The sequence below is a fragment of the Suncus etruscus genome, chromosome 9 (assembly GCF_024139225.1).
Source record: "Suncus etruscus isolate mSunEtr1 chromosome 9, mSunEtr1.pri.cur, whole genome shotgun sequence".
In the NCBI taxonomy this organism is placed as follows: Eukaryota; Metazoa; Chordata; class Mammalia; order Eulipotyphla; family Soricidae; genus Suncus; species Suncus etruscus.
This window is the reverse complement of record NC_064856.1, coordinates 86028692-86488540: the sequence shown is the minus strand read 5'-3', so window position 1 is coordinate 86488540 and position 459849 is coordinate 86028692. Positions and strand designations below refer to the sequence as shown.

General features: G+C 42.6%; 2 protein-coding genes and 3 non-coding genes across 6 annotated transcripts; 2 read left to right on the top strand and 3 right to left on the bottom strand.

The window, feature by feature from the left end:
• The first annotated feature begins 4507 nt into the window (after nt 1–4507).
• Nucleotides 4508–15805, top strand: COMMD9 (COMM domain containing 9). The gene is made up of 6 exons (XM_049779917.1): nt 4508–4558; nt 9830–9955; nt 11285–11424; nt 12885–12919; nt 13870–13973; nt 15130–15805. The coding sequence occupies exons 1-6, from the start codon at nt 4508–4510 to the stop codon at nt 15268–15270; spliced, it is 597 nt and encodes a 198-aa protein (XP_049635874.1). The 3' UTR covers nt 15271–15805.
• An 11625-nt stretch (nt 15806–27430) lies between these two features.
• LOC126019207 (U7 small nuclear RNA) lies at nt 27431–27492 on the top strand. Its single transcript, XR_007498951.1, has one exon. It is a non-coding gene; the product is annotated as a U7 small nuclear RNA (small nuclear RNA).
• A 25668-nt stretch (nt 27493–53160) lies between these two features.
• Nucleotides 53161–312032, bottom strand: LDLRAD3 (low density lipoprotein receptor class A domain containing 3). Of its 2 annotated transcripts, none has more exons than XM_049779731.1 (6): nt 311956–312032; nt 219466–219612; nt 181451–181576; nt 163979–164113; nt 57105–57450; nt 53161–54887 (listed from the first exon to the last, which is right to left on the bottom strand). In XM_049779731.1, exons 1-6 carry the CDS (start codon nt 311999–312001, stop codon nt 54641–54643), a joined length of 1047 nt encoding a protein of 348 aa, XP_049635688.1. In that variant the 5' UTR covers nt 312002–312032; the 3' UTR covers nt 53161–54640. The 2 variants fall into 2 exon arrangements, with proteins under 2 accessions (XP_049635688.1, XP_049635689.1); XM_049779732.1 differs by having other exon boundaries at nt 163979–164110.
• On the bottom strand, nt 187602–187761 carry LOC126019501 (U1 spliceosomal RNA). The gene has a single exon (XR_007499184.1). It is a non-coding gene; the product is annotated as a U1 spliceosomal RNA (small nuclear RNA).
• Nucleotides 203044–203145, bottom strand: LOC126019871 (U6 spliceosomal RNA). Its single transcript, XR_007499487.1, has one exon. It is a non-coding gene; the product is annotated as a U6 spliceosomal RNA (small nuclear RNA).
• Nucleotides 312033–459849: the final 147817 nt, after the last annotated feature.

The window sequence follows — 459849 nt, the reverse complement described above, 5'->3', positions numbered from 1 at the left end:
GAAGTAAGCCCTGAGTGTCAATGGGTGTGGCCCAAAACAACAACAACAACAAAAAATTAGGATTCTATCCTAACAAAACTTAAAACTAAGATTTCAGGGACCAGAACAGAAAGTTAGTACAGTCGGTTAGGTATTTGTCTTGCATATACATATATATACACATATGTACATATGTATATGTATATATATTTATATATGCATATATGTATGTAAATATTCATATATATGTATATATATAACAAGATGAATCCCAGGCACCCCATATGGTCCCTAGAGCCCCACTAAGTATGATCTCTGAGCATAGACAGGTGTGATCCCCCCAAAATATTTTAAAAATGTGATATTATAATAGAAATATCGGTTCTGTAGTCTTCTCTTTACAGCAATCTTACAGGAAAGAGAGGAGAAAAGATTAAAAAAAAAAGATGGCTTTCTTCAGAGGTGTAGAGCTCAAACTATAGTGACCAACTGACCTAATGTTAGCACTAAAATTCCTGCATGACGGGAAATCTTTTATTATGGGGAGGACTCAGGATTTCTGGGTCAACTGAGATGGTTGATCACTCAATGCAAATTGTTGGGTATATCTTGGGAAGGTTGCTTTTAATGGCTACTATGTGAATCCCTCTGTGAAATCATTGGGCGCCTATTTAGCTATAAATCATCCTTGAGCTCCCCCTAATGGTCAAATGTTATTTTTATTGTTTCCATTTTACAGATGAGGAAAGTGAGGTTCTGAAAATTGAACAAAAATAGTCAGACCTCTGGGCAGAAACGTGAGTTTTCAGCTAGAGAAAGACCAGAGATATATCTAGCATGGTGCTTGTCAGTTTAAACGCAGGACTGCTCCAATTTGATTTTAGGCTCTGCTACTACCAAGCTACATGATGTTGAGCAAGTTACTAATAGTGGCCCCATCTCCACATGTGTAAAGATAGGGAAATAAGGGGCCGGGAAGGTGGCGCTAGAGGTAAGGTGTCTGTCTTGCGAGCGCTAGCCAAGGAAGGACCGCGGTTCGATCCCCCGGCGTCCCATATGGTCCCCCCAAGCCAGGGGCAATTTCTGAGCACGTAGCCAGGAGTAACCCCTGAGCGTCAAACGGGTGTGCCCCCCCCTCAAAAAAAAAGATAGGGAAATAATAAACAATAATTGTGTGTATGTGTGTCACATATGATTGTTATGAAAAACCAATTAGTCAGGAGGCTTTGAGTGAAGCCTGGCATGTAGAAAATTTATTAAATGAATGAAAACAAGCAAGTGCCCCAAATTTGAAAGAAACCAGGTTAGTCCCTAAAACAAAAAAAGACAATGAGATTAAATCATTCGCATGAACTCTGACATTCTGTTCAGTTCCATCTAATGAAAATGTTATAGCTTAGGGTCACTGGAGGTTGCAATTCTGCTTTTCAGTTTCTACAAAAGGGTCCCCGAACACTATTTAATCACAAAAAAGACATTTGTATCTCTATGTCCACTGCAGCACTGTTCACAGTAGCCAAGATATGAAAATAACCCTAGTGCCCAAGAAGAGATGAGTGGATAAATTGTGGTATATATGCACAATGGAATACTACTCAGTTATAAGAAAAAGATCAAATCATGCAATTGAATGGAACTAGAGGGAATTATGCTGAGTGAATTCAGTCAGAAGAGAAACAGTTTTAAAATGATTTCACAAATGTAAGATATAAGGATGCACAGTAATGGAACAACAAATAGCCAGAGGCAACAGACTAGAGAGTTGATCTGCAGAACTGAGCTTACTTGTGGGATTGGAGGGATTGATTGGAGGTGTCCTTGGGACTTTGGTTGAGGGAAACCAGGCATTCTGATGGTGGAGATGGTGCTGAAGCAATGTGTACAAAAAAAACTTTAACAGTATTATAAACCAAGTCAACAAGATTTGTGTATTTCCCTATTGGGCAGTACCTATAACCGCCCTCTACTCTCTAAAGTAGGTAATCAACACTGCTTTACAGATATGCTAGAAAAGTCTAAGAACTTTAGACAGGGTTGAGACTGAAACTTAAATTGAATTAGAAAAGCTCGGTTCATTACTATCTCCTTGCATCAGTAATAATAAATCATCCCATGCATAGTGGCTCAAAATGACCAGAACTCATCATGATACAGATTTTGAACCCCGGAGCAGCTTCACTGGTGGTTCTATTCACCTTCTTTCATGAGACTTTAATCAAGATGATGACCAAGCCCACTGTTATCTTAAGGCTCTGCCAGACTCCAATACTCCAAAAGTCTGCTATTGGCCAGAAACTTTAGGTTTTTGACTTGAGACGCTTCAAGAACTGCTTATACTATAGCATAGCAGTTTGTGATTTCTAGAGCAAGAGATGCAAGAGAATAGATGAAAAGAAAGTACCCAGGAGCTACAATCACATAACTAATTTCAGCAGTGACTCACTATCACATCATGTCAACTGTTATTGGTCATACACACTAATCCTGGAAAAATGTAGAAAGGAGGTACACAGAGACATGAATATTGTGGGTCAGGAATCCTTGATCATTTGAGAGGATGGTGATCACAATGTCCATGTTTCAAAAATAAGACAAAAAGTAGTTGTGCAAATAAGGTATACTTTCAGGAAAAAATAGTGACAGAAATTAATCTCAGTCAAACCACAGATGGCAGGTTATGTATGCACGTGTGTGCACATGCATGAGTGTGTGTTGTGTGTGTGGTACTTTAGCAAACATTTAGATTATTGAAGCTCCTAGGCTGAGTCTTTGGACATAGGTGAGCAGAAAGCTCAAACATACCATTTTTATGGCAGAAAACAAGAATCCAGTTCTGTGATTTCTTGGAACAAGAAAGAAGGAGGAGAGATAAGAGAGAGAAGGAGAGGGATAAGATAAAGTGCTATAATCAAACCTATGACTGTGTGTCTCTTAAATCTAGTTCAGTTATGGGATTTCCTAAGATAAGCTAAGTTTATTGCCCTAGATCTAGGCAAAAAACATCATGGAAAATAAGAGAAGAGAAAAGGAGGCAGAAAGAGAGATTAGACCTAGCAGTTTTGCATTATCTGGAATTTCACATTAAGTATTCTTTCTTCATCTTGATTTTATCCAAACCTGTTTTAAGTCAACATATACTACTAAAGTGGGTTTGGCATAAGGTAAAGAGCCAGCTAGATACTGAATGTGTATAAGAGAAAGATCAGACACTGAGAGATGGTGGGGTAAAGAAGGCAGGTAGTTCCTTCAAAACCAAATTCCAGGACTCAGGAGATAGCTTAAAGTCCATACTTCATATGCTGTAGTCCAGGCACAGCATGATCTCCCTAACAACCCTGGGGGACCCAAGCCAAGAATAATTCCATAACACCTTCAGTGTATCTCTCAAATAAAAATAAAAATAAATTAAATCAAATTCCAAGATTTCTACAATTTCAGTAGAAGGAACCTCTGAACACTAGGTAAGCAAGAATTCTGTATTTCCTGTTCAAAATCCTTCTTACATTCATTTTAATCACCTTGTTGAATAAGTCATTTCTATAAATTACCCCTTCCATAACTATACAGATATCTTTATAGACACCCTTCTATCCCTTCTCCCATGTACTTCTCTGCTGCTCCTCAAATATATCTCTCTTAGGCCTGACTGTGAGAAAGTCCCTAAAAACTCTAATCCAATGTTTCTCAACTTTTCCCCTCCTATTTTCTTGTCTTGATCACTTCTCTGTTTTTCTTCACTTCTCACTTCCCTCTGTGGTCCCCTGGTTTCATGCCTCAGTCACCCAACACGAGTGGCCTTGGAATATCCTGGGGGTGCATTGGTGTCCTGTGACTGCCTCTTGAGAAATGCTGTGTAAGCGATCAGTTTCCTCATGGGATTAAAACAACACCTCTCATCCCACAGACTCTACATGTGAAAACAATTTTTACATTCTGGAGGTGGCGAGAGGTAAATCCCAATAATTCCAGTATGTAGAGTTGCACAGGCACTGCACATCACTGCAGAAAAAGCGACTTTTCTAATCTCCAACAGGGTACCTTCCTCCAAATCAATGTATTTTTGAAGGATTATACACTTTCTCCTTTATATCTAGAAAACAAACAAGCAAGATCAATTTTCCGTTCCCTTCATCTCCCAATGCCTGGCTGCTCTGCTCGAGTCCCTGGGTTGACCCTTTTTAGCCCAGGCACTTGTACTGATGCAGTAATATTGAGGACAAGTTGTAGTCTTTTTTTTTTTTTTTTTTTTTTTTGGTTTTTGGGCCACACCCGTTTGACGCTCAGGGGTTACTCCTGGCTATGTGCTCAGAAATCGCCCCTGGCTTGGGTGGACCATATGGGACGCCGGGGGATCAAACCGCGGTCCTTCCTTGGCTAGCGCTTGCAAGGCAGACACCTTACCTCCAGCGCCACCTACCCGGCCCCACAAGTTGTAGTCTTAAGAACAAATCCCGACATGCCCCGCGATGGAGGAAGAAACCACGTGATCTCATTCCTCTTTGGGTTATGGTCACATGATCTGGGGAAGATGGCCGCGCTGACAGCGGAAAACTTTGCCGCGCTCCAGACCCTCCTGAAGGTAAATGGGCGGAGTGCGGACCCGGTTAAACAGACTTTATGTTCCTGGGTCTCGGATCGGAGTTGGAGTTAGAATTAAATGGGCTCAGATCTGGAGCCACGGCTCTGTCACCACATCTTTCAATGCCTCAGGTCTAGTCGCTGCACCTTTTTCAGCTTTTAAAAAGCGGTTACAAAATTAATACCGCCCTAGCCTGCTGTCAGTAAAGATAATAGGGGTGAAGGCATTGTACAAGGGCCTCAAAGTCTCTGACTGGCCCTCGAGATTGGTTCTTTAGTGGGGACTGTGAGCCTGCTTGCCCGATTCTATCCCGCAGCTAATCTCTGCTCCTTGCTGCAAGTTCCTTCTCTGCACCGAGCACTCTCAGTGCATTGTGTCTTCTGTGCTTTCCAAATCCAAGATTTCTGCACATGAATGAGTTGTGTGAGGGCACAGCAACTTCTGATTATCATATAAAGGATTATGAAGTTGGAAGGGATGTAGGGCTTTGTAAGGATCAAAGGAAAAGATGAATTGGAATTATTTACTCGACTTCTGGCTTCCCAAATAGAAGGAACAGCTTTACTTCTTTCGTGGAGCTTGTAGAACTGACATTTTTTTTTTTTTGCCACTTGCCTTTCCTACAAGAATGTAGAATGCGTTAATAAAATGTTCTTTTACAAAAGAACACCAGATGTAAACGATTGAGATCATACAGTCAACAATTAATGGTACTGTTTTATCATGGGTTCATACAGTGGCTCGTCGTTTAATCCCTTTTCAATATTATTTCAAACTTACCACATGTGAAAATGTGTACTCTTGTTATAGACTCAATAAATAGTGGTTATAGAATTAATGAAGAAGGAGCAGAGCCAGACCTTGAATAAAGCTGTCAATCTCCAGCATGGTGCTTTTTCACTATCACTGTGGCTGCTTCCATCCCATTATCTACCTCCCATGCCATTACCTTGTAAGTTTTTTTTTTTAAAGAATGCAACACATAAAAGTATACAAGCCATAAGTGCACAGTCTAATCATTTTTACTTGCCCTTGTAACTACCACCCCACAAATCCTGCTATTTCTCCTTTCTTACCCCATTCTCCTCTGTAGTAATAATCACTATCATTACTTCTGACACCATCAATTTCATATTGCTCATGCTTGAACTTGACATACAATTGAAATACATACCATTGAGCCAGATCAGTAGTTCAGAGGATAAGATGCTGAGTTGCATGCAGCAGTCCTGAGTTTGATCCCCAGCCATCTATATGGTCACCTGAGCACTACCAGGAGTGATCTCTTAAGCTCAGAGCTGGGGATGGGCACCACTAACTGTGCTGCCCCAATAAAGTTTTTGTCATCTATAATTACAGGATTACTTGCAGAAGTAATGTAGGGTGATCCATTTACCTGTTACCCATTTCCTCATATGCTCCTTCCTTCTTTCTTTCTCTTCCTTCTTTCTTTCTCTTTCTCTTCCTTCCTTCTTCCTTCCTTCCTTCCTCCTTCCTTCTTCCTTCCTTTCTCTCTTCTTTCTCTCTTCTTTCTTCCTTCCTTCCTTCCTTCCTTCCTTCCTTCCTTCCTTCCTTCCTTCCTTCCTTCCTTCCTTCCTTCTTTCCTTCCTTCCTTCCTTCCTTCCTTCCTTCCTTCCTTCCTTCCTTCCTTCCTTCCTTCCTTCCTTCCTTTTCTTTTCTTTTCCACACCCAGTGGAGCTTAGGGGTTACTCCTGTCTCTGTGCTCAGGAACTGCTCCTGGCAGGCTAGAGGGCCCATAGAGGATGGCAGGGATCGAACCCAGTTCTAAATAGGCCACATGCAAGGCAAATGCCCTATTTGCTGTGCAATCACTCTGAAAGTGCTACCATCTTGCTAAACTAGTGCATACCACTACTATCAGGATATAGACTTTATTACCATATCTATTGAGTTGTATTTCCTTTACCATTGGCATATATTTTATGTTGTCCCTTTGGAACTACTTCTGCTTCACTTTTACTTTTACCCTCATCCTTTACTTCTGACAGTCACAAGTTGATTCTTTCTGTAATTCTGCATTATCAAACAGATAATATAAATGGAACTATATTGGTTTACTTTATTATTTTTCACTCAGCCCAATGTTCTTCTCTGAAGATTCGTCCATATTATATGCATTTAAAAATAACATTAGTATCCTTATTAAAAGAGAAGCATTAAATACAAGAGATATAAACACTAGTGATGCCTTATGAAGAAGGCAACCCTGGAATAATGCTCACTGGGTCATAATGAATATTCTTTCTGTATATTCTGAATACTGTATGCTGCTAATAGTTTTTCTCATTTATTTTCATGATTAATTTTGGTAGTTGTTTTGTTTTACAGTGTCATCTTGGCTGATTTAGGGATTTGTGATGTTAGCTTTATGAAATGGTTTGATAAATATTCCCTCGTTCCTGTTTTCTAAAAAAAAATTGTGTTTAACTAGGTAATCCTTTAAATCTTTCTTAAATTCTCTAGTAAAACCATCAGAGCCTGGAGTTTCTTTTGAGGGAGTTTTTAAAATTATGAATAGGAAACTGAAATAGGTTTTTCTGAGAAGATAGAGGGCTATTCAGATGTTGTGTTGTGTTGTGTTGTGTTGTTTTGAGAAGTTACTCTAATTTGCTTAAGCCACCAAATTTGTGTGTAGAGTTGTTTACATCTCTTATTGCCTTTTTTTTTTTTTTTTGCTTTTCTTGGGCCACACCCAGTGACACTCAAAGGTTACTCCTAGGTATGCAAGCAGAAATTATTCCTGGCTTGGAGGACCATATGGGATACCTGGGAATCTAACCAAAGTCTGTCCTAGGTTAGCACATGCAAGGCAAATGCTCTAACTCTTGTGTCACTGCTTCAGCCCCTTATTGCCGTTTGAAATCTGCAGAATATGTATTGATAAGCATTTCTTGATTTGGGTCATATTTACTTCCTCTTATCCATTCTGTCAGGCTTTCTAAAGGTTTTACTGATATATTTGAAGAATTCATTCTTTGTTAGATTAGTGTCTCAATTTTTCTATTTTTAGTTTTATTAGTTTTATTATTTATATTTATTTTTATTATTATAGTTTTTTAGTTTTATTATTTCTGGTCATTATCCTTCCTTTGAGTTAATTAACCATATTTCTCTTTTTCTAAGTTGTTGAAGAGGAACTTACATTAATTATTTGACCCTTTTCTCCTTTTTTTTTTTTTTTTTTTGGTTTTTGGTTTTTGGCTCACACCCAGCAGCACTCAGGGTTTTCTCCTGGCTCTGTGCTCAGAAGTCACTCCTGGCAGGATCAAGGGACCATATAGGATGCCAGGATTCAAACCGGGGTTCGTCCTGTATTGGCCACATGCAAGGCAAATGCCTTACCCCTGTGCTATCGCTCCAGCCCAGTTTTCTCCTTTTTTAATATTGCCTTTATAACAATACATTTTTCTTTAACATTCTCTTGGCTGTGTCTTCTACTTTTTGATGTATTTTTGTTTGTTTTCATTCACTGAGTGCAACTTTTAAATCTTGCCTAGGTTTTCTCTTTGATCTGTTGATTATTTAGAAGTCTGTGGTCAAGGTTTCTAAGTGTTTGATTATTTTCCCCTAATCTTTTCTGGATTTTCTTGTAGTTCATAAGAACACACTATTATTTCAGTGATATTTGTGAGTGTTTGTTTTATGGCCCAGAATATTACCTATATTGGTATATATATAGTGGCAGACACTTGGAAGGGAGTGTTCTATAAACATTAGTTTGATTGATTGCTGGCTTTGTTGACTTCTTCTGTATCCTAGTAAAGATATGTCTAGTCCTGTCTATAGAAAGAGAGGTGTGAAGGCTTCCAACTATATTTATGGATTTGTATATGTCTCCTTACTTCACATCTTTTGCAACTTTTGCAAGGTGCATACATGTTTAGAAAGTCTTCTTGATAAATAGAACCTTTTATCATTATATGCTATTTCTCTCTATGTGAGTGTAATTTTCTTTGCAGTGAACACTATTTTATTAATACAGTCATTCTTGCTTTCCTTTGAATAATGTTTACATGATACAATTTTTTTTATACTTCTAAACTATCTATATCATTACATTTGAAAGCACATTTTTTTTTTGTTGGTTTGGGAACGTAGCCAGCTGTATGCAGGGCTTACTCCTGCCCTCAGGAATCACTTCTGATGGGACTTTGGGGATTGAATTCAGGGCTAGTGTGTGAAAGATAAGCAAGTAGACATTACACTGAAGCTAAGGATGTGGCTGCTACTTCATTGATGAGGGAAAAATCTAACATCCCCACAGGGCTTCTAACCCCTGGAAGTTTCTGATCTTTTTTTGTGTGTGTGTTTGTTTTTGGTTTTTGTGTCACACACAGCAGCGCTCAGGAGTTACTCCTGGCTCTACACTCAGAAATCGCTCAAGCAGGTTCGGGGGGCCATATGGGATGCCAGGATTCAAACCACTGTCCTTCTGCATGCAAGGCAAATGCCTGGCCGCTGTGCTATCTCTCTGGCCCTGAAGTTTCTGATTTTTAATGGGCAGGGCAGAAAACAAAGTCTCCATAGTCCATGACAGGGAAGAAGGTTCCAACTCTCACCTTGATCTTTTGCAACAGTGGTGCTGGAATTCCCCCTCACAGCTTCTCAGAAGCTGGGTGTGGAGTCTGAGGAGAACAGCTCTTGTTTAAAGATTCTGTCTTGCTGAGCTGCCCCTTCCTGGGTGCTAATTAGAGGGAACACTAAGGCTGGAGCCATAGCACACAGGTAGGGCATATGCCTTGCACACAGTAGATTCAGATTTGATCCCTGGCATCCTGTAAGATCCTCCAGACACTGCCAGGAATAATTATTGAGTGCAGATTCAGGTGTAACTCCAGACCATAGTTGAATGTGACCCAGTAAATAAAAGAGAGGGAGCAATTACTTCCTCGAGCTCCCCATATATACCCATTGACCTCCTGAGTTGCACTCTCTTCCACCTTGACTAAAAGGAGCCCCAGAACTTAGCTCTCTGGCACTGGCTGGGATCCCCACAGCATGTGTGTCTCCTTACCCCTCTCCAAGCTGCCTCATATTTCATTTCTCAGTAGTGCCCAGGGAGTTGGGTGAGTTTAATAAGAGAAGTTATGGAAAGGGGTGTGTGGAAGTCTGCTCCATCTTTCTCAACCGGAAGTGCACTCTTCACCTCCCTTTTCGAGTCCTGAAGGTGACCTATCACCCCCAAGACTGCATGTGGGTTCTTCAGTGTCTGAGCGTGTTCTTTGTTCCCACCCATGGATTTATTTCTAGGCCTCCTCGAAGGATGTTGTCAGACAACTGTGCCGAGATAGCTTCTCCAGTTCAGCCCTGGACTCCCAGATGCTGTTGGAGAGTACGTCTTCCAGTTTGTCTGTGACCCAGGCAGAGGCAGAGCAAGTAAGTGTGATGAGCTGGGACCTGTGATATCCAGCCTGTGAAGGCTCTTGTCTCAGAACCCTCACTTTCATCTGATGAAGGCAGCTCAGGCTGAAGAGCTTCTCGCTGCTTCCTCTGCAGACTTGTTCCCTTGACAAGCGTGGACAAAAGCCAGCCTTGGAAAGGTTTCCTTTCCAAACCTGCCACTTTCTGGTGTTGATAAATTGTCAGTGAGTTCGAAGAGGGCAGAGTGTTCCCTGGGTTCACTGGGCAGCAGCTCTAAGGGCCCAGGAGGCCCTGCCAAGCTCATCTGTGGCACACATAGGCTTTGCTTTCCAGGGAGAGCACGAAACTCAAACAGGAGCTCTTCCAAATAGCAGCCCTGTGTTGTAGTTTTAACTCAGAACTGTGTTCAGTGAGGTCCAGTGAGTAAAGAAAGGCAGAAGCGAGAAGCACTATATGGCAGCGAGCCAAATGCTCAGGCAAAGACTTGGCTGCCAGCAGACACTTGGGAGGTGAGTCTGGAAAACAGAAAGGTGGCAGTGGGAAAGAGTGATGATGGGGAGAGATAAGGGAACCCTGTGAGTAATCAGGTGAAACACCCCCTAACACACAGACAAACACACACGTGTGCGCACACACACACAGACAGTAAGGCCCCAGAGAATATCTCCATTTACTCCCACACCTCTAGGGAGAGTTCTAGGCTCCTCCTGCTGACTCCTCCTGGGTGCCTGACTGTGACTTCTCTTAGCCCAGATAAAGCCGGGCTGCAGAGTAGATGACTGTCCTCATCTTCCTATCTCAGCCCCCATTTTCTCAGCCGCAGGAGCCCAGCAGAGGTGAGGACAGGGTGGTACTCTTGTTCTGCATCCTTCCCACCAACAGCTTCAGGACAAAGCCATGCTACCACTGTGCCTGGCCTTAAGTTCCAATTCTGGAGCTGGCTCAGTTAAGGGGCGCAGCTCTGGGTTCTGGCAAGGAGACAAGGCAACCCACAGGCCTTGCAAATCTGAGCCCCTTGTTGGCCCTGAGCCCAGAGTAGAGTTGCCTAGGAGCACAGCTGACTTTCCCCTGCCTTCAGTCTCTGGAGATAAGGCTCGAGTGTCTGCACCTCTGCAGAAGGGAGTGAGCCTTGTTGTGATGTGTGTGTCTTATTCTCTCACACATTCCAAGAGCCATGTGCAGTAGTCGTGACAGCCCCCAGGCCTCACAGCATCCCTGAGGCCCAGCCTGATTGGTGGCTGTGCATGGCAGCAGCCCCAGATTGGCAGATAACATACTTCCTGCCATCCTCGGCCCCTACTCTCACCCTTCTCACCCACCCATGGCCACTCTGTCTCCCTGCAGCTGCTCCAGGCCCTGCACCGCCTCACCAGGCTGGTGACCTTCCGCAACCTGTCCTCCGCTGAGGCGATTCTGGCTCTCTTTCCTGAGGACTTCCACCAGAGCCTCAAAAACCTGCTGACAAAAATCATCCTGGAACATGTGTGAGTGCTCATGCTTTGGGGGCTTTACATGTGCAGCTGCCTGTTCCTAGAAGTATTAGGCTCGGTTGCAAAGTACAACTGGGGAGGTTGGGCAGGAAGAAAGAGAAACTGTAGCATGTCCCCCACCCCTTCCCCTCTGTGTGCAGGGTTAGCAGGACTCATCCCTTTTTGCAGAGTCTGTCAGTACCTGCGTATCTTTCCACTTACATATCTGTCGAGGAATGAGGAGGGCTATTTTTGCTTAGAATGCAGTAGAGCAGACCATTTTATAATCTGCTTGTGTCCAGTGAGCAGCATGATCACAATTGAATTACAGATCAATAGCTTTTTATCTTTGATAGCATTTTATTTTACCACCTACATATATTCCATGAAGAAACTGTATCTGTTAATTAAGCAGTTCTTGAACGCTGGATGTTTAGACTGTCAGCAGATTTCACTTTGGTGCGCCTGGCACCATGCTTGATTGCTGACTGGGTTAAACTCCACAGTGACATCTGCAAGACACCTGCCAGTCTTCCACCTTCTCCTCAAATCTTTCTCTGCACTGAGGGTTTTTTGTTTGAGGGAGGGGTATTTGTTTGTTTAACGTACTCTTCCCCAGTTGCACACATAAACAGATGATTCCTAATTTGATTTTCTATGCCTTTGATATTTACTGTATCAAATAGCTTTTCTGTGTATTCAGCAGTCATTTTCATTTCTTTTATGAATATTTTCTAGCTAGGTAAACTCTTTTAAATACATAGAATCTAAGCAGAAACAGTTAGCTCTTGGTTAGCAGCACATTTGGTCCAAACTCTGTTGAGCATATGCTGGGCATAATGGGTTTTCTGACTTGGAAACATCTCATACGTGCCTAAGCACTATGCCAACTCTGCTCACCCTTTCTTTTTTCCTTCTGTTTTGGGGCTATACCTGGCATTTCTTAGAGTCCTGGCTCTGCACTTAAGAATCCCTTTTGGCAATACTCGAGGAACCATATAGGATCCTGAAGATCAAACCCAGGTTGGCAACATATGAAGCAAATGTCCTCCCTGCAATGCTATTGCTATGGCCCCAGCTCTGCTCACCTCTTATGGTAGTTACTGGAGCCTGAGACCATCTGTTTGGCAGTGTTTTAGTCAGGCTGCAAGACATAGCATAGAGACTCAGTAAAGGAAAACCACTTGTAACTTCCAGGCTTTGCCTCAGAGAAAATAGAGTAAGAACACTGTCTCTGATGCTTCCTGACTTTTCTTTTTCCCCTACATTGTGAGAATGAACAGCATGACCACCTGCCCATCTCTGAGCTTTGCAAGACTCACAAATCTGCTTCTTGGAGAGAAACATTTCTGTGAACCTTTCCCTTCTGATGGTCACAGCTTTGGGGCTCACATTAGGAAGAGTCTCTAGTCTGAGGGCCTCTTCTGGGACCTTGTTTTTATCATGCTTTTCCCCTGTCTCTCCTTCTTGCACAGATCTTCCTGGAGAACCGAAGCCCAAGCCAATCAGAGTGAGTACACCACCACCCTTATTCAGCCACTGTTCCTGGTCCACCAGGGCCCAGTGTTTAACCAGAGAGCACAGGGAATTACACCAGTCTACACCCATCTGAGGCCATCATTTTTATTCTACCTTTTATTATTTTTCCTCCCCAGGATCAACACATGCCTATTATTTAAAGTAAGCAATAACCTGAAAACAAAATAAAAGATATACCCAAAGCAGTAAGTGAAGGACTTAAATTAATTCAACTTTAACTAGGGAAAAAAATTGATTACAAATGAAGTTCAAAGGTTAAATAAAAATAGATATTTAGGCTGAGCTCAAAGGGTTAATTCTGCATGCTTTGCTTGCATGCAGGGCTCTTGAGTTCAGTTCCTACTAATATATTTCCCCTGAGCACAAGGGCATGAACTCCAAGCATTGTGCTAGGAGTAGCCCCTGAGCATAGCTGGGCAAAGCAAACCAAGAAAATATGCTTAATAGATGCATTCTCTGCTTCTCCCATGCCAGTCTGAATGCTGAGGAAGGGCCTACACTGACTCTGCTACTTCTTGGCTAGGAACAAGGCTAGGATTCTTCCCCCTTTCCCAATAAGGCAGTAGACCTTGAAATTAGAAATTAGAACCTGTTTTCAAGCCCGATTCATTTGAGAGCTAACAAGATTTCCTCCAACTAATGTGGCAGCCCCATGTGTCCAAAGCCTTGAACCACAAGCTCATCTTCTCTGTTGCATGCGTCTGATTCCTCCCTGATACCTCTTTGGCAGATGCTTAGGCTGGAGTCTCCTCCACAAATTCACACTGCCTATGGGAGGCCAGGGGTCTAGCTGGGGATCTTGGACCCCGTTCCTGGGGATGAAATGCAGGAGACTTGTCCACACTCAGAACTGCCTTTACACAGTGGAGACTCATAGGCTTCGACAGTACAGGGCCCTGAGCTGAGCCGTCTTGTTCACAGTTTCTCTGCCACGCCTGGTGGACCTGGACTGGAGAGTCGACATCAAGACCGCCTCAGACAGCATCAGTCGCATGGCCGTCCCCACCTGTCTGCTCCAGTTGAAGGTATGGAGGCTTCCATCTTGCTTAAAGAGAAGGAAAGGGAACCCCCTTGGACTTCATAAATGCCAGTCTTATGCCAGTTTCGGCATCTCTCAACCAAGTTAATAAAAGGGAGGTGGTGGTGGGAGATAGCACAGTGGTTGGAGCACTTGCCTTACTTACATGCAACTGATTTGGGTTTGATCCTTAACACCATTTACAGCCCTTCCAACAACAACAGGAGTGAGCGTAGTGCCAGGAATCAACCTTTGAGCACTGCTGGGTCTGCCCAGAACTCAACAGAAAATGTAGTGGTTTTACTTATGTACAAAGAGTTACTCTATTGATTTTCTATAGTCATCGTAAAAGTGGAAACTGGAACCAAGAGACTTAAGAGACACAAGAAACAATAACTTGCCTACTAAAGTTTCTTCCTGCATTGTGGTGTGTCATAGCTCCCACAAGGGCTGTATGCACAGATCTCAATCCTGGCTCCAGCTCTTGGTACCCTGTTACCCCTTCGGAGGCCTGTTTGATTGGTCTTCACTGTGATGTGGCTGACGGATTAGGCTCTTGGAGAAATTATGACTGTCAGTCCTTTGTTTGCTCCTGAGTGTTATCTTCCCCGTGCAGTTCTCCATGGAAGCTTTTTATAGCACCTCTCTTCCTATAAGCTTGTTTAGATAAAAGCAGGTGCCTGTAACACCATATTGACTTCCCAGCACCCAGAATCTCAGCACCTGTCAGAGTGAAAAAGTAAGGTTGCCTCTAGCAACTGGTCTTTTAACGCTTGCTTCTGAAAGTAGGTGAAAATCCTAACAGGCGGTTGTAATATTTTTTCCCTCCCACTGGACTCTGCCCTGCAGCTCCAGACACCTGAGGAATGTCTTCTCAGGGGAGGACCATGGACCTCGGCTGCCCTGCTCCAGTTCTCCCAGTGAATAGCCTGACCCAGCTTCTCTGCTCTCCATCCCTCTGTTCCCTGTAGCTGGGGGCTCCCAGCCCAGGTGCCTTCTGACTCCAAGCAACCTGCCCACCCTGAAAAAGGCATATAGCATATCGCAGTCTGCACATAATTCATGTACAGGTCATGCATAGCACACACATACACAGCACATGTACAACGTACACAGAGCAGGGAGTGTGGCTGCACTGACTTGGGGCTTTCTTCTCTTCACAGATTCAGGAAGATCCCTGCCTGTGCAGGGATGAACCGTCTGTCTCTGCAGTCACCGTGGAGCTGAGTAAAGAGACGCTGGACACCATGCTCGACGGGTTGGGCCGCATTCGAGACCAACTTTCTGCTGTGGCCAACAAATGACCCAACCAGTGGCCTTGTCCCCATGAATGTCCCAGCTGCTGTCAGCCACTGAGCATCTCCCAGGCCCTACAACCCTGACAGCAACTGTTTGTGGGGAGTTGGAGGTGACACCCCTGGAAGGGATGTGAATAGTGGGGCCGCCACTCTATCCTCCTCCTCCCTCATCTTTCTTTTCTCCGTGGGAAGCTTGGGAACAGGAGCCTGCACCCAGGGCGCCTGCATGCCATTTTCTGACAGACCTCTGAGGCGGTAGGAGGGGACTTTGGCTTTGTCAGCTGCCTCCACCTGGCTGAAGGAAAAACCCAGGCACATTGCTGAGCAGGGCTAATAGGTTCCCTTCCAGCACCAGCCTAGTGCCAGGGGTGCCACTCACAGTCTTGCTTCTTTGGCAGAACCTCTAGCACACCCCACAGAGCAGTTCCTCAGCCCTGTAGCTCTTTACCCAGCAAAAGGCTTTGGATCTGTGAGCTGGGGAGCCCAGCCACCCCCAAGGGCAGGAGTGGGAGTGATGGGAAATAAATAGCAGTTCTAAGACCTTCTTTGTCCCACCACACTCCTACTAGCATCTATCCTTAACTGCGTTGTGGCCTTAGACCAACTCCTCTCTGTCAGGGTAACCCAGTTTCCTGCCTGAGAAGCCCTGGGCCAGGCTCAGCACCTGGCATCTGCCCTATGTCCTTTGTCACATAGACTAGAAGCCAGCAGGTCCTGGTTACAAAGCAGTAGCCCAGAGCAGTAGACCAGAGTATTTATGGACTCACACCCGCATCGCTCACAGCACCTCACCTATCCGTCTAACTTGCTTTAGAAATGGCATGTCCAGGTGGGGTGTGGTGGGAGAGGGCAGGATCTTGACTCCGAGTCTGAACCCTGGAGGTGGAGGTGGAGCTGTACTAGAGCTCCCTTCCCTACAGTGTTGCCCCCCCTCCTTGATCCCTGGGCTCCATTTCCCCTTACTCCAGTTTTCAGCAAGAAATACAGAATAACAGGGCCAGAGAGATAGCATGGAGGTAAGGCATTAGCCTTTCATGCAGAAGGTCATCGGTTCGAATCCCGGCGTCCCATATGGTCCCCCGTGCCTGCCAGGGGCAATTTCTGAACATGGAGCCAGGAGTAACCCCTGAGCACTGCCGGGTGTGACCCAAAAACCACACACACAAAAATAAATAAAGTTCTACACTTAGTGACAGTACTCGAGTTCACTGGGAGTCCAACTCCAGACCTCAAGTATTAGGGCAAACACTTGTTAAAAAAAAAAAAAAAAGAAAAAAAATACAGAATACACTTAAAAAGTGTATTCACTGAAAGCAGTTAGCAGCAGACTCTGTCTTTGCTTACTCATGGGAGGGCAGCAGGGAAAGGTTGCACATGCTGTTTCATCTGCTGGGACAGAGTTGGCCATATGCATCCTCAGACTAGCTGGACGAGGGGATGGCAGGTGGCACACCCATTTGTAAATCTGCTGGGGAGTGATGGACAAATCATAACTGTCACATCTAACATTAAAGATGGGGACTCACGGTTAGGGACATGTTTATTTCATGTGCAAGGTCTCCTACTGCATGGCACCCTAGTACTGCTGGATGCAGCCCTGAGGCAACGTGTGGTAGGCCCAACAACATCTGGATCTGTGATGTGCCACATTGTCAGGCTGAGCATTGAAAACCCAGCCTGCCTGGTTACTGTGGGGAATGATTCTGGAAAAGTTTAGTCCCTGACTTCTGCTTGGGAGGGCCCCAAAATAAAGAGGGCACATTATTCCAGTTATACCACAAATCCAGGAGAGAAGAGAAGTGAATCCATCTGTGATTAGTTTTGATAACTACGATCCCCACCCTGAACCAAAAAATTCTGCTAAACAAAGGTTACAAAGGAGAAGAATTGACAGTGTCTCAATATCTTTTCTCACCACCTATGGGCACTGGGAGCCATCTAAAAAATCATGCTGTCTCTTTGCCTTCACCTCCTAGGGATCAGTGGAGCATCTTCCCTGCCCTGAGCTGTGTGTCCCTATTGCTCCAACAGTGGCCAAATGAAGGGCCACACACTAGTACAGCAAGGTTGCCAAGAGCTAGAAAGAATCATTCTTCCTCCAGAGGAGACCTGCAAATGTCTCTCACGTAAACCTGGGCAGTGTGTGTCTATGCTATCACCTCCACTTACTGATGAGACCAAGAAGTACATCAGAGCCAGGGCCCAGGAGCCCTAGACACCCCCCGAGTTCTCAGACATCTTTAAGGACTTCACCAGCCCTCACAAGGAATGCCTCTCTGAGATTGGGGTCCACTGGCACCAATTGAAGATTCTACTGTTAGGAAATCTTAAATCATTGTAAAAGGAAATTTTAAAAAAAGCCAATTAAACTGTAGAAATGTGAGCACCAAAGGGAAGTTGTACAGAGTCAATAGTATGTGGAGGAGAGAGTGTTGAACTGTTTGGATCTGAAAGTCAGTCATCACAAGTTCAATACCATTCTTTTAAATGTTCAGCCACCGGAAAACTTTCAAAATGCCAGGCAGTCAATAGCTTCTAGGTGGAAATGTTAAGAAGCGGAATAAAAACCCCGTCCCTTGATAATATCTCAGCTTACTGCACAAAACAAGGGAGAGCCAGGTAATGTGTTAACACCAGTGCACAGAGCCTGACTGGGCACCGTGCCCACCGCAAGCACAGAGAACCGGCTTGCATGGGAAAAACTCAAATGTCTGGCCCTTTCTCCCACTGCTTGGCTCTTGTTATCAATGTACCATCATGTGGCCTTAGGCATATATAGTGAAATAAAACATGGATCCAATAAGTTGATGGGAAAGTAGTTGAGAGATTGAGGTCATTGCTACACACATACGAACTCTGCAGCTCAGGGAAAAGCATCCAAGTAGGTTGTCAGAAGCCCCAATCAAGCTTCTGCTCTGTTCTTCTGGCTGTTCCTTTGGTTCACTCAGCTGAGAGTGGGGACTGTCACTCTTAGGACATTTCCTGGAAATGACTTTCTCAGAAGCTCAATGGCCCAGGCCAGCATAATTTAGCCCTCTCCTGTCAATCTGGCCCAGCTGAGAGCGGTTGGGTGGTTCTGCTCCAGAGGATGCTGCAGAGATAGAACCCTTTTGTTTCTTGGCTTCCCCAGCCATGGGAGGGGGGGCAATTGACCTCACTCATCCCTGAAAGCACAGTCTGCTTACCACGATGCATTCAGCCTGTATCCGAGTCCCTGGGAAGGAGATGGAGAGGAGGACGTTCCCCAGAAGTCATGCCATATTTACTCTCCTGGCCCACAACCCTATGGCCTGCACTGAGCCACAAGGAAGATTCGGAGATGCAATTTGGCTCCTGCTGGTCAAGTGACTCACCAAAAAAAAGGGAAGGAGACCTGGTAGTAGGGCAGTTGAAAGGCACCATCTTCACCACCTCCTTGGTGGAATATATATGGCTCCGTATGGTTTAATGGGTGGACTGTTCTCTTGAGAGTAAGCTTTATGGAGGAAGAGAAGAGAAAGTGTGTGTGTGTGTGTGTGTGTGTGTGTGTGTGTGTGTGTGTGTGTGTGTGTGTGAATGGAGTAGGGGTATCTCTTGAAGACAGACAATGTCTCCTCAGCTTGGTATCCATAGCAGTGAGCTTAGAGCTTAGCATGAAATGGGCTTCGTGTGTGTGTGTGTGTGTGTGTGTGTGTGAATGGAGTAGGGGTATCTCTTGAAGACAGACAATGTCTCCTCAGCTTGGTATCCATAGCAGTGAGCTTAGAGCTTAGCATGAAATGGGCTTCCCAATGGGTGTGCCTGTGGCTTAACTTTTTCCCCACCCCACCCCCACACACATTATCATCATCATCATCATCATCATCATCTGGTAGCAATTAGGAAAGAAGGTGAAATTATACCAGCCTGATTACAATGGTCAACTGATGGAATTCATGGTTATATTTTAATCTATCCCCTTTGCACTCCTGGATCATTTTATTCCAGCACTTGTCAAGGGATCTACCAGTATGCCAGTTTTTGCACCTCAATCTGGCCACCATACTTTCAGCTTTGGCTGATGTTGGGTGTAGGAATACAAGGATGCCTACCGATAACCATCTCTCAAGTACGTGCTTTTCTCTCGATTGGAGCCCAAAGAAGAGTGGAAGAGAATCTTGCAGCACAGGGTCAGGTACTGTCACCTGACATCAGGGAGCAGCATTTCTTGAGGGGACCTTGTCTCTAAATGCTGGAGAGGTATGCCCCAAGCTCAGGGAACTGCAGTGTGCATTCCTAAACTCTCCCCTCCGGCCTTCCTGCCACCCTGGCTAAGCTCCTGGGTGCCTGTGAATTCCAGAGCAGGGACCAGGGGAGCCTCAGTAGTCAGCTCAACTATGAAGAAAACGTGTCCTCTCCATCATTTCTCTCAGCATCTGCATCTGTAAGGCCTGTGCATTTATTCGCCAGCCCGATCTCATCACGCTTTTCACTGTTGTATTACCACAACTGAGCTCACAGATAATACAGGTCCTCTATTGCTACTGGTTACTGTCACTAGCTGCAAAGAGTATCTGCAAAGAGTATTAGCACAGCGAGTAGGGAGCTTGTCTTGTATGCATGCAGCCGACCTGGGATAATTCCACACATCCCATGAAATCTGCTGTGCCCTGCTGAAAGTGATCCCTGAAAATTACGAGGCGTGTCCCAACCCCCCAAAGAAAAGGATTACTCTTTTACAGAAGGGATGGGATCTCTTGTCCCAAGTGACCCAAGGTTTTCAAGGCCGAATTCACAGGGCAAGTACTCTCAAGGGACTGTTCTGGACTTGCCCCATCTTACCAGCAGATGGCGCCATTGCTCTCCCGATGGCTCCACCAGGGTGGGGTTGAAAGGGGGCACTGCTGTGGCAAACAAAGATGGGGGTGTTGGAGGGGGGCGCAGTGAAGACCTAAGAAGCCATGAGACTTTCTTCCTTTGCTAAAAGTTCCCAGATTCAGGCCCTGCACCTTCAGAACTTGCCCCTTCTGGGACTGGGGCAGCAAAGACAGCAGGACAAACAATGGGGCACAACAAGGCTCTTGCTAAAGCCCAGTTCTGAGATTATCTATGGCACGCACACACATCCCACTTTGGTGGTCTACTCCAGACTGGGGATGCCAGAAATCCACCCCAGGGGCTGTGAAACAGAGCGCTTGGAATATGGTTCTTTTGGGGTGCTTGGGGGTGGCCAACGCGTGGTCCTCAGCCCATAGGGCCATGGACCAGGTAACTTCTTGTCCACAGCCCGCAGGCAGGAGGCCGGCTGGGAAGAAAAATAATTCAGGTGAGCTGGGAGCCAGGCTTCCCTTCTTCTTTAAAATAGAGATTACGTTTAATTTTCCCTGACAGCACAGCTTGGAGGGGATTAATTATACATGAAGGTGTCTGAGAATGGGAAGCTGCCCAGTCAGTGTTGGTTAAACTTCAGACACCGACAGAGGCCCCTGCTGGGCCAGACCGTCCAACAGGCCATGAGCCAGATCTCTCTCCAGACAGGAGAGGGTGGAGGTGCCAGAGAGGCTGGGGGTGGCCCTGTCACCTCACATCAGCCCAGAAGCCTTCTCACAGGTCCCAGGCCTCAGGCCTTCCCCCTACCTCCATGCACTCCTACTCCAACCCCCCAGTGAGGCAGGAACATTTTACATGAAAATGTCTTTCTCCTGCCTTAAATATGCAACTGGCTTCTCGATGGTGCAATTGGAATAAAGGCCAAAGGCAGAAAAGTGTCATTCAAGGGTTCAAGAGTCTTTTTTTGTTTTTCCTAACCATCTCCTTTCTGCCTCAGTGTTCGTTTTCTACAATGAGATGGAAGAATGAACCAGAACAAAAATGGAGGAAGAGCAGCGGCTGGTGGCAGAGGGTCCCACCCAGAGATGAGTTTGAGTCTCATAGGCAGGAAGAAAGGGAGCAAGGAGAGGAGGGGCAAAAAAAGGAGTGGAATGTTCTCAGATACAGTTTACATCACCCTTATAGGGGCAGGAGAGATAGCATGGAGGTAAGGCATTTGCCTTGTATGCAGAAGGAAGGTTGTTCGAATCCTGGTATCCCATATGGTCCCCTGAGCCTGCCAGGAGCGATTTCTGAATGTAAAGTAACCCTGAGCGCTGCCAGGTGTGACCCCAAAACAAGCAAACAAATAAACAAACAAACAAAAAACCCTTATAGACATCACCTGTACCACCTGCAGCTGCAAACACTCTTAGGAGAATGAATGAAGTTCGGAATGAATGAAATGTCCCCACATGATCCAGGATGGATTGGCTCTTTCCTGCGGTTACCAGCCACTGTCTTTTGCCTGTTCCTCCTCCTATACCAGGGCAAAACTCCCAGCCCAGGGGACACCGTAGACGACAATGCAGCAAGAAGAGAGAAGAGGATCTCAGCCTTCAGTAAGGAACCAGCTCTGCGGAAAAAAACGGTGGTGCTAAGGAAACTCAGTTTCTTTGGGTGGGTGGGTGGGGGCTAATCCTTGCAAGACCTTGCTGCAAGTGTCCTGCCGCCAGGGGGTGTGAGCGAGGCTGTTTCCCTGAGTAGAACCTTCCCTTCTCTGGCCTGTATCCCTTACCCACTATCATTACCGCAGTTCCCACTGGGCGCACTGGTGACCCCATTTTTCACATCTCTGGCCTCCATGCCTCTTCCCACAGGCAGTATTTTCCCAAAAGCTCTCTGTCCGCCCACTCTATTTTTTGAGTTAATAGCCATTCCCTAAAGGTGCTCAGGGAAGCCTGGGTCCACTCCCCGCAGTTCTCAGAGCATAGGGCAAGAAGGCTGAGTGCTGGAGCAGAGGATGCTAAGCTGTGCAGGCTTTGCAGGTGAAGGTTCTACAGTGTGTGTGTGTGTGTGTGTGTGTGTGTGTGTGTGTGTGTGTGTGTGTGTGTGTGTGTGTGTGTGTGTGTGTGTGTGACTAAGTGACTGCAAATGGTACAATACTGTGCCCTAATCCCCTAATTCTCTACCTGACTCTGTCCACACGCAAAGCAGGAACCTGGGTTCCCTCTAAAGAGACTCCTGCCTTCTCCTAAGCCAGCCCTGACAAGGCTTTCCAGAAAGGAAATTTCATCTTTTTCAGTGCTCTGAAACTTGATCTCTGTTTCCCAGGTTTCTTCATCTCAGCATAACAATGCTCCCCTAGAAGTGGGAACAATCTTTGCTTCCTCCTTGCTCTATTTTCACCCATTAACTGTTTCTGGCCAGTCCTGGGGTCCTGTAGGGTCTCCCCCAAGCAGCTCCACATGATTTTTCATCTCCTTCATACTCCCCAGAAACTCCAATGCAATGATAGTGATTAGTCTCTCTGTCCTGATTTGGGGGGGGGGCATGGGTTGGAGTCTGGATTTGGGCTCACCTGGCTCTGCACTCAGGGATCACTCCTGGCAGAATCCCCCTCGGGGACCATATTTCGTGCAGGGAATGGAATAGGATCAGCCACGTGCAAGGCAAGTGCTTCACCTATTGTACTATCTCTCTGACTTTGGGTTTTAAATCTTTAAAGGGTTGGAATAAAACTAAAGACAAAGACACAAACTGACAAAGATTATCTGTGGTTTGCAAAGCCACAAACATTCATTATCTGACCCTTTACAGAAAGTTTGGTTTGAATTTAATCAAAGGATAGTCTGCTCTATACCCCCTTGCTTTTTCCCTACTCCATGATCTGCCCTGAGAACTTTGGGGGCAATCCATGAGAGCTGTTTAGGCACGTAGAGTTTCTTTGTCTGAACACACTATAATTTATTTCTCCTGCTTCTTGCTGATGGACAGGTGCCAACCTTTGGCTCTTGTGGACAATGCTTTGGGCTGCTGTGTTCATACCACACACCGGGTAGATTTTAGCAACAGAAATCGCTTCTCCCAGAGCTGGGAGCCACAGAGACTGAGATCAGGAGGGCACAGAGGCAATGTATGGGAGAGTGGCCCCCTGGGCCACTGACAACCAACTTCTCATCCTGACCTCTGCAGGCAGCTCTCTGAGCCTCCCTCTTGGGAATGTGGATTCATCCAGGAGCTGAGCATCTCCCCTACACGCCATCTCTAACTAGCATCTTCTTAGGGGTCAGTTTCAACATTTAAAGTGGGGCGCACAAAAAGTCTGGGGACTTTTCCTTTATGCGTGCTGTGGTCTTTTCATCTTCTTTTCCTTCCTCTTCTCTCTCTCTTTTTTTTTTCTTCTTCCATTTCCCCTCATAGTTATACTGCCAACATTTCAAATATAACTGAATAAGGGGCCGGAGTGATAGCACAGTGGGGAGAGTGTTTGTCTTGCATGCTGCCGACCTAGGGCGAATCTAGGTTCGATCCCCAGCATCCCATATGGTTCCCTGAGTTTGCGTGTAAGTGGGTGAATGCTAGTGTGAATGGATGACTGTGATTATGTGTGTGAGTGTAAGTGGATGTTTCTGTAGGAAAGAGGAAAGGAGTGGGCTTAATTCAAAGAAGGGAAAGTTTAAGCTGGACACATCACCAGAATTTTAGCAGTCCCTCTGCTGCTCCCCCCTGCAGGACTGCTGGAGCTGAGAAGGGACACACGGAGTGGTGCCAGGGTTGTGACCTCGCTCCCCTCACAGCCCACCCCTTCTCTTCTCTGACAGGCCCTTTCCTCAGACATTTCCTGAGACAGCATCCTAACAGGGTCCTTTGTGGCCAGCCTTTGACGGGGGAGCTAGAGGCTGACTCTTTTCTCTAGCTGGGGGCAGGGGCTGTCTTCTTAGTTCATGAGGTGAAGAGCAGAACTGTAGGGACAGTAAGACCCTTGGGACTGAAGCCCCAAACCTCAGAACCTGGACATCTTTTCTATCTTCCCTCTGCACATAACACATAACTCTTGGTCCAGCTGACCCACTCCCTCATGTCTGTGGCCTCTTTTATTCAGGAAAGAAGCATCTCTCATGGACTTTTCAGAGAGAGAGAGAGAGAGAGAGAGAGAGAGAGAGAGAGAGAGAGAGAGAGAGAGAGAGAGAGAGAGAGAGAGCTATCATCACTTTGAAAGCCAACCCAGGGCTCTCCCCTAATAGCACTCCCTCCTCACAGACCTCCTTGCTCCTTTTCTGCCCAGGCCCTGAGCACTGGCTCTTTCCTCACCCTGAAGTGCTCCCTTGGGATCTCTGCATGGCGCCAGAGTTCAGAGAAGCTTCTGGGACAACCCCATCCAAAGCAGCTCCAGGGACCTTTGCAGCCTGATTTCCCAGGATTCCTGCCTCTCACTTTCTGTCTCTTCCCACTAGCAAGAGGCAGACCCCACCCTGGTGTCTCACTGTCACATGATGTACCTCCTATAGACAGTCAGCCTCCTTCTCTGCCCATCTCCCCTGGTTCTCTCCATCTCAGTCATCTTCCCTAATTCTTCCCACAAATATCTTTGGCAGGAAGCCCACCCACAGCATCTTCCCTTTAGGATCCTGAAGAGAACCAAGACTCACAAATCAGAGGGCTGAAGCCTTGGAGGATGAAGAATCCAGATCTTTGGTTCCTGGCTCCTTTGATGTAGAAATCTTTGATTCCTCCTGTTGGGATCCCACCCCAAATTTCTGCATCCTTTCTGACCTGTCAGCCTAGGCCCACCTCCCACAGCCATCAAAGGAAAATGCGATGGCTCCACTCCCTCGAGGAGGCCTTAGGAGCCAGATAGACTATGGAAAGGGAGACAGAGACAAAGGTTCAAGGAGAGGCTAGCAGCTGGAGGCAGGTTGGTGGGGATGTAGCCCAGATGTGTAACAAGATTTTGCCTAGCCACACTTTTCCTTTCAGTCAAGCTTTCCCTGGGATTCTGGGTGAAAGTTCTGGAAAAGATGTCTCATTGAAACCTCAGAATTGCCTGGGAATCACTGAGAAATTGAGGCAGGATTTCTGTGCTTCTCCCCTCTTCCATTTCTTGATTCTCTGCAGTTGGTCTTGGATGGCTGGGGAAGCAAGAATAGCCCATAGGTTTGGGCCAGGCACAGTTTTAAGGCTTTTCAAACCTGTGAATGTTAAATCCACACCACTGTGTGAAGCAAGATGCTTTGTATTCCCATTTGTAAGAGTAGAGGACACTGGGGAAAAGGGTTGGTAAGTGATGTACCCAAGCTCCACCTCCCAAGGTTGCCCAAGGTCACTGTGAGTGAAGGGAACTGGAATCAGCTCTGGGCAAGTAGAGTTTTCCAGCCCCTAACATTTATCTCTCAAGCAGGATGTTCAAGAGGAACAGGCTTCCTAAAGTGGGGGGACCTGCAAGCAAGAACCTTTCTTCTGCAGCCCCTTAGGTGAGCTTTCCCCCTACCCCAACCAGCACAGTGACCTCTGCTCCTAACCAGATGGTGGCAGCACTCAGGCCAGTAGAGTGTGTGCTAAACCCCATTCGGCTTATCTGGAGGCTCTGAAAGAGGGGGCAAGGGAGAGAGAAGGGGGCCTCAGCCTTGTGGCACCACATACACCACAATCCAAGCCAAGGAAGGTTCTGCCGGGTCCTGCTGCTTGTTCAATGACACTGAATTGATAACCACTATAAGGGTTATCAGCTCATTACCTTACCTGGTCCCACGCTGGCAGCCACGTTGGCATTACCTCTGTCTCACAGATGAGGAACAGGAGACTCAGGACAGATCCAGACCTTCAAGCTGGTAGGGAGTCAAACTGGCCCCCCCAGCTCTGTATGTCTAACCTGGCAGTGCTGGCTGGCCAGCACAGGCTCTGCCCAAGTTCTGACTCTGCACCCACTACTAGCCCCCACAGCTCCTCAGAATGCTGCAAGTGTTCCCAAGCACTGATGGGAGCAGACCATGTCTTTAGGATTGTGACATTCTGTTCCACTCAATTTCTTTTGCACGCTGTGGGTGTACCTATTTATTTAATGCAACACACGCAATATGATTTTTCTCCCAATATGGCCACAAGCCCTCATTTGTGGTGGTTCTTGAGTGTTCAGCATCCTCTTAAATTTCCTGCTGATGGTAGCTGAGAGAAATGCCTCGGAGATACTTGGGATGGGGGAGGGATCCCTGACACCAGGTCACAGCCAGTCCGAGGCCTGGCACCACTGCTGTTCTCTGTTCCGCAAGAAGCTACACCTCTGACCTCTAGGACTTCCCGAGAAACATGGACGGGGATAGCGCCAAGGAGCACTGTGCCTGCAAAAAGACTGTTCTTGGTGCTGTCCTGTGGGAAATGGGGGGGCCCTCTGAAGACCCCTACTGAAGACTCTCCTTTACCCAAGGAGGAAGTGGGTGTCAGATCTGCAGAACTGATGGAGCCCATTGAGTCTCTTACCTAGGTCTCTGCCAGGAAGTAAGGTGACAAGAGGGCTGCAAGCATGCAGGCCCACTGGAGAGGGATGCTCCACTCTGTGGGGGCTACAGTCCTTCCTAAAGGTGCTGTGGGGATTGCAGTAGCCTCAACTCTCCTCACCCTATAGCAGCTGGTGGGGTATAAAAACACGGGCCCTTTGTCTCCTTCTTTGGTTTCCCGGGGATTCTGGAGGAACCACATAATCTGTCAGAAGGCAGCAAATGCTTATTCGCTAGAGGGACACTTGCTTTGTCTTCTGCTGAAGCCTCTGCCTGGTCTCTGTGTCCCCAAGGAGACAGCTGGGCTGGAAGAGAATGGGAAAGGGCTCTGCCCCTGCCTGGCCATTGCTGTGGAAGTCTGTGCTGGGGTCCTGGGGTCGTACCTATTGGGGTCTGCAGACAGGGCCACCTGAGCCAGTTAGGAGCTGGGACAGCAACTCATAAACACCAGGAAGGCAGCCTCTGACTTCTCAGCCATAGGCAGCTCAGAATTGATTTAGAGACCCACAGAAGAATGTATGTGCTTATGGGGGTGGAGGGAGAGACAGTGAGCTTCTTAAGTTAAAATAGAATTCATTCTTTAAAAATATGAACAGCTTTGGAGCCGGAGTGGAGGCGCAAGTGGTAGGGCATTTGCCTTGCACGTGCACGAACCACAGTTCGATCCACTGGTGTCCCATATGATCCCCCATGCCAGGAGCGATTTCTGAGCACATAGCCAGGAGTAACCCCTGAGCATCACTGGGTGTGGCAGGAAGGAAGGAAGGAAGGAAGGAAGGAAGGAAGGAAGGAAGGAAGGAAGGAAGGAAGGAAGGAAGGAAGGAAGGAAGGAAGGAAGGAAGAGCTTTATAACTCTATCTAATGGTGATCCAATTAAAGAATTTATTTATTAAAAATAATAGAGTGAGTGTTACAGCTCTTTTAGAATTTGTCCAGTAGGCTTTCTGGTTTCCACCAGAAGGCCCCACCACCACCTTTTAACTCCATCTTCATTAAGTTCACAATAGATATTCACTCCCTTGCCCCAGCTGCATAGAGAGGCAGTATATGATCCATATGTGACTTTAGCATCTCCCTAAACCTTTGGAAAGTTGTGACACGAGACACACCAGAAGTAAGAAGAAATGAAGACTAGATATCACCTTTGCAAAACTCTGAAGACCAGAGGACACAGATGAACCCTAGAGGAAGCACTTGCCTCCTATTGCACCAAGGTGTGAGAGTTACTGATAGGCTGATGCTGAATCAAGGTCTGGTGTGCCAGAAAGCAAAATAGTGTCCACTGATTTTTGCACAAAGAAAAAGGCTTTACTGCAGAGAACGGGGGGATCCTCAAAACTGCCCCCTATCACTACTCCACACCCCAGATATCACAGACAGAAGGAAGAACTTAGAACATCTATCTTCCTTATTTTCTTTGTTTGTTTGTTTGTTTTGGTTTTTGGGTCACACCCGGCGATGCTCAGGGATTACTCCTGGCTGTCTGCTCAGAAATAGCTCCTGGCAGGCTCGGGGGACCATATGGGACACCGGGATTCGAACCAACCACCTTTGGTCCTGGATCGGCTGCTTGCAAGGCAAACGCCGCTGTGCTATCTCTCCGGGCCCTGTTTGTTTGTTTTTAGGGCCACACTCGGTGATGCTCGGGAGTTACTCCTGGCTATGCGCTCAGAAATCGCTCCTGGCTTGGGGGACCATATGGGACAGTGGGGATCAAATCGAGGTCAGTCCTAGGTTAGCCGTGTGCAAGGCAAATGCCCTATCACTTGTGCCACCACGCTGGCCCCTATTTCCCTTATTTTCTGAAAACAAGAAGGTAGGCTTCTGAACAAATAGGATAAGGGCTTTGAAGGAAAAGAGAAGAGAGATTTAAGAATAAACAGGATGGGAATCTGAAGGTCATCAGCTAGTCTCTAGCTTTTTGGGAGGTGATGTATTTTATATGTATATTTTTTTCCCTAAAATTTGTAATCATCGTAGACTCTTTTGGATGTGCAAAGATAAAAGACAAGCAGAAACAAGCATGGGGGACAGCAGGGAGCTGAGTGAATTTCTGCTTATTTCGGCAAAACAACTGCAGTGTCTTTACAGCTTCTGCAAAACAATCTCGGCCCAACAAAATGCAAACCCTTTTCCCCCCTCAAACCTATTTGTCAATGTCAGGTAACCCTGACCCTTTAGGGCCACAGTTTCTTTTTTTTTTTTTTTTTTTTTTTTTTTGGTTTTTGGGCCACACCCGGTGACGCTCAGGGGTTACTCCTGGCTATGCGCTCAGAAGTCGCTCCTGGCTTGGGGGACCATATGGGACGCCGGGGGATCGAACCGCGGTCCGTCTCCTAGGCTAGCGCAGGTAAGGCAGGCACCTTACCTCGAGCGCCACCGCCCGGCCCCAAAGGGCCACAGTTTCAAAGGCTCTGCTCAGCCACCTGCAAGACCATATATAGGTGGCAGGAGGGAGAGCTTGAGTCAGCTTTACTCAAACCACATGGGATTCTGACTCCAGAGGGAAGACCCAGGCAGTGAAAGCCCAGCTCAGCACAAACAGCTTCAGCTGGAATTTAGAGAAAGGAAGGGTGGAGGATTGGGTCCTAAGTGTCTGTGAGAGGCATCACTTGAGGATTTTTCTCCATGTCATTCTATTTCAACACAATCACGAAGCTGTCAGAACCTCAGTGGACCTCCTGCATGCACCAGCTGCAGGGATCCTTTCAAAAGACTCAGAATTGGGAGCAAATAGCACTATGTTTGCGTCTCCTGGCTGTTTGTTTAACCCAGAAAGCCAGATGTGTGTTCCTACTTCTAGCTTATTTATTTCTACAAATAAGGATACCCATTAAAATGTTTCTAAATTTTCTTTCTTTCTTTTTCTTTTTTTTTTTTTTTTAGATCCTTAACCCTTATTTCAGATCCAAGAACTTCAAAGAAAAGACAATAAGATTTCCTTGATTTTGGATTTGAGTCAACCCTATGACATTACTTGAAAGGTTCCTGAAGTTCCTGCCAATTCATTCATTTTTGTGAATCTGCACTGTTTGGTAAATCCTCATCTGTCCGAGCATCTCAAGCCAGCAATGTGCAGCTCTTGTAAATGCAGTAAATGCAGCTCTTGCATTTATAAGGAGAGCCTTTCTATCCAAGATGGCCACTCAGCCACATTGCATTCAGTGATGTCACACTGCATCCAGTGACATCACGCTGCATTCAGTGACCTCATGCTGAGCCCAGTGATTCTGGCTGCAGTCAGTAACAGGATACTGTGTTCAGTGATGTCACATAGAGTTTAGTGGTATGACATTTGCTGAAAATCAGCCTTGGTGGGAGCTTTACCTTCCAGAAATGTGCAAATGTTGCTGTTCACAGCTGCCCTTCTGTTCCCCAAGAGAGAGCAAGTGTTAAATGTTTGCCAATTCTCCACTGCCTTTAAGGGAAAGCTGAAATGACCTTATTTTAATAACTTTTCTATTTTTCTTGTCCTTCCTGGCCCATTAAAAAGATTGTAGCATAGCTGGGTTATTTAGTTTTCTATTGATATTCTCCTATGCTGCTACTTTGAACATTATTCCTAATCAGAGGGCCTCACAGTGAAATTAACTAGCTGGTATAAATCTGACAGCCCAGGACAATCAGTATAACAATATCCTGGATTCTATTGCAAATGTTTGTTTTTCCTCCAGAGGTTTACAAAAATACTATAATTATAGCCCTCAAACCCTGGTTAAAATGCAAATCATGGTTAAAATAGATGTACCTTCTGGCTTAATAGTTTTAAGGAACATTTTACGATGTGGTTGTTTGTTTCCTGATAAAGTAACTTAGAAATTCAGTGGGGGGGGGGACAGAAGAAAGAGAAGGATTTGAGTATCTTCACAATACATTGACATCAAAGAGGACTGAATTCTGAAAGTTTGAGCAGAAGGAAAGAACCTTGAAGATACATGTTGAAGGATCAGAGATTATTTTTTTGTTTGTTTTATTTATTTTGAGTTGCACCCAGTGACGCTCAGGGGTTACTCCTGGCTATGCACTCAGAAATTGCTCCTGGCTTGGAGGATCATATGGGACTCCGGGGTTTGAACCAAGGTCAGTCCTGGGTCAGCCACATGCAAGGCAAACTCCCTACCACTGTGCTATAGCTCTGGCCCAGGATCAGAGTTTTGTTCCAAGTCCTTGGCATATCAGTCAAAGATGGTGATTATTAGGTACAGAGAATATTTTTGTCTTATTTTGTGAGCTTTGGTTAAATGTATTATTTTCTAAATGTTGAAAAGTCAAAAATTAAGATCAGTTATTGCAATAAAGATTTCTAAACCAAGGGCCGGAGAGATAGTACAGTGGTAAGGCATTTGCCTTAGGCGCAGAAGGATGGTGCTTCAAATCCAGGCATCCCATATGGTTCCCTGAGCCTGCCAGGAGCAATTTCTGAGCATAAAGCCAGGAGTAACCCCTGAGCACTGCCGGGTGTGACCCCCCCTCAAAAAAAAAAAAGATTTCTAAACCAAATTGCGTTTCACCCTCTCCAAATTCATTTGGTGTCATCTTTACTCACTGAACCCTAGAATGGTAGGTTTTTTGTTTTGTTTTGTTTTGTTTTTGCTTTTTGGGCCACCCCAGGTGACATTCAAGGGTTACACCTGGCCATGCGCTCAGAAATCGTTCCTGGCTTGGGGGATCATATAGGTCACCAGGGGATCAAACTGTGGTCTGTCCTAGGCAGATGCCATACCACCACTCCAGCCCCTAGAATGGTACTTTTATTTGAGAGACAGTTTGTTTAAGTCAATGAGATAGTTCTGATGGTCCCTAAGCAGTATGATTAGTGTCTTTATAAGTAGAGATTAGAACACCGACAGAGGAAAGATCATGTGGAGATCAAAGGAATAATCAGCACCTCTGAGGAAAGAAGAGAGGCCTCAGAAGAAATCAATTCCACTGACTCCTAACTCTAGCCTCCAGAATTTATTATTATTTGTGTTATTATTATTATTTATCATTATTATTTTGACTTTTAGACAACACCACACTCGCTCAGGGCTTACTCCTGCCTATGCACTCAGGGATCATTCCTCACAATACTCAGAGTGACAGTGATTGAACCTGGGTTGTTCAAAGGCAAAACAAGTGCCTTAGCCCTAGTATTATCTCTTTGACCCTTATTTCTATTATTTAAACAACCCAGTCTGGAGTACTTTGTTATGGAAGCCCCTGCAGACTGAAAATAGTTTTGCTACTTACTAAGTTAAATGTGGATTCATAAAAGAAGCTGGAATTCTGCCAGGAGGTGGTTAATGGACATTTTTGTTTGTTTTTGTTTGGGGTTATAGTCATCAGTGCTCAAAGTTTACCCCTGACTCTGTACTCAGGGTTGACTCCCATGTATGCAAGAAAAGCTTTTTTTTGTGGGGGGGGTCACACCCAGCAGCAGTCAGGGGTTACTCCTGACTCCACGCTCAGAAATCGCTCCTGGCAGTCTCGGGGGACCATATGGGATGCTGGGATTCGAACCAATGACCTTCTGCATGAAGGGCAAATGACTTATCTTCATGCTATCTCTCCGGCCCCCACAAGGAAAGCTTTTTACCTGCCCTACTATCTCTTTAAATCCAAGAGGCTTAAAGGTTTTATATAATTTAAAACTATGACAAAGACACCAGTGCAACTGATTGACAGTTTCTTTGCTCAAGATGTCCCAGATTCCCCAACCAAACAGAAGTTAAGAAGGGGCCCTACAATAAATGATCTGACAATTGCTCCTCTTGGTATACTCTAGGTGACTTTCTTCACAAATTGTCCTTCACGAAGGTTGCCCTCATATAATTTGGAAGGAAGGTCCTGGAAGATAGTAGAACAGGGTTTGGAAGATGTCTTGCATTTGCCCATTTCTAAGTATATAGAGTTCCCTAGTATCACAGAATCCTCACCCCAATTTTGCTGGATGTAACCCTGGAGTCTGAGCGCTACCAGTCCTAAAGACAATGGGCCTACTGAATACACTTGGTGGATTGAAGGTTCTCTACACCTTCTTCATTGAGATCTTTGGAATTATCAGTGGAGGAAACCACTATTCCAAATCCCAGACTCTTTTAAATGTAAGAAAGGAAGAGCCATACAGAGCAGGTGGCTTGCAGCAGAGCAAACTGAGATCTCTCACAGAGTTATGGGGGAATATTAAATTTGGAGTTGTGGTGGTTTTTAGAGACAACCTTAGATGTAGTTTCATTTAAGCAAGTGCTGCAGCAGTTTCCACTAACTTTCATCCATGCTGCCAGGCTGTGCTGCCTGTCTGCCTTTCAAAGCTATGGTCATTGGAGTGATTTATCGTTCATCAATTCATCAAGTATAAAATGAGTTCTTGGTTTATTTGATATCAAGATTATAGAACTGTCATTGACGGATTGCACAGGCATAAAACAAGCTCTGCTGGAAACACATAACCATGACTCTAGAACAATGACCTTTCTTAGGAGTCCGAGATCACCATGGAACAATCTTCATACCTGACCTATCTATTTAGCTTACTGCCTGTTTGGCCACTGGCGGGGAGAGATTGATCTGTACCATAGCGGCAGAAATTTTTATTTACTTTAATGGCCACTGAAATTTTAGCTTCCAAAACAACGCCTTTTGCACACAGTGGGCATAAGATAAATATCTGTTAAATGAATGAATGCACCTCACCTCCACATCTTGATCTATAAAAGCCATCGGGAAGATGTGGTTTCTATTTGCCTTATTAAGGAAAAAAATCCATTACCACAGGGGCTGGGCTGGATCTAATCATGATGAATGTTTCTGAATTGAGGGTGATTAATAAACTGTGCGACAAGGCTAAGTGTGTGGTATGCCTACTGCCTCTCCAGATCATGCTCCATCTCCTCTGACACCATACATGCAACACATTTTGGATAATAGTGGTATTGCTTGGATCATTAATCTTGCAACATTGCTTCTGTGGCTCTTGTAGTCTTCTTAAATTAATTACTTTTTGATCCTTTTTTTTTTTTTTTTGGTTTTTGGTTTTTGGGTCACACCTGGCTGCGCTCAGGGGTTACTCCTGGCTCTAAGCTCAGAAATCACTCCTGGCAGGCTTGGGGGACCATATGGGATGCCGGGATTCAAACCACTGTTCTTCTGAATGCAAGGTAAATGCCTTACCTTCATGCTATCCCTCTGGCCCCACTTTTTGATCCTTTTATCCTAGAAAGTGAATTCCAAGAAGTTCAATGGTGCAGTGGCCCAAAGCATAGGCACTTAGGAAGTGGAATTGTCTATAACAATGGGAACTATAAGTGAACTTATCAAAATACCTACATATGTATGTCTCACCACCACCACTACCATCAAAGATCACTGTTACCCATGCTACATGTCTTTAGTAAACTTCCAAAATCCTAGCATTAGATTTCAGCCCTCTGTTTCACCAAAAATATGCAGAGAAGTCATGGGTATTAGAAGTGGAAAGATGACACTAAAAAATGTTGCTAAGCCAGATCAACCCAATAGAAGTATATTTTATGTTCATATTCTGTGGGAGAAACCAAATGAATCCCAAAAAGTTGGAGGTGGGTGAGCAGGGGTGTGGCTCAGTGGAAGAGCACTTGCTTTTGTTTGATATTCTGGGTTTGATCCTTAGCAATGCCAAAAATTAAGTAAAGTGGTGGGAACAAGTTGTTTTGGTTTATTTGATTAATTTAAAATCTAATTTCTTTATTCTTCTTCTTTACTATACTTCACTCTAGACTAGAAATGCAAATGCTGCCTTTCCCACCTGCCTTGACACTCTGGATGGCATCAAGACTGTTTTAGGGCAATAAGAAGTAGGAAGAGTGGGATCAGAGAGATAGCATGAAGTTAAGACATTTGCCTTCCATGCAGAAGGCCAGTGGTTCGAATCCCGGCATCCCATATGGTCCCCCAAGCCTGCAGGAGCGATTTCTGAGCAAAGAGCCAGCAGTAACCCCTGAGAGCTGCTGGGTGTGACCCAAAAACAAACAAACAAACAAAAAAAGAAGTCGGAAGAGTAAGTCTGCTGGGGTGGGATATCTAGAAAAACTTGCTTTATATCACAGGCATAAGAATTATTGATGCCTTTGATTCCATTTTTTTTTTTTTTTGGTTTTTTGGGCCACACCCGTTAGATGCTCAGGGGTTACTCCTGGCTACGCACTCAGAAATTGCCTCTGGCTTGGGGGGACCATATGGGACACAGGGGGATCGAACCGTGGTCCTTTCCTTGGCTAGCGCTTGTAAGGCAGACACCTTACCTCTAGCGCCACCTCGCCGGCCCCGATTCCATTTTTTTTTACCTGGACTTTGGACATGATGGTAAAGCTGGGATGGTCTTTGGTGATTGTGAAACAAGTGTTAAGAAATTGCCAAAAATCTCACAAAGACAGTTCTGATGTCACTGTTCCAATGCATGAACAAATGTCCAAAGTCAACTGTAGACTCTTGCTACTAAGAGAAAAAAACAGAGCTGTCATTTGAGTGAGATTTTCAGTAGCTTGCAGCCAAAAGCATTCCTGGAAGATCCCAATACGACTCAGACTTAGGAACAAAGCCATAACCCTCTGCTCTTTCCCACAAGAGTCACTGCGTGTTAATCTTCAGCAAGTAGACTTGGCCAATGCTACCAATACATCCAGACACCCATCAAGGATCTGAAGAACTTGGGCTACTTGGGCACATTAATTCAGTCTTTGGTCTCCAGATGTAGAAGACAAATGACATGAGGGCTGAAATGTGCAGAATAATGCCCTTTCTACAGGCTGCCTACTCCCATTTCCAGCATCCAAGAATGGATGATCTTCCTATTTTTCCATTTTTAGTTTTCGGATCATACCTGGCTAGGTATGGTTTAGGGTTTACTCCTAGTTATAGACTCAGGGATCACTCCTGGCAGGACTCAGGCGACTATATGGGGTGCCAGGGTATGAAACCTGGGTTGGTCACCTACAGGGCAAAGCACCTTACCCATTGTATCATTGCTCTGAACCTCCCCTCCCTGTTTCTCATGGGTGATCTGTGATGAAGAGAACTTTGAGCATGGTTGAGTTCAGTTTGGACCTGGAGAGAGGATCTTTGGTGGTCCGGATGGACCCACTGTAACTGCAAAATCCTCACTAGAAGGATGCAGGAGGAAGAGAGGAGACATGAGAAAAAGCAAAAGACTGTGATTTTGCCTCAGGGCAAGATATGTAGCAACTTTTAGGAGCTAGACAAACCCAGAACTGAATTCTCTGGAGACGCACTTCTGCCAGCATCTTGATTTTAACTCATTAAGACCATTCTGTCCTCCTGATCTCTGAAACTGTAAGATTGTGTTGTTTTAACCCACTCAATGACAATTTGTTACAACAGTAATAGGAAACTAATTCAAGAGCATTCTATTTTACTTTATCCTTCTGAAAGCAGGACTCAAGCTTCCATCTTATTGCATAAAAATCAATGCCCACTATGTTGTATTAATTACCACTAGCCTAGAGAAAATACCATTTTCCAATAATACACTAGAAGGGCCTGTGCTAATCTGCACTCGTCTGTCAGTGTTCAGATCTCTCCGGCACTCTTCCCTTGCCCTGTTCTGTAGAGAGCTACATTTTTCAAAACCCTTCCAGCTGGTTTCCAGTGAATTTGCCTGAGGGCCAGCACTGACAGAAGGTAAAAAGAGATGGCTAGCCAGAACAGCCCTTTCTCTTCTGCTGCTCCAGTGTCTTGTCCAACTGTTGCTGTATCTCTTTGTGGCTTTAGCTCCTTTCTATTGAAACTTTCTTCCTTCTGTGGTCTCAGGTCTGACGAGAAGAACTGATTGCTTGTCTTGCACATGGGGACATGATTGTTGGCTCCTTTATTATTCCCCTGCAGCCCGAGAGTAAAATGATTTGCTGAGGTGCTAATTTCTGGGTTGTTGGGTTTCCCTTTTATCACTGCCTTATACAGAAGCCTTCTGAAATTTCCACAGTAGCTATTTTCCTGACTGACTTCTGTCAGAAAGGATCAAGGAGTCCCGTGTCTACAAGCTCAAAGGGTGAGGTTTAAAAAAGTGGGAAGGGATGTCAACGAGGAAGTGAGGGCCTATGTTACTCAGTTCTCATTCACCCCTGGTTAGTAATGAAACTCCGAATGTTGGGTCACACCCTGATGATGCTCAGGGATTATTCCTGGCTCTGTGCTCAGGGATCACTCTGGGTAGTGCTCAGGGGTCCTGGTGGTGCTCAGAGAACCATGTATAGTGCAAGGGATTCAACAGGGTCAGTCCTTGCAAGACAAGTGTTTGTTTGTTTGTTTAAACACCATAATTGGGGCTGGAGAGATAGCATGGAGGTAAGGCGTTTGCCTTGCATGCAGAAGGATGGTGATTCGAATCTCTGCTTCCCATATGGTCCCCCGTTCCTGCCAGGAGCGATTTCTGAGTGTAGAGCCAGAGCCAGGAGTAACCCCTGAGCACTGCCAGGTGTGACCCCAAAAATCCAAAATAAATAAGTAAATAAATAAATAAACACCATAATTACAAGGTTGTTCATAGTTTTCTCCCTTTACAGATAAAGCAAGGCAAGTGTTTTAATCCCCAATTCCAAATCTTTATCACTCTTCATATGGTTATCCAGAAAATGGTCCGTTCCCTTTCCCAACCTTCTTTACAGCCATGGAGGACCATATGACTAAGCTCTTGCTAAAGCCATGAACGGAAGAGATGTTTGCAGCTCTTGGCCCATGTGCTCCACTCCTCTTCTTCCCGTTTCTAGCTGATTGGAAAACAAACAGGGAGGTGAATATGCTTCAGACATGTGGATCTGGACAATAAACAGGAAGGGAAAAGATGGGAGGTATTAAGATGTCAACCCTTAGTGTTTTAGAGTCATCAGAGCAGATATACATATATAACACACACACACACACATATATGTGTGTGTGTGTATATATATAACATACTTCTGTATGTTTGTGGGTTTTTTGTTTTTGTTTTGTTTATTTGTTTGGTTTTGGGTTTTTTTGGGGAGCCACACCCAGTGGTACTCCCAGGTTACTCCTGGCTCTGTGCTCAGAAATCACTCCTAGCAGGTTCGGAGGACCATATAGGGTGCTGGAAATCAAACCAGGTCTGTCCCGAATCTGTCCCAGGTTAGCTGCATGCAAGGCAAATGCCCTATTGCTGTGTTATCTCTCGGGTCCCCAGAGAGAACCACTAATCCATCTTGCCTAAGCAAGTGCCATTTTGGTTTTGGTTAAACGTGCACCCTCTTCATTATAGCCAATTCAACTGGGGGCCGGAATTTTTTTGTTTGTTTATTTGTTTGCATCTGGTGGCACTCAGGGATTATTCCTGGCTCTGCACTCAGAAATCTCTCCTGGTAGGCTCACGATGCCAGATGATGCCAGGGATGAGATGTCAGGGATCAAGTCCAGGTTGGTCCCGAGTTAGCTTCATGCAAGATAAATGTCCTACCACTGCACTATCTTTCCAGCCTGGGTCCTAGGATTTGCATGTGGCCAGATGTGTATGGTTATGTTCTTGTGGCCTTCCCTCTACTGTGACTGGTTTGTTTTCTTATTCTTCTGCTCCCTTTGATGGTGATTCTTGAGAGAGCAGAACATTCTTCTTCCATAATACATTTTTTTCATAATAAATTCTTAAGCTAGAGAAATAGCAATTGGGGAAGGTATTTGCCTTGTATGCAGTCAACCAGGTTTTATCCGTAACATCAAATATGGTCCCTCGAGCCCTGCCAGAAATGATTCCTGAGCACAGAGCCAGAAGTAAACCCTGAGCACTGCTGGCTATGGCCCACAAAAACCAAAACAAAACAAAACAAAAAGATAATGAATTCTATTTGTTGGTATAGCCAGCACATGGTAGATGGCTCCTATAAGATGGCCAATGAATGGTTGACTTGGACATCTACACTGTACTGTCATTTCTCTTTAGCAGAAAGTCCCTGTAAGTATTCATGGGCTCATGAGGAGTATGTGGGGATTTTGCATTCAGACTAGAACCATTATTACTGAATCTTAGTGTCTTCCCACATGACTTAATTTAACATTTGTATTGACCCAATTGGTGCACTAAATAGAAAATGGTCATTGGACAAGGTAAGGATTGATATGCTGCTTGAATTTGGGTCCTGTGATCAAGGCTCCTTCTATAGCTTTGAGACCCATGGCCTTTAGATGGCCTTTTAACTGTATCTCATGGCTTCCTCTCCAGATTCTGGCCCTAGGAACTCACTGATCCTCTTGTATGACTTGTTTTGGGGAGTTGGCTTTGGAGTAACAGAACCCTTGTGGAATATATTTTGGTATATGCCATAGACTGCTTTCTGGAAAAGGTTCTTTTACTGAGCACCCCCAGGCTGGGAGTTGAATATTTATCTTTGGTTCCCAAGAATTAGAAATTGTTTTCTCTGTCTCTCTATCTCTGTTTTTGTTTGTTTGTTTGTTTCTGTCTGTCTTTGTCTCTTTGCTTCTCTGTCTCTGTCTCTCTCTACAATTTTGAACATGGTGCAGTTATACAAAGAATTAAACAAAATAAGCTCATATTCAACTTGATGAGTCCAAAATATGGACTCAAGATCAAAGGAAACTTTTTGCCACTTGCCCACACTGTCCTTCCAGACAAAGAGCCATGCTGACTAGACTGTATGTCCCTGGTGGAGTAATTGGACAAGAGCAATAACTGCTCCAGGCTTCTAGAAAACTTAGGCACAATAGGCTTCCCACCGAAGCAAGGCAAAGCATGCCCTGTACTTTCTCCCACAATCTACAATGTCATCCTGGACATCTTCACTAGTTAAGGTTGTTCTCCGCCTGTGGGGAGATACAGTAAAGGAGAAAGGCCAGTCCAACCATGCAGAGCTAAGAGGCTATGGATTGTTGAAGGCCAAAGTAAAGGTTCAGGGGGAAGTGAAACCAGACTGACTGATGTTAGGAAATGTGTGAGAAGACAGAAAGTAACAAAATGTTCAAATCCCACTTGTTGCCCTAACTTATGTCCCTTCTCATCTGTGAAATGAGGTTGATGAGAGTGTCCCTGTCTTGAATTTTCAGCCTGGCTCGATGGCTCCAACCCCAGTGCTGGCACATAATCTGAGCTCCAAAAAATGGTCCATTTTCTTCCAGATTGTGTGGGTGAAGGAGGTGCTTCAATTTGGGTCAAGTACCTGAGTGCACTCTGTTTTAGCTAAAAATTGAGATAGGCCCTAAGATCTTGGTGTAGCCATTTCTCCTTCCTTACCCTTTGAGCCCAGACTCTCACTCTGAAGGCTTTTTTTTCTTGGGGGAGAAGCAGAGAGTCTGCATGGGCATGGGCCGACCAGCCATCTGCCAACTGCTGGCCCCACCCTCCGACTCCACCAGCTTACCCTGAGGATGCCAGGCAGCCTGCTTCGTCACTCTAATTGCAGTGTGGTTTGCGTTCATCAAAGCAGCAGCAGGGATTCCAAATTAAATTCCAACATACAATTTATTCAAGAAATAGGCCCATAGAGAGGTTCTTTGCAGACCCCCTGCCTTTCCTTTCTGGAGGCAGAATTTTCCAGCAGCTGTTGCTAACATGCTTCATACTCGTGTCTGGGGACTCAGGCTCTCAGGAGCTTGAGTTGCCCCCTGGGCTGCTTGGCAGCTATATTCCCATCTTACAGTTGGGGTGACTGAGGGACAGAGAAGGAATGTTACACATGGTTATTGTCCTGGGGACTGGGGATCTGGCTTAAAATAAAAGGCATATGCCTACCATGTGTAAGACCCTGAGTTTGAGCACCACATGCTTCCATTCAATGCCTCCAGGACTTCCTGGTGCAAACCTGGTTCCCTCTACCTCCTGCCCTAGTACCAAACTATCAGGCCTATAGCAGGAGGAAAAACCATCACTAGGTGTGTCTCTTACTCTCACAGCATTCCTGGGTGTGGTCCCTGTAAAAGTAAGCACAACACAGCACAGCAAACACTCTGAATATTGGAGGGCAGAGTAGCAAGCCTTCCTCGTCTTGAATTGTCTGACAGCAGGTCTCTTTGGACCCCCTAAGATGACAAATAAGCCAATTCAAAATAAAAGTGAGAGCTGTGGGCATCTTGTTTGAAAACTAACCTTTCTATCATCTGTCTTCTTCTGTGAAATACATAGGGGGACAGCCCAGGCACAAACTTGCTCAGCCTTTGGTCCATGTGGGCCCATCTGCCAGAGATGTCCAGCTTTGTTCCTGCCACCTGTTTTCTCATCCCTGAAATCTCTTGTGAGTTACATATACCCTAGAATTGATCTGGCAAAAACAAATGACACCCTCTAGCAGTGAGTGAGGGGCAAGTTGGCATGCAGGGCAGTGGTGTCCAGCCTCACAAGAGACTACTCTCTCCAGCTCCCTTCTCTAATTCTACTTGGGTTGGTTGATATATCAGTCAGTGCTGAATGGGGGTCATACCAGAAAGCCACATGCAAGGCAAGCCCCTTATCTTACTTCAGGGAAAGAGAACCTGGGTACTTCTGCTAGATGTTTGAAAACAGCCAGTAGCAAGTACACCTCAGTAAAGGACCCCCCCTGTTCTGAGCACAAACATGAAGGCAGTTTTTAAAAAATGTCTCTTTACTTTCATTATTTGTATATAGATAAGGCATGGATTTCTGTGTATTAATGTTGTAGCCTGCCACTTTACTATACAAATTTGTTGTTTCTAGAAGCTTTTTGGTAGAGTCTTTAGGATTTTCTAAATGTATATCATACCATCCACAAACAGCGAGAGCTTGATTTCATCCTTTCTGGATACTCATTTTACCTGGATGCTCTTAATATCTTTTCCTTGCCTTATTGCTATGGCAAGTAGTTCCAATACTATATATGCTGAGTAGAAGTGGCGAGAGTGGACAACCTTGTCTAGTGCCAGGTCTTAGAGGAAAGGCTTTGAATGTTTCCCAACTAAATATAATGTTTGCTGTGGTAAATGGCTTTGACTAAATTAAGGAAAGTTCCTTAATTCTCATCTTGTTGAAAGTTTTTTTTATCATGTATGGGTGCTGAATCTTGCCAAATGCTTTTCTGAATCTATTGATATAATTTTATCATTTATTTTATTGATAATAGTAAACTATTTTGATTAGACTTGCATATGTTAAACTATCCTTGTATTCCTGGGATAAATTCTACTTGATCATGGTGAATGAACTTTTTGATGAATTTTTGGATTCTATTTGCTAATATTTTGTTGAGGATCTGTGTTCATTAAGAATATCAGCCTGATGGGGCCGGCGTGGTGGCGCTAGAGGTAAGGTGCCTGCCTTGCCTGAGCTAGCCTAGGAGGGACCTAGGTTTGATCTCCCAGCGTCCCATATGGTCCCCCAAGCCAGGCGCAATTTCTGAGCTCATAGCCAGGAGTAACCCCTGAGCATCACCAGGTGTGACTCAAAAACCAGAAAAAAATCAGCCTGGGGGCAGGAAATATAGCACAGCGGTAAGGCATTTGCCTTGCATGCAGAAGGACGATGGTTCAAATCCCGGCATCCCATATGGTCCCCTGTGAATGCCGGGGGCAATTTCTGAGCATAGAGCAAGGAGTAGCACCTGAGCGCTGCCCAGTTGACCCAAAAAACAAAACAAAACAAGAATATCAGCCTATAATTCTCTTCTCTGTCTCTGTCTCTCTCTCTCTCTCTCTCTCTCTCTCTCTCTCTCTCTCTCTCTCTCTCTCTTTGTGTGTGATGTCTCTGCTTTGGTATCAGGGTGATGTTAGGTACATAGAAACTGAGAGTGTTTCTGTTTCTCCCATTTCCTTGAAGAGCCTAAAAAAGAATGGTAATAGGTCCTCTTTAGAAGATTGAAAGAATCCACTAGTGAATTCATCTGGAACTGTTTTGGGGGTATCTTTTCTTACCATTTCAATTTCCTCAATAGTGATAGGTCTGTTATATAGAATAATTGCATTACTTGTGCAATATAAAAAAAGGTATTATAGTAATAATACCCAAAAACTATAGAGATAAGACCCAGGAGGGCCAGTTTATGATAGGAAGCTTGGCAAAAATAGTGCATTTAAGGCAGAGAAGGGACGACTATGACAATAATAGCTGAAAATGATTGCTCTGGACAAGAACTGAAAGAAAGTGAAGTGATATACCCCTTCATTGACAGTTTGCAAAAAGGACAGAAGGGCTTAGGGAGGGAGGGAAAGAAAGAGGGAGGGAGGGAGAAATATGTCTGCCAGATGGAGGGGAAGGTGGAAGGAAAATTGGGGATATTTGTGATGAGAAATGTATATTGGTGAAGTGATGAGTGTTGGACTTTGTATGACTGAAACTCAATCATAAACAATTTTGTAACTATCTCACAGTGATTCAATTAAAGAATTAAAGAAAAGAATGTGAAGTTAGGAAGTGGTTTTTCATCTTGCTGACTCTCATTCTATCTCAGTTCATATGGTCCTTTTCACCAATCAGGAGTGATCCCCAAGTACAGAGTTATGAGTAAGTAATGAATACCATACGGTGTGATCCCAAAGTAGGGTTAGAATGCAGATTTGGGACATTGGTGATGGGAATGTTGCACTGGTGATGGGTGGTGTTCTTTACATGACTGAAACCCAAACACAATCATGTATGTAATCAAGGTGTTTAAAAAAAAAAAAGAATGCAGCATTTTTTTTTAGAAGGAGGTCTCAGGGTAATAAGAATTTTGTTGTAATATTACTTGACTCGAGAAATAACTAATGTGCATGACTGTGTCTCAATAAAACTTTATTTACAAAACAGGTGGTGGGCCAGACTCAGTCTTGGCCTGTGAGTTACAGCTTAACAATCTCGGATTCAGAGGATTCTGTGAGACAGTGCAAAAGACAGCAAAAATGTTGGGCATAAAAGAAAAGCCCAAGAAGAGTAACATCATCATCATCTTTACCACCATCATCACTGGTATCAGCTTGCCATTGGATCATTTTATGCTATCCAATAAATACCACAACTGTTGCTCTCCCTGACTTTATCAACTTGTTAAGTCGATTTTGCAAAAAGGCACTTGACAGGATTAATTCAAAATCCTGGTGGAAATGCATTCAGGATTTTGCCCTGAAGAGGTCTGCTTAACGCAGATTCCCAGATCACTTAGCATTTTAAAAGCAAGTGCAGTTTGGCTCCCAATAAAATAACAGTCATATTAAGTGCTCTCGTTAAAGGTTTCCATTGTCCTTCACAGGGGATTTTATTTGCGGTATGGGATAGATTTCTCATCATTCTTTGAAGTTAAGCGCTCCTGACCATTTTGCAGTCAAGGTGCAGAGATTTAGGATGAGTCCAGCTCATGCAAACACAGTAAGTGTTGGGAGCTGAGCTGAACCCTGGGCATGGGTCTTTGGATACCAAATCCAGTTCTGTTCCCTCACATCTTAGCTGTGCTGAGTCAGCATCAACTCAGGAGCTTTGAAACCAAAGATAAATTAGCCATTTTCAACAGAAATGGAATTCATTAAGTAAGTGCTGGGAGAATTTCTGGATGAAATGAAGAATTCGGCTTGAGGCCATGTAGGAAAAAGGTTACCCCAGTGATATTGCTGCTACAGCCTTCAGATGCTTCTAACAAGGGGCCAGAGGCAGTAGCTCAGCACTAAAGTGCATATCTTGGGTTTCTAAATTCTTTGCAATGCAAAACCACATCAACCACCCAAGTGAGGTCAGGGAGATAGTGCCAAGACTGGAGCATATGACTGGCATAAATGAGGCCCCCAGCCATGCCTCATCTACTAAGCAATGCCAGGTGTATTCTGTTAGTCTGGAGTCTGGACACTGTTAGGAAGACACCCACACAAAACCCAACAAAACAACAATGGGAGGAAAACCAGATATTCCCAACAGACACTGTAGGGGCAATAGAGCTGGAATCTCCAGGTGCTTCTCCCCTGCCACCTCCAGAATTGATTTTGCACCTCGCACCCCCCCATTCATGTGACTGTTGTTCAAATAACAAATGAACCAGACCCACTGTCCCTGCAGAGTAAAATACGTTATCTTTTCCTTTGTGAAAGGAGAAGACTCCTAGAATTGCCCTAAAGCTGGGAAAGATGTTCAAAAGGTCTGAAGCCACCTCCATCACTCAACATAGAAACAGAGACTTGAGGAGACATTGGTTACCCAGGTTCAGGGCCATGTTAGACACAACAGTTAAAAGGCTGAAATAAGTCATACAGTGTTTGAAAATTGAGTGGGGGAGGCAAGTGTGAAATACAGATACCAGGGGTGATTATTTAGCATGGAAAAGAAATTTTACCCCCTGCTGCCACATGGCTATATCTTGAAGATATTTTAACAAGTGTAATCAGACACTTATGGGGTGGGAGCAATAGCACAATGGGTAGGGTGTTTGCCTAGAAGGTGGTCAACCAGGGTTCAATTCCTGGTATCCCATATGGTTCCTAGAGCCAGGAGTACTTCTGGACAACGCTGGGTGTGGTTCCCCAAAACAAACAAAACAAGACACTTACAAAAGGCACATAGTATATGACTTCAAATCTCCATGAAGGACTAGGATAATTTAATCCAGGGAGCCACAGCAGGGTAAGAAAGATAGAACAGGGTTAAGGTGCTTGCTAGGCAAATACTGACCCAGGTTCAATCCTGGACCTCCCCCAGCAATACCAGGAGTGATATCAGAGCACAGATCCAGGTGTAAGCCCTGAGCACTGCCAGGTGTGTTCAAGAAACAAAAACATAGAAAAGAAAGTAGATGATAGGGTTTGGGGAAAGGAAGAGGTTGTATTGAATGCAATGAGCTTCAACCTTTTTACTTAAACCCTCAGGCTAATGAAAATTGGAGAAATATTTCACAGACCACTGTAGCAGAAACGAAATTCATTATTTATAGTAAGGCAATTAATCTTAATATTTATGTAGCAATTGTCGCAGTAGCACTGAGATCTGATCCAGGTGGACCAGGTGCTGAACAGCACTGACCCCTTTGCTGACAGGCAAAAACTTTCTGCAGTCCCACAGTCCCTGAAGACAGGATTGTATGAGAATTTCTGTATGGACTGATGAAAATGTTCTGGAGGTGAACGTGGTAATAGCTTTTCTCTAGCTAAAGTACTAACACCACAGAACAGTTAAAATAATACTTTGTATGGCTTCACTCTTTTGGGGAAAGGATTGGGGGATATCCTAAACAGAGCCCAAATTTGGATCTTATTGTATGCAAACTGTGGGTCCTTCCTAACTGCAGAACTAGCCCCCCCAGAGCCCATTATTATTACTGTTTTACCACACAAAAGTATGCTGATCAGAACTTACATCCATGATAAGAATTCAGGGTGTTTTTGTTTGTTTGTTTTGTTTGTTTCTGGGCCACACCCGGTGACACTCAGGGATTACTCCTGGCTATGTGCTCAGAAATCATTGCTCCTGGCTTGGGGGAACAAATGGGACTCTGGGGGATTGAACCGAGGTCCATCCTAGGTTAGAGCATGCAAGGCATATGCTTTACTGCTTGTGCCACTGCTCCAGCCCCCAAAATTTAGGTTTTTATCCTTTTCTGTTTGGGAGGGGCACACTTGAAGATGCTCCAGAAACTATGTAGTTCTGGGGATTGAACCAGTTCCTCCCACATGCAAAACATGTAAACTAGCCTTTTGAACCATTTCCCTAGTCCCAAGAGTTTAAGCTTTTATGAAAAAGGAGACCTGGAAAGTTCCCACAGTGACAAGATTGATGGCGCCATATTCACAGCTGTCTTTAATCTTTAGTGTTTGCTCCTTTCAGAAAGCAACTGTGAGCACTGTTGGAAGTTGGGAGGCCAGCTGAGCTCCTCCTTTCTGTTCCCTGCAGCTTCTCTCCAGTAGGACAGGGGCCAGCAGGCAATTAGAAGAGTGATATGGTTTGGATGGGAGACAACAGGGAAGTGGGACTTGGACGAACCAATCGAGGAACAAATGTTCCCCCAGAGTAAGGGCAGCTGCTCCTCAGCGCTGGCGAGGCTGGCATGAGGGAAGGAAGCCCAATGTTGCTGTATCTTCTGGTACTTTGGAAGAAGCCAAACATCGAAATATTTACGTGCAATCTCCTGAACTTTCAGTGTTGGCAACAGACTCAAATCAAAAAGAGCAGAATCAACACGATGATGAAAATGAGTGGGTGGGTGCCAATTCCAACCCTGGACTGCTGGTATGCAAACTCAGAGAGTGAGTACAGAGACACAGCCCAAAGGGAAAATAAAGATGTCAGAATTTACCATATCTGCAAGTTCCCTGTCATCTTTCAAAGGACAAGACTCCTCGTAATGGCTGAGAAGAAAAAAGATGGTCATTGGAATGGAGATGTGGCTCAGAGGCTGAGTCCCTATGAATCTGTCCTGCCTCCCAGCACCTCCCAACATTGTAGGTCAATTCCTGGCACTGGCCCTGGGATCCCTAGATCCACTGGTGTGTGATCCCCGGATATCACAACAATGACAACAGTAACACAAACAGGGAGGTATGAGGAAAACATGGCTATAAACTTAGGACAAAATGAGGAGCAGAAATAGTAACCCCCTTAATCTATTACTTTAGATCTCCCTGCGGGGAGAATTTGAGCTGCAGGCTAAACTTGAAGGACACTTAGTTAACTGCTAGCTCCAAAGAACATGAAGAGTATGCCTTTCAAGTAGACTATCTGAGCAGAGACACCATTTCTTGGTGTCTATTCCCCAAACACAAAAACAATAACTAAAAATGATAAAAATACATCAATGTTCATCTCAGCACTCAATAAGATAGCCAAGATATAGAAATAACCCAAATGCTAAACTACAGAGGGATAAATCAAGAAATTGATTTGCATGTTAAATATATATATGCACAATGAAATACTATGCAGCTCTAAGAACAAAATCATGCAATTTGTTGTGATATAGATGGAACTATAGATGGAACTAGAAGATAGCATACTGTGTAGAGTCAAACAGAAAGAAGGAAAGGGATAGATCCTATGTGGGATTCAAAGATACACAGCAAGGTAGCAACAAAGGGCCAAAGACAACACAGTGAGAGAACTAATCCACATCACTGAGTTGGGGAGCTTTGAATAGAAGGGTCCGTGGGGGAGGGAGATGTGTACACAGGTGATGAGTGTGGTGTTGGAATTATGTACATGAGAAACCATCATTAACAAAAACAAATCAATAAAATTGATTTTATTTGATCAAATAATCAATACAAAATAAAACTCTGGGGATGGAGAGATAGAACAGTGTGGTAGGGCATTTCCTTGCATTTGGCTGACTCAGCATGGACCTGGGTTCAATTCCCGGCATCACATATGGTGCCCCATGCCTGCCAGGAGTGATTTCTGAGCGCAGAACCAGGAGGAGTAAACCCTGAGCACTGCAGGTTGTGGCTCCCCCCAAAATCAATTAATAAAAAAGAAAGTTTATTTTCTTACTAAATATTAAAAAACACTCATAAAATCTAATTTGCTCTGAATTAGAATTCTGTTGCCTGGAAGGAGAGTCTGTTTGGAAACCAGTGCATGACTGCAGTGTCCTGTAACAGGATGAAACTCAGTTGGTTCTATTTGAGTCCAAGGCTGGGAACCAGATTCCTGGAATTGCCTTCTGCATATGATTTAGGGAAAGTTTATAGTTGCAAGGGCTTCCAGCGCTATCAGAGAGACAGCAATGTGGCACTGATTTTTCTCAGGGTTAGGGTGATCAGATACAGAGTTGAAGTCCTCTTACTGAAGTACCATTTTGGAATGATTGTGTTGCTTCTTGACTTTCCTTGCAAGTGCTGGTATCTCTCGCTGTGCCAGGATCAGACAATATTGTTAGTAACGAGATTTCCAGCTGGATCCTCCCTGTCCTCTCTCTGCCAGCTCTTACCACTTCAGTATACACCCTAATTTCCATACTCAATCCCTTATTCCTGGAATTCATGAAGTCGATTTGACTGATCCACTGGGCAAACACAAACATAACATCCTTTGTGTGTGAGTGCCACTTACTAGATTTAAGCCAAGTCAGCAAGTGGGGTTAAGAGTCTGTCATCTTTTGGCCACTGATTCCAACTGGAAGGGAAGAATTACTTGCCATTATTTTTTAAAATTTTTAATTAGTTACCATGAAATGACAAAGTTATTCACAATTGGGTATTGTTTTTAATTAAGAAAGCTGATCCCTTCTCTGTTTATACTGCTTTTATGTCTGTTTTTCCTTTTTGAGTAAAGGGTTAGTTCCTAATTTCAGAACCAGAGATGCCACTATATTCAACCAGAGCCTGTAGCCTTATTAAGGTATGTACATGTGCCTTTTAGCTATTTCACAAGTGAGTATGCCAGGAACATACTCCAAGATGATGGTATGATCAAGTTCCTTTGTAGGAGTCTCACTTTGCAAGGTCATTGAAATGGCAGGCTCTACCTTGAGCACATATTTAAGTAATACCTTGATCTTGTGGTCTCATCCTACCCAATCCAATGTGCCAATACCTCCTAGCCTGTGGATGGTATTAGCATTAGTCAAAAATTTCCATACCATACTTAAATTTTTGAACCCTAACCTGGTATGGCTGAAGGCTTGCTCCTGGCTTTGAGCTCAGGGATCACTCTAGGGCTTGGGGACCATACTGTAGGCCAAGGACTGAACATACAAGGCAAGTACCTTCCCTACTGTACTCTGTCCCCATATACACTTTCTCATACATTTGTACTTTCATACTTGTATTTTTTTTCTTTTTATTTTCTGCACTACATTCATCAGTGCTCAGCAAACTCCTGGCTCTGCACTCCAAGCATCCCTCCTTAAGGTTCCCAAGGACTTATAGTACATTAAAGAGGCAGTATGTTTTCACAGCATTTATCCTGAAGGTCTCCCTGAATCTGCTTTTTTTCTTGCACTTATTTCCACTAAGGTCTTCTGAAGCATCTTTCTCAACTTTTACTCCTTGTAGTGACCCCTTCCTGGAAGGTGGCAAGCTAACTGTAGAACATTACAGTTGGACATGATGGGGCCTGAGTAGATAGCCCAGGGGTAGGGTGTTTTGCCTTGCACATGGCCAACACAGGATGGACCTGGTTTTGATTCCCTGCATCTCACATGGTCCCCTGAGCCTGCCAGGGGTTATTTCTGAGCCCAGAGACAAGATTAACCCCTGAACCCTGCCAGGTGTGCCCCCCCCCCAAAAAAAAAAAAGAAAACGGGCACTATCTCTTGTACCACTCATCTCTGTGGATTTTTCTCTAAGACCAAGACTTGTGCCAATTACTACCCTACAGAAACCTTAATAAAAGTAGACTTTCAAGTAGGATAGCTATATTGAACCCAACAGTTCAGGACTTCATGACACTTACTTTTTATCCTGTATCTTCTTAGTCACTGGAAAGGAGTTTATAGGGTCAATTAAAATTAATTTCACAGGTCCTTGAATTGCTTGCTTTGTAAGCATTTCTAACTTTAAATTTTTTGGTGCCTGGTGCTATTTCGAAGATTCTAATATTTGATGCCATTGAGGCACTCTTTTCTTTTTGTCTGGGTTTTGAATACATGACCTAATTACGAGTGATTTTTCAAAAGGGTTGGCAATCCACAGTTCATGGGCCAAGTTAAAAAAGATAAATCTAACTTTAGTAAATAGTTTCATTGAAACTCAGCCACATCTGACCAACTTTCATAATTGCTACAGAGACCACTCAGCTGCTGTCAAGAATATTACTTGGTGCTTACTATAGTTTGTTTGCTGATTTCTTCTCTGTATCAGTGCTTTTCAAATGTTCCTCAAATATCCACAAAATTGAAAAATAAAGGAAGGGGCCGGAGAGATAGCATGGAGGTAAGGCATTTGCCTTTCATGCAGGAGGTCATCGGTTCAAATCCCGGTGTCCCATATGGTTCCCCGTGCCTGCCAGGAGCAATTTCTGAGCCTGGAGCCAGGAATAACCCGAGCACTACCGGGTGTGACCCAAAAACCACACACACACACACACACACACACACACACACACACACGCGTGCGCACACACACAAATAAAGGAATGTGACCCAAAAACCACACACACACACACACACACACACACACACACACACACACGAAAAATAAAGGAAGTCATATCTTGACAAGCCTTTGGAGCAATTGCTTGTAAAGGTCTATGCATGGCCAGAGCTTCTTAAATATTTTCCATTTGTGTGCTCAGGAGTTACTTCCTGGTTCTGTGCTCAGAAATTACTCCTGGGGCCGGAGAGATAGCATGGAGGTAAGGCGTTTGCCTTGCAATGCAGAAGGTCGGTGGCTTGAATCCCAGCATCCCATACGGTCCCCCAAACTTGCCAGGAGCTATTTCTGAGTGTGGAGCCAAGAGTAACCCCTGAGCGTTGCTGAGTGTGACCCCCCCAAGAACAAAACAGAAATTACTTCTGGTGGGCTCCAGGGACCATATGGGATGCCGGGTTTCAAATCCAAGTGGGGCGCATGCAAGGCAAACTCCTTACCTGCTATACTATCTCACCAGCTCCCATTTATGATTCTTTTTGCCTGAGAAATACAACATGGCCAGTGCTTCCAGAAGCACCACAGAATCATTGCGTGGTTGATACTGAATTTTTAGTGACTGAATGTTTAGACAACTTTTATTGTTGTCAAAATCTTTGTAATCCATATCTTGAGTTAAAGGAACTTCTTTGGGATTGCATTTCATAGTTTAAAATGTTCAGCTTTAGACCACTTTTGGTAGAGAATGACCTGGCATTTACCTGGGCATTGAATGCTGATAGTGTAACTTTCCTTGTGAAACATGTGGGGACCAATATGTGATCTGTACCTTTGTTCTGTGGGTTCTAGTTTCAGGTTTGATTTAGCTTTACATTTTGGCCAAGGTCAACTGACTTCTGTTCATGGTGTGATCACTTGGTGGTGGTGATGTCCTGTGATTCCGTAACAAGATGAATCAAAGCAAAGAAGTTCCCAACACTGATGGCGCTAGTCAGAATCACGATTTGAAATTAAAGACCAGTATTTTTGTACAGGACTAAATATGTCTGAGTACGTGACTGGAATATTAACTCACATCTTTTTCAGTTGTTTTGTTTGGGCCACACGTGGAATGCTCAAGGCTTATTCCAGGCTCTGTGCTCAGGGACTGATGGACCATATGGGGGACTAGGGATCAAACCCTGGTCTTCTGCATACAAGACAAGCACTTTACCCATTGTACTATCACTCTAGCCCCAGCTCTCCCATTTCTTGTACTTGCCTCTGTAGCACCTTCACAAGCAGATGCTACGAGCCTCCTTCTGAAAGAGATCCGTGGTGTCCATGAGGTCTCCTCCAAAACAAACACACTAGTTGGGACTTTTTAACTCTGTCAGGATTCTGAGGTCCCACCAAGATACCTCTTTTTCTACTTTTTATTAAGATGTAAGTTAATTTGCAGAAGCCACAGCAAGAGCGATTTCCACCCTTCCCATCACCACAGTGAAGAAAGTGAACTTAAAACAAAACCATTCACCTCCATAGAAAGAATGGATTTGCAAGTTTATTTGAAAGTACAAAAATTAAAAAAAAAAACACAAAAAGACAACCAGAACCTAACTAAAAACAAAAAGCAACCACACACTGCCTTTCCAGTTTACAGCAACTTACAATACAATACACGATGTAGTATGCACTGAGTTGTATTTAAAAAAAAAAAACCTGTTAATTTTAAAGAAGGGGGAATCAAGGGGGTTGATGAGCTATGGGTTCACAGTGAAGCTATTTTCATGCATCAAGATCAAAGATTTATTGATTTCATTTGAGAGGAGAGAGCCGAGATGATTCTTGGATTGGCATAGATTTAGGCAAGGTACCAAAAAATATCCTGGTTGGAAAGAGATTAAAAAATATTGCTGGCCACGTGTTTGTTATCATGAGTAGAGAAGAAAAAGCCAACAGAAACCCTGTAGTTTTGGGGTCCTACTGATTTCTTTTTAAGATCAGACACTAAAAAAACAAATCTAAAATAAACATGTTCCTGTATTTCTTTGTTTAAAAAACAACATTAAAGCTCCCCTTATCTGCCAAAACCATTTGTTTTTCCTAAGAGGCTTGGAAGGAGAAGGGTGAGATTAATACCACCCCAACTAATTAACATTAGAATCTTACCTCTAAACAACTTTGAGAGCACCAGGAAGAAAAAGGGGCCTACTGGAGGGAGAAATAGTCATTCTGACTCACAGAAGATGAAATAGTCAGCCAGAGTCCCTCAAACACTTAGGTGGCCCTTCTTCAATGGCTTATTCTGCCAATGACTCATGCATGATTTTTAAGAAGGGAAGATGCAAGCAAATAAGTCCCTTGACTTAAAAAAGAAATACACTAGCTAGGTTTTCTGTAACACCCCTTGGGCTTGATTAAAAGGGAGAAAGTCTACAGAACAGGATCACTGAATGCCACTTCATTTCCCTCTCCTGCAAACTCTAACTTAGCATCAAAGAGGCAACTGAGCATTCCTTCATTTGTAGGAAGAAGCCCTGGAATGAACAAAAGCCATGGGGGAGTGGATGTACCCGTTTGCCACACGGCTCCGTTAGCTGGTGTCCCTCTGCTGGCCCCCTCTGCTATTCTCTGCATCCCCTATTATTTGGGAGGGGATGAGCCTCATGGCGGGAGCATGGGACAGAGGAGAGCCGGCACACATAAGAGATTGGGAGACCCAGAGAGAAAAGTGTCCTCCTCTGCATCCTCCAAGAAATTGATAAATAATAACTCAAAGTGCAGCCATGCACGCATGCCCAGCACACAGGCCAGCAGGAGGGGTGGCCTGCCAGGCACACTAGGGAAGCAAGGCAGAAGCTCCTCTTCCATGTTTCTTTGGATTTCACAAAAAAGTAAAGATGATAAAAAAAAAAAAAAGCTTTCTATACACATATAAATAGTCCCTTAACTAGAAGGGGAAAAAAACACACTGTTTCAAATGCATTTCTAAGAGATTTGGGAGAGGAGTAGAGAGTCTGCAGGGCAAATCTGGACTCTGAAGGTCTACAGTCCACACTGCTCAGAGAAACTCATGGGCTGTTAGGAGGGAACCTGATAGGAACTCCCCCACCTCATCCTAACCCTAAGCTGGGTACTGGGGTTTGGGCTTTGGAAGGGGAGTGTGGGCAACCATGGAGCTGGGAGCCCTGGGGAGAGGTACTGAACATAGTTCCCACCTCGATTAGAAACCACAGTGTCCTCAAGTCCAAAGGCACAGATGATCAGAGGAGACTTCTGGTATTAAGGGAACATGGGAGACTACTATGTAAGCTGCACTAATGGGCAAGGCAGGCAGGGTGCGGTGTATGGAGACCAAGGGCTGGACCAGATGTGGGGCCAAGCTGAGTTAGCTCTTATTTTCCCTACTGTACCCAGAGGGGGACAATCTAGCCTCCAGGGAAGAGACTATGGAACAGAGTTGGCCCTAGCTTATGGCAGCCTGTATTAAAAAAGTTGAGAGCTCATTTCATATTATGGCCTAAGGGCCCAGTTTCTGCTGGGATGAGGCCAATGCTGCCAGGAAAAGCTCTCCAAAAGAAGATTCACGGGCAAATTTCAAAAGCCAGAATCTTCCCAGAGTTGTTGGCTGCAGAGATAAAAATGACACTGCTAGTTACTGAAGGGCAGTAACTCATGTCACAAGTTTTCTTTGGCCAAACTGAAAGCACTGGTGAGACCCATGCGAGGTGATGTTGGCAGCAGACTCCAGTCCTTGGGTCAACTATGGTGCCTCCAGGTAGGAACCTCTGTGGATATCCACAGCCCCAACTGGAGTTCAACAGTACCAGCCCACCCTCACCCCCCATCCCCATCCCAAGGAGCATCCACACAGTGTAGAAACACTGTTTTCTCAAAGGTGATTAAGAGTCCATTTATCCCGTGGCCTGCAAATTGGTGTGCTTTTATACAACAGGGTCCACGAGAAACTGAAGAATGTGTCGAATAAAGCTATGGTCCTGGGCCCCCGCCAAGATGCAATTATCAATTGAGGGGTCAGGAAAATCCAGGGTCATCCTCTAAAGAACAACCCAGGGGAGGAGGGGAATGGAGAAATGCCCCCAATCACTCCTCCATGGGGTACCCTGAAGAGCTAGCTTCCCATGAGCACAGGTGGTCAGGAAGGTAACAAGTCAGAGCAGATGAGCTGGTGTGGACACCAGAATAGCAAGATGTTATACTTCTTCAGGGCCTGGGCTGAGCACTGAGTCCCTTGGCTCAGTGGCGCCCTCTGCAGGGCTGGATTGTCCGGGACTGTGGTTTGGGTCTTCCACACTCAGGAGGCTGCTGGCGGCCTGGGAACTGGCGCTTTCTTCACTCCCAGCACTCCCAGACCGGGAGCGGTAAGGGGGCAGGTCCGCTTGGTTGAGGGACTCGGTGTCTGAAGAGTAGGGTGGAGGAGGGAGGTCATACCATGCAGGTCTGCAAAGAGAAAGGCAGGAACAAGTGGGAGAGGAGGGAAGAGAGTCATTAGAGCTGAAGCAAGGCAAACCAAGCCCACAGTCTCAAGTGGCTGCTCAGGGGTAGATGGGTGGGAAGTGGCTTTTCTTCCAAATCAAAATCAAGCCTAGGATCGGAAAACCAGGGACTCCTAGCATGTCTCAGGATGGTATTTCAGGCTGGCTGGTGTTGATTGGTACAGTCATGAAGCCTTTGTATGAACCCAGACTGCGGGTGCCGTGTATAAACTGGGCTCATTTCATTGGTTTGGCAGGGCTGATACCCATATCAGTAAATATACCCAGGGCCAAGAAATAGTGTAAGGGTTTTGATAAGCCACTGACAGTTCACAGAATTGGGGGTTCTTCCTGAAAACTTATTAGTCAGGAAATCACAGAGAACATATTTTACTTATCAATTCTCTGAAGGCTGACTTTGAGTCAGGAGTCACACCTTCAGCATCCAATGGGTACCAGGTCAAAGACTCAGGTAAAGGAACAGGCCTGTGACTGGCACAGGGTCACAAATAATGAGAAAACTAGCAGTACTGGGATTTGAGCCTGTGCTTCTGTCTCCAGAACTGACGTTTGGGGAAAAGTTCTCAAGCAGTGCTCAAGAGGCCTGGAAGCCCTTCCCCAGTGATTCGTGGCCAACTGGGCTAGAGATTTAATATGAAGGGTCTGAGGTGCTGCTTGGGCCTTGCACTGCCAGTGATGAGCTGAGCCACACTTGGCAGGGCTCAGGTTAGGCAGTGCACATTTAGTACCACCAGAGGATTGGCCACATGCAAGGCCTGTGCCTTAACCCTTGTCCTATATCTCCAGCACCCTCAGATGCAGCAACTGAACTCTACATCAAATGCCTCAAATGATAAGCTGAGATTAGTGGGTGAGGTCTTGTACTGACTTCAATCACCTCTGTAAAGAGATCCCTTGCTATTCCCTGCTAGGAGAGAAGAAAATGATTAAATGCTGTTATTAACCAACTTCCTTACTGCCACACTGAGCCCCCAAATTCAGAGGAAGTGAGATGCAAAGCAGGTTTCCCAAGAGGTAAGGCAAGGCAAGGAGATCTTGCAGCCCAAGGAAACTCAGAGGGTTCTGATCCAGGGAGAGCCATAGTAGGTTTTCTGGGACTCCAGAAAAGGAGACAGGCAGGTTGAAAAGTCAGGATTCAGGTTTACTATCTGTTCCAGCCACACAACTCTGCTTCTTGATGATATGTTGGAATGTCTCATACAACTCGGCTTGTAAAAAGGGCTCCCCTGCTTATCAAAGCTTTAGATTACTCTATTTCAATAACTCAATTGCCTTTATTTTTATAGATGAAGCCAAGCCAAGGAGCTTATTTATTCTATATTCATTCATTTATCCACTCCTTATCCCATCTGCCCATCACTTACCCACCATCTCCCATCCATCCACCTACCCATCAACTATTCATCAATTCACTCATCATCCATCCATCTATCCATTCATCTGACAAATAGTAACCAGACCTTGAGCATCAACAGGCAGTTCTGTGGTATAAGGGAAGGCCCAGGAGCTAGTGTAGTGGTCTAAGTGTGCAGAACCAGGAAGGAGCAGTGTTCTCAGCTAAGATCCTAACTGTGAGCCATAGGACCAAGGACCAAATCCTCACCTAACATCCCCACCCAGAGGTTCTTGGAAACTGACTTTACATGGAAGGATGTAATGAAAAGAGGCTGCGGAGTCAAGTCATTAAATTCAGTAGGCATCACTGTGACTTTTTTCTCAATGATAAAATGAAAAATAGATCTATCTAAATGTTATTTGTGGAACTGCGTAATATGAAATCCAGTATCTAAGTTTTCTCATCTGTAAAACTGAGGCAAAAAGAGAAATCTGAAGTGAGAGAGTTCAACAGTTAGTGGTGATCGATCGCCTTTTTTTTTTTTTAATCAGGGATCCAAGTTCTATTCCCAGAACTGATATTCTCGAGCATATCACATTGGGCCTGAGCACTAACTCTTCCCCTGTAGGTTGGCCAAGCAGAGTATGGATGAGAGTTGTCCTGGCGGCCTCTTGAGCACTGCTCAAAAGATCCTGCCCCCTTCCCTACAAAAGGTACATTGACTGAGGATATTATTTTAGGATTCAGTAGAAGCCTAGAAACTGCGTGTAGACTTCTGGATCCTTGCTGTTTTGGGGACGTCCCTCTCCCCACACGTCCACATACCTTTGATCTAGCAGGGCCTCTGAGTAGGAGGGTGGGGAGCCCACCTCTGATGCATTCTGCTCTGCCTGGCTGGCCACGTACTGGATGCCGTTGTTGACATTGTAGGTGACGTTGCAGTGGTGGGGGTGGTCCAGGACCACCAGGCGTGAGAGTAGCACTGGGTGCTGCAACCGGTGCACTGGCAGTGTCATGAGGTTGTTCCGCTTCCGCTGGTGGTGCAGGACCAGAGCCAGCAGTGCCACCACCAGCACGAAGATGACAGAGCTGCCGATGATGGCGTAGGTGATGCTGGGATAGTACACCATCTGGTTCTCGGAAGTCACAAACACCTGCCCGCTGCCTGGCTCTGAAGAAAAAAGAAGAGACAATTAACCACTGGGCTCACCCTTCCCCTTCCAAGTCAGTTCCAGTCCCTGCCCCATAGCTGCACAAGAGTGGCATGGTGGAAACCACACACCCAAGGTGCATGGATGAAACAAGGAACAAGTCCATGTATGAATGTTAACTGGCCACGAGAAGAGCTAAGTCCAGATTCATGCCCCAACCTTCTGAAACCTCCAAACCTGTGTGAAGCCAAAGACAGATACAAAGGACACCGTGTCGCATAATGTCATTTATACGAAATGTCCCAGAAAGGCAAAGGTATGGAGGCAGAATATTATTGGCTATGAGAATGGGGATCATCTGGTAACACACGTGACCAGGAGTAATGGGACCATTTTAGAAGCGGTGATGGCAGCATATACATCTTCTAAATTCACACATGGCAGCTGCAAAGAGGTAAATTCTATATCACGTAAATTGTACTCTCAAACAGTAGTTTAAAAACAATCGTCAGAAAACCTAATATCCACTGAAGTGTTCCTGTGGCAGAAATCGGTTTCCCAGGTGAAATTTATGAGGTAGTAAATCTTACAGGTGGGTGCATTTGTGTCTAGACTTCCATGTCTGCTGAGGGCTGAGTTCATGGCAAGCCCCCAACCACTCCTCTTAGAGATCCTACAAAGCCCAGACTCCTGGCACAGACATGGAAGCAGAAGTCGGTCCAAATGCAAACCCTTCTGTTTATTTATTAGTTGTGCGCCCTCTGGAAAGCGGTCCACCTGTCTGAACTATTATTCCTCACTTGGATGAAGACTGTTATGCTCAACTTTCTGGGCTGCTGTGAGCAAGCGAGGCATAAATAAATACAAAGCATTTAAATCAGAGCATATTAAATGTTTTCCACTCTTGACCCTTTTTCACCTGAGAATTTTTTTTTATGGGCCTTGGTATCTAAGTATAAGCAGGCATATAAATCTACTGATCACAAATATTATTTTTTTTGGAGCCACCTTCAGTTATGTAACCCATCTGGAAGCATCAGCTGACTGAGGGCAAAGCAGGGGCAAGTGCTGTGTGGTCCCAACAGTCAGTTCCTTGATGCATGCAAAGTAAAAAGCATGTAGGCCCAGGCAAGGGTCTGCACTCAGCTGGTGCCAATTCTTTTCCTTTTTCACTAGGAAAAAATGCAAAGGTCACATAAAATAAAGCATTTGAACCATATATATAGTGGTTTGGGGCAATAAGCAGATTCTTCATGTGGTACAGCCATTATAGATATCCACCTACAGAACTTTGCATCATGCCTGTGGATAGCATTTCCAATGCTCCCACATACTTCTTTGGGGTGCAGTGGGGGCCTTGGGAAGGCATCTTCTGGGGAACCAGGGTTGGGGAAAGGATCAGGATACAATTGTGCTGCTCTCCAGTGAGATTAATTTCTCAAAGGAGGGCAGCGAGTGGGTCCTCACATGAATAACAGCAGGTCTTAAGGTCTTAAAACTCCAATTTTCATGTTACCAATTGAAGTTTTAAGACAAGTGGGAGCGCTCGAAAATGAATGGAATGTCTGACACCGCTGCAAACCGTCTCACCGAAGACCTGGAAAGTGGGCATGCTCTAGGTCTGCCCACTTTGGCAGGCGCGACGTGGCCATCACATTTGCTGCAGAAATTATGATGTTCCATAACTCAGGGGCGCCTGATCTTGTCCTTGCTCTGTGTGTAAAATGTCATCTTGTAATAATTCATTAACTAGATTCACTTTTCTTAAGAGCTTAATGAGCCTGCCGGCCAAATTGCTAATATCAGAGTTGCCTGGGACCCGAGCTCCAAGTGCATAATCCATGGATAATGAAGTTTCCATTTATTCTGGCTGTCCCTCAAGCAAATGCCCTTATGCTCCACTGTCAAACAGCTTGCATTCCTGTCCTGTAGCGGCTGCTGCTCCTGCATTAATTCCAGACAATCTGGTGACTACCCAGAGAACACTGTGCTCTCGGAACTGCCAGGGGCTCTTGCTGTCTTTTCGCCTGACTCCAGGGAGGTGATTTCCTTCAGGTCATCACAGATTTGCACAGGGATCCTAGCAGCTTCCTACCAGATGGTAGCACTCTCTCTGAAGGATAGAAAACTCTGCTTCACAAGCAGGTGGTCTGGGCTGGTGAGGGATAGAGGCAGCTGACACTTCTGTCCTGATATTCCTTTGCTTGAAAGTGACTTACTTCCTCAAGATGCAAAGTGGATTTGGACAGGAGACTTTGGGAGCCACAGGGCTTATTTCTGGCTTTGCATTCAGGGATTACACCCAGGTGGGCCATGTACAGGTAAGAGCTCTACCCCCTGCACTACTGCTTTGGCTCCAGTAGACTAGTTTTCAATTATTAGACTGATAAAGCAAAGACTGATTTCACATTTTAGTGCACTGCACTGTTGAAGAGAAGGTAGTTGCTATACTATATTTTAACCCCAGATAACAACAACAACCCAATAACCTGGCTCCTAAGATTCCTTGAAAAATTAGATAAAAGGGGTAAAAGGGGTCAATTGTAAGGTGAAGGATGGAAACTGGGCTTCAAAGGGATGTGTGTGATTACTATCACAGTCACTAAATGAGAGAGAACTTGTTTCTTTTCTTTTCTTTTTTTTTTTTTTTTTTTTGTTTTTGGTCCACACCCGGCAGTGCTCAGGGGTTACTCCTGGCTATCTGCTCAGAAATAGCTCCTGGCAGCACGGGGGACCATATGGGATGCCAGGATTTAACCAACAACCTTAGGTTCTGGGTTGGCTGCTTGCAAGGCAAACACTGCTGTGCTATGAGTGAACTTTTTCAACATCACATTTACCTACCTCCTTCCTTCTGTCCCTCCCTCTATTCCTTCTGGTAACATCTATTTTGTTCTTATGAAAAATAACTTTCAAGCAGTAGTATTCACTGAGGCATTACACGTTCTAGCAACAAATACCAGAAACTAAATATCAATTGCAGTCTGGCTAATTAGATGATGAGGTATCCATATAATATCATACCTATTTTAAAAAGTTAGGCAGGTGTACAAGCACAGATGGAACCATTGGAAACTCATAAGAGGGGGGAAAAGTAAGTTTACAGAAAATGCGTAAAATCAGCTCTAATAGGACACAACTGGTAACACTGGTAACATCTGGGGAGAGAAAGAGAATTTGAGGAGAGACTTATTTTTTTACTTTTTGGGCCATACCCAACAATTCTCAGGGTTTACTCCTGGCTCTCTGCTCAAGGATCACTCATGATGGGCTAAGGGGACCGACCACATGGGGTCCCTGGGGCTGCAATGAAGTTAGTGTACAACAAGTGCATTACCTGCCATACTATCTCTCTGGCACCATTTTCCATCGTTTATATTTCCTTCCTTTATACCATTTGTACTGTATTTTCATTAGATATATACAGGTGAGGCTGGGGAGATGCTCAAAGGGCCAGAGGATGTGCTTTGCATGCATGAGTCCTACATTCCATCCGGACCCTGCATGTTTCTCTGACCAGCTGAGAGCTGAGCAGCCCCCAAAACAAATTAAGAAAAAGATATACAGATGGGTCTTCTCCTATAGAGGTACATGGATTCTTCCAGTGCCCAGACTAACACTGTGTTACTTTATTGCTTTCCCTATTATGGTTTTACTTAGCAGTACCCACTCCCATTGTTTCTCACACTCCCTTATGAACAATCACTGAAAATGGATCTGAAGCTACTAGCCAGACTTCTCTTGGGGTCCAGAATTCCTGTTCTGGAATGTTCAAGATGCCTTCAATTTGCCTCTGAATCATCTTTCTGGAAATATCAACTCCCATGTGCCTTTTGTACCAACATGATTTTCAAGTTGACTTTTCTAAAGAGGAAATATTTTTAAAACCCAGGTTTGCTGAAGTAAAATTTCTTCCCTAGAAAACCTGTTCCTTTATAATGTCTACTAAGATAAACTTTCTGGTTCTTTTTTTTTATTTGGGGGTCACACCTGGCAGTTCAGGGACCACCTTAGGCTTAATGCTTGAGTGTGTGGGGGAATTTATGGTATCAGGTATCAAATCTAGGCCTCTTAAGTACAAAGCACATGCTCCAGACCATTGAGAAATGTCTACTGCCTGTAGATGAGCTACCAAAAAATTTGAAGAAGCTGCAGAATAAGGTACAGAATCTTTGTGTACCTTCCCAAAATTCCTCTTGGGCTCCTTTGTATTCCAGTTCCTTCTTCCTAAACAGCCACTGGAAGACACAGGTTCCAGCCAACACATTTACTTTTCCAGAAAGTCATGTTATTTGGACTCATGGAGCACTCTATGTCTGGCCTAGTGCTCCAGTGTTACACCACTTTCACCAGCATTGGCTCTTCTAACCTGTTGATTCCTGAACTGCAAAAGTAGATAAGGATCACACAACTGGGTTATGTGATCAGTTACTAGTCAAGGGAGGAAACTGGGTTTTATTTCCTCTTTTTTGGAATGTAGAGCTTCATGTTTTCAATAGGACATCTGCCCAGGGAGAGAGATGTCTGCCTCTTAGCTTTCTAACAACAGCTCACAATGATCTTCAGAGTGGATATAGTTATAGCCTTCCTCAGTGGTTCTGAGTCTTCTCCAGCACTTAATGGTATTTCCTGGCAGCAAATGACATGAGCATTTAGTCACAGGCTAAGTGGCATCTGTCTGTCTGTCTTTGGGGAAATACCTAAACCTGGTGCCCATTTCTTTTACACTAGAACCCACGGCTCTAGCTCCTTACTCACTGTTTTCTCCAGCTCCTTGTGCCCTTCACACTGGGCTGTTGATGTGTTATGGGTGCGGACTATTTCAGAAGATCTGCAGTAATTCTTTTAAATGGGCATCTCCTTCCAGAAATGTGTTCTGCGTGTATTTTCTCCCAGTGTGTGGTTTGTCTTTTTGTTGACTTTATAGGGTCCTTTGGAAGATAAGTGTTTCTGACAATTTTTCTGAAGCCTATTGTGTTAATTTTTCCTTTTATGTTTTGTATTTTTTGTACTCTATCCAAGATATCTTTGCCTCAAAGACATTTTAGCTGCAGTTCTTACATTTTCATCTATGTTTCCCAAAAGTTAATTTTTGTTTATGGTACAAGGTGAAGTTCAAGCTTCTTTTTCCCCTTACTTTTGAATATCTAATTGTCCCAGCACCATTTGTTGAAAAGCCTGTCTTTTTTCTATTGAATTAACTTGGCACCTTTGTTGAAAATCAATTGACCATACAAGTCTGGATCTATTTCTAAACTCTGTATTCATATGATTGAGCTATAAACCAATCTTTATGCCAACAAGTATGTTCATAATTGCAGCTTTATAGTGAGTCTCACAATTATTTTGAATCCTGGATGCTTTCTTTTCTTCTAAATTGAACTTTCTTTCTGGTTACAAAAATTCACTAAAATTAAAAACAATACAGAAATATTTAAGGCAGAAAAAAACCCCTTATTTCCCATAAACCTACTTCAAAACCCAACAGTTAACAATTTTGCTGTGGACATGGGAATGGCAATTTATGTCTAGGGCCCAATAAGAAATACTTTATGCTCTGTGGGTCAGAAAGTTTCAGTGACAACTACTCAATTTTCTTTGTAGCATACAATTATTCACAGATAATACATCAAGGAATGAGTATTGTATTTTAATCAAGCTTTAATTACCCAAAAAGGAGGTAGGTCAGATTTGTCCACTGACTGGAGCTAGTCAGTATCGTATAGATGGAACAAAATTATTTTCTGTTATGTACATGTACCTGCCTGCACAGCCACTTTCTCTCTGTCTCTCATACATACATAGCCTTATCTTCTGACTACAGTATTATTTCTGCATATCTACCTCTCTGCTCACTAACCCATAGTGTGTAGGATCGCCCTCCTACTAAGCTGATGAGTGTTTAGCTACTACCAACTATGTTTTAATGTAGATCATCCCAACCAAGGAAGCCATGAAGGAGTGCCAAGCTGGTTTGGGCCACCATTCTGTAGTGTCATTCAGCACCTGACATGAACAGTAACTGATGGTCAGTGGGCAATGATAAGATGAATTAATAGACCATTACTTCCCTATCCAACTGGATTCCTAGCTATGAACACTGGGGTCATGTCTTGAATTGTCTCCATTTCTTTGTTCACACAGAGCAACCAAGTGGGGTGTATTTCTGCTGTACAGCATTCTCCAGATTCTGCTTCTTTTTTTTTTTTTTTGGTTTTTGGGCCACACCTGGCGGTGCTCAGGGGTTACTCCTGGCTGTCTGCTCAGAAATAGCTCCTGGCAGGCACGGGGACCATATGGGACACCGAAATTCGAACCAACCACCTTTGGTCCTGGATCGGCTGCTTGCAAGGCAAATGCCGCTGTGCTATCTCTCCGGGCCCCAGATTCTGCTTCTGATCTCCAGTGTCCTGGTCATATGGAAGCTACCAGGACACTCCCCAATCAAAATAACAACAACAACAACAAAGAACCCTTGAGGTTTCTTTTATACCATTAGCCTCCAATCTTCCTAACTCTTCACTATAATCCAGCAGCCTCAACACTCCCCAACTGGGTCACTGGTTTTGTACTGCATTTTCACTCCCCGCGCCACCACTGAATTTAATTCAATAAAAATTCTGGTTGCTTTGCCACTGGCTTCCAATACTCCATATTTGGGGAATTACAGCTTTACAACCTTGTATGTATAAGTCTCAACACACACATCCCATCCAAGATATCATGTTATCTTGCCTTCCACCCACTCCTCCCACCCCCATGACCAAAAGATCCCTTCACTTCTGGCAGATTCTCTACAGAATCTAAGATTTCATTGTGTTCTCAGTTCATTTGCCTTGGATGTTCATACTCCACAAATGAGTGAAACCATCAAGTCTTTTACTTTCTGACTTATTTCACTGAGCACAACCACTTCTTTAAGACTATCCATTGGTTGCAAAAAGCAAGCTTTCATATGCTTTAAGATGCTGTGTGGTTTTTCTAATATTCCAGATCAAGAACTCCTGAGGGACCTGCCACTGTCCTTGGCTAGGTCTCCCAACTCAGCAGTCTTCTCTCACTCAGTTTCCCTGCACCTCCAGAGGAGGTGGGGAGAATGGCCCAGAGTGAAAGTGGGAAATCGTATTTGTATTTGCCACTCCTAAATAACAACACAGAATATGCTAACCCACAATAACAACACAGAATACGTACCTCCACATGTACTAAGAGCTCAAAACTAGAGGGCAGTTTAACCATCAATGATCATTCTCACTGTGTGAAAAGAGCTTATGTGTGTTTATGCATATGATCTCTTGTAGGATCCTGACACCATCTGGGGTAAATTCATGGTGCCCCCTCAACATGGCCGCATGGAATCTCAAAATATAATATCATTTGGAATATTTACATAATATCTACAGGGCTGGGAGCAAACTCAGACTGTGTGAAGATAAGGACTGGAACCATCCCTCCCGAGAACTGAGGCTACAAAAAACGGGAGAGAGACAGAGAGGCATGACACAGCCTCCACAAGAACCAACCATGTCAGTTCTGTGATCTGGGACTCTTGACCCATCTAAACTAGAGAAGATTTCCTTCTTTCCTCCTTCCTTGCCTCTCTTCTTGACTCCCTCCCTCCCTCCCTCCCTCCCTCCCTCCCTCCCTCCCTCCCTCCCTCCCTCCATTCCTTCTTTCCTTCCTTCATTTTTTTGGGGCCATACCCGGTGACATTCAGGGTGTCACTCCTGGCTATTCGCTCAGAAATTGCTCCTGGCTTAAGGGACCAGATGGGACGCTAGGGATCGAACCCAGGTCTGCTGTGGATCAGCCTTGTGCAAGGCATATGCCCTACTGTTGAGCTATCACTCTAGCCCCTGGATTTCTTTCTTTTTATTTTTTTATTTTGAGAATAGTTTTAATGAACATCAGTGACCATATAATTTCACATCTAAAAATGCCTCCCCAAAACAAAGCAAAACAAACAAAAAAGAAGCCATTTTCACTAAAGAAATTAAATGCAAAAATATAAAACAAAATAAAGTGTTGACCTTTCGTAGTAGCTTATATAGGGAAATGTTTAAGGAAATTATGACAATATAAAGGGTGAGTTGGCCACATTCAATTGTGCTCAAAGTTTATTCTTGGCTTGTTCCTGGCCTTGCTAGGAGAGCATATGCAGTGCCATGGATCTAATCTGGGTCAGTTATGTGCCTGGCAAGCTCCTTTCTCCTGTACTATATCTCTGGCAGAGGGGGTTTATTTCTGTAATGAAAGAAAGTTTATACATATTTAAAATTTAGACACTGTGGCTTACACTATTAATGGCAAAGTTTCATTCATACAACATTCCAACACCACCCCCTCTACTTGTGTGTCTAGTTCTCTTCAATGCTATCCCACTGACCCACCCCCCTCAACTTATCCCCCAGCCATGATATACTTCCTACTGAGGACTTCTCCATTTTTGTTGCCTTTGAGCATCTGTCATTTCCTTACTATGTTTCTTTATATTTGACATATGGGAGAGATCATTGTGCCTGACCCTCTCCTTCTGGCTGACTTCACTCAGCAGGATACTCTCCAGACCCATCTACGTAGCAGCAAATTGTCTTTTCTAATAGGCTAGTAGGATTCCACTGTGTATATATGTATCATGCTATTTTAAATCTTCTACAGTAATTCCAATTCCAACTGGGGTCTCTTTTCAAGTGATTCCAATGCAAGTCTCAATCTTAGTCGTATTCTAAAGTGCCTTCTGTGAGCTGTCAAGGGGAACTTCATGAAAAAGTGTATTGAGCTCAATTAGATGTGTGGAAAAATTAGATTTCACAACTTAAAACCCCATAGCTGTTCAGACTGCAGGATCTGGAATAAATCCTTGGTTTTGGCATGTCCTAACTGTGTGATTTAGGTCAAGTTTCTCCCTCTCTGTGCTTCAAAAATCCTCATCTAGGAAATAGAATAGTAGCAAAACTCATCTCATAGCTCTTAAAAAAAATTGGTGGGTTATTGCCCACCAGTGCTCAGTAGAGGCTCCTGGTTGTTCTCAGGGGAGGCTCTTGATGCTCAGGGCAAATGTGGTACTATAGATGGAACTTAGTACTACAAGCTGCCCCTGTGAGAGGGGTAAGGGGAGAAGTGAGTGCTTCGGTCTCACCTCTGAATCACTCCACCCACTGAATAACAGGAGTAAGCTCTGTTATTTGAGAGATGCCAGATATGTTTGGCACCCTGACACTAGGGGAGACCAAGTGCTTAAACACACAAGGGAACCCAGACCCACCCCCTTCGCCCCTCACTTCTGGGCTCCTGACTTGCTAGCCTGATTGCTGATTGCTTTGTCGGCGCGACATCTGCCTGTTAAGCTGGTGACTCAGGGAACTGCTGAGTGTGCGCGCCTCAAGCTTGGAGTGCAAGAAACTTTCTGAATAATTTAAAGGAGAAGGCTGATAACAGAACACACGGGGCTCTCCAGGGGTCTTTTATTGACCGTGAACACATTAGCAGCTTTGGGAGATTCCAGAAAAATCCAAGGTAACCACAAGAAGGACTTTTAGGCACACCAAGGGGTCTATGCTCCCACTTCAGTGCAAGTGGGGTAAGGATGCTGAAGAGACAGATGGACACCAAACACATTTGGGTGTGCCCTGGGACAGCTCCTACCTCGTGTTTGCCAGCTCACAAAAGGCACTTTGGAATATACTGATCTAAGACTAAAATTGAGACAATGGAATATTGTAGAAGGGATCCAACTGCTCAAGTGGGAGGGGTGATTATTGGGCAGACAGGAAAATTGGGAAAGAGAAGAGGGTGTGGCTCCTTAGGCTGGTTTCTCATTTGGGACACGGCGATGAATGCCCCCCCTCATTTGCTGTATGACTTTCACAATAATTCTTAACCTCTTGGGGCTTCAGTTTTCCTATGGGCAAGTAAGGATGAAATGAAATCATGCAAGAAGTCCAGTCTTCTCTGCTTGGATGCTGCCCTCATTATCTCCTTCCTTGGTATGTTTCTCCCTGCAGGAATGATCTTGGGAGGCTGTGAGAGACCAATTTTACCTTCTCCCACTCTTATCCAGTAAAGCCCTGCAGGGTGCTAACCAGGTTGCTCTTGGGTCCAGGGAAACTCTAAGGAGGAAAGCAGCACTGGCCTTTGCCCCCACCAGGAACTATTCTTCTTGGAGAGACACTCGGAAGAAATGAAAGCAAGCAGAGGGTAATGAGCAGGGATCCTGGAGCACCACAGCCAAGTGTGTGTGTGTGTGACTGCTGTTGATGGCAATAACAACAAGGAAGAAGATAAACTAAAAGAAACAGGCCAAATCTGGTCCTTCTATTGCAGACCCGTACCCCCCTCCTTTGGTGGTGGTTCCAGCCCAGATTCAATTCCTATCCTCCCAGGGTTTCTGAGCACTGTGAGGTGAGGTCCTGGAAGTTCCCAGGAGCACCAGGGTGCCTGTGTATCCCCACATGATGGGCCTGAGCAGCATCCCTCAGGCCCTAGTGTTGAACCAGTTGGTGCTTGAGAACTGCTGGTAGAACCCCCAACTCTTCTAAGCATTTCCAGGGAGACTTTCCCAATGTGAAAGTGAAAACAAACAGTACCTAGACTCGGTGATAAAGCTCAGGTGGCTGCCAGAGAGAGCAGGAGGAATGAGGAAAGGGGTGTCAGGGTGATGAATGGCACTGGAACTTAGGAGTGGTGACAATCGTATATAAAATCCAGTAAACCAGTGGAGAGCTCTGGGGAGGAAAAGCAGTCAATTGAGAAACAGGACAGAAGGTCGAGTAAGTACTCACAAGCAGAACAGGCAAATGACCCCCTAGGGAGGCAGGGGAAGAACAGCAGGGATTTTTGGGGGTACTCAGAACTGAGGGGCATATTCATTTCTCCACTGCTAGAACCATATCCCCGGCAGAGACTGAGGGGTGAACACCAAGGAAAAGTGGGTACCAGGGTCTCTCACAAACCCTGAGCTTTTCCTGGTTATATCGGGATCATTTGGATCCCCTCATCCCCAGCAGTGAATACCAGCCTCTGCCCGGGCCACTGGTAGACTGAGTCAATAGCACTTGTTAAGAATGTGGGCCTTGTAATGTCATCTGCTCTACTGCCCAGTGATGGGCATCTTTAAGGAGAGAACTGAGCAGGAAATTGTTTTGTCTCTTCAAATAAGAACATCAGAAAATTCCTAGGGATTTCTCTGATGTTTGCCTGACGCCATCTTTAGTTTTAGAACTTGATCTCTGACACCTCACTCCTCTCTCTCTCACTCTTTGAATTTTATCTTCAGGCTCTGGTTCCTGCTCCTGATCCTCTCCATGGCACATGGGGACCAGAGCATGATGGCTTCTACCAGGGTCTAATGTTGAGCAGGCTGGGTCCTGAATTTCCCATCACGGTCCTTTTGGTTAATTTTAGAAATTCAGGTTGCCATGGTAACAGTTCGGTGGGGTTTTCATCGTTCTCTCTCAATTCAGTCATTTGCCGGTCTGCCCTTTAAATTAAACTTTGTCAAGCCACCTCTAAATTGGGACAGGAGATGTGCTTGGAATAGGGATTCCCAGCGGGGCTTGAAGTCTCGTGGATTGGTTTGCTTTGTTTCTTTTCCAAACAAAATCTGGGGGGGGGGGGGAGAGATTTTGTGCTTTATAATCGTGAAATTCTTTGCACAGAGATAGTACAGGGCTTAGGACATTTGCCTTGCATGAGTTTGACCTTAGCTTGATCCCCAGTACCCTCAATATGATCCCCCTGAACCCCACCAGTAATAGGCCCTGAGCAGAGCCAGGAGTAAGCTCTGAGCATCACTGGGTGTAGCTCCACCCTGTACTCTAAAAAACAAACAAACAAAAAACAAAACAAAACAAAAAACAGTTCCAAGTCCTGCCCTGTTTGAGCAAGTAACCACAGGTGGCAATCTGGGGGGGGGGGTGTCATTCCCCTATTCCTCTTATGAGTACTGACTCAACGTTTTAAACAGGAGTGATGGAGTTATGAGGAGCTAGTGTCCTCATGGCCTTTGCTTAACAGTGAGGCTTTAAAAGGCTCAATGAACAAGGACAGTGTACATTGTAAAGGGAAGTTCTTTGCTCCTTCAAACCACAGAAAGCCAGTGCCTGTGAGACCTACCAGGGGAGGAGACAATGAGTCCATTGACAGATGAAAATTTGCACAATTCCAATGAGAGGGGAGAGAAGAGAGAAAGAGAGAGAGAGAAAAAAAGAGAAAGCGAGAGAGAAGATAAAGAAAGAGCATGCGTGAGTGAGCAAGCCTGGGACATCTCTCTCCTGGGCCTTGGAGTTGCCTCCACCAGCCCAGGTTCCCATGTTGGACAGACATTCCAGGCTGCTCCTCTGGTGAGGTGCTTGCCATGAAAATCTATGCCTCCCAGAACCTGCTGAATCAGGTGGGCTGCAATAGAATTACTATTTCTATTGCTCACAGTATCTATTTACCTGCCACGTTTGGTAGAAGCTGCAAAATTAAGTGCTTAGCAGACATTCTTTTGAGTTCAATGGTCAGTTGGTTTCCGGTCAGCTAATAAGGCTCGGAGACTTACAATACAATGGTTTATGAAGCCTGCAGTGTCAGCGGTCAGAGCAGAATGCTGCTCACTGGAGCGGGAGGCAGGGAGCAGCGAGGCTTGGAGCAGTCTGCATGCTAGGTAATCACAGACAAATAGCATTGCAGGGAACACAGCCCTCAAAGTCCTCGGAGAGGAAAACCTATCTACCTCAGGCGTGCCATCGTCACTGCAAATAAAATCTCATTAGTTAGGGCTGAGAAAACAAACACCATCATGAAATATCAATTACAATCCTGCCAGGCCATCTTAGCCATGTGAGAGCCGGAAGCTGAGCAGTGGCCCTTAGCCCTTGTCTTTCCTTTTCCCTTCTAGCCCATCACCTGGGCAGATTCTGCCTGTCTGACTTCCAAGCTTGGAGACATGTGGCCACCCTCTGTGGTATGTTGCCACACACACACTTCTATGTGCGAATGGCAATGCCCATGTTGCTCCCTTGCAATCCACTGTTTGTGTATGGTTGCATACTGTACTCAAAACCCAAACTCCTAACAAAAGCCTATCTATGGAGACTTATTTCCCCAGGCCTTGAATGTTGAAATACAATGATGTCCAGGCATTTGGGCTCACTGATGTATCATCAATAGCTGTGATTTTTGCAACAGTGGCTGAGGGATACAGTGTTTTTTTATCTGTTGAATTGGGTTCATTAAGTGGTCTAGGGGTGCTTCTTTATTTTAGATTTCTTTTGGAAGGGCCACACCCTGAAGTTCTCAGTGCTTACTCCTGGTTCTGTGTTCAAGGATCATTCCTTATGGGCTCAGGAAACCACAATCCAGGATTGAACCTGGATTAGCCAAGTGCAGGCAAACACTCTTTCCACTGTATAATCCCTTTGGCCCATGTCTAAGCCCGCAAAGGCTGAGACATATAGCTAAGGAACTTTGGGCCCATAAAAATCTAAAATATTGGGCTGGAGAGATAGCATGGAGGTAAGACGTTTGCCTTTCATGCAGGAGGTCATCGGTTCAAATCCCAGCGTCCCATATGGTCCCCCGTGCCTGCCAGGAGCAATTTCTGAGCCTGGAGCCAGGAATAACCCCTGAGCACAGCCGGGTGTGACCCAAAAACCACAAAAAAAAAAAAAAAAAAAAAAAAAAAATCTAAAATATTGACCGCCTGGCCTGCATGGTTTTATTTTGAGTCCCTGACCAGACCAACACTGAATTTAATTATCAACAAAGGAAAAGTACCAATAGGACTTCTATTAGCTACCTATAGTCTATTCAGGAAGTTACTCTGATATGCAAAAAGCATCAGTGGGTGATCAGGTGTGTGTAACCGCCATAGGGAGTGAAAGGAGAAATCAGAAAGTTAAAACGGTAACACAGTCCTTCCTGGGCACGTCTCCGTAGGCCCAATTAACACAAAGGGTGTCTGCAGAATAGGTGACTGAAGTGCCCCTCCATTACCTCCGATCCAGGAAACAACTAACTGGCCTGCTCTCCATCTCAAACATGCACTACCTGAACAGTTGGGAATTTGTGTGCTCTCTGTGTGGTCACCTCCCTGAGCGGTTGGGCAGACTCTGAGAGGTGCTGGGATGTCTCAGCTCTGTGCTCTCTGAAATAAAGACTTGGCAGAACATTTCAATGTTTAGCCAAGGCAAAGCACTGCAGCTGGCTTATTCTAACACCACAGCATCCCCTGGGTGGCAGGTCCCTGACCTGGGCTGTTCCATTATGGATGAATATTGACAAGGTTACTGAGTGGTAGGGGATGTGACGTCTGCTGCTCGATTCTTTAAAGAGGACAGAATCACTACATGTCTTCAGGGGTTGCTTCAAATTCCACAAGGCCCTGACCAAAGGGCTCCAGACAACCCCACACAGGCCAGAGAGCTCAGGCAGTTTTTAATGCTAATGGGGTCAGGTTAAAAGCAAGCAAACAAGGAGTTCCAAGATGCAAAGGATCCAAGTCTCCTTGGGAAGAGGAATATGAAGAACTCCCATAGTTCTAAGGGACACAAAGAGAGGGCATAAGTCAGGCAGATGGTTCTGGGTCACTGCTATGAGGAACTAAAGGACCCTCCAGAGCTCCTATGGTGGCTTTGAAAAAAAAAAAAAAACAACCCTCAATTTCTGAATAGAGAATCTCAACATGGTTTGTGATTCAAGGGTGAAAAAAGATTTTCAGGAAAAGGTGATGCTGTTTTCACTTTCTGTACTCTGGCCACCAGTTTCCTCTTCCTGAAGACCACCACTGGTATTAATTTATTTTGGGAAGAATCAAATCCCAGTAGGCAGCATACAAGAGCAAGCACCCTACCTGTGTACTATCTCTCCAGCCCTAGCATCAATTTTTTATGTGTGCAAGCAAATATCTACTATTTTTACCACATATGGTACTTAAAAAATATTTTCCCCTACTTAATGAACTCTATCAGTATATTTATTAAAAGCCAAGTGTGATTCTGCTTGGTTAATAAATATCTCTGCTTCCATATGCCAAATGCAATTTTTAAAATAAACTTTTTATTCTGAGACCAGTTTAGATTTACAGAAGAACTGTGAAAGGAATACAGAATTCTCACATACATGACACCCTGCTTGATTTACTGTTAACATCTTAATCATAGAATAACTCTCCAAAGGAAGTGCTACCTTCAGCAGGATGTTAGCTAAGGTGCTCATTTTGTCAGGTCTTCCACCAATATCCTTTTAAAAATTGTTTTTTAATTTTTTAAAATCCAAAAATCCATACTCAGTGATTTTCAGTCGGTGATGCTCATGGTGTGTGATGCTTTGGCTATGCGCTCAGAAATCTCCCCTGGTTTGGGGGACCATACCAGGACACCAGGGGATCGAACCTCGGACCATCCTAGGTTAGCTTATGTAAGGCAAATGCTCTACCGCCTGTGCCACTACTCTGGCTCCAGTGTTTACTCTTGATCTGTACTCAATGGTCATTCCTGGTGGGACCCAGAGGGCCATACTGGGTGCTGAGAACTGAACGCAGGAGGATCACATGCAAGGTAAGCATCCTACTTTGTACTCTATGGTTCTACCTAATAAACTTTTACTATCCCAGCATCCACCCAGGATCTCCCCTTGATTTGTCTCATCTCCTATGTGACACTGTCTCTATCTTTTCTTGGCTTTCAGGACCTTGATTCTTTTGAGAAGTATTGAGGAGTTATGCTATAGGCTCTTTTTTCAATTCTGGCTTTTCTGATACTGTTTTGCGACTAAAGGGAGGATGCATATTAGGAAGAAGATAGAGGAGCCTTGCTTCCAGCATATACAAAAGGGATGGGCTGGTCTGGTATTTACTGATTATGTTAACACGAGCACTTGTTTAATTTTAGGTGGTATCTGCCAAGGTACTTCACTGTCAAGTACTATTTTTCCCCCATTGTAGTTAATAAGTATCTTGGAGGAGAGCCTTTGAAACTATGCAAATACCCTGTTTCTGCTTAAACTTTCACCCACTAATTTTATCATCCATCAAGGACCTTGCCTGCCGCAGTAATTACTGTGTTGTTCTAATGGTGATTTTCTACTTCCCTCCTTCTTTTACATGCACTAATTGGAATTTTTCTGGAATGAAGATCTGCCCCCATCTTTTGGTTTATTTATTCAGTTGCTGACATTCAATGAGTCTCAAATATTTTACTCTCATATCTGCCATTCAATGTGATTATTATCATTATCATTGCTACTACTATGATTATAATTGTAAGGGTAGTATCCAGCAGTACTGGGTGGGAGTGGGGGCCAGTTTAACTTAGTGGCCAGCGATGCTCAGGTTGTTGGTACTTGGGGCTATTAGGACCATATCTGTGCCTGGCCCTGCTGTACTGTGCTGGTTGCCCACCCTAGGTCATGCAGTAACATATAAGGAACCCATTGCCTCATGTGTTCTACCAGTTGAGCTCTCCCAGTCTCTCAACTATTATTCTAATTTTTGTTCAAGTTGCTCCAATTTTGACCACAGGATGCATTTGCTTTGGCCAGTTGGCTCCTATAACTTTTTGCTATAGTTCTATAGACTTGATTGGGGCCTATTCTTTTTCAGATAAAAGCTGCCTGGATTTCTTTTTTTCTTAATCTTCCAGCTGGAGCTGGAATTAATTCTAACACCTTTAGGCGGGGGTCGGGTGGGGAGGAGGGAGATTTGGGACATTGGTGATGGGAACGTTGCACTGGTGATGGGTGGTGTTCTTTACATGATTGAAACCCAAACACGATCATGTATGTAATCAAGGTGTTTAAATAAAATATAAAAAAAAATAGCTGCACCAATGTGGTTGTGTGCAGAATCAGAATCTATTTGATGGAAACTGAGGCCCACTTTCCAAACTTTCCTTTTTATAATATTTTATGGTAAGAAAAAAATCCTTATATATATTCTATATTTAGTGAGGGACCAAATATCACAAGAGTGGTTTTAGTAATACTTTCATTAAAGTATCAGTAATAATTTACTGTCCATTAAAAGATGACAAGAGAATAAACTTTTCTGGGAGAAAGGTAAAGTCACAACGAGAGTGCTTAGGACCTATAGCCAGCTCTATGTTTAAGAGATCATAATATGCAAGAACTGAATGCAGGTATCCTGCATGTAAAGCATACAACTAGCTCATTGAATTCTCTCTCCAGTCTCAAGAAAATAAATCTTAAAAGTTCTCACAACAAGAAAAAAAATTTTTCTGTAGCTATGTGGGATTCACTAGAGGACCATGGCAATTATTTCACAACAAAGAAGCCAATATCAAATCATCACATTTACCCCAAGTGTCATAGCTTCTTCTGTTCTTGGTTGCCTCCCTTCTGCTCTAAGAGCCACATGATAGTTACCGTTAGGAACTGTGAAGGCCTAGAGCCTGCAGCCAGCCCACAAGGAATTGATTTCTGTCAACAATTGTGTGAGTGTCAGACAGATCCTACTACAGGAGAGCCTTCAAAATGAGACCATTGTCTCTTGGCCTTCAGATGAGACCATCCCAGCAACAGCACATCAACAACCTCAGGAGTGATTCAAGTACAGGGCTGCTTAGGTAAAAAGGGAAAAAATCAAGTCATATATATATTGGTTTTTGGGTCACACCCTGCAGTGCTCAGGGGTTACTCCTGGCTGTCTGCTCAGAAATAGCTCCTGGCAGGCACGGGGGACCATATGGCACACCGAAATTCAAACCAACCACCTTTGGTCCTGGATTGGCTGCTTGCAAGGCAAACACTGCTGTGCTAGCTCTCCGGGCCCAATCAAGTCATATTTTAGAAGAGTTGGGAATGGAGAGAGAAATCATACCAGTCACAGGACTCTGTAGGTAAATCTTTCTAAATGTCTTTCCTTCCTTGGATTATTGTCTCTTGGCCTTCTGTCCTTTTAGACATTACCACCTGTTTGCTATTTGCTCTTGACCTACCTCCAAGATTCATTAGCTAATGAGTCCCTTCCCTCTGCAGTTCTCTAACTAGACATAATTTCTGTTCGGTTAACCCTATCTCCTCCACCCCAACTGTCTCTCATCTGACTTATTCAAAACACTTTTTTTTTTTTCTGTGTGTGGGACATGCCACAGTGCTCAGGGGTTACTCCAGGCTCTGCACTCAAGATTACTCCTTGAGGACTCACCAACCATATGGAATGCTGGGAACTGAACCCAGGCCTGCCACATACCAAGACAAGCATCCTACCCAGAATCACTATTTGCCCCCCTAAAACATCTTACTTTCTCCCTTATTATAGTTACAAAAAAGCTACTTTCTCATAAAGAAAACCTTGAATTTGTTGAGGGCTGAATTCTCATCTCAGTCATGCTTTTAACTAGATCCTCTCTAAGTGCTAAGTTCAGCCTGACACACACATATTAGGTCTATTCTATAATACGATCTGTGCAATCAGTAAATAATAACATGCCTTAAATTACAGGCTGGGGATCTGCTGTCAGGGCCAATGCTTATCACGTACAATATAAGCTATTTAGAGCATTATTATCAGCACTGAAGATTTCTTCTGACTATTCTATTCTTTAGCAAGGATTTAATTTTCTTAACCCCCCATGATCTTCCTCTCTAATGTCATGTTTTCCAAGTTTAGAGAAAAAAAGAAGTAACTACTGACAGAAAGCTAAGAGTCTCTTCAATCCTGCTCTTTCTATATATCAAGTGCACCTTACAATAATGCCTCCAACTGGAGAACAAGGCGACCGGTGCTAATACCAGTGTTAATACCGATCCAGACTTTTATTTAAAACTCGGGCAGACATATCCAGACCAAGGCATCAAAAAAAAATTCATGTCCATGAATATCCTACGCATCGTTTATGAGTTTGCCGGCCACCTTATCATTCCTGGCAATGCTCCTCTTACAACAGCTTCTAGGTCCATTTGCACTAATTAAACATACAAATGAGAGAGATAAAGGGAGACTAAGCTAATTTTATTTTCCTCTTTGCTTTCATGGAGATTTCATGATCAGTCACGATGACAATTTCCCTATATGAATGCCACAGGGAAGATCTAAACTAGTGGTAGCTAAAGCTCTGAATCCTTTTTTAGATGACTTATGAGGGGATGTTGGCTACTTCCTTCTTTGGGCTAAGAAGTTCCTTCAGCCCCAAGCCTTAAGATGGGATACTGTCATTCACAAAAGTTCACTGGTGGATAAAAGATACTGCACAGAGGGTGGAGAGCTAGGACCAGGGATAGGGCATCTTATCCCCATAATCACAGAGCATTGCTGGCTGTAGTCCTGGAGGCCCATGAACATCCTTGTGCTCAAGTACTGAACCACTAGTCTACCTGGTGGATTATCACCAGGAATGGCTCCTGAGTACCGTCTGGGAATCCAGTTTCCGCAAAGAGAAGAAAAACATGCTCTGAGAGCCTTCCCATGTAGATACCATCAAGAAATAAAACAATGATGAGGCCAGAGAGCCTGCAAAGGCCCCAGTCCTTGCAAACCACTATTCAAGCCTGGGCTTTCAATCTGTAGAGAGGAGCTGGGAGTGTCCTTGGGCCATCTGCATGGATTACAGACAACAGCGCAGGGAGCCCAGCTGACAGCAGGAATCTCCTTGCCCGAGGAGACCCCAGAAAGGAACAGCTGCTGACTTAATCCTCCTAACTTCATCGGTTTTGTAGAATTAAGAGTAGAGCAGATCCAAATTGAACACAACATTGATCTTGTGCCCCAGCTGAGCTTGGAACACACACATCTTTGTTCTGGAGCATTTTGGTCACTTGTTATTGGGCAGACAGAAGAAGGGGCTAGAAGCTGGGTGGTTTGGAGGGGGTAGAGGGCTGGGAGCATATAAGGGCAGGTAGCAGGGGAGACTTCTGCAGAGTAAAATGCGAGAACATAGCCCCCATGGGTGCATCAACTGTATGGAAGAGCTTCAAAAATAAATGTAAGAATCCAGAGAAAAGAGTAACCATTCATAAGCCCTGATGACAACCAGCAAAGCCCCAAATGACTGAAAAAGAGAACAAGTATCCTGAGATCAGCCCCACCAGACAGCCCTGGAGGGAGGTGGGTGCAAGAAGGGTGGGAGGGGAATCAGTGTGACCACAGCCTGCCTCCCTTCCTGACAGACAGCAAGCAGCATACTTTCCCTGTCTTCCCATCTCTTGTAGGCACCTGGTGAGGCTGGAACATTGTGTCTATGATGGTGAGACCCAGGATGCTCTGGCCCGAGTCACTGAATGCCTCCAACAGGCATATAGGGAGATGCTTCTGTCTCACTTCAGCAGGTTTGCCATGAAGACACGCAGCCCCCAAATTGCTTTAATCACAGAATGTGGAAATTGCTTCACTTGGCAAAAGGCTCTTTTCAGTTCTGCTAATGGCAGTCTGGGACGTGTGTCTGTGATGGGCTTATTTTATTTTATTATTTTTTTTTCTAAACTGATGCCATCGAGCTTAATGAGAATTGGATAAGGATTGGAGAACTAGTGTGGCCCAGCCCAGCCCTTCTGCTGAGCAATATCTACTGCTTTCAGAATCAGCATGTTGCTCTCAGAGTGACCAGTAGTCTCAAAGTGAGGGCTTGGAAACCAATCTAAGTTGCAGCAAGGGAGTAAGATATTAAGTGCAGAGAAGAGTTAAGAGGTTTTTATCACTGGGGCTATGTCTTTGGAGATACTATCTCATAAAAAATGCTGTGTTGGGCCAGAGAGCTATATTGAAGAAAGGGTACTTATCTTGCACATGGTTGACCTGGGTTCTATTCCTGGCACTAAACAGAGTCTCCCAAGCACCACCAAGAACAATAATTTGAGTGCAGAACTTGAAGTAAGCCCTGAACTCTGCTGGGTGTGGCCCCCAAACAAAAACAAAAGTGTAGTGTTAAAGAAAAGCAATACCCTGGATGAAATCCAGTTAGATACTACATTTGTCTACTTCTTTGTATTGATAATTCTGGGAAGTTCCTAACAAGCATCTAAAGATCACCTCATTTGCAGCCAGAGGCAATCTTCCAAGATTCCCAACACTCAAAGCCAGGCTCTTAAGACTAACTAGAAGGCAAGTGGCTTTGCAGGGCCAACTTCTACATAAGGGTGGCTGTCCAAGGTCATAAAAAAGGGTAGAGAAGCAGGGGAGATGATTAAAAGGGCCGGCTCACATTTTGTAAGTAGGAGTCCTGAATTTAATCCCCTTGGCACTACATGGTTTCCTATCAGTGCTCGAGGGACCCTGAGCATTGAAACCAGAGCATGGGTTTATGTGGTATGAACACCAACTCACAAAAAAGGTGCCTAAAAAAGGGTTGAGAAGACAATGAAAGCATCAATGTCAAATACTGTCTGAAAAGGTCTAACACAAAGGCTGCTAGACATGTTTTAAATCCTAGTTCTATTATTACCTAGTTTTATGTTTTCCCAGGTTACTTAATCTCCAGATTTAAATCCCCAGTTTCCCCATGCCCACAAGGGGGTATTGGCAGCCACCCCGTGGGGTAGCTCTGTGCAGCCACACAGTCATTCTAAATTATATAGCACGAGGGCTCGTAAACAGTCTGAAGCTCCATAAATATTTATTGCTGCTTCTGTGTGGGTGACCTGGACATCACCATCTCAGCTGCATTATTCTTTATGACTTCTCAATGGGTGTTTGGCTTTCTACTTATTTATCTTCCAGAATATCTGCGATAGGAGGGCAACCTCAAAATGAAAAAAAAAAAATCTACCTGCAGCCAATCAAATGGGAACAAAAAAGTCCCCTGACCCCTAATTTGGAGAGAGCACAATGAGTAAATGAGTGGCAAATAGTGCAAGTTTTAGGAGCAGAAAGAGCTGGATTCCAATTTCTCTCAGCTGCCTTTTCAAGGGGTCCTGGTAAGTTTCTCAAGTCTTAGACCTCAACTGTTGGAAAAGGAGAGAAAATCTTACATGTTCAGTGCTTTGGGCCTGCAGGGACAGGCCAACCAAGGAGATACTACAGCTATTAAATGCCTGTTAGACATTGGTTTCTGGATCCTGCTCTGCAGAAAAGAGGCTCTGAGAAATCCCAGAGAGAGTCCTTTGGCACAAGGTAAACTGAAATGAGGTCATGCACCAGACATGATGTGTGCTTGCTATTAAAAATAGTGAGTTAAGGTCTTGCTCAGTCTCCACCCTGAACAATGGTGCTATCCTTGCCTAAAGGCCTAAGAAAGCTATGAGTCTGCAAATTTTTTTTAAAAAGTAAGGAAAAAGACACCTGTATATTTAGAGTCTATTTGTTTGAGGAGTCTTGGCTAATAATCTGAGGAGACTAAAGCACAACACAGGCTTTCCCAGTGAAGCCAGCTAAAAGTTTAATTAAATATACTTGCTTGCTGTGCGCTCCTTTCCCAAATGGCCTCATACATATTCATCACTGTAATTATGGTAGTGAAAAAATCCACGACTAATTATTCCATACTCGCCATCCTTCACGAGCCTAAAATTTTTGCATAATTACTGTTGAAATTAATTGCAAGTTAGTTAATTTTATACTTTGTCCTTTCAAACCTTAATTGAAAATTAATTTAAAAGATATAAAAAAAAACAATAACCCCCCCCACCAAAACAAACAAAAGAAAAGCAAATACCACACAATGAAATGTCCACCACCAGTCAAAAGGCAAACCTGGTTACTTAGAAAATATGACACATCTTTAAAAACGCAGCATGATTACTGTTAACCTGAACGCAGGTGGTATATGTCAAGCTATAATAAAAGACTCGTTCCAAAAATGCCCTGGGAGTCACAGCCCTATTTTCCTATCATAAGGCAACAAAGGCAGAAGATAGGATGGGTGGGGAGGTTTGCCCAGAGGTGTGGAGTTGTGCCAATGGCATGGCCATTCTGGGCCATGGAGTTTGTCATTAAATGCTGCAGTAATTGCATCTCCAACCTGCAGGGAACAACAGCAGGTAGTCCTATCAACTTCCATCCTACATCTGCCCTCACGTATCTCACTTTCAGGACTCAAGTATAATCTTGCTTCCAGGACACCACATATTCTTTATTTTGGCCATTAAATTCTTTTAATTAATATTTTTATTGAATTACTGATAGATACATAGTTACACAGTTGTTCATGATTGAGTTTCAGTCATACAATATGGCAATATCTATCCTTTCACCACTGCACATTTCTCGCCATTAATGTCCCCACTTTTCCTTCAGGTCACACCCCATCCATCTGCCTCTATGTCAGACATTTTTCTTCTCCTTCTCTCACACATATATATTTCCTTTATCCCCCCCCCCCCTTTTAGACACTGTGGTTTGCAATATTCTTACAGGATTCTTACTGATCCTTCTGGCCTTCTTTTATATTGTCTTTGGGTATTATGACCATACTATCTTCTTTTTTAAATATAGAAACTTTTTTTTTTTGGTTTTGGGGTATACACACCTGGGTTACTTCTGGTTCTACACTCAGAAATCACTCCTGGCAGGCTCAGGGGACCATATGGGATGCCAGGATTCAAACCACTGTCCTTCTGCATGCAAGGCAAATGCCTTACCTCTATGCTATCTCTCCGACCCAAGACATATTCTTAACAAAAGAGAACATCCCTTCCCTTCCTGTCTGCCCTTGCATGTGGCTAATACTAGGTCCTTTATTTGAGCCTTGCTAACTGCAAATTCTAATGCTATATCTGCAATCTGCTCTGCACAGGACTAAGAGGAAAGCTTAGAGTGTCCTCTCCCCTGCACAACAATCAGTTTGGGGGCATTGGACATAAAATTTCCTTAATTTTGGCACCACACACAGTGCCACACACATAATATGGCAATCACTTTTTGATGGACGGCTTGAACAAACACTCAATAGAAACCCTTGGGTGATATTCATAGAGAGGGCAGGCCAGTTCAGAGACTGCTGCTCCAGTTCAGTCAGTAATGACTGAGCCACTATTCGCTCTCCTCTAGGCCATGCAACCATCTCCCTGCCCCTCCTGATGCCCTGCCATCTGGATAGTTCAGATGGGATCTCCTGCTAGCCCTGGGCTCTCAGGAACATGCCTTTTTCCATTTCAAGCTCTGAACTCTTTTTGTGATGGACTGAATCTTTGTATCCCCCAAACCCCTGCTCTACCTTAAACTCATTATGTAGGAATACTAACCTTCAACGTGCTGGTATTTTCAATGGGGTTCTTGAGAGTTAATTAGGGCTCAAGGAGCTCATGAGGGTGGGTGGTGGTGATCTCATTTAATTCCTTTATAGAAAAGACACCCTATAGCATGCTCTCTCTCCCCACCATGTGTGGAGGCCATCAGTCTCCAAGATTGGAAAAGGATTCTCACCAGGAAGCAAAATAGCCTTGTACCACTTTGAACCTCAAGTGCCCAGTTCCCAGCATGAGGAATACATTTCTGTTAAGACCCTTTCTCCCTCCATCTAGGCTATTTTGTAAAGTCAGCTTAACAGATCCAGGCTCTGCCCAGAGTTTTATTGGATGACCTTGGTTTTTTTTTTTTTTTTTTTTTTGGTTTTTTTTTTTGGGTCACACCAGGCAGTGCTCAGGGGTTATTCCTGGCTCCAGGCTCAGAAATTGCTCCTGGCAGGCACGGGGGACCATATGGGACGCCGGGATTCGAACCAATGACCTCCTGCACGAAAGGCAAACGCTTTACCTCCATGCTATCTCTCCGGCCCCGGATGACCTTGGTTTTGTACTTTATACTTGGTGGGCTGATTCAAGGGAAAGCTTGAGAGTGAGAGTAAGTAAGAAAGGAAAAGAGAAGCAGAAAGTCAGACAGAAGGAAGACAAAAGGTGTGTGTGTATATGTGCAGTGTGTGTGTGTGTGTGTGTGTGTGTGTGTTAAAGGAGACATCTGTAGGGATTTACATGCTAATACAGGTCCTCATCCAGGAGCAGACAGATGTGTCTTCAACATTACCACAGACAGAGGGAGAGGGATGCATCAACCTGTCACTAGGAGGGAAAAATCAATCCACAGAGCACAAGGCCACGGAGTTGCTGTTCTTTTCTTATGTTCTATATTTTTTGAGTTCATAAATGTATCTCCCTTAAAGGTGATTTTAAAAAAAATGTGACCTTCGGGGCCAGAGAGATAGCATGCAAGTAGGATGTTTGCCTTACATTCAGAAGAACAGTGGTTTGAATCCTGGCAACCCATATGGTCCCCCGTGCCTGTCAGGGGCGATTTCTGAGCCCAGAGCCAGGAGTAACTCCTGAGCACTGCTGGGTGTGACTGAAAAACAAAACAAAACAACAACAACAACAACAACAACAAAAATGGGATCTAAGCCTTTAGTAATTTCAGAACCAACAATTCATCTTCCACAAGACATGTAAGATTTGGATATCTCTTGGGACTTGAGAAACAAGTCCTTAACAGGAATTCTTGTGAGTCCAGATTCCCCAAACCAGAAAGAGTTAAGGAAGCAGGTGATCAACATGTGGAAACACACTCCAATTTTAGGGCAACCCAGATGTGTTGGCCCTACACCAAAGTAGGATGCTCAGCCACAGCCACTGAGCTTCCAGACCTTGTTTGCACATCACATTCTACTGTCAGGGTTCTGAAAGCTTTAAGAGGAGCTGTAAAGCAAGGGTCAGTCAACCTTTTCACACCCCTAGATCCACCCTGTTTTTCAGTTCACTGATAGGCATTTATAACCACGCAAACCCACTTTTTCTATACATGTTGACAGGTTCAGATCCATGAACCAGTGGTTGAAGACTATAGTCATAATGTGGTCACACAGAGAGATGGAAGCCAAGCCCAGGGGAGAAGGTGACGGAGCCTATAATGTGGTCTAATGCAGGGCTAGCTCGGGGAGTAAAGCCAGCCTTGCCTCACAGATGACAGTAGGCTGATATGGAGTTGGAAAATCCAATGGGGCTTTGAGTTCTTGGGGAGTCAAACCTTATGGTTTGATCAGATTTTTTTTGGGAAAAAGGTATTCTTTTTTCTTTATAAAATTATAAATGCATAAAATTATAAAATCATTGTATTTATAAAATCAGGGTAGAGTTCTATGGATGATAAAAAGTGTGTTTCTACTCTTGTAAGAAAGTTGAAGAAGGTGATAGTTGTCATTGCATGAGTAAATTATTTGGGGTATATAAACTGGTCTTTTTGAATTGTCTTGATTGTTATTGTTATTTTTGTAGGGAGATGACACCTGGTAAAGCTCAGGGTTTATTTATTAGTTGTGCTCAGAGATCACTCTTGGCAGTGCTCTGATGATTAGGGATAAAATTGGGGTCAGCCTCATGCAAAGTGAGCATCTTAACCCCTGTACTATGTCTCAGTCCCAATTTCTGAATTGTATGGTAATGTGTGAATACCTCTTTCCTTGCATCTCATGCCACTTAGTCTTCCTAATTAGAACAGCCTTGATTGGCACTAACTTGTACTAACATACGCACCTGTCTCAAAGATCCCAATGAATCAATGAATGCCTGAAATCATGGACAGTACTAGATCCTAGAGACAGTCCACTTCCTTGCTTAAACATTTCCACTTCTTTTAATGCTCAATTTAGAAATCAGGCACAGCAAGTACTAGAAAACAATAATAATTCAGTCTACTAACTAAACAATGATGACTATAAACACTAAAAAGAAGAGTTCCATGACTATGGTCTCTCTCTTTCAAAATACTTTATTGTATGGAATAATTTTTGAAATGTCTCCAAGGGTAACAAAAAAGTACTGCAGGCAAAGCCAGGAATACTTGAGGGCTAGTCTGCTTCCCCCAAGAAGTGATGAAAATGCTATAAAAGGTGGGATGCTGTGATTCTGCTGGAATTTGTTTTGCATTATTGAACAACTTTGTCCCCAGCACCTAGTAATTTAATAGACAAATATAGATTTCCATATGTCTACTATAAGCTACACATATGGAACTTCCAGACAATCTTTTCAAGACTTTTATGACAGTACTATAGAATGAGGCCAGGAATGTGGACACCCCCACTAGACTGAAGGGGAGGGGAAAGTCACCCAGGAAAACCTGAATCCAGTCCTACCACACAGAGCTGCAAAGAGGGAATCCAGGGTTGGCTGGTTAAATGGGGTTTCCACTTCCTGCTTGGGATCAAGGCTTGGCATTTAGATCCTTTCATCTGGGACTCAACACACAGAGGGACACTTGCTCAAGATGTATTGAAGGGAAGTTCAATTGTGCATTCCTTTAAAAAAAATCCTAAAAATGCCATCTTCTTTTTTGAACAAAAGAGGAAAGGAAAAAAAAATCTCCCACTCCTCTGGGAACAGAGTAATGATATGGAAGAGATAGTTGTTAGCAACAGAGGGTTCTGGGGGAAGTTCTTTTTTGGGGGCCCTTACCTATTGGTGCTCAGGACTTACTCCTGGCTCTTTCTCAGGGGGGTCACTCTTTACAGAGCTCAGGAGAACACAGGGATACCAGAGCTTGAAACAGGGTTGGCTTTGTGCAAGGCAAGCACTCTGCCCACTATACTATGCTCCAGCCCCTTGATAACATCTTTATCTACATAGAGCTAGTTGATGCTGAGGAAAATGCTTTTTGTGTTTCTTGTTCATTAGAATGAGTCATGAGTTTTGATTTTGTTGAACATGGACTGGGAAAATGGCTCCCTGCTATTCTGACCCACCTGACTCCAGGATGATGGGCTTGTGGTCCCATAGCTAGATAAAGTCATGGGGTGTTTCCTCTTTGATTCAAGGGAAAGAAGAGGCCTTTGTTTCCTATAGAAAGCAGGTTACCAGGAACTGGAGGCACATAAACCAATAATGTTAAGATAAGCCTTGGGATCCTAGAGGGATTGGGGAATTATCAATTCTTCAATCCCAAACCAGGCAGGGTGGTGATATTTGCACAGACTTAGCACAACATGCTGGTTGGCAGCGCCAAGGGGCCCCACATGCATTGTTAGCAAGAACTATTTTATGGATTAAGACTGTGTCAACTGGCAGACAGATCCAATGTACGATTTTCACATAATACAAATTCCATAGGGTAACACCTCCCAGGATAAAGCAGGCGAGAGATTGGGGGAAAAAAATGCAGGCAGCTCCCTTCATTTCACACCAAGAAAGCAAGTTTCTCCTCCAAGCCTATTGTTTGGGGATTATCGTGTTTGGTGTCAGTGCCAGGCTGAATGCCGATGAGAGGGCCTCACTTCAGTAAGCATCTGATCCTGTTAAATCACCATCCCAACTACTGCCTGCAAAAATCACACTTTGACACTAGCGACTTGTTGGAACGCAAACTAGAGTAATGCATGCTGTGGCTGGCAGTGTACCAGCTCCCATTCCTTCCCTTCTGGTCATCATAAAAGCAAGAGAAACCAGAAAAGCGAAGGCGTCTTCCAATCGTCTCGTGCCTTAGAGGGAGATAAGAGCACATTCTCAACAATTTCTACTAGTCCTTGGCTCAGGCCAGAGGTATTAAATAACTCAGGAAGGCCAGATGCGTCCTATTCCTGCCAGAGCTTAGAAACAGATCCAGCTACCAGGCAGCTGTGAAACAGAGCAGCAATCTGCTGGGATTTAATTAGGCTAGCTTTTTGGAGGGGCACACTTCTAATTTGATTGGCAAAGAGTCAGGGTGACTACAGCTGGGAGACATCCTTGATTTTGAGGATGATCTGATGGATTAGCAAAAATGGATCAATTTTATTTACCTGCTGATCCTCAACAAGGTAGGCAGAGACCAAGACACGTGAGCTTTGGGCACATCTGGGGGAATTCACAGCAGTATTTTCCTGAATTTTTTGTCCTCCCTGTTTTCAACCATGGCACTGTCTGGTCACATGTCCTGCTAACTGAGGTTCTGTGAGAAGTCCAGAGGGACTTATATTTTCTAAGAGGAGTGACCCAAGATCTGGCCATATGGTGAGAGACTGGGTTATTTCTAACATACTGGGACTGCTCTGTAGCCCTCTACCCAGGTTTTCAGATTTATTAGCCAGCTTCTCCCGGTTTGATAATGCTCAATTGGTATTCAGCTGTTCTTCCTGAGCTCTGAGCCTTAATGATGAAAAGCTACTTGAATGTTCAAAAGGGATAAGGCAGTGGGACTTCAGAGGCCACAATAGTGATCCATTGGAACCACATAAATGGGCAATCACAGGGGATTAACTGGACCCGGCACAATGTCACACTTCAGTGATTCTCAACATGGACTGGTGCAGGGCTGCAGAAATTTCCCGCCGATGCATGAAAAAAAAAAGTTATTGCTGCTGAACTGCTAAGCCCTGCCCATGTTGAAAACCAGAGAAACCAAATGGAAGCCAATGCACTGCCTTGTCTCTCAGAAACAATGCTGCAGTTGTCTCTATCATGGAATATTCCAGCAGAACAAAGTAGTAGAGTTCGCGCTAACATTACCTGCATTAAATATTGCTCCTGCCAAAGTTTGAGATGTTCTACTGTTTAGCATGTTGGATTCCTTAGTGTCTGGTTGTTTAAAAATTAATAACTAAAGTTTTATTTTTTAATATTAAAAACAAACAGCAGAAAACCAACTTTTATTAGTAATCGTTATTTCTGGAGAGATGGATGGCAAGAGGATGAGGCTTAGTCTCTGGCACCACCTGGTCCTGAGACCCCAGGAGAGATCTTCCAAGCATTGCTATGAGAGTAGCCCTGGCCCTGAAGCACTGCTAGGAGCTGCCTAAAAACAAAACAAAAGTAAGGGCCCCAAATAATTACTTCTGTCTTAGTGATACAATAACTATTTCTCATTTTAACTGTTCTGTAGCTGTACAAAAACTGAAAACTACTGTTACACACAGTGTGAATATTCAAGGGGAGTTGTAGGTCTGCACCAAGCAGTTTTCTGTAGATTAATGCACAGCACAACCATTCTTTTCCATTAGGGTCTTTTTGGGGAGGGGACCTCACTGATTAGGCTCAGTATATGCTCCCAGAGATAATTGGCCAATTGGGCTGCATAGGTCAATCTTCAGGCCTGATGATGCAGCACTGCTGGAGCCCAATCTGTGGTACTAGGGGCTATCCCAATGATACATCTGGTGGGCCTAGGGTGAAGGTGCTGAGGATCAAATGCAGGGTCTCAGATATGTCAACATTTCATTCTGTCTCTTCCATCGTTTTAATGGACTTAAAGGAAAAAAAAATAGCAAGGTGAACAGTTGTTATGGCTCATAATCACGAAGGGCTTTCTAGATGCCAATGTAGTGTTTTATGTGGCTCATCTATCTCTATCCTCTTTTGGGAGGGCACACCTGGAGGCGCTCAGGGGTTACTCCTGGCTCTGTGCTCATAAATTACTCCTGGCAGGCTTGGGGGGACCAAATGGGATTCTAGAATTGGACCCAGGTCCATCCTGGGTGTAAGGGAAATGGCCTACCACTATGTTGTTTTTCTGGCCCAATCTCTTTCCTCTTTATAATAATCCTGTAATATCATATAGTCATTGCCCACTTCACAGATGATACAATCAAGGCAGCATAAAGAGGGTTAAGAACCTGCTTGAGACCAGAAGGATGTAAAGAAAGGCCAGGAGAATAGTTTTACTTTCAAGCTCATATTCAATTATGTGGACTCCTACTTTCTCTATCCCAAAAGACAGGGTTGAGTATGTTGACCGAACTGTATAAACAGCCAGACTCAACCATGCACTTACCTGTATTTGTCAATGAAAAGAATATCCAATGAGTCAAGAAAGCTAGAACTTCGGAGAAGTGCTGTCCTGAACACTGGCTCTCATTTCAGAGAAGATTATTTCTGTTATGTGTCCTCAAAGATGAACTTTAAAGAAAACTAGATTGTTTGGATCACAGAGAATTAGGAACCCAGAGAAATCTGGGTTGTGTTTTTCTCTTAGATGCCAAGTGTCTGGCTGAGAACTATACACCCAGAAGTGCATAGTTTTTCACAGAGGATCCTCTACATACAGAACTCAAGACTAGTCATTATATTCAAGATACTGGTCAATATTCTCAAAATATTCCTCAACTTCTCTTTCAGTCACCAGGGCCGGATAGGTCAGTGAGATTTGATATTTCTGTTTCCTCTAGAAGTTGAGTTAGCTATTTGATTTGCTTTAATTACAAATTATAAGCCCTGAAGCCCTGGGTAACTAAGGTGAGACAAGTTTGCCCTCCTAATCCATAAAGGACAGGCAAGGTCAGCAATAAATGTCTACAGTTTCAAATGGCTGAGACGTGGGGCTGTATGCTATGGCAGTATTAGGCTGCCTAGACTGAGAAGGAAGGGTGAGTTACATAAATAAAGTTTCCAGGCCAAGACCCAAGGAGCTAAATGAGCAAAGAACCCAAACATATTCATATCCCATAACAGCGGGGAGAGAATGGATATACAGGTAACTAAATGCCAGAGTGGATGCGATAGAAGTTTATGTCATAAATTTAGTATGATCTTAGATGTTATTTTATCTCTCTATGCCCTTCTTAATAGAGTGAAAATGAATTGCTTCCCATTTCACAAGCAAAGAGACTGAATGAGGGGGAAAAACATTGTTTTCAGGGTCTTTCAATAATTACATCCAAACTATGACTTGCCTCTAACCCCACCAGATTCCCAACCATCTGCTCTTTCTCACTGAACTTGGAAGCTTTCTTGCCCAGAGTAATTTATCCTAAATTGCACATCATAGGTGCTAGCTACTGGCAATGACACATCTGAGTGATTTGAAGGGGCTGAGGATGTTTTGCAACATTACAGTAGCTGCCTTGAAAGAGTGAGACTGAGAGTTCAATCCCCAGCTTTGGTTCACATACTCGCTCAGTGCTCTTGGTTTCAGAACCCCACATGTGACATCAACAAATAAGTGTGTGGTCCCTGGGCACAGCAAGTACCAGGGGAAGGAAAGAATGACTTGGAAATGATCGAAGAATATATTTTGGAGTTTCAACTTTTTAAATTGGTGACACTCTTCAGCAGGAAGCTGCAGAGGGCATGGCACAATGTGCAGCCCCAGGAAAGGGGTGAAGAAGACAGCTATGGGAAGCTGTTGACTAGGCTGGAATTTCCCTTTTTGTGTTTTTGGTGCTTTGGGGGGCATACTTGGTAATGTTCAGGGGTTACTCCTGACTCTGCTCAGAAATCATTCCTGGTAGGGCTCAGGGGACTATATGGAATGCCAGGGGGATCGAACCTACATCGACTATATGCAAGGCAAGCACCCTAACCACTGTGCTATCTCTTTGGTGTCTGGGCTAACCACAAATGAGCTCTGCAAGGGCTCAAAGCAGTGTTTCCGAAGAGCTGTTGTAGCATCTGTACACAGGGTGAACTATAGCATAAAGAGTGGTCAAAGTAGCTATTTTGGTAGCCAGGCAAGAAGGCAGAATTATACCGGGAGAGGAAACAAAAGTGAGTACTCAGACATTGTCAGGTATAAGGCTAAGATGTGGGCGCACATTTGCTTATGGAAGCATGAAGGCATCTCAGGTTCCATTCTGAATACAAGGAAATGGAGGCTTGAGGAGATTCATGCCCAATACAATGCTGACTCTGAAATACTGATTTAGAAGCTCACAGGTGATTGACACTTCGTTTTTGTTTTCTAGGGGGCACACACAGTGATGCTTAGGGGTTACTCTGACTTTGCACTTACGAATTATTCCTGGTAGTGCTCGAGGGACCACATGAGATGTTGGGGATAGAACCTGGGTTAGAGGTATGCAAAGCAAGTGCACTACCTATCACTAATACTCCAGCCCCAGAAAGGCAGCATCATTAAGAATACATCCGGTGTCTGTTCTGCAAAGCACTGGTACAAATCTGATCTGCATTTTAGGGAAGACAAAACGGAGATTGTGGTAGAGTTGGACAAGAACCCTGGCTTTATGGATCCACAGCACTCCAAGGTCTCTAAAGTAGAGAGAGTCCTGAGGCCCCTCCCATTTCCATCAGTAGCAAAGCAAAGGGAAAGGCAATGCAAGTGAAGTAACTTTGTTCTACTTCCCCGCCTCCAACAAGGGAAGAACTCAGTTTGGGGTCTTTTCCAAGTTCACTTGCTCCTGAGCAGGCTGTTTCCCACAAAGTAAAGGAGTCCATATTCTTCATTCCCTTGGGTGCCAGGAAGATGATGCACAGGGTAGTACTCTCAATACAGGGAGTTGGCAAAGGCAGCTGCCACAATGAGTGGAGCTGATCCAGGCTGCCTTGGAGTATGGAGCAGAGGGGACTGAGTCTACTGTGCCGTATCATAGATGCCATGTGGTTTGGCTCTGAAAGCCAGATGTATAATTCACTCCACTCTGTGTGTGACCCAAGTCCTTTTAGATGGCACTTCAGTCACCCTTTGGAGTTTGTGGTAAACAAGAATACTCAGAATTGGGGGTTTTCTTCCTTCCTTCCTTCCTTCCTTCCTTCCTTCCTTCCTTCCTTCCTTCCTTCCTTCCTTCCTTCCTTCCTTCCTTCCTTCCTTCCTTCCTTCCTTCCTTCCTTCCCTCCCACCCTCCCTCCTTCCCTCCCACCCTCCCTCCTTCCCTCCCCTTCCTTCCCTCCCTCCCTCCCTCCCATCTTCCTCCCTCCCTCCCTCCCTCCCTCCCTCCCTCCCTCCCTTCCTTCCTTTCTTCCTCCTGCCCTCCCTCTCTCCTCCCTCTCTCCATCTTCCCTCCCTCTCTCCATCTTCTCTCCCTCTCTCCATCTTCCCTCCCTCCCTCCCTCCCTCCCTCCCTCCCTTCCTTCCTTCCTTCCTTCCTTCCTTTTTTGGTTTTTGGGCCACACCTGGTGTTGCACAAGGGTTACTCTTGGCTATGCCTCCTGGCTTAAGGGACCATATGGAACATCACGGACTGAACCCAGGTCCATCCTGGGCAGCAACATGCAAGGCAAACACCCTACTGCTGTGCTATCACTCCGGCCCCAGAATTGGGAGTTTTCAATAAACCACTGGTTCTGTGGTTATCCTGCAGGGAAAAAGGACAGGCCACAGGCTTCTCAAATATGCCTGGTCACTAAGCAGAACTCAAGAAAAGGAGACAAGAAGGGGTGCAGAGGAGGGAGCATGTCCAGGCCAGAAATATTGGAAAGAGCTTTGGAAAGGGCTACGTGGAGTCATGCTGATTGCTTCCAGCTCTGTACATTCTTTGGATTCCACTATTAGTTGTATCAAAGGAACAGGTGCATACGATTTAAAGTGAAAAGCAGAAGCTTCATAAAAGAAGCAGCTCTCTCTGACCTTCCTCTCCCAGAGGCATGTCTTCATCTTCACTATTCTTTTAGTTAGGTCCTATGTATTGATTCCTCATTGAATAACAGGCTTCCAGGGACCACTTGTTTCTGTATTTGGGCATTAGCAATGGACTTCCATTCTGGCAACTGAAGACTTAGCTCTGATTTATAAATATCTTAGTTACAACTGCACATAGGCCCGCTTTATTCTTTTTTTTTATTTGTCTCTTGAGGCCACATCTGGCAGCTTGGGGGGCTGCTCCTGGTAATGTTGGTCAGGGATCAAACTTGGGGCTCTGGAATGCAAAGCATGTGCTCTGGTGTCCTCCATTTGTTTAATATGTAACTTCTTTCCCTTCTCCTTGTTTAATATTCTGTAGATTATCACTAATGCACACACAAAACCTCATTTTGCTTGAAAAATCTCTCACTATCTTCATATTTCTTCAGTGCACTCAGTGCCTGGGGTCCCCTTCTTTATCCCAGAGTTCCCCAATTCCCTGTCTCCCTTTGTGCCTGGTTCAGTCCCTTGGTTTTGGTAAGGCATCCTCATTAGTTTCCATAATTGGCTGTAAGGAAGCCACCTTTTCCTCACTCCTAAAAAAATGACTTTATATAGAAATTGAGTTCCCGTATAACCCAGCAATTCCACTTATGAGCATCAACTCCTAGGGCCCAACAACTCTATTCAGAAAAGACATTTGCACTCCTACAACACTATTCCCAGTAGTCAAAATCTGGAAATAGCCCAAGTCTCCAATAACAGAGGGCTACATAAAGAAACTAGGATCCATATACACAATGGACTATTATTACTCGGCTTTAAGTAAAAATAAAATCATGCAATTTGCTACTACGTGGATCTAGAGAATATTATATTAGTGAAGTTAATCAAAAGAAGAGGGAAAGACACAGAATAAATAGTAAATGCCCAAAGACAACAGAAGCTGAGAACTAATTTCTAGCAGAAAGCTTTCCACAGGGAAGGGTGCAAGCACAATACTGAAAGGAAGCAGATAATCTGGAGAAAAATGTAGTTCTCGAATGTCTCATGTATGAAACCCTGCTAATAACAATTTTGTAAACAATGGTGCCTAAAATGATTTTGTTTCTGGGCCACACCCAGTGGCACTCAGGGGTTACTCTGCACAGAAATCGCTCCTCGTAAGCTTGGGGGATCATATGGGATGCTGGGGATTAAACCCAGGACTGTCCTGGATCAGCCACATGCAAGGCAAACATCTTACTGCTGTGCTATCACTCAGGCTCCAACTGCCTAAAAATAATGTCTTTATGAAACATAAAGTTACTCTCACTTGTTGAGTTGTATCTAATATTTATATTGTGGGTATAATGTTGGGCCACACTTGGTGATATTCAGGAGGAGTTCCTGGCAGTGCCTGAGGTATTATGGAGGGCAAGGATCAAACTTGCACTCCCACACACAAAACACATGCTACAATCCTTTGAGTTCTATCTCTATCTGAAGTTCTGAATTAAAAAAAAAAAAAACTAAAAAAATTAATTTATTTAAAAAAAAGGGGGGGGGCTGGCAAGGTGGCGCTAGAGGTAAGGTGTCTGCCTTGCAAGCGCTAGCCAAGGAAGGACTGCGGTTCGATCCCCTCGCGTCCCATATGGTCCCCCCCAATTTCTGAGCGCTTAGCCAGGAGTAACCCCTGAGCATCAAATGGGTGTGGCCCAAGAAAACAAAAAAAATTTATTTAAAGAAAGTGTATTACAGAGTTGATATAGTTGATTATGATACATTTGTTTCTAAATAAGTGAAAGCAAAATTACCGAAAAAATAGAAACAATAAAAAATAAAATCAAAGAGAAAGAAATAAGAAAAAGTACAGTAACAAGTAAATTTTGGAAAATTATTGTATCTTCAATAAAGTCATTAATACAGTGGCAGAAGATTTAGTAAGTTCATGTTGTTATCTGTCCATTCTGTTAAATTGGGGATTTAACAATTTAGGGATAATAGCATCAAATAAAGTTGTCCAGAAATTCAAAGCACTATTTCCTATACTATGATTTTTAGGAGCATGTGTGAATTATAAATAATCTTTTAAATTCTCTTGCATCTTATTTTGTATTTCTTTGCACCTCTATATTTTCTGGGACAAATCTTCAAAAGTACATGCCAGCCTTTTCACGGTTGAAATTTCCAAGTCCTTTTCCGTTTTTGGTTCATTAATGTGAAGGGGGGTAACATGTCTTCAAAATCTTCAGTTATTTTTTTCAAGTTTTCTTGTCTTTGTCTCCCCAACCTCCAACCCACCCCTTCGTGTCAGAGTATTTTATCTTTTAAAGTCCCAAGCCAGGAGCACTGCCCTCTGAAGAGTCTTTTTCCTGACTGAAAGGTCCCTGAGCCTGGCTGATATTCTTGGAAACAATGAGCAGTTTGTATGTTCTTAATGTCAACTGGCACAATAGCCATTTTCAGAGATGTCCTAGCCTCCTCTGTAGTGTCTGATATCTTGGGTACTACAGAGATCCATGCTCCCTCAGGGATGGCGATGATTTGATCTACAAGAGTGACAGCTTCCTAATGAATTTCTGCCCAAGCTTCCTGTCTCGAGCCCAAATGTCATGCCTGCTTGGAGAGTTACCTCAATCTACCTGCCCCTCTGCTTCTTACTTTCTAGAATAATGACATAAAGGCTTCTTGTATCTTCTGAGTCCAGCTTAGGCTTCTTATTGGCCTCCTAATTCAGATCTGTTATCGCATTAATTTTCTACATTCCACCAGCTCTACTGTTTTTAACCCTCTTCTCCTCTTCTTTGTCCTTCTGGGCTTACCCATTAGAATATGATTTGAGTGGTCGTTCAGGATAAACAGCGGAAGATGTGTGTCTAAGCTGTTCTTTTCAAGTTGTTAGAAGCTTAGAAGTCTTCAAAGTAGAGATTTGAAGATAGACACATATCATTTAGTCCCCACAACCTCAACTATCCAGGGCAGATTGGTTTTTAGGGAAGTGATGCTTACAGAGTCTGTGGGGATTGGTCTGTGCTATGGTCACCAATCTCTCCCTAATATGGTAAGTTTTTCAGTGTGGAAGGAATAGAGGGCAGAAGTAGGTAGCTTACTCCTAACTCTTATTCTTGGTTTCATTTCATTTCATTTTTGAGGGGTGAGGAGGAAGCTACCATGCAGTGCTCAGGACTCATTCCTGATTTTGTGCTCAGGAAATTACTCCTGGTGGTGCTGGGAGAACCATGTTTGGTGTTGGGGATCAGAAGTCAGGTTGGACACATGCAAGATTAGCAGCTGACCTGCTATAATATCTTTCTGGTCCCTAGCTCTCATTCTTGCCAAGGGTTATCCTTGGTCTCATTGACAGTCTCTGGATAATAACCACCAACTGTATGTGCTCCCAAGGTTCTTAGTAGGATCAAATAGGATAACAACAATTGAAAGCACTTCAAAGACCATAAAGTACTACAGAAACACAGGCTTTGCTATTACTTAAAAACCTCACTTTCATCTCTTGGAATTTAATCTAACATTCTCTCAGGCCATCTTCAAGGGGGAGAGAGGTTTGTCTCTAGTAATCTTATTAATTATCCATGTGATATTCAGAAGTGTCCTCATAGTAAATGGGCATATCATACAAGACAGCATTCCTTTGTCCCCCAACACTGTCCAACTAGATGCCATCCTCTCCCACCCCAAATTCAAGATAATGTTATGGAAAAGGGTCAGTGGGACAGAACTCTTTTGAGGAATCAATTCCTAAAAAAATGAAATAAAATAAAATGTTGGGTCTACCTCCACAGTATTTAGAATCAATATAGAATAGTCACATATATCCAAAAAAAAAAAAAAAAGGGCTATGTTATAGCTACTAAGAAAAGAACAAGGTTTGGTATATCTAAAGGATGTCCCCTGTGTATAAAGTAACAAACCAAGAGAATTATTCTAGTCCCACAAAAATTTACTGAAGTGTATTTATTTACCTACTGACCTATTATAGATCTGTACTTAATAGGTACATAGATACATATACAAGACACAAAGAAAAAAGGCCTAGTGATATAATCTTGTCAAATCATGGTCATTTTCTGAAAGGGATTGGAAGTAGGGGAACATATTTTTATATATGCACGTTATTTCTGATCATACAAAATACAATACAAATGAAGAGGCTATAAAATACAGAAACTTTAAGTAATGTAAAGGTAATCAGAAGTCAGAGAAAAATAGATGGTAGCGAAGCACTGATGAAGAGGCGATGGCTGATGGAGACCTACTTCTGATATGTGTCTGCAAACAGGTACAAACATAAAAGAATCTCAGCAACAAGAACTACCAGTGCATCTCTGCAAACTCCCTTCCCAACTCATGAAGAAGAAACATTCTTTATTAAAAATGTATTATATGGGATCAAAGAGATAGTATAGCAGGTAGGACTTTTGACTTGTGTGAAAATGCCCCATGCACCATAATTTCAAACTCAGGTAAGTGGGTCTGATGTAGGGTTGCTGTATAAATTAAACCAAGACAGTCATGAAGGAGACTAGCATGGAATTAGGTGCCTTCTAGCCTTGTGGTCTCTGGGCCCAAAAAACCGAAACCTCTCTTTATTGACCAGCTCAAATCCAATTGGGTGGGGAGAGGGCTGAGTTAGAGACCAAAAATCTCATTGGTTAAAACATTTCTTGGGCCGGAGAGATAGCATGGAGGTAAGGCGTTTGCCTTTCATGAAGATGGTCATTGGTTCGAATCCCGGCGTCCCATATGGACCCCTGAGCCTGCCAGGAGCGATTTCTGAGTGTGGAGCCAGGAGTAACCCCTGAGCACTGCTGGGTGTGACCCAACCCCCCCCCCCAAAAAAAAAAAACCAAAGAAACAAAAACCATTTCTTTTGGGTTGTAGGATTTTGGGTTATATACTGCTGAGCTTAGGTTTAATCCTGGCTTTGTGTTCAGGTCCCACTCTTGATGCTGCTCAGAAAACAATATGTAGTGTTGAGAACTGAACTGGGTCAGCTGTATTCAAGGCAAGTGTCTTACTCATTGTACTATCTCTTTGATGACCAAAATTCACTGCTATCTCATACAATGTAGGCATTATAAGGGCACAATTCAAGGACTTCTTAAAAATGCAGAGACTCTTACATAATCTACAAGGGGAAATTGTTTTTAATACAACTCTCACTGTATGCCTGTATAGGGGGATAAGTTCACAAAGAAATGATAAGGCGTCTCAGTTTCAAGAGCATTAAGTTGGGTTGTGGGCCTCATTCCCAACCTGTCTCTCCTTGTAGCTTCCAGAGATACTGTAATTCTGGATACTCCACATTCAAAAGTCTTCTACCTGAATTGTTCACATCTTCTGGCTGTTAACAAGATTAACACTAGACCACACATGCAATTAATCTGGCAAGAAGTACTAGGCTGAAAAGATCCTTGGAGCTAGACCAGCTCTCTTGAATAAGCTAGCCACCACTGCTGATTTCCAAAACAGGAGCCCTTCGCTGCTATGACTCATTGGAATGGGATTATTTTGCAGGCACTGTCCCGAACCTGGGTATAATCAGTCTAGTGAGCATAATCATCAGGATAGCTTACAATTACCGAGTGCTTGCTATATCCAAACATTCTATTCTAAGACATTCACATGATTTATCTTTATAATATCCCAAGTAGGTAACCATCATTGTCTCCATTTACTGATGAGAAATTCAGGCAGAGAACTGAGGGACTTGGCCAAGGTCACAGAATTAGGAGGCAGTGGAGTCAGGAGGGGCATGGTGAAAGGCTGAGCTTTCTGTCATGGGGAAGGAGTTCACAGTGCCACCCTCACTTCCTGGCTGGGGCTTCTTTGCAGAATCTATGGCCTTCATCTACAACATGGAGCAGACAAGTTCATTTGTCTCCTGAAAAGAAGTAAATATCCCGTCATCTCTGGGTATTGCCAGTGCCACAAAGGGGTCTGTTAGCTCTGTCTAGACACAAAACCAACAGAGTATAATGCATAATAGTGTTTTATAGCCTGAGGTTTTTATCTTGTTGTTTCTTCTGAAGAGTTGGCTGATAAATCAGGCTTCACAGGTGGAGAGGAACGTGAGTTTTCCAGAGTGACTTTCAGGAGCTGAGCAAAGGGCAAGAACCGTGGCAGAGCATGGCAGTCTTCAAAACCCGAGGCAATCTCACCTCAAGAGGCCAATTAATCCATTGGAGGCAATAATGGAGGGGAGAGTGGAGTGATGGGAGCCAGATACATGCAGTCTACCCAACGCTCAATGATAGAAACCAGAGGACTCTTCGAGTCCCGTTTATCAGTGTCTGCAGTGAATACCAGCCAGCCTGTGCTGCTGCATTCATCAAATTGCATTTACTGTCTGGAAGCACACAGCAAACGGGAGAGGGAAGATTAGTGTAAATTCATCTCAGCAGCTGGGGTGCCTATCCTCTGAAGTCTCAAGAGTCAAAAAACTCTCAACCCGTAAGGTCTTTCCTTGACTGCCTCCTAACAAAAAACAGCCTTTTAGTTATATGAAAATAACTTCTGGGCTGAAAGTTGGACCATCTCACTGAAGATAAAAAAGTGAATGATGTGGGGAAAAGACAAGTCAAGTAAAGCTTTCTATGCTGCAAGCAGCTTTCATTCTCTATCATTAGGAGCTGGAATGGACAGGCATGAGGCTCTCAGACTCCAGCATAAACTTCCAGGCTGATACTCCCAACAGGAAGGACCCCTGAGCTGAGTTGGGAGTAGTCTCTGAGCACTGTTAGGGGTGCCCCTCAACCAAACCACTGCCCCCCAAAAGAGACAAAATAAATAAAATAAAAAAATTCTTGAGGAGCTATTAAAATGCAAAAGAAATACAAAAAAAGAAAATATGGAGAGGAGGTTAACAGATGAAATGAGGCTGTTGAAAGGAAATTTAAATTACAGTGTGCTGAAGTCAACTTTGGGGCTTGTTAAAACACAAATATGGGGTTCCTCATCAAATTTTGGATTCCTCAGGGTAATCTGGCTAAAAGAATGGACGTGAGGTCTGGGTGTGGAGCTTAAATTGTTTTTTCAATTTTATTATTACAGTTTAGGTAACATCATACAGTATTAGTACTTATAGTCTGGATGTATGATGACCCTTCATCACCACAAAGTAGCCAACATCTTCTGACAATGCCCCTCTGTCACTTTTATTATCATGGTGATAAACCACAGAAGCAAATGTTTCCCTTTGGTGGCTTGAGAAGTAATACAGCAGATAGGGTAATTGCCTTGCATGTGGTTGACTCGGGTTCGATCTCAGGGACCCTATATCTCAGGTTCCCAAGCTCTGCCAGGAATAAGCCCTGACAGAAATAATACGGGGTCTGATCCACAAACAAACAAACAAACGAAAGGATATTTCTTCCCTTTGGAACAAATGGATTTCCTCTCTTCTGACCATAACTTTCTCATCCAGAATAGCCAGGTCAAATGTGTCATCAATTGCCCTTTACTGCATTCTATGTACTTTAATTAAAAAAGAGGTTTAGATAAAGTAAATTAAAAAAAAACAACAACAACCTTACAGTATTTCTGTATTTCTAAGCTTACTATTTTAAATCAAAGAACTCTATGTACTTAGTGTATATAGCTTTTGCCTTAGTTTGAATGAGGGCTTGGGGAAATTCCCTACAAGCTGCTGGTCTTTACCTCATAATAGTCTGAGTAAAGTGTCTTTCAAGGGTAAGTGAAGCGGGCCAGAAAGATAGTAAAGCAGGTAAGGGTGCTTGCCTAGCATGTGACCAACTCGGGTTCTATCCCTGTTACCTGTATAAAACCTGAGCCTACCAGGAGTGATTCCTGAGTGCAGAGCTAGAACTAAGCCCTAAGTTCAGTCAAGTATGACCTAAAAACGAAAATAAGTGGGGGTGGGAGAGAGATGAGTGAGTCACTCCGCATGTGTGGGGCTGGCTCACTTGATCTCACCTTCCCCATCGGGAGTGTCAGCACCCTCTTCTCTCCAAACTCGAAGAAGCCCTGCATGGGCAGCCTCTAAGGGCTCAAAAATTCAAAGCTATTATGAATAAATAATGAACCCATTTCCTGAATTACAGCTCCAACCTTTTAAACCTCTTTCTCATTTTCTCTCCAAATTCTCATGCTTCTTCAAAGTCAGCAACTTCTTGGCACCATTACTTTAGCTGGGTCCTGTGCTTAATGCTTAACTAATACTGGGTTTAACATATTTCTACCATGCTAAAAGCCTGCACTGGAGTCTGAGACACTGGACTCCTCGCAATTCCAGGAATGCCTTCCTTAAGAGGCAGATGCTGATGGAGGAAGGGGGGAAGCTTTTGTTCTCCCTTATGACAGCTTCAGTGTAAACCAAAGGTGACAGCCATCTTTCCATTGTCTCCACTCCAAAAGGCGTGACCATGGAGCTCATGGAACCTCTGAAATCAAGCAGAACAAGTCTCCCAAGAGTGCCAATGCATTGAGAAACAGCGCTTCTTGTATTCTTAAGGGAGGGCAGACCTGGTAAATAGGAAAGTCCCCACAAAAGAGGGGAGGGAAGTGAGGGTCAGAATAGTATAGTAATTATATAGTATAGATATAGTATATAGTAATTAGTTCAATCTTTAGCACCATGTAGTTTGCTGAGCACTGTTAAGTGAGCCCTTGAGTCCCCCCAGCATCACCCAGTGACCTTATGCTGCAGTGGAGCAGTATCTTCTCCTCACAATGAATTGGCTAAGAATAATTGGCTGGGCCTGGAGAGATAGGACAGCGGTGTTTGCCTTGCAAGCAGCTGATCCAGAACCTAAGGTGGTTGGTTCAAATCCCAGTGTCCCATAAGGCCCCCTGTGCCTGCCAGGAGCTATTTCTGAGCAGACAGCCAGGAGTAACTAACCCCTGAGCACCACCGGGTGTGACCCCCCAAAAAAAAAAAAAAAAAAAGAATAATTGGCTAAGAATCATTCAGAACCTCCTACGCATGCTAGGGAAGGTAAACCGAGGAAATGTCAAAGTGGATTCTGAAGATCACGCCAAACTTTTAAACTCCTGGCCTGTATTTCCTTCAATTACTTCTCAAGTTCCCTTTCGATGAGAGGTAGAGACAGAGTTCAAAACCTGTATTCTGTCTGGAAAGGGCCGGGTCACAAGCAACAACCTTCAGCTGGAGACATCTCCCTCACCAAGAGGAATGGAGAACCACATTCTATTTCGTGCAGAGCAATTTCTCTTCTTTCTTTCTTCTTACTAGGACAATTTGTTTCAAGCTATTTTCACAGCTCCTGTCTAGATAAGCTCTTCCTTTCTGTTATCTGTAGCCTCAGATCAAACCATCAGGACCCAAGCCAGGGAGAAGAGGAGATATTCCAGTGCATCTAAGATCAGTTGATGTGACCTTTTATTCTTGTTGGGGGTGGGGTGAGGAAGAGAAAGAGAGAGAGAAAGGAAAGGAGGTGTGGGGTGGGGACAGGAAGAAAAAGCTAATTCCCATCCCTCCCCAGGGCTATCTTATTAACAATTTAATGAAACTTTACATTTTCAAAGTGTTATTCAACCATGAATAATTGAGCAACTTTTCAAAAACAATGCAGGGCTGCCTCCTCAGGAGGGAAAGGAAGCTGTAATTAGAAATAAGGCACTTTATTGAAACAGGGGACACTTAATTATCTGACTTTAATTTAATTTAGGGGGTCTAAACAAACAGCTCATAACCAGCTCAGAGCAGGTAAGGCCCGAGAAGTTGTGGACAACCTTGCCTCAAAACCAGGATATATATCCCTGAGGAGAACCAGGAGGAAGCCTAGACCCCACTTGCTTCAATCTTTGGGAAAGCTACTCCCCAACTCCATAGATCTACCTGGAAAGGTGGGAGAAAAAAGTTCCCAGGTTTCAAGGGGCTTTAAAGAGGAGCTGAAGAGATAGTACGGGGAGGAGGAAGGGTCTTGCTTTACATGCAGCAGACCCAGGATCACTCTCCCCCAAATTCTATATGGTCTCCCAAGACTAGTCAGGAGTGATCCATTCCCTGAGTGCAGAGCCAGGAGTAAGTCCTAAGTATCACCCCAAACCAAAACAAACACAAACAAATACATGCAAAAGAAGGGGATCATTGTGAGGTGAGGCTTATCGCTTAATTAGCACAAGGCCTGGTATAAAGTAACATATAGAAAAACAATCTAGAAAAAGCCAAAAAAAAAAAAAAGTACAATAACTACCTTAGATGAGCTGGGTGGTGCTCAGGACTTAACTCCTGACTCTGCGCTCAAGGGTCACTCCTGGTGGTAGGTACTCAGGGGACTATACATGGAGTTAGGAAGAAACAGGTTTAGCCTGGGGCAAGGCAAACTCCTGTACTATCTCTCTAGCTCACTGTATGCATTTTTAAAATGAAGTCAATAGATTTGTTCAGGAACTCAGAAAAGAAGAAAAAAGAGAAAGAGTACCATAAAGAAAAAGAAATCATACATCATAAATGGGATGCAGGCACTTGGGAATGGACAGCTGAATATTCTTTAAGTCTATGAGGAATTTTGAGCTCTTAAGGGGTGCAGAAGTAACTGTACTAGGGGTGTGAGGGTAACTGCATATATCAGAACTGTAAAAGGGAGGGGGCCAGAGCAGTAACTCAGTGGGTAGGGTATTTGCCTTGCGAATGGCCAACCTGGGTTTGATCCTGGGCATTCCATAGGCCCCCCATATTCTACCAGGACTAATTTTTGAGAGCAGATTGAGGAGTTACCCCTGAGAGTCACTGGGTGTGCCCTCCCAAAATCAACAACAAACTGTAAAAGGGACAGAGCAATTGTACAATGGATAGGATGCTTGCCTTCCTTACACACAGCCAACTCAGATTTGATCCCCAGCATCCTGTATGGGCCCCTGAGGCCACCAGGAGTGATTCCTGAGCACTGTATTAGGAGTTAAAGCCTGAGCACCAGTGAGTGTTGGTAAAAACAAAACACTAAAACAAAAAAACCTGTTAGAGTCAACATTATTTTAAGCAAGTGGCCCCAACTTTAAATCAAAACAATGTGGTTACAAAAAGGGGGGGTAGGAAACTGGTTGGGGACTGATACTGATAGTAGGTTTTACACTGAAACACTTCAACTTAAATTCTATTATACTGGGGCTGGAGTTAGGGTGTTTGTCTTGTATGTAGCTGATCTATGATGAACTATGGTTTGATCCCCTGGCATCCCCAAGTCAGGAGCTATTTCTGACTGCAGAGCCCAGAGTAACCCCTGAGCATCACTAGGTGTGGCCCAAATACCAAAACCAAAACCAAACAAAGAAATTGCATTGAAATCACAGTGATAAAAAATTAATTTAGTTAAGTATCTGAGTGCCAGAGGTCAGCTACTGGACACCTCATATCACTAAAGAGGTGCCATGAACATTATGCCCCCGGCTAGTTATTATCTGTTCTTTGTTGTGATGTTGCAGTGTTCCCCACTGCTGTTATTGTTGGCTCCATCCTTCCATTACCTCCTCCCAAATCTCTTTTCCTCAATTCATCTCTCACACACCCCATCAAATACAGAATAATTCTATCCAACCCCATTTTCAAAAGTCAGTGTCTATACAGCACCAGGATCTCACCACCCAGTTCCCAAGGTCCTCCCTTCCCACTTGGAACAACAGCTATTCTGTTTCCTATACTGGCCCCCGCAGCCCAGGTGACTAGGCTCCATTCAGGACTCAAAACCCTCCCATCAAACTCCCTTTTCCCTTTGCATGGCATACTCCTCTGGTTCTGCATCTTCTCTCATTGTCAACTCCAACCAGCTTTCCAAGTTTCTCATTCTCCTTCAGGCCAATCCATTTGACACTCAGACACTCAGTGTGTGTCAGATTTAACATCCTGAGTATTAGCTCTAGATAACTTCCCCATGGATCACACTTCTAAGAGTATACAGTTCTGGGCCGGAGAGATAGCATGGAGGTAAGGCGTTTGCCTTTCATGCAGAAGGTCATCAGTTCGAATCCCGGTGTACCATATGGTCCCCCATGCCTGCCAGGAGCAATTTCTGAGCATGGAGCCAGGAGTAATCCCTGAGCACTGCTGGGTGTGACCCAAAAACCACAAAAAAAAAAAAAAAAAAGAGTATACACAGTTCTGTGCCTTTCACCCACTCCTCCCTCCCTCTCCTTCCACATTAGGAGTAGCGCAGCTAGAGTCTACTGACCCCATTCTATTATCGTTAAAAGGAAGCTCAACTTGGGGCCAGAGAGATAGTACAATGGGTAGGGTGTTTAACTTGCATGCCAGGTTTGATCCCTGGCATCCCACTGGGCGCCCAAATATTATTAAGAATAACTCCTGGGCCCGGAGAGATAGCACAGCGGCGTTTCCCTTGCAAGCAGCCGATCCAGGACCAAAGGTGGTTGGTTCGAATCCCGGTGTCCCATATGGTCCCCTGTGCCTGCCAGGAGCTATTTCTGAGCAGACAACCAGGAGTAACCTCTGAGCAATGCCGGGTGTGGCCCCCCCCCCCAAAAAAAAAAAAAAAAAAAGAATAACTCCTGAGTGCAGAGCCAGGAGTAACCTCTGAGCAACTCCAGGTGTGGCCCTCAAACAAAACAAAGCAAAACAAAACAACAACAACATGAGCTCAACTTGGCTGAAGTTGAATTTGCCAGTGTCTAACTTGAGCTCCAAGACATCTGCACACACACACAACTGTTGCTGAAAAGTGAAATGAGTGACATTTACAGCTTTGCTTTCCTCGTGGAGGCTACCCTATTGATCACAACTGACATTTACTTAAACATTCTGGAACAGAAAAATACCTCCTGATTCTATCTCCTTTGGAAAATGCCAACAAATGTGCCTCAGGCTGGGGAGGGAGGGAGAATGAGAGAAAGGGGGAGGGAGGGAGAATGAGAGAAAGGGGGAGGAGAGAGAGAGAGAGAGAGAGAGAGAGAGAGAGAGAGAGAGAGAAGAAAAGGAACCCAGAATAAAAGAATCTATCCATTCCCATACAACCCATGTTGCTCTGTTAATATTACAACTTTAATTATTTCTTCGGTTCTTGACAGGTTGCTTTGTTAGTCTTTTCCCCTACTTGGTATCGATTCTCTTCCTTGAAAAACAAGCATCAGTGAGGCACCCAAAATTGCCTGCTCAGGCTTACTGCTATGCTGGGAGGTTATATCATGCATATTAAATGTGGACAGCGTTTAGGCTAAAGCAATCTTAACTTTATGATCTTGTTGGTTTTTAAAGCAAATGTTAATAAAATATGCATTACTTATGGCAAATGGCAATCCCGGTGGGGTACATTTTAATTAGTATAGTTTGTTCAAAGAAAAGCGAATTTAACTCCTCCTCATCTGTCACCCGGCTGCCCTGCAGCCCCCAAGCCAGAGGCAGAATAGAAAAAATGGGAGTCAGATGAAGCATTTTCAGACCAACTTGGAAGCCTGGGAGAGAGGGGGCCCTGCCCATTCATTCCCAGCCAGAAGCTGCACTTCTCCAGGAGGGCAGATTTTCAGCTGCTAACTCATCAAACTCAGGGGCAGTTTTTCAAATGAGCACATTACCAAGAGGGCTGAACATTGATGATATTGTTGAGCTGGTCATTGGCCTATCTCTTGGCCGAATTATTCATTTCCTATGACTGGCAGAAGAAGCACCACTGAATGAGTGCTTTCAAACTATAGAAATCAAGGATCAAGGACAGGCGTCTATGTCTTCTGCTGATTTCTGGTTGTTGCTAGTAAATCATCCTCACTGAAGATGTACCACTTCAATCTCTGCTTCTGTGCTCATATGGTCCTATGTATCTCAGGAGGCCCAGGGACTGAGTTGGTGAGTTAATGCAAGTCCCAAGGATGTATGTAGTATTGTTTGGATCTTATGGTGCTGGGGATATTAGGATCATCCCAGCAGTGTTATAAGCCTCCAGGGCCATAACTGGTACCTTCAGGGTTGCCTAGATGATGCTAGGGGTGAAACTACATGGTTCCAGAAATCAAACCTGGGTTAGCATGCATCTTGATCCCTTATACTATCTCCTAGTCTGCAAATTTCCTTCATAAGGGGCACCGGTCACAGTGGATTTTCAGCCTTCTAATACATTATAATCTCACTGAGATGGTTAATTTTATATGAAGCACCACCAGTCTACTCTGAAGTTATTTCCTCAGATGTGACTAACATATAGATCAGCTGAACAGAGGAGACAGCCTGCCAAGATATAGGTGGGTCTTGTCCATGCAGCTGAATCAGGTCCTAAGAGAAAAGACTAATCTCCTAGGAGAAATAAAGATTTTTATCTCCAGGTCTCTTTAGACATACACTTGCAAAAATGTCTCTCTTTCATGAGTCTCCAGGCCACTAGAATGCTTGGGAGATTTTGGCCTTGCTACTTACTTTCACAATCAAATGAGCCAATTCCTTAAAATCAATCTTATCTCTTGATAGCTAGGTGTGTAAGTATATCAATAAATATTGATCCTGTATCTCTAGAGAACCCCAAGACATTCTTCTTAATTTGATTCTATCTACCACGACATTTCTGTCCTGATAAGCTCACATTCACAGATTTGGGGTGTATGTGAATGGGGGTAGGAGGAAATGCTAGTCACCCCAATATAGTTTCAGTATATACAGGAACTAGGGTCCCAAAGGTCTAACATGTAGGGTGTAGCCTGGTAGCAGAGGTGTCTCCAGGAATCTGGCAGAAACGAGGGGCTCCCATTAAGTGAGTCAAAAGCTTCATGTCAACACATCTCCAGGTGGAAAGGTGCACACTGCAGTTTGAGAGCTCTTATTTCCAGCCATCATGACATTTATTAAAATGAAGCTTGGAGTCTAGACACTATAAAAAGTCAGAGGGTTCTTAAGTAAAGGACCAGGGAAGAGAAAGGAAGAGAGGAGAAATATCAGCGAGTTTTGAAGTAGGTCACATCTCATTAATATGGATCAAACTCATAATCGAGACCAGAGAAAATATTTGTCAAAGGAAGGGACCAAGGAATAAATGAATAAAATGGGCTCTTTAAGAAAGAGAAGTTTCCTAATAAACTGGCTTCTATTTACAAGGAAAGCCTCCAGGCAAGAGAGAAAAAGAAATTTCATTTCCACCATCCAGAGCCCCAGATCACCTTTCCCCTTGTCTCACTGAGAGGCTCCTCTATGAAGAAGTGATTACATGGGGGTGGTGTCACACTCCAATACTGAAGTCTTGCTCCGGGCTCCCACCGTAACTCATGTTGACATGGAGAAATGTTTCATTTTCAGATCCATATGCATGAATTTTTAATGAACTGTGTCAAAGAAATCAAATATCTCCCCCCACACCCACTCTGAGGAATCAGATTTTTGACCTTCTGCCAAACAACTATAAATCATGTTCGGCAGGAAGAGGAGCAAGAAGCAGGGGCTGCTGCACATGGATCAGCCAGTTAATTTCCCTTGGTCTCAGACCTTCACCTGAGCTGTCCTAGGGTGGACAGAGGGAAGAAAGCAGCAAAGAAGGCAGGAAGACAAAAGGAAGGAAAGAAGGGGACAGGAAGAAATGCAAAAGTAGGCACTCAATGGTTACTGATAAGACAATATCCATCAGAAAAATTAAAATTCAGGCACAGTCTCTTATTACTTTAAAGCTGGGTGGCTGTTTAAATCTCCAGAATTTGAAGTATTAATTCTTCCCTCTTGTAGTGTGCTTTTCTCTTTCTTCATGCAAGATGACAAAGAAGTAGAAAGAAAAAAGATGAATGCTTTGAAATAGAAGGGAAAAAAATCTAATGCTTCTGTTTCCAAGAGCACTTTTCTAGATTTTCCAGAAACTATATGCAGAGCACAGCAAAGTCTTCCAAAATAAAACTTCCATCAACACTTAACTGGGCGCCGCAACATTAAAGACAATTAAGTACCATTTCCTGCCTAGCAATGCAGAAAGGATTTAAAAAAAACGAGAATACCCAATGTTGGCAAGGTTGCTGTTAAGAAAAAATTTCTATCCAATTGCTGGTGGGAGGGTAAAAAGATACAATCCATTTGGAAAACAAGTTAGTAATTTAAGTGCAATGAGCCCTAAAAGTGTTCATACCTGTTATAAATCCTATGGAAATCTATGCTAAAGAAAGCCAAAATATGAAACAAAGCTTTACGGGCCATTACAACTTTGTCTATAACAATTCCACAGTAAATCCTGAATGTTCAACAATAGATGTGTGGTTAAGTAAAATACAGTGCCCTCATTTGAAAGAACATCATTAATCATTAGGAGTGCTTATTAGGAGTTTAACAATATGGAGAAATACTTATAACTACAGGTGGGGGGAAAGATGAGATGCAAAATTGAATACACATCATGACTGTATAGACCAAAACCTCCTCTGGGTATGCACAGAAGAGAACCTGAGAGGGAATGGAACAATTGACAATAATGGTTGTTGATGGACCAGGAACCATGGTTAACAGAGTGCTCCCTCTTCTGTGTTTTTCACATATCCTATACTGCCAGTGTTCTCTGATAATGGAAACCCAAGATTTGATGGTACTATTGAAAAGCAAGTCCACTGTATAAAATTTGCCCCCTTCAACACATGGCAGCAACTGAATCGTGGCTAATTCAAGGTGAAATGTATTGGTAAAGAGGACAGTTTCAAACGCAACCTCAGATCTGGGTTTCAGAAGCAGTAGCTGTCCAGCTGACTGCTTGCAGAGCATCTATATCTGTCCAAAATGCTGCACTTAAGAAGTTAAAGGAAGAGTCAGGGCTGCCAGCTTTAAACACTAGGCTCTAGGATGAGTCCTAAGAGCTGTCACAGACACTCCATCTGTGGAAGCTCATTCATGAGATGGTAATCTCTGTGCAGTCTCAAAGCTGGGACAACCAGGCAAACAGGCTGGACTGAAGGTTCTCCTAGCCAAGACCCTAGGAAAGTTTTCCCCTTATTTTGCAAATCTGGGCACTTGAACACTTGAAACGTACCTCCAGTTTTTCAACCCTGTCGAGCAAGGCCTTAGTTTCAGTTTTATTTGTTTGTTTATAATTGAGGGTTGAGATGGGTTGAATCATATCCAGCAGTGTTCAGGGCTTACTTTTGTCTCTACATTCAGGGATCCTAATGAGGCTTAGGTAGACCATTTGTAGAGCCTAGGATCGAACTCAGATTAGCTGCATGTAAGCACCTTACCCACTGTACTATCTCTCAGGCCTGTAAATAACAGGGATCAAGAGTCCTCTAGGAATGGATGTGCATAGAGTTCTAAGAAAAGTAATCAAGTTCAGCTGGATACTGATGTTTCTTCCCACAAGACACCCCCAGTATGCACATTACTCTTCACAAACTTGTTTACTGCCCTTTCCTACCCTTTTCCAAAGAAACCATCTCTCTTTTCTCTCTCTCACCTCTCTCCTCTCTCCCCTCTCCTCTCTCTTTCTCTTTCCTCTCTCTCTCTCCTCTTCTCACCTCTCTCCTTTCTCCCCCCCCTCTCTTTCTCTTTCTTCTTTCTTTCTTGTTTTAAGGACATACCTGGAAGGGCTTAATCCTGGTGCTCAGCAATTACTCCTAGTTGTACTTGTGGGATCATAAGTGGCTCTGGGGATCATAATGAAGTCAACTGTGTGCAAAGCAAAGCAAATACCGTATTTGCTGTCCTATCTTTCTGCCCCCAAAGCCAGGCTTCCTTTAAGCAGTTTACCTGTTTCTGGGCAGAGCTCAGGGGTAGGTGAACAATTTTGTAGGAGTGACGTGCTGATGAGGAACTTTATGCATTGTGACTCTTGCTCACATTTCCAAGAGACCCGAGGAACCCTGACTGGGGTACAGCAGGAGCAACAGCAGTACAACAAAGTGGGATGCGGCTGGTCCAGGGACAGGCAGCACCAATGTCCTGGGCATCCCTTTGACCATCCTGACTATGTAGTCACCTCAAAAGCTAGAAAGAGATATTGGAGGGATACAGCACCAGGAGAGCCCCAGGATTCAATCACAGAGGGGAGTCTCATAAGACCCAGCAACAGGGAAAGGCAGAGCAGGGTATACAGTTGTCTTGTTTCCCAGTAGTGCTTAGGGAACCTGAGGCTTCTCCTGGAAGTACGTAAGACAGCCAGGCCAGAAGGTTCCATATCTGGGCCGAGCAGTACTGGGGGCCACAGGACCACAACTAGAGGTTCTTCAAGGGGGCCATTAGATGTGAGAGGATGCAAGTTGGGGCCTCATGCATGCCAGACATGTGCTTCTGTCCTTTGAGCTTTCTTTCCAGATCACCCCAACTATAGACTATCATAGTTGGTGCAGTTCAAAGTCTGCTTGTAAATTTTAGTAAATCCCCTATTTCAGGGGGGTTCTACATCCTTACCTTTCCCCACTCTGATATCTGAGATGTCTGTTTCACAAATGCATAAGCTGTGGCTAGGTTAAAAAAAAGTTCTCTATGTCTATATAGAATCCTATGAACTGAAGTGGTTTTGTTGAAGGGCCAAAAGTAGCCACAAGATTCATCAATCCAAATATTCAGTAGACAGCTGGCATTTTCTTTCTAAATGGGCCATAACAGTGATCTTAAGTGCAGGGCTGAGACCTGCCCAGGAGCAAACCTGGCAAGGCTTGAAGGATGTTGCGGTACAAGAGATCAAACCCAGGGCCTTGCCTACCCTATTTTCTACCACTTCAACCATCTCACTGGTCTCAAAGCTTTCCTTTTCAAGGTTAGAGTATATTTTGCCTAGAATCCCCAAGAATCTCTTTGCACATACTCTTTCAGAAAAACTATTCTAGGAATCTGAACTAGTCATCAAATAGGCGTCTCAGGGACAGGCAGAGGCAGTGATTTGTCTTTAAAACCACATACCAACATTCTCCAAAATCTAGTCTTTTTCATTGTGATGCATGCACAAGGCAAGACTCAACTTCATTAAGGTGGAGCCCAGGCACTGCTTCAAGCTGGGTAGGGCTCTGCTCCATGTTTGTGCAGTGTATTATGGAGAAAGGTTCGCCGAATGACTAGAGTGGAGAAAGCAAGGGAGGAATGTTTAATTGTTGGAAGGGAAGAGATTGTTTTCAGGCTCCATTTACATCTAAGTCATCCATCTACCAATTATAAGCAAGTTCTTATCCAGACACTGAAACAGTCAACGGCCTGTGCTGGAAACCAACCAAAGCTGCTTATCTTCAACCTTCCACAATTCCAGACCTTTTCCTGATTCACTCTGGCTTCCTGCCTAATGATCTGTATTACTTTTTCTTCTTTTCTGTTTGCCCCTAGTTTACCCGGATATCAGACACTCAAGGGAGATACTCATGGGGCAAGGTTTGTTTTAACAACCCAGGGAGGATTCTGTTTGGCCTCTTGAGTCTCTATTTGTCCTGCTGAATGTCACAACAGCTGAGTCTTCCCTGGAGAAAATCCAGATCTCACTATAATTCCGTATCATTTCCCCCAAAGAGTCCACATTTGACATAGTCCAGAAAGGGAGACTGTGAAGAGAAGGGGCTAGGGGGTGGGTTGGCGTGAAGCTGTGATGTTGGCCAACACTTCAGCAGAGAACAGCGCCCCTGCCAAAAAGCGGATTTACACTTGCAAACCAAGCCTTCCCGGGGGCCGATTACCGGCCAAGCTTGGGAGCCTGCTAATGAAGCGGTCTCCAGAGGGAGGCCCAGGGCTCATCACAGAGACTCTGATTCACTCTGCGGGCGATGTCGAGCTCATCAGAGCTGATGTAAGCAGCAGCATCACAACTGACTGCGCCTCTCCGTCCATCAAGTCCAGGGTGTCACTTGACTGCTTGTCATTTCTCTCCGCATTAACATTCTGTCCGGGTACTCCTTTCCCACTCAACAAGTCTATTGCCTGCTGTAAATAAGGAGGCAAAGATCAGGGAGGGACGCCAAGGACGGGCTGCTTCTACAGGGGTTGAGTGCACAACAAAAGCCATGTCAAGACCACACTCTACAGTGATTTCACTAAGTTTGGATGTGACGCTGTCTTGGTCCTGATGAAGCCTCCTGCCAGGAGGAGGTGACTGATATTCCAATGTTTCAAAAATGTTTCTAAAGATGGAGACTAAACGCTCAAAAATAGCTTTGGTATGACTCGCATGCTCATTATTCCTTGGCCAACTACCTTCTTCCCCTGGCCTAATCACAGTGTAAAAATAACCTGGCAAGAATTTGTGCTGGGTTCAAATTTGCTTACCAAAGCCAACTAAAATTTCTACCCCGTCTTGTCCCCCCCTCCTGCCCCCAACCTTACTTGTCAACAGAGGAAATGGCAATGGAATGATTTATAGTTTCAAGTTTAGCGTTTTCATTGCTAGTTGACAGAGATCTCTCAAGGGGTGATAATTTTGGGATATTTCCGAGTCTTTGGATGGCATAGTTTTGCTAGGTACTAATTCATTCTCAGAAGAGGCTTATGGACGATCTGACACATCACATCAATTTAAACATGGAATCGAGCATGTAAAATTGAATGGGCTCCCAATGCTGAAGGCATGGTCTCTGTCTTCACAGAGATGACTCTCATTTTCCATGGCTTTCTACATCAGGTGCCTTACTGTATGGATAAAAAGTTACTAAATTTAATGACAAAATCAAACATCCTGATTCTGTTTTTGGAAGTGGAGGTGGGGGCATATATGGTTGTGCTCAGGGCTTATTCCTGGCTCTGTGGTCAGAAATGATTCCTGGGGGACCACATGTGGTGCCAGAGAATAAACCACAATGCACCCTATTCCCTATACTTTCTGTTGCCAACATCCAAGCTTTGAAGCCCAGTTTGTATGTATTTGCAGCTAGATCTACTTTAGTTCTTTAGCAAGAGGGTCTTGCTATTATGTTTGTCATGCCAAGTGAACTATCTAAGAATGGTTCAATTCTCCATCCATTCTAGAGCCCAAAGAAGGACTATGATTTGTTTTTCTACATCTACAGAGGACCCTCCTCTCTGCTGTTCAAAGAAATTCATGTCTTGCCCTGCCTCCTAGGGCTCATTCAGATGCCTAAGTCTGGATTTCCATATTGTCTATGAGAAAGTGGACCCAAGAGCCCGTTCCTTAGGATTTCTGTGAGGGATCCACAGGGAAATGTGTGAAAGGCTCTGCACACAGAGCCCGGCACCCCAAAAGGTGCTTACCCTGCTTTCTTAAGGGTAGTTTCAATTTTAGCGCTTTTATTGCTAGTTGTATGTAGAAAATACAGTACTCTCTGGATGTTTCGATACATGTCTTCTATTGTGAGCTCTTTCTGGTGTCTATTTTGTGTTGTTTTATTTTGTTGTTGTTGTTGTTGTTGTTGTTGTTGTTGGACCATACTAGGTTCTGTGCTCAGGAGTCAGGTCTGGCTACTGTTCTGGGGAAAACATGTGGTACCAGGATTCTCACTGGGGTCATGGCCTTAGCCATATACTAAGGCTCTTATTAAGGCACATACTTTCATCTTAGTACTATTTTTCCAGCCCTGTCTTGGGTTAGGAGTCCTAGCTGGGTCATGAAATCATTTTCAGCCCCATTTTCTTCTTTATCAAAATAACTTTTTGAAACAGAAATACCGAGATCAAAGGATATGCTGTTATTCTTAAAGAGAATCAGACAGCATTATTTTATTCAAATATCCTCTTGGATGACAAGCAGAGTTCCTGGCTTGAATAATGGGATAAAACATCTTTAAATACTGACCTCTGAGAGCTTAATGAAAAGAAAGATATAAGCTCCTAGGAAGGACAGTTGTTATTATTTTTGCTGCTAGACTAAATATCAGCTAAGAGGGGAGAGGGGGACTTGCTGGAATAGTCATTCATGTATCTCAAAAAGAAATATATCATGGAGGATTTGGCCCACTGGCAGAGGCAAGGAGCAGAGACCCTCCACCCCCTTCCCTCAAAGGCATCTCTGGTCTGGCCAGGAAATTGGACTGACTTTTCAGGACTGCAATTTTCCTTCGATAGGCAAAGGCAATTTCTCCTGGCCTGCATCCAGCACAGAGGGGTCTGAGAACAAAGGCCAGGAGGTGTGTGGTATTTCCATAAAGCGGAGAGCTGAGAGTTTGATCATTTTCACTTCGCTGGAACATTTCTTCACTCTACAGCTTCCTCTGTTGACGCTTTGTGTCAGGCAAGAAAAGGGAATGGGAGGAACAGACACTTTCCGACCACTGCTTATCAGCAGCTGTCATAGCTATGAAGGCGGCAGATTTATAATTTCTCCAGCTTAGGGCTTATCAACCAAAAGCAATACTTAAACTGCAGCCAAGCAGGAGTGGGCATTTTCAAGATGTTCAGAAAGCCAGTGCAGGGCTCTGGGTGATGGGAATCTGGCTTAGGGCAGAGTGAAAAAAAAAATCACTGTTCTCCCCAAACCCCTATCATACCATAACCAACTGATTCCAGATCCCCAGAACTGAGCATGAGTCTGATGGGCAGGGGTCACAGTTCCTGGCTTTGATTATGGTTCCAAGACTGCCCTTTCCTCGCCACCATCATCCCCTTGTCTTCTTCATTTCTTTTCTTTTCTTCCCTAAAGGTCCATACTAGGCAATGCTCAGAGGCTGCATAGACTGCACCTGGTGGTACTCTTTCTAGTTCCTCATTTCTACTCTACTCCAAGCGGGAGGGCTTAAGTCTTTCCTTTTCTCAATTCAAGAAAGTCATAGCAAGTGACAGTTATTTTGGATCCTTGATGTCACAAGCATGTCTGTACTGAGCCTTTGTCATGCTGGAGCCAATGCCTAAAGCTGCTTGGGATAACAGATCTATCAGCAAACCACATGCTCCAGACTTCATGAAACTTAGCAGGCAGCTGAGGGAGACGGGCTCTAAGCATGATCAAGGCAGGACAGCGGCTTTCATTATTGTTATAAAGGCAACAAAGGAACAGAAACAGAATGGTCACTATGAGGGAGGAGGAATGCCGTGTGAGCAGGAAGCAGGAAAAGGGGGTGAAGAGGAAAATGCCTTACAATTTTACAGGAGAAGGGGAGGGAACCACTGAACAGAGGACACATAATAAAGAAGAGAAGATATACCTTTGACTATTCGGAAGAATCATGTTCTAAGGAGAAGGAAGAGCAAGTGTAAAGGGTGATAGGGTCCTTGGTGTGTTTAAAGCAGGGATCCTTAAACTCATTGAACATGAGACAAGTTCACTGTCTCTTAGACTATTGGAGGGCTAGACTATAGTTTTTAAAAAAATTATGAACAATAGTGACCTGTGGTTCATAGTTTGAGGAAACTAATTGCCTGAGGCTGAGAGAAGGAGTAAAGAGACAGGAGGGGAATCAAAGAGTGGCACATATTCTACACATGCGCACTATAGGTCTAGGATGAGTCGACTGCTAAGCAGGACAGGAAGTGGTTGAAAAAACACTGGCGGGTCAGATAAATGTCTTCAATAAGCTTAATGTGACCCATGGGCCATAGTTTGAGGACCCTGGTTTGACCAGAATGGGGTTTTCACTTTAAGATTCAGGACCACAAAGGGCATAAACCCAGAACAGCAGCATCCCTGGACCTATTTATGCTCTTGGAACTCAGAGGCTGAAGTACTCCCAGAGAAGAACCAGCCCACTATAGTGCTTTATATACATCAGGTCATGACCAGATCAAGAAATTAAGAGCATGGTCAGAGCCAGCCTAAAATTAAAGAAAACAATAATTAAAAGAATTATCACAAAGTTAGTGAGGTAATGGCTAAGTGGATTCAGCCTCTATAGAAAATGTTATGAAAAAAAATTGAAATCAAAGGGACCAAGAGATAGAATGAATGTTAAAGTGCCTTGAATGTAGCTGACCCCCATCCCTAGAGCACTGCCAGTTGTGTACCCTGGTGGTATCCCCGGTCCTGCCCCTAAGCATCACCAGGGTGGTCTGGTTAATCTTCAGTATCACAGGACCTAAATTATTGGGCCTCATGTGGAACTGCCAGCTTGTCTGGCTTAGAGTCTCCTGGTAAGGACTCCGAGCTTCCTAAGCACTGCCTGGTAGTCCCCCTCACCCTCCATCCAAACCAAAATGAAAATTCCACTTGACCTAGCTATAATATAAAAAACACTAACACACTCATTGAAAAGGATGTTTGTACCTTTATGTTTATAGCAGAATTATTCACAACAGTCAAAACAGGTAATCAACCTAACTGGCCATCAATAGGTGATGGGTTGAAGAAGCTGTAGTGCATGTTTCAATGAATGTATCCTCTGCCAATAAAAAAAGGTGAAGTTGGTCTGGAGAAACAGTATGGGAATAGGGCATAATCCTGTACATGGCTGACACCAGTTTGATCCCCAGTATCAAGTACAGTCCCCAAGCACCTACCAAAAATTACTTCTGAGTACAGAGCCAAGAGTAAGCCTTGAGCATAATCAAGTGTAGCCCCAAACCAAATAAACAAAAAAGATCCTGTTGTGCATTTTGAGAGAACACAGATGGATTTTGAAGTGATTAGAGTTAAGTGAAATAAAAAAATAAAAAGCAACTATCAAATGCTTTCACTTGCATGTAGAGTATAAATTACTAAAGCAAATGAAGAAACAACAAAAGTAAAAATAAGTTCATCTAGACTTGAAGAAAGCTATTGCTGTTATAGGGGAGGGGAAAGTGGAAGAAGGGGCATTCTCATTGGTAGGCTAGAATTGGAACTTGGCTGGTGATAGTGATGACAACCACAGCCATAGAGAGGTATGAAGCTAAACTACAAAATTCCATTAATAGTATAAACCAGTATAAGTCAATGAAAACCAAAGTTAAAAGAAAAATCATGCCCTTTACCAGAATACGAATCCATCTGTCTCCCATTTGTGAATTAGTATTTCTTTCATTTTTTACTTTTTATTAAAATAGAACCATAAAATTAGCAATGAACAAAGTCTTACATTTCAAAACATACAAAGCATTGTATGTTTTTTTCTTTCTTTTTTTTTAAATATAATTACTTTATTTAAGTTCTGTGGTTACAAAATTGTTCATAGTTTGAGTTTCATTACCCGTCACCAATATCTCCAGTAAAAAGTATTTCTGATTACAAGTTGGAGTCAAAAAAAGTCTGAGAATGACCTTGGCTCTACAGGCAGCACCTGCAGCCCACAGCACCTGGGTGTACACCCCTGGAGAAACTGAGATTCTATGTTCTGGAGAGATGATACAGGGGTAGGGCATATTCCTTACTTCCCTTTCCTTGTGACCCACTCCAGTTGGTCCCTGTCACTGCATATAGTCCCCAGAGCACTGCCAGATGTGCCCTACTTTTCCCCTACCAAAGAAAGGGGCGGTGGGGTGGAGAGTTTCTTTCTGAAATCAGTTCCAGAAGCAAGGCTCTGAGGTGACAAGACCTTTCCTCACCAGAAAATACAGTCAGTCATTCAAGAATGATGGACATGAGGACTCGCATTCCATGCAAGTGGCTCTGATCATGGCATCCAACTCAAAGGCCTAACAATTTCAATTTCTGGGGGGAATTGAAAGTATTTCTCCACAGTTCTGGGTGGGGTTCCTACTGTACCTATCTAGCCCCCCTCTTGCAAAGGACTGCGGGCTTGCTGTGATAGAATTTGCTGGCTGATCCCCTGTATATCCTTTCAACTTGGGTAAGACCCTATGGCTCATCCAAGACTTCAAAAAATCATGATGAAATAAAAAGGAATTAAAAAAAAATTCTATCCAAGTATCCCTCAATCCCTCACAAGCTATGTACAACTGTCCTAATTTTTCTTTTTCCTGACAAAATCCAGTTGGTTCAGCAGCTCTCTTTCCACCCCCTCCCAAAAAGTTGATCTGGACAAACTCATTTCTCATTTCTGCAATATCCCTATCACTTGGCAGGGAAATTACTGTTCCCATTTAGAGGCACAAGGGGATAGAAGTAGAATTGTAGTGACAGCACAGAAGGGAAAGTCTTTGCCTCGGGGGTAGTGCTGGGATCCTAGAAGTCAGCTTTTTGGATGCAGGAAGTCTAACACAGACCTGTAAACACAATGGGCCTAACAGCATCCTGAACCAGGTGTTCTTCTTCCAGTGGGAGACCCACATATTGCTCTTAATAGAATTTTTAAAATTGCTCGAAATGGCTGTTTCTATTCCAGGGTGAAAATTACAGCCCTTGCTCTCTCTCATACTCTATTTCTAGGGGGACCCAAGCTATACTAAACAAGGAGTCATCATTCACAAAGCCAGAATGAATACACTTGGTGTGGAGGGAAAAGTATTTGTAGTTTTGAAACCAGATCCAAAGAGGCTGTAACTGATACCCTTGTACTCCTAAATGGATTCAATTTTAACTTTATTTTGAAACAGATTAAAAAAAATTACCTGGGTGATTTAGATCACTTTCCCAACAATGTAAGCTAACACATACCCAGGATATTTAAAATCTCTTCATGCAGACAAAGATGAAGGTTCATCTTCCTCTTGGTGGTCCTCCATAGCTATAATGGTGGTGGCTGGGGAAGCTGGGAAAAGTGTCGACAATGAGCAAGTCAGTTTCCAAACAATGTTAGCTCAGAAAATCAGTGCTGAGATGATGAGATGCTGCTCTTACAGAGAGCAAGACAGTGGATTCACAATGAAACCCAGTCTGTGTTTATTTACATTAGAGGTTCAGTTCCTGCTTACTGCAGGGAGGTGGTGGGGCCCAGGGAAGCCCAATTTTCTTTAGTTCATACAAATGGTGACATATGGAGGGGGTATTGTTTCTCTGGTGACCTGGACCATCTGGATTCTCTTCTGCCTGGGTCTCTGGCTCTACCAAGGGTCCCATTCACTGTATAGAGCTGGCTGGCTGAGTTTGGAGGCTTTAACTTGGCAGTGTTGCCTTGCATGTCTGTTGAAATTGCCCTTAAGTTGGGAATGGAGCTATCCAAAGAGATAATTAATTGCTTTGGATCCAGTCTTACAGCCCCAACTAAGATGCATAGGAGTGTAATTTCTTTTAACCCTTCTAGGGCTTAACATTCAAGGAAGTGAGACTAGTTGGTCTCTTCTGGCCAAAGAGACAGCAGCTTTCAAGGCTCTAGCTTAGACCCACAGAAATGGCTGTTGGGGACAGAGCTTAGCATCAATACTATTATAGAGTCAGCTCTCTGGGTGATTGCAATAAATGAGTGGCTAAGGAAATGGGAAGAAATAGACAATGACTTATTTAGGGATGCACAGACAGAAGCCTGCAGACCAAAGACAGCCAAAGTCCAAAGCTCTTTCCTCTACAGACACCATATATTTGACTAATTTATTTTAATTTATTTTATTATTTTTTGTTTTTGGGTCATACCTGGCAGTGCTCAGGGGTTACTCCTGGCTTTATGTTCAGAAATTGCTCCTGGCAGGCACCAGGGACCACATGGGATGCTGGGATTTGAACCAATGACCTTCTGCATGAAAGGTAAATGCCTTACCTCCATGCTATCTCTCTGGCTCCAAGATTTGACTAATTTAAAGTCTTTTCATCAAAGCTTTGACTGGCTCAAAGCTCTTTCCACCACAGACAGAATCCTTTAGATCAGGGGCCAGCGAGGTGGCACTAGAGGTAAGGTGTCTCCCTTGCAAGCACTAGCCAAGGAAGGACTGCGGTTCGATCCCCCGGAGTCCCATATGGTCCCCCCAAGCCAGGGGCAATTTCTGAGAGCTTAGCCAGGAGTAACCCCTGAGCATTAAACGGGTGTAGCCCCCAAAAAAACAAAAAAAAATCCTTTTCAGTGGTCCTCAAACTATGGTCCGCAGGCCACATATTGTATTTGTATCTGTTTTGTTTCTTCATTGCAAAATAAGATATATACAGTATGCATAAGAATTCGTTCATAAGTTTTGTTTTTAATATAGTCAGACCCTCCAATGGTCTGAGGGACAGTGAAACTGGCCCCCTGTTTAAAAAGTTTGAGGACCCCTGCAGTTTAGATAATAAACAGTCAACACTCAAAGCTCTTTCTGGAGGATTTAGATTCAAGACATAGACACCATAGATCTGACTAGCTTAAAGCTTTTCCCATCATAGATTTGACTGGCTCAAAGCTCTTTCCTCCACAGATAGCTTGAAGGCAGGAGAAAGACAGAAATCCTAAGGACTTACAGCTAGGTCCTACAAAGTATTCTTGCAAAACAAATGTCCATCTTTGTCATCCACTGCAAAAACTGTCCTGAGTCTCCACTATGAAATTTTCTTCTTTGGGAATACAGTGGTGAACAAGAAATTTCGGCCTGGCCTAATGTGATGGACATGAAGGGTAGGGCAGTATCTGCCACCAAACACACCACTTCGGATAAAAATTATTTTACGTAGTAGGTAAATTGAGAAATAGCAGAACAGAGAAGTGTAAATTTCTGTTTGCAAAGATGCCATGAATTTCTCTTGTAAAGGTGTTCACCAGGTTCTACCATGATTAGATAAGTATTATTCTAGATGGCAGTATTCTGTGAGGCTGCAAACACACCAACTACTCCTTATCTATCATCCACTTCCCCATCTCTCAGTCCAAACTTAAGGTACAGCAATCAGACAATGTCAGTGATGGTGAGGTTAACTACTTCGGCATCCTCATTTTATTATGACGAGAAATCAGACAGTTAAGTGACTAGGCCAAGATTGCATAGCTTACTTGAGAGAAGAGTTGACCTTAAGTTAAATAGAATCTTAAGTCTTCTGATACCTCCACCAATATTTTCCCTCTTGAAAATTCCTTTTGAATTTTGGGGAACCTCCTAAGCAGTACTCAGAGGCTCTACAGGACACTTGCTTGTATTTCTCAGTCAACTGAACCTGAGGATTTAGGTACAGTGCTGCTATTTGGGACCCAGCAATGCTCAGAGGTCAACAGTCAAATCTAGTAATATATGGGACCTTCAGCTATACTCAGTGATGTGTAGAAATGGAGGTGGAGGAATGTAGTCTAAGACACTTGGGCCTTGAACATGTACTCCGATAATGAAGTTATCTCTACCAAGTCCCACAAGGAGTGATCCCTGAGCACAAAACTAAGAATCAGCCCTGAATCTCTATGATCAGAATTTAAAGTGAACTTTTAAGTGTTATGCTATTCTCAGAGATAAAACTAGGACTCTCTGTGCATGGTAGAGAGCTGCCAAAACACACCAGAGAAGAAAGAACTGGTAGAACCACTCACCAAAGAGGGCCAGGCTTGGTGGATGCCACTGTTCTATGCACTGACACTGTCGTGAGATCAATATAACTAAATAGTTTGCCATAATGATCTGGAGATGAGAAGTGGAGGCTTATTAGAAGGAGCAACATCCTACCAGTGCAAAGACAGGGCCACGGAAACTTCTATGAGCAATCTAGACAGTCACACGAAACTCAAAAATGAGCAAAGACCCCGGTTATATGAGAAGCCAGCCTCTAGGTAACTAAAACATGGTCCCGGCATCATGTCTCTGAGAAGGATAGAGAATTAGGCTCTGAAGCAGATGGCATTTGAGACAGCTTCTGTACTCCAGAGTTAAGGTGCAGCATGGCTGAATCTTCCCTGCGAAGTAAACGTCAGACCTCTGCTGCTGCCTTCAGTGATTAGCTAGCCTCACTGGTTCACACCCTCTTGGTCTCTCCTGCTAACTGAACTGGATGCCTACACTGTTGTACTGTGGATCTGTCTCCTCATCCCCAAGAAAATAGTACTGCAATTAGATGTAGGTGACTTAAACAGTAAAGTGAAACCAGTCCAGCGCATGCTAGAGATGGGTACTCTTGAGATCTGAATTGCACATGACAGAGACAAAATATGAGCTTGCATTCCTGACCCCTCAGCTCTCCACACCAAACTAGGGGTACACCCCCCTGTACTATCTCTTAAAAGTGCCACTCCAAGCAGTGTTGAAAGATTCAGGGGAAGCTGTGTCCTTGGGCTCTGGAGGAAGCAGTAAATTCCACCTTCTCCTGTAGAACTGCCTCTTGTTAGTCTTCTGGGTGACATGTCCATATTATTTATCCCATGAAAGAAACTTCCACAGCAAAGCAAGATCTAGAAACCTTCAGAGATGGGGGTAGGTACATAGTTGCCAAGTACTGAGAAGATATACACAAATGGGGATTCCCTTTTTTTGTTTGTTTTGGGCCACACCCAGTGACGCTCAGGGGTTACTCCTGAATATATGCTCAGAAATCACTCCTGGCTTGAGGGACCATGTGGGATGACAAGGATCAAGCCAAGGTCGGTCCTGGTCAGCTGTGTGCAAGGCAAATGTTCTACCACTGCGCTACTGCTCCAGCCTCTGGGATTCCCTTCTAATCTATCATTTGAGATCTGAAGAAGAACATGCAAATAGGGAGCATTTGGAATGCAATTTACTGGGCTTGCAGGGCACAGCTATTAAAAGGAGGAGAGTCCTTCTAATTAGATCATGTACCTAGGAACTGGGTCTCCTCTTATAAGTTTCCATGTAGATCTGCAAAGTTATTAAACCTGGGTTATCTGAAGAAATGCTGCAACCTTTGGTGGTGGGGAAGGGCTCAACCTCAAATTCAGAGGAGGGAAGGTACAGGGAAGACACTAGCTAAGTTCTCTTCCACTGCAGTGGGATGTTAGCTGGAAATTTACATGGAATTTCCTCATTTTCTATCAGTACATTCTATGGTGTGAGTTCCTAGGGCAGAGGATTCAGGATGGACAGAGCTGAGACAGATAAGCCAATGGCCCAGCACCTCTGTTCTAGCTCAAGATTAATTCGTCAGGTATTAACACCCTTGTTTTTAGAAACTCAGACTTGCAGGATATGACTTCCCTCAAACGCCTATATGGAATGTGGACCCAAGTGTGGGTGGGCAGGACTTTGAAGGCTTCATTCACACAAGCTCCCCTTCCCTCATTCCTGCCTCCCATGAGAGAAGGCAATGAGACAGTATGATTAAGCTCAGGAAGGGACCTCTTCTCCCTCATGCTGGAAGGGACCCTTCACAACAAATCAGTGCTAATTCCTGAGACCTGCAGGTCTCAGCCTTTACATGGAGTCCAGGGCTGTGCAAGGCTACTGACCCTGGCCTGCTGCTCAGCCCTACCTGCCTGCCACATACACACCTGCACCTGTATGCTGTACCCAGGGTGCAGAGAGATGGAGGAATAAGATCAGAGACTGGGTTCAGCAAATACCAGGGACCAAGCAAGCAAACCTGAGCTCATCTCAGCCACTTTGACAAAAGGTGGTGAGACTGGCATGCCATTAACGAGGAGCCACGCTGAAAATGGGCAGATGTATAGGTTGGTGGACTATTAAGAAATCTACCTCAGGATTTTCCAGGAGTTATTAAACGGAGAGTGATTACATTAACAGACAGACAGCAGAACTGCAGAACAGGCCCATACAGACAGATGGATTTTCTCGTGTCTAGCTCCTGTGCAGTTCTCACTTAACAGAGCTGGTGGGATGTCGAACCCATGTCTAGACTACAGTTCACACTTTATTTTTTCTTCAGGGTTGGGATTCATGCCAGGCCCTATGCAGGAAAGGCAGGTGTACTGCCTCAGACAAGATGCAGCACATCTACAGCCTGCTCACCCTTTTACCAGCAGGGTGCTACTGTATTTGGGGACCTGGGAAGCTACTAAGTATGGGCAGGGTCTCTCTTGGAAAGCCAAAAACACTTGGGGCTGATTTCTACTTCCTTTCTGGGTTAGGAGCAAGCAACAGAGATGAGTTTTCCTCAGCAAATGGAACAAATAAGAGGCTGGAAGTTCAATCCACGTGTAGGACCAAAAACCCAATTGTGGGGCTTAAAAGAAATAAACAAAGCAAAAACAATCACTGATGCTGCAGTTTCTGAGCAGACCAATACTGCAGCATAAATGAGAACATATTCAGAAATACAGTTGAGAGGCCAGAGAGGCCGCAGAGCAGGTTAAAGTGCTTGTCTTGCACACAGTTAACTCTAGTTTGAACCCCAGCACCTCATATGTTTTAGTGAGAGCATCACCAGGACTATTCCCTGAGCACAGTGCTGGGAGTAAACCCTGAGCACAATCAGGTGTGGCCCAAACACACACACACACACACACACACACACACACACACACACACACACACACACACACGCACACTGGCACATGTGCAGATGAGCTGAGGCTGGATTCTGGGTCTTGACTTGCCCTTTGCAATTCCAGGCCCCTTCCTGACATTGACTACCATAGTTGCTCCCTATCCCCAAGAACAGAATGCTTTGGGCCCATCCACAAGTTGCCATAGAAACCACGATTCATCCACACACCTTGTCTTTCATCTCTATTGGAGAGTGACCTCCTTTCCTCTCCCATATCCATCTCTCTTTTTTTTATTTTTTATTTACCTGCATCCTGCCCCTCCACCAAGGTGGATTTGGGGCACAGAGCTCACGAAACCAGAACCAGCATGCACAAGGGTGGGAGCGGCTCTGTCCAATCTCTATTCCAAAGGATGTGACTGTGGGGAGTCTACCCGGACCTCAGGACAGCTGTCTCCGTTCTCCTGGAGGGAAGCATCCGTTTCCACATCCTCCCCAGCCTTCCAAGGCACACATAAAAATCCCTGCTTTCCTCTTTACTTTTATCTCTGCTGGGTGCTCTGGGGAGTTTTTACAAAACAAACGAACATGAACTTCAAGGTACGCAGAGTGTAAATCACTGCAAATCCTCCCAGGCCTCCAAATGCTACAAACACTACTTAGCCAAGGACCAAAGAAAAGCCCGAGAGGTGATTCTTCTTATTAAATAAACATCACGCAGCCGCTGCCTTGTTTCCTGCATGACTGCGCATTCTCACATCTGTGACCCGCCACTGGAGCACCACGAAAGCCCCCCCAAGAGAGGCAGGGCCAGTTTCAGTAACACTACAAAAAATGTTAGAACCTTAGATACAGGGGCTGGATGTAGTTCAGTGGCAGAGTATTTGCCTTTTATTTATTTACTGGCCACATCCACAGTGCTCTGTGCTCAGGTATCACTCCTAGTGGGCGCAGGGAACCATATGGAATGCAGGAATCAAACTCAGGTTTGACTGCAAGGTTAAGAATCCTACCTATGATACTATCTCTATGGTCCCAGTTTCTTTACATGTTGAGGCCATGGCAATAGGGCTAGGAGAAACCTTTGATATATAAGTATCTTTCCCCCACTTCTTTCCTCCTTCCCTTATTTTCACCTTCCCTTTTATATCTTCATTAGCACCCAGAATTAAGACTAGCTAAGATTTCTGTGACTTTCCATTAATTAAAAAAAATATATCTATCTTTTGAATTACATCAAGTGTGCCCTTTTCCCAGTTCCTGTTAACTGCAAACTATTAGCTCATCCCCAATTCACTGACAAAACACTGGTTTGTAATAATGGGTCTGTGAACTAATGCTGCCAGTCCAGAAGGTTAAAAAAAAAGGCTGGGGGAAAAAAAAATCAGTGCTCCAAAGAGTCATTTTTCTATTTTTTTTGCAACCTTAAAAATTCATTTTAAGACACTTTCCCACACACATTTACGTCTAATGTATTGCATCAGTTTGCATATTTTAACGTACATAATCCTATCATTACCATACCATCAAATGACACCCTGATCTATTTTACAATTCAAGTACCGCCTGGAATGCCAGCACAGGATGTGTCTAATCCCTGACTGATGGGCATTTAGATGGTTTGGGAATTTTTCATCAACAGAACGAGGATACGAATATCTTTAGGCACATTCTTGTGTCCACACAGCAAAATGTCCCCGAGTGGGCAGGCCTGAGCTGTTCTCAATACCAAGAAGGGACGCACCCCTAGAAACCCCCCTATTCACCAGATATCCTCTTCCAGGAACGTTCCAGACCAGCATTGGTTAAGACTATACAAACAGGTCTAGGGCAGCAATACCACTTTCCAAGGCCACCCAAGACTGCCCGTTGGCTGTTCATCACTGATCATTCTTCCTGCTCTTTCAATGGTGGCCAGAGGCAATATATCTTTTACTCTGGCAGGGAGCTGAAAAGAAATGTGTCACTTTCTAGGGCATCCCCAAGGCTGTCAGGTTGACCCACTCCTGACACAGCCTGTAAAGTGTAGCACAAATCACCAACCAGTATTTAACTCTGCAATTACAGGGTGCTGCTGGCACATTAGCAGGCTTCCGGCTGTCCCCAGCATTCACCAGAGGACACTCCTGGCTTCATTTTCATCTCCAAGTGACCATTCAAACAGTGGCCATGAAAGATCTGCTCATTCCCAGACTGGCAGTGGCACCTTTGCTCCTTCTATGGTATACCCCAAAATGAGCAGAGCTGAGGGGTTAGTGGCAAGGGTATAGGATGGTATCCAGCAGCTGTGTGATCACAGGTCAGTTACCTGTCTGAGTTTCAGACACCTCTCCAGTAAAAATGTGGATGGTTGTGAGAAACAAATAAAATCTGCATGAAGTGGTTGAAAATTTCACTTCCAGGAAAACTTCTAAGCAAGTTAAGAGGACCTTTTGCTAAAATCCAGCCCATCATGCAAGGCTCAGTTCTGCAGACAGAGAATGAAAACTGTGGACTAGATTCTGGCTAGGGAGATGCACACAGACCTGTACAGAGCCTTTGAGAGGATGATATGGAGTGTATGAGCTGGAAATAATAGATTTCCAAAGAGGGGAATCTGGGTCTAAGGGGCACCTGATAAGTGAACTATCAGAGATTATTTTCACTCTGAGGGGCAGCATGCTGGCTGTGTCCCCAGGTCTCTGGGGACTGTCCTAACTGTCGTAAGAGGAGGGCAATCCAGCTGCAAACTTGACGAACAACTCCCAAATTATTTATGTACAGGGCTGGAGCCAAGGTGTTAGCCTTCATCAGTCTCCAGAGCAAGGGCATATGCAGGGCATGTTCTGCTTCTAGGAACTTTCATTTGGCTTAAAGATCACAGGCTGGGAGGTCATGGATGGGAGAGGAGGCAGGGAGACAAGATGCGTGGGTAGGTACAATGGCTCATGATTCCTGGTCAAAGTCATTCCTAAGGTCCAAAGACAGCTGCTGAATGCTTGAGACCTTCAGACAAGCTGAATTCCCACATGCACAAAGAGCAATCCAGGGGACTTGAGCCATGCTCAGGGCCACCACCTTCCCCACCATCAATCCTCTTTGTGCCCCACCCGACAGCCCTGCTGCATGCAAAGTGCCAACCCTCAACCCTCAGGCATTTTCCAATCAAGATGTGTGAGGCTAGGATGGTGGCAACAGGCACCACCATAATGCAGTGATGCAGTGATCAAGTGTGGGTGAGTATGTGTGTGAGTGTGTGTGTGTGCATTCGTATGCACATATATGTGTAAGTAAAGGGTTTGGGAGCCAGAAGCAAATGCAACTGGTCCTCCAAGCCTCTGATCAACCTGTGTGATTATGCTGTTACAATGAAGCTACAATGAGTTGCACCAAGATAAGAAATCAAGTTATTTCTAATTTGGGCTGAAAAAGTCACATGGGGGACTCCCATAAAAGTGTTTCCAAAATGCTAGGAAACTCAGAGGTCCATTTAGGGAACCTACAATGGCATGGTTCAAGTACTTTGCTGTAGTTGATGAAACCAAGGTCTAGAGATGATCAGTGAAAGTGAACCTCACTCTATTTCAGGCATACTGCTCACCAGGATTTGGCATGGAGCACTGTTCTCTCTCCAATCCTCCAAGCTAAAAGGAGGAACTTTACACAGTTTCACTGATTTTCCTTCCAGAAAAAGTGAAAGAAGATTCATGATTTAATCCTGGATCTCTCTGCTTTTAGAATCTATGCTCTTGTCCACAAGGTAATGGTCCCTCTTGTTGTGGGCAGCCATCTCGTGTCAATTTGCTGTGGAACTCAATGTCACAGTCTGATTCAAGTACTTAGGCTGATACCACTCAAATGCAACAGACTGAGAGTAAGGGAATATACCCCAAGTTATGTATGGTGCAGTCAATTCCACCTTTGAGAGGGAGACTTTTTTTTAAAGTTGGAACATTTTAGTATTATTTAACCTTAAGAAGTAATAAGCACAGCTATTACTAGAGCTAGAGAAGTCTGCAAAGTCTTCAGACAAAAACAGTTACTCATCACTGGAGCAAATAAATATGTAAATAGTCCTCTGCTCCCTCTGCTTTCATCTGCATAGCAATATTAATGGTATTTTTCAAGAAGTGGTTTAGGATCATGTGATGGAATTATTATTTATCCATTCAAAATATGAGTCTTGCTAATTAGGTCATAATGGTATTCATTTATCACCCGAATTTAGAGCATATATTTTATTGATCTATAATGTTGTCCATGGGCACAAGGCACTTATTAATACCAGCTCAGCTCTGCCAAACTGTTCTCAGGAACCTCCTGGAAACCAATTTAAGTGATCCCAGCTGAGCACAGACAAGGGCCCTGCCACTTTTATGCTGCTTCTACTGGGGCTGTGAGAACTGGATGCTTTATCTTTGGTATCCTTCCCTCTGATTTTAATCAATGTGTCCAAACTGCAGAGTCCACTACTTCTGGAGAGAGAGGATAGAGCTAAAATGAACATGTGGTTATGAGTTTCTCTGTAAATAAAAATGGGACTTGTTAGTATTTAAATTAGGTTCTGTATATTTGTTTTAATAAAATCTTTATTTAAGCGCCATGATTTACAAGCGTGATTGTAGTTGGGTTTCAATCATAAACAGAACACCCCTCCCCTTCACCAGAGCAACATTCTCACCACCAATGCCTCACTTCCCTACCCCTGCCTGTATTTGAGACAGGCATTCTACTTCTCTCACTCATTAAGATTGTCATGCTAGTTGTTAGTGTACTTATTTCCCTAACTGCACTCACCACTCTTTGTGGTGAGCTTCATATTGTGAGCTGGTTCTTCCAGTCCTCATCTTTAGTGTCTCTGGGCATTATTACAATAATCTCTTTAATTTTTCTTAAAACCCATAGACAGGTGAGACTATTCTGTGTCTATCTCTCTCCTTCTGACTTATTTCACTCCATGTACGTCTACGTATAGGAAAATTCCATGACTTCATCTCTCCTGACAGCTGCATGATATTCCATTGTGTATATGTACCACAGTTTCTTAAGCCATTCATCTGTCGAAGGGTATCTTGGTTGTTTCCAGAGTCTGGCTATTGTAAATAGCGCTGCAATGAATATAGATGTGAGGAAGGGATTTTTTGAATTGTATTTTTGTGTTCCTAGGGTATATCCCTAGGAGTGGTATAGCTGGATCATATGGGATCAAATTTCCAGTTTCTTAAAAAGGTGTTCAGGTAAGATTCAAGTGTAGCAGTGGATGTAGCAGTGGAAAGAAACACTGTTTAATCACACACAAAGAATATAAGAATGTCCCCATCATAATTTTATTCCCTGGCCAATTGGTCAAACTTGGTTTAGTTCTCCTGTCTATGACGACTAAGGTTAGCACAGATTATGTCCCAGAAACTCATTCTAACATTCATGCTAAATTCAAGCTCTGTCATTTATAATTTTTAGACTATGGGTAACATAGTTTATCCCACTCAGAGGCATAGCTGTGAAATAATGATAATGAGGATCATCTATTTTGCAGGGTGGTTATGTCTTCATAAAAAGTTCAAGTCAGGGGTTGAAAAGACAGAAAAGAGTTTAAGGTTCAGCTAGCCCTGGCTTAGTCCCTGGCATTCCATATATGATTCCCTGAGCACCACCAAGAACAACCTGTGAGCATAGTCAGGAATAAAAAATAAAAAGCCTAAGTGAGAAATACTGCAGAGCACTCAGGGTTTCATGTCTCAACCTGTTCCTTCAAATGGTCAAAGAAAAGGTCAACTTGCCCAATGCAGGCAGCACACATCCATGGACACACTACAAGGATGCAGACCAACATATGCACAGATGAGAACTGGATGATGGGCAGAAATCACACATTGAGACTATGACTGTATATGGGACTTAACTCAAAGAAACAAGTCCATAATTGTGAACATTTACATCTTGGGAATTCCTAATGCATAGAAGTGCATCTGAAGATCAAAATCATCTCAAAAGAGGATCAAGGATGTGGCTTAAGTGATAAAGTAAATGCCTTGCATGGACACGGATGGCTCTGGATTCTATTCTTAGTACCACATGGCCACTGAACACTGCAAAGTGTCACCCCTATATGAAAACAATAGTCTGAAAACGAAGAAAATGGCTAACTTTGGTTATTAGTGCTCCTCAATTTCCTTGAATCTCAGAAGTTTTTATTAAGGGATGGTGGGAGAAGGTGTGAAAATGATTGTTTTAGATACTTAGGTTAATGATAAGACTTGAATGGGGATGAGAAGGCAGAAAGATAACAGGAGAATCATCACTATCACTACTCTCTAAGGTGTAAAAGCCCAAAATGGGAATAGTCCCTGATGTCACAGACTGCCTTCTAAAGATGTAGTGATTCTCAGACACTCAGCAGTAGGGTGGCACAGGCCTACAATGCAGAGGCCTTTGGCCTGAGAGGGCTAGTGACAGAACAAAGCAAACCAGCCACAGCAAAGACCTGGTAGATGATGCCATATACATGAATGCTTTTCAAAGGCAAGAGGGGAGAATGAAGCTCTAGAGTGAATCAAAGGTAGTTGAAACTTGGGGCATCCCAAGAGACCACCAAACATCACCCTTATTTTGGAGCATCTACTACACACCAAGGGGCGCTTGGAGAGTGACTGGGCCCCAGGTGAGACATGACGGGATCTAGAGACAGAGAGCAAGCTGGAAAAAGCAATAAGAGTGTTTCAGTCTGTCACCTCCTCCTGATACTGGACAGTGGGAATACTCTGGGGTGTTCCCCACCAAATTGTCAACTCTGAGCTACTTTTTGCCTGGGTCAAAGGACAGATTTGCCAACCAGGAGGAAGAGGTTGCAACAGAGAGGGTGCTCCATGCCTCCTTTCTCATCTACATAGGGGACCCACAAAAAGTCATAAAACAAAAGTATTTCCTTCCCCACACTGTCTTGAAGAGATGAATTCTATGCCTTTGCATTAAGAAATTACTCCCTTCAGAGCATAAACAATATGGACCCCATGGAGGGAAGACCTGGGATGAGCAGCGTGAGGAAAAAAGGATTAGGAAAAACTCAATTTTCACCAGCACCTACGGAAGTGCCTGCTCATACTGTGAGCTCACCCACCTGCAGCTCTCGCCACATATTAAGGGAGGCCAGCAGTGGCTCACTACACGTTTTCAATTGCAATAATAAGGCTGTGTAATGCATTTCGATTTGTTATCTCCCGTAAACAGAAAATTTCTCAGGACCTCCCTTCTCACAGTTTCCCTAAGAGACTGACAGATGGATAATTCTGCGTGGTAGGAGGTCACAAACAGACAAGCATTAATTTCTTCCCCAGTTTCTGGTCATCAATTCAAATGTTTGATGCTATTCTAGCTTTCTTAACCATTTCTATTATTCTCCAACCAAAACATCTGGGTTGACAGTATATCTGTATGTATTTAACAGACATGCATATATATATATATGTATATATATATATATAGAAGTGCATGTAAACACACATGTGTTAAGTGATGCAGAGATAGGGGCTCTGTACGTGCATGTATGTGTATGAAAATCTGAATAGGGGTAAGATGTGAAAAAGACAATTTTCTCAGCTTTCAATTTTTCTACTAGAACTGTCTAAGTTCCCATGCAGGGTCAAGGAGATAGTTCAGGGGTTGGGACACATTCCTTGCACATATAAGGATTCATGTTTGATTCCTGTTTCACCACTGTGCTTCAGCACTGCCCTATTACCAGGTCAAGTAATGGTTGGCCTCAATTGGCTTACTATCACCATGAGTAGCCATGGGTCCTGAGCACTTCATGGAAGGTAGAAGCCCTCCAAGTTGATGTCTTTATGCAAGTAGAAAATTCTATCATCCAAAGTAGAAGGTGGACTTAACCTTGACAAGGTGGGCAGACAGACACGACAGGAGCAGATAGACAGAGGGCTAAAGTCATCCTACTTTCCAGAGCAAATGCAAGTTAAGAGACAACTGAATGAGCTCACATTATGTGTCAGATAATAAACTACTGTATTTTTCATACCATAACATGCACTTTTTCCACCCCTAAGATGCATCTTATGCTGCCTGGAGCTGAAGTCTGAGTGCAGGGGAGGAGAGCATCTAAAAACTATATGTGTCTCATGGTCAGGTGTGACTTATAGAGCAAAAAAATACAGTAAGTCACCTTTTCACTGCCTTTTGCATAATCTTCTGAAAGGCTACACCCCCACTTGAAGCTTTATCACCCCCTCCATGGGGGAACGAACATGGAAGACAAAGATATATCCCTAGTCTCGTGGCAGGATGCAGACCCATGATCTCCACTGGGTGCCCTTCTCTCCCAAACATTCATGGTCTCAGAAGCACCTTAAATTAATTAGCAGTAATTTCCTAGCAAGCAGGAAGGGCTGCACTCATTCTTTCCATGAGTACTCAGCCTGCTCGCTCAACCTGAGTTGTGTCCCTCGGTAAGACAAGAAAGATCTCATTCCTAGTGGCCACCCATACAGCCCAAGGCAGCATTTGGAACCCAGGTGTCACTAAATTCTCAGAGATTTGTATGTCATTGCACTGGATGTGACTGGGAGTTATGTCTAATCCTTGCTCATTCTGTGTCCTGGCTTCCTCTACAGAGAGGGCTAACAGTACGCCTCGTCCTTGGGCTGGCATGAGAACTAACACAGAATAGAAAAGGGCTTTAAAGACTTGAGGCACATAATCAGCTTTATGTGAATTTGGCTCTTTGCATGATTCCACTCATTTGTACACCACCCTCCACTCCCGGATCACTGCATTACTCTACTCACTGAAAGATATCCCCCACTTCTTATTGTATTATTCCACTCCACACACACACAGCCCTCCTCTTCTTCCTTTCTTTCCACACACAAAACCTTGTGCAGTCCCCAGTCAGTTTCCAAGGAGAGAGGGGAATGTTGTCAAAAAAGCCCGTCAAGGCAGCCTTCTTTATGTTCTGTCTTTAGCTCTCCTTTCTAAATAAGTTTGCCAAATGGATGCGTAATAGCTTAATATCGGGTTCAGATGAATCTCACCCGGTCTGAGCTTCAAAGGGACAAATTGTTCTGTTAATGAAACGGATTTCAGTTGCAAGCTTCCAAGAGATCAGAGCTGGAAAAATTACCAACTGATCTAAAATGACAACCATCTCCTTGGTGCTCTTTTTAAGCCAGTTGGGTTTTCTAGATCTCAGCAGTGGGAAAATCTAGCAACCTCAGCCCAGCTGTTACCAGGACCCCAAACGCTAGATGGTGCTAGAGCATGTTTGAATCAGAGCTGCCCAATGCCCTGTCTCCAAGGGCCTTCACCTATCTTAACCATCCCACCAGCTGAGTTCAAGGAAGCAAGATGGGTGATGCAAACTGTGTTAAAGCCCCCCAAATCATCTAGCTAAGCTTTAGTCAGGGAAATACTATGTGTATATTTGATTGCTTAGGAAAAAACAGTTCAGGCTTTCTTTCCTGAATTAGAAAACACAGGTGATCGATCATACCAACATGGAGAATACTTAGCACTGTTGAATTGCACAGTTACAATGATCCAATTTATGTTTTGCATCATTTATAACAATATTAAAGCAGCATTGGGGGGAAGGGAAATCTTCCCCAAGTACAGATAAGAATAATAAAAAAAAAATTCACAAAAATAAAGTAGAGTCAGGTACTGCCCTCTTTTGCTTTGGTATAAAGCCTTTCAGTGGCATAGCAATAGCAATGACTGGGAGCAGACGATTTATATTTTTTAACTGGATTTAACTGGGGGGAAGGAGTCATACCCAGCAATGCTTAGAGGTTACTTCTAGCTCTGTGCTCAGAAGGGACCAACCAAGTTAAAGGGGCCAGGGGACTGGGCTGAGAAGAGAAGGGGTGGTTCTAGCCTTCGACCCTCCTTCATATGGGAAGAGCTTTCTTTTGCATTCCCAGCCAGCCAGCAAATTGAGATGGCAGGACTGGGCTCAGATTTTAAGGAAGTCAGGTAGGTACTTTAAGAGGGCACCAAGTGGTCTGCAGCACAAACAGAGCAGGGTGAGGCCCTGAGCATCCTGAGAGAAGGAGAGCCAGGCCATGGAAATCAAAAAGGTCATAGGTTCTGGATTTGGACTCAGCTCTGATGGCTCTGGAACACTGAGGGCCAAGTTCCTGAACTGAGGCTTCCACTCAAGCAAATTGGGATCACTATCTTCTTCCCCATCTTTCATCCTAAGTCTTCCTCAACTACATCCTTCCCCATCCCTCCACTTCATCCCATTTCTTTCCAGCACCTGTCTCCCATGACCTTGGCATCCCATCCTGAGCCAGCTGCTGTAGGATCTCAGCAGAAGGCAACAGAATGGCTGATGTGAAGCAGGTACTTGGGTGGGGGACAGAAACACTGAAACGGGGACTGGGAGACACTAAGAGGAAACCTTGGAGATGAATATCTATGTTCAAAAGTAACCATGGAGGAGCCGGAGCGATGGCGCAGAGCTGTAAGGTGTTTGCCTTGCTGGCGCTAACCTAGGACAGTGGTTTGATCCCTGGCATCCTATATGGTCCCCCCAGGCCAGGAGTGATTTCTGAGCGTATAGCCAGGAGTAACCCAAGCATCACCAGCTGTGACCCCCTAACTACCCCCAAAACCCAAAAAACAAACAAACAAAAACAAAAGTAAACCATGGAATAGAAAAACCAGGATCCACCACCCTAGCCTCTAGCTAGTTGCTGTGGCTTGAGTTGAACAAGGTGACATTAGCTCCACTTTCCTTCTGCCTTAGAAGTTAGTCTAATGGGTTTCACACACATGTGTAGCAGTACACACATGTGCGCACACACACACACACTCCACACCCTTCATGTTCCATCATATCATTAAAAACTTCTTATATTCTAAGGCCAGAGCAATAGCACAGCGGTAGGGTGTTTGCCCTGCATGCAGCCAATCCAGGACTGGTTCGATCCCCAGTGTCCCATATGTTCCCCAGAGCCAGAAGCAGAGCCAGGAGTAACCCCTGAGCATCACAGGGTGTGCCCTCCAAAAAAAGGCAACACCCGACAATTTTAAATTCCAACTCATCCTTCAGAGGCTTCTGCTTGGAATGCTCCATCCTCAGGCAAGTCTGGCCAGTCCACTCCACTCCATATCCTTCACATTTCTGGACATGAATTCTCACCACTAAAGGCATGAATGGCTGCCTGTCTTCCCACTACAGAGTCATCAAGTGTCCTTGTAGAAATACATTCACTTGGTTCCCCCACTCTGACAGAGATGCTGGAGGTTGGTATGATCTGCTCAGCAGCAAACAGAATATACATACAATGCCCTCTTCTAAAACAACTCTCTTCCCTGTCCTTCCAACTTCCCACCTGGGGACTCCCCACAACACAGGATCTGGGAGGGCCCAGAACATCTATCATAAGAAACAGGCTAGGCCTTCTCATTCTAAGTCCCTCTCTCCACCCAAACATGTCCCAATACTACAGGCCTTTACTATCACCTCAGGAACCCTCAAGTCTGCTCTGTCCAACAGGGCTAACTACCAAATGTGATATACCCCATATCCTTAAACTAGCTCATAATCCCAGGGGTTGCATATCACTGAATGAAAAGGTTGTAATAAAACCTATAAAATGTGGTTCAAAATAAATTTTATCATGATGGTCAGTGTTTAGTATATATCCCTATGTCCTATTGCCTCTTGACCTGGGGTCAGGGGCATCTTTCCTGCATGGGGACAGGGAAGGAGTGGTAGTGGCAAAATTGAATAAGCTGGGCTATAAGTGCCCAGCAGATCCTAGGCATGAAGCTGGGTTCCGGCTCTATCATGCCCTGCACATGGCACTGCTTCTGAGGAAATCTCAGTTGTATACCTGCCTTTTCTTCCACCTCTGGGGGAAATCTAAGGCCCCAAAGCTTCAGCAGCTGGTCTAGAGATCCCCTTGGCATCTCCACCCCAGTGGGGGCTGTTTGTGGGCAACGGTATACACATTCTTGGTTCATGTGGCAGAGGAACAGCAGGCAATCTGCGGGGTGAATTAGTCCCTCCAGCACTCCAGGTACTGGGCACTACTCCCCCAGCCCGGCCGTCCTCCATGGTTGCTATGTATGCAGACACTGATGAACTGTTTGCCTAGAGACCGTACTGCAAACAAACAGGAAATTAATTAGTCTTCTTCCCGTTCCTATTCTGTGTGTAATTGCAAGCTGTAATTGCTTCACATTTCTGAAAACCCTCTGTAGTGGATGTCGAGTGGCTGAGGGAGCGATGTCCCGCAGAGATGCCTCAGGTGTGCACGCTAGGGCAGCCTCTGCCTTCCCCCATCTCGGTCCATGGGGATGGGACCGAGACTCTGCTTAGGGGACACGGCAGGAGATGCATCCCACAGGAGATGATGAGCAGAAACAGTGGCTAACAACCCCTGGAGGAGCCACATCCCTGAATCTGGGGGTCATCAGTACATCTTGGTATCAGTATATGGTTTCTGAGTGGCCAGTTCACCCCAAATTGAGTATGCATTGAACCCTGGATACTTCTAGCAGAACTTACCTATTTTACAGTTCCCAGATCAAAAGGGGTGAGAGGAAAAAATATAGAAGCTTGAACTAGGGCACTAGCCCACAGGAGAGATGCTAGAGCAGAGGTATACCCTTAGTATCAATAAAAGACACAATTTAAGAATAGGTAATGGAGCACAGAGACCCAGAGCATTAGGCTGTTTGCCCTTGCGCAGATGTACTTAACCTCTCTGAGCTTCTGCACCCCAATCTATAGTATGTAACTTAGTGACAAAATACTTGGCACAAGTATATGTGAGGACCAGATGATACAACCCAGTTAAAGAACTGAGCATGGTGGCTCCAAATGTGATTTCGTACTCTGCACATCTTCGCAGATTTATACTTCATCTGAGAGAAACCTTAACAGCACGTAATATTACATGCTATTTTTTTTTTTGAGGACTGGGAAAAGGCAGAGAGAATAAGAAGGACACAGCCCAAGGCTGACTAGTGGTATAGAAATTAAAATATAGAAGTGTCCAACTCCTTTCTCAGGCTTGACTTCCTGGTTCTAATTTCACAAGAAACTATTCATAACTAATATTTATTCAAATGGCTGTTCAACAAATCCCGACACCAATGCAAACCAGCCATTTCATTCTTTTTGTATTATCTTACTATAAATCATAAAATTAAGTTTGCTTTAGAAACTACATATCTAGTTCTAATTATCATCCCCCCCAACCTCATCTTCTTTATGAAGATCACAGGACAAGATATTTAAGAATATGGCTGCTCTCTATTTTTTAATGTATCTATTTCTTTCCAACCAAGAAAGCATAGAGCTCTGTGTAAAAATCTGGAAAAGGCATAAAACCAGACACAAAGGTCCCCCATGAGCCACCATGAGACGTGGCCATCGCTCATACTCTGCTTCTCCTGCTGGTTCATTCTGTTTACAGAACGAAGCTGGCCAGGAGCCCTCAGCCACACTGGCTGTAACCCTGGGAGGTCGCGTGTGTTCGGATGACTGAGCCTTTCCGACACCCACTGACTTACAACATAAGGCCTCTGCAGAGGACTGAACTGCCAAGTTCTTTCTTCCTTTCCAAAGAAATTAAAAAGGAAATTAAAGTCACAATGAACCATGTAACACTGAGTTCCTGATAAACCCAAGTGCAGGCCAGGCAGGTGGCACATGTGTTAAGGCACATGCATTGCATGTACTAAGCCTGGTTTCAATCCCCAGCACTGCATTTTTCATTCCTGAACAAAGCTTCATGAGGCTCTGATTGCCCCCAGGCCCTGCCAAGGAGCACCCTAAAAAAAAAAAAAAAAAAAAAAAAAAGGGCAACTTAGACCACACAGCATCCTGTGGCTCGCAAAGTTACAGAGCTTCCACTGAATAATCCAAACAAGGCCAACAGTGATTCTCCTGGATAACCATCAGCATCAGACTTCCTTTCCCAAAGCCACAGCCCACAGCCAGATGGCTTCTTCTGTAGACCAGCCTCCCTTTCCTGAGTGCTCGGAGACCCAGTCTCCCCCCACTCCTCTGATGGTGGGGAGTGGCTGAAACCAGGGATCTAGCAGTAATGCACTCTTTTCTGAAAGACTGGAGCTTTTCCAAGCTGATGAGAGATGATAGTGGACAGAGGGAGCCTGGCTCTTAGCAGAGAATTTCCCATGTAGCTGAGACTGCTGGAAACTGGAATATATAGGGTGAGGCAGTCTCCAGTGAACAGTTGATGACTCTAATCCAAAGAGTGATTGTATAGCAGGAAGAGTGCAAGTTTTTCATGCAGTCAACCCAGAGTCAATCCCTGGCACATATATAGAGTGATTATATATGAGCCCATCTAGAGTGACCTTTTTGAGTGAAGAGCCAGGAGTAAGCCCTGAGTATCGCCTGAGTGGCCCCAAAACAGTAACAAAAATTCCCCAAATCCCACTCAACAGAATCAAAATTCCATGAATCACCAGGATGCTCAATGCCTTGTAATTTTTGTCAAATTAACATCTTAGGGCATTAATATCCTCATCAGAAAAATAGGACTAATAGTGTGGAGCTGGTTTCTGTCCTACTGTATGGACACTTCTCTCCTTGGCCCACATGTCCCCTATCCCCCCAAATTCCAAGATTCCACTATGTATTCAGTAAGTTTCCTTGTAGTGGGGGAAATCGGGATTAGGGTCGAGCCAAGATAGAGAAGAAATGAAATCAGATTAATCTGTGATCAATACTGCTTGCAGCCATTATGGTGACAGGCACCAGATAAACACATAAATAGAAGCGGACACCAGCTTCCTCTGCCAGCTGTTGCCATCAGCCACTTTGGACAATTATGCAGGCAGACGCATAACCTTTATATAATTAAGCATTCCCTGACATTTTATTTGCAGCACTTCTTTATATATTCCCTCCTCCTTTTATTTAGTCTGCTTTCAACTGTGAAGGTCCAGCTGCCGGCTTCACTCGCATGCACTGACTTACGGTAATTTTGAATTAAGCTTTATTTTACAGTCTATGTAAATAATGAGTCAGAGCAGACTTAATAAAAGGCAGTTCTGGTTGGAGCCAGAGTTTAACTCTGTGACCACAGCAGGCCTGCTGGGACCTGGGTGGCTGGCATAGAAAGTCAAGGCAGGAAGTGACTTGGCCATAGGCAGGTCAGTCTCCTGGAAAAGAAGAAATGTGCCAGGTAAAGGAGCAGATGTTTGTGGCCAGAGTCAATACCCAGCCCGACTGATCTTGGTACAGGGCCATTGCCTTGCTCGTGGAGTATGGAATGAGCAGATACTCTGCAAGCACTGCTGAGCTTGGACATCTACACTCCTTGCTCCACAATGAGAATAGCATGTGTGTGTATGTGTGTGTGTGGGGGGGGGTCCTAATGCTCCCAGTATCAACAGAGTAATAGATAAATCAAATATATGAACGTAACTTGCAAAAAGGAGCTCAACCTGGCCCAGAAACAGGAACTGGGTACACCTTTCTTAAACAATTTTATATCAAATTTTCTTTTTAATTGAGGGACTGGACTGACAGCATAGTGGGGAGGGCATTTGCCTTGTATGTGGCTAACCCTGGTTCAATCAGTGGAATCCCCCATTCGGTCACCCAAGTACCACCAGGAGAAATTTCTGAGTGTAGAACCAACCAGGAATGAACCTGAGCACCACTGGGTGTTGCCCCCAAATTAAAAATTTGATGAATAAAAATTTAAGGTAGTGCTTGATAGGGGATGGGAAGATGTTAAATGGGCTGAAACATATATTTTGATTGCAGTAGCCTTGGCTGAGCACTGAGAAGGGAGTTAATCTCAACAACAACAACAACAACAAAAATAGACTGATTCTTGCTTACTTGATACTATCTGCTAAGCTACTACCAGAGAGGAGAGAGAACAGAGAAATGTTTGAGGGAATGAGTTATTCATATGTCCCCTATTTTCAAAAAATTAAAAATAAAAGATTAGTGAGTGCAGTTAGAGAAATAACTACACTAACAACTATCATGATAATGTAGTTAGTTGTCTTGAAAACAGGCAGGGGGTGGAGAGGAGGGAGATGGGGAACACTGGTGGTGGGGAGGTTGCACTGGTAAAGGGAGGGTGTACTTTGTTTATGACTGAAATACAACTACAAACATGTTTGTAATCATGGTGCTTAAATATATTAATAAAAAAAGAAAATAGAACAAAAAAAGTCAGAGACAGAGCTCAATGCTAAAGACCTGGGTTCAATGCCAACCCATATTCCCTAACCCAAACACGTTTCCTCCTGCACCAAACCCTAAGGCTCTCAAGGGCTGGAGCCAGAATAAAGTTTCTCTAGTTGCACAGACCCTAGGACACTGCTTGCTCAATCATAATGAAAACAGCAATAATCCCAGCAACAATGAATTGCTACTATCACTGGTGCTTCTATGTTGGGCCCTGCACTGAGCTTTTTACCAGCCAATTCCCTTCCAATGTTAGTCAATGAGACCGGTATCCTCGTATTTTTCAGATAAGAAACCATTCTTGGGAGCAATGACTTCAGGTGTTTTTAGCCCTAAAATACAAAAAGTGAATTCTTCCTCTTTCCATGCTCCCATCAGTCCTCCAAGGTCTCAATAAAGCTCAAGGTTGGTGTTTCTAAATTGTTTTTCTGGATTTTCCCTCCTTATCCAAGCCCAGGATAGCACTCATCACCCAAACTAAATTGCAAGTTGCTAGGAACCAAGGATCATGGTGATTAAGAGCTCTAGGGCCACCAGTGTTGGAATCCTGGTTCCGCCATTGATTCCAAAGGAAGACAAACTATACAGGCTGAATTCTCTAGAGGAACACTACCAAGTTAGAACAGATATCAATAGACTGGCTGCAGAAATGAAGAATAGATAGAGAATGGAGGGAAGGAGAGAAGGGTAGAAGAAAAGAGAGAGGGAAGAAAAAAGGGAGGGGAGAGAAGGGACGAGAAGAAAAGGAAGGAAAAAAGGAGGGGGCTGGAAAGTTATCATTGAGTTAAGGCATTTGCCTTGCATGCAGAAGGACAGTGGTTCGAATCCTGGCCCACATGGTCCCCCCAGCCTGCCAGGAGCGATTTCTGAGTAACCCGAGTGCTGCCGGGTGTGACCCCCCCCCCCCAAAAAAAAAAAGTGAGGAAAGGGAGGAAGGATGAAAAGAAGGATAGAGGGAGTAAAGGAAGGAAGAAAAGAAGAGATGAAGGAAAAAAGGGGCCAGGAAGGCTGGATTAGCTCTGAACCGGCCAGCCAGTTTGCACAGGATAGGGTTGGAGAGTTGGTATGAGCCTGCATACTGGATGACATTTCTGGACTTTTCTAACCCAGAACAGAAACGCCAGCTTTGTGGTTCCTCATTTACATTCTGGCCTTGCCTGGGCACTGGGGCTCACAGTCCTTTCTGCTGCTACCATGGACGACAGACCATGTTAAATAATTCTTCTCCCCCTGGCACCTTCTTGCTCCAGCTATCAATCTCACTTAGGCCACCTCTATCTATGGATTTCATTCTTCTAGTTTTCTCCCATAAATCAGTCCTTCCTTTGGCCACAGCTACTCTGCCCACTCATTGTTCCTCTCGTCATTTATTCATCCAACTGTGGTTTAAGCCCAGGGTGCTGGGATGCCAACTATGTATTGGGTGCCAAGGAGAGCAAGGAGGGTTCGTTCTGCTGCACTGCCAAGCTGTTGGGGGTGTAAGCTGGGTATCCAGAGCTGAGCTGTGGAGGTCGGTCAAGTGACCCAGAACTGGTGAACAAATCTCTCTGGGCCACAAAACTCATTAGTGAAATCAATCACTCACCCCTCATTTCCCCTACTCTCCCCAAGTCAGCAATATAATGGGTTACTCTTGGCTTAGTGCTCTGAGGCCACTTGTCATGGTATGCAGTGTAGGAGCAGAGTGGAACCCAGGTCTCCAACAGGCCAAGTATGAGCTCACTGAGTTCTCTCCAGTCCTCACTAGGAGGGTTCCCCCACTTATTTTAGGGCACACTTTGGAATGCTCTGATGGGTATGCACTCAGAAATCACTTCTGGAAATGCTTTGGGATGATATGAGGTGCCAGGGACTGAACCTTGGTCAGCTGCAAGCCAAGGCAAGAGCATTACCCATTGTTCTATCTCTTCAGCCCCATCATTGAGAAGTTTCAAGGACTGGTATGTGTTAAGTGCCCAGAGATGTTCTGGCATAGACCCAACACTAAGATAACTATTTCCATGTAGTCACCCTACTACTGCAAATGCTTTCTATGGAGTGGGACATAAGTTTTTGTTTGTTTGTTTGTTTATGGGCCATGCCCAGTGGTGCTCAGGGATTACTCCTGGTGGTGCTCAGGGGACCACATGTGGCTCTGGGTGAACTCAGATTGACTAATTACAAGGCAAACACCTTATTATTGCTTTGGCCCTTAAACATACTATTATGTTAGCTATATGAAGGAGCAAGGAGCGATACACTCTGAGCACATTTCGTGAGGAGGGGAGCTGACTAATTTAAAATCGCTTGTGGAGCCAGAGAGATAGCACAGCAGGTAGGGCATTTGCCTTGTATGTGGCCAACTCAGGTTTGACCCCTAATCATATAGTCTCCTGAGCACTGCCATAAATGATCCATGAGCTCAGAGACAGGTTAACCACTGGTTAACCTCATGGTTGAGATGTGGCCCCCAAACAAAAACAAAAACAAAAAGCTTTCTGGCTGAGAGGCAACTCCAGAGGCAAAAACTGTGCCATGAACAGTGGAGATCTTGAGCTAATTCAGCACTGTTTGTACCTTCCCATACTGCTCACTGTATCATTGGAGACCATCAAGCACTGTGAGACCTGGGCACTTAAACCTTTAGGCTTATGTCATTAGGAGCAGTGACCTCTGTTCTGCATGCTCACGCGTGCATGCGCACAAACACACAAACACACACAGCACAAGCATGAATTTGGCCTCCATAAAAAATAATAAAAATGTTTGCTATGTCATCACACAGCTTTGGCTCTCTTCAAGTTAGATTCTCAGCACATCCACACGGAATATAAATCCTTAAAAGGCAGGGACTATCACACACAACTTGTGAATTTGTCTCCAGCCTAGATAGATAGCTGAGGGAACCCCGGAAGTGTATTTATTTAAAATAAAGTGGACAAGGTGCTAAGACAATTCGATGGGGGAATGAATGGCCTTTTCAACAAAAGGTGCGGGGAAGACTGCAAAGCCTTTGAATGAAGTTAAGACTTCTAATGTGCCACGGTCATAAAAATGAACTCCAAATGGACCACAGATTTCACTGTAAGAGCTATAGCTATAAAATTCTTGGGAAAGCAACAAAAAAATAAATTTTTTGGTACCTAGAATCAGGCCATTTTTCTTAAGAGATGATGCCCTGAAGCAACCAAAGGAAAAACAGAGAGGTTGGACTTCATCAAAATTTAAAAATCAGAGAGTTGAAGCAATAGTAGTACTGTAGGCAGGGTGCTTGCCTTGCACCTAGCCAAACTGAATTCTATCTTTGACACCCCATATAGTACCCTTAGCACTATCAAGAGTGATCCCTTCGCACTGATGGGTGTAACTCTCAAACAAATAAAATTTGAAACTTACATACTGAGAGTATCAAGAAGGAAACAACTCCCAAATAATTGAGAAAATATTTGCAAATCAGATAGTTAATAAATGACTTGTCTGAAACCTTTCAATAGTTTATATATTTAAAAATACTCGATAATAAACAGATAAATAGTCTAATTTAAAGATGGACAAGAGGGGCCAGAATGATGGTATAGGTATAGGTAGGGTGCATGCCTTGCATGTAGGCAACATAGGCTCAATCCCAAGCACCACACATGGCCCCCTTGTCCCCACCAGGAATGATTCCTGAGAACAGAGTGAAGAGTAAAGTATAAGCACCACTGAGTGTGGTCTAAAAACAAACAAAAATGAGCAATAGATCTAAACAGTCATTTTTCCAGAGATGCTCAACATCATTAGAAAGATGGGAAGTCAAAATCGCAGTGATTGATGCTCATTCATACCACATTGGAAAGCTATAACTTTAGCAAGATAAACAAACAACTCTTACCTCAACTCTCTACTTCTACCTCTAAACAAACACTTGCTGATAATACCATCTGCTATGGTGTTCAGCACCCTGCCAACCTAATACACTGTTCAGTTTAGAGCAGTTTCAGATGTTTTTCTCTCTTTTTTCTTTTTCTCCCTCCCTCCCTCTCATCCCCTTTTCTCTTTCTTCCCCTTTTTTTTGAGATTCATGATGTAGCAGATAAAGTGCTCTAAACCAACAACCTCTACCTCTACCCACCCCCCCCCAAAAATGTTGGCAAGGATGATAAATAACTGGAAGCTATAAAGCTGATAAGAACATAAAAAATGCAGCCACATTGGATAAAGATGTAGCAGTTCCACAAAAAATTATACAGCGATTATATAGCGATACTACACAGTAGGTAGAGCACTTACTTTGCATGTGACTCACTGGGGTTTGATTTCTGTCATCCCATGGTCTCCTGAGTCATCCATGGGTAATTCTTCAGTGCAGAGCTAGAAGTAATCCCTAAATACTGCCATGTATTGGACCAGGTATGGACCAAAAACAAAAACCAAAAATTAAATGGCGAGCATCCATACGACCCAGCAATTCTACTCTCTCAGGTATATGCCCCAAAGAAATGAAAATACAAGTTCATACGAAACACACATTCCAATGTTCACAGCAACACTAGTTACAATAGCCCTAGAACAGAAAGAATCCCAAAGCCCATCAGTTGATGCTCAGATAAATCACATGTGATATGTCTGTACCAGCATCATTCGGCAGTAAAAAGAATACACTCTACCATGTAGATTTAACCTTGAGAAAATCAGGCTAAGTGAAAGACATCCCAGAAAACACACTTTACCAATATGAAATGTTTATTAACAGGCAAATCCAGAGAGAGGATGAAAGTACACGGATAGCTCCCCAGCTTGTAAGGATTATTGGGGCAGGGTTTCTTTCTGCTGGACTAAAAACGTTCTAAAATTAGAACGTGGTAGTTGTCCAGCCATGTGAATGTACTAAAAAACATTGAATACTGCACTTTAAATGGGTGAATTCTAAGGTGTCTGGGTTAAATCTCAACAAAGCTATTTTTAAAACCCCAAAGAATGCAATACACTTGCTGATAATACCATCTGCTAGTGTTCAGCACCCTGCCAGCCTAATACTCTGTTCAGTTGAAAGCAGTTTCAGATATGTTTTTCTCTCTTTCTCTCCCTTCCTCCCTCCCTCTCTTCCCTCTCTCCTCACTCTTTCTCCTTTTTCTTTTTGTTGAGATTCATGTATGTCAAATGATGCAGCAGATAAGGTACTAATATCATACACAATATCTTGTAGATCTTCCTTTAATTACTAAGTCTATTTTCCTTTGTTACAAGAGAACACATGAATAGAAACCCTAGAATTAGGATCTGAGGGGCATCAAACACATCAACCCTCTGGGTCTCCATTTTCTGTTATGAAACAAAACATCAGAAATTCAGCTTTAATTAGCTAAATGTGTATAAGTGTCGCAATCTACCCTCTATCATGTGCAGTATATAAAGAAACATAATAAAAGAACAACAAATGGCCAAAGCCAACAGACCTGGAGATTTGTTTATAGAACTGACTTTATGGAGGTGGGGCAGTAAAGGTCCCTGGGACACTGATGGAGGAAAGCAGGCACTATGGTAATAGGTATAATTTGGAATGAAATATGCATGCAAAGTATGATTAACAACATATTATAAATCATAACACCTCAATAAAAATGGTGAAAAATAATAACTAAAACAAAAGAATTGGTCTCGTGTTTTCAACCAGCTCACTTTTGTTATTTAGAACAGGAAAATTCAGTTTCTGTTTTGTGAGACTACTTTCCACCATCAAAGACATGAATTCCACCCTTCCTGCCTCTCCCAAATCTGTGAAATACTAGTCACATCTATATCTCTACCCCAATATTTCAAAAGTGCCCATCTACACTTCTTTTCTCTCATACCTATCTCTACAATTCTGTTAACCCTCTACACCAGACATTCCTTCACACTGGCTATACTGACCATATATCCACAGAATACTGACCAACCTCATTTCTGCTTTCCATCTTTCCATAGAAAAGAAAACATCTTAAAGATTCATGTGAATTTTACTATCAAATCGAGAATTGAAGGGTCAACCAGCAGAAAACATAATCATAATCTAAAGCATTTCCATCAATAATAAAATACATTGGCGGAGCCAATTTAGAATGACAGCAACCATAACACCAATGCAGTCACGGTGCTTGTGGAGCTGGGTAGGGAGTTAGGGACTCAGACAATGACTGTTTCCTTTCCATCTCTGTTGGGATACTGCCACGCTTCAAGTTCTTTTGAGTTGAATCACTCTGAATATTGTGGCACGGTTCTGATTCCAAACAATTTTCATACAAAAAAATACAAAAAACCATGATCGAAACACACACACACACACACACACACAAAAGACAAGGACAGAATTGGGAGAAGTTGCAAATCCAGCATATTAGTTCCCTCTACTTTTTTCCTTCACGTTTCAGTTCATTTTCATTTAAATATAGCAAGTATTAAATATGATGTGAAGCCATATTTTAGCGCCCTCTGTGCGAATTTTTGCAATGCTAATAGAAAACATGCCATAAATTAGTCGGCAGAGGCTGTGAGGCTGTTGTTTTTTTACAAATGACTCCAAGTAGAATTGTCTGGAATGGAAGATGAGGGCCTCCAGAGACTTACAGAAACCTCTTCCACTGCACAGCTATATTGTCCAAAAGATGACTTTTCTGCTCAAGAGGCAAGTCTTTCTTCTTCTTGATAATCAGAGTAATTTCTTCCTAACTAATCAAGATTCACACAGGCCGTTAAAATGAATGCCAGTCCTTAGAGAAAGCCTCGTGACATCAAAGGCCTTTCTTACTCAATGATGCATCCCCAAAATGAGCTAAATGAATACAAACAAATGACTTACTTCTCTTCCACCAATAAGATTTCCTCCAAGGATGTTTCCAGGGAAGGTATTATTGAGACACTCTAGATCTGTGATTTTTCAACCTTTCTAATAGCTTCAGATGAGCACTGGTATTGGTTTGTAGACTAATGGCTGAAAACCAACTATGGTTCTGTGAGAATGCATGCCATGAGTTACACTAAGGGGTACTTGCTTCAAGTTAAGTATTCTTAGCTTCCTGCACTATTCCTCCAGCAATTTGATTTCAAGGCAGCTCTTGTATTGAAGAGGCTAAGAAAGACTAAGCAACTTTCCCAAAGTTACAGAGTAATTTATTAACATTATGCAGGGCTTTTACTTACTTTTTTTCCCCCAAACACATCAGCCATGCTAGGAGCCCAAGTAGTGTCAGGGATCAACGGAAGGCCTCCTACACACTGAGCATGCATTCAGCCCACTGATCTAGCTCTCTGGTCCAGATTGGGATTTCAGTGTAATGTGGGAGGCTTTGGAAATCAGTTCACTCTGAAAATGTATATGGGAAGCTTTGTGGATATTTTTTTCATGTTCTCACATCTAACATGTTGTTCTATATCAGTGGCTCACACAAAGTTGGTGAGAACAGAAAGCTCCCCTGCCCTCTGACTTCTGTGTTCCACTGAAGAATTGGAAGGGCAGGAGGGAGTCACCTCTACAGAGGGCAACAGAGGTGAGGAAGAATTGGGAGACCATCCTTGTGACTAGGAATAGTAATTCGAGACATGACACAGGACTCTGGGGGTCAGTGGCCTTTGTGGCTCACATGCATAACACCATGTTTTGGGGGGGGAGTTCAGGAATAGCTGTACCCCATGAAAGCCCTCTTTGGAAATAAGTGGCAGAGGAAGGACCGAAAGCTTTTCAACCTTGGGTTGCATACAGAGAATGTAGAATGATATCTTCCTCTGATGTTCCAATCAACTACTACTATATGACAAACTACTACCCCTAAGTTTAATGACTTTCAGCCTACCATGGCATCTTTTATCACCCAGTTTCTATGGTTGAGGAGTTCAGGGAAGGAAACTGTGGATCTGGCTCAGAAGGTCTCACTGTTGTGATGAGACAGTGTTTGAAGCAACCGGGGATCTGTGTGTATCTCTCCTCTCTGGCCTTTCCACACTCTTTCTGTGCAGATAGCTTTGGGTTTCCTCACAGTCTGGAAGTTCAGGGTAGTGCCTTGTTGACTTGGTGTCAGAAACTTTCAAGAGGGAATAATCTAGAAAGTAAAGAGGCAGCTATACTGACTTTCACATATGGCCACAGAACTATTAAAAGATCTTGCACATCATTATATAAACATATGCCCTGTTTCCAAGGAAAGGAACACAAGCACCTTGATAATGGAAGTGTCCCATTGGAAGAAATGGGGGTGGACTTTAAAACTGATACAGTGGGACTCAAGAGATAGTACAAGTAGATAAGGTGCTTATCTTGAGTACAAGTAGATAAGGTACTTATCTTGTATATAGTATACCTGGTTTAGTTCCAGAGGTTTTGCATGGATTCTAGAGTACCAACAAGTGTCACTCCTGAGCCAGGAATAGCACTTGTGCACTGCTGGGTATGGACCCAAACAAACTAACAAAATAATAATCTTTAAAAAATAAAACTTCTATAAAAAAGCTGGGGAGACATGTTTAAGGACTAATACATATATGATTTAAATGCCAGAGGCCCAGGTACTACAAGATCATATGGAGTCATCATAGAGTGACTCCTGAGCACCACACCAGGAGTAACCCCCAGCACTGCCAGTGGTATCCCCAAAAAATAAAAGGGGGGAATAAAAAGTAAAACTGTGACATGTGGAAGAGACAGACAAGCAATTAGATATGGACAGCTGGCAGAGGGAGGTCCACTTAGTCACTCCCATAAGCATACTTTCATCGGGAAAGCCTGCAGACACCAATACACCAAAAGAGCATGAGGGAAAAATCTATAAAGAGTTCTGAGCCACTTGGGAAAAATTGCTTAACAAGTCAGCTAATGAGGACAAAGCATCTGCCCTTGGAGAGTTCGTTCAGATGCAAATTGACCCAAATCTGAGGCCTACCTACTGACTTCTGTGTTTAAAGCGGAATCAAAGAGTCTCCCTGTCATGGAAAGAACAACTATCACCATGATCAGACTCCAAAATCCTGGTTAAGACTTGGACTGATGGGGGCACAAGAGGTTTTGGTGATGAACCCACAAAGGAAGAGACGTATACCAAGCACCTCTTCTGATACCCTACAAGGCAGTGTTTCTCATCATCACTACTGGGTCCCCTCCCACCTTGCTTCCTGTCCTACCACCTGGCCTCTTAGTCTTATGTTGTGTCCCCCTCATTGAGAAATGCTGCTTTATGGTATCTCTGTAAGGATGAAGACAATTGCTGTGGTGTACTTCCTCTTGTCTGGCAAAGAGAAGGCACAGAAGCAGTGCTGCGAGGAGCCCATGGAGAGCAGAGCAGCCCACCCTGAAATATTTTATATATGAGATTTCCTTCCATTTAACCTGCAACCTCTATCTTCTGATAGTCATTCTAGGCATGAGGCTAGATGAAATCTTTGTCTAGACAGCTTCACCTATTTCTAACTGATACAAAGTCCCTGGAGCACCTCACCTCTTCTGAACTATAAGAACCTAATGTTAGAAAGAATACCAGTAGCAGAAATTCTACAACAGAGACCATCACAGACTGCTGAAGAATCAAGACATCTTCAAGCCTCTATACCTTTCAGCTCCCTTAGGCTCTCTCTAGCTTGTTAGGAGGATGATGGGATGCCCACTGTGCAGAAACTTGAAGGATGAATGGCCAAAACAGGCAAGTGGCACAGAGCGCCACTAGCTTGTTAGAAATAAGAGACCTGAGCCTTTGAGATTCCAGATACATCAACTGTGGTCAATATTATATCATGTACAACCTATGCCATGATTCAGAGAAAAGAAAGGGTTTCCTCTCTGAAAGGTGGAAATAAGAGACCTTGTGGGGATGTGGCCAGAACTTGGCAAATCACCCAGGACAAAAGTCAATGCCATTTCTATCTTCCTCTTATAAAGAGTAGAAGGGAGCAACCTATTCTTGGCTCTTAGCCATTTTCTCTAGGCCAGTGGTTCTTGGGGGGGGGGGTGCGAGGCTCCATAAAGGGGGGCACATCTGACCTTGGCAAACACTGTCACAACAAGCTAAGCCCCATGTTTATGTCTCTGTATGTCTCTGGAGCTGAGAGTTGCTGTGTCCTGCTTCAAACCCCACTTCGAAAAGCTATGCATTGCAAAACGTGCTCATTGTAGCCATTAATCCAGACATCACCTCTGATTAAAAATCAGCTCAAATTATTTTATATATTTTTGTTTTGCAGGTTAAAGTTTTTTTTAATAAAGATACTATGTACAGTTGTGCAAGGAGCATGAAAAATGTTTTCTTCTTCCTAAAGGCATGACAGAAAATAATTGAGAAGCACTGCTCTAGGCAGACTAACACTCTCAATGGTGACCTCTGCCCCACCAGCTATGGCAGCCAGCAGTTTTGTGCCAACTCTATACACTGTTAGTTTAACCTCCTCTGAAGGGTGGGGATCTGGAAGTATGTATTTGAGAGACATTTCAGTCATGGCTGATGAGTTCATCCACCGGTATTGGGTTCAGATCAACCCCAGGTTGATCCAATAGTGGCTGGGGGTGGCATTATACATTACCTGTCTGTCTGTCTCTCTATCTAGTGTTTGGGCCATCTAGTTTTGGGGCCAGTGGTTCTTAGGGTTTACCCTGGCTCTGCACTTAGGGTTCATGTCTGCTGGGCTTGGGAGATTGGACAGAGTACCAGGGATCAAACCTGGGTTGGCTGCACTCCAGGCAAGCTGTACCTGCTGTCCTATTACCCTAGAAAACACTAGAGAAGGCAGTGGCCATGAGATCTCTCAGCTTCTCAATACACCTAGCAGTGCACTTACCTGGCCTCCAAGCATCAGGGGAGAAGCACATGAATCTAAAGCATTCTCTCTGAGGACAAAGCTCAGATCTCTCTAGAACCAAAGCTCAAAGAGGCTGATCACCAACTGACTTTCCCAAAAGCAACAGGAAGACAAGAGTTGCCAAAATCACTAAGGAAAATGGCAAGAACTGGACTGTTTGGAGACTTTAGAGTTCAACTCTGTAAAATTTCCAAGCCACAGAGACCTCAGCGGGACAAATTGGGGCAAACATAAACAAAGGAAAGCTTAGTACTGGACTGCACAGCCAAGATTTTCAAGCCGCAAGGTAATAGGAAGGGAAGAGGGGATATCAAGCCCTGGGTTATCTAACCTCCGAATCCGAATCTGTTCAGCCATGATCTCAATTACAGTTCCTCTCCCATAGGCCGAGAGAGAGAGCTCAGGAAGACACAGAATCACAATGCTCATGGCACACTATAATAATCAGCTGTTCTGTGAAAGCCAATGCCTTACAGCACTTGTGTCTTCTGATCTCTCTCTTCTAGCCCCAGCCTGCAATAGAAACATGTATTATTTCTCCCTAATAGTATTGTGCATCCCCATTCTAACACACACACATACACACACAAACACACATGCATATTTTGCTTCAGCACATACAAATTCACATGCATATTTTGTTCCAGCACACACACATGCATATTTTGCTCCAACATGCAGATTCTCTCTCTCTCTCTCCTCTCTCTCTCTGTCTCTCCCCTCTGTCTCTCTCTCTCTATCTCTCTCTCTCTGTCTCTCTCTCATATGCTGTGATCCAACTCTAAAATCTGTCTTTGAACATTCTTTTCTGGCGAGACACCCAGTGTCATCTGCTTGGTCTACGGGTTCTTTTGTATTTACCCTTAAAGACTAGGCAGCAATTTCATTTTCTGAAGCCTTGCCATATCCCCTAGGGAAATGCTCAGTCCTTGCTGCCCAACATATCCCCCACGCCTGCTGCTCATTCCTTTCTGACCATGTTTCTAACACTTTAAGGTAATTAACTGTGGGGCATTAGGCTGCTCCCTGGCAGCCAGCAGGCAGCTTTGATGTCCTCTTGCTTTATGTCTCTTCCAGTGCCTGGGCGGGCAGGCCTGGATGGACAAGAGCAGGCAGTGTGCAGGCTTGAGTTTAATATGAGGAATGATCCAAAGAGCAAAGTTGCGGTGTTGGCAGAGAGGGGGATGATGGGATGCCCACTGTGCAGAAACTCGAAGGATGAATTGCCAAAACAGGCAAGTGGCACAGAGCGCTTGCAGAGCAAAGTCTGGTACAGTCAAGAACCCTCACTTGGGGGCCAGAGCGGTGGCGAGGAGTGGTAAGGAGTCTGCCTTGCTGGTGCTAGCCTAGGACGAACCTCAGTTGGATCCCCCAGCGTCCCATATGGTCCCCTAAGCCAGGAGCGATTTCTGAGCACATAGTTACATAGGAGTAACCCCTGAGCATCACAAGGTGTGGCCCCCCAAAAAACAAAACAACAACAAAAAAGAATCCTCACTTGGCACATGGCCCCACTGCCCTCATGTGGGAAGGTGCTCAGGCTGGATGGTCCCACATCAAGAAGCAGGAGGGATGTAGGCAGATGGCAGTAAAAGGAGAAGGAAAGACCAGACTGAGGGAGGTAAAAGAAATCCATTATAGAGGACCCTGGGGATGGTGAGGTCAGGAAGTGATTGGCAATTGTCTAGAGAACCATTTGGATCTGTTATAGAACATGGCCTTAGGTTTTTAACTGAATCACTCTGAGATACTCAGCTACAAAGTTTTTGATGGCTAAGTTTCTGTCATACAATTGTCCAACAGCCATCCCTTTACCAATATTCTTCACTTCTTGATACCAATGTCCTCAGTTCTGCTTACCTTGCTCTCTCACACTGCTCTCTCAATCTACTCCCCTTTTAAGCACTATGGTTTGCAATACTGTTACTGAAGGGGTATATGCATATCACTTTACCTCCTTTCAGCACCCAGTTCTTATCCAGAGTGATCCAACTAACACTGTCATGGTTCCTTCTTTGTCCTAACTGCATGCACTCCCCCTCCCTTTTTGTGACAAGCATCTTCCACAAGTACTATTGAGAAAACTGTTACTTCCAGCTGCTGGAGTCCAAGGAGAGGAGGCACTCTCCATGGAAAGGCTGCATGGACTGAGATGCAAGCCTTTTGGGTTCAGCAGGCAGTGATCAACCTCTGGAGCCTCCCTGTGTTCCTTTCCAGTGAATGCAGCAATTCTATTTCTTCCAGTTCAGCTGGGTTTCTCAAACTTGCAAATTAAAAATAGGGGCTGAGGAAGGATCCTACCTTCCTCCTGCCAACTGAACCTTCAGTGGAGCTTTTTTCTAAGGAAAGACAAATGAGTTATTTGGGGGGTGCTGTTTCTCTCCCAGGACCCCGCTCATGAAGCTCTTGACATGACTTGGCGACTGTGAGGTCTGTGGAAAATATCAAGCACCTATTAAATTCTAGGATGTGACAGTTTAGGTTGGGCCCCATAAATCCAGACTACATTGTTTCGTTGATATTTTTTTCAAATATGGAAAGTTCTTTTCCATTCAGACGTGCAAAATTAAAACTGAAAATAAGCATTCTTTGCCATCTCACATGCTCCACGCTTTCTCTAGAAATGATCTTTGGTTATATCTTGCTATGACAGAAAACAAAGGCATCTTCCAAAAGCAGAAGCTGTTCTTACTCCCAATTACCAGGTCAGCAGGAGGTATGGAAGAGAAGGGCAGAAAGTGCAGATAACTAGAAAATAACAGAGCAGCTTCTCCAGTTCCACAAAATTAGCACCTCCATCGCACTGTGCTGAGGGACATCTCTGCTCAGGGGCCCCGTCATCCAGGAGATTAAAAGGATTGGTCACTCTATTCTCAAATACATCCAAAAGCCATAGTCTGTCCTAGCCCCCCTCTTCGGCCACCTCATTCCTGACTTCTCCCAACCTATAAGCCCACGAACCCACAAACAGCTGACCATAACACCTGCCCTCTGAACTCTTCTCTCCTGTCCACTAGGACACCACTGTGAATTTCCTGTTCTTGGAACTTGTGAATCTTCCCTGCAGTTCTTCCCCAGCCCTATCCTGTATAGTTAACTTCGCCCCATCCTTCAGTAGTAAAGTCAGCATCACTTTCCCAAGAATGGTTCCCTCTCGCCCTCTATCTCTCTTAATTACCATCACTAACTTGCAAAGCAACTCTGTGTCTTTCCTTCATATTCCAGGAAAGTAATCAAGACGACAGGATACCCCACATCCTCTGTCTGATCTGACTTTGGCTCAGGCAAATGGAATCTACCATTTCCATCCCTTGGCATCTGGGTTCCAGTTCGCTTCTTCCCTGATTCTAGAAGCTGCTCCAAGAATTCAGCCTGGAAAAAGCATACTGCAGTCTGTGACAGGTTGTGGTAACTCTCTGGACTGCAGACCTACAAGTTCAGCAAAGAAAGCTGGGGATTCTGCTTTGAGTGTAATCTCTGCCATTATCAACGGCATCAACTTACTAGCATCTAGTGGGTGCCCTCTGGCACCACTGCAGTGGACCAAGTCTCTATTTTTAAATGAAGCATAAAAATATGAATAAGCTGAGGCTTCTGCGTGAATTCTGGTCATCAGTCTTCACTATCTCCCTATAGCCACATATCAGTAAGTCCCCCTGTTCAGCATGCCCGCTACTCCAACTTCTCTTCCTCTTGTGGTTTCATGCCTTCTTGTCCATGTTTCTACTGTGGCACTGGATACTATGTCCTTCTTGAAATGACTACCTTGGGGCTTTATCAGTGGGCCCGGGCTGCCCTAATGAAGTGCCCCACATGCCTTCACTGGTTTGGCCCACAAGAACACATGCTCTGGGGGCTGAGATGGAGCATTTGTATCATGTCTCTAAGCTTCTGGGGAGCTGTAATCTTTGGGTGTTCTTTATAAAGATATCACCCTGGACTTTGCTTTCATGTGTTCTTATGTCAGTGCCTATGCCCAAATGCATCACTTTGAGAAGGATTGATTAAAAAACAATGGCTTCAATGGCTGCCTTGCTCCAGTATGACTTTACTCACTTATTCAGTGCTACTCAATACCCCTCATTCGGTCTATAAGGGGCATAGAAGGGCCACATTCCTGCCTGCCAAGAGGTGGATGAATGTTACTCTCTTTCCTTTGTACCTCTTTCCAGCTTTTCTTCCACCCCCTGCCCACCTCCCAAATTCTGCAGGAAGAACAACAACACAAAGCTGTCACTGTAAGCTTCTGGTGAGATGCCAAAGCTCTCGACATGTTTTCCAAATTCTCCCCCAAGCATTATTATCACCAGGATACAGCCAGCCAGATAAAGAAACTGCAGCCCCACTGCCAAAACCCCAATTAACTCTCCTGGCATCGGTGGCTCCTTCAGCCAAGCTTTCCATACTACCATCCTTCATAAGACAGGAAGGAAGACAGGCATCATTAGTCTTCTTCCACTAAGAATAAAACTTAAGGATGAAAAGGGAGACGTGCTCACTGTACACAGCCACAAAGAGGGAGGATGGGCTGCCTTGCCTGAGGTCTAGATCCCAATTAGTGGTGACCAGACGGCACTACGATAGCATGATGGAAAAAATGGCTGTGTTTCTTCTTGAGCCCAAGGGACTCTGTAGAGTCATAGCCAAGGAAGTACCATTGGGTTCCTCAGGTTCTTTGTCTATAAAAAGGGAATAACTTCTTTTACAGCAGGGGTTTCAAACTCAATTTACCTGGGGGCCGCAGGAGGCAAGTCGGGGTGAGGCAGGGCTGCATAAGGGATTTCACCAAAAAAAGTCCTCAAACATCATTATTGACAGTTTTAATTATTTCTTCATGAATAGAACATTGAGTGATGATAATGAACAGTTCTTCTGAACATGGCATCTTTTGCCTATTCCTTGCTGCCAGAGACTTGACAGCGCTTCTTCTCACAAATCTGAACCACATTTGGCTTTAGAGAGGAAGCAGTTGAGACCCTCAGTATGGCTTGAAGATGATCATCATTAAGTCTAGACCTGTACTTTGACTTATTGAAGTTCAATGTGGAGAATAACTTCACACAAATATGTGCTCCCAAAAGGCACATGGTGTGCTTGAACATTTGGGAAAGCTCAGGGAAGTTGTGGGGAGGGGGGCAATTCTCTCAAAAATTGCCCATGCATGTCTGCTTTCCACTAATCTCCCTAAACTTGGCTTTCAGATCAGAGTTGCATTGTAGGTCAATGAGCTCCATTTGAAGCACAGGAGGGGCATCTCGCACATCAAAGAAAAAGGGGTCCACAAACATTTGGAAAGTGGCTCTGTGCTTTTGGAAGTTTGCAAATCGGTGATCAAATTCCTTTTCTAGCTTAAAAACAGCATCAACATATTTCTCACCACTGAATGGTATGCCTGCATCCACAAGTTCCTGGCATGCTGGGAAATGGCAAAGGTTTGTCTGAGAGAGCTGGGATTTCCATAACACAAGTTTTGTGGAGAATGCTCTCACGTTGTCATAGACAGCACTGTCATAAGCTGCCCTGGGCCTTGTAACATCTTGTTTAGTACATTCAGCTTATGTGTGATGTCAACAAGAAAAGCTAAGCCCATGAGCCGTTTGTGATCACTCAACTCAGAACAGCATTCCCATCCTTCTCCATGAAGGCTTTCACTTCTTCTCTCAACTCAAAAAATCTTTTCAGGATATTTCCCCTGCTGAGCCAACGTACCTTGGTGAAATAGAGCACATCTTCATATTCTGACTCCATTTCCTCTAAAAAAGCATGGAACCTCCTGTGCTTTAAGCCCCTGGATCTGATTTGGTTGATGCATTTCACAACAACAGACATCACATTGTCACATGGCAGGCATTACTGCAAAGGGCCTGCTGATGGATAATGTAGTGAAGAGCAATGGCCTTCTCTACACCTTCCTCTTCAAGTTTTTTTTGAACAAGTGCCACCAGTCCATTTTTCCTCCCTGTCATCGATGGCACTCCATCAGTTATTATTCCAACAAACCTCTTCCATGGCAAACCTGCATTCTCAATGGCATCACACAGATGCCGAAATATCTCATTAATGGTGGTCTGGCCATGCATTGGAATTATTGTGAGCAGCTCCTCTGTCAATTCAAAATTGCAATCAATACCACGAACATAAATTGTGAGCTGCACAGTGTCTGTTACATCTGTGCCCTCGTCAAGAGCAACTGAGTATGCATCAAAACATTTGTCTTTCTCACACAGTTGATGATAAACGTCACTTGACATATCAGAAATGTGCTCTACCACAGTGTTGGCAGAAAGGCTGATTTTGCTAAACTGACCTTTCTTTACCAGACAGGTAATACTTGCAGCCTGTAACATGCTTTTTTTTTTTTTTTTTTTAACAAACTCTCCTTCTGTGAATGGTTTCCCTGCCTTAGTAATCACCTCACTAATCATGTAACTAGCTTCGACTGATGCAACATTCTCGTTGATTGCTTTCTTGAAGAAATCTTGTTGCCTCATTAGACATGCTTTAAGACTGGCAACCCACTTGGCTCTCTCATTTCCTTGATATTTTGCACATTTCTCAGCATGTTTAGTTGAATAATGGCGTTTCACTGCAGGCTTTGATGAAGTCAAGATGAAGGTAAAACAAAATCTAATTCTGTAATAAACTTCTCTCCCTTAGGCCTCCGATAATGCAAGGGACAGCGGGCAGGAGCAGTGGAAATGACGTCTGCACTAGACGAAAAGTATTCGTGATTATTCGCTTACCGAATATTTGCAATAAAAAAATCGCATTAGTAAGAAAAATATCTCAAAACATCGCATTAAACATTTGCATACCCCAAACGGAACTGCTTGGGGTATGCGAATGTTTAATGCGATTATTTTCTTACTAATAAGACGACTTTTGAAACAAAAAAAGTCAACCGGAAATCAGGGGTCGTCTTATACGCCGAGTATATCCCAAAAATGTTTCAATATGCCGCTAAACAAAAACTGTCTGAATATTGCCACAAAATGAATTTTCCAACTCGATCCTGCGCCAATCACTGCAAGGCTGCTCGGACTGCCTCTCTAACTCGGCCAATCCAAGCAAGCTTTTTATGCATGCAAATTAGACAATGTTCTGGACCCGAATGTATACTGTAAAAAGCCTGCTCAGATTGGCCAGAGTCAGAGAGGAAGTCTATGACAGTATAACCTTTGAACCACTGCTTGTTGTGATTGGGTCACTGTGGTACATACAGTTGCAGCACAGGAACGTTCTGTCTGATATAGCCAACATAGACCTAAACCTATGTTTTAACTGCAAAATTAGGGGGTCGTCTTATACGCCCAGTCGTCTTATAAGCTGGCAAATACGGTATTCAGTAAGCGAATAATGGCGAATACTGTGATATTTAAAGGCGGGCCGCGGGCCACAAAATGTTGTATGGAGGGCCGCAAAAGAGACCCCTGTTTTACAGAAAGGATTCTCTGAGGAATGAGAAGAGAAATGCAAGCTCAATGCTTAGGCACTGACTGACCTTTAACCCATGCTCACATTATTAGGAAGTCTCCTAGACATCCTGCTTTAGTGAGATGTCTCTCTCCTTCCAAAAGCTTGAGGGATGGACAGACACTTAGCATAGGGGATAAGACACTAACTTTGCATGCCATTGATCCTGTTTAGATTCTGAACCTAAAGGTCCATCAGCACCACCATGGCCACCCCTGAGTACAGAGCCAGGAATAGCCCCTGAGAACTGCTGGGTGTAGCCCTAAAGCTTCTGTTACCCAACATTAGAAGCATAAAAGAAAAGCCTGAGTCTCTCACAATTATGAGTTTTCTTTAAGTTTCTTATAACAGAACAATTGGAATCTTTGAGGTGTGGTGTAGATCAGGGCACTCATTTATTTATTTATGCACAACAATTTATCCCTCAAATTAGAAGCTTTTTTTAAACTTTACTGATTGATTGTTAGGTCACATGCACTCAGAAATCACCCCTGGCAGGCTGGGAGACCAAATGGGTGCTGGGAATCTAACAAGGTCCCTCCCAGGTCAGCAATATACAAGGCAAATGCCCTTCTGCTGTGCTATCTCTCGGGCCCTCCTACTTAGAAGCTTTAAGGGAAAAGAAAAACCCAAACACTTATCAGTTCAGTGTCTATGGGCCAGATGTCCAAGGAAAGCTTTACTCCAGCTCAGGGACCCTTAACAAGGTTGTGGTCAAGATGGCTGTTGGGACCATGGACAGCTCAAGAGCGGCCACTGGGGAGTCACCCTCAAGGCCCTGGGCAGGCCTCAGTCAGTTCCTTACTGACTTGAGTCCAGAACTCTGTTTCCTCGCCACATGGGCTTGTCCACAGTGTAATGCACAAAGCAGCCAGTCTGTTCTGTGCAAATGAGAGTATAAGCAAAACAGACACCAGAGTCATTTGTAATCTAATCCTGAGACTGATAACAGTCTCCTTTGCTGCTCTTTTCTTTGTTAAAAAGCCATTCACAGTCAGGAGAACCATGCTTACAGCAGTGTTCTTCACTAGTCAAAAGGCAGAAGGATCTTGTGCTCATCAACAGACAAACAGATAAACAAACTGTGGCATATAATAAAGAGAATATGTTTCCTTCTTAATGAAAAAGGAAGAAAACTGTGACACATGGATGAGCCTTGAGAATATGATGCTAAATGTACTAAGCCAGTCATAAAGAGACAAATATTGTCTGATCCCACTTTTATGAGGTACCTCCAGCTGTCAAATCCAGAGAGACAGGAAGCAGATGATGCTTGCCAGAGGAGAGATAGAGAAGGGAAAATTGGGAAGTGTGTTTAATGGGCATGAGGTTTTAGCTTGAGGGTGGTTTTTTGTTTTGTTTTGTTTTGTTTTTTTATTTAGCAGGGGCATATCCACAGATGCTCAGGGCATATTTCTGGCTCTGCACTTATCAGTCCTGGCAGTGCTCAGGGAACCACAGATCAGATGTGTGTAAGGCAAAACACCCTACCTGCTCTACTTCACTCCAGACCTACATTTTAATTTTTGTGAGATGAAGAAGTTATGGAGTAACTTGTAAACATACTTAAGTCTTCCTGTTTATACACTAAAATAGTGGTTAAACTAGACTTTACAATTTTATTTCCTCCATCCCTCTTAGAGCCATTTAAAAAGAGGTCTGGATAGTACAGGTGTAAAAGCATTTGTCTTGCATACAGCATTCCCTGGTTCAATCCTTGGCACCACATATGGTCCCCTCAAGTGATCCTGTGTATAGAACTAGATTTTCTGAGTACAGTCAGATATGTACCCCCTGGAACCCTAACTTCCAAAAGAAAAAGAAAAGAAGAAATGAAAAGTAAAAATCATAAGGTCAAAATAGAAGGATTAAATCAGGTCTGATTCTCAAAAGGCTAAGATCATTATCTTGGTAGTCCTTCACTCAAAGTTGCCAGAAGCTACATGTTTGATTAGGATCAAGTCCTACATAAATTTAAATCTACCTGAGTACTGAATACCTAAGAGGTGCACAGCAAGATCCACGTATCCTCAGAAGTGCTCTCCTGGGGTAGAGTTTAGTATCACCAGTAATGTCACATACAAGGTAAGTAAATTGTTGGGCTTATAGAATGACCCAGTAAACAGTTTTCCCATCAATGATGCCCCAACCAAAATTCGATTGTTGCGGAGTGCTTTTGTTCTCTCATAACACTGTACTTAAATTGTTCCACTCTCGCTTCTACTTCTCAGCAGAGACTGCCTTGAAGGAAACTTGCTTCCAGAAGAGAAAAGAAGAGAAAACAGATGCACACAAGAACACTTATACATACAAGCTTCTCCACTCCAGAGACTGCACTCTTTTATACTTTCATCCACTCAGAAGGAAAATATTTCAAACTCCATAGCTCCTTTACAGGGCCAGTTTTCCTCATTCCATAAAAAAAAAATCACTATAAAATATAATTTTCTTTTTCTGACAGCAAAAGAAAGCCAAAATGTATTTTGCAAAGGCTGGAAGCTCAGTGAAAGGGCATGAAAGGTATTTTGACTAAAGGAGCTCCTGAACAGAAGAAGGGAGTAAAGCTCAATACTTGTTCACTATTATTCAGGTGACAAATGAAAATGGGTCCAACCCTAAGGAGCAAGGGCTATATTCTGTCTAAACTAGCTGCCTGGAAAATTCTTTGGAAAGGTACAGTGTGGAACGTAAGTGTTTTAAATGCCCACCATGAGTCAGTCTGCCTTAAACATGGGTACATGGAGCATCCTGTGTTTAAAGGAGCAGATGGACAACAACTAGAAGTTACAGGAAATGGGCAGAGTTGGCTTTTTAATACCGTAAGTCTAGCTGGAGCCAGGGTGCTCACACTGTGGGGCCAAGCAGACAATGGATCCACAGGCCCACTTTCTGCTTGCAGCATGTTGTCCTCTCATGAAGCCAATGAACATATTATTTGCCTTATTTCAATAACAACAACAACAACAACAACAAAAACAATACTTAGAATCATTTGAATAGACAGTGGACATACACACACTCGTATAACTTACACATCCAGACAGCATGATAGTACCTAGGGTGCAAATTTAGCTTTACAACTGCTAACATCCTCAAAATAAATCTTCCCTAGTCCTGAGCACTCACAGATGCCTATGTGCTCAGGTACTGTGCTCCTGGGTAGGTTCTAGAAGATTTGAGAGGCGTGAAAGGAACATTGTTCCTTGCTCTCCAAATGCCAACTACATCGCAGTGCACAGCGATCTTTCTGGGTAGCATTAGTCAAAGGTGACCCATGTTCTGGGGAGACTTCTTTTCTCAGACCATGGGCAAAGAGAGTGAGTGATGGCAGTGGGATCTCACTTGGGTCTAGAAGGCACAGATTTGAGTCTTAGGACTGAAGCACCAAGAAAATTATGTGTCAGAAGTTCTGTGCTCACCATGAACTGAACATTTACATGCACATACACTATCCCACACTATAGGTTTTCAAAATGAGGGGAGGATCTTAAGGGTATGCAAAAACCTGCTTCCTCCCCAAACCAGCAAAATACTGGTATAGACTGGGGTGTGTGGAGGGGGAGGTACAAGCATATTTCCAAAACCATGAGGGAAGTCCATAACTTTGGGAATCTTTTAGATGCAGGAAGGAAGGAAGGAAGGAAGGAAGGAAGGAAGGAAGGAAGGAAGGAAGGAAGGAAGGAAGGAAGGAAGGAAGGAAGGAAGGAAGGAAGGAAGGAAGGAAGGAAGGAAGGAAGGAAGGGAGGAAGGGAGGAAGGGAGGAAGGGAGGAAGGGAGGAAGGGAGGAAGGGAGGAAGGGAGGAAGGGAGGGAGGGAGGGAGGGAGGGAGGGAGGGAGGGAAAAGGAAGGGAGGGAGGGAGGGAGGGAGGGAGGGAGGGAGGGAGGGAGAAGGGAGGGAGGGAGGGAAGGAGGCAAAAGTGATATTTAAAGAGTTTTCTCACAGTGATGATAATGTTTACTTGACTTGGTAAGTGTATGATAGCTCTTTTTTGTTTGGCATCTATCACTGCCTCTGGCTATGTTATACAAGGCATCCTGGCACATGCTCTGGTTTATTAAACATGGACTTTGTGTCAAGTCTAGAAATACTTGATTATTTGATCAGAACATACTGATTCTTAAGCAAATGGTGAGTTTAGAAACCAGAGTTAACATGGAACAGCAGCTGGCAGACATGGATTGTGTGATGATGTGCAGATGGGCTAGTGCTGAATCAGAGTGTGGGTCCATCGCATCTCGCTAGCTAGTTTGTATCACTTGGTACCCAAAATGGCCTGAGCTCTGTCTTTTCTTTAATTTTTGTTTTGTTTTATTTTGGGGCCAGGCCATGCTCAGCAATGCTCAGGAGTTACTCCTGGCTCTGAGTTAAAGTACTCTTGGAGATGTTCACGGGACCATATCAGATGCTAGTGATAAAACCTGGGTTAACCACGTATAAGGCAAGCACACTACATGCTATATTACAGCTCTGGAACTTATGTGTTTTTCAGAGGGTACCCCAAGGATGCTGCTGATAAATATATTCCCAGGTTTACGGCTCTTTAAAAATCAGCAGTGAAGAGAAAACATAAGAAAGATGGTTTCCCAAGTAACCAAATACATATTTTGCCCTGGACTTGGCTGTTTTCTGCAGATATTTTGGCAAAATCTACGTAGAATACACATTCATGTTGTTATACTTTCTATAAAACTCAGGCTTATGGGCCGGAGAGATAGCATGGAGCAAAGATGTTTGCCTCGCATTCAAAAGGTTGGTGGTTGGAATCTCGGCATCCCATACGGTTCCCCGAGCCTGCCAGGAGGAACCCCTGAGAGCTACCGGGTGTGACCCAAAAACCAAAACAAACCAACAAACAAAAACTCAGGCTTACAAATCTGGCTAGATCATGAGCCTTTCTTTGTGATCCATCATCCCCAAAGTTTTCTGCATAACAGATCACCTAATCATTCATTTATTCATTTTCATTGGCAGATAACCCACCAAAATAATAGTGAGAACCTCAAAAATAGCCTTCGCCTAACCTCATGGAGCTTGTTCTCTCCATCCTGTTTCCCAATATTTGAAGTTAACATGTCATCTACCATTCTTCTGTTTTTTCATCCTTTACAGTTTTATTAAATCTATAAACAATGGTGCAATCATACAGCGGCATATGGAGTAACAGCCTAAATAAGTGAACTCTACCAACAAGCACCAACTTGGGGGAAATCTCAGCAATACAAAACAAAGTGAAAAAAAATAAAGACTGTACACAGATGGCATCTGTTTATCACATTAGAGACATTTTTAAGATGCTTAAAATACATGTAGAGTAAGAAAGGCACAATGAGTAAAAACTGGTGCATGGTCACTTTCCCAGGGAGATGAGGGGTACAATGGGAAACATTAAACCCCTGGTGCCCTTCCGGGGTTCCCTATCATCAGATCCTCCTGTCTCCCTGTCTCCCCAGCTGCATCCTGTGGCTCCCACCACAGCCCTGAGATGGAGAGATGGGAGCTCTGATAGGCAACAATTCACAGAAGAGGAAGCAAAGTAGTAAACAAACATGAGGGGGGAAAACAGCAACTTTGCTCATAATCAGAAACATGCAAATAAAAGCACTTGGGGAGCTCTCATTGTATGATTCCTAAATTAGCCGAAGTGGGAAAAATAGAATAGCAGTGAATGCCTGGGAATACTACAGTCAAATGGAGATGCATAAACAATGCTGGCAACAGCATAAAGAGAAAAACAAAAACACATGATGGTTGAAGCAGGAGGTTGTGGTAGGAAACGGGTGAGATGTCCCTCTCTGTGGAATCTATGCCTAAGTCGTGAGTCTATGGGAAATGCGACCTTCAACAATGTAACAATGGACAAAGCCACAGCAGGGCACTGCCACAGTATTACAAATCCGATGAGGAAATGGGCATGGTATTTAATACACAAGAAATACAAGAGTGTAAGTATATTGTAGGTAAAATGGTGAATAGAATAGCTGTGAGTGCTAAAATCAAATAGCTGAAGTGCTAAAATCAAATAGCTGCTGTAGGGGACGTGCGACTGGGTGTCATTATCTCTAGGGTGACTGTGATGATTAGTTTTCTGAGCTTAAGAGGCTCCTACCTTGAGAACTTTCACAGCTTTCCTCATCGCTGTTGTCTTGACAGTTATTCTGCCCGTCACAAATGAAGCTCTTGTCAATGCAGAGGCCGTTCTTACAGTGGTAGCGGGCGGTGGAACAAAGCAGAGGGTTTGCTGCTGTGAAGAGAAAACAGATGAGATCACCGAGAAGGTCAGCAGATCCCCATAGGAACTTCTGGCAACTTCTTCAGCTGGAAGTATACAATTCTACAAATAGGGAACTCAGCTCACATGGCCAACTCAAAACCCATCAGCCAGTCAAGGGCAAGTTAAGACTTAGTCTGCTTCAATCTGAAAACTTTTCCCCAGATACCCAAGTAGTATCCCAGACTCTCCCAAATGGCCCATGCTTCCCCTCCAGTCAAACTGAGGGGCCCACAGTCAAATCAGTCTTTGAGGGAGGAACAGAAGGAGAATAGTTGAACAGAAAAAGCAAAGATAGAGTCACAGAATGGGGGAAAAAAATCCAAGTTTTGCAACACAGGGGGTAATGGCACGATGGCTTGATCTGATGCAAGAGGAAAGAAGCACTTCCAGGTACTCAAAATCTCTGATTTTCTTCTTTATCTTTTTAGGTTTCCAAGATAAGCCCAGTGGTCTTCTTCACAATGGGTAAAGAGATTCAGTAACCCACTTGGCCAACCTAAGTGGTGACCTTTTCTAGTTACCATAGATACCTCCAAAGCAACCACAAATGGGGTGTTTCTCCATCAGGAAAAGGACAGCATAGCAACTATCCAGGGTGAGGTCAGCACAAACCCACTTACTGACTTGCGCTCAAATCTCCACAGAACATCAGCATTTCTAAAGCACAATTTAGCCTGCTTCTCGCCTTCCTTGCAGTACAATTCAAGGAAGACTTATTCCAGGGCTATATGTTCAATAAATGAAATAGCGAAGCAGAAACTGCTCCATTCCCAGCTCTGCCAGTTACTAGCTGCTGAGCCTCAATTTCTTTTTATCAGCAGCTGGGACCAGCTAGATAATCTGCGGAACCCAGGGCAATGTGAAAGTGGCTGGTGACGACTAACTGGTCAAAAAATGATTTAAAAGAAGAGAATTTCAATTCTCAGGGGTGGAGCATATGCAAATGTGAGGTCCTGTTATGTGCAGCCCTAGTAGCTCCTGAATACTGCTGGATAAGAAGAAATAAACAAAATAAAAGTGATGTTAAAGTCTAACAGGAAGGAGCAGGGCTTCAAAGTCAGTGGAGTTTCTTGGTAAAGCTAAACATGGGCCTATGACACTGGACCTGCTACCTACATACAGCATTAAGGCATTTGAGCATCAACTGAGGTGACAGAGGAGAGATGCTCAGGCAGAGTCAGACGGACTTCAGTAATGATCCAGCTGACACCTGTATTCTATATAAGGGGAGTAGCACCAGAGTGGGACACCTGCTTCTGGACTTCTGGTTTGCTAGGGTGTTTGTTGGTGATCATTCATAGCAGGATGGTAGCTGCCTACATCCTTCAGTATGTCCCTACAAGCTATTGTTGAGATACCTGGAGATCATGGTGGCAAGGGCTATGAAATTCATAGGCGACCAGAAACCCCCAGCAATGTACAGCTCTTTTTCTTCTTTCTTTTTTGGTGGGGGGTGTGGAAGGCAGAGAGGGTCAGGCTACATTTGTCAGTACTCAGGGCTTACTACTCCTGACTCTGTGCTCAAGGGACCATATTGGTGGTTTAACTACCTATATGGCAAGTATCTTAACCCTGTAGTTTCTCTCTGGCTTTAATTTTTTGCTTGTTTTTGTTTGTTTGTGATGCTCAGGGCATACTCCTGGCTCTGCATCTATGAATTACTTCTGCCAGGGCTCAGAGGACTATATGAGGTGCCAGGAATAAGTTTGCTAGGCTGTCTGAAGGCCAACACATTACCCACTTATCCTATTTCTCTAACTTCCACTTCTGGCCCAATTTTAACACTTATTTCAGAGAGTTTGATTAGAAAGGTCAGCAGAGGTAAAGGGTTGGGGGAGCTAGTATCTTCGCTGTTAAGGCTGATGAAGCAATGTGAAGCCAAATAAAAGCAGCATGGCCTAGATGGAAACGGGAGTCCTAATAACTGAAATCATGGTGGGCCAGAGAATGGTTCAGCATGAACAATCCAAGGGCTGATTCCAACTAAAACAGGGAACCCCCTAGCCACAAGCCATGCCGGGCTTATGCTCTAGGCAGCCCTCCAAACCTTTCATGGAAGCCGTTCACTTTCCTGCTACCCTGTGGCTCCTGTCCATGTAGCTGAAGCGCCAGGACCATCAGCTCGCTCAAGCAGACAGGCTCAGAAATGTCTCTAATTGCTGTTCGATGGGGTAGCTGCAGGCTTAGGTGAACCCCCTGTTGTGGAGCTGACTGAACCGAATTGAGGGAGACTACAGTTTAGACTTTTCCTACAGACTCTGGCCCTTTCAACCTCACAAATCTTCCCCAGGAAAATAAGTCAAATGTGTGACATATATGTACACACATGTACACATATATACATATATGTACCCCATACATCTGTGAACACGTGCTTGCTGGAGTATACAGAGAAAATGTGTTTTCTTTACACAGTTTTTTAAATTTTATTTTATTGAAACCATTGTGAACTACAAAGTCCTTCATAGATCATTTCAGATATACAGTGAATCAGGGCCATTCCTACCATTGTGTTGACCTCTCTCCACCAGTGATCCCAAAGTACATCCTAAAGCACCACCCTTTGCCCCTTGGTCTTCCAGTATAACATTCCCATTTAAGTTTAGATTGTTAAAGTTTAGGTCATTGGATCTTACTGTTGACTTTAGTTTGATATTGGTTAGATATTCTGTCCCTTTTTTCTCTGCCAGTGTACCTGAGACCACTTGGCCCCTGGGCCCCATTCATTCTCTTTTCCTTTCTTCTTAATTTTATACAAAAATGCAGAAATATGAGGTAAAACAAAGTAATTCATATCCCAAGTCTCTATGAAAAAGGCGGGAGTAGGGGTCAGAGCGATGGCACAGAGGAAGGGCATTTGTTTGCCTTGCACAAGACTGACCATCCCCCGGCACCCCATATGATCCCCCAAACCAGGGGCAATTTCTGAGCAGATAGCCAGGACTAAGACCTGAGTGTCACCAGGTATGGCCCCCAAAACAAAATAAAAAATAAAAGAAGGAAGGAAGGAAGGAAGGAAGGAAGGAAGGAAGGAAGGAAGGAAGGAAGGAAGGAAGGAAGGAAGGAAGGAAGGGTGGGGGGGGGGGGGAGGGAGGGAGGGGAGGGAGGGAGAGGGAAGGAGGGAGGAAGGAGGAAAGAAAGGAAGGAAGAAATAAGAAAGAAAGAAAGAAAGAAAGAAGAGAAGAAAAGAAAAGAAAGAAGAAAGAAAGAAAGAAAGAAGAAAGAAAGAAAAAGAAAGAAAAGAAAAGAGAAAGAAAGAAAGAAAGAAAAAAGAAAGAAGAAAGAAAGAAAGAAGAAGAAAGAAAGAAAGAAAGAAAGAAAGAAAAGAAAGAAGAAAGAAAAAGAAAGAGAAAAAGAAAGAAAAGAGAAAAGAAAGAAAGAAAGAAAGAGAAAGAAAGAAAGAGAGAAGAGAGAGAGAGAGAGAGGAGAGAGGGAGGAAGGAAGGAAGGAAGGAAGGAAGGAAGGAAGGAAGGAAGGAAGGAAGGAAGGAAGGAAGGAAGGAAGGAAGGAAGGAAGGAAGGAAGGAAGGAAGGAAGGAAAAGGAAAGGAAGGAAAGAAGAGAGGGAGAGAGGGAGGGAGGAAGGATAGGAAGGAAGGAAGGAAGGAAGAAGGAAGGAAGGAAGGAAGGAAGGAAGGAAGGAAGGAAGGAAGGAAGGAAGGAAGGAAGGAAGGAAGGAGTCCCTATCTAAAAGATAAAAAGTGGTGAAAGTCTTTTGCATAGGTATAGCAAAAGTTGGGGAAAATAGAAAGGAATAACCTTTGGCCTAAATATAGGGAAGCCCTACCCATGAAGAATTCTACCATAAGACCACCAGAGGATCTGGGCATACTAAGTTATCTAACCCCAAAGTAGAGAGAACATGTATTTTCAAGCTTAGCTAAGATGAATTATTCATTAAACTTGGCCCTATAAAGAATGCAAACTCAGGCCAGTCTATGACTTGTAAACCAAGAACTCAAAACTCAAAAAGAAAAGACAAAGAACTTAAGTGCGACAAACCACCCAGAATTTCATATTAGTTCAGTTATATACTTTAGGGAGACTCCTTAACAAACAAAAAATGTTTACTTTAGTACTTTTATAAAATCTAAATTTTAAAGTGTTCCCACATAGGAGCAGATACTATTTGTCCACTGTTGTACTTGAATTCAACAGGAAGGCTCACTCCCCTATTCTCTCAGGGGCCAGAGAGTATCCCATGTGTTGCTAATGATTCTGTTTTTGTCTCTATGTCAATATTGCCATTGTAGTGCAAAGCCCCCAGAGACATTTATAAAACATAAACCTCATTCAGCCTCATATTTATCTCTGACTTTGGTCCATTCTTTTACAATTTTAATTTATTATTTATTTCTTTATTTTAGTGCTGTAGGAGCAGGGATGACACATTAGCCTCTGGGCCAAATTTGACCCAATATTTTATATTTTTAAGTAAAGTTTTATTGGAAAACAGTCATGAAATGAGATAACTCACAAAAGAATTAAGTTTACTGGTATGCTAATGCTAGGAAATTTATTCATTCAAAGAATGCTACTCATTACTAATGGATAAAAGTATATACTGAAGTTAATGCTGCTTTATGGCATACTTAAAAAGTAGATTCTATTCCCATCACAAGGAAAACTTTTCTTACCAGTTTTTATATTTATTATTTTATGAATATTAATTTTATATAGCAAATATTCAACATATACAATATCAAAACATTGTACTGTGTACTTTAAAGCTGTACAGTTTGATGTGTCTATTATATCTCAATAACACCACATACTTAAATATACAGAATCAAAATTTGATAGGTTAAAAATGACCCCAATTTCAGGTCATGAGACATCGCTGCAGAGAAGAAAGAAGGGAAGGGGATTTTTAGTAGTATTTGGCAACATTACATTATTTAAAAAATAGGAAGCCAGGAGGCAATGCAGTAATGATGGTTAAAACAGCATTGGAAATGCAGCTGTTCATTTAATTCTACTTCTCCCTTTCAGTATGTTTGAAAGCCTCAATAAATACACTTTTAAGAGGCTGGTCTGGCAGGAATGTTTCAGCAATCACTCTCTTGCCTTTTTCTTACCCTTCAGCCACAAAATCCTCTCTATCTTATAACCCACTTTCAGAATCTGTCACTTGGGTATATCACAACTGCTCTAGAAGTTCCTCCTAATCTGCAGCGCTTCACAGAAAGATCTACCCCCTTGAATATCCAAAACAGGGCAGAAAAGTCCATGTTGATGCTAGAGGAACACACCCCCAAAACCAGCAACAAGTGAGGGGAAAAAAGGCATCACCTCATCTAAAGCACTAGGGTTGCTCTTTCAGAACTGAGGTTGCTTCATAGAAGCCGCTCTTTCCCACCCTTTATGAAGGTAAAATTCCCCCAGCTTGGTATTCTGTGCCAATTGTTCAGGACCAATTTATTTGGGCTATGAGATAGAATAAAACTACAAGTGAGAATAAAAGCTGAGGAGACTCTGGAAGAGGACTGAAGAATCTCAAAAGTAACTTTAGCATTCCATAGGCAGAACAGGGGAAGAAAGCAACGTTGCGGTCAGAAAGAAACCCCAGCAAATGGCCCTGCAAGGAGTCAACAAGCTCGCAAATCCTACTGCCTGTGGGATGCTCCAGGTCCAACCATTCAGTATTAGAAACACATACTTAGCCGGAGTAGTACATCTCCACAACACACCACAGAGCAGCCTAGTTCCACTCCTTTTCTTCTGGTGCCTCTGCAGCTATTTAACAGCTCAGGAAAAGTGCACAATATACATGTATGGACTAAAGATATAGGCAGATTGAGATCAAGTTTAAGGGGTATCTGGGATCCTAGAGTTTGCCCTGGACCCTGAAACAGTTCTTTTCAACCAATGACTTCTGAATGCATTGCTTTTCCCAGAGTGCCAAAGTATCCTGTTCTTTCAGCAACACTTAGGGTGCTCCAAGTATTGACTTTGTTCCTGCAAAGGTTTACCAGGCAGGGAGATGTGTTGTTTGATTTGCTAACTCTGGAGAGGAACGCTGAATTTCACGGTATTTATTTCAATAGAGAAGGGAGGAAGTGGTCTGCTGAGCCCACTTCAAACACTCAGCGGCAGGCTCAAAAGCGTCTCATTTGGTTCTGTCACAAAAACCAGGTTTCTGCAGCTCTTGGACCAAACCCTGGGCTGTCTTTGCTGGAGGAAGAAAGGAATGAGTTCCGTTGCAGCTTGGCGGTTCATTAAATGGGCGACATTTGCTTCCACCACATCTGAGGGGATGGATCCAGGGCCCAGTGAGACTGCCCAAAAGCTAACGGGCCCAGCTTCAAGACAGGAAATGAAGCAATTCGTCTCCAGCAGGATGTAGAAAATGTTGACTTTAATCCACGGGAACATCTGTGAAGTTAACTCCCCTTCCACCTCAAAGGGTTCTTAAAATCAATAAGACTTTGCTCACCAGCCTGCCTCCTTATTTCCAAATGTGGGGGTTCTCATCTCCAGCCTAGGGGGAATCTATGACCTCCCAGCCTCATTTCCTTGGAAACCAGGGCTTAGTGAGATGGAGCTGCTCAGGACTCCTGTCTCAGGACAGTGGGTATCAAGCTGCCCAAATCTTGGGGTAAGAGTCCCTTCTGTTCTCCAGGACTTATTCCTTGGTGGCCTAGAGAAGGTGGTTGGCCCTGATCTTCCAAGAGACAGTCTGAGATCAGCCACAAGTACTGCTTTTCCCTCCACAGTTCCTTCCAGAAGTCTCCCTTAGCAGTCCCTTCAACAAATTTCCATATCCAGAGCTCGACTGTCTGGTGGGCCTGCAGGTTAACAAAAAAACCTGTAGAACACACATTCCTTAATCCAGTTCATCTTACCTCAAACCCTAAGAAATCAAAGGATCTGAACTGAGTTAGCTCGATGGCACCAGTGGTGGAGTGTGGCTTCCTTGCAGTCATAATGCTGTCATAATCCTTGTAAAGAACATCTGGACAGGATTACCATCTGTCCCACACCACACTAGCCTTTATCCAGTTTTATGGTTTCAATCTTACCTCCCTATGGTCAAATGGCACCCAAACACCTCCCCACCACAGTGAAAACTCTTTCTTCTAATGCCCAGTTGCCACCTCCATCTCAGTGGAGGGACGAGGCAGAAAGCCCAGTCATCAACTTGACTTAATTGGTATTTTTACAGTTCACCAGCTGAAACACAGCCAAAATGAATAGTGAAATGGTTGCGAGTAGAAAATAGTAGGATATTTTTTTTAAATGTGTGTGTGAGAGGGTGGGTTCCAGCACAGCAACTTTCTCTTTGACCCTCACTTGTACCCAGATAGACAGATGGACTGACATCAGAAAGTAGGTCTCAACCCTGCAGCAAAAGGTTGAAGAAAAAAGAAAGGCTAAGAGGACAAAGATCTGTTGGGCAACAGGCCATGGAGCAGATAGCAGAGGACTTTGAGAGACAGAAGCAGCAAGTTACCTAGATGCCTAGAGACCACATGGACCAAGGGCACTATACAAAGAGAGCAGTGAGGAACTGGGCTTCAGGCTGGTACATGAGACATCTTAAAGCTGTTAAATTAATAACTCCATCTTTCATAGGCTACTCAAGTATATACATTCTAGGAATAAATTCATTTTCATGGTGACATCAGCACCTCTTCATTTCCAAACTTAGCACAACTTGAACTTTATTCTCTCCTTGCCCGATACTTGTCTTGATATCAACTGTTCCTAAGTTCCTATTTTTTAATTTTCCTGTCCTGTCAAGCATACAATCTGCTGTAATGGTCAAGGAGAGATGTTGCAAAGTCCACCTGGGTTTCAAGTACAAGCCCTATCAGGTAGCTATCAGAAAAATTGCTTCATATCTTTCAGATTCATTTTTCTAATTGAAATAATGGACATTTAAGTAGTGACAATGTCCTAAGATGTTGTAGAAATTAAATGCACACACATAACTGAAAGCAGTAATGAGCCCAGAAGTGCACAAGCACTTATCATAATTATTAATACTGGGGTACAGTCATGGAGTAGTTAAGAGTTTGGACTGGGCTTGTATGTAGGATATAAAGAAACTTCATAAGGCATTAAAACGGTCAAAGAAAATATAACTGAGAATTGATTAGCCTTTAAAGCTGAGTTTACCAAAGAAAGGTACATGTGTAGAAGGATGCTGACATTTCGGTGGTGAGTGTGGTGTTAGAACACTGTATACATGACTAATGGTATTGTAAATGATAATGCTCAACAAAAGTTGGGGAAAAAAACTAAAAATGAAAGCTGTCAAAAAAAATTAAGAGTTTGGGCCCTGGATTCATACTGCTGGGTTGATATATCAAAGTTGTTATTTACTGTAAAGCCCAGGGAAAAGTTACTCAACCTTCTTTAGTATATGTGCTGCCGAAGCGAGCACTACTCAACCTTCTTAAAACTGTTTTCTCATTATAAAAAGACTAATGATATCACAGAACTAAAATAAAGTTGTGCGTAACATGTGTCTCATATATTTATGTGTATATATCTATATCTATGTCTATATATGGCACCAGCCAAGTCACTTCTAAGATCTGTATATCTCCCAGTCTCTGAAATTCCCCCAGAACTGTACAGCCAATATCTAAAGGTACCTATGTACTACAAAGGCTATTTCCTTCTACCCACCCTGCAGATGAGCTCAGAGGGGAATTCCCTTCTTCCATCATACACAGTCTTGTCTTACTATAATTTGTATGTGCTGTCTCCCTCCCCTGAGCAAAATATCCCACAGCCAGCGTTTTGTATCTGACCCAGCCCAACCTTGGCAGCATCTTACATGGCATCTGCCAGAGAAATTATGAGAGAAAGAAGTGAGTCCAAAAGAAGGGAGGGGCTGGGCCTAAAGAACAATGTATGATCAGAATATGCCCTCTGGGTGACTTATGTGAAATCTTCTATGAGAATCACAAAACAATCAAGAGATCCTAATGGTGGGAATATAATCTGACCGCCAGTTCTCCTTTAACCCTTTGTTTGATTAGAAACTTAACTCATCACTTCACAGACATTTACTGATGACTATTTTCTTCTTTGTTTTTTTGGGCCATATCCAGTGGTGTTCTGAACTTATTCCTGGCTCTGGGCACATTTGTAGAGGTGCTCAAGGGTATTAACCCCAGGTTGACCAAGTGCAAGGCAGATAAGCATCTTACTTGCTTTGTTCTCTCCCTGGTCTATCTATTTCCTTTAAGGAAAGCACTCAGAGTTGAAAAAAATAGTACAGGGGTTAAAATATATGTTTTTTTTTTTTTTGCATGTGCCTGACCCAGTCAATCCCTAGTATTACATGAATTCATGAACACCACTGGGTGCTGTCTTGGAGACTTCCAAGCATTACTAGGGAGCCTCATTATTGGGGTAATCTCTGGCACCTCAAAAACACCCTATTCTTGGGTTCTTGTATTGAATCATTGGTACAGTTGGCTGAGAATCTAAAAATCATTAGAGAAAGAATCCACTCTCTTCAATAAGAAAGCACCCTATAAGGCACTGGGAATAAAAGAAAACTCATGATATGTTCCTAAAAAAACTGATAATATGTGAAGACAGACAAGTCAATATGAAATGCAGGCAGCAGAAGCAGTAAATAAGTGGTAAGTAGTGGTAAGCAATGAAGGCAGGAGTGGATCACTAGAAAGAAAAAGCCTTGGAAAAGTCAGGAGAGAAGGAAGAAGAGCAAGTTTAGTATCTGGTGACATTAGTCTGGAGAAGGCCTGAGGCAGTGTGCAACCCAGGAGACAAACTGAACTCAACCGTGGCCAACCAGAAAAATTTCCTGGAGGAAACAGGAGCCTTTATGGAGAACTTGCAGATGGATTTTTGGAACATAGCATTCTCCAGCTGCTACTTCACCTCACCCAGGCTTGCTGCTTGCTCTTTAGGGCTGCAACTGATGGATGGGCTGAAAGTGAAGAGAGTGTGCAGATCTAATCTGATTGACAAGAACAGAGCTATGGAAATTCACTGGCCGTGGGTCTCTGAATAAGAACACAGATACCTTCCTTCCATGAGTTGGCTGCGGTGGAGAACAGGCAAGCATCAGCCATGAAAAAACAGTCCTGGACAAGAGTGGTTTTTCTTGTCCCAACTCCACTTACCCTTGGTTAGAATTAATTCTAGCCACTATGGCTACTGGCTCCCTTGGCAGGCATCCTCATTCTCATTAAAAGAGATCTGGTGTGAACTAGGCTGCCAAGTGGTCCCACAGTTCCACGTCCAGCCCAGTTGCCAGGGGAGAAGAAAGAGGCAGAAGGCAGGAAAAGAGGAGGAAGAACAGCAAAAGGGCAAAATCTCTCAAAGCAAGCCCCTGCTTTCCTCACTTCAGAATTAAAAATGAATTCAAAAACAGAAAAACACATTGGTAGAAGAAACAAGGTCCTTTAAGCATAAGATTTTCTAGGAACAGAGAAAGAGTACATGGATTAAGGTACACATCTTGCACACAGCTGACCTGATTCAATCCCTTGCACCACAGATGGATCTTCAATCCCCACCAGAAGTCACTTCTGAGTGCTGTACCAGGAATAGCTCCAAGCATTTTATAGTTGCTTAAAGTATTCAGAGTTGATTAAAGTCTACACAACAAAACCACTCCTATATCTCTCACTATTTTTTTTGCCACTTTATTATGGAAAAGTTTCAAACACATACAGAAATAAGAGACCAGTATGGAAAATCCCTATGTTCTAATCTTCAGGCTTTAACAATGATCAACTCACTGACAAATTTTATCATTCCATCCTCTTTCCCCGTCTCTAGATAAGAGGTTTGAAGTAAAACCCAGGAATTATGCAAGCTTATCTTTATTGACTCCAACACACATTTCTAAACTTAGGAATTTTTTGTTGCTGCTTGTTTTTAAGCCATGCCCAGCTGTGCTCAGGGCTTACTCCTGGCTCTGTGTTCAAAAACCACTCCTAGTGGGACTATGGAACCATAGGGGTGTTGAATACAGCCCTGTGCAAAGTAAGAACTCTACTCACTGTGCTATATCAATCTGGCCCCTAAACATAAAAAAATTTAAATAATATTATTCATATACTTACTAAAGGAATCCTAATGCCCCCAAATCAGCAAATATTCAACTGTAATTTGAGTTTTTCCAACAATCTCAAAATCATATTTGCAGCACCAGCAAACATCTGCGGTGTCATAGTCTATTGGGGGCCTATAGGTTTCCCCTTCTAATCTTCCTTCTAGAATTTATTAATGAATAAAACTGGTCCTCAATGACTTCCCATAAACTGGACCTAAATATCTATCTACATGGTCCCAGAAATATTCCTCTGTGCCTGAATTTACTATACTGAATAATATGGGTATGGTCTGCAGAAATCTAAACCTAAGGCATGAAATTAAGGGATGGGTCATTTAGGCAGAGATATGGTTTCTCTGTGTATATGCAAGCACCAAGCATGGCCAAAGGACCTAACTGGAAAGAGGGTCCACTTGACAGAATTCAATGCCTGTAGCCCAATGCCAAGCCCTGGCAGTGCCAGGAATTACCCAGACTATCCCAGTAATGCTTGGGGAATCTCCAGCATCATAGCCAACAGTGTTCAGGGATCATGTGGTGCCAACAATCTAACTAGTGGCCTTAACCCTGGTACTATCATACATGTACCTTAAACCCTGTTGCTACCTCTCTGGCTCCGGATTTCCAGAAATTGAGAAAAAGCTTCCGATATTTTCATGTCTTAGTCTTCTTGTTATTTAGTAGCCCAAATAAACTCAGTCAGATTTTGATATTTAATAAGAATCATGTTGGATATCTTTGGCAGAGATACCTCGTTGTAGCAATAATGTTCTGTGGGTCAGTGTCAGAAGTGAACATCTGGTTGCCTCTTTCCTGGGGATGCTAAAAACAGGTTTGTGAGAAGTTCCAATTCTGGAGCAGCTGCCCTGAGCAGACCCTGCCAGAGCCCTCCCACTGAACACTGTGAAAAAGTGATGGAATAGATAGAAACAACAGCTATTTTTAAATAAGAAAATCAAACTGGAACAGGCTAATGTGGGGGAGGGGTTGCAGCCCAGACTGTGAGCAAGTGCTGAAATAGTGGGAAGTTTAGTTTTGTTTCTTTTCCATTTCAGGGTTTCAGCAATCTGGAGAAGGCAGAAAAAAACAGAAAGAACCTAGAGAATGCCATGAAGTTCATGAAGAACTTCAATATCATAAAGTTGTTTTGAAGCTCTGTGCTCAGTAATTACTCCTGGTGGTACTCAGGGGACCAAATCGAATGCCATGGATCAAACTCAGGTTGGCTGCATACAAAGCAAACATCCTACCTGCTGTGCTATCACTCTGGCCCCCAGTGCCTCTTTAAGCCACCAAGGGCAGCAAAGAGAACTCACAGCACAGCAGCAAAAACAGTTTGAAAACAACCATTGCTCAAAGCCCACAGAATGAGAGAATTGGAGTCTCTTTGTTTTATAGCCTCTAATGAAAAAATGGCTCATCGATGGCTGTTAACACCATTAGATGAAAAATTGATGGGAGCTGTATAAGGGATGGATCAGATGAAAAGCTCCCTAAACTTCAGAGTCTGATCCAATAGAATCATTTGCCTAACAAATGACCCTGTAACTCAAGCAAAAATGTTAAGTATTCCCCCAGAGGATTTACACAAAATCCCAAGTGGTTCACATATAATCAGCAAAACATCCAGATTGTAATCCTAAATTACTTTAAAATAATTTGAATTTCCAGTGACATTAAAAAAATTAGAAAAATTCCCACTCACTGGAAAAAAGGCAAATAATACCACAGTCAAGATAAGACAGATACTAGGAGTATGTGATCAAGACCAGGAAGTAAGTAGCATAGAAAAAACTCTCTTAGGCAGCAATAAGTACTCTTAAAACACCTGGATAAAAAGCTGTTAGCAAAAAATAAATAAAAGGTAAGGATGATTCTAAAAAATATTTGGAACTGGTAACTTGAATGAAAAGAGCCATGATATATGATATTATGAATTCAAAAGCAGACCAGAAATGATAGATGGAAAAGTCAAAGTGATATAAGATTATTGAAACAGATATGATGTTCTAGCCTTGCATATGGTTGGACTGGGTTGATGCCCAACATCTCAATTGGTTCCCTGAGCATCAGCAGGGCTAACCCATGAGCACAGAGTCATGAGTAACTCCTGAGCACAGCCACAAATAGTCCAAGTCTCTGTCTCCAAAATAAACAAAAGATTATTAATATTATCTTGCCTGAATAAGAGAGAGAGAGAAGAGAGAGAAAATAAGAGAAAAACAAATAGTCTCAAAAGTTGCTTTCAAAATCCAACAAGGAAAGTGCAGGATTGAAATATATGCAAAGATGGGGCCGGGAAGGTGGCGCTAGAGGTAAGGTGTCTGCCTTGCAAGCGCTAGCATAGGACGAACCACGGTTCGATCCCCTGGTGTCCCATATGGTCCCCCCAAGCCAGGGGCGATTTCTGAGCGCATAGCCAGGAGTAACCCCTGAGCGTCAAACGGGTGTGGCCCAAAAACAAAAAAAAAAAAAAAGAAATATATGCAAAGGACAAACAGCTGAAAATGCACTAAGGATAGCAAAAGGCAGAAACATATAGGGCCAAAACAGAACCAGAATAAGATAAACTCAAAGAAATACCCAGACACTACAGTCTAAATGCTGAAAACCAAAGGCCAACAACATAAAATGAAAATCTCCAAAGTAGCCAAAGAAAAACAAAGAGTTCTCTAAGGAGAAACAAGATGAATGACTGCAAGTCTGTCTCCAGAAGGAGCGAGCCCAGAAAGAGGTGATGGTTGTATGGGGTTGAAAAACAGAACCAGTGGCCCAGAACTCTATAGACAGTACAAATATCTTTTAGGAATAAAGTAAAACAAAGATAATTCTCGGGGGGGGGGGGGAGGGGAGAGACAGGTTCAGTAGACTGACATAAAAAAAAAACCTGCTGAAGAAAATTCTTTAGAAAGATGGGCAAATGCATCAGACCCTGGGTAGAAGAAGAGACAAAAGAGCAATCCAAACAGAAATTACCCAGCCAAATACTCCAAATGGATCTCCGTTGGAGTTTTTTACATGCATCTGAAAATTTCAAGTCAAATCGAGACAATGTCCTTTGGGGTTTTACACCTAAGATAACAGAAGCCAGTAGAGATCTATAGGGTGATGGGAAGTCTCCATCCCACTTGATGTGGTACTATTGATCTGAAGTTGTCACGAAAAGATTGACTGTGAGTTTTGGGAGCTTTTCATCTGATCCATCTGTTATACTGCTCCCCATCAATTTTTCATCTAATGGTGTTAGCATCCATTGATGAGCCATTTCTTCATTAGAGGCTATAAAACAAAGAGACTCCAATTCTCTCATTCTTCCATTAGCTGATGCCCTCTAATATAAAAGAACTTCCCAAAGTCAGCTACTCAATTACTCTAAAGTACAGCTAACAGAGAAAGAGAACGATAAACGCTTGTTGCTTTGCTTTCATTTGCTCATTTTCAAAGTAGTGAGTTAAAATCACTACCGCTAGTTTGAAATGGTAGATAAGACAGATGGATTGCAGGCTTAATCCCCATTGACCTACCTTGCAATGGATATAATTTACTCATTTCTTTGGACAATTTGAAATCAAGAGTTGAACATTCCCAAACTTATTTGGAAACTTCACTCTTTTCAAGGAAAGGGGAAAAAAAAACCACTCATCCCTCACCCCCTAGAAATCTACCTTCTTTATAGGAACAAACAGAAAACTATCAAAGCCAACTCTCCCCTACCTTACTATATCCCAAGCCACAAACATTATACCCAGCATCTTTTCCCTACCCAGGGATGGTTTTCCCACCTTGGGAAACATCAGTTTAAACCATCATGTTCTTCAATTATAAAAGGCTGCAGGATAATATTTATGTGTATCAATATAATTTCTAAATATATACATACAGTCATAATTATATGTAAATGGTAAATGTCCCTGGAGCCAACAAGATCCTTAGGCATCTTATGACAGTGAGATCCAGTTGATACACAATACTAGAAAACAAATGAAATTTGAAAGAAGCATGTCCTTGGACAAAGTCAAAAAAGAGATCTCATAAAAAGTGGTCTTTCTCTTAATCACTTGTAGTTTTTTTTTAAAATAATAATTTTATTGTGATCAAAATGTGAATAATAAATCTTTCACAGAATCACTCACAGTTTTAAGTCACTCTCCAAATATGACTGGGGTGCTGAGCGTCAGGCCCACAGCCCTACACATGTGAAGCCCTAACTCACACAATGAGCTACATCCTATGTTCTTGAGAATCAATGACTCCCTGTCTGCCACTTCCTAGGCAATTAATACACTTATTGCCACCTCAAATTCATCCAGCTGCCTTTGGAAACAGCTCTTAACACCCATCTTTTTTTTTTTTTTTTAATTTTTGGTTGTTTTTTTCTTAGGGGGGTGCACACCAGGCTGTGCTCAGTTATCCATGGCTCTATACTTAGAGATACTCCTGCTAGTGCTTGGGAGACTGCAGGTGGTGCTAGAAAATCAAATTTAGGTTGGTTACATGCAAGGCATATGCCATACCTGTTATACTATTGCTGTGCTCTGGCACCCTATTTTAGAGACAAAGGCAGTAGAGGAACAAGGTAGTAGGCCCACCTCAATTTTCCTTGGGGCAGGCAGGGCACAATATGATTCCAGACTTGGGTCCTCACAGGACTCTGTCTCCCTTGGCAGGGAGACATGGCCAGCTGGAGGCATATGACCTACCTGATGCCTCGTGGCTGCCATCCGAGTCTTGATAAAGTATTACGCAGAAATAAAAAAAACGATCAAACTTAAGCACCAAATCCAAAGCCAACAACAACAGAATCGAGACCCAATTTACAACATTGAGAGGACTACCTATACTAGCAGCCTGGGGGGTAATATAGGGGGATATGGGATGCATGATGGGTACAGGGGTGGAGGGAGGACAACATTGGTGGTGGGAACACCCCTGATTCAATATCACCATGTACCTAAAATATTACTGTGAAAAATTTGTAATCCACTTTGACTAAAATCAAAAAATAAAAAAAAAGAGAGTGAAGAGTCCTAGACTCATTGTTTTCAAAAGAGATATAAACCAAGTCGTGAAAAATCACAGGTATACTGATCATCCAACCTACAGCTGGTAATCTCAGAAGAAGAGAGCAGGCCAAGACCTTGTCCTGCTGAAGCCACACCTGTTGCATCCATCACCCATAATTGCTGCTTTGCCTATGAACCTGCTTTACCACTCTTCTATGACTCTCTTCAGAGACATCAGTTTGACCAAACTCCAGGAATGTTAGAATTTGGCCTGATATCACCAGGATGTTTTTTTAGAGTAAATACAGGTACACTTCCTCTTACCTTCTCATACTTCTAGAAGACCTGGCTGCTGAAAAAATGTATAAAATATGTTAAGAGCAAAAAAGAATCTGGGAGTAAAGGATTGCAGAAGAGTAAGGGAAGATGCCCGAGGTCTCAGAGGAAGCTGTTTGGGAAATGGTTTTGGATTCAGAGAAGCTGGCAAGGAAGATATTTCAGGTATGCAGGCTCAAGAAGGAACTGCAAGTGATGCAAGGAGTCAACTAGATGAACTGATGTCATGGAATACTATGCAGCAGGTTACAAGCATGGATAGGTACCATTCAACAAAGACTTCTGCTTTGTCTATACTGCTTGAATGTTAATTCTTGCAAGAATTAACTCATAAATACTTATTTAAAATTAATTAAAGAGCATATAAGCACAGAGACAAAGGGTGCTATGTGGCTCAGCTCATCAGAGAAAACTGTAAATGTGCCAGAAGCCAGCTCTGTCCCTGAGGATCTTTGGCCTACTGGTTGAGAAGTTTTGCCTCTCCTTACCTGCTATTAAGAGACGCTCCACTTGTACCTGGATGGTCACTGTCAGAACTGAAAACATACCAGACACACATAGAGAACAAAGTGGATAGAGAGCATGTACCTGTTAACCAGAAAGAAAGGACAGAACCTGGGGACCAGGAAGAGAACTCAAAGTGGCATAGTACATGCCCAGTCTGTGAGAGACTTTAAGGTCCAGGTCTGGCACAGCTTGGTACCTGAACCAAGCATGTGACTCCAGTGGCCCCCAGAACTGCCAGGCTTTAAGCATGGTACTGGATACTCCCAGGAATGAACCCTACTCCTACTGGACAGGGCACCTAAAAATTAGAGAACCTTGAAAACACTGGGGTGGTGGGTGGAAGCACTCAGTATAGGTGGGGTCAGTATGGTTATGCTGGGTGAGTGGACACAAGTACAGCGGAAGCCCTCACTTACTGCAGTTCTCTTCATCGCTGCCGTCCGGGCAGTCCTCAAATCCGTTGCACCGGAAGCGACCGATGATGCAATGGATGCCGCTGGCACAGGGGAAGAACGTTGGCCCACACTTGGACTTGGCCTTAGCTGCGGGAAGAGATAATGATTTGTCAGGAAATTCCATTCTGCATCCACATTACAGATTCCACTAAAAGGGTATACAAACACCGCTTTGAACTTTTATGTAAAAGTCCTGGGGCTTCTTACCACCAGCCCCCTCAGTATCCATCTAGCCAGATGAGATGGCCACATATGTGGCCTTTAGAAAGAGAGCAGATAGGTCGGTTATTTAGAAACCCCACAAGACCCAACCCTGCAGCTGCACAACATCCAGCTGGGCTAACGAGGAAGGAAAGTTGGAGTCCATGCCTCAGTCACTAATGTGTCACTCATTCCTCAACAGTCAAGGTCATGGTGTTCCAAGTGCTGACACTATCTAGTGTGCCCAATACTTTCTGTTAGTTTTCTCGTGTGATGTGCCCAGTAGAAAAGTAGGGAGTAAAAAGAGGTTCTGGGCGGGGCAGAGGTGCAAAGCAGTAAGGAGTCTGCCTTGCCAGCGCTAGCCTAGGAAGGACCGTGGTTCAATTCCCCAGTGTCCCATATGGTCCCCCAAGCCAAGAGCGATTTTTGAGCGTATAGCCAGGAGTAAACCTAGTGTCACCGAGTGTGGCCCAAAACAACAATAACCAAAAAAAAAAAAAAGGAAAGGAAAGAAAGAGGCTCCACTAACAGCAAACCTGAATATGCTCTCTTGGACACAATGCTGCTTGCCCAGCTAGCCTCTATTTCACTGAAAATTGGGATTTGGGGAGGCTTCCCCTATTTTCTTGGAGCCCAGACATCACACCAACAGTCCAGTAGAGACAGAGCACCTACTCTTCATCCAGGTGCCTGAAAGTTTGAGACCAGCTTTAGTAGAGGGTGGTGGCAAGCATGGATTCCCTATCATGACTCCAGATGCTGAGGCTACTGGGAATTTCTAGGAAGAAACTGTTTCAAAGTCATGATTTGTTCCCAGGATTTAAGTACATCCTGTCTGGGGGTGGAGGGAACTTGGAAGCTAAATCTTGCTTTTTCTTTCTGCTTCTTCTATCTGCTGGCTCTGCTTCCACATCCCTTCCCCATAACAAACCAGAGCCGAGATATGACTTATGCACGTTGCATTCTACACCTCCTCCATCATCTGGGGGTGGTCCCCCAAAGAAAGGTATGGATGGTGCTTATCCCCACTTCACATATGTGTTTGAAGAGGAGTGATGACTTTCTCAAGGTCCCACACTCAGAAAATCTGACATGAAGGTGATGTCTAAGCCTAAGTCTCAGACCTCCTCTAGCACCTGCCACCTAGAAGCCTGACTCTGCATCTATTCAACTGCCCTGCCTCCATGCCAAATGCCACCGTCAATTCTCTAACAGATGCAAGATGTTCCTCAGATGTTCCTCTGTCACTGTCACTACACAGTTTGAACCAAAACTGCTCTGACTGCAGCTTGACTGAGTACAGGACTCAGCAAACAGCCCCAGGGGGAGATGGATGTTCCCACTAACAGGGCTGGCTGCTTGGACTGACAATGACGAGGTCTTACAGTGGATCAACTGCAGCTTCCCAAGGAGCAATGCTATCTTGCTTGCTTCCCGCCTCCTACCTTAGAGGCAGAGCCCAGAAGCCTTGAGAAGGGAGGGTAATTTCTTTGGAACAAAGAAACAGTAAATTACTTCCATGTTCCCGCCAACAGTGATATGCCAACTCTGGCAGTAGTTGATCCACAAACAACAGGGTTTCAGGGCCTGAGATGTGCCTTGGATTCCAAGTGTGTGAGGCTGTGTTACCACCTGGAACTTGGCAGTGGTGCTGGGATGTCCTTTGCTGAGTCTCCACTTGGAGCTGAACTCAAAAAGAGACTCACTGTGGCCCTAAGGCAGGTTGGTGCCAATTGCCAAGTCATCTTGGTCCTCGGTGACCTAAGCTAAGCTATCTCAGAGGGCTCTTGGCAGGATGCTACGAGATGGTCTATATCAAAAGCATAGTATAGGTTGTGGTATACAGTTGATGCTCTATGCATGGCATCAAACATGCTATTCATCATTAGCATCATCATAATCGCCAGCACTAGGCCTACAGAATTTTTACAAACTGATTTAAAATTGATCCGGAGGCTCAAATCTTGCTCTTGATTCATCTGACTTACTGCCACCTCAGCTATTTCTAAGACCGAATCCAGCCCCAGAGGACTAGCTATCTGTTTATTACTGTCTGCTTGCATCTATCTCCATCTATCTATCCATTTATTGTCTACCCATACATTTGCTTATTGTCTAAATATCCATCTATCCACTGTCTATCCAGGCACCCATCCTTTAATGATTCATTAATTCATTTACTGTTTTCCCAGAAGTGCTCAAGGGACCTCAGGGCTACTCTTGGTGAACCCTAAATAGAAAATTCAGTGCTAGGGGTGGTGATATGGAGCTCAGGCCCACCAGGGGCCCCCACAAGCAGTATAACTAGTCTACATGAGACAAAATAAATAAATGAGGACATGAATGGTTACAAACTAGCACTCCTTGCACTGGACCAGTTCTTTTTTGTTTTTGTTTTTTTTTTGTTTTTTGTTTTGTTTTTTGGGCCACACCCATTTGACGCTCAGGGGTTACTCCTGGCTATGCGCTCAGAAGTTGCTCCTGGCTTGGGGGACCATATGGGACACCGGGGGATCGAACCGCGGTCCGTCCAAGGCTACTGCAGGCAAGGCAGGCGCACCTTACCTTTAGCGCCACCGCCCGGCCCCTGGACCAGTTCTTGATGCTTGGATCTTTTTCAGGAAATACTGGATAAAATTGGCACTCATCCAGGATGCCCACCTGCTCTCTTTTGAGAGAGCCTGTCCTGCACAATTGCCTTCTGCACCAACACACTCTTGCTAAGGCACCTGTAGTGGAGCCCAGGTGGCTAGCTGAGTGCTGGTGGGGACCTAAAAAGAATATGGCTTAAGGACAGTAACTGTGGACTGATCCCTGCCTGAAGAGCTGATTGTGGGGCTCAGAGGGGTGGGATTCTGAACAAGTTCTAGTTTTAAACCTCTTCACCTCCACTTTCATGAAGGGGAGAGTTTGGCATGAAATTCAGCAGAGGACAGAAGACCAATGCTGATGTCCAAAATCCCTCTGACAAAGGTGGAGATGGGGTGGAGAAGGCTCTTCCATGCCAACACTGGCATTCTCCACTTTCAGAAAGCTGTTCGCAATCTTTGCAAACTAGCAGCTTTCACAAGCTCTCGGGACAGGGATCAGGATTTCCTGTGGGGACTTGGTTTACCTTGTCTGACCTCAGTGGTCCCACTCTTTACAGCACAGTGATTGCAGTTCTGTATTAAGATAAATTAAAAAAAATTTAAACCAGACAGAGGATGATCTTAGAGGGCTAGAGCACATGTCTTGCATGTGTTGATCCCAAGTTTGATTTTTTGCTATCATATACTTTCCTGAACAGCAGCTTTTGGCCAGATTTGAACAATGAACTCTCTAGTATGCAACAGAAAGCCACAGACTGCCAGGAATGTACTATAGGTCCCCCTAATATCATTCAGATATGTTCCACCTGAATGAAAAGATTAAAGGAGTAGAGGATAGAATGGCAACCACCTTCCTTATTCAACCAGGAATCTGTGATAATCTTTACTCACCATCTTACTCAGTGAAAAATGGTTTTAGCATCTAAAATTCAAGAAGCTGTAAAACTAGTATTTGGGGGATCATATCAGAACCAGAGAGGAACTCAAAGAGACCCCAATGTCCCTAGGTTGGGGTAACCCAAATACAAACTTCTGGTCTTCCTTTACAGAACACTTTGAAGCAGACACCAGCCCTTCTGGGCTATTTGAAAAAGATCCATACAGCTCAGAGAAGAAAACTCTTTTCAAAGAGGCAAGCTAAGAATGAATTGAAGTCATGAAGTTCCTTAGGAACTAGGTCAATTGGCCTAGACTCCAGGTCTCATGCCCTGAAGTCTAGTGTCCTTCAACTCCAGTCAGTTCATAACATTACCAACAGTTTCTGCAAAAAATGGCTATAAGCAAAATGCTGTCGAGTGAAAGCAGGTCATCACATAACACAGTCTCATTCAACGTCAGCCAAGATTTCCTTTTCTTAACCTTACTACAAATGACGCAGAACAGAATATTATTTCAGAATGTGCTATATATTATATGCTTGACTCGTTAACGATATGGGTTTCAAACATACCAATCCATTTCTGTGTGGATTTCCTTTGTGAACCATGGACATTTACAATGCTGTAAAATCTTACTCCACTGGACCATATACCAAGCCTGTTTCCCTTCAGATTTACTTAAGTTTCTTAACTAGAGCTTAACTTAAGAACACAATACAGGATGCAGAGAGTATATGATTCATCAGAGGTTTATTGGGAGAAAGGCAATGAATGGCAGACTGTTGTATTGAAGTATCATAGGAGTGTAAAGGTAGATGAAGATTTTCAATTTCTGGGGGCAAGGTGGGTTGACCTTCATGATAGCCACATTGTCCAAGGGTCAGGAGCACACTTAGGCTTCCAGCAACAGATCTAGGAACACAACAACCCAAATCCATCATTAGGAATCAGGTTCAGGAAGACCCCAAGAAACAAGGTGCTGAGATGCATGCCTAGCAGGAATTCTTCAAGTCTCGGGTTGAATAAAACACTGCCTAGCACCATGCCCATGGATTGCAATTGTTGTAGGACAGGCTCAGAGTTGCATAGGGTATGGGGCCGGTGAGGTGGCGCGAGAGGTAAGGTGTCTGCCTTGCAAGTGCTAGCCAAGGAAGGACCACGGTTTGATCCCCCATATGGTCCCCCCAAGCTAGGGACAATTTCTGAGCACTTAGCCAGGTGTAACCCCTGAGCATCAAACGGGTGTGGCCGAAAAACAACAAAACAAAACAGAGTTGCCTAGGGTTTAAAAGAGGTGAAGAAGGGGTTAGTCTTTTTTTTTTAAATAAACATTTATTTAGGTTTTAGGGCCACCCCCGGCAGCGCTCAGGGGTTACTCCTGGCTCTGTGCTCAGAATTCACTCCTGGCAGGCTCCGGGGACTATGTGGGATGTTGGGGTTCGCCTACCTGCCTTGCTATTTCTCCAGCTTCAGCCTACACAGATGATGGCACTGAGACAACCGTAGCACCACTCAGGCTGCAACAGCTGCTCCAGCCAAAGCTGCAGGGAACTGGGGTCTCTCCACCCAACCTCTGTGGTCACCCAAATGAGCAACAGCTGTCACCTCCATGGCCTGCTTGCCTCCAACTTCTGTTCCAAAATCCAGCAGGCACATGCCCAGTGGCTGAAAGTAGCAGAGGCAGAAGGCTTAAGCTTTTCCACAGAATTACCGCCTTTGATTTCATAAACAAGACATCGTTCACCGCAAACCACTCAAACAACTGAGAAACGTACAAAGGTGAATGTGGAAAAGGCCCTCGAAGCCACCAGCAGGGGAACTACTGAAGCTGCCTTGGAAAGCATGTGCCGTAGGCTTGGTCTCCATCTAAGTTCCCAAGTGAGGAACTTCCCCGGGTGGGGATGGCAGAAACTTTGCGCATCAATACCATAAGCCTAGACACTACCACTACCATTATTACCTAAACTATAATAACAAAGAATAAATAAAATCATTAGGCTGAATTCAATTTGTCAAGGAAGGGAGGAAGAGAAGAAGGGAGGGACAGAGGAAAGGGAAGACAAGAATAAATCTCATGCTTCCTCTCTAACAGGCAAATGTGTACAGTGAGATCCTGGTAAGATGCAGTATGTCTGCAGTGGGTCTAGGGTTATGGGTCCATCTGGACACTCTAGGTGAAGCCAATAGAGCAGGTTCCAACACTGCCTTTTGAGAAGTAAGCTCCAATCTTCACTGTCACTCTACATCCTTTATCCACACACTGGTTCCTTGATCATTACTGTTGGAGAACAGCAGTCTGTTCTCTGAGCATTTTTACTTGCATGCACCATACAGACATGTGATTGTTTTGGTGCCTTTGTCACTTAATATATCATGGCATCTTTTCATTTAAAAAAATACAACAAACCACATGATAGGTTTGCTCTATCACTTTATTTTTCTAAGGGGAGAGAACGAACACAGTTCCCCACTGCCTCAAATTATGCAGTCGAGTTGCCCACATTTGAGGAAATTGCAGGCGTGCATCCAGAGTGCAATGGATAAGCTTTGCCCTGGAAAAACCACCTTTGTGATCATGGTATCTCCCCTGCCAGGTAACTTTTAACACTAAGAGTACATGTGACTGTCACCAAGTGCCCCTGAGAGATTATTGCTGGTAGGCATCTGCTATGTTTTCCAACAAACAACACATATCCAGATGTACAACGATAAGGTCAGAGGTTATACATACTTCCCATTCTAGCATCCTTTGATCCTTGCTTTCTCCTCCCTAAAGAATCAACAGTACTGTTTTCTGGTCAGCAGTAAAAACCTCCAGTCCAGGATGGGCTGATTCTTCCTGTGGACAATGGGTATTCTTCCAAGTGCAGACTGGCAGTGAAAGCCCCCTAGAATCAGCCCCCCACTCTCTCTTCTCCATTAACCTCCCCTGTAGCTCAGCTGACCCCTGCACCAGGTGGTGTTATTCTCCGACTAGCTCCTTCCTTCTGCAGTTTATATCCATGTATTTTATTACTTGTCAGAACAGGAGACATTCATGTCTGGCTGAGGAAACCACAACTCTTTTTATCTACTTAAATGGGCACCAGGAGCATGGCATCAATCTTTGCTAGATTTGCTGGCTTGCTGGTGACCCCAATATTGAACCAATTGCAGAGTCTCATCTTATAGGACCAGTTTCTTGAGCAGACACCTCATTCCCACCTCTGTCTACTCTGCAACTTTCCCTTCTACTAAGAAAGCCTATATCCTCACTCTAAGTCAGGGCTGGTTCACTCACTGACCAGCCTGTCCCAGAATGTTTCATCTGCTGAGTCAGTTTCTCACCAAGAACAGACTAGGGGACCCAGTAGCAGAAGCCTAAAGGGTGCTTTTTGGAAAAACACAGATTCCTGAGTCTTTGGCCTTGGAAATCTTCACTTTTATGAACCATACAGAAGATCCCCAAGAAGACTAAAATATGAAAATCGTATAGAGGCAGATTCTACCTATGTCTTGCACCCAAATAACAAGTGATAGGTATCCTTCCTACTGTTGCCACTTCCAAAAATTCTGACTAAAATAAGGCCAGGGCCTTCTCTGACCAGAATATCCTCCGGTTAAGTCAAATATCCACATTCTAAATGGAGCAGTTGGCTTTCATGAGAATGCCAACAAGAAAACTACAGGCGTCCTTATGATGTTTGTCCATTTCAATCAGTTCTGTCTTCTCCCCCATCACGTATAAGATATACAATAATTTATTGATGCAAAACTCTGTGGACTCCTATTCAAACCATTACTTTTACAGCCCTTTTACAGCTCTAAAACTCTTTAATCAGTCCTGTTCCCCTATTAAGGATTTGCATACACTGTGCCTGTGAGTGAAACAGACCTAAAGGGACCAAAAATATTTGTTACCTTTCCTTGACAAGTAACTAAATATTCCCAAGCCCATTGTTTTCTGTTAGGCACAAGGCAGATGAGTGAAATTTGGTAGAACAAAAGGACCAGAGTAAGTGTAAGTCCAAGAGCTTCCACATGCAGTACCAGGAGTACTCCATTGGAGGAGCTACAGAACCCCAATATCCAATTAGGGGAGAAGCTGCCACTTTCATGATCATGGTATCTTCCCCTGCCACTTTTAACACTAAGAGTATATGTGACTGCCACCGATTTCCCTTGAGAGATCATTGCTGATGCAAAATCTGCATCAACTGACACACCACAGCCACAGATAAAGCAGCAGTCAATGTCATGTTTAGACAGTCTGAGGTCTTTCTCGTTGAGTTATTCATTCCACCAACATGAAGTCACAAGCTCTGGTGTGACTTACTCTCTTACACCTACACAAGAGATAATTATACCACAACTGTACAGTGTGTGTGGGTGGCAGGAGTATTCGCAGAATGGGAAGAACCGAAAGGCGATCTATATGAACTATTATTAGCATTAGTACTAGTACAAAGTACCTGATATCATTTCTTTAGTGAATGGAAGTTGTATTCTTCTGCCCCTAAGAACTGAGCTATGAACAGGCTGCAATTCGGCTCAAAGGTATAAAGCAAAAGTATAATCTAAGTGCTCAAGTATAAATTAGGGGGGAAAAAAATCAACTCATAAAAGACACGTCATTTGAGCCAGCATGTACAACTCCCATGGAGAATGGCCACAAGGTCCTTGCTGGCTAAAAAGTTTGCAAAAAAGTAATGGGTTTCATTGAAATTGTGACTACAGCCACCCGATGGGTTCATTTTGTCAAAACCTATGGTTCCTTATAAAAAGCAAAAACGACTTCATGGTTGGGGGCAAAAAAAAAAAGTCAGAAAGAGCCTCATACAAATAACAACATTTAAAAAGCAATTGGCATAGATTGTGTAAAGTCTTGGGAGGGGGAAAAAATGGGTCTTTCATTAGGTCCCAAAGCAGATGACAAACAGCCCAGAAAGCTTAAATCGGCGCCTGGAATTCAAGTCTTTGCAAATTCACTGCTGCTTGAGCAAAAACACCCATTACTTGTTCAAGCAGTTCAACTCAGCATGGCAACCCTGGAGGACTCTGAGGCCTATTGATCAGCTATCACAAGGTATTATTTCTTCCTCAAATAATAAGTAGGCTATTTCAGAGACACACAGGGAGTAAGAGAGTAAAAGAGTACAAACGAACTGGAATATAAAGAGAGATAGAAAAAAAAAAGGCATCTAGTTAAAACAGATTCTCTGAGAAAAAAAATCTTGTCTTTTTGTTTGTTTGGTTGTTGCTTGATTGGTTCTTGGGTCACAGCTAAAGGCATTTAGGGTTTACTCCTGGCTCTGAACTCAGGGATCATTCCTGATAAGGGTGTGGGAAACATGTTGTTGTGCATAATTAGAATGGGAGGCTGAAGACTTCGGTGAGAAAGGCTTGGCCACAAAGCATTAGCACTGTCACAAAACAGCAGAAACCTTGGATAGCTCACTGAAATGGGAACTCAGTGCCCCAAAAGGGGAACAAAGACAGCATAGACCTTGTCAGCTGCTGAGAAGGGGCAAGACATTTTGCACATTTTGCACGTGGAGAAAACAGCATAATGTCTGATATCCAGTGGGGATTTGGTCATAGGTTCTCCTCCCTACCATGGTTTCTGATCCAACCAGCTGTAGCTACTCACCTAGGCAGCTGGTCCCAAGTAAAATGCAGTGAAAATCAATCTGACATTTAGGTGGTGGGAGGCCTCACAGTTTTGGTTAGTTCTGAGATTGCTGACTCGCAGTCTTGCTTTATATACCACACAGAAGACAAAAGACCATGGAGACTGCAAAGAAATCAAACATGACTTTCCAAGTGAGAACCCCTTTGCTAAGAAACATCTGGCCCAAGAAAAGGAGGAAAGGATCCTATGCAGAGAACACAGGAGATGTGCTTCAGAACCCTTTGTCGCCACTCCATGCTACAGTGACTAAAAGGAAAGTGACCTGTAAGCCACCTGGGGCACAACACTCACCCCACCATATACCGGCTAAATGATTTGGGGTGGGTTGTGTCATCTCTCTGCTCCTATTTCCTCCTTGAGAAATAGTAATGTTAATAGGACTCACCTCCTTTGAGTCCTCCTGCTGTGGAGATGAGATGAAAGAGATTAAAAATGCTTAGCACCAGAGAGATATTATAGGAGGTAAGGACATTAGCCATACATGTGATTATTAGCTCTGGTTTGATCCCCAGCATCGAATATGGTGCCCCCCTGAAGAATGATCTTGGGGCCGGCACGGCGGCACTAGAGGTAAGGTGCCTGCCTTGCCTGCGCTAGCCTAGGACGAACCGCGGTTCAATTCCCCGGTGTCCCATATGGTCCCCCAAGTCAGAAGCAACTTCTGAGTGCATAGCCAGGAATAACCCCCAAGCGTCACCGGGTGTGACCCAAAAACAAAAAACAAACAAGCAAACAAACAAAAAAAAAGAATGATCTTAAAGCCAGGAAAGAGCCAGAAATACCCTCCATACACCCATTGTGCCCCCAAATCAAAACAAAACAAAATTTGCTTAAACCATTCTGGGGAACACTGAGTTAGCTGTGAATCACTGTATCTGTCATAGTCTTATAGATTACATAATCTGCTTTTATAAGATATAGCAAATGAAGTATATGCTATTATGGTGTAGAACTGTAACACAGTATTAGCTGTTATTATCTCTTATGATTTTTTAAAACAATTTCTGCCCAGCAGTGCCCACTCAATCATTATGTGATGCGGTGAGGTGGGATGGGGGTACAGATTACAAAAGGGCTGGAAAGTCGAGAAGCCCATTCTCCTAGGAGCACTGCAGCTCTATTTCCAACAGGAAACAACCAAAGTGCCCTTGGATAGAGGAAGAAATAGAGAAGTGGGATATACAAACAACAGGGTACTACTTATCCACAAAAAAAAGAAACAGATGAACTCCTGTCATTTCACTGGGTGCCAGGAGACCATACAGCATGTGCCCAATCTGGGTTTGATCCCTCTAGCACCAGATGCTCTCCCAAATTGTACGCATCCCTGGAAGTCCCCAATCACGATCATACTCAGGATGACCCAAGTATCCCAGTACAGCAGGCTACAAGCTGTATCCTCATCCCTGTATATAGAACAATTAATCTGCCTATCAAGAATCACTAGTGGGGCCCTCAGAATCTCCTGAACACCATTTGGGAAACAACCCCTCCTAAAAATAATTATTCTAGTTTTGATGACAAAATGAATTGACCTTACCGCTGGAAACCTACATGAATAACTCAGAGAAAGACAAATGCCATAATTTCACTTAGGTATGGTCAAGAAAGATATAAAACAAACAGACACAAAGGAACTCAGAGGCTACAGAACAGGACAGTGGTCAGAACTGAAGAGGAGGTGGGCATCTAAGAAAGGAGAACAACTGTACAGCAGAGGGCAGACTACTGCTGAAAAACAAAATACAGATGCTGATACTGCTAGGCCTGAAAGCTACCATGGGATGCTGTGAGGGATGCTGTTTTAATGCTAATGAAATTGAAGTTTCCATGCTGCCTGGAAACCCAGGGCAGGAAGCATAGGGCTATGCTTTTCTTGGTGGCCAAGATCACAAAATCTGCAGGTGAAAAAGGAAAGAAAAGAGCAACTGGCCCCATGGAAAGTAGAAAGGGACAAAAGCAATGTGCTGGGACAAGCTATGTTCACACAGTGGAAAGTACAACATCCATGGCAGACCATGTGAAGTCACTCAGGCAAACAGGAGCCTGCACACCCACCTGGGGAGTCCAGGAAATGGTGGGGAAAGAGTGAGGTGTTACATTTACTTCTCACAGACAAAAAAAATCACAAGGTTATACACTCCCACGGATTGTAAGAGGCTTCTAAGTCAAAGAACTATCCTGATCACTTCCCAAAAAGTCCTTTGGGGAACGAAAGAGAATAAAGTCTGTATTATTCTTCGGGTATTATAACTGCTCAGGGAATTCCAACCGCCTATCAGAGCCAGTTAAAATAGTAATTTTAGTATTAAGAATGACAGGAGGTGAGTGGCAGGGCAAACAAAACAAGTAGGTAAAATTGGGTTTAGGACATGATCTTAGACCCTAAAGTTTTTTTCCAGGCATTATTTTTGGTCTAAGTTTATTTATAAAGCACATACCCAGTATATGAGAAAGGCTTTCTGTGCAAATGTACTAAATAAAGGAGAACCTATAAAAAGAAAACCAAGACATTCCAAACTGATTCTTCTACAGACAAATCTTGAGAGGAAACAAGCTCTAAAAAGATAATAAATAAATATGGGTCAAAGAACATCGCCTCTGGAGGTCTTTTGCTGGAGGGGTGGGAAGGAGAAAACCTTCCTGGCTTTCCAACCATGGGTCAGAGTCCCCAAGATTAAGAACAGATGTGGGAGCAGACTCAGAACAGAACCATTTCCACCTCAGAAAAGGCTTTCAATCAAGGCATCCTGAGACTTGGTGAAAGGGGATAGCCAAGAGACAACTCCCAAGACAAGAGGGAAAACAGTGAAAAGAAAATGAAAGAAAGTGTGAGAATAAGAGAGTGTGCAAGCCAAAATGAAAACGAAAGAGGTAGAAACCTTCCTCTGTTCCCTTTATATCCAACTGGGGAAGGAGGATTCTCCTGGACAAAGGTTTCACTTTAACCTTCACTTCATACCTGCTGGGCCCCAGGAAAATTAATATATACATTTTTTCTTAGGGCCAGAGCGATAGTACAGTGGAAAGGTGTTTGCCTCGCATAAGATTAGCCCAGGTTTGATTTCCAGCATCCCATATAGTCCTCAGTGCACCACCGGGAGTAATTCTTGAGTACAGAGCCAGAATCAACCCCTGAGCATCACCAGGTGTGGCCCAAATCACACCCCCTACCTAATAAAATTCATCTGGAACACCCTGTGCATATGCTTTCCCTCCAGACTTGTGAAAAGGAAGTTCATATCTGATTACCTTTCTGCAACTTTCCTGTTAGTATCTCTACCCATCCATCCAGATAAAATCCATATAAACAGGCACACTAAAAGCTCAGATTGTTGTGTTCTTGTTACTACAATGCCTGAAATAAGCAGCAGAAAAAAGCTCTATGAGGATTCAAGGTGGCAAGGTAGTGATAACACAAAGTAAAGGGTGTTCAGTAGAGAGACATGAGGCCTAATCTTTTGGATATTGCCACACAGCTCAGCTCAATAGGGAGGGAACAGATCTGGCAGGGTGAGTAAGAAAAGATTCTCTGCATGCCATGAGAAAAATCTATGATTCTGGAGAAGAGTTCTTAACCCACCACAAATTCTGTTCCAGGAAAGATTCTACTAAGTCTTTCAGAGATGTCTATGATGCTGAGAACTCCAGTCACAAGAATCACAATATTCCAGGGATATAATTTCTTGGTATTGAAGGACTGACTTTAGGTCAAAATATGAAAGGCTAGCTTCAAATTTTTTTCTTTTTTTTTTTTTTTGGTCACACCCGGCAGCACTCGGGTTTACTCCTGGTTCTTCGCTCAGAAATAGCTCCTGGCAGGCTCAGGGGACCACATGGGATGCTGGGATTCGAACCACCGTCCTTCTGCATGGAAGGTAAATGCTCTACCTCCATGCTATCTCTTCGGCCCCAGCTTCAAATTTCTAAGAGTAGTGACACATAACCTTAAATGTGCAATATAGTAATATAGGAGGCTTAAAATAGCACTCCAATTCAAAAGAGTTGTAATGACTACACTAATATCAGACTACTCTAATATAAAAACAACAACAACAATAAAAAATGTTAGATGAAGGGTGGAGCAATAACACAGTGGGTAGGGTACTTGCCTTGCTTGTACCCTACCTGGGTTTGACATTTGGCACCACATATAATCTCCTGAGTCCACCAGGAATGATCCCTGAGCTATTGGATTTAGCCCAATAACTACAACAACAACAACAACAACAACAACAAAATATTGAACGTCTCATACAGTCAACTATTAAGAATATATATTAATTAAAGGTACCTAAAAGTCAAAAAAAAAACATTGACAGAATTGAAAGGAAAAATTGTACTTGTTGGTAACTGTTAATAACCTACTCTTACTAATGGATAGAATGACAGGCTGAAGGATACAGAAGACACAAAAACCACAAATCAACCAAATCCAACACACTTCCATAAGACTCTATACCCAACAACAACAGAGTTTATTGTTCTCTATAAGCAGAATTATTCTACAGGATAGTCTAATATGTTAGGCCATGAAAATGCCACAAACTTAAAAGGAATGAAATAATTCAACATATCTTAGAATGCAAATTTGGCAAGGCTGCAGAATAAAAGATGAATATATGCCCAAAACCTATATATCAGCAATACATACACATCTATATATTACAATCAATAATTGTAATAACCTAAGACAATAATTTCACTATAATAACATCCAAAAATAAAATACATAGGAATAAATTTAACCAAAAAATAAACACAAGACCTATAAGCCACAAACTAAAGTACAGTATTAGAAATTGAATAAGACCTATATAAAAGGCATCCCCATCTTCATAGATCAAGTAAGTCAAGAGATCAGCTGACAATATTCTCCAAAATCATCTACAGATTCAATTTCTATCAAAACCCCATCTAGCTTCTTTGCAGAAATTGACAAATTAGACTAAAGCAATACAATAATGCAAGGGGCTCAAAGAAGCCAAAAATAGTACTAAAGGCAATGGAAGGATTTCTAGATTTCAAATTGTAATGCACAAATCTAGAGTAATTAGGAGCATGTAGTAACATTCTATTGGAATGCTATGCAGCTATAAGAAAGACTGCAATTTGATGCAACTTGGGAGTAATTAGGAGGATGTAGTAACATTCTATTGGAATGCTATGCAGCTATAAGAAAGACTGCAATTTGATGCAACTTGGATGAAACTAGAGGTAACATGTTAAACAAAATAAGTCAGAGGGAGAAAGGCAACTACTGATTTCATTCATTTATGAAATATGAAAAAGAAGCCAACAAACAAATGATAAATACTTAGTTTTGGATTACAAAATTGATATTACCAAACACTGGGGGTTGGGGGAAAAGAGAAATAAAGAGGCAGACTAGAAATAACATAAAGACATTGGTGGCGAGCATTGGGCACTTTGGTGGTGGTATTATCCATCAAGACCATAAATATTATTACTATTATACACATTACCTTACCCTCAATAATAAAATATAATAAACATAAAAACAATTTTAAATGTTAGAAAAAAATTGTGCAGTATCAGCATAAGGATATACATAGGCATCAACAGAACAGAATCAAGACTAGAAATAAAACCCTCATTTTTACAGTAACTTGGTTTTTTGACAAGATGCCAACAAAAATCAATAATCTTTTTCAAAAAATTGCTGAAACTGAATATCCACATAAAAAATGGGAGCAGTATGCCTTCATTCCATACAATGGAATATTATTTGGTGACAAAAATTACTGGTTCATGACACAACATGCACGAGTCTTGAAAAAAAGCTTAGTGAAAGAGCTAGACAAAAGGTCGTATACTTATGACTCCATTTATATGAAATGTTCATAATGAGAAAATTTGGAGAGTGATAAAAATAGATTAGCAATCCCCAGGGACTGTAGGGGGAAGCAGGGAGACTGCATTCTAAAATGTTCTAAAACTAGAGTGGCAATAGTTGCTAAACTCAATGAAATAATTAACCCAATAAAACTTTCCCTAAACTCTGCTCTAGCACTGGTGATATCTAAAATGAAAAGATATTCTTTTTCACTAAGGCAATTGGCCATATTCCTCTCCAGTTTTTCTGGTCATGTGAGAGCAAAGGGAAAAGCTTAGAGTGAGAACAGTTATCTCTCAAGATCCCTGGATAAAGTTTTAGTGATAGGGAAAAAGGAAATAGGCAGGGTAAGATGAGGAATATGGCCCTAAGGTAAGGATTACTGGTGTGAAATGTCATGAGTATGAATCCAGGGTGTGCTTAAAAACGTGAATAATCTAGATAACCTAAAGATATTCATCTCAACATCCTAGCCACTGGTTTACCATCCCACCTAATTTAAATTCAATGAAAATTAATCATCCACCCGCTACTTCATTAAAAAGGTTCAATAGGGGAAAGGTTTTGCCTTTTCTCTTGAATCCAGTTTCAAGGAGACCCCTTCCATAATCGGGGAGCAACTCTGCCTCCCTTTCTCTTTTCTTAAGTAAAATCTTTGCTGAATTCAGCCACTGGATTTCCTGTCCCTTGCTTTCAATTCTGACTGCTTAGAGTACCAAAACCTGAGGCCTATCCCACTATAACACTGGGGCTTCCAAGGATATCCATGGATGTTTCACTCCCTGAGAGAAAATGGCTTTGAGGCTAGAGAGAGAGTACAGAAAGTAAGGAGCTTGCCTCCTATGAGGACAACACCAGCCTGATGCTAAGACTAAATATGGTCCCCCAAGCATTGCTGGGTGGAGCCCCAAGCTTTTCCCCTAAAAAGGTATATGTAGTATTTGTATATAATCTATGCACACCTTCCAATCTACTTTAAGTCATCTCAATTACTTCTAATATCCAAGCAATGAAAGGTCATGTAAATAGTTTCTTGTTTTGTTTTTCTGGCTAACACCCAGTCCAGAATAACACTAATTCCTGACTAAACTCAGGGCTCATTACAGGCAGTGCTCAGAGGACTCTAGGAGGTAGTGGTAATAGGACTGAACCAGCATGCAAGAAAAGTACCTTCACCCCTGTAGTACATCTCTGGTCCCTATTATCAGTTCTTATATTGTATTGTTTAGGAATTAAAATAAATATAAAAAAACCAAACACATTTAGTATAAAAAACAAAACAAAACAAAATACATTTAGTATAGACACAACTCCATCAGCCTAACAACTAATCTGCAAAGATTGAATTAGAGGAGGAGAAAGAAAAGGGGAAGGAAGAGGAGAACCCTGTGTTATAGAAAGTCAATTTGAGATTCCTGAATTCTTGCTTCTCTGGTTTAACAGAAGAAATAACTATGATTCATGGTACAGAACAAAGGTTAGTGAATCTCAGACTTGACTCAAACCCTGGTTCTATCCCTTCAAAGAACTGCTGCCATGGGCAAGTTCACTCACTGCCCTGGGCTTTATTTACTCTCATATGTATAAAATCAGATGATGAAATCCACCTGACTAAGTAGTTGTGAAGATTAAAAGAAATGCTGCCAGGGGTCTGAGAGATAGATTAGCCCTTAGGGTGTTTGCCTTGCACACTGGCTCCTGTTCAATCCTCCTATGAACATTTCAATTCCCTTTCACAGCCCTAATCAGGAGTGATCCCTGCATGCAGAGCCAGGAGTAAGCTCTGGTGTGACCCAACTCTCCCAAATAAAAATGATAAATAATGAAAAAAATAAATTAAAATAGATGCTGCCTGGCCTCAATAAGGGCCTAGAGCTTCTATAAGCACAGTTATTAGTTTTCTGTTAAGGCCTCCAAAGAGGTTTACCAGCAGGAAACGGGTGACTGGGTCATCCTAAAATAGAACTATTCTCTCCAACAACAATTAGTGTGTAAACTGGGGCATTTTATGAGCTAATAAGCAAGGGAGACATTAACAGCTGACATTCTTCACTGCTCTATCACTCTCTAGCCAAAGTGGGGCTGGCCAGATATACCACTGACATAGCAACACAAAAGTTTCTGGGAGTCGGACACATTTTCTTTGCAGCAGCTGTTATGTGTGAGTCAGGCTAAGCTTTCAAGACCAGTTCAACCCACAACAGTGGTTTCTTTCCCAGCCCTACATCTCATGTCACCAGGCTGCTCAACAACTCTTACACTATAGGGGACAGTCCCACAAAAACAAAATGACAGCCTGTCATTTGCTGTAGATCTGTGCAGAATGGAGCTCACAGTGAGTAGTGGTTAGGTCTGAGGAGACAAATCAGACCACCCACTGCCTTCCAACAATCCTCCTGAGACAAGAACTAGCATGAGCTTCCCTCATCTACACCATAAAGAGAGGAAGGGTAAACACATATGGACAAGGAGCAAATACTGATGTTGAGCACTGGGCTTCCATGAACTTTCCTCAATTCACACCAAGCAACTGTGAGGCAGGAGTGATGACAGGTCCACACAGAAAACTCCAACACAGAGCGATTCAGCAACTCGCCTGGGATCAGACTTTCCATATATATTTAACTTTGCTCTACCTCAATTCACCAATTTTTTGAGATGTCTTAGGAAACCGACAGAGTGGAGGGAAATAGGATGTGATGGGCAGGAAAGCAAAAGAAAATAAGACAGGAACCAGCAATTAGTCCATAAAAATATCAGGGTTTCACCTTGATTACAAGTTTCTCAATGGCCAAAATCACCAGAGAAACATCATCTAGGGAGTGAACTGGAGAGATGGATCCAGAATTCAAGAAATAAACGATTTATAGGAAAAGATGTCTTTAGCAGTTTTCCCTCATAAACCAGAGAAAAAGTCACCAGTGCTGAAAACAGGTCAGACAAATCCCTCCATCCTACAGTGTGTCCAAGCCTGAGCAGTCCAGAAAGGATAGGTCTGAAGACCCATCTGCTGTCCTGCATGCATTTCCTCACCACCACTAGTCTAATCAATGACAGAGATGGTGGCAGGCTGGTTACATGCAAATCTAGCATGGCTCCTTTCTAGTTACGTGATCTCTGACAAGTTACATGACTTCTGGGAAAAGTGAACTGGGCATAAAGATGAATTCTGTCTCACATTGTCTGAGGCATCAGAGCAGGCTTTCCTCATGGGCAGGTACAACTGCCCTGCTGTTCTCTTCATGGTTGATGACTATAGGTAGACAATAGTTGAGAGGCTCCTCCCTCTGCATGAAGCTCAAACATGCATGACATTGGAGTAATCACACTAAGTGCTCTGTGGGTATGGAGGAAGGTAAGGACCTCGAAGTGGATGAGATATATTTGGAGAATCAGAACAGAGGGTCAGGGCAGAAGTCATGTGCAGATCTACGGAATGAGAAGACTACTTGGGTGGAGGGCAAAGGGAGAGCAACTGGGGCAGATGGAAAATCTGAAGAGTATACATCAAGGATGGGAAAACCATTAGAGGGAAGAAAGGGCATGTAGACTGGGTGGGAGCAGTGTCCTGGGGAAGGAGGGCAAGGGGAGAGGGAAAGCAATAATATGCAGATAGGAGTCTGCCTTGATCCCAGCATGATGACAAGTGTCACAGGGCAGTGCCACTGTGATTTCACTGATCACCAGCTACCCAGTGGACTGAGGGTATGAAAGCAGACAGGTAGACATTAGAGTGCAGTGGTAAAAAGCTGTAAAAGACTCAGAGCCCTTTAGACACAGGCCCAATCTTGGCTGATGACTGGCCTAGAGAATTTTGGATGACATATGCATTTTAGGATATTCCATTAGATTCTGGGCATCTCCTGCTAGATACCAGCAGTACCACCATTTGTAATAAGCACAAAGGAGTCCAAATGTTGCTGGATAAAAGTATTGCAGGGCCAGACATGTTGTGGGTCATAGCATGACTGGTGAAGAGCCACTCTTTGAATAGTGCTCCTGGGGTCTGCTCAGGGACTAGATCAGGGAGAGGGGTTAGTGGATCCAAGATCACCATGAAGTCCTCAATTCTCACTGTGATTAGGTACTACAGATGTTCAGAAAACACATACACACACACATGCACACACATCATCTTCCCCCTGCACCTGCCATACTACTGACAGTAATGCACATTCCTGTCAACCACTCATTCCTGTGACAAGAAGCAACAGAGCCCACAGGGAGCACCAGCCATGTCCAATGTCAATGATGCCAACGTGATTTACAGAGCTCATGTTCTAACAGGGACGAGTTCCAATACAACATGAGCATCAGAACTCTCAGGCAGAGCAGGATGATAAAGAAGGATCTCTCATAAGGTCCTGGGAGGCCTTACCGAAGGTTCCAGCTTCCTCTATCAGAAAAGCTAGAAACCAAGACACTAGAGTCGCTCCACTGCCAGCAGAAACCTGGGTACAAAGGCATCGGCCTTCCTACCCCACACTGGGGGGAGGGGGTGTAGGATGTCTGTACATTCGACCTCACCATTTCTAATTTACCAGATCCTCATCCTTTCCAATATCTATAAAATTATTTATAAGGTTCTGGATAGTCTGAACCCAAGTAGAGGGCAGGCCTCAGAAGGGAAGTCAGAAAAACCACCCCAGATCCAATCAGTGCTAAGGGCCCTGAGAGTTGATGTTACCTATTTTTATAAGAAACACCAAACGATTGTTGTAAGGAACCTCCTGATTTGATGCTTCAATGCCTGGCTGCACCCAGAAATTTTCATCATACCTGGTCACAGAGTTCCTCTCTAGACAGCTGTGGCTTGGCACACACTGATCTCCATCCAGCAGAGCAGAAAAGTCAACATGATCCCTGGAGCAGAAGTTAATTTGTTGGCCAGCCTTCAACTACCCAAGTCTGAGACTCTGCAAAGCCTAATGCATCCTCTTTAAGATGGGAATACTAATGAAAACTTCCAAAGTCTGATCCCAGAGCCTCAGAGGATGCATTCACTCAGGGTTTCTGCTATGGGGTTTCTGCAAAATCCAATGTGAATCCTGGTACTAACAAAACATTCTGTAATTTTACAAAGAAATGAATTTGCTTTAATTTTATTTAGTTTTATTATGAATGCTCAGAGATCACTACTGGTAGGGCTTGGGGGTCCATAAATGATGCTGGTGATTAAAATGTTCTAACCCCATATTTTACTTTCATTTCATATAGGCAAAGGGTGGGTGAAACTAGGTGACATCAGTGCTATTTCTGGCTCTGTGCTCAAAAGTGACTCCTAGTGGTGCTAAGTGGAACATATACAATGCCAAGAAGGGAACTAGGGTGGGCTGCATGCAAGGCAAGTGCCTTATCTCCTAATTAATCCTCAATCCCATCTATTTTATATCAGAAACATCTGGAGTTGTAGGAGGACTTGGCAATGGCCAAGTCACTTTGAATAAGAGATAGCTAAGCTTCAGGAAAGTTACTATGTTAGGTCAACAGTAGTTCCTTATTGTTTGCATACCAGTGTATGCTAACCAGGAAGAGCATCTGCTAGTGACTTTTATGGGTTATACTTTTTCTTCTCTACTCAGTCACCCTCGCTGTGCAGACAGAGCTGGAGAAAGACAATGTATTGACTGCCAAGTCCTGGTGGTTATGCCAACCAAAGGTCTTAAACTCGGGGCCCACGGGCCACAAACGGCCCTCCATACAACATTTTGTGGCCCTGCCCTAGAGAAATCTTTTTTTGTTTTGTTTTGCTTTAGTTGTTTGGGTCACACTCACCAATGTTCAAGGCTTACTACTGACTTCGCACTCAAGGATCACCCCAACTTTGCCTCCTGCGGCCCTCAGGTAAATTGAATTTGAGACCCCTGTAAGCACAATGAATGTCCCTGAAATCCAATGGAGAAGCCACGTTAATGGCCAGGTAACTTTTGTTTCCAAACATGAAAGCACCACTTTAGTCCCTGTCTCTTATCTGTAAATCCAAGCAAAATATCCAAGGGTGCAATGACTAAGCTGATAATAGGTATCTATGCAAAGACTTAGAAAAAAAGAGTTCTTTCAGAGGTCACAGTCTTTGAAGTCCAAGATAAAAACAGAAACAAAACAAAGAGAAATTAGGATTAGGGAAGATAATCTTTGCAAGGGGGAAGAGGGGAGGGAAAGAGGGAGAGAGGGAGGGAGAGGGAGGGAGAGAGAGAGAGAGACAGACAGACAGAGAGAGAGAGAGACAGAGAGAGAGAGACAGAGACAGAGACAGAGACAGAGAGACAGAGACAGAGAGAGACAGAGAGAGACAGAGAGACAGAGACAGAGAGAGACAGAGAGAGACAGAGAGAGACAGAGAGAGACAGAGAGAGAGAGACAGAGAAAGAGAATGTGTGTGTCATCCTTGCGCAGGGGCCATGCTAATCTTCTCTGTATCGTTCCAATTTTAGTATATGTGCTGCCAAAGCGAGCACAAGAGAGAGAATGTGTGTATGAGAGAAAGAGAATGTGTGTGTGAAAGAGAGAAAGAGAAAGTGTGTGTGTGTGTGTGTGTGTGTGTGTGTGTGTGTGTGTGTGTGTGTGTGTGTGTGTGCGCGCGCGCATGCGTGCATGTTCCACAGGCACAGGTGCTATAGGCAGGAGAAATCCTATTCCAGCTGAACAATTTCAACTAACTCCCTGGGAAGCGGAGCAGCAACAGGGACAATTCTGAAAATGAAGCCATGTGGCACATTTGCCCACACACACCCCTCCCAGTCCCTGTTAAAAAGTCATTGTTTTCAGTGATTTATTCAACAAACAGCATTAAACTCTTACAGGTGCCAGGAACTGAGCATGTCTTTGGTGTGAAAATAGTGAACATGATCTAGGATTTTGTGAACATGGTCAGTGAAAATCATCCAGAACTTTTTTGGGCTATTCTAAAACCTCTAGAGTCATCTAGAAGATAGTAACTATCCCCTTTATATATAATTGCTTATAAACAAGTCAAAGGCAGCAAAAGGCAATGGGAATGACAAAGGCAGCAAAAGGCAATGGGAATGAGGGGCATTTGCCTTGCCAAAGGTGGAAGAGTAGAGGGGGTAAGATTTTAGGATGAGACATCCTACTCTCTTTCTTCATCAAGCCATCCTCTGGGCCTTCCATCTGCCACCCATTAAACTATCCATCCATTCATTATCCATCCATTATCCATTTGTTAGTCACCCATCCATCATTCATTCATTGTCCACCCATCCTTAATCCATCTATCAATTAACCATCCTTGCTCTTTCTTTTTAAGCAGCAGTCTCTGGTGATGCTTTGTGATTCTGTATTTCAATTGGCAGAGAAGTCAAAAAAAATTCAGTGATGTGAATCTTGTAAATAACTAGTTATCTCTGAAAAAAATGCCCAGAGGGCCAGTTTTTACTTAGCAGGAAAAGCAGGCTCAAAAAATGTGAAATCTCAAGCCTTTTCTGTTCCACAGTAGTCAAAAGAGAAAAGGGTCGTTGCATGCTCTTGCTTTGCCATGACATACCAGCCTGCCCTCTCTCATAGATCCACTGTTTTGCTCTGTAAATGGCTTTGTTTTGAATTTATTCCTGTTCTCTCAGTCATACAGAGAGTAAATATGATACTGCTCCTATGTAATTTTGCTAAAGGTCAGCCTTAAATATGAGACTTTAAGGAGGGCTGCTGCTCGGCGGGAGAAAAAGTCTGGCAGAATTAGCAAATTAAGTGATGAAACAAATCTGCCTTTGTACTCCCACTGTCTGGAATGAAAAACAAAATATTTTTGAAATGCAGAACATGGGGGGGAAACCTGGCACAAGAACCAGAACGTCAGAGAGAGCAGGAAAAAGTGTTTCACATATGTATTGTTTTCATAATCCTTCCCACTTGCCAAGATTTGGTTTGTATCAGAGCATGATTGTATAATCCACAGGCTGTTTTCTTCTGAAATAGACCCCGCAAGCAAAGGCGAGTCTAGGCCTGGTAACAACCAAGTACCTGGTCTTGTCTGAGGGAAGGCTGGGTTGTTAGAACTAGAGAAACTGTAGAAAAAAGGAGCCTCAACTTCTTGGAGGTACTCAGCAGCCTTTTCAAACAGACCTTTTAATAACCATCAAAGACCTGATGCTGAATGATGCAGGGGTTAACTATTAAGGTTCATGGACCACGGGCAAGGTCCAAGGTACTGAAGGGAGATAGATCTGGATGGCCTTACCTTGAATCTGCTGTCCAGAACCAATGTGCCTGCAATCTAAGCAACTCTTCCAGGGTAACAATAAAAAGAGCCTGAACAATTTTCCAAAATCATGAGATCAGAATCCCAAACTCTTCAGGATAACTGGATGATGAACCAAAGTCTCTCCTAGGATAACAGGAAGATCAAAAATAGAATCCTGAACTCTCGAGGTAATGGAGAAAGGATCCTGAATTTGAGAAGATTCCAAACTGTCTTCTGGAGATAACAGGATGAGGATCCTGAAATTTATTCCAGGATAACAAGAAGAAGATTCCAAACCCTCTTCTGGGGGTAATAGGAGGAGGGCCCTAACTTTCCTAGAGTAATGGGAAGAGCAGCCGTTTAGCCCCTAACACATAGCAGACATATTTTGTATTTTGTTTGGGGGCCATATCCAACAGTGTTCAGGGATTACTCTTGGCAGTGGTTGGAGGACATATGCAATACCAAGGAGTGACTCTGGGCTTGCAGTGTGCAAAACAAGTGCCCTACCTAATGTAGTATCTTTCCAGCACCTGTTGCCAACCTTCTTAAGGGTCTCCTTCTGTAGGGATCTTTTTGTTTCTGAGACACCATTAACTTTCAAAGCTATTCATGGTTGGGTTTGAGGCATACCATTTTCATACCCTCCCTTCACCAATGCCTACTTCTCTCCACCAATCGCCTCCACCACCCATTTGCCTTTCACTCACCAGTCTTTCTATAAAAGGCACTTTTTTTTTCTTTTTTCAGCATTTCTACTGTGGTTGACAGTACTGTGGTTAATTGGGTTTCATATATAACAGATGACTATCTTTCACTACCACCTCCTCCTCTTGATTGATACCTCTTTCTACTATACACATTGCCCTATCCCTGTCCTATACCCTAGCCCCCTTGAGTGAGTGGCATGTTTCTGACTGAATACCAGTCCTCATGTTCTTAGTTTCCACTTTCTTGGGGCATTTATTATTCCATCATTAAGCTCCTTTATATCCTGTATAAGAAGAGATATCAGTCTCTCTCCCTATACCTAACTTCACTCAGCAAAATAATCCCAGATTCCCTCCACGTAGCAGCAAATTGCATGACTTATCCTTTCGTTTAGCTGAGTAATATTCCATTGTGCATGTATCAGCTTCTTTATCCAGTCATCTATTCTTGGACACTTGAGTGGTTTCCAGATTTTTATAGCTGTTAGTGCTGCAAGAAACAATGGAGTATAAATGTGTTTTCTCTGTTTTGTTTTCGGTCTTGTTGGGAGCCAAAGCCAAAGTTCCTAAAATGCTTTTAGTAAGAAAGCAAGCAGTTCCATTTTGACCTCAAGGACTCCCTACCTGTACCATCTCCACTGAGTTATCAAAAATTGTCACTTTGAACTTTGAATATTACTGTGAAATATTTGTAGTTCATTTTGACCACAGTAAAAATTAATTAAAAATAAAACTAGTCCTTGGCCATTTCTAGCAGAATAATCATGCTAGCCCATGCAAGTCTGAAATTAAGAATAAGCCCCATCCATTTTTATTAAACTAGCATTTACTCAACTGCCTCAGAATTACTTTTTAGCTATTCATTTTATTTCTGGAGACAACATCCCCTGCAGAGTTCAGGGATTACTTCTGGCTTTTTGTATGGATTTACTCCTGGTGGTGTTTACGAGATCAGATGTGGTGGTTGAACCCAGGTTAGACAAATGCCTAACTGCCTATACTGTATCTCCAACACATTAGATCACTACAAACTAGCTGTGTGAGACATAAAAGTGCAAGTTTGTATTTAAAAATGAGAGAAAAGACAAGACGCAGAGTCACAGTCTAACTGGGAGCAGCAAGACTGGTTTAGACGTGCCAAGAAAAGAATATTTTTTGATGTTCCGTGTTTTTGCAGCCCTTTAAATTTTATAGGCAATTATGGAGGCAGTTACCACTGACTGCATCGTGCGATTATAGCCAAGGCCTGTGTGGAGAGTATGTACTGCCCACACACTCTCCTTCCAGCATGTAGGAACAGGGGCATTTGCTCCCCACAAAATGAAGCTCTCTGGAAGGGCAAAGCGGCTGGATGAGAGGCAGGCTGCTACTTGTACAAAAGAGCTGATCTAAAAGGGGATATTAGGATGCCTCCATGCACTGACTTCTCAACTGGTGACACTAGGGGGCATTTCCATGGGGATTTTCCAAGAAGCAGTGACTGGTCAGCCATATCAGCTGGGAGGGGTCTGCTTGGTGGGGTTTTGACGCATGTCCAATGAGATTTCCTATCACTTCCCTCGAGACAGAATTCATATGACACCATCAGAGATGTAGCTAGATCAAATAAATCCCAGCTTTCTGGGTCCAACTTTAGTGACTTCAGGGAAAGTTGTTCTCTAGAGATGAAACTGTGCCAGCAAATAAATGGCAGCCTGACCTGCCTGCCTATTTTCCCTGGATTCAGAGTAAGGGCAGAGGGGTGCCTTTCCAGCTCCAGGAAGGTGTACCTGGGCCCCCCAGGAGTGAGTCATCTCCTTTTGCAGAGTTTTTAACAGGGATCCAGAAGCCTGAAGCTGGCTTGGCCCTCAGCTCAACTCTCAGGATTATCGTAGGATCTCTGGGTTCTGTCTTCTGATAATGATTCAGGGAAGGGAGCTAATGGTTTGATCTATGGTGCTATCGCCATGCATCATGGTGCTGGTGAGTAACTGGGTGCAGGCCCTCATTTCAAGGACCTGTTAGGAAGCATTCTCTCTGAACCATCTTCTCTACCCCCTAAAATACCAGGATCCATAGCAGCCTAGCTCAAAGTCTCACCACCAGCAGGAGACTTTTCTTTCAGGGCACAAAACATTTCCAGAGAATGAAAAAACATGCAAACAGGTGTCATCCAGTACCTGATCCAGACTAGACCCAGGTGCTTGAACACCTCAGTCCCACACCTCTTTGAAAGCCAAGTCCCATTACACAGATGAGAAAACTGAGGTTCTAAACTAGGAGGCTAGTAGCCAGCAGCAAAGCTGGGAGATAACCTGGAAATATAACTCCACATAGCCCCCATCAGTGCCCAGGCTCATAGGCTCTTCCTATGCATCAGTGGCTGTGGGAAAGGTTTTCAAGCTTTTCACCTCTTTCAAGCTCACAAAATGACCCTGTGTTGTAGAGAGGGGAACAGGTACGCAGAACCTTGTTCTGCTCTACTCTGTGAAGGAGCCAGGGTTCCACTCAGGCAGCTGGCTCTGAAGTCTGACCCTCCATTTCTGCACGCCCTTCCAGCTCTCCTCCCCTTCACTGCAGTGCCCTAAGGAAAATGCCCATCTTTGAGGGCACAGTTACTTGTTCAGAAGTCACCAGCCCTGTCGAAACCTCATCTGCTAATAGTCAGAGAAAAACTATTGCACTGAGTTTCTCACTTGTCATTATTTATTAATACTTTGGAGGGTGGGATTTGTTTTAGGGTCTTACTCCCAGGTCGGTGCTCAGGGATCCATCCTAGTGAAGTTCAGAGGATTATATGGGCATTGGAGATAGAACTAGGGCTGCAGTGTGCAAGGCAAGTACTCTACCCTCTGTGCTATCTCTCTGGCCTTTTGCCATTACTTTTAAAAAAGGACACACTATTAACTTCACTAGGACAACCATGTGTTCTCACCTCTGATGGTAGGAGGGGTGTCTCACTTCAGGGACCTCGAAGTAAGAAAAAGTGCAGCTGACAGCTAAGGAGACAAGAAGCCTCAGCAGGAGTACAAGGGTGGGCTGCATGCTCCGGGGAGAGGAAACAGGTTCTCAGAGCACACAGGGGATTCCACTGCTGAAATGGTGCACAAGATCACGCTGATGTTCATGAGAAAGCTGCCAGCTCTGAAACACTGACAGCTAGTTTATGTTTGGAGCAGTCAGTGTAGGTGCTCAAAATAATTGCAGCCTCGCCTATCTGAATGGCCAGCTTCTTTCTGTTTGCGTGTGTGTGTGTGTGTGTGTGTGTGTGTGTGTGTGTGTGTGTGTGTATGTGTGTGTGTGTGTATTGTGTGTGTGTGTGTGTGACAGAGCCTACATGGAGTGGATTATCTAATAACAGATTCCTTCTCCTTTTTCCCCCCCCATAATAATCATTCTTCCCAGGCTTGCAACTATACCTGTCCCTGGGCCCATTTCCACTATTCTCCAAAGGAAGGGATTAAACCACTACCACCCTCTTTACTACACAGGGACCTCTAGCCAATAGTGGCTGGGCATAGACCCTCACTCATGCCCCATGTGGCAGACTTGGCTCCTGAAGCCTGTGAATGATTCTTATTTGAAACTCAACTTTATGCACATGAAATCAGGTCCAGGTGAAGTCAGACTGGATTAAAGTCAGCCCTAACCCAACCAAGAGAATCCTCTTAAGGAAAGAGAAGTTTAGAGTTGACTCAAAGGTTGGAGCATATACCTCACACACATAAATGCCTCAAGTTTAATCTGGTGCTGAACAGATGACCCCTGGTGACCCCAGAAATACTGGATCTGAAAACTAAACAGAACATCCAGTTCTGTTAAGGCTCCAGAGGACTGTCTGGAAGCTGCTCCAGCAGAACAACAAAGAAAAATTTGGAAAATGGAGAGTGCTATATGATGACATAGACTGTAACCACAAAGAAACAAGATGAAGGCAGTAAGTTTTATGGGAACCAAACAAGGAAGATTCCCTGCTGCCCCACTTTTCTTGCCCAGGCCTGCCAGCACCACCTGTCAACACCTGCTTCCCAACATCTAATGGCAAAGCTATGAGTGAGATTGTATGCCCATGGCCTGAGGCCTTATGGTTTGGGATACTTTGTTCTAGCACCCTTGGAAACCCCAATGCCCAGATTGTTTGGGTGCACTTTGCGTTTCTCTTCCTAGCTCCAGCACCTTCCACAGCTGCTAAGGTATTTTCCAGACAATGAGTCTAAATGTGCAGCCAGACATGTCCACAGGTAGTCATTTTTTTGTTTTGTTTTGTTTTGGGGCCCCACCTGGTGACACTCAGAGTTTACTCCTGGCTATGAGCTCAGAAATTGTTCCTGGCTTGGGGGACCATATAGGACACCAGGGGATTGAAATGCCTTCTGTCCTACTTTAGCGAGTGCAAGACAAACGCCCTACCACTGCACCATCGCTTTAGCCCCCAGAGGAGGTCTTAAGAGGTCCAGTTAAGAAATCCCAGGCAGTGATCCCAACATCTGAGCTGAAGACTTTCTTCACCATCAGCTCAGTTCCTGAGGAGGGCATGGCGGAAGACTCACTTGGTTTCAGCCCAGTGAAGGTGGAGACCTGAGAAAATTATTCAAGCAATGAAACTAAAACACCATCAGATTCCATGTTATAGTCTGGGATTCCAGCAGAACCAGGAACACACTTAAACTAGCCCTTTTGGAAAGGGGCTCAGGAAGATCAAGGGCTCCAACTTAACAAGATCCCCCTTCCAAGCCTCCCTACCCAAGACCCTGAGTACTACCAGCTCAACTCTGGTAGTAAGATACAAGTTTCCTTCCCTGCTTCACCCCCTTCTAGATCTAGCTGGCTTCACAGAGCACTAAACTCAGGGGCTTAACTGTGCATTCAAGACTATCTCACTGGACAAGGGGACACTATCCCAGCCTTCAAAGGAGGAGTTTTCATGGCTCAGGTTTTGCAAGTGAGTCAAGAAGGGAGAATGGGTACTGGGGCCCAGGACCTAGGATGGGCTGGACAGTTCAGGGGTCCGACATGGTACAGAAGAAGACTTGGGTCAGTCTGCAGGTATTAAAGAAATCATGTCAATCAGCACCTTACCAGTGCTTAACTTCAGTTTGACAGCTCTGAGTCGCACATGCTAAAGTTCATATATAATTCAGCAAAGTCCTGCAGACCACTGAGCTCATCTCCAACCAGGACTTAAGGACCTTAAGTCATTTCCTTTCTAAGGGTCATGGCCTGGATATACCACTTGTTAAGTGCTCTCTGAGTCTCCCAGATAACCTCCTCTGAACTGACCGTGCCCCCAACCATGCAACTGCCAAAGGTTGATGTGTTTCTAAGCTGCCTACTGGCTTTGCTTTGGTGGGGCATAATCCATCCTGTTAATAGTACAGTGAGTAAGGCACTTGCTTTGCATGTAGTTGACCTGATTTCAATGCCTGGCCCCACAGCCCACCATAAATTTTTCTTGAGCGTAAAGCAGGAGGAAGGCCTGAGCACCACTAGCTATGGCCCACAAACAAACAAACAGAAGTGAAGCTGAGCTATGCCACAGCTGTCACTTACCAAGAAACATTTTGCAAAACAGCAAGGGCTGGGGCCGGCGAGGTGGCGCTAGAGGTAAGGTGTCTGCCTTACAAGCGCTAGCCAAGGAAAGGACCACGGTTCGATCCCCCGGTGTCCCATATGGTCCCCCCAAGCCAGGGGCAATTTCTGAGCACGTAGCCAGGAGTAACCCCTGAGCATCTAACGGGTGTGGCCCGAAAAACCAAAAAAAAAAAGAAAAAAAAAAAACAAAAAAAACAGCAAGGGCTATGGGTAGGAGGTTGGATTCATCTGCGAAAGCTGTGGCAGTCCAGAATCACCAGATGGGGAACCCAACAGCACCAGGCACTATCTCACAGGTTCTGGGGCCAAATCAAAGTGTATGCAGGGCCAGCTCGAAAGCTTCGCTCCCCAGCCTGTCATCAGGTCTATGGAACTATGAGCCCTAATGTTCCCTTTCTCTAAAGACAGGGTCATATTAGGAGAAGAGTCCACTGCAGTCGTCTTGTTTTAATTCAGTCATCACTGTAAAGACCTTGTATCCAAATACAACCATATTTTGAGCCGCTGGGGGTCTTAGACACGTAATCCATGGAATAGGGTGTACAATTCCACCCCTAACAAAGATGCTATGTAATATGTAAGGTTTGTATTTTACAGACCTGAATTAAGATTTTGGGGCAGGAGGGCTAAATTTAACCATGGCTTCCTCCCACATCCACAGCCATCTTCCCTGATCAAAGCCTGCTGATGCTACCCCCTTCTTGGAGAAAAACTGGAACAGTCTTAACAGAGGAAGGAGCAAACTATTTCCATCCTGAGAAACACTCTGATTTCATGGCTGTTCTGATTGTGAGCCAAGTACTAGGGACCCTTGGTGAAATCATGGAATCACTGCTAGGATTTGGAAAGGAAAAGAATTCAGAATAAAGGAGCATCCCATTCATCTCTCCATTGGCCCTATTGTACCAGGTTTCAAAGAAAAGATTATGTATGGCACCACCTAGAGGTAGAAGAAAGAAAAAGGATGAAAAGGATTAAAGTGGTCCTTTTCCTCCCCTGGGTCACTGTTATTGCAAACTTGCTCTCCCCACCTGACCTCACTGATTTCTGCCATCACACCACAGCAATTAGAAGGTATGCTCAAGAGATGGTGGAGTATACTGTGAAAACAAATACAATTCAAATTTCAGTTCTTACCTATGGTCTCTAGATTTGGAGATCCATCCAAACGTTATTTGACAAGGTCTTCAAATCTTTCTCCACACATGCACGACAACCAAAATTCTGAAACCTCACATATACACATCTATGCTTAAAGATATTTTTTGAACAATTTTGTCTGTTTGTTTTGGAGCCATACCTGGCTGTGCTCAGGGCTTCTTCCTGGCTTTGTACTCACAGACTCTTGATGGTGCTCAGGGGACCATATGGAGTGCCAGGGATTTAATATGGGCTGGCCAAAGACAGAACAGGTGCCTTATACCTTATACTATCTCTCCAGAAGAAATCAATTTTTCAAATAAGGTAAAAGAGACACCTTGTGTTACGGACTCAAAACATTCACTCTCTCTTCCTCATTCAGCTGCGTGGACAAGGTGGCAGCTCGAATCTAGCAGTACTGGAAGGAAATCTGAAAGCTCTGCATTCCAGGTCACTTACTTGTGTGTTCTGGGAAACTTGGTTATTGCTTTTTTATTACAGCAACAAGCAGTGATGGAAGTACTTTGAGGGAAGCATTTCAGAGACTCACAGAATTAATAGTCATTTGAGAAATCGATTACACAGTAAAACAACACTGAAGTTCTTCAAGGGTTTTTTTAAGTGATGGTAAAATGCCACATCTCACTGCATAATCTTCACAGATTTTTATGCCAAATTCACTTGGCAAAAAGGGGAGACAGGCATGACTATTATAAGAAGCTTTTAAAAAAGGTTTTTGGATTTTGGCTTCAAGACTTAAGCCTGGCTCTGTTCTCAGGGATTGCTCCTAGCAGTGCTTGGGGGACCATATGGGGTTCCGGAGATTAAACCCAGGTCAGTCATGAGCAAGGTAAGTGATTATTCTCTCTCAAGCACCATACATGAAGCTTTCTTAATGGGTGTCAGTATTACTTGTAAACAAGGATTATACAGTAGTGGGATTTTGTAAAGTATGATTCAATCCAAGGCATTCGGCAGAGGAGCAGACTAGCTGGAAAGACTAATTCCATCAGGAAGCGTCTCTGATGGAGAAAATACACTCCACAAAACATACTCCCTGTTCATCACTCCACCTCTCAGTTTCCTCCTCTGGACATAACACTCCCTTCTTCAGAAGGTACATGGCAACCAGCTGAGTGAAGGGAACTTTGGAAAGTACCTGGGACAGCGCCACTCAGCAGGAAATCAGGGTAGTGCAGACCACTGCTCTCATCACAGCTGTTCTTTCAAGAATGCTCCACTATGATCTTAAAAATGGGTCTTTCTTTCTTTAGGGGCTAGAGAGATAGGTTTAGAGGTGCATGCAAAGCATGCATGGGACCAGTTTGCTCTCGGGCACCACATGGAGCATCCAAGCATCTCTGAGGGAAATCCCTGAATGTAGGCAGCCAAGCACCACCAGGAGCCTAGCCTAGGTGGTCTCAGCATTATGGAGTTCACACAGCTCTGCATCTTTGGGAGTCATCCCCTGAGCACCTGGGGAAGGGGAAGCAAAAAATAAGTTTTCTATTTCTTTTATCACCCCCAAAATATGTTATTTGGATATAATGATCCTTTAGGGCATTCCTCTCACCAAGAAATGCAATCGGACAGTCTCAAAAGAAGTGGACTTGCTATAATCAATATTGTAAATCACAGTTACTGAAATGAAACATTTTAATTCAATTTGACAAAATCTCGAAAAACGAAGTTCTCCTGACTCCTAAGCAGAAAATTAATGACTTAACCCTCTGCTAGTTCATTCTAGTCCACCAAAAAGATTTCACAAGGCTACATAGACGTGTTAGTATGTAAGGGAATGGCGAAACATTCCATTTTTACTAGGTTCTTCAAAAAGTTATCAAAATTTGGGGCCCAGAGTATAGTTCAAGGACTAAAAGGTTGTGCCTTGTAAGTAGGAAGCCACATTTCCAACTGGCTTGGCCCACAGATATCATGTATGCCCCAGCAGTTCTGCTGTCTGCAAACCCCAGGGAGAGGTTCTAGCTCTACAGTCAAAAATATGAACCTGAACACAACAACTCCAACTGCTAGCACCACAACCTTATTAACCCATTTACGACAAGGAGAGGGGAAGAGAGGGAAAGGAAAGTAAAAAAATTAAAATGAAAAAGAATTGAACATTAAGAAAACAACCCCATTCACAATAGTGCCACACAAACTCAAATATCTTGGAATCAACTTGACTAAAAATGTGAAGGACCTATACAAAGAAAACTATAAAACTCTGCTCCAAGAAATAAGAGAGGACATGCAGAAATGGAAACACATACCCTGCTCATGGATTGGCAGGATTAACATCGTCAAAATGGCAATACTCCCCAAGGCATTATACAGATTTAATGCTATCCCTCTAAAGATACCCATGACATTCTTCAAAGAAGTGGATCAGGCACTTTTGAAATTTGTTTGGAACAATAAATACCCTAGAATAGCTAAAGCAACATTGGGAAAAAGAATATGGGAGGAATTACTTTCCCCAACTTTAAACTGTACTACAAAGCAATAGTTATCAAAACAGCATGGTATTGGAATAAGGACAGGCCCTCAGATCAGTGGAATAGGCTTGAATACTCAGAAAATGTTCCCCACACATACAATCACCTACTTTTTGATAAAGGAGCAAGAAATCCTAAATGGAGCAAAGAAAGCCTCTTCAACAAGTGGTGTTGGCACAACTGGATAGCCACTTGCAAAAAATTGAACTTAGACCCCCAGCTAACATCATGTACAAAGGTAAAATCCAAATGGATTAAAGACCTCGATATCAGACCCGAAACCATAGATATATAGAACAACACATAGGCAAAACACTCCAGGACATTGAGACTACAGGCATATTCAAGGAGGAAATTGTACTCTCCAAGCAAGTGAAAGCAGAGATTAACAGATGGGAATATATTAAACTGAGAAGCTTCTGCACCTCAAAGGAAATAGCACCCAGGATACAAGAGCCACCCACGGAGTGGGAGAAACTATTCACCCAATACCCATCAGATAAGGGGCTAATCTCCAAATTATACAAGGCACTGACTGAACTTTACAAGAAAAAAACATCTAATCCCATCAAAAAATGGGGAGAAGAAATGGACAGATATTTTGACAAAGAAGAAATACAAATGGCCAAAAGACACATGAAAAAATGCTCCACATCACTAATCATCAGGGAGATGCAAATCAAAACAACTATGAGGTACCACCTCACACCACAGAGAATGGCACACATCACAAAGAATGAGAATAAACAGTGTTGGCAGGGATGTGGAGAGAAAGGAACTCTTATCCACTGCTGGTGGGAATGCTGTCTAGTTCAACCTTTATGGAAAGCGATATGGAGATTCCTCCAAAAACTGGAAACTGAGCTCCCATACGACCCAGCTATACCACTCCTAGGAATATAACCTAGGAACACAAAAATACAATACAAAAACCCCTCTCTTACACCTATATTCATTGCAGCACCATTTACCATAGCAAGACTATGGAAACAACCAAGATGCCCTTCAACAGACAAATGGCTAAAGAAACTGTGGTACATATACACAATGGAATATTACACAGCTGTCAGGAGAGATGAAGTCATGAAATTTTCCTATACATGGATGTACACGGAATCTATTATGCTGAGTGAAATAAGTCAGAGAGAGAGAGAGAGAAAAACGCAGAATGGTCTCACTCATCTATGGGTTTTAAGAAAAATGACATTCTTGCAATAATAATTTTCAGATACAAAAAAGAGCTGGAAGTTACAGCTCACCTTATGAAGCTCACCACAAAGAGTGATGAGTTTAGTTAGAGAAATAACTACATTTTGAACTGCCCTAATAATGAGAATGTATGAGGGAAATGAAAAGCCTGTCTAGAGTACAGGTGGGGGTCGGGTGGGGAGGAAGGAGATTTGGGACATTGGTGATGGGAACGTTGCATTGGTCATGGGTGGTGTTCTTTACATGACTGAAACCCAAACACAATCATGTATGTAATCAAGGTGTTTAAATAAAATATAAAAAAAAATAATTGGGGCCGGTGAGGTGGCGCTAGATGTAAGGTGTCTGCCTTGCAAGCGTTAGCCAAGGAAGGACCACAGTTTGATCCCCCGGCATTCCATATGGTCCCCCCAAGCCAGGGGCAATTTCTGAGCGCTTAGCCAGGAGTAACCCCTGAGCATCAAACGAGTGTGGCCGAAAAACAAAAACAAAAACAAATTAAAATGAAAAATATTACTGTTGAGCTGGAGAAAAGTATAACATGCCTTGCATGCAGTCAACCTGGGTACAATCCTCAGCACTGAATACTACCTTCTGTCTACCATCAGGACTGGTCCCTGAGCACTGAGTCAGGAGTAAGCCCTGAGCATGGGGACTATACTTTCCCTGCCTCCTACAACAAGAAAATGTTAATTTGAATTTTTTAGTGTGCGCCAGGGATCCAATCCAGGGCCTCATATAGGCAAAACAAAGCCCCACTGCTGGCCTCGCTGTTGTCAACTATTATGCAGGAAAATGCCAGATGCTTAAAGATAATTGTGAGCAAGACTGAAATAAACCCAGTGTTCTCACAGTACCAAAGAGAGCATGAGCCAGAGCAAGCCTTAAGCATTGGGCACATCTTTACAGAGAAACACAACAGATCTCTTCTTCCACCCAACACTTCCTCTTTTGAGAATTGAGCCCAAAGAAATGTCTCCAAATGTGGCAAAGCAACATCACCTTCAAGTTTACAACAGCAGTAACTAGTTTGAAGAGTGGAAAAACTGACAGCATGCATGCCAAATCATGTGTAAATACATGATGTTTTCCCAAGTGAAGTCATTTCAGCATCAAGAAAGGGAACAAAGCAAAGAAATGAAGAAAACTTAAAAAGCAATGAGAGAGAGAGAGAGAGAGAGAGAGAGAGAGAGAGAGAGAGAGAGAGAGAGACGCAGAATGGTCTCACTCAACTATGGGTTTTAAGAAAAATGAAAGACATTCTTGCAATAATAATTTTCAGAGATAAAAGAGAGGAGGGCTGGAAGTTACAGCCCACCTCATGAAGCTCACCACAAAGAGTGATGAGTTTAGTTAGAGAAATAACTGCATTGTGAACTATCCTAACAATGAGAATATATGAGGGAAACAGAAAGCCTGTCTAGAACACAGATAGGGGTGGGGTGGGAAGGAGGGAGATTTGGGACACTGGTGATGGGAATGTTGCACTGGTATCACGGTGGTGTTCTTTACATGACTGAAACCCAAACACAATCATGTTTGTAATCAAGGTGTTTAAATAAAATATTAAAAAAAAAGAAACTAAAAAGCTAAAAATGCTACCTAAAAATGATAACAATAATATAATAAAGGTATAAAGGCAGGGACCAGAGCGGTGGTGCTAGAGGTAAGGCGTCTGCCTTGCAAGTGCTAGCTTAGGATGGACCGAGGTTCGATCCCTCAGCATCTCATCCCTGAGCGTTAACGGGTGTGCCCCCCCCCCCAAAAAAAAAAGGTGTAAAGGCTAGATGTATGGCTCAGGATCTGGAAAGCATGTGTCTTATATACATAGGACCTTGTTCCCCAGCCCCAAGTCTGCAAAGAAAAGGTCCAGTAATTACAACTGGAGAAGACAAACAGAAACCTCTCCAGTGCCAGCAATGATTCTCTTGTGAGGAGGACAAAGACTTCAGTGTGTTTCTGCTTTTTTCCTCTTCCTCCCTGTCCTGATTTTTTTTGCAAAACAGTATATGGTTACAATTTGCTTCCTGTCTTAGCAAATCCTTTCCTCTAGTTCAGGTACAAAATAGCTGTTCCTACAACCTCTCTGGGATCTTCTTTCACCCTGGGAAAGGGCAAGAACACTTTTTCCCCCCAGTGTATTACCTTTCAAAGGCCAAGGCTCTCTCACCCCTCCTAGGCAAGGCCTCTTTGCTCTCTTCCCTCAACTCTCAAGTTACTCCACAGAGCCAGGCATTTTCTCCATGAAATACTGAGGCTGGTTTCCTCCTTTTGATTCAGAGGTGGCATAAAGAGTGAGTCAGGCTACTTCCAGGATGCCTTTGAAAGGATGGTCCGTCCAGCTGTTACCGTGGAGACAGACTGGCTCATCCTCACTCCAGCTGAAAACCTTGTGTTATTTCTGTCTCCTGGGTAGAAAGAAGTTTCTCAACTAACTGGTATCACTGAGCTCAGTAGAAGTAAAAGCGAACGGGATTCAAAGAGCTACCAAGAAAGAGGTGAACAGTTACCTTACTGAGCAGCTACATGATAAAACCTCACAAAATGATGACGATGATGATGATGATGACCATGAAGAAGACCACTTACGGCCAAGTGACCAAGGATCTCAAATGTAAACTAATGCAGGTTTCTAGATCACATATTCCTTGGACAACAGCTCTATCTAAGAGTGTGTGGCACCTGACCCATTACCACTGCACCCCAAGTCCTCACTACACAGATATGGTCTGTGTGCATTGATGCCATCTTTCCCTATCTTCTCCAATCAACATCTTGCATCATTTCTCACTATTCCAAATTTTAACTACAGTTGTCCCATAGTATCTAAGAAAGATTGGTTTCAGATACTGCCTCATTCAAGAATCCACAGATGCCAGGCCTCTGTATCCAAGTGCATGCTTTTTCACTTGAACAGATTGTGATAACAGATGTTTAAGGTTAGTGATGTTCCAGTGAAAGTGGAAGCTACATATAAGTGGCCTCAAATGGTGCAAACAAGTACCATGCATGAGTCAACAGGACTTTCTGTTCAGAATCAACTCCATATTGGACACACGAGACACATGGTAAGACCTGATTTAACCATCAAGACTGGCTCACCATATACTAGATGTTACATGTGGCTGCCAGCAAGGCCTAGGAATCAGATGGCCCTGGGTTTAAATGCCAAGTGTGTTACGTGCCAGTTGGGAGATTTTGAAGCTACATCACCATGTGAGTCTCAGATTCGTTCTCCATCAAGAAATGGCCATTGGCATGCCAGGGTGGGGGTAGGCGGAGTCAGGGGGAAGGTCTGAGTGTTCCCAAAGTCACACCTCCATTTTGATCTGAGTCAGCACTTTGAGAAGGCACGGCCATGGCTGGCTAGAAGCTCAAACCTGCGCAGAACAAACAGGCCCCATGAAGAAGACTGCTCCACCACCCCCACAGAAGCCCAGGCCTGTTACTCACGGCACTCTTTCTCATCGCTCTTGTCGAAGCAGTCGGGGAGCCCATCACACTGCCAGGCACCTGGGATGCACCTCCCATTACTACACATGAAGTTGCCTGGAATGTTGCACTCATTGGTGAAGTTGTTCCCAGGGAGCAGCTGGCTCTCTAGGAGGAACGGGAGAAAGAAGTGAGACAGTACATCCCAAGAAGGCAGGGGTGCCAGATAATCCTCTCCCTCCCAAAAGGGCTTGTGTACATGAGATCCCATATGTTCTTCAGCCCCTTCGGTCTCAGTTGTTTCCCCTTGGAAATGGATTCACCATCCCCCCCAAAATTCTGCAAAGACTAAATGGAAACATGTGGGGAGGGCTTGGTATACATAGGTTCCCACTGATTTAATTTTTTTGGCTGTGATCAGGGCTTACTCCTGACTTTCCACTCAGGGATCACTACAAGGGTTCAGAGAATGATCATGTGGGGTGTTGAGATCAAACCTAGGTTTGGCCATTTGCTAAACAAATGCCTTATCTGCTTATCTCTTCGGCTCTGTGGGTTCATTTATGTTTTTGTCAAGAAGATAGGCTGATTGCAAAGTACCATCATTCCTACCAAGCTGTCAGAAGCCATAAAGGCCCATGTCTGGTGCCTGTACTGCAGAAAGTATCAGTGTTGATGAGGAGATAGAAAGGAACTCTCAGCAGCTGCTGGTAGAACTCTAAACTGGTTCAGCCTTGATAAAAAAAATACTCTGAAGGGCCCAGAGAGATAGCACAGCGGCGTTTGCCTTGCAAGCAGCTGATCCAGGATCAAAGGTGGTTGGTTCGAATCCCAGTGTCCCATATGGTCCCCCGTGCCTGCCAGGAGCTATTTCTGAGCAGACAGCCAGGAGTAACCCCTGAGCACCGCCGGGTGTGGCCCAAAAACAAACAAGCAAAATACTCGGAAGATTTCTCATAATATTGAAAGTACAACTTCCATATAACCCACAAATTCCACTTCATCACCCACCAACTTAGCATTTATCCCAAGGATACAAACACATTGACTCCAAAAAATATAGATATGTTCATTGTAGCCCTAAGCCAGATATGGAAACAACACAGGTAAGTGGGTAGAGAAGTTGTATATATATGCCCACAATGGACTACTACTTGGCAATAAGATGAAACCTTCCATTTGCATGGAATTGGAGGAGGGTCATAAGGAGAAGAATGAGTGCTAGAATATCTCATTCATGGTTAGGCTATAAAGAAATAACAAAAAGGAATGGATGGAATCAAAAGATGTAAATCCTTAGGCTCTTAACTCAGAGTTAGATTACTGGGAAGGGACAGATGAGGAACCAAGGAATAGTGCTAAGGAGCCAATGACACTTTGGTGGGGAGTGTGGGGTAGCAACTGTACACCCCCTAAAGTAAGTATTAACATGACTGTATATTTTGGAGCCACACAAAGCAGTACTCAGGACCACATCTGATTCTGCTCAGGGGCCATGTTTGGCTTTTCTGGGGAGACTATGTGTGAAGATGGGGGACTTACAAACAGCACTGGAATTCACACCAGGGTCCCAGCTGCAGCCACATGCTAAGCGAGCACCTTAACCTTTGTATTATCTCTCCAGTCCCAATACCACAAACCATGTTCCCTCAGCAAACAACTGTAATGAAAAGGAAGGATCCAGGAAGGGTGCGAGCTTGGATTCCACTGTCTACAGCAGGAAGACACACAAGGCTCCTTCCAGGTTACTGGTCCTGTAGTCTACCAAGCACAGAAAACAAAAATCTAGGCCAATTTGCCGGAAAATCTGGGAGACACTTTCACTTTAGGAAATGGAACCACAGGCCCAGGAAATCCACTTCCTGTAATGGGATGGGGTGTGAGAGTCAAACTGAAATTTAAACTCAGACTTTCTAAGCCCCATGAGGACATGACACATTGCCTGCCAAGTTCCCGGAGGGTGATAGCAGACCCCATCACCACCAGGTTCTGGAGTGCATAGCACCAAGCCTGCAAAATGCCAAGCCCACTCCAAGATTTTTTGCAGAAGTACATGGGAAGACTGGCAGAGGGGCCATTGATTCTATTCATTACAATCAAGGCAGTCAGCCTCAGTCAAGCTAAGGTGAGATCAATGGCAAACCAGAATCTGGAATCAACACTGGGGAAGAAAAACCCTTTGGTGTGTGCAGCTTCCAGCTTCCTGGGTCTGCTGGAAGCACTCAGTGAGCATATATAAGCAAACAATTGGGGCAGGCACTACAGAGAGATAGGGTGGAAAGTTGGGGCCCTACCTCCTAGTCGGAAATATAAAGGGAACATTACTGCTGTGGAACAAGGCAGTATCCAGGCATGATACTGGTGGGGGAGAAGACCTCTGAGGCAGGGATGCAGGAGTTCCACATGCCCCTTCCACACACTTTGCCAAAGCATCTCCAGAGGGCACCATTCCAGGACCCTGATGTCCCTCTTTCATGCTACTCGCCTCTCTGGGTGCTCTTTCCACCTGTCATGTCCTCTGGCCAGTGGGGTCTCCCATATATTCCCCACATATGCTTCAGCATTTAACATATACACAGTTCTATCTCTACTCCTTTGGCTTCTCCAAGTAGAAACCAGTAATTCTGTCATCTGGGGCAATCTTATAAATATTTTACAGCAGGAACAAGCAGGGAGGAATCTACTACACTGACACTGGTGGAGACAAGTAGTAGGACATGAGTACAAGCACTTTGTACTGCCTTGATGCCTTGTAGACTGTCCACCCATGAAGTGGAATTAACAGTCTGCATGTGCCTTTCAGTCCTAGAAATAAGCTTTCCCAGTTCCCAGGAAGGAGAGAGGCCTTCCCTGCCCTGAATCCTAAAATGCCCACATCAAGTCCTAACCACATCCCCATCTTGCCCTGCTTCATCAGCACTATGAAGGGAGACTCACCCAATCCTCCATTCTCATCAAAAAGCCAATCACTCCTCCAGTCAAATTCAAACCCCACCCTCCTTGTCACCTATCATACAACAACTTATATGTGGCTTCTTCAAGTGGGTCTTTGGTGATTTTTATCAGCAGATGCAAGAGTTCATCACATCCCTGGCTGCTCTTTACTGACAGATTACTTCATCAGCTGATCACTATCCGATATTTTCCCCATCCATAAGTCTTTTTAACAAATAGAAGAGAGGAAATAGTTGTCATCATCTGTAATATCACTTTAGTTTTTCCCTTTCACCTTTTCTGAGTTGATTTACACAGGGCCCTTAATAACATCAACCCTGACTCTCAAGTAATTTATGCTAAACTCTGGCTAATAAAAGTGAAATAAAAAGCAGCAGAGAGCAAGAACTTGGCTAACTCAGTGAGATTCAAGAAGCTGCTCAACACCCCCTGGCCAAAATGCATTTTCTCCTGTGACTCTGTCTGGTTTCTTATGCGAAACTCCAAGCTGAGACCCACAGTTCCCTGGCTAAAACCAACACTTCCCAAAGTGCTTTCATAATGCTTCCTTCTCTGTGAGCAGAGAAATCTTTCTCGAGAATAAATCGATCAAGACTTTAGTCTGACTTTAAAAGCCCATTGAAGTGTCTCTTCGACACTCTAAAGATAAAGTCAAAATCCAACAAAATTCCAGCAAAGAGGCACCACCTTCAGGGACAATGACAAACATATAGAAGATAGAACAGAAACAAAAGCCTTGTAGAGGCTGGAGAAACAGCACAGTGAGTAAGATACTTGTCTTATACACAGACAACACAGACTCAATCCCTGACATCCCATATGGTCCCTTGAGAACTTCCAGGAGTAATTCCTGAGTGCAGAACCAGAAGTAACCCTGAGCATCACTAGGTAAAAAAAAAAAAAAAAAAAAAAAAAAAAAAGTCCCAGTAGAAGTTTGGTGGCTTGTACCAAGTGACTTCGTACAAGGCTTAGAAGATGTGTGATAAAAAGCCACCATGAGCACCCCTCCAACTATCCCTCAGCCAGGTATTCCTGACCCCAACCACCATTCTGCTGAGTTCATGTGGATTCAAGGTCATCACAACTTGAAGAAGGACACACAGCCATTCACCAGACCTGGATGCCAGAGGGGCACCAGGAGTTGTGACTGTAAGACAGAATGGCCCTGGAGTTCCATGCCTGCCAGCTGCCCTCACTATTCCCAGGCTTCACAGGAAAATGGGAATGAATTCTTTGAGGTTGCAGAAAACCTATTAGGAAGCTTCTTGCACATGTTTTGGGAGAGAGCTGGCTTCTCAGAGGCCTGCCCCCTACAGACATTGCTGCAGGCAACTTGGCACCCTGCTCATATAAATAAATTTTAAAGCTAGGCACAGCCACATTAGAATACCAGGGTTCTCTCTGCATCTACAGGCAAGTGGTCCATGGCCTGAATGGATATGATGCAGAGACAACATTCATGTCTTTTACACATGGGTGGTCCTGACCACCACCATGGGTCTCAAAAATACTTTCTCATAAGGACCCTAAGGTCCTAATGAATGACCTTTCATTAAAACTTTCAAGCTTTAAGAGGAACATTCTTTAAACTTTTCTGAGCAATACTTCAGGCTTGAGAGAAATAACAAAATCATCATGGGGGAATCATTAGCAGGGAGAAGTTAAATCCTCTTGATTCTGTCTTCAAGGATCTTTTTCAAACCCATCCATCATGGTTCACTAAACTGGAACCAGCCAAGCCATGTCAACATCTTTTAGCCCCCCTTAAAGCAGTCCTTCTCAACGAAGGCAATTTGTGGTTGTGGCACTGAGTGGGTAGAGGCCAGCAATGATGCTGTGTCACCTAAAATGAAACTCTCCTCAACAGAGATTTATCCTGTGAAAAGTGACCAGCGCCGAAGTGCCTAAATCCCAGCAGAAACTCCGTTCAATGCTACCGAAAGAGATTACCTGGAAAGCTACTGGCTTTTCAGTGTCTGATAACAAATCTGGATTTCCAGCCCAATGGGCAAGGCCACTGCCACCATCACAAACTTCCTACAAAACACCTCCTATACCCACACACACATACACACACACACATACATATTCACATAAATAAACAAGCAAATGAACACACACATGACCTCAGATGCACACATCCTCTTGCAGCAAGACTTCACAACACTGGCTCCCACTCCTCAACTCACTGTTCCCCTTGGTAGGTTAAGAGAGGCTGGACTGGATAATGTGGAAGTAATGAGTCCAGTACCTCAGAACATGGTTCTATTTTGAGATGGGGCCTTTAAAGAACAGTGAACCAAGGTAGTGACCCACATTGATGGTGTCATCACAAAAGGAGGAGATAAGAACAGAGACCAGTCCAGAAGAGACAAAAAGGAGACAGCCAGAGAGAAGACAGCCACCTGCAAGCCCAAAAGAGAAGTCTTCAAAGGCATCAAACCTGTCCACACCTGCAACTCAAGATAATGAAAACTCCACAATTTCCAGGACATCAATGCACATAGCAGTGCTCAAAGACTACCCTCAGCGAGTGCTTGGGGACCGCAGTCCAAGGGATTGAATGTGAAGCTCCTGCATACTGAATTATCTCCCCTGGGCTATCTGTCATATACTGAAATGCCTGGGTGATGCCTTATCTAAAGTGGATCTTCCTTTTTCTGTGCTTTCAGTGCTTTCTGATTTCTTAGTTTCATCACCCCACTTCCAAAATGCACGTGTCCTGGAGACAAAGAGGCAGGAATGCCAGTAGCTATACCTCTCTGCATCCCATATTCTGGAAATCACCTGAATATCTGTGATTATAAGGGGAAAAAAGTCACCAGGGTTCAGTAACTGACTTATCGGCATCCCCCCCATATTCTTTCTTAGAAAGTTCCATCCACTCCCACCTCATACTCAAGAAGGTTGAGTGGGATCCGTAACACACAGTTCAAGTAAGGGAGATGAGGGTGTCTAGATTAGTCCAAGTAAATTATTGTCCTGCCGTGTTAAAACAGGTTAGAAATCTTTTCCACCCGACAGCAGGACTTTCTAGTGGCTGAAATATTTATCCCATCTCGGTATCTTGGGACCCATTTAGAATCCCAAAAAGACAAGCATTAGCACAGAGTTGGCTAGCTGGGTTTTCTCTTCTTTCCTTTTTTTCATTAAGCTGAAAAATGAAAAAAAGAGTTGCCCATTTGCACTGCAGCACTTCACTTACTTAAAATAACTATACCATCTGCACCAAGAATGGAAAGGGGAAAAAAATCCAAGTCCTCCCCCATTTTGCAGAGAGCCTGCTGCAGCAGCTTCATCCAAAATTTCTCATGTGTACATGTTTAGATGTGCAGAAGGGACCCAGAAGCATGCACCTGCAGAAACCTAGACAGCTGCTATGTTTCATGAAACTCTTTTTCAAGAATGCACTGTGATGACGGCCACTGTTCCACCCATCCAAGTCCTTCCTGATCTCTCCTTTTTTCCACCTTAAGGATATCCCCTTTCACGATGCAACTTAGGACCAACATCTGCAAATTACTGTAAGGCCCCTGCTTTCAGATTTCTGCCCAATGACTTGTGTCTTTCTTCTTTGCTCCCTGGCAGTACCAACCACAGGCTCCTAAAGCAACAAAGTAATAAGACACACAAACATATGCATGGATTCCACTCTGCAGATCTCCCATGAATCTGCCCCAAAGCCTCCTGGGAGAATCAGCACACCTCTTCCTACCATCTTGTGCCAGAACATAGAACATTACAAAAGCAACTGGATACTTTCCCTTTTGCCTCAAGTCTCCAAACACACACAATATGTTGCTAGTTCGGAATGCACCACGTTAGTCCGCAATGATAGTTTGCAAACATGCCTGGTAACATACTCCTGACTTCCAGGTCCTGGTGTCTCTGGATTCCTGTGCAGGCTGGCATCAGTATGGGACAGAACCAGGGACATCTGTCCTTGAACACTTTGCAGAACCTCTCAGTCCTTGTTAAACACAGGCTTTCTGCTAGAACTCTGCTAGATGGGAGGCCTTAGCTGTGACCAGGTGTCCAACCAGGTGCTCCTAACCTCCCAACACTTTAATTTCTAGCTCTGTCTAGACACAGCATATGCGAGCTATTCCAGGAGCCCCTTCTCTGCTGACCCAGCTGATTAAAAAAAAAAAAAAAGCCTGCCTGGTAATGGGTGCAAAGGCAGAAAATGACCTATGAATCTTGGTGCCATGGTCCACCTCAGCATTCAGAATTCACCTGGGCACTATCAATAACCTTGAGTAAAGATGGTATGTACGTTTGCTCCAAAAATAACAGTGGACAGTGCCAGCCTCCTGGACACTGAGGAAGCCACACCGAGTCCCAGCTTCTGCACTTTCCTGCTTCTCCCATGAAGTGAAGGGTTGCAACCACACCAAATGATAAACGTTTTGTTTCCTTCTTGAAACAAGCCAATGGCTAGTGTTAATGAGGCAAGCTGAGAAAGAGTGAAGCGGCCTGGTTCCTCATCAGGAAATGGCTTTATGAATTATTCTCTGTCCTGCACTGATAGCCTCATTAAGAGCCTGAAGCTGGTTACTTACATTTTTTAGTTCTGCTTCGCAGAGTTGCATGAGAAAAATTGACGGCGGCACAGCATGAATGGTCTAGGGGGGTTGCAAAGCTGTTAGGGAAGGCAGCTCCTGCCAGAGTCAAGATCCACAGTTCTGGGAGCTGGAACCAAAACTATAAGATGTTTTTCCTGGAAATGGTGACTCTTGAGAAAGGACTCATGGGATCTGTGTCCCCTGAAGTACAACTTTCTTGATCTCCTTTGAATCCCTGGCAGGTGTGTCTCACAAGGAAGGACAATGCAGTGGGTGTAACTCCTGGTAGGAGGTTTGCATCAGCTCTCATTGAACTCTTTATAATATAGAACAGGCCACGCATGTCCATGCTGAAGAGGAGGAAACTGTGATTTGAGAATGAACCTGACCAAGGTCACAGAACAAGAACTGGGAAGCCAGGAAGTGAGAGTTCCTATAAATGTTTTCTATAAAACGTCAGACAATCAGAAGCCATGAGACAGTGCGTGGGTTAAGGCACAGAGCTGAGCCTGGTTGATTCAATCCTAGCACAGCATAAGTTCCCCTGAGCACCACCAGGTGTTAAAAAAAATTCTAGCAACAGAAAAGAAAAGGTCAAACAGCCAGTATCTGTTGTGCTGGGATTGAGCCAGGCTATGCAGGGTGAGGGGAGCAAATTAAAAATTCCAAGCATCATCAGAGTCATTGAGAATAATACGTGGTAAGATGGGGGTCACGACTAAGAGGTTCTCTGAAGGGGACGAAAGGAAGCAAGGAAGAAGTCGAGTGAAAAAAGTTCAGTTGCTACTGTTTTCTTCTCAACTATTTACAAATACAAAAACCATTCTTAGAGCTAAAGGAATTGGGCCGGGGCCATGGTTAGTCAGTGACTGAGCAAGAAGGCAGTAGGTACATCTAAACTAATACCATGATTCGCCCCAGAGCCAAGGGAAACTCACCACACAGAGAGGGGCACCACCAACCAAGGTCTAGAAAAGGTGCTTCCAAAACACTGGGAAGGGAGCTGGCTTTCCCATTCCACTGTCTCTCTAATAATTAGTAGGACACGCAGTCAATGGTTGATAAGGGAAAGATGGGCCCCACCGAGCGTAAGGCCACCTGGGGAACTTTGGTTGTGGTTCTGACACTCTGAGTTCTGAGAACTTGACCTCTGCACCCCTGTACAGTGTAGCAGGCCTTCTTTGAGGATCCAGTGAGGCTGGAGAGAAAGCAAAAGGAGATGCTTTGCAGAACTTCTGCAGGATTTGCTTTCCACCCTGGGTCTTCACCCAGGGCACACAGCAGGCCAGAGCCATTCTTTGGCTGCCTTCTGTCCTTAGGCCTTTAATCATTAGCAGCAGCAAGTGAAAATTAGGCAGCAAAGCTAAAGTGAAAAATGAGTGGAGACAACTATAAGACCAATTTATCAGGTTTGAGATAAGCCAGGCTCACAAAAGCACCAGTCAATGCCACACTTCAACACCTCTCAGAACTGTCTCAAGGTCAAGAAGGAACACTGTACCCTGACCTCCAGTTCCTTAGGCCCAGCCTCATGGCCTGGGACATGGCTACAGTCGCTCCAATAGTCACTGGAAATCTCGAGGCAGCTGGAAGTTAATTCCACGCAGACATACTCAGGCAGGCCTGTGTGGAAGATGTCAGAGCAAGATAAAGAATAAGGCCAGAAGGGTAAAATAAGCTTCACCAAAGCCTAAAAGGATATCTTGATGAGTTCAGCCTATAAGGAGGGATTTCTGAAATAAGACTCAAAAATATATTTTTAAAATCCCCACAGGCCATAAACACTGATAAACACAAGTGCATTAAAATATAAAACTCATGGCCATCAAAAGACACTATAAAACAAGTTAAAAGATAGGCCACTAACCAGAAGACCTATCTATCTTAATAGATAAAACCCACAGAGACCCATATAACCCACAAGAAAACATAGGCAAACAACCAGCAGAAAACTCAGCAGAATGAAGGGATACTTTCTTTATATGATTATTATAGTTTAGGTGTCATAGTTACAGTAGTGTTGTCATCTATGGTTCTGATATAGTTACTGTACCACAACTCCATCCAAATGCTCATAAGACTCCACATCGTTCTCTGTCACCTCCAGTTCACCTTTCCTCCCTCTCCACCACCACCCCCCGCCCCCACCTGCCAAGTACTGCTTGGTAAACTGGTTTTATAATCCAAGGCCAAAGGGTTTGTCATTGTTGGGTCAAAAATAACAATAAAAATAAAAGTAATAAAGGACGGGTCAGGGCAATAGTACGGATGATAGGGCACTATCATATGCTTTGCATGCAACTAAATTAGGTTTGATCCACAATACCCCATATAGTCCCGGAATCTGACCAGGAAGTGACCCCTGAGCAAAGCCAAGATCAAGCTCTGAGAACCATAGGGTGTGGCCCCAAAACAAAAGAACAAAACAATAAAGTTCATTGTCATAGTTTATAGACTTGTAAAACTTGAAATCTGTCATTCTCAAATAGAGAGATGATGTGAGCAACAGGAATTCACATGCCCACATGCTGGACCCAGACATTCCTTGGACAGCTGCAAACACTTCTCTCCTGGGCCCAATCCCTACCCTACCCTTCTGGTACATGCCCTAAGCCCTGGATAACCACAGCAAGGAATATTCATAGTTGCTCTGCCAAGATGCAAAACTGGTGGAAAAGGTGGCTGAAAAACCAGGACACATTCACACAAATATTAACCAGAGCTCCAACAGAATAAACTGGGTGTTCTGAATGAACAGGGCTAAATCTCAGGCACCTGGTGCAGAGTAAAAAGAAAAGCTAGTTATAAACTATCACTTAAATTAAGCTTAAAAACAATACACCAACTTCCTGGATGCGTAAAACTGTCCGGACTGAGGAAACACACATGAAAGGAAAAGAGCAGGATATAGGATGTAGGGTAAAGTATGGTGACTCCTCTCATGACACTTCTCTCTCTAAAACAGTTTGAAGGAAGCACGAAGAACTATTCAGCTTCAAGGGGGCACTGGCTTTTCTCTGCGTGTTTCCTCACACCTTCTCCACTCTAAAATTTTTTCATTAATAGCATTTATTATAAAGTACAAAGACTATGCTAATATTTGAGAAAAACCTATGAAGGATGTCTGGAACCATTTCCCATAAATACTCAAGCTTCAAAAACCTCATCAACAGTGAAAACAGTGAAAGAGCAAGAGAGAGTGGAGGCACGAGTTCAGAGGAGAAGGAAAGAGTGGATACCAGAGGTAGCCACTAAGGGATGGAGAAACTCAGAGAAGAGAATGGCAATACAAAGATCTTGGGGCCAATGAGCTAGTAACATAAATAAGGCCCTTGCCTTGCATGCAGCCCACATGGGTTTGATCCCCATCAGTACATATGGTTCTTCTAGCTTACCAGGAATTATCCCTGAAAGGAGAAACAGGAGTAAGCTCTGAGCAGAGTCAAAACAAATACAAAATAAGAACAAATGAAAAACTCACATCTCTTAAGATACATTTATCCACTGAATTTAAGCTATTACATTCTAAAATCAGAACTAGCAAGGCCTCACCCAAAGATCATATACATATGTGTGTATATTATACATATTGTGTATGTATGTGTGTGTATATATGTGTGTGTGTGTGTGTGTGTGTGTGTGTGTGTGTGTGTATGTAAATACCAGTTCCCAGGTCAAGAGGGAAACAGTCAGAAAACAGCTGGTATTCCCAAAACAGTCTCCATCATCTGCCCCCTCATCCCTCTTCTGGATGTCTATTCAGAAAAGGGGACCAGAGAATGTAGGAATGGACTCAAAATTTCACAATTGGCTCTTGCTGCTAAGACTTGCTATGTGACTTTGGAGGTCCTCTCTCTAGCGGTCAAGCCTCTATTTGCAAAATGGGGGTAACCTTGCCTCCTTGGCAGGATTGCTGAGAGACAGCAGAATGAATATAAGATCTTTCTATAGAACAGAGAAAGACAGGAAATAGAGTGGGTGACATAGAATGTATAGGTTACACTCTCCATCCTTCAATCACTTTCTCTGACTCTTTGAAGAGCAGTAGATACTGTTCTTGGAACTCAGATACAACAAAGTATACAGGGAGCTTGGAGTCAGCTAGAGAGAGAGAGAGAGAGAGAGAGCTAAGATGCGTGCTAGGTATGCATGAGACCCAAGTTCAAGCCTGAGCATTCCCTGACCCATCCACTCACCTCTAAATACCACCTGACAAAGTCCTGGAGGCTCCTGAACACTGCCCAGGTTATCCTGGTGGCCTTTGCCCTGCAGAATCCTAATAACACATCACCAGGCCCTGAGCACCGAAGGAGGTGACTGTTGAATGCCTCAGGACACATAACCACTTCCCATAGCAAAAGACACTCAAACTAGAACTCTCGAGAGAACTCACATACTCCCCCCAAGGCAGACCCTGAAATTATTCCTCTTTTCAAATGCCACCTAGAAATCTAGGATGAACTGCCCTGGCAAAAAGCTGGAGAATCCAGCTTTGCCAGCACTGGGTGAGCTCAACGTCCTTGTCCCAGCCTCCCCTGTACCAAAAGAAAAAAAATCATCCAGGGGCCAGGATCACAGCTGCCTCCAGTTACAGTCAGCCTCAAAAGGATCTTGGGATCATCTCCCCATCTTCCATCCGATCTCCCCACAGCCGGCTTTGTCACTTCCGATGAGAGAAACTCCCCCACGGAAATCCAGAGCAAGCTGTTAGCACTGGGCCAGGAGAATTTTGTATGAATCAGCACCTAGTTCTAAATGTCCTTATGTAGCTCGATCCTTAAGGCACCTGCCCCATTTCTACAGCCCACTCATGGGGCCCAAGTGTGGTGACAGGCCCTCCCCATCAGAAGGAATTAGCCGACTTCATGAGCGAGTGATGTTTGTACATCTAGCAAGTGCCAGAGCTAAGCAGTATTTACTACCCAGGCTTCCATGTCAGCAGGCGGCTATGAAAGAGCTCTGCTTTTCCGAGTGAGCAATTGACCTCTGCCAGACCCTTGTCGGGTCTGGTCCATCAAAGGGCTAAAGCCACACCGGGAAGAGGTTGGAGCTTAAAACAAGGCCAGAAATGAAAAATTCACAGCTGGGTTCATTCCGATTGTCCCTAGAGCCCACAAACTCTGAATTCTAATCCCTCTTCTTCCAGATTCCCAGAATAAGGCTTTAGTACTCCCATACCCCTGCCTCAGTTTCCCTGTCTATAACATGGAGATGGTGCGGCCAAGAGACAGCGCAGCAGATCTTGCAGACCCAGTATGATTCTTAGCACCATATTGTCCCCAAGCCAAGTATGGCCCTGGAGTTCATCCCCAACAGCCCCAGATGGCTCTGGTATCCCTGGCACAGCAGGACAATGCACTGCATTACATCCTTGAATCCTGCCACTGAGCTATCTGAGTCTGGCTATCTGAGAATTACTACTGGGAACTCCAGAACCCTAAGCACTATTTAGGAGGTTCCCATATACACTCCTAAAAGGCAGAGGAGGGCCAGAGAGATATTTCAACTGCCTGAAAGCATGCCTGGACACACAAGGAGACCTGGGTTCTATTCAGCATTATATGGTCCCACTGAGTGTAGCCCCTGAGCACTGATAGATTCAACCTCCAAACCAAAGATAATAAAATGCTATGGTGGCAATGGAGCACACTCTCTGGGTAACCACCAGCTTCTTCCATTTCATGATGAGCGTCCAGAAGGAAAACCATGAGCCACACACAACCACAAAACCTCTCCAGGGGAAAAAAAAAATCTTGAGACTGAAAATTCAGTGTCCGCTTCCAGGACTATCATACATTTTCACAGACAGCATGCAGAAAGAGGCCAGAAGAGAAGCCAGAGTTCATTTGTTAAAGGTATTATTATTCACTACTAAAGAATTACTGTTATATAAAGACTCGGTGTAATGTCAGCACATAATATGTCATTACACGAGACATACCATTAGAAAGTAGTTACATGATTAATAATTAAAGGGAGATCTGAAGTGTAAGCGGATCCACCTTGAACTGAAAACAATAGGGGCCCCTCCCAGGTGAGCCCAGAGATGGGGAGGTTGGAACTGGGGAGTTCCTCTTTAAGACACGCTTTATTCATCAACCCAACAAGAATCTGGGGAGGTGCCAATTCAGGTTATATGGCAGTGGCTCCACACCTGGTCATTGGAAAGAAGCCAAAGGCTTGGTGAATGCCCAAACCATGATTAACCCCCAAATGGGGTCAGATCTGACAAATAACTGGTTTCTGCATCCCCTGAGTTTGTCCTCATCAAACCAAGGTCTTCATAGCCTCTCCACTACTGAATCCAAGGGAGGGTTTCAACAATTCTTCTGCACGAGGCCATTCCCCTTCTGATACTTGATTGGTGTGGTGCCATCCCACTTTAGGCTTTCTGACCATTCCTGACCCCTACTTCCAAGCCAGCATCTGTCACAACCAGCATGCATCTGCTAAAAGCACACAATATCCTCCCTGAATAAGTATCTCCTCCACTATTCATCAGTCATTGCAATCTGCAACTCAGCTCTGTTCCCTATCGGCATCTATTCTCTGCCCACAGTATCCAATTCTTACTGTCCCAATTCTTCTACCCCTCATTAGGGCTCTTCTCCAAACCTTCTCCTCCTATACCACTTAGAATTTCTACCAGCTACCAAGCACAGCTCTGTCACCCCCAACCCCATCAATAGACTGAGGCTAAGTATTTCCCAAGTCCATATTTACTTCCCATCCCTCCCATTCACAGCCTAATTCAAATCTTTTCACACATATTTAATTTTTTTAATTTGGGGGGGGGGGGCACTGGGTCCATACCCAGCTGTGTTTAAGAACTAACTACTCCTGGCTCTGCATACAGCATTCACTCCCAGCAGGCTCTGAAGATGTCATAGGATGCCAAAAATTGAGTCTGGGGTTGGCCACACACAAGGAAAGCAAACTATCTGCTGTACTATCTCTTCAGGCATGTTTTAAATGAATGGCATCATCACTGGTCATCCCAATCTCTAAAAAGAATCCTTCACACAATGCCAGCAAACTTGAAGATGCCATTCGTATTTCAACTTTTCCAAAGCTCCCTTCCTGTGAGTGACCCAAAATTCCTGGGGTCAGCAGTTTCTGTGTGTTCTGAAAAAAAAAAAACCACCTCTCCAGTGTCTTCTCTACTCCCCAGAGAGCTTTACCTTCTCCTCAGAACACAATGCTCCCTCCACTGTCATGTGCCTATCTTCCAAAAAAAAATTCCATGAAGAGCTTTACACTAGGGAGGAAATGTGAGCCAACATAGCACAGAGCCAAGATAGAATACTTGTTGAAATGAAACAACTGATGGAGAAAGAGATGGAAGGATAGGTAGGGAAGAAATGGAGGGGTGGGGAAATAAAGCAAGTGGGGATAGACATATCAATTTTTTGGTTTTGTTTTGTTTTTGGGTCACACCCAGAGGTACTCAGGGGTTACTCCTGGCTGTCTGCTCAGAACAGCTCCTGGCAGGCACGGGGGACCATATGGGACACCGGGATTCGAACCAACCACCTTTGGTCTTGGATCGGCTGCTTACAAGGCAAATGCCACTGTGCTATCTCTCCGGGCCCAGACATATCAAATTTTTGTGCAATAGGAAAAGTACTTTCTCCATTTTATAGCTTTTTGTTAATCTTATGAATAGTTTGCATTTGTATGCACTTAAGATTTAAGGGATTGGATCCAGGGAATTAATACAAAGGTTATAGTTCACAGGGGCTATATAGGACAGGGATTAGAGACAGTACAGGAGTTATAGTTTATAGGGCCCATAAGGTTATAGGGAAATAGTAAAGGGATTATAGGTTATAGGAGCTAATGGGTTATAGGACAGAGATTACAGGGATATTCGGCAGGGGTGGTATAGGGGCTACACGGTTATAAGGAGACAGTATTGGGATTATGTACTATAGGGGCTATATGGCTATGGGACAGAGATTATAGAAAGATTAGGTAGAGGTTACAGGTTATATAGGCTACAGGATTATATGACAGAAATAATAGGGGTTAGTATAAGTTCCTGACCCTGGCTCAATTCTCAATTACACATGACTCCCCAGACATTGTTAGATGCATTCCTAGAAACCACATGCACCATAGATGCGTCCTTGTTGGTCCCTGAGTTCTGAGGGGTGGACCAGATAACTCTGGCACTGGAGTCAAGGCAAAACTCCAGGACTGAGCCACTAGCCTGGTTGGCCAAGAAATGCCAAGAATTAGCCCTCAAAAGCAGGTGGCACAAGCAGTAAGGCCATGAGTGTGTGTATGTGGGGGGTAGGGAGGTATTTATGGAACAGAAACATGTTTTAGAACTATCAGTGATCTGAGCAAAACTTGATTCTTTGAAAATGAGAGTTGTAAGGAACAGGAACCAAAACCATTTTTATTCACTTTATTATTCTCTTTCTAGAGGCGTCCAAAACCCAGGAATTTGTTACATAGCCATTTCCCCCCCTCTGGATCAGCTGAAGTTTAAACCAGTAATTAATTCTTTGTGGCTCAAAGACAATTTTCAAAGGTAGTCCAGAATGTTTCCTTCACTTGATATGTACCTCTCACATCCTGGAGCCACTCAAACCCTCATGTTATAGCTCTTCTACTCTGAGAATAGTGTGAGCCATTATCTACACCAACCATGTGGTCCTGTAAGGTATCATTAATCAAAGATGAAATAAAGGCAGGGGTGGAGCTCAGCAGGAGAGCACCTACCTTGCATCTTACATGTGGAAAGCCTGGGGTTCAATCCCCAGCACTGCCAAATTAAATTAGATTAGCTTTAAATTTGATCTAATTAAATTATATCAGATTAGATTTGATCAGGTCAAAGTCATGGGACCTTGGGACGAGGTTACTACTGTAACCTTCAACTTACATAAGAGGACACTATGCCCAGAGAGGCAGAGTCACCTGTTGAATGTCATATAGCCTGTGCTAACAGAGCTGGTATGTAAACACAAGAAGCCATGAACCCCCAGCCTCTGCCCTCAGCAGAGCCCAGCCTGGGCCGTCTGTACCAGGCAGTTTAATGTTTCTTAACACTGTGGGTTGTGACCATAGGGAGTGTCATGTAACTGAATGTCATATAAAATATAGAAACTGCAAAAAGGTGCCTGAACATACAACGATCAAAAATTAATTTAAAATCAAACACGCACAGATCCAAAGTGCTTTTGGCATCATTGGCCATGGTGCATCTCTGGGGTGAAAAGGAGTCACAAGTGCAAAGAGTTTAAGCAATGATGCTAAGACCAGCCCTTGGATAGGTAAGAACTGGCTTCAGATTCATAGACTGCAGGTTGCAGATAGGGTGAGGGCTGAGAGCCATAACTAACAAGCGGCCCATGAGGCAATCAGTCAGGCGTGATGCCATGGAAAAATCAGGTGGCAACATGGCCAAGGGGAGAAGAACCTGGCACAGGTGCGTCAAGGGGCTGACAGCATATGAAGAGCCAGCTCTGTTCCTGTCCTCATGGAGCCTTTGGCTCCTGTGCCCTCCGTGGATCCCCGACCACCAGCACCACGAATGCAGCCTCTGTTTGTTGCCTCTGTATCTAAGGAGTGACAGCTGCACCAAACACATTGACATTTGGGGCTAGGAGATTTCTCCATAGTAGGCTCAGCACCCCTGTGCTAGCAGAGTGAGGACAAAAGAAAACTTGGGTAAAGAAGAGAATAGAGTCCAGTTAGGAGCCTGCTTCTATTCTCAGTGGCATGGAGAGTACTGGGTCTGGGGCCTGTGACTGCCCTATTCCTAACAAGCCACACTGTTTATTCCCTGGCACCGGGGATGAACCCCCATAGGGTTCCCGAGCCCAAATGGTCCTACACCCATAGCGAAGGGTAAGACCTAAGCAGAGTTTGATGTGTTTCCAAATGGCACTCAATCAATCAATCAATCAGCACAGGAGCTGGAATGTTAATATAGCAGGCAGGGAATTTATTTGCCTTGCAAACAGCTGACCCCATATGGTCCCCCTGAGCCCTGCCAGGAGTGATCCTTGAGCACAGAGCCAGGAGTAAGCCCTGAGCGTTATAGTTGTAGCCTTCTCTCTCCCCGAAAAAGGGCACAGACTTCTTTGCACCTCAAAGCAACTGAGGAGCTCTCTAACAGGGGAATGTGAACACAGAAGAGGAACCTCTGGAGCCAGCGGTTGCTTCTTGACTCGAAGGGCTCCTCAACTTGTGCCAGACAATATACTGAAGATTGAGGGGTCAAGGTTTGTTTGTTTGGGAGGCAGGTTATCCCAAGCTGTGCTCAGGGAACCTACAGATTACTTGTGAGGCTTCATCAACAACAGTTCGATACGAGGACAGAGGCAGTTAATGGCCTTGGGACCATGTGTTGGCAGGATCCCTCTGGTTATCCGAGTCATGCTCAGGGACTCCAAGGCTACTCCAATGCTGAAGGCCACATGTGGTGCCAGGGATGGACTTGGAATCAGGCATGTGAGGTTTGTGTGTCAACTGCCCTGAGGCCATGGTTTAAAAGGAAAACAAGAAGGGAATTTGGCTTGTCACCATCACTGATGGGCAGAGGTAATGGACTCCGACAGCCACCAATGCCACTTGGCAGCACTCACTTCACATCATGATGCTCACATGTGCAGACAGATGGGACCCTGGGCCAGGAGGAAAAGGTTCACCTAATTAAATAAAAATAGAATGGAAAATCCAAGCCTTTACTCAGGGCCAGGAAAGAAGTTGGAAGACTTGATCTCTAATGGGGCCTTAGAGCCAAAAGTGCCAATCAAGATATTTTTTTATTCTCCTAAAAGGTTGTCTTCTTTGGTGGGGAGGGGGTATCTCTGGGACACACACAGCAGTGCTCATGGCTTATTTCTGGCTCTACACTCAGGAATCAATCCTGGCAGGGCTTGGGGACCACATGGGATATTGAAGTTGGAACCCAGGAGAGCTGTGTGCAAGGCAGGTGCCCTATCTATCCTGTGTACTATAGCTCCAGCTCCTAAATGTGTCTTATAAAACAATTCTCTGTGCCACTCATGCAAAGAATTCCTTAAAAATTGGTTAGAACACTGCAAAAACCCAGGAGATTTGCAGATAAAGGAAAAAAACAGCATGAATTAAGAAAGTGAAATGATTCATAGTCTCACTGGTCATAGAGCAATAAATACCACTTGCATGCGAGGGTATGAGGCCACACCCAGTGGTGCTTAGGAGCTATTCCTAGCTTCGTGTTCAGGGGTAACCCTTGATGGATATTATTTGCAGGGGATATGCCGTGCTAGGGATTTGAACCAGAGTCCTGGCTAAGGCTAATACATTCCTCAATACCAACTCTCCAGCCCCAGAAATACCATTTCAAAAACAATCTGAGTGACAAGAGTTCTAAGGATGGAAGCTGGCGCAGGTTTGAGTAGGTACTCTGGGACACCCAGTGAAGGTCTATGATGAAGCACCCCCTCTGCACCAGAAGGCAGTTCCAGGCACCATCCACTCCCAGCTTATCTTGGGAATCCTTGATTCCATTTCTAGGAATCTCCTGAGGATTACACAGATAGGCAGGAAAACACACAGAAGTGTTTTTTTTTTTTCTTTTATCATTGTTTGTATGTCTTAAGCTTTAAAGAACAGAAAGGGAGATGAGTAAATACAATATGATACATCCCTATGGGAAACCTTTAAAAAACACCCCAGGGGTATTGGATCAATTGTATAGTGAGTAGGTGCTTATCTTGCATGTAATCTTCCTAAATTTGACTCTCAGCACACTTTTTGGTCCTCCAAACCCACCAGGAGTAATCCATGAGCATAGAGCCAGGAGTAAGCACTGACTACTGCCTGGTGTGGCCCCAGAAAACAAAAACATAAAATAAGAAAGAGGGGCCGGAGTGGTGCACAAGTGGCAAGACATCTGCCTTGCCTATGCTAGCCTAGGACAGACCAAGGTTTGATTCCCCTGCATCCCATATGGTCCCCCTAGCCAGGAGCAATTTCTGAGTGCATAGCCAGGAGTAACCCTTAAGCATCACCGGGTGTAGCCCCAAAACCAAAAAAAATAAATAAAATAAAAAAGAACCCAACAGGCAACCTGCACTGATATGGAAGAATTACTATGACCCAGAGGGGTAAACAAGTTTTAAACAAAAGGTAGAAAATATATTTCTGTATTTCCAGAGGTCTGCCTATTATACAGGAACTTTTATTTACATGTATGTCTGCAAAGCTCTAGAACATAAATCTGAGGGAAAGACCTGAGAAGTCCCATAAAAACACAAGGATGGGTGGGACCAGGGAGATAGATAGTAAAGCATGTTGGGCACTTGCATGCAGCTGACCCAAATTTGATCCCTGTAACCCAGGGGTCTAAAACTCGCGGCACACGGGCCATTTGCGGCCCTCGGTACATTTTGGGGCCAATAGCCGGCCTTCAAATATCTCAGTATTCGCGATTATTTGCTTACCAAAAAATCACAATAAAAATCACATTAGTACCAAAAGAAGTGTCAAATATCCAGTGAGGGCTCCAGCTATTTCGATAAGCACCACACAGAGCAGACAAAACAAACAAACAAACAAGTAGAAAAAAAATAAAACAAAAACAGACAAACAAAAATCACGCCATGGTCTTGAATTAAGAAACATGGCATAGCACATAACGAAAGAGAAGAAAGGAAGAGTAAAAAAAAAAAAATAATAATAAAAATAAGTATAATTGGGGACTACACTTTCAATAATCACACCCAAACAGAGAAATCGACCAAAATAGATTGGTAAATCAAAAATAATAATAACAATAATAAATGAAGGTACTATATATATTTATATTCACCTACTTTTTCTCCATCTCCCAGAGTGATGATGAGAGCCTCTAGAAGGACTCCGCCCATTTTCAGGGTATTAGACTCTTATCCCAGTTTATTGCTTTTTTCTCCTTCAAACAAAACCACGCAACTTGAACTAGCTAGTCCTGACTCCAGATAGAGGGGGAAATAAGGGAGGCATCAGGACCAAACAGGTGCAAGACTACTAAGTAGTGGGTTAGATACAGAGGGGACCACATATTCTAGCCGCCCTGGGGTGAGGGAAAAGGAAAAGGGAGGTAGGATAGAAACGGAGGCGTAGGGATGACAATTTGGCGATGGGAATCCCCCCTGATTTTATGTAAATATGTACCTAAAATATTATTGTCAACAATATGTAAGCCATTATGATCAAAATAAAAATTTATATTAAAAAAAATCACATTAGTAAGAAAAAAATCGCATTAAACATTCGCATACCCCGAGCAGTTCCATTACGGGTATGCAAATGTTTAATGAGAATTTTTGCTATTTTTTTCTTACTAATGCGATTTTTTATTGCAAACATTTGGTAAGCAAATAATCGCGAATACATTGCGCCTAGCGCAGACGTCATTTCCGCTGCTCCTGCCCTCTGTCCCTTGCATTATCGGAGGCCTAAGGGAGAGAAGAGAGAGAAGTTTATTACAGAACTAGATTTTGTCATACCTTCATCATGACTTCATCAAAGCCTGCAGTGAAGAGAAAGATTGATGATGGGCACAAACAATTTCAGGAAAAGTGGAGATGCAGTATTTCTTTGTTGAGCACAGGGGCATCCCCACATGTCTTATTTGCTCAGAGAAAGTTGCAGGGCACAAGGAATACAACTTGAAACACTATTATTCAACCAAACATGCTGAGGAATGTGCAAAATATCAAGGAAATGAGAGAGCCAAGTAGGTTGCCAGTCTTAAAGCAGGTCTAATGTGGCAACAAGATTTCTTCAAGAAAGCAACCAAAGAGAATGTTGCATCAGTCGAAACTAGTTACATGGTTAGTGAGATGATTGCTAAGGCAGGGAAACCATTCACAGAAGGAGAGTTTGTTAACAAAAAAAATGCACGTTACAGGCTGCAAGTATTATCTGTCTGGAAAAGGTCAGTTTAGCAAAATCAGCCTTTCTGCCAACACTGTGGCAGAGCGCATTTCTGACATGTCAAGTAACATTTATCATCAACTGTGTGAGAAAGCCAAATGTTTTGATGCATACTCAGTTGCTCTTGACGAGGGCACAGATATAACAGACACTGCGCAACTCACAATTTATGTCCGTGGTGTTGATTGCAATTTTAAATTGACAGAGGAGCTGCTCACAATAATTCCAATGCATGGCCAGACCACCCTAATGAGGTATTTTGGCATCTGTGTGATGCCATTGAGAATGCAGGTTTGCCATGGAAGAGGTTTGTTGGAATAACAACCGATGGAGTGCAATCAATGACAGGGAGGAAAAATGGACTGGTGGCACTTGTTCAGAAAAAACTTGAAGAGGAGGGTATAGAGAAGCCATTGTTCTTCACTGCATTATCCATCAGCAGACCCTTTGCAATAAATGCCTGCCGTATTACAAGGTGATGTCTGTTGTTGTGAACTGCATCGACCAAATCAGATCCAGGGGCTTAAAGCACAGGAGGTTCCCAGCTTTTTTAGTGGAAATGGAGTCAGAATATGGAGATGTGCTCTGTTTCACCGAGGTACGTTGGCTCAGCAGGGGAAATATCCTGAAAAGATTTTTTGAGTTGAGAGAAGTGAAAGCCTTCATGGAGAAGGATGGGAATGCTCTTTCTGAGTTGAGTGATCACAAATGGCTCATGGACTTAGCTTTTCTTGTTGACATCACACATAAGCTCAATGTACTAACAAGATGTTACAAGGCCCGGGGAAGCTTATCAGTGCTGCCTATGACAACGTGAGAGCATTCTCCACAAAACTTGTGTTATGGAAATCCCAGCTCTCTCAGACAAACCTTTGCCATTTCCCAGCATGCAAGGAACTTGTAGATTCAGGCATACCATTCAGTGGTGAGAAATATATTGATGCTATTTTTAAGCTAGAAAAGGAATTTGATCACAGATTTGCAGACTTCAAAAAGCACATAGCCACTTTCCAAATTTTTGTGGACCCCTTTTCCTTTGATGTGCAAGATGCCCCTCTTGTGCTTCAAATGGAGCTCATTGACCTGCAATGCAACTCTGATCTCAAAGCCAAGTTCAGGGAGATTAGTGGAAAAGCAGACATGCATGGGCAATTTTTGAGAGAATTGCCCCCCAGCTTCCTTGAGCTTTCCCGAATGTTCAAGGTTACCGTGTGCCTTTTTGGGAGCACATATTTGTGTGAAAAGTTATTCTCCACATTGAACTTCAATAAGTCAAAGTACAGGTCTAGACTTGATGATCATCTTCAAGCCATACTGAGGGTCTCAACTGCTTCCTCTCTAAAGCCAAATGTGGTTCAGATTTGTGAGAAGAAGCGCTGTCAAGTCTCTGGCAGCAAGGAATAGGCAAAAGATGCCATGTTCAGAAGAACTGTTCATGATCTTCACTCAATGTTCTATTCATGTTCAGAAGAAATAATTAAAACTGTTAATAATGACGTTTGTGAAATCCCTTATGCAGCCCTGCCTCACCCCGACTTTGCCTCCTGCAGCCCCCAAGTAAATTGAATTTGAGACCCCTGCTGTAACCAAATATGGTCCCAAGAACCTCGTCAGAAGTGATCTTAGAGCACAGAACTAGGACTAAGTCCTAAGCATCACTGGATGTGAGCTCCAAACCAAAAAAAAAAAAAAACCACCAACAAAAAATCCCATAGGGACAGCTGCCATCATCACCACTGGCATAATTGGAGTGACATTGAAGGGAGCAAGTTTACTGTGATGCTCAGGTGCACCTTGCTGTGGGACACTGTAGATCACACTGAGCAAAGTAGGGCCATGTCAGGGATAGAATTCATAGAGACAAGGCAAGGACTTTATCCCTGAACGACATGCCCAAGCCTTGCAAATAGCTTCTATCAGAATCTCCTGCAAAACACAATACTTAAAATACTCCTTAAAGGTGCTAAGATATGGTAGTCAGGGCTTATACCTGACTGGCACCAACCTGGTTCCATTCCCAGTTCCACACAATCTCCTGAGCATCATCAGATGCAGTGCTGGAAGGTCCTGAGCAGAGGTTAGGGGTGACTCTGAAGGCTCCAGTTCCAGCAGGGTGGCCTAAGTATCCTCAGTGGCCTTGCAGGGCCTGAGAAGTATCCCATCTTTAGACCTCTGCATTAATCCATTGGACCAGTTAGCGGGAAATCACCAGGAAGCTAAGAGAACTTCTGAACACCACCTGGGTGTCCCTGCCTCAAAATATATTCTTAAAAACATGACCATAGGGTGGGGCCAGAGAGAGAGCATGGAGGTAAGGCATTTGCCTTGCATGAAGAAGGTTGGTTGTTTGAATCCTGACATTCTATATGGTCCTCTGAGCCTGCCAGAAGCGATTTCTGAGCATAGAGCCAGGAGTAACCCTTGAGTACTACCAGGTATGACCACCCCCCCCCAAAAAAAAAAACATGACCATAGGGCCAGGGCGCATGACTTGCATGAGCAGGACCCCAAGTTCAAGCCCCAGGCCTGCGTAATCCTCATCATCCCCCACAGTACTTCTGGGTAAAGTCCTTACGGTTTCCAAGCATTGCCAGTAGCCCTCATAACCTTCAGCATTTCATCACCATGCTTCTGCATAGCTCTCTTTACCAACTTAGCCACATATTAACAGGAATAGCCTCCAGGACCCTTGAATACTGCTTGGGAGACCGACCTAAAATATGTTTATCTCACCACAGTAAATATGCCTGGAAAATAAGAGGGAGAGGGATGGACGGAGGGAGAGGGATCTATCTCATACGTGGGAGATAAACACAGTGGGGGACACAACAATGCCTAAAGGTGATAGAAATGAAGACTATCAGAACTGGTCTCTAGTAGGAAGCTTATGTCGGGTAGGTGTGGGAGGGGTAAGGACAAGCCTAGGACAAGGTAAAAAAAAAAAAAAAACACTTCAATGGTGAAAAGAAGGTTCAACCAGGAGGAGGACAGGGTGCTAAAAGAAAGTGAAGTGTTAAGCATGAAACCCTAACAATAGGGCAACAATACTGTAAGCCACAGTGCCAGACATTTATTTAGAAAGTGTCTGTCACAGAGGCACACTGGAAGGGAACTGGGAACATTGGCAGAGGAAAACAGAAACTAGTAAAGGGAATAGTATTGGAATATCATGATACTCAATCATGAATTGTGTCGACCCAAAAAATGATCCACTTATGTCCTCCCTGGGCTTCCAGGATTGAGGACCTTGCCCCCAGCTGATGACCAGGAAAAGAACAGGTCCCAAGCTGATGGCCAGAGACACTTCATTCCATTCTAACAGTGCTTATAGAGGGCAAGAAAAAACTGGGATACATGCAGGGTGACAGGCCCAGGAATATAAAAGATATAAAAGGTCAGCAAAGGGGGAGGGGGTGAGGCTCCAGGGAGAAGTTTAACATAAGCATTGGGAGTTAGAAGTGTCTAGGGAGCACTGCCATGGATAATAATATTGCCACAAGGTCAATAGGCATCTCATTAACCTGAGCTCTCTGTGAAGGAGGGACAGCCCAGAATCAAGCCTGAGAGCAATCGCAAATCATGGGGAGACTGTGTCCCTCTTTGAGCTTTCCTTCCCCATCTCTGGAACAGTGTCTCCAAAGCAGTGTCACATCTATGGGGTTCCCCCAAACAGTAGTTCTACTGGGTCCATCTGCCGGGTGGTCTGAGAAGAGCATCAAATGTGGTTCCACAATGAAAAACTCTATAATTCAAAGTGACTCAAAAAATACACATATCTATGCCTGAAAAACTGACAAGAGTCACCAGGGTGATATGAGAGAGGGACTGCAGAAAACTGCTCACCAGAACTCAATACACAGGCACACACAGATGCATATGCGCACTCCTAAACATGCACAATTTATGCAAATACTCAGACACCAAGGCATACACAAACAAGCATGCATACATGTGTACACATACTAACATACAGAGGCACGTAGTCATATATTGCCTCCTTCAACCTTAAGGAGCAAAAGTCAGGGAACAGGAAGACAGGACAGCAGGTAAGACACTTCCTTCCTTACATGCGGCTGATCCAGGTTTAGTATTCAGCAGGATTTTTCCTGAACACATAATAGTATGGAGTAACCCGAACACTGCCAAGCATAGCCCACACAAACACACTCCCTTCCCCCAAAAAGCAGCAAAAAAAACAAAATGAAAAAGTCATTATAATCAACGATTCACAAAACAAAAATCCTTCCTTAATCAAGGAAGTATGTTAGGCACTAGGCCTTTAAATGAGCAGTTCCAAACACTAACCTAAACTAAAATATGAGAATGGAATAAAGAGTGTTATCAAGTAACTCATGGATAGGCCTTTGCTTAGTGAATGACAATGAGAAACTATCCCAGGTGCATTTCCCTCAGATCCCCGTTGCATGCACAGGTACACTCAGCCAGAGTTTTACAGCCACCTTCCCTTCAGCTCAAAGCCTGCCTCTCAAGCAGGTTCTCTGGAGGGAGAGAGCAAGAATGTCCAACAGTCCACACTCAAGGAAAGTCCAGAACCAGAGCCTGTTCTGGCTTCCTGCTTCAACATTCTGGAGGTTTTCTGGTTGTACTGAACCACACTGGCTGCTAAAAAACAGATTCATTCAAGGAACCCCAAACTAGTAGGAGTGTGGGAGCCCAAGGCTAGTATCTGATCACTGAGGCTTCCAAGTTGTTCTCAAAACATGGGGTGTGGGTCATCCCTCAATCTCTTTTCTAAAAGAAATAGGTAGAACAGAGAGGAGTGGTAACTTCTGGTCACCAAACTGGTGTTGGAAGTCAAGCTGAAGGAAGTTAGAGGCAGCAACCATAAAGAGAACTCTCTGGACTGAGTGGTCAGCTCCCAAGGCCCTTACCTTGGCCCTTACCTTGGTCCTTACTGTGCATAAACACAGCCAAAGTTGGGGCCAAGTTCCATGCTCTGCCCTGCCAGTATCTGGGGGGGAGGGGCAGACCCCATGAGGAGAAGGATGGAATGTTCTGCATTTATTTTGAATAGATTTGCTCATTGTCCCCTAATATCAAAACAGCCCCCCTCCTTTTCTCCAAGGCCCAAAATGGCATAGGCCACACCCTGATAATCCCCAAGCATGCAAACTTTTCAGCCTGGCAGAAGGCTCTGCAGCAGCTAGCCAGGGAGCTCTGGGGAGCTCATGCAGTCAGCTGACCACTGTGGGTGTCACTGTAAAATTTGTCTTTTCCTAGGGTGGGAGTCTCTCCCATAAAAGTCAGTGTCATCGCTGGTTACCCTTAACCTCGCTATACTAACTTCTCCAGTTATTCTTGGCCATATCCGAGAGTCTATGTAGAATCATGAATAAACTTTTCCAGAAGGTTAGCATGGGATTCCCCCCATACACACACTTCATTTTGTCAAATCAAATAGCTTTTGGTTTGAAAAGAGAAAACAACACAGAGAAAAGCAATGTAGAAAGATTTATGCTGGTTGAACCCCTAAGAAAGGCCTTGCTTGGAACTGTGATCTCAGCCCTCCGGCTGAGTGAGAGGACAGAATCTAGCTTACCTCCTCTCTCTCCATGGTTCAAGCCACAATCTCAAATAAACAAACAACAATGCTCTGGAGGTGAGGCCAAAAATCAGACAGGTGTTACAGGCCCTTTGCCTTGTAGCTGATCCCCAACATCTATGGTGTCCAGAGCAAAGTCAGGAATAAACCTTGAACACAACTGGGTATAGTCTCAAAACAATCCAAAAATGGTTCTGACAGGTCACTGCCACCCCTGCCCAGATGCTGGCAGAGTGTCATGATGCTGTGGGTAGGTTAATCTCAGTTCCTCAGGGTAGCAGCTGCCTCTTGGGAAGGGGCCTGAAGGACAGGGATTGGGGATAGGAAGGAGAGATGGCCCAGGAGTCTGGGGACAGCAGAACTTTGAAGACTCCCATCACCAAGAAGGCTTGAAAGGTTACATCAACCCTTGCTGTGTTCCCTCCACAAACTCATGTTCCTGTCAACCCCCCATTCTCCTTCCCTGTTGCCCTCCTCTTCACTTGTGTTCCCACAAAACAAACAGCTTCTGTTCAAACATCAACCCCAGCCACTCATTCTCAGACACCTCCCCCATCCCAGGAAAAAAAAAAACTTGTGTAAACACAGGAAGGGCTGCAATAAACTCAGACTTAGGCAAGAAGGGAGGAAGGTGTGGAAGGAACATCTCAGGCCATGTTCTCCTGCCCAACAATCTCAACTTCGTGGTCAGCAGCCAGGATTGGAGCCAAAGATCACACCAGAAAGGACTGCAAGACACAGAGTCCACTGAAGTCTTAAAACATTTATGGAGAGGGAATTTTTATTAAGGAAAAACAAACAGGGGAACATGCCAGCAAACCTAGCCCAGTCAACGAACTGGTCAACAAACCTCAGATCAGGCAGAGGGGAACTGAGCCCTAGTGGCATAGGTCCCATTTGGGGGACATGTAGAGAGTGGAAAAGTACCAATATTCCCAGATCAGTGATAACCCTGTCAGCACCCCAACTCCTCGACAAAAGGAAAAACCTCAAACACTGTCTCTTGGGGGGTGCCAAACACTTCGGAGGACAAGAGATTGGATTTTGTAAAACACCATCCCCAGAAGCAGACATGAGCCCTCCAAGAGGCCAAGGCGGCCCCTGCCAGACTCACTATTTCAGGAACACAGTCTTCGTCTCCCCAAACCTCCTGGGAATCAGGCACTGGTTTTGCTGCTACTTATTAAAAGAAACAGACAGACAAGCTCTCAGAAACCAAAATATTTCTCAGAATGCCCACACAAATACGAACAGTATTTCTAGTTCTAAATATATGAAATACCATCATCTGTGGCCCAGCCAATGCATACACAGTAGATCTTTGTACATTTCCAATTTAGCCAGGGATGCCAGAACTCGAACAGACAAATAAGCACTTGAATAAGAAAGCATTCCCAACACTGTAGTATACTGGAATGTGTAATGCGGAACAGCTTCTATTTCCAATAACGTTCTGAGACCTGTCCTTGACTCTTTGCAATATCTACAGCATAGTCATTAACTTCAAATAAAGGCAAAAAAAATATGCAAAGATGTAACAACATTTCAACATTTTTAATAAATTTTCATTTTCTGCCCCAAACACCCACCGGATTTTTTTTATTGTCATTGTTTTCTTTTCCTTTCCACTCTCCCCATCCTCCGGTTTCAAAATTCCCAGAGGTTTAAGTGTTGAAAGAGAGTACTCTGAATTCCTAACCTCTAGTGACTTAGAATACAGAAGGTAGGCCATCTAAACTTACTAATTAAAATCAGTCACAAGAAACCAACCTCTGCAACAAAGAACAAAAACCAGGGGGAAAGCTACTGAAATAGCGACTGTGAATAATTCAGTGAAAAGTGTCTATGACATAGCCTTTCTCCTGCAAACTGCAGTCACCCAGAACCACCATTAGGGACAGTGAGGCCATGTCACTCAGGAGTAAGGCTGGGGTTTAGGAGACAGCTAAAAAAAAAAAAAAACCAAAAAACTAAAAACTAAAAACAAACAAACAAACAAACAAAAAAACCTGTAGGACTCAGCCTAGTTATCTGCAAGGTCTTGAGTTCCATTCCTGTCCAAGCATCCCTCATTGCCAGTACTGGAGAGGTGGTGGGATGGGGAGGTGGCTCTGGTTTGCAAGCATGGTTGTGTCAGACATCTAACAGAACCTAATTGTCAGGTTCATACCATCATCAACATCATAGGGAGTAGGCCTGAGTCCTCTGAAGAATGTTTCTATGTTTTTGATTTTTTGTTTTTTGGTCACACCTGGCAGTGTCAGGGATTACTCCTGGCTCTATGCTCAAAAATCACTCCTGACAGGTTCAGGGGACCCTATGGGAAGCCAGGATTCGAGCCACCATCCTTCTGTATGCAAGGCAAACACCCTACCTCCAGCCCCAAAATGTTTTTATGTTAAATAATACTAATATTAACACTAATAATGCCTATTTTCTGTGCTCATTTGCATTTAGACTGCTACTTTGTGCATGTGACTTAATCCATTATGCATCCCTCTGAGGAGACTTTTGATGTGTTCTGGTGTGTGTCTTTTGGTGTGTGTCTATCACAGAGGAATCACATCCAGTGATGCTCAGGGGACCTTATTGCAGTACCAGCTAAGGTTTAGTCACATTCAAGGCAAAAGTCTTCCTTCCTGTACTATCTCTCCAGCTCCTCCACTGAAGAATTTTTTAAGCACTTTAAAGTTGAAGAAGCTGAGGTTCAAGATAACAGGTCAGTGAGGGATATCTAGAAGGCTACCTACCTCTCTGGACCACCAATGCATTCTTCTCTCTACCTCTACTGTGATTCCAAGACAGATAGACAATGGGTATTTCTACTATCACCAACCTCATAAAGGAGTGCACAAAAGCTCTGGGGCTGGCTTTCTCACCATCCTGTCAGACTGAAATTGAGCATTTGTGGGACAGCAGAACTTCTGAAAATCAAAACCTAACGGTATACACCTAAAGTGGGTGTAGAAGAACACCCAAATTGGAACACCCAAATTGGAACAACAAATTGGAACTTGGTAAGCCAATGTTCTCCCAGATGATCATACTTGCATCATATCAAGTCCACAGAAAACAATGCTAAAAGGATTTATTGATGACTGTGCTATATTTTGTGGTCAGCATGCCACTCACCCACATTCATGTGGTCACTCTGAAAACAGCACACAGTGAGAACCTAGTATAAGGAGGGCAAGGACTGGGCACATTCAGTGACTACTCTGACATGAAGAGAGAAACCTTTACCTCAAGACAAGCACATCTCATAGCACTGCTCAGTACTGTGCTTTTCAGTAATCAAAGGCCTGCAGTGACCCTGCCTCGAACAAGTTTCTTTTCTAGCACTTGTACTCATTTCCAGTGTCTGGATGACATTTCATTAAGGTTTCTTTTAGACATAATGCTACTGCTCACTTAACAGTCTAGGTTGTAAAACCCTATTTTCCTACACACTGGGAAATCTTGTGACTCTCTTTTACTACCATATCTGCTTTACCAAGTGACCTAAAACCAGACCTACAAAATCTGAGTTGCATCTGTTCAATAGTCCCCCTCTCTTAATTCCAATTTTGTTTTCTAGAGTTTCAATGGCCTGAAAGCCACAGTTCTCTGAAAGGATTATGTACAAGGAATTCTGAAGAAAAATCACAACCATGTAACTATTTATTACAATATACCGATAAAATTATTCCACTGATTTCCACTTTTTTGCCTGAAGGCCAAATAAAAAGCATAAAAACAACTCAACTCCAGAGCTAAATCTCATCAAGCTGCCAAGCAACCAGATCATTCCAGCTCTAGCTCCTTGAGCATGTAGCTGCATATACAGCCATACAAGATCTCCAAATTTTATGGTATTGCCGGCCCAGTAAGAGCACAAACTTGATAGGAAAGTTAGATAGAACACCATCAATGAGTGACAAAAATAACACAGAAGGCTCAACCAGAATCAATCAGCTTAGTAAATCCTCAGACAATGACTTTGGTAACACAACTGTTAAGACATAACAATGGGGGGCCCGGAGAGATAACACAGAGGTAAGGCATTTGCCTTGCATGCAAAAGGACGGTGGTTCTAATCCCGGCATCCCATATGGTCCCCTGAGCCTGCAGGGGGTGATTTCTGAGCCTACAGCCAGGAGTAACCAATCCCTGAGCACTGCCAGGTGTGACCCAAAAACCCAACCCCCCCCAAATAAAAGATATAACAATGATCACATATTGACTATTGTTGATCTGTATTTTGATAATTCCATTTGACTTTTTGTTGGAACAAGCAACACAAAGTGAAATGGTTTGTGCCTCCTAAGTGAATAGGATTGGGTGATCTTGAAAATAGAGACATTGGTAGATGAAAGGTAACACTGATGTTGGGATTGGTGTTAGAACATGGAATGCTTGAAACAACCATATATTTAACAACTTTGTATATCATGGTGTTATAGAAAACATTTAGCAATATTATTCTATTCTATTATTGTTTTGGGGGGGGGGTCACACCCAGCAGCACTCAGGGACTACTCCTGGCTCTACACTCAGAAATCGCCCCAGGAGACTCAGGGGACCATATGGGATGCCGGGATTCAAACCACCATCCTTCTGCATGCAAGGCAAATGCCTTACTGCTGTGCTATCTTTCTGGCCCCAACTATTCTTTTATTGTTAATCTCTTACTGTGCTTCCTTCATAAACTATTACTTTATGAGAGAAACCTATGTATAGGGGCTTTCTAAGACATTCTGCTACTATGCAGTTTCCAGCATCCACAGAGGTAGGGAGTACATCCTCTCCAAGAATTTGGGGGAGGTGGTTTCCTAGACATAAATATAAAAGTTGGGAGTCATGGGGGCTCAAAAAGCTAAAGCATAAGCTTTGCAGAATGGAATCTGATGCCTTCATGCTTAGAAAGGAAAGAAGAAAGGGGGAAAGGAAAGGGACAAACTTCCAACCACCAAGCCGGTGTAGCCCCCTAAAATAAGAAACTTTTAGAATCTGAAGTCATAGATCCAGAGGAGTGTTAGAGAGAATGGGGTAATGGAATGATCACAAGAGGAAATGCATTTTGAATGGTCCAGAGATTTGTTTTCAAGCAACCTGAGGAGGATGGAAGGTGTAAGAGATTCCCAACTTCCAATCAAAATGATAAGTGGAGGAAGCAAAGCATAAATGATCATGAAGAGGAACTGAGGATGGGAGGCGGAGAAACCCTTTCCAAGTAGGATCATGGAGTCTGGACTTTACTTTGTACACAACAAAGCAGCAGCACCATCAGATTCTAAGCAGGGACTTGATGGGAGATTAAGTACAGTTTCAGTGAGGTTGACCAAGCAGTCTTTGTAGGGAAAAAAAAAGGCACACAAACAAGAAAAAAAGAAAAAAAAATTTGGATGCTATTGGAAATTCTCATGCATCTCTTTGGGAATCCAAGCATTAGGTCTGACTGTACAAATTCCAACATATATTCCCCATTCTAATAAGAAACTCTACAACGACAAAAGGTCAGTCAAACTTCAAATGAATAAATAACTATCTTGAGTCTGTTTGCTAACGGGAGAGCCAACCCCAGGCGTCCATCTCTGGCCTTGGAAAACAGCAGATGGTATTTCTGGCAACAAATCCGCTGTCCTAGTTCTATGTTTTGCTCCAGCTAATGCTGTACTTTGTTTGTCTTTCTTTGGCCTCCATGGCTAGAGCAAGAGGCAGGCAATCCCAAAAGGTAAAGAAGGAGCTGTAAAGGAAAGTACACAGAGAATGTGGATCCCACGGGTGCACACATCTTAGGATAGACTAGACTTTTCAATCTTGTATGCTGATGGGATGGATGGGGAGAATCAAAAAGGGCTGAGGACTCTGTAAATGATTCTCACCCACTGCCTTTAAGTCTTCAAAACCACGAGAGCGAAAAAAAGCAAAGAGTAGCACTGAATTGAAATAAGCAGCTCAGTATACAAAGCTAGAAGATTTCTAGTGTTAAAAGAAATTTCTTTAAAAAAAAATAAAAGATTACTAAAATACATCATGAGAATTTTGAAAACTGTCTTTCAAAAATCTGCTTCTGATGTGCTCCTTTCTATAATCATGAGCATAAGAATAAACAACTTGTGCAAGAGATAAAATAGCCCACAGGTTTCCTGTCCACTTCTTTCTACAAACAAATCGATAATCAGTGAAGGGCATTTGTATCTGGACAGCTCTGAACCTACCGAGGAGGGAGTACAACAGGGTCAAACAGCCTGGGAGATTTGGTGTTTCCCAGAGATGTATTTCACCCTCCCAATTCTAGTTTACACTGCTGAACCGAAACCCCAGCAGGGGGAAGATCCATTCTATTCAAATAAAAATAAAATTTTCAAGTACTTATGTGAAAAATAATGCAGGTTTGTCTTCTGTACTTGTTTCTCACAGCCAGAACAGCCCTCCAAAGTTCTTCTGTCCCAAATCTGCAGACCAAATCCTGAGGCCCAAAGCTGCCCTCTGGAAGTCTTAGATGGAATAAAAACTTCAAAGTCAGTTGTCATATGCAGGGAAGGCAGTTTCCCAGGAAGTGTGGTCAAGATTAGGAAATAAAACTCGAGGGAATTCTAGGGGAAAAAAGGAAGTGGGGGCAGGAGAAGGAATTAGGAGCAGAGGATGGAAGGCCCATCAGCAACTATGTCATTTTATAGGACACCAGCAGATGGGAAGGGACTGAGGGTACATGGGGCCTCGACTCCAAGAGCTGGAGAAAAAAGAAACAAGAGGAAATATTGGGCACATGGCTACTTAGAGAAAGCAGAGCGAGCAAGTGGTTGAGTGAGAGGAAAATGAACATAATGTGGCTGGTGGATTTGACAAGAGTCTGCTGTCATCTCCACTGTGGTCATCTTGCTGTAGAAACATGTTTTCAAAAATAAGGCCTTGATGGAAACTAAAGTGCAGGAGGCAGGGCCCGCAAGGAAAACAAAAACTGCACTTCTTCCTCATGCAGAATGGATTCCTGAAGGAACCCTGGGAATAAGAACAGATTTGCTTCCTAGAAGACAAGCAAGCCTCTCACCTCTGGAACAGGCTTATTAACATTTAGCCAGTGAAGCACAACTTGGCCTGGGGACAGTCTCTCAGGCCATAAATGCCTTTAGAAGCAATGGACAAAGACACGTCCTCCCACATGCCCATGAACACTCGGGCACACATGTACAATATGCACACACACGATGCACAGTTATAAACTAATATATACAAACAAATATTAACCAACATATATACCACATGTGCATGCAGCCCACCACATGAACATGCACACACAAAGAACAGTCCCCCTCTCTACTTGCTTCACAGACACCAATGGCATCCCTACCCAATGTTCGGCCTCTGGGTATTCCCACAAATGGCTTCTTGAAAGAAGGAAACATTTCACCCGATTTGTTTACCAATTCTGCCTGGGTGTGTAGCCAAGCATTCCTTACAACTGATAAATAACCTGCTCTCCTCAGATATAAATGACACTGATGATAATTACCATTTGAGTGTGTTCCATATGCCAGATGCCTTTCCAAACATCTAATATTTATAACAGCTTTAATCAAAAGAATCATTAGCTCCATTTCACCAATGAGGAAAGGCCGATCAGGGAGGTTAAACAGTCTGCCCAAGGACATGGGGAGTAATTGAGGAGTGAGGATTTATAATAGCGACTTTATTTTATCTTCCTATTGCATTCTTGCATCTGGCACAAAAACTACCTTGGAAAACCCAGCCACCTCATACCCTCTTCCAAGGGGCCCCGGCACAATGTGAGACTGTTCTGTAACTTCCCAGACCAAAAAGTAAAATCAAAGGCAATTTTACAAAAGATAAAAAAATAAAATAAAAAAAAGTCCACTGTCTGCAGAGGCAGCAAAGTGATTTCCAGTTTTAAAAACTAACAAGAATCTCCCTAGTGCCAATGATTAGGGCTGATGCAGCTCATAAAACTGGCCATAAAAGCATTTCTATTCTATTTGCTTGCTGCTTTCCTTTACCAGAGGCCTGTCAGCCAGGAAAGTACTGCAGAAAAACCTTCCCAAGGTCCACCCACTCCCAGGAAAGTCCACAGCAGCTGTCACCGCCTCTTCCCTTCCTCATCCTTATCCCCTTATCCACCTCAGTTCTCAAGTTTGTATGAAGGAAGCATCTTAAACCAGCCCTCCTCTACCAAAGAGTGATATCAGATGGGTCCCAGGAGCCAGTTCTAATTTACTTAAATGATTGAGATCTCATCTCCCAGATCCCAGTTACTCAATCTTGCAGTACTGACCAGTAGATATAATTGCAGAGCAGGTAGGCTTAGACTCACCAATCTGCCGATTCGGTGCCAGCCAACGTTGCAAATTACAGGGTATAAATTTAGCAGGGTGGGTCTTGACACACATTCCTGCAAATTACATGTTCCCTCGCTAGTAGAAAGTGCATTAATTACTTGGGGTGCGTGGGGGGTACGTGCACTACTTCCACTTACTCTGGGCTTTCTGGGGAGCTGAGAGCAACTCAGAGTTATCTACGAAGATTAAAGCATAAATAAATGATGCCTGCTGGGGAGGTGGGAGTTGTCCAAAGCTCTTGGAATTAGAATTGCTAACGTTCTCCCCCTGCTGACTTCGAGCATCTGAGGCCCAGTTGTGTGAGGGCGAAGAATGGGCAAATCTAAATCATGACAGAAATATGGGACCAGTAGTGCTGAAAATGTGAGGGTGAGGCTGGCACTATTTCCTTCCTTGCAAACAGTATACAGGGATATGGAGGGTGTTGGGTGCAGCAGAGCACATGCACTGATACCAGACCCCAGTTTTCAGCCCAGCAAGGGATCTGACCTCATGGAACTGCGTTAAGTCTATTAACCTCTTTCTGCTTGTCTGATTTGGAAGGCTGAAAACCTTCACAGGAATTGCCTGTAAATTAAGTACTGATCTAAATCCACAAAGTTTATTTCAAAATTTGTCACAGGAGGGAAGAAGAGAGGAAGAAACTGAGTCCCAGAGAGTCTGGCATTAGCCCAAAGGAACAGGGTCCTAGCGTAGTCTGTGTGACTCCCTAAACTCATGCTCCTAAGTCCCCCAAAGCGGCAGCATCTGCCCAGAAACAGACAGTCCCAAAAACCTGTCCATTTCAGGGATAAGGAGGAAACCCCATAGAGAGTCCATGACCTTTGGACGTAGCCCTGGGCTTCCAGAGAAGTTGCCCCAGATATTTAATTTCTCAAACAATGCGGGGGAGGGGGGTCCCCTTAGACTGCACCCAGGTGCAAGATGCGGTGTGGGTGAGTCTGGCAGAGTAAGAGCAGAGCTGGGGGGAGCCCTCTGCTACTTCCCACACATTAGGCTCAGTCCTCAAAACCCAAATCCAAACCATGTGCTTGCTCAGTGTGGTTCTGATGACTATGCAGCCCATGTGATTTACTGAGGAAAAAAGGATTAAACTAAGCCACACACCCCTCTAATCCAGCCACTAAAGATCAAAAAATATTCCCTTCCAGGTCCCAGAACCCACCTTTGAGTTAGCAGTGTTTGAGTTACAGATGACAGGTATATTTTGTTTCATTTTAGTATTTTAGCATCTCATGCAGTGCTCAAAGGCCTGGTCCCCTCTATGCATTTCTTGGCCAAGCAGGCCAGTGTTTCAATCATTCAACATGCCCAAAGATTGGGCACTTCAATAATCTGAAGGACCAGAGATGACCTGAACCTCCTTGGCAGTTTCTGGGGGCCTTTCGGACTGCAGCCAGCAGTGCTCAAAGTACCATGTGGTACAGATGATTGAACAGGGTTAGATACATGTACAAGCAGGAACCCTAACCACTGAACTCTCTCACCTGCTCCCAGGAAGCAGAACTATAGGGACAGTCACTCAGCATCCTGTTTTCCTTTAATTTTGCTGAAATCACCTTCTTTAGGCTCTGAGGAACAGGACCACAGCCTGGGATCTGAACACACCAAGGCATGTGAGCCCAGCTAAAGCCAACAAGTCACCTTCCCTGGAATGTGCCTCTTCAGAAGAGCAGTGAGCACAGGGAACATCTGTTCCTTCCAAGCAGCCTGGGAGCACTGACTTGCTCAGCAGGGCAGGCTCACAGTCACAGCCAGTCCAACTGAAGGAGCTTTAGCAGGAATGCGAGAGGGAGAAAGCACAGCTGAGGGGGAAAAGAAGCAACAAGGGCTTGAGCTGGCCTGGAGTCAACACCTACACAGAGCACAAATATTAGACTCCAATTTCCCTGTGGGGGCCACATGCACTCCACACAGGGGGGGGGCCTAGATATTTCAGGGAACAGGGGTGAAAATCATGTAAATGAGGGAGCCACCTGCATTGAGACAAGAGGGCTAACCGGTAGGGCAAGGAGGCCACAGGGAGGAAGAGAGGCTGAAAAGGCTGAAGGTGGGATGAAGGGGTGCTCTGAGGTCACTCCCCATGAGAAGAGACACCACCATCTGGAGCAGTCTGATAAGGGAAGATCAGGTCTGACCATTGGCAGAGTGACTTGTCACAGCTAGATTGCTGTCTTGTCCCATCTAAAATTGATAGGACACTTCCTCTCCGTAATCATAATTGGTAGATTAATTAAACTTGAAATTCTTGAGCCACACAAGGTTATGACCTCAATCCCCACTTCAGGAAATTGCACGCTCTCGGTCTTCATGGGAAATGCGTATGTTTCTGCTGGAATGAGAATGTGCACCTCCATCCACCTAATAAAGCAGGCAAGAAGAGTCTAGAGAGCTAGTGAGTCAAGCAAGCTGTGACCCTGTTGGAGGAAAGATCTGCCACAAATTTACATCTAGAAAGGTACAGACTAGGGGAAGGACTGTTGTGGTGTACCCTAAGACCCACCCATTAGGGTACACCACAGACTGTGGCAATAACACCCCTCTTTACCTCAGTGGGCCTTACTGAATCTTCACTGCAGAGCAGAGTACAATACCAGTGGGTAAGCTGGACATAAACAAGCCCAGATCATCAGGGATGGAAAGCCACTTGTGTGCAGCAACTCTAGGGATTCTGTCAAGTAGAAACAATGATCCTGAAGTCAAGAAAGGGTAGTCTCAGAGGGGCCTGAAGCCTGGACAGAGACAAAGGATAAAAATTAAAAAAGCAGCAGAAGCTGGAGAAAGTGTATGGGGTCAGGTGCTTGCGTTGATTTGCAGCTAACTCCACTTCTAACCCCAGCAGTGAACCTTGAGCACCACCAGATTTGGACCAATCCTCCTCTCCCTCGAAAAATAAAAAAGTGACAAAAGTAGATGCTATGGTAGAGTGTCCATAGGTTTCTTGAACATAAAGCATTCTCTCCACTCTGCTCCAGACAGGACAACAGTAGTCACTGAGGCAGTATAAGCTATGACTCCAGGTGTGGATAGAACTTTAAGGATAGGACCCTAAGATGAAAAAACAGGCACCAACACAACAAGCAACTCTCTGTGTCCCAGTCAGGCAGCACCAGGCTCAGGTGTAGATCCATGGGCACCCTTTCTAAGCTCCTGAGATGATTAAAGAGGGCATGGAGATAGCTATGAAGATGTTCTTCAGTCCTGCCATCTGAATCCAGCACCTATTCTGTGCAAAGGTCTGTGCTTAGAACTGATGAAGGATGGCATGTCTTGTGGCACCCGTGAGCTGCAGTAGAACTAAGTGGCCAGTTTAAGAGAAGGGTAGTGAAATGCAGCGAACACAGGGGAAGGAAGGATTCAATCCTTTGGCTAGAGCAAGGCTATATGGCTAAGGCTGAATCTGTGAATCTTGAGGTGAAGCATGAACCTAGAAGAACAGGAAGTGGACAGTCATCTAGAGCAATCATGGACAATGAGCCTTTGTATACAGATGAAGAAGGGAAGTCGGGATATTGACAGTTTCTAGCTTACAAACTGTCAGTTCTAGTGTCCTCTGCTGCTGTGGCTGTCTGGAACTTTCACAGAAAAGCAGATTACTGTGGAAAGAAATCATGGAGAGGGAAAATGACTCCAGGAGAAAAAGCCCAAGTGTGACTGGCAGATGTCGTTCTAGTCTGTGATGGCTGTTTATCTGAGCATCCCTCAGACAAGCTTGAATGTTGAATATCTATCCCACATCACAAACTACGAACAATTGCTGCTGGTAACAGAACAATTCTATGGAGGAGCTTGTCAAGTAACAAACTGCATTCAATGTTACTGTGTTGTTTCTTCATCAGAAATTCCTTTTGATTGAATTATCAGGGGAAGTGATCTCTTTAATACCAAAACATAACCTACTGTGATTGCCAATTTGATGCCTTGATGGGATTCTCCACCATTAAAATTCTGCAGACTAGCTTTCAATGCTATTCCTTCTTGAAAATACAGTTAATTAGAGGAGGGGGGGGCAGTAAAAATCAGTAATCCCTTCCACCTATTTAAACAAAGTTTAGGGGATGTCCTTGCAAGCATATTATGTATTTGCATGTGTATCATTTTTAAACTTGATTATTTCATTTATGCTGATAATTTTCAGTTCATTAAACACTTCTATTTGATTTCATCATCAATTTTCTTTACCCTAAACCTGCTGTTCTATACAAATTTTATTAGCTTTCTTTTCCATAGTCTATAAAATGAAAATATAAGTTTCATTTGAAGGTTAAGTTTTTATGTTCTTTGTCTCTGCAGGTAGAATGTCTATGCTAACAGTAATTGAGTTTTTGGAAACCATGCAATATCCTTTTAGGCTGAACTACATAGACTTTTGCTTGTTTCCCTTAAGAAACTGAGTCCATAGCTTCAGCCCATCCATTTCATCGTTTTTCCTGCACTTGAAAATACAGTTCCTAATTGGTTTGATTTGGTAGGTTATTTGGGAGCTGAGGGTGTCATTTTAAGTGCCACACAGTCTCTATGTTCATGGCCCATCCAAGACTTTCTAGAAATCAGGGACAAGGAAGGTCCGTCGTGAAATGTGCCCTAGACAGATGACTGAAATGTGGGCTTCCTTGAACAAACACTCCAGCCTGAACTACTCTCCCAGGGCTCATACCAATGATCAAATTTTGGAGTGGAGGTGACCAGGCCAAAGGATAATTCATCTCCCTAAAGACACGAAGTGTCAGTTAAATTGCTGTATTTAATAGGGCCTGACGTGGATGGGCTATTCTGAACAAAAGCAATAACTGTTCCAGTAATGAGTCCACTTTAAAGGACTGTGACTATTGCTATGCCAAGTCCAAAGGCTTCCTTGAGCCATCAGACCCAGGCCTCAATTAGAAATCTGCACTCTTGACAAAGCACTGGCTCCCAAGTACTCACCTCTGTGGGGCCACAGAGGATAAATTCCAAGAGATGGCACAATAATTCTCTGCACAGACTCCTTCTGTGACTGTACTTTTGATTCAGTTTAATTTTTTATTTTCACTGAGGCAACTCCCAAGAAGCATTCAGGAGGGAGACCTGAGGGTCCACCAGAAATTCTCAGTCAACTTGGCCAGATATTCAATGCAAGAGCCTGAGATTATGATGCAGTGCTACATATTACTTAAGCCATCTGGTGTTAGAGGAGGCCTCCAGAAAAGCACCTATTGATACTCAGTAAGTTACCCTGTGGTGGCTTGGGACTAATTTTAGGCTGGGTAAACACCAGGCATGTGCCCTAAACCTGATAGAACCTCCAGGCCTTGGATTTGGGTTTTCAATCATCCTACCCAACAAACTTTCTTGCTAAACCAAGCATACACATTAATACAGAGCAAATTATAGTGTCTGAAAGAAGGCAGGTGAGAAGACACCAAGAATCAATCCAATGTTAAGGACAGTGATGCTATTTCTTGGGCTTCCACAATACTGAGGAGCCCCTAGGAAAGCCAGCAAGCATCAAAGACAGGGAGGGAGAAAAAAGCCTTTATTTGCCCAACAGTTTATAAGCACTAACAGAGACCAACAATAGATCACTCATGAGGGAGCTGATAACAAAGGAAGGCGCTCTGGAGCTCAGCCCCAAAATCTCCAGCTCAAGAAGGAGAAGGGGCATTTTTTTTCATGTCTTTTGGGGAGATACAAATCAAAACTACAATGAGGTACCATCTTATACCACAGAAACTGGCACACATCAAAAAGAACAAGAACAATCAGTGCTGGCGGAGATGTGGAGAGAAAGGAACTCTTATTCACTGCTGATAGGAATGCCATCTAGTACAGCCTTTATGGGAAACAATATGAAGAGTCCTCAAAAAACTGGAAATTGAACTCCCATATGATCCAGATATACCACTCTTAGGGATATACCCTAGAAACACAAAAATACAATCCAAAAATCCCTTCCTCACACCTATATTTATTGCAGCGCTATTTACAATAGTCAGACACTGAAAACAACCAAGATGCCCTTCAACAGAAAAGAAACTGTGGTACATATACACAATGGAATATTATGCACCCAACAGGAGAGATGAAGTCATGAAATTTTCCTATGCATGGATGTAAATGGAATCTATTATGCTGAGTGAAAAAAGTCAGAGGGAGAGAGATAGACACAGAATAGTCTCACTCATCTATGGGTTTTGAGAAAAATTAAAGACATTACTATAATAAGGCCCAGAGACAATAGAATTAAGGACTGGAAGGGCTGGAAGTACCGGCTCACAATTTGAAGCTCACAACAAAGAGTGGTAAACTCTGTTAGGGGAATAACTACACTAACAACTAGCATGACAATGTTAAAGAATGAAAGAAGTAGAATGCCTGTTGCGAATACAGGCAGGGGTGGGGATGGGGGGGGCACTGGTGGTGGGAATGTTGCACTGGTGATGGGGGGGGCTGTTCTGTTCATAACTGAAACCCAACTACAAACATGCTTGTAATCATGATGCTTAAATAAAAATTTGAATTAAAAAAATAAAGAAGGGGGAGGGGCACAGCTCCTGGGCCTAGTGACTCAGAGAGTATTGGTGAAGGGAGGTAAGAGACAGGCAATGTCACAGTGACTAACAAACTGTCAAGGTCTGGAGATCATCGACATGAGTCCACTTACTGAACAGCTGGAGAAGCAGGTGAGTCCAGAGCCCAATGCTGCATCTACTCCAATCCCTAGTTCTTGCTAGAGAGGGCAGAGAACCAGGGTTAGAGATCCCTAACCCAGCTTCCAAGCACACTTCCTGGATGCTGTGACAAGTTTCAGCTTCTATGTGGGCCTGTGTAGTTTCCCTACAGTTCAGTTGGGTTAAGAAACACTCCAGAGCATTCCAGAAGCTACCATCACTTCTTCACCAACAGTGTCAGGCTGCCCCAATGCTAAGTACAGTTGCAAGTTATTTATTGCCTGATTTCAGGGATCCATTATCCCATGAAGTTTGACATGACCAATTCATGTTCCAAAGCTTACTTAACAGGATTGGAAAGAGAAGTGAGTCACTGCCAAGGTACAGAGGAAGAAAAGGGAATGAGAATCCCATTCTGACAATTCTCAGACCTAGTGAGCTGGCTACTCAAGTCCCAACGCTCCAGCAACTAGCCTGGTCATCCCAGAACTGCACCCAGTGGAGCTGGTCCCTGACTAGGTGGTGTTAGGGACCACATTTGGGGACAGCCGTAAGCAAGGCACATACCTTAGCTCCTATATCATCTTTCCAACTCCTTGAGTCTGTCTTAAAATTGTTGCAAGAGTTTAAAGTAGACTTAAAACCAAAACTGGTTAACAGCTAGTGTTTTATCACTAATTCCAATTGCTGTTTCGATCGTTTCAGTACACACCAGGCTCTCTTAGTCCAGAAAGGACAGTCATTATTTTTATTTACTTTATTTTGGAGGATTTGGGGCTATACCTGGCTGTGCTTAGGACTCACTCCTTACTGTGTTCAGCAATCATTTCTGGCAGGGTTTAGGGAACTATGGGGTGTCAGGGGATCTAACAGAGGTCAGCCACATGCATGTCAAGCATCCTATCTGATGTACTATCTCTAGAACCCCATTCTTTAAAAAGAAAAGAAAAAACTCCAAGGGGCCATATTCACCAGTGCATGAGGGCCTGTGGACACTCTGGGGAGATATCAGCCTGCAAAGCCAGCAGTGCAAGGCCAGTGAGGCTTAGGGGCCAGGAAGGTGACACTAGTACTGCTAGAGATGGCACTGAGTACCAAGGATCAAACTCGGGGCCTTGCTCATGCTAGGTATGTGGTAAGTCTCTTCCCTGCCCCCTTAATAAAATATTTAATCAACAGGGCCCCCATATATTCACCCAAGCTGTACTCAGTGAATTCTCACATCTTTCACAAAAACCAGCCAGTTACCCAGGGACTCGATCAATCCCTTGGAAGTCTGGACCAGAAAAAGTACAGGCTGCACTGCCCACCTCTGCTCCTGCCACTGTGGGCTCAGACGTGACTGAACAGAAGCTACTCTGTCCCCACCAAAACAGGGCCTCTGGGTGTCAGTGCTAAATCCTCGGTGGGAGGGAGCAAAGAAAACATAGAGATCCGCAAAGACTCTTTTAACACAGGCAATGGGCCTGCTGGGAAGGAGCAAATATTTGTGCCAATAATTAATGAGGGAAAGAGGTAGAGTGTTCCAAGTGCTGAGCAAAACTTGATAGAAACTCACTCTCTCTCTCTCACTCACTCTCTCTCTCTCACTCTCTCTCTCTCTCTCCTCTCCCTCCCTCCCTCCCTCCCTCCCTCCCTCCATCTCTCCCTCCCTCCCTTCCTCTCTCCCTCATGACCAAGAAATGGGTCTGTTTCACTGAGACAGACAGGAACAGAGGGTCTGATTAGCACTTAATTCTCCAGAAAGAAGCCCAATACAGAATGTTCCTCATACCTGAACTCTTCCAGGTCTTCTTGGGTATCTTCCATTCTACCTTAATCCTTGGAGAAAGACCTCTCCTCACCTCCCCTTACCAGGCCTTGTGCTCAGGACATGATTTCAGGGCATGGCCAGAAGTCTGAGAGATGACAGTTTTTGTTTTTATCCTTTACTTCCCACTTGCATTTTCCAATTTCTATGATTATCCCCTACCTAAACATGTACATCCAGTGGAAGTACTAAAAGCCAGGCAGCTAGGAATGTCCAACATGTTAACTGCAAAGCTCAAAGAAACTTTGATTGAAAAAATAAGGCACCAGACATTCAAAAACTGCCATAGTCAGGCATGCAAGGGGTGGGAAGGTCACGCACAGAAACTTATAGCAGTTCAAACTATGCAGTCAGCCCTTACAGGGGTCCCAAGAGGTCTTAACCATGCCAGATCCCAGGGAAAGGTGTTTACAAGGGCAGTATTCATTGCCAGGGTGGCTTTTAAGCACCAGTGTTGCTCAATGTTTTCAAAAGTACACTAACCTTCTTGGCAAGCACAGTGAAATGGGCATCAGAAAATCCAGTTTCCAGTTTGCTCAGAAGACCACAGGCCACACCCAGCAACAGTTAGCCAACTTGGTCTAGTGGAGTAATGCTTGGGTCTGCGATGTGAGGCTGCTAGGACCTAGCTGCGCTAAGGGCCACCAAAGGTAGACTAAAGCCACTAGGATAGAAATGGTCATGCATGCAAGGCATGTATCTACTCCTCTGAGCTCTCTTTATCAATCCTACTTCTTATAGCTCTCAGATTGGTTTTTCAAATCTATAAATCAAGATAAATCTGGAGCAGCATTTTCAACCACTGTGCCACAGCACACTGGTGTGCCGTGAGATATTGTCTGGTATGCCATTAAGAAAATTTCATCCATAACATGTGGCTTCAGCTCACAGACCAAATCATTATCATTATTTATTATTTCATAATGAAGTAATTATAAAATAATTTCTTTGTGTTTATTTGATCCCTATTCAAGAGAATTACTTTATATATAGTCAATATAGCACAGAGTTACATTTTTTTTTAACATTTTCTAATGGTGTGTCTGGTGATTTTTTTTTTTCCATGAAAAAAATGTGCCTTTGCACAAAAAGGCTGAAAAACACTGATCTAGAGCAACACAGAAATAGAATCAGAGTAATAGATCATATTCAACAAAGTTCTAGAATAAGGGCTGAAGAGATAGAACAGAGGTAGATGCTTGCCTTACATACGGCCAATCCAGCATCCTCACTGAGCCCACTAGGAGTGACTCCTGAGTGAAGAGTCAGGAGTAAGCCCTGAGCACTCCTGGGTGTGGCCTCAATACCAAAAACCAAACCAAACAATTTTAAAATAGATGAGAATTGAATCAGCTGAAATAAATGAGAATGTCTGAGACCATACTTTGATTCAAATTTATATAAGCCTACCATTTTGCAACATAAAGGTACTTTTTAACAGAATGAGATTGAATTCACATACAATCCACCCATTTTATTTATTTTTAATTCAATTATCAATTTAATAGCTTATCAGTAATAGTTAAAATGTCACTTAACTTTATCATCTGCAGATAAAATTCAGATGCAGTGTGGACAGATTTAGTTATTTGCCTTTCCAATTTACAGTATACATTTCTCATCACTACATTTAAAATACAAAACTAATCTGTTCTTTTGTCCCCTTAAAATGTTTAAATTAAGAAGTTGTGCATAAAATCTAATCACAATCATATCTGTAATCAAGATGTTTAAATAAATATATTAATAAAAAAAGAAGTTGTGCATATATGTTATATATGAGACATATACTTATATATAAATATATATAAGAGACATATACTTACATGTAAGTATATATATAAAGAGACATATACTTCTAATCATAAGAAAATTTAGGACCCAAAAGAAACCCAATTTTTTATATAGAAATAATTTTTTCCTTTTGTATTTTATCATGTTACCATGTTAAGGCAGAAGAACTGAAAACCAACCAAAAGTTTGCATATATATCAGGTAACACCTATTTATGATTTCAAAGAATTATTAATAATTATTTTATATAAAATATACAAAATAATTTTCATCTATTTATTTCTTAAAATATGTTTTTCTACATTAATGTAAATGGACACTACAAGATAATGGTCACTATCTCCAGAAATTCTAGTATTTTGGTTTTTCGGGCCACACCCATTTGATGCTCAGGGGTTACTCCTGGCTAAGCACTCAGAAATTGCCCCTGGCTTGGGGGGACCATATGGGACGCCTGGGGATCGAACCACCGTTGGGATCTTTCCTTTCTTTCCTTGGCTAGCGCTTGCAAGGCAGACTCCTTACCTTTAGCGCCACCTCGCCGGCCACCCCAGGGGACCCATTTTAAAGATACGACTCAATGTTCCTGTGACCATTCAGATTTACATGGCCATCACCACACTAAAGATTAGAACATTTCACCCACCAGGAGGAAACTCCTTACCAATCAGCAGTTGTCAATTCTCCCTTGCACCTAAACTGCCTAGCCCAAAGCTCACTACCAGCATCTACTTTGTCTCCATGAATTTATCCACCCTGAAAAACTCACATGAGCAGAATCATATAGTCTGAAGCCTTTTGTGATCGCTTCTTTCATTGAGCATGCAACTTGCAAGATACATCCAAGCATTGATATTTCTTCATTTTTCATGTAGAACTAAGATTTCACTGCATATATCAGTCACATGGTTTTACCCATTCTTCCACAAATGGGCATTTGTTCTGTTTCCCCTGTGGGGAGACTAAGAAACTATTAATTGCACTGCTTTGAACCATTCCTGTTCCAAAGTTTACATGGACCAATAAAGGTGGTGTTGTGGCTTGTAATATTTTATTTTCTATTTGGTTTTGGTCATGCCTGGTGACGCTGTGTGGTTATTCCCTGCTCAGGGACAGTTTCTGACAGTGTTCAGTGGACCACAATGTGATGCCAGAGATTTAACCCAGGTCTTTTGCATGCAAAGCATGCACTCAGCTTTTTCAGTCATTTCTCTAGTTCGTAAATGTGTTCTTATGAGTCGCTGTCAACAGTGGAATACAAGGTCACTGAGAGATCCTGTGCCATTCTGTGCTTTTTCTACAATCATTTCACTGACGTTCCCTGTGGGAGAGGAGATTCCAGTGCCCAGTGAAGACTACATTCCTATTGTACTGCCACACAAGAAGCATCGGGCAAGCACACTTCACCTGCATCTCCAAGAACCTTCATTTCAGAGAATTTTACCCCTTGACAGATGCATTCTCTGTGCAAATAGCTGGTGACAGGATTTGCATGCTCAGGGGAGCTGCTAAACTCAGAATTTAGGATGGGTAAATTTCCTTGTTTAAGCTTATAGCAAGGTGAGTCTCATTCCAAGATGTCACTTCCTACCCTCAGAAAAATCTGGCCTCCCCAAAGGGTGTCTCTGGAGCCTTTGGATTATTTATCTCAAGGTCAGCTGCAGCCTTGGAACTCTGACCACCCCCTTTGCTACAGAGAAAAATGAGAAAAGGAGACATTGCCCAGAATTAGGATTTTACCAGAATTAACAAGCATCTTTCTATTGTCTCTGTAGCTGAGCAAATATCTAATTACAGAGCATCTGAGTCACCCTCTCCTTTGTGAGAGTTTCTAATCTCTCTCCTTGAAGACTTGGCTCCTACGCTTTTCCTTAGCTCTGGATACATCCTTGCTCTGCCCCTTTGACTTTAGACTCTACCTCTATAGCACTCCCTAGACATAGGTCAGAAGAATTGTTCTTTTCTGAACAATTAGTTTGATTACTAGAGCAGTCTGAAAAGAATCCAGGGGAAAGGAAAATTTCCTTCACCCCACATATATGCCAACTAAGGGCAGAGGCAAAGTAGGACATAATTATTACATACATACATACATACACACACTACACAGATGCACACATGAACACAGCGATTAAAGGGCTAATGACAAGGGAGAGGAGCAGATATGCACTTCGTTCCCCAGCATCTGGAATTGCTACCTAAGCTACTAGTATCCATGGAACCAGAGAAGCTTGGGAACAGTCATTTTGGACCCTGGAAACATCCCTCCACCTGCCCCTTCTTCTAGCTGTAAATCTGAGACCTCATTTTCTAGACAGAATAGTCATTTTCAGAAAACGGGAACGTGACAAATTTGCAAACTCTAGTGAATGAATACCATTCCTAAATACTTACATTGTTGGCATGAGTCTCTAGTGTAGTTCCAGCAGTACATATGCCTTGCAGGTATCAGGTCCTGGGTTTGATCCCCAGCACCATAAGGACAGAAAAATGACTGATAATGGCCCTTACAAAAGCCTGAAAACTATGTTAAACCACCACAGGTTTTCCCTATTTCCCCTGCCTTGCCCACAATTAATTTCACCATGTTCAAGCATAATATGAGGTGTAATATACAGAGGCGGGAGATTTAGCACCCTCATTGCCTTGCAGTGAATAAGCTTCTGCAGTCTGGAGGCCCCGAGGTAAAAGAAGCAATAAGGACAGGCCTCATTCGGGGGCAGCCATTTGTGTGCATTTTTTCTGTTTTGCATCGTTAAGCAAGACAGAAGTGCCCGAAGGAAACCGTAGCAGCGCTGGGTGAAAGTCACTCAAAATCCAAATGCCAGGCGTCTTCTGTAATTGAGATGCATGGCAACTCTTATACATACCCTGGAAGAACATCAGATTGCAAATAAAAACTGTGCATTACCCAAAAACAACAGAAAATGCTCCGGTTTTATTGATATGATCACCTCAAAGGTCTGAAAATATCAAATTCAGTTAGAGATTCAGTATAGGGCCAGGGATGCAGCTCAGCAGAGGAGTAATTTGCCTTGCAAATGTGAGGCCCTGAGTTTAATCCCTAACACACTACAGAAGTAGTAGTAGTAGTGGTAGTAGTAGCAGCAACAGCAGAACAACAACAACAAGTAACAACACTTTAAGGACATCAGCGAAGGTTTTCTCTAACACTATACTCAGAATTGTTTATTGAAAATCACCTACGTATCTGTTGTTTTTATACAAAATGCTTGTCATTAGCACTTCAAAATTCACAATGCAGACAACTGTATCAGCAAGACCATACAGGCAGACCCCACCCCCTTCAAAGGCACAGGTTCAAGTTCTAGGCACCAGGACTTGTGACCCCAACCTTCTCTGGAAAAGTTGACTCTTGCAGATATGATTAGGTCACTAACTCAGAATGTGCTTTTTTTGTGTTTTATTTTGAGTCACACCCTCAGTGCTTGAGACTTACTTCTAACTATGTGCTCAGGGATCATTCCTAGTAGGGCTCAGGGGCCATGTGAGATGTCAGTGCTCAAACCCTGGTTGGCCATATGTAAGGCAAATGCCCTCCTTGCTATATTATCTCTCTTGTCCCAAACTGGATCAGAATAGATCTTACAGTGCCTGATGGCTCTGTAAGATGAGCATCTAAACAAGACATAGATAAGAACAGCTGAAGAAGACCGAGATGGACACTGGACTGAAGTCTGGGCTGGATGTCCCAGAAGGACAAGGATGAGGCAAAACTAGGAGCTGGGGGAGATGCAGGAGACAGATGCTGTGACAGAGCTTCTGCAAAGAACCAGTCATGACTATCTGAGTTAGCACTGCTTTGTTTTTGTTGGGGGCAGATAGGGCAGGCCCCATGCAATGATGTTCAGTGGCTACTTCTGGCTCTGTACTCAGGGATCATTCTTGACAGTGCTCAGGGGACCATATGTGGTGCTAGAAGTCAAACTCGGACTGCAATTTATGAGGCAAGCACTCTACCCTCAACACTATCTCTTTAACCCTTAAACTAACATGAGGTGTTGGGAGGGGTAAAGTAAAGGATTTCTGGGACACTGGTAGAGGGAAATGAACACATTTTTGGTGGGTGTAGTGTCAGAACAAGGCTTACAATAAATTATCACTAACAGTACTGTACACCTACAGTACCTCAATAAAAAATGGAGAAACATTTTCAGAATGAGAACTGTGTTGCCACCAACAGCACCAGAAATGGCTGTATGAAGAATAGATGTCTTCTGGGTATGGTCCCCAGGTGGCTGATTCCTCATGGGACAACTAAGTTTGATTCGGGAACACTTTAACACAAGAAGTAACCAACTCAAGCAATGAAACCCCTCTAGAACAATGGATAGGGAGTTCACTTTGCATGTAGCTGTCCCAGGTTTGATACTTGACATCCCATATGGTTGCTTAAGCACCACCAGAAGTAATCCCTGTGTAGAGAGTCAGGAATAAATCCTGAGCACCTTCATGTGTACCCTGCACCCCCTGCCAAAACAAAACAAACCAACAAACAAAAAAAACTACTTCATGTTTTGCAGACAGTTAGAAATTGTTATTTTGCTTCCAGATGAGGCAAATTAAAAACTGGCTAAGTAATTAGTATGCCTGCTATAGCTGGGGCTATAGATATATGAATGCCTGCTATAGAATGGAGGTTTCAGAGACCACTACCCAATCCCCCGCCTGCCATGGCCCACCCTGGGCATGAAGTTCAAAGCTCCGAACATGTCTCATGAGAAGCCCTTGAGCGAGGGCAATCTCACCTCAAGTTCCTTCACTGCACTGCACCTGAAAAGACCCCATTTCCAAATATATATAACCAGTGGGACCTACTTTTGAGCGGGCCACTATTCAGCTCTTTCTGCCTAAAGTAGAGGCTAAACATCCTGAAAAGTGAGCAAGCGGGGCCCGGAGAGATAGCACAGCGGTGTTTGCCTTGCAAGCAGCCGATCCAGGACCAAAGGTGGTTGGTTCGAATCCCGGTGTCCCATATGGTCCCCCGTGCCTGCCAGGAGCTATTTCTGAGCAGACAGCCAGGAGTAACCCCTGAGCAATGCCGGGTGTGGCACCCCCCCCCCCAAAAAAAAAGAAAGGTGAGCAAGCAAATCAGAGGCCTTCATGCCACCACTGCCCTAGCTTTCATCCCAACTACAGGGAGAGGCCTGTATCCAGCATCATCCAAGAGAAATAAAATGCAAGTAACATGTCACAGTGACAAAAACAATAAGAGGGCCAGGAAGATGGCTGAAAGCAATAGAACACATAGTTTGGGAAGCCCTGGATTCAAACACCTGTAACCAGGTCACCCCTGAGTGCCAGCCCAGAGCAATGAGCCATGAGTGGGCACAAAAAATATAAATAAAAAATCAGGTAAAATAAATTCTAATATAGACCTATTCTAATAATATGGATTAACCCAATCCACTGAATATGGGAGAGATAAATGCCTGTGTGTTTGACCAGTTTACAAAGGAGGTCCTGAATTGGGGCTACTGACTGTAGCACAACAGCAGAGGAAATAAAGCACAGTCGGAAGGACATGATGTTCCAACCCCAAGCAAGGGTTGGATTTCTTCAGCACTAGGAAGAGCCAAGATTAGAAAATGTGATTTTACTACCATGCAACCAAAGCATAGTTCAGACACCACACACAGGCCACTAAGAGCCAGGCCTAGCAGGGACACTGCTGGACCCAGCTCACAGCTCATTTTACAAATTGATGTTTGAATGATTCTGATTGATCAAGATGGTAACAGAAACAGAGTGACTTACTCGGGTAAAAGGAAAGCACGCAGGGTATTAATAAACTGACATGCTAGGCCAGAAGAGATCAAAGTCTAGCTGTGCTAAGACCAAACCCCAACCCAGCAGGTGTCTGTCTTTAAAGCTGTAGAAAAAAAGGGGTGGAAATAGTCGATCTAAGGTATTTTGAATTTCATGCCCATAAGGGTCTCCAGAACCTTTTTGACAGTTGCCTCTGGGTGGGGTCCTTCTGAGAAGCAGCCCACCACCACCCACCAGGTGATCTGACACCTTGAGGGAATTTCCAGACAAAATATCCCAACCCCCTACTCTGCCACAGCGTTCTCTTGTTGGTCTCCCAAACCATGACTTTGTGATTCATCACCTACTCTTTTTACAGTCGATTAAACTATATGTTCACACACACTCTTAAGTGTGTGGATTTCCCCCAATAAATCCTCTTCTAATTATATGTGATTGCCTGGAGTCATAAGTGAAACCTCTATACCCAGGTGGGGAGGAATCAGCTGCAAACTGTGATTAGAATTATACATTACACAGCTAAGGCTAGGGTAGTGCCAACAAGGTGCAAGAGGCAAGCACGTTGGACTTCCAAAGCATCTTGACAGGCATTCTTAATGCACAGGGCAGCTACTAGCTCAGCAGGCTCCACTGTAGCTGATGTTCCTCTCCAAGGGTAGAGAGATGTCACAGCATTGGGACCATCCAATGAATATTTTCAATGGGTGTAAGCCTGCAGAAAGAATCTGAGGTCTTCAGAAATTAATTTCTGTTCTTCATTTTAAAAGTATACCAGATGTCGGCCTACTATACCCCCCCCTTTTTTTAATAAACATGATCCTGTTTAGGGGCCAGAGAAATAGTATAGTGGAAAAGGCACTTGTCTTGCACACAGTTGACTAGGGTTCAATCCCTGGCATCCCATATAGTTAGTCTAACATTGACAGGAATGATTCCTGAATGCAGAGCTAGAAGTAACCCTGGATCATCACTTGGGTATGACCCAGAAACATAATAATAAATCAATAAAATAACCTTGTTGCTCTCAAAATGATCCGTCAAGACAATTATCAGTGGCACTTGGCCAAAGAAAAAAGTAGATCAGAAAGGTTAAATGTCATGGCTAAAGTCACACCGCAGAAAGCAAGAAAGAAAGACTGTAGTAAATTATTTTGCCCTCATAGTAAAATCCTCACTTTGGTTTTCAATTGCTAAGTCTTCTCGTACCTCTCAGAGAATGGCCTAATGAACAAGAACAGAAAACTAAAAGGGCAAAATTCCTAGATCTGTTTTTTTTTTCTCTCTCTCTCTCCTTATTTAAGAATATATATATATATATATCGGGGCCGGGCGGTGGCGCTGGAGGTAAGGTGCCTGCCTTGCCTGTGCTAGCCTAGGACGGACCGTGGTTCGATCCCCCGGCGTCCCATATGGTCCCCCAAGAAGCCAGGAGCAACTTCTGAGCGCATAGCCAGGAGTAACCCCTGAGCGTCACAGGGTGTGGCCCAAAAACAAAACAAAAAAAAAAAAAGAATATATATATATATATATATATGTATATGTATATATATATATCTTTATTTAAGTACCATGATTACAAACATGTTTGTAGTTGTTTCAGTTATAAAAAAGAATACCCCCCTTCACTGGTGCAATCTTCCCACCACCAATGCCCCCTCTGCTCCTCCCCAACCCCTGCCTGTATTTAAGACAGGAATTCTATTTCTTTCATTCACTACCATTGTCATGATAGTTGTCAGTGTAGTTATTTCTCTAACTTAACTCATCACTCTTTGTGGTAAGCTTCATATTGTGGGCCGATCCTTCCAGCCCTCATCTCTAATTGTCTCTGTGTATTATTACAATAATGTCTTTTATTTTTCTGAAAACCCACAGATGAGAGAGACTATTCTGTGTCTATCTCTCTCCCTGTGACTTATTTCACTCAGCATAATAGTTTCTGTGTCCATCCATGTGTAGGAAAAATCTCTCCTTTATATTTTTTTAAAGGAAATTTCTATAATAAGCAGAAAACCAAGATCTACTAATATGCCTTAAATTGTTTGGGGTCAGCCAAAGAATCTAGTTTCAACAATGGATTTAGTTTGGTTCTTACAAAGTGAGTCCCCCAGAATGGTGGAGGTACAAAGATGCCCAAAGGAACTTAAAAGACCTAACCATGTGGCCGGGGAGAGAGTACAGTGGGTAAGATGCTTGTCTTGCAAGCAGCCAATTCAGCCTTTGCACATGATATTGTTCTCTGACACCAACAGAAGTGATCCCTGAGTACAGACTCAGGAGTTAAGTCTTAAACACCATAGGGTTTGGCCCTCACAAAGGAGATGAGGAGAGGAAAAGAAGGGACCAATGAAGCATATCTAATAAGCTCACAGTCTAAATGCTGAACAATGGGCATATCAAAAGACTTTGAGTCTGGGCTAATATTAAAACATTTTAGCCACCCAGGGGTGATTCAATAGGGAAAACACCAATCTGGTAGATATAAGACTAGGAGTGCAATTTCCAGTGCCACCACATGTACCTCGCACAATGTCTGAAGCTCTGGGAACAAAAGCAGAGAGTGAAGTCTACAACTCACAGGAACCAAGAGGGTGTGAGCACAACTAAGGCATAAACCCCCTTCTGGGTACTGGTGGGCAAGTACCATACCAGTAGTTCAACCTCTGGAAATCATTCAATTGTGTGGTATGTGTGTGTATGTGTGTATTTGAGCAAACATGGCTACGCACATGATTGCAAATACACAAGTGAAAAGGCAAGAAGTGATCTCAATGAAAACAGAGGAGCATTAGTGTAGTAATAATAACCACTTCCTTGGAATGGAATCTCTCCCAGTTACAAATGTGTTTCATTAATGTTTTCACAGTACAAATTATTATTTAATAACTGTGGTTTGGTAACAAGCTATTTCAAAATACCAGGCTCATAGGGGAATATTCTAAAAGCAGTCTTTGGCTGGATAAGAAAGACGCTGATGGATTGGTGTCTCTGTTATCCTTAGTTGGAAAACAAAGAACATGCCATTGTGAGACCCAAGTTCACCGTGAATCACGTGAAAAATCATTGTGTCCTTCACCCAAATTCATTCACTCAACTCACATCCATTTATTAGCCTTCCAGTGGGAGATCCTAATGAACTAAAATTTTGCATGTGGTCTACTGAGGTTCAATTCCATATGTTCTCCCTAGCCCTGCCAGGAGTAATTCCTGCATGCAGAGCCAGGAGTTACTCTTGATCATTGCCAGGTGTGACCCTTCAACTTCCCGTCCCCAAATAAGAATCTGAAGAGAAACTAATTCCATTCCCCAAAGAAGAAACTCACCCCAACTAACTTATCAGCCAGTAAGGAGATGAAAGCCAGGCAGGAGTATATGACAGAAATGTTAAGGAATTTGTGATTCCAAGGGTCATTCATTTCTGCAATTTGCTTTTCAAATAGGTCATTTGCTTCTCTGAGAGCCTCAACTTCCCCAGCAGTGAAATGGGGGCACTCACTGCTGCCTGAGAATAAATACAGAGCCATAAATTACCTTGAATTGCCTAAATAATCAGCATTATGCAGATGTATGGTATCATTAGAGAGCTACTAAACACAGTTATAAATCTTATAAAAAAATTCTTCAGTGGAAATTAAAGCTCGATTAAAAGCTTGTGCATTTTAATAATTTCCATCATCTTGTTTTGAATACAAGAAACAGTTCAAGCCCACTTAGATATTTTTGAAAAGAAGACATATGATCTTCCTCTAACATCCTGGATGAAGTACTACCATGATAAACAATTGTCTAATAAGAACAGAGCACAGGTCTGGCAGACTAGTTAAGATCCAGGTTGAAACCAAGATCCAAGAACAAAGCTCAAGAACCTTGTTCTTGAACAAGAAGCACAAAAGATCAGCAAGGTCATTTCCCTGTATAGAGAAAAAAGCTCTAATGTTTACTATAGGTTCTTTCCTAAGCTTGGTCCACAGGTAAGAAACTGAACTAACTTGACTCATCCCAATGCCTTCAGAAGACAGAGAAGACCTGCTACATCCTAGAAGTGGAGCAGAAGATCTTAGAACCACAATTCCAACACTATTGGAGAACAGACAAATTTCAAGAGATAGGTACACATTTTCATACAAACAACCACATCATTTGCAAACAGTCAAGAGAGGGATAAACCTAAGTATCCATTGATGGTGATCAGATAAAGACAATATTATTTATATGCATTATATAAAATACACACAGGCATATGCATAATAGGAACATGCATCATGGGGTAGTTTTCAGCCATAAACAAAAAAACCTGTCATTTATTACTTGGATAACTCCTGAAAGCATCATGCTAAGAGAAAGATAGAGAGAAACGTACTCTCTCATTTATAATTGAATCTGAAACAGACCAACTGAGTCCCTGGATACAGAGAATATTTTGGTAGTTATCAGGAGAGTTTAAAATGCCGAAAGATGACCACACACAGTTCACACACATATCATACATACACACATATCATACATATCATACAGTCACTAAGAAACTGGCTCACAAGGTCAGGGAAAGATCTGTAACTTGTAGGAGATATTAACCAGATTTACTCTTATGATCATTTTTTTAATATATATCAATATCAACCCTTTCACCAAACCTCAGCACCTTTTAACTCTCCCACATCTCAAGAGTAAAAAGCAATTCAACTTAAATCCTCAATGCTGAAGAGACTGATCTGCAAACTCACCGAGAAGATCAAGCAGGGAATTAAGGAGCTGCAGTTGTTGTCTCCCTGCAAATATCACTTAGAAAAATAAATCTGCTCTGTTTGGTTTGGCATATGACCAAACTCTCACATCCCACTTTCGGTCACTTCCAGAATCCTAAGGACCCCATTGCTGAAAATGTGCAAAGCAGAAAATCCACCCATCTTGCTTTTGGCTACTAAGTTTTAGCCACCAGGCCTATTTCTATTGAGCAGATCTATCTCTGCTTCTTCCATCTTTCTTCATCGTGGGAACAAAAGAGACATGGTACCCTGCACCAGGTATGAGGCTGTCCTCAATACAAGGAGGAAAAAAATAAGCAAGTCAAATACAAAAGAAAACACAAGAAGATTCCCGGGAGAAAGACAGCCTTATTCAAGTGTTCACTAATAAAAGGAAAATAAGAAAATAATGATTCAACAAAAGCAAATATGAGACCAAGTTCAGGAAAGACAGCAAGAGCTATGAGCGACCTCCCAGCCCCAAGGACACACCTCACTGAAGCTAAAAGAACTCCTTCTCCCTTCTCCTAACCCAAGGCACTTGGACAATTAAGGGGAACTCTGAACCTGGGTATTTAAATTTTAAGTGTTTCAATAAACCAACTGTCTCAGACTTGACTTGTGATCAATGGATTTTAACTATCTTTTCTGGCTCAATAAATCTGCTCTAGGTACACCAGTGCCTCCTAGCAGAAGAGACAAGATGAAGATAACAGGGAATCCTTGGAGCAAGGGTCAAATCCCAGGGTCTCAGTAGAATAGTGCTAGGGACCCAAAAGTGATTGTCCCTACTCAACCCAAGAGTTGACATGGATAGAAAAATGACTGCAGCAGGCATACACTACCAAGAGAAAGGAGAGGATGTTCCACAAGGCTGTCCAAGGAATAACAAAGAACTCAGTGAAACAGGTGAGCATCTCCAAGTGGAGAGATGGCAGAGGTGACACAGTGAAGAGGCTGATCAGATGCATCTATCTGCAAGATGCTTCGGTGGTATTCAGCCTCACCTACCACCCCACAACATGTGAGTAAGAGATTAGTTTTGTTCTGTCTCTTTTTTTCTTTTGCACTTTCTTTTGCACGATGCTTAGAATCAAACCTAGAACATCAACACTAGCAAATCTCAACTGCTGAGTGTCCATGCCTAAGTTAAACCAGCCAGCACACCCTGCAGTACTCAAGAGCAGTGGTTTTCAACATTTGTACACCTGCAGCATGGTGAAAATCACGGAAGTATTTTGCAGATGGCTGAGCTGTAAATAAAAAAAAAAGCATTGTTTATGATAGTATTTTATGTATTTGCTCTTAAATCTAATGCATACAATGAGATTTCTATCATTTAAATTTAAAATAAGTAGAAAGCAAGTGGTAAACAAACATGCTGATAACAGAACATCTTGGACTTTTAAAAAAAGCAACGTTTAATTCAAATCACATTAGTGCAAAACCTACTACTGCTTAAGACTTTTCAGTCACTGTGAATATAGTATTATTTCAAGAGAGAAGCAAAACTGTACTGATATTCATTCAGTTTCCCTGGGTTTATAGCTGAGAAGACTGAAAGATTCCTCACACAAACTACTAGTCAAAAAATACAATAAAACCCACTTGTAACATGACTCAGGTGGATCATGTTAAGCAGCAGTAACTATTTCACATACCAGTGGAAATTTTCAGTGGACTAACGAAAGCCCACAGATTGTTGTATGAAAACCATTGCTCTATTGAGAATCACAGTCATCAGTAAAGAAATCAAAAAAGAAAAAAAGAACCACTTCCCACCCTCCCAACCCCAGCATGTGAAGCCTAAAGAGTGGCTTTCAGAGCCAAAATTCGCATCACATGGCCAAAGCAATAGTACTATGGGTAAGGCACGTGTTTTGTAAGTAACTGACCCTCCTTTAATCCCTGGTACCACTTATGGTTCCCCAAGCTTGACAAGGAGTGATCCCTAAATGCAGAGGCAGGAGTAAGTCATGAGCATCATTGACTATGGTGCGAAAACAAAACTAAATTAATGTGAACATTCACCCTACAAAGACACCTTCCATATGGCCGCTTTCAGAATCTGGACTCTCATGCTCAGCCTTCACTTTCTCTGAGTATTTCTTGGTACACTCAAAAATTTTTTTGAAAGTATTTAATGGGAGTGGATTGAGAGCCACATCTGGCTGTGCTCAGAGCTTACTCCTGCCTCTGTGTCAGGGATCACTCTTAAAGGAGTCCATAAAAGGTTCTGGGATGGAATGCAGGTCAGCTGCTTGCAAGGTAAGTGCCCTACTGCTGTACAATCTCTCTAGCCCTTAAAAATCTATTTTGGGAGGGACCTACCTCACATCCTTACACTTTTACTCCCCTCCAAGACCCAATTTTTTCAGGTTAGCTATCACCAAGTCCCACCAAAGGCTACATTCTCCTTCCAGCTCAGTATACCTGCAAGAATCACTGTTACTCTTATGCTAAACTTGATGGCCCAATTCCTCAAGCATCAACATATAGCCAGCCATGAGGACCTCCTGAGGGCACCACGGGGGGTGGGGGGTCAGGAGGAGGAGGAGAAGAAGGAGGAGGAAGAGGAGTGGGGCAGAAATCATTGCAAAGGCCTTAACCTCTCTAACTATAAAGTTCAGTGCCACAAAGTCTTTCTCAGGCAGAAACTGTTATTGCTGGGGTTGTCTTTAACTTCCTTTACCCATCATCTTTTAATTACTGCTTAAATCCTCCACTCCCAGCAGGCCAATCACTTCATAATGACTTTTGGGAAAGGGAGCTTCATTGGGGGGGGGGGGAGGAAGGGGTATCACAAATCATAGGTAACAAAACTGACAAAAGGAAGCGTGGGGAAAAGAAAAGTGGTGAGAAGAGAGCAGCCAGGCCATCCATCGTTCCACAGCCTAGTTCTGCATGCTACAAAACTCTCCAGGGAAAAGGACTGGCACTAATCCCTCAGCATCTGAAACAGCCCACGGCTTATCCCACTACAGCTCTCCACTCGGATAACACACTCAAGCTGCAACAACATACTTGATTCCACCTAGAGGTAACAGTGTGGCGAAAGCAAAATTCATTATGATGAACATCAGCTCTACTAACACAGAACATTCCGGAGCCCAATGCGTGGAAGCAAGGCTGCAAACTTCCATGACACTGGAGCATTTCCTTGTTTAATTCCATCCAGAGCCACGGAGCATGGAGGTAAAAGCAGCAGCAGTCTCAGTACTCAATTCCGACCAGGAAAATCCCAACTGACAAAGGGTCACAGTGCAATTGGCCCAAAGCTGGTTAGGTTAGGCTCAGCTCCCCTGGCAGGGAGTCAGAAAAGGGAAGCTCAATGTTACATTACCTCCTCCGCATCTCTGTGCAGGCTTCCCTCCCCTCCTCACTCCCATCCAGGAAATGGGCTAATCTGATATGGAGAGATTCAAGTACAACAGGATGTGGAAACAGAACATTTTCTAAGAAGGTCCCCCTATGGTCTCTGCCTCCTATGCCAGGCCTTTATATATCCTCTCCACAAATACCAGTGGCTTGCTTCAACAAGAGAGTAAAGGGGACAGAAGTATGCACTAATGCTACAACAGGCTACAGGGCCCCTCTTTCTCTTGTTTCTAAGAAGCCAGGCTGGAGACCCACATGATGTGCATTAGAGTGGCTTCTAGGTGACAGTCAGCAGGAAAGTGAAGAAATAAATGCAATACACCCTGTGCATATGGAGTTGGATCCTTCCCTGGTATAGCCACAGGTGAGACCAGGACTACTGAATGAAGACCCATGACCCCTGTCCAAGTTCCTGGCCCACAGAAGCTGTGAGCTCATCAATGGTACTTCCAGACATGGAGCTGGCAATACTATTATTTGGCAAAAAAAAAAAAAAAAAAAAAAAAAAGAATGCAGGTCAACTCAAGAGATAATTGGAACCAATGGCTTCTGGGGTAAAATAATAAAATGAAGAGTCCTGATTCACACTGAAATAAATCCTAGAGAGGGGCTGGAAGAATAGCACAGAGGTGTAGAGTGCTTGCCTTGCAAGCATTAAGATCATGAATAGTCTCACTCCATCTGTAGGATTTAAGAAAAATAAAAGACAGTATGGTAATAATACCCAAAGACAATAGATGAGGGTTGGAAGGAACAGCCCATGATATCAAACTTACCATAAAGAATGATGAGCACAATTAGAGAAATAACTACATTAACAAGGTACCTTGACAGTGATAGAGAGAAATACAATGCCTGTCTCAAAGACAGGCACGGGATGGGGGAGGAGGGAAATGGGAGACATTGGTGGCAGGAAAGTTGTACTGGTGAAAGGTTGTGTGTAAATGTTATGGCTGAAAGCCAACTACAAACATGTTTGTGTAACCATGGTACTTAAATAAAGGAATTACTATTAAAAGAATTTTTTTAATTTAAAAAAAGTTTAAGAAATTAAAAAAAGAATAGAAAGCTGAAGTTTATGATTATATATTTAAAAAAAAGATCATGAATTTAAATCCCCCATGTCTTATATAGGGAAAGCACAATCTCATCAGTTAGGCTGTTTGAGCTTCACATCTCAGTTGACTGGTAGCTATTTTTCGCCACTCCATAGCCAGGTGTGTTTTAGCATCACAAAAAGAGATGTGTGCACGCCAAATGATAGGTTGTGAAAGCACTAGGGCCATGAATGCCTCAAGCAGCAAAGATATGATCTCCACAGCACCCAGTCAACTCTAACTTGTGTTGCTTCAGTGAGGAACATGAGCCTCTTGAGCACACGTGCAAGCCCCAGAAATGAAGGAGCACACACCTAGGAAGCCCTTCAAATGAGTATATACACTGAAACTCACGGACAACACCACAAATCCCGGCAAGCACCACGTCTGAAATGGGCAGGCACATGGTTAGACTGGTGAGCAACCACTAGTCTTTGCAACACATTGAAGAAAAAAAGAAGCAAAGTAATAGCAAATAATGTCATTCTGCCTTATTTAAAATAGAATAAAAAGGGTCTAGGGAGATAGTACAGTGGGTAGGGCACTTGCTTTGCATGCAGCCAACCCAGATTCAATTTCCAGCATCTCATATGGTCCTCTGAAATCCTGCCAGGAGTGATAGCTGAGCACAGAGACAGGGGTAAGCCCTGAGCACTACCAAGTATGGCCCCAAAACAAAACAAAATAAGATAGTTTCCCAGTGGGTGAAATTTCGATGTGAAAAATCTACAAAAGCCAAAACAAGGCTTTGAACATGTAATTTGAAAGCAGAAAGGTTTAAAAGCCACATGAGAACAGATGACTAAATAAAGAAAGTGGTTTCTATGGAAATGATAATTCAGTATTCCATAATAATAACAACAATAATTACAATGACTGATGAATATAATGGAATACTATTTAGTTATATAAAAAGATAAAACCGTGTAATCAGTGACTACGTGTATGTCATGCTGAGTGAAGTTAGGAGAAGACTCAGAATAATCTCCGTCATATGTGGGCTATAAAGTCGCATAGTAAATAATGAATACTCAAAGACAACAGACACTGCGATCTGGTCTTTAATAGGAAGTTTATCACTGTAGGAGAGGCTTGTGGGATAGGATAGGAGGGGGCCAACACTGAAACATGGTGGAGGGAAGCTATAGTCTGGTGGAAGGAGTGAAATTGGAATGCTTTTGTGCATAAACTGCTATTATAAATACTGTAAATAGCGAAGCCTAAAACAAAAATATTTTTTAAAAAAGGGAAATCTAAAAAAAAATTAAAAATTAAAATAAATTAAAAAAAGGAAACCTGGGAGAATGTTTTCATCTATAACCAAAGGATTAAGAAATCTGACAAATAAAAAATATCTATCAGCCACTTTGATCACAAAAGATTCACTTCCTAAATAGATAAGACACTCCCACAAGTAGACTTGAAGAGAAGCTCATCTGTGCTAAAAGCACTACAATGAAACACTCTACGAAAGCTTGTTCACATGGTGGGGGTGTGTGAACTAACACCCACACTAGGGCCATTTTGGGGGGGGGGGGGAAACCAGTGTCTCAGGATGAGTGGCCTATGACTTACAAAACAGCAAACATACATAACTCCTCATTAGAATACCACTTCCAAGGTCACCAAATTACCGTATTTGCCGGCATATAAGACAACTTTTGAAACGAAAAAAAGTCAACCAAAAATCAGGCTTCGTCTTATACGCCGAGTATATCCCGAAAAACGTTTCGATATATCGCTAAACAAAAGTCATCGATATTGCCACGAAACAAATTTTCCAACTCTATCCTGCACCAATCACCGCAAGGCTGCTCGGACCACCTCTCTAACTCGGCCAATCCAAGCAGGCTTTTGATACATGCAAATTAGACAATGTTCTGGACTCGAATCTACACTGTCAAAAGCCTGCTCAAATGGGCCAGAGTCAGAGAGGAAGTCTATTACAGTATACCCTTTGAACCTTTGCTTGTTGTGATTGGCTCACTGTGGTACATACAGTTGCAGCACAGGAACGTTCTGTCTTATACAACGAATATAGGCCTAAACCTATGTTTTAACTGTAAAATTAGGGGGTTGTCTTATACGACCAGTTGTCTTATACGCTGGCAAATACGGTACTTAATTCAACGTGAGGATGGACATCAGCACCCTACCTACCTAGGAGAGATTGGCTGGATCATCCACATGTCAGAAACCAAGTAACACACAAATTAGTGAGGCAGCTTTCTCTTCTGCTCAAGATCTGGTCTCTGACATATTTAGTAAACAAACTGGTCAGGATCAAAAAGAAAAAAGATCCAGGAAAAGGAGAAAGAGGTTCTGGCAGGGAGGAGACAATGCGCTGTGTACTCTTCTATATATTCTAAACATGAAACTATCCAGGCATTTCTTTTTTAACAGGGATAAAATTCAAATTCATACAAAATGTAGAAGAGCAAGGAAGATAAGAAGAAATTAAATGCAGATTATCTCCATGTACTATCATATATAAACAATTATATATAGACACATGCTATAAATAGGCACCTATTCACACCTATGAATTATACATCAATAAACACCAACAGGATAAATGACAGTAATCTGAGGGCTGGTTTCCCCTGCTCTGGAGAACTGGTACAACTGGAATCCTGTGAATAGGAAGCAGGGGTGAGAGAGCGCACTGCCTTTCACTCTATTCCAGTCTACATATGACCAAGTCAAATGCAAACCATTAAAAAGTTTTAAGTCAGGAGCCAGAGAGATAGCACAGCAATTGCCTCGCATTCGGCCAACCTGGGTTCGATCCTCGGCATCCCATGTGATCCCCTGAACCTAGTAGGAGTGATTTCTGAGCACAGAGCCAGAGCCAAACCCAAACCCAAAATACATAAGCCAAACCCCTGAGCACTGCTGGCCCAAAAACAAAAACAAAAGTTTTGTGGGGTTTTTTAAAATAATAAAAAACAAAAGTTTTAAGTCCATGAAGGTCCCCTTATCTTCTGTTGTCCTCCTGTGAGACTCTCCTGAGGGATTCACCAATACCTCCCTAATAAGAGTCCAAGCCTACTGCCTCTGAGGTCCTGAAACACTCTCACCCCTGGGTTCTTTGCACTGCATTCTGGTCCTTACCCTCAATCTCTGCATCTCAGGAGCCCTAGTTCCTCGGGGCCTAATGAGCAATGAAGTTTCTCCCTTAAACTACACTGAATGATTCACTTATGGGCCTGGATATGGGCACCACTCAGGCCTAGGGCTACCAGGGACCACCAAGACTACCAAGGGGGTGGTGTGGGAAAGAGTGGCATGTAGTGCCAAGACCAAAATCAGGCCCTCCAATCCCTACCTGTCTTTCCACCCTCGATCCACATTTAATGCAGCCCAAGATTCAACTGCTCATTCCACTCTGCTGTTCAACACCCCAACCCTGCCCACATCACTATACGAAAAGCCAAATACAAATTCTCCAGGGCGTGGGACAGGGAAGTGGGCACAATGGCATGGTATTGGAATTACATACACAAGAAACCATCGTTAACAATACTGTAAATCACAGTATCTCAATTTAAAAAGAAAAGAAAAACCCCAGCCTCAAACCCCAGTTATTACCCAAGTCCAACAAATGGATCCACCATTCATCCACACAGAATCCTGGGCTCAGACAAGTCTCAGATTCCTTCGCTCATTCCAATAATGGGTATGAAACCCTGCAGACTCGGGGCTGGTCATAATCCTAAAGGACACAATCATGAATGCCCTTAATCCTGAAGGTCAGAATTCCTAAGATCACAGCCCCCAACGATGGAAATCCTGAAGGCTGAGATAATCTCAATCATCACTTTCATGGAAAGCAGGGTGAGAGAAGTGACCTAGGAGCAAGAAGGGGCAGCAAATCAGGCACAGCAGGCAACAAGAGAATAGCTCTGGATAGTATTCTTGGCCGGTTCTTATCTCCAAAGTTTTCCTCTTCTATTCCATCATGCCCTTTGACTGTGTCCTTTAGGTGACAGAATAAACCTGTAACATTGTGTTTTTGAGAGAGCAGCCATTAGGAGATGGGTTAAAGTGGAAACCTTGCAGAAAATGAAGCAGACATTGCTGCTCTTTGGTACTAGGAAAATCAACCATGTTTAATGGCTAAGCAAACATCTCCTGAGCTCAGAGCAGCACCTGCTTACAACTGACAAGTTCCCCAGCGCCTGGTTGCCTGGTCTCCAGCTGTAAATGCTGGGTGCAGCTTTTCAGTGACTGCTTTCAGAGAGCTCGCTGGGTTCCAAAGGTCAAGGAGGGCTTTGGAAGAACTACTGGGGAGCATCCTCTCCAACATTCTTATTTTCAGGATTTTGATCCTACAGGAGTCAGTAATTTAGGACCAAGTCTTCTGGGAAAATATTTTCAACCCCATAGATCCTACTACTATATGGGTACTACCTATCCATCTCCAAGGCCACAGGTAAATCCAGCTGCCTTCATCTCTCCCTACACCCCTGCAAGCCACTTTGAAAGTGCCCATTACAATTACCTATACATGCTTCAACATTCATCTCTGAAAGCTCTGTCTCTTTGGGACCCCTAAGTAATTTCCACCCACAGGTCGGAAGCTCAGAAATATCTCTGTTCTGGAAGTTGAGCTCCAAGTCAGGCTCTCCTAGACATGTTTGTCTACTCCAAAGGCCACTTGCCTGGGCTTGTCAAGGGCAGTCTTCTTGCTATGTCTTCCCAGGGGGCTAACCCAGTGCAGGTCCCTGGTGTTTCTATGTCCTCATGTGCCCTTTGAAGAGGAAAGTCAGCCAGCTTGCACGAGAGGGCCACTCTCCTCACAGCCTTTCTTTTTATTTCATGTCTCTGCATAAAAGGCAGCACTTTCTCTGGGCCTCCTTCCTGGCCCCCAGTCTCACTTAAACATAATCACATCTTTCAAGGCCCTCTCCTTTAAAAGGAGCCCCATTCTGAGGTACAGAGCTGATCAAGAGTTTCCAAATGTAACTTGGTGTTAGAGAAATATAATGCTAACTATAAGCAAGTCCATGCACCTCTTCCCTCAATAAAATGCCCCCCCCCCCCGATGTCCCATAATAGCTCTGCTAGATACAACCTCTCCCAGTTGAAAGCAGGGAGGAAATGTCCCAATAGGTAGCAGAATACAGCTAGAAATAGGCTACCTGAGAAAGGTTAGCAGGAAGGGCATTTTGTCAGTTCTCTGCTTTTCTCCAACAGCAAATAGGTTTTGGATGAGCTGGGTAACCTCTGTGGGCTACAGCTCAGAAATGGATTACCATTGAGTCTCTCCAACCACCAATGTCATGTCAGTTCATCAAAGAGACTCCAAGGCCTTTGCCCCTCCATTCTTCCAGCTCATAGGGAGAAAATGCTTGGGCTCAACAACAGTCTGCACACCAGAGCCACTCAGGGAAGCATCTGGTTAAATCCATCTTTATTATTGTTGTTGTTGTTGTTTTATAATATTTTATAATAATTTATATTTTATTTTATAAAATAAAATATTTTATAATAATTCATCATACAGTAATTTATTATTTTCTGATTCAGGGGATCAGGTTTTCTCCCTATGATACATGTACAACTACACTGAGTGATTTCTCTATTGGGGCATGGGCACTATTCAGGCCTAGGGCTGCCAGAATTTACCAAGACCATAGGTGGTTTTGTGGGAAAGAGTACCTAGATGTCTCCCCACCTTGACTCGCATTTAAAACAGCAAACAGGTTGCAACTGCCCCTGTCCTAACTGTTCTGCTTGTTTTGGCTTCCCAAATAACCCACATCCAAACATGACCTGGAAGAAAACACAGACCTGACCACTGAGCAGTCAGGGCCAAGACCAGCATCACTCTGGGCTTCAGTTCACCTCTCAGATGATGGGTTAATAACAGCCTTTTAAGCAGCTCTAAAGGGACTAATTCCTGGGTGCTTTTCACACCAAAACTCCACTCATTCCAGGCACTAGAAGTTTGACAGGGAGGTTGGCTAGGGCCTGGCCCACTGGGAGGGAAAAAGAAAAGAGGTCTCAGCCTGGGTCTTAGACGTGAGTAGCTCCAGAGTTTGTATCTGCATCCTGTCTGCCTCTGTCTTCATTTACTCAACTTCCTCTTGAGGTATCTGTGTCCACTCCTCTTCAGGACATCTGTCATTAAGAGGGGCGGGATCACTTCATTCCAACTAACTGCTTATGCCAACTTGCTTCCCTATCACAACATGGTCACCTTCATAGTTGTCGGAGTTAGGATTTGGAAATCTATCATTTTGAAAGTCTGTGAGAAAACTCAAGAGCACACCCCAAGTTCAAAACACTTAAAAATGGCCATGGAGGAGACAGGGGGAAGCACAGAACAGTCACCTGGGCCAGCCCCAGATAGATTTTATTCACCTATCAGGCTCCTTCTCCAAAGATCAGGCTCCCAAAGCCTCATAAGAACCAAAAGCACAAGTGAGAACCCAAAAAAGCCAACACACCTCATCCACATGGCAAAGCTGCTAATAGCAAACAAGGCAAGGCCTCATCCCAAGCATCTAATATGCGCATTTATCAATGGGGGCTGTCCATCCACACTGTGCTCTTGCTGGTAGGAGAAAGAAAATGCTCTGCTAAACTGAATGTTCTGGACAAGGGGAAACACTGGGCCTAGAAAACAGAAAAGAATTTAACTGAAGCTGAGAGCCTTCAAGTGTCTCCCATCCACTAAGCACCAAATGGTCCACAGGCGTATGGCGCCATTGAGCCCCCAGAAGAGAAGACAAGAGAGTGAGTACAGCAGGTAAGTATTTGCCTTGGATGTGAAGTATTCAGGTTTGATCCCCAGCACCACAGATGGTCCCCTGAGTACAGAAGCAGAAGTAAGTTCTGAGCATTGCTGAGGAGGAGGATGTCCAAATACCAATAAAAAAAAAAAAAACCTCTTTCGAGTTATGGGACTCCAAGAATCCCAAGCACCTCACTTGGAACATTTCCAGGAGAAATCAAGTGGCCAAGGTGAAACCCTGAATATATCGTGGACAAAGCCACTTTTGCCCTTTAGCACCAAAGAAATAAAAGTGTCCTTCACTATCATCACTGTTTCTGCCATCACCAAAAACAAATTCTAAGTTTCTTGAATTATAAAGCCCTACAGAACAGGTTTTCTCCGGGAATAAAGCCTAAAAATTAGAAGATAGGTGGCCTAGGAGAATCTGGTATCCATTAATGAACTAGCTAGTCAGGGCTTCTATTAAAAGAGAAACATGGCTGAAACTCTGAAAATCACCCTCGGGCAGCTGTTCAAAGATTCCATTAAGAGTTTACTGGGACACCCCCTTTGTGGGATGGGGCGGTTTAAGCCAATGTGAGGGAGAAGCTGCCAGAGCCCAGTGATCAGAGACCAGTGACCAGAGCCCAGATTGAGCAGGGAGGGACCAATTCTAAAAGCACCACTGTCCCTCTGGGTGGCAGGATTGCCCTCTCCCTCCTCAGCAAAGGGGACCCACCTCCTACAAAGCACATGACTTCACTGCCACATGTGATAACATCCCACACGGCTCATAAAATGTGTAGGCCTCCCCAGAATCAAGCCCTGGGTTCAATCCCAGCACTGTTCTCACCCTTATCTCCATCCTTCACAAAAGTCCCAGAGGAATTCAGAGTATCTGTCTTGCAAATACATGATTTCAAATTCAAATTCCCAATATCCCACATGCACCATGTGCATTCTGGGAGTTCTGTTGTCAGTAAAGCAATTCCCCTGCACCACAGTCATGGGTATGTGAGGACCATAAAAGAGGGTACAGCCCCCATGAACACAGGAACTGATCCAGGAAGGCTATGTGTAAGCCCTGCAGATCATAGCTCGTGTGCCTCAACTAAGAGTCCGACCCCTGGTGAGCACATGTGTACACACCACACATAAAGGAATGCACTTTAGAGAGCATCAACCAAGGAGTAAATAAGCACTGCAGCCTGAGGTATAAATGAGTACCGCATCTAAAAATGTACCTGTGATCCCAGGCATTGTAGCAACATTATCTCTACCACTGAAGGGGGTGAAGGACCATGAAGTTGAGAGAAAGCGCACAAAGAGAGCACTTGAAAAAAAAAAATCATTCTAAGCACAAAAATCTTTTATAACTCTAGCCCCATCTCAGTAACTGCATGAGGCAGCTTTCCATTAGGAATATGACCAACTGAAACTCAAAGATAAGTCCCCAAAGGAAACAAGAATTGCCTCAAGAGACCATAGCTAATACTCCAAATTAGTAAGTCAGGCAAATGGCCAGGAACAGAGTGCAATGGTTAGGGCACAGACCAGGCATAAAGCTGCTACTGATTCAGTCCCCAGTCCTATCTGGTCCCAGAGAATCAGCCAGAATAGCACTTGAGGCCCCCAAGCATGTCTGGGATAGCTCTAATGGTTTCTAGTATTTAAGCAATACTGCATTAATCTTAGATCTGCATTAATTTGCCAAATTAAAGGGCCAGGTATTACCAGAAGTGGAGCCCAAGTTCTCAAACATTGTTTGGGAAATGTCCCTTCAAAAAAAAAAAATCCAGTGTTAAATATTCCAAAGCAGCAGTCATTCCAGAGTCAGAAACCCACACAGAGAAATAACTGAATTTTTCAAACTATCTCCTGGCTATGAGATGATTTGGGGACAACGTATGAGATCACCTAATGTTGCGGTGGATGGAGGGTTCTTAGGAACAATCTCCAAGGAAATAGGAACTCGAAGCTCATCATTTTATTCAATGTCAGCTAGGATCCTGGCTTTCTCCTCAACACTATACCCAAAGAATACTGATGAAACAATATATGAAAGTCCACTGTCCCAGAGTCACCTGTGGCCTCACTCATCTATGAAATGGAACCAACTATGCCTCTGTCCCCACCCCCATCCAAACCCTGTGACAAGGATCAAGTGAGAAGTCTCTGGGACCTTCTGGCAGTGCCAAGCCAAAGTGATACCAGCTCCTCTCTTCTGTCACCTTTCCCTGGCACTATCCACCACCACCACCACTTCCCAAGTGTTCTTCCCACTTTTTCTCAATAACCAAGACCTCCTAAGTGCCCCTATTCCCCAAAGCCCTTCTCTAAATCCTACAGACCCTGGCATACCTTCTTGCATCCTGCCATGCCCATAGCCTCTGGCCTCTGCTCCCACCCGGCAGCCCAACCAGGAACATTCAGAACTGGAAGGAAGTTGTCTTAGTCCTCTGTAAGGACCAACCTGTGTTCTGAGACTGAACCACACACATCTGCCCGCAGCTGCAATGGAAGGTCTGATGCCTAATTCTGCTTATCTCCCACTGCATTCATGTTTCTGTCTTCTGTGTGGCTTCGATGACATCTTTTGATTTAGTCTCCACATTCTTTCTCTCACATCTCTACTCAAGCATTGATACTCACTGACTTCACAGAACCAGCTTGGACGATTGATTTTGTTCCCCTATCTCCCTTGTCTTCTTGACCCGGGAAATGGTCTTTGAGAAGTGCCCTGAGTGTACAAATAACTCAGATCTACAGATAGCTTAATTTCTTTCTATTCTGCTTTCATCCTCCATCTCAGAAATGAAAATTAGTTGAGCAGAAAAATAGTACACCATGTCTTTCTCTGAATGTTCTTTGAGAAAGGGCACTGCTGTTGCACAATCTTTCTGGCTCTTCAGTTCACCTTGGGAACTCATTTAAATGAGGTGCTCCAGAAAACACAATGAACCTCCTGGAACAAGGTACTCATTTCTCTGACATGGGGGCAGAACACACACACAGAAAATGACAAGCTGTCTCTGAGTCCTACCACTGGCCCACCAGGTGACAACACCTTCTATAGTACAAAATAGGATGGAAAAGAATATTTTATAGAGATCAAACAGTTAGTAAAACTAAAACAAGGCACTTGTACCCCAAGGACTTAAACTATCTGGGATTCTTCAGAATCTAATGTAGCATCTGCCCTGTAATAAATTCATGTCATAAAGAAGAATATTACTCTGGAGTTTATAAGCAAGTTCAAGGTAACCCCAAATACTTGCCAATTCCAGAGCCCCCCAAAGAGAAGTAAAAGGTTATGTGAATATATTTCATAAAGTCCAAAGAGGCAGGGGAAACATTTCAGGGGAGGAAGAAAATGAGAAGAATAAATTCTTAAAAGTCAGTATTAAAAAAAGAATAAATTGTTAAAAGTCAGTATGAAAATGAATCTGAGAAACCTAATGTCAAGTTTAGACATGATGACCAGAAATTTCAAGAATGAAAATGGCCTGGGGACAATTAGTCCTATCCTATACAGAGAGCTGGGGGCTGAGAGATCGTAGAGTCAAGATGGTAGGTAGCACATTTGCCTTGCACACAACTGATGTGGTTCAATACCCAGCACCCAATATGGTCCCTTAAGTCCTACTGAGAGTGATCTCTGAGAGAAGAGTCAAGAGTTAGCCTTGAGCACCATTGGATATGCCCCCACCCAAATAAAGAAGAAAATCAAAAAAGATAAGATCACTGAAGTTCCATTTAAATTAATTCTTGCTCACAGAATAAAATTCAAAGTCCTGGACCAGAGAGATTGTTCATGCATGCAGAAAGATTGCTTTGCATGCAGGTGGCCTGGGTTTGATCTTCAGCATCACATGCTAAAGCACTTCCAGGATGACCTCTGAGCTCTAAGGTAGGTAGGAGTAACCTCTACATACAACTGGGTGTGGCCACTCTCCCCGCAAATAAAGACAAATTCAAAAGCCATACATACTACATGCAGCACCAATGTAAGAAGAAATAGCATTTATGCATATTTGCTGCACAAAATTCTGCTGAGTGTCCACTCAGCATAGCTCTGGGATCTCAGTTTTGGATTAGGAAGCCTTGGATAAGTGATTATGAGATGCAGGCACAGGCCCAGCTCACAGAGCACTTGATCTGCCCTGAACTCCCCAGGCAGGTGCTGAGGCTAGGTTACCCTTTCCCATCCACAGAGCTTCTGGAGGCAGGGATGGGCACAGGCTCTAGATGAACTGCTTGACTCTCATGCTGGCCTTCTGAGCCCTTACTGCACACACCTGTCAGCAGCAGGGTCCAGAAAGTGTTCCCCACTGTCTGGCTGGCATTTGCACAGTGAATTGCCCTCAGTGCTAAGTCCTGGCAGCCCTCAAAATCAAACACACACCTGCCAGAGCACAAAGGTCTTCCTAGAGACGATGCTTTGGGAGGATTCAAGGATTCATGTAAAAAGCAAACATGGAAATAAAAATGAAAATAATTTTAAGACAATTGTCTGGTGAGTTAAAACCTATGCCCCAGCTCAAATCCAGGATTTGTACCGGAAATTCTTGGAAAACCAGCTCCTTCCTATCTGCACCTTACAGTGGAGGGATGTGAGGGACCAGGGGAGGACTAGCCACAGCCTGACACACTGTTCTCACTAGTAGTAATCAGGGAAAAAGAAAAAAGCCCCAGAAAATCACAACTTTGAGCCCTTGAGATTAAAGCATCTTCATTCTGTGTACTGGAAGAAATGCAGGCAAACAGACATAGCACTTCAAAAAATCCACATGGGGGCAACAGATGGGAAGGGTCATTCCGAGGGAAAGGAGTTCATGTCTAGAAAATGTACAGACAGAGAGGAAGTCCTGGACACAAGGAGTTCTCACCATATTGGGAGAAATCATGAACTAACCACCAAAATAGCTCAAGACAAAAATGGGCAAAGTACATTGAAGCCAAACAATGGGATACCCTCCATTCAAACCAAACTTGGAATCACAATGGACCTCAAAATATAAGATTAAAGGAAAAAGTAAATTGCTAAAGGACACCGTGTACTCTAGACAGGCTTTCCACTTCCCTCATCTGTCTAGAGTACAGGCGGGGGTGGGGTGGGGAGGAGGGAGATTTGGGACATTGATGGTGGGAATGTTGTACCGGTGAAGGGGAGTGTTCTTTACATGACTGAAACCCAACTACAATCATATTTGTAATCAAGGTGTTTAAATAAAGATATTAATATAAAAAATAAAGGACAGCATGTAAGATTCCACTCATACACTTTTGAAAATACTACTAGACTGAGACCAAGCGCTGAGACAAGCCACTGGGCCTGCACCATGAGCAGTGGCCATCTAAAAGCAAACTGCTGCTTGGGGCTGGAGCACAGCAGGTAGGGCATTTGCCTTGGATGCAGCCAACCTAGGTTCGATCTCTGGCATTTCATATGGTCTGCCAGGAGTGATTCCTGAGTACAGAGCCAGGAATAATCCGTGCGCTGCAAGGTGTGACCCCAAAATTAAAAATAAAATAAAAATAAGATAAAAGAACATGCAATAAGTCCACACTGTCAATAGACACAGATCCATAAAAGAGACTGAAACAAGAATACACCAACTTAAAGACATCACTGGCACCTGGGTGCAAGAGAAGGTAATAAGATTAGGGAAAGTTTTGATAGAATCTGTCATATACCACCTGGGTGCAAGAGAAGGTAATAAGATTAGGGAAAGTTTTGATAGAATCTGTCATATACTTTTCTCCAAAAGAAAAATCTGAGCTTGGCGTGATAGTACAGCAGGTAGGGTGTTTGTCTTGCACATGGCTGACCGAGGTTTGATCATCGACATCCATATGATCTACCAAGCCCACCAGAAGTGATTACTGAGTACAGAGACAGGAATAAACTGAGCACTGTTGGCAAGGCCCAACAAAGAAAACAAAAAAGAAAAACAAAAATTCTGAGCCAGAGAAACAGTATGGGGATAAAGTGCTTGTCCTGCACACAGCTGACCCCCTTTCTATCCCAGCACCACTTATGGTTCGCAAAGCACCACCAGGGCTAACCCTAAGCATTGTCAGTATAGCCCAACAACCTAATAGGGAAATAAATTAGAATAGACACAATTTGAATTAAAATTATGTTTTTGATCAGAGGCCTGTGATAGATATATGTCATAGATTAAACTTTAAAAATGTTAAAGAACCTACCGTCCATGGTGCTCTATAACTCGAGCCACATTCTGTGAACTTCTCAGCTCCATTAAAATGTTTGAAAGGTTATAGAATTCAAAGTAACGAAAATACATGTAATTTAAAAACACACAGTTTACTCATAGCTATGTTGGCTTAATAACTATTCAAGTAGAAGCAGCAGCAGAAATACAGAAGAAAACCACAAGTGTTAAGTCCAACGTGAACAGGTGTAAATAGGTCAGGCATCCATTAAGAAGCAAGATTACAAAAAAAAAAAAAAGTCAGCCACAGAAAAAGAAGGAAATCCTGCCATTCATGACATGGGTGGACCTTGAATGCACCATGCAAAATAAAGTAACTCAGAGAAAAGATAAAGATTGAATGAGCTCACTTATATGTACAAGTCAAAAAACAAAAGCTAGGATTTCCATGTCCTGTCAAGAGTGATATCTGAGCACAAAGCCAGGAGTAAAGTTTTGAACACGATGGGGGTATGGCCCAAAAGTTAAACAGAAACTGGGCCACAGAGGGAGTCCAGGAGATAAAGCACTTGCCTTGTATATGGTACAACAATTACAACCCTTGATCTGACTTCTGAGTACGTTTAAGCACAAAGTACATTGAGCACAAAGCCCAATAAGTCTGAACTTACTCCTGGGCTCTAATAGATGTGGCCCTCAAATAGCAAAGAATTACAATAATAGTAATAATAAATGAGCTCAGAACAGTAATAATAATAATAATAATAACTAACTCAGGAGGTTGATGGGGGCCATATTATGGGAAGGGGTAAGAGTATGATGGAGAGGGCTGGAACAAAAGCACAGTGATAGGGCATTTGCCTTGCATGTGGCTTAACCCAGGACAGACCCCAGTTCAATTCCTGACATCTCATAGGGTCCCTAAGTCTGCAAGATCGATTTCTGAGCAAAGCAAGGAGTAACCCGAGCGCCGCTGGGTGTGACCCAAAACACCAAAAAAAAAATAAAGAGTATGATGAAGAAGGTACAAACTTCTACTTCAAATATTGATAAGTTCTGCAGACATAATGCATAGCATTTTGCATAATTTACACCAATTACATCATATTGCATAGATGGGCTACTACTAAGAAAATCCATCTGAAATTTCTTGTATTGCAACTATGTTAGGTGGTGGGTGTGAACTAAGCTTTGTGTCTCAACAGACACACAGAGCAAATCAAGGAGAAGGAAGAAACGTGTGGTTAATTCTGTTTGGGAACAGAACACGAGAGAACAGCTCTCTAGACAAGGCGATTTGTGAGCAGGGCTCTGGAGGGCAAGTAGGACGCTTTCTTGGAGAAACTGCGCAAACAGAGGCAGAGCTTAAATCAATAATAAGACCAGACAGCAAACAAGGGCACAGACTATACACGAGGCTGCATTTAGCTTTAGGGATCTGAGCCAGCATGGAAGACATCATCCCTTCTCAGTCAAGTCAGCCAGAATCATTTGTTAGAAAACCTAGAGATACTCTGAACCCCAAGATCACCTATAAAAAAAGGTGGGGCAAAAATGACCCCAGGAACAAGGAGAGTGGGTTGGACATGCATTCCTGGCCTACCACTGCAGCGAGCAGCAAAGGGGCACAAAGAGGCCAGGACTGCAGACCCTTCTGAAAATGTTATTGGCTGATGGAGAGCACATGTTTCTGAGGAAGAGAGAGGTTATTTCCCTCTGGTCTTTACTATACAGTGTGTTAGTAAAATGTCTGCCCACCAACCTGAATGGACAGAGCAGACCTCTTCTCTCCCAACCCCTGAAAATCTTCACAGTCAAGTGTGAAGCTCCAGGAGCTGAATCATGGGAAGAGGCTGGCTCAAGTGTCTGATGGACAAGAATGCCCAGCAGTAAGCACAGGACAAATCTAATAAAATACCACTGTCTAGGTGATACACCTAGTGGGTCTGATAGGAGCTAAGGAACTCCATGGAGAACTGCAACCACATCTTGGGCTATTGATGAGTAAGAGCAACTGGGCCCATATCTGACTGAATTAGGGTAGAAAATGAAAATACTTTACTAAACCCCAAGAACAAAGAAGTAATTTATATGCACACATGTATGCACGCACACACAAACACAACAACAACAAATCTGGAAACACTATTTCATCACATTTCCCTCTTATAAGTTTCAAGAGAGTTGCAAACTGAACTTTCTACATTTGAGCTGTTCCTAAGTCACATGGTCATGGTCATTGGTCACATGAGGCCACTGAGGACTTGAAATATACTTGCTGTGAAGAATTAATTTTTTCTTCTCTTTAACTTTAACTTACTTTTTTTGCTTTGTTTTGTAGTACCAGAAATCAAAATCAGGACCTCACACTTGTAAGGGTATATCATCTACTAAGCCACACTCCCAACTATAATTCTGTACTTAAATCTAAGTACAGTATGTGGCTAGAGGGGAACTCACTGGAGAACAGAGGTTTATGGCCTCCTCCTCACTGCCTATAATGTATTGCAGGTATTCCAGCATATACGTGCAAATTCAGCCACCACAAAAACTCTCATTAGCTTCTAGGAGTTGCAATTAAAGACCACACCACACCAGAGCTGGTATTTTGACCATAGCTCCAGAAGTAGAACATGTGCCTTGCATGTGCGAGATCTTGACTTCATCTCCAACAATGTATGAACCCCTCCTGGCACCACCAGATATGACCTCCTCACTCCACACACATCCTCTTGGCTGAGTATATTCACATATCCCCAATTAATTAAGCTAAAGTGCCAGAAGTGGAACAGTGGAGCTAATGAGTCATTGTTTCTAGGCATGAACTCCATATTAAGATCATCGACTTACAAGAACAGCTATAAACAGCATTACACTTATTATTCCCTCTCATCAAATAGGTGATTCTCACTGGGCCCTCCCAGCTGCCAGGTAAAATTAGACAGGACAGGTGAATAGCATCCCTTAGATACAGACAAGGAAATGAGCTAAGAGAGGGGACTATGACTTAGGTGCTTTATTAAGTGTGTCTGGGGACCACACCTATAAATATCCAGCCCAGCCATTCAGGCCAAAAGTTCAATCCTAGAGTCCAGGCATGCAGGAACACTGTTGTGTCTAGTGGTGCACAGGGGACCACATGGTGCCAAAGATTAACCTCAGAGTCTCATGCATAAGGGCATATGCTCCAGTTCTCCAAGTTCTCTCCCCCATTTCTCCTAGTCACTTTCTGACCTTAAACAAAGAGTTCATCAGATTAGTTAGAGGTGTTCCAACAGTTTAGGAGCCACTCCCAGGAGAATTTAGCCAGTGGGATAGGCAGGTCAGTATGAGAGCCTACTCATGCGGCCACAGTGCCACCCCACAATGCTTAGCTGCCTCCAGAGCTCAACCCAGTGATGCTTAGGAGACCATATGGTGATGGAAACCAAACCTGGGTTGAGTATTCTGGCTTTATGCCCTGTACTATTTCCAGACCCCTGATTAAATCAACAAATTCAAAAGGCATATGCTGTATCACAAATGAAAAAAAAAGCAGAATGCAAAATTATGTTCTCAGTATGATCACAGTGACTTCAAATAAGCCGAATGGACTGTTTTTAGGTTACAGAACTGTAAGCTATGTTCTTCTAAATTTCTGTCTACACTTTTATAACAAACCTAATCACTGAATAAGTAGCATTTAATGGGCAATTATAAAGGTGATCTGATTTAGATATACCATCTCATTTAAAACACTTCAGTAGAAGTTAGAAAGATAATACAACTGGGAAGGTACTAACTTGGCATGCCGCTGACCCAAGTTTGAACCTTGGCATCTTATATGGTCCTCCAAGCTCTGCCAGGAGTGATTCCTGAGTGCAAAGCCAGGAGTAATCCTTGAGCATTGCCAGGTATATCTACTCCCCCGCCCCACAAAAAAAAAAAAAATTCAGGTGCCTAGGGATGACTCAGAGGCCTAAGTATACACATACGCCTTGACTGAGTCCAGCCCCACGTGTCATAGCTCAGTGATTCTATGGCTGGGACCCCAGGTGCTACACCAAAATATTCAATCTCTTGCACATACCATCAAATACCAGGCATAGAAAGCAAGCAACCAAGTGTGTGTAACCATCATCCCCACCTCAGTCAGCCCAAAAAACAGAGAGGAAAAATTAATATTAGGAAGGGGAGTGTTAGCCATATTAAACTTGGCTCAGGGCTTACTACTCCTGGCAGGTTCGGGGTATCATATGCATGCAGTGCTAGATACTGAACGGAGTCAATACATTCAAAGCAAGTGCTTACCACCTGTACTATCTCTCCAACCCCTAAGTTTCTTTTTTCTTATCTGAGAGTGTGGAGGTTTGGGGCCATACCTGGTGGTGCTTAGAGCTTACTTTTGATTCTGCATTCAGAAATCACTTTTGGCAGAACTAAGGGGACTAGATAGGGTGCCAGGGACTGAACCTGCCTCCAGGCAAGTGCCCTACCCCACTGTATTATCTCTCCAGTAGCCTAAAATTCTTTTTTTTTTTTTTTGGTTTTTTGGGCCACACCGTTTGATGCTCAAGGGTTACTCCTGGCTAAGCACTCAGAAATTGCCCCTGGCTTGGGGGGGACCATATGGGACGCCGGGGGATCGAACCACCGTTGGGATAGGCTAGCGCTTGCAAGGCAGACACATTACCTCTAGTGCCACCTTGCCAGCCCCCAAATTTTTAATTAAAATGATCATTATGATGCCAATTTATAAAGACAAAATGGGCTAAAAATAAAATACAATACAATCTAGAAAAATTGGTCAAAGTCATGGCAGTGAGTTGCGCTTCAAACCCAGACTGACTCATTCCAAGCCATCATCAGTGCTTCCCACACTCCAATTTGTGGCAGAACCAGTCAAGACTCTCTGGGTCACACAGTCAGGTGAAAGGAATTCTATTGGCCTGAAGAAGCAAAGTCAACGTACCAAGTCTTACAAGACCATCTTAAAAGATAGAATTCACTCTGCTCAACTTTTCTAGTTGAGCTAGAAAAGTTTTCATCTTTTCTAGTTGAGCTAGAAAAGTTTTCATCTTTTCTAGTCATTTACATACCATTGGTGCTGAATGCTTAATTCTTTTATACGAAGATGTTCATTGGGCAAAATATTCTGTTCTTCTCAATAGCTTCTGCAAAATGTCTTGCCTCCCCTATAGCAAGTCCTGAGCTGCTCTTGCAGACACACCCTGACTGGTATCAGCCTCACTAAGCTCAAGCGAAGCTTCTCACTCATTAACAGGAAGGATTTTCTCCCAAAGCTTCCATTAGCAATCACTTCTACTCATGTAGAGAGTAGGTGTGCTGTTTGTGTCCAGCAAACAGTCCTCCCCCACTTCAAAACACACACACACACACACACACACACACACACACGCTGCAAGCCACCAAGACTTCTCACTGAGTCACTCGCTGGTCACCTTAGCTCCAAATTCTCCCGATCACATGAACTCTCTAGAACCTTAAAATGATAGACCTCTCGAAACTGTTTAACTTCCCAAAATTTGACAAGCACTGCTCATTTGATATTTAAAACCTTCAGCACCCTTTAATTATCTTCCTGATTCTTCATGTCTTTTTATGTAGGATCATCAGATATTTGTTGGATAATGAACCCTTTGCCTATGTGTAATCTGTTATCTGTTTATCTACCTTAATGCTGAATTTGAAGAAAGTACTTATCTGATACCATAAATGTAGCCCAGGCATAATGGATTTTATATCCCTAACTTTTTTCATTTCATCTCTTGGTTCTTACTAAGTCTCCTATAATGAATAGATGAGTGAGGGTTTTTTTGCAATGAATTAGTGACACTTTGTTGTACATTTAGTCTGACAATTGATGTATTTATACCATCCTCCATTTCCCTCAAAAATTATATTGATATGATTCTTTCCTTGAATCATCTGCACAATTTCAGTAGCAAATTTTACTTCCCTTGAAATTAGATTAGAAGAGAATCTTATATGATTCTACTAGTGAATATTTTTAACACCATGATTTGCTTTCTTTTAAAGAAATGTCTTCAAGGGGCTATTTCTTCCGTAAATAGTACCAATTTAAGGCACATGCCTTGCTAACAACCAAGTCTTGTTCAATCCTTGGCTGATCCCCCAACCACTGCAGGAGTAATATACCTAAACAAAGGGCCAGAAGTAAGCCTTGAGCAGTACTAGGTATGGTCAAATTATAATACAAAATTAAATTTAAAAAAGCTTTCACTTCTGCCTCTTCCTAACGTCTATTCATTTAGTAACCTACGTAAACTCCCTTCAAAAGGAATTAAGAGTTGTGGCAGTTTCCTTTGAACCTCTCAGAAATGTTTCACATGCCATGTACTGGTTTTAAAATACACTAATTTAGCACCTGATTTTAACACCCTTGGTCCCCAGAGTATAGTGAGAAGGAAAGAAACTGAGCAGAGAAGGTGAAACACAAATATAAAAGGATGGGTGTGGACAGGGGCCAACTGGTCTCAGGTGCGTTAGTGAAGTTCAAAAAGAAAAAGAACTAAATATGCAAGCCAATGTCAACAATAATGGAATCAAGAGACCCAAACTTTAACGATTTAAACTTTAAATGAAACCTGTTATACTGGTAGGCTGGTGGTAGAGAACAGTGGTTTGAGATGAACTCTGGGAACATTGGTGTGGGAAGTTGACACTAGCAGTGGGAAATGCCTTGGGTGCCTCAGGGTGGTATGCCTGAAACCCAACTATGAAGGATTTTGTAAATCACAATGGTTTCAATAAAATAAAATTTAAAACATAAGAAAAAATTATCATCATCCATTCACCTCTCAAAAGCGTGTGTGTGTGGTGTGGTGTGGTGTGGTGTGGTGTGGTGTGGTGTGGTGTGGTGTGGTGTGGTGTGTGTCTCTCATTTTTTTAAACCTACAGTATCTCTGGGCAAGATTCTGCAGATCTTTAAAGAAGGTAACCGTCCAACAAGATAAAAAGCACCTGTCACTACCAGGCAAAGGAAGCTTAGCCTGGGAAGTTGCATTCCTGCCTCAGATCCTCTTCTTCAGAGCCAACCATCTGTCTGAGGAGATGACTCCATTCCTTCTAGGAAACTGGAGGAGATCTCATTGTGTGAGGGACATAGCCAAGTCCTGACTCAGTGGCTACTTAGACCCCAGTCTGCCGCCCGAACTTCCTCCTACTCAAAGCAGAAATTTTTCTCCTGATTCCCTGATGATGAGTCTCACACATTACTTCTAAAACACCCTCCCCTCACCACTCCATACATGGAAATGCTAATTTCTGCCAGTTCCCTGGTATTTGATCTTTCCAAAACTGAGCGCCCCTATCAAATTTTTTGACATACATTCAGTTCTGATATTGTCATTCTCACTTGGGGAACAGATGTCCCTCATAAGTGGGCACCTGGTGCTTCCTGGCTCCCTTCCTCAGTTCTGCCAAGGATTACGGTTTCTTCCTAACATTGATGAGTTCCATCTTTCAAAACTACACAATACTCCTGAGGCAAACCGCTATTTCTGAGATTCTTTTCACAGTAATTACCATCAGGCCTTTCCAGACCCATTCTGACCAAGCTTATTTATCTGACTTTGTAAATGACATGTATGCTGCTTATGTTCTAATTAATTTGCTTTTGAAAACTTCATTCATTTCCTGAGGCACCTTTTTTAGGGTGTCTTCAGATTTATTTCTCTCATAGAACACCATCACTTGCTAACCCCTCCTCCATCTTCTCCAAACTTTCTCCCATTTAGTTTCTATTTTTAAGAAAATGAACTGTAGGACTTTCTGAGCTAATTACAGGGATTCTTTCATAGCTAACTCTGGAGCTACAAGTGTGACGGGGTTTCTTTTTTTTTTTTTTTTTTTTTTCAGTTATGTCCAATTAGCTTAATGACACCCAGAGAACGAGTTCCAGGCTCGAAAGAAAAAATGCCCAGCCATGTCATTGAAGACAACAGAACACTTCTGATCCTCCCAAAGCTCGTTCTCACTGTGCCTCCGCATAACCTGGAGGGATTTTTAACACCATAAAATTAAACATGCCTGGAGCTGGAGAGATAGCATAGAGGTAAGGTGTTTGCCTTGCATACCGAAGATTGGTGGTTCGAATCCCAGCATCCCATATGGTCCTCTAAGCCTGCCAGGAGTGATTTCTGAGCGTAGAGTCAGGACTAACCCTTGAGTGCTGCCGGGTCTGACCCAAAAAACAAAAAAATTAAAAATGCCTAATATGGTATCGCTCTATGCCAACAGATACCCATCCCATGTAGACAGTACAACCCAGGTTGACCAGTCTCCTAAATCAAAGTCTTCATTCTAGCACCCAGTGGCCCCACATCTATTTCAAGGTAAGCAACAGGGCAGCTCTCCCTCTTCGAGGCCTCTCTCTAGGCCAACTCCACACTGCACTATTTGTCTGTCAAAACTCGAAGTCAGGCTTGGTCACCTGAATTCACAGCATCCTGATGTCACTCACAGTGACTCATGGAAAGGAGAGGTCAGTTTTCTTTCTGGAGAGAGCCTGGGAGTGAAGTATACAAAATTTTGGGGCTCATTCTGGTCTTCTTACAATTCCTAACACTTTACAGACCTGCAGTGCTCTTTTCACACCAGACCACATTTCCTGCCCACAAAAATCCTTCCCTGGAGTAGAAAAGAGGATGATTTATTCCAAACAAACCATTAACCTTTCACTTTCCACAGAGGGAGGGAAGGAGGGAGGGAGGGAGGGAGGGAGGGAGGGAGGGGGGGGAGGGAGGGAGGGAGGGAGGGAGGGAGGGAGGGAGGGAGGGAGGGAGGGAGGGAGGGAAGGAAGGAAGGAAGGAAGGAAGGAAGGAAGGAAGGAAGGAAGGAAGGAAGGAAGGAAGAAAGAAAGAAAGAAAGAAAGAAAGAAAGAAAGAAAGAAAGAAAGAAAGAAAGAAAGAAAGAAAGAAAGAAAGAAAGAAAGAAGTCACCCTGAAACCTAGATAGACATGCTGAAATTCAAGGTGAACTTGCCCTGACCTAGAACCCTACCCTCAGAGACATTGAGAGATATCCTGAAGGCCCAAGCAGTACAACATCTATCAAGAGCTGCTTGGAAGATCAAAAATAAATAACCCAGGAGCCCCAGAGATACTGCAGCATATAGGATGTTTGCTTTGCATGCAGCCAACCTGATCAGTCCCTGGAACCACATATAGTCCCCAGAGCACCGCAAGAAGTAATCCCTGAACAGAGAGCAAGGGAGAAGTCTTAAGCACCTCCAGGTGTGACCCCAAAACCAAGTAAATAGAAACAATTAAAATATACATAAAGTATTGTATCTAAATATTTAAAAATATATCTAAAATATAAGAATCTAATTTTTTCAGATTAGTAATGCTTTATTTTCTCTTTTGTATATCTCGAGGTATTGAAATTTAAGATACTGTTTATTTTTAATGCTTTGAATTTTATGATGGCACCATGATTTACAAAGTGTTCTGATTCAGAGTTGGGTTAGACATACTACGTTCAGCACTGATCTTCTTCTGTCTACCAGGGTTCCCAGGTTGCCTTCCACCCACCCATATCCCCAACCTGCCCTTTTGACAGGCACATTTTGGCTGCTGAAGTCTGAAATTCTTGCTTTTAGTTATTGGCTCTGGTTTGGATATATAACTTACCTTTCCTTTACATCAATGGCATACTCTCATCCCCTCATCCTGCTCAATGTGTACTCTCCATCTCTTCTTCCCTTCTCAAATTCTTTCCTTCTTCACCTATCTCATTCCTATACTCTCAAGCAGAGTGATCCAGGTATCCCTCTTTCAAACACTGCATTCTCCCATCCAGTTCTGTGTACCACCTATAAATAAAATCATCCTAAGTTTGCCCTTTTATCAGGCTAACTTCATTTAACAGGTTTTAATTTTTTCATGTTAAAGAATCTTTCATTTTGTGTTAAGAGTCACACCCAGCATTGCTCAGGGACTATTCCTGGCTCTGAACTCAGCAACTACTCCTGGCAGTGCTCGGGAAACCATATGGGAATAGCAGGGACCAAACCTGGGCCGGCTGTATGAGAAACAAAACCCAACTCCCTCTCTGGCCAAAAAGGAATCTATTTCTAAACTTTATGACCTCCTTTCTAACACCCACCATTATCAGAGGAAGTATTGAACAAGAATAAATTGGAGTTGATATTCAAAATATATTTAGAATATAAATCCCCTAACAAAGGGGAAAAGATTATTCATCATTAATATCTTCAAAGCCAAGTCCCATGGTGCTGGAATAATTTGTTTATTATTGATATAGTGTGCTTTAATAAAACAAGCCTCTACACAGGCCAATTTGTATGCCTGTAATGGCAAGTCCTCTGAGCAGAGGAAGAGCAGAAATACAACACCAATGTGCCAAAAGAGATCACGTGAATGAGATCAGCTAAAGATGCCCCGCTAGACCTGGGGCTCTGGAATATATCTCCCTGTCCAATATGATAAGCCAGGCATCAGAGCTCACAGCACAGCCCATCGATAGGTTCATTTGCCCAGGCTAGGACATGTGCTCACCTCTCCCAATGATCACGGACTAGAGTGTCTCCTCAATGCCAAGTGGCAGACACAGAGGCTAAGAGCACAGAGGGTTCCAACTCTGAAATCACCTCTCACTGACTGAAGGCCTGGGAAAATAATTTAATCATGTTTGGTTCATTTGTTTGTTTGTTTTTGCATTGAAGGCACACCCAGCTCACGGGTTACTTCTGGCTCTGGCCTCAAGAATTAAACCTAGGGCCAGTGAGATAGCATGGAGGTAAGGCGTTTGCCTTCCATGCAGAAGGATGGTGGTTCGAATCCTGGCATCCCATATGGTTCCCCGTGCCTGCCAGGGGCGATTTCTGAGCATAGAACCAGGAGTAACTGCTGAGCACAGCCGGGTATGACCCAAAAACCAAAACCAAAAAAAAAAAAAAAAGAGAGAGAGAGAGAATTAAACCTAGTGGGCTAGGAGCTATATGGAATGCTGTGGATCAAATATAAGATATGTCAGCTGCATGCAAGGCAAATGCCCTACCTGTTGTACTATAGCTCTGGCCACACTTATTTGTGTTGGATCATCTATAAAAATGACAGCCCAGAGCTGGAGAGATAGCACATTGGTAGGGCGATTGCCTTGCATGTGGCCAATCCAGGACAGGCAGTGGTTCAAATCCCAGCATCCCATGTGGTCCCCCGTGCCTGCCAAGAGTGATTTCTAAGCACAGGGCCAGGAGTAACCCCTGAGCACCGCCGGGTGTGACCCAAAATACACCCCCCAAAATGGCAGTCTGTTCTACTACTCACAAAATAAAGAGCAATGAGAAGTAAGACCCACCAGCAGAGAACACAGTTAATATACTAGAAAATGTTTCGAGGTGGATTTTGTTTGCATTTCTTGGGACATACCCGGCAGTGCATAGGGGCTGCTCCTAGCAAGTGTTTGGAGAACCATGAAGTACCAGTAATCAAACCAAGATATCCCACATGCAAACAAAGCATACCTGCCTCTGACACACTGGCACTGTGACACCTGCCTATGACAACTGCCTTTGATACACTGGCACGGTAGTTCTGCTCACATGCAAAGTATAAGCTCCAGCCTTTTCAGTCATCTCCAGGCTCCTTGGAAAAAGTCTTTAAGGTTATTATTTGTTGGTCTGCTGTTTTAACAAATGGGTAAGCATAAAAGAACTAGAAGATGCCCCTAAAAAATACCCAATTTCACCACATAACCATTACCGCTGCATAGTCATCACACCATTTTTAGTAATGCTGGCACACTGTTTTAAACTTCACATAATAGTCAAAGGTCACTTTAATTGCAAAAGAAAAAAGTTGGCATAAAAATGTTCCATGATTATGAGTTCATATGTTTGGAAAGCAACAGCTCTTTTCAGGATGTACCTGTTGTATCTGAAATATTACAACATCTCTGAAGCCAGGATTCTTCAATAGCCAACATATCTCACCACAGCTTGGGGTAGGTGGAGACTGAGCTAGCAGGTCACTGGCAGGGCCTGAAGGAACCCGCCATGGCCTTTGTAGGTTGCCTCTTTCATCCAATTCAAAGCACTGCTGGTACTGCTGAGGGTCAATTTACTGGTTCTACAGGAGGTCTTCTGAAAGATTATACTAAAACCACACACAGTGATAGAAACTTATTGTGTACACACACCAAAAAAGGCAAGGAAAGAACATAAAATCCTTAATAGTAAAGCAAATACCTATCCCTGGAAAAATGCCCCGTCCCTATTCTCTTGCAAAGTTGGAAGCAAAAACTTAGAGAACAAGACACACACAGAGAGAGTTAAAAATGTATTACATTTTGCTTCTAAGATAGAGGCCAAAGGGGCAGCCATTCATGTACAAGCTATATCAGCAAAGGTGAGAGAACATGCCAATTGCTTTGAAATAGCCAGAATTGTCCGTGGACTGAGAAAGAGGGCACCCTAACCATCAAGAAAGTCATAGTCCACCAGAGCTACAACCTGAAAGAGGTAAAATATATGCAGACATGGGCCCGGAGAGATAGCACAGCGGCATTTGCCTTGCAAGCAGCCGATCCAGGACCAAAGGTGGTTGGCTTGAATCTCGGTGTCCCATATGGTCCCCCGTGCCTGCCAGGAGCTATTTCTGAGCAGACAGCCAGGAGTAACCCCTGAGCACCGCCGGGTGTGGCCCAAAAACCAAAAAAAAAAAAAATATATATATATATATATATATATGCAGACATAAATAACATATGCATATATATACAGACACTACATATATTCATTATAGTCTTGTATATAGCCTATTATATGTATATAGGACATATAAGATACTAATTAAAGAAAGCTGTCGCTCACAAGCCTCAGAAAACATGTTTTATTCAAACCTCAGAAGTTAAACCTCAAGGACCTATATATGCACCCCAATATTTTTTCTGGAAAGCTATGAAAATCAGCTAAGATGTGTGCTATCAGAAACCTGTTCAAGAAATCTCCCAGATTGCCCTTATTATGCCCATGTTGTCCAACCCCCTAAGGCCTCCTAGATTAATTTGGGGGAAAAAACACCTCCACCCTGCAGAAGAACAAAAAAGGCAACACTTCCCACCCCCATCTCAGTGATGTTTCTATCACTGGACTGGAATCCTTGTCCCTTCAAGAATAAAAATCAAGTTAACAAGCTTGCTGTATCTCAGTCCCTAGGTTGGCACACAACAATGCCTGCATATAATGGACATGGCACTGCCCTCAGGAATAGCCAGATCAAGCTTTAAGAATGCATAAGTAGATAGTAAAGCAGGTATGGTGTTTGCCTCCATGTACTCATGCAAGGCAAGCCCTAGAGTTCAACCGGAGTTCAACTCCTGGCACCGCTCAAGGTTCTCTGAAACCTGCCACGGGTGATTCCTAAGCAGAGCCAGGAGTAAGCCCTGAGCACTGACAGGTGTGGGCACTCCCACGATTAAAAAAAAAAAAAAGAATGTTGTAGGTTGGGATGTGGTTCAGGTAATAAAGTTTTGCATACATGAAACTTGGAGTTCAATTTCCAATATTTCATATATAAGGCTCAGGGTTCATTCTCCAATATCACACAGGAAGAAAAAAAAATCCAAAGATTTCAAGCTACCCAGAGAGCTTGATTCTGTATGCCTGGAAAGATACTTGCTGGAGAAGCTGTAGGAATATGACTGGAGCAACTGGGCCAGGTGACAAGTCAGAGTACTTCTCCTCAGGGGGTGTAGCTACCCCTTTACTCAGAGGGTCCACTGAGTGTTCTAAAGGAGAAAAAGGGGTGGAATGAAAAGACAGTACAGTAGGTACAGTGGGTAGTGCACTTGTCTTGCATATGGCTGACCTGAATTCAACCCCCAGAATCACAGGTCTCTGAGCCCACCCAGAGTGATCCCTGAGTACAAAGCCAGGAATAAACCTTGGCCACCTTCAGCTGTAGCACAAAATAAAGAGAAACATGGGGGTGAGTGAGAAAGAGTCAAGGAAGGTTCCTAGAAAAGAACACAGGCAGGACCACTGTGAGGCAAAGGGACTTAAAGGAGTCGAGCATTATAAAGTCACCCAGAGCAAAACTATAAATTGGCTTCAGAGAAGCAAGAAAATAACTTTCTAGAAAACCAGGTTATCACTATATATGTGACTACTATTTTATGTTGGCCTATGATGGGAAGGGAGAACTGGTGGGAAGGAAAGGGAAAGGAAGGGAGAGCTGGGATGCTCCCCAGGGTGGAAGAAGGACTTTCACAGTGAAGATTTAAAGATACATCTCTCACACAGCTTCTCCTTTAGCACTGAGACCAGAGAAAATGCCCAATTTAAGCTGTTTTCTTTTTAAAAATGGAAGCCTGATTCATGTTTCTTTCCCTTCATGTTGCTTTCAATACCTGATAAAAGCTATTTACTTAGTATGTCTTTCCTAAGAGCTAAGTGGTATACTTAGTGAATGCTTGGCAAGTGGGGAACACCTGTATTAAGCATCAAGCAAATATACCTCCAAAGCTCCTGACTGTTTCTTAGCAGTCCTTTTCAAGGGCATTCCTGGCACCCAAGAGAGTAGAGACACACCAAATACAGTGAGAGAAAGGTGCTTACACTCATATGCACAGACATACCATATAAAGATAGGACACCCCATAAAAAGAAAGTGCTCATAAACACACACAAACACAAACACCCCATAAAAAGATAGGCCATCTTAAAAAAAAGTGATAGCTAGACATTTCCAAAATATTCCAAGGAGAGAAAGAAAACAGACAAGAGAACAAATAAGAAAACTCCACAACCAAATATAGATGTGTCTTCAGCGAAAAACAGTTCCAACACACTGGATCAAGTTCACCGCAGAGTCTCTCTTATTTTTTTTTTAATTGTGGAGTACAATAAGTACCAAAGGGGAAAATAGAAATATGCAGCTTATAGAGCAAAAACATCTACGACTCAGGTCAAGAAAGGGAAGCAGTTTATGATTGAAACCCTACTACAATCATGCTTGTAATTATGGTGCTGAAAGAAAGGAAGGAAGGAAGGGAGGGAGTTAGGGAGGGAGGGAAGGAAGAAAGGTAGGAAGGAAGGTAGGAAGGAAGGAAGGAAGGAAGGAAGGAAGGAAGGAAGGAAGGAAGGAAGGAAGGAAGGAAGGAAGGAAGGAAGGAAGGAAGGAAGGAAGGAAGGAAGGAAGGAAGGAAGGAAGCTTTTATGCATCTTCCCACCAGGCATATGGCAAGGAGGTCAGAGGTAGATTTTGACAAGTTCTGTCTTAACTCAAGTTTGCTATTTACACTCCACATTAACAATGGCCAACAGCTAGGGTTGCATCACTACAAGCAGGAACCATAATGGACAAGTTTGGGGAGAGGAGTGGAAGAAAACAAGCTCACTGACTATTATGTCACAAGAGCAATTAGTGGCTGGAAAGAAAGCTCAAAGGGCTGAAGCAGCATGCATGCCTGATGTGCACAAGACCCTTAGCTAAATCCCTGGCATTTCATGATCGCCCCCAGCGACCAGGTGTGGCTCCAGTGACCTCCAGCACCACCAACCCCAAACAAATTAAAACTAGGCAACTGACCATAAAGATGTGGTAGCATATACATACAAATGCCTGGGAACAGAAGGAAAAGCCCAGGTGGGGGGCTGAATGAAACAAGTTCCAATTCTAATTTCAGTCTTGATTCCATAGCCTGGATATGGATAACTCTCAGGAGTCAGAAAATGATTTCTTAGCATGCTGTCTCCTTGGAAAAGTTCAAGGATCTCCATGCTTCCCCATCGCACAGAGGAAATGGTCCACAGACAACGGATTCCCTCTTTTCATCCTGCCCTGACAAGGGGGCTGCAGGAACACTGATAACTTGATAATAACCCTTTCAGATCTGAAAATCCTCTGACTGCTGACAATGGCACAGATACAAGCACATGACAATATTCCCATCAACATGTGGATTTTGTCGTTCCAGATTTTACCATCCTGCTCTCCAGCACACTCACACCCCCTAACCCTAGAGTTCCCTCTTCCCATTTATCCCAAGGGCTTATGTCCTTTAGTCAGGGAAAACAACCCTCCTACCCCAGCAGGGAGGCTTCACTGCATCTCTTTGAAGATGAAAAGCAACAAGGTGTGTTTATTTGTACTTGGTGTACACACTCACAGAGCACCAGGGCTCTGCTCCTTAAAGATCTCAACAAAATCTCTCCTGTTCGCATCATTAGGCAGATCTGTCTGGGAGAAAAGGTCGATACCCAAGTTTTCTGAGCATTTGGGGTGGGGGGTGGGGGGACCAAACTCTTCACTGACAGAGAGAATGTCAGGGAAATCTCAGGAAAGGTCAGCTCTGGATCAGACACATCAGGATCTGACCACCAAGGGACTTGGATGGGCCTCACCCTTCTGGCCCACAACTCAGAAGTGTCAAGGCCAGATGACAGGGAGACAGGAGGTTGGGTCTTTCTCACAGGCAGCGGAAAAGATAGAAACAGCCAAAATCAATGTTTAGAAAACAAACCAAAATAAAAATCAATGTTTCAGAATTCCCTAACACAAACAAAAACAAAGGAAGGTGGAGTGGAGAAAACCACCTGGAGGTGTCTGAAACGATTCCTGAATAACAAAAACCTCAGAGTGTTTCCAAGGCCTACAAAGATCAGGAACTCTGGGATGAGCTCAATTCTGACCCCTGGGTTCCTCAAAGGCTACCAAAGGAAGACAGAAACCCCTTGTATGAGCTTTTATAATCATTCTTCCTTTATTAACTTCCCTGGAGAGAATGGAGACATAGAACATGGACCAGAAGCTGAGGGTCTCCAGTCCTGCCATCCATGCCAAAGTGAACCAACAAGGTTGCTCTCTATGGACTGAAAACCCAGGGCATCCTGCCAACATCAGGAAAACCAACCAGGCCTGTTTCTGGCTACACTTCCATCACAACTGAATCCATGCTAAAAGGATGATGCTTAACCTAATACAAAAATTACACAAGCTAGAGAGATAATAGGGCATTTGCCTTGCACGTGGCTGACCCAGGTTTGATACCCAGCATCCCTAATGGTCCCCCCACCAAGCATTGCCAGGACTAATTCCTGAGAGAGGAGCCAGGAGTTACCCCTGAGCATCACCAAGTGTGGACCAAAAACAAAACAAAACAAACAAACAAATCATTGCTGCCACTCACACACACCCACTAGCTTCAAGAGTTCTCACTAACAGCTGATGATTCAAAGCCAGATGGGCTCAATGACCACAATGAGGACAAAACCATTCACCTATCCCTCAATTCACTACTGACTTGTGTTCATGATATTTAGCCCCTATTTTACTAAAACGTGCGCACACATTCATTGAACAGTCCGGGCAGGCCAAAGAAGAACAAAAAGTTAAACTGATAGTTATTTTTACAGAGTTGGGGAGGGGAGTGTCCAGGAAAGCAGCAAGCTGGGGGTTTGTGGAGGGAGGGATTAAGGACAGACATGAAAGCCTGGCTTCCAGACTGTCCAGCAAGCTGTTATCAGGGCACACACCACGCTTATGTAAACTGAGAGTGGGAATCTAGGCATGTCTTCGTGTCTGACATGCCCTGGAAATCTGTCTGTTCGAAGGGCCTCCAAATAACCACTCACACCCAGCAGGCTGCCAGCGTTCCTGTGGAAGACACCCTCACTGGGCCAACAGCTGGGAAGAAACAGGGCACCCTGACCCAGACCTATTTCAAACCCCTGAGCATCCACCCAGCCACACAAGCCACAGCAAACCCACAGCTGTAGACAGAAAATCTCTGAGATTGAGGATGATGTCAGTGGTCTGAGAGCTGGGGAAGGCGGTTCAGTGGCTTCTGAGTTTGTTCAGGACTTAGGATCTCAAGAAACAAGGGGCAAGTTTCTTTTCCAAGAGAATACCTGAGAGACGGGAGGCATGAGGGTGAAACAGCTCAGAATGAAGTTTAGCAGCTCAACATACCCCCCCAACATAGCACAATCCAAAGCAAGTAGCTAGAAATATTTGGAGAAACCAGACATGTGGCTGGCACACTGCTGAAGAAAAGTTTGCAGGGCCCTGTCACCCACTTTTGGGACATCAGCTGCCCAGAAATAAGACATGAAAGAATGGGGGGGGGGGCGTTTGCAAAGCGCTGGTGAACCCGGGAATGAGAGGGGTGGAGGGGCAGCCGACAGCTGTGACCCAGGATAGGAGGACTAGGCAAGGGCTTCTGGGGTTGGACTTCAGCGAGTGCCCACATCAGCAGAAAAGTTCCTGGGAATGCACGCTAGTCTGGAAGAGACTGGCTGGCACTTCGGGGGAGCCCCGGGGATGCACCCGCTTATGGGGGAGATCGTCAAAGACAGGTCGGGGTGCACTGTTCGGGAACCTCACCAGGGCGATGAGGTCGGGATAGGGAAAGAAACAGCCCCTTGACCCCCAAATCAGGCCTTGCTTCATTGCACTTGGTTCAAATCAAACACAGTCCCGGGAAAGGGGCAGGGAAGTAGCATCGAGAGTACTACCTGGCCTTGCAACGACAGCGGAGAAACTGAGGCACGAAGGTGCATGCCAAAGGTTGAAGGAGAGTTTTTTTTTTGGGGGGGGGGGGCTGGCTCTCTGCATTGAACCCCCAGGACGTGAGAGAAGATGGGACCAGACCCGAGCAGGGAAGGAAGAGTTTTTTTCCTCCCGGCCCCTCCCCTCCTCGCACACACTCAACACACTCGAGCTACGCCCAATCGGGACGGCTTGGCCGGGCTCCCCGGAGAGTCCCCGCAACACAAAAAACCCCGCCCGCCCTCCCGCGCGCGCACCGCGCACCCCGCACCCGCCGGCGCGCTGCACGCCTACACAATAGCACGACGCGCACCCCCAACGCGGCCCCTCGCCGGGGTCCCCGCCCGCCCTCCTCGGAGACGCAGACTCAGAAACGCAGCACGGACGCGGGGTGTGCAAGCGCGGGCCGGCCGGCCCGGACGCCGCGCCCCGCTCCAACTTCGCCCGGAGCCCCCCGACTCACCCGCGGCGCTGCTCAGCAGCAGGCACAGCGGCCCCAGCAGCCACATGGCGCGGCCGCCACTCCCGCTGCCCCGCGCCGCCGACGCTGCCCCCACGGCCTCGCCGCTGGCCACGCCCCTCGCGGTGCCGGGCACGCCCCTTTCAGACCACGCCCCCTGTGGCCACGCCCTCTCTGTCGCCAGGCCCCGCCCAGCCCCACTCTTGCAAGTTTGGCAAGCTTAGGGGCTGAGCACACAGATCCTACTTCAGACTTTTGGGGTGTCCCTTTCTAAGCCTCAGCACCCCCACACCCCGGTTGGTTCCTTTCGATCTCCCCTTGCCTCCCCGCTCTGACTGCATGCAGTCTTCTCGGACTTTTTTTTTTCTTTCTCTTTCTAAAAGACAGTGATTCCTATCTACCTCCCCAGACCCAGAATTAAGTTCTTGACTTTAATACTGAAACAATAAAAGACATTTTTGCAATAATTTTCAGAGACAAAGAGAGGCTGGCTGGAAGGTCCAGCTCACGACAGGAAGCTCACCCCACAAAGAGTGGTGAGTGCAGTGAGAGAAATAACTACACTGAGAACTATCATAACATTGTGAATGAATGAGGGAAGTAGAAAGCCTGTCTAGAGTACAGTTGGGGGTGAGGTGGGGAGGAGGGAGATTTGGGACATTGGTGATGGGAATGTTGCACTGGTGAAGAGGGAGTGTTCTTTACATGACTGAAACCCACTACAATCATATTTGTAATCAAGGTGTTTAAATAAAGATATTAATAAAAATTAATTAAAAATACTGAAACAAGTTTGCTGCAGAGAGTATTAACGAAAACGTCGCAATACTAAGACACATCATGAAGAATTGTGGGTTGTTTTTTTTAACCCATCTATAAATGCTTCTCTAACTTGAATGAACAGATCCCATCCAGCCCAATTGTGATCTTGCAGAAGTGCTGACTTGATTCAGTCGGTCTGGGGAAGGGGCACCACCAGTAATAGTTTTTCTAAGGAGCACTTCCATGACACTCCCTGTAAAGAAAAGAATTACAATGGATTAAATACTCGCTGAATATGTTTAAATTCAGGGAGCCACTCATTTTTTTTTATTGCAGGAAGTGTTAGAGTAGTGCTTCACAAATAAAGGTTTTAGGTCTCTATTGTGGACCCTCAGAATATTCCAAAGGGGCGCATCATGAACATTTAAGCAGTCTCTTTTTCAACAAAATTATATAATTAAGATCCAATGAAAAGCAGATCAGGTATGATAAAACAGCAGTAGGGTTTGCCTTGAAAGCTGCCAACCCCGGGTCAGATTCAGATTCGATCCCCAGCATCCCATATGGTCCCCAAGCCTCAGAAAGATTTCTGAGTGCAGAGCCAGAAGTAACCAGTGAGCAGCACTGGGGTTGGCCCAAAAGCTAACTAACTAACTTAATTAATTAATTAATTAATATTTAAAAGATCCAATGAAAAACACTAAAAAAAATTGTTCGGCACCTTCAGTATAGCTATTCTTCTATTATTTGGGGGCACCACATTTTACATACTGTTATTAATAGGATTTCACAAATGGACTATTCTTGTACCACACCCTCCACCCAAGGCTCTGCTTCCTTCTACATTGTTCCAGGATCCCTCACCCATACCCTCACCCCCTACCAAGCTTTCTTCTAAAGACAAGTTCTCAGTTTCCATTGTCTTTGGGCCTTTGTTATTTTCCTACTCTATTTCTTCATATCCTGCCTCTGACAGAAATCATTCTGTGTCTGCTCCTCTTTTCCTGGCTAATTCACTCCGTACAATATTCTCCAGATCCATCCACATGGCAGCAAATTTCATTATTTCATTCTTACTTTTTTTTATTGTTTGGGGGCCATACCAGGCAGTGCTCAGGGGTTACTTTCTGGCTCTGTGCTCAGAAACTACTCCTGTCAAACCATATGGGATTTCAGAAATCGAATTCCAGGTCAAATGCCAAGGCAAATGCCCTACTCAGTGTACTATCACTCTAGCCAGGTTTCATTCTTTCTTAACCCAAGTGTATACCACAGTTTCTTTATCTAATCATCTGTTCGTGAACACAGGCCGTTTCCAGATTTTGACTATTGTGTTAGTGCTGCAGTGAACATAGGAATGCAGGTATCTTTGTTGGTTGTATACTGACACTCTCTCCCAGCCTCCTCTGAATGTAAGCTAGGCTACTGGAGTCACTCTTTGTATCTGATCACTTCCCCTTTCCCTGTACTTTAGTATTCCATCAGGAGCATAAAACTCAATTTATGGAAAATGTGATAGGTGCTAATGCTAATTAATTGTTCCAGTCTCTGGGAGTCAGTTAAATTCTTTTGACAGTTAGCTAAATAAGAATCAGAACAAGAGTGTGTTCGATATCTTATTCACTCAAAACAAATAACCTGAGCCCAGCTCTGTGCCTTTGACAAGGCATCATCTTGCTCAAGGTACATAAAAAAGGGTCTTATCTCTCTGAGGTCTTTGGCAGAATGTTTATAATCCACTTACTTCTTTATTGTTCCTTGCAGGCCACCAAACAGCACAGACAAATAGCACATCTTGCCTTGAGCTCAGGACTTTCCAAGCTGAGCTTGGACTCTCTCTCTACTTGTCATGTGTTCACTCTTGAACCTTGGGCCAGTCACCTAATTCTCTAAGTCTTTGTTTTTTTTTTCTCTTTTGCAAACAATAATTGCCACTCTAACACTGTTTTTACTGTTCTCCTTTGACTCTAATCCTTAAAAAAAAAAAAAAAAAGAACACTTAAACTTTTGAGGTTAACTTAAACTAATATATATGTGCATGGGACTGTAAAAAAAATTATGCCTTCAATGTTTAAGGAGTTACATAAATTTTACAGCTTTAGATTGCTTTGTGTACTGCTAAGAAATGTTATAATGGAGGCTGGAGAGATAGCATGGAGGTAAGGTGTTTGCCTTTCATGCAGAAGGTCATCAGTTTGAATCCCGGCGTCCCATATGGTCCCCTGTGCCTGCCAGGAGCAATTTCTGAGCATGGAGCCAGGAGTAACCCCTGAGCACTGCCGGGTGTGACCAAAAAACCACAAAAAAAAAATGTTATAATGTACTACAATCTGGGGGCTGGAAGGACAAAGTAATTGTGCATGGGTTAGTCTTACTTTTCTTAATATTCTTTGGCTAAAAGTTCAAAATTAAGGTGTCAGCAAGGGGATTTCTTCTGAGAATTCTGTTTAAGGTTAACTGTCTTCCCACTGTAACTTTACCTTGTCCTCATTCTTTGCATCTTTGTTCTCATAATTAAAAATAAAATAAAAAGAAATAAAAAATGGAGCAATTCTGAACAACTGGATCATAGGGGCACAGTCAGAATGATAAGAAGTCATTCTTGCCAGCTCTTTGACATAGCACACAATCATTGATCAGGAAGAGTTAGCTAAAGTCGGGGTTGTGATTTAATACCAGGCAAAAAGGTAGCTGCAGAAATCAATTTCCAAGATGGCGCTCCATGGTACTGATTAGAATCTCCTTTCTTCAGACTGGGATCAACCTCAGTGACCTCTACGTATTGTGGAGGTGACATTGGGTCATTAAAAAGGCCATTAGCAGATTCTTCCTTGCTCTGAGACTGGAGAAGTCACCACATTGTAAGGACACCAGGATCCACTTGGAAAGGGGAACAGATCTTCCATCCACCTTCCCAGTTATTGACATGAAGCTTGGAAGTACATTTTTCTCCCCCAAGTCAAGCGTTGGGCTTTAGTTACCAATGACTGGTCTTTGTCAGAAGTCCTGAGCTGGGGTCAACCAGCCACTCCCAAATTCCTGATCCACAGAAACTATCGAGACCATAAACGCTTATTGTTGATTTAAACCATTAACTTTCAGGATACTTTTCTATATGGAAATATATAAGTAGAATAGAACCATGTTCCTGGTCAATAAAACCTCTTGAGTGAGTTAATATGCAGAAAATATACTTGCCAGGTATATAGTAAATATTTCAGAAAATTTAGCTTTTAAGGTTTTCTTTGTTTTTATTTTAGTTATTAGTATCACTGTCATTACCTTTTTTAAAGTCTTTAAGATTTAGGCCTCAAACATTCAAAACATACATATTTAACTATATTGTATACATAATTTATATATTTAAGTCATTTATAAATTATTTTATAAAATAAATGGGAAATATACATGTACATGTATATCTTTAAAATATCTTGGAGATATTAGAATGTCCTTTGCGGGCCCGGAGAGATAGCACAGCGGTGTTTGCCTTGCAAGCAGCTGATCCAGGACCTAAGGTTGTTGGTTCGAATCCCGGTGTCCCATATGGTCCCCCGTGCCTGCCAGGAGCTATTTCTGAGCAGACAGCCAGGAGTAACCCCTGAGCACCACCGGGTGTGGCCCAAAAAAAAAATGTCCTTTGCACTAATGAAGAAGCTAAAACAGAGAATTCAAGTGAGTGAGCCTAAATAAATATGCATATATATTTTTTAATTTTATGTATTTTTTTAACTTAGAGAAGAATAGAGACATTTTGGAAAAAATATGAGGAAAGAATCGGGGACACTAAAAAGAACAGAAAACAAAGATAATTCTAAAAGTATTTTATTATAATCTAGGTAATATAGTTATGATAGTTTTACAGTTTATGGTATTAGTGTACACAAATAATTACTGGAGATTTTAAAATATAAATATTTGTTTCAGTCATTTTATAACAAGCAACCAGGGGTTACAGCAGAGAAACAGTGTACAAGAATTTTCATTAATTTTCTACTTGAGGCATGGCACATTTTAGATTACATATATTTCTAACCATCGCTGTCAAATATTAGGATTCCCTTTTGCACAGATTTTCCATCTGTGCAATTTAAGCGAAGGACATTAAATATCACAGAGAATTTAAGGGAGGGACATTAAATATTACCCAGAAAAATAACTAATGTTTTAAACCATGCTTTTTTATTACTGAATCTTGCTGCCTTCTACAGCAAAACGAGTCTCAATTCATCAAACCCAGAATGTATTTGCAACTAGAAAGAAAATGTGTTCTCTGGGAAGAAGCTAAAAAAGTAAAGATGCTCACCACACCAAATAGAACTTGATTTACTACGCAATACAGTTCAACTCGCAGAAATATTTTTCCAAATGCATCTAATGATTGCAGTTCCCTCACAAAAATGCTGAGTATTCTCTAGCTAAAAAGTAAAGTCATCCCAAAGTTTCCAAACATATATGCACATGTTAAAATTGTCAGACTAATCTACAAAATAATACTGCAGGAAAGCAACCTTCCTTATAATTTGTATTTAACACAGTCACTAGGTAGAAGAAGGGAGAGCTGTTGACATTTATTAATGAAAATTTCATGCCATCTGAAAAGGTGAAATTTTTACCCCTCATTTAAGGATAAAACATGCAGACTGTTATTTATTTTAATGCTTTAGTTTTACTGCCCCTTGAATGAAGTTGTCTACACACTTAAAAGGATGATTTTTCATTTGTGACCAGTCCTGGAACCAAGGAACAGTAATATAAAAAAGAATTTAACCTGTAATTTATCAACAGCCATTTTGCCAGTTTTCATTCCATGTTATTTTTTTCCTCTCTCTATTGGAAAAAGAGAAAAATAGATGGGTTCATTAACTGTGCAAGCCTACCTTTGGTCTATCAATTTGAAAGACATACTGCCATTGACCTGTGCAGGTGTGCACAGAGTGATTATAGTAGCCACTGGCTAGGTGGGACTATGTCTAGCCTCACTGAGTTATGGAAAACTGACTATTATGAATTATTATCTGAGCATCAGGTCCAAAATAGGTTTCAAGGTCAGTAACATATTATGAAATATTTCAATAATATTATATTTGATCACCTGGATAATATGATATTCTATCTATACCATTAACTAAAAGTATTGTAACAATTATACTAAAATATGTTTGTGTCTTCTTGCTTTTGTTATTGTTTGGTGTTTCTTCCACCTAGCTAATGTTGCTCCCATTCAATCTTCTTTTTTCTTTTCTTTTTTTTTTTTGGGGGGGGGGGTTACACTCAGTGACACTCAGAGGTTACTCCTGGCTTTGCGCTCAGAAATGGACATTATGGGATGTCAGGGGATCGAACCACGGTTTGTCCTAGGCTAGTGCCGGCAAGGCAGACACCTTACCGCTTGTGCCACCACTCCACCCCACTCCACCCTCCCATAAGAAAAAAAAAAAAAAAAAGCCTACAGCACCTGGTATTCCCAGGCTGTCAGTCTCCCATCCAAGTACTAATCAGGCCCAACCCTGCTTAGCTTCCGACATCAGATGAGATCAGGTACGTTCATCATTTCAGTATGACTATAACTACCACACAGACAAAAAAGGAGTACATGTACTAGAGCAGGTGACTAGAGAAGAGAGAAATAGTCCTTTTAAACAACATGAACCTTTGGCACTTGAAGTTTGAAAAGAACTCGACTCTGAATAAGATCTCCATTTTCAGTAGGGAAATTTACACAGCAATTAGCTCAGAAGCCAAGAGTTACAGGAGATATACACTCCATGACAAATACTAGAAAATGATTCCAGCATACCTCGGTCTGATTACCTTCCCTTAAGTAACAAACTCATTCTCATAGACAAACAGGTAAGCAGCAGACTTTAATAAGAGCTCTCGAAAAAGCCATCTGGAAGGGAAACAGATTTACATTTTTAATCTGACATTATTGGAACATTTCCCCTGCACTGTAAAAACTCTGCTTTAATAATTTAAGTTGTTTTTCCCATTGCACCTCAGCCTACTTCTTTTTCAAACACTTCTTCATTACAAGCTAGATTTGGGGGAATTGATTTATATTAAAGTTTAAAATCTTAATTTCAGGTGCTGTTTGATCGCTTAATCTGAGACTGATATTGTGTGGGTTTTTAATGCAAATTAGGAGGCAGAATAGGGTGGGAGTCAGAAAAGATGGGTTTCTTTGCAGATGTCAGTGATTCCCAAACCCAGCATGGAAAATCAGAACAAAAGAAATAGGCAACGGAAATTATTTTAGCTTCTAGGACCCTTCAACATATATGTAATAAAGGCACATAGAATTATAGACATTGCTTGCTTCTTCTATAGAGATCATTGCTTTTGAAATCAGAAATATAGATAGAAGTCACAATTTCTTGCTTTACTTTGCTCTCTAGCATGATCAGTCACTGAAAATTGGACATTCTACTTAATAAATATTTGCCTCCTGATTCTAATTTACTTCTATCCTTCTCTTGATTCAAACCCCCTTGTACCTGTGTCAAGGACATTTCTTTTTCTTTCTTTTCCTTTTTTTTTTTTTTTTTTGTACTGCCCTTTTCTGTCTGCTTTAAAACTCCATGGTTCCCTATTGGCCCCAGAGTAAGTTCAATCTGTAACCAAGCAGGTCTGTTTGTTCAACTCTAGATGGGATCCATCACATAGAGATTGGTTAATGTGTGGAGAAAGGTATTTTTATTAACAAGGCAGCGGTTCAAAGATGGGCTCTAGGATGTGAATCTGCCATCTTTCAACCTTCTGGCTTATTGCTAATAAAACTCTTTCTCTACTCCTCATTCTGCTTTTCCATTGATTGGCCCTGTCAAGCAGTCTTTGAGGTTACAAGACTCCTCTACTAAGTATATTCTTCATGAACTACTATTGATGCTCTTGCAGATAACTATAGAGGAAGAGAGAAGCTGAAGGTGAGATAAAATGAATAAACAACTGATCTGGGGTATGTAAAGAAGTTTAATCATGATTCTATAAGCAACAGGAAGTAACAAATGATTTTAAGCAAGGACATGGCACAAATAAATCTGCATAGTGGTTGAAAGCAAGAGTTTCAGAATCAAATTTAAATCCAAAATCTGTCTTTGCTACTTAGCTAACCTTCCTGAGAACATAGCTTCACCAAGAAAACAGTGATGTCGATATCCATAAGATAGGCACAATTGTAATTACCAAATGAGCTGCTACTCAGCATATGCTCCCACCCAGAGAAAGCACTCTACTAATTACAACTAATATTGTCGCTAATAATCTTAATCTTTTTTTTTAATAATCTTAATCTTAATGCTCTACATCTTTCAAGAATTTTATGGGCCCTCAAGACTTAAGTAAGTCTTATTCCTACATACTCTAGAACACCTTGTGTTTATCCCTGTTTGTAAGATATAGCTGAATTTGTATCTGAACTGCCTAGTAATGTGTTCTAAACCTCACCAAACCCTAATGCTGGGATAAAAGCTTTTGTGTGGCAGTAGTTTCTAATTCAATATTTGGATGAATACCCAAATATCAATTCTTCATGAACTACTATAATCTCAAATATCAAGGATGAATGAGTATCTTAGGCTATTTGTATTTTTATTTACATGATCCTCTTTGTTCTTTTAGTATCTCTGTTTTACAGAGGAGGAAACAAGGACTCCAAGGAATTGAGGGATAAGCCTAAAGTTCTACAAACTACAAGCATCAGAGCTACATACAACTTCTCTCTGGTCCTGAAAGGGAAGAAGCTGAGAGCAATTACATCCTTTAAAATGACCTTCCTAAAACATTATCAACATTCTTACATTTTCATCTGGCTTCCTAAAAATGGTCAAGTCAAGAAATAAGAAATTTTAGCTGAAATTATAATAGGAGGCCAGGAATCAGCCCAAATCCTACCAGAAATAATAATTCCAGGAAGCAGAACCACATGCGCAAAAGGGGAGCTACTCCAGGAGACACATAATAAAGTCATCCTGGCAATCCATGGGTCCTATGGTTAAGCCAGGAAGGAATTAAATTTAAAAAAGAAATTGAGAGGCCATTTGCTGACACTATCCCATCCAAAGAGGTGTGACAATCCCTCCCTGGTGTTCAACTCCTGACCATAGAGAGACTCCAGTGTAAGGTGGAAGAGATTGGGCCATGGTAAGGCTAGAGACATCGAAGAAAGCCAGTTGGCTTACTTCTCACTGCATAGGGCCAATGAAGCCAAAGTTGAGGTTGATACTGGTATAGGCCAATTGGCTTTGCACTGAAGGGGAAAAAGTTCTATGGTCACTGGCTAGAATCTTCTTCCCACTAAGTTGTTCTGCCAATACTGTCATTTGGGATCAAAGGAATTGGGTAAAAAACTGGTTGGAAGCCCTAATGCCAATCTGAACAAGCAAATCTAACATTCAGGCAGAACACACTAATTCCAACTGCCAACTCTCAAAAATCATAAAACTCTGTATCCCATTGTTAAAGAGTTCTGAGCTCCCCCCACACCTAAGAATGTCACACATCACCCTAACTGCCCAGCTACTTTTCCAGGACTTCTGTGCTTCCCAGTGAGGAAGTGATCACATGAAAAAAATATGTTTGATGCAACAGGCAGCCAAGTAATGATTGGTTTGTGCCCTTTTTAGAATATCATTTCTTGTGCTAACTAGAAAAATAGCAAATAATTGTTACTCATTCATTTATTATATTCATATATTCATTTATTCTCATTCATATTATTCATTTATTCTATAGTTCTACTAAGGAATTGGTAGACTCCCGCCACTCTGATTACAGTTCTACTGTGTAATATTTCTGATATTAAGAGGAAGCACTTCTTATCAATAAGTTGGTTTGTAAAAGCCTAACTCAGATGGAGAATAATAGAGGGCAGAGAGATATAATACAGCACTTGTCTTGCATGTGACTGACCCATATTCAACTCCTGGAACCACCTGTGGTCTCCTGGGTGCCTCCAAGAGTAATCTCAAAGCATTGTTGAATGTGCTCCCCCAAGATAGAGAATAAACAGATTGATTAGACCCTACTGTTTCTGGGGTGCTTCAGTCCTCTTTTAATCCAACCATTTACTCATTAATTAATTAAATAATTATTAATGGCCTCATATCAACAGAATCCAGCAAATTGACAACAACAAGAAGTTAGAAAGAGGAATCAATACAACTTTCTTGCTACCTGGAGAAGATGCCAAAACCAAGGCTAGGAAGTATAGGCCAAGCATTGAAAAGAGGCAGGAAAAGAAGATTCTTACAGAAGCTACAACTTTCTATTTGGGGGGAGAATGGCCTCATTTCACAGTATCTGCTAAATATGCAACTAAATGAGGCAATGTTTATCTGTTTGTATATTTTTCTATTTAAACAACATATCAGACGAAGGAGGAAAAGAAATTTCAACATGCATCTTAAATTTTGCTTCCAAAATTGGTCTTCTAGAAATAACCATGTCCTTTTATTAAAACAAAACAAAATGTGTATTTAAAAGTTTTCTCAGCTGGGATTCCCCTGAGCTGAACTGAAGAGTAGACTTGGACGTAGGAAGTTGTTTGGGAGAAGATCCCAGGCCCCAAATGTGGGGGAAAAAAGACAATATATGGTCCATTTGTTGTGCTGGTTCATGTTTTGGACAATTGAAGGATAACTCCAATGTAAATATATTTGAATTGATATAGTTAGAACCTCAAATGACTCCTCTAAATTGCAGTGTTGGGGAGATATTTATCTGTACAGAGCTCTTTCCTCTGGGTTTCAGATTATTTTTTAGAAATCCATTTTAGGGGGCCGGCAAGGTGGCGCTAGAGGTAAGGTGTCTGCCTTGCAAACGCTAGCCAAGGAAAGACCGCGGTTCAATTTCCCCGAGTCCCATATGAATGAGAATAAATGAATATATGAATATAATAAATGAATGAGTAACAATTATTTGCTATTTTTCTAGTTAGCACAAGAAATGATATTCTAAAAAGGGCACAAACCAGTCATTACTTGGCTGCCTGTTGCATCAAACATATTTTTTTCATGTGATCACTTCCTCACTGGGAAGCACAGAAGTCCTAGAAAAGTAGCTAGAAAAGTAGTTAGGGTGATGTGTGACATTCTTAGGTGTGGGGAGAGCTGAGAACTCTTTAACAATGGGATACAGAGTTTTATGATTTTTGAGAGTTGGCAGTTGGAATTAGTGTGTTCTGCCTGAATGTTAGATCTGCTTGTTCAGATTGGCATTAGGGCTTCCAATCAGTTTTTTACCCAATCCCTTTGATCCCAAATGACAGGAGTAACCCCTGAGCATCAAACGGGTGTAGCCCAAAAAACAAAACAAAACAAAACAAAACAAAACAAAAAAAAGAGGAAGAAAAAAAAGAAAAAAGAAAAGAAAAGAAAGAAATCCATTTTAGTTCTGCTTCTTGGGGTCTCTCCCTGCTCAAAGACTCTATCCATGGGTGGTTGTGGACCATAATGTACTGGGGATCAGAGCAGAACCTCACACTATTTTCTCTGAGGCAAAACAAAAGTGTTTTAGATAAAGTTATACACAGATGACTTTTAAAGACATAAACAGAGTTGACATATCTATTTCTGACTAATCTACCTATAGTCAGAGTAAGAAGCAAAATTTGGAACAAAATTATTAACAAGCCCTTCCTATGCTAGGAAGGCTGGGGTACTGCTCAGTGTGTCTTAAAGGCTAAGAAAAGCCAAGATCAGAGACATTAGTTTTCTAGAAAGTTCCAGGTAAGTGGTCTCCAGAGAATCAAGAGGAAGCTTTCATGCAGAGGAGAAACACTGTTAAAATGACAAGGTTCCTCTCATTACAGTGCTGGATTGTTTCATGCCTGTCACCTTATGCTCAGTGTCCATTTGGAAATAGGATAGTTCTCTATGTGGATATGAATCTCTGAGTTATGCCTAAAATTATATGGTGGTTCTCCTCTGTTCTTGGATCTTTCTAAGTTTTCACAAATTGGCTGTCTGTTCTAGTTTAAATGAGATGACCACAGCTAGATATGAGGTTTGTTTCCTGAGGAGATGGAACCTCTCCTCTGCTTGGTAAATTACCATTAGAAAACCACTATTCATACTTGTCTACCAGTATGGGGAGATAAATAGAATCATCAATAAATGTTTGAAAAGTCTACAGTGCCAGAAGAAGCACCTGCATAAGACAGTGGCTATAGAAAAGATAGTAATTGTGCTATTATATATAAAGCTGTCAAACCATGACACTATAAGGGAGTTCCAAGGGCAAGTACCATTTGATAAAGCGCAATTCAAACAAGCAAAACCTGTTCTTAATTGGAGGCTTTCAGAAATAAAATAAGACTCTGATTTGTAAAAATCTCACATATACATAACCAATATGCCACAAGATTTCTTTCCTCTTTTTTTCTTTTTCTTTATTTTTTGGTTTTTGAGCCACATCCAGTGACACTCAGGGGTTACTCCTGGCTATGCACTCATACATTGCTCCTGGCTTGGGGGACCATATGGAACACTGGGAATCAAACCCAGATCCATTCTGGGTCAGCAAGGCAAACACCCTTCTACTATGCTATCGTTCCAGCCCCTCTCCTGGTTTTTGTTGTTGTTGTTGTGTGTTTTACTGAGGGAGGCAGAGGACTGAGTTGACCAGTGGTGCTTTATCTGGCAATACATGGGAGGAAGTACAGTACAGGAAATGGGATCCAGGGTTTGGAATATGCCTGGCACATGCCCCAGTTTTTTGTGCTAGTTCTCTGGCCCCTAGTTATTTTCTTAAATAATCATCTATTATGGTTTTTTAATTGATCAAAATAATGTCAAGTATCTATTTCAATTTTATTTCATGATGGACTGGAATGTATGCTAATAAAAATAAATACGAAATCTCCACCAAGAAATCATATTCATTTAAAAAGAAACAAATAGAAATTTTAGAACTTAAAAAATAAAGGCTCTGAACTTGAAAAAGTCCTAACCTTAACAGAATGGAGATGTCAAAGAATCAGCGAAGTTGAAATAAAGAATCCCCTTAATGTTCCCCTTCTGCCCCACAGTTTATCTTTGTTAGATATCATATTACTTCCAACTGGAGTTTCTTTTTCTTTAAAAAAAAAAAAAGTCTTCTAAGTAATACTTAGAAGTTGAGAGGGGAGCGTACTTTAGTGATGATGAAGTCCTTTAGTTGTTGCTTTTTTATTGAAATGCTAATGGTTCCTCCATCAAATTTACATTGCAGGGTCTAAGGTGGACTAATGGACTAATTCTCTGCATGTAGGAGACCTGTGTTTGATCCCCAGAAGTGCATAGCTTTTCAATAGCTGCCAGAAGAAGCCCCTGATCAGTCGGTCTAATTCACAAACAAACAAACAAACAAAAACTGCCTAAAGCCTAGCTAGAGCATCTGAAATCTTTTCCACTCAGCCCTTTTTATACATCCCTTCTGGGCTGTAGAATTTCTGTGTAGGAATCTTTTGATAATTTAATAGGGCTTACATGTGATTGCTTTTCTCCTGGGACTTTTAGGATACTCTCTTTATCTTTGAATCTTCTGCTTAAGACATTGTAATTAAATTTTTTCTGAATATCAGTGTCCGATTCTTTTCTTGGGTTGGAGGAGTTCTTGGCTTTTTATTATTATTATTATTATTATTATTATTATTATTATTATTATTATTATTATTATTATTTTATAAGAATTCTGCTTCAAGGAGGGCTGGAGTTCCAGCTCACTACATGAAGCTCACCACAAAGAGTGATGAGTGCAGTGAGAGAAATAACTACATTGAGAACTATCATACCAATGTGAATGAATGAGGGAAGTGGAAAGCCTTTCTAGAGTACAGGCGGGGGTGCAGTGGGGAGGAGGGAGAGATTTGGGACATTGGTGATGGGAATGCTGCACTGGTGAAAGGGGGGTGTTTTTTACATGACTGAATCCCAACCACAATCATATTTGTAATAAAGGTGTTTAAATAAAAATATTAATAAAAAAAGAATTCTGCTTCATATTCTCTTCTAAAACTATGACTTGAATGTTGTTCTTTCTGAGTACTGTTTCATATAACTTTATTGCACCTTCCTTTCTTCCTTCCATCCTTCCTTTCTCTCTTCTTTCCTGCCTCCCTCTTTCCTTCTCTTCCTTCTTTCTTTCTTCTATTCTTCTACCAATTTCCTTGCGCTCACTGATTCAATTTTCAAATTCTTCCATTCTGCTTTTGAGCCAGTGAAAATGCCATCTGTGTTTTTTGTTCTGCTACTCTACCTTTTTAGATACTTAAAAAATTTTATTTTGCAGCTGGGAATGAATCCAGGCCATAACTGTATTCTTTAGTTCTATGGTTTCCGTTTGCACTTTTCTCTAACTTTCTCTCATATCTCTGCTTCTCTCTTTGTTGGAGTTCTCTTCTACTTTTCTCACTTCAGTGAACATCATTAAGAATACAGCTTTGTAATGTTCAGATGGTTTGCACAGCTCTGATATATCATGTATTCTTTCTGGGTTATTCTCTTGATCCATTGATTTGAGGGAAAGCCTTTGTCTCTACTTTATTTCTGATGCTGTAAGTAAGTCTGGGTGGGAACCTGTGGCTTTTCAAGCAGGCCTAAATGCTAGCCAGGAGTTTAAGATAGTGGGTACATGGAGACACATGGAGACACACACTTTGAACATGGTTCAAAGTTTTCAATGCCAAGCATCCACCAGCAGCCACAGTCCTGGGTGGTATCTATGCTAGGGTGGACTAAAAAGGAAGATGAAGTTCCAGTGTCATGCCCTGTCGGGAAACACAGTTTAAGACTGGAGGAACTAGCATCCATAGGCCAACAAGAAAGCACAGCAGACACTGGAGTACCTTGGCAAAGTGGCTATTCTCTGGGAAGTCTGTTGTACACTGTCTCTCTTGAGGGCTGAGGCTCTTTTGCTGGTAATCTAACTTGAACTGGCAGAGCCTGGGTCTATTTGTCTGCCAGGATAAAACATTCTTCATCATTGTCTCTCCTTCTCCAGCTAGCTCAGCTATTTGCTAGGGATGGGTGGAGCTCTACTAAGGAATTAGCCCTGGTGATCAGTTACTAAATTGGAAGACCCAGCAAGGTGCCACCAGCACTGCTATCTGCAAGGTTATGGGAGGTCACCAAGATGGCATTTACCAGTAACTATGACTCCCGTATATACCCACTAGTTTCTTGACTCTCTTCCAGGGCTATAGGCATAGGAGGATTAAAGGATTGAGGTGCTAGACACCCACACAAAATTGTTGCCCCAGGTAAAACTTTGTACCTTCAAAATTTATTTCATATGCAATCTTGCTGCCCTGTGCTGGGGTTTTTGTCTTGACAAAGGTATTTCTGTCTTCAATTTACCTGGGTGCTGTGCTTCTCATACTTTCCATAGCAACTTTTTTTCTCAGAGTTTCAGGTCAGCCTCTGAATAGATTAACCCATGTTTTGTGTAGATTTGCTCTGATTACGGGTAGTAGTAGAACACAAGTTCTCTATATTTGTCATTGTTGACTCCAATACTTCCTTCCAGTTTTTGTACACTTCTTCCTAAAGTTTCCTGAAAACACTCATTATGTTCATTTGTTCAGCACATAGTCACTCCCTTCCCCCTTTCCACACATGTTTGCCCACTGATGTTGGACTAAGTTAGGGAGCTTGCTTTGCCAATGAAGTCATGTCATACTTGACAGCAAGACTTTAAGTACAATATTTCTGGTTTGATTCTGGTTTGGTGTCTTACTTTAGCACATTTCTACCTTTTAGGTATTTTCTATTATTCATATGGACTTCAGGTCAAGCATACAACATGGAACCCAACCCTATGAGCTCATAACTTGAAGTAGAACCTAGCTATCATCAGCTCAATAATAGTCAACAGTAGAACATGTACATGAAAATAAATGTTTGCTTTTCCCAATGGGTTAAGTTAGGGGAGAAATAGCCCTGGCTTATATATTTCTGTCCTTTTCTGTAATTTCTCCTAATTCTTATGCAGAAAAGTTCCAAGAATACAGTCCCTCTTTAAAGAAGAAAATAAAGGGGAAAAATGAATTGAAATCAGAACTAACCTTAAAACAGGGGGAAAAAATTGGCTAGAAGTATTGATGTGTTGATTCATGTGTTGGTAAGTTTTGAATTGACATACCCATAGCTACCTGTTTTAATTTTTTGTTCTGTGACAGGCTTTGTGTTAAACACCTTTGTAATGTGAACAGACTTAATATGCTAAGAAGTCAGAATAAACATTACCAGTTGACAGAAAGAAAACCAGAGACTTAGAAAGGTTATATATCTTATTAGAAGATGTCAGAGCCAGGATTAAACTCAAGTTTAGACAAATCCCAATCACTATTGGATCACCTAGACAATAAATGGCTCTTTAAATGCCATTTGTTACTATAACAAACTGGTAAAGATTTTATACAGAATATTGGCAAGAGGGCAAGAGAAAGAGTTCAAAGAACATAGGTGCGAATGTAAGTTGATATGAATGTTCTGGAAAACAACCTGACAATATTTACCAAGAACCTAAATATTTGTATATCCCATGAACCAGAAAACATACTTCTCTATTTACATCCTAGACAACTAGTAAGAGATGCAGTCAAAGATTTATAGATAAGGTAATTCCTTAAGACACTGTTTATCACAGTGAAACTGGAATTAATAAAAACGTAAGATAGTTGCAGGATAGTTAAATAATTAGGACTACTATAGGCTGAGATGTACAGATATTAAAACTAATTTTAGTGATTTGAGTGATATGGTAAATTTATGCCAAGGTTTAATGGTAGTATACTTACTAAATTCATATATTGAAATACTAAACTACTGTGTGATGGTTTGGAATTGAGGATGAAACTCTCATGGAAAGGATTAGTGCCCTTCTAAAAGGAGCTTGAGAGAACTTTCTTCCTAAGTCCTTATACCTTGGCAGGTCACAGCAAAAATACATTTTACGAATTAGGAATGTGATTCTCAATTGACAGTAGATGTTCAACAAATTGATCTTGGACCTCCCAACCTTCAGTGGCTAGGAAATAAATTTCTGTTGCCTCTAAGCTACTACCTTATGGTGCTTTATTATAGTCACCAAAAATAGTTTCAGCACATTCTATTTGGAAGAGAAGTAGAAAATAAAACTGAATATAGACCATGACACTAATTTGGAGAATATATGATATGTGCATAAGATAATAGAGTACTGGGTATTATTATTGATTGTATAAAATAATACAATAGGGAATAATAATACATAATTTTGCATGATATTTTCTGTGAAATATTTTTTAGCTTTTGAAAATTTTTTTATTTCTTTTCTTGGAGGGTATTTTTATTTGGGTGTCTTTTAACTGGTCCCCTTCAGGCATCCAGAATTTGGGTGCATCTGCTCTTTAGCTCTGAGAACTTCTCAGCAATGATCTCTTTGACTGTCCTTTATAAGGACATGTACATGAAAATAAATGTTTGCTTTTCCCAGTGAGAAAAGACCCCCCCTGCCAGCTTTCTGAGACTCCAATAACTTTTTAAAATATCTTTATTTATACAATTTGATTACAAACATGATTGTAGTTGAATTTCAGTCATATAAAGAACACCCCCTTCACCAGTGCAACATTCCCATCACCAATGCCCCAAATCTCCCACCTCTCGAACCCCTCCCAACCTCCCTCATTCATTCACATTATTTTTGAAAACAATGATTTATTGCTTTTTCATCCATAATAATACATACTATATCAAAACAAAAACAAAACAAAACAAAAAAAAGCAATGACAAAAAACACAGCAGCAGCAACTAAAAATCATAACCAAAACAACAACCATAAGAGAGAAAAGAAAAAAACGTGGGGGAAGGAAAAAGAAAAAGAGGGAAAAAATTTTAAAAAAATGCAAGGCTGGTGTGGCAAGGCTTTGTGTATATAATAATTCACATCATAATGATTCACATTATTATGTTAGTAGTCAATGTAGTTATCTCTCTAATTGCACTCACCACTCTTTATTTCTTAAAATTTTATAGGATATAGCCTAGGCATTGGCCTAGGATTTGTACAAAAACCAAGATCTCTAATCCCAGAGTTCTGACTTTGACAACTGTGACTGAGCAGAACTTCTGGAGCCATAAGTAAAGATTCTATCCTAGGGGCTGGAGAGATAGCATAGAGGTAAGGTGTTTGCCTTGCATGCAGAAGGTCAGTGGTTCAAATCCCGGCATCCCATATGGTCCCCCCGAGCCTGCCAGGAGCGATTTCTGAACCTGGAGCCAGGAGTAACCCCTGAGAATTGCCGGGTGTGACCCAAAAAAACAAACAAACAAACAAACAAACAAAAAGATTCTATTCTAGGCTTTGACCTAGAACCTGTGCAAAAACCAAGATCACTAAATACAGAAGACTGATTACAACAAATTTGACTGAACAGATCTTCTAGATTCATAACTAAAGACTCTATCCTAGACTTTGTTCTATGACCCATTGAAATACCAAGATCTCAAGCTACAGAGGACTGATTTTGTCATCCAGAACTGAGTAGAAAGTTTCCTGGCACCATAAAAAGACCTTGTGGTTCTATAATGAGCATGAATGAAGTCTGCAGTTGCTCCCATGACAGTATGCTTCAAGGGTGGAGAAACTCTGAATCTCCTAGGCCAAGGGAATTCCCTTTCTAACTTCCCCAAAACTTATTGTGACTATGCAAAAAAAAAAAACAAAAAAAAAACAACCAAAACCACACACAAAAAAAAACCCAAACCAAAAACCCCCACAAAGCCTTGCCACACCAGCCCTTCATTTCCCCCCCCCCCTTTTTCCCCTCTTTTTCTTTTTCCTTCCTCCACATTTTTTTCTTTTCTCTATTATGGTTGTTGTTTTGGTTATGATTTTTAGTTGCTGCTGCTGCTGCTGCTCTGTTTTTTGTCATTGCTTGTTTTTGTTTTTGTTTTTTTACTTTCTTCTTTTGACTTGATATGTATAGCCTCTAGATGGATTCCTCCCAGCATTTTTTCTTTCTTTTCTTTTTCCAACATAACCACAGAACTTGAATCATCTTGTTATCTCTCATAACTTGATTACATATTTGTAATCACAGTGTTTAAATAAAGATAATTTAAAAAAGTAAAAAACTTAAAAAAAAAATTCATCTCCATACTCCAAATTCTGCTCCTCTAAAATGAGAATTAGATATACATTTAGATTAATAAGAATTTATTGCATTCCCATAAGATCAAAGAAATTGTTAAATATATCTAAAGATCATTAAATAAAGGCATTTCGATGTTCAGCATAAAAAAATAACTTGAGGGGAAAAATATGGATGGTACCAGGAGCAACCAGTCATGTGAACATTGAGTGGAAATAAAAAATGATCAGACTTAAGCACCAAACCCAAAGTCAATGACACCAGAATCGATACTCAATCTACAACAAGCTACACACAAAGGAGACCTCTTACACTAGCAGTCCATGGGCATGTGGGGGGAGGTATGGGATGCATGCTGGGAATAGGGGTGGAGAAAGGACAACAATGGTGGTGGAAATGGCCCTAATTCATTGTCACTATGTACCTTAAATATTACTGTGAAAGACTTGTAACTCACTTTGATCACAATAAAAATTATTTTAAAAATTTACAGGCTAAACATATAATGCTTTTGTAGTTGAATAAAAAAAGCCCTACTTGAATGCTGCTAGTGTGGTAAAATTAGCAACTATTCCTCCTATAGAATATAAATGTTCTGAGGACAGAAGTCTTTATCTCTTCTGTTTACCCAGAAAGTATCTGGCTCCAAATATGCCCTCAATTGGTCTATTGAGTGAATGAGAGATAAAGCGTGCAGCTATGCACTGTCAGCTATCCTGAGTTCTCTTTTGCTTCTCATGTACCCTCTCTCAAAACAACTGTTTTAATAAATTTGAGTATTCTGTGGACCTGCACTTAGGATAGGACATAGGGTTGCCTTTTACCATGATTTCTGTAGAGTTTAATAGGAAGAAGTGAAAGCTAACAATCACATGGAATATTAAGAGCAATAAACCTGGAAGCTTCTTCCCTAGTAGGCCGGGCACCTGAATGGAATGACTCAGACTGGGCTCAGCAAAGCTGTCAACTGATGCATCTATACATCTATCTCCATTCAAGCTGGGCTTCTACTAGGAATTTTGCATGAACTGGAAATGAACCTCTACTATGCTAAATCACAAACACTTTAGATATGCATGGTTGTAGCAAAGCTCACCTTATACTATATCATCTTCTAATGATTGTCAAACAAATACTGTGTTATTTAAGAAGCTCTGCCTAAATTTCTCTTGTCTTCTTGTCTCTACTGAACTAGAGGCTAACCCAATGTATGAATGTATGCCTTTCTGTGTTTTTGTGCTCATGTAAAGTGCTGAGTTACTATTCAGTGAGACATATAGGCTGCACATACATAAGGGTATCTATGCTGTCACCATTTTCAAGTCCTGTGGTCTTGGATATGTTCTAGTATCTTCCTGAGTCCCAGTTTTCTTTTTTTCTTTCTTTCTTTCTTTCTTTCTTTCTTTCTTTCTTTCTTTCTTTCTTTCTTTCTTTCTTTCTTTCTTTCTTTCTTTCTTTCTTTCTTTCTTCTTCTCTTTCTTTCTTTCTTTCTTTCTTTCTTTCTTTCTTTCTTTCTTTCTTTCTTTCTTTCTTTCTTTCTTTCTTTCTTTCTTTCTTTCTTTCTTTCTTTCTTTCTTTCTTTCTTTCTTTCTTTCTTTCTTTCTTTCTCTTTCTTTCTTTCTTCTTTCTTCTTTCTTTCTTTCTCTCTCTTTCTTCCTTCCTTCCTTCTTTCTTTCTTTCTTTCTTTCTTTCTTTCTTTCTTTCTTTCTTTCTTTCTTTCTTTCTTTCTTTCTTTCTTTCTTTCTTTCTCTCTCTTTCTTTCCTTCCTTCCTTCCTTCCTTCCTTCCTTCCTTCCTTCCTTCCTTCCTTCCTTCCTTCCTTCCTTCCTTCCTTCCTTCTTTCTTTCTTTCTCTCTCTCTCTTTCCTTCCTTCCTTCCTTCCTTCCTTCCTTCCTTCCTTCCTTCTTTCTTTCTCTCTCTTTCCTTCCTTCCTTCCTTCCTTCCTTCCTTCCTTCCTTCCTTCCTTCCTTCCTTCTCTCTCTCTCTCTCTCTTCCTTCCTTCCTTCCTTCCTTCCTTCCTTCCTTCCTTCCTCCTTCCTTCCTTCCTTCCTTCCTTCCTTCCTTCCTTCTTTCTTTCTTTCTTTCTTTCTTTCTTTCTTTCTTTCTTTCTTTCTTTCTTTCTTTCTTTCTTTCTTTCTTTCTTTCTTTCTCTCTCTCTTTCCTTCCTTCCTTCCTTCCTTCTTTCTTTCTTTCTTTCTCTTTCTTTCTTTCTTTCTTTCTTTCTTTCTTTCTTTCTTTCTTTCTTTCTTTCTTTTTTTTTTTCTTTCCTTCCTTCTTTCCTTCTTTCTTTCCTTTCTTCTTTACTTCTTTCTTTCTTTCATTCTTTATTTTCTTCCTTCTTTCCTTCCTTCCTTCCTTCCTTCCTTCCTTCATTCCTTACTTCATTCCTTCCTTCCTTCCTTCCTTCCTTCCTTCCTTCCTTCCTTCCTTCCTTCCTTCCTTCCTTCCTTCCTTCCTTCCTTCCTTCCTTCCTTCCTTCTTTCTTTCTTTCTTTCTTTCTTTCTTTCTTTCTTTCTTTCTCCCAGTTTTCTTATCTGCAAAATGGAAATGATAATTATAGCACTTATCTCAGGATTGTTGTGTGTTTTTGATGTGATGAGGTATCTTTTTTTTTTCTTTTTTTTTTTTCGGTTTTTGGTTTTTGGGTCACACCCGGCAGCTCTCAGGGGTTACTCCTGGTTCTACGCTCAGAAATTGCTCCTGGCAGGCTCGAGGGGCCATATGGGATGCCAGGTTTTGAACCACCATCCTTCTGCATGCAAGGCAAATGCCTTACCTCCATGCTATCTCTCTGGTCCGATGAGGTAACTTTTAAATGCTAATTGACACAGCAGAAACACTTAAAAATATACTATCATATAATGTATTATTATATATGGTATTATTATGTGCAGCATTACATGTTATTACATGTCATATCATATCTTACTATCTTATTTATTGCTGTTTTTATATTGTATTATATTTATGTATTCAATGCTGTAGGTCTATTATTATATAGTATTCATAGTTTTAGATCTGAAAGCTAGGATAATGTCAACTATGCATGGTTTTAAAACAGTCATCTCGGGAAAGGGGATTAAAAAACAAACAAACAAAAAAAACCCAGTCATCTATCCAGAGAGAATGCAGTGTCTTTGGGTATATATCATCTTTGGGGAGCACAGTGTAAAAAAGGGTATTTAATTCCTAAATCTGTGGATAAAAAGTGAAGAGAAAGTGCTCCCTTTGTGATGTAACAAATATCTATTTATTTGTATACTTCCTGGTTGCATATGAAAAAAGGGAAGGCGGATTTTATTCCATCACACAACTCGGAACCAACAAGCTGCAAATATAAACTAGAAAAAGCAAGTTGTGAATATACAATGGAGAAAAGTAGCTGGAAAAATATCCTGCCCTGTGAGTTTGTGGCAACTTGGACCAGCCCTAAACTTTGTGGCCTCATGCCAGTGAGCAAAGGGCCTGAAGGTTGTTACTCAACCTTCAATATTCAACCCACTCCCTTCTACCACGCCCTCCCCAAGGTGCTACCTTCCCCCAGAGAAGGGCTGGGAGCTTAGTTGTTGGCAGAGGTGACCTGAACTCCAGGCTGGTAGTTTGCCAAGCACTGTGGCCCCAACTCTCCCCAAAACTCCAAGGGTGCTTTTTCTGGCCCCAAGCCAACGGGAGAAAGAAAGGGAAGTATCTAATGTTTGTGCTCATCACCAAATTCAGAGAAGAAAAAAAAAATTCTCCCTGGCTTGCACTTTTCAGGCAGTTTAACTTTTTATTGTTGAGCATGAACAATGAAACAGAGCCGTTTCCTGTTTCTAGGCCCCAACCCCCTACTGGAGAGGAATTTGGGTTTAAATGGCCGGAGAGGAACATTTACATTCTATAAATTAGTTTCACTAAAGATGCTTAAGCATTTATGCAAACATGCCCATTTTATATTCCGCTTTATAAAAAAATCTTAAAGGGGAAAAAAAAATCCCCAACTGCCATGTGAAGCTAAACTGGCAGAGAGAGCCATCAGCTCTGTGCAAATATGCCAACAGCTTTACAAACGAGGACTATGGAATCCAGATTAAGAGCCTGCAGATCATTTATCAGTGACAAAGCAATGATGCTCAGCCTCTGTACCCCAGTCCATAGAGACTCACAGACTAAGTCCTGTTTCTCAGAAAAGGGTGTAATTCATCCATACCCCATTAAGGCTGTCAGTTGACAGCAGGGATTCTCACTGTGTTCTCTTTGGGGTGCCCAACATAGATGTTATGATATAAAGCAAAGATTTCAGCTTCAGGACAGACCTGGATTTAAATCTTGCTTTCATGAAAGATCCTAGGTCCTAAGTCCAACAATGACAAGATAATAAATGAATAAATGAGTGAATGAATGAATAGGTCAACCCCGATTCACTTTCCATCTGTCTATGGACAGTATGCTTATTACAGAGGCTCAGTTGCTCCCTCTGAAAGTTGGAGACAATAATGACCTAATAATAATTCAATATAGGTAATTCTCTTGGTATTTTCACTTCTGGACAAACAGAGTAGACACAAGAAATTTATGAAACCGTTCTATTACATATTTATAGTTGACAGCAAAGGGAAATTGTAGAAATGAATGTTGATTTAAGAATCATATTAATTCCTGCAGTCTCTGACTGTGGGACAGGAACTGTTCCTTAGTCCTTCATTGGACATCAGATACTCGGACCCTACAAAGAGAGAAGTAGAGCTAAAAATTTGTCTTTATTAACACTTATTAAAATACAGTATTTCCATGGAGAGATATAACGATTATTTCAAATGACCCTTGTTGATCTAAGTTTTGATAATTCCATTTGCTTTTTGTGTTGTAAAAAGCAACGTGAAGTAAATTGGTTTGTGCCTGGAAGGGAGAGTAGGCTACAGCAGTGGGTGGGAGATTAGAGACACTGATACAAGGAAGGTCACATTGGTGGTGGGATTGGTGTTTGAACATTTAACATCTGAAATGAATATTAAGAAGAACTTGGTTAGTTACAATGTTAAAATAAAACATTAGAAAAAAAGAAATTTATTTATTTTTGGTCTCTGCTCCCACCAACCTCTCCATAACAATGAAACAGTTTACATCAAAAGCAAAAACAAAATACATTGTGTTTCTAGTTTCTTAAACTGATTTTCTGTCCATCAAAATTAGCTGGTCACACCAATGAACAAATATCATCTCTGAAGTGAATCCCTATGCAGCCCTTTAAGATTAAACTTTCCAAGGACAAATGGCATATTTAATAACCATCACTGCCAACAGCATGCTATCACTATTTGCGCAGCTCTACCTTTGATATGACACATTTGTTTTTGCTGCATTTCATTACGTTCTCAATGGACAATGGCTTCGGAGACTCGTTTTCAGTTCCAGTGCTTGCTTAGTAATGTGCTAGACCAGCACTTTCCGGCACAAATTTCAGGGACGATGTAAATCTCCATCTGTATTATCTAGAATGGCAGTGACTAGCCACACACATCAGTATCACTCACTTATGTAATGGGTCCCATCAAGGAACTGAATTTTAAATTGCATTTAATTGGAAGTAATTTACATTTTAATTGTCACAGGGGGCTAGCTGATATTATGCTGAATAGAAAAGAGGTGGACACTAAGCCATGTAAGAACTATGCTAGACTCGTGCTGTCAATGGAGAAATAGTGAGTTGTAAGTGTAATTTAGTTTCTTCTAGTAGCACACAATAAAAAGGGAAAAGAGAAGATAAGTTGATTTTAATAATATATTTTATCATTATGGACTACTCACAATATAATTTTTCTATAAAACAGAATTTATCAGCATCGTATAAAATATCAATGAGATGTTTTACATTCTCTTTTTTTTATACCAAGTCCTCGAAATTGGGTGTGCACTCTATAATTACACACATCTATATCTAGCACATCTCAAGTACTCAACAGCCATGTATGGACAGCACAACGACAGTGCCAATATTAGCCATTCTGGAGATAACTTTTCCATCTGCAACATGGGCATGTTTATATCACCTATCACCAAAACATTTGTGTGTTTAACTAGCAATCCTGAAATATTTTAGGGCACAAATGGTAAATATAGCTAAACTTGCTGTATTTATTTTCACCAAAAAATACATAGCTAAGCAAAACATTTGGTTTTGCCCTTCCTTCCTAAAGGTGCTTCTTATACTTTTACTTTGAATTAAATGAACGAATTAATGTCAGCAACATGTCAATATTTTCTGCTAATTATACAAAAACAGCTCTACAATATGAAGAAATGCAATGTGATTGCATTGTATCAAACAATTTTTAAGCTTAGTGCCTAGTAATTTCCATACCAATAATTTCCATTAGCGTAATGGGACACAATAGAAGCTACTCCTGGAATAAAAAATGCATAATGAAAAAAAGCAATCATAGAGAATCATTTGGCAGCAGAATTGGATAACCAATAAGCCAATGACCTGATCAATGTGTACTAGATACATTAAGTGGAGAAGATGGTCCTAAAGTGTCCATTAGCAGAAATTGTAACAAATAAATTATATAAAAATAATCAATAGAGTTAACTGACAATGTAACATATAACAGTGGATTCGGAAGTAATTTCAAAGATTTGTATTGCTCACACTTGAATGCCTTTTCAAGTTTACATTGCAAGCTACACCTCCTCCCTCATCTTAAGCCCCCTTTTTAATGCCTTTTCTAAATTAGCTTGTTGTTTCATCCTTCCCATGTAGTAATGAAAAATGGATAAAGGCAATCATATGGGTTTTCTGTCTCCCCTGAATACACCTTGCTGAAACATGCTCAATATTTGTTAATGGCTTTGGAGACAAAGGCTCTGACAGTACTGTTTTGCCTTTGCAGAGGCAAAGAGAGGATTTGAGAGAGAGATATCAAGGAGCCTGGACGGGAGAACCTGGTTGTAAAAGCTGAATGAATGCCTTTGAAAGAAGAAGGCTTTTTTTGGTAATAATTGTGTAGAAGGATATCAGCTTGGCTCTTGATTGGAAAAAGGAAAGCAAAGTACAATTCCTGTGACCTTGTATTCTGCCAGACTAATCAGAATTGTTCTTTCACTTTACAACGGTCTATGTAGCTTGGTTTCCAATAAGCATTTACACACTCTGAAGTCAGGTACTGGAAGAGGGAAGTGTGTTACTATTGTGTTATTTACTGCTATTAAATTTTCATTTGCTTCTTTGGCAGAAACAAGATTTTGCTTTGCTTAGAAAGGAAGCAGGAGTGGGCTATGAGCCATACTCACTTGGAAAGGATTTGCCTGAACATCTAGGAGTTTAATCCCAAGAGAGCAGCAGCAGGGAACCTATGAGCCCTTTCAGTTTTCTCTCTTCACTCCTTTTGGGTGGACGGACAGCAAGTGAGGGCTATTGTGTACTGACTGCTTGTACCAGGCACTGTGCTAAGTACAGCTAGGTAATATGTAATTCTATTCGTTTATTAATTTCTAATAAGGAAATTCTAATCATTGTAAAAGTTAGTATTTTAAACACAGGGAAGAAAAAAATATCCCAGGGCTCTGTCTCTGGGATCCCAAGATTCCTAGTAAAAATGGTTGCATTGATATTCTTTTTTTTGGAAGGGGGCACACCCAGTGACGCGCAGGGGTTACTCCTGGCTATGTGCTCAGAAATCGCTCCTGGTTTGGGGGACCATATGGGACGCCAGGGGATCAAACCTTGGTTCGTCCTAGGTTAGAGTGTATAAGGCAAATGCACTACCACTTGCACCACTGCTCCAGCCCCACATTGGTATCTTTATTTGGGATAAGGAAGTTCATCTAGGGGTGATAAGGTGAGGCAATTATGAAACTTAAGAGTGTTGCTGGGTGCCAGGATTAAGTCACTTAAGGAAGGGATGATAGAAACGTGGTCTTTTAGGGGCCGGAGAGATAGCATGGAGATAGGGCATTCACCTTGCATGCAGAAGGATGGTGGTTCGAATCCCAGCATCCCATATGGTCCCCCGAGCCTGCCAGGAGCGATTTCTGAGCTTAGAGCCAGGAGTAACTCCTGAGCACTGCCAGGTGTGACCCAAAAACCAAAACAAATAAAATAAATAAATAAATGTGGCCTTTTAGAAGCAGTAAATAGTGCTAGGTGTTAAATGACACCAAAATTACTTCTTTAGCAGTTATTTTTGAATATTTTTCATCCCTGTAAGATAGAAAATTAAAAAGTTGTTGATGGTTAACTTTGTAGAATATTTCAACACCCTTCCCTTTACCAGTGTTCATTTCCTGCCACTCAATTTCCTTCTGCCCTCCCCTCCAGCCTGCTTCTTTCTTTTTTCTCCTTTATCTTCTTTTTCTTTCTTTCTTTTTACTTTCTTTCTCTGTCTTCTTTTTTTCCTTTATCTTCTTTTTTTTTAATTTCTTTTAGGCACTGTGGTTTACAATACTGTTACTGAGAGAATATCACACATATCACTTTATCTCCTTATAGTACCCAATTCTTGTCCAGAGTTGTCATTTTCGACTATCTTTGTCTCTATTAGTTATTTTTGGAAAAGGAAAAGAAGACTGTAATTATACCTGTAAAAATAAACAACCACATAATTTAAGGGAAAATATAACGAAGTAATAAGAAGAATGATGTTGATGTTAAAGGAGAGACTTAGAGGAGAGAGAGAGAGAGAGAGAGAGAGAGAGAGAGAGAGAGAGAGAGAGAGAGAGAGAGAGAGAGAGAGAGGACAGAGGGCAAGGCACTTACTTGGTCTTTCATGCAGTCAATATGAATTGGATCTCCAGGATTCCATATGATTCCTTGAGCCCTCCATGAGTGATCTCTGAATGCAGTGCTAAAAGTAAATCCTGATTACAGTCAGGTATGCCCCCAAAACCAAAGACTGTCTCTAAAGGTAAATGCATGACTCACAAATATAAAATAAACTCAAATCTTGTGTTGAGGGGCCAGAAAGATAGTTCTGCTGGTACAGCACTTGCCTTACATGAAGTTGAACTGGGTTCAATCCCTGTCATCCTGTAAACTCCCCGAGCACACCCAGGAGTGATTCCTGAGTATAGAACCATGAGCAATTCCTGAGCACCACCCGGTATGATCCAAAAACAAAACATATAAACAAAACCGAAACTTTTGTTGAACTGATCTATTAATGAAGGAGCAAATAAGATGATTGCCCACCCAGTATGACCCAAAAACAAAACATATAAACAAAACCAAAACTTTCGTTGAACTGATCTATTAATGAAGGAGCAAATAAGATGATAGAAGGGTTTCAAAGCAGTTTTCTCTGCAGATACTGAGAATGATAGGTTAATCCAAATTTACTTAATAGATGCAAATGTGGTATGAGGAAGACTGTTGGGGACAGTCCTTAAGTTCATCACACCTGGAGGATTCGTGCCACCTGATGCATGCATTTTTATCCCCCCCACACACACATTACATCCCAAAATATGAGCAGAACTGTGAAAGTGACAGATTTCTTCCATGATTTAGCTACATTAGATCACAAAGGTGAAAGGATTTTTCTTGTATCTGTAAAATGAATCTTTAAGGCCAAAAACATAACAAAGGAAATTATCCTGGAGTGGGGGCAGTCCTAATGAAATGAAAAGAGAATAGGCGGGAAGGATGGGAGGTTCCTTTGGGAGGGAAACAAGTTGCCAAGCAGTTGAGTGAATTGCACAGCAGGCAGGACAGGTGGCCTCAACAGCTGTGAGCTGACAGCCAGCAAATCAGAGACTGGGATCAGAGCTGGCAGGGCACTTGCCTTGCATGGGGCTGACCCAGGTTTCATCCCTGGCAACACACATGATCCCTCAGCATTGTCAGGAGTGATCACTGAATACAGAGTAAGCCTTGAGTACCTCCAGCTGTGACCCAAAAAACAACAAAATAAATCAGGGACCTCAGTCTTCTCTCTGCCAGAAAGCTTGGAAGAGGAACAGATTAAGAAGAGTGGGCTAGTCCCTTGCTTCAGCCTGCTCAAAACCATGGACCACAAGCTTAGCTAACCTGTGCCTGGATTCCTGACCCACAGAAAACTACAAGATAATAAATGTTTATTAGAGCGCAGGTGAAATTTGTGGCCGGTTCATGCACATGTCTGGGGAAAAGAATTATTTACATTGCTGTCCGTTAGCTACAACTTACAACATTGTCATACAGCCCAAGGCAGTGAGTAGTGCGGAGACCCCACAGAATCAAATCACCTGCAAGATAACACCTAGCTTTTTTATTGAATGTGCACAGTAATCCATTTTTGGCCCCTACCATGAGAAATGTTACATTTGGTACAGTGTCTGTTTCACAGACAATATTGCTTGATTTTATTTTTCAATCGAAGAAAACCTTCCCTCCTCCCTTCCTGGATGGGGTTAGATGACACTTTATTTTTTTTTCCTGGACACGTGAGAGAAGAAAATGACTAGCTATTGGGAGAAACAGGGCAAACCTAAGAAGGCTGCAAATAACATCTATAGGTCTGAGCTCCAGCACCCCCAGTCATTGCAAGAGAATTACGGTAAGTATCTAGAGTGAGCTTGATGCTCCATGGCAGGGAAAATTAAGGCTAATTTTATTTAATCATTCATTTCATCAATAATCAAATAATCACCAAGAAACAAGTCCAGGGTTCCCTTGGATCTAGACAGAGACACAATGGTGAAGGAACTTGGTGTCGGGCCTAAACTCAGAGAATTGAAATTTGAAAGAGGTAAAAAGAATCTAGAGTTCATGATCTCCACTGGCACTCAACTGTTGTGTTCAACCATGGAGAAACTTCTGAGGTTAAGTGAATGAGACCACAGAGGCTGAAGAGGCTGAACACAACTTCTGTGGAAAGTTTCCGAGACAAACCATGGTTAATCATCCTGGTCAGCCAAAAATGCAGAGAATGAGGGTGATGATGCCTAGCGCTAGTCTCGGAGAAGACCAGATGCCCAGACCCCTCAAAGAACCGATTGTAAAACTTCAAGATGACTGTAGAAAAGATTTGGAACCACCCTGACATAGGGGTCAGTTCAACTTGGCCACATGAAAGCTGCCCTACGCCTGTTAAATAACTATAGAAAATACAACATTCATTATGCTATTGCCATTGTATTTTCATGGTTAGTAATACTGGTAGTGCATACATACACTTTTTAGCCTGATGATACAAAGGGGACGTTATGTGGTGATGGGTATCTAATTAGGGTCAGCCACCAGCAAGTCAAATGTGCCCCCCCAAACTGTATTATCTTTCTGACCCACAAGTCCTTATTTTGATTAATTATTTACTTTATTATTATTGTTATTATTATTTTCTTTTTTTGGTTTTTGGGTCACACCAGGTGATGCTCAGGGGGTACTTCTGGCTATGCACTCAGAAATCGCTGCTGGCTTGGGGGACAATATGGGACGCCCGGGACTGAACAGCTGTCTGTCCTAGGCTAGTGTGTGCAAGGCAGACTCTTTACCCCGTGCCCCACCGCTCTGGCCCCTGTTATTATTATTATTATTATTATTATTATTATTATTATTATTATTTGGTTTTGGGGCTACACCCACCTGCACTCAAGGGTTACTCCTGACTCTGTGCTCAGAACTCATTCCTGGCAGGCTCAGGGGACCATATGGGATGCTGGGGATCAAACCTGGGTCCGTCCTGAGTCGGCTGCATGCAAGGCAAATGCCCTACCGATGTGCTGTCAGTCTGGCCCTGATTGTTATGTTTTAGTTTTGGGTCACACCTGGCGCTGCTCAGGGGTTACTCCTGACTCTGTGCTCAGAAATCACTCCTGGCAGGCACGGGGAACCATATGAGATGTCAGGATTTGAACCACTGTCCATCCTGGATTGGCTGAGTGCAAGGCAAACACCTTACCCCTGTGCTATCTCTCCAGCCCCTTATTAATCATTTTTTAAAGCACTTTCCAGATAGTAACTTTATCGTTTACAACAATCCAAAGAGCTAGGTACTATTTTATTCTCCTATTACTGTTGGGAAAACGGAGAAGAGAAAGGTTAAATGAGTCTCCCAAAATCCCACAGCTAATGAGTGTGAGGGCAGGGAGGCACCCCCAGGTGACCTGGCATGGGTGCCTTAGTTCTTTACTCTCAGGGAGAGCCTCTTCTTTGGACTCAGAGACATTTTGCGCATGGGGCATATCGGGATAGCACTAAAAGATGCTCTAATATCTACTTTTCTTAACCCAAAACTTCAGGGATCTCCCCCAGCTTCAGCTGTGCCATAGGAAAGAGATCAAGGGATTTTAGCATTTTCCTCTGCTCACACGGAGCTGGGGGATGGGGAGGGGAGCAGTACGTTGAAAATGACTTAACCATCTTTGCAAAGTTATAAAAAAAAAAAAAAAAAAAAAAGGTCCCTGCTCAACACTTGAGCCTCTTTTCTGCTTTTCCTTTTTAAAGGAATACATTTGCTCATCTGGGGTTTCTGTCTTAGAAATAACTACTTCTCTTTCCACACACCCCCTTAGGATTCTAGGGGGACACAAACTCTGCAAGGGGCACACCCCCCCCCCCCAACAGCTGCTCACAAACAATAAGATTGGCTGAAGGTTTCAAATTTTCTGTTTACAACCACCGTCCAATGGGGATCTCTCCGGGAGAAATGTAAGGCTGGCAACACTTTAACAAAGGTTTGGTTATTTGACAGCGTTGAACAACAGTTGCTCTGACCACTTTTGACTCATTCCATCTCGGGTTTCCATGGAGCATCATAAAAGGATCTATGTGTGTGTCAAGCGTGGAGGGTGAGAGTGGCCCAAGGCGAACAGAGGAGAAGCAGCCACAGGGTGAGGCTCCCTTGGGCAAATCTGCCCACCTGTGCCCTTCGTAGGCAGCTCTGCTGGGTGGGGGGCAACCCCCACCTGACCTGACCTCACAGCCTCTGTGGGTAACAGCGCAGACTCATATTGTTGCATTCCGTCCATCTCAAGGGATCTCTGCTCCTGAAGGCTGGGCCTTTTCCGACTTGGGGCCTCCATTTTTCTCCTTTGTTCTCTTTGATCTCAGCTAGTTGGACATCTGGGAAGACAGTTTTAAAAAAAGAATTTTCTGACTGAAACTTGGGAATACTATGGCAGGTTTCCCTGGCTTTTAGGCAGTACAGGAATCCATTTCTGTTGCCTTTTTATTTTTTTTTCTCCCTGCTTATGGCTTTTAGTCTACTAGTTGTTTTGTGCTTAGGGGCTACTCCTGGCTTTATGCTTAGGGTCTGCTCCTGGCTCTGTGGTCAAGGCTCACTCCTGGCCATGCTCAGGGGGCTATATACAGCACCAAGTTTAGGACTGGGGTATTCTGGGTGCAGAACATGAGTTGTAGCTCCTGTGTGATCCCTCTGGCTTCCATTTTGCCACTTTGGATAATTCCTCCACCCCCTCCCCATTCTAAGTGACTTGATTCTTGGCTCAGAAGTAGAGCATATGATGAAAGCTTAAACCAATCCATGTGCTGTATCCCTCCAACCTTTAATGATTTGTCCATTGAAAATCATGTTATTTCATTAGAGTCTATTAGAAATGCAACATTTTTCGGGGAATTTCTGAGACAGAAGGAGATGTTCAACCATCTTTGCTGGAAATGCAAGGTTGGTATAAGTTTGGAATCTTAACTGTCTTGCGGCCAATAGGAAGCATAATCTAAGAACATGGTCAGGCTTGAAGAACAAATAAGATGTTGGATCTGTATGGTTTTGGGTTTGGTTTTTAGTTATCACATTGCATAGATTTTTCTATTTCCCATTTTCCAGTGTTCTTTTTAAATTTATTGATTAAAACAATCGAAGTAACATGCATGATAACTTGGGCTTCAGCTATGCATCATAGAAAATCAATAGGGAGAGACTGGATTTTTGAGGATGGGCTTGAGCCCATGAATTGATCTACATCTGAAGCTCATCATGCTTCTGAATGCCCAGTTAAGTGAGTTAGTAAATTCTCTTTGAGCTTGTACTATCTTGGCTTGCATTTTCTGTTTCCTGTCGTGAAAGAGTTGTCTCTTTTTCACTAGGGAAAGCTGAGAGAAATTCCCAGAGGAAACTTCTTGAGGAAGGTTAATTCACAGCCCTCCAGGCAAGAAGAATCTTGCCTGAGGGTTATTTTGTCCCTTCCAGTTTATTGAGAGAAGACAGAACTGCAAAGTATGCTTTTAGAGCCATTAGTCTCTCCATCCGCTTCCATCTAAAGAAGACCTATTTTTTTAATGTGGAAAAGGAAAGAATCCCTCCAGTTTATTATTCGAGTGATGAGTGGGTCTGATAGGTGGGCACAGTAGAAAGGTGGTCTTCTGTGAAAGTCATCCAGGTAGCCTGACTTGTTTTGGGTTATAATACCTCCAAGTCTGTCTCAGTGACGTCTCTTTCTAACTAAAGAATGATCATATGAGGGGCCAAAGCGGTGGTTCAAGTGCTAACCTAGAACAGACTGAGGTTCGATTCCCTAGCATCTCATATGGTCCCTCAAGCCAGGAGCTATTTCTGAGCGCATAGCTAGGAGTAACCTCCGAGAGTCACCGGGTATGGGCCCCCCTCCCCCCAAAAAAGAATGATCATATGACCAGGGGATTCAGAAACACCTGAATAAAGTAAGAAGAAGTAAATAGTAAACAGAGAGGACAGGGATCAGGGCTTCAGGTGCATTGGTAGTGTAGAGGAGTGATATAGCTATATATCCAAATTGCAAACTCAGTAACAATGAAAGCAGAGATAAAATAACAACAACCATACTTAAAAAATGAGCTTATCAAAGAGGTAGGCATGGTGGTGGTGGTGGTGGGGGATATGGAGACTCTGGGGAGGCAAGTTGACACTGGTGGTAGGATGGGTGCTGGGAATATTGTCTAAAACTGAGCTATGAATACCTTTGTAAGTCACAGTGTCTTGATAAAAAAAATTAAAGTTAATTAAAATAACCAAATACCCCCATTAGGCCCTAAAAGAACTCTTCATCCCTAAATTATGAAGCAAAATCAAGTAAAGCTGAACTTCCCATCATTCTTCTCCTTGTCAGGTATAACTGGTTAATGTGCACAGTACCACCTTAAGTAAGGTTTTTGTGGGTAAAGTGTTTCCATTAAGCTGTTTATGAGACAGTAAGAATCTCAACCATCATTGAACTGAATGACAAGACTGATTTGAAGACATGGTCTCTAAAATCTCAGTTTCTTAGAAACTTACAGATGATATTAAGTAAGGACTTGCTGCTTGGGATTAGGGTTTGTTTCTTTGGTTTTATTTTTATTTTTATTTTTTGCTTTCTGGGCCACACCAGATAGTGCTGCTCAGGTGTTACACCTGGCTCTGTGCTCATAAATGACTCCTGGCAGGCTTGGGAGACCATACGGGATGCTGGGGATTGAAACCAGGTCTGTCCTGGGTCAGCCACATGCAAGGCAAATGCTCTACCATTGTGCTATTGCTCTGGTCCCTGATTTTCACTTTTAATGTTCAGCATATAAGTCAGGAAAAGAGAGAAAAGCATTTTTCTACCTTTGCTCCAAATGTATGTATAGTGGCTCCTAAAGTCTTGTATTAAGGAATAGCTCTTTTAAAAATTCAGCTCTTTTTCTTTCCTTGGATGATTTCAATCTTTTTGCCTTTCACTAAAAAAAAAAAAAAAGAAAAAGAAAGGTGGTTAAAATAAAAGAAAAGAGGGGCCAGAGAGATAGCACAGCAGTAAGGCGTTTGCTTTGGACACACCAATTCAGGACGGACTGTGGTTTGAATCCTGGCATCCCATATAGTCCCCCGTGCCTGCCAGGAGCGATTTCTGAGCACAGAGCTAGGAGTAACCCCTGAGCGCAGCCAGGTGTGACCCCCAAGAAAGAAAAGAAAGAAAAAGAAGAAAGAAAGAAAGAAAGAAAGAGAAAGAAAGAAGAAAGAAAGAAAGAAAGAAAGAGAGAAAGAAGAAAGAAAGAAAGAAAGAAAGAAAGAAAGAAGAAAGAAGAAAAGACAAGAATTGAATATTTTAATGAGTAAATTTTAGAGATTGTATTTTTATGTGCTAAATTTATAAATCAAGCATTATCTAGCACATAGAAATGAGCTCTGAAAAACTGTACAAAGAAAGCTATTTTATAGACCAAAGTGAGTAAGAACATATGGAACATTTGCTGATTTGGTTGAATCAGGGTTACTATCCTTTTGTGGAGTGAAAGGAAGAGAAGACTTGGAGTCAGGTCAAGTGTACTGACTGGTAGTTTTTGATTAGTTGACCTAGAACTGACTTTTCTGTAAGAGTAGCATAAAGACTTAGTTGAATTTTGGTTTGCTGACATGGACTTGGCATAAGTGACTCCACCTTGGGCACAATCTCATTGCCTTAACATCTGCTGGTTTGAATCAGTAACTTGGAACCTCTTCCAGGTAGGAGGGTGAATGTGTCCAAGGAGAAAAAAAAATATGAAGGTGGAAAGAGTGGAGAGAATATTCTAACATTCCCTGCCATGTACTTTCCAACTGTGATTGAAAGAGCCATCTCAAAAAAATTTAGCTGATACATGTATTATAGCCGATTAGATAAGCACTATCTTTCACAAAGAAGAACAATGCAGGGGGGAAAACCAGAAATAAGAGTTGGAAAATGTGTTGTCACAGTTAACATTATAGTGTGTTAGGGTGATGCTGCCTGTGAATAACTCCAGATAACATGTGTCTAACACGATAAAATAATTTCAAACATTGTTGGGGTCGGAGAGATAGCATGGAGGTAAGGCGTTTGCCTTGCATGCAGAAGAGCAGTGGTTTGAAACCCGGCATCCTATATGGTCCCCAGAGCCTGCCAGGAGCCATTTCTGAGTGTAAAGCCAGTAGTAACCCCTGAGAGCTGCAGGATGTGACCCCAAAACAAACAAACAACAAAAAAAAGATTTCAAACATTGTTGCTGGGGCCACATCTACATCAGGGACCACTAGGACTATTACAATAGACAGTGTTAGGGCAGGGTATGACCACTATGTATTGCATCCAGCATCTTGCACATACAAGGCATGTACTCTACCACTAGAGCAACTCTCCCAGCCCTGAAGTTTATTTCTTGTTCATGTGACAGGTCAAGGTGGCTTTGCTTGACAGGCTAAGGCAACTCGGTGACCAGCTGCTTCCATCCACAGTGATTAAGAAGACTCCACCTCAGCACTGCTCTTTCCATTTTAGCTACATTTTGTAATGATCCAGGACCTTTAAAAAGGCTATTACGTGGGCCCCACCTCAGGGGATTCTGAATTTATTGGAGAGCAGTGTGGGGACCAATACATTTCAAATATCCCCAGGAGAATAGAAAGTGCAGCCATATTTCACTAGCAAAATGGATCCTAATATCTGGTTTTCAGACCTGCACCATCAGCAACATCTGGGAACTTGTGAAACTTCTGAAAATTCTCTGACATCCTGACTGGTTGAGGATGAACCCAGAGTATGGGGCCTAACAATCTTTTTTATTTTATTTTATTTTAACAACTTTCCACATATTCTGATGCCTAGTTGGAAAACGATTGCTGTCATAATTTTTCACAATTGAGCAGTCTACATAGACCCTTAATCCATATTGATTTAGGACAAAAGGGAAATGAAAGGTAATCCTAAATTCTAGGGATAATCTAGATGACCAAAATTTTCAGAACTCGGGAATTTGAGACTAATAGAAACCTGTTACTTTGCAAGTGATAGATGTTACTCTCTTGGAGGAAAACTCATGTTCATTTAGAAGAAACATTCATACATACATAAGAATTGCATGGATTTATAAGCAATACACCTTTTCAAATAATTGCAATTTTCAGCTAGTTTTTCTGTGATTCACTTCTTTCTCATTCTTTCCCCATCAAGAATATAAAAATAACTGAAACAGAAGGGAAGGTAGTTGCTCTTTGACCACCAGGTCAGCTCAGAAACTAATCCAGGTCCTTCTCCATCCCTGGAACTCCTAATTTACTCTCAGGGAGAAAACAAGACTTTCAAGAAAAGCATCTAGTGGTTTATACATGACCTTTACATTTCTTTCTTTTTAACTTTTGGGTAAGATACTATGTTAACATCTCTGTGTCTGATATCTTTTTCTGAAAGAGAAAAGAAATGCTGTTTTATTAAATGATTGAGAAAACATTAAATCACCTAGGATAGGTGCTTTAGAAATCTTACGGTTTCTTTTGTTTGTTTCTGGACCACACCTACTCAGAACTTCTTTTGACTCTGTCTGTGCTCAGGGATAATTTGCAATGGTACTCTGGGGGATCATATGTGGTGCCAGGGATCGAGCCGGGGTTACCTGTATGCAAGGCATCTTAACCTTTGTGTTTTGTCTCCAGTCCAATCTTCGGGTTTCAATATTTTTTATCACCCCTTTCTTCTCCTATAATCAAGGAAATTATAGCATAGCACATAGAACCACCCATACTGTGAATTAAACTTTAGTTTACATTCTAAACTAGTGCCAGTTGGATGAGTTTGGACTGCCTTGTAGAGACAGAAAATGTTCAGGTCATTCTTATCCTGAATGACTCACATGCAGACGTGCTTCCATGTTTTGATATTGTCAAGAGTGTTAAAGTACAGCCCATTCTTATTAAACTTACTTGTAGGGCAACACCATTCAGGTCAGGCCTGCCTTTCCAGTTATCTCATTAGCTAGGTGGTGACCCCAGGCTTTGTCTCTTACGTGTGTTCCTTGTGTGATTTCTCTACTCTGTCCCTGGTAGTTTGTTTCAGTCCCCCTGTGATGCCAAGGGGATGATATGTTCCAGTGTGCTACAGAACAGCTTGGATATATGGAACTTTGTCCCTGAGACTTTACAAAGTGACTCAGTTAGAAAGTGGTCCAGAAAAAAAGAGAAATCTCCAATGTCATTCATTAGAGGACAGGCTTCTCTGGCCATCTGAGCTCTTGAAATATAGGGTAACATCATGGAAGATAAAGACTAGTATGTGCTCCAGGATGTATTTCAGTTATCAAGTGTCCAGAGAGGAGTTGCGGAGAAGATGATCAGCAATTACTGGTGCTTAGAATCAAGTGGATGCAGACTAAAATGGACAATTACTAGAAGTTTTAGATCCACAGAGTCATTTCAGAGCTCAAAACAATATGATGAAAAGTCGAATAAACTCATATGGATGATGCTTTCCAACTTATAGATGACTTTAATACACTATAAAAAGGACAATTTTTCTATTTCCTGGGAGCTCATAAATCATGACACTGAGCTATCTTGGTCAGAGCCTTCGGTGGCACAGAATACAAGGCACCAGTTGCATACACAATAGCCAATCTTGCTTGGCCAATTGCCCGCACAATCTTGCTTTCTAGGTATTCAAGCCCTACTTCATGGTTATTTCTTTCCCAGTCTTGCTGAAAGCTAAAACTTAGTGAAGCATTCTCACAAGGAGGGATGGTGTAAGCTCTCCAAAATTTACATGAAAGGTAAATTCTTCACCCCCTCCTGCAGCTTCCTTTAAATTTGCAAGGACAGTTTTGCATATGGAACTTCTGTGTTTTTGATAAGATCATCACAGTTCGAATCTCAACGTAACTGTTGGAAAAGCCCCATTCAATTGCAACTTTGGCAACTATGCCAGCATCTTCCCAAAATATATTAGAGTTGCCATTGACAGATGATCTAAAATGGGCCCCAGCGAGGCTGCTGACAGATATTTTGAGATGAATCTTACTACACTGACGTAAGCTGAAGAATGTCCTGCAGGAAACGTTTTCACAGATGAGGAAGCTGGCAGGGAACGACGGAAGCCCTTGAAGAGAACTGCCAATAAGAGACTGAAAGTGGACACAGTCTTCTGGAGGTAAATTGGCAATATGTACTAAGTCTTGGAACATATGTACTCTTTGACCTGACCTGTGTCTTCTCCAATTGGAGCTAAAAGTGCTGATCTGCATGCAAAGATTTACATAGAGAGGCTTTCACTGTGGCACGAACCATAATAATGAGGGTATAGAAAGCCCAAAAGTCCTACAATGCACATTTGAACACATACTAGTTATGTTTAATCCATGTTTGCTACAGGGGAACGAACAATTTGTACATCTTAGAAAACCAACCAACCAAAAGTTCTTAAAGGAAGCATGTTCTAAATGTTAACTGTATGTATCTTTGAGTGGAGAGAGGATGAGTAAGTTTTCATCATTTTACCTTTTCTTTGTGTTTTCAGTGAACATTTCACTTTTTTTGAACATGGGAACTTTAAGGTCAGAAATGTATGTGGTATTTTAAATACAGAAAAACAACTACATATAGAACATTTTTTGAGTAGTGCAATGATCAGTTACATTAAAAATTTTTTTTAACAGAGAGAGATAATGATATGACCTACTGGTAGACTATCTATATTACAGGTGTGAAGCTGAGAGTTGTGTCCCTGGTACAATTCTACATACTGAGTGCATTCCTGGCACTATGGATGTGATTTTTGGTGAGCTATCAAAACATCAAGACAATGGTATTGGGCCCGGAGAGATAGCACAGCGGCGTTTGCCTTGCAAGCAGCCGATCCAGAACCAAAGGTGGTTGGTTCAAATCCTGGTGTCCCATATGGTCCCCTGTGCCTGCCAGGAGCTATTTCTGAGCAGACAGCCAGGAGTAACCCCTGAGCACCGCCGGGTGTGGCCCAAAAACCAAAAAAAAAAAAAAAAAAAAAAAAAAAAAGACAATGGTATCAACATGTAAGGAGGAGAAAAACTATTTTAATCTTTTTATGGAGGGGGAAGAAGCACACCCGGCAGTGCTCTGAAGTTACTCCTGGTTCTCCACTCATGATTTACTCTTGGGAGACTCAGGAACCATATGGAATGCCAGAGATCAAACCTGGGTCAGCCACTTGCAAGACAAGCATCCTACTTGCTGTGCTACTGCTCTGACCCTACTCTTTTAATCTTAATACAGTCAGAGAGTACTTAAGAGTTTAACGTTCTATTTTGTAATCTAAATAATAACAGAAAAATGATGATTCTGGCAAACTGTGTGTAGATGTATTGCCTCATATACATTGTAAACAATATAAAAAGTTAAAAAAATGACTAATCAGGCCAGAGGGATAATACAGTGGGTAAGGGGTTTGCCTTGCACATGGCTGACCTGGGTTTGACTCCAATATTACATTTGGTCCTCTGATCACTACCATGAGTGATCCCTGAGCACAGACCCAGTAATAAGCCCTGAGCACATCTGGGTGTTGCCAAATCCAAAAATATAAAGTAAAATATATATTTATGTGGAGTAACTTTCCTAATTAGAAAATCAACTTACGGAGCTGGAGCAATAGCACAGCTACAGGGCATTTGCCTTGCACGCATCGACTGGAATGACCTGAGTTTGATCTTTGGCATCCCATATGGTCCCTCCAAGCCTGCCAGGAGAGATTACTGAGTGCAGAGCCAGGAGTAATCCCTGAACATTGCTGGGTGTGCGAGTGTGGCCCCAAAACAACTAAGCAAAACAAATAAACAACAAACAAAAAAGCCCCCAGCTTATCCAGAGCAGTTTAAATCCTTCTTTTTTCTATGGCAGAAATATCTAGGTTAGATAAGGGGATCTAAAAGAGAATTACTGGTAGATGGGTTACTGTATATACTTTGCAAGTGGGAGGCATAAGGTGCCATCCTGTCACTTCATAGTCTTCTGAGCACCACTGAGAGCAACCCGCAAGCACTAAGCTGGGAGTAGCCCCTGAGCACTATTGGGTATTGCCCCCAACTCAGAAAATTAAGATGGCAAAGGGATGACAGAGATATACAGGGTGTATCTCTAGGGGTGTGGTTCAGCCATAAAAGTTCATACCTTGAGCATCAGACCTGGGTTTGATCCCTAGCACCACAAAATAAAATAAAATAAGGTATATGAAATTAACCATTTTACTGTAATCGATTTACAAATTTTTAGTTTTGAAATCTAAATATTTTTAAGAACATCACATTTAAATGCAGCAATTCACTAGAGGAAGAAATAAGACTTTAAAAAAAACAATGAGTAAAACTCTATTAAGGACTAGGAAACTCCCACTGTAGCAACTGTGTTTTTGAGATGGATGCAAACCTGGAATTGAGGATGACACAATGACACAAAGGGGTGGCTTAGGCCCCTATTTAATGTCTGTAATGACAGTGACCTCGAGGGAAATTTAGGAAAGCATAAAAAGTCTGTATTTAACATCAAACTAACAGTTGATGCGAAAAACAATCCACCACCCTCCCCCAACAAAGCAGAACCTAGAGTTTTATTTTAGCCAAACCTGCCTCACACAATTCAAGTCAAAATATTACTCTCATCAGAGAATAATTTTTGTTCTTCCAAGAAATATCACAGGAAATATGTTCGGAAATTACTTGCCAAGGTCAAGAAAACTCATAATCTTGACAAGACAGGAGGTGAGGGAGCAAGTAATTGTACCTCTGTCTAGACTCTAGACCCTTAGTCCACAACTGGGGACAATTTTACCCTGTAGGGAACACTTGGCAATGTTAGGGGATATTTTTGTTGTCATTACAGAGGTGGGTAGGAGAGGCTGCTTAATGCTACCGGCATTTGATAGGCTGAGATCTGCCAAGTCCCCTCCCCACTGGACTGCCTTGTGCAGTGCAGTGTCCTTCCTCTTTCCATGTCAATCAGACCATCGGGAGAAACCTGTTTTGGACAGTGACAAATTATCTGGAAAGAAATGATCAAATAGGGAGTTCTGCTGTTCTCTTTTCCTTTAAGAAAACTGCCAGCAGGGAGGATCTAGAAAGAGGCTCCGCTTCTCTTCCAAGTCCACCCTGCCCTGCCAGAGGTTAGGTGGAAAAGTATGAACTCAGTTCCCCATGGGGGTTGGAGCCTCATTGAACTTTCACTGGGGCTAAAGGGTAACAATTGAATATGGTGAAATGTTGATTTAACTAGAATCAATATAGGCAAAAATCCCAGCTTGGCAGACAGTTGATTTTTTTTTTTTTTGAGAGAGAGAGGAAATGGCTGACCCAAAGAACTTTAAAAGCAGGTTGTAAGGTCAAGCTCAATTTCTACCCAATCTCCTGTTTTGATGTCTAAGAAATGGAAATTGGGGTCCAGAATATTTAGCTCAAGGTCCACCCTGACCTCAACTATAAGAGAAGCCATCAGTTATGTTTGGAGTAAAAGTTACTTTTTTATTTTTTATTTTGGTGAGGTCAGAAAACTTAACTCTGGCCCTTCAGAGTGATTTATTTTTATCATCAAAAGTTGATATAAAAAGGATTTTATGGTTAATTTCAAGATATCCAAATTAGTCAGGTATCTTATAAAAATACCATAGGCATTTGACTAATTGGAGTTTTCCTGTAGTTTGGCATTGGCATAGGTTCTTGGCATTGGCAAGGTTTACAGGAAGAGAAGCTAATGTTCAAAAAAACTCCAGTCCAAATTTTTCTCTTTAGACATGGTAGGTTGGTGATGTTAGCATGCATTCAAATAAAATAGAGTTAGCTTTCTTTGGAGTTAAGAAAAAACAAGTCAACTACTTTTTTGGCTTAAAAAAAATCTAAAGAAAACAAAGAAAACATTCAGTAGGCAGAGAAGATTTAACTGGCTTGCAGAACAGCTGCAGAAGAGGAGAAAAATGTGGGAGCCTGTTGGTAACATCTCCCAGCTGGGCAACTTTTCTGTATCTCTATCAGTTTTGAGGAGTTTGGAAAGTTTGAATCAAACATTTGCATGATTGTCTTGTTAAGGAGCAAACCATATTGAAGTAAATGGTTTTGCCTGCATCTACCTAATCTCATTCTGACAGGTTCCTCTGCAGGTTGGAAACAGCCGGGACTAACTCCTCCAATGTTATTGCTAATTGGCAGCCACTGACTGTATGGGAGTTTGAGTATGTGAAAGATGATGGCGGGTGGGGGACGACAAAAACAAAGCCACACTTGAAAACTCCAATCATGTTTAATTAGTCAAGAAAAATCAACAGCTTAAGAACATACACCTACTGAGATAGCAGGAGCAGATGGCTGCAAAGTGCTGCTAGGCCGAGCTGAAGATCTTACACCAGCGCTTACCTTTATAAATAAGGTCTTAAAAGTTGCTCTTCTCTGTTCCTACAAGAAGTAGCAAAGCTAAATTTAGAAGATGTAGAAATATCTTTAACAAAGCTGGAGCGAGGAGGCCACGCTCTCTGTCCCTGTCTCTTTTCCGGAATTGCCAGAACATCTTACATTGTGCAAATGCTAAGAGCCAGACTTGAATGTCTGCTAACAAGAATCTACCTCACAGGCACATTTTTTTTTTTGTTCTGAATAAGAACATGAAGCAGTGTATGTGGTCCTCAACTCTGGGCTTAAAAATCTTCCTCTCTTACAAAATATATAGGTGGGCAATAGATGTATGAAAAAAATCAACAAGGAGATATCATCTCACAGCAGTGAGACAGACACATACCACAGAGAACATACATGGCAAAGAAAGAGCCCTCATCTACTGCTGGCAGGACTGTCAATCTTTCTAGAAAATGTCAATCTTTCAAGAAAACTATATGGGCACTTCTCCAAAAGCTAAGAATTGAGCTTCTGAGTGATCCAGCAATTCCACTTCTTGGTATCTACTGTAAGGGCAAAACTCTGTATTGAGGAAGGACATTTGCATCGCTATATTTAATACAGCACTATTGACAATGGCCAAAGTTTGGAACAATCTAAGTGTCTAAAACAGATGACTGGATAAAGAAACTGGTATTCACACAAAATGGAATACTACTTTTATTTTGGGGGGGGTTGGTTTTTGGGCCACACCCGGCGGTGCTCAGGGGTTACTCCTGGCTATCTGCTCAGAAATAGCTCCTGGCAGGCACGGGGGACCATATGGGACACGGGGATTCAAACCAACCACCTTTGGTCCTGGATCGGTTGCTTGCAAGGCAAATGCCGCTGTGCTATCTCTCCGGGCCCGGAATACTACTTTTCTATAAGACAGATGCAATCATGTAATTTACTGCTACATGGATGGAACTGCAGAGTACCAGACTGAGTGAAGTTAATTAGAAAGAGAGAGACAGATACAGCATGATATGGCTCAGATAGGATATAAAGAAATGTAGCAGTAGAGTAACAAATGGGCAGAGACAGCATGGCCTGAGAATTGCTCTATAAAACTGGGCTTACCATGATGGAAGGATAGAGGAAGAGTAGGCAGGTAACTTAAGGTGGGGACACTCAGTGGAGCGTTGGACAACTCGGTGCATTTCGAACGTTTTATGTATGAAACCTTATCATTCACAGTATTATAAATCACAGTGCCTAAAACAGTTTATATTAAATTAAATTAAAATACAAGGGAAAAAATTTCCCTTGTGACTTTTTGGCTTTGTGATTGATTATAAAGAAGTCAATGGGAATCTTTGAGACTTAGCATTTCCATTGGTGAAGCAGTTTTAGTGTGGTGACTACATAGGATATGAAGGAGTGAATAACTGAAGTCCAGTATGCTTTAGTTTTATTCCCTGCCCCTCTACACACAGTCACTCCCCCATAATTGTTAGTGTTGAGTGAAATTTTGTTGAAATACTTCTCCCTCTACCCTTGGGGAAAATGTGAAAGCCTTGGAATTGAAAAGATAGGTAAGCATTGAACAAAGGCAAAGTGTGTAGCAAGTATTAGTGTGAATTTATGACAAGCCTATCTTACTTCTTCTACTTTCCATACACAAAAATTCTGAGAACTGGAAGTTTTTAATGATGGTTCTAAAATTATATATTATTATCAGCCATTTTTAAAAAGAGAGGTTATGTTCTCCTGTCTGGTTAAGACCTTCTGTTTGCAAGTAACTCCACTGAATGTGTGTGTGTGTGTGTGTGTGTGTGTGTGTGTGTGTGTGTGTGTGTGAGAGAGAGAGAGAGAGAGAGAGAGAGAGAAAGAGAGAGAGATGGAGTCCAAACAGGTGTTTCTTTTATTTTTCCCTTCCAAAATATCAGCTTTTTTCCATCCCAAATAGCATGAAAACAGCTGTCTTACAATACTAGTTGTTTTGTGTTCCAGTCATATGAGATATTGATATCCTAAGATGTATTATCTAGGTCTAATGACATATCACTATGCTATTCCCATTCTTTAAGGCAGAGAGACACAGTCCAGCTCTTGTCTGCTGTATACCAATTCCAAGTGTCTAGATGGTCCAGAAAGCAGGAGTTCACAGCACACACACTGGCTTCTGAGACTTACTCCTGCAATCAGGAGAATGCGGATGAAGAAGGAGTTTTCAAAAGGCAGGAGGAGAGCAGCACCATTAGGAGTAGAAGCAGCAAAAGGGTCATTTCACTTTGCATAGTGGGAAAGCAGGGAATTAATACATTTCAGAATAATTTCAAAAGCCAAGGTCACCACCTAAAAGTTTTGCTGCATATCTTATGGCAAGTCACAAATATAATAAATTCAAGGCTTATTTTCTCTGTATTCAAATTCTAGCAGACATAGATGGATGCGCCCTTAATAGCTCTTTTTTTTTTTTTTTTTTTTTTTTTTTTTTTTTAGCTGGAAGGACTCTACATAGCTGTCTGTTCCTGGCTCATCAAACTACAGTTTTGTGTTTAGAAGTCAAGTATTATAAAGGTTGTACTGTGGCTCTGTGGGTCTTGCTAGTGTCTAGCTTAACCATAGGCTCATGGCACAGTTCTGACCAATAATAGTTAGTGGGGAATTTGGGGAGATAAATTTTGCAAACAATTTTTTTTTGATCCTTAATGATTAAAAGCAACAACAACAAAACACAGGAACACTCCCTTTTTCTTTGAGCACGTTAGTATGATGGTGTAATGCCTGGAACTGTGGAAGCCATCTTTTATTGCATGAGATTTACAAGTAAAAAGAAGGAAAGAACTTGGGTATTTGATAACAGGACTAGGGCTATTAGGTAAACTCAATCAGGACTGCTTTCCCTACAGAATTCATATTATTTGAGAAAAAAATCTTATCATTTAGGTAGGTTGGGTGGAATTTTAATTTTTGTACTTGCATTCTCTGACATCATAATTGATGCAGCTCCTAATTAATACAGATATGAAATCATAAGCAAGACATGTGTGAATAAAGCTGACTTCATAGCCAAAATAAAATTCCTACAAAATCTCAGGAGAATTTGTCCCCTTCACAACATTGACATGGATATCCAAGAGATCATAAATCATTTGTAATCTCCCAGAGTCTTACCAGGATAGCATTTTGCAAGCAGACCGGCATTATCTTTTTATATCTAAAATAAACTCCAAGGAATAATTTATTTAGAGTGTTTTCTTGTGGCTTCAAAGTCCTCCTTCCTTTCAATGGGGAGTTGGACAAGTTTAAAGTGGTTTCACTGTGCAGTCGGCTTGCTGGCGTTTGATACGCCATGTTCGCATGACAGTTCTGTCCCTGCAGTGGGTGTCTGGGATACTTTGATGTGGGTTGCATTCGGACAGCCTAATTCTTGGAGGAAAATGTGCTGAAATTGAACAAGATTGCTTTCTGCTCAGCTGTTCTCCAAAGACTCAGGCATTTTTAGCATTGAGCAAAGAAGCTTATATTTGTTTTGACAGCCTTGGCAGAGAGAACAATGGTTGATTATCCAAGCACTTTACTAACAAATAAGGCTGCCTCCAGCAGAGATAAAATATGAGTCTTGACTTGATTGCATTTCTTGTCCAAGGGAATTATCTTCTATTCATTCTGATGCCCTCTTATTATGCAGTGCATCTTTTTCTTTCTTTGTCCTTACCCCCCCACCCAATCTCAAGAAACCCTTGGCTTCTGTTCTGACAAGGCAGGTTTCCGACATCACCACAGGCATAATGGTTTGGTCATCTTCTAAAATTTGTAGTTTTCACCTCTTCAATTTGATTTTCCTGGATGTTAATGCTTTGTTTGTTTGTTTGTGGCTCTCCAGATGTGTTGGGTTAGTTCTGTCTTCTTCCCTTTGCTATTTGTTTCTGGTGCTGCTACTGTTTCAGCATTACAGAAGAGTTGATTTTTCATCAGACTTGTCTTCAACAGGGCAAGAGCAATTCCAGGTGCTTTTTCTTCATTCAGAGAAGCATTTTCTGTACAGTGGTTATGTTTTTCTTCAAAACACAGGGAGTTTGAAATAGGTTTATAAAAAGACATTGTTTGGTATGTTAATTAACCTTGAGAAGATTTTAGAGATTTAATACTTTTATAATCTAAAAATAAATGAACAAACTTCTTACATTTTCAAAGTGAACACCCCTAAGCAATTCTTGTCCCCGAGGGCCCCATCCAGGACCTTTCCTGCCTCTCCCAGAATCTACTTACTTTTTAATTTTTATGAGTTTTTATCTTTAAAAATTTTAGTCATGGTGAAATTACAGTTATTTATGATTAGGTTTCAGGACTACAGTGTTTCAATACCTATTCCTTTACCAATATCTATTTTCCACCATTACCAAAGCCACCACCTCATTTAACTTCCACATACCAGTCTTATAGGAAAGGTGCTTTTTATTATTTATTTATTTATTTATGTACAGTGCTGTTGCTGAAGAGGTTTTATCCATAATTTTTTTTTTTTTTTTTTTTGGTTTTTGGGCCACACCCGGCCGCGATCAGCGGTTACTCCTGGCTATCTGCTCAGAAATAGCTTCTGGCAGGCACGGAGGACCATATGGGATGCCGGAATTTGAACCAACCATCTTAGATCCTGGATCAGCTGCTTGCAAGGCAAACGCCGCTGTGCTATCTCTCCAGCCCCTCAAACATAATATTTTACAACCTTTCAGCACTATCTCCTCTTCCTGGTTGATGGCTTCCCTAGCATTGTCTTTGTCCCCTCCCTATTTTATCCCTCAAACCCCTCAAGTGCCTTGATTTCTAATGAATAGAATTTTTGCCTTTTTGTATTAAATCTTGTGGGTCTAATTTAATGGTGCTTTTAATATGACTTCATTTTATACAGTTGCATATGATTACATTGGGTGATATGTAGCAACTTCTGTGGATGATCATTTCTTTGTATCCATTTGGGGCTGTTACAAAGAGGATTGACATAAAACTGTTGGCACGAAGAAATATTTTTCCATACATCATGCACTAGGCAGAATTCCTGGGGCATGTGCCTATGTCCATCTTTGATGGTCTGTTCGAATATATAGTCTCACCAAAGCGTCTCAAAGTCACTTGACTTTAAATACTTCATCACTTAATGGCCTTCTAATTGTAGCAATTATCTGATGTAGCAGTATCTCAAGGCAGTTTATTTTCATATTCATGAGGACAAATAAAAACACATACCTTTTTATGATTATTGACCATTCACATATTCTTTCTTATTTGTTAAATCTGTCTGTCATGATCTGTGTATTTGTTCAAACCTAGTACACTACACATAAGAGAGTTTCAGAATTGCTGAGCCATACATTTATAATAAAAAGATTAAGTATGTATATATATTTTTTGGTTTTTGGGTCACACCAGGCAGTGCTCAGGGGTCATTCCTGGCTCTATGCTCAGAAATAGCCCCTGGCAGGCATGGGAGACCATATGGGATGCCGGGATTCGAACCACTGTCCTTCTGCATGAAAGGCAAATGCCTTACCTCCATGCTATCTCTCCGGCCCCTAAGTATGTATTTTTTTTTTTTTTTTGGTTTTTGGGCCATACCCGGCGTTGCTCAGGGGTTACTCCTGGCTGCCTGCTCAGAAATAGCTCCTGGCAGGCACGGGGGACCATATGAGACACCGGGATTCCAACCAACCACCTTTGGTCCTGGATCGGCTGCTTGCAAGGGAAACGCCGCTGTGCTATCCCTCCGGGCCCCCTAAGTATGTATTTTTATACAGTTCTTTTTGCCCTTAATTTTTCAGCATACAACCATAACCCTGTTTACCAAAGTAACAGGTTGATCCTTTTATTCCAATGAGTTCATATTGTTCAGGAAGTTGTTAGTCTAAGTGTAATCATGCTTATCCATCTGTAAGAATTGATTTTGGGGACCCCCTTGCTACAATAAAACATATGGAAAGAAAAGTGATCAAATTCTAAATGGACAATGTGGTGGTTCACACAAGTGAAAAACCCTTATATTACCAATACTTCCCTAAAACTTCCCCCAGGCCCTTTTCTACACCCTATCCATCTCTTATGATGATTAGCATCCAAGTTCTAACAATAAAACCTGCTTTATATGTTTCTATAAACAGAATAATGTACTCCATACTTTACTGTGACTCTCTTGTTCAACACTATATTAGGTAAGATCTCTTCATGTGATTGTGATTGAAGTTTAGTTTTTATCATTGATGCCAAGTGTTTTATTATGTAACTCCAAAAAATAATTCATGCTATTTTGACATAGACAGGCTCTTAAAGTAGCTTTACTTATGAAACAACATGAAGATTATCATGACATTCTTGAATATTTGTGTGTGTGTGTGTGGGGGGGTGGGACACAACTATCAGTGCTAAGGGCTTACTTTCCTGGCTCAGCACTCAGGAATCACTTACTTCTGGCAGTTTTCTGTAGATCAAATGAGTTCAGTCAGTTGTACACAAAGCCAAGGGCCCTATTCACTGTACTATTGTTCAAGCCCCTTGAATATGTTTTTTTTTTTTTTTTGAGAAGCAGGTGAGTGCATTTCTGTTGGATATTCTATAAGTAATACCTGCAGGGTTATCAGACACACATTTCCTGAATTTTCATAGGTTTTCTGGTTTGTAGTCCTATAAGCAGAAACAGGAGCATCAATTGCTCATACCCTCAGCAATGCATAGTATTGTTTGGCTTTTAGTTTACTCACATGAATAGGGATATACCTTATTGAATGTCCAGTTAGCATTTTCCTAATGCTGATGAACTTATTTTCTTATTGATTTTAGTTCTTTATATTCTGAATATGTAGTCTTTTTTTGAATTACATGTATTATAGATGTATCATTATACTCTTTGTCTCCCTTGATACTCTCTCAGTGATGTCTTTAGATAAATGAAAGGTCTTGTTTTATCCTTCTAATTTTGTTTCTTTAGGCAGTTTGTGATTTTTCACACCCTACATTTATTAAGACACATGACTGACAATAGTATTAATGATAGTTTCATGTATATTTCATTTCAACACCAAATATACTACTGGAGTATTCACTTCCTTCTACGAGTGTCTCATAGACTTTTCTCATACTCGACCCCCACTTAGGTAAGCTCAGTTTTGTCAATCAATTCTCCAATTCTGTTGCTTTTGGCCATTTATTGCTTTGTTATTATATATTTCTTTGTTTCCTACATGATAGAGAGATGATTCTCTATCTGGCCCTCTCTTTCACTCTTACTGACTTCACTCAACATGAAAATAAAGTTCTTGATTTTCATCTATCTTAACAAAATTTATTTCTTATGTTTAAATTTATTTTATGTCCCTTTAAATATTCACTACTTCAGGGTAACTGAGGTGTTCTATTTTAAACTTTTAGAAAGTGTGTTGTCTTGCTTTTTGATTAAGATTGCACATTTCTAAGATTATCTTTTATATTTAATGTATATATAAAGTAGGGGAGGGGTTATATCTTTTTCCTTAGAATATTTCTAATGGCTGTGGGAAAATATTTTAAAATTATTATTATTTGTTTGTTTGGAGAACACAACTGGCAGGACTCAGGGGACCCTCAAGTCTGAGATCCCACTGGACTCACTTGCCTATCTCCTTCCTCTCCTTTCTTCTGACTGTTTAGGTAAATTGCTTCATCACTTGCTAATTCCTAGGTGATTGGCCATCTTCATTGATATCTTAATATGATTCTGCTTCTCTCATGTGTTTAGATAAACTTCCTGGAGGTCTTTCTACTGTGTGATCCTTGGTGTTGGCACATCAAATAGAGAAAAATAGATGGCATTTTCAGGGAAAGGATCCCAGTTCAGTATGGTCTTCCTATGAAGTGAAGATTATACAGATCTGGAGACATCCCATGATTGTTGGAAGGGAAGAGGGTTACCAAATGGGTTAATTCTGGATAATTGGCTGTGGCTGTAAGTGGTATTTTTTACAGTTAGGGTAACATGGCCTAGCTTAGCACTTACAACAGTCTGAAAAATAGCATTAGAGAGAATGGGAAGGAAGGAAGAGACGCATTGTGGGTCTGGTAGCAACTGTGATAATATTCCATATCCAGGGGAATATTCCACACCCTCTGTACAGATAATAAATCCAAACGTGTAATTATAATCTCCAGGCCCTTAATTTGGCTTCTGCCTACCAGTCTGACCGTATCTATATGTCCCCCACTTGGTTACTGCAAGTAAAACTCTCTTTTCCTCTGTTCAGTCAATATGCCAGACTCCTGCCAGCCTCAGGGCTGTGTAGTTTCCCTTCCTCTGCTGAGGTGCATTTTACTTCCTCATCATTCAAGTCTCAGCTCTCCAATTACATCCTTAGAACTGACTGGAAACGTTGCCCTTTCTAAAGTGGCTTCCTGTGGAAGCCACATATTACTGGAGGTTTTTCTCCCCATAGGGGAGATTATTGTCTGAAATATGTTCCAGCTGTAGTCTCTGACTGATGTATTATCTTCTTTCTCCTTCTTAATATGATGTCATCATAGGAAGACCCTGTCTTGATCACCATTTATCAACTTCAGCCCCTAGTAGGCTTTCTAGAGCATAATAGATTTTGAATGAATAAATCTTTCTATTTGGCTCCCAAATATTAGCCTCCCTGCTATATATAAAACTTTTTACAATTCTTTTTTATCTAACCAAAGACTTGTATATCTTTATTTATTCTGTTTTAGACAATATTTAAAGAAATTTATTATATAATTGACCATAATATATTTGTTTCCAGATAAATGAGAGCAAAGTTATTTTAAAAAGAATAAAAAGAAAAATATAAAAGAAAAAGGAAGAGAAGAAAAATTTAAAAAAGAAGAGGGAGGGGCCAAAGAGATAGCACAGTGGTGTTTGCCTTGCAAGCAGCCGATCCAGGACGTAAGGTGGTTGGTTCAAATCCCGGCGTCCCATATTGTCCCCCATGCATGCCAGGAGCTATTTCTGAGCAGATAGCCAGGAGTAACCCCTGAGCACAGTCAGGTGTGGCCCAAAAACCCAAAAAAAAAAAAAAAAAAAAAAAAAGAAAGAAAGAAAAAGAAAAGAAAAGAAAAGAAAAGAAAAAAGAATAAAAAAGAAGAGGGGGAAAAAAAGTACAGTTGTAAGCAAATTTGTGAAAATTATTCTATCTCCAATGAAGTCATTAAGATAATAGCAGAAAGAAGGTTTAGTAAACTCTTGTTGCTAGCTGTCTTTTATTTTATTTTTTTCCAATCTCAGCTACATGTTGACATCTAAATTGGTGTGTTCCCATAGGGATGACAGCATCAAAAAATAAATAAAGTTTTCCAGGAATTTGAAGCAATATTACTGATATTGCAACTTTTGTGGGCTGTGTTCTCAGCTGCCAGGCCTCCCAGAAGGAAGATGAGGGGGAAGGGTGCCTATTTGCTCCAAAAAAGTCCTGATGATATCAGCCCAAATACAAGCATACCTGAAGTTTGATCAGATTGGTGTTTCTGCTGAGAATCGTAGAGGACTAGTGAGGCAGGGCCGTAGGCAAAGAGGTGATTAGGGTGATGATAGTAGGTGTGGCTTTGGCAGGGCAGGGGCTTGGCCCGCCCTCTCCTCCTGAGATTGCCAACTTTCAGCTGTGAGGCTAGTGTACCCCTAATCTTTCATGGCTTGGTTTACATCTTTTTAGAGAAAAGACTGAATCTATGGAGTGGACCCAGTGTGAACATGGTCTCTTTGCAATTCTTTTCACTCATCAACAAAATAAAGGAATTCTTCTTTTTTTTTTTTTTTTTTTTTTTGGTTTTTGGGTTACACCTGCCAGTGCTCAGGGGCTACTCCTGGCTCTACACTCAGAAATCACACCCAGCAGGCTCGGAGTACCATATGGGATGTTAGGATTCGAACCACCATCCTTCTGCATGCAAGGCAGACGCCCTACCGCTTTGCTATCTCTCCGACCCATAAAGGAATTCTTTAACCAGGATCACTACTGCTAGTGACAACAGGTAACTATAGGACTGAAAAATTCCGCAAGATGTGGAACTTGAAGTTGTCTTTAAGGAGAGGAAGTTGTGTTTGGAAAATTTCCATCAGTGCATTGAAATTTTAAACCCAAATCACAAATAAAACAAAAATTCCAGACCAAAACAATTAAAATGCAAAACCCCCACTCTGATATTTATTTTATAGTGCTCTGCAATTGGCCCTCAGGAGGTTCCAGCAACTCACCTAAGGACTATTTTATAGATCAAGAATCCATAAAGTCTTTGGGGCTCAAGTTTGAAATAAAGATGTCACCCAGCTGGGCTTTTATCTGGAGATTTTGGGGGATGATTCTGCCTTCAAAGCTCTTTCAGGTTGGTAGAATGCAGTTCTTGAGGTTGTAGGACTGAGACCTTTGATATTAGCTGACTAGAAGCTGAAACTAGCTAATCTCTCTCTCTCTCTCTCTCTCTCTCTCTCTCTCTCTCTCTCTCTCTCTCTCTCTCTGTAACTCTTTATCTCTCTCCATTTCTATCCTCTCTCTTAGCTCCCTAAGATCATTCATGTTCGTTCTCATGTAGCTTCTCCATCTTTAATTAAAAAAACAGCATCCTCAAAATTTTTGCTCTTTGAATCTCTTGGCTTTTCCTCTGCTTTTAGGCCTGTTTTGTTACTTCAGGATGATCTTCCCATTTAAGCACAACTAATTAAGAACATCACTTACGATGGCAAAGTACCTTTCCTATGTCACATAACATATGCATTGTAATCCAAGAATGGAGATCCTGGAGCTATAAGTAAAAAGCGAACAAAGCCAGCTCTGGGAAAAGATACAAGGACCCTAGAGGGCCTGTCATCCTAAGGATAAAAAGACAAGTACCTCCTGAATTTTTCAGACAAGTTCTGCTCTTTTTCCCTCTTCTTAGGATGTTGTTACCTTCTTCCTGGTATATAAAAAAAAAATTTGTGTTCAACTGGTTAGAGGTAACCAGGATCTTGATACATTTTCCTCCTGGGTCTCCTAAGCAGTGTTTGGGAAGATCAGTTCATAGCCAATGAGGCTGGTGTTTTAATCCAATGAAGCAATGCTCTATGAGAGCTGTGGTTCTAGGGATGACCTGGGCCATATGGTTGTGGTTGGGGTACTCCACACCTAGCCTTTAGGATGTACCTAGAGATATTTGAGGGGTGTGTTTGGGATGTTTTGAGATACAATCTTTTGGGAATCAAATTTGGGGTCAAATGCATGCAACTGAATGTAAGTCTTAACCCTTGTATTATCTCTATGGTCTCAGTCTTTTTTTTTTAATTTTAATTTTAATTTTTTTTATTTAAATACCTTGATTACATACATGATTGTGTTTGGGTTTCAGTCATGTAAAGAACACCACCCATCACCACTGCAACATTCCCATCACCAATGTCCCAAGTCTCCCTCCTCCCCACCCGACCCCCGCCTGTACTCTAAACAGGCTCTCCATTTCCCTCATACATTCTCAATATTAGGACAGTTCAAAATGTAGTTATTTCTCTAACTAAACTCATCACTCTTTGTGGTGAGCTTCCTGAGGTGAGCTGGAACTTCCAGCTCTTTACTCTTTTGTGTCTGAAATTTATTATTGCAAGAATGTCTTTCATTTTTCTTAAAACCCATAGATGAGTGAGACCATTCTGCGTTTTTCTCTCTCTCTCTGACTTATTTCACTCAGCATAATAGATTCCGTGTACATCCATGTATAGGAAAATTTCATGACTTCATCTCTCCTGACAGCTGCATAATATTCCATTGTGTATATGTACCACAGTTTCTTTAGCCATTCGTCTGTTGAAGGGCATCTTGGTTGTTTCCAGAGTCTTGCTATGGTAAATAGTGCTGCAATGAATATAGGTGTAAGGAAGGGGTTTTTGTATTGTATTTTTGTGTTCCTAGGGTATATTCCTAGGAGTGGTATAGCTGGATTATATGGGAGCTCGATTTCCAGTTTTTGGAGGAATCTCCATATCGCTTTCCATAAAGGTTGAACTAGACAGCATTCCCACCAGCAGTGGATAAGAGTTCCTTTCTCTCCACATCCCTGCCAACACTGTTTATTTTCATTCTTTGTGATGTGTGCCATTCTCTGTGGTGTGAGGTGGTATCTCATCGTTGTTTTGATTTGCATCTCCCTGATGATTAGTGATGTGGAGCACTTTTTCATGTGTCTTTTGGCCATGTGTATTTCTTCTTTGTCAAAGTGTCTGTTCATTTCTTCTCCCCATTTTTGATGGGATTAGATGTTTTTTTCTTATAAAGTTCAGTCAGTGCCTTGTATATTTTGGAGATTAGCCCCTATGGCCTTTCTATACACCAATAGTAATAAGGAAGAAATGGACATTAAGAAAACAACCCCATTCACAATAGTGCCACACAAACTCAAATATCTTGGAATCAACTTGACTAAAAATGTGAAGGACCTATACAAAGAAAACTATAAAACTCTGCTCCAAGAAATAAGAGAGGACATGCGGAAATGGAAACGCATACCCTGCTCGTGGATTGGCAGGATTAACATAATCAAAATGGCAATACTCTCCAAGGCATTATACAGATTTAATGCTATCCCTCTAAAGATACCCATGACATTCTTCAAAGAAGTGGATCAGGCACTTTTGAAATTCATTTGGAACAATAAACACCCTAGAATAGCTAAAGCAATCATTGGGAAAAAGAATATGGGAGGAATTACTTTCCCCAACTTTAAAATGTACTACAAAGCAATAGTTATCAAAACAGCATGGTATTGGAATAAGGACAGGCCCTCAGATCAGTGGAATAGGCTTGAATACTCAGAAAATGTTCCCCAGACATACAATCACCTAATTTTTGATAAAGGAGCAGGAAACCCTAAATGGAGCAGGGAAAGCCTCTTCAACAAGTGGTGTTGGCACAATTGGATAGCCGCTTGCAAAAAATTGAACTTAGACCCCCAGCTAACATCATGTACGAAGGTAAAATCCAAATGGATTAAAGACCTCGATATCAGCCCCAAAACCATAAGATATATAGAATAGCACATAGGTAAGACACTCTAGGACATTACAGGCATCTTCAAGGAGGAAACTGCACTCTCCAAGCAAGTGAAAGCAGAGATTAACAGATGGGAATATATTAAGCTGAGAAGCTTCTGCACCTCAAAGGAAATAGTGCCCAGGATACAAGAGCCACCCACTGAGTGGGAGAAACTATGGTCTCAATCTTAATTTTCTGAGAATGATGGGCATCCATCAGTCCCCTTCATAGGGGACCTACCTGGAACTCTTTAGAATCCATGGTTCGGGGAGTTAGTCAAATGGTCATTTGTTTTTAGCTTCTCAGTATGTGGTAGCAGATCGCTCACAAGTGCAGGTTCACAAAGGCACTCAATGAGTCAGAATTGCAGATGTGATTGTGTAGACTCTATCTCTAACACATCTGTCCTGCTCTCCTCTCCCCCTACAGGAAGGCATGTGTCAATCATCTATTGTCCTAAATAAGGCCTTTAAAGACAAAGGGCTGTTTCTAGCTCAGGAGGGAGCCATTTGACTTCCACGTTAAGTTCAGGGCTTACTCAGACAATGCAGTTGGAGCCCGGTAAGAGGGTGAGAGGCTGGAAGAACGTAATGGTGGGTAACAATGCAGGCTCTTGACCTTGCAGAGACAAGCAGGTGCATGCTGCTCACATTGTCCCCACTTCACAGTTTGTCCAGGTTGGTACATCAGACTTCTTCAGTGTGGTTCTTTTCTCTCCCTCCCAGTGGGGAAGAGCTTTCTTCGCCTCCCTCTGACTGTCTGCTGCATCCCAGGAAGCAGAGCCAAGCCTTGGCAGCTTCAGCCTGGGGCCTGTTGCAAGAGCAGGTTCCCTGGGTTTACTGAATTCCCCTGAACACACACCAGCTGGATTTTTATTATGCCGCATTTATCCTGCTCCTTCCCTGCCTGCTTCCTCTCTCCCCACCAATTGCTTTGACAGAGATTTGGGTGCAGGGAACAGCTGCCTGGAGGTGCCTGGGGACCCATGAATTCAGTGTTGTCACCTTCTTCCCCACTCTGCAGCTAGCCAGCACCTGGGTGGTTTATTTGGATTTGCCTAAGGTACACCTGAGAACAGGGGAGAGTGGCAGGAACAGGGCCAGAGCTCTAGAAAGAGGGATTTGGAATGGGAGGGGGGGGAATAGGACTCTGACCTGTGTCTGCCACTTCCTGTGTGGCCATAGCAAGTCTTTTAACCTTGCTAAGTCTCATATGGGTTGGGTCAGGAGGGCTGGAGGACAAAATTTATATGTGGGAGCACCTGCACCACATGATGTCCTGAGCACTGAGCTGGGAGCAGTCCTAGAGCAATCCCTCTAATCCTAACCAAAACGAACCCCCCCCCCAAATGCCACCATCACCAAAATAAGACATTTATTCATTCCTTGATGATTTACTTTGTGGAATAAATAAAATCAGTTGAAATGTGTGTTAAAATTCTGAATATATTATATATACATACATATATATATTTATGTACATATATTATTAGGGTCTGGAGTAAAAGGACAAGACTACACAAGTGGAGTAAAGCTGAAACTATAATCCCTCTGCCAACAGCTCCAACTGACCAGTCAGGATTTTCTCTCTCAAGAAATGAACCCTGCCCAAGGTCATGAAGAAGATTATATAGGGAAGTGATATAGGGAGGTTCTAGCTTTTTGATGATATTTAAAATGATTAGCTGTTGTCTAGTGGTAGCTTCCTACAACTCCCATATATCCTTCCTTGATGGGCTACCTGGTGTGGCCAGATAGTCTGGGGTGGTGTTAATGGAAATAGACTTGAGGAAACCTAGCATGTGGCTTACATCATGTGGTCCTTACAAAATGGCATCCCTCCTCCTTCAGAACTTAAAAGAAGGCTGCCATTTAGCCTTTACAAAATGGTGTCCCTCCTTGTTCAGAACCCAGTACCCCACACTCTGCATATATATTTTATTGTTTTTTGCTTTTATTTTTGGGTCACATTTGGTGACACTAAGGAGTTATTCCTGGCTCTGTGCTCAAGGATCTCTCCTGACAGTGCTCCGGGAAACATGTAGTGCTGAGGATTGAATGAGGGTTAGCTGCAAGCAAGACATGTTCATTTCCCCCCTGTGCTCCCTTTCAGCAGCCTAATGCCAATCACAATATAGACTTGGGAAGTGAGTTAATTGCTTAGTGCTTTAGTTTATATGTCTACAAAGCAGTGGCAGGATAATACTTCTTGTGAAGCTTAAATGAAGGTCTGCCAAGTTCTTTGACTAGTATGAAGCTCTTAAAGAATGATCCAGAAGTTTGAATTGAAATTAGGTGCTAGCATTGTATTCATGGCTCTTTAAGGTTAGAAGGAGATGCTAGGAGCCCAGAACAGATCAGTGTCCCTAAGGATAAAAAGTAATTACTGTGGGGCAGCTAACCCTTCCTTTCCTTCCTAGAATGGAAGCACCTTCCTTGCTGGGACCAGCCTCTGGTAAATAGGGCTGAAGTAAGGACACGGTGAGGATTAAGAAAACAAGACAGTCATAAGAAAGAAAAACATGAGGTCAGAGGGCTCCCAGCCTCATGGACTGAGAGTCCTGACTATCCTTTATATGCAGTATTTATTCAAGGCCAATAAACCAGGAAGAAAGACAGTTATATGCTAATAGGCAGTTACCTATCTATGCTAATGTAACCTAAGTGGGTCTTTACATATTGAAAGGGCAGCTAATGCAAAGTCTCTGGATTATCTTCTTCTGGGAGAGGAGGCAAATGATAGAATAAATACAAGATCCCCACTAATAGGGCTTTCTCAAGGGTGCTGGCATTTCAGTAATTAGAAATTAAGAGACCCTAAATTACCTTTTTTCACCCCTCTCCTCAGACTATTATCTCTCTAGCTAAATTTTTTCATTCCTTGGATGCCTTTATATCTGACACTTCCTTGTAGAGGACACCCAGCCTATTCCCATGCCTTTCTACCAAAATTAAAGTGTGTGGACAAATTATATTAATTATGCACTACAGCATAAAAAATGATCCACCGACTTAGTGGTTTTAAACAAACATTTTTTATCTGCAGACTTCTGGGGGTCAGGAATCTGGCAGCGGTTTTCTTAAGTGGCTGTGGCTTAAGGTTTCTAATCAATTGCAGCCAAGAGTTTGGTGGGGGGGGTGTGCAGTCATCTAAAGGCTTGACAGGGACTCCTGGGGCTCATCCAGGGAGAGTCTCTTATTTGATTGTTGGCAGAAAGCCTCAACTTCTCACAGTGCAGTTCTCTCTATTGGCTGTGCTTTGAACATGGCAGCAGGCTTCTTACAGAGAGGGAGTGGTGTGGAAGGGAGAGGTGCAAGCTGTGGTTGTCGTGTCTTTTTTTATTTGTTTATTTGGGGGTCATATCCAGAGGTCTTACTCATGACTTTATGCTCAGGGATCAGTCTTGGAAGTGCTCAATGGACCTTAAGTGGTGTTGGGGATTGAACTGAGATCAACTACATGCAAGGCAAGAAGCCTACCCACTCTACTATCTCTCTCTGGCCCACTTCGTTTTTAATGGCCTATTCATTTTACTAACCAAAGTTAAAAATGAATGCTTCCTAACTTTTGAAACACTCTATTCATAAAAGCTAGTCAATAAAAACTGGCCACACTCAAGTAGAGAAGACTCTGGTCCCACAGGGAATGTTGTTCAAGAATCCAAGGTGCTCTTTTAAAATACCATCATATCCATAATATTTGGTCCCTTTAATTACCCAGCTTTCTCCTCCTGGGAAAAAAATGGGAAAACTCTGATTTCCAACAGAGTTGAAAATAGGCCCAGACATGGAGCTGAAAATGATGATTCACACTCCAAACTCCTATCACACACCCTCACATGCTATTTGCTATGTCCTGGGTCTGGTGTTAGAAATAAAGAAGCTTGAGATAGATATTTTCCCCTCAGAGACTGTCTCTCTAATCGAAATATGGGCCAAGAGGAAGTTAGAATAAAATTGAGTTGAGCAGTCTTTATCTTACTAACCCTTGTTTTCCATTTTGTTATCCCCATCTTTCTCTGCACTTACTATGAGTATGCTATCAATTCTTTGTTGCTTTAACTTGTCTGCTTCCCCAGCACATAAGGCTAGTAGAGGACCATTAGATGGAAGTGCTCAGTGAACACTTGATGAATCACAGATATCAGATGATAATAGATATGATAAATAACAGATGTGATAAAGTGCCAGATGGACCATAGCAAGGAGAAGGGACATCCACCCCAGATTTGCAGGCAGACTTTCTGCTGGAAGGTCTTCTGCGCTGAGATTTGAAATAGGAATGGGAGTCCCTAAGAAAAAGCAAGACTGTACAATTACTGTGTCCAGAAACCACATCCCAAGCAGACTGTAAGTTCAGGGTCTTCAAGGGGCTGTAGACATGACTGTGCTGGAGGTGGGGAAGAGGCAGAACAGGCAGGGTGGAGTGGAAATAGGACCACAGGGGAGTCATGAGAGACAAGAGTAGAGGCAGAGCAGAATTGGGTTATTCAGCATATATATTGTAAGAACATCAGAGGGATGTGTGATTTATCTTACAGGCAAAGAAGGAACAGTGGAAAGGTGAAAATAGGGAAAAGAAAAGGCTGGATCCCCAAGTGTCTGAGCTTCTAACAAAGATGTGAAGGCTGAAACTGCCCAAGTTTGAGAGTGGTGGTGATGGTAGTGGTGGTGATGAGAGAGTATTCAAAGGTACATCAGGAGCCAGAGTCAAGATAGTAATAAGGGGGTTGGGAAGATAGGTCCAAGGCTAAAGCACATGCCTTGCATGCAAGAAACCCCAGGTTTGACACCTTGCACACAAGAAATCCCAGCATTGCATGATCCAAGTAGTACGGCATCACCATGGAACCACTGGATTGAACCACTTGGCTGCTTTGCTAAGTGATGTCATAGGTCCTCCTGCTTCCTGAGCATTGTTTGTGGTCCTCTACCACACAGAGAAGAAGGAAGCTTTGGACCATCTTTGAGCACAGACACCCCCACTCCTGACCATGTACTGGGTTAGGAACAACAGCTGTTTTGCTGGGCCAATGTCTCACCCACAGCCCTCAGAGCAAATCAAAACCAAACTCAGCACACTTTTAGAAGCAGAATTGGGCTGAGCACCTCAAATGCAATCATTAGTGAATATAGATGATGAGCTGAAAAACACAAGTAAATGTGCTGTTTCCTAGGCTCCCAATTCACCCCCCCCCCCCAAAAAAAAGCCCAACTGGAATCAGCTATGGAACGTGCCAAACAATGGAAAAGCAGTTTTCTTTGGAGACATATGGAAAACAGTTTGTTTTCTTGGAAGAAATTCCATACTTGGTATTTTTTCCCTTCCTGGAGAAAAATGAAAATGTTCCCACTCTTAGTCTTTTCAATCCCTGATGTGCCTTGTGTTATTGAACCAGAATGTGGGCATAGGAGGGAGGAAAAAGCAGCTTAGTTCCAAGGGCCAAAGCATAGATAGTGATTCCAAACTGATCACCATTCCCTGTCTGTAAGGCCAGACGGGGGCATCAGGTCACCAAGCCACATGTCACAGGTGGCGGATGGAGGGAGGGCAGCACTGATGAGCTATTGTGTGTCCTGTGGCGTGGGATAAAGAATGGCACTGTGAAAACCCTCAGCTTAATCTCCAAAGCAGGTCTGCAATAATCCTTCCTTTGGAGGCCTGCTCCTCCCCGTCAAAACGGAAACAAAAGAACATGGCTTGTCTTTCATTTGGTTCACTGGGCCAGAAAATGGGCCAGGAGAAGATGAGACAGAACAAGGTGTGTGGGGTGAAGGAAAGGAGCCAGGAGGCATTGTGGGAGATTTCTTTTCCTCAATAGCCTCTTCAACTTAGATCAAGCCACTGTTCAACCCAGCAGACCCGCTAAAGCAGAATCCTCCTCTTTCACCTCCTCCTCTTGCTGCTTTTAAAATTCTCCCTCCTGCCCCTTTCCTTCATTGTTGCTGTTATGAGGATTTGTTTGTATCTAGCCATCCATCGGTACTGCCCACGTGGTCTGTCCTCCTTTAGTTATGGTGTTCACATGTATATGTGCCAGGAGTTATACTCTGGCTATGGCCATAGTTTTAGTTGCAGATATTGGGGAGGGGTGGCTTGTGTGTGTGTGTGTGTGTGTGTGTGTGTGTGTATGTGTGTGCGTGTGTCTGTGTGTGCATATATGTGTGTTATATCCCTTTGTGGTGCTTACACACACCTTGCTATGGTGTGGCTGGAATTCTGTGGTATTATTGGGGATCACACACAGCTGAGCTACCAGAATTGTCCGCAGGGCAAATAGTTTTACCAGGCACTTGACCCTGCAACCATTAGCTTGCAAACGTGCTTTCAGTCACTGCTCTTTTCTCCAGGCCTCTGGACCAGCATTCTGCCTCCCTTCTCTATATTTCTTTGGGAAAAAAAACCCAAAGAGTTCATGTTTTTTGTAACATGAGAAACCATATGCAAGTCTCTGAGGATATGTTCAGAAGATGATTTGTACCCTTGTGTTAATACTTCTTCCAGAAAACATTTAGATATGAAGAAAGTCAATCAAATCTCTTCTGCTAGAATTATAGTTGCTTGTACCATTGGTAAGATTAGTTCTCTTTACTCTTTTTTGGGGGGACTTGGTAGGTGCAATAAATAAAGGTGGTCTGTTCAAAACTTACTCCAGGTTCTATGCTTAGGGATCACTCTTAGAGGAAGATTTGGGGGGGCCATATGAGATTCTGGGGCTTGAATCCAGGTTGGCTGCATGCAAAGCAAGCTTCCTAGCCTCTGTACTATTACTCTGGACCTTAATTCTCTTCAGTCTCTGAATGAGTGGCTCCAAAGCATAATAATCTGTGAGTCTGCTGTAGAAAAGAAATATGGTTATCTTAAGGGGAACTTGGGAGCAGAAAGAGGGGATAGAGATGGATTCTCTGATGGGCTTCTGAATAGGCTATAGGTATTTCATGTACATAAGACTTACATGAACCACATTAACAATGTCCGCTCCTGCAAAGATAACATACTAAGTACTCACTATAGGCCAGGGGTGGTGAACAAGTTTGACACAAAGAGCCAAAATTTTAAACTGCGAGAGTCAGAGAGCCACACCACGCAGTGACCTGCCAAAACAGAAGGATACTCACACAAAAGCATATAATTTTAACAATAATATATTCAACACATATCACATTTTGCCATTTTGAGTGAGGGTAGAAATCCTGTTCGCCACCCCTGCTATAGGCCAAGAGCTCTTCTCCATGTCAGTGATGATGACCATAAACAGCAGAGCCTAGTGTACTAGTGTAAAAGAAATGCAGGAGTTAAGGCCTGTCTGCATTCACTCTAGCTTTCTGTCAGGGGACACTTCACGAAGCGCAACATGGGACAGCATATCTCTAAAAACAGCAGTGGTATCACCATGTGGATTCAGGAGAACTCAGTCTCTTTTGTTTGGGTGGCTGAGACTGATGAGATGGGGTGCCCAGGAAGAAATAATTGAACCAAGAAAGTGCCCCAGACTCTGCATCCAGGACTTGTCAAACTGTACGAAAAGGTGTGCATGTGCAAATAAAGTTGTGCGTGGCTGAAAAGAGAAGGCTATGGGGAACCAGGACTGGGTAGAGTTTTTTTCTTTAATTAAAAACATTGGGGCCAGAGCAATATCACAGTGGGGGAAGGAATATGCCTTGCATGCAAGTACCTGGGTTTGACCTCTGGCATCTCATATGTGATTCCTAGAGACTGCCAGGAGTGATTTCTAAGCAAAGAGCCAGGGTAATACCTGAGAGCTTCTGGGTTGAGGGCCCAAAAAAACCAAGTAAAACCATTATTTTGGGTTCTCCCAAGCAATCCTCAGTGGTTATGGGGCCATTCCAGGTGATTGTTATCCAGTCAGGTAATATAATTCAATGTTTGGGCCCAGAGATCCTGAAGTTCATTTGGGCTATACCCTGTGGTGCTTGGGGGGGGGGGGAAGTGTCTTGCAATGATAGGGATCAAATTTGGGGCCTCAAGTATGAAAGTTATGAGCTCTACCTAATCTTATGAGCTCTTGCCCTGGTCCTAGAAAAGAGATTCTTTAGTTTACGTAGTGCTGAAAGATAATGGAGTTCTGGCCTTTCTCAGTGTTTACTGATGACTTTGAACATACCCTTGAGACACAATAAAAGTCCATACCCAGGTGTAGGTCCTCTATCCATAGCACCTGAATACATGGACTATTCTTGACTCATCCAAGTAAAGTTGAGAAGTGAGTTTGAACTGAATTCAGGTGGCATACAAATAAGTGCTTGCCAGAGCAAAACTCAACTTCTTTAAAAGAAAACAACAGAATACAAACTCAGCATTCATAATGTCTAGAATTCAATAAGGAACACTACTAGTAAAGCAACAAGAAAGAAGACTCTAAACCAAGACTCAGAGATGAACCAGATGTAGATAGTAGTAGTCAATGTATCTATACTATTTTTATTAAGGTAATGATGGTTTATAAGAGTGAATGTGTTTTAGGAACACATTTCATGCCTCTTCAAAATATATGACATCACCCCTATTTCCATTTTCAAAGTATCAATATCTCCGACCACAGTCTTCTGGGCTCCTCTCTGTTTACCCTCAACTTCAGATCTATGCTCTGAGTACAAAGTCTATTGTCTTCTCTTGCTTTGCTTCTCTGTATCCCACATGTAAGGTGAGATCATCTAATATTTGCCTTTCTTCTGACATTTCTCTTAGCATGATTCCCTCCAGGTCTACTCATGTTATTGCAAAAGGCAATATTTCATCTTTGAAACCATCATTACAAGTAGGTTTAAGAATATAAAATAGGGCCCAGAGGAAGAGAGCAGGAACTTAAAATGCATACTTGGCAACATTCCTGAAGTTGCCACATGTGCAATACACAATTCCGACAGCTCTATTGGCATGATCCCCATCACCATAAGTGAATTCTGACCTACCACAACCAGTGTGTGTGTGTGTGTGTGTGTTTGTGTGTGTGTAAATAACACAAAAAAATTGACCCCAGGCAATTGCCAGAACTATAAAGAAGTGTGAGCACCACAGTCAGAAGTGTGACCCTGGGCCTGAGAGATAGCACAGCGGTAGGGCGTTCCCCTTGCACGTGGCCGACCCAGGACTGACAGTAGTTCGAATCCTGACATCCCACATGGTCTCCAGTGCCTGCCAGGAGCAATTTCTGAGCACAGAGCTAGGAGTAATCCCTGAGCACCGCTAGATGTGACCCCAAAACAAAATAAAACAAACAAACAAACAAACAAAAAGATGTGTGACCCCTGGTGAGCACATGTGTGAGTCCACAGCAAGCCCTCAAGAGAACTGAAAATGTAACTTAGGTGCCTCAATTTAAAAAAGTGTAATTTCTGATGAGAAGGTTTGCATACACTATAAGTAAAAGAAGAAAAATCATGGGATCATTATGGTTAAGTGTGGCAGCAGTGCAATTCGAGGTTGCAGTGAAGCCCTGGTTAGCACCACAGTTAAGAAAGTGTGACCTTCACAGCAGACTGCTAGAGCAACAAGCAAGCTCCCAGCCATTGCTTTAACAACAAGAACAATGAAGACAAAGAAGGGAGGAGGGAATAAAACACAATTTAAAAGTACAGACAGGTCAATAGCACAGGCAGCAGTAGGGTGTTTGCCTTGCATGTTGCCAACCTGGACGGACCTGGGTTTGATCCCAGGCATTCCATATGGTCCTCTGAGTTTGCCGGGAGCGATTTCTGAGTGCAGAGCCAGAATAAGAGCGCCTGAGCATCACTGGGTGTGGTCCAAAAACAAACAACCAAAAAATAAAAGTACAGACAAACATGGAGGGAAAAACAACAACAAAAAGCTTTGGAGAGCTGGAGAGATAGAATAGCAGATAAAGTGTTTGCTCAGCATAAAGATTTACTGGGTTTGGTCTTTGCATATGGTTTTCCTTAAGTACTGCAAAGAGTGATTCCTGGACCCAGGGCAAAGAGTAAGCCAAAAAGAGTACAACCCTGAACACAACAGAGTGTGGCATCAAAAGTAACTCTACCCCCTTTGCTATAAAAGAGGACTGGAAATACAGAAGTAAGAACACATAATTTAATAGATATTTTATTATACTGGGGAATGTCTAAGGAAAGATAAATTAACTTCAAAACAGGTCAACAACATTGATCAAAATTGAAGAAATGAGAGGTAAAGGATTTAAGATATGAACAAAAACTATGAACAGAGGCTGAGTAACCAGTGGGAAAACACCAAATAATATGTGTGTTAAGTAGAATTTGATAGAAGAGAGGTAAGGAAAAAGAATAGAAATGATGAACTACTTCCCAAATTAGATTAGAAAAAGTATATGTTATGTGATATACAGATCCAATAAACTCAGAGAAATTAAATAAGTTTCAATAAATAAGGATAAGCTAAGCACAAAGAAAACCATACCAAGGCATATAATAATTAAAGTGCTAAAAACCAAAAATAAAAAATATTTTGAAAATAGCCACAGGAAAAAGAAATAATAGGAAATACTGTTGTTTTCTCCTCAACCATAAAACCAGTAAGCAGATAATGGTTGAGCCTATTAGAGGTGCTGAAATAAAAAACAAATAACAACAAATGATCCCCAGTCAAGCTAGAATTCTATATCTATTTAAAATCAACTGAGATGAGAGAAAGACATTGTTATATATAAAGCCTAAGTTACTTTCATCTCCAGCATTTCTTGCATAAGAAGTGGTAACGGAAGCTCTCCAAGCAGGAAGAACATGAGTCCATATGATACCAGATCTATGAAGAACAAACAGGGCCTGAAATAGAAAATATGTGGGGGAATAAATATAAAAGACATTCTTTTCATTTTTCAGTTCCTCCAAAATATATTTGACTGCTTAAATCAAAAATAGGAGCAGAGTAATATGAGACAGATAATCTAGGTGGAGACAAGTGAATGGCAATAATAGCACAAAAGATGAGAAGGGGGAATGAAAGTATATTTTATATATTTTATAAGTATGTGGCATTATATTTCTCAGTATAGAGTTAATTCCAGAAAATAACTAGAATGTACTCATTTATTTAATGGGGAGTGTTTCCCAATCATGTCAAGCGCCTCCAGGACTACTACTAGTGACACTCAGCTTACTAGGCTGGAACATTCAATGCAAGGATCCAAAGACTCGGGGAATTAGGTCCACCCCAGCAGTGCTAGGGCCATGTGGTGAAGATGATCTAACTGTGGTAGAACACATTCATAACAGGCACCCCTAAACTCTGTGGTATCCCTGGACCTGAGTATTTATTTAAATCCTTAGAGCAAATACCAATAATAAAAGAGGCTCAGAGAAGAGACTGAATGGAATATTAGGAAAATAAGTCATCCTAAAGAAGTGGAAAAATGAGGAAAGTAAGAAAAAAGGAGTATAAAAGGGACACAGAGAAAACAAAATAGTAAGACAGCTAAAATAAACCCTAGCAAATTACTAAGTGTGTTATATCTATTAGACTAGACAGCCCACTAAAGAGAACAATATTGCCAGACTGGATTTTAAACATGAGACCTAATTATGTGATGTTTACAAGAGATGCACTCTAAACATAAAGACTTGTATAACTTAAAAGAAAAAAGATAACCATGTAGTGATTAATTATCCAAACACAGGAGCCATTATATTAATATCAGACACAGTCAAGGATAATTAGTAGGGACAGAGAGGGACGTTATATAATGACAAAAGGATGCATTTATTTAGAAGATAAACAGTTCCCAGACGAGCAAGCACCTAACAGCAAGCTTCAAAATGCTGATGGAATTGAAGAGAGAAATAGAAAAATCTATAGTTAGTGGAGAGGTTGACCCTTCTCTTTCACGAATTGATAGAACATATAAATGTAAAGGATGAGCTGACATAAAAAGCATTATTAGCAAACAAGCTCATTGGCATTTTATTGACCAATACTCAACAATTGCAGGCTATGTGTTATGTGAATGTACAATGAACATTCACCAAAGTGGATCATAAGCTGGGTGATAAAATTATCTCAATAAATTTCAGAAATGTACATAATAAACAGTGCACTCTTTGAAAATATAAAAATTAAAATAAGGAGCAGAATATATTTCTGAACTGCCAAATATTTTTAAATGAAACAGTTTAGTCTTTGAAAGCTGAAGAATCCAAGAAGATATGACCAAAAAGGAAAGTGTAAGATATAATAAAACTGGAAACTATCCAAAATTTTGATGTATAGTTAATGAAGTCTTTGTAGTAAAACTGATGTTCTTAAATAGTTGTATTATCTAAATCCTCATCTGAAGAAACTAATACAAGGATATCATCTCCACAGTAAATGTAAAGAAATAACAGATTTAAAAAATCAGTGAAACAAAAAACAGATGAACAATAAAGAAAATCAGTAAAAAAAAAAGGTTTTTCGAAATGAGTAAAAACATAGACTTTCAGTTAGATTAATGAAAAATGTATAGAGACAACATGAACTAACACTATCTAGAATAAAATAATGAGATACAAGTGTGGATCTTATAATCATTAAAAGAAGGGCGAATCTTAGTTATCAAAAGATAAAATATCTTAACAACCTCATGTCAATAAATTTAAAAGTATATGGGGCCCGGAGATATAGCACAGTGGCATTTGCCTTGCAAGCAGCCGATCCAGGACCAAAGGTGGTTGGTTCGAGTCCCGGTGTCCCATATGGTCCCCCGTGCCTGCCAGGAGCTATTTCTGAGCAGACAGCCAGGAGTAACCCCTGAGCACCCCTGGGTGTGGCCCAAAAACCAAAAAAACAAAACTAAACAAAAGTATAGAGAAAAGTAACAAACGCAGAGATGGAGAGATAGGACAGGTATGAGGCATTTGCTTTGTACACTGTCAACTCCAGTTCAAAATCCAGCACCTCCAGCATGGTCTCCAGAACAGAGACAGTTATCAAATTATCAATTTTTATCAACTATCAATGATCAAAATTGTTAAGTATCAAACAGTATTGTTAAGATAAAACTAGTACAAATTCTCTAAGAAAATATTGGGTAATTTAAATACTGAAGTCGGTACAATGAGAAAATTACATACCAGTCTCTTTCTCATGTACTTATGCAAAATTTCTCTCTCTCTTTTTTTTTTAAAAAAATATTTATTTAAGCACCATAATTACAAGCATGAATGTAGTTGGGTTTCAATCATAAACAGAACACCCCCCTTCACCAGTGCAACATTGCTATCTATGTCCCCTCCCTCCTTCCTCACCCCTGCCTGTATTCAAGACAGACATACAAAATCTCTTAATACAATATTAAGGAAAGCCACAAACTTGGTTTTTTTTGGGGGGGGGGGCTGTGGGTTACACCTGGCAGCATTCATGTGTTACTCCTGGCTGTGCATTCAAAAATTACTCCTGGCAGGGACCAGAGCGATGGTGCTAGAGGTAAGGCATCTGCCTTGCAAGTGCTAGCCTAGAACAGACCTCGGTGTGATCCCCCAGTGTCCCATATGGTCCCCCCAAGCCAGGAGTGATTTTTGAGGGCATAGCCAAGAGTAACCTTGAGCATCAATGGGTGTGGCCCCAAAACAAAACAAAACAAAACAACAACAAAAAGAAATTATTTTTGCAGGCTGGGGCACCATATAAGAAGCTGGTGGTGATTGAATCCAGGTTGGCTATGTGCAAGGCAAACTTCCAACCTACTGTGCTATCGCTCAAGCCCCTAACTATTTAAAAGTTATACCACACATTACCGAGTAGATTTTATCCCAATTGTACAAGATTTGCTGAGTATTAGAAAGGTTAAAGGCCACAAGGTCAATAGACAATAATCAACTGCATTTATATAAAAATAGAACAAACAAAATAAAAAGAAAAACCTCAATGTTTCTTACCAGAGCAGCCTTTTAATGAAACACTTTGGGACAGTTGATGAAAGATATTTACAATCTCAATGTTGAAAATTATGAGACTGCTGAGAAGCATTAAAGATTTAAATAAATGGATATTTGTGTTCTAAGAATTTAACATCATTAAGATTTCATTTCTCTTCAAATTAACCTAAAGAAACATCATAATTACCATCCCGGGAGGTTTATGTTTGGTATAACTTGACAAATTGATTCTTGAATTTATATGGAATTGCCAAGGAATGGTCAAGTAATCTTGCTTTGGTTGTTCTGTTTTGCCATGGGTCACATTCTCTGAGGTAGGAACTCACTCCCCTCAACACCAATAGCCACACCTTCAACACCTATAGCAAGTAATCTCAAGAGCAAATAACTGAAATGTGGGGGAGATAGCTCAGGGGTCAGGGTGAATTTTTGCATGCTGCAAGTCTTTGAGTTGATCCCTGACATACATGGCACCCTGAGCTTCATTAGGGTTGCTCTTGGTAACCCCCACACTGCCAGGACCAAACTTTGACCTGTGTAGCCTGGATTACTAAATATCACTAAGAGTTGGCCTTGGAAGCCACTGAACATTGCTTGGGAAGACCCCCTTCATTAAAAAAGGGACACAACATATAGCAGAGAAGTGCAGTTAGGGCAGAGAAGGAACAGCTATGCCAATAATAATTGGAAAAGATCATTTTGCACAAGAGCTGGGTGCTGAAGGAAGATAAAATAAAATGGATGATACCTCTTTGGTAACAATATTGCAAACCAAAATGTCTAAAAGAAAAAAGGGAGAGAGAGAAAAAGAGAGATCGAAAGGAGGAGAGAGAGGAGAGAGAAGAGACAGAGAGAGAAAGAGAGAAAGAGAGAAAAAATGTCTACCACAAAAGCAGGCAAGAGAGAGAGCAGGAGGTAAAATTGGAACATTGATGGCAGGACGTGTGTACTGGTGAAGGGTGCTGTACATTGTAGAACTGAAACTCAATCATGAACAAATTTCTGACTTTGAAAATAAACCCTGTACTATGAACAACCTTGTAAACCATGATGTTTAAATAAAAGTGATTTATAAAAAGGGATAGAGAAATTATAAATAAGTTCTACATATTATAAGAATCAATTATAAATGATGGCCTCTAGGCTACTTCCCAAATAGAAATATCACATAGCAAAGATTTTAACCTCATTAGTCACAAAAAATGTATATTGAAACCAGAATGAGTTCACAGTACCCAGCCTCTATAAAAATTAAAACAAAAAAGGTTGTTTTTATGTTTTTTTTGGGGGGGGGTATTTTTTTTGACAACACTAAAAGTCAGTTGAAATTGGAACTCGTGTATTTCTGGTGAGTAAAATGAAACAGACTGGAACACCTAGTTTTTTAGGCAATAGTCTATGATACAGCATTTCTGCCCTTAAGTATCTAATTTCAGGAAATGAAAATATACAAATGTTCTTCTTGTATTTAAATAGAAACAGAAAAATTTAGATGCAAAGGCTTATATGAGATGCACATATATCTTTATCCATAATGACTTAGAATGTTTCTATTCAACTAAAAACACTTCTATCCAAATAGAAACGTTCTAAGTGGATCAAATAGGAGATTGAATAAACCGCAGTATAGCACACATATGGAATATTGCTTAGCAATAAAAACGAACAAGCAGACACACAGAGGAATCTAAAAAATGCTGGATGAAAGAAGATAGAATATAGATTATATTTCGTGTGATTTCTTTAGAAAGAAATCTACACAGCATCAGCTAACTCTCAGAGCCAGTACGGCCTAGGAAGACAGCCTTTGGAGGATGTGAAAATATTCTGTATCTTGTTAGGTGTAAAATTTAGATAAGTGTTAGCGTCTTTTACATAGGTTCAAAAACCTATCACATGGTAATCTTAAAATATGAGCATTTACTAAAAAAAAAAAAATTCACACCATTGTCCTGGTTCAGGATTTGACATCAGAAAAAAGTTAGGTGTGAGTTTCCTAACAGTAATGTGCTGATCTTAGGCAAATAAAATGTTCCCTTTAAAACTCAAGTCTCCTATGTTATAGAAAGAAAAGTGAAAATTCATAAAGAATACCTCAAGAAAGCATAGAAGAAATGATTATAATCCCATTCAAAGATAATCCTGTAAACCTGAGGGTAACATTTTTGTTTGTTTGTTTGTTTTTGGGCTACATCCAGTAGTGCTCAGAGGTTACTCTTGGTTGACTTGAGGGTCCATATGTGGTTACTAGGATTGAACCTAGATGGGCTGCATTCAAGCAGATGTTTTGGCCCCTGGGGCAACTAACTTTTTCGTTTCACATGTTTTCACTTTTTCTTATGCCTAAGGTGAATTTTGTAATAAATATACAATCTTGATTCGTTTTTTTAATTACATGATAAAAGCATGTTCTTATGCCATGAAAAATATTTATTAGCAAAATAATGATTAAAAGACTGGAAACTCTAGAAAGGACTTCCAAGAGCTTCCCACAACTGTCTGCACAAGTACACCACTTGTGAGGGTTTTTTTTTTTTTTTTTTGGTTTTTGGGCCACACCCGGTGACGCTCAGGGGTTACTCCTGGCTATGCGCTCAGAAGTTGCTCCTGGCTTGGGGGACCATATGGGACGCCGGGGGATCGAACCGCGGTCCGTCCTAGGCTAGCTCAGGTAAGGCAGGCACCTTACCTTTAGCGCCACCGCCCGGCCCCCCCACTTGTGAGGTTTTTCAGAAGCAAAACTTATTGAGTAACTTTCCTACTTTTTTTTTTTTTTTTTTTTTTGGTTTTTGGGCCACACATGGCGGTGCTCAGGGGTTACTCCTGGCTATCTGCTCAGAAATAGCCCCTGACAGGCACGGGGGACCATATGGCATGCCGGGATTTGAACCAATAACCTTCTGCATGAAAGGCAAATGCCTTACCTCCATGCTATCTCTTTGGCTCCATAACTTTCCTACTTAAAACAGTTCAACCTAATAAGCTTTCAAGGTCATTCATGATTATGTTTCTGCTCTCCTCTCCAGTCCCTTTTCAAGCTTCTTCACTGTTTCCTGTCCTACACCCACCCCTCTTCTATCATCAACTCTTCCCAAGTGTGCTGTATAACTACACCCCAAACTCAGTGGCTTATGTGAGTCATCTTTTATTCTTGTGAATTTGACAGTCTGCTTTGGGGTTGGTAAGTGGGGATTTGGTGATCTAGCTTGGACTTCACCCAGTGTATCTCCCCTTTGAAGCAATTCTGTGAATTGGTTTCTGGCCTGTGCTCCATGTATCTTTCATCTTCCAGGGGCCAGTGGATGAACTGCATGTTCATCTTATGGCAGTGGGGAATGTGGGTGGGGAATGAGGAATAAAATATGCAAACTTTTAAGATATACTTAAGAGACAAGGCTTTTAAGATCCCTTTGTGATGGCATCTTGATGGGTCTACCTAGTTTCATAGTCAAGACTAAGTCAACAAGGAGAAACGGGTCGAAGAGATAGCATGGAGGTAAGGTGTTTGCCTTTCATGCAGAAGGTCGGTGGTTCGAATCTCCGCATCCCATATGATCCCCTGAGCCTGCCAGGAGCATTTCTGAGCATAGAGCCAGGAGTAACCCCTGAGCACTGCCGGGTGTGACCCCCCCCCCCCCAAAAAAAAAAAAAAACAAGGAGAAATGTCCTCTCAGTCTGGCGATGACAGGACTGAGGCTGCAGAATGGTGAAGAATTGGGGCCAACAGCTGGGTCTATTTAAACTTTCATGTTCCTGGCTAAGAAAACCACTTTCATTTGTACCACCAGCCAGTACTCCCATGCCCCTCTTTCTGTCTATTTAGATACTGCCTGCAACCTCAACTCCTTTGCGACCCTTCCTGAGGCAAGATTAAGTTACCTCTGTGTTCCTATAGTACCCTGCACTTCCTACCGTGGTTCTTAGTAGCCTGCCTGTGTCTTATATCTTGTAAAGGGGATTTTGTCCTTGATGTGTGAAGTCAAGATGAGCAAAGTGTTTCTGTGTCCCAACTTTAGTTCCTGCAAATAGAATACTAGGTACTTCATGGGTTGAGCCCAAAATCTTGGAAGTGGGAAAACAAACACCTTCCACTCAATTATAAACAGAAAAAAAGTATAATGAGTAGCTATTGTTTTTGCTTGCCCTTGTCTCCCTGGCCTTTTATTTGTTCCTGTCATACAAAATCTCAAAGTTCTTAGAATTTCTATTCATGATGTTCTTTTTTTCCCCCTGCTCCTCCTATGATGAAATTCTTAAGTTGAGCTTTCCATAGATTTCTCTATACTATCATAAATCTTTTTCAGAAATAGGTGTTTCATTTTTATTAAATTAAGCAGAATCAATTGCTATTACTTATTCCAAGAGTGAGCAAGTGTGAGAGAAGAGTGAAGAGGTGAGAGAAGAGAGAAAGAGAAACGAAGAGAGAGAGAGAGAGAGAGCCAATCTTAACAAGCAGATGCTCAACAATTTCAGACCCGGTGACCCAGCTCTGTAGATCTTCTGGTACACCAAGAAGAAGGTCTGGGAGTATGCCAAATCTTTACTGAGGGTTAATTGGCCTTTGGACACTCATAAAGCTCATTTTAAGAGGCAAATCTCTGGATAATTCAAGGCTGTCTGCAGCCAGGAATCTCTCCATTGTATGCATCTTTTCTTTGCCTCAGAGGGAAAGGAACTTCCTGGGGCAGCTGGAATAACAAGTGGCTACTGTGTACCAAGTTGCACTGCTGAAAATTTATCCCCATAATTATGCTTGCAAAGCAGGTTGTTTGAGTCTTAGAGTTTCAAGGAAACAAGTACTAAGGAGGTCCAGGGCTGGTGAGGAGGGAGTCACCAAGTCGCATATTTAAATAAATCATGTAGCAAGAAGCCTCTTGTTTTAGGGCTAGACTTGTATGCTCTTTCATAGGTTCTGAGCATTTCACATTTCCCTTAAAATAGAGAGCATGTAGCTAGATGAAGGGATATGGTCATGGGCCCATCTGCCTGTAGAGGAGACTCCAGGGTACAGCTCCTCTCCTGATAGGTGATGTCAGGAAACAAAAGAGGCAAAAGGGAGGGTACAGTTAAAAGGACTGGAGACCATCTTTTGCCTGCAAAAGGTCTGGGTTTGATTCCCAGTATTGCATGGTTCCTAAAGCATCAGCAAAAACAGTATTCAAGCACCACACAGGATATGAGTCCCTGATAGATATGGGGCCTAAAGCTAAAAAATAAATCTACCCATTAATATCTGCTATCCGGAAACTAATTCGGTACATGTCCTTGCTGAAACAAAGGTTAGCATCTTGTCCTAATAGGGACAACTGGCACCTCTTGTTTATTGTTGAATCCTCTTCCTATGCAAATTTTTCTTTTTCCTTTCTAAATCTGTCATGTGAGAAAAGTTAAATTAGCTTGAACATGTGGGAACAGACTCTAGTGATTTTAGCTCTTCACTTCCTTCCCTTAGGTATTTAATCAGTTCTATTTTTTTGAGCTAGATTTGTTTGGCAAGTCAAAGAGATGATAACAAGGCGGACAGGGTTCAGGCAGGTTTTTAAAGATAGAAGTACAAAAGAAGCTTCCATCTGAGGTCTCAGATTAGGATGGAAAGCACATTCACTACAGCTATATCTTTACCATAATTGAAAGTTTAAAACAGTGAATTTGATTTGAACCAAGAGGCTGCAATTAAATTTATTTTCTAAGAAGCACACTCTTAGTATGTAATATAGTCTTAATACCTACTCTTCACAACTAACTTGGAGAGAAGGGTATATTTCATTGTGATTATGCTTCATTTTGATGTAAAGATTTGTGAGAGACAATATAGTACAGAGAGGAATGCAGTTAATTTTTAGAAAACCTGAATTCTCTCTGTTACTAGGGGTGACATTGCATAAATCTCTTGCTTTCAGTCTACCATCTCTCATGACCATATCCCTTCATCCAGCTACATGCTCTCTCTCTCTCTCTTTCTCTCTCTCACCCTCCCTCTCACCTGTCTCTGATCTCTTTTTTTCTCCCTCTCTCTGTTAGAGATTGACCCCAGTCCTCACACATGCAAGATAAAAACACTCTACTCTTAAGCTACATCACCAGCTCCTCAAATCATCATTTTTTTTTTTTTAGAAAACATTCACTCTGTCCTATTTCACGTACAGGGTAGGGTGATGGTGCCCTATGAGGGAGGAGGGCTTGGTCCTTGTGTAGCATTTCCAGGATGGCTTGCTAAGAGCAAGCAGTCACTGATCAGCTCATCCTGGAAACTAAGCTGGTTTGCAAGAAAGAAGGCAAAAAACCCAAACTTGGACTCCTTTGGAATGTTGTGAACTAGTCCCTTGGATACAGTGGGACGGTGTGTTGGCTACACCTTCTGAGGGCAGTTCTTCATAGAAATGAATCCACTGACATTCCTAAGGGCCTGTTCTACCCAACAACCTGCACAAGTGCCCAGGACACATGCTATTGTTTCTCACACTAAAGTGCTCTTCTCATATACTCATGAATTTGTACAACCATGCTCTTGGGATGCTCATATATGAGGAGACCATGATTCAGAGAAGTGAAGGAAACTGCCCAGGCTCACAGAGCTCATAGTTGACTATTTTAGTCCCTCTGGACCCCTGTCAACAGACAGGATAGATTCAGGATCAACCACCCAGAGTTTTTGGAAGTTGAGCCTGGTAGCAGTATGGTGAGGCTCTGACCAGTGCCTTTAAGGCCTAGTGATGGGGGTTACTTGCTGAGTTCTCACCAGTGGAAAGGTCCCAGAGAGATGATATAGAGATGGTCTCAATAGGGGGCTAGTCTTACCACATGGACTCCATCTTCCTGATCACCTCCCAGAGGCCCTACTTGACTTTGCCTAGAATAGTAGCTGAGGTATGAGATGGAGCCACCTGGCCTGGGACACCTGCTATCCAGAAGCAAATTCTGCAAAGTCAGAAATTCCAGTAATTTCAGAGCCTCTTCCTTAAGAACATGAAAGCTCAATGCAAGTGACACAAAGGTGTGTGTTTCCAACAGAAAAAGAAGTTATGAGAAATCATAAGCATCCCATGTTACAGAGAAATAAACTTTAAAATTTGTGTTACACTAAGTTTTTATTCTATCTTAAAAAATAACATTTTTATTCATTGCTCCTGGGTGCACCCTTAAAATGTTTTCACCTTACATTTTATTTTTTGACTCTAGTCTCTTTTGATGATTGCTTCTTATTCATCTGATGATAATTTTGAAATGCTTTTCATAAGGGGAATAGGAAGATAAGTCAGCTTTTGTGGAATAAATCAAAATTTGTTTCTTTCTTATTGATAGCTTTGATGCATAAAACATGTTTGTGGTACAGCTACACATTTGTCCCCAATGAAGAAAGAAATTTTGATAAATTATATTTTCCATGTTTGCCATGGAAAAAAAAAAGGAAAAAAGTGTTTTAGTGTCTTAACAGCAGGTTTCTCACAGACTTTGGTGAGACATAGAACTGTTTCCATTCCACGTACTGAACTGTTTGCTGAATATTTTCTGTCTATTTCAGATCATCTTTCTTCCACCCCCACATAATTCTGTCTTGTTGTCTTGAGTATGTTTTGCACTCAGAAGTGATCTAGAGTCTTCTCCTTGCACCTTGGCCCCTGTGACCTGGCACTGTGAGTGACAGAAGTATTTCTGTGAGCTGTTTTTCACCGAGAAACTAGCTACCACACACTTACATTGCAATAAACCAGATGCAGTCATTGGTCTAGATAATGAGGGACTGAACACTGTAGTTCTTCGGCTCTATGGATTTCTTCCTCTTCTTATAAAAAGACTCACCTGCATTTGCTTTTAGGGGTTAAAAGGCTCGGCAACACTCAGTGGCCTTCATACAGGGCTGTTGGCATCTATAGGAGCTGTCCCCACAAGACACTCATCTATACGTCTTAGCACAAGTGAATGGACAGTCTAGATGTGGTAAGGAACAATATGTTTCCCCTAATGTAGAGTGTGTCATTCTGCTTGCATACTTTGAAATTGCACTGACATGTTTTGGAAAGGATATTGTAAGAAACTGTGAGAAGTGACGGTCTCTGGGGAAAATGGTGAGAAGTGACTGTCTCTGGTCTGACTGAGAATGGAGGGCACACTGAGGAAATATTTTCATTTTCACTTTACAGCTTTCTCTGCTATTTGAATTACTTGATGTTGAGTCCGTGCGATCAGCCTATATCCTCACATACAGATGATAGAAACTCAACTCAAAGCAGATTTATTTTTAAAAGGATATTTATTGATTTCTACAATGACAGCCAAGAGCATCAGACAGACTGGTTTCCTGTGCCCCAAAGGAATTACCTGTGGCTCATTTCTTCTCCTCCTGGGTTTTCTGCTCCTCACCTCCAAGTCTCTAGTGACAAGTAACCACCAAGTCACTTCTGATTTTATCAGTTCTGCAATCCCAGTGAAAAGTCAGAGAATCCTCTTTCTTAAAGGTTCTGGCAAATCCTAGGACAGCTGTTTATGGAGTCAGTTTTGCACACATGTCTGTCCATCCTAAAATCACTCTCTGAACAGAAGGATGAAGGCAGTGGTGACCTCTGGGTGGCAAGGGTGTGAGGAGGAATCTGCTTTTCTGGGATCAGCATTGTATGGGGAGGTGCTGCTTTTTGTGTTTGTTTGGGGCTACATCTGGTGGTGGTGCTCAGGCGTTGTTCCTGGTGGGCTTGCGGGACCATGTGAGATGCTGGAGATCGAACCTGGGTCAGTCGTATTCAAAACAAGCATCCTACTGCTGTTGTAGCTCTCTGAACCTGAGACAATAGTCATTTAGGGTATGGCAGCCAGCTTCCGCTAAGTCATCCCCTTCATACATAGAATTGGAGAGAGAACTTCAGAAAGAAACTGGATTCTCTGAGTCTAAGCAAAATCTCTCTGTTAAAGAAGTAAAAGAAAGAGAATCAACAAAAATAACTGAGCCCATGTTGGAGAACATCCTTTATTTTCTTTTTATAGGGGAGAGGCCACCTGGCAATGCTCAGAGATCTCCACATAGGGGACCCTATGTGGTGCTGAGAATTAAACTGGGCCTGCTGTGTGCAAAGCAAATGCATTACCCGCTATAATATCTTTCTGGTCTGAAAACATTCTTCAGGTTCTATTTTTTTTTTAAGAATCAAAACAGACTTTTATTTGCTGAAAGAATTAGGTTGATTGAATAATTAATGGTTAATATTGGTCCCAATTAAATAACACGATATATTCTTTTGGTGGGCACTAGTCATTAATATGATGTGGAAATGATAGATGAATATAAATATGGAAGAATTCCTGCTACTTTTATGGGAAAATGCATGACATAAGACATTGCGTAAACAATCTCACTATTTAAAAAATGTGCCTATATGTGTATACAGTGAAAGACTTGAAACTAACAGTATTTTCTCAGCAGGCTTTTCGGGGTTGAGATGTTTTGAATGGCTTTTATTTCATTCTCTTTTTATATTTGTGTTTTCTAAGCCTTCTCCCAATGAATATTTATTGCCATTTTCAACACAGTTTAATTTTTTGCCAGAATCATTACCTATGTTTAAAAGTCAAGCAGGCTTATTATGAAGCCTATAATAAAACCATCTCCCCATGGCACCCCTGTCCTCATTTCCAGATGCAACCACTTTAAACCTTTTTAGATATTTCTTCCAATACCCTCTTACATTGTTCTAAATCACTTATTTATCTTGCAGCTCTTGATGCTTGAGATTTAGGTACCTTATATTGAGTTCCTAATAAAAAGGACCCCAAATCTACTATGTTACCTTCACATACAACTCACCTTGCCCCACCCTCTCAGGTTAACCTAAGTAAACCACTTTAAATAAATGCATGCTTATTGGATTGGGACCCATAGAAATATGGCTTTATTATTGAATTAAACAGCATGTTTGCATTTCCTTTTCTTAAACTATTTTAAGAATTTAATTTCACCACTAAAACTCTGTCACTATTTTTTTCTGGGTGGGGTGCAAACCTGATTATGCTCAGATTATTACTCCTGGCTATGTGCTCAGAAATCACTCCTGGCTTGGGGGACCATATGGGACATTGAATGATTGAACCAAGGTCCATCCTTTGTTAGCAAGTGCAAGGCAAACACCCTACTGCTTGTGCCACCTCTCTGGCCCCAAGTAGAACTGTTAAACAATTTCAGGACTTTTTTCTTTTCTTTTTTTCAGTTCTGGCATTTTACTTTTAGATCCTGGGAATACTTCAATTTCTGGAAAATTGGCTTGCTTATTTGGGGGCTACATCAGTTAATGTTCAGGGACTACTTTTGGCTTAGTTTTCTAAGGTCACCCTTAGCAATCCTGGAGTGCCAGGATTGAATCATGGTTTCCCACATAAAAAGCCTGTACCCCAGTGCCATGGGTCTCCCTGGAGTTCCATTAACTTCACAATACAATACTGATACACTCAAAATCAAGTTTTTTTTTTTTTGTTTTGTTTTGGTTTTTGGTTTTTGGGCCACACCCGGTAACGCTCAGGGGTTACTCCTGGCTGTCTGCTCAGAAGTTGCTCCTGGCTTGGGGGACCATATGGGACACCGGGGGATCGAACCATGGTCCTTCCAAGGTAGCGCAGGCACCTTACCTTTAGCGCCATCGCCCGGCCCCTCAAAATCAAGTTTTTTAAACAAATTTCACAGATACAAAACTATCAATTGAATAATAAAACACAGTTAAATAACACACTGGTTGAAGGTAAATAACACACTATATACATTTGTGTGTGTGAACACATTATTTTCTCACTTTTCTTTTGGTGAAGAATTTTTTATTGAAACTTACTTAGAAAGAAGTGAGGGGAGAGAAAGTGAAAAGTGTGTGTGTTGAAGAAAGAGCAGCGGCTTCTCTAGAATAGAAATAGGCATGCAGAGAAACATAGACAGAAAAGCAAGATATCTGTTCTAGGGAGAACATAGGCTTGAAGAGCAAGCCTCTGGGGGTGATATTCTTACTGTACTTACTGTTTTAGAGGTCATGGTTATTTTTCTCTCAAGCTAAACTTAAAGTTGGCATAAGGTACAATATTTAGGGTAAAATAAAGGAAAAATATGAAAGTGTTTCAAAACACAGGAACAGCTTGCATGACAGAACTCTTGCAGAAGGTTTGCTTGTTTGGCCTTCTCTGTTAACACTGTGTTCTGTGCTCATTCAAACATGGTGAATATCTCAACTCTGTCCAATACTCGAGTCTCTGATGGGAAGCTTGAATCAATTGGCAAGCATGTCACTGCCTAAGAGTATAATGTCAAGCTATCACTTTCTACAGGATATGTATTTAGGGTGTTGTAGAGTGAGAATTTGTTATCTCAAAATAAAAATAAAACCAAAGTCAGAAAAATACTTATACTCAACAGTGCTATCTTGTTTCAAGTGTCATTGAAAGAAAATTTTAGTGGGCTTTCTATGAAGTAATTAAAAATATATTTTTGCTTGTACTTAATTGCACTTCTGAAAATTGAAGTTTTTCCTAGAGATGAAAAAATATATTTGTTTCAGGATGTATATAAAATATGTAATAAAATATATTTGGAAGTTTTAGGGTTGGGGAGCTGGCTCCAAGGGGGGAAATACCTGTCTGGCACATGAGACCTTGACTTTGATTCCGGTATCTCTTGGTCTTCCAGCCCCACTGGGTGTGACTCTGAGCATCAGGAGTGGTACTCAGAACCCCAAACTGTTCTTTAAATTTCCAGTAAAAGCTATAAAATATAGACTGTTTCTCCACATAAATGTCAGACCAATTGCCACTATCCTTTTTTTATTTCTTTCTTTCTCCAAGATATACTCTCATTGAACACCCCACTTCTATTCTATTCTGTTTTTTTTTTTTTTCTGGAAATAAGATTTCTGCTGGGCCCAGTCTTCTCTTTCTTTCATCCAAGAAATTCCCTTTCTTTCTTCTTCCTATTTGGGTTGCTTGGAGTGTCCAGCTTCCTTTTCAATTTTCTCCCATGTTGATGCAACAGCCTGTTTAGTGACTTATATAAGAAGACACACAGGAAGTAAATAAATGCTGTGAGAATCAAATCCCCCCATGACCTAGGATCAAGGTGGTCCTAAGTCCTCAGTAAAGCCACTGTAAAATATTTTTCCACTCCATAATGTCCTCATAGGCAAAGGGTGTTAGCCCAAAGATAAAATCGCAAAATGTACTGTAAAGAGCAGGACTCTCCCTATTCAACTGAAATAGAGGAACTTGGTGGGTCCAAATGTTCCACCAGATAAGACATGTTTTACTAGACAAGGACCCCCTGACACAAAGTTGAGTCAGCAATAAGTTTGAGACCTTCATACTAAGCATGATGAGATTTTTGATGTGATTTCTGTTCAAATGGATGAAATGTTTGCAATATTGTGTCAATCAATGAAATGGTTGAGTTGTTGAAGCCTGTAATGCTTTCTATATATACTGCTTGAAGATTTAATGCTGGGTCAAAACTCCCTTGGTTGGATAAGACTTGAACCTTGACTAGTCCCTTTTATATCTTTCATTATTGGAGGGGTTCTCTGACTCTCAGAGTTGATTGGGTGATCAACTCAGACCCTAATAATGCTCTGAGACTCTGTAGTTCTGAATATATCTTTATTCTATGCTCATCCTGACAATTGAATAACACATAGAATAGAATACAAATGGGAAATTATTTTATTTCTGAATTTTAAAGCATTACAATAGTATAGTGGGTAAGACACTTGACTTGCATGAGGCTGACCCAGGTTCTATTCGCATAAGGTATCCTGAATCTTGCCTGGAATGACCCCTGAGCATAGGGCAAGGGGTAAACTCTAGGAACAATCTGGTGATCTCTATATTGCCCCAACAGTTGGTTGATCTTTATTCCTCACAACATGAATTCTAGGGATCATTCTTTTTTTTCTTTCTTTTTTGTGGTTTTTGGGTCATACCTTCTCAGGGGTTACTCCAGGCTCCATGCTCAGAAATTGCTCCTGATAGGCATGGGGGACCATATGGGACACTGGGATTTGAACTGATGACCTTCTGCATGAAAGGCAAACGCCTTACCTCCATGCTATCTTTCCGGCCCCTAGAGATCATTCTTCAGTGTGAAGTTTTCTTCATTACACTGGGGCAGGGCTTTGAAGGAGCTCTCAATCTGGAACCTTTTGTCACTTCTGAAACTTTCCTGTTTCTGTATCTCCATTTTTTCTCTTGATTGTCCGGGCTTTGGGTCTACAAACCCTCAAAGAATTTCTCTCACTTTCCATTTGTGTTTCTATTGGAGTTTCTGCAGGGAATTCTCTGGACAATGGTTTTGTTAACTGCACTTTTATTTCTGTGCTCACATTTTAAATTTCCAGGTGTTCCTTCTTGCCCTCTCTTTTTATGAGCTCTCATTCTTGTTTTATAGTTGCAATATCTTCTCTTATTATGGCCACTCATTATAAATTTGGAGGAAGAGTTATTTTGCCTCCTGCTTTGAATTTATTTCTCAGAGTGAATTTTCTTTCCTTCCCTGTCCTTTCATCTTTCTTTCAGCCTTTATTTTCCCATGGGTATTAGGAAGAGAAGGACCCGACAGACTCACTGGGGACCCTAGTTGTTGATATTGTGAAACCACGTTTCTGGGTTGATCAGTCCCACAAGGTTTCTGGCTGGATTTAAGTCAGACTCAGACTTACAGCATTCGGATTAGGTCAATGCTATTGAGGGTTGAACTCTTAAGAATATAAATCCAGTGCTTATCTGGCTCTGGCTCCAGACTTGAGAGCCTGTCTCCAGTCTAGAAAGTCTGCCTTAAGAAGTGAGGATTCAAGTTGAATTCCTGAGATCAGTCTGTACATTGTGTGCCAGTGTCACTGAGAACCCTCCCTACCACAATAAGTTTGCACATACCTCCACTATGCCCCTAGGCAAGTACCAAAATCATGAGTGTGACTCTCATTAACACAAAACAACAACAACAGAGAAAGGAAGAACAAAACAGAACATTCCTTTTATGGGAATAGAGTGATCCTAATGTACTTAAATCAGACCTCTGAAGCTGGAGGCTTACAAGAACACATAATCCTGGCACTGCAGGGTATGTATTTGTTTGCTCACCAATATCCGTCCTGGAGATGGCTGTCCATAGGAAAGCACATGTCTAGCACGAACAAGACTATGAATGTGATCTCTGATCCCACATGACCTCTGAGCATCCTTGGTGTGGTCTGTTGAAAACACACCCAGAGTAAAAAGTTATCAAGATCAAGGGAGGGAAATTAAAGCAAGGTAGGAGAAATAGCAGTAGTTTAGAGTAACTAAAACTCTAGAGGACTATGGGAGTTAGGGGTGAGGAAATGTTTCCTAAAGGAGATGACACATGTGTAATAACCCTAAAGTAAGGGAACAACCATGTCTAAGAGAAAAAGTTCCTATGTGGAGGAGACAGTCTATGCAAGAATACTGAAATGTGGGTATGTCCTCTTTGTTATAGGAACAGTGTAGAAATCTTTTGAGCCATCCTCCTGCTCTCCCCACATGCAAGAGTTGTAAGAATTCTGCTTCTTTTAGATGGTCCATAAAAGGAAATGTTGTGTATGTTTATTGTTGTCCATCTGGATTCTGAAATCTTCCACAGAGGTTTACACAGATTGGGAGCCTAACCTTGTCCTGAGTCATGGAAACCTCTAGACTTCCACAGCTGTCCATGTCTGTGTTGGTAACAGTAGGGTCAGAGAGCAGTAAGGGAATCGTATGGGAATCTTCATTTCTCTCCTTGCCATGGTTCTGACCTTAATAAACTTGGCAATCAGCTCGAGAGTAGCTCTGAAGGTCCCCACAGAACTACAGCCCCGGAGCCCCGCCTTTCTCGCCTCTGCTGGAGCCAAAAGCAGCTCACTCTAATGCCTAAGACCACATTTTTAGTGAACCTGTCCTGGCCTAAGTGGGATTTTATGAGGAATTAACCTAATGGCTGTTCATCTTTCACATTCCCACAGTGAGGCAAACCTCACTGCCCTGCCTGCTCCCTGCTCATGGCAGGGCTTAGGCCTGGGCCTGGGTCATGTCTTGCCTTAGCTCCAGACACAATATGTGCTTGGGGATTTGGAAGGTCTTAAGGAAATTGAGGCCAAGCTAAGGAACTAAGACAGAGAGAACAAAAGAAATACAGTTTTTGGAGGAAATTTTTGTTTTTACCTCTCATGTTTCACTCCCTTTTAATTTTTGGAACTCTACATTAATCAATTATAGGTGAGCAACTGGTTGTTTTCTACTTATTAATCAATGATTAAATAAGAAGGAATCTACTTTTAGAGTGGCAGGGGGCCCTGAACAATGACAGCTGTAGAATGTCTGTTCTATCTTGCCTCCTTTTTGGGGTCCTTTTCCTGAACTCATGACCCCTGTCTCTTTGGATTGGGGTTTAACTAGCCCACACATTGGTCACCAACCTGTATGATATGGTCCTGGACTTAGCACAGACAAGAACAGCCAGTCAGGTTATTTTACTAGAGGGAGAAAAGGAGGCAGACATTGATAGTTGCAAAGGCTTCCTAAGAGGAGTGAAATTTGTAAGAATGTGAAGCACTCTGGAGATTTTTCTTGCCTCCCTGTTCACTCCCCTCTTTTCCTTCATCAAATTTCCCCACATCTCTTCAATTTTTCATCTCTAAGCTATCTCAAGGCATCCAGATATTCCAGTGGCAAAAGGGAGAATAAGGAGGAAGGAAGTATAGTCTCATCCTATGGAAGCTCTACATTGGCATCCTATTGCTAGAAACTTCAGTAAAACAAATAAAGTTCTCTCCCCCTAAAAAAGGCTTTTGACTCATCCTGTGAATCTCATAACTCACCTTCTTTGGGACGTGATGTGGCCAGAAGATGTTATTTGATTAGCCTTTGATCTAAATTCTCTGAGCTCTATTTAAGTGGTTTAGTTCAACAGTCAGGTGAGAAACTCCAAGGAGTCACGTGAAATGAAAGAAGAAACAAACTATGAAAGAATCATATTTGTACTATGCTGCCAGAGTAACCTAAACAAAGATGGTCACACAGTGATCTCCACCTTGACTGTCCATGTCCTGTGATCCTCTCTGTTCTAGATGCCTATGGAAAAGGCAGGAAAGACCAGGACCCTCCCATGCTTTAGCAATGAGTGCAAATCCTACAGAGATGATATAACAGGACCCTCACTGGGGAACTGCAATTTCCACAGGTCAACAGTATTGTCTCGAACACCAGGTCTCTTGTGCCAGTTGTTTCAAAGCAGTCTCACTCACTAGTGTGGTGATGATAATGAATGTCGTAGAAATGATGCTGATAATGAGGATGATTACGTCAAATACATTTTATTATAATTCTCATGAAACTCTATCAAGATGGGGCTCTTTTATAATAATAGGAGCAGAGAGAAGTTTGGTGACTTGGCCAATGACACAAATCTAATAAATAAGATAAAGACCATCTGAATGATGTAGGGTTGGGGAGGGAGGTAATTTTTTTTTGAGGTTTGCCTAATACATGGGCTGCCATCCCATGATCCCATGATTAGTTGCCATCCCACTTAGTGCTTGTTACTTACTTAGTACCTTAGTAGGTTGGAAACATTTTTAGATGTAGTACCTTGGATTGGTGTTAAGACCATTTAATCTCCACCTCTGGGTCTGGTCTGATTCTTCATAATAAATACCCTGGGTTTCAGGAAAATGCTCTTTTGTGTTTACTACTTCTTAGGAGCAAAAAACTATATATTGAAATTTCTGAATCCATTTTATCCTCTTTTTTTTTTTTTGAAAAGCCCATTTCATCCTCTTTAATATATTATTTCCTACATAGAGGTTTGCTTCCAGGCCCACTTCTTTCCAGTGTCCTGGAATTGGAACTTGAGGCCTGACTTAACAGGCTATGGCAGCTCTACCCATAGTGCTGTGCATTTTGTGGTCCTGGGACTGACTCCATTCCTATATGATATGTATTAATGGCTCCCTGGAGGGGTTGGTGCAGTGGCCACTCTGCAGTGAACATAACAGAAAAGCATTTCTTTGGAATCTCAATGTGCTGGTGAGCATGGCAGAGCTGAGACTCATTCACAATACATTTGACGGAGAACAACTCTATGTCTAGGATTGAGACAGGCTTTGAAGCAAGGTTGTATGTTTCTGGAAGAGATAGTTGGGTTGAGCTTGACTGGTTGTCCAAGTGAGTGAATGAACAGAATGGACATTCTATTCTATTAGACAAGTATACAAAGAAATCATCAAGGGGGAAACTATACTTGAGCTGAGGAATTCGCCAGACAAACCAAGAGTGTTTCTCCTGGCTGAAGAAGAGAGTGCAAAAAACTAGCATCTCCTGTCCTGCCTGATATTTTAGTATGTGCTAGGTATAGAATTTATGCACCTTGTTTGAATAGATGGGTAGAAAGTTTGATCCTAAAATGCTTTAAGTGCCTTGATAAGAGATTCGATTTTCATGGTAATGAGGTGAGCAGAGACAAGGACCTTATCTTACGTAGCCTACAAAGGAATCTCTATTTCTACCTCTAAGATATGAACTATCAGTGTGAAGGGACATGGAGAGCTCTTATCACAGGTTGAGGTCATGTCATCAAATAGTTTACTATATGCCTGCTTACTAAAAGACCTGTAGTAATGGAAATGACCTGTAATGAATTAACAAATGTCTCCTGCATAGGTAGGTAATGTGCAGTAGTGAAATTGGAGGGCATCATAGCTCATGTCAGAGCTCTGGTCTGGGGAGTAGGGGGAGCTACAGTGACTGAAGAATGCACATCTCATCTAATAGGAACAGCCATTATTCATTCCGGAAACTCAGAGAAATGTGGGTTCTGTTTGCTAGGGTCTCTGGTATTTCAGGAGAATTTTAGATAAAAATTTTCTGTGCTTTAAATGAAAATATGCAATTCTAATGTGTATAATGTCTATAGTACAGGAGAAAACATTTAATTTAAATGTAAAGATGATTTAGCTATACATGATTCATTCTTTCTCCCTTCTCTTCAATTTATCACCCAACAATCCATCATCCATCTCTCTTTTCCCATTCGTCTATAAATCCATCTACATATATACTAAGACCTCTGCCCATCTCTTCCTATCTACCCATCCATTAACTTACACACACATTCATACATCTCATCACCCATATGTGCACCACCACCACCACCCTCCCACATACAAACATCTATCTACTAGCTATCCACTACCCTATCTTTTCATCTAACTAGCCATCTGTATTCCACTGTTAATTTAAGTCTTTCACAAGCCTTTTTGAGACTGATATATTCATTTTGTTCTTCCTTTCCCTATGTTTTATCCTTAGAAGTTTTATTTCCCTGCCAACTCTAAGCACATTATAAGTTTGTACTGTGATATGGATATGAGCGAGCTTCCGCCTGTCTTTTGTTACAGGCAAATTTTTATTCTCTTTTTGTCCTTGCTGTGTTGCCTGAAGTGGTTGGGTATTTTTTTCTCCCCTTGGATTTGAGCCCTCACAAGTATTCCAGAATAAAATTAAACCAAATAGAGAATTAGGTTCCCCTCCCTTTCTTGGAAATATCTTGCCACTGGGCTATGCTCCCTGGGAATTAAATAAGTCTTCAAAAGGAGATCAGAAATAGATTTCTCAGTGGGGCTTCTAGACGTCAGTAAATGGATTTATGGAAAATGGGTTAGGTTTGGCTAAATTTTAAATTGTGACTGGGTGAATGTGAACTATATCTGTGTAAATAGCCTTTCTCCTTTTCACTTTCTTCTCTGAAACCAGTTGGAGTTCTTTATTTCAATTGTCCTTTGTTTCCTTATCTAAATATACTTTCCCACTCAGGCCCAGGTTAGTGGGCTGCAAAGGAGAAAAGGACAAATAATCGATATTTATTGTGCTGAAGATTTGATATTTGTGAGAGCACTGATATTTCTAATTTTAGTAGCACATATTTTCAATGTGTCCTAAATAGGAAGGTGTTATTCTGTGTACAATTTTGGTGAGCCTCAGTTTCCTCTTCTACCAAAAGGGGACAAAGCTTCCTTCCTCCTGTTTGTTACCCAAATGAAAATGACCTTCAAAGTGGCTGCTGAGGTGCCTCACAACCAACCTTGTGACTATTACTGTCTCAAGGGAATGGGAAACTTCGTTAAGATGGAAATGTTTCTAGGAGTTCTTCCCACCAGCAAATCAGCTTTTATTCTCCATTAATTTAAGTGCATTCGTCAGATTAGGAAGCCCTGGTGGAGTCAGGCTGTGGAGTGGGTGTGTGATGATAGGGAAAGATGATCTAGAGGACATGGTTTTCCAGGAGCAGGGGTGCAAGGTGGAGGGTTGGGGGAACAGGGCAAGATCCTGGTGCTCCTACAGACACTGGCAAACAGTTTTGACTGGGAAAAGGATGTCAAAGGAAGGCAGAGAAGCCCCTTTTCTTCTACCCTTGTCCATGAATCTGCTGCTTCCTTAGGAAGTGAGGCACCTTGGTGTTGGACAAGAGATGCCACCCAGCACTTTCCCGCCTTTGCGGGGCACTCAGACTCCTTTTTAGTGCTGGCTTGGGCCTTTCTAAGTCCATGCCAGGATGCTTCATACAGTTGGGAGCAGGAGTGAAGTGACCCTTTAGCTCCCCATAGACTCAAAGTGGAGGGAAAAGTACAATGTTTTCCATCTCTACGTCTAGGGGGCCCTGGGCCTGGATGGGGGAAGTAGAGGCTTCAGTACAACTGGGGGCAGATTTCTCTTTATTCAAAGAGGGTGGTGCTGTGTTTTGTGGATTTTTTTTCTTGAATAGGGAGCAGTAGCCAAGGAAGTCCAACAATAGTCACCCATGGTGTTGACAGGTATTTCCTGTAGGGACTCTTTGTGGTTCTATTTGTTTGTAACATGGAAATGGAGGCCACAGGGCTTAAGCAATTTCCTCCAAGCCCTGAAGAGAGGCGTTTAATGGGCAAGACAAAGTAGGGGTCACTGAGTCTCAAATATAATCAACTTTGCAGAAACTGAGCAGCTGGCAGAAACTCAGGGAGACTAAGGGAGTGAGGGGGACACAGCTTCACTGTCCTCTCCTCTCACCTGCTCTCCAGCAGCTGCCTCTGTTCTCTGGCCAGCCTCACGCTAGTGTCCTCAACCTCTCACACATGGCTCCTGGTCCAGAGCTGCCCTCAGACCCAGAACTTCCTTATAATACCCCAAAACAATAGAGATGAGACCAAGAGGATTAGTCCATGGTAGGAAGTTTTCCACAAATAGCAGGGTATTGTCTTAAATTAAATATAAAATCTAAAGTCCATGTATCTGGGTGAGGCCTTCCTCAGCACGGCACCTCTAGACCCTTTGATTTGAGGGTTTGAAGATTCAGTATAACCACAAAGAAATAATCACAAGCAGTCAGTTGAAATTTTAGAAGTCAGCCAGCTTTATTTCATGGCCCTAACCGCCATGTGCATTTCCTCACATGGCTTCTATGCTAAGCTTTTTCCAAGCAGCCATTTCTCAGCTCCTTTTCTGGCTCTCTCTTCCTCTCTCTCCCTTTCAGCTGCTCTTCATCCTTCCTTGCTGCCTCTCTCTTTTCTCCCTAACTTCCTTTCTTATTCCCTCACTCCCGCAGGCAGACTTCCCTACCCTCCCATTCCAAGTGTGGGCTGTTCTGACCATTCAGGTAGAATAAACAAGAAGATGAGGGAGGGGATACCCAAGCAGGGAAGTGCAGTTAAGGCAGAGAAAGGACTACTATGACAATGATATTTGGACATGATCACTGTGAACAAGAACTCGGCGCTGAAAGGAGATAAAATGATATAGGCATGATACCCTTCAGTAGCAATATTGCAAACTGGTGTCTAAAGCGATAAACAGGAGAGAGAGGGACAGAGAGAGGCAGAGAGAGACACACAGAGAGAAAAATTGCCAGAGGCAGGCTGGAGTGGCAGGGAGGATGAGAGAGAAACTGGGACATCGGTGTCAGGAAATGTGTCCTTGGTGAAGCGATGGATATAGGATATTGGATAATTGAAACTCAATCATGAACAATTTTGTAAGTATAATTCTGTATCTCATGGCGATTCAACTGAAAATGTACTAATTAAAACAAACAAGCAAAAACCACTTCCTAATGTTTGAGAATCTGAGGAGCTCAAAGATTTAAATCTAGACTCCGCCACTGTGTGAACTCACCCAGTTCCTGATCTTTTTGGGCATAGGGGACTGTGGCTGGACTGTAGTGCTGATGTTCACAGACCAGGAGCATGTGAGCACCAGGAGGGAGTTTGGTGATTAGGCCCCAGCTGCCAACTGACAGACCTTTTTTGAAGGTCTGATTTCTTCTATCTCTTAGGTTCTTCCTCACAGAACTTACTTGACTTCTTTCCAGTCCTGTTTGATTTTTATTGCTGTTTTGTTTTGATTAGGGGCTACACTCTGTGGTGCTCAAGGCTTACTCCTGGCTTCCTGACTGCACTAACAGATCACTCCTGGCATTGATTTGGGGATCATATTGGATGACAGGAATTGAACCTGAGTCTCCCCACTGTACTATCTATTCAGCCCAAACCCTGTTTGATTTCCATCCAAGTACTATGTAGAAACATTTCACTATGTGAAGTATGCTTATATTTTCATTTATACATTCATGTATGCTATGTGCATGTATTCATTAAGTATCTATATGCATCTGTTATATTATGTGCCCACCTCATCAGCTTATCATTTTATCCCTCATGCTATTCAACTAATAAATAACACCTTAGAAATCAAATAAGTGATGGTGGAAGGAATAAGTTAAGTGATAACATTACTATTCATGTTTTTGATTCCTTAGCAGGGGTCTCAAACTCAATTTACCTGGGACCACAGGAGGCAAAGTCGGGGTGATCCTTCAGTGCAAAGTCAGTAGTGAGCCTTGAACATTGGGGGGTGTGACCCAAACAACTAAAACAAAACAAAACAAAAAAAGATTCCTCTAGGGAAGGGCCACAAAATGTTGTACGAAGGGCCATTTGCAGCCCGCTGGCCACGAGTTTGAGACCCCTGCATGGGAACCATACCCAGCAGTTTGGAGCTTTGGGGTTGTATTTAGAGGTGTTTGGGGGAAACCTGAGGGAGTAGGAAACAAACCCAGGACCTCACAGATGCACAGCAAGTGCCCTAAAATTGAATCATATCCTGTCCCCTAATAACCTTTATTTTTTAAAAACACAGTTTCTGTTGTATCTTCCATGTTATTGTGTCAATGTTTTCCCTCAAAATTCATATCCATGAAAAGTCTAACCTCCAATAATAGGAATGGTTAGGGTTCTCATGAAAGAAGTAGAAATAAGGCTCCTGCCTCCCTAAAGGGGGTTCCTCCCAGAACCTGAGGCCCCCACCCTCCGGCTCTCTGTGATTTATAAGCCCTCTGGTGATAGTCACCTACCAACCACCAGTGGGTTCCAGGCAGCATAAGAGCAGATCCATGACCCTGCTCTTTCTTGGGCCGCCCACATAATTCCAGATCAAAGGCTCTCTTCCAACCCAGTCAGTGCCCTTGGCTCTATCTTCCCTGGGCCTGCTTCCATCATTTCCTCTCCTGAAGTGAATGGAGCAAGCAGCTGTGCTGCGTCAGCAGGGAACTAGAGCCATTTCCTCAGAGCCTGGCAAGGAGGGTGAAATTCAGGAAGCCAAGCAAAGCAGGAGTAGCCTTGAGGGTTGCTGTTCATTTCCTGGGGAACACTAGCAGTGACAGAGGATCAGGGATCTGGGATCAAGTTGCTCTTAGACTCAGGGCAAAGGTGGCAATGTCCTTGCTAGGCCCTTCTGAGGTACTCAGGGCTTCACTGTTATAGTACATGTCATTGGTTTTGTCTTTAAGCTTGTGAGGAAGCATAGAGGATCCCTAGACTGCCAACCACTATTCTCAGGACAAGATGCAAAATATTTACCATTTATTAATTGCCCCATAATAACTCAGATATTCCTCACATATATTCCTCCCCACCCTCCTACTGCTGGATAAAATATCCATGAGTCCATGAGGGAGGTGAAATCAGGCTACAATGGGCCTGCTGATGGGAACTGGCCACTACAGGCCCCAGAGGGTGGCTAGTGAAGCTAGAGGCCAGTTTACTAGATCATCTGCTCATCTCTTGGCTCTGGCAGGTCTGGGTGAGCTGAGTGCCATCTTGGTTTTTATTGTTATGACACCTGGAAAGTGTGATGGAAGTGCTCTACTGAGTCCAGAGTTGAGTTCTCTCCATCTAATCTTCCAGTGACACACAATGCCTGATTTCCCTCCCATGTAGTCTATATGAAGTAATGTTCTTTGGCCTTTTCCACTTGTGGCCTTTTCCACTTGTGGGAGAGCACTGACCCACTCACTAATGGCCAGAGAATGCTGATATAAGGAAAATAAAGACATGGGAAATTTTTGGACATTAGAAGAGATGGGGAATAGTGAGTAAATCAGGACAAAGGGGACTGTTGTGTGGCACAGGAAAGAATTTTATTTTTATGCCTAAATTGACTGTAGTTGCTTCCCCCATTGGTTCTGAAATTTACCATGGAAAATGCCATGTCATATGGATGAAAAAAGCTCTACTTTATAGTTGTGAAGTTATACTCTGAACACATGGCCCTGTAAATGTATGTTGTGTCAATAACAGAAGAAATTTTTAGATGAAAATAGTGTACCTTTCAAACCTTTTTTTATTATGATTCTTTATGGTGGATTTCAAATAGGTGCTGTTTCAAGCTAAAACAAGATGGTCCTGAAGAGAATTGAATGAAGAGACTCAAGAGGGTCTTATTAAGGTTCCTAGAACCAAAGAGGGAAAGATGACTCTGAGACCAGTGGGCCACAAAATGTGAGACATGGATACATATAAAAGGGCTACCTGGGGGCTGGAATGGCTTAGAGACAAACGCCTACCTTGTAAGCACAAAGTTATAGGTTTGATTCCCAATGCTGCCCACATGGTCAAGTGTGGTCCTGGTGGCTCTACTGTTTGGGACCTCCTGCACTTCAAGAGACCATGCAATCTTCAGTGTACACAGCCAGGTGTATGTGAAAGCACCACATCTAAGGTATGAGACCCCAAGTGAGCAGCACAGGCAGGTGTGCAAGCACAACCACAGATGGATGCAAGTATAAACATTGCAATGACATCACTACTGATGACAAATGAAAGGAAGGGCAGTAGACAATTTACAAAAGGGATTAACTGCTGGTGGTGATTGTCTAATCCCTGGCGAGTTTGTAACTTCTCCAAAGTCAGTTTAGAGTGAGGCAGAAAGCAGAGAATGGGGAATGTATGACATAAAACCTCTGGGAGTGATTGCAGTGGGGTGACTCTTTAGTAGCAAGGGACAAGTAGTATTTAAACAGTTATACAGCCAATAGGGAAAACAGGATTTACCTGTGTCCAGGAAGATTGAACGAAGGGAAGGGAAGGTACTGCAGCATATCATGTCTGTGGACATGACCTATGTGACTATGGGAACATGACCTACATGATCAGGGGAAGCACAGGAGGTAGGCTCTGTTGTGACATGCCAGATGTTTGCTCTTAACAGGCGCTCTTCCTATCTTCCAGCTGGGGTGGGGCTGCCTTGGCCTATAGGGGGCCTACTTTCAGGAGCTCCATTTGGCAGAGTGAGAGTCTGCTCTGCTAGAATGGCAATCTCAACAGGGTCCCAGCCTGTCTCTGAAAGGCCCCAGCTACAGTTACCAGAGGCAGGTTAGCAGAATATGGACAAGAGTTCCAAACTGGCCAGCTGTTTGTTTTTGTAAATAAAGTCTGAAGTGTTTTCTTCCTGGTTTATGAGAGAGAGCATCTGTTGACCACTGTTGTTATGGGCTGCACAGAGACACATCCTCCCCCACCCCCATATTTCATATGATGAAATCCTAAACCCCACTACCTCAGAGTATGACTTAGTGGGGTCTTTAAAGAAATCTCAAAATGAGATTACTGCTGTGGGTTCTAATCTAATGTGACCAGAATTCATATAAAAAGAGGAAATATAGGCACAGAGAGAAGAGAGGGAAGATCCTGCAAGGCATGTGAGAAGGAAGAAGGTTCGGCCATCTGCAAGCCAAGGAGCAAGGCCTTGGACAATAATCCTGACAGCACCTGCATTTTAGGCTTCCAGCCTCTAAAACTCTGAGGAAACAGACTCTGCTGCTGATGTGCTGAAGGCCTTTGTTCCCACAGCCCTAGCAAACTAATCTAACTAATCCCACAGCTGTAGCACAACAAGGCTTCCAGGGAAGGCAGAGACAGAGAGGGGGAGGAAGGCATTGATTGCTCTCTCCCCTTATGGCTGACTGTGGCTGGGGAGTCAACTCACCCAGAAATCAGCCAATGCCAAATTGTTGTGATTCAATCAAACTTGTCCTCCCAGCTCACAGAGCAAGGCAAAAGAACAAATGAAAGAGGCTGGAGATCATACAGTGCACTTTTTGCCTTGCATGCGACTGGCTGTGGTTTGATCCCTGACATCTCAAGTAATTCCCCAAATCTCTCCTGGACTCATATCTGAGTGCAGAGCCAGGAAAAATCCCTGAACACTGACACCCTTAAAGAAAACAAATGAAAATCTGGGTCCAATGTGTACATGCGTGGATACATAAATAAAAGAATGATATAACAAACCATTATATACTGACCCCACTTCAAAAATAAGCAATATTTCTTAAAATTATCATATACCCATTGCTATGTTGCTTGTGTATATTATTTTAAGACAAATCTCAGGAATCATATCATTCCTTTCAAGAGCATTTCAGAATAATTGCTTTCGTAATAGCTGAAATTATCAGAAAGCAAGACAGAGAACAAGACATTAATGACATTTACAAAAATTCATTGATAGCATCATCTCATCTTAGTCTAGACTCAAAGTTTTCTCAAAATATATAGTATTTAAATAGTTTGACTGCTCCAATTAGGATTATAGCTAATATTACCTTATTTGATGATGGATTGGGTAATTTGTTCTGTTCATAGAATTTTTCATTGTCTAGATTTGCTTAATTCATTTATTGTGTTATTTAACTTGCTTCTTTGACTCCAAATTTTCCTATAAACTTATAGCTATATTTAAAGGATTGATTAGCTTTAATATCCACAGGAGTTGCCTTCTATTACATCACATTATAGAAAGAGAACATTATTGGGCCCGGAGAGATAGCACAGCAGTGTTTGCCTTGCAAGCAGCCGATCCAGGACCAAAAGTGGTTGGTTCGAATCCCCGTGTCCCATATGGTCCCCTGTGCCTGCCAGGAGCTATTTCTGAGCAGACAGCCAGAAGTAACCCCTGAGCACCGCCGGGTGTGGCCCAAACCCCCCCCCCCAAATACACAGAAAGAGAACATTATTTTTACCACTTTCTGTGATGTCAAGAGTGACCCCGGGGCCCAGAGAGATAGCACAGCGGCGTTTGCCTTGCAAGCAGCCGATCCAGGACCAAAGGTGGTTGGTTCGAATCCCAGTGTCCCATATGGTCCCCCGTGCCTGTCAGGAGCTATTTCTGAGCAGACAGCCAGGAGTAACCCCTGAGCACCGCCGGGTTTGGCCCCCCCAAAAAAAACAAAAAACAAACAAAAAAGAGTGACCCCGGGTTCTGATATGTCAGCCTGCTGTCCTCATTTACAAGCTCCCTATTCAGCTTTTATATAATTTAATGTTTACTCATAATCACTGAAAAATATATTTTACTTGTATTTTAAAAATGGTGCTATATTAGTTTGACTTCTTCAGAAAAACCATCTATCTATCTCTATCTATTTAACTATCTAGCTATCTATGTATCACAAATGATTAGAATACCAATGACTTATTTGTAAGCTGGAGTCCCAGGAAAATCTATAATGTTATTGTTATTGTAAGGAAATATTCTTTTTGTTTTTGGTGCTACACCTGGCGATACATGGTGATTACTCATGACTCAGCACTCAGGGATTATTTTAATTTTTATATTATGATATGAAATATAATAAATATAAACAAACTAAATTAAACATAATATATAAACAGTTATAGCCATGTTCAAAGACCTAGACATACATAACAGAAATCAAGGTGAAAATGCTAGATCTGGGCCCGGAGAGATAGCATAGCGGCGTTTGCCTTGCAAGCAGCCGATCCAGGACCAAAGGTGGTTGGTTAGAATCCCAGTGTCCCATATGGTCCCCCGGGCCTGCCAGGAGCTATTTCTGAGCAGACAGCCAGGAGTAACCCCTGAGCATCGCCGGGTGTGACCCCCCCCCAAAAAAAAAGAAAATGCTAGATCTAGGTCAAGAGGGGAGCAAGGTCTCAACTTAGGGAGAAACAAGGATAAATTCATCCATCCTACACATTTTTATTTTATCAAAGCTGTCAACAAATTGGATAATGCTCATTTTCTTTTTCTTTTTTTTTTTTTTTGGTTTTTGGGCCACACCCAGTGATGCTCAGGGGTTACTCCTGGCTGTCTGCTCAGAAATAGCTCCTGGCAGGCACGGAGGACCATATGGGTCACCGGGATTCGAACCAACCACCTTTGGTCCTGGATCGGCTGCTTTCAAGGCAAACGCTGCTGTGCTATCTCTCTGGGCCCAATAATGCTCATTTTCATTGGAGAAGGAAGTATGCTTTATCTGATTTGCTAATACAAAGTTAATATCAACCAGAAACACTTATAAACAAGCATATTATATGCAAGCTGGTATTCCAGCTTATATATAATAAGTCATTGGTCTTCTAATCATTTGTGATAGATAGATAGGTAGATAATAGATAGATAAATAAATACTGCTATATTTCTCTGGAGAAACCTAACTAATATAGCATCATTTTAAAAATACAAGTGAAAATGTTCAGCAAAAATGTTCAGCCAAGTATAGGGACATCCCAATACTTGGACATCATTACTCATTTTATTGACTAGAATTTTCCTAAAAATAAAATGTTCCTGGGTAGGATCAGAAACATTACAACAGAATGTTTGCTTCAGACATGGCCAACACAGGTTTTTATCCCTAGCAACCCATATGGTCCCCCCTAGCACTGCGAGGAGTAATTCCTGAGTGCTGAGCTCTGAGTAACCCCCATGTATCACAAGGTGTGACACCAAAAACAAAAAATATATTCCCTTATGTGCTCCTGAAGCATGATTTTAAAGAAAAGAGATTAACAACATTTTTATTGATAGACATTCCAAACAGAATAGATGGATGAATTAGCTATTAAAGATTATTTATGTATCAGTAGCAACTCATAATTCAAAAAATATATTGAGTAGACTTAAATCAATCAAACCAATGTATCATTAAATGCCTCAATCATATCATTCTGGCTGGAGGGATTCCTTCATATGAGTTTATATGTCCTTTCAATCTGAAACTTTTAGGATTTGATCATTGCCTGGCATTCTGACACAAGAACATTTTGGACCCATTGTCTATATTTCTTTTTTTCTCCAGGCAATTTTCCTAGGTCAAGCTCCCTTGTCTTGACCCAGGTTTAATACAAATAGGGGTTCAGCTGAGAGTGGGAATAATGACATCTCAGTGGGAAAGATGCAGCCTCTGGGAAATAAGGCTGCAAGGGGAAGAGGGAATTGAGGCAATAGAGGGAGAAAAAGAATAAGGAAGCTGCCTAAGTTGTCATATCTTCACAATAAACACAGCCAAACTCTGAGGACAGGAGATTCAAAAGTATCCTTTTTGGGGTGGGGGTGAAGGTGAGGTGCAGAAGGCAACTCATCATTTTTTTTTTCTTTTCCACTTGCACTTTCCTTGACTGTTGACCCCCCCCCCCCCGCCCCCTGCAGTCTCGAATTGTGTTTCTTGTTTTTGTTTTTGTTTTTGTTTTTTGGGCCACACCCGGCGGTGCTCAGGGGTTACTCCTGGCTGTCTGCTCAGAAAGAGCTCCTGGCAGGCACGGGGGACCATATGGGACACCGAGATTCGAACCAACCACCTTTAGTCCTGGATCAGCTGCTTGCAAGGCAAGCGCCGCTGTGCTATCTCTCTGGGCCCTCAAATTGTGTTTCTTGAAGGTTCCTTTCACAGCATGAGAAGCCAAGTCTCCACATACTCCAGCTCATCACCTGTATTCAAGAAAGTCTCCCTTTCCCTTAAGGCTATGCATGGGCAGCTTTTTAGTTATTGTTTGGATTTTGCTGTCCAGGATGAGGGGCAGAGCCCATCTGTATACTCATGCCCTGGAGTCTAGAAGGGTGCATTAACTGGGCCTGATTGTTGCTACCCTTGTGGCCTCTAAGGCTTACTTACACCTGTAATAATATTTGGTTCCCTGTAGTATCTATTGTCCTCATTTCTTTTTTGAGAGAGACATAAGTTCGGTTCCTGTAGGTAATAGACAGCAACAGTCTCCTAAAATCATCTAAGATTTTCAATAAATCAAGTGACAGGCACCACTGCCACAACTGGTTCAATGATCAACTTGTATATGGCTCGGCTCATTCCTACATGGCTCATTTTAATTCTGCAACTTCTGATACAGTGGAAGCCTTACTCTCTCTCCAAATAAAGCATTCCCTTCTGTGGTTCCTGAGACTCTGATTCTTCAGAGAATCAGAATTAGCTCCTAGTCTACATGGGATACTAGGAGTAATGAAAAGCAGGCCAAAGGGCCAGAGAGATAGCACAACGGCATTTGCCTTGCAAGCAGCCGACCCAAAATCTAAGGTGGTTGGTTCGAATCCCAGCGTCCCATATGGTCCCCAGTGCCTACCAGGAGCTATTTCTGAGCAGATAGCCAGGAGTAACCCCTGAGCACAGCTGGGTGTGACACCCCCCCCCCCAAATAGAAAAGCAGGCTAAGTCTAGTTTCTCCACTTGGCTCAAGGGCCCAGGTTGTTGAACCCTTCCTACTGGCTGTGGTTCTTCATGGTGTTGCAATTTCATAAGGAATATCTGGGGGTGAACTTTAATCTGAGACCTCACTAATCCTTTTCACATTTTCCCCCTGTGGTTGAACCCAAAGCTTCATATCACAGCTGAACCCCCAGCTCCTTTTCACCATTGTTTGGGTGTGTTTTAGGTCACACCCAGCATAAACAGTGCTTTCTCCTGGTTCTATGCTCATGTATAACTCCTGAAGGTATCTGGAGGACTAGATTTGATGCTGATGATTGAATCAGGGTTGCAGCTGAAACAGCAACAGATTTCTTGTACACAGACTTTCTCCCTCAACCACCACATTTATCAGGCAGACTTTGTCTGAGCAATGAGTAGATATCTAGTGTATCTTTCGGTGTAGGTAGTGTGTCACACTCACTTTGTGATTTCTAGGCTGTGATGAATCATGTCAAGAGGTGAGTGCTCTCATTTATGGTGCTGGTTGAGGCACCACAAAAAGGAGAAACAAATTTCTGTATTAGGTGGTGATTTTGGTGTGAAGGAATGCCTTTCCACACCAGAGAGTTTGATATGACTTCCCTATCATGAGAACAATTTGTGCCTTATGCACAGTTGACATTGCATACTATCCGTAGAAATATCTCAAGCACTGATCTGGAGCCAAAGAGGCATGAGTCTTCCATGGACTTTATTCCACAAAGACAAAAAGCCTGGTAAAATTGGTGTCATGGCAGCTAAAAGGCCAGCCTGGAGACACCTTGTGGAGTTACAGCACTGGAGGCAAGATGGGAGTGATAATTTGTTCCCTTCCAGGTCTCTCATGGATAGGTTCAGCCATACTTCATTTCATTACTTCCACACATTACACCAGCAAAGAGCCAGAAGCTCTGCCTCCTGTGAGGATTTTGTCTGCCACTGTTTCTGGTGACCCCATCTAAATGAGGCTATATTATGACAGAGTGCCTCTTCTGACTCAAGTTAACATTTTAGGAATGCTTAGGGACATGTTTAAGTTCTATTGGCTGACTTGAAGGGAGGCTAGTTGCAAATGTGGCTCAGAACTAAAACAAACCAAAACAAAATGTGTCTGTAGGGAAGTAAAGGACTTTTGACCTACACACAAGCATCCCTGATATGGAGGGTGAGCAGGTGAGCCAGCAAACACAAGATTACTAGAGTTATTCATGCAGCTTTTGGCACTGGAAGGTTGTAAACCCCCCCCCCCCCCAAGTTTGTAGCAGAGCAACTCACATTTTGCTTGACTCTTGGGCCCCCTCAGAGACAACATGTCTGGGCCAGCAAAAATAGCACTACCAAGATGCTCATTATAATGTGATTGCTATCTGATCCAAATGTTCTGTAAGAGGTGTAAACTGAGAACCCTGCCACTGGCATTAAGAGTTGGCTTGACCAAAACCACACAGCAGAAAGAAATAACAGGAGTAGGTGGCTGAGTCTCTGTGGTCACCAATACCCCTAGACATAGAAGAACAACAAAGCAGGTTTATTGTTTTGCCCATCAGGTACAGAAGTTGTGACATCCCTATTTTAGAAAGAAAAGGAGGATTCACTGATCCATGGCCACACATCAAGTGTCAGAGGCACCACTGGCAGCGGGTATCCCTTGGGGCTGACTTGCAGGGAGGCCACACCACTCTGCGGCATGTACTTGTCTGCTACAAAGATTAGAAAAATGACTAGTGACGGGATGAAAGTGAAGGTGCTGTCATCCTGGAAGCCTTGGAGAAGATCACTAATTTTTGGAATTCCTCTTGGAATAAAGTATTGCTTCTGTTTACTATCACAGTGAGGATAAGATTTTTCCTATCAAAATGATTTTCACTCTATCAGCCAATGCTTTCCTCCAGGAAAGACCACTTAGGGGAGTTCACTCCATGCTTGTATAATCACTGAGAACCAGTGGAAAAAATGGGAGGTACATCCATGGATTCCCTCAGCTCCCAGTGTACAGTTTATTCTGGAATAAAGCAACCCATCCTTTTAAGAAAAGACTGAAAAACTGCTCACTATATGACATGAAATGGTATTTCTTTAAGGGATTCACATCTCTCTGTGGCCTAAACTTTTGTGCATTTACTTAGTTTTGGAAACTTGATGAGAGATAGGTATTTTCCATTGTGATTGATGAATGAACCATCTGTTCTCCAGTTTTCAGAACTTTCATTATAAAGTGTGAGCCACACTCTTGTCCATGACCCCTCTGCCTGACTTCCTGGAACACCATGGTCTACTGGTCAGAGCCAGTTCCTGTAGGCCAGAGCACTCACTCTGCATGGCACTGCCTTCCTGCCAGGGAGGCCAGGCAGTTTTTTTGCTCTGGGGTTAAGTGTTACCACATCTGCTGCTATCTCAGCATCCCTCCATTCTTCTTGATAGAAAGAGTCAGGTTTATGGGAATATCTACCTCCTGGTCTGTTCTGCTTACCAGCAGCATCTCTGTTTTCTTTCGGAAATTATTTTCAATGTCCTCCTAAAACACATATCAATTTGTGGATTCTCATATATAAAGAAGTCTATTTAAAGCTCATATTTTTCAGAATCTTTTTGACTTCTTCCTTTTCCCTCTCTGTTCTTACCTATTTTACTGGATGCCATTATTATGTACAGTTTTCTTTCTGCTTGTTGTTTTTGGGCCACATTACTCAAAACAGAGTAGTTACTCCTGGCTCTATACTTGGGGATCACTATTGGCAATGCTCAGGGTACCATATACGGTGCTAGGTATCAAATCTAGGTGGACTATGTTGTACTATATCTCTGGTCCTAACCAGTGCTGGATAGGGGACCATCTGATGCTGGAAATCAAACCTTAGATTCCCACATGCAAAGCCCCTCTTGATTATGTTCATATTTCAAGTAACCACTGGAAACTAGAATGACCCCAATACCTGTTAAAACTTAGGGTTTCAAGTCAGAGGAATGCTCTTGATCTATCAGAGACAGATAGGAGTTCTCACATTATTAATCCCCTCTGTCCCTTCTCCAAGTCAAATAGCCCAAAGATGTCACTATTCCATGCTTTCTGTTCCTACTGGTAGATCTTCTGAGGACCTAAGACTTACTGTGTGCAGTATAATTTCTCTTGGACAAGAGAGACTCCTTCTCTATTTAGGCTGAGTATCAGCTCAGTAAAAATAAAATAAATAGAAGAGATTTAAGATCAACTGTGGAGCCAGAGAGATAGTAGAATGGTAAGGTGCTTGCCTTGCATATATGGATATGCTCCCCTGAGCTCCACATGATCCCTGAAAACAAAGTAAGCTCTTATGTTGCTGGGCATAATCCCAAAATAAACAAACAAAATAACTAGCTTCATTCCTGCAGGCATATACTTTGAGTATTGCCACTAGAATTCAGGGATCTCAAAGTCAATTTATCTGGGGGCCGCAGGAGGCAAAGTCGGGGTGATCCTTGAATGCAAAGTCAGTAGTAAGCCTTGAACATTGGGGGGTGTGACCCAAACAACTAAAACAAAACAAAACAAAACAAAAAAAGATTTCTTTAGGGCAGGGCCACAAAATATTTTATGGAGGGTCGCTTACGGCCCGCGGGCCGCGAGTTTGAGACCCCTGCGAGCTGCACAGAAAAGGAAGGCTGTTTTCTTCTTCTTTTGTTGGCGGGGTGGGGATGGGAGATGAGGGGGCACACCCAGCATTGGTTAGGGGTTACTCCTGGCTCTGTGTTCAGAAATCACTCCTGACAGGCTTGGGAGACCATATGGCAGGGGTGGCGAACAAGTTCAACACAAAGAGCCAAAATTTTAAACTGTGAGAGTCAGAGAGCCACACCACGCAGTGACCTGCCAAAACAGACACTCACACAAAAGCATATAATTTTAACAATAATCTATTAAACACATATTGCATTTTGCCATTTTGAGTGAGGGTAAAAATCCTGTTCGCCTCCCCCCCACACACATATGGAAAGCCGGGGATCAAATTTGGGTCAACTATGTGCAAGGCAAATGCCCTAGCTGATGTACTGTACCTCCTGTCCTAGGCTGCTTTCTTCTGATAAAAGGAACAGAGTAATCTTTTTCATCTAGCATTAATTCTGAGCAATTTTAAGATTCAAAATTCTAAACTCATACAATTTGACATTCAAACTTCTCAATGTCCCTGTTATAGTTCAATATTTTTCTATCAGGGGTATGTCTTATGATATCAGAAATCTAGGTGGCTCTACCCTGTGTTGTTCTTTACAATCAAATCCAGCTATGGTAGATAAAGCTTTCAAGCTACCCTAGAGATTCTCACTATGAACGAAAAGGTGGCAGTGAGCTGATTTGAGCTTATTAGGTTCTTTTTAAAAAAGTTTCCAATGTCCTCAAAAGCAATTACTCATGCCACTATCTTTATAATTATTATTGCCCCCTTATTAGTCAAGTGCAGCTGAATAATTGAAAAATTCACCTCCTGATAATTAACTGCAGGTGACAGATTTAGTAATTGGGATATCCCTACTTTGCAGAGATTCTAGTCTTTAGAACAATGAGGTCACTGCTTTAGTCAGGTAGAACACCCAGCACCCACATTCCACTTTGAGAGTTGCCTTGTTTTTTAATTTTATTGAAACCATTGTGATTTACAAAATTTTTCATAGTTGGGTTTCAGACATACAGTGAATTAGGGCCAATCCCATCTCCTGTGTCCACTTCTCTCCACCAATGTTCCCCAAGTACATCCCATACCATCCCCTCTGCCCTCGAGCCTACCAGTATAACAGGCCCACTTTAAGTTTAGATGGTTAAAGTTTGGGTCTCTTGATTCAATTGTTGTTGCCTTTTGCTTGGGTGTTTAGTTCTGTCCTTTTCTTTTCTTTATTTTTTTTTGGGGGGGGGGCATACCCGGCGGTGCTCAGGGGTTACTCCTGGCTGTCTGCTCAGAAATAGCTCCTGGCAGGCACGGGGGACCAGATGGGACACCGGGATTCGAACCAACCACCTTAGGTCCTGGATCGGCTGCTTGCAAGGCAAACACCTCTGTGCTATATCTTCGGGCCCTAGTTCTGTCCTTTTCTAACACTACCAATGCACCTGAGACTGATCATCAGGTTAGCTTGAGCTTGCTTGGAGACAGAGTATGATGCAAACAGGAAACCCTGAACTTTCTGATTTGATGAGCAATACCCTGAAAACAAGGGAGCTGAAAAAATGAAGGGAGGGCAAGGAGAAGAAAATATAAATATGAACAAAGAAGGGCATTACAGAGCTGTCCTGAGCTTCGCATCCATCAAAAACAAGCCAGAATGCCTGATTGCACTGGGCATCACCCAAAAACAACTACACATTGGACGAAAAGAAGGTGAATTATATATCCTCTGGCTCTTTTTCATCTTAATATATGTTTGCTCTTCAGGTTTAGTGGTAGAGGTATAATACATTAGCTCCTCTAAGTACCATTGTCTAGTCCATCCAAATAGCTTAATGGGGAAGTGGTAACTTCCTTGGGACTCCTCCAACCAGTGCCCAATCATGGCATTTCCTCTGTATAAGTCAGAGCTGCTGAGGGCTCTCCTTGCTCTGTTGGATGAAAGAGTAGCTACTGTATCCAAATCTTCAGAATCACAGGAAATGTGGGAGCATGCCTCCCAGCACTCCCCACTTAGAATTTTCGGTAGCAAAGCAAGATTTAAATAAAAAGGCATAAACAGAACTGAGTAGATATGAAAATCACATGAACTAGGTTAGGAAGAGCTTTGTTTCCTGATAAGAAAATAACAAGATTTAGACCAGAGAGACAGTACAGTGGTTAAAAAACTTGCCGGTATAAGGCTGTGCTGTGACCCTGGTTCAAATCCTGGCACCATATATGATTTCCCAAGCACCACTAAGCATGGTCCCTGAGGACAGACCCAGGAATTCAGCCCCCAAAAAGATTACAACCAGGCACAAAATGTATACATTGCTACAGGATTGTCATTATTTCTAAGATCCTTCATTGTATAGTACAAATATTATTTTATTTCATTTAAAAAGATATATTGTGGGGCCGGAGAGATAGCATGGAGGTAAAGTGTTTGCCTTGCATGCATAAGGTTGGTGGTTTGAATCTTGGCATCCCATATGGTCCCCTGAGTCTGCCAGGAACAATTTTTGAGCAGAGAGCCAGAAGTAACCCCTGAACACTGCCGAGTGTGACCCAAAAAACAAAAACAAAACAATAAGATATATTGTGAGTTCATATTGGAATTTTCAATTAAAATGTAAAATTACAGTCTTATTTGAGTTTATACTTGTATCATTTGTCTTCTATGTCAAAAATTCAGTTTATAATGACATTAATAATCTATTGATATTACAGTATATGTGTAATAGTCTAAAAATAAAAACACCAAGAGAACTACTCTATTTTTCACCCACATTGTGTGCAGCACTTCTTGATGAGAGGAATATATATATATATATACTTGCCCTTTTCAACTCAAGGTATAAAACTTTCTTTGGCCAGTGAAATTAAGAGCAACAATCACTTCCAGGAAGAAATATTTTAATAGTCTGGGTAACTTTTCCTTTTGCTTCAGTGACCTACCCAAAAACATTTTTGTCAGAAACCCTTCTCTCTTTTAGGCCAGAAAAAGGAAACGAATCAGATGATCACCAATATAAGACATACAGCATGGGACAAAAACCCTTCACTTTGAAGGGTCCATGATATGGGTCAATTTATTATTTATACTGTGATTAATACATTATGAATACAGCTTAAGACTTGTGCATGGTTGTTTTCAGTCCTTGGATTAAGTTTCAATAAGGATAAACTATCAAAAACAGTTTTATAATCATTTGTAGCAAGTTTTCTTTGGGGGTGGGGATAAACTACCAGCTAAATATATAATTACAAGTATTTTCATTTTCCAGCATATAAATTCTTTTATGTTCATCCTTACAAAAAGATTGAAAACATTTACATGGCTCCAAGGTCAAATTCCTACAAGAGCTGACTTGTAATTAAGTACAGGATTCATCTCTGCCCCTTAGCCTTCTCTTTTATTTGGGTTCCTGTTTTTATTATGTTTGCTCTATCCTTCTATTATTTCCTGTGATAATGCAAATGTTTAGATAATCATATACCCCTGCTATAACAAACACAGTTCGACAACCAACTTTCCCTAACAGCATTTCCTGGTAATTATTCCACATCAGTATAGAGGCATCTGGATGATTTTTATAGCTACATAGAACTCGATTGTGTGGCTTGAATTTATTTAACCAGTACCCTGATGATAGGTGGGTTGTTTCCATTCTTTTGCTATTATAATTATTAACAATAGATATCCTTGTGATATTTCATTTTGTATTTATACCAGGATTGTGTGTGTGTGTGTGTGTGTGTGTTTTGGGGGGAGGTTCGAGTCCTTGGGAAGGGCTCCAGGTTGTGAATCTATGTGAAAGGTTAGGATTGGGTGAATGCATAATTTTGCTGCATGGTCCAAATACCCTCCATGGGTTTTTATCCTCTTGCATTCCCACCAGCTCTCAAGAAGAGAACCTGTTTTCCAACAGATTTATCAACAGAATGTGTTGTCAGATTGGATTTTTGCCAATCTGATCAGTGAGAAACGATATCACAGCCTAGTTTTAACTGGCATTTTTCATATTCTAGAGAAGTTGAACCTCTTACCTACCATATATTTAATGGCCATTTGCATTTCCATCTTGTAAGTCATTCATATACTCTGCCCACACTTCAGTAAGGTGTTGGTCATTTTTCTTTTCCCTATTTAACAGCTCTCTACCTGTTAGGAATATTAATGTGGTTAAACATGTAGCCCATATGTTATATTTATTGGTTTGGGTGACATATCCAGTAGTGTTCAGGGCTAACTTCTGACTTACATTCAGGGATAACTTCTAGTGGTATTTGTTCGACCATGTAAGGTGCTGGGGATTGAATCTGGATTAGCCACATGCAAGAGAAACACCTTATATAATTGCTCTGACCCTATACACTTTATTTTAGAGTGTGAAAAATAATATAAGCCCTTACAGGGGCATTTGGAAACATCTAGCAAAATTACTAGCACATCTTCTTTTTGAATCTTCTACCCCAGCGTCACTGACCATTATGCTATTGATATATCCAACTTGGTTTTATGGTATGCAAAAAAGAAACCCTATGATTTATTGTATTTGGTTTCAAAATTTGCTCTTACTTGAAGCTGCTTTTCTAGGTGGATATATGCACCCAGTTTTCCATAGATTGTACCATCATAAATATTTATCTGAATATTTTTTCGACCACTAGGTATGTCAAAAACAAATATTCTTTCTAATCTTTATTTTTCACACCTGTCTTTATTTATCTCTTTGATATTTTCTTCTAGTTTTTCTTTCTGTGATGTTACTCTTCTCCAGGGACATCTCCATAAAAACATCTGCAGCAGAGTGCTGAGGACCCTATGCAGCAAGCACTCGCAGGGAAGTGGAAAGGGGAGGTGAAGGATTTTATTCATCCTCATTTCATTCTTTGAAAAAAGCACATGGAGAGTAGGGTGAAGACCTTGGGACTCAAGGGAGATTGGCTGCTATAATTCTACCTGATCCAGAGCCCTCTGAGATTGAGAATTGATTGTGATATGTGCAGGCCTCAGGCTTTGAGCTTTAGTCTCCCCAGCTAGCTCAGGGGCCCCTTGGCAGTGCTTCTTCTTTGACTACCATCCCTTGGCCATATAAATGGCAACTCCTTTATCTTCCACCCCAGGAAGCTTACATATTTCAAGAGTCTAGTACTTGGATTCAGTTCATGTGGAGAATTTCAGATGCAGCACTTATGTTCACTAACTCCCCAGTAGAAAAAGGAATGGCAGCCCTAAGGATTTATATTCTTGGATATTTACTGCTACATGATTCATAGTGGTCCCTCAAATGGAAACCACATGTTGATAAATGTCTATCACTAGGATCAATAAATGATAGTATATTCACCTGCCGGGACATTGTGTCACTCCTAAAATATGAGTTAGAGTTGGATCTACTGGACTGGAGAGATGGCAATGATAACCTGTATTTGGGAAGCTTCTGCAATGAAACATGTATCTTGTGTTCTTATTCTCTCCCTTTTAGATGACTGAGATAAAGTTCTTTGTGTCTGTGTATTTGTTTCTGCTTTTTATATTATTTTGTATATTTTGGGATTCAGTATCTTCAAATGTAAATGGTTGGTCACAGTGAAACCACATAAAGCTGATGTGAGGATTTAATAACTCACATGGGTAATGCGGTGAAAACAATGCCTGTCTTGTAATAATAATAATTAATAAAAGAGGTGCTCTGACTATTACTATTTTAAATGAATGTCAAGAACAATGGAGGGATGTTTCAGTCTATAATTTAGGTTATGATGCAGGAAAGACAAAGTCAGAGAGAGAGAGACAGAGTTAAATTGTGGCTTTCATAAAATAGAATATATCTACATTGTCACTGTAATTTTTTTACCATAAATAATATCCCAAGTTAGATCCATAATGTTATAGTGAAAAAGGCCCACAAATGTGAATGAAAAACAAAGTGTTTTTATTAGGTGATGGGACAGAGGCAATTTCTTATCCGAGATGGTTATTTTTCCTATCAACTCTTTTCTGAAAGGGCCAGATGTAGCTCCTGGAACACTGTCACTCAATCAATGTTGGCTCAAAAATGAATAAATTCTTTTAATAAAAGAATTTTCTTGGGGTCGGAGTGCTAGAACAGTGGATAGGGCATTTGCTTTGCAAGTGGCCCACCTGGGTTTGATCCTCGGCATACTTGAGCCTGCCAGGAGTGATTTCTGAGTGTAGAGCCATGAGTAACTCCTGATCTTCACCAGGTTTGGCCTCTAAACTAAAAAAATAAAAAAAAAAGATATTTTCTTTTAAGAACTCCTTCCCAGCAGTTTCCCATCAACCCCAAAGTCTTGCAGATGCTGTAAATGTGACTTCTCTTCCATACTACTGGTAGATTCTGTTTGCAGTGTTGGTAATACTCAACCAAATCAAAGGATCATGATTGAAAATGTTGCTGATGAAGCTGTGAAGGCAACAATACCTGGGAGCCTATACCTACAGCAACTTCATTCTTTGAATCAGACATGAATATGTCATTTTAATTGATTTTTTTGACTTTTCTCCACACCTTTCTCACACACAACACAGAAGTAATCTTTTAGATTTAGGGGTTCTAGGGAACTAACTCTAGAATTAAGACAATAAAACTCTAGGGCAAAATAACTTACTCAGATATGGTATATTAAACTCCAGTGATCTTGTGAAGGGCAGACCCAAATGGGTGAAGCCTTGAGTTCTCGAGTGGGTGTAGAGGGTTCAAAGCCACTGGAGTTGGCTTTGACATTGGCTGCACAAAAATGTAGTTTTCCAAGGCAGATAAGGGCATCTTTTACTCAAAACAATAGCTTTAGGTTTCATGTAACAGTCTGGAAGAGGATATATAAATTGGAAGGCATGAAGGAGTGGAAGGATAAATGCAAGGTATGGAATGTGTTGGACATAATATACATGCTCCTGAAGTCTCCTTGAATGACTGATTCTTTTTCTGTTGGTTTCACCTATAACTTGAGCCCTCAGTCAGCTAATGGCTCTGTGCTGGCCTTCTCCTCCTTACAGGTTTCAGGTCATCCATACATATATTGAGTCTCTGATCCCTTCTACCTCTTCTACTCTGATACAGCATCACCCCAATGGTGTGGGACTTGGCATTCCATGTGACTCTCAAAGTAATCTCAAAGCTACAGCCTAGAAATAAGTAGGAATTGACTCTAGATAGGAAAACTTTGAAAGAATGGGGAAAACATATGTGGCGGGCAGAGGTAAGGGAACCAGATGGATAAATTTCAACTAATTTCTTCCTTCTTTCACAGACTACTCCAAGTGCTCCCTGTGGTCTGGAAACTTTCCTATGGCTGAGCAACTCATCTGCTGAACTACCCGCCAAGTCATATCTCAGATTCTACTGAAACAACAGTCAGCTGTCAGGATTGTACATTTTGTATCTTGCTCTTTGCAATTCTTTTTCCCTTCTTCTTACTGCCCCAGGTACATGCCACACATATACTTGCATAATGCATTAAATATACCTAATACAATACATTCATCTATGTACATATAATAAAATGATAATAATCCAACTAATACATGATCCTTACCTCAGGCTCTATTTCCTAGGAAAATATGGTAGACCGAATATTTATTAGGTCCTACCCCTAAAGATTGTCTTCATCTGTGAATGAGAGAGAGAGAGAGAAGTAAAGTGCTTTCCCCAAAGGCAGGTAGGGAAGGATGGGTGGGAGGGAAAATGGGAATATTGGTGGTGAGAAATGTGCACTGGTTAAGGGTGGTGTACATTCTATGACTGAAACTCAACCATGAACAATTTTATAACCACTAATTATATTTAAAAAACTATTGCTTTCATCTTAGTCTACATGAACTATGAATATTGCATCATGTAGTAAAATGGATTTTGCAACTTAATTAAATTAAGCATCTTGGGATGGACAGTTTATTCTGTATTATTAATCTAAGGTCAATGTAACCTCTAACATCACTACAAGAATAAAGCAAGAGGGTTAAAAGAGAGAAGGCAGCAACGTGATGATAATAGCAGAGGTTGGGATGATGCTGCCAGGAGCCGAGGAATGTGGGCAGCTTCCAAATGCTGGAAGAGAAAAGGAAGCATTTCTCCCGGATCCCCAGAAGAAACACCTGGAATCCTGCAAATCTCATTTCAGATTTGCAACATCCACAACTTTAAGAACAAATCTGTGCAGCCGGAAGCTTCAGGCATTATGCAATTGCATACAGCAACTGGAGTCACAGGAATTGACTCCAGGAACATTTGTGAACACAACTCTTAATACCCCACTTGCCTAAATAATCTTATTTTGCTTGAGCAGAGCTGAATGTCACATTGCTCTTTCTTTTATAATTCCGTGTGTGAACAAATTCTAATCTCTTTTCACGCAGGTGAGTGATGTGCAGACAAGGGAGAAGATTGGATCTCAGAAAGGCAAATGTTTACATACATGTTTATATATATGCAAGCATAGAAACTAGAAGACCAGAAGGAATTATTTTTTTTACAAGAGCAGTAGGCATTTGCTGTCTTGAATTTTTGTAGACTTTCTTAATTAGTTTAGAGGACAGGTATGCAGTTTGTAATAAAACTATCAATGTAAGTGATTAGATATGAGACAGTGTAAGTATTTCTACCGTTCTATGGTATTCTAGAAGTTAGTAGAAGGCACAGACTACCAAAAAGCCTTAAAGATCAGGAAAGTTTCATTGGGGGGGGGGGAAGAAACTGAGTACTGAGGGTGGGTGTTAGAGAGACACAGGAAAAGGAAAGTAAAACCTATCAGTGGGCCAGTGAAGCACAGAAAGTACATATTTTCTTAGGTTAACAGATAAACCCATTTGACTTAAGGCCATGTCTGCAGAGAATATATCAGCACAAATAAAACCTGTTTCTGTCAGATGCTTTTTGCTAGACAGTATAAAAAGCACTTTGCTACATTATCTCATTTAATCCTTCTAACAATTGTGAGACCAGGTAATATCATCATTCTAAATACAGAGATAAGGATACATAAGAACATAGATGCCAAATGATTTTTTCTGTGTATGAAAATAAATTATTTAATTGAATCACCATGAGATAGACAATTATAAAGTTGTTAATAATTGAGTTTCAGCCATACAATGTCCAACACCAGTGCAAATATCCTGTGAACATTGTCCCCTGCTAGTTTCCTCCAGCCCTTCTCTCCCTGTCTGCCTCTGTGGCAGTTTTCTTCTATCTCTCTCTTCCTTTTTTTCCTTTTAGACACTGGTTTGCAATGTTGTTACTGATAGGGGTATCATGATATCACTTAACTTTTTTTCAGCACCTTGTTCTTATCCAGAGTGATCATTTCCAACTCTCATAGTCATAGTTGACCCTTCTCTGCCCTAAATGCACTCTCCTGCTATGTGTGCACTCTCCTGCTATAAGCTTTCTACCATGAACTGGTTTTCCTGGCCCTTGTCTCTATTGTCTCTGGATATTAATACCATACTATCTTCTTTTATTTTTTCAATATCTTACAAATGAGTGCTCTCATTCTATGTCTATCCCTCTGACTCATTTCACCAGCAGAATACTATTAATACCTGTTGTGTATGTAAATATTTTAGGGGATTATTATGTTACTGACCCTACCCTGATCAGTGATTGTGCCCTACCCTAGGGTGTGACCTGGCATTCTGCCCCCACCCTAGGGAGTACCTGATTCTGCTTCCACCATTGGGTGGTATCTTATCCCACCATTGGGTGGTACCTGATTCTGGGGGATAAAAACAAGGGTCTGTGGAAGGCGAGAGGCTTTTCGGCAGGAATTGATGCTGAGTCTTTGGACTTCAGTCTTGTCCACCAAATAAAGCTAATATTTCCACAAACCTGACTATCTGCGAGCTGTTTACCCTCCGATTCACCTCAGAACCGTCGGCTAGACAGGGTGGCAGACAGGTGCTCCGAGTTGAAAGGGAAAGACCTCATCCTCCATTCCTCCATCAGTCAACCTCTTCAGGGGCTGACTTGCAACAAATACCCATCCATGTATAAGCAAATTCTTCATTTTTTCCTAACAATTGCATAGTATTCCATTGTATAGATCAGGGGTCTCAAACTCGCAGCCCACGGGCCCTTTGTGGTCCTTCATACAACATTTTGTGGCCCGCGACCGGCCTTCAAATATCGCAGTATTTGCGATTATTCGCTTACCGAATAATTGCAATAAAAATCGCATTAGTAAGAAAAAAATCGCATTAAACATTCGCATAACCCGAGCAGTTCCGCGAATAATTTGAGCCTAGCGCAGACGTCATTTCTGCTGCTCCTGCCTGCTGTCCCTTGCAATATCGAAGGCCTAAGGGAGAGAAGGGAGAGAAGTTTATTACAGAATTAGATTCTGTCATACCTTCATCATGACTTCATCAAAGCCTGCAGTGAAGAGAAAGATTGATGACGAGCACAGACAATTTCAGGAAAAGTGGGAGACGCAGTATGTCTTTGCTGAGCGCAGGGGCATCCCCACGTCTTATTTGCTCAGAGAAAGTTGTGTTGCACAAGGAGTACAACTTGAAACGTCATTATTCAATTAAACATGCCAAAGAATGTGAAAAATATCAAGGAAATGAGAGAGCCAAGAGGATTGCCAGTCTTAAAGCATGTCTAATGAGGCAACAAGATTTCTTCAAGAAAGCAACCAAAGAGAATGTTGCATCAGTCAAAGCTAGTTACATGGTTAGTGAGATGATTGCTAAGGCAGGGAAAACATTCACAGAAGGAGAGTTTGTTAAAAAATGCATGTTACAGGCTGCAAGTATTACCTGTTCGGAAAAGAAAGGTCAGTTTAGCAAAATCAGCCTTTCTGTCGACACTGTGGCAGAGCGCATTTCTGACATGTCAAGTGACATCATCAACTGTGTGAGAAAGCCAAATGTTTTGATGAAATACTCAGTTGCTCTTGACGAGGGCACAGATATAACAAATACTGTGCAGCTCACAATTTATGTCCGTGGTGTTGATTGCAATTTTGAATTGACAGAGGAGCTGCTCACAATAATTCCAATGCATGGCCAGACCACTGCTAATGAGATATTTCAGCATCTGTGTGATGCCATTGAGAATGCAGGTTTGCCATGGAAGAGGTTTGTTGGAATAATAACCGATGGAGCACCATCGATGACAGGGAGGAAAAATGGACTGGTGGCACTTGTTCAAAAAAAAACTTGAAGAGAAGGGTGTAGAGAAGGCCATTGCTCTTCACTGCATTATCCATCAGCAGACCCTTTGCAGTAAACGCCTGGCGTGTGACAATGTGATGTCTGTTGTTGTGAAATGCATCAACCAAATCAGATCCAGGGGCTTAAAGCACAGGAGGTTCTGAGCTTTTTTAGAAGAAATGGAGTCAGAATATGGAGATGTGCTCTATTTCACCGAGGTTAGTTGGCTCAGCAGGGGAAATGTCCTGAAAAGATTTTTTGAGTTGAGAGAAGTGAAAGCCTTCATGGAGAAGGATGGGAATGCTGTTTCTGAGTTGAGTGATCTTAAATGGCTCATGGACTTAGCTTTTCTTGTTGACATCACACATAAGCTGAATGTACTAAACAAGATGTTTCAAGGCCAGGGGCAGCTTATCAGTGCTGCCTATGACAATGTGAGAGCATTCTCCACAAAACTTGTGTTATGGAAATACCAGGTCTCTCAGACAAACCTTTGCCATTTCCCAGCATGCCAGGAACTTGTAGATGCAGGCATACCATTCAGTGGTGAGAAATATGTTGATGCTATTTTTAAGCTAGAGAAGGAATTTGATCACAGATTTACAGACTTCAAAAAGCACAGAGCCACTTTCCAAATTTTTGTGGACCCCTTTTCCTTTGATGTGCAAGATGCCCCTCCCGTGCTTCAAATGGAGCTCATTGACCTGCAATGCAACTCTGATCTCAAAGCCAAGTTCAGTGAGATAAGTGGAAAAGCAGACATGCATAGGCAATTTTTGAGAGAATTCCGCCCCCACCCCCCAGCTTCCCTGAGCTTTTCCCGAATGTTCAAGCTTACCATGTGCCTTTTTGGGAGCACATATTTGTGTGAAAAGTTATTCTCCACATTAAACTTCAATAAGTCAAAGTACAGGTCTAGACTTAATGATGATCATCTTCAAGCCATACTGAGGGTCTCAACTGCTTCCTCTCTAAAGCCAAATGTGGTTCAGATTTGTGAGAAGAAGCACTGTCAAGACTCTGGCAGCAAAGAACAGGCAAAAAATGGCATGTTCAGAAGAACTGTTCATGATCTTCACTCAATGTTCTATTCATGTTCAGAAGAATTAATTTAAACTGTTAATAATGACGCTTGAGGACTTTTTTTTTGGTAAAATCCCTTATGCGGCCCTGCCTCACCCCAACTTTGCCTCCTGCAGCCCCAGGTAAATTGAGTTTGAGACCCTTGGTAGAGATGGACTCCGGTTTCTTTATCCATTCAACTGTTTTGGACATTTGGGTTGTTTGCAGGTTATGACTATTGCAAAAAATGCTGTAATAAACATATAAGTGCAGAGAGCTTTTCAGCATTGATTTTGGTCCCTAGGGTACATATTCCTAGGAGTGGTATTGTTGGGTCATATGGTCAATTTCTAACTTTTTTTTTAAAGGAATGTTTTATTGTTTTTCTAAAAACGCTCCCACCAGCAGTGAAAGAGAATTTTTTTAAACCCACATCCATGCCAGCACTAGTTGTTCTTTTTAATGTGTGTGCCAGTCTTTTATGATGTGAGTAATATTTCATTGTATTTTTATTTGCATCTTCCTAATGTCTAATGATGTGGAACATTTTTTTCAGGTTCCTTTTGGCCATGTGTATTTTTTTCTTTAAGAAAGTTTCTGTTCACCTATTTTTTCCATTTTTGAGTGAGGTTAGATTTTTTTTTTCTTGTTAAGCTCTACCAGTACCTTATATATTTTATATACTAGTCCCTTATCAGATGGGTATTGAGTGAATAGTTTCCCCCATTTTGTGAGTGGTATTTGTATCCTACTCACTATTTCCTTTGAGGTGCAGATGCTTCTCAGTTTAATGTAGTCTCATTTGTTTATCTTTGCTTTCACTTGTTTGGTCAGTGATGTTTTCATCCTTGATGATGCCTTTACTTCAGTGTCTTGGAGTGTTCTGCCTATGTTTCCCTCTATGTATCTGGCTTCAGGTCTGATATCAAAGTCTTTAATCCATTTTTATTTAATTTTTTTAGAGCTGTATGAGTTTATTTTTTACATGTAGTTGATCAATTTTCCCAACACTTGTTGAAGAGGCTTTCCTTGCTCCACTTAGTATTTATTTACCCTTTGTAAAAGATTAAGTGATCATATAGCTGAGAGTCAATTTATTTCAATAGGTTTCTATTTAATTTTAATATAAATAATGACTAACTAAATAAATAGATTTTAATATAATTTCTATTTTAATATAATTTCTTTTTTCAATCTATTTCACTGATCTGAGGGTCCTTTATTTTAATATCATGCTGTTTTAATGCTTCTGCTTTATAGTATACTTTGAAGTCGGGGAGGTGATACCTCTCATCTTCTTTTTCTTCAGGATTGCTTTAGTTATTCATGGAAGTTTCATACTTATTGTTTCATAAGAATTTCATAAGTGTACATTCTATTTCTTTGAAAAATATCATAGGACTCCTACTATGGGTTGCATTAAATCTGTACAATAATTTGGGAAGTGTTGCCATTTGAGTGATGTTAATCATCCCAATACATAATCAGGGTATATGTGTCCATTTTCTTGTGTCCTCTTTTATTTCTTGAAGCTGAGTTCTAAATTTTTCTTTGTATTGGTCTTTCACCTCTTTAGTTGATTCCAAGGTACTGATTTTCTGAGGCACAATAGTGAATGGATCTTTAAAAAATATCTTTCTTCTCTTTCATTATTTATATACAGAAAGGATGTAGGATTTTGTGTATTAATTTGTAGCCCACGACTTTACTATGCAAATGTTTCTAGAAGATTTTTTTGTAAAGTCTTTAGTATTTTTTTTAAATATCATATCATCATTTACTTAAATGATGATATCACCCACAAATAGGAGAGCTTGACTTCTTCCCTTCCTATCTGGTTGTCCTTGATATCTATTTCTTGCTTAATTGTGATGTAAGCACTCACAGTACTATATTAAATAGAAGTGGCAACCTTGTTTTGTGCCAGATCTTAGAGGAAAGGATCTTAGAGGAAAGGCTTTTTTTTTCATTGAGCATTCACACATTCATTCTTGATACTTTGTTTGTTAAGAATTTATATAAAAAATATAGAGGGGCTGGAGCGACAGTATAGTGGGTAAGATTTTGTTTGTGGTCCACCTGAGTTTAATCCCCGTTATCTCATCTGATCCTTCCAATCCACCAGGAGTAATTCCTGAGTGCAGAGCACAGCTAGATGTAACAATCCTCCCACCAAAGATGATTAGAAACAACTAATATTGTCAGAATTGTGATAAAAGTGAATTCCCATTCACTGTTTGTAGGAGAGTTGTCTGCTTCCAAAACTGTGATTAGAGCTTCCATATGACTCAGAGATTCCACTTATTGCCATCTATCCCTAAAACAAAAAAGCATTCATTAAAAGTGACACATACACAACAGTGTTCATATGGAAATAACACATATTGTCTAATGACAGATAAATAGATAAAGAAGTATGGTATATATGTGCACAATTAAATTCTATGAAGCTGTAAAAAGATGAATCTTACAGTATTTTCTGACCCAACTAGAGCTGAACAGTATCATACTAAATGAAATAAATCAGGGGAAGAACAAATAACATATGATATCATTCATATTAGGTATATAGATAAATAAAAACAAATAAGGGGACAGGACATATCAAATTACAAACCTTTGATCTTGATTATAGAACTGAGATTACCAAGCAGTGGGGAGAAAACTGGATAATAAGGAGATTAGAAAAATCCCATAAGGATAGTGGTACAAAGTGTTAGGAACTTTGGTGGTGGTGAGAAAAAGTAAATACTTACATCAAAACCATATAAGTTTGCACTATTATAACTATATTCCTAAACTATAATAAAAGGAAATAGAGGGGCCGGTGAGGTGGCGCTAGAGGTAAGGTGTCTGCCTTGCAAGCGCTAGCCAAGGAAAGATCGCGACTGCGGTTCGATCCCCGGTGTCCCATATGGTCCCCCCAAGTCAGGGGCAACTTCTGAGCGCTTAGCCAGGAGTTACCCCTGAGCATTAAACGGGTGTGGCCTGAAAAACAAACAAAAAAAAACAAACAAAAAAAAAGAAAATAGTTTTCTGATATAGTTAGAATTATTATGGTTCTACAGTAATGTGTGAAATTCAAGATCTTCATATCACTACTGTGTTTGCCATCTGCATTTTAAAATTTAGTAGCTAAGTGGCTTACAGTATCTGCTTTACCAGCATAAGTTCACTTATTCAATCCCCAGTGTGGCCACCTATGCCCAGCATGATCCTGGCAACTCTGATATTTGTGATCCTCAGTGCTTCTAGCAATTTTCAGTCATGCTGCAGCCAGGTATGGGTGAGTACCACAAAAAAGTCCAAACACTAGTGAGCCACAACCCCACAACTGAAACAGATGTACATGTACCAGGGTCAGGAGTGTGAGCCCTGTTGAGCATCTCAATGAGTGTCAAGTGACTATTTGTGAACACACAAGAACTAGAATGTGCTCGAGCACAACCAGAGGGCAGGATGCCTAGGGAGCATTGTGCAAGAACAACTCAAGGAGAGCTTCCCTAGAAAAGTGAGCACTATGCTGGAAATGGTCAGAAACCATAGTCAGGAGCATGTGTGACCTGGGTCACTACAACAACAACACTGATGTGATGAAAGGAAAGTGGGTAGAAAGCATAAAGAAAATGCTGATAAGTTCATGAAATATCAAATACATTGATTTTCTATTACTATATGTTATGAATATAGTATTTAATCACACGAATGATTAAGTTGAAGCCCAAATCTCCAATGTGATTCATCTATCAACTGATCAATCTACCCACATATCTATCCATTCATCTATGATGAGCTAAGCAATGGAGAGGACCTGGATTTCAAGGGAAATCATTATCAGGAAAAGGTGACTTCTAAACCAGAGGTTTTTGTAATTATTGGTTTGCTTCACTTTGTAGATAGATTTCTCTGAAAGAAAGATCACTTCTGATTTTTTAAACAAAAAAATCCTAATTCAAGGTAATATCCTCAATTTGCATTCTTCTAGGTAGTTAATAGAGTATTAATGCTCCTCTCAAGTCTATAGAGCCTCTATCAATCTCACTAGAAATAATCCATATGCCAAAGTGACATTGTTGGAAGGAATACTCTGGACTTTTTTTTTTTTTTTTTTTTTTTGCTTTTTGGGCCATGCCCAGTGATGCTCAGGGGTTACTCCTGGCTATACACTCAGAAATCGCTCTTGGTTTGGGGGACCATATGGGACACCAAGAGCTAGCTGCTTGCAAAAACACTCTGCCTTTCATGGCTCCCCAGATGAAACCAGGCCCACCTGTATAATCTCCCTTTTGCCATATAACATAATTATGGGAATGACAGCTCCTCCGACTGCACTCAGAGAAGAGGATTATCCAAGGATGAGTGTCAGCGAGGCATGCTTAGGAATTCTGCCTGTCACCTTCAGCTTTTTCTTGGTCAAGAATATCCGGCGATTTGCAGAGGGATGTTCCTCACTAAACTGTGGGTTTTAGGGAGATTATTGGGCTTTAGAATATGGATGAGAATGAAGTGAGGAAAGAGAGGGAAGGAAATGAAACAGGGAGACTCACTAGGGTCTGGTGATTCATTCTACAGGAATCTGCCCATTTCCGAATCCATTATTCCTCCAGCTCTTGATCACATACCTGTGAGAGAGAGGCAGCACAGCCTATTTGACAATGAAAATCCTCAGCCATCTCTATGATTCAGAGGTCAGTTGCTGGATATGGAACCCAGGCCCCTGCCTTAGTTGCCTTTCTTGTACCAGAACAGACAATTATGGCCAATGTACTTAGGACCTGTGATCAGCCACCACTTTCCCTGCTGCATACCTTGCTTATGTCCATGAGTAATGCCTTCTCAGAGATGCATCTAGGGCATACTAGTTTGCAGATCAAAGATAGTAGATATCCCTTGCACATGCCAGGATCCCCAGTATTCTTTGGGAGGCCTAAAGGAGGGAGGTAGAGGGAAGAGGCAAGACCAATGAAGGAGAATTTTTCTCATCCTTGTAGATAGTGGGGGAGAGCTGGCTTTTAAACTAGTTTTCTTTTTCAATTTACCACTTTGAAAAGGAAATGACAGGAGAAAGGGAGGGTAGAAGGAGTGGGGGGAAGAAAGAGGGGCGTGGAATAACCTGGTGACCTCTAACTGAATACACAGAGTTACACAATGGCATCTACAAGTCAGCTAGAAAGGAGAAAGGAGGCTGCAGCATGTGGGCTAAAAGAAAAGCTTTTCTTATTCCCACTATGCAGAAATAACTCCCTATTAAGAATTTGGAGCCCCAGTTTGGTATGTGATTATGTGTGTTCCCTAACAGGTACTTACCATTCTAGAATTTGCTTTTGTGTTTGTTCCGTGCTCATGACAGCTGTCACGATGAGTCCCAGGGGCCAGTCAGAATGAAGGTCTTCCCAAGCAAGTTCCTGTGGTGATTGAATTCTTTTCCCCCAAGAGCAGTGCCCAGGCAGCAGACAGGCCTGACCATCCCCTCTCTCCAGGAAAGCAGCCCACTTAGCCTGGCCTATTCTTCAGAAACAAATCACTGGGAGGAAAAAAAAAAACACTCCATTAAGAAACCCAGGCTAGCAATCTCAGCCCTAAAAATGCCCTTTTTTTTTTCTTCCAGTTGGCCTGAATAGGAGAAAAATCAGAAAGGAGACATTTAAATGGCATATATTGATTAGCTTGGCTCACCCAAAGAAGGCACTTTTTACCCGCTTTTCAAATTACAATTTATTCAATAGGGAAAAGTAACTCAATTTGAGAAAGAGCTCTGACACCCCTAAGGACTCGCTTTCTCACCATTTAAATTATATCATCATCATCGTTCACTTACCATTCTTTGGAAGCCACCAGACATTTCTTGGCACCTAGGAGGCGATCAATAAAAGTTGTAGAATTTATTAGAGTCTAACGGGCAAGGAAGTTCAAATTCCAGAGAGTTGGGCCATTTGATGTGAACTGAAATGAGTGCAACTTGCAAGGCTTATTCTCTCTGATCATGGCTAGGAATCGGAACAGGGCTGATCTAGATTCAAATCCTGATTCTTTTCTTTCAAGTCTATGCATAGTTCTCATTTGTGTGCCTTAATTTTTGTGTCAATGATATAGATAGGACAGATATTGCTCTCATGCATGTTTGTTTTGAGAATTCAAAAGATGCTCCTCATCAAATGCATCTCTGAGCTAGAACAAAGTAAGGACAATGAATAGTGGGGGAGTTCAGCAACTGAAAACTAGGTTTTGAATTCAAAGAGAAACAAACTATCTTCACTTCACTAAAATAGTTATTGAATTAAAGAGGGACTAATAGCCATGCTATATAAAGCACTTTAAAACTTAATAAACTGCAACAACTTCATCCAAAAATGGGAGAAGAGCTCAGCAGGAAAGACATATAGATGCCCAACAGGCATCTGAAAAAGTGCTCTTCATCACTCATCAGGGAAAATGCAAATACAAAAACATGAAGGTATCATCTCACACTTGTAAGAGTGGCACACATCACAAAGAACATAAAGAAACAATGCTGGTGGCCATGTTGGAGGAAAGGAACCCTCATACTATTGGCACTATCATCTAGTTCAGCCTCTATGGAAATAGTACAGAGTTTTAATAAAATTAAAAACTGTATTTCTGAATAATCCAACAATTCCACTTTAACATATACCCACAACAGCCCCAAACAATATTTCAAAAAGACATTTGTGCTCCTATGTTCACTTCAGGACTATTCACAGTAGACATGATCTGGAAACAACCCAAGTGCCCAAGTCAGATGAGTGGATAAAAATAACAACAAAAAATAAACCTGTGGCATACACAATGGAATACTACTTGGCTTTAAGACATTATGAAAACTTGCCTTTTGCTATAACATGGATGGAAGTGAAGGGTATTATACAAAGTAAATTTATCAGAAAGAGAAAGATAAATACTGAATTATATCAGTCATGTATGATATGTAAAGAAATGAAGCAGGTGCATGACAGACAATGTCTAATTAAAACAAACCATCAGGGAGCCAGAGCAATTGTACCATGGATGAGCATTTGCTGTGTATAGGACCAACATAGGTTACACTCCCAGTATGGTCCTCTGTGCCTGCCAGGACTGATCCCTGAGCCAAGAGCCCAGAGTAAACTCTGAGCACTACTAAGTGTAACCAAAAATGGAATAAAATAAAATAAAATGAATCCTCAGACTCTGATATAGAACTAAAATCCCAAGGTGGGTGGGTTTACTGTACAGAGGTGCAGAAATACTAATTTTGGTGATAGGCAGGTGTAGTAATACTGTATGATTAAATATATTTTCACTCTTGAAAACAATAAATAAAAGTTCTCATTTTTTTTTAAGTATCAAAGGTAAGGGCTGATGAAAGAAAGAAGGGATCTAGGGACAGGACCAATAGTACAGTGGTTAGTATAGTGGTTTGTTTTGCATATGACTGACCTGAGTTTGATCCCTGGTACCCCATTTGATTCCCTCAGCACTACCAGGATGATTTCTATGCTCAGAGTTAGGAGTAACCTCTGAGCATCACCAAGTGAGGTCAGAAAAAAAAAATAAAGAAAAATAGAAAAAAGGTTCCAGCTATGATACTAGAGTCAGAATATTTTGGTTCAAATCCTGGGTCCACTTCCTATTATGTGACTGTGGGCAAGTTAAATATTCTCAATTTCAGTTTCTTCACCTACAAAATAAGAGGACAGTACCTATTTTATGGGTCTGTGGTGAGAACAAGATGAAATATTTATGTTTTCATATTATAAATAATATTATAAATAATAAATAATATAATAAACAACATAAATAATATAATATATGTTATATATAATAAATAATAATAATAAACGTTTTTGGCAAATAGTCCATTAGCTACCTCTTGCTGTGTTTCTACTCCTTTCCCCAAACTCAAGTGACTTAAAATGAGAAGTGGGGGAAGGAGCAATAGATAGTTCAGCAGGTAGGGCACTTGCCTTGCACAAAACTGACCCGGGTTCAATCCCTAGCATCACATATGATCTCCTGAACCCAACAGGAATGATCCCTGAATGCAGGCAAAAAAAAAAAAAAAAACAGAAGCAAAAATAAGAAGTGGTTATTATTGCTCATAAACTCATGTGTCAGCATGGAAATTCTGCTGATCAGGGGCCAGGGCTGGCTGGCTTTGTGTCTCCTGTCAGCAGGCAGATTGGCTGGGGACTAGTTGATCAAGGATGACCCTAGTCACATGCAAATTGGCAAGCTGTCAGCTGCAGCGCTGGAGATAACAGGCCATGTGTTTCTCATCACAGAGTAGGCTAACCTGGATTTCTCTGCATGCTGGGACAAGGCAAAATAAGCCTTCTTTTATCCTCTATTATTACTATTCTCATGCTTCAGGTCACCAAAGGTCTCAAACCAGATGTCCCATAGGTGGATTCAATTCAATTCTGACATGATTACCTGGGGTTAGGCCAGACACTACAGTCCCACAAGACTGTTCCTCACCTAAGATGTTAGTCAAAAATGCAAGCTGGTAGCTGTGCCTCGACTCACCCATGTAATCTGGAGGCCCTCAGAATACTGTTTGATTCCAGACATTTTGAGAGAAATTTGCAAACTCTTGGATACAATTTACTTCAACTAGATTATCAGAATATTATAGAAGGAACAGACAGGTGAGAGAGATGCAAGGTAAGTTCCAGAGCTTTCATGGGCTACAGTTCTCTCTGGGCATTCTGCTGCCCAAACCCCCATGCATTTTGCAATCTAGAAGCTCTTTGAACTCCAAACTTTGGACATTTTTACAGAAGCGTTATTATGTAAACAACATTGCTTGGTAACTTGGTTTCCTGGCCCTTTGCTCTTTCAGAGGGTTGGGGAAAGCTAACAGGACCACTATAGATGGTGTGCACAGGGATGAGGAGAAGGGGAACTGGGTTTGTTTCATCATTAATCTACCATGTTTGGTGCCAGTATAATCAGTCATGGTGTGATGATAGTGTTAGTTTACTCCAGAGAGAACTGTTTTTGCTGGTGCTCCAGAGAAGTCAGGCCTTAGGGGTCCTGTTTACCTCTACCCCAAAAGCTGGGCACTGGAGCCGTCTCAAGAAACTTCTCTTTATCTGCATTGCTTGAGCATGTGCTTTTAGATACTGAATCAGCCAACCCCTTTCCCAAACTAAGTACTTAAAGATAGGATCCAGTTTCTCCAGAGCAAGCTAGTGAAACTTTTGTGTGGGAGGAGGGTTTCGAGAGCTGCTGGAAGTTCTGGGCTTCTGCAGCACGTGTGCAGACTCCCAGCTTGAGGTGGAGTGTCTGGGGGAAAGGAAAAGTATATAGCCTAAGATGCAGATGTTTCTAACATGTGTAAGTGGGGCTTAAGCAAAGCTGCAGGGACCCAGACTCTCTGCCATATTCCTCTTTCAGCATTTTCAGAGAGTAATTACTTCCTAAACTGGTGAGTCAGTAACCATAACACATCAGGCATCTATGTATATGTGCCTGTATGGTACATGGGTGACAAGCAGGATTGGGGGGAAATAGGGAGATCATTTGGGGTGTGAGGCTGAGTGTGACTTTTTATCTCCTACCAGGAATTGCAGAGTTGTAAGCTCTTGGAATTGTGAGCTTTGTAGAAGGTAGACTCAGAAAGGGGGAATGATAATACAGGAATTCAATGCTGAGTTAGGACGACGAGCTGATTTCTATCCATTCTCACAATGCTGTGGAGGGCACCAAGAGCTCTGAAATCTTCCAGTGCAGAGTTAACTGTGCTGAAACAGTTCAGGAAATGTGGTTATAGCTGGAGCACTCAACAAGGCTTCTCTTCCCATCTTTAAATCTCCTTCAAGGTGGGGCAGCTGGACTGAACAAGAGGAAATCTGTTTTCAAATTAGGTAACTTTTGCAGATCTTTGCACCCATAGAAAAAACTTATCTGTATCACTAAGGGCTGATTGGGAGATATATTCTGGCAATTCTGGTTGGGAGATGTGTTCTGGTTGGGAGTTATGTCCTGTTTGGGAGATGCAATCTGGTTAGAATATATGTCCTGGCTAGAAGATGTGTTTGGCTGGCGATGCTGTATGATTCCTGGCAGGTTCCTTCCTTCACTGTGACTCAGTCTCCTCCTATATAAGGCAAGAATTTGGGTCAGTCCTGAAGTCATCTGATCCAAACGCAAATTTCTTTTAACATAACTTTCCATACGTATCCTGTGGCTTAAAATGATGAAGGATTACTTGTCTTCTTTCTATACACCCAGCATTAAGCAGACTCGAGCTGATGTGCAGCTTAGAGAGACATAAGAGAAAGGCCCTAGTCTGTGTCCCAGCTTAGCTACTTTTAAGGGATTTTGTGCATGATCCCAAGGGAACTGGCCAAGGTTCTGCAGTACAGTTTTGTCCAAAGTAGGTAACAGAAAAGAGAAAAACAAGGAACAGTGTTCCTGTTCATGAAGACCTCCCCTATTTACAAGGGAAACAGTTTTGATGAGTTATGCTCCTGTCTTATTAGAACTCTTTCCCATGACTAGGGGGTTGGAAAGTGGCCAGCTGAATGGGAGCTGGGTCAACCAGCTTAGGGTGTCAGGTGACAGTACTAACTGCAAATTCCAATGGTCTCAAAGGAGGCCCCTTGAACCTCCAAACCCAAGTAAAGCTTTGGTCAGTTATTGGCCTCATGACAGCCTGCCAAGAAGTTGTCACTCCGGTTACATTCCCCACATAATCCTAGGGGACCCTACATTCCATGAAGACACACTATCTGCCTGATTTCCCTGGATCTTCAGGAGCTAGTTCCGGGCCTGGTGCATTACAGCTGCAGGACAAAGAGTGAGAAATGAAGAAATCACCCGTCAATGTGTCTGGATTTCAGGGGCACCCAGGCAATGAAGGATCTGAATAATTGGATTTGGGGGTGGAGGCAGCCTAAGGGTGAAACAGAAAAAAATAGTTTCTGCTGTCAAATAAATTCCAGCAACACTGAGTGCCTCCAAGGTTAAAATAAAAGACAAAACAAAAAAAAAAAACCAAAAAAGCAAATGCTGGAACATGGGACAGAAAGTGGGCACACTCAGGGTTTACTGAAGAGAGTTCAATGAGTCTATTTACTAAACTGTGACCTGGCCTAAGGAAATTGGGATGGTAAAGTGCTCTGGGATTAATAGTTCCAGGGAGCTATTAAATCCCTAACTGATAAAATCAGGGGACAATGTGGGACCCAATGAAAGGGAACAGGGAAGTGGGAGTGGAGTCACTGCCATAGGCAGGAATTCTGGCACAGAGGGAACCAGACAATAAAAGCTCTGTTCTGCCTTCTCATCTGCTCATGATATGCTGGGTGCACCTCATCTGTGGAACCACTGGAGGCGCATTGATTCAGTCTATGGAGATAAAAATCACACAGCAGTGTGGGAGAGATAGCACAGTGGTAGGGCGTTTGCCTTGCAGGCAGCCAGTCCCGGACAGATGGTGGTTGAAACCCGGCATCCCATTAGGTCCCCATGCCTGCCAGGAGCGATTTCTGAGCGCATAGCTAAGAGTGATCCCTGAACTCCACCGGGTGTGACCCAATAACAAAGAAAATCACACAGCAACAGGAAGTGAAGAGATAGGATCTGGTTGTGAGTTATGTAAAAAAAATTTGACATTCTCATTGTGGTTCTCTGGAGAAAGTGTTATTGTGTGTTTTCTAAGTGGTACAACTGAGGCACACAATCCCGGCCATGTTTCCAAATCACCTTTTGTGGCCAGATCAAAATTGGAGGCCAGGTGATCAGATGCCCATTGCTGTGATCCTTCCTGGATCCATACCCCACTTTCCACTGAAGCCTCTAAGAGGGATAATATGCTTCTTCCTCTTCCTCTGGCTTCTGAATTCTACCTAGGACACATGAGACAATGGTAGAAAGTACTGCTTTTCTGGGAGAGAAAGAATGAATTCAGCTAAGTACAAGACTGGAATTTAGATGCTGGGAGACTTCTGTTTAAGCCTTTTCAGAGTGGAAAGAACCGACAGGAGGAATGAAAGTGCTAGGTGGTCCCTTAGCTATAGGTATCACTTGTTGAGCCTCTGCCTGTGGGATATTGTGTTAAATGTTTCACATATAGCATCATTAATTAAGTAACTTAGTACTATTTCCAACTCCATGGTTCTAAAGCAGAAGTTGTGGAGGTTAAATTACTTGTTAAGGGAATAGAATTCAAAATTAGGACTGGTTTTCCACATAGACGATGATGTTCTTTGTATTACTGGCTGCCAACAGGAGGTCTCTAAGCTGATTTTGACTCACTTAGATGCAAGAATTTTGTGAGAAAAGAAAAAAAAATGGGGCTGGAGAGATAGCATGGAGGTAAGGCGTTTGCCTTTCATGCAAGAGGTCATCGGTTCGAATCCCAGCGTCCCATATGGTCCCCCGTGCCTGCCAGGAGCAATTTCTGAGCATGGAGCCAGAAGTAACCCCTGAGCACTGCCGGGTGTGACCCAAAAACCACAAAAAAAAAAAAAAAAAAAAAAAAAAAGAAAAAAAAAATAAAGTTAAAAATCAATGATCAACATCTTAAAATTGTGTGATTTCACATAAAACCTTCATTTCTGACCTATTGAAACATTAGGAGATTAGAAACGGTAGGGCCATGTTCTTATGTATAAACACTTGCCTAAAGCTGAGTAACAGTTGCCCCTCAGATGGAATATTTGCTTATTTTTACCATAGTCCCCACCACTCTGTATTGTCCCCAACACCAAGGCTAATAATCAGTTGCCATTTATCTGTCTGCACCATTGTCTTCTCCACATATTTATATTCTTTGCTTGCCTTCTCTAGACATGGATATCTGTCTTCAATAATGCATAATTCATTGACAGTACAAGTTGGTTTAGTAGGGTAAGAAAAATAAATATACTAAAGCCAGAGCAATTGTACAGTGTGTAAGATGTTTGCCTTGCAAATGGCTGACTTGGGTTTGATCCCCAGCATCCCACATAGTTCTCTGAGCATGGCCAGGAGAAATTTCTGAGTGCAGAGCCAGGAATAAACCCTGAGCATTGCTGGATGACCCCCAACCCTCCCAAATTACAAAAGCCAAAAACAAAACAAATATAAAACATTCTATTTTTATGTAGTATATCATTTATTTTAAATGATCTTCATAGTTTCTATCTAATAATGCCTTAAAAATAATCAATGCCTATATATCTGGGATGTTTACTTAGAATCATATTTTTATTTGAAGGTTTGAAGGTTAGTGCTCTTAATCACTTCCTTTATCCCAGCTGGGGAGAGATTGTAAAAATCTCATTGACTTTCTAGGTCTGGACTTTTTTTTTTTTTTTTTTTTTTTGCTTCAGGAAAATGGAGAGCTTGCAACTGAGTCCCTTGAAGAGTTGTTGCAAAATCTGAACCCCCTAGAAAACTGTAAAGCACTGAGCTGTAAGAGCAGAAAGTCTCCCTGGGAGAAGTCAGCCATGCGGTGGTGCTTATGTTAATGTTGCCCTGGTTCCCTGCAGGGTGCCAAGTCATAAAGCCCCTGCTGCAGGCAGCCCAGGTCCAGCCCCCTGCCGAGTGGCACGGCTGGGTTTTCAGGTTCATTGGAGCAGAGGACATGCTCCTGAGAAGATATCAGCACTGCTCTCCTTAAAGAGAAGCAGCTGCCTCATTTTGGGGCACTGTCCCCTCCTCTCTGACCTACACCAGCAATCCCTGGGAGAACTTGCCCTTCAAAACCATAACTCTCTTCTGCTCTGGATCTTATCCTGATTACAGGAGAGCTGTGAAGAAAGAGAAGACTGAGAGATAAAGTTCGGGATCCATTCACCTGAGTGAGGCCACCATAAAACCAGGTGCTTCAGAGCTTCTCAAGGGCAGGTTAACTTGAGGGAGGGAGGTTTTAAGCCTCTGTGTGTTTGGGGCAGGACCCTGTGATAAATTCTGGGGGTCAATCAAACCCTGACTATTGCTGTGAGCTTCTTTTCTTTCCATGACTCAGGGAGAAGGCTAAAGGGTTCAGGATAGGAAGCGGCCCAGCCTGTTAGGAAGGAGGCCAAGGGTGACATTTAGGGTTTGTGAACCAATTATACTGATTAGCATAATAAACGGCTCAGACAGGGGACCCGCTTTTAGTTCAGGGATAGGCCGTCTCTGTGACCTTTCCATCTCAGGCTTGGGCAGAAGAGTGGGGTGTGGGGGCACCGCTGAAATACTGTTGGCAGTAGGAAGATGGGATGAGGCTAGGCCAAGGCTAAGAGCTACTGTGTATGGGCCTTTTACACTTAAAACTTCAGGCAAACTCTTGGGAAGGTTCTTCACAGGAAAGAAAGTCAGCATTTTTAGTGGATCAAGAAACACTTGGAAAAAAAAAAAAAAGAAACACTTGAACCCTGACCTAGGCTAGGCCAGCTCAGGCTGCAATAATAAACTACCACTGACTGGTTTCATCTGCACCAGCTGTCATCAACCTCTTGACACTCGTCTGCATCCTGTCCATGGATCAGTGAATCTCAACCCTTCCTACTGATGGATCAGCAGAGATATCTAGCCTAACTACAGTAATAATTGCTCAAAGCTCTAGATGCAGAAAACCTGAGATTGGGGTGCCACCATGACTGGCAGAAGGCCCTCTCCAAGATGATAGGGGCTGAGGATCAGATAGATTACCAGTACCATTTCAAGAGGGCTCAACCTGACTATAATCAGAATAAGATATAACATATGAAACATGGGAGAAACATTAGGAATCTGGGTTTATTCCCACCCTCTTCGAGTTGAAAATGGAAGCATATGTACTGACCTATGGTATCACTTGATTTGACTTTTTTTTTGGTGCTGGGGGTTGTCTCCCAAGCAGTATTTAGGAGGCATAGAGGCTCCTCTTGGTAATTCTTGATCAACTTGTTTGATGGTTCAATGTAAGGACACAAAATATCCTGGTGATTATAGATAGGACCACCCCAGAGGTTCTCAGGAGTCTCTAGCCACCCAGTGGTGATCAGAGACCAGTTGGTGCTGAGGATGAACTGGAATTAACCAAACATAGGGCCTTTAACAAATATTTTACTTTTTGTTTTGTTATGGAGCCACACCCAACAGTGCTCAGGTTTACTACTGGGTCTGCACTTAAGGATTACTCTTAGTGAGACTCAGTGAACCCTATGTGGTTCCGGGGATGGAACCTGCATAGGCTATTTGCAAGGCAAGCACCTTACCTGTTATATACTGTTGTGCTGGCTCAATTAATGGCTTTACTTTTAACTATGAAGCCACACAGTCTCTCCAGGAGAATATTTCTTAAACCATCAAATCATTTCCAAGTATTAGGATTCTAACTCAGGAGCAGGCAGAGGTGGGAAGTAGGAGGGGAGGCGCTTTGTTCTAATTCTGTGCATTTTGAGTGTTCTTGACTTGCTACAGCTAGCTAGCTGGAGTGATGGCAGAGAGAGAGCACCTGACTTCAGCATCTCCCACTCCTGCTCATTAACACCCTGGTCAGGAGAAACAGCCAAGACTGTGAGTGCCACAGGGTCTTGCAAGTGTCTGTGGATTTCAATTAATCACCAGAAACCTCTTCTCCACCCGACAGCCCCAACAGACCCAGAACACACAGGAGATGAAAGGCAGAGAGACTCCTCTGGGTGAGAGGGTGTCACACATATGGAAATACACAGAGCTCAATTTATGTGTGTGTGTGTGTGTGTGAGAGAGAGAGAGAGAAAACAATAGAGAGAGAGAAAGAGAAAGAGAGAGAGAGGGAGGGAGAGACACACAGAGAGAGATATTTGCAACAGTGCTATGCTCAAGCAGCAAAATTGAATTATTTAAAATTCATGGAGGATAGGACAGGAGAGATGTTACAGTGGGGAAGGCAATTGCCTGAATAGGGAGACCCACGTTAGATCAGGGGTCTCAAACTCAATTTACCTGCGGGCCGCAGGAGGCTAAGTCGGGATGATCCTTGAGTGCTAAGTCAGTATTAAGCTTTGAACATTGGGGGGTGTGACTCAAACAACTAAAACAAAACAAAACAAAACAAAAAAAGATTCCTTTAGGGCAGGGTCACAAAATGTTGTACAGAGGGCCGTTTGGCGAGTTTGAGACACCTGAGTCCATACTGGTCCCTGAGCACTGCCAGAATTGATCCCTGGGTGGCTAGCAGTGAATAAACCCTGAACACAGCCTGGAATTCCCAAAGGTCAGTTCAAGAACGCTGGGGTTCTTATAATGGGGTCCACTACAGGGGATTCACTTAGACTGTCTTGGGGTCACACCCCTCAATGTCAACATGCTAATAGTATCTTTCCAGACCTTATTCACTTAATTTATTTAATCAGTTTAAGAACACTGGATGTTTCTTGTCTGCCAGGCCCTGGGTTAGGTTCTGTGATCAACTAAGAAAGAAAAGACAAGGAGCTTTTCCAAGTCCCTGAGCTCTGGATGAATTAGTTGACATACAACACAATATGCTGCAAGTCACAGGGTGGAAATGACCAGAAACCATTTCAGTCAGGAAAGAGTGGCCCGCAAAGACCTCCTAGATGGTGAACAATCAGGTCTCTGAAAAGCGCAAGAGCCTACTTTGGCTCAGGTATCATATAATAGGGGACACAAGTACCCGCTGGGTCAGAAATTTGAAGATGGGTGTAGACAATAAGCCAAACAAAACAAAACAAAACCAGGTCCTGAGGAGAGCTGAAGTGTCCAGATTTCACATATGGACAAATCAAAACCCTAAAGCATCAACCTGGGGAATCGCTGAGTACAGGCAAAGACACAGAGAGTGGGCTGATGGGAAAGTTGGGACAGCGGGGAAGTAGAGCTCTGTCCTCTGTCTGCACAGAGCAGGGCTCAGAGGGTGCAGTTCCCGGTGAAAATGGGTGCAAGTGGAGCAGAGCAAATGGTCCAAAGAGAGTCCCAAGATAGCAGAGCTGGGTATTGGGCATATGGGGCGTGCCCACTGCTTGCAGATTGGAGTCCATAAGGATGGCCCAGGCTATGCAGAAGCTTGCGGCGGGTGGACTCCAGCACCATCTCTGCCTGTTTCTTGAGTTTTCGATGAGCAATTCTCAACCTTTTTCCTCCTTTCACACAAAGGCCTGATCCAAGATCTAATCCAGGAGCAAACAAAGTTGGATACTTTTCAGTTCCAGCGTTAGGGTCCAATCCACAGAGAGTATGTCGATAGTCATCATACTTCCTGCTTTGCACCCACAAATTAGGCAGCGAATTACACAGGAACCTTTAAAAGGGAAAGACACAGATGTGTCCTTTATGGTCTATAGAAGAAACTAGTCCAGAAAGAAAATCTCCCAGAATCACATGCAGACCACGTGCTCATTAGAACCATTCCCATACGGAAGGAGTAGAGACTTCATGTAGGCCAATTGTATTAGCCCCTGGGCCCAGAAGTTGGGACTAGTCTCCAAGGAACAGGAGACGAGCACGCTAATTGGACATCTCCAAAACAGGTATGTACTTTTGCTTAGAGTGGGTTCTCTATGAGCAGACAGTTCAAAGTCAAATGTGTGCTTCAGACCATGTTGCCTTTACTGAATAGTGTGTAGGTTAAGGACATCATGATGGACAATTCTATCAAACCCGAGCTACTCAAGATGGTTGCTATCTAAATGATATAAGAGGGTCCAGAGATTAAGAACCTTGTCGTAGGAAGCCATGAGTTTTTTTTTTTTTTTTTTTTTTTTTAATTTTGGGCCACACCCGGCGTTGCTCAGGGGTTACTCCTGGCTGTCTGCTCAGAAATAGCTCCTGGCAGGCACAGGGGACCATATGGGACACCGGGATTAGAACCAACCACCTTTGGTCCTGGATTGGCTGCTTGCAAAGCAAAAGCCGCTGTGCTATCTCTCCGGGCCCGAAAGCCATGAGTTTGACCCCTAATGTAGCCCACGTTTTCAGTGCAGTCTCAGCTGCAATATACATACATTACCCAACTGTTACCAGTGTGCTCAACTACCAAAATAATGTGTATATCCAACCCAGAAACACTACAACTAGTAGACATTTGAGCACCATAGCCAATAGGGTAAGTCTCAGGAGCACAGTATGCGAACAGCACTGTGCACCTCCAGGGGCACTACAAGCAGAATATGTTTGAGGACCACAACAACATGAATGCAACCCAGGCCAAGTTGGTGTGCAAGCTCCACAACTAAAATGTATAAACTCTGGGTGGGCACCAAAACAGAGTGTTCTGGCACTTCTGGAACTCCTATGCAGTTCCAATCATTGGAGTAATAATGGGAAGGGGAGAGAGAGAGGGTGGAAACCCCCCAACAGAAATAAAAATCAAATGACTAGGGTCAAGGCAATGGGTCAAAAGTTTGGAGTGCATGCTTTGCACATAGGAAGTTTGGCTTTGATCCTTGACACTGAATGACCCCTCCGCAAGTACCATCAGGAGAGTCCCCCTCTTTCCCATTATTGAATTAGTTGTAACCCTCAAACCCAGAAGTAGCTGGGCATGGCCCCAAAGCCCAAAAGTGCACATCCGTATGTATAAAATGACTTGAAACAACACACATTTAAGTGTAGTAATAGCTCTTTTACTTTTTGATTTTGTGATTGGAACTGGCCTTTTAGTGGGGATCATAATTAGCACATACAGAATGAGTTATAATGATGCACACCTGAAATTTACATAATGTTGTAATGCATTGAAACTTGAAATAAAGGCCCTATATCATAAAATCTGTAACTGTTCTCTATTTACCATGGTCTAAGAATATAGTTCTTCATTTAGTTCTTCCAATCAGTACCACTTTTTTTGTCCAGGTTGTAAGTCCTTCCTGTTACCTCTTTGTGGCATCTGGACATTTCGTAATTGGTGCCCTGAGTAAATGTGTATATGGTGCAAGTTAGGCCTGCCCTAGCACTTGAAAGTTGTCTACATTACTATGGTTGCATTGTGCTTGTTTTCTCCTCTATAAAAATAATAGTACCCAGCTCTTGGTATTATGATTATTAAAAAATAGTTTGGCCTTCTTTGTCAGCAGAGGTGGCCTGTTGAAGATGTGAAGAAGCTATGTATCCTAAGAGATTAGATCCTTGCCTCTTTTTGCCATATCATTAGAGAGCAAGATCTAGAATAAGACTATGAGAAGAGAAGAAATATGGATATTGGTGAAAGCAGACATTTTCAAATTTAAGGGAATGACAGTGTTACAACTTTCCAGCATAGCAACAGGGTATAAATAAATACTAATAATTTAAAATTGGTTAATTGGTTTAAAATCACACTTTATAATAGAGTTGCATTATGTAAATGCTTTTACATGTAAAAAACCATGGCTTTTCCTTCTGACTTAGATGGACAATTGTGACCTCTTCCATTAGCTGTGTGATCTCAGGTACTTTTTGCTACCTTTCAGGGCTTTATTAAAGGAGATTAGGGAGGGTCTCTACCTTAAACATTTTGTTTTGGTTTGTGACTTAAGCTTCCAACTATAAATAATTGACCGTATTGGTACGTCAATTTCGGACATCATATGGACTTCAGCCTGGATTAAGAACTTGAATTAAGTTCAGATACCTATTGATCATCATTGCAGTGGCTCCCCACTGTGCAGGGGGTGTATGTGCCTCTTCCTCCAAAATAAAGACCTAGTTCATTGCCCTCAAAGATGGGCTTTCTGGTCTACCTGGACTTGAATGGAAAAGGGGCCAGAGAGATAGCACAGCAGTTAAGGAGTTTGCCTTAGATGCAAAAGGACGGTGGTTCGAATCCTGGATACATGTTTCTGGTTTTAGACACCCTGTGTTTAGGTTAGAAGTTTTGCTTTACATTTTCCTGTGATGCGCTTATGCAAACAGCCGATCTTTTATTTGACTAGTTTTTTCTTTAATAATTGTAGACAATATTGTTTGTTTACTAAAAACAAATGGGGGAATTGTTGTGTATGTAAACATTTTAATGGGATTATTATGTTACTGACTCTACCCTGATCGATGATTGTGACCTACCCTAGGGCATGACCTGGCATTCTGCTCCCACCCTAGGGTGGTATCTGATTCTGCTCCCACCATTGGGTGGTACTTGATCCCACCATTGGGTGGTACCTGATTCTGGGGCATAAAGGCAAGGGTCTGTGGAAGGCGAAGGGCTTTTTTTTTTTTGTGGCCTATTCTTAGGCCTTTTGGCTTTGGCCTCTTCACGGAATAAAGAGCTGTTTTCTTCAGAAGCCTGACTGCCTGTTGGCTTTCTTCCCGCCGCATTCACCTCAGAACCACTGACTGAACAGGTAACAGACACATGGTCCGAGCTGGAGGAGAAAGGCCTCATCCTTCATCCCTCCATCAGTCAACCTCTTCAGGGGCTGACTTGCAACATATTAAAGGAGATAGGACCAGTGCTTATCTTGCATGTGACTGACCCAAGTTTGATTCCTGGAATCTCATGGTTCCCTTGAGGACAGCCAGAAATGATCCTTGAGCACAGAGTGAGGAGTAAGTCTGAGTACATCAGGTGTGGCCCCCAAACAAAAACAAATAAAAGACAAGATTGGTCATATGTATGAAAAGACTCTGAAACTAGAAAGTAGGATACTTTCCTTAGGTATACAGTCATTATTGTAACTAGAGATACTCCTAACATAGTATGTATATAGTTGATGGAAAATAGACTTGACCTCATTATTTATTTACAATATCAACCTTAAAAATGACCCAGATATACCAAATTTGTTTTACAGTGACATCAATAAGTTGGAGTCATTTAATTTACCTTTTCCACACCAACCACTATTTTTGGATGAACATCCTCTTCAGTACTCATGACATCTTCTCTAGGATCTGAGAAACAATTGGTGAGTTATTTTAGACAGAAGTATGGATGGTCCAAGCTCCTAGAATAATGTGGCTACTTTTCTGAATATATTTTCTAGGTAACCATGAAAACTGGATTAAACCCAGCACTTCATTGTGGATAAGGGAAATTGATGCCCCATGCGTTGAATTGTTTATAGTCTTACTACAGAAAAGGATGCACTGTTTATTATGCCTTGGAGTTTTGTAACCTCAAACTCTTGTCTGTACCGAGTTCATTCACATAGCGGTGGGAGGGAGGGTGGAGAATCAGTCCTTTTGGATTAAAAGCAACTAATGTCAGACCCCTGCTGGCCTCATCTGGCACTGCATGGAGAAATGCAACCATTTCTATTGATGGGGCAATTGGCTCTTCCATTGCACCCTAGGATGTCTTGCTTTTCTTCACATCTAAGTATCAATATTCATTTACAGGTGTGCTAGATGCAAGAAGGAAAAGGCAGACTTGATTTACTATAGAGAGGTGGCTCTTCCGGGATAACTGGGAATCGTAATATCCCTGTAGGAGAGATTGTGACTTAAATTGGCTTATCCCCTCTGTCTCCCTCTGTTAGAGAGCAGATAATATTGATTGGTTCTCAATACATGTTCAAACCTCTTGTGGATGGCATAATCTAATCTTGGGGGTAAAGGTGAAAAATTTTATCCCCAGCTTTTTCTTTCTTCCTTCCAAAGGCAAGAAGGGATGGAAAGGGAAGGGTTACAAGAGTGTGTGAATATAATAGGAGATGAAGTTTGCATTTATAAGGATCCCACAGTTATAATGTTTTTCCTTTTTACTGTCTGGGCTTTTTCCTCTTCTTTCATTAAATTGAAACACAAGATTTAAATAAATAAATTTCTGTGTCCCTCCCCCCCCCCCCCGAAAAAAATGGGAACCATGGAGTGAGCCAAGGTAAAAAGAATCCAAACAAAACAAGGACTTCAGAAGAAGGAAGCACAGCTCAGGAAAAGAGCCTCTTGATTAATGCTGTTGGCTGGTAGAAATCAGAAGCAGAAAGAACCCAGACAAAACGAGGACCTCAGAAGGAAGCACAGCTTTGCTCAGGAGAAGAGCCTTTTGATTAATGCTGTTGGCTGGTAGAAATCAGCGTGCAGGAAAGAGAATTGGTTTTGGAGATGCAGAAGTTGGAGAGTAACACAATGGCTGTGGTTCCTGGCTCCACTTCCATCCTGCTAGTTTTATTTGGGGGCCACAATGGCTGTGTTCAGAGTTAACTCTTGACTCTGTACTAAAGATCACTATTGGTGGAACTCAGGGGATTCATATGTGGTATTCAGGAATGAACTTGGGTCAGCTACATTCAAGATAAGTGACCCACCCATTTACTCTCTCTCTCTAGCTCCTGCTACTTTTGGCTAGAGTAAATGGACAAACCCCAGAGAAGCAGATCAGGTGGGATTTGGGACTGAGGAGCCACAGGGAGTGGGAGTTTATTTTTATTATATTTTTTTTGGCTGGGACATGACCCAATAGATATACTTTTCTCCTTCCTCTTATGGTGGGAAGTTTCAGGAAGGTTTCCAATAGCTTAGAGTCAGAATCTTAATTTATTTGTTCCCCCTACTTTACCCCTGGCTCTGTGACTTGAAGGTCAGAGGAAGAAGAGCAGTTGGACCAGGAATAAAGGGTCTTTCAACCAACCCCTTTGATTCCTCTGACTCACGGCCTGTGCTTCTTCGGTTTGGCTTGAGTGATGCAAATCCACTTTTTGCAGTAAAACAAAATCATCTCATTAACATCCTAGAGAATGTTCCGTGATTGCAGGAAGGAAAGCTGTGATTGCCAATCTAAACACGCGGCCTCCGTGATTTTCTGAAGCATTGTTGGCTATGCTGAGCAGGGAGAAACCCGCCCTCCATTTTCTGTCCAATGTTCCTCTCCAGAGACAAACTCTAAGACATTTGCCTAGATCCCCATTTATCTCCATGTAGGTGATTATCACATATTTAATCTCTTAAGACATTAACGCACCATTTTAGTTGCTTTTCTTTTGGTTTTGGGGCCACACCCAGTGGTGCTCAGGACTTACTCCTGGCTCTGTACACAGGAGTTACTTCTGGCAGACTTGGAGGACCATATGAGTGTCAGGAATTAAACCTAGGTCTGCTGTGTACAAGGCAAGTGCCTCAACCACTATACTATTTCCCTTGACCTTACACAAAATTGTTAAATAAAAAAATCCTTATTCATGTGTCATAGTGGTTTTAGAGACATACCTAGAAATATAACTTGGGTGTCAGAAAATTTTTTCTAAGAATCTGGTTTTATACTTCATTAATCAATAAAATGCTAATGCTGATTGCAATGTTTATTTCTTGAGGCTTTTCTATGTGAGAGGCACTGTCTTATGTACTCTCTACACATCATCTTACTTGATCAATTCATCAACCTAGTGTAGTAGGTTCTATTATTATTCCCATAGTCAAGAAGAAAAAAATGAATTGATTCAAAGCTTACTGGTGTCTCACCATCTGGAATTTTCATTAATCAGTCTTTGAGTTTGGTGTGACTACAAGGCTTAAAGCTCAAGGTCACAAGAGAATTTTTAAATGCGTAATTCTACATACTTCTACTACATAGCACCCAGTGAAATTGACAGGTGTGGTGTTCTATTATCAAGCCAAGACTATATCACATGAATGGCAGGTGATCAATCTCAAGGCCATACATATACATGTCCCCAAATGGAGGCCTTCAACAAATAGCTGTGAATCATGACTTTTTTAGGGATTTCTCAAGTGATGGTTATGACCAGGCACATTTGTGTCCATGAGCTCCTCTGAGGGATACTCCTTTGTTTCTGAGAGAGGAAGGATCTGAGGCAGCTGAGGACAGGGTCAAGAAAGAGGAGGTGGAGTAAAGACAGCTGCTCCAGCAAGTGGGAATATTTATTCCTCACCATCTTTAAATGAGCTTGTTACATTCCAGAGGATCTAATCATCTCCCAAGAAAATACCACGGTGTCTCTTCTTTACTTGGAAGGGCATGAACTTTACGAGATAGTCCATGACCACATAGAGGGAACTGTGATCTGGGAGTCACGCACACTTTCTATATGAGGAACAGATTATAACTAAGTCACCAACTGAATGCATAACTCCCCCTACACTCACACACACACAGAGCCATAGGACACATGATGCACGAACAGTTCAGTGGGGGAGGTGGGACCAACATTCTGTTGGTACAAAGCCATCACTACAATTACACTGAAGAGAAAAAATATACCTCCAAGAAATCTTTTCAGGGAGACAAAAGGTCAGTTATGTGGAATTTGAAGAAAGGTTTTAAAGTTATTTGGAAACAGGTGGAGTGCGACCCCCTAAAAGGCTAGACTTAACTAACAACAGATGGTTGTGAAAGAGTGGTTTTGAGAGGGCGGGGCAAGGCTTGTATTAAGCGTGTGGCACACAGGTGGGAACAGACTCTGATCACCCCCTCCCACCATCTTCTCCTCTAAATGCTGGCCTGATAGTGAAGGATCAGGAGGCTGGAGCAGAGCCAAGTCATTCTTCTTCTTAATGTGTGCACACTTTCTTCCCAGCACCTCCCATTCTGGGGCTGCTGCCTGCCACATGGGCTGTGTCCCCTCAGATACACAGACAGGTCAAGGGCAAAGGGCCAGGGCACACATTTGAAAACAGTCCATAGTCAATTCTGCAAGAGGTCAAATACAAATTTCTGATGACCTTGAGGCTCAGTGTCCCACTAAATGGACTGTTAAGTAGCTACCACTACTTCCTCTCAGGAGGAATTCCTGAGATCTTTGTGCTTGGAAAAAGAGAAGAGAGGGGAGGGTAAGGGAGAGGAGAGAAGAGGAGAGAAGGGGAGGAGAAAGAAGGGGGGGAGAAGAAGGAAGAGAAGAGGAGGAGAGGGAAAAGAAGGGGAGGAGAGGAGATGGGAGGGGAAATGGCACAGAGAGACAGACTATAACTTGTCAGTCTTAGTCCCAAGTTCCGGATATGTCCCCTGACAGAGACTGCATTTGTGCCGATCACTAATATCTGTACTGTTCTGACTCAGAACTGCACCCGATAGACTGCTTCCCTGTCCTGAGGAGGAACTTTGGGGGTATCTCCTAGAATGTCTTTATGTTGACATGTGTCCCTTCACAGCCTTTCCCTCCTGTGAGAGAATGGCTGATTGAGAGCAGAGGCTGGCTTCCCTACAGCCATCTACAGCCATGTGACCTCAGACTGAATCACTTTTAGCTTTTTTTTTTTTTCACCACTGAATGTGGTGAGTTTCTGATTCCTAACATTGTTACAGGAAACTCTAGGCAGCCACATGCTCCCTACTTCTTGAAGTTCCACAAACACACATGAACATATTGAAAGCTCCAAGATGTCTCACAGCGACAAAACCTGTGTGACTTTGTTTGGGCTGTTGTCATTTCCCAATGTACTTACCAGACTACCCACATTTTTGATGGTTTTTGTGACATTTGGAATTTGAAAAGGCTCAGCTGCTATAACAAAACAGCACAAATGATGCCTTGTCATCAACAAAAATTCTTTTTTGGTGGATGTTGGAGGACTGAGCTCACAGTCAGGTTCAGAGGAAGCACCTCTTCTGGACTGCAAACTGCTGAGAGCTCTGAGGACAGAAAAGAGGTGATATGGGAGAAAGTGCTAGGGTCTTATTTCTAATAGCACCAGTCCCAATCATTGGAGTTCCATCCTTATGATCTAATTCCTCCCAAAGTCTCCACCTTCTAATATGATCCCACTGGGGCTTCAACACAGGAACTTGGGAATCACAAAGATTTAGTCAAAATCATCTGGGGCAGTGGTGGGCAACCTTTTTTTTTTTTCAACTGAGCCAAATCTTGCCAAAACTACGATTGAAATGTATTTTGAGAGCCACACAGGAAGTGCATTGACAGAGGCTAGGAGCAGAGTCCTGACTCCTGGAGTGGCCGCCCAGCACATAACAGAGCCGCATTAAAAAGTGGAAAGAGCCGCATGTGGCTCTAGAGCCGAGGCTTGCCGACCACTGATCTGGGGAATTTTTCTCCCATAAAGTCCCTCGAAGTTCAATTTTCCTTATATTGTCCTAGTGCCTGACCATGTGCTCTTTCACACACACTCTGTGCACATGAATACAAGTACACACATACACAAATACACACACATATATGCACTTTTACACTCACCTCATACACTTGAGAATGGATATGATAAACAACAGTGATGGAGAGAATATGGAAAAAATGAAAATAGAAATTGGTCCATCTGTTGGTAGAAATAGCAATTGGTCTTTCCATGTGGGCACAGTGATAGTACAGCAGGTAGGATGCGTTCCTTGCATGTAGCAAACATGTGTTCGATCCCCGGAACCCCATATTATCCCCTGAGCCCACCAGGAGTGATCCCTGAACACAGAGCCATGAGGAAGTCCTGAAAACCACTGGAGCAGAAGCAAAGCTAAAATAAACAACTTATTTATTACCATTTTGATTGACGTATGAGACTTAATGTTAAATTACATTTTTCACACACAGGTCATTCTAGTACCATAGCTGTCATCAAAGTAGCCACTTCCCTCCACCAGCATCCCAAGAGCCCCTCGCATATAAACCCCTCCCGTATAAGATCAGACAAAATCTCCAGTTTCAATGATTTTGACCATTTGTTAGAAGCTCACTTTGATGAGTGTCTTCATGGTAGTCACAGAAAGCATGTTTTAATTGTTTCCTCAGTTTCAGAGCCTATGTCCCGAGGATCCAGTCACTTGTCTAATTCCTCAGGTTAAGAATAGAGGCAGTACTAGGAGTGAGTGTCTGATTCTAAACACTCATTCTCAGCAGCAATCCTGTCCCATTTGAGGACCACACATGGCTCTTTCCCCCCAGAAACCCAGAAGTGGGGAGAAGTGATTCATAATGTTCACAGCATTTAGGCTCAATGTTACATCTCACATCATTCCATAAGTCTCAGGGCTACCCCCCAGAGACTTCTCCCTTCCTCCAGAACACACACAATCAATTATACCGAGTGCTCTGATGCCACTTGTGTTTATACCTTGGAAGGGAGAAATGCATGTTTTTATGAGGGGAGACTTTGTTTTGCCATTCTGCTCTCTTTGGTTAGACATTGTGGGTGGGTTTGGAGATGAATTAGGAATGAGATGGATACACAGACCTCAATTGTTTTTTTCCTTTTGTGAAAGGAGCTCAGCTGTTTTTCCTCCCAAATGGAATTCTCTTGCTCCCGAAGAATGACCCAAGCAGAAAAATTTCTCAAGCATCTGAAATCTGAGAATTTGTGCCTGGAACCTATGGAGGCTCATGCTTTCCAGATGGAGAGACCGGAAGGAGGCGCAGAGGAAGGTGGTGGGAGGATGAAAGGCAAGGGGGGAAGCCTGAACTCTGGATCACTTCAGACAGCCTGTGAACTAGGCCAGGTCTCCGGTTTGCTTTTCAAGCTTTCCCTCTTTTGGTGTGCTAGCCCAAAAGATATGCAGCCTGTTCTGTATAGGAGACTCTAATTATTAGGAAGCTATTGAGAAATTCAGAGGGCAATGACTGACGTCATAGCATGTTTGATATAAAAGCAAGTTCATGGCTTGACAATTGGGAGAGGCAGAAATATTCCAGATGGGTCTTCTCACCATTGTAGAAATGGCAAAAGACAAAACTTGCAGAAATCAAAAAACAAAAAAAACAAACAAAAAAAAACCTTGCAGAAATCTTAGCTTCTTTACACCCCTTAACCATCTGCAACAGTGAACTCCAGGTGGCCTAATTCTTTTCCATATGTCTTGTCTATATTCCAAGAGGTGGGAGAGAGAGTTAATATGCAAACTAGTTTTGAGTAAATTACCAGACAATTATAGTTTGTTCACCATGATCTCTGGATGAGCTCCTCAAGAGGAATGACTAGGAAAAACAGGAGTTTTGGGGAATATTTGTCAGAACTCACCTGTTAGCAAAGGGAAAAATGGCATAAGTGCTGTGAGAAATACCCTTTTAATTGTTGTTAGATGTTTGCCATAACCTCCACTTACTACTCTTTTCTCCTTTCATGCCTCCTTCTCTTGCCACTAAGCCAGCAAAAGAGTCAGTCATATAGATCATTTATCATGGGTCTTCTCACTTGCAACAGACTGACTTTGATATTAATATATAGCCCCATACAACTGTATCCAAAACATCTCTGGAGCCTAAGTGCATGGAAACCATAGAAAACTTACTTCCAAATCAACAGTTGTGATCTGTATATTCTTATAAACATAGTGAGACATTCTCTGGGTCATCTTTAAGCCAGAAAACCACACTGGACTGCCATCAAGAGCCAAGCTAAGTGAGTAAACAAGCTCCTTTTAACCTCAGTCATCGGCGAATGTTGCATATTGCAAGTCAGTGGCGGAAGCAAGCAGAGGTGAACATGAGCTGCATGACACTGCTATGACATACCAAAACTCTTACTCTGAAGGGCTGCATTTGCCTCTGCAGGATTTATGAACTTCTTCAGAGTATGATGTGACTCTGGGGTCTGAGCCAGGTATTAGCAATAGGAAAAGTGGGCAACATCTTTCTCCCTCCCTTTCCAATTGCTGATTGTATTGTTTGGAAGTAAATTATAATATAATCTCTTTGGCTGCAAAGGCTCTTATAAAATATTGGTTGTAATATAGTCATAAAAATATTTAAGCAAGTGAAAGAAAAAAGACAGAAAATGTTGTAGCAAATAATAAATGTCTTCATTACCACCAGCAAGATGGACTAGATATATTAACAAAGAAAACTTGTCTGTCTACAAGATGAGAGGCAGTTGCTTAATCAGTATGACATGCTTCTACAATCATTCAGTGTTGAAAGCTTTGTGATGTGGGAGAAGGGCAGTTCTAGCTCCGTGTTTCATGGATTTGTCTCAGAGTCATCAAATAAAGTCCAGGTCACTACTAAATGCTCCTGGGATGTGCATTGTGTCTTCATTCAACATATGAATTATTGTACTTATTGGGAACAATTCTTTTTTGGGGAGGGGGTTTGGGTCACACCCAGAAGCACTCAGGGGTTCCTCCTGGCTCTACACTCAGAAATTGCTCCTGTCAGGCTCAGGGGACCATATGGGAAGCCGGGATTTGGACCACCATCCTTCTGCATGCAAGGCAAATGCCTTACCTCCATGCTATCTCTCCAGTACTGGAACAAACAATTCTTTGGTCAAAGTTTGAGCATGAAGTCAAAAGTGGCTCTGGTGGACCAGAGAGGTACTAGAATAAAAAAGGAGCATGTCTTGCATGCAACTGACCTTACATTGATCTTTCACGCTATATATTGTCCCCTGAATATTGCCAGGTGTGAGACCTGGGCAAAGCTGAGTGAAGCCCCCAACCTCAACCTCCCCCACAAATGGCTCCAGACACCAGATTTCTAGGAAGAATTTCCACACAACTCCATATGCCCCTTGCTCCTAATTTTTTTTCTCTTCCTACAATAACTAATAAGCAGAGCTTTCCAGATTGTTGTTATGTCTATATACACTTTCTTCTTCTTGTAGATCTGGAGAGATAGAGGAGAGAATCTGTTATCATAGGTTAAATTGTGTTTCACCCACACTGTGGTGAGGTTCCTGTTTATTTTGATTATACTCAATTTTGTTATAACGACTATTGCTACAAATAAATGGCCAATTGGCAGAGCTTTACAGATAACCAGGATGCTTAAGTGATTTTTATAGTAGCAGTATTTGTTGTAAGAGAATTTGACCTGCATTCTGGTTATTAGTTTTATTCATCACATTGGAAACTTGGCAGTTCCATTGTTCACGTCATTAAATACGAAGCACCATAGCATGAAAGTCACTTAGAAAGCTAAGAAAAACTCTATAAACATAAGAGGCACATAGAAGAATAAAACCCAAGGCAGGGGAGATTTCTTAAAAAAATATTTTTTGCTTGGAAAAATGTTCTGGATAGTCAAAGGAACACTAAAAGTTGTTTATTTCTTACCATTTGTGAAAGACAAACTCTTGTCCTGTTCTGAGCTGAAATTCTTGAGGTGAGATGCTCAGGGTCAACACGTTGAAGATAATGAATAGACTCAATGTTAGAGTCAGGCTTTTAGGTATGTATATGTGTAGTTTGGTTTGGTTATTGAGTGCCTAAAATTTGTGTTTTAAACTCTTCAGTCTACTTGAAATGTTTTGCCTTCTCTACTGCTGTCATTGGTTTCCTTCTTGACCTTAGTATCCTCTCAAGTGTGTTTTTCACCATTAAACTCAAAATGTTGGAGATAGCAAACACTTAAGATTCTGTGTGAAGGAGGAAGTCTCTGTATATGAGCTAGCTGGGTAGACAGTTGACCTGTCTTTTTTTTAAATTATCTTTATTTAAACACCGTGATTACAAATATAATTGTAGTTGCATGATTACAGTCACGTAAAGAACACCCCCCTTCACCAGTGCAGGATTCCCACCACCAATTTCCCAGATCTACCTACTCCCCACCCCACCCACACCTGTACTCGAGACAGGCTTTCTTTTTCCCTCATTCATTCACATTGTTATGATAGTTTTCAGTGTAGTTATTTCTCTAACTGCACTTATCACTCTATGTGGTGAGCTTCATGTCATTAGCTGAACCTACATGGGAAGATGGGGGGAAGTAAGGGTTGGGACTGAGGCAGTAAAATATTAGAAATGAGCTTTGTAGGGCAGTATCAAGGTCACAATACAAGATGGATATTATGGATATATAGAATATATGCATACAATACTATCAATATGAAAACAAGGAGAAAAAATTCCAGTGACTGTCCCAACATAAACCAGTGCTAGAACGGCCCACCCTCCTCCCAGAGCACATTCCCATTAGTGTAGGGAGAGATAGGGAGAAAGCCTGTTGACCCCTATAGAGTCCACCTAGACCGACACCCAGGGAAGGACTGAAGTCCAGGGGAGAAAAACCCTATACCTGGCAAGAGCTGGTCTCCAGAATCAAAGAGGAAACCGGAAATCAGATGTCTGCCTGCCCTCCTCCCCATACACCTCCCCCATGGAGTACAGAGGGAGGAGAGAAGCCTGAGGACCACTAAGAGTCCAGCTGAAACCACTTCTGGCCATCTGAGCTGGCACCCAGGGAAGGCCTGGAGTCATGACCTATCTCTTCATCCTGTTTTCCTCAACTTTTTGGAAACCTGGTTTACTTATTTCCTGGTACTCAATAATTTTTGAACAGTGTCAGCTAAAGGTACCAGATTTTTCCAGTCTGGCTCTGTTGCTGATTGTCCAATCAATTTTTGGATTTCATATTCAAGAAACAGACAGGTGGAATTCAAGAGCATTGAGTCCATGATAAATGAGCTGCTATTGAGTCCCTAAGATGTGTGAAGATTGTGGGACATTTCCCCAGTGAATGGTATACCGTGGCATGATGGCTAACCTCAATAAATGAACTATAATGCATATGCATTCTTCTACTCCATTTCCAAGAATACAAAGCTGGCCTCAACTCAAGCTATCAAAATGTTTTCAAGATGTTTGATTATTATAGACAGCATCAGAACTGGCTGACTTTTGAGATTCTAAAACCATGGCAAAAGGATCCATGGCTTTGCTTCTGCTGGTGGTTTTATTTATGGCTTTGAAACAAAGGAGATAAAGCAAGTTTAAAACTTCCTCTAAAAGTGCAGTTTCAGGTCAAAGAGGATTCCGCTATCCTAAGCGTTCCTTTCTTCACTGCACATTGTACAAACCACGACCCGAAATTCAGCAAAATCCTTTGCCCAAAGCCACACTATGTGTGTGTGAAGAGGGGCAAAATACCCTTCACCTACATAAAAAAGTTTAGGTTAGGAGAAGAGAGATAAACAGTAAGGCAGGTAAAAGTCTGCTGGACCTGGTTTAGATTGTGCCTTACTGTTTACTAGGGTGTGAATAATACTTGGGTATAGTAGTTAACTCTCTATACTTGAACAATAAAATGGGAAGGGGGATAATAAAATTAGAGATATGTGAATAGAATGTGAAAATCAAGTGGGATAGGTGCTGGCCTTGAGAAAGAGCTCACTCAATGCTGGCTATTACTGTTAATAAAATCCAATGATTTAAACACGGAGATTGCAATGCTTAGGAAACAGACACTGAGTAGAGCCAGCTATTGACTTCATGCAATCTTTTTGTTGTTGTTGTTATTTTCCTTCCTGTGACATCTTCTTTTGTTAAGACTGGCAGCCTGACTTTCTACTGAGTGTCTCTATATCTCTGGTGCCTTGTTAATCCAGGAGATACTCCAGACAAGCTGCAAATTCACCCTTTTATGAGTGTCAAGGAAATGGAGCTGCCTGTATTTTGGACCGTAGATCAATGAAGCAAAATAAGGTGTCAGAGCTTTCAAAGGGAAGGCTGATTCGATGAGAAAGGGCGAAGGTAAGGGGATGTGGTCAAGATACTGGCACCAAGAAGGAGGCGAGGAAACCTCCTCAGACATTGTGGTTTTTTTGAATCACTCAGACTCCCAAGTGCAAGTATTAGGAAATGCCACCCCACCGGGCAGTGCCCTCAGCAACAGGGCAGGAAGGAATGCCAGGCAGCAGGGCAGGCGGCTGCTCCAGGAGACAGAGAGTCTGCTGTCCTGCTTTATCGGCCTGGCTCGCTGGCTGACCTTGAGTGACTGACTCATCTCCCTGCTTGGACAATTTCTCCCAAGTTTGTGGTTTCCAGCTAATGAAAAGGGTCTGAT

Excerpts from the sequence above, each read along its gene's own strand:
- LDLRAD3 (XM_049779731.1), bottom strand. The coding sequence starts at position 312,001 with ATGTGGCTGCTGGGGCCGCTGTGCCTGCTGCTGAGCAGCGCCGCGG. Across the intron at positions 219,613-311,955 it reads GCTGCTGAGCAGCGCCGCGG|AGAGCCAGCTGCTCCCTGGG; the intron begins GTGAGTCGGGGG and ends CGTTCCTCCTAG. Across the intron at positions 54,888-57,104 it reads GAGGCCCTGCTAGATCAAAG|ACCTGCATGGTATGACCTCC; the intron begins GTATGTGGACGT and ends TTCTCTTTGCAG.
- COMMD9 (XM_049779917.1), top strand. The coding sequence starts at position 4,508 with ATGGCCGCGCTGACAGCGGAAAACTTTGCCGCGCTCCAGACCCTCCTG. Across the intron at positions 4,559-9,829 it reads CGCTCCAGACCCTCCTGAAG|GCCTCCTCGAAGGATGTTGT; the intron begins GTAAATGGGCGG and ends ATTTATTTCTAG. Across the intron at positions 9,956-11,284 it reads CCCAGGCAGAGGCAGAGCAA|CTGCTCCAGGCCCTGCACCG; the intron begins GTAAGTGTGATG and ends GTCTCCCTGCAG.